This window comes from Nomascus leucogenys, chromosome 1a (assembly GCF_006542625.1).
Source record: "Nomascus leucogenys isolate Asia chromosome 1a, Asia_NLE_v1, whole genome shotgun sequence".
Classification (NCBI taxonomy): domain Eukaryota; kingdom Metazoa; phylum Chordata; class Mammalia; order Primates; family Hylobatidae; genus Nomascus; species Nomascus leucogenys.
Genome location: NC_044381.1, coordinates 90547070 through 91092847, shown reverse-complemented (window position 1 = coordinate 91092847; position 545778 = coordinate 90547070). Strand labels below are relative to the sequence as shown.

General features: G+C 40.2%; 6 protein-coding genes, 1 long non-coding RNA gene, 2 other non-coding genes and 1 pseudogene across 14 annotated transcripts in view; 7 read left to right on the top strand and 3 right to left on the bottom strand.

Moving 5' to 3' along the window:
* Positions 1-69328: 69328 nt before the first annotated feature.
* NUBPL (nucleotide binding protein like) lies at positions 69329-323904 on the bottom strand. 2 transcript variants are annotated; one of them, XM_003263684.3, is made up of 11 exons: positions 323753-323904; positions 323083-323230; positions 320281-320315; positions 285971-286061; positions 252152-252191; positions 251972-252062; positions 134608-134701; positions 104807-104892; positions 83898-84018; positions 80284-80366; positions 69329-71412 (listed from the first exon to the last, which is right to left on the bottom strand). In XM_003263684.3, exons 1-11 carry the CDS (start codon positions 323858-323860, stop codon positions 71350-71352), a joined length of 960 nt encoding a protein of 319 aa, XP_003263732.1. In that variant the 5' UTR covers positions 323861-323904; the 3' UTR covers positions 69329-71349. The 2 variants fall into 2 exon arrangements, with proteins under 2 accessions (XP_003263732.1, XP_030669007.1); XM_030813147.1 differs by lacking the exons at positions 252152-252191; positions 320281-320315; positions 323083-323230; positions 323753-323904 and having other exon boundaries at positions 285971-286014.
* On the top strand, positions 238749-238855 carry LOC115836245. Its single transcript, XR_004031209.1, has one exon. It is a non-coding gene; the product is annotated as a U6 spliceosomal RNA (small nuclear RNA).
* On the top strand, positions 263318-263423 carry LOC115836035. The gene has a single exon (XR_004031037.1). It is a non-coding gene; the product is annotated as a U6 spliceosomal RNA (small nuclear RNA).
* A 79966-nt stretch (positions 323905-403870) lies between the features above and the next one.
* Positions 403871-409038, top strand: GPR33 (G protein-coupled receptor 33). The gene is made up of 2 exons (XM_003263683.3): positions 403871-404014; positions 407940-409038. Exon 2 carries the CDS (start codon positions 407946-407948, stop codon positions 408960-408962), a length of 1017 nt encoding a protein of 338 aa, XP_003263731.3. The 5' UTR covers positions 403871-404014; positions 407940-407945; the 3' UTR covers positions 408963-409038.
* Positions 409039-429242: 20204 nt separating this feature from the next.
* LOC100589378 lies at positions 429243-429819 on the top strand (annotated as a pseudogene).
* Positions 429820-435063: 5244 nt separating this feature from the next.
* DTD2 (D-aminoacyl-tRNA deacylase 2) lies at positions 435064-445001 on the top strand. Its single transcript, XM_003263682.4, has 4 exons — positions 435064-435291; positions 439181-439250; positions 444043-444384; positions 444694-445001. Exons 1-3 carry the CDS (start codon positions 435181-435183, stop codon positions 444366-444368), a joined length of 507 nt encoding a protein of 168 aa, XP_003263730.1. The 5' UTR covers positions 435064-435180; the 3' UTR covers positions 444369-444384; positions 444694-445001.
* A 20006-nt stretch (positions 445002-465007) lies between these two features.
* Positions 465008-471465, bottom strand: LOC100591629 (acyl-coenzyme A thioesterase 1). Its single transcript, XM_030813113.1, is given in 4 exon segments — positions 465008-465753; positions 467114-467316; positions 470924-470965; positions 470968-471465. Coding segments are annotated over 4 exon segments (1254 nt in total). The 5' UTR covers positions 471377-471465; the 3' UTR covers positions 465008-465153.
* On the bottom strand, positions 467253-516863 carry RIOX1 (ribosomal oxygenase 1). Of its 3 annotated transcripts, none has more exons than XR_004030122.1 (3): positions 514521-516863; positions 513338-513514; positions 467253-467316 (listed from the first exon to the last, which is right to left on the bottom strand). XR_004030122.1 is itself a non-coding variant. In XM_012504327.2 (1 exon), the coding sequence occupies exon 1, from the start codon at positions 516791-516793 to the stop codon at positions 514733-514735; it is 2061 nt and encodes a 686-aa protein (XP_012359781.2). In that variant the 5' UTR covers positions 516794-516863; the 3' UTR covers positions 514264-514732. The 3 variants fall into 3 exon arrangements, 1 of the variants encoding a protein (XP_012359781.2); XR_004030123.1 differs by lacking the exon at positions 467253-467316 and adding an exon at positions 485673-485701; XM_012504327.2 differs by lacking the exons at positions 467253-467316; positions 513338-513514 and having other exon boundaries at positions 514264-516863.
* HEATR4 (HEAT repeat containing 4) lies at positions 471402-529082 on the top strand. Of its 3 annotated transcripts, XM_030813085.1 has the most exons (17): positions 471402-471470; positions 484847-485799; positions 487031-487218; positions 488896-489036; positions 493335-493538; positions 495423-495566; positions 498243-498404; positions 499417-499577; positions 501150-501254; positions 504685-504803; positions 506940-507120; positions 508526-508595; positions 509324-509513; positions 510995-511073; positions 512299-512458; positions 514552-514610; positions 528727-529082. In XM_030813085.1, the coding sequence occupies exons 2-17, from the start codon at positions 484919-484921 to the stop codon at positions 528961-528963; spliced, it is 3081 nt and encodes a 1026-aa protein (XP_030668945.1). In that variant the 5' UTR covers positions 471402-471470; positions 484847-484918; the 3' UTR covers positions 528964-529082. The 3 variants fall into 3 exon arrangements, with proteins under 3 accessions (XP_030668945.1, XP_030668942.1, XP_030668950.1); XM_030813082.1 differs by lacking the exon at positions 471402-471470 and having other exon boundaries at positions 484082-485799; XM_030813090.1 differs by lacking the exons at positions 471402-471470; positions 510995-511073; positions 514552-514610; positions 528727-529082 and having other exon boundaries at positions 484082-485799; positions 512299-512373.
* A 14594-nt stretch (positions 529083-543676) lies between these two features.
* Positions 543677-545778, top strand: part of LOC115835937 — a 2737-nt gene continuing 635 nt past the window's right edge. Inside the window, exons 1-2 of the long non-coding RNA XR_004030908.1 lie at positions 543677-543844; positions 544639-544810. This is a non-coding gene — a long non-coding RNA (uncharacterized LOC115835937). The remainder of the gene's footprint in view (positions 543845-544638; positions 544811-545778) is intronic.

Genomic DNA, 545778 nt, shown 5'->3' with positions numbered 1-545778 from the left:
AACAGCCTGAGTAAAGAGATGTCAAGGATCTGACTGACCACAATTTCAATACTGACAGTGTAAATGACTAGCAGAAATAGTAATGTCTCCTAAGACTGTAGGTAATAGGACATCATGCACTCTGGGGAGGGAGGTGATTGTCTCCTTCCACTCTGCTTTATTCAAGCCCACCTGGTATAGCATGTACAGTTCTGGGCACCAAAATCTAAGATCCAATTGAGGCTGAGTGTGGTGGCTCATGCCTCAGCTGGATCTTAGATTGGATCTTAGATCCCAGCATTTTGGGATGGTGAGGCAGAAGGATCACTTGAGGCCAGGAGTTCAGGACCAGCTTGGCCAACATAGTGAGACCCTGTTTCTACAAAGAATAAAAAAAAAAAAATAGCTGGGCATGGTGGCTACTTTAGAGGCTGAGGTGGGAGGATCCTTTGAGCCCAGGAGTTTGAGACCTTAGTGAGCCATCATTGCACCAGTGCACTCCAGCCTGGGTGACAGAGTGAGAACCTGTCAGAAAGGAAAAAGAAAGAAAGAAAGAAAGAAAGAAAGAAAGAAAGAAAGAAAGAAAGAAAGAAAGAAAGAAAGAAAGAAGAGAGAGAGAGAAAGAAAGAAAGAGAAAGAAAGAAAGAAAAGAAAGAGAGAGAGAAAGAGAGAGAGAAAGAAAGAGAAAGAAAGAAAAGAAAGAAAGAAAGAAAGAAAGAAAGAAAGAAAGAAAGAAAGAAAGAAAGAAAGAAAAAGAAAGGAAAAGAAAGAAAGAATCCAACTGAATTAGAGGAGAACAGTCAGGACTGGGAGGGGACTTCAAAGCACACACTGTAATAATGGGGGTAGTTACCAACCACTGAGCACCCACTCTGTGTCAGGCACTTAAAAAATGTGCAGTATTTAAGATATGAGATGCTCACTTGAATGGAAGGAAAAGGGTGGCAAATGAACATTTTTTGAACACTTACAGAGCCAGTGCTAATCACTTTTCATACTTTATTGCATCTAATCCTCACCACAACACTCTGAGATAAGCATCTCTGTTCTATAAATTTGAGTTAGGGATACAGTATTGCATCGCTGTGGGCTCTGGAGCCCAAGAGCCTGTGTTCAAATTCTAACAGATATGTGACCTTAGCCTTACTACTAAGCCTTCCTAAGTCTCAGTTACCTCATCTACAAAAAGGTGACCTTTTTGTAGATGGGGTTGTTTAAAGACTAAATTTGTTAATATATTACAGCACTTAGCACAGTACTGGGCAAATAGTAAGGTCAATAAACATCAACTGTGATTGTTAAAAATGTGACTAAGATTACCCAGTGAGTAAGCTGGGGAGCCAGTGGAGAACAAAATAAGCTGAGGCCCCTGAGGATTCATTTGGTGAAGTTTTGTCATAGGGAAGAGGTTCCTACTGACATCAGGAAGTAGAACCAGGCTGGGTGAGTTGGTTCATGCCTGTGATCCCAACAATTTGGGAGGTCAAGGTGAGAGAATCACTTGAGGCCAGGAGTTTGAGAACAGCCTGGGCAACATAGAGAGACCTCTTCTCTAAAAAAAAAAAAAAAAATTAAATTAGCCAGACATCGTGGCATGCACCTTCCAACATCGTGGCATGCACCTTCCAAGCCCTAGCTACTTGGAAGGCAGAGGCAGGAGGATCACCTGAGCCCAGGAATTAGAGGCTGCAGTGAGCTATGCTCTCACCACTGTACTCTAGCCTGGGCAACACAGCAAGACCCCATGTCTAAAAAAAAAGTAGAACCAGACCCAGTGAACAGAAGTGTAACAGGGTATCTGGTAGGAAGCAACCTGAAATTAAATAGCTGGGTGATGACAGTTACTTTTCTGTCTAAGCGGACACCGATCTTCCCCATTTGGCAAAGAGTCATTAAGTGGCCGCTCTTACTTATGATGCTGTAAGATATTTAACACTCTGTTGTCCTGGAGAGGACAGTCTAGTAGAAGTTATATGTGGCCTGACAAAGCCTGCCCCTCCAATACCCCTGTTATGCAGAGCTGGTCTCTGATGAAAGGTTGAACAATTGCAGGGAGGCCAAGGAACCTCCGAGGGGGAGACATTATTAGAACCTTCCTGATGGGTTAGGATAGACCCCACAAGAAGCCTGGAGGAGAAAAGGACATCAAAAATTCCAAAGGGGAAACTCATCATGAGAAAATGGACAGTCTAGACTGATGATCTAGTGTTACCAGCAGGATTAAGGGTACAGAGGTGTGAGGAGGCTGGTCCCATGTATCCCATGGCTGAGACTAGAAACTCTTCTGGTTGTCGGTGTGATTTGAGAACAATGACTGAGCACTACGAACTAAAAGAGCTGTAATCTTGCAGTCCAAGTCCTAGGTCCATGAAGAAGACCTAGGTCAGTGAGAGAATCCCTGCAGCAGTGGGGACGTGGCTGCTGGCCTGCGTAGAGCCAGTTTTCAATATTACCCCACAGGAAGAAGCAGCAATATTGGCAGACCATTTGGACTCCTTAGTTTTTTCTCTGCTTGCTTTTAGAACTGGGACTTGGCCCTTTTGTAATGAATTAAGACCAGAGTGTTCTTGGCAATCTTGGATGTTTAGAAGAGGTGAAAGGTGGTAGGGCCTTAAGAGGAGATACTGGACTTCCTATTAGTATTATCAGGAAGATATTCTGGCAACTAATAGGGGAATAAAAGATATATCTATTATTTGTACTCCCCAGGTCATTAAAGTGGGTTATATCATGGGTTATATCAGTTGTATATAACTTAATAAAACTGAAATAAGCTTAATGTTAAGGATTTTCTAAAAATCAGAATTAATAATAATAATAGCATCTAGTATTTATTTGGTGCTTACTATAGGCCAAATTCTACCTCCCTTAGCTCATTCACCATCACAAAACCCTATGAATGTGAAAGCAACACAATAGTACATGGATGGATAAATGGATAAACAAAATATGGCGCATATATATATATATATATACACACACAAAGGAATACTATTCAACCTCAAAGAGGAGGGAAATTCTGACATATGCTACAAAACAGATAAACTTGGAAGACATTATGCTAAGTGAAATGAGCCAGTCACAAAAAGACTATATTTTCCATGTATATAAGGCACTTAGAGTATAAAAAATCATAAAGACAGAAAGTAGAATGGTGATTCCCAGTGGCTGGGAGGAGGTAGAAATGGGAGTTATTGTTTAAGAGGTATAGAGTTTCCATGTTACAAGATGAGAAGAGTTATGGAGATGGATGGTGGTAATGATTGCAGAACATTATGAATATAGTTAATATCACCAGACTGTTCACTTAAAATTGAGTAAGATGGTACATTTTATATATATTTTACCACAGTTAAAAAAAATGTTAGGGAAAAAACGGCTATGAAGTAGCAGTTGTTTCTATCACCATTTTACAGATGAGGAAACTGAGGCAGAAAGAGGCTAAAGTATCTTGTTCAAGGTCACACAGTAGACATGGGTGGAACAAGAATTACATGATAGGGCCTCCTGATCACAGAACCTATTCTTTTACTTCTGTCCTCTTCTCCCTTTCTGTAAAGATGGAGAGATGCAGTGCCCCATGGGGATGCAGTTGATGGGATTAGAATAGATGGGTGGTTGGACTATAACGCCTACAAAATCCATTTCTTTGCTGCAGCACTTCCTTCCAACCTTAAGAATTTGTGTGCTTCATTTAGCTCTACAGAATTACTATCAAAATGAACTGTTTGCTATGGTTGGAAAACAAGCTTAGGAACTACTGCTAAGGAATATAAAGATAAACCACATATTGAGATGCATTCTAAGTCTACAGGTCAAAGCTATTACAGCAACCTTTAGAGAAACAGCATTTGTTCATCCAACAAATATTTATTACATGCCTTCTACATGTATTGTTCTAGGTGCTTGGTATATAGCAGTGAACTAAATGGACAAAGATCTCTGCTTTTGTGGATTTTACAGTCTTGTGGAGGAGAGAAAATAAACAGTAAACATAGTAACTGAGTAAATAATATAGTACATTAGGAGGCAATAAGTACTTGATCACAGCTGCAGTTTTAAATTAGGTTGGCAGGGGAGACCTCATTGAAAAGGTGACATCTAAGCAAAAGCTGAAGGTGTCAGAGGCAGCCATGTGTGAAGGAAGAACATTTCAGGCAGAAGAAATATCCAGTGCAAAGGCCTAAGACAAGAGCCTGTGCGGCTGGAGTTGCTACAGGGAGGCCCATGTGACAGGGGAGGGAGTGAGGAGTGGGAGGTCGGTGCAAGCAGTGAAGGAGGGGTTGATTATACAAGTCTTCCAGGCCACTGTAAAGACTCTGGCTTTACACTGAGTGAGATGGGGAAGCATTGCAGGGTTTTCAGCAGAGAAGTGACATGATCTGACTCACATGGGATACATGAAAACACACCGTATTTAATATTGTTTTGACTTGAAAAGATTTTTTATCACTGAGATCACTGCTCATGAGAAATGGAGCTTACATCTAAGCAAATGTCATCACGATGTGCTGAGAACCCCACTGATCCTGTGAGTGCAGTGGAAGGAGAAGGAGTTGGAGGAGTTGAGTAAAAATAGTTGTGTCATTTTTTTCAAAGAGCTGCTGGGAGGAATAACTAATAACAATAGCTGTAAAGGTCACAGCAAATATTAAGTGCTATCAAATGCTAACTATTACTTAAAAATAGAAAGCCTGTCATTAGTCTTTGGCCCAGGAGTCAGGACCTCTGGCAGCCTGCACGCCTCGGCCAGCCTGTTAATGTTTCAGTGCCTTTAAAGGACTTTCCCATCAGACTATGTTATCTGATGGCTGTATCTCCCATCTACAGCTATGGTGGAAGGAACTGAGCTATTTACCACATATACTCTGCAACAAAACACAATCCTGAGGGTAGGGGTTGATGAGCATTTGTTTTTGTTTTTGTTTTTTTAAAAATCATTAATTCTTAGGCTGCACTTACAAAACTCCCTGAAAGCACTGAACATTTGAATGAATGACACGGGTTTACATGTAAAAAGTTCTTGCAGCGAGTTGTTTACATCAATCTATTGGGTCATGGAAATTTTGCTCAAGATTTGTTTGTGTGGGAATAACACTGAAATACTAGCTTGTCGGAGCCAGCTTTGAAACTAACACAATGAATAGCTATTGTTCTGACAGAATATCCGGCAGCTCATGTCTACATACACTGAAGATGACCTTCCTCTTTAGAAATAGTTCCAATCATTATATATATATATTTTTAAGTGTTATTGGTGTACCCAATGTTCTAGGTGCCTGGGGAGAAGGGACATTGTATAAAGATATTTCAGTTTCTCTCCTAAAAGGATTCCATAGCTACTCTATTTGGTAAGTCAGGTTGCCAATATTACTGCATTCCTGGTATGAAAAGATATGTTACAGAGATAGCAAATAAAGAAAGGAAAAGGTAAGCTTGTCATTTAACACCTATTAAGTACCAGGTTCTATGTTACGATATCATTTCACTTCACCAGCACAACCTAATGAAAATAGATACTGTCCACCATTTTGCAGAAGAGGGACTAAGGCTTAGATTATGTCACTTGCTAACTTTAGTTAAGTAACACTTACTAATTTAGTAAGTGTCAGAACTGGGATTTGAACTTTGTGCTGTTGATTCTAAATCTGTGCTTTCCCATCACACAGACCTGCCGTCAAGAAGACTGCCACCTAGTGGGTATGACAAGACTTAGGTATAGAAATCAACTGGAGAAAAACACAAGCAGCACATAACCAAATGTTTAATCCACATGACTCCAAGACACCTGGGTTTAATTCTACAAACAAGTACAAAGGCCTACAAAAAGCTAGGCTTTAAGCAGAGTACTTGCAGGGACATTAATGGAGTAGAAGAACTAAGGGAGGTAAAGATTTTTCTATCAATGACATATATGCCTCAGATAATCCAAGATGACTGAGAAGAGAGGCGCAGTGTTGTAGGCCCAAGATGACACTGCTCTCTTTTTGACGTGCTAGGCCCATTCATTTCTTACACCTAAAATTCCATGGTCTACAAGCCAACAGTCTTGCAGGGTGAGATATGAGTAAGTCCTATGCAGTAAGTCTTCACACATTAAAGAAAATGAGAATTAGAGGTCACAAAGACAGCTGTAGCATCCATAGATAATGATGAATATAAGTCTAAAATGTGATTGACTACCTGTTAATGTTTTAGGAAATCTTTAGTTCCTAGGATGTCTGTCCTGTTTTTTGTAATCCACTGATACCCACTCTGGGAATGGCAATTGTGCTAGTCACGAAACTATAATCTCTCAGCTCTAAACTTCTATGCTCTGACTTGTGGCTCTGGGCTAGGACTCTCTTGCCTGCTGGCTTCAGAGAGGCTCTGTCAAGGAGTGCTAGACAGAGATAGTAAGGCTGGAAAAGGAAGAAGGAACCTGCCTTTTTCTGTTTGCTTTCTGGTTGCTTCCTACTTGTCACTGCCTCTGCAGTCTACTTCTTCACTCTGGCAGAGGCAGTTCATTTGGTAGCAACAGTTGATTCTAGTTTGCAGTTTCTCTAATATTCACAAACTTCATAGTGTACAACCCCCACCACCATCCTCCCCATCCCCCAAAGCTTTTTAAGTTTTAATAATTCTGACCTTTTCCCATGTCCCTCTAGTTCTAGGGCTGTCCTTCAGTTACTACCAACATGAATACTGTAATGTACTCTTCGTCTTTTCAGTTCCTCCACACCTAGTTAACAATTCTTTATATTAAATTCTCTCTGTTAAAATAATTGATGTGGTTTCTGTCTGTTGACTGACATGCAATTAATTTCACTGTTATTTAAATTAAAGCACATTGGAAAGCTATTTAGTGTATGCTAAGGTCCAATACAAATGTTTGGAATAGGAATATTTAGTTAATCTCCTGCACATGAGGCTGATGGTTCAAGTCCAAACGTCCCTGCCTGGTTTAAGACCTTACAGTGACCTCCCCATTCCATAATGGATAAAGTCCAAACTCCTAGCACCAGGCTCTCCATGACAATCTCTGCTCCTCTCCAGACCCATGTGCCTCAACCACGCCTTCTCTGAACTGACCATGCTGTCTTTCATACTCCATACCTTTGCCTAGGTTGTTTCCTCTGCTAAGAATTTATCCGTCAAAGTCCAGCTCAGGTGTCACCTCTTCTAAAAAGCGGTGTCTTCCCTGTTTTCACTCTCCTTCTAACAGCTAAACACTCCCTACTCTGTACTCCTGGTATTTCTAAGTCTAAATGTGCTCTCCTATCAGACCACAGGCTTCTTGAGGCCAAGGTAGACATCATATTCTGTCATGTTTTGGTACCTGGTATAGTACTGGGCACTCAGTAGGCCCTTAAATAATGTTTGGTGACTTAGAATTATCTGTAACTTCTTCAATATCCAAGTTTCTTGCTACCCAATTGCAGCATAGAGTTAAACAACAACTCAATGTTCAGAGAATTTTAAAACTCATTTCCTCTCCTCTTCCATTGGGATGAAACACTTCTCCAAATCCAAAGCTGTACATATTTGCACTAGGTTTCACCCTAGGAGGTGAGGACATTATAATCTCCTTAGTACAGTACAAGAGCTGACAGCATCCTGAGTGAAAAAGCTGTAGTTGACAAAGGAGTAAAAATGGCATTCCAGGATCTTGGCTAAAAGGAAAGTGTCCCTCCGGCCAGGGCAGGCCACCAGAGTGCTGAGCAGTCCTCACAAAACTCTTCTTAAGTCAAATACGATAGCCATCTTGCAAGAAGTTACGTCATTTGCCTAACGGGAATCTAGAACTCAGCTCTCCCCTGTCACCAGCAGTGGGGGTAAGAATGTTACTCCTGGGAGGCCAGGGGTGGTGGCTCATGGCTGTAATCCCAGCACTTTGGGAGGTTGAGGTGGGTGGATCATGAGGTCAGGAGCTCAAGGCCGGCTTGGCCAACATGGTGAAACCCCATCTCTACTAAAAATACAAAAATTAGCCGGGTGTGGTGGTGCACCCCTCTAGTCCCAGATATATTCAGGAGGCTGAGGCAGGAGAGTTGCTTGAACCCAGGAGGCAGAGATTGCAGTGAGCTGAGATCGTGCCACTGCACTCCAGCCTGGGTGACTGGGTGACAGAGCGAGACTCTGTCTCAAAAAAAAAAAAAAAAAAAAAAAAACAGTTACCCCTGAGAGTAATTGGTCCAAACACCCTGGTGTGGCCAACGGTCCCTCATGGATTAAGGGAGTGGTAATATTCCCAAATTAACTATGTCATTGGGGCAATAGGATTTTTTCTGTCCCACATCATGAAAGCCATTTCTCCTGCTGCTGGCAAGCCACACATGCGCTCCACTACCTTGTCGTTTCCTCAAAGTCTGAAGGTGCCAAAGGAGTGTACATGGCAACAGATAATTGGAACCTGGAGGCAAGTAGCAGGCAGCACAAATCTACTCTGACCAAGGCTGCTGGATGCTCAACATTTTGAAGGTGACGCTAGAAAGGAACAATGGCAAAAAGAAGCACAGTTTCTCTTTGTCCTATAATCTATCTCTTGGTCTTTCAATATGTAAATAGTAAGCGTCTGTTCTTGTATGGGGAAGAAATGTGAGTTAGTATGGTCAGAAATAACTGTGAACTTTCCAAGACAAATAGTATGTTTTCACTCACAGAGATGGATTTTCACACTTGCAGACATCACAAGGACTCAATCTTATGGAGAATAAATAATTACACTGCCCTACCTCAGGCGTAATTACATCTGTCAGTTTCTGTGACTTTATTTTCAGGAATCTCTGCTGAACAATTGCATACCTATTAGTTCTTTAGCATGTTAATATCGAAACTTTGTGTAAATCTGATTATGAAAAATTAATTTGAGAGAAATACATTTGGTTTGGTATTAAATATAATATGGAGAATGAACTTAGTTAACAAAACAAAAAGATATACGGTTCCTAGTCCAATGTGATACACCTAAAGAAACGAGCTAAACCTTTAATATTTCATCCTTGTGAAATGTAGAGCACTTCATGTGGGATGTGAACTATTTTTAAAAATTCCACAGGAGAAGGGCAATGAATGGATGGTGGGCTAAGTGTCTTCCCTTTGCCCATCCAGGTCCATTCTCCACCCTCTCCACTCTGAGCACTGCCCCAGGAGCCACAACTTATAGACCATGTCAATGGGCTATCATACTTCCTAGCTTCCCATTGGGTTCTGCCAATGGGGATCTTAAAGGAAATAGGCCTCCACATTGTCCATGGCCAATCGCTATCCCTGCCTTTAGAGTTGCTTCAGGTTGACTGTCCATGATTTAAGGTCACTTCTTTCAAGGCAGCCTTCTCTAGATTATAGCCACCCCTCCTCCATACACTGGGGCCCAGGGTGAGGGCAGCTTTGCTGCTCTTAGCCCTGGGTTACTGCGCTACCCCTGTGGTTCTCCCCTGCCCCACCCACACACCCACCTGCCCATGAACATCTTGTAAATAGTTCCCTTGTAAATTGACTCTGATCAAATTACCTTAATTTCAGTGTGCGTCCCTTTCCTGTTAGGAACTTGAATGGATAATTCTATACTGCTCAATATTGAGGGGTAGAAACATTCCAGTCTTTTATTGGAAGTCTTCTTTCCAGAAAGTTTGGCAATATGAAGGGGTGCTATTCAAAATACTGAACATAATGCTCCAGCAGGGTCCTGGAGTCCTTGCTGTACCAGGCATTATCCCTTTAGTGGCTGGATTATAGTAAAATCTAGAGGATCCCAAGGGACGAGCTGGGGCAGCCAGGGCAGATTGCACTTGGAGGCATCAGGATCATAACTATTTACCGAACAACATGAAAACGTGTAGTGTTTCAGCAGCTGGTGCATCCCAGCTGAACATTAGCCCAAGTAACGTGCCTACCTATTTTCACCTTTACCTTAGTAATTTCAACCAGAAAGTTCATTTCTATGGTTACTTAACATACTCTAATGGCAGAACCACAGCCGAAACATTAGCAGGGAACAGATGTTGCCATGTACATATAATGAATGAGCAACGCATTTTTCATTCCCTCCCCCAACACCCCAAATGAACCAAGAAAGGATCAATTTTAAGCCTGTGGCAGAACGGGTAGCGTACTGACAAGCACGACATATGAACCAAATTTCAAAGGCTGCCCAGTGCTACCAAGTGATTTTTAGAACTGTGACATTTGCATCAAAGATTGTGTCTGTACTAAGCATTTTGTATCCCTCATGACAGTCCTTTTAATCCTGGACTTTGGTTTTGGAACTTATTTGTGTGAGCATACAAAATAAAGCACTGTTTGATCCTTAGCCACATACAAGGCATTTCTTGATTCTTTTAGAGTTGATCCTGTATAATATAATTGGTTATTCCTCCTCTGAAATATAATTATATCACATATTTTTATATTTCCTTCTGCTGCTTCTATGGTGACACCATTTACATATCTCAAGTGATTAGTCATGAAAAGGAGCCATATGCTTATAACACATACTATCTGGGTTTTTAATCCTGTTAGCTTAAGCCACGGACAATTAAATAAACTCCTTTCTTATTCATTGTGTTGCAAAATGCTGAATAACTAAACTATCTTGCTAATGAAGCATCACATTTAAGAAAATGAGACATCTAATGATTTTACCAGAATTTAACGGTGGATCTTTAGCTACATGACAATGGTTTAATGAGAAAGAATACCCATTCCAGGAGCTGGTGTTGCAAATAAGTAACAGGGTGACATAACAGGATGGGGCAGCAAACACAGTATGTGTGCATATATGTCCGAGATGCTAAGCGATACAGGACAGACTAAGCTACAGAATAAAATATTCTGACTATCACAAATTATATAGTGCTGTACACAAGTCATGTATTTAGTATGAATGTCCAGGTTAGCTAATATCTATAATTCATACATTGTACTTTTGTTTAGGTTTCTATTCCAAGGCTAATTGAGGATGAAGAGGATATCCTCTCTTAATATGAAGATATGTTCTTCAAAGTTTATTTGTTGAGTATGTTTCCTTAGTGTAATACATGAGATTCATGAAATCAAACAGTTTTCCCTATAAAGAAAAATATTATGCCACAAGCCTTTAATTAAACCACCACCTCTGGAAATAGAAAGGTAAATAGAAATACAATTAATTGTGCTAACTATTCTTCCCCGAGGACACTAGCCAGGTCTTCTGGAATTATTTAGAATAATATTCATGAAACAGAATTATCAAGCTACATCTGGTACTTTTCAATCTTATAAAACATTTCCAGGAAAGATGGGTACTTGGTTCAGTAGTGAGTAAATTCTTTCCACATTTCTAAGTATATTGTGTCAAAATTCTCTGAGAACCATGGCAACTCCAGGGTCATTGTTAGTTTCCCCTGCCAGTACATTCGAAAACACACCAGACTAAAGATCCCAAGACAGGGAAATAAATAAGCAATCTTTTGGTTTCTACTAAAAAGTTAGTTGTTCTGGGAATAAAATGTACTTTTACCCAAACTCCAAGTGGGAAAACTCAATCAAACTGCAGTAAAAGCGTAAGGTAAAATAGGCAGCAAAGTAAACCCTTGACTTCTAATGCTGCTGACAAGTAGCTGCTGACCACCCAGAGACAATTACAGATGCCCCCACAATTCATTACCTCAGTCAAGTGAATTCCCATTTATTCCTAAGGAGTAGAAGCTATAAATTTTCCTATAAATGTGCTGTCCTAGCAAATCTGTGACCAGAAGATGCCAACACTGCTTTGGCAACAGCCTTGGCTCCCCCATCTGACAGCACTCCAGTTCTGGGACTGCCTTTCTAAAATAGTCTTAGGGGACTTTCTTTAGTTAGAAGCACACAACAACCAATTCAATAAAATAAAAGCATCAAAGCAATTCATTTTCCAGGTTAAAAAAGATACTGCTGACATTACAGTCTCAAAAAATTCAGATACTGAGCCATCCGGAGCCTCAGTGTGGACTGCTTGCAATGAAAACAGATCAGGAGGTGCACAAGTCAAAGGGTCTTCTGAGGGGACAGCCAACCTCACAGAGATCACGTCTATGTTATTCCTGGCAAATGATTCCACTGTCAGGGAGGCTTCTGCAAGGCAGTCCACGGCTGCTTGGGTCAAACTGACAGTTGTTCAGATGGATCTACAACATTCATCCCTGTAACACACCCTTTGGGTCTCACTTTTCGTTTTTCTTGGGAAATAGAAAAAGTCTAGCCTGCTTCTCCCTCAGAGCTCTGCATGAAGTTGATGCCTACCATAAAGTCTTCTTTAAGCCTTAGCTCTTCAATCCGAAAGAACAAATGCTTATTGGCTACCTCTATCAGGTTAAACACAGGGGGTTCAAAAATCCCCTATGTAGCAGACATACATAATTAAACTTAATACAAGAAGATGACTGCTATATCCACATACAAAGTCCTTTAGAAACTGCTTTTTAAAGTGTTTTTAAATTTTTCCCATAGCAGTATAAACTTTTTCACAATCTTATGGGAACACAATACACAAATCAGACTGAAGCAGAGCTGCTCTGGTTGAAGGGGGATGAGGGGGCTCAGAACCTCACCTGCTCAGCCTCCCTCTATTCCATTTAGAGGCCCTAGAAACACCCCATGGAACCCCAGGGACCCGTGCAACACAGTGTAACAAGCACTGCTCTAAAACTTGAGAGGAGGGTGAAAGTAACTGCTGGTCAGATGTAGAGTGATGTGGAGGGGGTGATGGTATAAAGAGCAGGTAACACAGAAAACCTCCCTAAAATCAGTGGCATTTGGTGATACAGAGGTTATACCACTGAATGGAACAAAATTATAGAAGTTTATAATGAGATTATTGCAATAGATGAGATGATGCAAGCTTGCTGGCAGGCTGTTTCAGGGACAGAATTAATAGGAGTTGCCGGTTGTTGGATTAAAGTAGAATTCTAAGATAATGGCAAAATTTCTTGTTCATTCATTCATTTAATGGGCATTTGCTGAGAACCTAATATGTGCCAGGTACAATTTAGAGATGAATAAGAATAGTTTTTGCCTTCAAACAGGTTACAGTCTAGTCAAATGAGAGGGACAGGTAATGAGGCAGGTAGTAGAACGTGAGTGGTAGGCAATATTGTGGAAGGTGTACATGATGGTATGAGAGCATAAAGAAGTGGGAGCCAGATACATGTACTGACTCCCTGTACTTTATTCCAACCTCCTTCTAGCATGCCTTTCTGCTTCTTTGGGACTGGAAAACTAAAGACTACACTTCATAGTTTCCTTGAAGCTCCATTTCCCCTCATGGACCTAGCCTCTGCCAAACAGAAGCAAAGACTGAAAGACGTGGAACACGTGTGTGGCTACCACGAGGGAGAGACCATCTATTACTGCTGCCATTGTGTAGACTGACATGCATGGCTGTGGAAGTTTCTGATTTTTCAGTGACAGTGGTGCCAGTGTTTGGCCCCTGGCTTCCTAGATACTATGCTGACATGCATCTCGGCAGAGGCAGTATGGACCTAGAGCTAAGAATTGTGGTGGCACCTTCCTTTTTTTCTGGCTTCCTAATCATGGCAGAGGCAGTGATCCCTTGGTGAGCCGGTTCTGCAGTGTTAATTTGAGAGTCACTCCTGGAAACCCAGCCTATAGTCTGCTCCTCTAACCCTTCCAATAATTTTATAAGCACCTAATCCTCCCAACTCGCTGCCTTTTTTTTTAAAGCTAGCTAAATAGATTGTTAGCTGCAACTAATTTCTAACTGAATCAAAGGGATATTTAACACAGGCTAGAGGTGGTCAGGGAAGGCTACCAAGAGAAGATAATGCCTGGATAAATCTTAGGGATGAGTAAAATTCAATCAGAGAACCAGAAAAAGACATTCCAGGCAAAACTAGGAAGGTAAGAGAGAGAATCACAGGGTATGGTGGTGCGTGCCTGTAGTCCCAGCTACTCAGGAGGTTGAGGTGAGAGGATCGCTTGAGCCCAGGAGTTTGAGACCAGCCTGGGCAATGTTGAAAGATCTCATCTCAAAGAAAAAGTAAAAAAGAAAAGACAGAAAATGATGTGTTCAGAGAAGTGCATAGGATTTACAAAGGGGAATGCTAGAAGGTAGAGGCAGAAGGGCAGGCAGGGACACATTCATGAGAGCCTTGTGTCAGTCTAAGCAACTTAAGAGTTTTATTTAGAGGAGTTATTGGAATGTGTAAGCAAAGAAATAATATAAGCATATTTGCATGTTAAAAAGACATCTCTGCAGAATTGTAAAGTGTAGATTGGTGCAGCTGGAGTTTAAGTGGGGAGACTTAACAGGAGGGAATTGCAATAATCCTGGCAAAAAATATTGAATATTGTGAGATTAGCTAAAAGACAGTAGAAGTAGAGTGGTGGGAACAGATTTTAGAATTAATAAGGAAGCAGAATCTTTAAGACTTTGAGACCATCTAGGTATCAAGGTAGTGTGAGTAAGGTGTTGTGGAGGATGGCACTCTATTTTCTGGCTTTTGGCAACAGGTGGATGGTGGTGCTACTTATTTGTATATGGAATAAATAAGGGTGAGTATGTTCAGTGGGGAAGATGAATAGTTTAAGTTTGGATATGAGAAATTTTAAGGAGCCTGGGACACAACTAAGTAAAACTGTAAGTAGGCCTTGGGTTAGATGAGTTTGGAATTCAGAGTTCAGTTTGATAGCCCTTTCATATAAGTGGACAATGAAGATGTGGGTAAGATTATAGGACAATGGGTACCCTGAAAAGAAGGCAGAGTTCACATGGATGTAGAGTGTCCAGTGATAAGACAGTGAGGCTCAGAAGGGTGAGGAAGTAGGAGGTGGGTGGATGGTGAGAGATTTCTTAATAGGTACCCTGTACATTATTTTGGTGATAGATACCCTAAAAGCCCTAATTACTTCACCACTATACAATCTATGCATGTGCCAAATTACACTCGTACCCATAAATTTACACAAATAAAACAATAAAATAAAAAGAAGGAAAGGCTAATGACAGCCCTGAGAATAACAACCATATAAGAGAAGCATAGAAGAAGACGGGAAGATTGGGCCAGAAAGATAAGAGAGAGAAAAGAAAATGGTATCTTGGAAGGCCATGGGAGAGACTTGAAGAATGAAGAAGTAGTTTCACGTCAGATGCCCCAGAATGGTCAATATAAGCACAGGCACACGTGCACACACACACACACAGAAATTGGTTTTTATAAGCTATCAGCAAAAGTAGCTTAATGGGAGAGTTGAGAAATGCATTTGACAAAGAGGAAAAAGTAAGCACTACAGCAAGGCAAAAATATCAAAGGCTGCTTATTTTTTTCAAGAAACTTAAATGTGAAGGGAAGAGAGATAAGGGAGTTGCTAAGAGAAAACATGTATGAAAGTTTTTTTTAAATTGGAATATCTCACAATAATGTGCAATTATTGAGAACTTGCTGCATGCCAGGCACTGTTCCATGTGTTTTACATTAATTCATACAATCCTTCCAACCACCTTATGAGATAGGTACACTGTTCTCCCCATTTTACAGAAGAGGAAGGTGAGCAACAGTGAAGTTATTAAACAAAGTAATTTGTCCAAGGTCACAGAGTTAGGAAGCAACAACACCAAGGTCCATATCCAAAAAATCAGGATACAGGGGTACCTGCACAGTCTGGAGCTTTACTGCTTCTCACAGCTACAGGATGAGCAGAAAAAACAGAGGAGAGGAAAAGGTTGAAGATGCTGGAGAGTAAGGCATGTGCAAGGAGCCTAGATAAGACAGAGTCCTTAGGAGGAAGAAAATAGTGAGAATGAATACAAATGAAAAAAATTGTAGCTGCAGGGGTCTAAAAGTAGATGTTGTATACACTAGACCTCCTTTTTTTCTGTCCAGTAAGAGGTAAGAACATCTACTCAGTGAGAGAGGACATGGTAAAGTAAAGCCCTTGACATGAGCAGTGAAGGGCTGAGATAACTGCTGGGCATAGGACAAGAGCAGGCATTACTGAGAGACAACTAAAGAACTGATGATCTCCATAGGGTCTCAGCTGAGGCTGGAGCTCATGAGTTTTCACTGCCCTCACTCTGCCTGATGGGTGATTTTACTGAACAGAACTGTTGGGGCGACAGTAACTGGGAGTTTTTCAAAGTGAGGGCAAGTTAAGAAAATTAACATATTGGAGGGGCCGGGCGCGGTGGCTCACGCCTATAATCCCAGCACTTTGGGAGGCCGAGGCTGGTGGATCATGAGGTTAGGAGATCGAGACCATCCTGGCTAACACAGTGAAACCCCATCTCTACTAAAACTACAAAAAATTAGCTGGGCATGGTGGCGGGCGCCTGTAGCCCAGCTACTCAAGAGGCTGAGGCAGGAGAATCACTTGAACCCGGGAGGTGGAAGTTGCAGTGAGCCGAGATCGCACCCCTGCACTCCAGCCTGGGCGACAGAGTGAGACTCTGTCTCAAAACAAAAACAAAAACAAAACAGCATATTGGAAATAAATCATAATATTAATTTAACAAACACTGAATGGTAATTACTATATGCCAGGCATTGTTCTAAACATTTCTAAATATTAACTCCTTTAAAAATTATCATTGGGATGTCAGTGAGATGGCCAACTAGAAACTCTTAGCTCTTTCCCCTACTCAACCAAAACCCTCCAAAACAACAAAAAAAAACTACATTTTGACCAAAATAACTAAAGGAGAGCTCCAGAGAACAGCAAAGAAGCAGAAAAATAATGTAAAACACGGAATCCCAGGATGGCCACATAGGGAAGGGAAGGAAACATCTTGCCTCTGCCACCCCATCAACCCGGGTGGAATCAGCTCAGAAGTCGGAAGGACTCCTTGCAGGGAAGAGGTTAAGCAAGAGGACCCCAGCAGCCCCCATCACCACTGTGAACACCTGCAGTCTTCACTCCTGGAGACTCCAGTAGTCCTCACAGGATCAGAGTCCAGCTGCGGGGGCTCTCTGGAGTCCACACACTTAGCTACCTCCAGAGAAAGAGCCAACACTGTGTCCTGCTCCACTGTAGCCCATGCTGCCACTGCTCTGTGCCATCTTGGAACCAGAGCCACTGCTATGGTGTGTCCTGCTCTGGAGGCAAGCAGCCATTGCACCCTTCCATCCCTGAGGCTCAACTACCACCGAACCATGCCCAACCAATAGCTCACCATCCCAAAGCTGAGCTGCTGCAATCTCCTACCCGCTAGGGCCAAGCTACTACAGACCTGCTCCATTCCACCCAACCCAGTCATTGGTACATCCTCCCCTTACAGCCAAGCTGCAGTGTTGCCCCATCCCTGGGGACCTGGAACATTGAACTACTGGAACAGCCACACCTGTGACCCAGTTCTACAGCTGAAGCAGTGCCCCACCCTCAGGGACTTCAGGCATCCTGCATAGTGGAATAGTTGTACTTCCCAGCACAAAAGGAGGTACTGCTGAGCCACGTAGCTGCGCTTTCTGGGACTGAAAAGATGCAGTGTTTCACATCTCAAGTAATCAGAGACTTGGCTGGGCTATACCACCCTGCTCCCCAGGCTGCAGCCAAAGTACCCCACCTCTATGGAACTAGATTAGCCCCACCACAGCCCTAGCTAATGAGGTACCCCACCTCTCCAGGGAGTGGTCATTGCTGTACTGCTCCCCTCCCCCTTGGGCCCAAGACACAGCAACATCTTGCCATTCCTGGGTCCTTGCTGCTGCTGTACCTCGTCTCACAGAGCCTGGGCTACTGCTGTGTCTCACCATCCCAGGGCCCAGAGTCACCACTACATAGTACCTCATTTCTCAGAACCTGAGCTGCCCCTGTGCCTTGTTGGTTCCAGGTTCCAAATTGAAACTGTTCCCTGCTCTTCAGGGCCCAAGGCTCCAGAGTATACCCCTTCTTCCCCAAAGCTGTGTCAGTGCTATGCCCTGGCTCCCCATGTCAGAACTACAGCTACATCTCGGGCTTCTAGGCCCAAGCTGCTGGGGTGTGGCTCAGAGCATCAGACCTTGGCTTAGTGAAAGAACTGCATCAACTCGTGCCTTGGAGAGTGAACCTGCATGGCAAGTCCCAGGTGATACAGTAGTTTCACAAGACCCTGAGACCAAGAACTCAGCTCCACAGTCACTCGGAGCACCTATACCCTGGATTGTAGTGCTGCTGTGACTGCCTGTGAGTGTTCCAGACCCAATATCAAGAGATCCCCTCAGCTAAGATTTCCTACTGTGAGGAAGACTAGACAAAAGGACCCCTAAAGCCCTTCCCTAATAACCTACTCAGCCATGATCACTGCCACAAATTCCTGCAGCCTAGGCTATTTGAGGCACTCACAGTCATTGTTAACATAAATAACAACTGAAGAAGCTACAAAGAAACTACACCACTAACCCACACAAAGCCAGAACCACCACACCCTGGCCAAGTGACAACCTTAGGCCCTCTGGAGGTAAAAGTCTTTCCTTACAAAAGCCACTCTGTTAAGTTTGGAATAGGTAACTGCACCACCAGATGAGCAGACATCAATGCAGGGACACAAGAAACAAGGAAACATAACACCACCAAAAGAACACAATAATTCTCCAGTAACTGACCCCAGGAAATTTACACAATGCCTGAAAAAGAATTCAAAATAATAATCTTAAAGAAACTCAATGATATACAAGAGAACGCAGACAATTCAATTAAATCAGGAAAACAACACATGATCTGAATGAAAAATTCGACTAAGATATATATCTGTATTCATCTGTTCTTGCATTGCTATAAAGAAATACCCAAGACTGGGTAACTTATAAATAAAAGAGGCTTAACTGGTTCATGGTTCTGCAGGCTGTACAGAAAACACAGCAGCATCTGCTTCTAGGGAGACCTCAGGAAGCTTACAATCATTGCAGAAGATGAAGGGGGAGCAGACACATCACATGGTGAAAGCAGAGGGAAGAGAATGAGGGGAGAGGTGCTACACACTGTTAAATGACCACATCTCATGAGAACTCACTCACTATCATGAAGACAGTACCAAGGGGGATGGTGCTAAACCATTTATGAGAAATCTGTCTTCATGATCCAAACACCTCCAACCAGGAACTACCTCCAATATTGGGTATTAAGAGATTTGGGCAGGGATACACATTCCAAACAATACCATTATCATGCAAAAGAACAAAACAGAAATCTTAGAGCTGAAGAATTTAATCAGTGAGATAAAAAAAATACAATAGAGAGCTTCAGCAGCAAACTAGATCAAGCAGAGGAGAATCTGTAAACTTAAAGATAGATTTTTTTGAGATGATTCGGGAAAACAGAGAATGAAAAAGAGTGAAGATGGCCTATGGAACTTATGGGACACCATTAAATAAATTTTGCATTATGGGAGTTTCAGAAGGAAAAGAGACAGAGAAAGGGACAGACAGGTTATTTAATGAAATAATTGCTGAAAACATCTCAAGTCTTGGGAGAGATATAAACATCCAGATTCATGAAGCTCAAACGTCCCCAAGTAGGTTCAACTCAAAGAAGTCCTTTCTGAGGTACATTATAATCAAACTATCAAAAGTCAAAACAAAGAGATAATTTTTAAAGCAGCAAGAAAAAAGTGTCAGGTCACATATAAGTGAATCCCCATCAGACTATCAGTGGATTTCACAGTGGTAAGTTTACAATCCAGTAGAGAATGGATGATATATTCAAAATTCTGAGAGAAAAATCAAAGAAAAAAGAAAAAAAAACTCGCTAGCCAAGAATACTATACCCAGCAAAGCTGTACTTCAGAAATGAGGGAGAAATAAAGACTTTCACAGACAAGAAAAAGCTGGGGAAATTAATTGCCATTATACCTGCCTTATAAGAAATGCTCGAGAGAGTTCTTTAAGCAGAACTAAAAGGATGATAATTACTATCATGAATACACATGAAAGTATACAACTTATTAGTAGAGGTAAACACATAGTCATATTCAGAATACTCAAATGCTGTAATGGTAGTGTTTAAATCATACATACCTCTAGTATGGAGGTTAAAAGCTGAAACAGTAAAAAATGACTATGATAGTCATTAAGGGATACACAATATAAAAGACATAAGTTGTGACATTTGTAAATCAAAAATAAAATTCAAAGCCCTCAACCAACTGATGGGCCCTCCTCTTGGCCAAAGGCATTCCAAAATTAACCTGAAAAACTAGTTCCGGCCATGACAGGAAGCAACGTGGGTCATGCCTTATTATTCCCTTCTCCCTTTTGGAATTCAGGCACAGCTGACTACCATTAACATTAAAACAGATGTTAAGACTGACAAAGCAGACTATTCATAGCAATAAGACATCAAATTCCAGCCTGACTCCACTATCGCATCACATGACAGATAGCAGACCCTAAAAGAAATCAAAGTATTTTGCCCCAAATTATATTTCTTTGATATATTTTGAAATGGTCTTGCAAACCTGTCTCTTGTGAGGAAAATATACTTTATGTAGACAATCCTCATTTCTTTCCATGTCTTTTCCCTGATCCAAGAGAGAATTAACTGAGTCTGGCACCTTTTTTAGGTCTGATAAGAGCTCTGAAGCCTGCTACCAGGAGGTTTCACTTGCATGATAAAACCTTGGTCTCCACAACCTCTTCTCTTAATCTAGACATTCCTTTCTATTGATTCCGGGTCTTTAGATCATAACTTTTTCAACCAATTGCCAATCAGAAAATCTTTGAATCCACCTATGACCTGGAAGCCTCCTGCTTAGAGTTGTCCTGCCTTTCCAGATCAAACCAATGTACATCTTATACATATTGATTGATGTCTTATGTCTCCCTAAAATGCATAAACCAAGCTGGGGCCCAGCCACCTTGGGCACATGTTTTCAGGATCTTCTGAGGGCTGTGTCATGAGCCACTGGTCACGCATATTTGGCTTAGAATAAATCTCTTCAAATACTTTACAGTCTGATTCTTTTTGTTGACACATCAAAAACATAAATGATGATGGAGAGTCAAAGTCTAGAGTTTTTTGTATGTGACAGAAATTATCAGTTTAAAGTGGTAGATTATAAGATGTTTTCTGTAAGCCTCATAGTAACCAAAAAACAAACAAATAAAAACACTACAGGAGATAAACAATGAAAAGAAAGATATCAAAGCTTAGTACTACAGAAAATTATCAATTCACAAAGGTAGACAACAAAAGAGGAAGAAAGGAACTGAGGAGCTATAAAACAACCAGAAAACAAATAAGAAAATGTCAGTAGTAAGTTCTTACCCATCAATAATAACCTTGAAGGTAAATTGATTAAATTATCCAATCAAAATACATAAGAGTGTCTGAATGGATTAAAAAAATAAGGTCCAACTATATACTGCCTAAAAAAATAAGAGACTCACTTAAGCTTTAATGACACACACAGGCTTAAAGAGAAGGGATACAAGAAGATATTCTATGCAAATGATAACCAAAAGAGAGCAGGGATAAGTATTTTTATATCTGATAAAGCATATCAGACCAAGAAAAGAAAGAAAAAAGACTGAGCATCCAAATCAGAAAGGAAAAAGTAAAATTGACTATGAATTCAGTAAACTTACAGGACACAAAATCAACATACAAAAATCAGTAGCATTTTTATACATGACATGAATAAGAATTTTTTAATTCTTAACTGAAAAAGAAATAAAGAAATTCCATTTGCCAAAGCAACAAACAACATAAGATACCTAGGGTAAATTTAACCAAGCAAGTGAAAGATATGTACACTGGAAATTATAAAACATGGATGAACGAAATTGTTGAAGAAGACAAATAAATAAATGGGAAGATATCCTGTGCTTATGGATTAAAATAATTAATATTGTTAAAGTGTCCATACTATCCAGGCAATATATAGATTCAATACAATCCCTATCAAAATCCCAATGACATTCTTCACAGAAATAGAAAAAAGTCCTAAAATCTGCATGAAAACATAAAAGACTAAATAGCCAAAACAATTCTGAGAAAGGAAAACAAAGTTAAAGACATTATACTTCCTGATTTAAAATTACACTACAAAGCTAAAACTGTGGCACTGGCATAAAAACAGACACACAAACCAGTGGAACAGAATGGAGAACCCAGAAATAAATCAAAACATGTATGGTCAACTAATGGTGCCAAAGGACAAAACAGGGCAATGGCTTTTTGGGTATTACACAAAAAGCTTAGGCCACAATACCATTCTGCCCAAAGCAATCTACAGATTTAATGCTATTCCTATCAAAACACCAACGTCATTTTTCACAGAATTTAAAAAAAACTATTCTAAAATTCATACAGAACCAAAAAAGAGCCCAAACAGCCCAAACAATCCTAAGCAAAAAGAACAAAGCTGGAAGCCTCACATTACCTGACTTCAAGCTATACTATAAGGTTACAGTAACCAAAACGGCCACATCATGGTACTGGCACAAAAACAGACACATAGACCAATGGAACAAAATATAGAGAATCCAGAAATGAAGCTATATACCTACAACCAACTGATCTTTGACAAAGTCAATGAAAATATGCAATGGGGAAAGGACTCCCTATTCAATAAATGGTGCTAGGATAACTGGCTATCCATAGACAGAGGAATGAAATTGGATCCCTACCTTTCACCATATACAAAATTTAACTCAAGATACATTAAAGACTTAAAGACTTCAAACTATAAAAAACCTAGGGCCAGGTGCAGTGGCTCACACCCGTAATCCCAGCACTTTGGGAGGCGAAGGTGGGTGGATCACCTGAGGTCAGGAGTTCAAGACCAGCCTGGTCAACATGGTGAAACTCCATCTCTACTAAAAATACGAAAATTAGCCGGGTGTGATGGTGGGAGCCTGTAATCTCAGCTACTTGGGAGAGATTGTTTTGGCTGTTTGGGCTCTTTTTTGGTTCTGTATGAATTTTGCAATAGTTTTTTTTAATTCTGTGAAAAATGACATTGGTGTTTTGATAGGAATAGCATTAAATCTATAGATTGCTTTGGGCAGAATGGTATTGTGGCCTAAGCTTTTTGCATAATACCCAAAAAGCCATTGCCGAGGCCTGTGTCCAGGAGATTTGCCCAATGTTCTCAGGTGAGGCAGGAGAATCACCTGAGCCCGAGAGGCAGAGGTTGCAGTGAGCCGAGACCATGCCATTGCACTCCAGCTTGGGTGACAGAGTGAGACTGCATCTCAAAAAAACAAAAAACAAAAAACAAAAAACAAAAAAAAAAAACCTAGAAAAAAATCTAGGAAATATCCTTCTGAACACTGACCTTGGCAAAGAATTTATGACTAAGTCCTCAAAAACAATTGTAACAAAAACAAAAATTGACAGTGGGACTTAAACTAAAGAGCTTCTGCACATCAAAATAAACTATCAACAGAGTAAACTATCAACAGAGTAAACAGACAACCTACACAATGGGAAAGAATATTCACAAAACTATGCATCCAACAAAGATCTAATACCCAGAATCTATAGAGAATTTAAATAATTCAACAAGCAAAAAAAATAATAATCCTGTTAAAAAGTAGGCAAAGAATATTAACAGACACTTCACAAAAGACATACAAGCAGCCAACAAACATATGAAAAAATGTTCAACTTCACTCTTTATAAGAGAAATGCAAATCAAAACCACAAGGAGATAACATCTCACACCAGTCAGAATAGCTATTGTGAAAAAATAAAAAATAACAGATGTTGGCGAGGCTGCAGAGAAAAGGGGATGCTTATACACTTTGGTGGGAAGGTAAATTATTTGTTCAGCCACTGTAAAGCAGTTTGGAGATTTCTCAAAGAACTAAAAATAGAACTACCATTTGACCCAGTGATCCCATTACTGTTACATACCCAAAGGAAAACAAATCACTCTATCTTTTTGGTAGATATGTTTGTATGTTCACTGCAGTGCTATTCACAATAGTAAAGACATGGATTCAACCTAGGTGCCCATCAACTGTGGACTGGATAAAGAAAATGTAGTACATATATACCACGGAATACTATGCAGCCATAAAAAGAATGAAAATCATGAAAAGAATGAAATCATGTCCTTTGCAGCAACGTGGATGCAGCTGGAGGCCATTATCCTAAGCAAATTAACACAGAAACTGAAAACCAAATACCACAGGTCCTTACAAGTGAGAGCTAAACACTGAGTACACATGGACATAAAGATGGGAACTACAGACACTGGGGACTACTAGAGGAGGGAATGAGGCATGGGCTAAAAAACTACCTATTGGGCACTGTGCTCACTATATGGGTGACAGGATCAATCATACCCCAAACCTCAGCATCATGCAATATACCCATGCAACAAACCTGCACATACACTCCCTGAATCCAAAATAAAATTTATATATTTTTCTAAAAAGCTCAGGCCACAAAAGCAAAAATATACAAATGGAACTACAGTTGACCCTTGAACAACATGGATGTTAGAAATGCTAACCCCTGCACAGTCAAAAATCCACATGTAACTTCTGACTTTCAAAAAAATTAATAGTCTACTGTTGACCAGAAGCCTTACTGATAACATAAACAGTTGACTAACACATATTTTGTATGTTATATGTATTATATACTGTATTCTTACAACAAAGTAAGCTAGAGGAAAGAAAATGTTATTAAGAAAATCATAAGGAAGAGAAAATATATTTACTATTAATTGAGAGTGGATCCATCATGAAAGTCTTCATCCTCATTGTCTTCACATTGAGTAGGCTGAGGAGGAGGAAGAAGAGGAGGGCTTACTGTCTCAGGGGTGGCAGAAGAAGAAGAAAATCTTCATGGACCCATGAAATTCAAACCTGTGTTGTTCAAGGGTCAGCTGTACATCAAACTTAAAAGCTTCTGCAGAGCAAAGGAAGCAATGAACAAAATAAAATGGTATCCTAAGAATTTAGAAAAAAATTTGCAAACCATATATATAACAAGGTGACAATATCCAAATTTTATAAAAAGCTCATACAACTCAGTAGTAGAAAAACAGATACAGTTCCTGACTTAACAATGGTTTAACTTACAATTTTTCAACTTTAGGTTGGTAGGAGTATAATACACATTCAGTAAGCTTCTCCACTTATGATGGTGTTCCAATATTGTAAGTGGAAAATGCACTTTTGATTTAGGGTATTTTCAATTTACAGTGGGCTTATTCAAACACAACCTAAGTCAAGGAGCATCTGTAACCCAATTAAAAAATAGGCAAAAGACTTGAACAGACATTTCTCCAAAGACATAAAAATGGCCAACAGGTATAGGAACAGGTGTTCCTCATCATTAATTATCAGGGAAATGCAAATCAAAACTACTATAAGATACCACCTCACCCTATTAGGATGGTTATTAGTAAAAGGGCAAAAGATAACAAGTGTTGGCAAGGATGTGGAGAAAAGGGAACTCTTGTACATTGCTGGTGGAAATGTCGATTGGTAGAGCCATTATAAAGAATAGTATGGAGAAATCAAAGAAATCAAAGAAATCAAAATTAGAAGTACCATGTGACCTAGCAATCCCTCTTCTGGGCATATACTAAAAGGAAATAAAATTACCAGCTCACAAAGATATCTGCACTCTTATGCTTACTGCAGCATTATTCACAATAGCCAAGATATGGAACAACCTAAGTGTCTGTTGATAGATGAAAGGATAAGGAAATTGTGGTACATACAATAACACTGAATATTATTCATCCCTAAAAAAGAATGAGATCTTGCCATATGCCACAGCATGGGTAAGCCTAGAGGACATTATGCTAAATGAAATAAGCCAGACACATAAAGAAAAATATTGCATGATCTCATTAATATGTGGAACATAAAAAATTTCAACTATACAGAGAGAACAAAACAGTGGTTGTCAGGGATGGGGCATTGGGGAGAGAAAATGGGAAGACATAGTTCCAGAGGATACAAAGCATCAGATGTGTATGATGAACAAGTCTAGAGATCTAATGTACCCTGTGAGGACTAGAGGTAATACAATTGTACTGTATATAGAATTCATGCTGAGTTAATTTTAGCTGCTCTTGCTACAAAAACAAAAAAAAGGGTAACTATGTGAGATGATAGATATGTCCATTTGTTGCACTGTGGTAACTCTTTTACTATCTATATGCATCCTATAACATCATTTGTATACCTTAAATATATACAATAAAATTTATTTAAAAATTATTATAATTAATAGTCATTTATATTTATTGCTGTCTATGAACTTCATGCTTTTCTAAATCACATGCAGTCCTCACAACCTCCCTATAATGAAGCTGTTATTCTCATTTTATACTCAAGGAAAGTGGGGTTCAGACAGATTAATTTGCCCAAGATCACATGATTTAACAAGTGGTAGAGCCAGACTGTGAACCTGTGTTTGGGTCTCTAAAGCCTTTGCTTTCCATCACTGCAGCACATTTTTTCTATATAAAATGAGGTAATGAATCAGGTATTTAGGGCAGATAGAGGAGGACATAAAGCCAAAAGGGGATGATTGTCTGCTAGAAAATGGAGGAGACTCAGGTAGAGGTCTTGGCGTGTTTCAAGGTATTTGCCCTTCCTTGAAGGGGAATAAACTGAAAGAGTAGAAGGTTGGGATCAAAAAGTGGTATTCCACAGTTTAGGATTTCAGAGCTAGAGCAGGGGCCATGAGTCTGAAGGCAGCTATGCTTACCACTATACCACCAACGTACCACATGATGGGTCTGAATTGAAGGGTGTTTGGGTAAGACCCTGGGTGAATGTGGGGTCTAGAAATGACAGCAAGAAGGCAGCTTCTTGACAGGTACCATGAGGCTCAGAGGAGAAAGGGTTTTTGCAAGAGGATGAAGAACCAGTCGGTTAGAAGGGGCTGCGGGGGAACTGGGGACAAACCAGCCAATTCCTTCCCCGCTGCCTCTTTCACAACTCCACTCCCTCACTCATGATAGAGTTAAATGATGAATTTATCTAGGGTTAAATGATGAATTCAACACAATCCAGATGAGATCAGTCACGTGCAAAAGGTGTCATGCATACACAATGTCTTCCCATATCAGCCATAGAAAGAACAAGAACTTTGTATAACCCAATCAAGGATGTTTCTATACTTAATAAATATTGATTGAGCTCGTATTATATGCCAATAAATGGTACTCAGGAAACAGAAAATAAGTAAGAAAAACAAGGAAGGTGGTAAATTGTTACAGGTAAACATAAAGCTAGTTAAGGGAATAGGGAGTAAAGGAGAGGGGAGGGTATACATATTGCTATTTTATAAGGGACATTCTGGGAAGACCTCACTGAAGGGTGACATTTTCCCAGCCTTGCAGATATCGAAGAGAAGATACAAACATGAAAAGGGTCTAAGGTTTAAGGTGAGTGCATGCTTGGTGTGTTCAGGGAACATCAGGAAGGCCAGTGTAGTTGGAGCTGAATGAGTGAAGGGAAGAATAGCAGGAGTAAAGATCAGGACACAAGCAGAGCATGTAGGGCCTTCTAGAACACTGGAGAATTTTTTTTTGCAAATCATTAGCATGATTTCACTCTTATTTTAAAAGGCTTATTCTCACTATTGTATGGCAAACAGTGTGTGTGAAGTAGGAGTTAGAGAGGAAAGACGCCATTTAAGAAGCTATTGCAAGAATCCAAGTGGAAGAAGACAGAGGCTTGGACCAGGGTGCTTAGCAATGGAAGTGATGAGAAGTACTTAGATTCTGCTTATATTTTGCAAGTAGAAATGACACAATGTGCTGTTAGATTGTGTGACTGACAGCCTTTATGATGGCCCACAGTGATATGTACCTCCCCCTGCATGTAGGTTTGACCTAGTGAGTCACTTCCGATGAAAGGAATATGGCAAAAGTGATAGTATATCAATTGTGAGTCAGGTTACAAAATGTGACTTCCGTCTAGCTGCCCTCCCTCACACTCTCTCTGGCTCACTCTGGGGAATACCAGATGCCATACTGTGATCTGCATTTGGAGAGGCCCATGTGGCAAGGAACTGTTGTCTCCAGCTAACAACCAGCAAGAACCTGAGGCCTGACAACAGCCACGCGTGTCAGCTTGGAAGTGATCCTCCCTGATCAAACCTTGAGGTGACTAGCCCTGGCCAATGCCGGGATTGTAGATTTATAGTCTAAATGAGACCCTGAGCCTGAGATCCAGCTAAGCCATGCCGACATTCCTGACCCACAGAAGCTGAAGTGTGATATTTGTTGCAATAGATAATTAATATAGGTTGGATGTAAGAGAGAATAGTGGAGGATGACGCCACAGGTTTTGGCCTGTGTAACTGGCACCTGGAGTTGCCATTTACTGGAGAAGGGGCAGGTTGAGACGGAGAAGAAGAAGCAGGAATTGTTTTGGGTGGGTTAAATATAAGATGACTAGTCAATGGAGATCATGAATATGCAGTTGTACATTCAAGTCTGGAGTTTGAGGAGGAGATCTGGGCTATTCCAGCCCTTTGTCCATTTTTCTATTGCTTTGTTTACCTTTTTCTTATTATCTGTGGTAGTTGTTTATATTAGGTCTTTTGTCAGATATACGCATTATAAATATCCCCTACTCTGTGGCTTACCTTTTCACTGTGAAGCGTGTCTCTTGATTTACAGTCTAAATTTTAATGCAGTTTGACTTTATTTCTTTCTTTCCCTTTAAGGTTAGTACATTTTATGTTCTGTTTAAGAAATCTTTTCCTATCCTATGGTCATGAAGATATGCAAAAATATAAATTTGAGTATCATCAGCTTTCTGGATAAGAAAACCTATGGAATGACTATAGAAAGAGAAGAAATCTAGGACTTAGGTCCAGGGCATGCCAATGCTTAGAAAACAAAGGGGTGAAGGGAACTGGCAATGAAACTGAGAAAGAGTAGATGGCCAGGTAGGTAGGAGGAGACAACTGAGAGAGAGCCCCAGAGTTTCCAGGTGAGGGTATTAACACTGACTCATGCTGCTGATAGGTGGAGAGAATGGCTCAGAGTGGGCCACTGGCTAAACACTGTTTTAATGAGCCTGTGTACAATGGGGGAGGGGAGCTCTAAAGTCTGATTGGAGTAGAATGGGAGAAGAAGTGAAGATAAGTACAGACCACTCCTTTGGAGGAACTATGCCGTATAGGAGAAAAGAAAAATGGGGTGGCAGCTAGAGAGATGTGCAATCAAGGGAGGGATTTTTCTCCATGAAAGATGTCACAACAAATGTGTAATAGCTAATATGTGTACAGCTAGTGAGAAAGAGCCAATTGAGGAAATAACTGATGTGAGGAGAGGCGGTTTAAGTGCTGGAACAGCATCCCTGAGTTGGCAAGAGGAGATGAGCTCTAGTGTACAAATAGAAGATAGAATCAGGGATGCAGTAGGCTGGTATATGTGGTTGTGGAAGCAGGGAGTTCCTCTCTGATTGCCTTGTTTTTCTCAAGAAGTAAGAATCAAGGCCATCTGTCGAAATGAGAAGCAGGGAATTGTCAGAGTCAGTGACTAAAGAAATAGAACAGAATGTTTGAGAGTCCAGACTGTGGCCACCTGAATTCATATTCCAGCTCTCCTACTTGACAATTATGTGACCTTGGACAAGTTACTTAGCATCTCTGTTTTCTCAGCTTCCACATCTATGAAATGCAGATAATAACAGTACCCATCTCATAGGTTTGCTATGATTATTAACTGAATTTATGTACACAAAGCAAGGTTTTACTTCTATGACAACATTGAGGTTTTAGACCTGTTACATTAAGGAACTGAACGCCAAAGTGGTGCCACAGGCATTTAGGCCTTTCCCTGGAATACATATTAGTTTATCTCCCATGTGGTTTAGGGGAAAGGGAGGCCTAGACAACCCAGTGAGCATTCCCTGTGACTCCTGTACACCACGATCCTCACTCTGGCTGGATGTTATGCTGTCCTCGGAAGTTTCAAAAAATGCCCATGCCTGGGCCCCATCTTCAGAGATTCTGATTCTATTAAGCTAAAGGGCAGCCCATGCTGGTACTTTCGAAAAGCTCCTTTTGTGAATGTGACGTGCAGCTCAAGTTGGGCAGTGCTGGTCTACTGGGCATATCTATGCTGTGGAGATGGGTGGGCCAGCAGAGTCATACTCTTGGAAAAACTTTCTCCATCCAATAAACTCTAACTCTACATCTACAAAGCTCATTTCTAGATTTATTTTGGTGATCTAAATGGTTTTGTCAGAAGATGAGGGTATGTGTCAGGGCAATCCAAATGTCTACTCCAAGTGGCAGTCACCTTCTCATTCTAAATGAGGAAAGTGACTGTGGTCATGTCATGTGCAGTGGAGCAGCTCTCTGGGGTCACAGACAAGACCGTCTCTGGACTTATAACTGAAGCTTCTTCAGTCCACAGACCATAGGGAAGGCCCTAAGGTGGAGTCATCTTCTCAGGCTCATCTCTGTGCACAGGTCATCAGACCTTTCCCTGAAGACCCTTCTAACTCCAGGAAGTGAGTAGCCAGCCTTGAACACCACATTTCAAAAAACTGTGAGAGTGAGAGGAGAGGAGAGGATGCTCTCACATCTATGATGTTGGCAGTGACATGGATGTAATTTCTCACAGCCTAGAACCATGGTTCCTAATGCATGGCCCATGGACCACATGTAATCCATGCCAAATTATAGTATCTGGAAGTAGGGCCAGAAATCCACATTCTTATAGGCTTGCTGAGAAAATATTATGTACAATGAAGTAAGAGAATCTAGAGAGTTGAACTGACTGACTTCTAATCAAGATAATACATGATGGCATTACTAGTACCAATACTAGTGGCATTACCCAAAGGTGAACTCTTTTTTTTCCCCCAGACTAAAGGCTTTTGTTATTGAATTTCTTTCACAGTGTTTTGCTTTTTGGGTTTCTAACTCCTTTTCCCCCTTCCATGCTAAGAGAATGGCAATTATAGCTTAGAGCTTGTACCTTCCTTATTTTTATTCCTTTAAAGTAGTAAGAATAGATTTTAATCGAAGCTTAACAAAAATACTCAGGTCTGGTTATACTATTGCAGTAGGAAAGAGGGTCCAGTGTGAACTGAACCCAACTTCAATTTGTGCAGAAGTAACTGGGTGTTTTTATTTTTAGGGTATATATATTTATGGGGTACCTGAGATATTTTAATACACATCTATGTGATACATACATATACATATACAGTACATAATAACCACATCAGGGTAAATGGAATATCCATGGCAAACTCTTTTAATATTTTTATTTTTATTCTTCTGGAGGTTATCTCCTCTGGATAATTTGTTGGATAAAATTAAGAAACATTGCCGTTTCTTAATTTATCAATGAAAGCAATTTTAATAGACTCCCTAATATGAAAGACAAGGGTTTTGTTTATACTACCTCGTTCCTCTCTCCTCTTCTTAATGTTTTAATTTTTTTAAGTTTTTTTATTGATAACCACTATAACATAAAATAACGTTTAAATCTCTATTTTATTTTACACAAAATTTGACATCCTGTTCTGACTCCCCATCTTTCCTCCTCCCTTCTATATTCCACTTTGTGTCAGGTCCATTTTGACTTTAATATTGACACTTTTTTTTTTTTTTTAAAGACAGTCTCCCTCTGTCTCCCAGGCTGGGGTGCAGTGGCGCGATATCAGCTCTCTGCAACCTCTGTCTCCCGAGTTCAAGTAATTCTCATGCCTCAGCCTCCTGAGTAGCTGGGACTATAGGCACCTGCCACCATGCCCAGCTAAACATTGATAAATTTGTCAACAGATGAACCTTCAATATACGTACGTGCCTCCCCACATTCCTCTGTCCCCATTTTTGGTTCTACTACTCACATCTGCCTTCCATAGGACCTGTTGACTCTCAACTCAAAGCTTTCCCCACTGGGCATGTGGCTCCCTCATCCCTGAAACTCATGCTAGACTACTGTTTTTCCCTGCCTCTCATCTGTCAACTCACTCTAAACTACTTTTCTTCTTCTAGATACTTATTAAAATGTCTCATTCTTTTGTGAACCCCAATTCCATTTTCTTCCCTGTTACAGGTTTATTCCTTTTGGTACTTTTTATTTTAGTTGGATCTTGGGAGTGATGGAAGATAAATGTGTGCACCCAGTCCACCTTCATGAAGCAGATGTCCTGTGACTCACTCTATCAAACAAGGAACTGGACACTCAGTTGTTTTGCATCTCACTCACTTCCAGTTCCCTCTTAATAATGTTTGTTCTGCTATTTCTCATGTGAATACTATTCTTGATAGAACATGTGTTAACTTTTCTTTGTCATCAGTTTATAGCCTACTGATCTTGCATACACGATTTAAAAATCTATCATATTACAGTTGAAAGCATTTTCTCCCCATATAGCTCATCCTAGCTATAATTCTTGAATGTTTGTCCCACACTTGAGTATTTAGCTTTGGCCATACCTCAACCTCTCCTTTCATTTTGAATCTGACTTTAAAAAAATAAAGTAAAACCTTTTTTAAAAAAGTTACACATACGGTATTTAATACATGTAAATAAGTATGTATCAGTAGGATCTATCAGCAGTATTCTTCAAACTTGAAGTTATTGAACAATGGACAGAAAATTCTAAGTACTGCAATCCCAATACTTTGGGAGGCTGAAGCAGGAGGAAATCAGCAAATATAATAGTAGATAACTTCTATTAAAATTTTAGTTTTTGTAAGTCTTGAGAAGGACAATTTTCCTTGGGATTATTTTTAAAGAAATACTTTATATTTCTGGAGAAGTTTTAGGTTCATAGCAAAATTGGGAGGAAGATAGAGATTTCCTGTGTACCTCCTGCCCCCACACAGGCATAGCCTCCCCATTATCAAGTTGGGGGGAAGATGAAGAGACGCAACACAGAAGTTACTATAATGATAGATGTATGTCATGATACATTTGTCCAAACTCATATAATGAACAACCCCAAGAATAAACTCTAATGTAAACTATGGACTTTGCGTGATTATTATGTTAGTGTGGGCTTATCAATTGTAATGAATGTATCAATCTGGTGGAGAATGTTAAAATTTCCTTTTTAAAAGTAAGTAAAAGCAAAAGGTTGAATATCTCATTTCCAAAGACAAGGAATCTGCTGCTCTATAAGCCAATACCTAAGGGAGTCAGTTTTTAAACTTTTAGTCTTCTGCAATGTGGAGGCATAGCCCTGTGGTTAAGATGGTCAGCTTTAGAACAGGACTCACTGTATTCAAATCTTGGCTCTGTCACTTGCTGGGGGTGTGATCTCTAGTAAGAGACCTCACGTGGCAGAAGTTAGTGAGCTGTTTACCAAATCCTTTTCTCTTTTCGTCTGAGGATACAACTAGACTCCCTTTCCTAGCCTTCTTGCAGTGAGGAGTGACCACGTGATTGCACTCTTGCCACTGAAATGTGATTGGAAATTTTACCAGTACCAGGGCTGGTCCATAGAAACTGCACAGTCCTCCAGTCTCTCAATTGTGCTGGCTGCTGGCTTGATAGGAATGTCCAGGGCAACCCTGGAAGCCATGTGTTAAAGACAGCAGGGCCTCCATCAGTGCCTGAAATGGAAAACCCCCACCCCCACTAGTGCTGCCAATAGAATTTTACACGATTACAAAATAACCTTTACATGATGAAGAAATAATCTTCCCTTTTGTGAGATTTCAGGTTTGTGTTAGAACAGTTTGTTTTAACCTAATCAACATACTTAACTTTTCTAAACTTCACTTGCCTCTTCAGATAATTCTAGTACATAGTGCTGTGAAGAAGACTGAAAGAGAAACAATGAATATAAAGTGTGCTAATGCATCGTGCCTAGCAAATGGTAAGTATACAGTAAAGGTTCATTACTTATTATTCTATGAAACCTGTTGTTAATTACCGTTGCCTATTATGTGCAATATAAAAGAAGGCTCTCATATACATTAAAATGCCCACACTGGCTGGGCACAGTGGCTCATGCCTCTAATCCCAATACTTTGGGAGGCTGAAGCAGGAGGAATTCAAGACCAGTCTGGGCAACATATTGAGATCCCATCTCTACTATTAAAAAAAAAAAAATTAGCTGGGCATAGCGGTGCTTGCCTGTAGTCCTGGCTGTTTGGAAGGCTGAGGCAGGAAGATCGCTTGAGCCCAGGAGTTGAGGGCTGCAATAAGGTATGACTGTGTCACTACAGTCCAACCTGGACAACAGAGTACAACCCTGTCTAAAAAGAGAGAAAAAAGCCCACTCCTTGCAGTCTGAAATTCCACCATTCCTTTATGTAAATCAATGCCTTTTCCTTTAAAGAGTAACTTCCACATTTAATTATAAAATTAATGTGTTTATATGTTTATTGCAAAAAATTTATAAAATAGAAAACTTAGACTCAGGCTGGGTGCAGTGGCTCACACCTGTAATCCCAGCACTTTGGGAGGCTCAGGTGGGCTGATCACAAGGTCAAGAGTTCAAGACCAGCCTGGCCAAAATGGTGAAACCCTGTCTCTACTGAAAACACAAAAATTAGCCAGGTGTGGTGGCACGCGCCTATAATCCCAGCTACTCAGGAGGCTGAGGCAGGAGAATTGCTTGAACCCGGGAGGTAGAGGTTGCAGTGAGCCAAGATCACACCACTGCATCCATCCTGGGTGACAGGGCAAGACTCTGTCTTTAAAAAAAAAAAAAAAAAAGAAGAAGAATCAAATATTGATCATCTATAATCCTATCATCTAAAGATAATCACTGCTAGCATTTTGAAATATGTCATCCCAATTTTTTATTATTTCTGCTATCATTAAGTATACATATTATGTATTACTTTTTTCCACCTAACATTTTGCCTTGAACAGGTTCCTATGTGTTCAAATATACTTTAAAAAGATATTTGATGATGACCCATTAACTTACATAGAACATGTAATTTTTTCTATAAAATTAAACAAAAGATATTTGATGAGTGCTTATGGATGTAAAACAACTTTTTTAACTATTATATGGATATATCACAATTTACTTAATTACTCCTTTATTGAAGGATATTTTTGTTACTTCTACCAGAATGCATAATTCTAGAATAAACCTCCTGGTACATAAATCTTTGCCTCTAATTATTTGTCCTTTCTTCTTTCATTTTCCTTTTTCTGGGCCTCTTCAAAACAGAATTTTTAAAAGAATTTTTGACTTCTCTAAATGATACAATAACTAATTCTTATTTCATCTTGATGTATGTTTTATATGCTTCTTTACTATTTCTTTTGTTGTTGTTTTAAGAACAAAAATGCTCTTGGAAAAGTCCATAGCTCTTTTCTCTGAAGACTTCCTGTTAATACATTTATCAGATTGTTTGATTTGCAGAAAGGAAAAACAAAGCTGTATGTAAATCCTAGGAACCAGAAGTAAAAGGAATTCTGGGGGAGTGAGGAGTGGAGAGGAACAGAAAGTGGACGTGAAATTGAAATAAAATCTCTGCATACCTCAAAATTCCACACTGAGGGGAAGTCTCCCCTTCTGCTGTCCCAACCATCCCTGGTAGATGAGCTACCATATTTCTTTCATTTATAATCAATCAGATTTTAAAAAACTGAAGCACTGGGATCTTGTGGGAGTTTTCACTGAGCATATAAATAGCATTAACAAGAGTAAACAATGGTATCAATGAAACACAATCCTTGCATTGATCATCCTGTTTACTGAGTGGCTTGGGTCAGTGTCTGTAGATAAATTAATAATGGTTTTCTCTGTCTCTGGCAGCTAACACAAGGTCAACTCTTCAGAGTAGGGAGATGCAATATTCCCCTATTACATGTATCTTGTCAAAAATGGCTGGAAATGCATAGGATGCAGTTCACAGCCTTCTTTGGAGGTTTCTATGAATCACAATTTTACATTCCCACAGTTGGAGTGAATCACATGAGTCTGCGACTTGTACAAAAGAGTTATTATCTAAGGCAAATGCTCTTTCATCTCATTTGCATTTACTTCCAAATTGTTATCTGTCCCCTCAGGTGAAGGTCTAGTCACAGGTATTTATTGGAATGATTGTGTGGCTCTGCTTTCCCTCCAGCTTCCATCAAAGTGTAACATTAAAATGATGGGCACATGTTCCCCTTTCTAACTGTCCTCATGCAAGGGGTGGTCACTCTCCAAAATATCCTCTTCAAATAAAAAGGGTGACAATATGGGGTACAATCAAGGTCCTAGCAGGAAACAGATGGCACACTCAAATTAGGTTAATTAATGGAGGGTTTCATGAAGAGGCTATTTACAAAGGTTTGGGCAGGGTGTAGCGAAACCACAAGTGAGAGCACGATACCTCGAGGCTGGTAAACAGCAGGCAGTGACCAGCCCTAGGCTTAACTGCTCAGAAAGGAAAGGATCCTGCGGAGATGGCTGTGTTGACTTGCCTTTGATGGAGGGATGCAATCAGCCCTGGACTACTCTGAGGAATCAACACTCTGATCTTGCTCTGCTCTCTCTTTGGATCTGACAACCAGAAGCCAGAGAGAAGAAGGGCACATACAAGTCATTCTCCCAGGGCCGAAAGTGAGGGAGGTTGGGGGAGGTGGAGAATGGATACTGAGAGGCACATGGAAGCTGGCTGGTAAAAGTGGAAAGGCCAAGAGTTCAGTTTGGATGTGCCAGATACGGGAGGTCAATTAGTCACCAACAAGAGGCATCAGGTGGGCAGCTGGATCTATGACTGCAGTTCCAGAGGAAGGCCTGAGCTGGAGATGCATTTGGGACTCACAGGCTTTTTAAAGCCACGAGGTTGATCACAAAGGTTATCACGCTGTGACATACATCACATGGCGCTGGGTGGAGCCATGGGGGCCAAAGCTTGACTGCAAAGAGAATGGGAGAGAGAAACAGACACTGAGAGTGAACAACTCTTTTAAAGTGTTTTTGCTGCAAAGAAGAGAAAGAAAGTGGGGAGCAGCTGGTAGGAGAGGTAAAGTCAAGGAAAGGTCGACTTTTTTAAGAAAGGAAAACTAACAGTAGGTTTGTGTGCTGACGGGAATAATCCAGGAAAAAGAGCAAAACTAATGGTAGAGGAGAGGGAGGACTATGGCAAGGAGAAGAACAGAGTTCCCTGAATTAGGGGGCAGCTGCCACTCAGCTCCAGCCAATGGTTTACAGTCCTCTGGTTTCTCAAGAGAAGTCAGAAATTGATGTTTGGTGTTTTTTTGTTTTGTTTTGTTTGTTTGTTTTTAAGCACAAAGTCTCCTGATATTTAGCAGGAGATATGTTGACAACTAATTACATTTTTTTTTTTTTTTCAAACTTTCTGAAGTTGAATGAAACTCATCTGCAGGCCACCGGTTGGCAGCCTCTCCTAGATTGCTGACTTTGGTTCCTTCCATAGTTAACAGGTGTGGCCTCCTGGTTTAAGGACCTCTGAAGGTCACTGGCTATTTACTCTCTAAAATCTTTGAACCTGTAAGTGCCCCTGCAGTGGTGCTTGGCCAGGGTGGCTAATGATACAGTCCCTGTCCCCTTCACAAAGGGCAGCGGAACTGAGGTTGCCAGACCTAGCCGCACATCCTATACTTAAGTCCTCACAGTTAATACTTAGGCTTCATGTATGCTCTTTACCTCCTCCTGCCTCCTCTTCACTAAGGAAACTATTATCTGCAGGCCAATGCAAATAAAGGTCACCAAGAGACACTTGCGGGCCAAACACTGAATGCTGGCATGCTGGAAGGGTTGATTGTTTGTAGGCTCCCAGCTAATAAAGGAAATGCCAATCAAAGGGGGCCTTCCCGCCTGCTCCCAACTCAAATGCAGCCCTGGCTGCCAGTGAGAGCTGCAAGCAGGACAGCACTCAGATTTCTGAGGATGCCTGGCACCTGCACAGAAAAACTGCAGAGTCTGGTGATTTGACAGTCTGTCCCTGACCTGGGGAGGACACAGGGCCGGCTAGCCAAGGAGGAAGGAGTGCTGACTTCAGTCAAATGGCAGGCTTCCTCCAGAGGCAAGAGTGAGGAAGAAACCCCGCCTTGTGAGGGCTGCTGTGTTTTTATATGCACATGACTAATCTTTATGACAGGGTTAAATCCTAGACCTCTCCAATTTTCCCCATGTGAACATAGCATCAAAAATGTTTCTCAGGTCACAGTGCTGGTTTCCCCTTGTGGCACCTGCCTCCTCCTGGAAGTGTAATGTAAGCCTCAAAAAAACCTGTATCTTAAATATTTCCTCTCACTTAAGAATAAGTAACTCAAGCTTTAGATGAGGCAGAGACAGCTTTTATCTCTGAACCATTCCACTCTCACTCCTCTTTTGGTTTAGTCCTACGTAGACCAAGACAGAAAATGGACACGCCATCCTGTCACACTGCTAACCCCTCCATCCTCAAATCTACCTGGCAGAATAAAGGGAGGGAAAAAAAGGAGCAGAGAGTTCCCCATCAGAAACACTTTTCAAGGTCTCCACCATGGATCCAAAATAGTTCTTCCTGTTCTAAGCGAGAAGGAAACTGGTGGGGCAGGGTGGTGGGAGATTTATCAAGAGCTCCCTGCTAGGGGAAGATTCTGGGAAGACAGCAGTAGTAGCAAGCATAGTTTTTCAATCTCTCCAAGTCCCCACATAAAAATAGAAAAACAAGATAGCAAATCCCAAAACCCATGGACAACACTTATAACAAAATGAGATGAAGGGGTATCCCTCTGAGCCCCCAAATATAAGTGAGTAGAAACAAACTACCAGAAATCCCTAAACCTGCATGGGGCCTATCAGTGCAGGAGGAAAAAGAGGGAAGCAATGGGGACTGTGACTTATGAACCTGAGAACAGAAAAACCACAACAGATATTTACTGGAAAACAGAGGACCAATGCGAGAAGAGCAGTTGAAACTGGGAGGTGCTGCCCTCTCCAGTAACAAGTGAATGCAAGTGGGCTGCAGTGAGAAGGGGTCTCTAGGAACTCCCCAAACCAATCAGGCCCCCTTCTAGGACAGGGGCCATGCTGGGGGGAAGCTGCCAGAGTGCAATCAAAATGGAGCAGAATAAGGACAAGAGAGACAAAGGAAATGGAGAGTTCAGACCAAAGTGAGGGAGAGGAGCAGAGCCAAGAAAGCTCAGAAAGCAAGCTGCCATATTTGAATACTATACAAAAACAACAAAAGGAGCCGAGTGAAGTAAGAAAAGCTGTTCTGAACCCCTCCTCATTCTAAAGTTTAGAAAAACTACTTTTACTAAAAATGAGCTATAGAAAAGTATCATACAAGATACCACACAAAGTTATTACAAGGGAAAAGAATATGAGCTGAATAGCATTCCACAGGCAAAGAAAGCATGCCGGAAAGGCACGCCCACAGAACAACAAAATTGTCAACTCACACTTCAGAATGAGTTGGAAGACATTTTAAAAGTGATAGAAAACCTGAATGAAAAATCAAAACTAGAAAGACTCAGAAATGAGGCAACAAAACTCAAAAATTAAAAATATTTCAGAAATAAAGAATAAACTAGAAGAAACACAATAGCACAAATACACAACAGATAATGCATTAAGAAAGACAAATATGCAAAAGAGAAACATTTTAAAAATCAAAAAGAAATTTCAAAAAACAAAGAAGGATTCAAGAGAAAATGAGAAAAATTAAAGATATGTAAAGGAACTCCAGTGTACTGATAATAAGAGTCCCTTGCAGCGTAAGCAAAGCCAATGTGAGGGAACAGAATACTGAAAACTATAATTCATAAAAACTCTTCTAAATTTAAAAAAGAAAAGACTTAAAAGTACACGTTGAAGAAAACACACCATGTACCTCAGAATATCATCCCACAATGACCAATAGCAAACCACATTCTAGTAAAATATACTGTTGAGAAAAAACAAAAACAGGAAGAAAGAGGGGAAGGGGGCAGAGGGGAGGAGAGGAGAGATCTTCTGAGCACCTAGAAAAAGAACATGTGAATTATAAGGGAGGAAATTAAATTGCCATTCGCTTTTTCCACAACGATGCTTTTTGCCAGAAGGAAATGGAATGATATATTTAAGATATTCAAAGAAAGAATGAGCCAATAATCTTAGTATCAAGCAAAACTCACTTTCAAGTATAAATGGTACAAACTTATCAATTTGCATGCAAGGGCTCAGGGAATATCATCCCCAAGAATCTTTCTTGAGGAACAAGCCAAAATGACTAGGACAAATGACTAGACAATCAAAGTGGCTGACACTGACATTGAAAATGGCTGACATTGGCTAAGGATTGCTTTATACTTTATGGAACTATGACTATGAGAAGGCTAAAAACAATACAAAGTTCAACTATTGAAAAACAGTGGAAAGGGCAGATTCAAATTATATGCATGTATGTATGTACGTATGTATGTATGTGTCTATGCACGTATACCTTTCCTAGCTCTGTCCACTGAAAAGGCCAGAGAACAAAGGCTGATCCAGTAGTAAAGCGCATCCCTACACCAGACATGGCTTTAAAGTACAACTTTTCCTAAAAGAACCTGGGGCTTATTAGAGAAATGGTGGATTCCAGGTGTGACACAGGAAGTTTCCAAGATAAGCCTAGAACATTTCATCATACAAGAAAGCAAGGAAGGCCAGACATGGTGGCTCATGCCTGTAATCCCAGCACTTTGGGAGGCCAAGGCGGGCAGATCACCTGAGGTCAGGAGTTCGAGACCAGCCGGACCAACATGGCAAAACCCCATCTCTACTAAAAATAAAAAAAGTTACCCAGGTATGGTGGCATGTGCCTGTAGTCCCAGCTACTCAGGAGGCTGAGGCAGGAGAATCACTTGGACCTGGGAGGTTGCAGTGAGCCGAGATCATGCCACTGCACTCCAGCCTGGGCGACAGAGAGAGACTCTGTCTCAAAAACGTAAATAAATAAATAAAAATAAATTAAAAAGAAAGCAAGGAAGCAATCAAAGACTGCTTGATTATAAGGACCTAGGAGACACTTTGAAGAGGCTTCCACTGGCCAAAGATGTGATAATTTGAGCTTCATAATGATAATAAATGCAATGTATTGAGACATATTAAATAGGTTTAAATCCATGAGTTCTTAAATGATTTTTTAAAAAAGGAATTGGTCACCTTTGAAATGTGACAGAACCACAGTAGTTCTTCAATATCCACAGGAAACTGGTTCCAGGACCCCCCAAGGATACCAAAATCCACAGTGTTCAAGTCCCTTATATAAAATGATGTAGTATTTGTATAAAATCTACACACATCCTCCCGTATACTTTAAATCAACTCTAGACTATATGTAATACCTACTACAATGTAAATGCTATGTAAATAGTTGTCATACTATACTGTTTAGGGAATAATGACAAGAAAAAGGTCTGTACATGTTCATTACACATGCAACCATCCCATTTTTTTTCCAAATATTTTTTGGTCTGTGGTTGGTTGAATCCAGAGATGTGGAACCCACAGATATGGAGGACCAACTGTAATTCATTATATTGAGAATAAGTAAATAAAGGGAAAGAATCAAGCATTCAGCCTTCTTTTCCTATGTGAACTATGCCATTGATATATTGATAGTAAATGAATTATCTCTGTATAAATATATTCCAACTAATAAATGGGAAAGACATAATAGAAATAGAATGGCACCATTTTGCAACCCAAATGAATTAATAGATGTAGACATTAAGCATAACAACTGTTCCTATCACAAAAAGAGAGACAACCAGATATCCTGTGCCTCCTATGATCTTGCCAAATACCACCTAGAATCTTGCCAAAGGGGTAAACAGGAATCTGATCCAGTGTCTGGATCCAGTTTGCCAATTTCCAGGAAATACAGAGAACAGGGGAACATGTTGTACTGCACCAAGAGACTGCAGGCAGCAAGACCCAGACTCTGGGAAACTCTAAAGGTCAAATAGCCTGGATTCTTCCACATAAATTTTAAGAAAGCAAAAGGATGAAGAGCGTATCTGTAAATTAAAAGAGACCTAAAGGTGTATCAGATGTTAAAAATGATCACGACTAAACAATAGTGTTAAAGACACACAAATGCAGGATAACATTATAAAAATGCATCAAATGATTATGATAAAGTCAGGATATAGTTACTTTTGTGGGGAAGGAGGGACCTGTGATTGGAATGAGGTACATGGAAGGGCCTTCTGAATGGATAACAAAGTTCTACTTCTTGACTGGGCTATGATTTCAAGAACGTTAACCTTAAAATATTTATCGTGCCGTATGCTTGTTTTGTGTTATTTTAAGTATCTGTGCTTTATTTGATGACGACGATTACGATGATGATGAAGGAAGAGGAGAAAAGAAGGAAGAAGAAAAGAAAGAAGGAAGAAGAAGAACAGCTCACTAAAGCTTAAATAAAGTAGTTTGGTCTTACTAGCTGGCAAAAAGGCCTCTAGGTTGAGAGTTAACTTTTAAAGCTTGACATCTGGCAAATAAACAGTAAAAGCTGAGGCCCCTCAATTTCCATTAAAAACAACTGAGACATATAAACAGGATTCTAAGACAAGGAATACAATGGAACATTCCATTTTCTCCTCAATCACTGAGTAAAGGAAATAACATAATTGCCTGTTCAATGGGTTAGGGGTTAGTGATCTTCTATGAGAAAATAAAAAAGGGGGATTAAAAAGAGGAAGGAAAAAAGAACAGTATAAAGATCAAATTTGGTGACAGGATGGACCTCTGAGCTCCTACCCGAAAGGGTTTACCAGCTGCTCTGCCTATGCAGTAGCCACTCTTTTATTCCTTTATGAAAGAAAGAAAGAAAAGAAAGAGAAAAAGAGAAAGAAAAAAGAGAAAGGAGAGGAAAAGAGAAAAAGAAAAAAACAGAAAGAAATAAAGAGAAAAAGAATAAAGAACGAGAAAAAGAAACAGAAAGAGGCAAAGAGAAAGAGAAAGAAAAAGAGAAGAAAGAAGGAGAGAAGAGAGAGAGGAAGGAAGGAAAGAAGGAAGCAAAGAAGGAAGCAAAGAAGGAAGCAAAGAAGGAAGCAAAGAAGGAAGGAAAGAAGGAAGGAAAGAAGGAAGGAAAGAAGGAAGGAAAGAAGGAAGGAAAGAAGGAAGGGAGGCATTCTCATCTTTCTAGGTAGAAGCAGAGTGTGGTGCAGGGTCAGGAGATGGGAACAATTCCCCACCAAAGACTATGATGTCTAACCAGAAAGCCAGATGCATTTCTCAGGAAGCTGATGGACCACCAGCACATTCTTTGATTTCTCTGAGGGGAAGGAAGATTATCAAACCCTCCTGAGAGAAGTATTAATTAATATACTGGGTAATTACTGTTTTTATGTCAGGAGATAGTGCAAAAACTAACTGAGACAGGTCAGGAAAGCTCAAGATAATTTTGCAGACACCTTTTGAAAATAGTTGTAAAAGGATGAGGAATGGAAAGGGGTGTATGACCTTCCGGAAAAAACACAGACATGTTCCAGTCCTCACTCTCAAATTTTGTTTCATCTAGAGCTGTGGTCAATTTAACTGGGGTACTGTGCTACAGTTATCTAAATCTTGGTAATTTGATAGCTTTAAAAAAACCTATAAAGCAGAAATATTTTATCCAATTAAAAAGAAAACTTCCCATCAAAAAAATGTATTAACTTCCAGAATAGATTACTAAGGGAAGTTCTGTCACAAGAGCCCAAAGAATCATGTATTCTGAATCCTCTAAGGTGCAGGTGCACATGAAGACAAGTCAAAGAGATGCCTATGGTGTTTCCCAAGGAGATCATGATTGCCCTGTTCCATCACTGCCCAGGTGTGCTGGCCATCACAGGAAGACAGGAGAGCATGGTGGCTGGAGCAGACATGTATCAGAAAGATTTAAATTCAAATCCTGGGCTTCGTCGCTTACTAGCTTTGCGACTGTGAGCAAATTAATTAACCTCTTCAAATGTTCATTTCTTCATGTGTAGAATAAGGAAAGTCATCACACCTATTTCATTAGTTGTTGTGAAGACTGTACTTTATGTGTAAAGGGCAAAATACCTGACACTCAACAAGAACTCACTAAATGTGACCCATTCTCATCATCATTATTAACATCATTGTCATCACCGGAAGGAGGGTCTGTTAAGGAACATGATAATTTAAACCAGCAGTTCTCAAAGTGTGGTTCCCAAACCAGCAGCATCTGTGGACTTAGAAATGCAAATTTACCTCCTCACCTTCCAACCCTAGACCTACTGAATCAGAACCTCTGGGGTAAGGCCCCACAATCTGTTTTAACACGTTCTCCTGTCATTCCAGGCATATTAGAGTTTAAGAACCACTGATACAGAAAAATCATATGTTGAAGCCTCTTGAAAACTTTAGCAGCCAGAGGCAACCTTGAATTTTCCAGGAAGGCTGCTAAAATTCTGCTTTTTTATTGACTGAAAAATAATGAACTTGAAATCTAGCCTTAATTTTTCAGCCAGTGATGCTGAAGACAGAATTCCTGCCTGATAACCCCCACTAGCCTTATAAGTAAACTGAGGGCAGAGATTGTGGTTTGCCACCTATGTGTTCCCCAGCATCTCATACACTGTCTGACAGATTGTAGACACTTGATAAATATTCATTGACTGAACGATGAATGAAGAGTTAGTAGAAAGCTAGAGACAATTACACCATTCAACCAGCAGATAAATGCACATCTAAGGGAATCTAATTCCGGATGTGGTTTAAAAAATACATGCTTTCTAGAACTTAGAGGACATTCATTTCTTTGGTTTAGTCAGCAACTTAAATATATTTTATTAAAATGTATGACTTTCAATTGAAATAGAAAAAAAAGATTAATAGTGATTTTTAAAACCTCAAATAACTAAATCCCCAGTGAAATTGAATTTGGGCCAGTATTGTCAGCCCTGAGGTTAAAGAGGTAACCACAAGAAAACAAATGGGAATAAAGGATTGTAGTTATTGCTGTAACTCCAATTCTGAGGCTAGATCCTGGAAATAGTGAAATTACTTTCTCCGTGTGTACATATATATTATAGTAGAAGCATAAATTATTGCATTTATCCTGAAGAATGACAAAATCTAGATTAATCAAAGGAAGATAGACAGACTATACAGGATATAATTCATTAAGGCAGGAAGATATAAAAATTTTGTTTTAGGAAGGAAGGTTTCAATAATTCTATATTTCAATGAACCCATATATCTCATTAAACATGTTTCCCCATTAATTAAAGTTTAACCGTTACATGTTTAGAAAGCAGGAATCAAATTATCAAGTAGAAGCATCACATCTTCATAGAGAAAAGTATCTTTTCATTTAAGAATTAGTACATAAAGCTAACAACTGCAATTCCAGGACACATAGGAAAATTAAATACAGTTTGTCACCCATCCTCACTTATACACTGTACAGAAAAATATTAAAGTAATAAAAAGAATGTCAATGGCACAGATGCCAGGATCATCCATATTTATCTTCTTTCTTGTATTTGACCACCTATCGGTGGAAACAGCCCTCAGTAAAACTGAATTGGTTTATCAATATTCTCAGCAAAGCATATTTGGTTTCATCAATATAAGATCTATTGCCACCAACAGATCTTGAGCATCTGGTCTCCTGGCCTGGGGACTTCACCTCTCTTAGAGAGCTGACACACAGAATGAATGAAAAACATGTTATCTAGAACAGCTCTATACATTAGATAAAAAGAAAAAAGAAATCTGAATGACTGACAGTGGTTCCTTGGTGGCACTTGATAAAATAATGTAGAGTTAATTAATGAATTAATAGGGAAGTTAGAGCCTTCTTTTTTTTATTTTTGGCTTAGGAATAACAAGAGACCCTCAGGCACTTAAGGAGCCCTGTATTAGTCTGTTCTCACACTGCTATGAGGAAATACCCAAGACTGGATAATTTATTTAAAAAAAGAGGTTTAATTGACTCACAGTTCTGCATGGCTGGGGAGGCCTCAGAAAACTTATAATCGTGGCAGAAGGCTCCTCTTCACAGGGCAACAGGAAAGAGAATGAGTGCCAGCAGGGGAAGTGCCAGGTGCTTATAAAACCATCAGATCTCGTGAAAACGTACTCACTATCAGGAGAAAAACATGGGGGAAGCCGCCCTCATGATTCAAGCACCTCCACCTGGCCCTGCCCTTGACACGTGGGGATTATTACAATTCAAGGTGAGATTTTGATGGGGGAAAAGAGCCAAACCATATCAAGCACCAGGGCATTAATTTGTAAGCAGCTCTTAGGACATTCCTAAGAGCTTAACTCACTCTCAAGGAGAACTCACTGACTCATGCATTCATTCACATATTCATTCATTGAGTTCTCTTTAATTTTGTATTTAGGTGTACCTTTAGATGTACTTTAGTATTTCAAAAGTAGGACAATTGACTTATCCACTTTTCTATGTATTCTATTGATTTTATTTTCGGTGACTGCAAACTCTTTAAGGATTTCGTTCCTGTAAGACACTTAGAGGATCTCTGTTCACTCTCCAACCTCCATAAAATTATTAAAAATAGTTTTAAAAAGTTCCTCTTTTTAAATTTCACAATGTTTTCATTACTTTTCCATTAAAAAGGTTATTTATACTTTATAGCAGTGGTGTTCACAACCATGTGATAATAGAAGAAATTGCAATACACCTTAAAGAGTCAACATTGTCTGCTGAATCTTTGAAATTAAGAAATTTGGAAGCTGAAACATACAAAAGATATCTAAGATGCTTCAATTTCCATCAGCATACCAATGACTCCCCGAGCTCTATCTGCAGCCCAGCCTCTGTTCTGAGCTCCAGGCTGGATAAGGAGCTGGTTTCCTGACACTATTACTCTAATGGTATAGAGGTCTGCAAGGCTTCAAATGCTCAGCATTCAAGTGTGTGCATGTACACACACACACACACACACACGCATGCTTGCCATTTGCCATCATTAATTCACAAAATGGCATTTAAGAGTGGGCCTTTGTGTGAGAAGTGAGCCAAGTTCTCAGTCCAGAGATATACTTGGAAGGTGTCTCAGCACATGTTTTATTCCATGCTTGTTTCTGATGCTAACCAATGTTGCAAATGGCAACTGACAATTCCAGACCCTCCTAGATGCCTGCAGAACAGTTAGGTCTTGTCCTCATTATTCTCTCTCCTTGTTGACTATCATTTAAAGGAGCAATGATGCTACAAACTTAGATTAACTGATGAATAAACAGACAGAGGTTTTTTTGAGGAACCTTGGGTAACGGTTCTGTAGAAACTATATACTTGATCTAAATAATAAAACTGGTTGGTTGGTGACCTTAGAGGTATTTTCTCCTCTTCTTAGTCCACCAGCTTCTGAGTCTCCTTGTTTGTGATGCGCGTCAGACCATCAACAGTTAGGCAAAGATGGTAAGATATTATAGTACAAAGACTGACAGACTGCTAAAGCTACCACGAGTTAGGACTTATCTCTGATGAGTGTGTATGGTATTCCTGCTATAACAAGACAATTTGAGTGGGAAATTTTCAGTTACATATAACAAATCCCTTTTGTTTAAATGACTGGGATTAAGGTGATTAGCACTGTTCCTTTTGTTTTAACAACTTATATGACGTGAAGGGAACCCTCATGATCCGGAGGGGAGGGAATACAGTGAGTAAGTCAGACTGTACAACCTATGCATAATAGAAGCCCCTCAGGAGGACACAATGATTACACGTTGTTCCATTAATTTGTAGGTAGGCTGAGGAAGATAAGGGACATTGCCAAGAATTTAACTCACTCTCAAGGAGAATTTACTGACTCATTCATTCATTCACTGAGTTCTCTAATTTTGAGACTTAACATGGCCACAGTCACTTATCATCTTCCTCTTCAAACGTCCTGCTACTTTTCCTATTCCCATCTCTCCATGACTGGTACCATCTGCCCAACCACATCCAGATGTCCTGCCTTTTCTAAATCCCACTTAGGTTTCCTAGCCTGAGTTTTGGGGTCAGATGTAGGAGTTTAAAGTGGATATTTAGCAGGTGAGGCAAGTTGAAAGATGGAACAGCCTACCATGGAGGGGGCAGGTGGAGTTAGGAGGCAGGTAACTGGTAATGAACTCTGCCCTTCAAAGAGGCTCCAGCAGTGAGCTAAGCATTTCTGGCCTATATGGGTGGACGATGTATGTCTGGAGGAGATCCAAACTGGCCTCCCACTCCACAGAGACGAGAACTGACTGAAATGCTTTTTTGCACAGCTTCTTGGTACATCAGAGGGTATCAGGAAGTCCTCTTGGAGATTTGTAATTGCTACGAGCATTGGCTGGCTGCTGAGAGGCTAGCGGTGAGAACTGCAGGGTGTCATGTTAGACACAGGGCCACCGAAATCCTTAGGAACTCTACAGTTCTGGACAAGCCATGTTATCCAGCCAAGCCACAGATACAGGAATTGAATGCAGGCCTCTCCAGCCACTGCCACCGTCTTCCACCCTGAGGAGACTAGCCACCAGAACATGTGACCTTGAGGAGTACGAAGGTCAAAGCCAGCATGCTGAGTTCAAATTGAGGCACAAATTAAAGAAACAAGGTGGTAAGTGGAAGGCAGAAAATGGGAAAATGGGGCAAGGAATCAAGGCACCAGGAAAGTCAAAACCAAGAAGAGGCAGAGTTGCTCTGGATGGATTCTGAAGACTAAGTATAAATGTCTATGGGCTTTTTATCTGCTCCTAACATTCTCTGATGTGGGCAAGCCAAGATTATTCAAATGGTTAGGACAGGGATGAAGAGCAGCAAATTGAAGGTGGTTCATGCCTGAGATCACAATTTTCACTGCAGAGTAACAGGTAAGTTCAACTGCTGAGCGAGAAAGCAAGTGAGAGAGAGAGAGAGGCAGAGACAGAGACAGGGACAGGTATGGGTCAGGGACTCATAGAACTGTTTAAGTCTGAGACAGCCTCTGTGGGAGTGGAGAGGGAGCTGACCGAGGACACACAAGCACTTCCTAGCAACTCTGTGGGCCCATTTGAAGCTGGAGACCACACATTTGTTGTAGCACCATTACACCTGAGTTTGTGGTTTTCTTGTGTTGAGCAGTTTTAGAAGCAGCGCGGATTGCAGGAGTGATATAAGCTTTGGCATTAACAAAGCAAATGTAGTGGTTACACAACAAGGTAAGGGAGTAAGGGAGAAGCAAATGAAATCATTCGCTGGGTATGTCTATGTTGGAAAAGAAAGGAAGGTATGATTGTTAATTTTGTGTGTCAACTCGGCTGGGCCACAGTGTTAGATATGTGGTGAAACATAATTCTGGATATTTTTGTGAGACTGCTTTTAGATGAGATGAATATTTAAATCAGTGGACTTTTAGGAAAACAAACTGTCCCCCATGATGTGGGTGGGCCTCATCCAACCAGCTGAAGGCCTGGTTGATTGAACTCCCCTAAACAAGAAGGAATTCTGCCAACAGACAGTCTTTGTATTTGAACCACAGCACTGGATCCTCCCTGAGTCTCCATCCTGCCAGCTCATCTTGCATATTTTGGACCTCTCAGCCTTGGTAATCATGTGAGCCAATTCCTGAAAATAAATTTCTCTTTTATTTCTATACACATCTTATGGATTCTGTGTCTCTAGAGAACTCTGACTAAAACAGAAGGTAAGTACAGAGAGAGGAGAAGGACAAGGTGAAGGGACATCAAGGCACCAGAGTCCTGAATAGCACATTCAGTGAAGGTAATGGAATGTGGGAAGGACGAAAATTACTACACTCACTGTTAGGAGAGTTTCAGATTTCAGATGAAGAGTGGATTTGAATGAGAACAAAACCAGAGGTGTAGAGGTAGAGAACTTGGAAACTGAACAGGCCTTTGAGACTCAGGCATTGGATGGGCTGTCCACATGCACATGAAAGCAGTGCATCAGGCTTGAGCATGAGTTTGAAACGGAGAGAGAAGAGAAAATATTGCAAGCCAGGATGTCAGCAGACAGGGAGGGGTGCCTGGTAAAATTCTTCGATATCATCTGTAGCAAATGTCTAACTCCTTCACATGGCATGAGTGCCCTGCATAACCTGGCCCTTTGTACTTTCCAGCTCAACTTTTCTCAGTCCAGACCAGCCAGTCATCAGCCACGGTGATCTTGTCTGTGGTCTGGAAGCTCTCATCATTCAACTTCTGCACATTCCATTCTTCTTGCCTGGCATTCTGCTCCTGGCCCCAACCCTCTCTATATATACTGAAGGCTTCAAATAAACCCAAAAAGAATTCTCAGTTTGATAAACATTCCTAATATACCAAAGGCCACCTGGGTAATTGTCTCCTAAAGATTAGGAAAAGTTCATCCTGTCCTTGGTAATTAGTTGTTCCTTAAATAAAGCAACTTTCACTTTTCTTGGAATTGTAGTTTCTACAAATCCTTTAAAAAGTTTCAGGCTACTCAACCTCAACCACATCCCAGTATTTGAGCATTCTGGATTCAATACAGGTAGCATAAGATAATGGCATTAATTACTTGCAGAGATGATGATAAGCTTGCGGCAGGTGACAACGAGTGGACTCACCTCCAAGCTCTTCATTTTTTGCATACCTGTGTCCATTGCCATCTCTCTGCCAGATTTCCAGTTTCAATGTTTAGTGCAAATATATGCTTTTTGCACTGACTTCTTGTACCAGTCTTGATTTTCTTCCTACAGCCTTTCTTGAACTTAGTATGTGATTTTAAAATTGGTAAATAATATATGAGCCTGGTTTTAACGTTTAAAGTATGAGGCAGTTCAATAAACAGATGAGGAGATAGATGCTCATCAATTACATTGATTCATGGCTTTCCAAATGATAATTAGATCAGAGACTTTGGCAACAAAATTCAAGGAACGAGGCATTACATAAATAAATTTTTTCCTTGGCCTGAGAAAAATTTACCCCTTGGACTCATTTTCTTCCCTCCATAATAATTGTATGGGGATGGAGAGAGACGTTAGGGGACTGGAGCAACTCCACAGCAAGAGGCTACCCTCACATTTTTGTTCATTTTCCCAAACCACTGTCTCCAAGTTCTCCCTAGTGATACAGAGAGCATCATTACACAGTGCCACCTGTGGACAGTCTTCAACAGGTGACCCTTCTTTTTACAATTAAGCAAGCTGAAGTTCTTCATGCAGAAATATGATTTCTTTTATGATTATGAAAAGTATGATTATTTTCTTCCTTAAACTAATTGTTTTCTTCCTTAAACTAAATTCGGCTTCCTTCTTCCTTCCTTAATAAACTTCTCATTCACTGTGAAATTGAAAACACAGTCTTTTCCTGATGACCAGATGGCCCAGCAAATTTAATCACTTCAAGCACTCCACACTTCCTCTCCACCACCCTCCATCCATGGTGGGGAAATCAAGAAGCAAATTCCTCATTTCTTCCAGATGCCAACCTCTCTTGTGAACTTCCCCCAACCACTGTTATAAAAGCCAGATATACATGAGCAATGAAGTTGAAGAAAGAAAATATTTCTTTTTTTTTTTTTGAGACAGATTCTCGCTCTGTCGCTCAGGCTGGAGTGCAGAGCTGCGATCTCAGCTCACTGCAAGCTCTGCCTCCTGGGTTCAAGCGATTTTCCTGCCTCAGCCTCTGGAGTAGCTGGGACTACAGGTGCGTGCCACCACACCCGGCCAATCTTTTGTATTTTTAGTAGAGACTGAGTTTCACCGTGTTAGCCAGGATGATCTCGATCTCCTGACCTCGTGATCCTCCTGCCTCGGCCTCCCAAAGTGTTGGGATTACAGGCGTGAGCCACTGTGCCTGGCCTAAATATTTCTTTAAAGCTATAAAATAAAAAAAATCTTCCAAATGAGGGAAATGGTAAATAAATGAAATGTCAAAATTATATTCTTGATTAATGTTTAATTCAACAAGAATGCCACTCAAATTCATTCTAATTTATGTGGAACACTTGTTTGAATTAAAATGTCCTTTCAAATTCATATCTAGTACTCCAGAAAGTAAAGCAAAGAAATGTTGATGGATAATGTAGGGCAATGAGTATAGAATCTTCCCCACATCAATTGATAACCACTTAATGCCGTGGGCTCTTCCAGCTAATAAAGGCTTCTCCTGACTTCCTGAATATGTTTTCCTTTGATGGTCTTACCTAGGCAAATTTGTTGAAGTTTCCAAACCTGTTTGTTCCACCTGAAAAAAATGGGGCCTTTTGACTTACCAGTATATGAAAAAATATGGGGAAAGAAGTTCATGTTGGTAAAGTACTTTCAAGCACAAATAAATTAACTACACAAAGGAGAAATTATTCCCACAATTTGCTCTCTCATATCATCAGGAAATCAATCCCCTCCCCTCCATCTCCAAACCAATTTTGGAGATGGTGACTAATCTTATTTACATGGGGACTGATAACTCCTTCATTTACTGCTTAAATAATTGCATGCTAGAGTGGCTATGAACTGTTAAGGAAAATTGGTTTGCAATAAGGATCTTTATTAACAGAGTTGTTCAGTGAAACCAAAACTGAAGTGGCAGCATCTATTCTGCATTTGGAAAAGATGCTATTAGAAAATGCACAAACGGCGAGGGGCAGTGGCTCACATCTATAATCCCAGCACTTTGGGAGGCTGTGGGGGCCCCTCGCTTGAACTCACGAGTTCAAGACCAGCCTGGGAAACATGGTGAAACCAAGTCTCTACAAAAAATACAAAAATTAGCCAGGTATGGTGGTACATGCCTATAGTTCCAGCTACTAGGGAGGCTGAGGCGGGAGAATAGCTTGAGCCTGGGAGGCAGAGGTTGCAGTGAGACCTTGTCTCAAAAAAAAGAAGAAAGAAAATGCACAAGCAAGTCACATACATACTTGTTTCTAAAAGCTGAAGACACTAAAACTTTCTAAAAAGCATGGCAATAAATCCATCATTCAGAAACAAAAGTGTATTATACAGGTTCCAGCCTAAATGTTCACATGGCATATTTTCCCATCCTTTCAATACTCATTTTATAAAAAGAAATTTGACTAAAGAGTTCCTGTGTCCAACCCTTTTTCTAATAATAAATGGTTATTATGAATCTTCATTTTGATAATTCACTGTAAACTGTTATTAATCAGAAGCCTCGGATAGACACAAAAAGATTGTTTCTATGAAAATTCCTCACCACAAAAGACAAGAAATCTTTCAGATTCAACAGAAAACAATTACTATACTTGCTAATTCAAGACAGTAAAAGCTTTCTTCACCATAAAAAGATATATAAGCTAATAAAAGGTTTTCATACTTTTGTTTATTGGTGACTTTATGTACAGTATTTATAAAAACTGGTTAGTGTAGAGGGAGACTAAATAATGCTGTTTCAGGCAACAATCTTGAATGCTAGCAACTCGACAAAGGAGAGAAATTCAGAGAAATGTTTTGTCCCTCTTCCACAAAACACATCAAACCTGGACTTTCAACTCGAGGGCCACAGAATATTGATTGTAAAACTTTCTGGTCAGTAAGGGAAACATTGCCTTGGTGCAAGAAGTAAACATCGCCCAGTATTCCCCAGAAATTCTTCAGCAAGGAAAACAGTGTACAATAGGAAAAAAAATAATACAGATTTTAGTTCCTAAAATAAACTTTATGCAATCACAGGAAGCATTTAGATCCTTTTCCCCTCTCTTGCAGGAAAATGAAACAATCTCTGGGCCACAGGAAATAACACAAGTTTTAGAAAATCCCTGTGGGATGACAGAAAAAAACTTCAAGTGGATCTCTGAGTCCCATAAATGACGTAAAGAAAAACAGATGTTCAAAGGCTCAGTACTCCAACAAGAAGTAATCAATTTGTACCGGTGAGAGTGACGACTCCCTCCTAGGCTCCTGGAAACAGGACAGCAGAAAGCCACACACGCTAGAATCGATATGTCTCCATACAACTAGCTCTTGCCCTTATTTTGGCAAAAAGAACAACTGCAAGAAGAGTGACAGCAAAAAGTGCTGAAGAAAGGCGGGATGAGGGGTGGGAAAGAAGAAAAGGTGGTTAGGACTCATGTTAGAGTGCCAGCAGTTTCTACTGAAAATTAGTAACCACATGGGCATGTCAACATTGATGGCGCAGCTTAGGAAAAGTCACCAATCCAATACTATACATATGTAAAAATTCACAGCATAATGTAATTGGGAATAAGAAAAAGTTTATAGCATGCTACAGTCTGAATGTGTCCTCCCAAGATTAACACTCCAATGTGGTACTAAGAGGAGGGGCCTTATGGAGATGATTAGGTCATGAGAGCTCCCTCACCCTCCTTATAAAAGAGGCCCAAGGAAGCTTGGTCACCCCCTTCGCCTTCTGCCATATGGGGATGCAGCAAGAAGACACCATCTTGAAGCAGTGAAAATAAGCCCTCACCAGACACTAAATCTGCTGGCACCCTGATCTTGGACTTCTCAGCCTCCAGAACTGTGAGAAGGAAATTTCTGTTGTTTATAAATTATCCAGTCTACAGTATTTTGTTATAGCAGCCTGAATGAACTAAAATATAGTATTTTCATTAAACTTAATTATAGATGACAAGAGAATAAATCTTATAATATCTACTTTCTGCCTTAAAAGTACTTTTACTTAAAATATCCAGTTAGAAGGGTATTTTTTGGCATTGCTACTTAGGGAACATTAGGAGGCAAACACTTTTATAATCCCACCAAAGACCTAAATTTTGCTTTTCTCAAGATGAAAGGTCAAAAAGTAGTTTATGTGGAGTAAATCTGGAAGACTTTCAGATTTTGAAGAGATTTCTCCTGGTTTTAATAGAAACGGAGATTCCACAAGCCCTTTTGAAGACATTATGACTACACCTTGAACAGATCATTAATAAAAAAATACATTGCATTTAATAGATTAGATATGTGGCTTTATATTATGTAATTGTGCAGACCGAACTGTTTAACCATTTAAGGCATTAAAATATACATTTAACTTCCGTATGCTCTACCTTGCAGTCCCACAGCCATCACTCTTTCTCAGATCCTTGTTCCCTCAGAGTTGAATCCTGTGATGATTTACTAGCGGTTCTTCCTGGTTTTGTTACTGAACAACCCTCCTTTGGCCCACCCCGACCCCACCACCTTGCAGGTACCACCTCACTTCCTACATACGGTTTCTATAATTCATACTCAGAGTCAAGAACTTATGACTGCCGGTTTCTTGGTAACCTTACAGAGATAGCTGATGTATGCACACACAAATATATGTGTATGTACATGTTTTAATGTAAATGGTAGCATTCCACACACATTTTTTTCTTTTAACACTAGGTAACCCAGTGATCATTCCATTTCAGAATGTTGGAAGCTGTTCACTGTTTTTTAATAGCTGCATTATACTCCACTTTATGGATGCTCCATAATTAATAAATAACAAGCCTCTGCAGAAGGGAAATGGGTGGTTGAATAAGGAGGGTGGCCATATTTCTCCAAATAATGTTTTTGTTATATTTCATACATACAAAAGAATATATACAAGTGAGTTAAAAAACAAACAATACCCACGATTCCCACCTACCCTCCCAACTTAAAAAAGTCTAGTTTACCAACACCATATCTACCCTGTGTTCCTTTCCAGCCCATGCCCCTGTCTCATGCCCTAGAAGTAACTGTTATCTGATTTTAATATTTGTCATTCCCATAGGTTTAAAATTTTTTTTTTTATCACATATACATGGCTAACCCATATATTAGGTGGTTTTTCTTATTTTTGAGCTTTATAAAATGGTCTTCTGAAACATGCGATTTTCATGCATCATATTTCTAAGATTCATCAGTTTTTAAAAAGAGCTGTAGTTCATTATCACTGGCTGTATAATATTCTGCATGACTATACTACAATGAATTTATCCATTCTTCTGTCACCTGATGTCTTAGTCTGTTCGGCTGCTACCCGAACAGATACCACAGACTGGGTAGTTTATAAATAACAGAAATTTATTTCTCAAAGTTCTGGAGGCTGGGAAGTCCAAGCTTACAGTGTCTGGTGAGGGCCACTTCACAGATGGCTGTCTTTCACTATAACTTCACATGGTAGAAATGAGGGATTAGCTAGCTCTCTGGGGTTCCTTTCATAAGGGCACTGATACCAATCATGAGGGCTCCATTATTTTGACCTAAACACCTCTCAAAAGTCCCCACCTCCTGATACTATCACCTTGGGGGTTAGGATTTTAGCATATGAATTTTAAGGGGACAAAAACATTCTAACCACAGCACCAGACAAATGGGTTATTTGCAGGTTTTTGCTACTCTGAACAGTGTCACTATGAACATTCTTATATATGTCTTCTGGGACACATGTGCAAGAAATTTTCCAGGAAATACCCAGAAATACAGTAAGTTATGTGACTTGAATATTATAACAAAGTGTTCCCCAAAATGACTGTGCCACTTTACCACTCCTTTTAGCTATGTCTAAAACACATTGCTCCTAACACTTTTTCAGACTTCACAATTTTTACAATTTAGTGAGTGTAAAATGGTACCTCGTTGCTTTTGATTTGCATTTTCCTGATTAGTACTAGGATTGGCTTCTTTTCTTACATTTATTGGTCATTCATGTTTTCTCTTCTGTGAAATGCCTGTTTGTTTCTATTGCTCAGTTTTCAATTAAGTTATATTATCCTTTTTTTCTTTATTGATTTCTAGGAGTTCTCAAATTACTCCAAATGACCAGCTCTTTGATGGCTACAGGCACTTCAAATGTCCTCCCAGTTCGTGATTATATGATGTATTTTACTGAAGAGATATTAATTGTAATGTAGATGAATTTATCAACCTTTTATGATTAGCACTTTTTGTATCTTGTTTAAGAGATTCTTCCTTCCCAAAGTCAGACAAGTCCTATATTTTCTTCTAAATTTTATAATTTTGCCATAAAAATTGATTTTTTTGTATGGCATGAAGTAGGGCTCCATTTTTCCCCCTTGGATAACCAACTATCTGGGCACTGTTTCCTCAGGATCTTCAATCCCCATTTTGTCATAAGTCAAGTATTCAAATATGCATAGATCATTTCTGGACTCTCTATTTTTAAAGTTTTCTATCCCTGTATCAACATCAAACTGTCTTAATAATTATAGATTTATAGTAAGTCTTTGTTACCTGATAGGGAATGCTCCCTCTCCCCCTCCTTCCCCTTCTGGAGTTTCTCAGCTATTCTTGGACCTTTACTCGTCACGTAAATTTTTAAATCAGTTTGTTAGGCTCTATTAAAAGGGAGAATTACTCTTCATGAAATCCCTTTTTGTACATTTTAAATTTTGTCTGGAAGTTTGAAAGGTATGCATTATAAATAAAAAATATTTTTAAAAATCTTATGACTGTCCATTGTATCAAGGTCAAACTGCACTTCATGTTATTTATGCTATTCAGTCTGATTAGTCCTATTTTTCCATCCTATTATCTGTTACTTTCAAATATGAAACCGTGTCTCAGGTAGACTGGTTTCCCCATGTGTATCATTTCAGTCCACTCCTATCTTCTCATTTCTTTGCTCATATTATTTTAACATATTCAACCATCTATTCTTCATACCTGATTCTAGATCTTATTTCTCCAATCCATTTCCTTAAAACAACTAATATACTAAAAGTTGGATTCTGGCTCTTATTAAAATTTACTTTATTTGTGACAGTTTAGTGTCCTCAATTAAAGTATGAGCTCCTTAGGGGCAAGTATAGGTTGGCTAAGAAGAAATAATTTTGATTGGTTCTTCTCAATATAAATGTATTTTGGACTAGTCACTATTGCCAACCTTTGGGGTGAGTCACAATAAAGTCTTTTAGTTTGAATATGTTGGCTTTCTGTTGTACTTAAACGAGGTATGTAACAATGATTAGTGAACTATAAGAGAAACCCAGTGCTTAATGGAATTGATTTGCAAGGGACTTTTACAATATAATTTGAAAATATCTTCATCAGCAGAGACAGCCTAATAACATGTTCTCATGGTGGTTTACAATGTATCTGTATAGTTCTTCATCTGAAGAAACAACTGTGTGAACCGTAATTAAATCCATTAGGCACAGTGTGAGAAATAATGTTTAAACAACAGTTCAACAGCTGTAACACCCATACTCTTCAAAAGGTTTTGTAAATGGTTGAAATAGATATAGTTGCAGATAATTTATTGTTCCTTATTTTGCAAATTAAATAAGAATAAAAGTTGCTTGATATGTTTAATTTTTAAGAGATAACTGACATTATCATACAGGCCTAAACTAATTTGCAGTATAAAAATTACTGAAGTCATAGGGTGCGAATGAGCTGAAACAAAAAATTACAACTATGGAACTTAAAATATCTATAAAAGATTAAAAAGAATAAACATCAGGAAAGTAGTTTTAAAAAAATCTTTAAATGCACAGCCACTTTTTGTCTTTTTTAAAATTAAAGAACATGATTTTGTATTAAAAATCCTTTTTCTATTAACCAAGTTATCTGTGTTGTTAGCAACCTGACATTCATGGAGAAAAAAGTAGGCTATCTTTCCATTAATAAGCTGAAAGTATGGCACATCAATATTTAGATAGGTCATCCAAAATTAGAGTTTAACAAGGTTTATAGAGCACTTTTAGAAACTTTAAACTGAAGATTGGGTTTAAATGTTATATAAATTAGAGTTTCTGATTAAAAAGTGGTCTATAATCAAGTTCTAGCATCACTATACTCTATGGGCACTTTAAGCCCAATTATTTAAAAAGTTTTAAATGTGAAAACAATTTGCTGCTCCTAGGATGTGGCAAAGTAAGAAAAGAAAGCAAATAACTTAATTGATTATACTTCAAGTTTCAATCTGAAGTCAAATATCAGAAGTCACTCAAACCAGCTCCTCTAGAATGAGAGAATGCTCATCTAGTTTGAATAAGGTATTTTTTAATTAAAAAAGGCTTTGAAAAAGGGATTTGAAAATAACCACATATGAAAATTGTGACATTTCAGGCACTCAAAAAGGTTTAACTAAATCAAATATCAGAAAGCAATATATTAATACATCACTTTTTAACAGATTTATTGAAGTATAACTGATGCATAAGTTGCACATATTTAAAGTGTACAATTTGATGAACTTTCCCCTATGTATACACCCGTGAAACCTTACCAGAATCAAGTTAGTGAACATTTCTATCACTTCCAAAACTTTTCTCTTTCCTTTCTCTCCCAGTATCTGTCTCCAGGCAACCACTGATCTACTCTGTCAAGTAGTTAAGTTTGCATTTTCTAGAACTGTATATAAATGGAATTATACAAGTTGTACTCTTTTCTGTCTGCCTCTTTCATTCAGCATTATTATTTTAAGAATCATTTATGTTATTGTATCAATAACTCCATTCCATTTTATTGCTGAGAAGTATTCTATTGTATAGTAGCAAACTGTTTATCCATTCACCTTTTTTTCTTCCAGAGGACATTGTATCATTCTTATGCCTTTGCGTCCTCATAGCTTAGCTCCCACATATCAGTGAGAACATATGACATTTGGCTTTCCATTCCTGAGTTACTTCACGTAGAATAATAGTCTCCAATCTCATCCAGGTTGCTGTGGATGCTGCTAATTCATTCATTTTTATGGCTGAGTAGTATCCCATCATGTATATACACCACAGTTTCTTTATCCACTCATTGATTGATGGCATTTGGACTGGTTCCACGATTTTGCAATTGCAAATTGTGCTGCTATAAACATGTGTGTGCAAGTATCTTTTTTGTATAAGGACTTCTTTTCCTCTGGGTAGACACCCAGTAGTGGGATTATTGGATCAAATGGTAGTTCTACTTTTAGTTCTTTAAGGAATCTCCACACTGTTTTCCATAGTGGCTGTACTAGTTTACATTCCCACTAGCAGTGTAGAAGTGTTTCCTGATCACCGCATCCATGCCAACGTCTACCGTTTTTTGCTTTTTTGATTATGGCCATTCTTGCAGGAGTAAGGTGGTATCGCATTGTGGTTTTGATTTGCATTTCCCTGATCACTAGTGATGTTGAGCATTTTTTCATGTTTGTTGGCCATTTGTATATCTTCTTTTGAGAACTGCCTATTCATATCCTTAGCCCACTTTTTGATGGGATTTTTTTTTTCATACTGATTTATTTGAGTTAGTTGTAGATTCTGGATACTAGTCCTTTGTCAGCTGTAGAGATTGTGAAGGTTTTCTCCAACTCTGTGGGTTGTCTGTTTACTCTGCTGACTGTTCCTTTTGCCATCCAAAAGCTCTTTAATTAGGTCCCAACTATTTACTTTGTTTTTATTGCATTTGCTTTTGGGTTCTTGGTCATGAAATCCTTGCCTAAACCAATGTCTAGAAGGGTTTTTCCAATGTTATCTTCTAGAGTTTTTATAGTTTCAGGTCTTAAAGTCCTTACTCCATCTTGAATTGATTTTTGTATAAGGTAAGAGATGAAAATCCAGTTTCATTTACCTACATGTGGCTAGCCAATTGTCCCAGGACCATTTGTTGAAAAGGGTGTCCTTTCCCCACTTTATGTTTTTGTTTACTTTGTCAAAGATCAGTTGGCTATAAGTATTTGGGTTGATTTCTGGGTTTTCTATTCTGTTCCATTGGTCTATGTGCCTGATTTATACCTATACCATGCCGTTTTGGTGACTATGGCCTTATAGTATAGTTTGAAATCAGATAGTGTGATGCCTCCAGATTTGTTCTTTTTGCTTAGCTTCCTTTGGGTATGCAAGCTCTTTTTAGGTTGCATATGAATTTTATAATTGTTTTTTCTAATTCTGTGAAGAATGATTGTGGTATTTTGATAGGGATTGCATTGAATTTGTAAATTGCTTTTGGCAGTATGGTCATTTTCACAATATTGATTCTACCCACCCATGAGCATGGAATGTGTTTCCGTTTGTTTAGGTCATCTACGATTTCTTTCTGCAGTGTTTTGTAGTTTTCCTTGTAGAGGTCTTTTGCCTCCTTGGTTAGGCATATTCCTAAGTATTTTTTTTTTTGCAGCTATTGTAAAAGGCGTTGAGTTCTTGATTTGATTCTCTGCTTGGTTACTGTTGGTGTATAGAAGAGCTATTAATTTGTGTACATTAATCTTGTAACTGGAAACTTTGCTGAGTTCTTTTCTCAGTTCCAGGAGCTTTCTGGAGGAGTCTTAAGGGTTTTCAAGGTAAACAATCATATCATCAGCAACAGTGACAGTTTGACTTCCTCTTACTGATTCGGATGCCCTTTCTTTCTTTCTCTTGTCTGATTGCTCTGGCTAGGACTTCCAGTACTATATTGAAGAGGAGTGGTGAGACTAGGCATCCTTGTCTTGTTCCAGTTCTCGGAGGGAATGCTTTCAACTTCTCCCTATGCAGTATTACGTTGGCTGTGGGTTTGTCACAGATGGTTTCTATTACATTGAGATATGTCCCCTGTATGCCGATTTTGCTGAGTTTTAATCATAAAGGGATGCTGGATTCTGTCTAATGGTTTTTCTGCATCTATTGAGATGATCATGTGATTTTTGTTTTTAATTTTGTTTACATGGTGTATCACATTTATTGACTTGCGTATGTTAAACCATCCCTGCATCCTTGGTATGAAACTCACTTGATCAGGGTGGATTATCTTTTTGATATGTTGTTGGATCTGGTTAGCTAGTATTTTGTTAAGAATTTTAGCATCTATGTTCATCAGGGATATTGGTCTGTAGTTTTCTTTTTTGGTTATGTCCTTTCCTGGTTTTGGTATTAGGGTGACACTGGCTCCACAGAATGAATTAGGGAGGATTCCCTCTTTCTCTATCTTGTGGAATAGTGAGAAAAGGATAGGTACCAATTCTTTGAATGTCTGATAGAATTTTGCTGTGAATCCATCTGGTCCTGGATTTTTTCAGTTGGTAATTTTTAAATTACCATTTCAATCTCACTGCTTGTTATTGGTCGGCTAAGGGTATCTAATTCTTCCTGATTTAAGCTAGGAGGGTTGTATTTTTTCCAGGAATTTATACATCTCTTCTAGGTTGTCTAGTTTATGTGCATAAAGCTGTTCATAGTAGTCTTGAATAATCTTTTGTATTTCAATGGTGTCAGTTGTAGTATCTCCTGATTTGTTTCTTAATGAGGTTATTTGGATTTTCTCTCATTTTCTTGGTTGATCTTGCTAATAGTCTTTCAATTTTACGTATCTTTTCAAAGAACCAGCTTTTTATTTCAGTTATGTTTTGTATTGCTTTTTGTTTCAATTTCATTTAGCTCTGCTCTGATCTTGGTTATTTCCTTTCTTCTGCTGGGTTTGGGTTTGATTTGTTCTTGTTTCTCTAGTTCCTTGAGGTGTGATCTTAGAATGTCAGTTTGTGCTCTTTCGGCCTTTTTGATGTAGGCATTTAGGGCTATGGACTTTCCTCTTAGCACTGCCTTTGCTGTATCCCAGAGGTTTTGATAGGATGTGTCATTACTGTCGTTCAGTTTGAAGAATTTTTAAATTTCCATCTTGATTTCATTTTTGACCCAATAATTATTCAGAAGCAGTTTATTTTATTTCCATGTATTTGCATGTTTTTGAAGGTTCCTTTTGAATTTGATTTCCAGTTTTATTCCACTGTGGTCTGAGAGACAACATTTCAATTTTCTTAAATTTATTGAGGCTCGTTTTATGGCCTCTATCTTGGAAAAAGTTCCATGAGCTGTTGAATAGAATGTGTATTCTGTGCTTCTTGGATGAAATTTTCTGTACATATCTGTTAAGTCCCTTTGTTCCAAGATATAGTTTAAATCCATTGCTCTTTGTTGACTTTCTATCTTGATGACCTGGCTAGTGCTTTCAGTGGAATACTGAAGTCCTTCACTATTATTGTGTTGCTGTCAATCTTATTTCTTAGGTCTATTGATAATTGTTTTGTAAATTTGGGAGCTCCAGTGTTAGGTGCAGATATGTTTAGGATTGTGATATTTTCTTATTGCACAAGGACTTTTACTGTTATATAATGTCCCTCTTTGTCTCTTTTAACTGCTGTTGCTTTAAAGTTTTGTCTGACCTAAGAATAGCTACCTCTGCTCACTTTTGATGTCCATTTGCATGAAATGCCTTTTTCCACTCCTTTATTTTATGTGAGTCCTTATGTGTTAGGTGAGTCTCCTGAAGGCAGCAGAAGGTTGGTTGGTGAGTTCTTATCCATCCTGCAGTTCTGTATCTTTTAAGTGGAGCATTTAGGCCATTTACATTCAATGTTAGTATTGAGATGTGAGGTACCATTCCATTCATCATGCTATTTGTTCCTTGTGTACCTTGTTTTTGTTTTTGTTTGCTTTTGTTTTTTAACTTGTAGTTTTGTTTTATAGGTCCTGTGAGATTTATGCTTTAAAGAGGTTCTGTTTTGATGTGTTTCCAGGATTCGTTTCAAGATTTAGAGCTCCTTTTAGCAGTTCTTGTAGAGGTGGCTTGGTAGTGGCAAATTCTCTCAGCATTTGTTTTTCTGAAAAAGACTGTACCTTTCCTTTATATATGATGCTCAGTTTTGCTAGATACAAAATTCTTGGCTGATAATTGTTTTGTTTGAGGGGGCTGAAGATAGGGCCCCAATCCCTTCTAGTTTGCAGGGTTTCTTCTGAGAAATCTGCTCTTAATCTGATAGGTTTTCCTTTACAGGTTACCTGTTGCTTTTGTCTCACAGCTCTTAAGATTCCTTCATCTTAACATTAGCTAAAGTGATGACAGTGTGCCTAGGTGATGATCTTTTCGCAATGAATTTCCCAGGTGTTCTTTGTGCTTCTTGTATTTGGATGTCTAGGTCTCTAGCAAGGGCTGGGGACGTTTTCCTCAATTTTTTCCCCAAATATGTTTTCCAAACTTTTAGATTTCTCTTCTCCCTCAGGAACACTGATTATTCTTAGTTTTGGTCGTTTAACATAATCCCAGACTTCTTGGAGGCTTTGTTCATATTTTCTTATTCTTTTTTCTTTGTCTTTGTTGAACTGGGTTAATTCAAAGACCTTGTCTTTGAGCTCTGAATTTCTTTCTTCTACTTGTTCAATTCTATGGCTGAGACTTTCCAGAGAATTTTGCATTTCTATAAGTGTGTCCAAATTTTCCTAAAGTTTTGATTGTTTTTTCTTTATGCTGTCTATTTCCTTGAATAATTCTCCTGTCACTTCTTGTATTATTTTTGAATTTCCTTGCATTGGGCTTTACCTTTCTCTGGTACCTCCCTCACTAGCTTAATAACTAACCTACTGAATTCTTTTACAGGTAAATCAGGAATTTCTTCTTGGTTTGGATCCATTGCTGGTGGACTATTGTGATTTTGGTGGGGGGGATGTTAAAGAGCCTTTTTTTTTTTGGTCATATTACCAGAGTTGGTTTTCTGGTTCCTTCTTATTTGGGTAGGCTCTTTCAGAGGGAAGGTCTAGGGCTGAAGGCTGTTCAGATCCTTTTGTCCCACGGTGTGTTCCCTTGATGTAGTACTCTCCCCCTTTTCCTGTGGATATGGTTTCCTGTGAGCCAAGCTGCAGTGATTGTTATCTCTCTTCTGGATCTAGCCACCCAGCAAGTCTACCCAGCTCCAGGCTGGTACTGGGGGTTGTCTGCATTGAGCCCTGTGAAGTGAACTGTCTATGGGTCTCTCAGCTGTGGATGCCAGCTTCTGTTTCAGTGGAGGTGGCAGGGGGGTGAAATGGACTCTCTGAGGGTTCTTAGCTTTGGTGGTTTAATGTTCTATTTTTGTGCTGGTTGGCCTGCTGCTGGGAGGTGGCACTTCCCAGAGAGCATCAGCTGTGGTAGTAGGGAGAGGAACTGGCAATGGGCGGGGCCCTAGAACTCCCAAGGGTATATGTCCTTTGCCTTCAGCTACCAGGGTAGATAGGGAAGGCCCAGCAAGTTGGGGCAGGGCTAGGCATGTCTGAGCTCAGACTCTCCTTGGGTAGGTCTCGCTGTGGCTGCTATGGGGGATGGGAGCAAGGTTCCCAGGTTAGTGGAGTTGTGTACCTAGGAGGATTATGGCTGGCCTCTGCTGAGTCATGTAGGTTTTCAAGGAGGTAGGGGAAAGCCGGCAGTCACAAGCCTCACCCAGCTCCTAGACAATCCAAATGGCCAGCCTCACTCCCACTGTGTCCCCCGCAACAGCCCTGAGTCTGTTTCCAGGCAGTGGGCAGACAGGGCTTGAGAACTTGCCTTGGGCTACCTGCCCCTAAGCTGAGAAAGAAAAGGGCTTGGGTCTTCTCCTACCTGTGGAGTCTGCACACCATATTCACGCCCTCCGCTGAGTTATGGCTAGGAGGCTTCTTGCCCAGGTCAAATTGTTTCAAAGTTCAGCTGGAGATTTCCTTCTCCCTGTGGCATTTTCCTGTGCTTCTGGCCACCCTCCCGATGGATCTCTGTGGTGACAGGCAGGAGTGATTTGCTTGGGGACCCAGCGAACTCCAAGCACCTTTCCTGCTGCTTCCTCTACCCCTGTATTTCGCTTGGCTCTCTAAATTGACTCAGCTCCTGGTAAGGTTGGAGACTTCTCCTGCAAACAGACCTTCCGTTTCCCCAGTAAGGGTATGTGTTTGGGAGAGAAGGATCTCTCTTTCCCACTTCCGGAGTTGGGGCACTCACAATATTAGGGGTGTCTCCTGAATCCTGCAGAAGCAGTTGCTTCCTTCAGAGGGTCTGTGGGTCTTATTGCAATTCCTGGTTTGTTCTTGCAGTTATTCTGGAGCTAAAATTCACAATGTGAGCCTCTGCATGCTGCTCTGTCCGTCTGAGTCGGAGCTGCAATCTAGTTTTGCCTCCTATCTGCCATGATGATCTTCCATTCAGGACATTCCCATTCACCTTTTGATGCATATTGGAGTTGTTTCCAGCTTTTGGATATTATAAACAAAGTTGATAGGAACATGTGTGTAAATCTTCATGCAAATATGTGTCTGCTTTGTCTTGGGTAAATATCTAGGAGCATAATATTTAATTATAGGGTATGTGCACCTTTTAACTCTTTAAGAGTGTAACAGAGCCAGGCATGGAGGCTTATGCCTGTAATCCTAACACTTGGGGATGCCAAGGTGAGAGACCTGCATGAGCCCAGGAGTTTGAAAACAGCCTGGGAAACAGAGAGATCCCGTGTCCCCAAAAAAAAAAAAAAAAAAAAAAAAAAAAAGCATGCCAGACTGTTTCCAAAGTGGCATTATTTTACATTCCCATTCCCACCAACAGGGTATGAAATTTCCAGTGGATCCACGTCGTCTTCAGCACTTGGTATTGCCAATCTTTTAAATCATAGCAATTTTAGTGGCTTTGTAGTGGTATCCCATTGTGGTTTCAATTTGCATCTCCCTAATGACTAAAAACATTGAGCATTTTCATGTGATTTGTCAATGATATCTCTTCTTTGGCAAAGTGTCTATTCAAATCCTTCACCCATTTTAAATTGGGTTGTCTTATTAATCAGTTGTACATATTCTTTATATATTTTAAACTCTTCATAAGACATGTTTCACAAATGTTTTCTCCTAGTCTATAAATTGCCTTTGATTTTCTTAACTGCGTCTTTCAGACAGTTAAATTTTAGTTTTGATGAAATACCAGTTATCTACTTTTTCTGTTATTGTTTAATCAGGATTTTTGCGTCTTATTTTTGCATAACTCAAGATCATGAAGATTTTCCTCTATGTTTTTCTTTTAGAAGTGTCATAGTTTTAGATTTTATATTTAGGTCTATGATCCATTTTGATGTGTTTTTAGATCTAGAAGGAGGCAAGGTTTATTTCTTTGTAAAAATATCTCTCATCATTCAAGCACAAGTGCTGAAAAGTCATCCATCCTCCAATGAATTGCTTTGGCACCTTTGTTGGAAATCAAGATATATCCGTGTATGTCTGTTTCTGAACTCTGTCCCATGGATCTATATTTCTATCTTTAGACCAATACCACATTGCCTTGATTACTGTAGTTTTATAATAAGTCTTCAGGCTGGGCACAGTGGCTCACAACTGTAATCCCAGCACTTTGGGAGGCCGAGGTGGGCAGATCACAAGGTCAAGAGATCAAGACTTTCCTGGCCAACATGGTGAAACTCGGTTTCTACTAAAAAATACAAAAATTAGCTGGGCGTGGTGGCGCATGCCTGTAGTCCCAGCTACTCAGGAGGCTGAGGCAGGAGAACCACTTGAACCCAGGAGGCAGGGGTTGCAGTGAGCCAAGATCGCGCCACTATACTGCAGCCTGGCAACAGAGTGAGACTCCATCTCAAAAAATAAAAAACAAAAAAAGTCTTCAAATCAGGTGGTGTAAGTTCCTAAACTTTAATCTTTTTTTGTTTAAAATAATTTGGCTATTCTGGACACTCTCTAGTTCCAAGAAAATGTTAGAATCAAGTTGTCAATTTCACTTAGAGTCTTGTTGGATTTTGACAGAAATCACATTGGATATAGATCAGTTTGGGGAGAATAGATATTTTAAACATGTTGAGTCTTCCAAACCTTGAACATGGTATGTCTCACCACCTAAATATTTTCTTTGATTTCTTCATTAGTGTTTTGTACTTGTCAGAATAACAGATCTTTTACATATTATATTTACATGTAAATATTTCATGGTTTTTTGGGTGCTATAAATCGAACTTTTTTCATTCAATTTCTAATTGTTTATTGCTAGTATACAGAAATAAAATTGGTTTTGTATGTCAACCTTGCATACTGCATCTCTGCTAAATCCACTTATTAGTTCTAGTTGCTTTTTTGCATATTATTTGGAATGTTCTCCATAGACAATCAATTTGTCTGTGAACAGAGATGGTTTTATTTCTTCCTTTCTAATCTATATGCCTTTATTTCTTTTTCTATTGCACTAGGAAAGACCTTAGGTATGATAATGAATAAAATGGTGAGCTTGGACAGCCTTGCAGTGGGTCTTTCACCATTAGCAATGATGTTAGTTGTAGTTCTTTGTGGATGCCTTTTATTAGGTTGAAAAAGTTGTTTTCTATTTCTAGTTTGCTAATTTTTATTGCAAATGAATGTTCAGTTTTGTTATATGCTTGGGCTATACCTATTCAAATAAACATGCTTTTTTTCTTTTTTTTTTTTTTTTTTTTTTTTGAGACGGAGTCTCACTCTGTCACCCAGGCTGGAGTGCAGTGGCACAATCTCGGCTCACTGCAAGCTCCACCTCCCGGGTTCACGCCATTCTCCTGCCTCAGCCTCTCCAAGTAGCTGGGACTACAGGCGCCCGCCACCACGCCCGGCTAAGTTTTTGTATTTTTAGTAGAGACGGGGTTTCACCGTGGTCTCGATCTCCTGACCTCGTGATCCGCCCGCCTCGGCCTCCCAAAGTGCTGGGATTACAAGCGTGAGCCACCACGCCCAGCCGCTTTTTTTCTTTAGTCTGTTTTGCTTTACTGTTTCTTCTTGAATCTGCCATACATTGATTGATGTTCAAATGTTGAACCAACCTTGCATTCCCAGGAAAATGACCTCATAGTCATATGTATTATCCTTTTTATATAATGCTGGATTCAATTAAGTAAGATTTGTTGAAGAATTTTGTGTCTATGTTTATGAGGAACATTTGTCTGTATTCTTCTTTTCTTGTATTGTATTAGGGTAATGCTGGCTTCACAAAATGAGTTGGAAAGTGCCCCCTCTATTTTCTGGTAAAGTTTGTGTAGAACTGGTATTATTCCTTCATTCAGTGTTGGGTAGATTTTGACAGTAAAGGCATCTGGGGCTAGAGTTTTCTTTGTTGGTTCTTAACACAAATTATATTTTTAAAAGTAATTTATGACTACTCAGTCATAAATTATATTAAAGGAATACATCTATTCCTTAAGTGAGCTTTGGTAGTTTCTTTCAAAGCATTTGCCTGTTTCATCTAAGTCTTCGATTTAATGGGCATAAAGTGTTTGTAATCTTTCTTATTGTCCTTTTCATGTCTGTAATAATGTCTCCTTTTCATTCCTGATTTGTTGATTTATGTCATCTTTCTTTCTCTCTTTCCTTAATGAGCCTGGCTAAAGGTTTGCCAATTTTGTTCATCTTTTCAAAATATCAGTCTTTTAATTACACTCTATTGAGATGTGAAGAATGGAAAATAAATATCACTCCTTAACAAACAGGCAAACTACCTGTACTTCAGTCTACCTTTGGAGTTGGCGGCAAAATTTTAGAATAAGCTTAGTTCTTCTTTTATAGCTACTGGTCCTTCCTCCATGTCTAAACCTGCATATATACTCCAACTGCCATTTGTTTCAGTAGACTTCCTTGAAGCATCTGCAGACAACAGTCAAATGAAGGAGGAGAAGAGGGCAGGGAATTTTATATGTGGATCTTCTCTCGGTCATGTATTTATGAGTAAAGACTATCTTTCCCATTTTCCCATGATACGTATTAAATGATGACATACAACTTCAAGTCATTCTTTTTCTGGATAAAGTTGTTTGGTTTAAGTATTTTTTGTATTCACAAGTGCTCAATGATCATCTATATTTTCTTCTTCCTCAATAGACAATAAATACACAAAGAATATCTGAAACTTTAAGTCATTACTTCCTTCTCAGAGTGATATGATTACAGTGTGCCCACACATAATTTTATTCATGATATTAATTAGTATAATTTGGTCCAGTAAATTTCAGTTCAGATACAGCACTTTGTGTTTTAACTTTTATTTTTATTTTGAGATAATTGTAGATTTACATGCAGTTGAAAGAAATAATACAGAGATTCCATGTGCCCTTCACCCAATTTCCCCCAGTGGTAACATCTTGCAAAACTATAGCACAATATCACAACTGGGATATTGACATTGATAGTTGTGATATTGAACATTTCCATCATCACAAGGATCCCTCATGTTTCTCACAGCCACACCCAATTCTCTCCCATCCTCACCCCCTCCTTAACACAGCCATCACTAATCTGTTCTCCATTTCTATAATTATGTCACTTCAAGAACGTTATATAAATGAAATCTTTTGGTACAAAACCTTTCTAAATTGGGTTTTTTCACTCAGCATAATTCTCTGGAATTATAAGTTGCTGCCTATACCCATAGTTTGTTCTTTTTTTATTGCTGAGTAGTACTCATGGTATGAATGTACCATGGTTTGTTTAATCATTTACTCAATGAAGAAAATCTGGGTTGTTTTTGGTTATTACACATAAAGTTGCAATAAACTTCAATGTACATGTTTTTGTGTGAAAACATGCTTATAATAATGTGAAATTCTATGCCTAATTTTCTGGTTGACAACTGTACAGCAACAGATGTCAAGGCATGTGCCAAAAGTGACAGACCATTTCTTTATAAATGAGAATTAACTAATGGCTCACACTTACCAGTACTTGCAGCTTTAAAACTATCTGCCACCTGACTTTGAAAAGTCGTTGACGCTATCTCTTTGAGCTTCAATTACACAAGATAAATGTTTTTCAAAATGTATTATTTGAAATGTGAACTTCATGAAATGCTCTGAAAAAGAAGGTGGGGGTGGATTTCATGGCCAAAAAAAGTTTGAGGAAATGCTAAATATTGCATCTCCTCCCACTTTTTTTTTTTTGAGATGGAGTCACACTCTGTCGACCAGGCTGGAGTGCAGTGGTACAATCTCCGCTCACTGCAACCTCAGCTTCCCGGTTGAAATGATTCTCCTGCCTCAGCCTCCCGAGTAGCTGGGATTACAGGCGTATGCCACCACGCCCAGCTCATTTTTGTATTTTTAGTAGAGACGGGGTTTCACCATGTTGATCAGGCTGGTCTTGAACTCCTGACCTCATGATCCACCCGCCTCAACCTCCCAAAGTGCTGGGATTACAGGCATGAGTCACTGCACCTAGCTGTCCCCCCCTTTTTTTAATTAACAAAAGCACATTGGTGTACAAAAAGATGAATCTAATATCAAATTACTCAAGTTCAAATCCAAGCTCCATCACTTGCTAGATACAGTAACCCTCAGCAAGACACTCAAGGTTGAGTGCCTTCAAATTATATCTCAAATTACTTATCTGTAAAATGGAGATAATAGTACCCACTCACACAAATGGAAGAACAATTATAACTTGTTAAATGTTAGCTATTATTCTTACTGCCATGATTACCAGAGTCATCATCAACATCATCATGGTCTTATTAAAAATACATATGTTCAGGCTCCACTCCTGGAGACTGAGATTCATTAAGTCTGGGGTACGGTGTGATCCAGATGAAGAAGCAGAGGTTCATATTAAGAACATATCCAAGATAGTACCAAAGACAGGATTCAAAGACAGTCCAAATTGCCTGGTGGGGAGGCGTAATACTTATGCCCATACACAAATTTAGTATATCATTTAAATTACTAACTCTGTGGTCCTGCAAAAAGTGTACAGTTCTCTCCCAAAATGGACTTGTAACATCATAAACTCATGATTTCTAAAGAGGTAATTCAATAAAATAAAATGCAGTTCTTTGCAGGTGGTACACACCAGCTTTCAAAAAATTCCTAAATATAGCAGTTAACATTGATACATCAAAGTTTCGTGAACCTTAGCTTAGCAAATCAGATCTGAAGACATTCTTTCCTTAGAAATAAAAAAGTTATGATTTCTATTATTTCTGTAGGTTCCATCACCACATTGCTGATTTCCAAAGGTCCTCTTAATGTCAGTACCAGGCAAATTTCCAGGACACTTGGGGAATCATTCTGAAGGTGATGGCAATCTTCTTACCACTTCCACAGCAATCCTCAAGTAAGCTTTGGCCTGGAAAAGAACAAACTTATTTGTTCTGTATTTCTCTTCAGCAGACACTGAATGACTCATCAACTGTTTGTCATAGAGGCCCACTGTATTTGATAGTAAAAAGGCTGAGTGAGATGAGGAAATTCAGTATTGAGAAGATAGTGCTGTATACATTGCAGGCGGCACAAGGAAGAAAGAATTTTAGATTATTTGGAGGGTAATTATTTGGAAGGTGACTCTCTGAAATAATAATTAGTACCAGAAATTACTGTTTTTCAAATTCTAATTCTGGTGTCAGCAAACTAGCAACCTAGTCTAGTTGCAGAGAAATTACACCTTTTTGCTCTGAAAAATTGATATCTTCAGTTAGAGACTGCCATCTTTAGCATAAGAGCTGTTAGTCATTTTAAGGAGGACTATTTATTACCATGCTACAGTTTATCTTAGGAAAGCATTTTCTTCATCTCCCCGAGAATGGTGTGTAACACCAGCACCAAGCACCTATAGGCTCTTTCACCTGGTAAATTTTGGATATCATGCAAAAAATCCTGGTTTCATTGTTACACTCTTTATGTCTGGGATCCCAGTGTCATGGGGCACTAAGATCAGCTCTTAAGCCACAGAGTGGGCCACAAGCTAACCTAATGCCTGCATTGTAATGATATTTGCATTTTAAGAGTTCCTTTAAATAAATATAATGCAAAATTACTTATATCCTCTACCTTATTCATACAAAGTAACTGTAGAACACAATAGTAAAATTTTCTAAAACCATTAATTTCTACACTGATAACTGATACAGTTTGGCTGTGTCCCCACCCAAATCTCATCTTGAATTATAACTCCCACAATTCCCACGTGTTGTGGAAGGAACCCGGTAGGAGGTGATTGAATCATGGGGTGGGTCTTTCCCATGCTGGTCTTTGATAATAAGTCTCATGAGATCTGATAGCTTTAAAAACAGGAGTTTCTCTGCACAAGCTCTCTTTTTGCCTGCCACCATCCATGTAAGACATGACTTGTTCCTCCTTGCCTTTCACCTTACTCCATGATTGTGAGGCCTCCCTAGCCACATGGAACTGTAAGTCCAATAAACCTCTTTCTTTTGTAAACTGCCCAGTCTCTGGTATGTCTTATCAGCAGTGTGAAAACAAACTATTACAGTAAATTGGTACCAGTAGAGTGTAGCGTTGCTGAAAAGATACCCAAAAATGTGGAAGTGACTTTGGAACTGGGTAACAGGCAGCAGTTGGAACAGTTTGGAGGGCTCAGAAGAAGACAGGAAAATGTGGGAAAGTTTGGAACTTCCCAGAGACTTGAGTGGCTTTGACAAAAATGCTGATACTAATAGGAACAATAAGGTCCAGGCTAAGATGGTCTCAGATGGAGATGAGGAAGTTGTTGGGAGCTGAAGCAAAGGTGACTCTTGTTATGTTTTATCAAAGAGACTGGCAGCATTTTGTCCCTGCCCTAGAGATTTGTGGAACTTTGAATTTGAGAGAGATGATTTAGGGTACCCGGCAGAAGAAATTTCTAAGCAGCAAAGCATTCAAGAGGTGACTTGGGTGCTGTTAAAGGCATTCAGTTTTATAAGGGAAGCAGAGCATAAAGGTTCAGAAAATTTGCAGCCTGACACTGTGATAGGAATAGAAAGTTCCATTTCCTGATGAGAAATTCAAGCCTGCTGCAGAACTTTGCATAAGTAACTAGGAGCTGAATGTTAATCCCCAAAAACATCTCCAGGGCATGCCAGAGGTCTTCATGGCAGCCTCTCCCATCACAGGTCTGGAGGCCTAGGAGGAAAATATAATTTTTGTGGGCTGGGCCCAGGGTCCTTGTGTTGTGTGCAAACTAGGGACTTGGTGCCCTGCTCCTCAGCTGTTCCAGCCATGGCTGAAAGGGGCCAATGAAGAGCTCTGGCCATGGCTTCAGAGGGTGCAGCAAGCCTCAAGCCTTGGCAGCTTCCATATGGTGTTGAGCCTGTGGGTGCACAGAAATCAAGAATTGAGGTTTGGGAACCTCCACCTAGATTTCAGATGTATGGAAATACCTGGATGCCCAGGCAGAAGTTTGCTGTAGGGGCAAGGTCCTTACGAAGAACCTCTGCTAGGGCAGTGCAGAAGAGAAATGTGGGGTCAGAGCCCCCACACAGAGTCCCTACTGGGGCACCACCTAGTGGAGTTGTGAGAAGACAGTCACCATCCTCCAGACCCCACAATGGCAGATCTACTGACAACTTGTACAGTGTGCCTGAAAAAGCTGCAGAAACTCAACGCCAAACCACGAAGGCAGCCGGGAGGTAGGCTATACCCTGCAAAACTACAGGGACGAAGCTGCCCAAGACTATGGGAACCCACCTCTTGCATCAGCGTGACCTAGATTTGAGACATAGAGTCAAGGGAGATAATTTTAGAGCTTTAAGATTTGACTGTCCCACCAGATTTCAGACTTGTATGGGGCCTGTAGCCCCTTTGTTTTGGCCAATTTCTCCCATTTAGAACAGCTGTATTTACCCAATGCCTGTACCCCCACTGTATCTAGGAAGTAACTAACTTGTTTTTGATTTTACAGGCTCATAGGCGGAAGGGACTTGCCTTGTCTCAGATGAGACTTTGGACTGTGGACATTTGAGTTAATGCTGAAATGAGTTAAGACTTTTGGGGACTGCTGGGAAGGCATGATTGGGTTTGAAATGTGAGGACATATGATTTGGGAGAGGCTGGGGTGAAATGATATGGTTTGGCTGTGTCCCCACCCAAATCTCATCTTGAATTGTAACTCCCACAATTCCAATGTGTTGTGGGAAGAACCTGGTGGGAGGTGACTGAATCATTGGGTGGGTCTTTCCCATGCTGTTCTCATAATAGTGAATCTCGTGAGATCTGATAGCTTAAAAAAAATGGGAGTCTACCTGCACAAGCTCTCTTTTTGCCTGCCACCATCCACGTAAGACATGACTTGTTCCTCCTTGCCATTCACCTTCCTCCATGATTGTGAGACCTCCCTAGCCACATGGAACTGCAAGTCCAATAAACCTTTCTTTTGTAAACTGCCCAGTCTTTGGTATGTCTTTATCAGCAGTGTGAAAACAAACTAATAAAATAATACACTCACAGTTATATATTTATATACAACTAATGAAAATAGCTAAGATTTACTGAGTACTTAATATTTGCCAAGTGTTATTTATCTTCACAGTTACTCTGGGCATAAATTCTATCATTATCCCGACTTTACAGATAAGGAAACATCCAGAAATGTAAATAATTTTGTCGAAAGCATTATAGCTAGTAGGAGATGAGCTGGGCTTTGAACCTATGCTGACCAATTCCCAGACTCTGCACAGTAAAAAGAGATGTTTGTGGTCTATTCGCCTTGACTTGATGAAGTGCTTTAAGAGTGTTTCGCATGACTTCATTTTTAAAGACTATGCTTGAGCCCTAACAGCTAAATCATGATTTATTTTACCAGAAAAGCATTAAAAGTCATTTTAAGAGAGTCCTTTAAAAAAAAAAACTCTAAAAACATGAATAAGGCTTTTAATGTTTTTATTGAGTACCTACTATACCAAGTACTTCATGTAAATAATCTCACTCAGACACGTAAAACAAGCATCATCAGTTCAACTTGGATGATGAAATCAGGAGCTATTTGCTCAAGGTCATGAAGTCAGGCTGGAAAACCTTCAAACCTGGGTCCAACTGACTCTAAAGTCCAGCTTTTTCCACTACACCACATGTTAAACAGTAAACCCAAATACAAGTAATTATAATCATAAAGCATAGTCTAAAAATGGGTTCTTCTCTGCTGTAGTTAATAGAAATAGTTTTTGTTTATAAATAGAAATAACATCTACTTATAAAGAAAGGTTTCTCTCAAATCAAATGTGCTGATTTTCACCCATATATCTTTATAAATACCTTTTATCTCCTAGTAGCTTTTCTAGGTACTTATGCCTAATATTTTGTGATGAAAATTTAAAGTTCACTAAAGCAAGATGAGACAAGACCATCATTCTGTAATCTTTTAGTATTTATCTACATTAAATTAGAGACATAAACCTATCAGAATACAAAAAATACTGAATGATTCCAGAACAATCAAATTGGCTACATTTAACCTTTCCTTTTTAATGGACTACCTCCAAACTTAGACTTCTAATATATCACATTCAAAGTAATATATTGTCAGTTGCTGAGAAACCACTAAAAGTGCTTAGTTTAACAGTTTCAATTTCTCAAAAACTGTTGAGGCTAAATTTTTTAGCCAGTGCAGTATTATTTCAACAAATACATTTTGGTTCGTATTGCATGCAAGGCATCGTGTTGGGAAATCTGTGGTATGTAATCATATAAAATAGTGGCAGAACAGTTCTTTGGTGAAGAGTTGGGGCCTTGAAGTCAGACAGCCATGGTTTAGAATCTTGGCGTTATTACTTATCAGCTGTGAGGCTTTGGGCAAGTTACTTTACCCTTCTAGGCTCAGTTTCCATATCTGTAAACTGGTTATAATAATTATATCTAGCTCAAAGCATTTTCGGAGTATTAAGTGAGAATATGGCATGTGAATTGTTGGCACAGAAGAAGCATATAATAAATATCTGTAGCTGCTGTTATTCTCATTATACTCTCAAGAAATTTACAATCTCATTGAAGAGCTCATATGAACATGTCCTTTGGGCACTGTTCCCACCTGAGGAATAATCAAATCTTTGTTTTGTTTAATCCATAACTAGCAAAAAAGTAACACACACATATCATATGTAAAGGACATAACTGAGATAACTCAAACTATTAATACTCTCTTCTTTCATCAACTCTACACAGACTAACCCTTTTCTCCTATTCAAGATCTTTTTGTTAGGTCATCTAGAGGCACAGATAATACAGTTGGACCCTACTGTCTGCCATTAAATAGCAACAGGGAATGAATGGTAACCAAAGTGCACAAAGGTCTTTTCCTTTGTTTTTGTTTTTAAATATTTGAAGTCCCAATTTATCATACACAGTCATTTCATATTAAGATTGTGAGGTGATAATTTAGAAATTGTAAGAAAATAAAGTTCCCACTCATATTTGAAAGTCTTTACCAGGAATATCTTATAGCACGTCTTTCTGCAGCTAATATTCTTACTTGATAAAAAGGATAAAACCACAATGTTATCAGCTAATCACAGGTCCATTCCTTGTTTTCTGGTCTTAATAAAGAGCAGAAGGTAGTTTTAATTGCATCAACAATATTAATCACACCAGCACGTGGGAATGCCATTGAATTTAGGGGTTCTGAATTCGAAATATCGCCTTCTCTCCCCTCCTCTATTGTTTTGTCTGGCTACTTTACACTACTCACATTTGGAGTCTTACTTGCCTTTCCTAAGTGGTGTACATGTGCAGAAGGTTTTGCCCATTGTCTGAGCAAGCAGCAGATTATTAGTACTTTTTAATTAGTACTAACAGCTCTTCCAACATTTCCAATGATGTCTTAAATTCACCACAATTCATATCTTTAAATTAATCACTACATTTTTAGTGTTTGCCTCTTCCGAAAGTTAAATGTTACTGGGAAAGTTAAATCCTCAATGTATAATTCTAAAGGATTTTGTGGGCAGAGAATAAGAGCCCTAACACCTGGTGCTGGGAGGATGGAGTGATGGAAAATGGAGAAGGTGGAGTAAGAAGGAAGACAAAAAGCTAATGATCAAACATTTACTGATTTATAATTGTGCCTATGAGTCAACCCCTAAAAGTAAACAATAAAAAGTATCAGTCTAGGCCAGGTGTGGTGGCTCATGTCTGTAATCCCAGCACTTTGGGAGGCCAAGGCAGGTGAATCTCCTGAGCTCAGGAGTTTGACACCAGCCTGGGCAACATGGTGAAACCCCATCTCTACCAAAAACACAAAAAATTAGCTGGATGTGGTGGTGTGAACCTGTGGTCCCAGCTACTTGGGAGGATGAGATTGTGCCACTGCACCCCAACCTGGGTAATAGAGTAAGATCCTGTCTCAAAAAACAAACAAACAAACAAAAAACAGTATCAGTCTAAAGTGGATAATTAACAAATAAGATTATAAGTTTTGCCCCATTAACTTCTGCAGAAGTTTTATCATGTTGGCAAATAAACACTTCCTTCATTCTTTAAATGAAAACATGCAGGCAGAATAGGTATTAAGCTTCTATGAATACAACAGAATCTGGTGAGAGCGTTGTGACTAGTTTTTAAGAGCACATTTCTATTTGAGTTCACAGGGGAAAGGGAAGGAGGGTTTCAGGAGGCAAGATTCATCACAAGACTAACCGGAGGATTCTGATCCTAGGCCTCAATCACAGCTTCTTAGTGTCTAGGAGTTAATGTCTTTGATGTTGAAGCTGGGAATTCTTCTCTCATGATTCAAATTCTGCTACCCTGATTTTTTTTTTTTTTTTTTTTTTTTGGCAGAGTTTTGCTCTTTTTGCCCAGGCTGCAGTGAAATGGCGTGACCTCGGCTCATTGCAAACTCCGCCTCCCAGGTTCAAGTGATTCTCCTGCCTCAGCCTCCCAAGTAGCTGGGATTAGAGGTGTGTGCCACCATGCCCAGCTAATTTTTGTATTTTTACTAGAGACAGGGTTTCACCATGTTGGCCAGCTTGGTCTCAAACTCCTGACCTTGTGATCCGCCTGCCTCAGCCTCTCAAAGTGCTGCGATTACAGGCATGAGCACCATGCCGGGCCTACTTTGATTTTTAAATAACATCAAAGAGTGATATTTACTTGAAACCATGTCAAGGACACTAAGTGGACTCAGCTCTTTAGCAAAGGGAAGAGGAGAGACATTTAGTGTCATGACATCTTATACAGGCAGTTTCAGAAGGTAAATACGGTTGTATTCTACTTGGCATTTTTCAAGGTATTTTCACATTATTATTTCATTTATTCTTTCTCATCTTCCTCATATGACATCAATTTATAGATGGAGAGAAAGGTTCAGAGAGGTTAGAAAACTTGCTTTAGGTCACACATAGAAAGTGGCAAACTTGGTACCCCATGATGACTCAGATTTAGTGCTTTTCCTGCCATGCAGAGATCCCCTTCGAGAATCTAACAATGCTATTTAGAGTATTAAATCGTATTATCTTTGGATGGTGGCTATATGTTCTCTGTTATATTACATTCCTCCAACTTCAATGAAATGTTTCTTTCTTCAGGAGGATTTCAAAGAAAAAATAATGAACAGGTGAAAAAAATGATAAAAATCTAAGCTCTTAATTGAAATGCACTGGTAAGTAATTATTCTTATTCACTAGGAATCACTGTGAAATGTCTTTATAGTCTGTTCTCAGAAGGCACTTAAAAGTGTGTAATTAAAACAAAAAAACCCTCAATTTTCAAAGAACTTTTTCATATATTGCATAAAGTACAGCTATGGTAGTTGGGATTGGAAGACTTTAATTATGAAGATGATAAAGGATTACGGTTTTTCGCTTATCTGAAAAATTGTTGAGAAAGACTGAAAAGGAAATTTAACATTTAATACCTAAAAGGCAGAGAAGAGAAAAACAATGTAACTGTTAAACTGTATCCACTCAGAGATAATATCGCCAGCAAAACAATAATCTATACCACAGCTGCTGACCCTTAAGAAAAGGAAAGGACCTCTAAACGCAGGAAACAGATCACTCAAAATGAATATACTTTACTTATCCAAGATTCCTGTTCGTTTACTCTTACTTTACAGCTCTAACCAAACTTGGCTCTTTTATTTTCCAATTCACAGAAGATTAAAGGAAGCAAACTAGAATATAAAGAGCAGCAGTTATGTTTTGGAAAAAATACCATTACTGTAAAGCTATACCCATTAGTTAAGGAAAAGAAAAAAAAGAAAAACTATTAGAAGATCGATTGGGACTGTTCAACAAAGGACCAACATCTGAACTGATGTGCCAGATGATGATTCAGTTTCCAAGTTAAATAGCAAGTGTTATTTAGGAAAAAAAAAATATGTATGATTAATTCTATTTTTAAAAAGATTAAAATATTTTATGCTTAAAGATTTTATTTGGCAGTAATTTTGAAAATCTATCAACTGTATCTCCAATGATGTTGGCTAATGAAACACTACTAGTCTTTTTACCTCACCTTCCCAGTTATATTTATTAAAATAAATGCAATGAAAATTTCATCTCTAGGCTGGGCATGGTGGCTCATGCCTATAATCTCAGCCCTTTGGGAGGCCAAGATGGGAGGATAACTTGAGTCCAGGAGTTCGAGACCAACCTGGGCAACATAGTGAGACTCTGTCTCCACACACAAAAAAAAATTAGCAGGGCATGGTGGTGTGCACCTGTGGTCCTAGCTACTCGGGACGGGGAGGCTGAGATAAGAAGATTGCTTGAGCATGGCAAGTCAAGGCTGCAATGAGCTGGGATTGCACAGTTGTACTCCAGCCTGGGTGACAGAGCAAAACCCTGTCTGAAAAAAAAAGGAAAGAAAAAAAAAATCCCACCTCTAATGGTTTACACAATTGCCTTATATCCAATTCAATACTTTCTTGCATTAGGCTTCCTTCTCCAATCAGCTGAACTTCTAATACTGAAATATAATAACCTTGGGCAGTTAGATATTGCTAGCCAGCAACATAAGAATTTTACAAACTCTATTTTCATGCTTTTCATGAGAAAACTGGTTGGGTGATGATTCTCTGTAGGTAAACTTGTTTAGCTGATAATTTAGAGCCAGCACTGGAAGCTTACTGTACATGATAGTAACTTAAAGATGCTTCGGGCAAGTTAAATAATCCTTGTTTAAATATATATATACACTGCAAATATATAGGCTTAATCTTCCCAACTTTCTTTCTATATTTCAAAAAGTATATAAAAAGAAATAAAAACATGTATCCAAAAATGGAACTTACCTCATCACTTTCAGGCTGTGAAAACACAATTGGCTGGCCTGTATCTGAAGCTTCCCTTATATTAAGGTGTAAGGGAATGTCTCCTAAAAGAGCCCAGCAGACATCCATTAGAACCAGAAAAGTTTATGTAGGCATTTTGAATCTCACTATTTGAACTATGGAAAGAAACAAAATCGGAACGAAATTGATTCAAATCGACTATCTTCTAATTGCTGAATCTTTGAAAAAGAAATTTCAAATGGGAATTACAAACAAAATATTCTATTTTAGAGTAGTACAGTGATTGTACATGTTTATATAGGAAAGCTCTGTGGCACCCCATCAAGGGATGAGACCTCTGATTTATTCTTTGCTGGAGGTCTCCAAGCAAGCAATGGCTTGGAAGACATTTGCAAATGATTTCTCCCATTAATATCTGATATGACACATCATGCCACATAATAAGAGGAAACTGAAAAGAAAAATATGGGGAGGCAAAGTAGTCCAAAAAAAAGTACAACAAAATAACCTTCCTGATGTTGGTAAATGGAGTGAGCTCAAAGAACTGGTCAAAAGTAGGCCAGACCTGTTATCTCAACTATCTGTCTCTTTATCAGACAGAATTATTTTTCTCTTATTATTTACTAACCTATGTAGCACCATATATAACTTGTGAGCTTGGTGAGATCTCAGCAAGTATATTATAAGAACCTCCAAAATACAGACTGAGATGGGAGAGGTGTGTTTTCTTGAGGACATATTACTATCAGGCAGTGGAATTTAGAAGCTGACCTAAATTCTGACCCCTCATCCAATATACTCTTTCCAGCACACTATCACAAATGAAGTCTATCAAGACTGAGATTTAAAGTGCAGTGAGTGGGGTCTTAAGTCGAAAAGTTGACTTGCCATGGTACTTAGCATTCTCAGAACCACTCCAAATCCATGCAAAGGTTATTAAAACATACGTGTATGTGGTGTTTTATTCATAAAAGTAATTTAGCACCATGTCAGGCAATTTAAATAATGAAGTATATGTTATAAAAATATTACAATATATACTATGAAGTACATGGAAAAGGAAATGTTATTTGATGATCCTCTTGTCAAATGCTGTGATCTTAAACTATAAGTCTTTCCTCAATATCCAATGGCCAAATGACAAATACATATTTCAGTATCCATTTAAGGATTAGCTTTTCATTAAATTTGATTCCTATTTTCTAGATCAACTTCGGACTATAGGAAACTGTCACAGGAGCAGGCAGAAAAAAATGTTATAGAAAATGCTTAGAAATGAAGTTTCTTTCCTCTCAATTTATGAACTGTCATTCTAGTAAAGAATCATGAATGATTTCTTTTCTACAGCAGAAATGGAAGGTAAAAGAGTAAAACCTTCTCCTTTATATAGCCATCTATTGACATCATTTCTTATCTCCAGATACTCACAATCCTACCTACAGACACAGAAGACTAGACCAAGAAGGGGAAAAATCTTGTTAAAAATAGGTACCTAGTAAGAATGATAATGGGCTAATGGTTGTATCTAGACAGGGATTTTTAAAAAGTAAAAGTGAGTGAGGAGCAGTCTGAGCCTGAGAAGTATTTTTGAGGTGCTAAGTCTGAAAGAAATGAGGAAACTTTTCAGACATATAATAGGTTAAAGGGTTTTCTGTGAGATGGTCTGAGACCTTAACTACTATGCAGAAACTGTCCCTGTAGGTAAATATAGATAAGATTCTGAAGAGCTATTGTGCCAAATAATCATCTAAAACACGATCCACTGAATTAAGAGTCTGCCAGGGAGTCAGCAAAGGACAAATAAAGGTTCCCAGGAGGTTCAACTGGCCAAGAGGCCAGAGCTGAGAAAGCTTTTTCCCTGATTTCAGTTCCTCATTCCCAATTCCAACCTCTTCATAATTGAAGCCCTGCTCCATTTCATGGGAGACACCATGGGACCCATGACTACATTAAAAGGAGAGGACATGCCCTAACGAGGAACTCTAAATGATTTTTCCCCTAACACTGTCAGACATAGCAGTCTAGGGCACCATCAAATTTTTGTGATCAGTAATCAGTGTTTCTGATACATTTTTAGGGTAACTGTACATCTGTGAGCCATTGGTTAAAATGTAACTTCCATACATACCATTGTTTCTCAATGAAATGTTTCAAATTCTAAATAACTGACTTAGCAAATTGTTCAGCTCATTTGTAAGTTAGGAAATTACAATGTTGTCAGTATAATTCAATAATGCCATTACAATTACACATTTGCTTTATTATATAAGTGAATGTCAATCTGTTATTATGCAGATTTGGAAAACTGAACTTTCTGGGTTAAATGAAAAACAGTGCAGAATATAATTAGTGGCTATAATTATAGCAATGTATCAAAATATATCATTAGTATTCACCTGGTATTGTAGCGGCTGCTATAGTGCAAATGCATAACAATAATATATTTAATACCAACTTTTAGAGACCTAATTATAACAGAGAATGTTTTGAAATTCCTTGACCTCTAGGGATCTTAATTTTTAACTACCTAAGTCTAATAATTCACTTTATGCCTTCCTTATTCAGCATCTAACATCTGCCTTTGGCAAGAACAGAAACTCGTTCACAATTAGAAAATCAAAACATGTTTTCTAAAAAGTCTGTTACGTTGCCTGTGGATTTTTGGAACATCATGTTTTATCCAAAACCTGTGTTAGCTTATTTAACACATGATTTTAGTTCTCCTCATAGCACTAATGAACTCTTCAGTTCAGTGCCATGAACAGTGTGTACAATGTAAATTTCAGGTGCCATATTTTATAGACATATCAAACACATTAAATATTACAGAAAACAGTAAATACTGTCATTCTAAAGCAGAAAGACTAACAAATACAGAATTAATCAGGAAGGCATTTTTATATATGCACTAAGAATGAACACTTCTAGAGGTTTTTACAACATACTGAACAGATATTTTAATGTACCTGTTTCTACTGAAAGATGTACACCCAACTTAGCAAACACACTCATGACTATCATTTAAAATATGGCTTCAAATTACAGTACTTGGACTACAAAACTCTCTTCTCAAATTTAAGTTATAGACAGTTTTTATTTAAAATAGAAATTATTATCATAGTTGACAGAAGAAACCTATTCAAAAAGGCCAAAGAAAGGTTAACACATAGAACTGTGCTATATTAATTTAAAACACAAAGCCAAAAGCAACTCATCATTTTCTGAGACATTCCTTTTTTTTTTTTTTTTTTTTGAGATGGAGTCTCACTCTGTCACCCAGGCTGGAGTGCAGTGGCGTGATCTTGGCTCACTGCAAGCTCTGCCTCCAGGGTTCATGACATTCTCCTGCCCCAGCCTCCCAAGTAGCTGTGACTACAGGCACCCACCACCATGCCTGGATAATTTTTTGTATTTTTAGTAGAGATGGGGTTTCACCGTGTTAGCCAGGATGGTCTCGATCTGCTGACCTCGTGATCTGCCCGCCTCGACCTCCCAAAGTGCTGGGATTACAGGCATGAGCCTCCGTGCCCAGCATCTGAGACACTCTTAATCATCAAGCCTCATCCCCACTTTCCCTTCTGCCACTTCTACAAAACAACATCCCACAGTCTTACCTAGAACTTCAAGACCGAGGGTCTGTGCTAGTTTCCTTGCACCATCAGCACCAAAAATATGAGTTTTGTGTTTACATTTTGGACACTGGAAAACACTCATGTTTTGGACAAGGCCAAGGACCTAGAATAAAAACACACTGAAATCAAAATAAAATTAAACCAAATATTAATACATTATTTCAACAAATTTTTACAGAGTGCCTACTGAGTTCTAGTGGCACTCATCAATGTTATCACAATGATGGATAAACTATGGCCTCTGCTCTGAAGGAACTCATGAGCTAGTAAGAGAGCAAGACATACAGAATTACCTTTGATATCATAATAAATACTAAAAAGAGATGAATAAACAGGAACCAAAAATTCTGCCTAGAAAGAAGAGGAATCTTTGAGTTTCCCATAGACAATTGTTTCTTCAGGTTGTGGGGTGATGAGGAGGTGAGACCCACAGCAGGAATTCTAGACAGAAGGAAGAAAACAAGCCAAGGTAGCAAAATAAAACTGTGTGGCCTATTTGGGCTGCAACTCAGTGGGTGGTCAAGGCAGAAGACGGTTTGGGAAGGAAGGTTAGGGCCACGTGGGAAGATGCTGAATACCATCCATGTATTTGAGGCATTCCTCTTCAGACAACAGGAAACCACTAAAGGTTTTCAAAGCTGAAAAGATGGTATCAAAGAGGTAGTTATACAATCAGATTTTTGTTTTAGAAATTTATCTTTGATGACAATTTGGAGAAAAATAAGAAGCGAGGAACAGAGGAAAATAAATACCTAAGAGGTAATTCTGCACGAAGTCTCACAGTAAATCTAAAATATACGGAGTGTTTGTTATATGCCAGGTGCTGGGATAAGTACTTTAAATGTACTGTCTTATTTACTCCTCACAAGAACTTTATGAGACAGTTATTTTGTTTTTTGTTTTGTTTGTTTTTGAGACGGAGTTTCACTCTTGTTGTCCAGGCTGGAGTGCAATGGCGCAATCTTGGCTCACCGCAACCTCCACCTCCTGGGTTCAAGTGATTCTCCTGCCTCAGCCTCCCGAGTAGCTGGGATTACAGGCATGCGCCACCACACCCGGCTAATTTTCTATTTTTAGTAGCGACGGGGTTTCTTCATGTTGGTCAGGCTGGTCTTGAACTCTCAACCTCAGGTGATCCGCCCACCTTGGCCTCCCAAAGTGCTGGGATTAGAGGAGTGAGCCACCGTGCCCAGATGAGATGGTAATTTTATCATTCCCATTCTATAGTTGAGAAAACTGACAGTGCTAACAAAAGTGTAAAACTCAGCTCTTATCAGAATGTTATTGTTTGAAACAAAATTAAGTTTCATAGAAAAGGTCATTCTCTTTCTAAGTTTCCCTAGCTTCTGCTACAAAATAGATATAGCTAAACCTTGAACATGAGTTTGGACTGTGGGGGGGTCCACTTATGTGTGAATTTTTTTCAAACCAACCACAGATAAAAAATATAGTATTTGCCCGCCACAAAACCCAAGTACCGGAATGGCTGATGTCCTAGAAGAAACTGTGGGACTTGAGTATGCATGAATTTTGGAATATGCAGTGGCGGGGGGAGGGCGATTCTGGAATCAATCCCCCACATATACTGAGGGAAGATGATACTTAAGAAATGTTATTATTCAACAATACTGTTGAATAAATAGACATGCTCTGCAAATATAATCCGTACTCATGTTCCTTTTAATCCCACTCTCTTATTGATGAGAAGCAGTAGCTCTCTTCCAGAATAAAAATGCAGAACACTACTTTCAGAGGCTTAGAGATTACAATGTCTGTATCAGTTCTACCATAAGGTTATGATTGTAGATTATTAGAACATTTGCATTTTAAATGAAGATCGGTACTGATAGTCCACAATGAAACATAGATAAGGTGAAAAAAATTGTTATTCTTTCTGAAAAGAGAAACAGAAAAGACTAAAGTTGCCCCCAATAATTATATATGAAGACAAATAGTGAAAAGACGTAAATCTATAGCAAAGCATTTTCCAAGCATCTAATATACATATATGCCCTTTTGCTGATGCATACTATCATAAAAAATAAATCACACTGTGTTTTGGGAATTCAGTACTATCTCCAGAAAGCTAGAGAGAAACATAGCTTAATATCACACAGCTTGTTTATTAACTATGCCTATATAATACACTCATTGCTTGGGCAGTTTTACTGCCACTTATGTTAAACGTGATATATCCCCTGACTGTATGGCTCTCAACTTAAACCAAAAATTATCACTCAAAAAGTGAGAAAAGCAAAAACACCTAAAGAAAGTGAAAATCTATGTGAGGGTATATTTCAATTCAGAGAGAACAGGAAAAAACATTCTGACCTTGGAATCTCTTAGACTCCCTAAGACATAGAGGCACAGAACAAGTGTGTATTTGCAGTTTGTGTGATTTACATCTTCTTATCAAATCATTCTCTATGGACTGTATAAATATCTCAGAAATGTTCTCTATAGACTACACAAATGTCACAGATCTAAAATATAAAACTATAACCAAACTCAATATTTAACGAGTTCTTAATATGTGCCAGTAACTGGGCTAAACACAAGGAATAGCATACAGTGGTGAGCAAAACAGACTTGATCCTTACCCCTTGGAACTTGTACTGTAATTGGAGGGAACTGACTGAACAAAGAATAATGCAAGAATACACTTATAAAATGGAATGGCTTCTCTGGAAGCAAAGTACAGGGTATTATGAGAGCGCAGAACAGAGAGGACTTGATGTACTCTGGGAATCAGAGAGGGCTTCCTTGAAGAAATATTTGATCTTAAAGCTACAGAGTGACCGGGCAAAAACAAGGAGAAAGGGAAGAAAAACATTCAAAACAGAAGTAGGGGGCACACGTCTCCCTTCAAGGAACTGAAAGGCCAGTCTGAGGCCTCTGAGGTGTGGTGTGAGTGGAGTGAGATGAAGCTGGAAAGGTGGGGCTTGCAGGCTATATTAAGGTGTCTGAGTTACATAATGAGTGCTGAAAAGCCATTATAGAGTTTTAAGCAAGAGAGGCCACTATGCCTGTAGTTGTAGTTGACTCATTACTCAGGACTGCAGTGTGTTAAAAACAACACAAAATAATGGAAGAAGCTAAATGGACTTGTCTTTGTGTGTTTATTTTCTTAGACAAACACAAATCCTGGGCTGTGTTCTCCAAAACTGATCATGAGAGAGGTGTCAACTTTTAATGCTGTCTAAAATATGTCCATTTCTCTGCCTGGGCACAAGGTTAGGACTTTTCTTCCCTCAAATTAGGTAAGAACATGTAACTTGTTTTGGCCAATGAAACGTATGCAGAAGTGCCATGTGTCAAATCTAGGCCAAAGCTTTAAGTGTTAATTCCTCATTATTTTTCCCTCTGTCCTGACTACCAGCAAGCCTCCAGCTGGTGGCTGCTGTGTCAGTCTGGGTGCCAGAGTGTTGAACAATACAGAGAACGATACAATACAGAGGAGTGTTGAAGCCAAACCACAATGGACACGGAGCATGAGACAAATAAACCTGTGTTGTTTTAAGCCACTGAAATTTGAGAGTTGATAACACACATAACCTAGCTGATACAGAGGTGTAAAAAGAAAATATTAGGATTTCTATTTCTATGTTATGATTTCCTTTCAATTTCAATTTTGTGTGTTTTATAAAGAAAATAACATATTAATGTAGTAATATATGTATACTACATATACAATATATCTTATTAATAAATATATTTCATACATATATTAGGTTATATGTTCAAACATCATTTACTAATAAGGATGTATAACTGAAAGTATGGAGGTAGACTGGGCACAGTGGCTTATGCCTGTAATTCCAGCAATTTGGGGGGCTGAGGCAGGAGGAGCACTTGGGCCCAGAAGTTCAAGACCTACCTGGGCAACATAGCAAGACCCTGCTTCCACGACACACAAAAAAATTAGTCAGGTGTGGTATCGCACACCTGTGGTCCTAGCCACTCAGGAAGCTGAAGTGGGAGAAGTGCTTGAGCCTGGGAGGTTGAGGCTGCAGTGAGCTCTGTGATTGTGCCACTGTACTCCAGCCTGGGTGACAGAGCAAGGCCCCATTTCAGAAAGGAAAAAAAAAAAGTTTAGAACTAAAGAACCCTTTATATGTTTGAAAGTCAGAGGTTTTGACAACTAAGCTTGGCTCTATTACTGATAATATGTAACTTATTCTAGTTAAAGGATAAATGTTCTAATATTGCTTCCTAGACATTTTGAATAAATTAATTCCACTTAACTCTAGAATTCCCTCATCTTAAGAACGTCCCACACATATACCACCTTGCTGGATTTTACCAAAAAACTTGGTTGTAATAGAATAAAGAGCCCAGAACAGACCAGACGTGGCTTACGCTTGTAATTCCAGCTCTTTGGGAGGCCAATGTGGGCAGATCATGAGGTCAGGAGATCGAGACCATCCTGGCTAACATGGTGAAACCCCATCTCTACTAAAAATACAAAACTCAGCCGGGCGTGGTGGTGGGTGCCTGTAGTCCCAGCTACTCGGGAGGCTGAGGCAGGAGAATGGCGTGAACCCGGGAGGAGAGCTTGCAGTGAGCCGAGATTGCGCCACTGCACTCCAGCCCAGGCGACAGAGCGAGACTCCGTCTCAAAAAAAAAAAAAAAAAAAAGCCCAGAACAGACCCATATGTTGCGGGAAGTCAGGGACCCCAAACGGAGGGACCGGCTGAAGCCATGGCAGAAGAACGTGGATTGTGAAGATTTTATGGACATTTATTAGTTCCCCAAATTAATACTTTTGTAATTTCTTATGCCTGTCTTTACTGCAATCTCTAAACATAAATTGTAAAGATTTCATGGACACTTATCACTTCCCCAATCAATACCCTTGTGATTTCCTATGCCTGTCTTTAATTTAATCTCTTAATCCTGTCAGTTGAGGAGGATGTATATCGTCTCAGGACCCTGTAATAATTGCGTTAACTACACAAATTGTACAGCATGTGTGTTTGAGCAATATGAAATGTGGGCACCCTGAAAAAAGAACAGGATAACAGCAATTGTTAGGGAATAAGAGAGATAACCTTAAACTCTGACCGCCAGTGAGCCAGGCAGAACAGAGCCATATTTCTCTTCTTTCAAAAGCAAATGGGAGAAATATTGCTGAATTCCTTTTCTCAGCATGGAATGTCCCTGAGAAAGAGAATGCGCACCTAGGGGTAGGTCTCTGAACTGGCCCCCCGGGGCATACCTGTCTCTTATGGTTGAGACTGCAGAGGTGAAACAAACTCCAGTCTCCCATAGCGCTCCCAGGCTTATTAGGAAGAGGAAATTCCCACCTAATAAACTTTGGTCAGACCAGTTGATCTCAAAACGCTGTCTCCTGATAAGATGTTATCAATGACAGTGGTGCCCAAAACTTCATTAGCAATTTTAATTTCGCCTCGGTCCTGTGGTCCTGTGATCTCGCCCTGCCTCCACTTGCCTTGTGATATTCTATTACCCTGTTAAGTACTTGATGGCTGTCACCCACACCTATTCGCATACTCCCTCCCCTTGTGAAACTCCCTAATAAAAACTTGCTGGTTTTTGTGGCTTGTGGGGCATCATGGATCCTACTAACGTGCAGTGCCTCCCCCGGACGCCCAGCTTTAAAATTTCTCTCTTTTGTACTCTGTCCTTTTATTTCTCAAGCCAGCCGACGCTTAGAAAACTAGAAAAGAACCTACGTGATTATCAGGGCAGGTTCCCCGATGCCCATACATGCAAGTCACTAAGTTACAATGGAGACAACATAGTACTGCATGTTAACTGGATATCCATATGTAAAATAATGAATCTTAACCTCCTACCTCACTCCATACACAACAACTAATTCCAGGGGGATTTTAGAGCTAAATATGACAGGTAAATAATAATGCTTTTAGAAAAAAATAGGCAATATACTAATGCTGCAGGCAGGCAGAGATTTTTCTAGCAGGACACAAAGAAGCACTAGACACAAATGAAATTATTTAAATTAAATTGGACTACATTAAAATTAAATTAATCAAAAGATATGATTAAAAGAGTGAAAGGGCAAGCTATAGAGCAGGAGATGGTATATAATACGATACACACACATGACAAAGGACTTTTACCCATAATGTATAAAGAACTCCTGCAAATCAGTAAGGAAAATTCAGATAATACAATAAAGAAATGGACGAGATTTAACAGACATTCCACAAAAGAGGATATTCAAAGTATATTTATGCTTAAGACTGTATTAGAAAAGAAATATCAGTATGACTAAAACAAAAAACAAAATTATATCAAATGTTTGTGAGAATGTGAAACAAGTAAGATTCATTGTTTCAGTTGAGTGGAAATGGGTACAATCATTTTTAAAAACTGGCAGTATCTACAAAAACTGATGTATGTTTATACTACAGCACAGCAATTCCACTTCCAGTTATGTACCAACAGAAAAATGAATAAAACATTCACTAAAAGACATGTACAACAATGTTCATAACAGTACTAGTCATAATAGGCAAAAATGGAAAACTACTCATGTCCATCAACAATAAAATGGACAAACTGTCATATATTTAATGGAATGCTACAGAGCAATGACAAGAAAAGAACGATAGCAACAATTAGCAGTATAAGTGAATCTCACAAACATAATTTTAAACAAAATAAACCAGACACTCAAACGTATAACACTACATTATTCTGTTTGTAAAAATTTCACAAGCAAAACTAATCTATAGTGTTATAATTTGGGTTCCATTTTGCAGTAGTGACTGGAAGGTGGCACAGGCACGAGTTTTTAGGATGCTGGTAATGTTCTGTTTCTTATTTTGAAATTTTATACTGTTTGACTGACATTTCCTCAGTCCCTGCTCCCTAGCCCCTGGTAACCACCATTCTACTCTCTACCTCTATAATAACTTTTTTTAGATCCCACATATAAGTGAGCTTATGAAGTATTAGTCTTTCTGTACCTGGTTTATTCTACTTCATATAATGTTCTCCAGGTTCATCCATGTTATTACAGGATTTCTTTCTTTCTTTTCCCTTTTTTTTTTTTTTTTTTTTTTTTTGAGACAGAGTCTCGCTCTGTCACCCAGGCTGGAGTGCAGTGGCGCGATCTCGGCTCACTGCAAGCTCCGCCTCCCGGATTCACGCCATTCTCCTGCCTCCACCTCCCCAGTAGCTGGGACTACAGGCGCCTGCCACCACGTCCGGCTAATTTTTTTGTATTTTTAGTACAGACAGGGTTTCACCGTGTTAGCCAGGATGGTCTCGATCTCCTGACCTCGTGATCCACCTGCCTTGGCCTCCCAAAGTGCTGGGATTACAGGTGTGAGCCACCGCGCCCGGCCAATTTCTTTTTAAAGGCCAAATAGTATTCCATTATCTGTGTCTATGTGTGTTTGTATATACATTTTTAAAATCCATTCATCTGTTGATTGATCCCATATCTTGGCTATTGTGAACAGTGCTGCAGTAAACATGTGAGTGCAGGTATCTCTTTGGTAGACTGATTTCAGTTCCTTTGGATATATTCCCAGCAGTGGGACTGTAGGATAATATGGTAGTTGCATAGTTAATTTTTTAAGGAACCTCCATACTATTTTCCTTAACGGCTGTATTAATTTATATTTCCACCCATAGTGTGCAAGTGTTCCCTTTTCTCCACATCCTCGCCAACACTTTTCTTTTGCTATTCTAACAGGTATGAGGGGATAATAGCTATTCTAACAGGTATGAGGGGATATCTCATTGTGATTTTGATTTGCATTTCCCTGATGATTAGTGATACTAGCATTTTTTCACATAGCTGTTGGCCATTTGTTTGTCTTCTTTTGAGAAACGTCTACTCAGATCCTTCACCCATTTAAAAAATCAGGTTGTTTGTTTTCTTGCTATTGGGTTGAGTTCCTCATATATTTTGAATATTAACTCCTTATGCATGTTTTGCAAATATTTTCTCTCATTCTGTAAGTAGTCTCTTCACCCTGTTGATTGTTTTCTTGGCTGTTCAGAAGCTTTTTAGTTTGATGTAATCCCATTTGTCTATTTTTGCTATTTTGTCTATCCAGAAAAATCATTGCCCAGACCAATGTCACAGAGCTTCTTCTCTAGGTTTTCTTCTAATAGTTTTATAGTTTCAGGTCTTACATATAAGTCTTTATTTCATTTTGGGTTGACTTTTATATATGGTGTGAAATGAGGGTCTAATTTCATTCTTCTGCATGTGGACATCCAGTTGTCCTAACACCATTTATTGAAGCAATTGTCCTTTCTCCATTGTGTGTTCTTGGCACCTCTGTCATAAATCAATTGACTGTAAATATATGATTTCTGGGCTCTCTATTGTTCTATTTCTGGGATACAAACAATGGGTATGTTTACTTTGTAAAAATTCATTAAGCTATAATTTGTGCCCTTTTATGTATGTATGTCACAGCTTCAGTGAAAAGTTTGCTTTTAAAAAAGGTGGTCATGAGAAGAATGGTAATAAAGCAGTAAGAACAAAAAACCAAAACAATGACATATTAGGTATCTTGTGAACTTGCATATAAAAACAACCATCTGTTTTTAAATAGAAAATATTCTATAAAACCAAAAGCAGTAAAATTGAGTTCCTTGGGAGGAATAATCTCCTATTCTTCCTAATTAATACTTCAACAAAAGCGCTGAAATAAAGTCTAACTCCATAAAAGCTCTAAAATGGTGGGGTTATAGACCCACAATGCCCAATAGGGTAGCCATTAGTCACGTGTGGCTGGCTACTGAATACTTGAAATGTGGCTAGTCTGAATTAACATGTGTTATAAGGATAAAATACACTCTGAGTACTGAAGACTTAGTACAAGTAAAAAAAATGTAAAATATCTGAATAATTTTTAAAGTTTGCAAGTTATTTATTTTTAACCTTTTCCATCAAAGTATATCAGGAACACACAAAAAAGTACTTAAGTTTATGGCAAAATGGAGTCACCAAAATGTATGCCCATGTTACCAAGACCCTGTTAATAAATAAAATGTTGCCAACACCCCAGAAGTTTCCCTATATATCCTCCAAACACGTTCCCAAAGGTATTCACTAACCTGCTTTCTAACACCATAAATTAATTTTGTGTTGTTTTGAATTTGATACTAATGGAATCATGCAATATATATTTTTGTGTCCAAGTGATTCATCCAGCTAAACTATGTACCTGTAATTTATTTTCATTGAGTCCTAAGATTTTATAAGGACTATATTACAAATATCCATTCTCCTGTTGGGTCATTTGGGTTGTTTCCAGATTCTGGCTACTGTAAATAATGCTTCTGTGAATGTTTTTGTACATGTCTCTCTTTTTTTTTTTTTTTTTTTGCTGGGTATTAGGTTATATGTATTTAACTTAATACGTTAAAGAAGCAAAAGTTTCCAAATAAAGTTCTATCAATTTATACTACCACCAGCAATGTACGAGAATTCCAGCCATTCCACAGCCTGGATCTTTGGTACCATCAGTTTTTTTTCATTTTAGCAAATATGATGAGTGTGTAGTAGACTCTTCATTGTGCTGGCTTGTTCAACTGTCTACTTGTTTATCCTGGGAACCAAATTACTTAGACTCTTCCTTACATGGTTCCTGGTTAAAGTTTGCCAAAAGTAAAGTGGCGGGAGATCTGGAAGGTGGAAATGAAGGCTTAGGCATTACACATTATTGGTTTTCTTTGTTCAGAGATGGTGAAAGGAAGATTCGGAGGTGCAGCTGCATTCCAGTTTGTCCTCATTCTTCTGGAGTCTGTGCCCAGCTATCTTTTCTACTATGGTTTTAATTTGCATTGCCATAATTATTAATAAAGTTGACTATATGTTTTACATTTTTTTGTCATTTGTATATCCTCTTCCATAAAGTGCCTGTTCAGGTCTCTTGCCTATTTTTTCAACTGATTATATGTCTTCTTCCCCTTACTGAATTGTAAGAATTCCTAGTGTTTTTCAAATACAATTCCTTTTTGGTTGATCCTCAATAATTTTTATGTGGTTTTCATGTTGAAATGATAATATTTTGAATAAACTGTGGTACACGTATTATTAAAATTAACTTCATCTTTTTTTACTATTTAAAATATGGCTACTAAAAATTTTAAAACTACATTTGTGGATCATATTTCCACAGTTTATATTTCCATTGGACAGTGCTGCTCTAGAAAATTAAAGCCTGACTGTAAAAGCTATTTTTGTAGTTCTCCTACCTAATCTTTTAAGGGTCTAAAGATGCAAAAAAATATTTTATCAGGTTCCGTGATTTATAATGAATTTTTGTTTTTTTTTGAAACAGGGTCTCACTCTGCTGCTCAGGCTGGAATGCAGTGGTGTGATCATGGCTCACTGAAGCCTCAAACAAACTGCAACTCCCGGGCTCAGGCGATCTTCTTGCCTCAGCCTCCTAAGTAGCTGAGACTACAGATGCACGCCAGCACACTCAGCTAGTTTTTTATTTTTCATAGAAACAAGGTCTTAGTATGTTGCCAAGGCTGGTCTTTAACTCCTGGCTTCAAGAAATCCTCCCACCTCAGCCTCTGCACCTGGCCTATTATGAATATTTTTAAAAATTGAACATAAATAAAACACTTTAAAAATATACAAAACAGATAAAGTACCAAGTTTCTGTGCTTTTACTTGAAACTACATCAGCCAAATGTGATAATCCTCTTTTATGGTTATCTCATTCTGTGCAGAGCTCATACAACAGTTATATATATATAACTCTGTGTATGTCTCTCTCTGTATGCACATATAGAGATATAGTTATATCTATATATAGATATACATACATATTATTTATATATTCTATCTTTGATTTATTAAAAAAGAGAACACATCAGTCATTAATTAACAAATGCAAACAGTGGCAAACAATTCTTTCAAAACATAGGGTTAGCTGGGGGACAATTTAAAAGAAACCCTTGGGTATTAAAAAGCTTAGAAACCACTGCTCAAGTTCACTTAACAGCAATCCTCCATAATCAAGGAGGTTTTGAATGGGGGCAACTAGTGCAGTAAGAACATTAGAATATCCATATTACAGTTTTGTTCATTAAAAATTCTTCTCTGTTAAATAGGAAAGAATTCAAGTCCATTATGATGTCTTCCCCACCAAATAAGCCTTACATCTTGTGAATACTTCATATACTGTTAAGCTGTTTGTATTTATTGTAGAGCTATTGTATATATCCTTTAATAGCAGAAACATTAGAAAACAGATGCTTTGCTATAGCTTAATTTACATAATACCACTGAGATACAGCTGTAAGCATGCTCAATCATTTTTTAATGTCTCATCAAAGCATAAGGTCCTTTTTTCTTTTTATCTCAGCCACTTTTACTGAAAGAAAGCAAATACTACATGCCTGGCTACCATCAGCCACCACAACCTTTTTGCGTGTGATTTTTGCAGTATTCCAATCCATCACTGGCTCAGAAGGGCACTTCTTTTCTTAACTTTTTAAAAATTGGTTCTCTTGAAGTATCAACATTGCTCTGAATATTGGATTTTTCTGTCTAAATCTGTCTGAATTAAGGAGGCCCAAAAGGCTCCAATTTTAATTTCTTTTTGGCATTTTAAACCCAGATACAGGTAAGTAACAAGCAAGATTTTTAAGCTACTATATAATCCAATTTATCCAGGTTACAATCAGGTTAAATGCTTGCCGGTTGGAACCTGTCACAAGCATTAAAAGCCATGATTTAAGAAAAAGTGAGGAGGAAAAATTCATTGTTAAATAATGAATGATAATAACTGAAATAGATTAGATTCATAACTGCTTCTCAGTTCTTTGTTAGACTCGAACCAGTTTTTGGTATACTCCTTGAAGCACGTGCACAGATGTTACAATTTTTAAAAATGAGACAGGTGTTCTTGTTTTCTCTTTCAGAAATAGTCATTTGACATGGAAAGAACAATGAATGGGGAGGCCTGTGTCCATGCTCCTTTCAGCGACCAACTAAATAGTTGTGGGTCCATGAGGTGCAACTCAATTTCTCTATGCCCTGAATTCTTAATCTTGAAAACAAAGATTTATAATGATCTCTATCGTCTACCACCGTATCAAAAACCTTCAGAGCTACCCTTTACCGTACCGTGTGCTAAGGCTATGCTAAGTAATGTAAATATAATCATGCTTCACTGCCACAGTGACCAATGAGATGGGTATTATCATCCCTATATCATGGAAGGAAACTCTGAAGCTAAATTATTTGCTCAAGGTCACACAGTTAGTAAATGACAAAGCCAAAATTCAAACTATCTGAGTGACTGGTTTGTATAAGGAAGTCACCAAACAAGACGACAACTAGATAGAGACTTTTGTGCATGGAATTAGGTGGCTTAAAATAATAATGAGTCAATAAAGTTGAGCAATATAGCATAGTAATTAAGAGCACAGTTATAGGGCAGGCCTGATTTCAGCCATCCTTACCACTCAGTGCTGCCGTCAAATCTTGGGCTTCATTCCTTTCTCCTAGATCCTGGACGTGGAACTCTCCTTCCCCTTATGGCCCACATGATACCTCCTTGACTGTCAACAGAACCTGTGGCTCCTTAACTCCTCCCCATTTTCAATCCACCGGTTTCCTCTGGCTTCACTTGTCTACCTTAATAATCAGAACCCCAATAATAAGCAAATTTGATGAAGAACCCTCTTATACCCTAGAATATGTCACCCTGTGATAGTCCATGATGTCCACAGTGCTAAAACTCAACTCTGGAGTATCCACAGAAACTGCAGTTAAGAATACAGGCTCTGGAAAGCTGACTTCTTGGATCAGAGCCCAGATGACCCACTAAACAAATAGATATTCTTAAGTAAGTTATTTAACTTCTCTCAACCACATTTCCTCATGTGCAAAATGGGGGAAATGATATTCTGTATTTCACAGGGTTGTTGTGAGAGATGAGTTTAATTTATGTAAATCACATAGAACAGCATTCTAGTTCAAAGCATACATAGACTTCTGAGAGAGCCTGGGGAAAGACACAAATGAGCATATATCTCTAGTCTCTGAGAAATAATTATGGCTGAGATGCAGAATGCTATCCAGTCTTATAAAGGTAATAAAGCTCATCTAATTTTTCTAAGAAGACAATATAATCCTTAACCTTTACAAATAAATACTAAAAAGTTCCAGACTGGCCAGGCGTGGTGGCTCATGCCTGTAATCCCAGCACTTTGGGAGGCCGAGGTGGGCAGATCACGAAGTCAGAAGATCGAGACCATCCTGGCTAACACGGTGAAACCCCGTCTCTACTAAAAATACAAAAATTAGCCAGGCGTGGTGGCACGTGCCTGTAGTCCCAGCTACTCAGGAGGCTGAGGCAGAAGAATTGCTTGAACCCAGGAAGTGGAGGTTGCAGTGAGCCAAGATCACACCACTGCACTCCAGCCTGGCGACAGAGCAAGACTCTGTCTCAAAAAAAAAAAAAAAAAGTTCCAGATCACAGTAGGATTGTCTCTGTTTTTTGTTTTTAGCAGAAAAACCACAGGAAAGGTAGAATTTCTATCTCTTTTATAAAATAAATATTCATAAGACTAAAATAGTTACACAATTTTCAGAATTATTTATTAGGAAATAAATCAGTTCAGTGATCTATATTAGGATTTAATCTATATATTTGTTTCCAGGTCAAATGTGGTATAGACTGCTAGCTGCTCACCAAAATTCATGATCTCATCTTCCTCAGCACACAACTAATCGATATTTCTTGGGCTTCTTGAAAAATATGACACATGTGGTCATGTGACTGATTTTAGCTAGTAGAATGTGCGTAGAAGTATGTGTATCACATCTAGGTCTGGCCCATAAAAATCTCCAAGGTAGGTACATGCCTCTGTATTCTCTTTCCTTGTGGCTGGCTAGAATTAAGATGGCTCCTAACATAATTTTAGAAGTCACAACTGAAAATGACAGAGGCTCCAACAGTCTGAAAGACTGCATGGAAGAAGGCTACTCTGCTCACCTGTTCATCTACTGTAATAGTACTGTTACATGAGCAAGAAAGAAACTCCCATTGTATTTGTATCATTATATATTTTTGGGTCTACTTGTAACAGCAATTAGCCTTCCTTAAATGATATAAATTTCAAATAATGCAGAATTTTAGATTCAAAATAATATAGCAACTTAATAAATCTATATGAAGATAATGTAAATGGCTCAATGAATATACTCAAGGAATAAAGAAATCTCAAAGAACTGTAGTGTTTAAAATTCTAATTAATTTTTTTTTTTTTTTGAGACAAGGTCTCACTCTAACACTCAGGCTGGAGTGTACTGACATGATCACAGTTCACTGCAGCCTAGACCTTCCCCAGGCTCAAGCGATCCTGCCACCTCAGCCTCTTGAGTAGCTTGGACTACAGTTGCATGCCACCATACTCGGCTAATTTTTTATTCTTTTGAAGAGACAGGGGTCTCAATATGTTGCCTAAGCTGGTCTTCAACTTCTAGCCTCAACCAGTACTCCTGCCTTGGCCTCACAAAGTGCTGGGATTACAGGCATGAACCACCACGCCCAGCCCCAAATTCTTATTACCAAATAAAGGGATTAGTTAAAATACCCAGGTAAAATACATAAAAATCTGTAAATTTATCTGTTTCATAACATTCTAAAAAGTAATTATAAGAAAAAATTAATTATATAACATTATATAAACATTGAGTGCTTAGACTGCCAAAAACTGTACTTAAGCCATTTATATGCATTATCTTGTTTATTTCTCATCTTAACCTCCTGAGGAAAATATTACTATGATTCCCATATGATGATTGAGAAAACTAAGGCATAGAATAAATAAGTCAGGTCATACAGTCACAAAGTGGCAGAGCTGGGATCTGCAATTCAAACTCCTCGGCTCATGCTCTTCACTACCATGCAAAAATGCCTCTGCAAGTAGTTTCCTATCATCTAAAAAATTATAAGAAAATTTGGAAAGCAATTTAATTTGAAACCACAAAAGAATATCAAAAATATAGTTCTCTAAGTGGTAATAAAAATCTGTATATAAGAAATTTTTTAAAGAGTATTTCTCTTGTCAGTATCTTTACCAGTTTCTTCCTTGACAAACACTATTAAATCACAACACTCATAGAGAAGAAGGGCAGAGATTTGTGACTGAGTACCTAACCTCTTATTTCTAGTTTGTTGTCTACCTGAGCTACAAAGCAGCTCCTGGTAGATTTATTAATGGCATCATAACTCTCAAAATTCTTTTGATTTCTGCCTTTTTTGTTCTAACTCTCCTACCCTATACAATCGATTCCCAAGATTGTCAATTCTTCCTTCAAAATGTCAATTACATTCATTTCCCCTTCCATTTTCACTGGCATTATTCTAATTAAGCCCCTTACTGCCTATCACCTACACCATGTTTTTCCAACTTTTCAAACTGTCTTACTGATAAAAGAAATATTTTACATCTTGACTACATGGAAGAAGGCCACTCTGCTTATCTGTTCATCTACTATAATAGTACTGTTACATGAGGAAGAAACACACAATACACACATATGTGTATTTATACTCGAGACCAAATCTTTGTGAAATAAGACTGTCTTCCTAAGAGCAATTTACTCTGACATGGTTTAAGCATTTTTGGTTACATCTCTTTCTGTATCAATTTCACGACCTGTTGGTGGGTCACAATCTGCAGCATGAATAACTGTGATCATTACAAATGTTCCCTTACTTCCTCTGTGTTTCCTAGCTCCTATTCTTTTTATTCATCTCTACCAGATTAAAACTTTGTAAAGCTCTATCCTAATGATGTCTACTTCCCATCCAGCATTCTTTATGAACTCCTCTTATAATCTTAAGAGGAAAGTACAAATTTCTTAGCCTACTGTTTAGGGCTCTACCAAACCTGGCAATAAACCAATGCATAACTACCTCAACTATAGACAAACTGAACAATCCTGAACACAACTTGTGTATTCCTGATTCTTTCAAGACTGAATTCTGTCCCTCCCTAGTCCCTAGATATGCCTATGAAAATCCTACTCCACTCATTCACTCAGTATATATTTAGTGAGAAACTACATCTTCCAGGCACAGCGAGAGACAGGTGGTCATAGAGCTTATACTGTGAGTATAGTATAGTATAGTATAGTATAGTATAGTATAGTATAGTATAGTATAGTATAGTATAGTATGCAAATGTGAAAGTACTGACAAATGTGAAAACAGTTACAAAAGGAGTAATAGAGTGTAATTGGATCATAAAATAAAAAAAGCTCATAAAAGGGTTAGGGCAGGCTGGGCATGGTGGCTCACGTCTGTAATCCCAGCACTTTGGGAGACCAAGGCGGGTGGATTGCTTGAGGTCAGGAGTTTGAGACCAGCCTGGCCAACATGGTGAAACCCCATCTCTACTAAAATACAAAAATAAGCTGGGCATGGTGGCGGGTGCCTGTAATCCCAGCTACTGGGGAGGCTGAGGCAGGAGAATTGCTTGAACCCAGGAGGCAGGGGTTGCAGTGAGCTGAGATCACACCACTGCACTTCAGCCTGGGTGACAGAGTGAGACTCTGTCTCAAAAAAAAAAAAAAAAAAAAGGATTAGGACACCTCTCCTTGAGAAAAGCCTTTTGTTTAATCTAAGTACCAAAGTATAAAAAGGAGTTAACAGGTGAAAAGTGAGGTTAAAATGTTCTCCAGTAGGGAAAAAGCACGGTAAGGGTCCTGAGGAGAAAAATGGTGTGAGGAAACTTCAAAGAAGTGAAAGAAGACCAGTTTGGCTGTGGCACAGAGAAAGCAAGGCAGAGTAGCCTATGAGCTGGGGTAAAGGGTACAGCAGATGTGGATGGCATTACATCCCAGATCAAAGTATCCTGCCTGCTATATGCCAGGTAACTATGCATTTAAGAATGTTTAAAACATGTTTGCTTGCTGTCCAAAACTTGCATTCTTCTGTGAAGACTGACAGGTAAACCTGTAGTGGAATAAGAACCAAACTAAATATATGTGTAAGTAGATCTGAGACAGGAGTATTAACTTGTCCTGGCATACTGGGAAAAGCTTTCTCTAGAGGAAATAATGTCTGAGCAGAGATGTTAAAAATGAATACATACGTTCCCTAAATTGGCCGTGGCTTATCAGGCAAAGGACCAGGATGTGTAAAATTACAGGGGCATGGAAAAAATAATCATGGCTTTTCCATAAAGTCATCCCTGATAGCCTGAAAGAAAAAGTGTTTTCCTGCATCTCAGAATTTAGGGCCTTTGCATCAAAATAGAGTTAGTCTACAGGATGATAAAGTACTTGAAGAAAGAGGCTTCATCCTCTTTATTTTTTTCTAAACCACTAATGGAAGTTTATTACAGCACTTTGCTTACAGAAGACACTAAATATCAATAAATATAGATTTGTGGAAAAATAAATTAATCACATTTGTTGAATTAAAAGTAACTAAGTGATCCCTTATGTGCCGAAGGAGTAAGAGAATAAATATACTTTAATTTACTTTTCAGTAGCAGGGAATGAGATTATCAAAGAAGGAAGGGGTATATAGTGAAATCCCTTCGACACCAGAAGTTCAAATGGTAGGAGAAGGGCTCCAAATCAGGGTGCCTGGTACTCCCACATATAAGAAGGCAAGAAAAATGAGAATGACACAACGCATAAATTACTCATTATTAAAAATGTATAAGACTGAAAATTTTTATTTTGTTTAAAAAAACAGTCTACCTACAAATACTGAGATAATTAAGGATTTGGCATAGTTGCTATCATTTCAGGCAGAGAATAGAGAATTTAATAGCTCATCTCTTCTCCTACTTCCCCTATCTAAGCCTTGAGTTTTAAGAAATCATTTAAATTAACTTCAATATGTTCTTGTAGACATTACTAAACTCTATCCATACCTATGAATTCCAATGACATCATTGTTTCCATGGTAACTAATGCACGTCAAATGGAGGAAAAACAGAGAGCAGCACTAAAAACCAAGGGGAAGAAATGGAATAAAGTAGTATAAACAAAGCATAACATCTTTTTTTGTATTTATAAAACACTTACTAATTTCAAATGCTTTACTATTACTTTGGCTCTGGGGCTCTTAAGGCCCAGAGGGATCTCGGAGGTCATCAAATCCACTTCCCACTCATAGCCCAGACCTTCTTTACAATGTAGCTAATCATGATTGCCCAATTGTTCACAGAGCTTATTGCTGGAAAGTTCTTACTCATTCACTTGCAAACATTACTGAATACCTATCTTGTTCTGCAGGTTTAAGAGATGATTAAGACCTTATATCTCTTTTAAAAAATGTTTGTAATTTAGAAGGCAAATAATTTAAATGTAGGGTGGAAAAAAAAAGAGAGCTGTAATAAAGATACAGGAAGATGTCCAAAAGGCCAGAGGAAAGAACTATAAATTTCAACTTGGAAGAATTACACAGTTCCAATGACTTTCATTTCTACTCCTACTAAGTCCTACAAACCCAAGACAACATCCTGGACCTTGCCATGATCCAGAACTGCTCTAACTTGGCAAACTTATACTCTAACATCAACTTTCTGATCCCAAACAGCTCTTTCACCTTCTAACTGATCCCTGAAGTAGTCCTATGAGCTTTATGCAGTCCATCAGCCTTCATTCGGAACACTTCCTCATAATACTTCCTTGCTAATATCCTCAACGTTTATCCTTCAGTGGCATCCGCCTAGCAATAGCCTAACCTGGACTTAGTGACCATCCCTTTTCCTCTCTGTTATGTTCCATAAGGATTATCTGTCCAACCCTCTGCCTTAGAATCTAGGAAAAAATGTGTCAGAACAGTATGAGATTAAGTATCCAGGTTTACAGGTATACAGGTTTACATAGGGACTGAAAAATAACATATGCTGAATTTGGCAACTACGGTCATTAGAGTCCTAACTAGCAAAGTCCATGTAGGACTTTCTCCATAGCCAGTCACCTTAAATGACAGTGTCAGTTGAAATGGCATTTTGATATACAAAATGATAATTTATAGGGGGTAACATTTTAAAAAGGTCTTGCTCCTGCTCTGTTTAAAACTTTTTCTTCAAAGTTTTAATTTATGTTTTTGAGTGAGCTAGACACCCTCAACTCTCATCTTACAGAATGAGAAGTTAAGCATTCAATTATGTGCAAATGGAATGGCTATTATCCTGACTTTGGAGTGATCTTAACAGACAATTGGCACTGTTATCTAATTTCTGCCAGAAAGAAGGATTATAGATTACTTAAGTCAATGTCATAATTTTTGGTAGATAACCTTCTAACTTTTTACTGATTTATATTTTAAAATCCCATATAATAAGTAACCTTATTTAGTTATCTGGGTAGGCATTACTTGTGTCTAGTTTGTCTTAGAGGGCATAATACAAAGTAACACTGCTCAAATTAGGTGCTTTAGAGAGAGTTTTCTGTGTGAGGCAGGCATTTGGTTATCATTGTTTTAAAAATTTTCCAACCTAAAGTTCATGACATAGAACACTGGCCCTAAACTACTTGCTGATTACAATTATAAACCCGCTAGTGAAAAACCCTTGGACCACCTGGAAGGTAAGCATACAGGCACCTTCCTTATCAGCCTCCTCGATTTTCACGAGAACATGTCAATCCAACCCAGAGTTCCTCAGCTTGCCAATACCCACAGCACTGTGCTAACTGGCAAGGGAGAAGAGGTACTTGAGGAAATTCACCTCAACCATTCTACTACACTATTTTATACTTTTCAGAAGCCCTCTGAGAGATAAACATTTATGAAAGCTTCCCTTCAAGTCCATTCATTCAAATACATTACTGGATCTTATCCTGTGTCATGGTCTAACTGAAGAATATGATAAACGTTATAATTTGTTCCATACCAAAACAAATACATGTAGGCATACAATTTAGGGCTGTTGGAGGTGAGGGAGAGAAAAATCATGAGACTCCTGAAGCTAATCTACAGACTGAAGTTAAAAAGCTCTGATGTATATGCTCTAAAATCTGTCTTTGAATTAAGCAAGGCCACTAGCTAGCCAGCCACAGAGAGGCATCATGTTGGCACTGTACCGAAATGTTTGCTTTAAATTGTACTCCAGCACAATTCCACCTGCTTTTGTTGAGGCACACTAGAAGGAAGAACCCTGTATTTACTGTAAAGAAGGTGATGAGAGTGTGTTCATTATATACACAGGTTCTTCTTTCTAAGAACCTAGGGAAGATATTTCTCTCTGGTCTCAGCTCTGTCTCTTTTGAGCATCCAGTTTTGTTTTGTTTTTTTAACTTTGTAGAAATGCACAATTTTATAATGGTACTATTTTTCTTTTCCTTTGGATGCTAGAAAAGTCATGGTACACCCCTAGCATGTATTTAAGTTTCTTAATAGCACGCAATTTGTTTACTGACTTCACTTCTGACCCCATCTAACTTTAATTATTTTGTCTATTTTTATCTTATTTTTAACTTTCATTCCACCAAATTCGGCAGAAAATCCTGAAGTGCCTCCTAGAAGAAGGTGAGCTATAAATGAGTTGAACTGTAGGAGGCAGAAGGAAAAAAGTAATCTTTTTTTTCATCTGTTTCCCCATAAGTGATCTATTCAAGTCTATCTATCTAAATGATTTCCTAAAACACACTTGTAATTTTTTTTTGTCAGTGATAGCTGCAAGCATGAGAGAAGTAGTACTTCTATAGAAAACTCTTACCTAAAGGGTGTTTTACAATTCTTCTGGATTAATATCATGTATAGACATGTTTGTACCTATAAGTGTGTTTTTAAAGTAACCATAATGATAAACTAGGACTTTCATAAAGACTTCTGCACAGGACTAAATTAAAACTTCAACTGTATTTTTCAATGACTTGCTTCTTCAGTTAGAGGAGTTTTATATTCTTCACAGTGAAGCTGTAAATGCTTACGGGCACGTGGACTCTGCGAAACATCTCAGCACCCTTGTGTGCATCCATCAATGCGACATCCTGGGGAGTGGAGACAATCACAGCACCTAGCCAAAGATAAACAAAATACTATTATCTTTTAATTCTCTATGGAGAAATTACTTCCAACATTATGTTGCTTACATACACAAATACTCTATTACATTAACTATTTAGGTCATTCATATATATTTTACACACATCAATGAGAAAGACAAGAAAATGTCGACTATGTTTTGGCCTACCTTTGAATCCTCACTTCTAAAATCACAACTGGGCTGGGCATGGTGGCTCACGCCTATAATCCCAGCATTTTGGGAGGCCGAGGTGGGCAGATCGTTTGGGGTCAGGAGTTCGAGACCAGCCTGGCTAACATGGTGAAACCCTGTCTCTACTAAAAATACAAAAATTAGCCAGACATAGTGGCTCGTGCCTGTAATCCCAGCTACTTGGGAGGCTGAGGCAGAAGAATCACTTGAACCTGGGAGACAGAGGTTGCAGTGAGCCGAGATCACACCACTGCCTTCCAGCCTGGGTGACAGAGCAAGACTTCACCTCAAAACAAAAAATTAAATAAAATAAAAATCGCAACTGACTAATCAGTGATTCAGGATCATAACTCTGTCAGTGGAACTTTCTTCCCATTCAGATAATGTGCTAGTTATACAGATGCACGAGGTAGGCTTTACTTTCAAATTAACAGTCCAATAGCCAGGCATGGTGGCATGTGCCTGTAATCCCAACTACTTGGGAGGCTGAGGCAGACGGATCACTTAAGCCCAGAAGTCCAAGACCAGCCTGGGCAATACAGTGAGACCCCATCTCAAAAAAAAAGGAAGAAAAAAGAAGAAAGAAGAAACAAGAAGAAGAAAGGAGGAGGAGGAGAAGAAATGAAGAAAGAAAAAGAAAAAGGAAGAGGAAGAAGAAAAAAGAAGATGACAAAGAAGATGACAACGAAGAAGATGATGGAGAGGAAAAAGAGGAAGATGAAGAAAGAATGAAAGAAAGAGAGAGGAAAAAGGAAAAGGAAAAAGGAAAGGAAAGGAAAGGAGAAACGGGAGGAGGAGGAGGAGAAGAGGAAGATGAGGAGGAGGAGGAGGTTGTTAATAGTCTACTTGGGAGACTGAAAAATTAAGCATTACGATACAATATGCTAAGGAGGAGGAGAAGGAGAACAAGGGGGAGGAGAAGAAAGAAGAAGAAAAGAAGAGGAGGAGGAGGAGGAAGAAGAAGTTGTGAATATTCTACTTGGAAGACTGAAAAAATAAGGATTACAATACAATATGCTAAGCATTATAACAGAGGTGTGCACAGGGTGTTATAGAGTTATAAAGAAGAAATAGGAAGAAAAGCTAACTAATTCAATCTAGGAGAGAAAATGGTGAAGTATGACAGATGGAAGGGGAAGCTAGACATAGGAGAAGCAATGGAGAAAAGTGTCCAGAAAGAGGTGATTCTTAGGCTGAGACCTAGAAGTTTATATTCTTAAAAACTCACACTGTGGAAAGCAGTTTGGTGGGAATAAAACTGAGGGCTGTGGCAGAAATTCAGATGCAAAATGGTAGAGGCCTGAACTGAAGTGGATGGAGATGGCAAATTTTCTGGATCTCCACTACTACCCTACAGAAACCAGGTAGTACTAGGGTACAAAGTTTCAAGAGAAAGTACGGTACAATTTTTCTTTAGGTCAAAACAACAAGCGCCTGGTTAAGATTGGCCGAGTCTGTGAATTTTTTTTTTAATTTTGTGGTTCCCTCTAGATGATAACCTAAAAAATAATTAACATAAACATAATATAGATCACATGGCTGACCATCACCTTATAATTAAATACAGAATGCTATGACAATTCAGAGCCCCAAACTGTTAAATTAGTATCAAGTGGCGGACACAACTAATGAAAACAGAGGCAAGATTAACAATAAATAACTGATTACACCAACTGAAGGTCAAATGATACTAGACAGTATTGCCTGAAGGGATATTTTGAAGAAGTTCAAATAGAGAAAAGTGGTGGGAGAACTAAGTTATCACAAAGCACTGGCAGTATGGGCATGCCAAACTCAAAAGAACCTATACAGTAGTAGTTAGCTGTAAATTCATCTTGCAATCAGCATCTTCATTTCAGGAAAAAACATCTTTTACATTAAATTAACGTCATAAATTTGAACTTTACTGATTTTGTAAGTTTTGCTTGTATTTAATTTTTAAACTACATAATATGAGCTATAAACTTAAGAAATTTGTGTTTATACCTAGTTAAGTAATCTTATAATAAAAATAAGTCAGTATGGGGTGCAGAAAGATTATTTTTCCTTTAGAAGAAGGGCCTATTCATTACTCAAGTTTGAGATACACTATTTTTAGAATTCAAAGAGATCAGGATTCAAAATTTGATTCTATAGCTGACCACCTGTGTGACTAGATAATGACTTAACCTTTCAGAGTTTTTGTTTCTTCATCTACAAAATGGCATGGAAATACTTAGGTCACAGGACTAAAATAATTAAATAAACTACTATACACAGACACTTGACATGATGCCTAACATTCAATAAATGATAGCTGTCACTGTTAATATCATTATTATTACATATATTATTGTTATTAATAAAATGCCTTAGACGTTGCTGGGAAGGTCATTTTCCTAAAGGCTATCAGGTAGCTCATCCTACTTTTCAAACTGTTCCATGAATCACTACAGCCTTCTATTTTGATTTACTTTGCCCAAGAAACCAAAAATTAACACTTCTCTTTCCCCTCTTGCAAAGACTGACGGAAATCACATCTCGGCAAAAATTACACTCTATACCTCCAATACATTTCCAGAATTTGCCACCTTCCAGATTCTGTTATTAATCTGTTTCCTAGTTTTTTTCATATCCAGTAATTTGGAAGGGACCAAATTCTAGCTCTGGCTGTATCCAGCTGTATAACTAACTTCAAACAAATAACTAAGAATCACTCTGAGTCTCAGTTTCTTTAACTGTAAAACTAGTGCCTGCACTAGATGGTTTCCAAGGACTCAGCTATCTCTATGATTACACTATTTAGCATTACATCTTAACTATAAATAGCTTTTAGAACTACCTCTGCTCAACTTAACTGCCCTAGTAATCTTATTTAAGGGGTATTAGCCCTCAGTCTCAGAGCTATTCTCTTCCACATAAGCAGAGGAATCTCTTTGGCTATTTCCTCCAAATCTTCTCCTTCACTATATATTAGTATGTAGGGTGTTCTCTACTGCATTGGCTCTAAAAAGTATTCTTAGCTTTCCTATGATATAAACATGTTACTGTTTTAAATACTTTTTGTCTACTATTTGTATCACCATTACACAATATAGCTTCAAGGGCAGTTATGATGTTTTTCATCTTTTTATCAAACAAAAGTAATGACATAATATTTTGCACAAAATAGGCACTTAACAAAAGATCAGCAATTTAAACAATGTTCTTATATTTTCAGAATCATCTCCCCTAGATTACTTCAGCATAAACTTTAAGTTGGCAACTTCTTGAACTAGGAGTCAAGAGCTCCAGATTCTGGTTTTGATGACAGACTTAATATAATATATAACCTTAAATAACTAACTAAGTCTCAATAGATCTCAATTAACTCCTTTATAAAATGAATCTATTTCCATAGACCCTATTTAACTTAAACAGCTGTTATATTAAAAAAATAAAAGTTTTAGTTATTTCTAGCCTTCTGCTAGCTTTTGAATGTGTTTGCTCTTGCTTTTCTAGTTCTTTTAATTGTGATGTTAGGGTGTCAATTTTGGATCTTTCCTGCTTTCCCTTGCGGGCATTTAGTGCTATAAATTTCCCTCTACACACTGCTTTGAATGTGTCCCAGAGATTCTGGTATGTTGTGTCTTTGTTCTCACTGGTTTCAAAGAACATCTTTATTTCTGCCTTCATTTCATTATGTACCCAATAGTCATTCAGGAGCAGGTTGTTCAGTTTCCATGTAGTTGAGCGGTTTTGAGTAAGTTTCTTAATCCTGAGTTTTAGTTTGATTGCACTGTGGTCTGAGAGACCGTTTGTTATAATTTTTGTTCTTTTACATTTGCTGAGGAGAACTTTACTTCCAACTATGTGGTCAATTTTGGAATAGGTGTGGTGTGGTGCTGAAAAAAGTGTATATTCTGTTGATTTGGGGTGGAGAGTTCTGTAGATGTCTATTAGGTCCACTTTGTGCAGCGCTGAGTTCAATTCCTGGATATCAGAAATAATGCCACATATCTACAACTATCTGATCTTTGACAAACCTGACAAAAACAAGAAATGGGGAAAGGATTCCCTATTTAATAAATGGTGCTGGGAAAACTGGCTAGCCATATGTAGAAAGCTGAAACTGGATCCCTTCCTTACACCTTATACAAAAATTAATTCAAGATGGATTAAAGACTTACATGTTAGACCTAAAACCATTAAAATCCTACAAGAAAACCTAGGCAATACCATTCAGGACATAGGCGTGGGCAAGGACTTCATGTCTAAAACACCAAAAGCAATGGCAACAAAAGCCAACATTGACAAATGGGATCTAATTAAACTAAAGAGCTTCTGCACAGCAAAAGAAACTACCATCAGAGTGAACAGGCAACCTACAAAATGGGAGAAAATTTTCACAACCTACTCATCTGACAAAGGGCTAATATCCAGAATCTACAATGAACTCAAATAAATTTACAGGAAAAAAAACAAACAACCCCATCAAAAAGTGGGCAAAGGACATGAACAGACACTTCTCAAAAGAAGACATTTATGCAGCCAAAAAACATATGAAAAAATGCTCATCATCACTGGCCATCAGAGAAATGCAAATCAAAACCACAGTGAGATACCATCTCACACCAGTTAGAATGGCCATCATTAAAAAGTCAGGAAACAACAGGTGCTGGACAGGATGTGGAGAAATAGGAACACTTTTACACTGTTGGTGGGACTGTAAACTAGTTCAACCATTGTGGAAGTCAGTGTGGCGATTCCTCAGGGATCTAGAACTAGAAATACCATTTGACCCAGCCATCCCATTACTGGGTATATACCCAAAGGACTATAAATCATGCTGCTATAAAGACACATGCACACGTATGTTTATTGTGGCACTATTCACAATAGCAAAGAGTTGGAACCAACCCAAATGTCCAACAACGATAGACTGGATTAAGAAAATGCGTCACATAGACACCATGGAATACTATGCAGCCATAAAAAATGATGAGTTCATGTCCTTTGTAGGGACATGGATGAAACTGGAAACCATCATTCTCAGTAAAGTATCGCAAGGACAAAAAACCAAACACCGCATGTTCTCACTCATAGGTGGGAACTGAACAATGAGAACTCATGGACACAGGAAGGGGAACATCACACTCCGGGGACTGTTGTGGGGTGGGGGGAGGGGGGTTGGGAGAGCATTAGGAGATATACCTAATGTTAAATGACGAGTTAATGGGTGCAGCAAAACAACATGGCACATGGATACATATGTAACAAACCTGCACATTGTGCACATGTACCCTAAAACCTAAAGTATAATAATAATAAAAAATAAATAAATAAAAGTTTTATAAAAATGTTCAGGGACATTATTATAAGATACTAGAGAGGGGGATTAAACTGGCTTGGTTTTCTCTGTGCTTAATTAACCTTAACACGGTAGCACAAATAAGCATCTATGCCATTTGGGTTTCTTTGCAGAATAGTCTGAATAGCACCATTCGAACAAATTAACAACAACATTTGACAAGGACAATGATCATCTTCCATGTCCTGTCAAATGCTCATGAAGCATGTAAACATTTCGTGGAACTATATTTATAGAAGATTTTTTTTGATGTAAAATTTTTTTGTCTGCGATTTGTAGAAATATATGGGGTATTTTGCTGGAATACGTGTTCTTAATTAATGATTAAGTCCTTAACCACAATACAATCAGCCTCTGGGTTTTGCCCTGAAAAAAAAAATTTCTAATCCTTGTTGAAGAAGACAGAAACATAACTGGCTCACGCATAAATCACTACCTCTTTTGCTGCACAGTACATCAAAGTTTAGTATAGTATATAAGTTTCGTATAACATATAAGTAATCATTTCAGATAGCCCTAGAATGAACTTCAAATTTTATGATAAGAAAATAATGCATAAACAACATGACCTCCAGTAAAATTAAATTTAGTCCATAATCTAGCATAATCTAGATTTTTATTTTAAATTTTATTTTAATTTTTGTGAGTACATAGTAGGTATATATATTTAAGGGGTCCATGAGATGTTTTGATACAGGCATGCAATGTGTAATAACCACATCATGTAAAATGGGGTATCCATCCCCTCAAGCATTTATCTTTTGTGTTATAACCAATACAATTAAACTTTTAGATATTTTAAAATGTACAATTAAGTTACTATTGACTATAGTCACCCTGTTGTGCTGTCAAATACTAGGTCTTATTCATTCTTTCTATTTTTTTTGTACCCATTAGCTACTGCCATCTCCTCCCGACCCCACTACCCTTCCCCACCTCAGGTAACTATCATCTACTCTCTCTGTCCATAAGTTCAATTGTTTTAATTTTAGATCCCACAAATAAGTGAGAACATGCAATGTTCGTCTTTCTGGCCAGGCTTATTTCACTTAACATAATGGCATCCAGTTCCATCCATGTTGTTGCAAATGACAGGATCTCATTCTTTTTATGGCTAAATTGTACTCCATTGTGTATAAATAACGTATTTTCTTTAACCATTCATCTGTTGATGGACACTTAGGTTGCTTTCAAATCTTGGCTATTGTGAACACTGCTGCAATAAACACGGGAGTACAGATATCTCTTTGACATACTGATTTCCTTTCTTTTGGGTGCATACCCAGCAATAGGACTGCTCAATCATATGGTAGCTCTATTTTTAGTTTTTTGAGGAACCTCTAAACTGTTCTCGATAGTGGTTGTACTAATTTACATTCCTACCAACAGTAACAAGGGTCCCCTTTTCCTCACATCCTTGCCAGCATTTGTTATTGCCTGACTTTGGACACAAGCCATTTTAACCGGGGTGAGATGATATCTCTTTGTAGTTTTGATTTGAATTTCTCTGATTATCAATGATTCTGAGCACCCTTTCATATGTCTGTTTGCCATTGTATGACTTCTTTTCACAAATGTCTATTCAGATCTTTTGCCAATTTTTAAACGGGACTGTTATATTTTTTTCCTATAGACTTGTTGGAGCTCCTTATATATTCTGGTTATAAATCCTTTGTCAGTTGGGTAGTTTGCAAATATTTTCTCCCATTTCCGGGTCCTTTCTTCACTTCTATGCTTCCTTTAATGTGCAGAAGCTTTTTAACGTGATGTGATCCCATTTGTCCATTTTTGCTTTGACAGCCCAGATTTTTAAATTTTAATTAATTAATTTATTTATTTATTTATTTTTGAGGTGGAGTTTCGCTCTTGTTGCCCAGGCTGGAGTGCAATGGCACAATCTCAGTTGACCGCAACCTCCGCCTCCAGGGTTCAAGCAATTCTCCTGTCTCAGCCTCCAGAGTAGCTGGGATTACAGGCATGCGCCACCATACCCAGCTAATTTTTGTATTTATTTATTAGAGATGGGATTTCTCCATGTTGGTCAGGCTGGTCTTGAACCCCTGACCTCAGGTGATCCACCCACCTCAGCCTCCCAAAGTGCTGGGATTACAGGCACCAGACAATGCGCCGGGCCTTTTTTTTTTGAGACAGAGTCTTGCTCTGTCACCCAGGCTGGAGTGCAATGGCACGATCTCGTCTCACTGCAACCTCCGCCTCACAGATTCAAGCAATTCTCCTGCCTCAGCCTCCTGAGTAGCTGGGATTACAGGCGCCCACCACCATGCCCAGCTAATTTTTGTATTTTTGGTAGAGACGGGTTTTCACCTTATTTGTCAGGCTGGTCTCTAACTCCTGACCTCAGGTGATCCACCCATCTCTGCCTCCCAATGTGCTAGGATAACAGGCGTGCACCACTGTGCACAGCCCCAGATTTTTAAATTTTAAAGGAATTATGTCAATTTATTCTTGTTACTGTATCATTCAACTTAACAGATGGTCTCTGAAACCTGATATTACATTTCATCTTTATAATTCTTGGCTTTCTACCTGTTAAATTTAAATTTTTCCCAGAAACATAAGCCAATATGAATTAGTCTGGAGTTTTCTCCCTTTATACCATCATTAATGATGTCACTTCAGTTTGTGATGAAGGGACTCATAGAAAACTTGTGTTCTCTCTACTGACTGTAAGGAAGTGTCAACAGCACAAAAAATAAAGTTTAGTTTGCAAGAAATTGAATTATTTTCTGAGGGAAAAATGCCTATCTCAAGAAGCCCATCAAGAATTCTCTATCAATATTTTTTCTTTCTTTTTTTTTTTTTTGAGACGGAGTCTCGCTCTGTTGCCCAGGCTGGAGTGCAGTGGCTCAATCTCGGCTCATTGCAAGCTCCGCCTCCCGGGTTCATGCCATTCTCCTGCCTCAGCCTCCCGAGCAGCTGGGACTACAGGTGCCTGCCACCACGTCCGGGTAATTTTTTGTATTTTTAGTAGAGATGGGGTTTCACCGTGTTAGCCAGGATGGTCTCGATCTCCTGACCTCATGATCTGCCCGCCTCAGCCTCCTAAAGTCCTGGGATAACAGGCGTGAGCCACCACACCTGGCCAAGAATTCTCTGTCCATTTTCTAAAGTAAATGTCTAACTCTAAACGATTAAAAATATTGTTTAAATGCTAATTCACAGCCAGGCACGGTGACTCACACCTGTAATCCCAGCACTTTGGGAGGCCGAGGCGGGCGGATCACAAGGTCAGGAGATGGAGACCATCCTGGCTAACACGGTGAAACCCCGTCTCTACTAAAAAATACAAAAAATTAGCCGGGCGTCTTGGCGGGTGCCTGTAGTCCCAGCTACTTGGGAGGCTGAGGCGGGAGAATGGCATGAGCCCAGGAGGTGGAGCTTGCAGTGAGCCGAGAGAATGGCATGAGCCCAGGAGGTGGAGCTTGCAGTGAGCCGAGATTGAGCCACTGCACTCCAGCCTGGGCGACAGGGCGAGACTCCGTCTCAAAAAAAAATAATAAAATAAAAAAATGCTAATTTACAACTTGTAATCCTTTTAAAAGGCTTCTTATCAGCTGAGATTTACTATAAAAGGTTAATTGTCTGGCAGATTCTAGCAAATTAATATGTAAACATTTTACAAAATAATTATTTAGAATATTAATTGTCAATTCTCCTATTAAGAGGAAAATCTATTTATGACTGCATATGTGGATTTGGGTCAGAGTTCAGAGTAGTTAAACATTTAAAACTGATGATTCCAGATGTTAGACTGATCATAATTATACCAGTGTGGAACAACTCAACTATGCATTCTAGTCCCCAGGGCATAGACTGTATCTAATTCTCTTGCTTGATTGAGAACTTCAGTGCTGGAGCCTAATAGACATGTGCAACAAAACCTGCTCAGGGTTATAGCTGGAGAAATAATTCAATACCTTACGATTATGAGCACATCAATATAAAGTCAAATAAGACTTAAAAAATTAACTATTTTTAATGTTCACGCTGCTCTTAATATTTAGTGCTACTGATTCTCCTTTATTTAGAAATATACTTGCATCAAAAGAAAATAATCATTCAACATCTGATGTTTAACAAAAACAATACCAAATATAATTTTCTATTAACTATAAAGTAGATTGGCATTGGTATTTTTTAGCTCTCCTCTGTCTTTCTCCTGCCACCCCCAAAATTCCTGAGTTTTAAATATTATTTGCTGTAAGATCAAGGATTACCTACCAATATTAGTATCAGCAGAAAGAAACATAATTTAAAAGGTAAATTCACCTCAAATGTACTCACAGACAGTGTTTCAACAGGAAATAGAAATAATTCTTGGATGAGTCACTCTTTTGACCTCTTGCTGCTTTCCAACAGACTATACAAGTGATTACAGTCACAAAGAGAATGTTTTATTAATTTAGAAATGAATCATTATTTTGCTCACTTCAGAAACAAATCTTCCTACAGAAAATTATATCAATTGGCTGGGCACAGTGGCTCACGCCTGTAATCCCAGCACTTTGGGAGGCTGAGGCGGGCGGATCATGAGGTCAGGAGATCGAGACCATCCTGGCTAACATGGTGAAACCCTACCTCTACTAAAATACAAAACATTAGCTGGGAGTGGTGGCCAGTGCCTGTAGTCCCAGCTACATGGGAGGCTGAGGCAGAAGAATGGCGTGAACCCAGGAGGTGGAGCTTGCAATTAGCCGAGATCACACTGGACTGCAGTCCAGCCTGGGCAACAGTGCGAGACTCCATCTCAAAAAAGAAAAAAAGAAAACTATATCAACTGTGGAAAAAAGAATTAAACAATAATAGGTGGAAACAATGCTATATCAACATTACTGGTGTTCTAAATCATCCTAATTGATGAAGAAGAGAAAAAGTTACTGGTGAGAGACAGCATGTGCACTTTGGAAGGTTAATAATCCAACTTTGAGTAAGTGCGATGTGGTGCCAAGAAGAACGTATATTCTGTTGACTTGGGGTGGAGAGTTCTGTAGATGTCTATTACGTCCACTTGGTCCAGGCTGAGTTCAAGTCCTGAATAACCTTGCTAATTTTCTGTCATGTTGTTCTGTCTGATATTGACAGTGAGGTGTTAAAGTCTCCCACTATTATTGTGTGGGAGTCTAAGTCTCTTTGTAGGTCTCTACATGAATCTGGGTGCTCCTTTATTGGGTGCATATATATTTAGGCTAGTTAGCTCTTCTTGTTGCATTGATCCCTTTACCACTATGTAATGCCCTTCTTTGTCTTTTTAGATCTTTGTTGGCTTAAAGTCTGTTTTATCAGAGACTAGGATTGCAACCCATGCTTTTTTCCCTTTTTTTCTTTTTATTTTCTTGGTAAATATTCCTCCATCCCTTTATTTTGAGCCTATGTGTGTCTCTGCACATGAAATGGGTCTCCTGAATACAGCATACTGATGGGTCTTGACTCTTTATCTGATTTGACAGTCTGCGTCTTTTAATTGGGGCATTTACCCCATTTACATTTAAGGTTAATATTGTTATCCGTGAATTTGATCCTGTCATTATGATGCCAGCTGGTTATTTTGCCCATTAGTTGATGCAGTTTCTTCATAGTGTCGATGGTCTTTTCAACTTGGTATGTTTTTGCAGTGGCTGGTACCAGTTTTCCTTTCCATATTTACTGCTTCCTTCAGGAGCTTTTGTAAGGCAGGCCTGGATGCTTGTCTATAAAGGATTTTATTTCTCTTTTGCTTTGCTTATGAAGCTTAGTTTGGCTGCATATGAAATTCTGGGTTGAAAATTCCTTTCTTTAAGAATGTTGAGTATTGGCTACCACTCTCTTCTGGCTTATAGGGTTTCTGCAGAGATCAGCTGTTAGTGTGATGGGCTTCCCTTTGTGGGTAACCCGACCTTTCTCTCTGGCTGCCCTTAACATTTTTTCCTTCATTTCAACCTTGGTGAATCTGAAGATTATGTGTCTTGGGGTTGCTCTTCTCAAGGAGTATCTTTGTGCTGTTCTCTGTATTTCCTGAATTTGAACATTGGGCTGTCTTGTTAGGTTGGGGAAGGAAAATTCTCCTGGATAATAACCTGAACAGTGTTTTTCAACTTGGTTTCATTCTCACAGTCACTTTCAGGTACACCAGTCAAACATAGGTTTGGTCTTTTTACAGAGTCCCTTGTTTCTGGGAGGCTTTGTTCATTCTTTTTCATTCTTTTTTCTCTAATTTTGTCTTCATGCTTTATTTCATTAAGTTGATCTTCCATCTCTGATATTCTTTCTTCTGCTTGATCGATTAAGCTATTGATACCTGTGTATGCTTCACAAAGTTCTCGTGCTGTTTTTCAGCTCCATCAGGTCATTTATGTTCTTCTCTAAACTGGTTATTCTAGTTAGCAATTGGAAGTAAAACACTCCTGAGCAAATGCAAAAGAATGGAAATCATAACAAACTGTCTCTCAGACCACAGTGCAATCAAATTAGAACTCAGGATTAAGAAACTCACTCAAAACCGCACAACTACATGGAAACTGAACAACCTGCTCCTGAATGACTACTGGGTAAATAATGAAATTAAGGCAGAAATAAAAAAGTTCTTTGAAACCAATGAGAACAAAGACACAACATACCAGAATCTCCGGGACACAGCTAAAGTGGTGTTTAGAGGGAAATTTATAGAACTAAATGCCCACAGGAGAAACCAAGAAAGATCTAAAATCGACACCCTAACATCACAATCAAAAGAACTAGAGAAGCAAGAGCAAACACATTCAAAAACTAGCAGAAGGCAAAAAATAACTAAGATCAGAGCAGAACTGAAGGAGATGGAGACACAAAAAACCCTTCAAAAAATCAATGAATCCAGGAGCTGGTTTTTTGAAAAGATCAACAAAATTGATAGACCACTAGCAAGACTAATAAAGAAGAAAAGGAGAAGGGTCAAAAGACACAATAAAAAATGACAAAGGTGATATCACCACCGATCCCATAGAAATACAAACTACCATCAGAGAATACTATAAACACCTCTACACAAATAAACTAGAAAATCTAGAAGAAATGGATAAATTCCTGGACACATACACCCTCCCAAGACTAAACAAGGAAGAAGCTGAATCTCTGAATAGCCAATAACAGGCTCTGAAATTGAGGCAATAATTAATAGCCTACCAATCAAAAAAAGTCCAGGACCAGAAAGATTCATAGCCAAATTCTACCAGAGGTACAAAGAGCAGCTGGTACCATTTCTTCTGAAACTATTCCCATCACCAGAAAAAGAGGGAATCCTCCCTAACTCATTTTATGAGGCCAGCATCATCCTGATACCAAAACCTGGCAGAGACAAAACAAAAAAAGAGAATTTTAGACCAATATCCCTGATGAACATCGATACGAAAATCTTCAGTAAAATACTGGCAAACCGAATCCAGCAACACATCAAAAAGCTTGTCCACCAAGATCAAGTTGGATTCATCCCTGGGATGCAAGGCTGGTTCAACATACACAAATCAATAAACATAATCCATCACATAAACAGAACGAAAGAGAAAAACCACGTGATTATCTCAATAGATGCAGAAAAGGCCTTTGACAAAATTCAACAGCACTTCATGCCAAAAACTCTCAATAAACTAGGTATTGATGGAACATATCTCAAAATAATAAGAGCTATCTATGACAAACCCACAGCCAATATCATACTGAATGGGCAAAAACTGGAAGCATTCCCTTTCAAACTGGCACAAGACAGGGATGCCCTCTCTCACCACTCCTATTCAACAGTGTTGGAAGTTCTGGCCAGTGCAATCAGGCAAGAGAAAGAAATGAAGGGTATTCAATTAGGAAAAGAGGAAGTCAAATTGTCCCTGTTTGCAGATGACATGATTGTATATCTAGAAAACCCCATCGTCTCAGCCCAAAATCTCCTTAAGTTGATAAACAACTTTAGCAAAGTCTCAGGATACAAAATCAATGTGCAAAAATCACAAGCATTCGTATACAACAATAACAGACAAACAGAGAGCCAAATCATGAGTGAACTCCCATTCACAATTGCTTCAAAGAGAATAAAATACCTAGGAATCCCACTTACAGGGATGTGAAGGATCTCTTCAAGGAGAACTACAAACCACTGCTCAACGAAATAAAAGAAGACAGAAACAAATGGAAGAACATTCCATGCTCATGGATAGGAAGAATCAATATCGTGAAAATGGCCATACTGCCCAAGGCAATTTATAGATTCAATGCCATCCCCATCAAGCTACCAATGACTTTCTTCACAGAATTGGAAAAAATTACTTCAACATTCATATGGAACCATAAAAGAGCCTGCATTGCCAAGACAATCCTAAGCCAAAAGAACAAAGCTGGAGCCATCACGCTACCTGACTTCAAACTGTAGTACAAGCATACAGTAACCAAAACAGCATGGTACTGGTAAGAAAACAGAGATATAGACCAATGGAACAGAACAGAGCCCTCAGAAATAACACCACACATCTACAACCATCTGATCTTTGACAAACTTGACAAAAACAAGAAATGGGGAAAGGATTCCCTATTTAATAAATGGTGCTGGGAAAACTGGCTAGCCATACGTAAAAAGCTGAAACTGGATCCCTTCCTTACACCTTATACAAGAATTAATTCAAGATGGATTAAAGACTTAAATGTTAGACCTAAAACCGTAAAAACCCTAGAAGAAAACCTAGGCAATGCCATTGAGGACATATGCACAGGCAAGGACTTCATGACTAAAACACCAAAAGCAATGGCAACAAAAGGCAAAATAGACAAATGAGATCTAATTAAACTAAAGAGCTCCTGCACAGCAAAAGAAACTATCAGCAGAGTGAACAGGCAACCTACAAAATGGGAGAAAATTTTTGCAATCTACTCATCTGACAAAGGGCTAATATCCAGAATCTACAAAGAACTTAAGCAAATTTACAAGAAAAAAACAAACAACCCCATCAAAAAGTGGGCAAAGGATATGAACAGACACTTTTCAAAAGAAGACATTTATGCAGCCAACAGACACATGAAAAAATGCTCATCATCACTGGTCATCAGAGAAATGCAAATCAAAACCACAATGAGATACCGCCTCACACCAGTTAGAACGGCAATCATTAAAAAGTCAGGAAACAACAGATGCTGGAGAGGATGTAGAGAAGTAGGAATGCTTTTACACTGCTGGTGGGACTGTAAACTAGTCAACCATTGTGGAAGACAGTGTGGCGATTCCTCAAGGATCTAAAACTAGAAATACCATTGGACCCAGCCATCTCATTACTGGGTATATACCCAAAGGATTATAAAGCATGCTGCTCTAAAGACACATGTACACGTATGTTTACTGCGGCACTATTCACAATAGCAAAGACTTGGAACCAACCCAAATGTCCATCAGTGATAGACTGGATTAAGAAAATGAGGCACATATACACCGTGGAATACTATGCAGCTCTAAAAAAGGATGAGTTCATGTCCTGTGTAGCGACAAGGATGAAACTGGAAACCATCATTCAGAGCAAACTATCGCAATGACAGAAAACCAAACACCGCCACTCATAGGTGGGAGTTGAACAATGACAACACTTGGACACAGGGTGGGGAACATCACACACCGGAGCCTGTCGTGGGGTGGGGGGATGGGAGACGGATAGCAGTAGCAGAAATACCTAATGTAAATGACGAGTTAATGGGTGCAGCTAACCAACACGGCACATGTATACATATGTAACAAACCTGCACGTTGTGGACATGTACCCTAGAACTTAAAGAAGAAAAATTCTTAAAAAATAAAATAAAATAAATAAAACAGAAAAAAAAAGATAAAACCCTTGTATTTTTCCAGTCTTGAATCTATCTTTATACTGATCAGCAAACACCTTGGGGAGCTTACTTGTACACATATGGCTCTACAACTGAAAAAACTATTTTGGTTTCCAGTGTTTGTTCATGTTGAACTCTAAGGTTAAATATTTTGCATTTCAAATTGTGATGCGCATATAGCTCAGCTTGCTCATGACTGCAGCAAACCAATACCAAAGACCTTTTAATAACAGAACACATTCCTTTTTATACACATTCTTTCTCTAAAAAAAACTCCAGAGAGGAGAACTGCTGCTCTCTGATTACCATTACCCTAACTTTATTTAACCAGGTATTTTTCAGGAAATAAAGGAACAGGGACAGAGACTTTATATGGAAAGCTTTGCCTATCTCCAAATACTGTCATACTTAAGAGGTGAAGGCATTCTTCAGAGCTACATTTCAGATCCTGATCAAATTTCTAACATCTATGACCAAGTGCACAAATTTTTAAACTGTGGGATTTGCATTTTTTTCTACACATAAATGTTTAATGAATTTAAAAGTGGTTTTTAGTATGAACCTGACCACATATTGGTCATTATACTCTTCACTGAACTTTAAGACATTAAGGAATTTTATTTGTCTGGCATATCATGAAGGACATGCCCCCCCAAAACTTTTTTTTAATTTTTATTTTAGGTTCGGGGTTACAGGTGAAATTTTGTTATATAGGTAAACCTGTGTCATGGGGGTTTGTTGTACAGATTATTTCATCACCCACGTATTAAGCCTAATACCCAATAGTTATTTTTTTTCAGCTCCTCTCCTTCCTCCCACCCTTCACCCTCTGAGAGGCCCCAGTGTGTGTTGTTCCCCTCTTTGTGTCCATGTGTTCTCATTATTAGTTCCCACCTATAAGTGAGAACATGGGGTATTTTTTTGTTCCTGCACTAGGTAGTTAAGGATAATGGCCTCCAGCTCCATCCATGTCCCTGCAAAGGAACATTCTTTCTTTATGGATGCACAGTATTCCATGGTGTGTATATAGCACATTTTCTTTATTCAGTCTACCATTGATAGGCATTTAGGTTGATTCCATATCTTTGCTATTGTGAGTAGTAGTGCAATGAATGTACATGTGCATGTGTCTTTATGACAGAATGATTTATATTCCTTCAGGTATACTCCCAGTAATGGGACTGCTAGGTTGAATGACAGTTCTGTCTTTAGCTCTTTGAGGAATCACCATACTGCTTTCCACAATGGTTGAGCTAATTTACACTCTCACCAACAGTGTATAAGTGTTCCCTTTTCTCTGCAATCTCATCAGCATCTGTTATTTTTCAACTTTGTATTAATAACAGCCATTCTGACTGGTGTGAGATGGTATCTCATTGTGGTTTTGATTTGCATTTCTCTAGTGATCAGTGGTGTTGAGGTTTTATTCATATGCTTGTTGGCTGCATGTATGCCTTCTTTTGAAAAGTGTCTGTTCATGTCTTTTGCCCATTTTTTAATGTTTTTTTTTCTCTTGTAAATAGATGCTGGATATTAGACCTTTGTCAGATGCATAGTTTGTGAATATTTTCTCCCATTCTGTAGGCTGTCTGTTTACTCTGTTGACAGTTTATTTTTGCTGTACAGAAGCTCTTAATTTTAATTAGATCCCTTTTGCCAATTTTTGCTTTTGTTGTGATTGCTGTTAGCATCTTTGTCATGAAATCTTTGCCATTCCTATGTCCAGGATGGTACTGCTAGGTTGTCTTCCAGGGTTTTGATAGTTTTGGGTTTTACATTTAAGTCTTTAATCCATCTTGAGTTAATTTTTGTATATAGTGTAAGAGAGGGTTCCAGCTTCAATCTTCTGCTTATGGATAGCTGGTTATCCCAGCACCATTGATTAAATATGAAGTCTTTTCCCCATTGCTTGTTTTTTGTCAGCCTTATTGAAGATCAGATGGTCATAGGTGTGCGGCCTTACTTCTGGGCTCTCTATTATGTTCCATTGGTCTATGTGCCTGTTTTTGCACCAGAAATTCTTAAATGACAAAACTGAATGAACTATCTCAGAAACTTCCTATTCAAATACAGCCTAGATGACCTCTTGATAGGTATTCAGGGAATTCAAACATCAGATGGGTTGGTCTAGACAAGTGATTCTGAAAGCTGATTAAATAAGAATCACCTGGGGAAGCTTTTAAAATCCTGCTCCTTTTCATGTCATAGTTCAGAAGTTATTAACTCTCAAGCTATTTCTTTGAACTGTTAATTGATATACTGTAACATCTACCTATTACTTCTACTCCCCACTATACAAAATATACTTCCTTATCTACGATATAAATATTCTGTTCATAGACTTAATGACAGTACAATTTTGCCTTGTGATAGTATGAATTTTCACTAATTTGACTGTACTACTAGTGTCTATATTAGCTCACCAACTCACAGAGGGCAGAAATTATGTCCCTTCCTTTGTATTTTATATATGTTCAGCCAAATACAAGAGCCCTAAAGAGTATTTCTTCTTAAATTTAGATTGAGAGTTAGGTGTGGTGGTGCATCCCTGTAATCCCCGTTACTTGGGAGGCTAAGGTGGGAGAATCTCTTGAACCAAGGAGTTTGAGACCAGCCTGTGCAATATAGAGAGACTCCATCTCAAAGAAAGAAAGGAAAGGAAGGAGGAAAAGAAAAGAAAGATAGAAAGCATTTAGTAAATGGCATTATATTTCATTTTATAAATTTGATTCCCAATCTAACCAGGGCTGAAGTTTCAAACTAAATTTCCAGGAATGCCTCAAAAGATGAAACCCTGGAATGTAGTTTCTAGTATTTGGTTACAATTTGTGTAACAACAAAACCAATTTATTTCAGAAAGAATTTTTTAACTTGATGAATAAAATAATAACTCTTTCTACATCATGCAACTCTTGCCAAGTATCTATTAATTACAACCTTGCCCAACATTTGCATGCAAAGATGGTGTGCTTGAAAAAAGTCCAAAATTGATTGCCTCCTTTAATGTGCTGTTCTGGAAATTGAAAACATAAATGAAGATTTAATATTCCTTAATATTAGGAAAAATAATGACCTAATTCCTCCACCTTTAAGGTGCAAGGTTATTTTTAGAGCTACATTTTGAGGTCATTATAAATTACAAAGTTTTAGGGGAAACATAGCACTAAAATCCAAAATAGCCAAATATTTTTCTTTGAATTTTCAATGTTTTCCAAAAGACTGGCATTAGATGCCTTTAAATAATTACTCTTGCAAATTTGAAAATAAGAAGTGAAAAAATAGTATTTAAAAAAAAATAAAAGATTTTATTTAGTTTACCTAAGTGAAATTACTATGTTCCTTTTGCTTTGAAAGAGTAAATGCCAAACAATCAAGGAAACTATTTGAAGTAATGGTGCATGGGTCATTCATTTATTTAACTTGGCAACAATAAGTTTCTGATCCTCCAATCCCCAATAGGTTTCTTCATAACAGAAACCATCGTCCAAATTGAGAGTCAAAGAGTGTTACCATAAAAGAGATAACTGATTAAGTAAACTGCTGATGGAAGGAGAAATACCAGGGTAGGCAAGTTTAATTTTTTCTCAAGAGTTTTTGATGAGTGAATGGAAGTTTAGTCACTGTGACAACAGGCCTGACACCTTTCACAAACAATAAGTGCCTTTCACTTTAAACAATGACTGAAATATTACAATGTCTTAATTTAAAACTCCTATCTCATCTCATTTAAATGAATGAGACACAGAAAGACCTTTGGCTTTCCTTCTATCTGCAGGGCCCAGATAGGAAAAGTCCTACACAGGAAGAAAGGACATCACCTCATTATCAATTGTCTTATTTCATTTTCTTTTGCCATAACAGAATATCTGAGACTGGGTAATTAATTTATAAGGAAAATAAGTTTATTTGGCTCATTGCTCTGTAGGCTGGGAAGTCCAAGGGCATGGCAGCAACTTCTGGGGAGAGCCTTCCCACTACATCATGACATTGTGTAGAAAAGAAGGGCAGCCAGGCACGGTGGCTCACGCCTGTAATCCCAGCACTTTGGGAGGCTGAGGCGGGCGGATCACGAGGTCAGGAGATCAAGATCATCCTGGCCAACATGGTGAAACCCCGTCTCTACTAAAAATACAAAAAAATTAGCCAAGCATGGTGGCACGTGCCTGTAGTCCCAGCTACTCAGGAGGCTGAGGCAGGAGAATTGCTTGAACCTGGGAGGTGGAGACTGCAGTGAGCCAAGATCATGTCACTGCACTCTAGCCTGGTGACAGAGCAAGACTGTCAAAAAAAAAAAAAAAAAGAAGAAGAAGAAGGGCAAGTAAATTGTGTGCTAAGGAGATCTTAAGAATAAGTTAAACTTGTTTTTATTATATTACAACCTGCTCTGGAGAGAATTCCCTCCCTGCTATAAGAACTAATTAACTCCCTTGAGAATGAACTCATTCCTGGGATAAGGGCATTCGTTTATGCATGAGGATAGAGCCCTGATGACCCAATCACTTCTTGAAGTCCCCACCTCTTAATAATGTTACATTAGCAAATAAGTTTCTAACACATGAACTTTTGTGGGACACAGTCAAACCACAGCAATAGTATCACACAAAACTCTTGGGGCAACTTTTCTTGAGCCCATGAATATTCAACATATTAACTAGCTGACTACTGTCATACACAGTGGCTTCTCTCTCTCCAGGAGATAAGAAATCAAAACAGGACTCACACTAGGACTGTCTAGCTGTGTCCTGTACCACTTCTGCTGTTCCCTGGAAGAAAACAGAGGGAACAAAGAAGGGACCATGATAGCTTCCCTGTCAGTTGCTCAGTCTTTGTCCCTTCTGTTATAAGAACAATTTCCAAAAGTTTCATTCCTATATCAATCTTTACTTAATAAAGTGAAGGGGAACTTTTTTCTAACTATCCTATCAAAATAAACTCTTTCATCTATTACTCCCCATTACACAAAATATACTTGCATCACTGCTCATCTACAACATAAATATTCTGTTTGTAGGTTTAATGACAGTATAATTTTGCCTTGTGATAGTATTAATTTTCACTAATTTGACTGTACTACTGGTATCTAAATTAGCTTACAATCTTTTAGAGGGCAGAAATTCTGTCCCCTTTCTTTGTATTTCATCTATCTCAAGCTGTTAATTCACAATTATAACCATGAAGAAGCAACGTTGTGTTAGTTATTCCACTTGCTGTAGTCTCCCTCTGTGCCCCTCAAACTCTGCCCAAATGCCCTCTGCCCTGATCAGTCCCCCAGGAGTTGACCTCTGTGGACTGTATCACCTAAGTTTCCTTGCCTTCTGGCTCTCAATGGGGATCCGCTATGAGGAGGGACAAACAGGAGATGAGACTGTAGGAGGAGAAAGAATTTGAAGTTTTATTACCTACCTCACCCACCACTCCTTCCTGCCTTGTAGCAGTTCTGGCAAGAGCCATAGCTTCTTCTGTCAGGCAGCCCCTTTTCCATGGCTCCAGCAGGTTCCAAGTTCCACTAATACAGTTCACTCCCTTGCCCCTTCCAGTGGAAGGGCAATAACAACTTGTACTGTCACTAGTCCCTGAGTATGTCACCATCTCTGGTTGGTTTCCTTAATGCTGCTCACTCCTTTGTAACTAGTTGCTTCATTAAACTTTGTTTTATTAATTCATTTTAAGGTGTGTTATCTGTTTCCTGCTAGGACTCCGACTAATACAGCACTTTAATACAAATGAATTACTAAAACTCTCCAATCCTTAAAAAGAGAAAACATGCTTCACCTATTTCATATGAAGCATAAAGTCTTTACTTAATTCCAAGAGTTGAAGTCAAATTGAGACAGTCTTCAGATATCATACACAGCACTTCAGTTGAAACAAAGAAGGAAAAATATTTAACACAAATAAGAAGTTTTTTTTAATTTAAAGTTTCTTCTTACATGGTCATACCTCATTTTATTGCACTTCACTTTACTGCACTTCACAGATAACTGCATTTTTTACAAATTGAAGGTTTGTAGCAAACTTGTGTCAAGCAAGTCTACCCATGCCATTTTTCCAGCAGCATAGACACATTTTGTGGTTGTGTGTCACATTTTGGTAATTCTTGCAATATTTCAAACTTTTTCATTAAGGTTATATCTGTTATGGTGATCTGTGATCAGTGATCTTTGATGTTATAATTGTTGTGGGGTGCCACAAACCATACCCATATAATAGGATAGCAATCCTAATCGATATTATGTTGTATGTATTCTCACTGTACCAAATAACATTTGTGATTCATGGGCAGAGGTCAAAATATCAAGATGAACAAGAGTTTGGAAGAAGTTGATTCCAGCCCTCACAGATGACTTTTGGGGGTTCAAGACTTCAGTGGAGGAAATAACTGCAGATGTGGTGGAAACAGCAAGAGAATTATTAGAATTAGAAGTGGGATCTGAAGATACGATTGAATTGCTGAAATCTCATTATCAAACCTGAACAGATAAGGAATTCCTCCTTATGAATTAGCAAAGAAAGTGGTTTACTGAGATGGAATCTACTTCTGGTGATGATGCTGTGAACACTGTTGAAATGACAACAAAGGATTTAGAATATTATGCACACTTAGTTGATAAAACAGAAGCATGGCTTGAGAAGACTGACGCCAATTTTGAAAGATATTCTACTATGGGTTAAATGCTATCAAACAGCATCACATGCTATCTTTCCTGAAAGGAAGAGTCAGTTGATGCAGCAAACTTCTTCATTGTCTTATTTTAAGAAAATGCCGCAGCCATTCCAACCATTAGCAACTGCCACCCTGATCAGTCAGTAGCCACAATCATGAAGGCAAGACACTCTGCCATCAAAAAGGGCATGACCTGCTGAAGGCCTGGATGACTGTCAGCATTTTTAGCAATAAAATATTTAAGGAATGTATATTTTTAAAGACATAATGTTGTGTACACTTCACAGACTACTGTATAGTGTAAACATAAGTTTTGTATGTACTAAGAAACCAAAAAGTTCATGCAACTTGCTTGATTACGATATTTGCTTTATTGAGGTGGTCTGGAACCAAACCTGTAATATTCCCAAGGTGTACCTGTAATGAGGTTGTTATCCATTTTATGTAACAAGATGGAGCATATACAAAGAGTTGCTAATTAAGAAATTATCTTATTTCTTGCAGTGATGTTTAGTAAGGTACTAAATATCTTTCTGATTATCTACCCTTACTTGTGGAGAACTTAACTCCACAGACTTGTAAGGATCAAATAAGATAATGAATGTAAAGATTCCATCCAAATGTATAGTATTTTCTAGAAACTACATGTACACTATAAAAAAGGTTTTTATTTTGTGGGGGTGGTTGTATCTTGTATCTAGCTAATATCAAGATTCTCTTTCAGAATACTACACTTTCTGTGTGGACAGGTCTGCCTCTACATATTTTCCAAAAGATTGTCTCTTTCCAAGTATAAAATATCTGATTTTATTCTCAACATAGCTTATAGAAATGCAAAATTGATAGAAAGGCTCTTTCTAATTCACAACATTTCTCTACTAACCGCCCTGCCCCACAAAAAACTTTTTGATAGTGTTCCTGTAGTTTCTAGAAAATACTATACATTTAGATGGAGCCTTTACATTCATTATCTTATTTGATCCTTACAAGTCTGTGGAGTTAAGCAACTTTTCCACAGGTAAGGACATAGAATCAGAAAGGTATTTAGCACCTTACTAAACATCACTTCAAGTAAATAAGATAATTTCTTTTCTTTTCTTTTTTTTTTTTTTTTTTTTTTTTTGAGACTGAGTCTTGCTCTGTTGCCCAGGCTGGAGTGCAGTGGCGCGATCTCCGCTCACTGCAAGCTCCGCCTCCCAGGTTCACGCCATTCTCCTGCCTCAGCCTCCCGAGTAGCTGGGACTACAGGCGCCCGCCACTATGCCCAGCTAATTTTTTGTATTTTTAGTAGAGACGGGGTTTCACCGTGTTAGCCAGGATAGTCTCGTTCTCCTGACCCCGTGATCCGCCCGCCTCGGCCTCCCAAAGTGCTGGGATTACAGGCGTGAGCCACCGCGCCTGGCATAAATAAGATAATTTCTAATTACTGTATTACAATGGAACAATACTAGTTATTCTCATTAGTAATTTAACATGAGCCTGCAAGTAATCAAATAGCAAATGCCCACATGCACACTACTATCCCACACACTAAAACAAAGGGAATACTAAAAGGCATCAACTGACCACATGGATATTATATACAGTACAGCAAAAGAAAAAAAAAAGCCGTAAATAAATACCTAAAATGAAAGTAGTTTTCTCTCAGAAGGGAAATAAAACAAAATGTATGTTTCCTTGAAAAATGCTTCCTTTAACATATACACAGAAAAAACACTTGGGTGAGAAGCAGTCAGGTGAGGCGCTCATAGGAATGAATCAGCAGGATGGTAAGAAAGATAAGGGGGCACAAATCTTTCTACATAAGCAGTAATAGCTAGTCAGACTAGCTTTGTCATTGACTCAGTTAGTATTAATTGCATAAGCTATAGGCCAAGGTACTTTAAAAGATACTATGATAAATAGGAAAAAATTTTTGCATTCAAGCAGCTTCCAGCCTAGTTGGAAAGATAATACAGTCACAGATAAAACACTTTCATTGATTCAACATTTCCTGAGTAGCTGCAGAAAGGCACTGAGTTTGGCACCCTGAGAAATGCAAAGATGAAAGAAAAACAGCCTAGCCCTCCAGGAAGTCAACAGTTTGCTAGAGAAGATAACATAGGTATGCAGGTTTTTAATGAAGAACATCAGAAGTGCTATAGGAATGATCCAAATATTATGCTATGTGATTTCCAAACAGGGGGAAGTGATTCCTAAATGGGGGTTTGGGGAAGATGGCAGGGAGTAGACATTTGAGCTAGATAGCTTTTAAAGATTACACATGATTTGAGTACTCACTGATTGGGGAGGAAAGGCATTCCAAGTGAGGATCAACTGTGTTGTAAAGACAGACTCTGGAAAGTAAAGGGAAGGTGGCAGTAGTGAGTACAAAGGATTTTTTTCTAGAGGGATCCCAAATTATATGAAGGTGTTTACTGGGAAGGAGAGAGAGGTCAAATTACAAGGATACTCAAATGAGAATCTAAAGAGCTTATGTTGTTTATGGGATATGGGACATAAGAAAAGGGAGAAGAACACAAAGTATCTTAAAAGAGTTCTAACGTCAATGATAAGGAAAGAAAAACTGGGTTTATAATTAGAGAACATATAATTTAGTTAAGTCTGAAAGAGCAGACATGATTCTGACAGGCTGTTACAGGTTACATAAATTTATGAAAGTCATGATTCAGCCAGGCCAGCAATTCTTTAGTTGGTGCCATTCCCTCTAAATCTTGGGAGCTGGATCATTTTTGGTACCTTTTTAGATATGCTATCTGTGAAATGACACTGGCCTGAATAAACCCAAACCTCAGGAACTAAGGCTTTAACATACACACTTTAACACACACATAGACACAATCACATGCTCCCCAAATTCCCTTCAACATCCTTTTGGTAGGACATTTTTATTGTTTGCTATTTTTTTTTCTTTTTTTGTTTATCTCCATTTCCTTGCTGCCATTTTTTATAATTATAAAATTAATTCAAATTAATACAACTTCAATGTAGGAAATCTAGTCTTTCATTGTTATCCATTTTAATACTGACTTAATAACCACAGTATGAATGTACTAACACTGACTGCTACAACTCTATACAGAGAGCCAGGGTGTCTGAAAATGGGCCGTATGTTCAAGGCTGGTATATGAATCAGCACAAAGATAATACTGGTGTCTTCAAGAATCACTTGGGGCTATACTCCTAAAAGATGAAGAAAACTGCTTCTAGACTACCTCCAGAATTCTCCTGGAATGTGTGAGTTAAAGAGGCCCAAAGAAGTCTTTCAGGACTCAAAAAAATTACTGAATATAGTAAGCACCAATCCAGATAACGAGTTGGATATTCATCCCATAGGGGTGAACAAATTTAGGCATATTCACAGATAAATTTATTTTTTATCAGGGATTACCTAGATTAGAATAATTTCAACCTAAATGAATTTTAATGGATTAGGGCTAAACTCAGAAAAATTAATGAGTCAAATATTGTTCGGTTTTACATTAGGCCAGTTTGATATAGAGGTCAACAGCCTAAGCTTTAAACTCTGTCAAAATGAATATGAAACTTAGCTATGATCTACTGTAATTGTGTTATCTTATGAAAGCCACTAAACCCTTATGAGATTTAAGAAAATAGAAATCATATAACACCTGTAAGAATTAAATTTGAAAATTAATATACGGAAGACTGTCAGCCAATGGCAGTTTATTATTAACAGGCAATCACTGTGGTACCATTTCATACAGAAATCTACTGTCCATAAAGAATTAGTGCTTTTTATTGATTAAATTATTAAAGAACAAGCAAAGAAACCAAGGTATGGAGCAATCCTGAATTTCTACAATGTATCATATTTATTCTTCAAGGTCCATCTCCATGAAGTGTTTTGTATTCCCCTTAATCTCACAGTCTCTTCCTTTGAAACCCCATAGCCTTGGGTTTAGATCTCTCATAAGCACTTCTCATACTGTGGATTACAGTCATACATGTCCTTTTCTTACTAGCCACTCTCTCCTGCTCCTCACCATGCCCTATCTCTTAGAGCTGGGGCTTTTAACCTGAGGAGTGTAAACTTCCTAAATTTATATACAAAATTAGTGTTTCTATATACCATATATAAATATATTTTCCTGGAGAAAATCCACAGTTTTCATCAAATTCTCATAAAAACTTTGAAAGTCAAAAAAGGTAAGGAACTCTTGTCTAGGAAATAGACTGATTTACTTATCCTTTTCTCCTCTACAGTGCTAGGCATTTACCTTGCATATCAATCAAAATTTATTGATATAATGGTTTATTAATAAATCATAAAATAAATTTTAGGTTTTGTTTAAATCTTTTTTTCTTTTTATTTATTTTTGAGACAGGGTCTTATTCTATTACCCAGTTTGGAGTGCAATAGCATGAACACAGCTCACTGCAGCCTCGACCTCCAGGGCTCAAGCGATCCTCCTGCCTCAGCCTCCTAAGTAGTTGGGACCACAAGTGCACGCCACCACTCCCAGCTAACTTTTTTTTTTTTTAAATTCTTTTGTACAGATAGGGTCTCGTTATATTGCCCAGGCTGGTCTTGAACTCCTGGGCTCAAGTGATCTTCCTGCCTCAGCCTCCTAAAGTGCTGGGATTACAGGTATGAGCCACCACATCTGGCATTAATGCAATCTTTCAAAATATATTTTCTTACTTGGTCTTCCTTTAATGTAAAAAATACATTAAGAATAGTGGTTATCAGGGGCTGGGGAGAATGGAGGATCCATGGAGAGTTACTGTTTTTTGTTTTTTAAGACAGAGTCTTGCTCTGTCGCCCAGGCTGGAGTGCAGTGACGTGATCTCGGCTCACTGCAAGCACCACCTCCCGGGTTCATGCCATTCTCCTGTCTCAGCCTCCCGAGTAGCTGGGACTACAGGTGCCCGCCACCACACCAGGCTAATTTTTTGCATTTTTAGTAGAGACGGGTTTTCACCGTGTTAGCCAGGATGGTCTCGATCTCCTGACCTAGTGATCTGCCTGCCTCAGCCTCCCAAAGTGCTGGGATTACAGGCGTGAGCCACCACACCCGGCCAGAGAGTTACTGTTTAATGGCTCCAGAGTTTCAGTTTGAGAAGATGAAGGTTCTGGCGATGGTCAGTAGTGATGGCTGCACAACAATGTCAATATATTAATAGTACTACTTAACTGTTCTGCACATTTTACCACCACAACAACAAAAAGACTGTCTTACTCTCATGTAATATTAACTGCCTATTACATGGCAGACTCTTCATCAGAGGAAAGGAAAAAAGAAATATACTGGTTAAATTTTAGGATATAAGAAAGAATGGGGAAGAAAATCTCAACCTCTATCTATATGCAATGCTGGTGCTGGAGTATCAATACAAACTAAAATATGGTAATTTAATCATAAATCTTGTCCAAAGGGGCTTAAAGAAAAGTAAATGGAGGAAAAAACTGCTTAGGCAACATCAGTTTATCTGTGTGAGGTAAATTAAACTTTTTCAAGGTGCCAAGTCACTACTCAAGGCATAAATGAGAATTTAGCCCAATTTTACTAATGTATTATCTATATGAATAATGCAAGTATTTTGTATGCTTGCAAAAGGCATTCCAAGGTATCAGAAGCACATTTTTTTAAAATGAACATTTGGTAAATAATCTTAAAGTTTGTAAATATAAAAGATCCTAAAACTATAAATACCTTAAAAAGGAAAAAGCAAAAAAAAAAAAGAAAAATCACAGTATGAAAAAATGAATTATTTTCATATATCATTTTACTCCCATCTCATATTTTACAGTCTGCCTTACCAAAGAAAAAGTCTCAGACTCAATTAAGATTACAAATATGTTAAAATAGCAAAAGTATCTCTATTAATGAGGCTATACTGATATTTCCAAACAACATGTATATTTTGTTAAAAACTTAGATTCTAAACATTTTGATCATTAAATGTCAAGGAATTGTTTGGTAATCAGTATATAACTAATTAGCAAAGATATTTTAAAATTCCATTATTTTCCCAGAAATCCTTTTATTTATAGATTTGCAACTATTGTCTAGTGGAATCTAGGAAAATCTTTAGAAACAGATTCAATATAAAGGGCAACTACTGTATTAATATTTAAATTCCGTATCATAAAAAAGAAATGCACTACCATATTGAAGTATTATGTATTTGATATAAGCTATGTTTATTGCTTTCTTGACTTTAATATTAATTAGCAGAGTATAAAATTCTCCCATAGTTGTATTTACCAAAAAGCCAATTTTCCTAATATTTATTCTTTTTTTTTGAGACAGTCTCACTCTGTCGCCCAAGCTGGAGTGCAATGGTGCTATCTCAGCTCACTGCAAGCTCTGCCTCCTGGGTTCATGCCATTCTCCTGCCTCAGCCTCCCACCACCTGCCTACAGGTGCCCGCCACCACGCCCGGCTAACTTTTTGTATTTTCAGTAGAGACGTGGTTTCACCATGTTAGCCAGGATGGTCTCGATCTCCTGACCTTGTGATCCGCCCACCTCAGCCTCCCAAGGTGCTGGGATTACAGGCGTGAGCCACTGCACCCAGCCCCTAATATTTATTCTTATTCAGTATTCACTCAATAAATATTTACCGAGTGCCTGTCATGTACCAGTGGTATAAGTGCTGCACAGCAGTGAACCAGTCATGTTCTGCCTAAAAAATACTTAATGCTACCATTTTCCTAGAACGCAGATTTATACCACCACCTCTGTGAAGTGTTAGAGCAGACAGATAGCTAGACACGAGCAGGAGGGAGAGCCCCTGAGAAAAGGAGGACTAGAAAATCTCACACCCCAGAGACTACCCAAAACCTGCATGCTAGGTATGAACAGAGAGGACGGGAAATACCTATGCAGAAAGGAACACCCTCAAATACCCCTTAAGATGCCCAGTAATTGCTCACTCTACAGTTCAGCTGTCAGAATGTAGCTAAGTACATGCTGATATGAAGGGAAAGAGGGCAAAGGGGAAATTCCTAAGAGATACACAGGCACAGTAAGAACAGATTTAACCACTATATGACCTTCCTGGGGTGGCGGTAAGGAGCAACAATGCCATTAAGTAGACTTCGTATCCAACACTGGGCACACACATGTGCATCAACTCAGAGTAAGAGAATCCTACAAAACTGTGGCAAGAACTAGTCAGGGACAAGGTAGAGACTTAAAGCAGAAGTGGGAAACTAGCCAAAGATAACGGCAGAGACTTGAGACAGGCAGGAACTTAAAGAAAGAGTCCACCACAATGAAAACTGCAATATTGAACTCTCAGGGCTGCTGGCTCATTTTCTTTCCAGCAGCCCACTCTGCCTCCTCCTTCAGAGCATACTGTCTTTGCTACTACTTAACCCTTGCTGCTACTACTGCTGATTTCCAGCCTGCTCCTCTCTTGGCATGTACTTTCTTCAATAAATTCTCTGTTCTTTTTGCTAAAATTGTCTCTTGGACAAATTCTTTCTCCCAAGAACAAGAACCACAGACTTCGCTCTTCCTAGTAACAAAAGTATCATGGTTTTATAAATGTACTTATTCTGGTAATATTTTGAATAATTTATGCTTCTGATCTCTAATGAAAAATTTATAAGTGAATGAATATTTTTAAGACAAAATATTTGCCTAACATGGAGTTTGTTTTTTGGTATAGCAATAACAACATATCAAAAAAAGTACAAATTACTTTAAACTTTGAAGATTTACCTGTTATAGGAATATTCTGTGAGACTGATAACTGCACATCTCCAGTTCCTGGTGGCATGTCAACAACTAAGTAGTCCAGTTGACCCCAATCTACCTAAAAAGATGACATAGATTATATCATTGTATAAAAATTCAATGTTAAATAGTGATGTAAACAAAATTAATGTGTTAATAACAAATCTAAAATCATAGCTATCACTTGAGCCATTGCTAGGTACAAGGCACTATGCTGAGTCCTAAGGATACATGGATAAATAAATGACAGGCCCTTCCACTAAGAGGCCTTCTTTGAATGGCAAGTTTAAATTTCCAGATGACTCATCTGCATACACACACGCTAATATTGAACTCACTTCCCAGTAGGCTTCTATTCAGGACCATTCACTTATTTTTACTGGGTGTAGCCCACATTTTGCCTAAAGAAGGTATTAGCTTTTTGCCCCCTTTTTTAAAATTTTGCATTTCCCATGCTAATATAATTTTTTAAAGTTTATTATATTTCCTTCACAAAAATACACTAAGAATGAAAACCAAAACTTAATAATAAAAAATTTAATATAACTTGAGTCCCAATATTATTAACATTTTGATTCTTTCTTTCAAGGCATTTATTTATACCCAGAATATTCACCTATATAACCAAGTCCTTACGGCTCAGCCTTCATTTAGATAGGTCTCAAGGGTACCTCAGGTTCTTTACTCCTCAGATACTTCTTCCTTCTGAGTCCCTAGTCTCCATTAATGGTCCAAGGATCTTCTCAATTGTAAAGCAGAAACGTGGAATCACACTAACTCTTCCTTTTCCTTCACTATCCCCAGTCAGTTATTCTGCCTTCTAAAAATCTCTCAAACACACCCACTTCTCTCTTTCTCCACTGCCAAGAACCCAAGTGAGGCCACCACCATCTATTATTATTAAAGCCTCCCAACCAACCTCTCTGGCTCCAGCACTGCCTATCTAGTCTGTTGCTAACAACGCTGAAAAATGGAAGTTTGATAGTGCTACATTTTGTTTAAAACTCTTCTCTTGCCTTTAGGATAATATCTAAGCTTAAGCTCCAGAACACGCTGCCTGTTCTTCTTCACTTGCTAATTCCTCTTCATTCTTCAGATCCCAGCTTAAAATTCACTTCTTTGGGGAAATCTCCACTAACTCCCATTAGATTAAAGTGTTTCTACTACATACTTCCCCTAATCACCTATTCATTCATTTGCCCAAGAAATGTTTACTGAATACCTACTATGCATTGGGCATTGAGCTAGGTATTGACAATTAAATGGTATCATGATTCCTGCCCTCACAGAAGTTACAATATAGAGACAGAGATATCGGGCAGATAACTATCCTCATAAATACATAATCACCAGCTTTATAATACAAGAAGCACCATGAAGACAGTAAAATGTACACAGAAAAGAGCTTGCTAACTTTGAGAAACTGAAAGGTCAATATGGCTAGAGAGCAGTGAGTGAAGAGAAGGGTATCATTCATTTACTGTTGTTTCATGATCTGTCTTCCTCTAAAATTGTAAACTGAGTTAGATCACCTTAGCACAGAATGGACAAACAGGAGACACTTAAGACGTTTTCTTTCAAGGAATGAATGGCTAAATGAACACATGCAAAGGCTTGATTTTTTTAAACCTAAGTGGAAACTGTATATAATTTCAAACTGTGCTCCTTAAAACTTAATAACATGTAATATGTCCTTTCCATATAATCATGCTTTTATTTATTTATTTATTTATTCATTTTTGTGACAGGGTCTCACTCTATCACCCAGGCTGGAATGCAGTGGCATGCTCACAGCTCACTACAGCCTCAACCTCCTGGGCTGAAGTGATCCTCCCACCTCAGCCTCCCTAATAGCTGGGACTACAAACGTGTGCCACCATGCCTGGCCAATTTTTGTATTTTTTGTAGAGACAGGGTTTCGCCATGTTCCCAAGCTGGTCTCAAACTCCTAGGCTCAAGTGATCCTCCCACTTTGGTCTCCCAAAGTGCTGAGATTACAGGCATGAGTCACCGTGCCTGGCCTATAATCATACTTTTAAAATAAAAAGTGTAGATGATATTGGGTCAAACAGATTCATTCATATGTCAACACAACTATTCAACGCACATGAATTGAGAATTGACTGGGTGCCAGACATTGTTCCAGGTGATGATAATAGAGCAATAAACATAATAAAATCAAAACCATGATGGAACTGACAATTTAGTGAAGGAGACATGTAGAAAGACAGATAGACAGACAAACAAATCAGGAAGTAATAAGTGCTGTGAAGAAAACTACAGGTATCCCTTACTACAGCAGTCCACAACCTTTTTGGCACCAGGGACCATTCTGCGGAAGACAATTTTTCCACGGATGGGGGCAGGGGACGGTTTCAGGATGATTCAAGTGATTTACATTTATCATTAGATTTTCACAAGGAGTGTGCAACCTAGATCCCTCACAATAGGGTCCATGCTCATATGAGAATCTAATGCCACTGCTGATCTGACAGGAGGCAGAGCTCAGCTTCATTCACTAACCCATTGTTCACCTCTTGCTGTGCAGTTAGTTCCTAACAGACCATGGTCTGGTACTGGTCTGTGGGCTAAGGGTTGGGAACCCCTGACTTACTATACAAAATTACTTGGTCCCTGATTTAGATATCCAGATCAAATAAGAATAAATATTTTAGAAAATCTCTTCAATTACCAAATTTCAGATAGCAAGTATTAAGAGTTCAGACAGCAAAGGATTTATCAAAGAATTTATTTGAATCTCTTTGGTCCCCAAGGTCAGATGGTGTAGAGTAAGGAGAAAGAATTCAATGGTGGCAACCTACAAAATGGGAGAAAATTTTCGCAACCTACTCATCTGACAAAGGGCTAATATCCAGAATCTACAATGAACTCAAACAAATTTACAAGAAAAAAACAAACAACCCCATCAAAAAGTGGGCAAAGGACGTGAACAGACACTTCTCAAAAGAAGACATTTATGCAGCCAAAAAACACATGAAAAAATGCTCATCGTCACTGGCCATCAGAGAAATGCAAATCAAAACCACAATGAGATACCATCTCACACCAGTTAGAATGGCCATCATCAAAAAGTCAGGAAACAACAGGTGCTGGACAGGATGTGGAGAAATAGGAACACTTTACACCATTGGTGGGACTGTAAACTAGTTCAACCATTGTGGAAGTCAGTGTGGCGATTCCTCAGGGATCTAGAACTAGAAATGCCATTTGACCCAGCCATCCCATTACTGGGTATATACCCAAAGGACTATAAATCATGCTGCTATAAAGACACATGCACACGTATGTTTATTGCAGCACTATTCACAATAGCAAAGACTTGGAACCAACCCAAATGTCCAACAACGATAGACTGGATTAAGAAAATGTGGCACATATACACCATAGAATACTATGCAGCCATAAAAAATGATGAGTTCTTGTCCCTTGTAGGGACATGGATGAAACTGGAAACCATCATTCTCAGTAAAGTATCACAAGGACAAAAAACCAAACACCACATGTTCTCACTCATAGGTGGGAATTGAACAATGAGAACACATGGACACAGGAAGGGGAACATCACACTCCAGGGACTGTTGTGGGGTGGGGGGAGGGGGGAGGGACAGCATTAGGAGATATACCTAATGCTAAATGACGAGTTAATGGGTGCAGCACACCAACATGGCACATGGATACATATGTAACAAACCTGCACATTGTGCACATGTACCCTAAAACTTAAAGTATAATAACAAAAAAAAAAAAAAGAAAAGAAAAATGCAAAAGAAAAAAAAAAAAGAATTGAATGGTGGAAGGTGCTACTTTAGACAGGGTGGTCAGACTCCTGAATAAAATGAGAAAACAACTGATGCAAATATCTGAAGGAAAGCACTCCAGCCAGAAGCCACAATAAGTGCAAAGGCCCTAAAATGGGAATATATTTGCTACATTCAAGCAATAGCAAAAAAGCCAGTATAGCCTTTATAAAACAGCATCCCCATAACCATTAAACTCTCTCCTTCCCTGACATCGTGTTTTCTTCAAAACATTCCTCAGTATCTGACATTATATGCTGATTTGTTTTTTAGGAATCCTATCTAATTTCCCAAACACATGTACTTGATATTGACATAATGACATACTTTAATAGACTGATGAAATGATGAACTTAATGAATTCATTCTCAATACAGGGTTCTTCGGCTTGAAAAATAGTTACCCCGAGACCACCCATGACCTCCATCTATGAAACTGTGAAATAAAATAATTGAAAATCTAAGCTGCTGGAGCTTTACATTATTTTGAGCCCTTAAAGAAACGTGATCATGAGGCCTGAGTCACATGACAGGCAACTGGAACCTAGAAAGCTATAACTCTGTTTCTCTGATTAGAGATTAGCCTTCTTCCTTACCTACAATGTTTCAATATTTTGTAAAATGAATAAAGGGTGTCAGGGAAGGTTCCTTCCCTCTTCTCTGTTGATTTCCTTATATATTAACTTCCCTCTTAACCTTTCTCATACAAAGACTTCATGACTTCATGACTATCACATTATCTTAAGATGGAATATTAAATATACTCTTAAATTGGAAAGGAAATGAAAACCAGCTGTAAAGAAAACAAGCCACAGGGAAAAAGAAAATGAACTGTAACTAAATTGTTATAACTCATAAATCAGCCTTATATAGAAAATGTTGTGATCCTGTTGAATTTCTTTTTTTTCTTCCTATATGCAAGACCTTAACTTTTAAATTCAGAGTGTTGACTCCATTTCTCTGGAGTCTGTGTTTCCTGAATGGCCGTTCCTAGCCTTTCACATTAATAAACTCTTTAAAACTGGATTCTGATCCTTTTGATTACTTCAGGTTGACAAAACTTACCCCAAAAGATGAAGGATCATTTTCCTTTTATATTCTTGGCAGTAAAACTCCTAGCACTGGCAAACTGACACGTCTCTGGGTTTCAGAGAACATCAAATGACTGGTGCCAATAATTTATCATTGTTTTTCCCTGGCACTTACCCATATTTGTCATGTTACTTTCAATTTCTTATTTCTTTAAAGAAAACTGCTATTGGCCAGGTGTGGTGGCTCATGCCTGTAATCCCAGCACTTTGGGAGGCCAAGGCACATGTATCACTTGAGGTCAGGAGTTTGAGACTAGCCTAGCCAACACGGTGAAATCCTGTCTCGGCTAAAAATACAACAATTAGCTGGGCCTGGTGGTGGGTGTCTGTAGTCCCAGCTACTTGGGAGGCTGAGGCATGAGAATCTCTTGAACCCGGGAGGCAGAGGTTGCAGCAAGCCAAGGCTGCTCCACTGCATTCCAACCTGGGTGACAGCGAGACTCCGTCTCAGAAAAAAAAAAAAAAAAAAAAAAAAAAAGAAAGAACTGCTGTTAAGGTTCCAAGAAACAAAAAAATACTTCACAGTTAAGGCAATTCATTTCAAATGACTCTAAATTGAATTTAATGAACCTGAAAAACACCTAGGCCAGTACCTTCATCACACATAGTAGGCTTTCTATAAAGGCTTGCTGATAAACCAAGCAAACGACCACGCAGAACCTAGTGCTCAGACTGAGTAGTAAGTACTGAATTAGGAGGTGGACACTATATGGCAGGATCCAGAATCCAATCAGATTGAGCCCTGGCATACCTATTGAGCCCTGGACACTACATGGCAGGATCCACTCAGATCATGCTTCCTGGCATCACCTTGTTGCAAGATACAATAAAATCACACCTCATTACCCTATGCTTATAAAAGCTGACCAGCCCCCAGCTCAGGGAGATGGATTTGAGCATTTCCTTCTGTCTCCTTATTAGCTGACTCACAATAAACCTTTCTCAATGTAAAATCCTGGTGCTGTGGTGTTTGGATTTCCACTGAGCATAGGCAAAGTGACCCCACTGGTTTGGTGACAAAATGGTGGCCATAAAGGACCAAAATTAGGTCTCTCCTTGACTTCTTAAATTTAATAGAAAGACTAAATATGTTTGGTCTCTAAGAATTATGCTATAGGAAAACATGTTTTTCTAATAATTATAAAATGGTTCTTATTTATAAAAGACTGATATACAAATAGGCAATTCAAGATTTCTATGTTTATTTTTGTTTGTTTGTTTGTTTTTTAGATGGAGTCTCACTCTGTCGCCCAGGCTGGAGTGCAGTGGCACAATCTTGGCTCACTGCAACCTCGTCTCCCAGGTTCAAACCATCCTCTTCCCTCAGCCTCCCCAGTAGCTGGGATGACAGGTGCCCACCATCACAATTGGCTAATGTTTTTGTATTTTTAGTAGAGACGGGGTTTCACCATGTTGGCCAGGCTGGTCTCAAACTCCTGATCTCAGGTGATATGCCTACCTTGGCCTCCCAAAGTGTGGGGATTACAGGTTTAAGCCACCACACCCAGCAAGATTTCTATGTTTTTAATAAAATTTAAGGTTACTAAGAGTTAAAAATTCTAATTTGTAATTCTTCAAATGAACACCAAAGTGTTAAAAACATCAAAAGGTGTTTTTTGTTTGTTTGTTTGTTTGTTTTTTGAGACAGAGTCTCACTCTGTCGCCCAGGCTGGAGTGCAGCGGCGCAATCTCAGCTCACTGCAACCTCTGCCTCCCAGGTTCAAGCAATTCTCCAGTCTCAATCTCCTGAGTAGCTGAGATTTCAGGCACCTACCACCACACCTGGCTAATTTTTGTACTTTTAGTAGAGATGGGGATTTACCATCTTGCTCAGGCTGGTCTTGAACTCCTAACCTCGTGATACGCCTGCCTCAGCCTCCCAAACTGTTGGGATTACAGGCGTCAGGCACTGCACCTGGCCAGGTGTGTTTTTAATAAGAAAAAATTATAAGAAACACATAAAATATGTTCTTCAGTGAGAAAAAAATTATTTTGTCAAATTTGGAGGTTATTTAAAAGGAGCTTCACAATATGGATTTAGAAAGGAAACAGAAACAAGATAAAAAGGAACTAGTAGTAAAGGGAGAGAGACATGTAAGAAAGTTATGGATATGAAGAAAAGAGAATAATTTTGTATAAGAAAGAATCATATGTAGTAAATCTTTGTCCTAAAGTAAAATGACTGGTTATTTAAGAAAGAGAATTATAGGGAAAGGTAGAAAGTCCAAGCATGTCATAGATGGTCTGAGCAAGTCATGAACAGGTTAATAAATAGAAATTTTAAGAAAGAAACTTGGGGTGTGAATAAGTTGGCTATAATTAAAAGAAATTTTAAACAGTCTTTCTAGGCAGTGAATGTTGATATTAAAACACAGAACTTAAAATTTTGGCCCTCTATGTTAAAATAACAAGAGTGTCTTAAGACATCAATTTGCTCTTGGTAAGATTGCAAGAGGTTTTGATTTTTAATTCTGAAGTCTGTTTCTTTAACAGCCATTCTCTGAATTATGAGTAAGTTTCTCTCTCTGGCCCATTTCTTCCTGAGAACTGTCTAGTTTCTCTGGTTTCAGGTTTACCTTGAAGGTCTAGAAAGGCAATATTTTATCCCAGTATAAATTGGTTCTGTATTTTTATATGTCTGCACTGTTTCATGTAACCAGGCCTTAAATGTCTGAATTATTTCATGTAACCAGGACTTCCTATGCTGTTACTAAATGTATTCCCCTGCTCAAAGTAACTGGCCTAGGAAACAAACATTGCTTAGGAAGACTGAGGTTTAAAAGAGTTAAGGTTTTTACATTCATGTAACTTTCTGTATTGCTTTTGAAGTCTTTTGATTGTCACTCTGGTTAAATGAGTAACTACTATTTGGCAGTGACCTATGATTCTGTTGAAGGAAGTACTTTGAACTTTTTGATGTCTTTGGTAGGTTCTCCCAGGATCCAAATCCTAAATCAAGCTTCTTGGCCTAAAATTAACTTTGACATTTTACAGGTGGACCCCCTGGAGAGCCTCAAAGGGTGCATTTCTCATCTTACAGAGATTTTAAATGATTAAGCTTATTTGGTAAATAATATGGGAAGCACTGTCAAATAAGGAATGCTGTTGAATTTCCTTTAAGTTATATTTGTGTAAATGTGTTATTAAAAGTTATTCCAAATTGTATAAGATTCCTAAAATTCGGATATGTTAGGGTATATGTCATGATGTGAAATTAGTTATATGCTACCGAAATACCTAGATTTCTCTGTTAGTTATAAACTCTTATCAGATCTTTGACTGTGGCTGTTCTGAATTTTTGTTATCCACAGTTATTATCTCAAATTTTTCTCTGGAAGCACTTGCAATTGGCTATAGTCCAAAATTATTAATTAAGACTGAGCAAAACAAAATTACATGAAGTTAAGTAATTGTTAAGACTTAATTTTTAAGTCTTAACTTAATCGTTAAGTCATAACTTAATTGTTATGACTTAAATGTTTTGTTTTCCAGACTCAGGAAATTTTCTGTCATAAGTTATTTAGAGTTTGCAATAATTTGATAACATATCCTTTGTGAACAAGGGTGGAAGCATTTGCTTTTTCTCACAACTTTATTCCTACAAAATTTAGAAACCATTAATGAGTATTCTTATTTTTATGTAATGTAAGTTCAGTAAAAATCTGCTCTCTCAGCTGGGCACAGTGGCTCACACCTGTAATTCCAGCATTCTGGGAGGCCAAGGAGGGTGGATCACGAGGTCAGGAGTTCGCAGACTAGCCTGGCCAACCTGGTGAAACCCCATCTCTACTAAAAAAAAATACAAAAAATTAGCCAGGCATGGTGGCACACACCTGTAATCCCAGCTACTCCAGAGACTGAGGCAGGAGAATTGCTTAAACCTGGGGGGCAGAGGTTGCAGTGAGTCGAGATCTCACCACTGCACTCCAGCCTTGGTAAGAGAGCAAGACCCTGTCTCAGGGAAAAAAAAAAAAAAATCTGCTCTCTCTTTATAAGCAAGATGCAATGGGAAAAACTGGTTATATTACCAAGGTTTGGACTGAAATGTCATATTTAAGAATGTGAATAAAATGCCTGGCTTCAGGAGTTCCCAGCTTTACAGAGAGTGAATGAAAACTGTCACTTCCTGGCAGGCCCAAGAACCTTAAGACTGTAAGTAAAATCTAAAACCTGCCTTGGTTTGGCTTCCCAGCTGTAAAAGATTCTAAATCTGAGATTTCTTAGATGATCACTGTGGAGAGAAAAAGTTATGCTTCTAAGGAAAGCAAAAGTATGTCTGTTATTAGATTGTAACTCTGTACACTGTCTTCAAGTCCTTGTTATCTATCTGTAGATTGGACTGAATCTTCCTAAGTTCCTCCAATAGTTGGTTATAACTAAATCCCAATGAAGTCCCTCAGCCCTCTTTTCACAATCCAGCCTAGGGATGCTCTGAGGACATTCAGGGGATTTCCCCTTTTTAAATCTGATATTACTTGTGTAATATCAGAATTGGGGACAAACTAGACCTTTAGGATACTATGACCCCTTGTCTCAGAGCAGTTGATGCTGTCTCTTCCTTGTAAAAGCCATAGAGAAGATAGTTATGGGGCTACCTCTCACTATCTCCATTCCATACTCTGTCACGGCTCCCTTCAAGTCACATCATAAGCCAGCTAGCAAACCATGAGGTTCTCTTTCTTTCTTTTTCTTTTTCTTGAGTTTTACTCTTGTTGCCCAGGCTGGAGTGCAATGGTGCCATCTCGGTTCACTGCAACCTCTGCCTCCCAGGTTCAAGAGATTCTCCCTCAGCCTCCCGAATAGCTGGGATTACAGGCATGCACCACCATGCCCAGCTAATTTTGTAATTTTAGTAGAGATGGGGTTTCTCCATGTTGGTCAGGCTGGTCTCAAACTCGCAACCTCAGGTAATCCGCCCGCCTCACCCTCCCAAAGTGCTGGGATTACAAGCATGAGCCACCACGCCTGACCCATAAGGTTCTCTTTCTATCCTCACCTCACCATCACCTGGTGTAATAACTTGCCCAATCCTGCCACTTTACTTACCTTTCCTAAGGCCAAGTCTGCCTAATAAGTGGAACTGCATGCACTTACTAGGTCATGTCTTTTAGCCAAAGATAAAACAGCCAGTATTTATAAAGACATCAGGTATGCCTTCAAGGTTGCTCATGACTTTGGTATCTGTGTAAAATTTGTCCACAATACACTAGTGGAAAACTGTTGCATGCCTCCATGGGCCACTTCTCATTACTGAGTGGTGCCTTTAAAGTATGGCAACAAGATTTTATTTAGCTCCCTGCCTCACAAGGAAACCATCATGTACTAATTATGATTTGCATGTTTTCAAACTGGGTTAACACCTTCTTCTTGATAGGTCACAGCAATGGCAGTAGTTAAGCCTTACTGGAAAAATTATACCAACCTGGGAAGTCTCTCAAAAACTTCATAGTGACTAAGGAACTCATTTTACAGGACAAATTATTCAAAATGTTTATAAAACTTGGCCTATTAACATCCAGTGGGGTGGTGGAACAGACCAACAGAATAATAAAAGCCCAATGACAAAGATCTGAGTGGCATTTAGCCTGCCTTTGCCCTAGGCCCTTTATTTAGTCTTTTTTAACCTTGGTGGGCATTCAAAACCCTCTCTCTGGAGTTCTGAATTCATCCAGTCAGGAGAAACCACATTGTTTTTTTGGTTTGTTTGTTTGTTTGTTTGTTTTTGTCTGTTCAGCCCCCACTCACCTCCTGGCAAAGGACTTCTTAGAAACTTGCCAGGTCCACATATCCTTCTCCCAAAAAAGGAGAAAATAATACTTGAGTTATCCTCACCAGGAGATCTGGCCACAGATAGATCTTATGCAAATTCCCATCTGTTCAGTCAGTTTCACTAATTCTACCCCTCCTGCTCTCCAAGAGCTACCTGAGAGTCTTGAGGCACATGCCAACACTGATAATGACCCCATGGATTATAGTTGGAGGACACTCTCACGGATGTGATTTGCTGAAAGGGATTAACTCTAGTGAAGGAGCTGCACAGGAAGGTTTCTGAGGTCCTGGTTTGGACTAGGTTCTGTTTGGAATGGTCAGAAACTTTTCTGCACTGTTAATAGAGCTGCCTGCTTCACCACTCATGCCATCAGGGCACAACAGAGATCCCCTAGACTCCCTTGCTTGTGTGATCTTGGACAACCACACTGCTCTAGACTAACACCTCACTGCACAGGGTGGTGTTTCTGCTATCGCTAATACCTGCTGCTGTATCTGGGTAAATACTACCAGTCAGGTGAACTGGGAACATCTGAGGTTATAATGTTAGCCAAATCTCTGAAAGGGACACCCTCAGAAAGACTCCTGTCTGGACTTATTGGGTGGAATTTCCAATGTCCAGACGTTCTCAGCTGGCTTAACCCTGGTATAAGATTCCTTCTGTGTTTCACCCTACAAGTCTTAATGATCCTCCTCATATTTGGGTTAAGCATTTGGCTGCTCTTTAAAATTGTTCTAGCCTATTTTAACAGCTGTCTGCAAGCGACTCCCACTAGGATTGTGCCGACTCAATCCTTAAGACTTTAAACTCACTTTAGCTGGAAACAGGAACCAACTTAACCCAAGAGACTTTGGTTCAAATTTAACACACATTTGAGTGCCTCTCATAAGTAAAAGACTCTAGTTGTTCAACTGGCCACTGTCCTGCCTCAAGGATCTCTACAAGGGACCAGATGGACCTGGAGCAGGTAGTCAACCACTCTGGCACCATGATGGGATGCGATGCTATCTGCCAACAGGTTTGAGCCAGTCCTTCAAGATGGATCCTGAGTAGCTAACTGAGCCTAAATTTTAAATAGAGCCATGTAGCCATTTGCTGACTAGGAGTTATACCCATACTCCTCCTCCAAAACTCACACATTTTAATCTATAGAACCTTTGGGGCTCACCTGAACCAGTCAATCAGAGTTGAGCTGTATCAATCAATCAGAACTAAGCAAGTTACAAGTTTCAATCCTTCATTTGCACAAAGAGAACTGATTGGGAACCTGGGTGTGAACTTTTGCTATAAAATCTGAGCTTTCTTTCCCTTGTTCTCCGAAACAAATAATGTTCAGGTTGCTAACTCTTTATTCCTTTGTCCTAGAACTCGGTTGAAGTAACTTCTTCCGAAACATAATCCTGAGCACTAAACAATTTCATTTCTCTAACCAAGGTCTACTATCTAACCAGCAGGAACTAGCTAGAGTGGTTGTCACCCCTTTTCCCTCAATACTGAGGAATGGACATAATAAAGGGGCGATTTGGAACTGCATTAGACCAATCTGGTAAACTTTTATGTAACGAAGCTATGGGCTGTTTTTCAGTTGCTGTTGGACCCCCAATTTGAAGGTCACATAACCTGAACATGAAGATGAACCAAATAGGCAGAACCTAAGTGCTTGGACTAAGGAGTAAGGACTGAATTAAAAGGTGGATACTGCATGGCAGGATCCAGGATCCAATCAGATCAAGTCCTGGCATGACTCCATGGCAGGATCCAGTCAGCTTGGGGAGACAGATTTGAGCATTTCCTTCCGTCTCCTTGTCAGTCAACTTGCAATAAACCTTTCTCAGTATAAAAATCTGGTGCTTCAGTGCTTGGCTTTCCATTGTGTGTGAAGGCAAACTCATCTGTTTGTGCAGGCAAACAGATCCAGTTTGGTTTGGTGACAGTTCCAGTTCTCTTGTAAAGGAGCCACAAAAGCAATGGTTTTAGAAAGATTTGGGGAGGCTCTAGATTCTACTTACTGTTGTATAAATTATATTTTACTAAGTGTAGGGAAATAAGAACTAGCAAAACACCCAAGAATCTCATTAGTAAAACCCAGTGGTGGATCCAGATTTTGTGTGGCCTGAAGCATATACAATTTGAGTGGTCATCTCTAAAAATAAGAATACCAACTTATAAATGCAAACTTAGGTACAAAAGTAAATATTTACTTAGAACATGAAAAGAAAATTACCATAAATTTCTGGAGGCTTAAAGAGTCACATTCCTTCTCTGAGAACTCTTTGAACAGAAATGCTTATATAGAAATGTTTCCTGACCTTCCTGACCATAACCTGGCTGTCTCTCCCCATCTAGAACATTCTAAATTCCCAGAATATCCCAGGATCCTATGCAGATGTAGAACCCTGAACTTAAGCTTTATTAGCTTCATGGTAACCCTACCTTTGGTAAAACTTTCTCAGTTCTCTTTCAGGCTCCAAACTCAAAGGATTTCAGCAGGGTAGACTTAGTTAGTGTAGAAATTGGAGTTACCAAGGTACTCCAGAGATGCCCTGTGGATACAGAGGCAGTACTGAAGCAGAAAGTTCATCAAGGTAGCCAAGAAGTCAAATATGTGCATCAAATTAAGAAGGATATAGACAGCATAATGAATTAATCAAAAACAAAGCAAGTGGCCAAGACAGATGAGAAGGATAGGATGAGGTACATACAGACCAGGGCAACAGTTCAGACTTGAGTCAGCCAAGAGAGGCTCCCTGCTAGATGTCTCTTGTACATAGTAACACATGACCATTATTACCCTCTAATGTCAGATATGGCACTTTTGTTTTTTTGCTTTCTTTTGTTTTGTTTTTTTGAGATGGAGTTTTGCTCTTGTCGCCCAGGCTGATGTGCAATGGCATGATCTCGGCTCACTGCAACCTCTGCCTCCCAGGTTGAAGCGAGTCTCCTGCCTCAGCCTCCCAAGTAGCTGGGATTACAGACATGTGCCACCATGCCTAACTAATTTTTGTATTCTTAGTAGAGACAGGGTTTCACCATGTTGGTCAGGCTGGTCTTGAACTCCTGACTTTAGGTGATCCGCCCACCTCGGCCTCCCAAAGTGCTGGGATTACAGGTGTAAGCCACCACGCCCAGCCACTTTTGGATCCAAATAGAATGCATTCACTGAGCTGTTGTGCAAAGCCATTCAATAGTGAGATAGTTGTTTTCTTCATTTGTCCTTATAATATTGTGAAATATGTATTTGGTCTTTGTCTCATTTACTGACATAAATCCTAAAATCCTTGGAATCACTAGAGTGATAAGAGTATCTTTTGTATTCTAATAAGTTGACTGGTGGCTGGGGGCACCTACTGGGCCTCAAGATGAGGACTGGTTTCCAGGGGAATCAATGTTGTGATTAGAGGGTTGAAACTTTGAGTCCCAGGCCCAACCTCTATGGAGGGGAGGGGGCATGATTGATTACATCACGGGTTTATCAAGGAAAATAGCCCAAACTAATGCTGACAATGGTAATTTTAGGCTAACATGTTTTCCTCAAATAATATTTTACATTTTATACTCAAAATAATGTCTAATAATCTGAGAATAACTCAAAGACCCAAAGGCAATTCCCTCTTTTCTGAGGAATGACTGGGAACTAAAATTGTATTTTATATTTGGGCAGATAAGGTAATTTGTTTTTTTCAGGACATCCATTATAAAGAATATGGTGTTATGAATAGGAAAAGAACATGGGTCTCTGTCTTTTAGGGACACTTAAGAAACAGATCAAAACAGCAGCAATCAGGTCTCACTCTGAAAGATTCTGGGAACACAAGTGCAAATAGGTTGAATTCTACATGATGAATAGAATTCTACATGATGAATACAATGAATGTATGGTCAATAGTTCCATTTTAGGCTTCTCAGCTGGTTCAAGCAGTTTACCGCAATCAGTTTCCAGAGTAGCAGTTTCTATCATTAGCGTTAAATAAGCCAAATCTAAGGACCATAGGGTCAACTTACACTTCTCCAAAGCAACGGCAGAATAACCCAGCCATTCTATTCTGCTAGCAAGGCCAATGTGAGCCAGATGAAAATAACATCAGCAGTCGTGTAAACTGAGCCACACAGAATCAGGGAAGAAAATCACTGCTAAGACAGAGAGCTCTGCTGGAGTCAAAGTGGTGGCCAAGAAGAATTAAAATCCTAAGGGCATGGAAAGGTGTAACCAAAGAACAAATAGAGAAATCATGAAGTAAAAGAGATCTAGATTGGTTTGAACAGCTCAAAAATGGGCTGTGTCCACGTAGCCCACTCATATGGTGGTTGGAATATGCCATAAGTGACAGGACAACTTCTTAAAGGAAGTTAGGCTGCACCAGACCTTGCTGCTATCCTTCTTGTCTGACTGACTACTCAGTTTTGAGTCTCATGCCTACTTGACTTATACTTAGTGGATCTCAAGACAGTGTCCTTGTATCTGATTCTGGCCATGTACCTGTTGCTACTTCTATTTTATAATCAAGTTTGCTATTTGTTCCTAATTTCCTGATTCTTACATGTCAGTTAGGTATAGTCTTACCCTACTAGCAAACAGAACATTACTCATGCTTAACTCAGAATCCCAGAGCATGAAAGCATGCCACTATTGGTATAGAGATACAGCTAACCTGGTGGACAGATTTTGCAGGCAAACTACCAAGCTCCTAGGATCGTTATTCAGCTAACTTCCAGGGTTTGAATGGGTCTTCCAGTTCTAAGGATTCTGGGATAATTTTTTTATATGTAACTATCTTCTCAACTTCAGTTTATGCTCCCTAAATGAAGAAAATATTTACATGCATTTCTGGACTCTCCCTCCAGATTCACCCCTCCATAATATCTAACCAGTGTTCATTCAATATCTGCCAAATGATTCTATGAGTCAAGTTGCCCCTTAAAATTTTATTATACAACTAAAATTAAAATTTTTGCCATGTGAGGCACCTTTTATGTACAACATAAATCTAAAATTTAGCAGAAAGTGTTTTTCTTTACATCTGAGCCATGTGTTTTGTTCTACCCAGTGGCCTATATGTAAAATCATGCAACATTTTATTTTGATTGCAAGAAGAAAATTGTTACAAAGGAGAAATTATTTAAATCTAAATGCCACAATAAAAATCTGAATAATAAAAAGATTTTTACTTTAGTTGATGGCCTACAGACTTGTGGAAATAAATGATACAACAATATATAATAAACATCCTTGAGATTGTTCAGGTAAGAGCTGACCCAGTTATAAAATGAAAACATATTATTCAAGTTATAATAATTATATAAATGTTCTTCCCTAATCTTTGTTCTTCCCAAATGATAAAAAGTTCTCTAATCCTTTTTACAATGTCTTTCTTTCTAAAGGAAAAAGGGGTGTAGGAGAGGAGGCTGTTTATCTAAATAAACCCCTCTAAAGTCACTATGAGTCCAAAAAGTAACAGCAGACAATTTTAAGAGATAAAAGAAGAAAACTTACTCCTTTCTTTCCCTTATCACCTCCCTTTTTCTTAGTTGTCCTCCTTGCAGAGGTACACAGCAGGCTGGCCCTGACAATCTGACACCATCAACTCACAGAGGTCTTTTTATCCAAAAGTTGATACATGGGTCAATCTTTGGTAATTCTGAATCTATTTTCTGAACTAATATTTAAAACATTATCAGTTCCTCAGCTAGCCCACAGATGACTATGTAAATCCACAGTACAGTTGAAATAGTAAAGCTTCAAATATAAAAATAATGATACTATCACAAAAGTAACAGCATTTCAGTTAATTATAGAAACACCTCTCTAAGTTCTCTAAAGTCCTGCTTTAGGCCAAGTGCTTATATATACAGATGTTCATAACCTAGGAGGGTGATGTTATTGAAGGACAGGACTGCTACCAAAAAGGCCTAATATATTACAAACCTGCTTAAGAATCAAGATATTTTAAAGAAATTGTCAAAATAAATTTTATCAAAATCTTCTCTACCTCAAAGGCTGAAATTTCCAATTTTTTTCCAGTAGGAGTAATCAATCACTGTATTAACCTAATTTGGAATAGCCTATAAAATATATTTAGATGTGTAGCACTCCAATAAAGAAAACTATAAAGCTACAATACACTTTTACGAAAGGTCTTAAGAAAATTTTAAGAAAATCTTTAGAAAAAATACTTGTATTTGGGAAGATTCAAGGTCCTAAAGGGACAGGAGTATAGCTGTCATAGAAGTGGCTTTCTGAAGCCCCCTAAGAGTATCTACAGCCACTGTTCAGTGGTTAAGGTATTAGAGCACTTGAAGGACATTACTGCTTCAGACCAACATACTGCATGCTAGGGATGATCTGAAGAACTGTCTCAACCAAGTTTATTCCTTAGTTCCAGCTACTTGCCATCTGGGGTCACATCCTAATTTTGAGCCGTAGGGTCCCTCAGGTGGAAATGGGCTGGTAAATGGAAGAAGTGGGGTAATAGGTAAAGGAGAGCACAAGGAAATTAATAGTTATTGGGAGCCTATTATAAGGCTGACATTAGATATACTGTATATACGTAATTGTACAACACTGTAAATCAGCATTATAATATCTCTATTTTACAGACAAAAATATTGAGGATTAGAGAAGTTACAAGAGTTGTCCAAGGTTAGGCTGTTGGTGAGTGATTAGGAATGGGATTTAGATCCTGGTCTGTGTGACTCAAGTCATGTTCCTAGTCTCCCACAGAATGGGGCACAGCATCACTGTTCTTCAAATCCCTGAAGAGTTCTGCTAACACATCCTCATAACCTCAAGAACATAGGAGCTTTATTATATTACTTCTTCAGTGTATGATAAAATAGATATATAAAATAAAACTTGTATACCCACAGAAAATTATTACACAAGGTAAGTTAGAAATAGAAGAATTATTCATTTGCTTTCCTTTGTTTTTTTCCTATTCTGGTTCATTATAAGAACGTTTATTTCTGAATATGTTTTTAATAGTAGGTAAGTATTCTTTCCTTACATGATCCTTTGAGAGTCTTTTGTATTGTAAAGCAAGTATCCTAGTTACCATGGAAATCTAGAGTGTAAATTTCCTGACTTTGTGAGGTTGAAGAATATTCTAGCTTTTAATAATCTACCATTAAATTCAGGTTTTGTTTTAAATCAGTATAATTCTACCAACCATCTATACGAGAAAATTACATGGAGTAATCATTTAAATCAAAGTAAATAACCTATAAAGACTAAGAAAAGATATAATACTTTAAAATATTTTTAAACACCCACAGCTTTTTGAACATATTTTTGAAACTGACTCAATAGATATTATTTTTAAACGTAAAGATTAAATCATAGCAAATAAGAAATCAACTGAGAGAAATTGTAGCTCTATATGCAGTTTTATTTTAAGTACTGAAACCGCCTTGGCAAAAATTATAACAGTGAGAAAATTACAGCAGTGAACAAGATCTGACCTAACCAATTCTATCTTGCCTTTAACCTCCAAACTGCCCTTGGTCTTTCCAGGGCATGGGCCAAGCTAACTTTAGGAGAAATTTAGTTTCTAGTTTAATCTTACAGTAAAGATGATAAAAGCCTTCCCAAAGCTTAACCACCTTTGTAAAACTAATGAAAGGCTACAAGGTTAGAATTATGAAAGGGGTAGAATTCAGCTAAAATGTAGGCGTAAGTGATAAGCAGTCATCATTCTAGAAGTCACAAGTTTTGTAACTTCCTCAATTACTCCTGTAGATAACATCGCTATTGTAGAACCTAAGATTGACCTTTTGAGATGTCTTTTCAGACTTTGGCATTTCTGACAACCAGATGACTTCACTCAGACCAAAGACTCATGATTCAACTGTTCCTGTAGTCCCCACCCAGAAGTAGACTCAGCACACAAGGACCACTTTCCACACCCCAATGATTGCATCCCCAACTAAATCAGTAGTACCCATTCCCTAGGACCCTGCCTGCCAAACTATCTTGAAAAACTCTAGCCTCCAAATTTTGGGGAAGGCTGATATGAGTAATAACAAAACTCTAATCTCTCATTTAGGAAGCTCTATGTGTATTAAACTCTCTCTCTATTGCAATTCCCCTGCATAGATACATCAGCTCTGTCTGGGCAGTGGGCAAGATGAACCCACCAGGCAATTACAGGATGAACTATTAAAATGAAGTTTTGAGACTTAACATTCTGATTCAGATATTAATTATTATTTAAAAAACAAGCACTGAAATGGGAAGTTTGGCCAAAATCAAGACAATAAATCTAGCTAGGGACAGACAAGAACCCAGATTTCTATTCATCAAATAAAGGAATAAGTTCAGTTTAGGGAGACTGGCATACCTAAATTCTAATCATTCTTGTCACAAACTAGCTGTGTGACCATAGGCCAGCCAAATAACCTCTCAGGACCCTAGTTTTCTCATCTGTAAAATTATTTTAGATTAGGTAAGCACTAAGTTTCCGCCCAACTACTGAAAAAAAAATACCATGACTATGATCTGTTTGTGTAAACTGAAAAACATTTGTGACGGATTTGTTTAAGGAAAAGCTGAGCAAAAGGAATTTTTATCCAAAAGCACCAAAATAACAAAGAAGCTTTTTTTTAAAAAAGGAGAGGGTTACCTTATAGAAGAACAAGAAAGCTCCAAACTACTTGGTATATTTAACAAACTGTTCTTTTTTAATGGAATGATCATATTTCCTTTGGAAAACTTAGCTGAATTTTGTAAAAACTCATTTAAATTTATACTGAACCACAATATACACTGAGTGCCATCCAACACATCTCATTCTAGTGTATGTAAGAATGAATTATACCAATAAAAAACGTTAAAATTTACAAAGTTAATGCATTCCTGAAACGTTGTTGAGAAGATTGTCCCCCTGACCTCTAGGTAAGGAGCAGGGAGGGGATTCAATCACAACTCTTTGAAGGTTGAAAAAATAACTTTTATCTGAGGAATGTGACTCTTTAAAAATTATCAAGTCCAGAGAGACATTAAAAGGAGACTATAATCACATCCTACTTCTCCTATGAGCTACGTATTCATCTCCTGAAACTGCTTGCTATTGTCATAAAGTAGCTATAAACTGACATATCTGTTGCACAGGACACTGTAGCCCATACCCTATAGCTTAACAATGTATTACCATCACTAATCAATGTTATTTGTGTAAACCAATGAAAATTCCTAACAACTCTGTATCGGCCCACTCCCTGTCCTCTTTTTTGCCTTTGAACATCCACTTGTAATTGCAGCTGATCAAAATGTATATTCAGGGCAACTTGAATCTGTGCTCCTGGGTTACAATCCTCAAGCTTGGCCCAAATAAACTCTCTACTTACATTAGTTTTACCTAGTTTCTTCCTTTTAGATTGACATACATGCCATAAGTTGGCAAGACTCGGAGTGAACCTTCCCCCTTGCGCGGCCCCCACCCCAACCAGCTGGTGTTTCTCCGAAAGCAATGCTTGGTACCAGGAGAACTCTTCATCTTCAGAAGTCTCACTGGGTGTTTTGGGTAAGTTCTTCTGAATTCATACCTCTCACTCCTTGGTTGAAGGTCTAGATTTAGACTGTTTTTCAAACCTTCTTTTTCCTTTAAGAGTGAGGGTTTCAGTCTCTGTCTTTGGACAGGAGATTTAGGTAAAGAGCTCTGCAGACAAATGCCTTTGCTTCCACCTGTCTCAGTACTGGGGGTTTAGGTCCAAGTTTTTCCATCCCTGTTTCACAACAGAGTTTCAGGTCAAAGGGCTGGTAGTTAAGCACCAGCAGTTTTCTTCTAAATGGCATACTTTTAAGACAGTGAAATATTCCAAATAATGCTGCACTTTAAGAAAATACATTTCAAAATGAGAGCTCTTGCATTAGTCTCATCCAAGGATACTTACTGATGTGCAGAAGCTTCTAAAAAGATTTCAACATTTTGTTGCCTCTTTTAAAAAACTCTTTACAAAAGGGTAAAAGAAAGCTATCCTGGATAAAGTGTTTATTAAAGCCTCAGGTAAAGTAGGCTTACTTCTTCTTCAGAGCTATCTAAGATGAGAATATTTTCTTTGCCCTATTGCTTGATAGGCTCCTGCCAAACTCAGTAATTTTAGCTAAGAAACAGAAGCTAAGTTAAAAACAACACCCATTGAAAAGATGGGTCTCCAAAATACATCTTTGTTGCCTAGCCAACAATTGCTTAGGGCATTGAAACAGGTAATTGGAAGACTGATAGTCTAAAAGGTAGAAATAAATGAAAATAAAAGTACTATGATTATAAAAATGCAGATCCAACAAACTTTTTCTAAACCAAGACTAATGACTAACACTGTTGAAACATGAATATTTAGGGAATTAGCTAAGCAGTATGCCAGGTGAGATCAGATCTGGAACATGTATGTAAACGCACGTATGTATGTATGTATGTAGGCATGTTCTCACTCTTGCCCAGGCTGGAGTGCAGTGGCACCATCATGGCTCACTACAGCCTCCATCTCCTGGGCTCAAGCCATTCTCCCACCCAAGCCTTCCAAAAATCCTTTAAATCATCAAACTGCCTGCTCTGGCTTCCCTGCAAGATTTACAAAAAAAACACAAAACAAAATAAAAAAACACATCCACCCTGTGGTCTAGTGGCTAAGACTTTGTGCTTTCATTGCTGCATCCTAGGTTCAATTCCCAGTCAGGGAAGCAGTCCCTGTTGGTTTGATATTTGTGTGAATTTCAACTTGTGGGGATACTGCTTTGCTACTTGGTAAGTTACCTTTGGTTAAAACAGCCAGAAATAAGCCGGGTGTGGTGGCTCACGCCTGTAATCCCAGCACTTTGGGAGGCTGTGGCGGGCGGATCATGAAGTCAGGAGATAGAGACCATGCTAGCTAACATGGTGATGGTGTTTAGTAGCCTGTCTCTACTAAAAATACAAAAAAATTAGCCAGGCATGGTGGCAGACACCTGTAGTCCTAGCTACTTGGGAGACTGAGGCAGGAGAATGGCTTGAACCTGGGAGGCAGAGCTTGCAGTGAGCCAAGATCGCGCCACTGCACTCCAGCCAAGAGCTGAAAGAGCGAAACTCCGTCTCAAAAAATAAATTAAATAAATAAATAAGCCAGAAATAGCAGCTGTTTGTCCTGGCTAAAATCTAGTAACAAGAGATTTGAATGGATTTTTTAAAAAGAGCTCTATGATCAGAAGTCAGCTTAATTAAAGCTGATATTTAAGCTGTATATATATATATATATAAAAATAAATATATATATATATGGGGCTTTGATGGGAGCACTTTTATCTTCTTCTCTTTGGATTTTGCCATTAGAAAATTTTTTTTCAGTAGATTAAATCTTTTTTTTTTAATTATGTATTTGTTCCCTCTGCTTCCTTTTTTAAGAACTGTTCTCCCATCTATTTCTCCCTACTCTTTCTTCCTCTTTCCCATCTTCAGTACCACATAAAATAATCTGGGAGGAACTTCTAATGACTCAGACTCCATAAGGAACACGGGAAAAGGTGCCAACAACCCCTTTTGGGGGTCTTCGGTCTTCCTGTGGAATTTAAAGAATTGTAGGCAGATTCTTCTCAATTCTAAAACTCTACTCTCTTTTGTATTTGTGTTACCTGATCTCACTGGCTTTTGGGGTACCAGAGATTACTTTGAGACTTTACAGTTGTGAGAGAGAAACTTGACTTCGTTGTGTGTGATGGCTGATAAGTCAATGGCAATAATTGCAGTTTTGGAGGTGGCTGACAGCAGTTGTTTATAGTAAATGGGTATTACTATAATGGGGCTACTTGTTTCTTTGCGCATTTAGATAAGAAAGGTGAAGTTTAAACACTCAGAGAAATTTCTCTGGAGCAAAGCACACTGTGGAAACATTGTGCAGCTGGGTCCCATGGTGTTTTCCTCTTTTAGGACACTGGGAGTTCAAAGTAAAAGCAGAATTCTTTATTTTAAAAAATCTAAATGCTCTGCCTTCCAGCCGGAGGCTGCTTTTCACATAATTAAATGACTAGGCCCTAAAAACTGCAAATGCTTTGTTGACAGTGCTCCATTTAATGGGCTCTACCCTGCGCTCAGTGGTCCAGTTGGAAAACAGACTAAGTTAAAAACTATCATTCTAAATAAAATTGGTCTCCTCATAAAATCCTGTGGTAAATCCCTATGATTTTGTGTTACTTTGGCATCCATTTTTAATCTTCCTCTAACAAACACAACCAAACTCCTTTAAAAACTTAAATTCTCTTTGTGTGTGCTTGGAGATATAAATCTGCTACCCTGTTTTTTTCTAAAACTCAGTAAGGGCTTGGGCCATGTGAGACATATAAATTTCAGCCTGTTCCATTTGCAAGAGTAACAACTGTCCTTTTAAACTAGCGAGTTTTACCTAACTCATGGCTAAAGTTTTAAAACTAAAGCTGTAAGATCCTTATTTCTGTCTGTCTGTATTTTTGTGTATACATATGTGTACATGTCTGTTTATATATTCTTTATGGTACCAAATTGGCTTATAAATAAAGAGGTACTCATAAATTAATTAGCCCAAATGCTTTTCAAGTTCACATGACTTTAGTAACCTTTGGTAAACAAAGATAGCTTTAAAATCATTGGTAAAATAAAAGAGAAACATTTTCAAAATTTAATTTCGATATTTTTGTCTGAGTTTATTGATCAGGCAGATTTATGTTGTCTCTGTTAGATGTTTTAAGGCAAAAAAAAAACTGTTGCTTTTATGAATTAAGTACTTGATTAATTTGTCTGTGAGCTTATGTCTTTAGATTTGAACCTGTCAATTCGGGATGTGGACAGGTGGCCATGGTGGGCCTGGGGACAAGTCCTCAGCACCTAGAACACCAGCTAAAAGGCAGAGTCAAGCCTAATATGGCCCCATCCTCCTTGGTTCAGGTTATCATACCTTATAAGTCAAAATTAAAATTTCTCTCAATGAGTGTACCATGTTTACTCTTACAACGAAATGCTAAGAATATATTTGTATATTTGTGAGGTAATCACATTCCAAAATGATCTGAATGTGTAATTTTAAAAATATCTTTTCCATGTGCCTAGATGACTTAAGTGGAGTTAAATGGCTTTTTGAAAATTAAAGAGAAAGTCCTCAAGATTAAAAGGAAGTGTGAAAACATTTGGCCAAAATACAATTTTAAAATACACAAAGGACTAAAAATGGAAGCTAAGAAGTGAGCAGAAGTCACATCTTTTTTTTTGAATATATTAATTAAATTCCTACATTTTAGTGACCTATGTCTTTCTCATGTTAAATAGACTTGCCACTTACAAAGCTGAAGAGAAAACAATAAATTTAATGTAATAATGTAGGTGTGCTAGTGAGAACTAAACAATGCAGCAGCCCTTACCTATAACACAAAAGATTTTGAGAAAGATTAAGGAATACATATATGAGAATTGCAATGCAGATGATAAAGATATCAGTGAGAAACAGGATTAAGAACTGGAGAAAGAAATGAACACATAAAACAACCTAGTTCCCATGTTATCAACTTCAGCACTTTGCAACTTGCTAAGCTACAAAATTACTTCGGAAATACCTAAAGGACATCTAAGAAACCTAAGATCACTAAATTGTAAAGAAATAAGAAAATGGACCAATTTTATGCATCTCATTAAAAGACCATTAAGTGAGCAGCTGTTCCTTCATTCTCATTTAAGTACATTGGTCATTATATCTAGACTTGCTCATAATAATCTTCTGCCCTGATGAGCAACTGAATGTTGCAATGTATCTAGAGGTTGTTCTTGCCTAAATAGGTATCTGTCTTCATATTTATCTTATATTACAGATTACACATTAATACGCATATGTAAAGTCTGAGTATAAATAATGGGATAATCATTATGGAGTTTAATCATGACGCAGAAATTAATACAAATATTTACATGTGCCAAGCACTGTTGTAGACACTGGGGACACAGCAATGAACAAGATCCCTGAAGTCCCTACCCTCATGAAGTGGAGATAGGAATACAATAAACAAACCAATTAGTACATCCCTTGTAATCTTGCTGAAAATCATCTCAGTTTGCTCTCTATAAAACTGAAACTAATATTACTTACATAAGTATCATTATATCCTACCCAAATAAAAATTATGACAAAGACCTATAAACCAGTAAAGCTTGTACTCTAATTTTCTCTCATCTATCCCTGTCTCCAGTGGCACATACATAACAGAATGCAGGCCAGAGTTTGAGGTGTAAGCCATGCCATGAAATGGAAGAAAAATTAATTGGATCATGATAGGGTTCAATACAGGCCTGTGTTCTGTATCAAAACTAACTAACTCAATCATCTATGGTTTCTCAAGTAAGATTATCGTGACAAATATGTGCTATTTGGAGCATATTTTGTCTGCCTTAGTTTCAGTACCAGTGTCCAGATAAGTCATTTTTATTTCAAATATCATACTGTCAGTTTAAAAACCTTTATTATCAATTGGACTGTTAATTAGATTATAAATTGTAAGTCACATTTTAACATAATTCTTTTTTTCTCTTCCATGGTTGAAATAGTTTTTGACATGATGAATGCATACTTTTGCAAAACTGCATGAAATAGGTATAATTTAATGTTAGATTCTTGTATTTAATACAACAAACTAGTTATGAATGAGCAAATAAAATTAAAGTTCTGACCAAGCTACGTTTCATCAGAAAACAAGACATACTCTCAGTAATTCTGAAATATTAATGTATAGGACAATAAATAAAACAAAAAATATATTCAGATTGCCAACATAAAATGTAAGTTAGCTAATGGTCTGAATAAATCAATCACCTCAATCTCTCTCTCACTGTTTCTCTTTCATTCAATCTCTCTCCTCCCTAATCAAGGACATATGAACACATAAGGGGAAAAAAAGACCTACATTGATAAAACTAAAGCTAAAACTTGGGCACAAACCAAAAAATTGGAGGAAGTATATATTAACAATAGAGCCATACTTCTCTGTTCTTATTAGTGAACTCTCTCTTTTAAGGACAAAGGACAAGTTTTATTTACTTTAGTACCTTCAGGCTAAGCATAGTGCCAGGCATACATGGATGCAATAAAGATGTTATTTTCTTGATAAACATAGAGGCAATCAAAAGAGACTTTCCACACCCTCCAACCACCGAAGCTACTGACCTCTGGCACCAAAGCCTATATTGTTTCTAGAAAATGTACACCCTTTCAAGAACAGTAACCTTCATCCCCACTGTTCCCCTTCCTCTCCCATCATCCTCCAAAAGAAATAGAGGCATAGACATTTCTTACATAGACCCATGATGAAGCTCAGAGCATAACTAATATTTTCATGGTTTTATGAAGACTATTCAATAAGCTACATGAGGGATCTATGAAGGAAACTCAGGAATTATTGGTTAGTCTTTCTTGGCTAGGTCCTCTCAGTCAGCAGTCTCAGGCTTGTGATAGAAATTATTTGGCCAAACATCATAAGCTAAGCTCAGCAGCAATTATCTATGAATCTGAAAGTCATGTGCTCCAAAATCAGATGTGCGAATGTAAAAATGTTTTTTCATTATGCCACACCCATTAGCAGTGTGGGCCACAGAAGTCTCAATGTGCAGGAGCAACAATTTCTCAAAAACTGGATCTGGATGCATTTAAATTGCCAAACAATTAGGGCAACGAAGTTCTGTACATGAAGCTTTCATGAATACTCCTAAATTTGTCTTTTTGTAACAACTGAATCATTTAATATGTCATCTAACATAGTCATTCACATAAATATGAAGCATCTAAGATCAATACTAACACTTACTGGGTGGTTTGAAGGCCTTGGGTTCTATACTAGAATATGCTTTAGGTATGATTTCCATATAAGAGGAAGATTTGTCTAGTGATGACCATCAAAGTGAAGTAAAGCCAAATACCCATGAAGCTACAAGTAAGGTATTTGATCTCCTTCAAAAACTACTCATCCTAAGCTTTTCCTTCCTAATCAATTTTATAGGTGCTATCACATGTCAAAAGCTATTCTAGTTAAGTAAGAAAGTTCCTGAATATGATTTCAACTTCCCAAATGATTCAGCAGTATTATCCTTGCCTAAAGGCCTATCCACAATACTCAAGTTACAATATAGTTAGATAAGATTTTTAAAAGATACTTTCACCTTGTATTTTAAAAACCAAAGCTCTCTGAAGAACCTGCAAATTTGTCCTTTTCCCAAAAACCTAACTATAGCAACAATTCAATTTCATCCTGGGTAATTAAAGAATGATTAACTAAACTTTCTGATATGTTTCTGTTGAAAAATTATTTACAAAACTGATCCCCCAAAAAACTTAGTACAATGTAAAGGCACCTTGAAAAATATCAAATTCGTAAAGGCAATAATTTGTCTCACTTAGCTCATGTACATATATGTACACTCATAATTCATGCTTTATTAGATTCTTTGATGAACACAGAAACTATATATCCAAAATCAGTGCTATCCCATACACAAGGATGCTGAATGCAGTATTATTTTTAGTAATGAAAACTAGGATCAAATATCAGTGTCGCTTAATAAGATAATGATTAAGTAAATTACTGTCACTCAATACTACAAAATACTAGTAAGCCAATAAACAGAATGAGATACATTTATATGTACTGATCACAATATACTATTAAGTGAAAAAAGGCAGGTTGCTAAACTACATGACTACTATCACTTCACTACTAAGGGAGAAACCTATACTGGGATAAACACACATACATGTATGTACTTAGGAAAAGTCTGGGAAAATGCTTACTAAGTAATTATGAGTTATTACTCCAAATGATGAGAGTGGGCAAGGCCAGGGGTGGGACGCCTTCACTCTTTTACTTCATATATTTCTGTATTGATGCTGCTTGAGTCTATACAGGATATATATTTTCTTTGTAATTAAAAAATTGAAAAGCATTGACCTCATCTACACAAAAAATTTAGAAAATTAGCCGGGCATGGTGGCATGCACCTACTTGGAAGGCTGAGGTGGGAGAATCACCTGAGCCCAGGAGTTGGAGAGTTGGAGGCTGCAGTGAGCTATGATCATGCCACTGCACTCCAGAATAGGCAACAGAGTGAGACTGATCTCTAAAAAAAAATTCAGAAGTGGTATCTTCTTAAAAAAAGCTTGAAAGGCTATATACATCATTTAATGGTGTTGTGGCTGCTGAAAACATTTTTCACACACCTCTTTTAAAACTACTTACAAAGTGTAATATTTCAAATATCTTGGTAACAAACCTTTTTCCTATGAGAATGGATTTGAATTTTAAAATGTAAAAAGTAAGATGAGTATGGTGGTTCATGCCTGTAATCCCAGCTACTCAGCAGGCTCCGGTGGGAGGACGACTTGAGCCAAGGAGCTTGAGTGTGCCATAACTACACCACTGCACTCCAGCCTGGGCAACACAGTAAGACCCCAGCTCTAATAAATAAATAAATAAAGTAAAATGTAAAAAGTAGATGGAGCCAGATCTGGTAAATAGGCAATACTGTAAACTGTAATATTTTGAATCAATATATGATACAATATCCAAGATATAGAATCAGCCTAAGTGTCTATCAATGGATAACAAAAATGTGTTACATATACACAATGGAATACTAATCAGCCTGAAAAAGGGAAGGAAATCCTGTCATATGTGACAGTGTGGATGAATCTAGAAGGTATTATGTTAAGTGAAATAAGCCAGGCACGAAAAGACAAACACTGCATGATCTCACTTATATGTGGAATCTAAAAAGTAGAACTCATAGATGGAATAGAACGCTGGTTACAGGGGCTAAGGGGGTTGAGTGGAAGAATGGGGGGGGCGGTGTTCGTCAAAGTACACAAAATTGCAGTAAGGCCAGGTGCGGTGGCTCATGCCTGTAATCCAAATACTTTGGGAGGCTGAGGTGGGTGGACTGCTTCAGCCCAGGAGTTTGACACCAGACTGGCAATGCGGCAAAACCTCATCCCTATAAAAAATACAAAAATTATCCAGGTGTGGTGGTACACATCTGTAGCCCCAGCTACTCAGGAGGCTAAGGTGGGCGGAAGCCCAGAGAAGTCATGGCTGCAGTGAGCCATGACTGTGCCACTGCACTCCGGCCTGGGTGCAAAGTGACACCCTGTCTCTCTCTCTCTCTCTCTCTCTCTCTCTCTCTCTCTCTCTCACACACACACACACACACACACACACACACACACTAAAGTTAGAAGTAATGAGTTCAAGAACTCTATTGTACAACTGTAGTGGTGACTAGTTAATAACCATATACTGTATAGAGATGCTTCTCAACTTGCAGTGGGGTTATGTCCCAAAAAACCCATACTAAGTTGAAAATAATGTGAGTCAAAATGCATTCAATACAACTAATCTACCAAACATCATAGCTTAGCCTTCCCTTCCTTAAACATGCTCAGAACACTTACATTGGCCTACAGTTGTGCAAAATCATCTAACACAAATCCTATTATATAATAAAGTGTTGAACATCTCTTTTGCTTTTTTTTTTTTTTTTGAGACGGAGTCTCACTCTGTTGCCCAGGCTGGAGCGCAGTGGCACAATATCGGCTCACTGCAAGCTCCACCTCCCGGGTTCACGCCATTCTCCTGCCTCAGCCTCCCAACTGGCTGGGACTACAGGCGCCCGCCACTACACCCGGCTAATTTTTTTGTATTTTTAGTAGAGATGGGGTTTCACCGTGGTCTCGATCTCCTGACCTCGTGATCCACCCACCTCGGCCTCCCAAAGTGCTGGGATTACAAGCGTGAGCCACCGTGCCCGGCCGAACATCTCATGTCATGTACTGAATACCATATTGAAAGTGAGTAACAGAATGGCTTGTTGCTCTTGCCAGCATACAAGATACAAGAGAATATTTATTATACCACATATCATTACCTCAGGAAAGTATCAAAATTCAAAGTACAGTTTCTACTAGATGAACACTGCTTTCACACCATGGTAAAGTTGAAAAATCATAAGTCAAATCATTGTAAGTTGGACACCATATGTAGTTGAAAATTACTATGAGAATAGATTTGAAATGTTCTCTCCACAAAAAAATGCTAAGTATATGAGGTAATTAATTAGCTTTATATAGCTATTCGACAATGTCTACATATATTAAAACATCATGTTCTATACCAAAAATACATACAATATTGGTCAAGTAAAAATAAATGAATTTTAAAATTAATAAATATAAAAATTTTATCTTCCATTAGAAAAAAAGATACGACTATATGCGGCATATATGTAACTGACTCATTCTAAAGGCAATTCCAAAAGAGAAGTTCCAAAAGTAAAATTATCAAAGGCAACTCCATATTATCCCCTATAATCTCATAGTGTTTTCTACATGACAAGCCACAATAAAGCTGCATTAAATAAAGAAAAAAACGAAGAAATTTTAAAAAGAATAAACAAATTACAAAATCTTCTCAGAATAAAAACTGTCCTGGCAAGGAGCCAAATTTGAAGAATTTTTCTAGATCTATAGCACTTTGGACTTAGGAGACCTTTTTTTTTTTTAAAAAAAAAAAAAAAAAAGTAGATAGTGGGATGTTTCTGGTGGAAACAGTATGTTCTAAGACTCCTATGTGCCATACATGGAGGATGGTAAGAGGAACTGCCCACCTGGCTATGGTAAAATGAGCCTAAGTCTTCATCCCCTATTGTGTCATGGAGGAAAAGCTTCTCTTCTTTAACACTCAGGAGAAGGAAACCCACAAGTTTTTGCATCCTACATGAATCTTCAATACTAAACAGTAGAATGAAGAATTACTTCATTAGTAAAACAGATCATTTTATTCAATAACCATTATGAACAACTTCCCTCAGTAGTTATTTTGAATGACAAAATAGTATTTCATGTATTTTTTTAAAAAAGAGTAGGTCTCATAATTTTACGGTCTCATCTCATCTATGCATTTATTTATAAGGTGTTTCTCAGTTCCTTTTTGATGGGAGATATAATTGAAAATATTTCATAATTATTAACAAGCCAAGAACTATTAGCCAATTTTCATATCACACATAAACACACATAAAACTTAACCTATACTTATCTGGATATAAAAAACAGCCTTAAACAAGACATGACATTAATTACCAAAAATGCAGGTATTTTAAAATAAATGCTAAGAGAAAATTTGACATTTTGTGAATTTTCTAAATTTTTCTGAAGCTTTGCTAAGAGCTAATTTTCCCATACATGAGCCTTTGAAAACATTAATAATGAAAATGCCAACTGAATTTTAAATACTTTTGCTAGGCAATTGTACTATATATTGCTGATATTATATATTAAAAGATTAATCATGTCTTATAATTAAACAGCTTTATGAACTTTTAATTGATTCACTCAATAAACATTGAGTACCACATTTGCCAAGTATTTGTTTGAAGTGCTGCAAAGTTAACAGTGAACAAGATAGTCAAGAAGACAGCATCACCACCATGGAACTTACACTCTAATGGGTGGAAACTATCAATAAATATAAAAGGAGACATCAAATCATGATAAGCGTTTTGAAGAAAATAAGACAAGATGATAGTGATGGTGACAGCCAGCTCTTCTGAGATGACATTTAAGATAAGACCTGTATATCAAGAGATAAACACTAATGATCTAAAGGGTAAAGTTTCCAGATAGAATAGCCATAAGTTCAAGGGCCCTAAAGTGTTAATGAAATTGGTATATCTGAAAAAAAGGGAAGAAAATAAATGTACTCTGAACATGGGTAAGCATGGTAGAGAGGAGGTAAGTAGAGGTCAGAGTAGGTTGAACCTCAAGGCTAAAAAAGAGTTTGAGTTATGATCTAAGCACATGGCTTCTGTTTTGTTTTACATTTAATTACAGGAAATATAAACACATTAAAGAAAAAAAAGCAAAAAGAATAAACAGTACATGAACCCCCATGTACTATTTATCACTTAGTTTCAACAATTATCAATTCATGGCCAGTCTTATTTAATCTACACCTTTACTCATTCCACATTTACTTTTCAGATATCATATCATTTCATCTACATGTATTTTAGCAATGTAACTCTAAAATAGAGGGACTCTTCTTGTAAAGAGAAAACCCTCTTTACATAATCAATTTAAAACCCACAATCTTTTAAATCTATAGATTATCTTTCCTTTAATTTTTTCTTACAATTTATTTGTTGAAAAACTGGGTGTTTCTCCTATAGGATTTTCCATACTCTACATTTACTTATTGCATTCTCATAGTTTCACTTACCATGTCTCTCTGTTTCATGTATTTCCTATAAATTAGTAGTTAGATCTGGAGACTTAATCAGATTCTGGTCTGAGCATTTGGCATGACTACTTCATAATTCATGCTAACTACTTAGATTATGTTCTCTCTGTGTATAATATTAGAAGTCGGTGATAATTGCTGCCTAGATCTTATAATTTTTCATTAAGGGTTAAAAAATGATGATACAATAATTATATTACTCATTCTTGTCAGTTCAAATACTTCTATTGTGAAAAATTTTTCTCACCAACTATTTAGGTAAGAGGATAGGGGTCATCAAGATGGTGGACTAGACGTGCCCAACATTCATCTCCTTTATGAAGAAGGAGAGGGAGTACAACATGATGTTTTAATATATGCAGACATTGTGGAATGGCTATATCAAGCTAATTAATATATCTATTATCTCTCATACTTAAGATTTTTTGTAGAGAGAACATTTAAAATCTACTGTCTTAGCATTTTTCAAGTATATATGGTCTCTGACTTACAATGATTTAACTTACGATTTTTCAGCTTTACCATGGTGTGAAGGCAAAAACAAATAAATGACTGCACTTCAAGTAGAGAGTCTAAAGAAGAACATTGAAATTCAGCAAGGAAGTGACAAAAACCCTGTGAAGCACAGAAAGCCCCACAGTTGTCACAGGCCCTGAGCCCGGGATAGGAAGCTGCCTTTAGTCCACACAGCTGCTCTGCTCCAGATAAAAAATTCACACTGGCAACCCCCACTCCCCAGGACCCAAGGTGTACTAGCACAGCACCATTTTGGGAATAGTGCCACTTCTAGACTTCATCCTGACCTGGGACCAAGAGCCCCTGCATTGCCACATCCATGGGGCTCCACTGTCATTTCACTATGCCCATATACTTGCAATGCTATGACTTCAGCTAGACCCATAGGACAGCCATGATCCTGGCACCAGGTACCACACTGTGTACTATACTCCCGGTGGTCTAGCACAGAAAGCAGGCTAGGGGAGCCAACACACATGCCTCCCAGTGTGTGAGGAATGGTGGTCCAGCACCCACTGCTACCAGCAACCCTACTTCTTTGATCAACAGGGCCACCACAGGCTGCATACACCTCCCAGATCTGAGGCCTGGCCCACCTGCCACCTTCTGCCACTGGCAACCATGGCCCTGTGACCAGTGGAGACACTGGACACTACATGTACCTATTCAGGGCATGAGAACCAGCCCACTCAGTTGGCTTCACAGTGAGAAAAGCCACACCACTCCTTCCATAAACCACTAGGCTACTGAGTCATTTGCAGACATCACTGACGCTGTGATATGGTTTGGTTCTGTGTCACTACCCAAATCTCATCTCGAAATGTAATCCCCACCCATTGGGAGATGACTGTACCATGGGGGCGGTTCCCTCATGCTGTTCTCATGATAGTGAGTGAGTTCTCAAGAGATCTGATGGTTAAAAAGTGGCACTTCCTCCTTCTCTCTCTCTGTTTACTGCCACCATATGAAGAAAGTCCCTGCTTCCACTTCTGCCATGATTGTAAGTCTCCTGAGGCCTCCCCAGCCATGTGGAACTGTGAGTTCATTAAACCTTTTTTCTTCATTAATTATCCAGTCTTAGGTAGTTATTTTTGGCAGTATGAAAACAGACTAATACAGGAAATTGGTACCAGGATACTGAGGTACTGCTATAAAGATAACCTGACAATGTGGGAGCAACTTTGGAACTGGGTAACAGGCAGAGGTTGGAACAGTTTGGAGGGTGCAGAAGAAGACAGGAAGATGTGGAAAAGTTTGGAACATCCTAGAGACTTGTTGAATGGTTTTGACCAAAATGCTGATAGTAATATAGACAATGAAGTCCAGGCTAAGGTGGTCTCAGATGGAGATGAGGAACTTCTTGGGAACTGGAGTAAAGGTCACTCTTGCTATGCTTTAGCGAAGAGACTGGTGGCATTTTGCCTCTGCCTCAGAGATCTGTGGAACTCTAAACTTGAGAGAGATGACTTAGGGTATCTGGCAGAATAAATTTCTAAGCAGCAAAGCATTCAAGATGCAACCTGGCTTTTTCTAAAAGTATATAGTCATATGTGTTCACAAAGAGATGATCTGAAATTGGAACTTATGTTTAACAGGGAAGCAGGGCACAAGAGTTTAGAAAATTTGCAGTCTGATGATGTGATAGAAAAGAAAAACCCATTTTTTAGGGAAAAATTCAAGCAGGCTGCAGAAATTTGCATAAGTAATGAGGAGCAAAATGTTAATCACCAAGACAATAGGGAGAATGTCTCCAGGGCATTTCAGAGAACTTCATGACAGCCCCTCCCATCACAGGCCACAGGCCTAGGAGGGAAAAATGGTTTTGTGGGCAGGGCCTTGGGACATGGCACCCTGTGTCCCAGCTGCTCCAGGCTCCAGCCATGGCTAAAAGAGGCCAAGGTACAATTCAGGCCATTACTTCAGAGAATGCAAGCCCCAAGCCTTGGTGGCCTCCATGTGGTGTTGGGCCTGCAGGTGCACAGAAGGCAAGAGTTGAGCTTTGGGAACCTCCTCCTAAGTTTCAGAGGATGTATGGAAGTCTACTGCCAGGGTGGAGCCCTCATGGAAAACCTCTACTAGGGCAATGCACAGGGAAAATGTGGGGTTGAAACCCCCACACAGAGTCCTCACTGGGACACTGCCTAGTGGAGCTGGGAGAAGAGGGCCACTATTCTCCCGACCCCAGCATGGTAGATCCACCAACAGCTTGCACTGTACACTTGGAAAAGCCACAGGCACTCAATGCCAGCTTGTGAAAGCAGCCACAGAGACTGTACCTGCAAAGCCACAGGGGCAGAGCTGGCCAAGCCTTTGAAGCCCACCCCTTGCATAAGCATGCCCTAAGTGTGAGACATGGAGTCAAAGGAGATTATTTTGGAGCTTTAAGATTTAATGGGTGCCCTGCCAGGTTTCAGACTTGCATGGGGCCTGTGGCCCCTTTGTTTTGGTCAATTTCTCCCATTTCAAACAGAAACATTCACCCAATGCCTATACTCCCATTGTATCTTGGAAGTAACTAACTTGTTTTTTATTTTACAAGCTCATAGCTGGAAGGGACTTGCCTTGTCTCAGATGAGACTTTGGACTTGGACTTTTGAGTTAATGCTGGAATGAGTTAAGACTCTGGGGAACTGTTGGGAGTGCATGATTGCATTTCAAAATGTGAAAAGGACCTGAGATTTGGGAGGGACCAGGGGCCGAATGATATGGTTTGGCTCTGTGTCCCCATCCAAATCTCATCTTGAATTGTAATCCCCACCTGTCAAGGGAGGGACCTGGTGGGAGGTGATTGAATCATGCAGGTGGTTTCCCTCATGCTGTTCTCATGATAAGTGAGTGAGTTCTCATGAAATCTGATGGTTTAAAAGTAGCACTTCCCCCTTCACTCTCTCTCTCTCTCTCCTGCCACATGTGAAGAAGTTCTATGCTTCCCTGTTGCCTTCCACCATAATTATAAGTTTCCTGAGGCCTCCCAAGCCATGTGGAACTGTAAATCAATTAAACCTTTTTTCTTCATAAATTACCCAGTCTCAGGTAGTTCTTTATAGCAGTATCAGAATGGACTAATACATGCTGATTACAGCCAAAAATATCACACATAGACCACATTACTTAATACAACCAGAACTAAAGCCAAATTACCCTACACACCCAACATGACAGGAAACAACTACAAGAAAAAGTCTTTCCCTACAAAGCTACTACATAAAATTGGTAGAGGTGACTGTTCCACTAGTTGTGCAGATATTAATATGGGGACAAAAGAAGAATGATAAAGCAAAGAAACATGACACCTCCAAAGGAACATGATAATTATCCCATAAGAGACTTCAAAGAAAAGGAAACTACAAAATGCATGAAAAATAATTAATTAACTAAAATACAAAAGAATAAAGACGGATAATAAAAAGACATCAGGAAAAAAATTGTTATCTGACGAGTTAATGGGTGCAGGAAATCAACATGGCACATGGATACATATGTAACAAACCTGCACATTGTGCACATGTACCCTAAAACCTAAAGTATAATAATAAAAATTAAAAAAATTAAAAAAATTAAAAAAATAAATATATATATATATATATTGTTCAATAAAAAACTACTCGGTATATGAAAAAAAAAATTGTTATCTGAGTGAAAACCCAACAAAGAGATAGATATTGTAGAAGAGGTCCAAACAGAAATCTTGCAGCTGAAGAATTCAATAAATGAAATGATAAATAAAATCAATAGCTTCAACAATAGAATAGATCATCAGAAGAAAGAATTTCTGAACTTGAAAACAGGTCTTTTGAAATAACTCAGTAGGAGGGACAAAAAAGGAGAATGAAAAAGAATGAAGAACACCTACAGGACTTATGAGACACCACTAAGCAAACAAATTTTTGCATTATGGGAGTACTGGAGGGAGAAGAGATGAAAAAAGGCACCAAAAACACATTTAATGAAATTACAGCTGTAAGTTTCCCAAGTCATGGGAGAGTTATGAACATTCAAACGAAGAAGCTCAAAAGTCCCCAAATAGAATCAAGCCAAAAGGGTAGTCTCCAAGCCACATTATAATCAAAATATCAAAAACGAAAGAAAAAAAAGAGAATTCAAAAAGCAGAAGGAAAAAAAACTGTCAAGTCACATATAAGGAAATTGCCATTAAACCACCAGAAGATTTCTTAGAAGAAAGCTCACCCACCAGAAGAGAATAGGATGATACATCTAAACTGCGAAAACAAACTGCCAAACAAGAATACTATATCCAGCAAAAGTCAGAAATGAAGATGAAATAAAGTATTTCCCAGGCAAGCAAAAACTGAGGGAATTCATCACCATAAGACCAGCTTTACAACAAATGCGTAAAGGCATCCTTAATCTGGAAGCAAAAGGATAGTAACTGCCTCATGAAAACAATATAAAGTATAAAATTCAGGTAGAACAGATACACAGCTGAAAAAGAGAGAGAAATCAAACCTTACCACTACAGACATAGACTGAACTACAAAGATAAACAAGAGAGGAAAAAAGGGAACAAAGGAAATTCAAAACAATCAAAAAACAATGAACAATATAACCAGAGTAAGTCCTCAATGTATCATCAATAATCTTGACTGTTATTAAATTTCCAAATTAAAGATATACAGTGATTGAATAGATTTATTTTTAAAAGTCCCAACTATATTTTGCCTACAAAAAACTCACTTTACATGTAAAGACAGACAGACTGAAAGGTATAGGATGAAAAAGATTCCAAGACAGACTTAAATGTATGGGATGCAAAAAAGATTCCATGCCAATGGAAATAAAAACAGTGGGGTGCGGTGGCTCACACCTGTAATCCTAGCACTTTGGGAGCCCGGGTGGGTAGATCACCTGAGGTCAAGAGTTCAAGACCAGCCTGGCCATCATGGTGACACCCCATCTCTACTAAAAATACAAAAATTAGCCAGGTGTGGTGGTGCACACCTGTAATCCCAGCTACTCAGGAGGCTGAGACAGGAGAATCGCTTGAACCCGGGAGGCAGAGGTTGCAGTGAGCTGAGCTCGCTCCACTGCACACCAAGCTGGGCAACAAAGAAAGATTCTGTCTCAAATAAATAAATAAATAAATAAACAAACAAACAAACAAACAACAAAGCAGGAAGAACTATACTTATATAAGATTAAATGGACTTTTTTAAAAAAGACCAAAAAGGTCATTATATAATCATGAAGGAATCAATGCAGGAAGAGGATATAACAACTGTAAATATCTACACACCTACAACAAAGCATCCAAATGTACAAAGCAAATATTCAGTCTAAGGGAAGAGACTGAATCCAATACAATAACAGTTGAGGATTTCAACACCCAATTCTCAGCAATGAACAAACAATCTCAACAAAAAAACAACAGAGAGACATCAGACTTAAACTGTACTATAGACCAAATGGACCTAACAAACATTAACAGAACATTTCATTCAACAGCTGCAGAACACACATTCTTCTCATCAGCACATGGACCATTCTCCAGGATAGGCCATATGTTAGGCCACAAAAAAAACTCAACAAATTTTTAAAAACTGATAAAACATATACTATCTCCTCTGATCACAATGGAATAAAACTAAAAATCAATACCAAGAGGAACTTTGGAAATAGTACAAATACATGGAAATTAAACAACATGCCCCTGAATGACCAATGGGTCAAGGAAAAAATTAAAAAGGAAATTTTAAAATTTCATGAAACAAATACAAAAAAATACAACCTATCGAAACCTGTGAAATACAGCAAAAGCAGTTCTAAGGGGAAAGTTTACCATCAAGAAACACCTGTATAAAAAATGTAGAAAGATTTCAAATATATAACATATTGATGCACCTTAAGGAACTAAAAAGCAACAAATCAAAACCAAAATTACTAGAAGAAAAGAAAGAATAAAGATTAGAGTGAAAGTAAATGAAATGGAGACTTTAAAAAATACAAAAGGTCAACAAAACAAAATGTGTTTTTTAAAGATAAGCAAATTTGACAAACCATTAGCTATACTAGGAAAAATGAGAGAAGACCCAGATAAATAAAATCAGAAGTGAAAATAGAGGAATTACAACTGAAACCACATAAATACAAAGGAAAATTAAAGGCTACTATAAGCAAATATATGCCAAAAAATTGGAAAACCAAGAAGAAATGGATAAATTCCTGGAAAAATACAACCTACCAAGACTGAACCAGAAAGAAACAGCAAACCTGAGCAGGCCAATAATGAGTAATAAGATGGGATCAGTAATAAAAAGTCTCGCATCAAAGAAAAGCCCAGGACAGGCCAGGCGCAGTGGCTCACGCCTGTAATCCCAGCACTTTGGGCCAAGGTGGGAGGATCACAAGGTCAGGAGATCAAGACTATCCTGGCTAAAACGGTGAAACCCTGTCTGTACTAAAAATGCAAAAAATATTAGCTGGGTGTGGTGGCAGGCACCTGTAGTCCCAGCTACTCGGGAGGCTGAGGCAGGAGAATGGCGTGAACCCAGGAGGCAGAGTTTGCAGTGAGCCGAGATTGTGCCACTGCACTCCAGCCTGGGCAACACAGTGAGACTCTGCCTCAGAAAAAAAAGAAAAGCCCAGGACTGAATCACTTTAATGCTGAATTCCATCAAACTCTTTTTTTTTTTTTTTTGGATACAGGTTCTCTCTCTGTATCACCCAGGCTGAAGTACAGTGGCACAATCTCAGCTCACTGCAATCTTTGCCTCCTAATATCAGGCGATCCTCTGGCCTCAGCCCCCCAAGTAGCTGGAACTACAGGCACAAGCCACCACATCTGGCTAATTTTTGTATTTCTTGTAGAGACAGTGTTTCACCATATTGCCCAGGCTGGTCTCAAGCTCCTGAGCTCAAACAATCCACCCACCTTGGCTTCCCAAAGTGCTAGGATTACAGGTGTTAGCCACCATGCTCGGCCTCAAACTCTTAAAGAAGAACTAACACCAATTCTTCTCAAAGTATTTCAAAAAACTGAAGTGGAGGAATGCTTTCAAACTCATTCTATGAGTCTGGTATCAGCACTACTCTGATACCAAAACCAAACAACAACACAACAAAAAAGCAAAACTACAGGCCAATATCCCTGATGAGCATAGATGTAAAAATTGTCAACAAAATATTAGAAAACCAAATCTAACAGTGCATTCAAAAGATGATACACCATGATCAAGTAGGATTCATCCTAGGAATGCAAGGATGGTTTACCATATGTATCAAACTGTGACACATCACATTGACAGAAAGAACATAAACTATATGATCATCTCAAGAAATACAGAAAAAGCATTTAAAAAAATTTGCCAGCCGTTCATGATAAAAATTCTCAATAAATTAGGTACAGAAAGTATGTATCTAAACACGATAAAGGCAATAAATGACAAAACCACAGCTAACATCTTACCAAATGAGGAAAAGTTGAAGTCTTTTCCTCTAAGAACTGGAACAAGACAAGGATGCCCACTCTCACCACTCTTATTCCACACAGTACCGGAAGTCCTAGCCAGAGCAATTAGGCAAGATAAATAAAATAAATAAAGGGAATCCACATTGGGAGAGAAGAAATCAAATTGTCCCTGTTTGCAGATGATACGACTTTCCATACAGAAAACCCTTAACTCTGCAGAGCTTATAGCTTGCAGTGAATGCCAAGAAGGAGTTTTTAGACAATTTCAGCTGAGCGGGGTTGGGGGCAGCTTTTCTAAGAGAGTCCGCCCCGGCATCCATCCAGCAAGTATTTATTGAAAGGGCTTGTTAAACCACAAACATCCACTAGATGGCTTTTTTGAGGCTGGGTCATGAGACACCTGTGGCCTTATAAAAACACTTAAACTGCATTATTAGGAGGCTGTTTTCAGCGTTCCTTATCATACCACACACTCAACTTCCCGTCCTGTTTTCAGTACAAGGAGTTTTATTCTCATGCACAAATAACATACACACAGTGCCTCAGTATTTTTCCATGCCCCAACCTCAAATGCCTTGTACATAAGCCTGAATATGTTGCCGTGCACCCCCATGAACTCCACCAAAAAACTCTTATAATTACTAAACAAACTCAGTAAAGTAACAGGATACAAAATCAACATACAAAAATCAGTAGCATTTACATACAGCAATAACAAACTAGCTGAAAAAGAAATCAAGACCAGCACTTTGGGAGGCCAAGGCAGGTGGATCACGAGGTCAGGAGAGCAAGGCCATCCTGGCTAACATGGTGAAACCCCATCTCTACTAAAAAAAAATACAAAAACTCAGCCAGGCGTGGTGACGGGCACCTGTAGTCCCAGCTACTCAGGAGGCTGAGGCAGGAGAATGGCATGAACCCGGGAGGCAGAGCTTGCAGTGAGCCGAGATCACACCACTGCACTCCAGCCTGGGCGACAGAACAAGACTCCATCTCAAAAAACAAACAAACAAACAAAAAACAAACAAAAAAAAGAAATCAAGAAAGCAATCTCATTTACAATAGTCACCAAAAAAATAAAATACCTAGGAATAAATTTCACCAAGGAGGTAAAATCTCTTGATAATGAAAACTACAAAACACTGAGTGAAAGAAATTGAAGAGGACACAACACAGAAAATGTAAAGATATTGCATGTTCATGGATTGGAAGTATTAATATTGTCAAGATAATATTGATACTAGGTCAAAATGACCGTAGTATCCACTGCAATCCCTATCAAAATACCAATAATATTCTACACAGAAACAGAAATACAGAACCTTAAAAAAATTATATGGAACCATAAGAAACCCCTGAATAGCCAAAGCAATCCTGAGCAAAAAGAACAAGCCAAAGGCATCACACTACCTGACTTCAAAATATACCACAAAGCTATAGTAAACAGAACTGTATGGTAGTGGCATAAAAAACACACACATAGACCAATGGAACAGAACAGAGAACCCAGAAATAAATCCATACATTTACAGCCAACTTATTTTAAACAACAGCATCAAGAACACGACACTAGGGAAAGAACAACCTCTTCAATAATTGGTGCTGGAAAAACTGTACATCTACATGCAGAACAATGAAACTAGACTCCTATCTCTCACCATATGCAAAAAAAAAATCAGAATGAATTAAAGAGTTTAACGTAAGACGCAAAACTATGAAACTACTAAAAGACAACATTGGGGAAATGCCCCATGGCATTAGACTGGGCAAAGATTTTATGAATAAATCCTTAAAAGCATATACCACAACAGCAAAAAACAGACAAACAAGATTACATCAAACTAAAAATCTTCTGCACGGGAAAGGAGACAATCAAGAGAGTGAAGAGAAAACTCCTAGAATGGGAGAAATACTTGCCAATTATTCATCTGAGAAAGCATTAATATCCAGAATATATAAAGAACTCAAGAGTAAAAAAATTAAATTATAAATCTGACTTTTTATAAATGGGCAAGGGACCTGAGCAAACATTTTGCAAAAGACACACAAATGGATGAGTATATGAAAAAATGTTCATCATCATTAATCATCAGGGAAATTCAAATCAAAACCACAATGACACATCACCTCACCTTGGTTAGAATGTCTATTATCAAAAAGACAAAAACAAACAAATGCTGGTGAAGATGTAAAGAAAGGGGAACTATTATACACTATTGGTGGGAATGTAAATTAGTATAACCATGATAGAAAACTGTATGGATGTTCCTCAAAAAACTAAAAATAGAACTACCATATGATCCAGCAATCCCACTGTCGGGTATATATTTAAAAAAAAAGAAAAAAGAAAATCAGAGTGTCAAAGAGAGATGTGTACTTTTAGGTTTATGGTAGCACTATTGACAATAACAAAGATATGGAATCAACCTAAATTTCCATCAACAGGTGAATGAAAAAAGAAAATGTGGTATATATATATATATATATATATATATATATATATATTATATTTTTTTATATATTTATGTACATATTTATATATATTTTCATATATAAATATATATATTTATGAATACTATTCAGTGATAAAAAAGAATGAAATCCTGTAATTCATGGCAACATGAGTGAACCTGGAGGACATTATGTTAAGTGAAATAAGCCAGGCAGAAAGACAAATATGGCACTCACATGTTCTCACTCATATGTGGATGCTTAAAAAGTTCATCTCATAGAAGCAGAGAGTAGAATGGTAGTTATTAGCGGCTGAGAAGGGTGGTGGGTGAAGGGAATAAGAACGAGTTGGTTAATGGATACAAAATTACAGCTAGCAAGGAGGTATTCATTTCTAGTGTTCTACAGCACTGTACGGTGCTAATAGTTAACAACAATTTATTAGGTATTTTAAATAGCTAAAAGAGAGGATTTTGAATGTTCCCAAAAAGAAATGTTTGAGGCAATGGACATGCTAACTACCCACCAATTAATCTTCAGAGAAGATGGTTACTTCATTTTTCAGAAGCTAATTTTACAGTGACCCATTTCTAAGTGAGTACTAATAATTCAAATTACCCTGTTGAGTACCCTTACCTTTCCCTACAAAAAAGGAGAATGTTTAAGAGAAGGGAAAGTAAAAAGCCCAATTTCAACATATCAACACAAAGGTAATTAATATTGCTTTCTAAATGATGAGACTTCTAAAGATGTATTACCTAAATTTTCACACAGAAAAGGAACTCATTTGTCACAAATCATTTCTACCTATAAAAATTTTAGAACATGGCCAGACACAGTGACTCATGCCTGTAATCCCTGCACTTTGGGATGCCGAGGTGGGTGGATCACTTGCAGTCAGGAGTTCGAGACCAGCCTGGCCAACATGGTGAAACCCCATCTCTACTAAAAATACAAAAATTAGCTGGGCGTTGTGGCGAGTGCCTGTAATCCCAGCTACTCAGGAGGCTGGGGGAGGACAATCGCTTGAACATGGGAGGCGGAGGTTGTAGTGAGCCAAGGTTGCACCACTGCACCCCAGCCTGGGCTACAGAGTCAGGTTCCCACTCAAAAAAAGAAAAAAATATATAACATATTATAATATATAATATAATAATATATTACTTGGTAATATACATTTACAGAGTATCTGACTAATTGGTGAGATAAAATGACAAATGAAATCACCTTTATGTAATGAATCATTTATATATATTATAGGTAACAATTAAACAAATCCTATTTATTTCCATTAGATCTTATAATTACATTTATGTGTAAACATATTAGCAATTGTGTTCCAGGATGGAATGTCCCTTTTTTGACATGCAAATGATAATTCTGGGCTACATTTCCCAATATCAACACTGCCTTTCTTCAATGGACTCTACTGATGTACGCTTAAGGAGTAAAAGAAACAGTTTTGCAAGCTACCAACTACAAAGTGACAAAACAGAATAAGCACAGATATAATTTCAGCCACCACAAATACAGACTAAATATTTCATTAATTAAAGAAATATCGGGGGGGAAGGGGGCGGTTCCAAGATGGCCGAATAGGAACAGCTCCAGTCTACAGCTCCCAGGGTGAGCAACGGAGAAGACAGGTGATTTCTGCACTTCCAACTGAGGTACCAGGTTCATCTCACTGGGGCTTGTAGGACAGTGGGGGCAGGACAGTGGGTGCAGCCCGCCAAGCATGAGCCGAAGCAGGGCAAGGCATCACCTCACCCAGGAAGCGCAAGGCAGAGAATTCCCTTTCCTAGCCAAGAGAAGTGGTGACGGACGGCACCTGGAAAATCAGGTCACTCCCACCCTAATACTGCGATTTTCCAATGCTCTTAGCAAACGGCACACCAGGAGATTATATCCCATGCCTGGCTTGGAGAGTCCCATGCCCACGGAGCCTTGCTCACTGCTAGCACAGCAGTCTGAGATCAAACTGCAAGGTGGCAGCGAGGCTAGGGGAGGGGTGCCCGCCACTGCTGAGGCTTGAGTAGGTAAGAAGCTCGAACGGCGTGGAGCCCACCGCAATTCAAGGAGGCCTGCCTGCCTCTGTAGACTCCACCTCTCGGGGCAGGGCACAGCCAAACACAAGGCAGCAGAAACCTCTGCAGACTTAAACGTCCCTGTCTGACAGCTTTGAAGAGTAGTGGTTCTCCCAGCATGGAGTCTGAGATCTGAGAATGGACAGACTGCCTCCTCAAGTGGGCCCCTGATCCCCAAGTAGCCTAACTGGGAGGCATCCTCCAATAGGGGCAGAATGACACCTCACATGGCAGGGTACCTGAGATGAAGCTTCCAGAGGAAGGATCAGGCACCAACATTTGCTGTTCAGCAATATTTGCTGCTCTGCAGCCTCCGCTGCTGATACCCAGGCAAAAAGGGTCTGGAGTGGACCTCCAGCAAACTCCAACAGACCAGCAGCTGAGGGTCCTGACTGTTAGAAGGAAAACTAACAAACAGAAAGGATATCCACATCAAAACACCATCTGTACGTCAACATCATCAAAGATCAAACGTAGATAAAACCACAAAGATGGGGAAATAACAGAGCAGAAAAGCTGAAAATTCTAAAAGTCAGAGCACCTCTCCCATACAAAGGAATGCAGTTCCTCGCCAGCAATGAAACAAAGCTGGACGGAGAATGACTTTGATGAGTTGAGAGAAGAAGGCTTCAGATGATCAAACTTCTCTGAGCTAAGGGAGGAAGTTCGAACCCATCGCAAAGAAGCTAAAAACCTTGAAAAAAGATTAGACGAATGGCTAACTAGAATAACCAGTGTAGAGAAGTCCCTAAATGGTCTGATGGAGCTGAAAACTGTGGTACGAGAACTACATGACAAATGCGCAAGCTTCAGTAGCCAATTCGATCAATTGGAAGAAAGGGTATCAGTCATGGAAGACCAAATGAATGAAATGAAGAGAGAAGAGAAGTTTGGAGAAAAAAGAGTAAAAAGAAACGAACAAAACCTCCAAGAAATATGGGATTATGTGAAAAGACCAAATCTACATCTGATTGGTGTACCTGAAAGTGACGGGGAGAATGGAACCAAGTTGGAAAACACTCTGCAGGATATTATCTGGGAGAACTTCCCCAATCTAGCAAGGCAGGCCAACATTAAAATTCAGGAAGTACAGAGAACACCACAAAGATACTCCTGAAGAAGAGCAACTCCAAGACACATAATTCTCAGATTCACCAAAGTTGAAATGAAGGAAAAAACGTTAAGAGCAGCCAGAGAGAAAGCTCAGGTCACCCACAAAGGGAAGCCCATCAGACTAAACAGCGGATCCCTTAGCAGAAAATCTACAAGCTGGAAGAGAGTGGGGGCCAACATTCAACATTCTTAAAGGAAAGAATTTTCAACCCAGAATTTCACATCCAGCCAAATTAAGCTTCAAAAGTGAAGGAGAAATAAAATCCCTTACAGACAAGCAAATGCTGAGAGATTTTGTCACCACCAGGCCTGCCCTACAAAAGCACCTGAAGGAAGCACTAAACATGGAAAGGAACAACCAGTACCAGCCACTGCAAAAACATGCCAAATTGTAAAGACCATCGAGGCTAGGAAGAAACTGCATCAACTAATGAGCAACATAATCAGCTAACATCATAATGACAGGATCAAATTCACACATAACAATATTAACCTTAAATGTAAATGGGCTAAATGCTCCAATTAAAAGACACAGACTGGCAAATTGCTTAAAGAGTCAAGACCCATCAGTGTGCTGTATTCAGGAGACCCATTTCACATGCAGAGACACACATAGGCTCAAAATAAAGGGATGGAGGAAGATCTACCAAGCAAATGGAAAACAAAAAAAGGCAGGGGTTGCAATCCTAGTCTCTGATAAAAAAGACTTTAAACCAACAAAGATCAAAGTCTCTGACAAAACAGACTTTAAACCAACAAAGACAAAGAAGGCCATTACATAATGGTGAAGGGAACAATTCAACAAGAAGAGCTAAATATCCTAAATATATATACACCCAATACAGGAGCAGCCAGATTCATAAAGCGAGTCCTCAGAGACCTACAAAGAGACTTAGACTCCCACACAATAATAATGGGAGACTTTAACAGCCCATTGTCAACATTAGACAGATCAACAAGACAAAAAGTTATCAAGGATATCCAGGAATTGAACTCAGCTCTGCACCAAGCAGACCTAACAGACACTGATAGAACTCTCCACCCCAAATCAACAGAATATACATTCTTCTCAGCACCACATCGCACTTATACCAAAATTGACCACATAGTTGGAAGTAAAGCACTCCTCAGCAAATGTAAAAGAACAGAAATTATAAGAAACTGTCTCTCAGACCACAGTGCGATCAAACTAAAACTCAGGATTAAGAAACTCACTCAAAACCGCTCAACTACATAGAAATGAACAGCCTGCTCCTGAATGACTACTGTGTACATAACAAAATGAAGGCAGAAATAAAGATGTTCTTTGAAACCAATGAGAACAAAGACACAACATACCAGAATCTCTGGGACACATTCAAAGCAGTGTGTAGAGGGAAATTTATAGCACTAAATGCCCACAAGAGAAAGCAGGAAAGATCTAAAACTGACACCCTAACATCACAATTAAAAGAACTAGAGAAGCAAGAGCAAACACATTCAAAAGCTAGCAGAAGGCAAGAAATAACTAAGATCAGAGCAAAACTGAAGGAAATAGAGACATAAAAAACCCCTCAAAAAATCAATGAATCCAGGAGCTGGTTTTTTGAAAAGATCAACAAAATTGATAGACCGCCAGCAAGACTAATAAAGAAGAAAAGAGAGAAGAATAAAATAGATGCAATAAAAAATTATAAAGGGGCTATCACCACTGATCCCACAGATACACAAACTACCATCAGAGAATACTATAAACACCTCTACGCAAATAAACTAGAAAATCTAGAAGAAATGGATCAATTCCTGGACACATACCCCCGCCAAGACTAAACCAGAAAGAAGTTGAATCCCTGAATAGACCAATAACAGGCTCTGAAATTGAGGCAATAATTAATAGCCTACCAACCAAAAAAAGTCCAGGACCAGATGGATTCACAGCCAAATTCTACCAGAGGTACAGTACCATTCCTTCTAAAACCATTCCAATCAATAGAAAAAGAGGGAATCCTCCCTAACTCATTTTATGAGGCCAGCATCATCCTGATACCAACGCCTAATGGAGACACAACAAAAAAAAGAGACTTTTAGACCAATATCCCTGATGAACATTGATGCAAAAATCCTCAATAAAATACTGGCAACCGAATCTAGCAGCATATCAAAAAGCTTATCCACCATGATCAAGTGGGCTTCATCCCTGGGATGCAAGGCTGGTTCAACATATGCAAATCAATAAATGTAATCCAGCATATAAACAGAACCAAAGACAAAAACCACATGAGTATCTCAATAGATGCAGAAAAGGCCTTCAACAGCCCTTCATGCCAAAAACTCTCAATAAATTAGGTATTGATGGGACATATCTCAAAATAATAAGAGCTATTTATGACAAACCCACAGCCAATATCATACTGAATGGGCAAAAACTGGAAGCATTCCCTTTGAAAACTGGCACCAGACAGGGATGGCACCAGACAGGGATGCCCTCTCTCACCACTCCTATTCAACGTAGTGTTGGAAGTTCTGGCCAGGGCAATCAGGCAAGAGAAAGAAATAAAGGGTATTCAATTAGGAAGAGAGGAAGTGAAATTGTCCCTGTTTGCAGATGACATGATTGTATATCTAGAAAACCCCATCATCTCAGCCCAAAATCTCCTTAAGCTGATAAACAACTTCAGCAAAGTCTCAGGATACAAAATCAATGTGCAAAAATCACAAGCATTTGTATATACCAATAACAGACAAACAGAGAGCCAAATCATGAGTGAACTCCCATGCAAAATTGCTTCAAAGAGAATAAAATACCTAGGAATCCAACTTACAAGGGATGTGAAGGACCTCTTCAAGGAGAACTAAAAACCACTGCTCAACGAAATAAAAGAGGACACAAACAAATGGAAGAACATTCCACGCTCATGGATAGGAAGAATCAATATCGTGAAAATGGCCATACTGCCCAAGGTAATTTATACATTCAATGCCATCCCCATCAAGCTACCAATGACTTTCTTCACAGAATTGGAAAAAACTACTTTAAAGTTCATATGGAACCAAAAAAGGGCCCGCATTGCCAAGACAATCCTAAGCCAAAAGAACAAAGCTGGAGGCATCCCGCTACCTGACTTCAAACTATACTACAAGGCTACAGTAACCAAAACAGCCTGGTACTGGTACCCAAACAGAGATATAGACCAATGGAACAGAACAGAACCCTCAGAAATAATACCACACATCTACAACCATCTGATCTTTGACAAACCTGACAAAAACAAGAAATGGGGAAAGGATTCCCTATTTAATAAATAGTGCTGGGAAAACTGGCTAGCCATATGTAAAAAGCTTAAACTGGATCCCTTCCTTACACCTTATACAAAAATTAATTCAAGATGGATTAAAGACTTACATGTTAGACCTAAAACCATAAAAACCCTATTAGAAAACCTAGGCAATACCATTCAGGACATAGGCGTGGGCAAGGACTTCATGTCTAAAACACCAAAAGCAATGGCAACAAAAGCCAACATTGACAAATGGGATCTAATTAAACTAAAGAGCTTCTGCACAGCAAAAGAAACTACCATCAGAGTGAACAGGCAACCTACAAAATGGGAGAAAATTTTCACAACCTACTCAACTGACAAAGGGCTAATATCCAGAATCTACAATGAACTCAAACAAATTTACAAGAAAAAAAACAAACAACCCCATCAAAAAGTGGGCAAAGGACATGATCAGACATTTCTCAAAAGAAGACATTTATGCAGCCAAAAAACATATGAAAAAATGCTCATCATCACTGGCCATCAGAGAAATGCAAATCAAAACCACAATGAGATATCATCTCACACCAGTTAGAATGGCCATCATCAAAAAGTCAGGAAACAACAGGTGCTGGACAGGATGTGGAGAAATAGGAACACTTTTACACTGTTGGTGGGACTGTAAACTAGTTCAACCATTGTGGAAGTCAGTGTGGCGATTCCTCAGGGATCTAGAACTAGAAATACCATTTGACCCAGCCATCCCATTACTGGGTATATACCCAAAGGACTATAAATCATGCTGCTATAAAGACACATGCACACGTATGTTTATTGTGGCACTATTCACAATAGCAAAGACTTGGAACCAACCCAAATGTCCAACAACAATAGACTGGATTAAGAAAATGTGGCACATATACACCATGGAATAGTATGCAGCCATAAAAAATGATGAGTTCATGTCCTTTGTAGGGACATGGATGAAACTGGAAACCATCATTCTCAGTAAAGTATCACAAGGACAAAAAAACAAACACCACATGTTCTCACTCATAGGTGGGAATTGAACAATGAGAACACATGGACACAGGAAGGGGAACATCACACTCCAGAGACTGTTGTGGGGTGGGGGGAGGGGGGAGGGATAGCATTAGGAGGTACACCTAATGCTAAATGACCAGTTAATGGGTGCAGCACACCAACATGGCACATGGATACATATGTAACAAACCTGCACATTGTGCACATGTACCCTAAAACTTAAAGTACAATAATGAAAAAAAAGAAGACATTTATGCAGCCAACAGACACATGAAAAAATGCTCATCATCACTGGCCATCAGAGAAATGCAAATCAAAACCACAATGAGATACCATCTCACACCAGTTAGAATGGCGATCATTAAAAAGTCAGGAAACAACAGGTGCTGGAGAGGATGTGGAGAAATAGGAACACTTTTACACTGCTGGTGGGACTGTAGACTAGTTCAACTATTGTGGAAGACAGTGTGACGATTCATCAAGAATCTAGAACTAGATAAACCATTTGACCCAGCCATCCCATTACTGGGTATATACCCAAAGGATTATAAATCACGCTGCTATAAAGACACATGCACACGTATGTTTACTGCGCACTATTCACAATAGCAAACACTTGGAACCAACCCAAATGTCTATCAATGTTAGACTGGATTAAGAAAATGTGGCACATATACACCATGGAATACTATGCAGCCATAAAAAAGGATGAGTTCTTGTCCTTTGTAGGGACATGGATGTAGCTGAAAACCATCATTCTCAGCAAACTGTCCCAAGGACAAAAAAACAAACACCGGATGTTCTCACTCATAGGTGGGAATTGAACAATGAGAACAACTGGACACAGGAAGGGGAACATCACATACCAGGGCCTGTCGTGGGGTGGGAGGAGGGAAAGGGATAGCATTAGGAGACATACCTAATGTAAATGATGAGTTAACGGGTGCAGCACACCATCATGGCGCATGTATACATATGTAACAAACCTGCATGTTGTGCACATGTACCGTAGAACTTAAAAGTATAATAATAAAAATAAAAATAAAAATAAAGAAATATCCTAGACCTAAAGGGAACTTGGAAAGAAAGGAGACTGAGTTCATTTACAAAGGGTTAAAAGTAAGGGTGATATTTAAGCTGTGTCTGAAGATTTTTTTTAAAGATTCTACAAGATCTTGGCTAGGCGTGGTGGCTCACGCCTGTAATCCCAGCATTTTGGGAGGCTGAGGCAGACGGAACACAAGGTCAGGAGTTCAAGACCAGCCTGACCAACATGGTGAAACCCCGTCTCTACTAAAAATACAAAAATTAGCTGGGCGTGGTGGTGCATGCCTGTAGTCCCAGCTACTTGGGAGGCTGAGGCAGGAGAATTACTTGAACCAGGGAGGCGGAGGTTGTGGTGAGCCGAGATTGTGCCACTGCACTCCAGCCTGGGTGACAGAGTGAGACTCCATCTCAAAAAAAAAAAAAAAAAAAAAAAAGATTCTACAAGATCTTTCAATATAATGTATACATTAAAATACATATTCTATTATCTTGTATACAGTTACAAAATAATTTAAATTCTGAGATATAGTTGTTCTCTACATACTATATTTTATCTTATTTTTAAATGCTTTTCATGGCATTTATTTTTAAAGAAACATAATTAAGTGCTTTGTTCTTCTGTGTATTTTTCCTACTCAGAATCATCATGAATGTTTAAATGCAAATTCATTTCATCAAATATCTTCATAGATGACAAATGGTATTCTGAATATCAATTATTCAAAAATGCATAGTCAGAAGATTTCCAAACTGCCTGTTTAAATACAAAATGTAAAAATCCACATGATACATCTATTAACAGTATTTGTAATACAAAATAAGTTCTTTATATTCATGTCTACGACATAAGGCTGAGTGACTTAGCCTCAAATTCATTTGTTAATCTACCTTCTCTCACCTAAGAGATCATATTTTTTCCACATTTTCACTTCATTCCTATTATCTCTCTCAGTAAAAACTGTCCTTATACCTCTTTTTCCTCATCCTTTCCCTATCTAGACGCTAAGCCTTCCCCTAGATAAATAACTAACACTTTCTTCAGCATTCATCTAATATATTATCCTTAACCTGCGTAAGATGAGAAACAGAGAGTTATGGCTTAACCTGACAATAGCAAGATACATAGCAAGAGCCACTTGAAGAGCTGGGCTCTTTCATTTGTTAACTGCTATGAAACACTAAACAATATTTTCTATTTTCCAGAATACTTCGTCCTTATTTCTACATGGGCACTCACACACACACACACAATATCTCCTTTAGGTCCTCAAAAGTGTTTTCTCTCTAGCGGTAAACCTTCCAGATGCATGCAAAAGAATGCCTTCTTCATCCAGGAAAGTTTGGGGTCAAAAAACAGCAGCATTAGGAGCCCAACCGGCTAAGCGCAGTGGCTCACTCCTCTAATCCCAGCACTTTTGGAGGCCAACGCGGGCAGATCAACTGACATCAGGAGTTTGAGACCAGCCTGGCCAACATGGAGAAATCCCATCTCTACTACAAATACAAAAATTAGCTGGGCGCGGTGGCACATGCCTGTAATCCCAGCTACTTGAGAGGCTGAGGCAAGAGAATTGATTGAACCCAGGAGGTGGAGGTTGCAGTGAGCTGAGATTGTGCCACTGCACTCCAGCGTGGGCGACAGAGCAAGACTCTGTCTCAATTTAAAACAAAACAAAACAAAAAAACAAGAGCCCAACTGAGAATGAATACCATAAATTTGTAATGGCACCAATCTGGAGAATATAATTTTCTGTCAGATATATTCAGCAACCTAGCTAAAGAAATGGAAAAGCTGAACTGCAATTCTGATATGGGGATGGGTAAGCAAAAGACAAGAAAGATGAAGGTATGAAAGACATTTAAAGGGTGGAGGTGAACTTCAGGTTCAGCAAAGAATATACTGTAAGAAGGAGCCTGTTAGGCTCAGGTAAAATAATGATGTCAGGGTCTGGAAATCTCACTGAGGTTAGAGACCCAGTTCCCTATAAGTAAGGTAGTAAGAAATCTAGAAGGTTAAAATCAAAGTAGTACCCTGAAATACAGGATTTAGAGCTGGGAGAGTTCTAATGATAAAATCTAGGTAAGATTATGGCTGAAAAATGTAGTGAAAATAAAATTTATAGAAGTTGAAATGAAATAATTAAAAGAGATGGCAGGCACGGTGGCTCACGCCTGTAATCCCAGCACTTTGGGAGGCTGAGGCAGGCATATTACTTGAGGTCAGGAGTTCAACAGAAGCCTGGCCAATATGGTGAAACCCCACCTCTACCAAAAATAAAAAAAAAAATCAGCTGGGTTGGTGGCACACACCTGTAATCCCACCTACTTGGAGGGCTGAGGCAGGAGAATCATTTGAACCCAGGAAGTAGAGGTTGCAGTGAACTGAGCTCATGTCACTGCACTCTAGCCTGGGTGACAGAGTGAGTAAGACTCCATCTCAAAAAAATAAATAAAAGAGATAACCTAGGATTATGGCACAGGTCAATGTGAAAAGACTACAGGCCAGCTGGTAAATTTCTTAGTAAATATTGGTGGCTGCTTTAGAACCTTCATGGTACTTGCAGTGTGGTCCAATAGCATCATCTAGAAGCTTGTTAATAATACAAAATCTAAGACCCCACTTCGGGCCTGCTGAATCAGAATCTGCATCTTAACAAGAATCCCAGGTAATTCATGCACAGAGTCAAGTTTGAAAGTCACTGGCATACAACTTAACAGATAATATAAAAGACAAAGATAAGAAGTGGATGTCCTAATGGCATGAACCTGGGAAAGGAAGATTCGTGTGTGTGTGTGTGTGTGTGTGTGTGTACACCAATAGTTAAAATTGGTTTCATAGTGCCAGTGGAGAATTAGGCAAATTCTAACAGTATCTCTGTCTGCCATGATCTCTGGAGTTTGAGAATTCTGGGTAAATTAAGGTCATATCTATTGTCTGGATATTTTAATATGGGTTTCCTATCCCCTTCCTCTGCATTTATTGAAGTGTATCTTCTGTCTTAGGCTTTTTTAGGGGGAGGGAGAGGATTTTATATTTTTATTTTAGGTTGCCTCCTATTACTTTTATAAAGATATGGGATATTTAAAAAATCAATTTGGGGATGGTTTCATGTCCGGCATGGAAGGAGCTTATAAGTTGCAACTCTGTCCCAACAAGTAAAAAACTGAACAAACTGAAAAACCAACAACTTTTCTTAGATCTGTAAGAGAGGTGAGGTCACAGGGCAAACCAGTGCCCCAAAAATTAGACAGGTAGGCAGATATGAAGAACCACAATTTATCCATGTAGAAACCTACAAGCAGAAATGAGTGCCATGGGAGAAAAACTTAAACTGTAAATGACAAATTGATGGAGGCTCAGTGTTGACAAGTCTGAGGGTCAAAAACTCCAGGAGGACTCAGTAACATGGGGGTATCCACACTGTTGCGAGTTTTACCTGCATGAACTCAACCAGCTTCTCACGGTGAATGTCAGAGAAAAAGCTGGTGCTTCTGGCAGGAGGAGGGGGGAGGTAGCTATTTTGAAATATGCAGGAGTGCTCTACCCTTACAAAGATCTACTCTCAGAAGCAACTAGTTTACCAGAACCCAGCCTGCAGGGTTTATATCAGAGCTGAACATACCAGAGGGAAGGGAAATACCTAACTCCAGCCCCCTCTAGTCATTCTGTCCCACTTAAAGAGGGAAGAGGGCAGTGGGCAGGGGTCTGAGAAGCACTGGTGAACTTCGCATTCCAGAGGCAAAGGCTCATTAAAAAACTGAGATGTACTCATAGGACTACAGAATATCCCCCCTGCCCCCACACTTGCCCAAATATTACTAAAAACCTATTTAAAGCAATTCCTTCTGCCCATATATCATGTCTGGCTAGGAAGAAAGAAGTACAGGGAATCCTAAGAGGTGAAAAACATAGTTTGAAGATACAGGGTAAGTATCAGAACCAGACTCTGACATGGCAATAATACTGGAATTATCAGACCAGACATTTTTTTAAACTATGATTAATATGCTAAGGGCTCTAATGGACAAAGTAAACAGCATGCAAAAACCAACAGATAATGTAAACAGATGGAAATTCTAAGAAATAATCAAAAAGAAATGCTGGAAAAGAAAAACGCTTCAACAGAAATAAACAATGCCTTTGATGGACTTATTAGTAGACTGGAAATGGCTGAAGAAAGAGTTTCTGAGCTTGAGTTTATCTCAGTCTAAAGCTGTAAAACTGAAAGCACAGAGAAAAAAGACTGGGGGGATGAGGGGAACCAGAACAGAATCTCCAAGAATTGTGGTACAACTACAAAAGATGGGAACCTGGGAGAAAATCTAGATGACTTTGGGGTTTGGCAATGACTTTTTAGCTATAACACCAAATGAGAGGACATATTCATAAGCTAGACCTCATTAAAAATAAAATTTCTGCTCTGCAGAAGTCACTGTCAAAATAATGAGAAGACAAGCCAAAAACCGGGAGAAAATATTTCCAAAAGACACATCTGATAAAGAATTGTTGTCCAAAATATACAAAGAACTCTTAAAACTCAACAACAAGAAAACAAACAACCCAATTTAAAAATTGGCCAAAGACCTTAAATACACCTCGCCAAATAAGATATATGGATGGCAAATAAGCATATGAAAAATGTTTCATATTCTATGTCATCATGGAAATGCAAATTAAAACAACAATAAGATACCACTATATATCTATTAGAATGACCAAAATCCAGAATACTGACACCACTAAACGATGGTGAGGATGTGGAGCAAAAGAAACGCTCATTTCTTCCTGGTGGGGATGCAAATTGGTACAGCCACTTTGGAAGACAGGCGGTTTCTTACAAAATTAAACATACTCTTACCATATGATCCAGTAATCACGTTTCTTGGTATTTACCCAAAATAGATGAAAACTTATATCCACACAGAAACCTACACACAAATGTTTATGGCAGATTTATTCATAACTGCCAAAACTTGTAAGAAACCAAGATGTTTTTCAGTGGGTGACTAGATAAACTGTGATATACACAAACAATGAAATATTATTCAGTACTGAAAAGCAGTAAGCCATAAGGTCATAAAAAGACATGGAGGAAACTTAAATGCTACTACTAAGTGAAAGAAGCCAATCAGAAAAGGCTACATACTGTATGAGTCCAACTATGACTTTCTGGAGAAGGCAAAACTGTGGGGGAATAAAAAGATTAGTGCATATCAGGAGTCAGAGGGAGAGAAGGATCAATAGGCAGGACACAGAATTTTTAGGATAGTGAAACTATTCTGTATGATACTATTACAGTTGATATATGTCATTATACATTGTCAAAACCTATAAAATGTACAGCACCAAGAGTGAATTCTAATGTAAACTACAGATTCAGAGTGATAAAGATGTGTCAATGTAGGTTTATCAAGTATAACAAATAGACCACTCTGGTGGAGGATGTTGATCCTGGGAAAGGCTATGCATGTGTTGGGGCATGGGATATATAGACAATCTGTATACCTTCTGCTCAATTTTGCTGTGAACCTAAAACTGCTCTAAAAGGTCTATTAAAAATCAATTTTAGAAGTATTTCTATATGCATATACACATATACCTACACTCACATGCATTCTATTTTCTAGCCTAATTAACTGACCAACATATTTTCAAAAACTCTACACTTGACCAGGCACGGGGGCTCACGCCTGTAATCCCAGCACTCTGGGAGGCCAAGGTGGATGGATCATCTGAGGTCAGGAGTTTGAGACCAGCCTGGCCAACACAGTGAAACCCCATCTCTACTAGCCAGGTGTGGTGGCGGGCATCTGTAATCCCAGCTACTTGGGAGGCTGAGGCAGGAGAATTGCTTGAACCCAGGAGGCGGAGGTTGCAGTGAGCTGAGATTGCACCATTGCACTCCAGCCTGGGTGACAAGAATGAGACTCCATCTCAAAACAAACAAATAAAAAACTCTACACTCTACATATGTCTATTATATTTAACACATCAGTTTCATATATAATAGACATATTCTTCAAGCCTCTAAAATTTTGAAGCTGACTATAAATGATCAGATACTATATAACAGACTTTTCCCCTATTTTCTCCCTGAAACTTGATGAAACAGGGAATGGATATACCTATTCAATAAAATGTAATTTTTAAAAATACCAATTTATAAATCACTACTAGAAGAACTCCAAGGAAACAGAAAAATCAGAAAGTTTAGTACATTTCAGAAACAGTTTTGCATACAGGAAAATTTTTAAATTATCATTTCTAATCAATTAAAAAACACAGTAGTTGCTACCAGAGATGTCAAAACCTTTTGTTTCATGTTGGAATTTAAAGTTAATTCCTCTCCTTGAGCATTAGGTAACATATTCCTGCCTTGGGCTGTCCAGATAATCATTGTCTTTTGGGTATAAAAATATTTATAGAGAGATAATATTTAAATCTATTTCTCAAAGTACCTGGGAGCATACCAAATAATAAAGTATAAAATAAAACAGCTGTAAGAAAAGGAACTGTCAAGAGTTCCCAGTCATATGTATCTGAGATCTAGGTTCACAAAGTTTAGTTTGCAAAAAGGAAAAATTCACATGGCATAAGCACTGATCACAGCTACGCAAGGTTGTAGTCTCTGGTGAAGAGAATCCTAATAAAACCCATATAACTGGCACCCTCTTATCTCTGCCCTCCAAATAGCTTGACTTTCAAATTATTCTCTTTCCTGAGTAATTTCCAGAGCTCCCACTATATTTTTGATATGGCCTGAAGGTAAAACAAGTTGAAGTAATGTAAGCAAAACTAAACATATTAAATACTTTGTGCAGAATATGTTGAGTTATAATATAAGCAGTGACAACCACTATTTTAAAAGTTTATTATTGAAAACGTAAGAGCTTTTAAATTCTCAAGTGTTACATATAAATATGAAGGTTATCATGCAAAACTTGTAAAAGGCCAGCACTGAGCCATTACTTTTATTTCTTAAGTGAAAAGTGTGCTGACAAATAAAAAATGAAAACCATTTCCAAAGAAAGAATAAATAAAACAAAAAAATTCAGAAATAGAAGAACTATTGGTTCAAATTGTCTATACTCATACATGGGAAGGAAGGAGAGATTCAACTGTTAAGTAAGTGCAACTACCATGAACAGAATTCATTAATTTATTATTATTATGAGACAGTCTTGCTCTGTCACCCAGGCTAGAGCGAAGTGGCATGATCTCAGCTCACTATAACCTCTGCCTCCCAGGTGCAAGCGATTCTTGTGCCTCAGCCTCCCGAGTGGATGGAACAATAGGCACCTGCCACCACGCCCGGTTAATATTTTTGTATCTTTAATAGATGGGGTTTTACCATGTTGGCCAAGGTGGTCTCAAGCCCCTGAACTCAGGTGATCTGCCCACCTTGGCCTCCCAAAGTGCTGGGATTACAGGTGTGAGCCACTGTGCCGAACCAGAATTATTTAAACATTGTTATAATAAGTATACACAAGTAGGATGCTTAGGGAGACGGCTATCGAAGGTTAGAGTGGTGATCACACATATGGTCACTTGATTTATAACCAAGATACCATTGTAATTAAGTACTGCAACAACTAGACATCCATATGGAAAATATAATTAACCTTGACCCTTATTTCACACTATTCAAAAAGTTAATTTGAGTGAGATCATAGACCTAAATGTAAAAGCTGACACAATCAAGCTTCTAGAAGAAAACAGAATTGTTCATAAGGTAGAAAAGACTTCTTAAATAAAATACACATAAATCTGAATAGAAAAATTTGATAACCTGAGCTAAATTAGAGGAACATTTTACGGCAAAAGACTCCATTAAGCAAGTGAAATTGCAAGCCATGGATTGAAATAAGATATCTGCAACACATCTGACAAAGGGCTCATATCCAAAATGTATCAAGAATTCCTATAAATCAATAAGAAAAAAACAAACAATGCAATCTTAAATGAACAAAAAACATGAACCACCATTTCACAAAGATGGATATCCAAGTAGACAATAAGCAGTACTCAACAGGGAAATGCATTTTTAAAACACAGAGATACCAAAACACACCTGCAAGAATCACAGAAACAGACAAACCAAGTGTTAATAAGGATGTAGAACAACTGGAATTCCCATATGAATGGTTAAGAGATTAAATCGGTACGATTACCTTAGAAAACTGCTTGACAGAACCAACTACAAAACTAAACGTACCCTTAAGCTAAAATCCAGCAGTCACATTTCTAGGTATATACACAAAAGAAATTAGTGCATCTGAATCCCATAAAACATACGCATGGATGTTTACGGCAGCTTATTCATAATAGCCCCAAGTTAGAAATAACTTAGATATCAACAGGAGAATGGACATTTTGTAGTACATAACACAGTGTAATACTATATAACAACAAAAAAGAATACACTGAGGATTCATGCAAAAACATGGATGGATCTCAGCATTATACTGCAAGAGAGAAGACATTAAAAGATTTTATCTACATGAAGTTCAAGGGCAGGCAAAACTAATAAATATTTAAAGAAGTCATATACTGGCTACCACTGAGAGTGAGTATTGAGTATAAAGACACAAGAGGAAACCTCCTACATATTAAAAATGTTCTAGATCTTGATCTTGAGAGTAGTTATTCAGGTGTGCATATTTTAAGATTGGCACATCTTACACATTTTAATGTTAAATAAATGATTTAAGTGTTTTCTTAAGTTACAACGGCAGGGAAAAAACAATGTCAAGAAAACTTTGGAGGCCACCTAATCCTTTTGGGAAGCAATTTGGCTTTATATATTTAAAAAATTATATGCACAAAATACTTTTCAGACAACTTTATTTATAATGGAGAGGAAAATGGCAAAAAAGAAAACCCCACTGTATTTCTAACAATGAGGAAAAGTTAGGAAGACTGAGTAATATATACTCCCTCTGAAATATATACCTATTGTAACAAGTTACCATTTATTTATAATGTTTTATGGGCCACCACCATACAGTTTGTGAATCATACTTCAGACATTTATCATACAAATGATAAACAAGTAATATGTCTTTCTGTCTAAGATTATGAATTTATATTCACTCTGATTTTTTTTTTTTTAAGACACAGTCTCGCTCTGTCGCCCAGGCTGGAGTGCAGTGGTGCAATCTCGGCTCACTGCAACTTTCGCCTGCCGGGTTCAAGCAGTTCTCCTGCCTCAGCCTCCCGAGTAGCTGGGATTACAGGCATGCACCACCATGCCCGGCTAATTTTTATATTTTTAGTAGAGAGAGGGTTTCACCATGTTGGCCAGGCTGGTCTCGAACTCCTGACCTTGTGATCCACCTGCCTCGGCCTCCCAAAGTGCTGGGATTACAGGCATGAGCCACCGTGCCTGGCCATTCACTCTGATTTTTAAAATTTTTTAAATGTATTTCACCCTGATTAATAAAAGAGTTGGTAGGAAACATCTAAGAAGCAGACACAGAATAGACATACACCAATCCCCTATACTTTTCAGTTATTTGAACCACGTAGTGTTTGGTTCTACATATGTTTAGTCCATATATGTTTAGTCCTTGGTTCAGATACTACGTGATACCAAATAAGGTAGGAGTGACAATATCCAATCTATAATTTTCCTACTGTTCGAAGCAGCTAACAGTTGACTTTGCCATGTTCTTCCTGGTTTGCTATTAATTGAAAAGATAATTTAATATATATACAAATTACATAGAAATCTACTAGGTCTACAAAAATGACAAAAAGAAATCAACCTAGAGCAGTGGTTGCCATCTAAGTTGCAATTCTGGCCTCACCCTACTCCAGGACATTTGGTAATGTCTACAGACATTTTTAATTGTCACAAGTAAGGCTGCTATGGACAGCTAGAAGACAGAAGCCAAAGATGCTACTAAACACTTTCTAGGACACAGGAAGTGTACTTTTTTTCCTCCCAGTATAGGATTATCTGATCCAAAATGTCAGTAGTAAAGTCAACAAATTTGGCCCTAGAATTAGCATGGTAGGGACTATAAAACTTAATGTCATCTGATCATCAGTGACTTGTCTTCTTGGTTATAACCTGGAGGTTAAACGCCAGATCTACAAAGACCATACAGGATTCACAGAAGAGGAATGGCTAGCAGAAACCCTGAATATCTACAGACCCATTACTGCAACGTTATCTGTGCCTGAGGTATATAGTATTCCTGCTACAACATTTCATGTCTTTGATTATAAATACTATACAATATTTATCTACTTATTTATGTAGGGGAAAATTCATAGACAAGTATATTTATAATTCAAAAAATTCAACTAAAAACCAGAAAATAATTATAATAAACCTTGAGAAAGTAGAAGAAACTTAAAATGAAGAAATTTATGAAATATGAAACTAAAAAGCTAGAGTCTTAAGTTTAACAATAAACTGTTATAAAGATATTATGTGAAGAAAAAAATTTTTTAAGAGATACTCTTTTATTTTGAAATTTGGTTTTTGAAGCCTTCTCATTTCTCATTTCATTTCCATAACCACTGTGTGCACTGGTCTAGGCAGAGATTGTTCTCTATGTTAGATTGGAGATACTAAGGTGAAACAGCTATCAACTGTCCTGACTCTAATTTGACACTTTCTTTCATTTAATAGCCAATGTCATCCTTGGGGTGAATGAAGGCCAAGAGACAGAAGTGCTCATGCTTAAAAGGGCACTATTATATGGCAGATAATCTTTGTGAAGGGATATTTGGATTCTGAAGCCTTTTATGTGAAGAAAATTATAGAACAACATCACCCATGAACATAGACTGAAAATCCTTAAAAAATAGAAAAATGATTTTAGCAAAATATAAAAATAATAATACATCATGACAAAATGACTTAATTTCAGGAATACAAGGTTGATTTAATGTAATTTATCACATTAGCAGAATAAACGAGAAAAGCTAGATGATCACTTCAACAAATGCAGAAAAATCATTAGACAAAATTCAATAGCCATTAATAATAACAACTCTCAGCAAACTAGGAACAGAACTCTCTGAAGTGGATGGATGATGTCCATGAAATAACTACAGCTAACATTATTTACTTTTTTTTGGAGACAGAGTCTCGCTCTGTCGCCCAGGCTGGAGTGCAGTGGCGCAATCTCAGCTCACTGCAAGCTCCGCCTCCCGGGTTCACGCCATTCTCCTGCCTCAGCCTCTCCGAGTAGCTGGGACTACAGGCGCCCGCCACCACGCCTGGCTAATTTTTTTGTATTTTTAGTAGAGACGGGGTTTCACCGTGGTCTCGATCTCCTGACCTCGTGATCCGCCTGCCTCGGCCTCCCAAAGTGCTGGGATTACAAGCGTGAGCCACCGCACCCGGCCACATTATTTACTTAGTAATGGAACATTAAATGCTTTTCCTAAGAGATCAATAGAAGACGAGTAAATACATTCTCACCACTTCTACTCTACATTGTACTGAAAATCCTAGTCAGTGCACTAAGGCAAGAAAAGGAAAAGTCATAAATATTAAAAAGTGAAAGCTCTCCTATTCCTAGATGACATGATTACATACACAGAAAATCCTATGGAATCTACAGAAATTACTAGAATAAGTGATTTCAGAAATGTGATATGACAGGTCAATATACTAAACTCAATTATGTTTCTTTGTACTAGAAACACATAACTAAAAATAAAATTTTTAAAAAATAGAAATAAAACCAACAAAATATGTACCTTTATTAACCTATAAAATACTACTGAGAGAATTTTTTAAATACCTAAATAAATGACAAGATATATAATGTTCATGGATCAAAAGACTTGATACTGTTAGGATGGCAATTCTCTCAAAATTGAGCAATAGAGTCAATATTATCCCTAGCAAAATCCTAGCAGAAATTAACAGGCTAATTCTAAAATTGCCATGGAAATACACACAATCTAAAATGCCCAAAATAATCTTTACAAACAAATCCAGAAGACTTACTCTACAGCAATCAAGAACACGTAGTATGAGGCAGGCAACAGCATAGAGAATTCAAAAACAGCCACTCCATACGAGGGATATCTATCTACTTACCTATCTATATATATAAACATTTTTTTTTCAACCAAGGCTTTCAGTCAATTAAATGGGGTAAAGCATCTTTACATTTGGTTCTGAAAAACTAGACATCTGTATAGGAAAAAGTGAAACTCAACTTCCGTCTCACACCATACACAAAAATTAATTTGAGATGAATCATAGGCTTAGACCAGAATCAAAAAGCTTCTAGATGAAAACATAGAAACTCCTCACACTTGGATTAGGCAAAGTTGTCTTAGGACTCAAAAAAGTACTAACCATAAAAGAACAGGCCGGGTGCAGTGACGCACACCTGTAATCCCCAGCACTTTGGGAGACCGAAGTGGGCGGATCATTTGAGGTCAGGAGTTCAAGACCAGCCTGACCAACATGACGAAACCCCATCTCTACTAAAAATACAAAAATTACCCAAGCATGGTGGTGCACACCTGTAGTCCCAGCTACTTGGGAGGCTGAGGCAGGAGAATTGCTTGAACCCAGGAGGTGGAGGTTGCAGTGAGCCAAGATCGTGCCACTGCACTCCAGCCTGGGCTACTGAGTGAGACTCCATCTCAAAAAAAAAAAAAACAAAAAAAAAAACAAATTGATAAGCTGGACTTACAAAGTTAAAAACAATCTACCCATGAAATGACACAATTTTAAAAATAAATAGGCAAGCCAGAAACTGAGAAAATCTCTCTCTCATACACAAAATATAAAGAACTCCCACAAATCAACAATTTTTAAAACTCATTCTTGATTTTTTTGAATTCAGAATATATTTTAATTCACATTTTTAAACACAATAAATCTTTGACAGTGTATTTAAAAAATGTTTTTAAAAAAGATTCTGAAATGTAGACTAGCTAAATGATTTGCCCAGAGTCTGATCTAACTAATTACTTTTGAAATTGCCAAAGTTAAAGGAGTGAAGGACAGTGAGGTCAGCATAAGTAGTAGCAGATCTAGAACCTGGGTCTTTCAGTTTCCTTTTTTTTTTTTTTTTTTTTTCTGAAACAGAGTCTTGCTCTGTCACCCAGGCTGGAGTGCAGTGGCACAATCTCGGCTCACTGCAAGCTCCGCCTCTCGGGTTCACGCCATTCTCCTGCCTCAGCCTCCCGAGTAGCTGGGATTACAGGCACACCACGCCCGGCTTTTTTGTATTTTTAGTAGAGATGGGATTTCACCGTTTTAGCCAGGATGGTCTCAATCTCCTGACCTCGTGATCCGCCCGCCTCGGCCTCTCAAAGTCCTGGGATTACAGACGTGAGCCACTGCGTCCGGCCTCCAGTTCCCTTTTCAAAGCAAAGAACTAGAAATCTGGAGAGCTAGCTTGAATTCCAAATTCCATCCTTCGTTTATGTTATACATTTGACCAAGTTGAGAGTTTCAGAGTATCTTCTGGTGATACTCTTTTCTGAAGAAGACTAGAAAAGGAGGCCATGTTATTCCTAAATGTAAGTGATCAAAATGGATAGTTCTCAAAATGCTATTTGACTCTAGGCTTTCAGAATACAGGGCATTTCCAGTAATTCAGCCTCAGCTGTCCAGCTATATAAGCTGACACTTGACAGCAGTATTTGAGTTTCTAATGAACAAACTGTTCATTGTATCCATTCCTGGCATCTATCTTAGGATCTGGCAAATATTATATACTTTGTAAATGTTTTCATTAAATGGTTAAATGGAAAAAATGAAAAGTTATAGCAGAAAACTTAAGCAATCTTTGGACTATGCTAGGTAAGTAAAAACTGCATTAACAGCAGTGCCCACTAAGAAGTGACGATGAAACCCAGAGGCATAAAAAAGTTATGTGTGTCCAATGTATTATATAAGCTAATGATGGAATTTGGAATTCAAGCTGGCTCTCTGGATTTCTGGTTCTTTGCACTGAGTATCTGTATCTCTTACCATCTTCTTTGGAGGTCCCCTTTTTATTGTTCCACATTGCATTGTGAACTGTTTATTCTGACCTATCTCCCAGTTCACTAATTCTCTTTACACCTATATCTAATCTCATGTACAACCTAATGATTAAGTTTTAAATAGTGTGTTTTTCAGTTTTACTATTATCGTACTGCTTTCATATCTGCTGGATAATTTTTAGTTTCCAGTTTGTTGCTAAATTTTTATTTTTGGCCTTATTTCTTTGAACATAGCAAATTTGGTTGCTTTATAGTCTATGTCTAAAAATTCCAGTATATCATTTTCACTGAGTCTATTTCTATTGTCTATTGTATCTACTACGTTTTACTCAAAGTGTCTTTTATCCTTCCATGCCTGATTATCTTTGCCTGTGCACAGAATAATGTATTTAAAAAAAAATAAACTGACACATTGGCTGACAACGTCCTCTTCCAAAGAGAACTTTCTTTTGTCTCTGCTACGGCTTGGAAAAGCTACAATCCAGGACCATCTTAATCTAAATTCTAGATTTAAGATTACCTGATCCAGGCCGGGTGTGGTGGCTCACGCCTGCAATCCCAGCACTTTGGGAGGCTGAGGTGGATGGATCATGAGGTCAGGAGATCGAGACCATCCTGGCTAACACGGTGAAGCCCTTTCTCTACTAAAAATATTTTTAAAAAATTAGCCAAGCATGGTGGCGAGCACATGTAATCCCAGCTACTCGGGAGACTGAGGCAGGAGAATGGCGTGAACCCAGCAAGCGGAGCTTGCAGTGAGCCAAGATAGTGCCACTGCACTACAGCCTGACGATGGTGCGAGACTCTGTCTCAAAAAAAAAAAAAAAAAAGAGATTACCTGATCCAGCAGATGATGATGAAAGCTGTCTTGCAAGTTTTTGGGAGGGCCAAGTTAGCATTAGTTCACCGCTACCCTGAAAGCTCAGCCTTTTGTGGTTCAAGCAAACTACAGGGCAGAATTCTCAACCTTGGCTGACTCCAGATTTTGACTTACACCCCTCAGTCTTGTGAAGCATATGAAGGCAGAACTTAGCTTCAAAACTGGTAAGCTATGATCAAGAAACATCCTTAAAATAAAAGTGATTTTGAGAGAATATGCTTATTCCTATGGGTTCTCATCTTCTCCCAAATACTTGTAAAGATCTATTTTTCATATTTTATCCAATTTTCAAATTGTCCTTAGCATGAATATTGGTCCAAATTTCCGTAACTGCCATGATATAAACAGAACCTTACTTGTTCTAAACATTAAATCTCTGTAAACTGGGAATAAAGGAAACACCCTTAACTTGATAAAAAGGATCTACTAGAAACCTACAGCATACATCACTCTTAATAGTGAAAGAGAAGAAACACTGCCATCAATATCATATATGAGAAAAGGATGACCACTATCACTGTTATTATTCAAAATTCAACTGGTGATGCTAGATAATACAGTAAGAAAAGGAAAACAATTAAGAGATATAAACACTGTCAAAGAGAACATCATCTACTTAGGAATTCTATTTAAAAGTTACTAGGCTGGTGCAAAAGTAACTGTAGTTTTGCCATTTAAAAAAAATGGCAAAAACTGCAATTACTTTTACACCAATCTAATATTAGAATAAATAAGTGTTAAGATGGCTGAATACAAGAAAAATACATAAAAATCAAGTTCCTAGGCAAAAGCAATAACAAAATACATATAAAGGCAAAAAGATTCTATTAATGTGGAAATAAGAGATTACATATGACTAAAGTAATATGTTTTAATCTTTACATTCCAATAAACATTAAAAATTTGTACATTCAAATGTAGGTTTCTGCATTGTGGATTATTTATAAAAGGGTAAGCCTTTGGAATACTATTAAACTTGACCAAAATAAATAAGAACTATTTATTCGATGTTTGTTTACTTATATGTCATCTATAAGGCTAAGGGCCACGCCCATTTTGTTCATCATATATTCTGCACATGGTGTCTGGGGTAAGACATACATATTTGTTGAATGACTTTTTTTTTTTTTTTTTTGAGATAGAGTGTCGCTCTGTCACCCAGGCTGGAGTGCAGTGGTGCAATCTTGGCTCATTGCAACCTCTCTGCCTCCTAGGTTTAAGTGATTCTCTTGCCTCAGCCTCCCGAGTATTGGAATTACAGGCGCCCGCCACCATGCCCAGCTAATTTTTGTATTTTTAGTAGAGAGGGGGTTTCTCCATGTTGGCCAGGCTGGTCTCAAACTCCTGAACTCAAGTGATCCGCCCACCTCGGCCTCCCAAAGCACTGGGATTACAGGCGTGAGCCACTGTGCCCAGTCATACTTGTTGAATAATTATAAATGAGTAAACTCTTTCAATTTCAGGTGCTTAAACTCCTTAATTCTTTCAATTTTGTTTGAAGTTTTATAGTAACTAATGTTAACCTTCTATATAAGTAATCAGTTTCATAAGAAGATCCCACAATCTCAGATTCAAAATTAGATCATAACTTTGGCTTTCAAGAGTTTTTAAAAGCAATTTTAAAGAATCACCTACTACAGTAACAGCAATGACATCTCACAAAAAGGTGGAAGGGATAGCAATCAACCAGGTTAGTGACTTGCAAAAGTATCAGCTATAATGAGACTGCAGAGATAGCTCTTATGGTTGAAAAAGTGAATAGTTGTCTAGTGATCAATAGTAGGGGTTCTTATTTCTCTTTGACCCTTCTAAAGTGATATTAATTTGCAGTCATTAACTGAGTTTCTCTGCTCACACTAAATCTGGATCTAGCTACCTACAGGCTTTATACAGACACCATCACGTTACAAGGTGGTTCTAACAAAATAATGCGTCTACTTGGTAAATACTTTTCAAATAAATCTATCAAAAATTTTATATGGCCAGGTGCAATAGCTCACGCCTGTAATCCCAGCACTTTGGGAAGGTGAGGTAGGAGGATGGAGACCAGCTTGGGAAATGTGGCAAGATCCTGTCTCTATTTTAACAATAATAATAAATAAATTTATAATACAATATAGGAAAATAAATAAGTACATTTGAGTGGCTCTCAGTTTCCATTTCCTCACTTGGGTTTATGGGAAATAAATAAACATCAAGTAAAAAGCACCTGAATCTATGAAAAAATATGAATGTTTTCAATGTAGTGACAAAAAGTAGTAAAAAAAACTACCTTCAATTTTGCCTTCTATAAATAACAAAATTTAGATTTCAGTTGACAGCTTCTATACAGGTTTTATCCCAAAGCAATTTAGAAACAGACAAGTCAGAAACTCCTTAAAATTTTTTCATTTTATAATAGAAATGCTGACAGATGCTTCTTTTATAATAATGCCTGGTAAGACTACTATATTTTATAAATAACTACATCATAATATATATGCAAATGTTGTATATTAAAATGCAATAGTTCCCAGCTTATACTTAAATCAGGACCATGAATAGTTTAGTAAAATATGTTATAAACAAAGTGTGATGTGACAAGAAAACATACTGAATTAAAATATAATGCAAGCAGGGATTTATTAGAACTTGCTATTTGGATTTAAACAAAAGGAAATATCAATGTAAATACTAGGAAGGGGAGTCAAGATGTACAAACTAAGTGTGGCCTAAAAATAATTTATTTCCAATGTGCCTAGCATATACCATAACTGCTTATGAAGCCATATCCATCATGAGATGATCATACTTCTACACTAAGACCAAAATATAAATTTTTAAATATACATAACTTTAAAAAAATCCTTAGGTCTCCTGCTTCTGGAATCTTTGATCACCTGCTCAGCTTTCTGCTGCTGCTATCCTTTTCTGCTGTTATACCTCATGCTGTCTTTGTCTTTGACAGTTACAAGCCACTAATTCCACTAACCCCTCCTTTTGAACTCTCCACATCTGTATTTCAACATATAATGGTTGTCAAGGCAATTTGGGGCTGAAAAAAAATATAAGAGAAATATGGTAAGCCTTCATTACTGAGGACCTAAAGCTAAATAATCAACTTGAATTCATCATATTTCAAAACAAATTAGAAATACATAAGAGCATTCTACAATTTCTTCATTATAAAGCTACAGGCATGCCTCAACACACAGCTCATACTAGTGCACAGTTCATTTTAAAATACATAATTTACAATGAGCTTTCCTTAAATGACACTATTTTCTTTAATTTTATCTAATGAAAATATTGGATTCATCTGCTAGCATGGGTGTGTTCTGGTGGGTTATTCACTAACTCAACAAGAGGTGATTTGCCCGTAAAGGAACATTTGGTGATGTCTGAAGATATTTTTCATTGCTGTGACTGGTAAGTGGGGATGGGGGTTGCTGCTGATATCTGTTGAGTATTTAGCAGCCAGAGATGCTGCTAAAATCCTACAATGTACAGGACAGCCCCCTCAAAACAGAGCATCATCAGCTCAGAACACTGATAGTGCCACTGTTGAGAAGCCCTGCACTGATGCCTTTGACTTCCTAGAAAACAATTCGCAATAGTTTCCCTTATTTTTAACCCAGGATAAACACTCAAGTCATCAATTAAAAATCAGAACTGAAATTTAGGCAAAGAGGAAGAACGAAGTATCCAGATGACCTGTGAGAATAATTAACTCATTCATTCATTTAGTCAACAAGTGTATCAAGCATGGTTCTCTCTAGACATTGAGGATACTGTGGTCCTCAAGACAGACAAGATCTATGCTTTCATGTAGCTTATATTTTAGTGAATCTCAGGTTGAAGAAATCTGCAAACTAAACAAAAAACCGTGAATGCCTGACACATTCCAGAAAAATGATATAGCAACATGCAAACAGTTCCACTGATAGAGCATTCATTCTATTTTTGAAATATATTTATTTTTATGAGCCAAAATAACCTTCCCAGTAGTTTTCACCCTTGGATCAGATTTCTGCTCTCTTGGGTCATAAAAAGCAAATCCCTGTTTCACATGACAGCCCTTTATACTTTAAGACAGCTATATCAAATATCTCTGAATTTTGTCTCCTAAAGGCTAAAACAATTCTGTCAGTGCTTTGGACAGATCTTTATAAGACATAATCCTTAAGATTGGAAGGAAAGGAATACAAATACCAAGGTTCTATATGACTGTAGGCCATTAATTAGTAATTGCTATATAAATTTTCTTGAACTGTCCTTCTCAAACTTGCAATATTTATTTTTATGTGAAAGGCTGTAACATTTACCAACTCCTATGTATAAAGGAATGTTTGACACTTCTAGATATAATACATCTTTAATTCAAAAATCTGAAATCGGACCAGGCGTGGTGGCTCACGCCTGTAACCCCAGGACTTTGGGAGGCTGAGGCAGACAGATAATTTGAGGTCAGGAGTCCGAGACCATCCTGGCCAACATGATGAAACCTTGTCTCCACTAAAAATACAAAAATTATCTGGGTGTGGTGGCGGGCGCCTGTAACCCCAGCGACTTGGGAGGCTGAGGCAGGAGAATCATTTAAATCTGGGAGGTGGAGATTGTAGTCAGCCAAGATTGCATCACCCCACTCCAGCCTGGGCAACACAGTGAGACTCAAGTCAAAAAAAAAAAGCTGAAATCTAAAATGTTCCAAAACGTTCCAAAATCTGAAATTTTTTGAGCAGTGACATGACCCCACAAGTGGAAAATTCCACACCTGACTTCATGTGATGGGTTGCAGTCAATGCAGTCAAAGATTTGTTTCATGCACCAAATTATTTAAAATGTATAAAATTGCCTTCAGGCTATGTGTATAAAGTGTATATGAAACATAAGTAAATTTCATGTTTAGACTTGGATCCCATCCTCAAGATATCTCATTATGTATATGAAAATATTCCAAAATCCAAAAAAATCCGATATCCAAAACACTTCTGGTACCTAGCATTTTGGATAAAAGATACTCAGCCTGTATCTCATTTAGTTATCACAACAATCCCATGAAGTAATGGATGGCAATTAACAAAACAAACTGGATTTGCAGCACTGAACGAGCCTGTTGATCTCTCTGTCTCTGTGTTCTAACCAAAAAATGGAGACAATAATAGAACCTATCTCACAGGGTTGTTTGAGTATTCTTAATTGGTCTACCTACTTTCATTCTTCTCCTAACCTCTACCTTTCAATCCCATTCAGTTCAATTCTTTACACAAGCCACCAAAGTGATCCTTTTAAAACAAAACCAAATCATGTCACTTCTACTACCCCAAACTTCCAATTGCTTTTATCATATTTGGAATAAAGTTCAAAATCTTTACTATAAGATACTAGATGATATAACCCCTGGCTTCCTTGCTCACTTGACACTTGTGCACTTGTTCCCTTCACTTTGTATGATCTTCCTCTAAATTCCTGGATGGCTCACTCCCTTTCCTTCCATTCAAGTCTCTGCTTAAATGTCACCTTCTCAGATAAGCCTTCCCTGATCATTCTCAATTGTCTTATCTTGCCTTTTTTCCAAAGCATTGATCACTAATCAATGTTATATTATACGATTTTCATTTATCTCTTTGTTTCTGTCTCTACCACCAAAATGTATGACCCACAAGACAAAGGTCTTTGTTTCATCACTGTATCTCCAGCATTAGCATGGTAACTAACACATTATAGGTGTTCAATAAATTGTCCATCAGTGAGTGAAATGAAATAATTCAAGTAAAAAGCAGAGCAAAATTCTTGGCAAACAGAACACATTCAAACAATGCTAGTTATTATAACTACCAATAGCAGTGTCTCTTATTTTTCAAAAATTCATTAAACAAACCATTACTGAATACTACCTCCATGCTGGGCACTGTACAGTGGAACTTTATAATACTGATGCTAGATTTTAGGACGTTTTTAAAAACCTGCTAAAAAGCCAGTGGCATAAGATTATAATTATAATCAATAAAATGCCTTCAAAAGGCTTTGAGAATTCCACTCCTCATAGAACTTATGGTTTTTCCTTTAAAGTGATTTGATTATATCTCATTAGCCCAACAAAGCACAGTACCAGGCCTTAGCAGTTGATCACAAAATGTTAACAGTGAGGCATTATAATTTCCTTCTTCAAATTTTTTTCAGGCTGTTGGTTTCTCTTAAATCTAAAAGCCAAGACATACACTAGTCATGAACAATTGAAGAATATCACTAAAGATACCGAGTGGCATTAAATGTATTAAACAATTCAAATAAGGTTATATAGAGCTCAAAATAATAAGAGCCATTTGTGAGACACCCCTAGACAACCTCATATTGAATGGGCAAAAGCTGGAAGCATTCCCCTTGAAAACTGGCACAAGGATACCCTCTCTCACCACTCCTATTCAACTTAGTATTGGAAGTCCTGACCACAGCAATCAGGAATGAGAAAGAAACAAAGAGCATCCCAATAGAACAAGAGGTAGTCAAACTATCCCTGTTTGCAGACGACATGATTCTACATCTAGAAAACCCCATAGTCTCGGCCTAAAAGTTCTCACGCTGATAAACAACTTCAGCAACATTTCAGGATACAAAACCAATGTACAGAAATTGCTAGCATTCCTATACACCAACAACAGTCAAACTGAGAGCCAAATCAGGAACACAATCTCATTCATAACTGACACAAAAAGAATAAAGCCTACAAGTATAGCAAACCAGGGAGGTGAAAGATCTCTACAATGAAAACTACAAAACACTGCTCAAAGAAATCAGAGATGACACAAACAAATGGAAAAACATTCCATGATTATGGATGGATAGGAAGAATCAATATCATTTAAATGGTCATACCGCTCCAAGCAATTTACAGATTCAATGGCAGTCTTATCAAACTACCAATTCTATTCTTCACAGAACTAGAAAAAACTATTTTAAAATTCATGTGGAACCAAAAAAGAACCTGAATAGCCAAGGCAATCCAAAGCAAAAAGAACAAATCCAGAGGCTTCACGCTACCTGACTTCATACTATACTATAGGGCTACAGTAACCAAAACAACATGGTACTGGTACAAAAACAGGTGCATAGACCAATGGAACAGAATAAATAACCCAGAAATAAGGCCACACACCAATAGCCATCTGGTCTTTCACAAGCTGACAAAAACAAGCAATGAGGAAAAGACTCCCTATTCAATAAATAGTGCTGGGATAACTGGCTGGCCATATGCAGAAGATTCACACTGGTCCCCTTCCTTACACCATATACAAAAATCAATTCAAGATGGATTAAAGAATTAAATGTAATACCAAAAGCTATAAAAATCCTGGAAGACAACCTAGGCAATACCATTCTGGATACAGGAACAAGCAAAGATTTCATGACAAAGACACCAACAGCAATCACAACAAAAGCAAAAATTGACAAATGGGTGTAATTAAACTTAAAAGCTTCTGCACAGCAAAAAACAACAAAAAAAACTATCTTCAGAGTAAACGGCCAACCTACAGAATGAGAGAAAATATTCACAAACTCTGCATATGACAAAGATCTAATTCCAGCATCTATAAAGAACTTAAACAAATTTACAAGAAAAAAAACCAACCCCATTAAAAGGTGAGCAAAGGACATGAACAGACACTTTTCAAAAGAAGACATATGTGCAGCCAACAAACATATGAAAACAAGCTCAGCATCACTGATCATTAGAGAAATGCAAATCAAAAGCACAATGAGATACCATCTCACACCAATCAGAATGGCATTAAAATGTCAAAAAATAACAGGTATTGGCAAAGTAGCGGAGAAAAGGGAACACTTATACACTGTTGATGGGAGTGTACATTTACTCAACCATTGTGGAAAGCAGTGTGGTGATTCCTCAAAGAACTAAACACAGAAGCACCATTTGACCCAGCAATCCCATTACTGGGTATATACCCAAAGTAATATCAATCTTTCTACCATAAAGACACATGCACACATGTGTTCATTACAATACTATTCACAATAGCAAAGACATGGAATCGACCTAAATGCACATCAATGACAGGTTGAATAAAGAAAATGTGGTACATGGCCGGGCGTGGTGGCTCATGCCTGTAATCCCAGCACTTTGGGAGGCCAAGGCAGGTGTATCACAAGGTCAGGAGATCGAGACCCCGTTGCTACTGAAAAAAAAAAAAAAAAAAAAAAAAAATTAGCTGTGCATGGTGGCGGGCACCTATAGTCCCAGCTACTCGGGAGGCTGAGGCAGAAGAATGGGGGAGCTTGCAGTGAGCCAAGATTGCACCACTGCGCTCCAGCTTGGGCGACAGAACAAGACTCTGTCTCAAAAGAAAAAAAAGAAAATGTGGTACATATACACCATGGAATACTATGCATCCATAAAAAAGAATGAGGTCATGTATTTTGCAGGAACATGGATGGAGCTAGAGGCCATTATCCTTAGCAAACTAACACAAGAACAGAAAACCAAATACCACATTTTCTCACTTATAAGTGAGGGAGTTAAGAGATGAGAACATATGAATACAAAGAGGGGAATGACAGACATTGGGGTCTACTTAAAGGTGGAGAATGGGGGGAGGGAGAGAAAAAAAACTATTGGGTACTGGGCTTAGTACCTGTGTGACAAAATAATCTGTACAACAAACTCCCGTAACATGAGTTTACCTGTATAACAAACCTGCACATGTACCACAGAACCTAAAATAAAAGTTAAAAAAAAAAAAAAAAGTTACTAGAGATGCACCTGAGGTGTAATAGAGTCCCTTCCCAGCTATATGTGACCTTATGAAAGCTACTTAGCTTTTCTATGCTTCTGTTTCCTCATCTGAAAAACAGAAAAAAAATTACCCTACATAATAAAATTATTATGAAAATGAAATAAAAGCAGTGAAAATTTCAGCCATATACTAAGCCACCTCAATGTTTGCTCTCTCCATTCATGGAATATAAACTCTGGCAATAGCATGGAATCTACTGGAAATGCTTTATACTTTTGTGAAATGTCTAAAATATCTGGCACACACTCAGTAAATGTTGGCCTTATGTTAAATTCTATAAGGCAAACATACTTAATTCCCCAGTATTTAGATATTTAGATATCTAATATTTAGATAGTAAAATCATCAGAGAAACAGGGCAATTTGCCTAAGACTTTGTACTAATGAAGTAAAACTAACAGTTACACACTTTACAAAAGGGGATTAGCATTAGTTTAGAACTGAAAGCCTCCGAACATTGCCATTATCCCATATGACTCCCCAAAATTTGAGTCATTTTTTACTTATTTGTTCATCAGCCAACAAACACATCTTGAAGTAGAACTACATGCCACATACTATTCTAGGCGCTAGTGATAAAAAGAAAAAGGCTTGGTGTCCCTCACCTACTATGAAGGAATTCAAGGGCTCTTTAAATGGTTCATTGTAAGGGTTATGGAAACTTTAAGGAGGAAACCAATTATTTGATAAAAGACTTTATGGCAGTGCTGTCCAATAGAAGTTTCTGCAGTGATAAAAATTTTCTTTAATCTGTACTGTCCAACACAATAGCCACTAGCCACATGTGACTACTGAGCATGTGAAATATACTTACGAATGATGAACTGAATTTTTTTACTTTATTTTACTTTAATTTAAAAGCCACATATAGCTAGTAGTTACTGTATTGGACAGCACAGCTTTAAAGGATAGATAATATTCGAGCTGAAGCATTGAAGAAGAAAGAAGCTAATGAGGTGAGAGGTAGTACATTCTAAGCAATGGAAAAGAAACAAAGTACACAAAGGACTCTGACAACACCTCAGTGTTTTCAGGGAAGGCTACCTATGTGGAATGTGGAAAGAAGAGAATAATGAGGCTAAAAGGGGCAGATAGGACCAAAATATGAATGTCCTTGAAAACCAGGCAAATGCTTTATGCCACAGACAATGAAAAAATATCAAAGACTTTAAAACCAGAGGATATATGACTATATCTATGTTTTAGAAAGATAATTTTTAACCACAAGATGAGTAATACATTGAAAGAAGAGTCCAGAGGTAGGATGACCAGCTATGCACGTTATTATTGCAGTACTCCAAGTTAGATGACGAAGACTTGAACTACGGCAATTATAGCGAGAATGGAGATGAAGGAACAAATTTAAGAGTGATTTCAAAGATAAAATTAGTGGGACTTACTATGAGAAGTGGGCGATGAGAATAAATCAAAGTAAAAGTAATAAGGTACTAGCCTGGAAAATCATATAATCTAGGCACTTTCCACATTGGCTAAAGGGATTAAAGAAAGTTTATAGGCTCCTGCTCAATGTTGTATGTAAGTAAACAATCTAAATATCCAATAAGCTCTTAAGAGTTAAATAAATTATAAAATCAGTCAAGATGGCATACTATATCATTATTTAAATCATTTTTAAAAGAATATTAATAGCAGGGTAAAATGTTCATGATATGGCATAATGAAGTAAGTTGGCTAAAAAGCAGCATGTACAGCATTATCATGATCTCATTGTATGCACTGGTAGATATTTTCAATTGAAGGAATATGCCAAAAAATTAATAGTGGCTTACTTTGATCGTGGGGTAATGGGCCATTATAATTTCTTTCTTGAATATTTTTTTCTTATTGTCTAATTATACCACAAGTGTAAGACTTTTTTTATTTACAGAAATAAACTTTTGCTTTAATACAATGCACCTAAAAGCACTGGGGCCTATGGTTAATCTACTGATGCCTGCAACTGTCTCACAAACTGTGGGAAGTGACAGGACCAGACTCCAAGTCTAGTGCAGTTCTTTATGGGAGACTAAATTCACAGCAAATTAAATAAGGCAGTCTTTTTTTTCCTTTAGAAATGTCTACCTCAATTATAAAGTATAAAATGGATTATTTCCCATTTAATTTATTTATAATGTCTTAACCTGTATGACTTATGTCTATATACTTGCAATTATTAGTGAGAGTTCACTATAAACCTATACAGATTGTCCCACACATACAATGGCTCAACTTATGATTTTTTGACTTTATGATGGTATGAAAGCAATATGTATTCAGTAGAAATTACACTTCAAATTTTGAATCTTTATCTTTTCCTGGACTGGTGACATGCATGCAGTGTGACACTCTCTGGCAATGCAGGGTGGCAGCAACAAGCCAGTTCCCAGCTATTCAGTCGCGAGGGTAAACAACACATATTCTTTAGTGTACTGTGTTGCTAGCACTTTTTGGATATGATTTTGCCCAAATGTAGGCTAATGTATGTGTTCAGACCATATTTAATGTAGGCCAGGCTAAGCTGTGATTTTTGGTAGATCAGGTGTATTAAATGCATTTTTGACTTACGATATTTTCAACTTACGATGGGTTAATCAAGACATAACTTCATCATAAATTGAGATGCATCTGTATTTTATTCTGTGTAGTCATGCAAAAAAGAGATTTATTCTGTTCATACTCAATTTCAATTACTCAGGTTCATTTGATATAGAGCAGACACTACGTGCTGAAGAAGCAGCTCAGCAAACACTAATCTTTTTTATATGTACATGCCAGTCCATTTTTGCACTTAACAAAACCTGGCTTTCCAAGTTCTAAATTTAGATTTATGAAGAAATCCTGACCTAGTAAAGATAAGCCTAACACAAAGGTATATGACTGTGGCAAATCCTCATAGATCCTGGATGTGAATAAAATACAAATTATGTAAGTAATGTAATAACTCCCCTCACTAAATAGAAAATTAATAGAATTTTTTGACTACAATTTTAATCACTTTGCTGTAAGACAGGCTGTACTTGTCTTAAAAAACCACATGTATATTAAAAATACAATCTTACACCAACATTTCTGGCCATATGACAGAATCTTATTCTGATCATTTTCCAGAAGGCAAAAATAAAGGCCTGAGATTAAAAGCATTTTTCCATTTAGATGTTTAGAAACTTGGTTTGATTTTCTTAACTAAAATTAGTTATATATCTTATTTCTATGTTTGCTATTAAAGCACACTGGCAGAAAGACAGTCTTTTCCTGGGACACTTGTAAACAGCCCCAAGTCTAAGTAGCAGCAATTTTTCATTCAATAAATATAACAAAGTTGAAAGAGGTCAAACAGTGAGATAGCAGCAGATCTGGGACTAGGGCCGGATCTCCTGGCTTGAAATCTAATGTTCTTCTCTGACAAGATTACAGTTCTTAAAATATGTTTTCCGTGAAAGATAAAAAAAGAGAATATATTTTAGGATACCAGTTAGTGACTCTTGGAAAGCATCTCCTAGCTCTCAAACCCATAAATTGCCTTAGATGTTTTGGCTAACTACCACATACTACACAGTGGGTAAGAATCACCAAAATAATCACTCCATAAACAAAAAGAATTTTGAATTCTGCAACAGCAATTAGCCACTAGTATCTTACTATGTTTCCGTGATCTGATGTCCATTTCCATGGAAACAGAAAAAAAAGTGAGAGGTAGCCAAGAGAAGAGATGTCAGAACTTGTCAGGTTCAGTAGTTGGGGCCGAAAGCTGAAAATACCTTTTTTTTTTTAAACAAACACCATCAGCTGACTTCTGACACATAATCGATTCTTGAGTTAGGCAATGTCAGCTTGCTTGGAGAAGCATAAAGCTAAAGAACAGGCTTGGGGTTGTTTTGGTAGTGGTGTTTCTTTTTAAGGCTTAGATTAAGAGTGAAGGAGCCACAAATTAAAAGCAAGCTTCAAAATTCTAAATTTCTAAAACACAGGAATGCAATAAAAACTGTCTGAAATGTCACAAAGTGAAGAGAAGAATTTCTTGCTATGATAGGGGAAAATGTGGGTCTACCACAGAGCACTGTCTGGAATGAATAGCAACCAGGTAGAGGTAGGGAAAAGAAGGCACAGGAAAGCAGCATGTATGAAGGCCCTGAGACAAGAGAATGTGTGGCCCATTTAAGATGCTGCAGAACACAAGAGCACTTAACACGAGGTGAGAGGTTATCACACAAGGCTTTCCCAAAGGAGTAACATCTAAGCTAAGACATGAAGGATGAGATGGAGTTAGTTAAGAATAGGGTATTCCAGCAAGACAGGAAAGCAGGAGGGAAGGCCCAGAAGCAAGAGACAGCAAAGTGAATTCAGGAATATCAAACTGCTTAAGACAGCTGGAACAGAGAGTAGAAGTGGGAAAATGTGCCCTGATTAAATAAAGAAGGACCTTTTTCTTAGGTTAGATTTTGAACTTTTGTCCAAAAAACAAGGTGCCACAAAAGGGTATAAATCAGGAAAGTAACTTGATGAGATCTGAATTTTAGTAAGATTAGTAAGAATATCTCAGATTATATAGGAATATAGGTATAGAGTCCATTACAGCTTTCCCAAAAAACAGAAAAGGCTGGACATTGTAGGGAAGGATAGCAGCAGAGATGGGAGAAATGAACACCATAAGTACAAGCAGTGGGAAAGAAAGGAGGATGAGTCAAGGGTGATACTCAGGATTTTAGCCTGAGCAGCTAGGTGGTTGTTGTGTCAATCATTAAGTCTCTGTCACAAGAAAAGAAGGAAGACCCTGAGTGATGAATTCTAATCTGGACTTTGGGACTTTGCGATATCCATAGGACAGTCAAGCAGAAATTTCCACTAGGCATTGCTCAGAATGAGCACAAAATCAGAAAAGGTTCCTAGAGATGAATTGCAGAGGTTTTAGATTCTGTTCAAATGTTGGCTGTACCATTTACTAATTACAGTCATGTGCACAGAAGGATATTTTGGTCAATAATGGGCCACATAGCCAATGGTCCCTTAAGATTATAATGGAGCTGCTGAAAAATTCCTATTGCCTAGTGACATCATAGCTGTTGTGAAGTCATAACTGTCTTAACATCATAGCACAACAAATTACTCATATGTGTGGTTACGCTGGTATAAACAAACCTACTGCACTGCCAGTCATATAAAAGTGTAACATATACAATTAGGTACAGTACATAATACTGGATGATGATGATGATAATAAAGGACCATGTCACTGGTTTATTTACTACAGTATACTTTTTATCATTACTATAGAGTGTATTCCTTCCCTTATTAAGAAAACAAAGTTACCTGTCAAACAGACTCAGGCAGGTCCTTCAAAAGGTATTCCAGAAGAAGGCATTGTTATCATAGGAAATGACAGCTTCATGCATGTTACTGTCCCTGAAGACCTTTCAGTGGGACAAGATGTGGAGGTGGAAGACAATGATACTGATAATCCTGACCCATGTAGGCCTAGCCTAATATGAGTGTCTGTGTCTAAGTTTTTGACCAAAAAAAAATGTTTAAGTAAAAGAAAAAAAAATTTTAAACAGAAAAAAAAAAGCTTATAGAAAAAAGGATGTAAAGAAAGAAAATATTTCCATACAGATGGATAATGTGTTTGTGGTATAAATAAGAGTCACAACGTTTTTTACAAATTAAAAAGTTTATAAAGTAATAAAGTTACAGTAAGCTAAGGTAGATTTATAATTGAGAGAAAGAAAATTTTTTAAAATAAATGTAGTGTAGCCTAAGTGTACAATGTTTGTAAAGTCTATGGTAGTGTACAGCAATGTCCTAGGCAATCACGTTCACTCACCACTCACTTACTGACTCACCCACAGCAACTTTCAGTCCTGCAAGCTCCATTCATGGTAAGTGCCCTACACAGGGGTACCATTTTTCATATCTTACACTGTATTTTTATTGTACCTTTCCTATGTTTAGGTATGTTCAGATACACAAATATTTACCATTGTGTTACAATTCCCTGTAGTATTCAGTACAATAACATGCTGTTCAATTTTGTAGCCTAGGAGCAATAGGCTATGCCATATAGAGCCTGGGTGTGTGGTAGGCTATACTATCTAGGTTTGTGTAAGTGCACTCTATGATGTTCACACAATGACAAAATTGCCTATGGACAAATTTCTCAGAAAATATCCATGTTGTTAAGCAAAGCATGACTGTATATGACCTTAGGTTATTTAGTTTCTAAGCCTATAAAAGTGGAATAATTATACCTATGTTAAGGACTGATATTTAAGAAATTAGCACAGAAAAGGGAAACTATAAAGCAGAATGAGAAAGAGAGGATAAAAGGTAGATGCCACAAGAGAATGTAGTATTAGGGAAGCTTTAAGATCAGTAGATCAAATAATATAAAGAGATCAATTAAAATAAGAATTGAAAAGTATATATAGGAATTTTTAAAGGCATCTCTGCTGACCCAACCCTGACTAAAGCATGGTAGAGCTGAATATAAACAGAAGTAGATGGTAGATGAGGGAGTGAGAGACTGATTTAGTAAATGCTTTTGAAGAGTTTGGCTTAAGTGAGAAGAAAGTTTAGGCTGGTGTCTAGTAGAAGTCATAGAGTTAAGACAGTGTTACTTATTTCTGGTTTGTTGTTTTTTAAAACTGGGAAAAACTTATACATCATAAGTTAAGATGACTTCAGCTGCAAGTAACAGAAAACCTAACAATGCTTAAACTATTAGGGCATTCATTATTTATTTTTTAAAAAGTCTGAAAGTAGACAACTCTGGGACTTCTTATTTGTGGTATGGTGTGGATGTTTATCCCCTCCAAATCTCATGCTGAAATGTGATTTCCAATGTTGGAAGTGAGGCCTGATGGGAAGTGAATGGATCATGCCAGCGGTTCCCTCACGAATGGCTCAGCACCATCCTCTTGGTGATAAGTGAGTTCTCGCTCGGTTAGTTCATGCGAGATCTGGTTGTTTAGAAGAATCTGGAGTCTCCCGCCTGTCCCTCTTCCTTCTGCTCTCACCATGTGCTGCACCTGCTCCCCACCTTTGCCTTCCGCCATGATTGTAAGCTTCCTGAGGCCCTCACCAGATGCAGATGCTGGCACCATGCTTCTTTGTATGCCCTGCAGAACCATCAGCCAGTTAAACCTCTTTGCTTAAGAAATTACCCAGTTTCAGGTATTCCTTCACAGTGATGCAAAAAGACTAAGTTGGTTTTTTTTTTTTTTCAAAGTCTCAGAGATGTCATCAAAGACCAAGGCTTTAGTCTTTCTATCTTCTTGTTCTGCCACAAAACGGCTACCACTGCCAGGCTGATCATGTCTTTATATTCCCTACAAAGAAAGAGGAAGAACAAAACCTGCCTTTCTATTAGGAAGCAAAACGTCTTACATAGAGGCTATCTCCACAGACTGTTCCTTGTGTCTCATTGGTTAGAACTGGTTCACATGGCCACACTCAGCTCTTAGAGCAGCTAGATTATCTTCTGACTTTCTAGACCTACTTTTAAGCAGTAAAGAGACAGGGGCTAGGAATAATTTCTACATAGCCAATCAGTACTGTCTTCCACATTCACGTTTAAATGCTGATGGAAAAGAGTTAGTAAAGACTAAGAACCAGATACAGAAGGGAAGAGGGCAAGAATGAATTCAGATACAGATACATTTTTAAGGAGGCTGGCTGGTAATTGAAAAAGTTTGCACCATATAAATTTAATTTTCTTTGTGAAGCAGAAAATGGAATCATGCATTAAAAGTAAAGGGAGAGGTAGAAGGACAGAGGTCTTCAGAACAACAAAGCAGATTTTAAATAGTTCCTATGGAGAATAAAAGAGAGGGCTGCCTAGAATAACAGTTTTCTAAGCAAGAGAGAAAAAAATAGAAGAAAAATTTCCTAGGGGTTGTTGGGCAAGGCTAGAAATCATTAATTCATAGTGCAGTCCACATGCCACTTAAAAGGACATCTCCAGCAGCACCCAGCAGCCCGAGAGTAAGAATAGAGAAAGTCGAGTGCTGAATCCATTCTAAACTGGAGTTTATGGGTTTAGAGTAAAAGGAATGTACCAATGGGTTTGCAGCACAATTGAAAGGAAAAGATACAAAGGAGCTGAAATTATCAGCAAGCCAGTGACATAATGTGCCATATATAAACATGTTAGGAAAAAATGAAAGGTACAGAAAGAGTGAAACAGTCAAGGAATCTGACATATAATGGCCTTAATAAAAGAACTCAAAGATGAAAAACTATGGTAAGATAATTAAGATGAATACTTCAAGGGGATAAAATTCATGGTGTGCCATGAGAGTGGAGGTCAAGGACACTCAAGTTGAGAAAGGGAAGAAACTGAAAGGCTAGTGAAACCAACCCAGTAGTCCCAAAGGCAGTTTTTTAAAATACATATAGAAATTGACCCTTCTGGTCTTAAAGCTTAAAACTAACGTTTGTCTTATTTAAGTTCTTTTCTCAGGAAATGATCCTCAGCCTTCTCAAAAAGTATCAAAGAACTGAAACTCACCAGATCACCACATGCAGACAATGAGATGGCAGACCCTTCATCCATCGGGTTGCTTCCTTACCCCTCCCTAATTCCTATTTTCCTAAGTGATCACCTGCTCCTCATTAACCAATTCCTCTTCCTTACCCCTCCCTAGTTCCTGTTTTCCCACACAGTTACATTTCTTCCCTGCTATAATAAACCCCCAATTTTAGTTGGTCAAGGAGATGGATTTGAGACTGATCTCCCATTGCCTCAGCTGCTGCACATGATTAAAGCCTTCTTCCCTGGCAATACTCATTGTCTCAGTGACTGGTTTTCTGTGCAGAGAGCCACAGGACCTAGACCAAACCCCTGATTTTTTGGTAACACTGGTGAGAGGTGACAACATGCTACCAGCCCTCACTGGCTCTTGGTGCCTCCTCGGCCTCGGTGTCCACTCTGGCTGCACTTGAGGAGCCCTTCAGCCCACCGCTGCGCTGTGGGGGCCCCTCTCTGGGGCTGGCCGAGGCCGGAGCTGGCTCCCTCTGCTCGTAGGGAGGTGTGGAGGGAGAGGCGCAGGCAGGAGCCAGGGCTGTGTGCCTCACTCACAGGCCGGCGTGGGCTCTGGGTGGGCGCGGATATACAGGCCCACACTGGGCGCAACCAGCCGGCACCTGCTGGGCTTGATCGGGGGACGAACTCCCTCTGGGCTGCCAGAGTGCTGGGGCTAGGTGCTGCAAAGTCCTGCGGCAAGTACCATTGGTTAAGCCGTCTGGGCTTCTGGGTGGGGTGGGGACCTGGAGAACTTTTCTGTCCAGCTAAAGGTTTGTAAATGCACCAATCAGTGCTCTGTGTCTAGCTAAAAGTTTGTAAATGCACCAATCAGTGCTCTGTCAAAACGGACCAATCAGCTCTCTGTAAAATGGACCAATCAGCTCTCTGTAAAATGGACCAATCAGTAGGATGTGGGTGGGGCCAGATAAGGGAATAAAAGTAGGCCACCCCAGCCAGCAGCCAGCAACCCACTTGGGTCCCCTTCCACGCTGTGGAAGCTTTGTTCTTTCACTCTTCATAATAAATCTTGCTGATGCTCACTCTTTGGGTCTGCGCTGCCTTTATGAGCTCTAACACTCACTGCAAAAGTCTTCAGCTTCACTCCTGAAGCCAGCGAGACCACAAACCCACCAGGAGGGACGAACAACTCCAGACGGGAGGGACAAACAACTCCGGATGTGCCATCTTTATGAACTGTAACACCCACCACGAAGGTCTTCAGCTTCACTCCTGAGGCCAGTGAGACCACGAACCCACCGGAAGGAATGAACAACTCCAGATGCACCACCTTTAAGAGCTGTAACACTCACCACGAAGGTCTGCAGTTTCACTCCTGAAGTCAGCAAGACCAAAAACCCACCAGAAGGAAGAAACTCTGGACACATCTGAACATCTGAAGGAACAAACTCCGGACACACCATCTTTAAGAACTGTAACACTCACCGTGAGGGTCCGCGGCTTCATTCTTGAAGTCAGTGAGACCAAGAACCTACCAATTCCAGACACATTTTGGCAACCATGAAGGGACTATCACCTATCGCCAAGCAGTGAGGCTATCGCCTATTGCCAAGCGGTAAGACTATCACCTATTGCCGAGCAGTGAGTACCATTGGACCCCTTTTTCTTGCTATTCTGTCCTGTTTTTCCTTAGAATTCAGGGGCTAAATACCAGGCACCTGTCAGCCAGTTAAAAGCTACTAGTGCGGCCACCACACTAAAGACACGGGTGTCAGGCTTTCTGGGAAAGGGCTAACAACCCCCGACTCTTCAGAGTTGGGAGCATAGGTTTGCCTAGAACCAGCTTCTGCTTTTCCTGTACTTCTGGGCTGAACCGAGGGTCGACAGAGAGGAAAGCCATACAGCTCCGGGGTCCCAACAACAAGTTGGTTGACCCTGCGGCCATGAGCAGAACTCTCAAAGGCATGTCGCCCAAGCGAGACTCGCCCATCTATCCTATCTATCCTGACCCTTGCCTCCTGGGTCCTAATGCCTGTCAGACAAACTTCCTCTCACCTCTCTTCTCCGAGACTAGTCCCGCTTCTAAAAATCACTCCCTGTCTCTGGTGCTTTTCTGGTTTCTCCTGTAAGAATGATTTCTAGTATAAACTCCAGGACTCTATTCCCTTCTTTAGGCACCCAGGCTCACCAATCAGAAAGACATAATTTTTGCCCAAAGCCCCGTTGTCGGGGGAACTATCTGGAATTTTAGGATCCCTCCTCAGACAAGCAGGCCTAACAAAAGCTATTCCTGAAACTAGGATATGGGGAGCCTCAGAAATTGTATCCTTCCTATTCATGTAAGTGAGGACAAAAGGTGTCACTCTTCCAACCCTGGAGATCCCTTCCCTCCATCAGGGTATGGCCCTCTACTTCATTTTGGGGGCATAACATCTTTATAGGACACAGGTAAGGTTCCAGTACTAACAGGAGAATGTTTAGGACTCTAACAGGTTTTCGAGAATGCGTCAGTAATGGCCACTAAATCTGATTTTTCTCAGTCTTCCTTATGGTCTAGGAGGACAGGCAAAGGTGCAAGTTTTTGAGAATGCATCTGTAAGGGCTGCTAAATCCGACCTTCCTTAGTACTTCTTGTGGTCTGGGAGGAAAACTAGTGTTTCTGCTGCTGCATTGGTAAGCACAACTATTCCAATCAGCAGGGTCCAGGGACCGTTACGGGTTCTTGGGAAGGGGTTGTTTCTGCTGCTGCATCGGTGAGTGCAACTATTCCAATCAGCAGGGTCCAGGGACCGTTGTGGGTTCTTGGGCAGGGGGAGAAACAAACAAACCAAAACTGCAGGCAGTTTTGTCATTCAGATGGGAAACACTCAGGCATCAACAGGCTCACCCTTGAAATGCATCCTAAGCCATTGGGACCAATTTGACCCAGGAACCCTGAAAAAGAGCTGACACATTTTTTTTCTGTGCTGCGGCCTGACCCCAGTACTCTCTCTCTGATGGGGAAAAATGGCCACCTGAGGGATGTACAAATTACAATACTATCCTGCAGCTTGGCCTTTTCTGTGAGAGGGAAGGCAAAGGGAGTGAAATACGTTACGTCCAAGCTTTCTTTTCACTGAAGGAGAATACACAACTATGCAAAGCTTGCAATTTACATCCCACAGGAGGACCTCTCAGCTTACCCCCACATCCTAGCCTCCCTATAGCTCCCCTTCCTATTAACGATAATCCTCCTCTAATCTCTGCTGCCCAGAAGAAAATAAGCAAAGAAATCTCCAAAGGACCACAAAAACCCCTGGGCTATCAGTTATGTCCCCTTCAAGCTGTAGGGGGAGGGGAATTTGGCCCAACCTGGGTACGTGTCCCCTTCTCCCTCTCTGATTTAAAACAGATCAAGGCGGACCTCTGGAAGTTTTCAGATGATCCTGATAGGTACATAAATGTCCTACAGGGTCTAGGGCAAACCTTCTATCTCACTTGGAGAGATGTCATGCTATTGTTAGATCAAACCCTGGCCTTTAATGAAAAGAATGAGGCTTTAGCTGCAGCCTGAGAGTTTGGAGATACTTGGTATCTTAGTCAAGTAAATGACAGAATGACAGCTGAAGAAAGGGACAAAATCCCTAACGGTCAGCAAGCCGTCCCCAGTATGGATCCCCACTGGAACCTTGACTCAGATCATGGGGACTGGAGTCACAAACATCTGTTGACCTGTGTTCTAGAAGGACTAAGGAGAATTAGGAAAAAGTCCATGAATTATTCAATGAGGTCCACCATAACTTAGGGAAATGAAGAAAATCCTTCTGCCTTCCTCGAGCGGCTATAGGAGGCCTTAAGAAAATATACTCCCCTGTCAACCAAATCACTTGAGGGTCAACTGATTCTAAAAGATAAGTTTATTACCCAATCAGCCACAGATATCAGGAGAAAGCTCCAAAAGCAAGCCCTGGGCCCTGAACAAAATTTGGAGGCATTATTAAACCTGGCAACCTCAGTATTCTATAATAGGGACCAAGAGGAACAGGCCCAAAAGGAAAAGCAAGATCAGAGAAAGACCGCAGCCTTAGTCATGGCCCTCAGACAAACAAACCTTGGTGGTTCAGAGAGCACAGAAAATGGAGCAGGCCAATCACCCAGTAGGGCTTGTTATCAGTGTGGTTTACTAGGACATTTTAAAAAAGATTATCCAATGAGAAACAAGCTGCCCCCTCATCCATGTCTGCTATGCCAAGGCAATCACTGGAAGGTGCACTGCCCCAGAGGACAAAGGTTCTCTGGGTCAGAGGCCCCCAACCAGATGATCCAACAACAGGACTGAGGGTGCCCGGGTCAAGCGCCAGCTCATGTCATCACCCTCACTGAGCCCCGGGTACCTTTAACCATTGAGGGCCAGGAAATTGACTTCCTCCTAGACACTGGCACAGCCTTCTCATCGTTAATCTCCTGTCCTGGACGACTGTCCTCAAGGTCCATTACCATCAGAGGAATCCTGGGACAGCCTGTAACCAGGTATTTCTCCCAACTCAGTTGTAAATAGGATACTTTCTCTTTTCACATGCCTTTCTTGTTATGCCTGAAAGTCCCACACCCTTACTACAGAAGGATATATTAGCCAAAGCTGGAGCTATTATCTACATGAATATGGGGAGCAAGTTACCCATTTGTTGTCCCCTACTTGAAGAGGAATAAACTCTGAAGTCTGAGCATTGAAAGGACAATTTGGAAGGGCAAAAAATGCCCACCCAGTCCAAATCAGGCTAAAAGACCCCACCACTTTTCCTTGTCAAAGGCAATATCCCTTAAGGCCTGAAGCTCATAAAGGATTAAAGGATATTGTTAAATATTTAAAAGCTCAAGGCTTAGTAAAGAAATGCAGCAGTCCCTGCAACACCCCAATTCTAGGAGTACAAAAACCAAACAGTCAGTGGAGACTAGTGCAAGATCTTAGACTTATCAATGAGCAGTAATTCCTCTATATCCAGTTGTACCCAACCCCTATACCCTGCTCTCTCAAATACCAGAGGAAGCAGAATGGTTCACTGTTCTGGACCTCAAGGATGCCTTCTTCTATATTCCCCTGCAGTGACTCCCAGTTTCTTTTTGCCTTTGAGGATCCCACAGACCACACGTCCCAACTTACGTGGACAGTCGTGCCCCAAGGGTTTAGGGATCGCCCTCATCTGTTTGGTCAGGCACTGGCCCAAGATCCAGGCTACTTCTCAAGTCCAGGCACTCTGGTCCTTCAGTACGTGGATGATTTACTTTTGGCTACCAGTTTGGAAGCCTCACGCCTGCAGGCTACTCTAGATCTCTTGAACTTTCTAGCTAATCAAGGGTACAAGGTGTCTAGGCTGAAGGCCCAGCTTTGCCTATAGCAGGTCAAACATCTAGGTCTAATCTTAGCCAGAGGGACCAGGGCCCTCAGCAAGGAACAAATACAGCCTATACTGGCTTATCCTCACCCTAAGACATTAAAACAGTTGCGAGGGTTCCCTGGAATCACCAGCTTTTGCTGACTATGGATCCCCAGATACAGCGAGATAGCCAGGCCCCTCTATACTCTAATCAAGGAGAGAAACAGAGAGACAAAAAGTCAAAGAAAGAAGTAGAAAGAGAGGAAGAAACAGACAAAGAGGGAGTCAGAAAGAGAGACAAAGGAGAAGTCAAAGAGAAAGAAAGATGGAAGTAGTAAAGAAAAAACAGTGTACCCTATTCCTTTAAAAGCCAGGGTAAATTTAAAACCTATAATTGATAATTGAAGGTCTTCCCTGTAACCCTATAACACTCCAATACCACCTTGTTGTCAGTGTAAACAAGGGTGTAGCCCGAAAGCACTGAGGCCACTGACAATCTGTAGCCTTCCTATCAAAAATTCTTAACGCAGCAGGTTTCCTAACAGGACATCTAAATCTTAATTACCATACAAAGGTCCAACCAGATCTAGGAGGAACTCCCTTCAGGACAGGACGATAGATGGTTCCTCCCAGGTGATTAAGGGAAAAAAGACACAATGGGTATTCAGTAAGAGAAAAGGAAACTCTTATAGAAGCAGAGTTAAGAAAATTGCCTAATAATTGGTCTGCTCAAACGTGTGAGCTGTTTGCACTCAGCCAAACCTTAAAGTACTTACAGAATCAGGAAGGAGTCATCTATACCAATTTTAAGTCAATATGGACTGAATGAGGTCTTATTAATAGCAAAGAAAAATTAAAATCCCAAACTTACAAGGTTTTCAACTAAAGTAAAGTTCACTAAAAATTAACAGTGTAACATGTATTATCCTACTGCCACACACTCCCAAGGGATTTCTCAGACAATTTGCAGGAAGTGATGAAATCTATCCTTACTCTACAATCCCAAATAGACTCTATGGCAGCAGTGACTCTCCAAAACCACCAAGGCCTAGACCTCCTCACTGCTGAGTAAAGAGGACTCTGCACCTTCTTAGGGGAAGAGTGTTGTTTTTAAACTAACCAGTAAGGGATAGTAGAAGATGCCACCTAGCATTTACAAGAAAAGGCTTCTGAAATCAGACAATGCCTTTCAAACTCTTATAACAACCTCTGGAGTTGGGCAACATGGCTTCTCCCCTTTCTAGGTCCCATGGTAGCCATCTTGCTGCTACTCGCCTTTGGACCCTGTATTTTTAACCTTCTTGTCAAATTTGTTTCCTCTAGAATTGAGGCCATCAAGCTCAATTGATGGTCTTACAAATGGAACCCCAAATGAGCTCAACTAACAACTTCTACCGAGGACCCCTGGACCGACGTGCTGGCCCTTCCACTGGCCTAAAGAGCTCCCCTCTGGAGGACACTACAACTGCAGGGCCCCTTCTTCACCCCATCCAGCAGGAAGTAGCTAGAGCAGTCATCGGCCAAATTGCCAACAGCAGTTGGGGTGTCCTGTTTAGAGGGGGGATTGAGAGGTGACAACATGCTAGCAGCCCTTGCTCGCTCTCAGCATCTCCTCGGCCTCAGTGTCTGCTCTGGCTGTGCTTGAGGAGCCCTTCAGCCTGCCAGTGTGTTATGGGGGCCCCTACCTGGGGCTGGCCAAGACCAGAGCTGACTCCCTCTGCTCTTGGGGAGGTATGGAGGGAGAGGCACGGGTGGGAGCTGGGGCTGCACACGGCACTCATGGGCCAGAGCTGGTTCCAGGTGGGCATGGGCTCGGCAGGCCCTGCACTGGGCATGGCCAGCCAGCACCTGCTGGGCTTGATCAGGGGATGAGCTCCTTCTGGACTGCCAGAGTGCCCAGGCTAGGTGCGGCAAAGTCCCACGGTGACTGCCATTGAGAGGTGAAGCCATCTGGGCTTCTGGGTCAGGTAGGGACCTGGAGAATTTTTCTGTCTAGCTAAAGGTTTGTAAATGCACCAACCAGCACTCTGTGTCTAGCTAAAGGTTTGTAAATGCACCAGTCAGCACTCTGTGTCTAGCTAAAGGTTTGTAAATGCAACAATCAGCACTCTGTGTCTAGCTAATTGGGTAGCAGACTTGAAGAACTTTTGTGTCTTGCTAAAGGATTGTAAATGCACCAATCAGCACTCTGCATCTAGCTAAAGGTTCGTAAATACACCAATCAGCACTCTGTCAAAACGGACCAATCAGCTCTCTGTAAAATGGACCAATCAGCTCTCTGTAAAATGGACCAATCAGTAGGATGTGGGAGGGGCTAGATAAGGGATTAAAAGCAGGCCACCCCAGCCAGCAGCCGGCAACCTGCTCGGTTCCCCTTCCATGCTGTGGAAGCTTTGTTCTTTCCTTTTTGCAATAAATCTTGCTGATGCTCACTCTTTGGGTCCACACCGCCTTTATGAGCTGTAACACTCACAATGAAGGTCTGCAGCTTCACTCCTGAAGGCAGTGAGATCACGAACCCACTGGGAGGGACGAACAACTCCGGATGAGAGGAACGAACAACTCTGGATGCACCACCTTTATGAACTGTAATACTCACCGCGAAGGTCTGCAGCTTCACTCCTGAGGCCAGCGAGACCACGAACCCACCGAAAGGAACGAACAACTCCAGACACACCTCCTTTAAGAGCTGTAACACTCATCACGAAGGTCTGCAGCTTCACTCCTGAAGTCAGCGAGACCACAAACCCACCAGAAGGAAGAAACTCCGGAAACATCTGAACATCTGAAGGAACAAACTCCAGACACATCATCTTTAAGAACTGTAACACTCACCGCAAGGGTCCGCGGCTTCATTATTGAAGTCAGCGAGACCAAGAACCCACCAATTCCGGACACACTGGGATGTTAAAGTTTATTGTCTATGTGAACTCTGAAGTTATCCAAGATGGTGGGTAGAACTAGAGGGAATAGGAAGTGCCAACATCTTTAACAAGTGAGAAAAAAAGTGTCCAGAGAAGAGAATGAGAAGAGAATGAGAGAAGGATTATACTTTTTTTTTTTTTTTAAGATGGAGTTTTGCTCTTGTTCCCTAGAGCTGGAGTGCAATGGCACGATCTCAGCTCACAGCAACCTCCGCCTCCTGGGTTCAAGCGACTCCCCTGTCTCAGCCTCCCAAGTAGCTGGGATTACAGGCATGCACCACCATGCCCGGCTAATTTTGTATTTTTAGTAGAGATGGGGTTTCTCCATGTTGCTCAGGCTGGTCTCAAACTCCTGACCTCAGGTGATCTGCCCACCTTGGCCTCCCAATGTGCTGGGATTACAGGCGTGGACCACCATGCCTGGCCAATTATACTTTTAGTAACTATGACTATCAGAAAGAATATAAGTATAAAAATCCTCAGTGAGATATACTATTCTCTCAATACCCAAGAGGCAGGCTTCTAAAGGGGACCCCTAGAATGTCCATCAGTGGGACAGGAAGAAGGCAAAATCCTGCCCTGTCTCCCTTGGACCTGGCTAGATACTGCTTTTACCACCCAAAGAGTCACCCTCCTGACCTGAGAGCTAGCAAGAGGCCAATACTCACAGAACCAACACCACCCCTCTGTCAGCAGAAAGCAGTTACAGAAGACTGACCTTCATCCATTTTTCCTCAAAGATTTGGGGTCTTGGGCTCTTGAGGAGGGAAATGTTACAGGTAGTTAGATGGGCATGAGTGGGGCAGGAGAGGGCTCTTCTCCCCGACCCACTAGGAATGTCAGGTGGTGGCTGGACAATTATCATATTGCCTCTCTAAAAATGATAATTCAGCAGTTGTGCCAGGCAAAGACAATCTCCTGTTGATTCACAGCTTTTAAAGTGTTAATTAAATTCAGGCACCAAGGAGAAGCAAAAAAGGCTTCCAATAAAATCTCAGGTATTGGGCGATTGAGCCCAGGCATGCACATTGATATGGTTTGGCTCTGTGTCCCCACCCAAATCTCATCTTGTAGCTCCCATAATTCCCATGTGTTGTGGGAGAGACCCAGTGGGAGATAACTGAATCATGAGGGTGGGTCTTTCCCATGCTGTTCTCAAGATAGTGAATAAGTCTCACAAGAGCTGATGGTTTTAAAATTGGGAGTTTCCCTGCACAAGCTCTCTCTTTGTCTGCGGCCATCCATGTAAGAGGTGACTTGCTCCTCCTTGCCTTCTGCCATGATTGTGAGGCCTCCCCAGGCATGTGGATCTGTAAGTTTCTTCCCAGTCTCAGGTATGTCTTTATCAGCAGTGTGAAAACAGACTAATACACACATTAAGAGGCAAAATGGTGGAGTATGACCTTACTGGGGCACTCCACCAGAAAAGGAAAGAAAGCCTCAGATGGGCATGTGTACAATTTTCCAAACACACTGTGTGTGCTCAATTCCCAAGGGTAAGAAGGGCACTGTGCATGCAGGCAGCCCACCCTAAGGGAAGAATCACGAGAAAGGGGCACAAGATGCCAGTTTATAAAGTCTTAGGATCATGGTTAAACAGGGCACTTATTCTTCAAGTTGCTCACTTGGATCTCTTCCAAATGCACTTTTCTTTCTTTCCTCCTGCTCTAAAGCTTTTTAATAAACTTCTCCTCCTGCAAAAAGAATATAAGAATATAAGTATTGGGGTAGAAGCTGCCCTAGCAAATAAGGAATATGCCAAATCTTACCCTAAATCTCTAGTAGACAGTGAGTCAAAAAACAAGCTCTACTTAAGACTTCATTAAAAGCATTGTCTGCAGGGAATCACAGTTTTTAGTTAAAGATATTAACGAGAATTTATGTAATACAAAATTGGGCACCAGAAGCACCAAACAAAAATTGGGGAAGAAAAGGAAGAAATATTTAGGTTTAGGAGAAAGGAAGTCCTAAACAGCACAAAGATGAAAAACTTTTCTTTTTAATGACCAGAGAGGCTTATATTTGGGCACTTGCCAAGAGTGACAGGAATGTGGGGTATAATAGAATTAGTAGACCTCAAAGTATTTTTTAAAAAACCATCCTAGTAGCCTCTCTGGCTGGAGAATATTATAGTCAAAATCAATTGTGCTTTCAAGGAATTCTGAGTTTTAATTACTAGAAAATTTCAGTAGCAATATGTCATACCTACTAGGTTAATATCCAAATTCAGCTTTATACACACATTCATTTTGGAAACCAGTATTATTCACATTATTTCTGTAAAGAATTTAACCTTGCCCCAAAAGGCCCCAAGATAATTTGTCTTTGACCTCAGCTTCTAGGATGTAATCTCTAAGGTCTCTGCTCATGGGCCTTGAGCTAGCCATGTAGTAATAATGGGATTTAGAATGGGGGCTTTGGGTCATGCCTGGAGGGACAGGAGACAAAAGAATGAGATCAGCCATATGGAAAATCAATCATGCCCCTATCACAGAGGCCCAATTAAAACTCTGAATATCAAGGCTCACATGAGCTTCCCTGGTTGGCAGTGCTACACCTGTATTGTCATACATCAATGCCAGGAGACTAACAGATTGATTCTGAGGGGAAAAGACAACAGAAGCTCTGCATTTGATAACTCCCCAGACTTCACGTTATGCACTTCTTCCCTTGGCTGATTTTAATATGTACTCTTTTCCTGTAATAAACTGTAAGTGTGAGTATAACATCTTTCAGTGAGTTATTTGAGTCCTTCTAAGAAATTATTGAACCTAAGGGTGATCTTGGGAACCCCTACACTTGCAGTCAATGTCAAAAGTGCGGGCAGTCTCATGGGGACTATGCTCTTTAACACCATTATTTGACCTAAACTCTTCACATATTGCAAAGGGTTCTCTCTAAATCTATTTGTTCACAGGGAATAAAAATGATTTGAAAAGAATCCAATACTTGACATTAGGTGAAACTATTGTGTCTGGAATTGGTGGGTTCTTAGTCTCACTGACTTCAAGAATGAAGCTGCGGACCCTCGCGGTGAGTGTTACAGTTCTTAAAGATGGTGTGTCTGGAGTTTCTTCTTACTGGTGGGTTCGTGGTCTCGCTGACTTCAGGAGTGAAGCTGCAGACCTTCACGGTGAGTGTTACAGCTCTTAAAGGCGGCACATCTGGAATTGTTCGTTCCTTCCAGTGGGTTCATGGTCTCGCTAGCTTCAGGAGTGAAGCTGCAGACCTTCACAGTGACTGTTACAGCTCATAAAGGTGGCGCAGACCCAAAGAGTGAGGAGCAGCAAGATTTATTGCAAAGAGCGAAAGAACAAAGCTTCCACATGTGGAAGGGGACCCAAGTGGGTTGCCACTGCTGGCTCAGGCAGCCTGCTTTTATTCCCTTATCTGACCCCTCCCATATCCTGCTGATTGGTCCATTTTACAGACAGCTGATTGGTCTGTTTTGACAGGGTGCTGATTGGTGCATTTACAATCCCTGAGCTAGACACAGAGTGCTGATTGGTGCATTTACAATCCTCTAGCTAGACATAAAAGTTCTCCAAGTCCCCTCCAGATTAGCTAGATACAGAGTGCTGATTGGTGCAACCACAAACCCCGAGCTAGACACAGAGTGCTGACTGGTGCACATACAATCCTCCAGCTAGACATAAAAGTTCTCCAAGTCCCCACCCGGCTCAGGAGCCCAGCTGGCTTGGTCTAGTGGATCCTGTGCCGGGGCCGTGGGTGGAGCTGCCCACCAGTCCCGCACTGCGCACCCGCACTCCTCAGCCCTTGGGCGGTAGATGGGACCAGGAGCCCTGGAGCAGGGGGCAGTGCCCGTCGGGGAGGCTCGGGCCGTGCGGGAGCCCACGGTGGTGGTGGGGAGGGGGCTCGGGCATGGCAGGCTGCAGGTCCTGAGCCCTGCCCCACGGAGGGGCAGCTGAAGCCCGGCGAGAATTCAACTGTGGCGCAGGCAGGCCGGCAGTGCTGGGGGACCCAGCACACCCTCCACAGCTGCTGGCCTGGGTGCTAAGCCCCTCACTGCCCGGGGCCAGTGGCGCTGGCCGGCCACTCCGAGTGCAGGGCCCGCCGAGCCTGTGCCCACCGGGAACTCGCACTGGCCTGCGAGGGCCGCACGCAACCTCGGTTCCCACCCACACTTCTCCCTCCGCACCTCCCTGCAAGCAGAGGGAGCCAGATCCAGCCTTGGCCAGCCCAGAGAGGGGCTCCCACAGTGCAGCAGTGGGCTGAAGGGCTCCTCAAGCGTGGCCAGAGTGGGCGCTGAGGCCGAGAAGGCGCCAAGAGCGAGTGAGGGCTGCCAGCACACTGTCACCTCTCACTATTACTGAATAGTAACTAGTCTACTGAACTACTAATGGCCATCTGCTTCCACAAATCCCTCTTAACAGTGTAGAAGTATCAACAATTAACCACTAAGAAAAGCACTGTTGGGTTTTAATCTGGATAATATAGACATTTACTGTGTCACTGGACAGAAACGTATTTCCCTTTACTGAATAATAGCTTGTTCCAGGTAACTGGGAAATGCCACTGTACCTCAGTGAAATGTAATTAAGCCCAAATAATGAATACTATATAACAATTTTAATTCAATTTTTAAGTTTTATCTTATTTTAATTGACAAAGAATAACTGCACAGTATATTTATGTGGTGCAATGTGATGTTTGGATAGATGCTGACATTGCAGAATGATGAAATCAAGCAACTAACATATTCATCACCTCACATACTTAACATTTTAAATTTTTTTATGGCAAGAACATTTAAAATCTAATCCTACAGTTACTATACTTAATAAATGAATTCTATTATTGCAGTTATTGACATCACAACATAGAAGAGTATCAAACTTCTCATTGCCAAACACTACTAAAAAGACTTTATAACAGGTCTCCATATAAACTTCAACAAAATATATTTCAGAGTGAAGATATTTACAGATACATTCACTCAGAAATGTCTTAAAAATACAATGTATAAAATACAAAACTTGTAGCTGAATGAGAACTTGGGAAACAAAGGAATACTCTTAATATTCTGTCAATTAGCATTTCAGGGATGACATTAAAAAGAGTGTTTTCAATCTTTCAAGCAAAAACTTAAAACTTTTAAAACTTCCGTTGTACAGTTTAGTTAAAAGCTGAGCCAAGAAAATCAGAGAGATTACAAGTAGGACCCTGCCCAAGTTATTTAACCTCATTGTGCCTCAGTTTCATCACTGGTAAAAATAATAATAATAGTAATAGTACATTATACAGAATTGTGTGATTTAAATGTGAATGCAGATAAACAGTATAAGGCTTAGCAGATAGTAAATACCTAATAATAGGTAGCTATTTTTAGTAAAATATCATTGTCTAGGGATAATATATCAATTCAACCTATTTAATTTGATGCTTTCTGCATTCAGGTAATACACCACATTTAGATGCTACCAAAATAAACTAACTATAAAAGTCTAATATATTTGTTTCTACAGACATATAGGCTTACCCTAAACAAAAAATATTTTTAAAAGATATTTAAATCATTATGGGCCGGGCACAGTGGCTCATGCCTGTAATCCCAGCACTTTGGGAGGCCGAGGCGTTCAAGACCAGCCTGACCAACATGGCGAAATGCCATCTCTACTAAAAATACAAAAATTAGCCAGGCATGGTGGTGCGTGCCTGTAGTCTCAGCTACTCGGGAGGCTGAGGCAGGAGAATTGCTTGAACCCAGGAGGCGGAGCTTACAGTGAGCCCAGATTGCGCCACACTGCACTCCAGCCTGGGCAACAGAGCGAGACTCTGTCTGAAAAAAAAAAAAAGAAAGTCTACCTCATGTTTAAAGGTTTTTTGTTTTGTTTTTTTTAATTTTGTCTTAGATGCCTAAAAGGCTGCCACCCTGTCCAACTGAATTAATTAGTGTTCCTCATTCCTTAATGTTTAAAGTATTTTTAAAATATGAGGCCTGCTAGAGTACCTGATGATGCAAAAATCATAAAAAGAAATTAATAAGGTCACATGCCCCAAACTGACAATAACAATATTCAGTGACTTCACCTGTAGTGAATGCATAGTCTATGAACCTTTTCCATGCAAGGTAATAAATTTCTTTGGTATATTTAGATATGCCTAACTTAATTATCTTAAGAACATCATTTAATATTTTATCTCTCTGACACTCAGGCATAACTTAATATATCATACCATAAATTTGGATGAGGTGGATGAGGATAGTAACTTATATTAGTTTCATAATGTCAAAGGAAGAAAAATGGATCATTTCCTTAGAAACTATTTAAACTATGAATGACTACAAAGAAGGTCATCTGAAGTATTTTTCTCATGCCTCCATATATCTTAAGAGGCTGAATATATCCAGATCTATTACTACCATCAAATTAGAAGGATTTATATCTGATTCAGTTAATTATGGATGCCTTACAACTACTAATATTTAAACACTGAATTGTTTCACAATTCACCTTAAAGTGAACTATTTTAAGAGCCTTTAAAATCATTGGGTATAATAATAATTTCTGATATAGAATACTGTTTGAAATCAAATGGGTTATAGATTTTAAAATATGTTTTCATTATACTGACTTTATATCAAAATGGCACTTGTAATAAAAACTTACAATATTTATTTCCACAATACATTGGCCATTACCTAAGAAACCTCTACTGCTGCAAATATTAAGCAGGGAAAAAAAAAAGAATGTGGTCATTAATTATTCTGTTAAACACTGAGAAAATACACCTATTACAGCTTCTTGTATAATCACTTGCCATTTAAGAAACTATGTATCAAACTCCTTTGGCTCTTCCCATGAGAGGTACTTAGGAGGCTCAATTTTTTTTTTCATTTTATACAGGATTAAGCAGAGCTTAGCCCAACTCAGAATCAAAATTCTTTAGGAAACCAAAAGCTGAGAATATTCCTTATTCAAAAGTGAAATTCCATTGTCAGGGAAATCACTAATACCAACTATCAAGGGAAAATGTCTCATTTCTATTGCAGGATCAGCTAAAGTGAAACTGCTTCTTTAGTTGCTAGGAAACAACCAACTCATTATATGCCATTATCAGAAGCCTAGAGAAGAAAACTGGCATCTGCTTCACATTTGGGGATACTGAAGATTGAACTAAAAGCACTAAAACTGCTGCCAAAATCCCTGGTCTCCAGGGTTTACACTATGACCACAGCAGGTGCTGACATCACCCTAGCCTTTGAAGTTTTTCTTTCTGTGGCTCTTTTTCTAATAACTAAAATTCGTTTTTTCAATATCACATATTTTAAAACACAAAGATTCTAAGAAAAGACTTTTCTCATTTGCATTAAACTAATTATATCTATGTTCAGGAGCACAATTCAGTAGGAAAAAAATACTAATCAGGAATCTTAACAAATACTAGAAAAATTTAAAATTATCAGTTATTCATTGAGTGAAATGTATTAGATGTTTACGCCTATAATTATTAAAGTCAAAACAGAAAATAAAAGGAAATTGTTTCAAATATCAGGAGAATAAAAAGGAATACATACTGATAAATCTAATACTCAAAATAACATCCTAGCATATATCTGCCTATTTTTCCTAATAGATCCTAAAGTTTAACTTTAAAAAATATATATATCCTGACATGCTTTTTTCCCAAGGCATCACAAAATGCATTCATGAACATATACCATATTTATTCATCAATCTTTTCCCTTCCTTCTAGCAGATGAGGTTATGAGGACATATGGTGAAATTATGCAGATTACCGAACAGTGGCCAGTTGATACCAAGAGACTTCATGTATCCTGAAAACTAAGTTATCCTTCAGAAGAAGGTGCAGAGGTGGGTAAAGGCATTGACAAACCATCTTCCTTCATGAAATTACAAGGAACAATTCTGGAAAGACTGCCCCATCCTGGTATAATTCTTCACCCCACCTCCTACTCTAATGTTCGCCTCATTTCTACTACTCACGAGCCTGCCACTCCGGGCTAAATATATTCCCTTAGTATTACCTCAAACCCTTATTCTCAAGCAATTCAGCTCCACTGCATCATTATGTTTGCCTTCTCCCAACCTGACTCTTACCCACCTTCCTGTGTTTTTTACAAAACATCACTTCCATCTAGGGTTGCCAGATTTATCAAATAATAGTACAATTGACCCTTGAACAACACAGAGCTTAGAAATACTGATCCCCTCACAGTCAAAAATAGCATATAACTTTTGACTACCAAAAACCTTTACTAATACCCTGCTGTTGATCAGAAGCCTTAACAATAGCATAGTCAGTCATTACCACATATTTTGTGTTATAGTATATTCTGTATTCTTACAATAAAGTAAGCTAGAGAAAAGAAAATGTTATTAAGGAAGAGAAAATATATTTACCATTCATTAAGTGGAAGTGGATCACCAGAAAAGTCTTCATCCTCGTGATCTTCACATTGAGTAGGCTGAGGAAAAGGAGGAAGAGGTGGGACTGGTCTTGCTGTCTTAGGGGTGGCAGTGACAAACTTCTTTGGCTCTTCCCATGAGAAGTACTTAGGGGGCTCAGTATTAGTGTATGGAAATACATCGTAATTTCTGTCTGACTTTTTTTTCTCTAAAGATGTTTCTATATGGTACCAATCCTTCTTCCTCTGTTTGCTTTAGTTTCAGTGCCCGCATCATAGAAGTGTCCATGTCATAAAAGCCAAAAGCAGTCTTGAATAATCAAAACCCTTATGTCGTGTTGTCTAATGTCAATTTGTTTTCTGGCACAGTTTCTTCTACTCATTCTTCCTCATCATCTGGCACTGGTTCAGAAGCACTCATCTCCAACAAGTTGTCTCCTGTTAATTCCTCTGGTGTGGTGTCTACAAGGTCTTGAATTTCTCTGAGGTTCATATCTTGAAACCCTTCATCCCTCATCTTTTATGCCATATCCACAATCTCTTTCATGATTTTCCTGATTGACTCTGTCATAAATTCTGTGAAGTCATGAACAACATTTGGACACAGTTTTTCTCCAGCGGTAATTTCTTTTGGGCTTGATAGCTTTAACAGCTTTTTCATGATTTTTTCTCTACCAGGGTTCTCTTCCATAGCACTGACAATCCTTTCCATAGAGTATCCTGCATAATGAGCCTTAAAGGTCCTCACAACCCCCTGATCTAGAGGATACATTAAAGATGTTGTGTTTGAGGGCAAGACCACTTCAGCACCTTTCATGTTGAACTCATACGGTTCTGGGTGGCCAGGGGCATTGTCCAATATCGAAAGAATTTGAAAGGCAGTCCCTTATTTGTAAGGTACTTCCTGACTTCAAGGAAAACACATCAGTGGACCCAATCCAGAAAAGGGGTTATCACTAAATTTTATTGTTGTCCAACCCAAAGACTGGCAGCTGGTGTTTATCTTTTCCCTTTGAGGCTCAGAGGTTAGCAGCTTTATAGATAAGGGCAGCCCTGATCATAAACCTAATTGCACTGGCACAAAATAATAGGGTTAGCCTATCCCTTCCTGTCTTAAATCCTGGTGCTCACTTCTCTTTCTAATAAATGTCCTCTGTGGCATTTTTTTTTTCCAGAATGAGTCAATTCCACCTGCCTTAAAAACCTGTTCAAAGCATGGCACTGGTACAAAAATAGACACATAGACCAATGAAACAGAATAGAGAGCCCAGAAATAAGGCCACACACCTACAACTATCTGATCTTTAACAATGCTGACAAAAAAAAAATGAGGAAAGGACTTCCTATTCAATAAGTGGTGCTGGGGTAACTGGCTAGCCATATGCAGAAGATTCAGACTGGACCCCTTCCTTATATGATATGTAAAAATCAACTCAAGATGGATTAAAGACTTAAATGTGAAACCCAAAACTATCAAAACCCTGGAAGATAACCTAGGCAATACCATCCTGGACATAGGAATGGCAAAGATTTCATGACGAAGATGTCAACAGCAATCGCAACAAATGCAAAAATTGACAGGTGGATCTAATTAAACTTAAAAGCTTCTGCACAGCAAAAGAAACTATCAACAGAGTAGACAGACAACCTACAGAATGAGAGAAAATATTCACAAACTATGCATCTGACAAAGGTCTAATATCCAGCATCTGTAAGGAACTTAAACAAATTTACAACAAAAAAAAACTCCATTAAAAAGTGGGGAAAGGACATGAACAGACACTTATCAAAAGAAGACATATGTGTAGCCAACAAGCATATGAATAAAAGCTCAACATCACTGATCATTAGAGAAATGCAAATCAAAACCACAATGAGACAGTATCTCACACCAGTCAGAATGGCTGTTATTAAAATGTCAAAAAATAACTGATGCTGGCAAGGTTGGGGAGAAAAGGGAACACTTATTATACACTGTTGATGGGAGTGTAAATTAGCTCAACCATTGTGGAAAGCAGTGTCGTGATTCTTCAAAGAGCTAAATAAAACTACCATTCAACCCAACAATCCCATTACTGGGTATATACCCTAAGGAATATAAATCATTCCACCATAAAGACACACGCACATGTATGTTCCCTGCAGCACTACTCACAATAGCAAAGGCACAGAATCAACCTAAATGCCTATCAATGGTAGACTGAATAAAGAAAAGATGGTACATATACACCATGGAATACAATGCAGCCATTAAAAAAATGAGATCAGGTCTCTTCCAGGAACATGGATGGAGCTGTAGGCCACTATCCTTAGCAACCTAATGCCAGAACAGAAAACCAAATACCACATGTTTTCACTTACAAGTAGGAGCTAAATGATGAGAACACATGGACACAAAGAGGGGAACAACAGACACTGGGGCCTACTTGAGGGTGGAGGGCAGGAGGAGGGAGAGGAAAAGAAAAATAATTATTGGGTACTAGGCTTAGTACCTGGGTGATGAAATAATCTGTACAACAAACCCCCCTGAAATGAGTTAACCTATATAACAAACCCGTATCTGAACCCCTGAACCTAAAAGTTTAAAAAAAAAAAAAAAAAAAAAAAAAAGACCTGTTTAGGCAGATAGCCTTTCTCCTCAATGACTTTCTTTTTTTTTTTTTTTTTCTTTTTTTTTTCTTTGAGATGGAGTCTCACACTGTTGCCCGGGCTGGAGTGCAATGGTGCAATCTCAGCTCACTGCAACCTCCTCAGCCTTCTAGGTTCAAGCGATTCTCCTGCCTCAGCCTCCCGAGTAGCTGGGATTACAGGCGCCCACCACCACACCTGGCTAACTTTTTGTATTTTTAGTAGAGACGGGGTTTCACTATGTTGGCCAGGCTGGTCTCAAACTCCTGACTTCATGATCTGCCCACTTCGGCCTGCCAAAGTGCTGGGATTACAGGCGTGAACCACTGCGCCCGGCCCAATGATTTTCTTAATGATGTCCACAAACTTATCTGCTGCCTCTTGGCTGGCAGAAACTGCCTCTCCTGTTACACTGATTTTTTTTTTTAAGGGAAACCTCTTCCTAAAATTATCAAACCATCCTTTACTGGCATTAAATTCTCCACCTTCAGATTCTTCAGCTGTCTTTTGCTTTAAGTTGTTATATAATGACCTCATTTTTTTCTTGAATAATATTAGAGTCTACAGGCATGCTTTACTGTAGCAATCCTGCACTCATATATAAGCTGCATTTTCAACACAAAGTAAAAAGGAATTTGGCAAAACGTGCAAGGTTTTCATGTCTGATAACGTAGCTGCAGCAACAACTTCACAAATTTTCTTATCTTTTCTCACAATGGTCCTTAGGTTGGATTCATTTATCTTGAAATGGCAAGCAACTGCAGCTGCAGATTTCATTCTATGGTACATATCAAGCAATTCAACCTTTTTTTTTTTTAATGTTGTGATTTTCCTCTACTTCTTCAGAGCCTTCCAGCATCACTAGTGGCACTTTACATGGTCCTATGGTGTTATTCAAGGTTCATGGTATTATGTTAAACACAATGAAAAATACGTGAAAACTGTAAGATATAACTTTTGACTGTAATAATTGATTGGAGAAATGAACTGCTCACGCAGAGATCATTAGCACACAGCATTTTAAGTGGATACTCACAACACTTGAGTTCACCACAACAGCAACAGGAGGTAGCTAACAAAATTATCACAGCAGTACAGTATGTAGTACAGTGAATTTTATGCAGTTATATCTTAGTACTACATCTGTACATTTGTTTACATTTCTCTTGACTGCTAATGGTACCATGCATAGTCTGTAAATTTTGTATGCATAAGTTTTGATAAATTTTAACTTTTATAATAGATTTGTGTATACTTTAGGTAGTACATGATAAAATACACTAGTATCAACATATATTTTATGCATTCATGACATATGTAATGTTTTATTAATTTTTTGATATTTCTAAGATACATGGTTCATCTGCAAGTTTTTTCAAGTTGTTCCAAATGTGCAAAAAATTTTCCAACGTGGTTAACTGAAAAAAATCCTCATATAAGTGTACTCACACAGTTCAAACACAGTTATACAGGAAACTCAAAGTCATTTATGCCTGAATATGAGATACACAATGGATTTTTTTTTTTTGAAACAGGGTATCACTCTGTTGCCCAGGCTGGCATGCAGCAGCATGATCACCACTCACTTCAATCTCAAATTCCTAGGCTCAACCAGTCCTCCCATCTCAGCCTCCCAAACAGCAAGACTACAGGTACATGCAACCATACCCAGCAGTTTTTTATTTTTTGTAGAGATAGAGTCTTGCGATGTTGCACATGTCGGTCTCAAACTCTTGGCCTCAAGTGATCTTCCTACCTTGGTCTTCCAAAGCACTGGGATTACAGGTGTGAGCCACAGTGCCCAGCCATACTGAATAATATTTTAGTATGGGCAGATCCCAAGTGCTCACTTCAGCAGCACATATACTAAAATTGAAATGATACAGGGAAAATTAGCATGGCCCCTGCACAAGGATGACACATAAATTTGTGAAGCATTCCATGTTTTTATGAAAAGCAATAGCAAACGCTGGCGAGGATATGGAGAAAAGGCAGATCCCAAATTATTCATTGTGTGTCTGATGCTCAAACTTAACTGGGCATCCTACATATTACCTGGCAACCCTGCTCCCAATGTGTGATACCTTGATCCTTGACATTTTTATTGCTTTACTAGAGACCTGATTTTCCTCACATAACCTCATTTCCAAATTCTTTTATTTTTTAGAAAAGCCTAAGTTTTCTAATATCCTTCCTTCTCTGAACACAACCAATTTATTTATCCATCACTTTTCACACCTTTTCTTCCACCAGCTACTGAATTGCTTCTTCCTCATTCCAGGTGGTTTTCATATTTGATCTCTCCAATTTTACCCCGTCTCCTGATCCCTCTTGACTACCTGTCCTTCTTGAAACCAGGACTTCAGTGTTCCACTCATTAATTCCCTGGATATTTTTCTCCTTTGGACTTTCTGCCATACCAGTTACTAATCCTAGATCTAACAAAAGGTTTACCCATGTCACCTTGTGGGCTTCAAAGAGTTACTGAAAACAGTCATAAAAACTTGGCAAAAGTAAAAATTTTGATATTCAGCATCCAGTAGGCCTTTGCTGCTACACAGGGGTCCTATCATTCATCTCCTCATCTCTCTTTTTTTTAATTCCTCTAAAAGCAGTTAAAAAGAACCGCCTCTGTATCATTGTATGCCTATGCCTGATTTTAGACCCACCAGCATTACAGTCACCTGGAATAATCTAATTAAAATGTGAATTCCTTGGCCATACCTGGGACCTACTGAATAAAAATCTTCAAGTGGGAGAGTGGAATAGAAAGCCTATAAATTTGAATTTTAAATCAGTTCTCCATGTAATTTTCATGAACACTAAAAACTGTGCATCACTGCTCTATTGAATAAATGCACCATCTTTTCCCATCTACTGGGAAGAATACCTTTTGTTAACCTCTTTTTAGTGTCAGGTAGGATGGGATTACTTTATCTGCCCTTTTTTTCTATTCCAAACACAAATTTGGAAGAACTTCTTTGTCAAAAATAACTTACCTCTCTGACCTTTAATCCTATTCCCTTTTGCCTTTTCATAATTTTTTAAAACAATCCTCTCATTTTCTATAATTTTCACTGCCTCTTCACTGAATCCTTTTACCTTGTAAAAGGTATGGCTGTCCTCTTTAAGAAATAAAAAAGGCTTTAATTTGATATACCATTCCTCCTTAAGCTACCATCCTATTTTCCTTTCCTTTCCCTCACCCAGCCTCCAAATTCTTGAATGGCCTATTTTAGAATACAATACTCTCTATGTAGGTAGAATACACCTCTACCTACATAGTATTGTTACAAATGTATTCTTAAATCCCTATAATCTTTTTTAACTCCCTGTTCTAGTTAAGGTTTACAAATTTCCACCTAACATCTATTATTCCCTTGCCCTATCTCAATCCTTATTCTCCCTGACCTATCATTCTTAAAACTCTCCACACCAGTGATTCCCAAACTTGTCCACAGACTGGAATCAGGTGGACAGTTCCGAAAGTGATAATGCCTGGGTCACATGCCCAGGATTTCTAATTTAATTGGTCTGAGGTGTGAGCTGAAATTTGAAAATTGTTTAAAATCCCTAGATGATTCTAATATACAGATATGTTGGAAAATCATTGCCCCAAACCTTTAAGCTTCATGACATTAGTATCCTTAGATTTTTCCTACCTTTTGAACTACTTCTTTTCCTGTTTACTAACTCCTTTTCCTCCCACTAAATCGCACACCTCCAAATATGAATGTTAACCAAAGAGAAGTCCTCAATTCATTACTGTCCCTCACTATAATCAATATTAATTCAAGCCATGACAGAAGAGGTGTCTCAGGGATAATGCTGGTAACAATGTTGATACCTATTATAACATCAACAAATCTAATACACCACTAATTATAAGATGCATCATTATTTTGTGTAGCACTAAACGAAAAAAACACCTAAGATAAATTGGGGTCTAATAGGAGAATCCTACAAAAACCTAGGATCCCAAAGGACTACATCATCTTAAACCAAAGATAAATAATATATAAATCCACAATTTCGAAAGAAATCTCTCAACTTGGGCCATGGCAGAGGGGAGAAAACACCTCCTCAACAACAGGAACCACCAGTTGGTATACACGCAGCTTTCCAATCTGTATTCATACCACCAGAGTGGTCCCCAAAACTTCCAACAGATAATTAAATTGAAAGTGCCTCAAGTTAAAGCATTCCAGGTGACTGCAGAAACAATACAAAACCTCTCTGAAAGGACCCCACCTCAATACAGGGATAAAGCAATGCTGAAAAGCCATCAATTGCAAAATGCATCTTAATTCAAGATAAGTTAAAATGTGAAAAAAAAAGTATATCCAGATAAAATAAAATAATAACAAAACTCATGTACATGACACTAGGTTTCCTAAGCATATGACACATAATTACTCATTTAATCCCCATGATGAGGTAACTACCATCAACCCCATTTACAGATGAGAAAACAAAAGCTCAGAGAAGTTTCTGCCCAAGGTCACACAGCTATTAGATATTGAAAATGGAATAAATTCAGATAGATGTGACTTCAGAGTCCATGCCCTTAGCTATTGAGCTATGGATGTAATTCTGGAAAGCATCAATATTTAAGGGATAGGCAAGAAAAATGACCCAAAGATAACAAGGAAATTATGAAAACTGCCAGAGAAAAAAACATCTCACTCACAGAACAACTAAAGAAACTACTACTATGGTAGTAGCAGTTGAAGGCCAGAGGACAGTGGAACATCATTTAAGACTTGAATTTAAAATGTCAACTCAAAATTCTATATGCAGTGAAAATAAGGAGGGAAAAATAAAGACATTTCCAATAAATAAAAGTTGAGAAAATTCATGACCAGCAGACCCACACCATAAAAAAAAAAACTAAAGGAAGGTTTTTAAGATAAAGAAAAACAGTACCAGATTAAACTCAGATCTAAAGAAAAATTGAAAAGTACTGAAATAGCAAGTGTGTAAGTAAATAAAAAAATTGTTTTGGTGGCCGGGCGTGGTGGCTCACGCCTGTAGTCCTAGCAGTCTGGGAAGCCGAGGCGGGCAGATCACGAGGTCAGGAGGTTGAGACCATCCTAGCCAACATGGTGAAACCCCGTCTCTACTAAAAATACAAAAATTAGCTGGTGGTGGCCTGTAATCCCAGCTACTCGGGAGGCTGAGGCAGGAGAATTGCTTGAACCAAGGAGGCGGAAGTTGCAGTGAGCCTAGATTGTGCCACTGAGCTACAGCCTAGTGACAGAGTGAGACCCTGTCTCACAAAATAAAAAAGATTGTTTTATTAACTAGCTTAAAAGATGACTAAATAAGTTTTATAGCACTGTATGTGAGATTTATAATGGATTATAGTTAAAATATATCACAATAAAATACAGGAGATGGTGAATGGTACTCTATTGTTACAAGGTGCTATAGTTTGGATAGATGTCTCTCCAAACCTCATGATGAAATTGTATCTCCAGTGTTGGAGGTGGAATCTAGTGGGAGGTGCTTGGGTCATGGAAGAGGATCCCTCATAAACAGCTTGGTGCCATCCTTATAGTAATGAGAGTTCTCACTCTGTTAGTTTCTACAAGAGCTCGTTGTCAAAAAAAAAAAAAAAAAAAACCTAGCATCTCCTCCCCGCCTCGCTTCCTCTCTCTTGTCATGTGATCTCTGCATATACTGGCTCTCCTCTGCCTTCCACCATAGAGCAGCCTGAAACCTTCACCAGAAGCAGATGTTGGTGCCATGCTTCTTGTACAGTCTGTAGAACCATGAGCCAAATAAACCTCTTTTCTTTATAAATTACCCAGCCTCAGGTATTCCTTTATAGCAACACTAAATGGACTGAGACACAGCATTCTTAACTTCATATTAAATAGCACAATATTAACTTTTCTTTAAGAAGACTGTGATAAGAAAACATATTATAATCCCTAAAGCAGTCATAGAATAATAATACCAAGAGGGATAGATAGCTAAGGAGCTAATGGAGAATTTAAATGGAATTCAAGAAACATTTCATTTATTCAAAGAACGTAAGAAAAAAGAAAAAACAAATGAAACATATAAGGAAAAAATCAAAATGGTAGACTGAAACCCAACCATTAATAATTATACTAAATGTAAATAAACTAAGCATTCCAATTAAAAGGCAAAGATTATCAAACTCAATAAAATAGTAAGATACAACTAAATGTTGAAATCAAGAGACTCACTTTAAATATAATGAAATAGAAGGTTAAAAGTAAAATAATTTAAAAATTCCATTAAATTGTATACATAAAAAAAGCAAATGTGGCTATATTAGTATCAGATAAAGCAGACTTCAATATGAGGAATTTACCGGAGATATAGAGGAGTATTTCATAACAACAAAAGGGCAAATTCACCACGAATACATAACAATTCAAAACATATGAGAGTATAACAGAACTCCAAAATATATTAAGTAAAAATTGAAATAGAGGGAGAAATGGGCAAATATACAATCATACCTGGAGATGTTAACACTCCTCTCTCATTAATTTATACAGTAACTAGACAAACAAATCAGTAAAGTTACAAAAAAATTTGAACAACTCTGTCAACCAACCTGACCTAAATCATATTTACAGAACATTAACCAAAATAATTTAAAAATGCAGTCATTCCAAAAGCATATGAAATATTCACAAAGATGGATCACATGCTGGTGCTGGTCCACAAAAAGAAAATCTCAAAACATTTTAACACTGAAATGTTACAGAGTGTATTCTCTAGCCAAAACAAAATTACACTAGAAATCAATGCCATTAAGTTATTAAGAAGATCTTCCAATGTTCAGATATTAAACAACATACCAAAAATATCTGTAGGCAAAAGAAGGAAATTAGAAACTACTTTTAACTGAATGACAATGAAAACACCAACGTATCAGAATTGTGAAAGTTTAAGCAACGCCTAAGAGATAAATTTATAGCCTTAGCTGCTTGTATTTAAAAAAAATTTAAATCAATTATTTAACTGTCTACCTTAAGAGCTAGAAAAAGAAGGGTATATTAGCCTGATATAAATGAAAGGAAGGAAATAATAATGACAAAAGCAGAAACAATGAAATAAGAAACAAACATACGATAGAAAAATGTCTAAGGGTGAAAAGTTGGTTTTTTGAAAAAAAAAGTAAAGTTTATAAACATCTGGCAAGAACAATCAAGAATAAAAGAGAAAAATAAACAAATTACTAACATTAGAAATAAGGAACACTGCTACATCCCATATCCATATAAAAACACAAGAAAATATTATGAACAAATATGTGTACATTATACAATTAAAGTAAAAGAAGTAAATTCCTATAAAACACAATTTAACATAATTAAAACAAGATAAAATTCAAAATCTGAATAGAATTAGTCGTCAAAAATGTTCTCCCAACCCAAAACAAAACAAAGCATGCCAAGCCTGGGTTTCACTAATAAATTCCATCAAATACCAACATTTAAACCAAAGCTAATAAATTTTTTACACAAGATATTTCACAAAACAGAAGAGGAAAGTACTTTCCAACTTACTTTTTGAGGCCAGGCTAACTCTCATATAACACTTGAAAAAAATATTACAAGAAAAATAAATTACAAACCAATATTCTTCACAAACACTAATGCAAAAGTCTAACAAAATATCTGCACTAGCAAATTCAATCCAGCAATGTAGTAAAAGTACAGTTGGCCCACCATATCCATGGGTTCCACATTCATGAATTCAACCAACTGCAGATCAAAAATATTCAGAAAAAAATGGATGGTTACATCTGTACTGAATATGTACAGACTTATCTTGTCATTATTCTCTAAACAATTCAGTATACTATTTACACAGCATTTACACTGTATTAGTTATTATAAGTAATACAGAGATTATTTAAAGGGAGGCTGTGTGTAGGTTATATGCGAATACCCCATTCACCACTTTATGTAAGAGACTTGAGCCTTCATGGATTTTGGTACCTACAGAGTTCCTGGAACCAATCCCCCACAGATACTGAGGGACAACTATAATTACAATATTACTCATTGTAATTAAAATATGATCAAGAAAAAATTAACATCAGAAAATCAGTCAGAATAACCAAATTAAAAAGAATAAAGGAGAAAAATTATATGATCATTTCAATAAGTGATGAGGGAAAAGCATTTGAAAAAATTCAACATTTATGATTAACAATAAAAATTTTAAGGAAACAAGGAAACAGGAAGGAATTTCCTAACCTGAGAGATGGCATCCTACAGCTATCATCTTTCATAGCAACGAAATATTTAATGTTCTTCCCCACCAAAATCAGGATAAAGGCCAGGATGTCTACTCTAATCCTGTGTCCAACATTATACTGGCAGTAAGTAAAGGCAATAAGAAGACCAGAAAATGAAATTTAAGGAATGGATTGAAAAGGAAGAAATTAAGCTGTTTTATTTGCAGACAACATAAATGTACACACAAGATACTAATACAGTTACCAAACAACTACTAGATTATTAAAATTTAGCAAAGTCACAGGATTCAAGGTTAATGTACAAAAATCAGTAGTATATGTTTCTGTACACTAGCAACAAACAATTTGAAATGCAATACTTAAATAACAACTCAATTTACAAGATGATCAAAAAATATAAATTGCATAAAAGATATATCTAACAAAAGAAGGCCTATATGCCAAAAACTATAAAACATTACTCCAAGAAATTAAATAAGCTCTAACAAAATGCAGGAAAAGGTCACAGATTAGAAGACTCAATGTTGTCAGGATCTCAATTCATACAAAATTGTTCTATATATTAAATATCATCCTAATAAAAGTATCAACATGCTTTTCTGCACAAATTGAATCTAAAATACATAGAAAAGTAAAAGAAACTAGAGCAGCCAAAACAATCTCGAAAAAACACAGTGGGAAAATGCACATTTCCTAATTTTGAGCCTTCTATAAAGCTATAATAATCAAGACAATGTGGTTTTACAGTAAGGATTAAACAAACAGATCAATGGAGCACAACTAAGTATCCAGAATAGATGATACACATACGGTTAATTGATTTTTATCTAATATATAAATAAATTCAGGGAAAGGGAAGTCTTTCAAACAAATGATGCTAACATAACTGTATAAACTATAAAAAATTATAAACATTGACCCTTATTTCACACGTAAAAATTAATTCAAGATGTACAAGACAGAACTATAAAGCTTTGAGAACAAAAGAGAGAGAGAGCAAAGCAAGATGGTGGAACAGAAGGCTGCAAAAATTGGCCCCCGCCCCCAACGCAGGAACACCAAATTTAACAACTCTCTACACACATACACAAAACCTACATAAGAACCAAAAATCAGTTGAGCACTCAGAATACCTGGTTTCAATTTTATATTACTGAAAGACACACTGAAAAGGTCAGGAAAGACAGTCTTGAATTGTGGTCTCCACCCTTCCCCCATCGCCCAAGAGCTGTGTGGCACAGAGAATCTGTGTGCTTGGGGAGGGAGAATGCAGCAACTGTGAGACTTTGCACTGAACTTTGTGCTGCCCCATCATAGCAAAAAGCAGAACCGGGCTGCACCTACCTGACACCTGCCCACAGAGGAAGCATTTGGACTGGCCCTAACCAGAGGGGAATCGCTCAACCCAGCAGTCGGAACCTGAGTTCCGGCAAGCCTCATCACCACAAGCTGGAGTGCTCTGGGATTCTAAATAAACTTCAAAGGGAGTCTAGGCTACAAGGACTGCAGCTCCTAGGAGAGTCCTAGAGCTGAGCTGCGCTCAGAGCCAGTGGACCAGGGGAGCACATGACCTACTAAGACAGCAGCCAGGGCAGCTAATGGAGTGCATGCACCAACACTCCCCCAACCCCAGGCTGCACAGGTCGTGGCTTCACAAAAGACCCTTTCTTCACTTCAGGACAGGAGAGGGAAGAACAAAGAGAACTTTGTCTTGCATCTTGGATACCAGCTTAGCCACAGTAGGACAGGGCACAGAGCAGATCTGTGAGGACCCCATTCCAGGCTCCTGGATGACATTCCTAGACATGCCCTGGGCCAGAAGGTAACCTGATACCTTGAAGACAAGGACCCAGTCATGGCAGGACCAACACCTGCTGAATAAAGGGCCCCTGGGCCATGAATAACCAGCAGCAATACCCGGGAACTATGCCACGGACCTTTGGGTGAGACTCTGAGATGTGCTGGCTTAAGGTAAGACACAGCACACTCCCTGCTGTGGTAGCTACAATAACAGACTTCATCTACTTCATAAAAGCAAAGGGAAAAGTAAAGGAGACTTTGCCTAGCACCTTAGGTACCAGCTCAACCACAGTGGGGTGGAGCACCATGCAGGGTCCTAGGTCCCTTGGCTCTTGGATGGCATTTCTGGACCTGCCCTGGGCCAGAGGGGAGCCCACTGCCCTGAAGAGTGAGTCTCAGGCCTGGCAACCTTCACCACGAGCTGAATGAAGAGCCCTGGGGCTTTAAGTGAACATCAGTGGAAGCCTAGAAGTATGCCCTGTGGGTCTGTAGTGCTGGTGGCCACAGAGTGAGGCTCCTCAGCCTGTGGAAAGAGGAGGAAAGAATGGGAAGAACTGCACCTCATGCTTTGACTGCCAACTCAGCAGCAGTATAACAGAACACCAGGTAGACTTCTAAGGTTTCTGACACCAGTCTGTGGCTCCTAGATGGCATCTCTGGACCCACCTGGGGTCTGGAAGAACTCGCTGCCCTGAGGAAAGGACACAAGCCTGTCTCGCTTTGCCACCTGCTGATTGGACAGCTATAGGGCCTTGAGCAAACATAGTAGCCGGATAGTGGTAACAGCAGGACAAGACACAGTGCTGTGCAGGCTTCAGGTCTGACTAGCACAGTCACAGTGGTAGAGGACACAGGGGTGCTTGTGTCACCCTATCCCCACCTTTAGGTAGCTCAGAACAGACAGAGAGAGATTCTCTTTGTTTGGGAGAAAGTAAGGGAAGAGAACAAGAGCCTCTGCATGGTAATCCAGAGAATTCACCCACATCTTGTCCAAGACCATCAAGGCAGTACCTCTGCATGTCTGCAAGAACCAAGCATTACTAGGTTTGGGGTGGCCCCTAAAGCAGATACAGCTTAGATCACAACACTCAAGTCCTCTCAAATACCTGAAATAAGCCAGACATAGAAAGATAAACATCACATGTTCTCACTTATCTGTGGTATCTAAAAATTAAAACAACTGAACTCATGGAGATAGAGCATAGAAAGATGGTTACCTGAGGATGTGAAGGGTGGTGGGGGTGGAGGGAATGGGGATGGTTGATGGGTACAAACAAACAGAAAGAATGAATAAAACCTAATATTTGCTGGCACAACACGGTGACTGTAGTTATAGTAAAAAATAATTTGATGGTACATTTTAAAATGGCTAAAAGAGTATAATTGAGTTGTTTGAAACACAAAGGATAAATGCTTGAGGGGATGAATACCCCATTTACCCTGATGCAATTATTACTCAGTGCCTGTCTGTATCAAAATATCTCATGTATCCCATAAATATACTAACCTACTATATACCCATAAAATTTTTAAATTAAGAATTTTAAAAAAGAATAAAAAATAAATACATTCTTATCATTATAACCTTGGGGTAAACAGGCAAAGATTTCTTAAAGAGGATACAAAAAGCACTAAGCATAAAAAAGATAAGAAATTGCAATTTATTAAAATTCAAACTCCAGCATAAAAAGACAAGCCACAGACTGGGATAAATACTCCCAATATCTATTACCTGACAATGGACTCATAGCCAAAATACGTACAAATTCCTACAACTCAATTACTAAAAAAAAAAAAAAAAATTAAAAAATGAGTAGAAGACTTGAACAGACACGTCACAAAAGAAAATATGAGATCTAACACACATGTGGAAAAGGGCTCAATATTATTGATCATCAGGGAAACACAAATTAAAACCATAACAAGATACATTTTATATCTATTAGAATGGTTAAAAGTAACGAGACTGACAACACCAAATGTTAACAAAAATGTGAAGCAACTGGAAAACTTATGAACAACTGTGAAAGTATTATAGAGGTATTATTCACAATAGCCCAAAACTGGAGACCACCCAAATATTCATCAACAGAAAAAAAAATAAAACTTTATATTCATACAATGGAATCCTACTTAGCAATAAAGAAGACCCAACTACTATTATATGCAACAATAAACATGAATTTCAAAAGCCTTAGGCTAAGTGAAACCATATACAAAAAAAGCTACATCCTGGCCAGTTGCAGTGGCTCACGCCTGTAATCCCAGCACTTTGGGAGGCCGAGACAGGTAGATCACCTGAGGTTGGGAGTTCAAGACCAGCCTGACCAACATGGAGAAACCCCGTCTCTACTAAAAATACAAAATTAGCCAGGCGTGGTGGCACATGCCTGTAGTCCCAGCTACTCCGGAGGCTGAGGCAGGAGAATTGCTTAAACCTGGGAGGCGGAGGTTGCAGTGAGCCAAGATGGCGCTATTGCACTCCAGTCTGGGCAACAAGAGCGAAACTCTGTCTCAAAAAAAAAAAGCTATATCCTGTATAATCCTATCCATTTGAAATTTAAAAACATGTAAAACTCATTATGGTGACATAAATCACAACAATGATTGTCTATGGGTATGGGATGAAACAGAAGGGGGCCCAAGGAAACCCACTTGGAGGATGGAAATGCTATTCAGTTTGACTGGGTTATGATTACATAGGTATATATATTTATCAAAAATCACTGAATTATACACTGAAAATCTATGCATCTCATTGTATGCATAATTTTAGCTCAACAAAGTATTGTCAGGGAGAAAAAGAAAAAAACAAAACAACTTTAAACCAGACTTCTAGTTCAGGATGTCGGAATGACTACAGTATTTTTCTTCTCCCCATAAATGGATACTAGGAGGGAACATGAGAGGATGTTCTGGATCACTGGTATTGTTCTAGTTATCTTGTTCTAAATGATGATTATATAGGTGTTTCAACTTTGGGATAATTTATCTAATTATACTCATGATTTGTACATTCTTCTGTATATATGTTATATTCAATTATTTAAAATGAGCCAATGAATCAGGTACCCCCTAGAATCCACTGCTGTACAAAAGTTCTATCTAGCTACTGAATTTTCATTAAGGATGTTAAATTTACCAAATAATGGTTTGGTTTCTAAATCAAAACAAAAGTGAAAACACTCCTTAGCTCTGATGATCTGCATTAGTCCCAGTGTAGGCCTAAAATACCAGCTTTTCAGCTCCCAAAAAAATGCACACATGAAAGTGACTTCACAAAAGACTGTAAGATAGGTATACTCTAGGTAACCTCAAAGCATCCCAATAAAATATGAATCCATTTTCTTACCCCATCTTTATCCTGATATTCTATAGTATGTTTGCTGAAAATGTATCCACCATGCTTCTCAAAACAAACTTTTTTTTTTTTTTTTCTGAGATGCAGTCTTGCTCTGTCACCCAGGCTGGAGTGCAGTGGCGCGATCTCGGCTCACTGCAAGCTCCGCCTCCCGAGTTCACGCCATTCTCCTGCCTCAGCCTCCCGAGAAGCTGGGACTACAGGCACCTGCCACCACGCGGCGCTAATTTTTTTGTATTTTTAGTAGAGACAGGGTTTCACAGTGTTAACCAGAATGGTCTCTATCTCCTGACCTCGTGATCCACCCATCTCGTCCTCCCAAAGTGCTGGGATTACAGGCGTGAGCCACCACACCTGACCAATAAACTGTAACTTTTATACAATTTATGTGTCAGAGAGCTTGTTTTTGCCAAATCTTCATTTGGACCTCTGCTAGACTACCAAATTCCCCAAATATTTTTTGAGAATAACAACATGTAAAATCTGATGACTGAAGTGTTGTGAAGGTAGCTAAAGGTAGCTAAATTCAAAAATCAAAAATATATAATGCAGGCAATTAACACAACTATTCTATATTCTCTGATAGTATTTAGCAGTAGAGAAAACAGAGGGTGGGTTAATCAAGACAAATAAAGGTCAAGGTCACAAAGGAATTGGTGGGGATGGGGTGGTTTGGGAAGTTTAAATGAAATCACCAACTACGGGATCTGACAGTAAAAGAGGAGAAAATGAAACCAAGAGACTTAAATGACTAGGACCAAAAATCAAACAGCACATTTATCACAATTCAAGCAGCAAAAGTAGTAGAAAGGCAAGATGTTATAGTGAAAAAAGAAGAGTTTCAGAGTTCAAGACAGATTTCATCTACTTAATTGTATACCTGAAAATGAATATAGGAGTATCTACCATTAGAATTATCAACCTATTGTATGGTGCCTCACCCAAAGTAGAATCTGAATAAATAAAAGGTAACTGTTATAAGTTGATGAAGTAAATGCAAATTACTTTTAACTTTTACCTAGAAGACAATTACAAACTCACATCTACTGAGAAAAAAATAAAACTTATTCCAAGCTAACTATAAATAACATATAGCCCAATTGATATTTTTAGATTATCCAATCAAATGTTCTCTTCTTTTCTTAAAGCTAAATTAAAGTTGATTGGACAGATATTACACATGCAAATATATAACCATATATACTCAAAACAAAATTTTACTTTTTTCTGGAGCAATTTTAAATCACAAGTACATTGGTTTATATAATTTTGTTCTACATCTGTAGAATTTCTACACTGCCCTTATAACTCAATATTGACCACAATGAGATTAATCACAAATCTAAAGAAGGCAGATAACTTATAAAAATAGATTTGGTCTTCTTACTGCAGACACAGCCAAAGCAAGAAAACAGTATCAAGTAAGACAATAGAATTTTTAGTACTCACAAGCAATGGGAAAGATTAAATCATGTTAACAGTGAAGTTTGGTCTTGGCACCACATTAACTCATTAGGTGCCCGCCATATTACGCATTATACATTCATCCCATCAACTGATTCCTGAATGCAAATTTTAACAATTCTCCAATCAGCAAATGTATTAACCACAGCTTTGCCAATGATAAAATTATATTTAAAGCAATATTCTTACCTGCCTCAACAATTTCTCAATGGCCGACATTACCATAAGGCCTCTCCAAACTACTGGTTCACTTTCTTCAACCAGAAAGCCCATAGACATACTGCAACAGTAATATAAAAATACAACTAATTTGTATAAATTAATCAACATTATTGTGGAAAGTAACATTAAAAATATATATATGCTCACCAAGCAATACCATAATTCAAGAGAGGCCTCATTAGGTTGCCTGGAAAAAAAAAAAATCCTCTCTTTTAGAACAATAAAACACAATACATAAACATTCTGAATTGGGTTTTTTTTTCATCTTTTTAGAAATATTTTTTTAATTAACAAATTGCATATGTTTACAGGGTACAACACAATGTTATGATACATGTCTACATTGTAGTAGAATAATAATAATAAGGAAATAAATAATAAACCATGCTAATTAGCATTCCACATCACCTCACATATTCTTTCTTTGCAGCAAAAACATTTAAAGTCTACTCTTTTAACAATGTTGAAATATACAAAAAATGATTGTTAACAATAGTCACCATGCTGCGCAACAGATCACTAGAACTTATTCCCCCTGTCTAACTGAAACTTCGCACCACTTGACTAACAACTCCCCTTTGCCCGTCCATCCTTCCAGGATCAAAGAATACCAAACTGGAAATACAGATAGGCTACTCATATTGTGCAATTTAACTTTCAACTAAATATAACTCAATTTGCAACAGTTTAAACATTATACCAAGCATACTACTACTATTCCCAATAGACACAACATTGATAAATAGTTGGGACATAATTTTATTAAGAAATACTTCAAATACAATTTTAAATATGTTTCTAAAAAACAGCCTCAATACCAGGCACAGTGGGAGGCCAAGGTGGGTGGATGACTTGAGGTCAGGAGTTCGAGACCGGCCTGGCCAACATGGTAAACTGCTGTCTCTACTAAAAATACAAAAATTAGCTGGGCATGGTGGTGCATGCCTATAGTCCCAGCTATTCAGGAGGCTAACATGAAAGAATCGCTTGGACCTGGGAGGCAGAGGTTGCAGTGAGCCCACATTGTGCCACTGCACTCCAGCTGGGTGACAGAGCAAGACTCTGTCTTGAAAAAAATAAATAGCCTCAATAAAACAACTCAACTACAATTTTTAAATGTTTCTAAAAAATAGCCTCAATAACTAATTTTGTCCACCAATTTTATTCATATACTAAGATACATAAATATATAAATTATATATATATGCTAATCTAATATATGCATACATGTATGTGTATATTTGCATGCACACACACACACACACACACACACACACACACACACACATCTAATCAGTCCTTCCTACACTGGAGTGTTACTACTTATTTGTTCCTTTACTTAGCTTAAAAAGTATAAAAATCCACAAAGGAGAAAAACTCAATTTTGAAATCTGAGATGAAAAAATGCATTAATCTGTAGAGAAAAGCAATCTACTGCTTATAGTGAAGTAAAAAAAATCCTTTATATAGTCAACAAATGATTACAATAAAATATAATTGGCTTTATCAAACTATGTATGCGATCAACTTCCCCCTCACTCTTGCTTTCATATCCTACTTCTCTACCATAACAAATATGATTTGGACAAGTATTGGGCAAAAAGTTTAGGACAAAGTCACAAAACCTAGGAGTATCCTGTTTTCAGATTTCAAGATATGTTCTTCAGGGTTTTTCCCCTCTGTAAAGAGACTGAGACTGAAAACTGTATAAAGCATATATGCATGGATTATATAAGAAATCCTCTGCCATATTCCATTCATTGAATCTCTACTCAAAGAAAAAGCCGTGGTCCTTCATTAAAGGAATACTCAATGAGTGTATGTTTATCGTTTCCTTCTTTAATTTCTGGCTAAACTAACTAGCTCAATCTCCCCGTACCTAATTTGAAAGCACTATTTTTCTTCTATGTAATTTTCTCAATTCTTTCCAAAGCACCCAATTATAACCTTTCACTATCATGGTTGGCAATATTTTTTGCCATTTTCTTCAATTACCATATGAATACAGATTAAAGAATCTGAATTATCACATGCTTTTTCACCTTTGATCTGCTAAAACGGTGAGTTACACTAAGAGATTTTTCCTAATTTGGAACCAAACTTGCTTTCCTGGATTAAACCCAATTTAATTATAATGCAGTTATTTTATAGAATGCTGAATTTGGTCTGCTAATGTTTGCTTAACATGATATCAGTATGTCAAAGAGATAGCTGCACTCCTATGTTTACTGCAGCACTATTCGCAATAGTCAAGATATGAAATCAACCTAAATGTCCAACATTAGATGAACGGATAAAGAAAATTTGGTATATAGACACAATAGAATACTATTCATCCATTAAAAAGAACGAAACCTAACTAACTAGGGAGGTGAAAAATCTCTACAATGAGAATTACAAAACACTGCTCAAAGAACACAGAGATGAGACAAATAAATGGAGAAACATCCCATGCACATGGATAGGAATAATCAATAACATTAAAATGACTGCACTCCCCAAGGCAATTTACAGATTCAATGCTATTCCTATCAATCTACCAATGACATTCTTCACAGAACTAGAAAAAACTATTTTAAAATTCATAGGCAACCAAAAAATAGCCCAAATAGCCAAGGTAATCCAAAGCAAGAAAACAAAGCTGGAGGAATCATGGTACCCAACTTCAAACTATACTACAGGGCTACAGTAACCAAAACAGCATGGTATTGGTACAAAAACAGGCACATGGACCAGTGGAACAGAATAAAGAGTCCAGAAATAAGGCCACACAACTACACCCATCTGATCTTCAATAAAGCTGACAAAAACAAGCAACGGGGAAAGGATTCTCTATTCCATAAATGGTGCTGGGATAACTGGCTAGTCATAAGAAGAAGATTGAAGCTGGACCCCTTTCTTACACCATACACAAATATCAACTCAAGATGGATTAAAGACTTAAATGTAAAAGCCAAAACTATAAAAATCCTGGAAGACAACCTAGGTATTACCATCCTGGACATAGGAATGGGCAAAGATTTCATGACAAAGAAAGCAAAAGCAATCACAACAAAAGCAAAAATTGACAAGTGGGATCTAATTAAATTTAAGAGATTCTGCACAGCAAAAGGAACTATCAACAGAGTAAACAGACAACCTATAAAATGGTTGTAAAAATATTTGTAAACTATACATCTGACAAAGGTCCAATATCAAGCCTCTATAAGGAAGTTAAATTTACGAGAGAAAACCCCATTAAAAGTGGGCAAAGGACATGAACAGACACTTCTCAAAAGAAGACATACATGTAGCCAACACACATATGAAAAAAAGATCAATATCACTGATCATGAGAGAAATGCAAATAAAGACCACAGTGAGATACCAACTCACACCAGTCAGAATGGCTATTATTAAAATATCAAAAAATAACAGATGTTGGCAACGTTACAGGGAAAAGGCAACACCTACACACTGGTGATGGAAGTGTAAATTAGCTCAACCATTCTGGAAAGCATATGGTGATTCCTCAAAGAGCTAAACACAGAATTACCATTCAACCCAGCAATCCCATTACTGGGCATATACCCAGAGGAATATAAATCATTCTACCATAAAGACACATGCACACAAATATTCACTGCAGCACTATTCACAATACCGAAGACATTAAATCAACCTAAATACCCATCAATGACAGACTGGATAAAGAAAATGTGGTACATATACACCATGGAATACTAGGCAGTCATAGAAAAAAAAAACAAGATCATGTCTTTTGCAGGAAGATGGATAGAGCTGGAGGCCATTTTCCTTAGCAAACTAATGCAGGAACAGAAACCCAAATACCACGTGTTCTCATCCACAAGTGGGAGCTAAATGATAAGAACTTACGGACACAAAGAAGGAAACAACAGACAGTGGGGTCTACTTGACAGGGGAAAATCGGAGGAGGAAGAGAGCAAAAAACGTAACTATTGAGTACTAGGTTTAATATCTGGGAAATGAAATATGTACAACAAACCCCTGTGACATGTGTTTAGCTAAGTAACAAACCTTCATATGTACTCATAAACATAAAAGTTTAAAAGAAAAAGAAAAGGAATGAAATTCTGTCATTTTCACAAACATGAATAAGCCTGGAGAACATTAAGTGAAATAAACCAGACACAGAAATTCAAACACTACATGCATTAACAATAAGGTATTGTGTATCTCAAAACAGCTTACAATATTTTAAACGTTCCCACAAGAAGGAAATAATGTTTGAAGTGATTAATCTGCTCATTACCTTGATTTAATTATGATACAATGCAATACATACACTGACACATCAAATTGTGTCCCATAAATATATGCAATTATGTGTCAATTAAAAATAAAAATAAAGCCAGGCATAGTGGTGCATGCCTGTAGTCTTGGCTACTCAGGAGGCTGAAGTTGGACAGTCAATTGAGCCCAGGAGTTTGAGTCCAGCCTGAGTAACATAGTGAGACCCCATCTCTAAAAATAAAATAAATAAAATCAATTTAAAATTTAATAAATAAGGAGCAGGGCAAGACGGTCAAATAGGAACAGTTCTGGTCTGCAGCTCCCAGCGGAGACCAATGCAGAAGGCAGGAGATTTCTGCATTTCCAACTGAGATACCCAGTTATTCTCAATGGAACTCGTTAGACAGTGAGGGCAGCCCACTGAGGGTAGGCAGAAGCAGCGTGGGGTGTCACCTCACCTGGGAAGTGCAAGGGGCTGGGGACCTCCCTCCCTTAGCCAAGGGAAGCCCTGAGGGACTGTGCTATCCAGCTCAGCTACTAGGCTTTTCCTACGGTTTTTGCAACCTGCAGGCCAGGAGATTCCCTCAAGTGCCTACACAACCAGGGCCCTGGGTTTCAAGCACAAAACTGGGCAGGTGCTTGGGCAGACACTGAGCTAGTTGCAGGAGTGTTTTTTCATACCCCAATGGCACCTGGAACCCCAGTGAGACAGAACCGTTCACTCCCCTGGAAAGGGGCTGAAGCCAGGGAGCCAAGTGGTCTTAGTGAGTCCCACCCCTACAGAGCCCGGCAAGCTAAGATCCACTGGCTTGAAATTCTAGCTGCCAGCACGGCAGTCTGAAGTCAACCTGGGACAATAGAGCTTGGTGCGGAGAGGGGCGTCAACCAATACTGAGGCTAGAGTAGGTGGTTTTCCCCTCACCATATTAAGGAAGCCACCAGGAAGTTCAGACTGGGTGAAACCCACCACAGTGCAGCAAAGCAGCTGTGGGCAGACTGCCTCTCTAGATTCCTTCTCACTGGGCAGGGAATCTCTGAAAGAAAGGCAGCAGCCCTAGTCAGGGGCGTAAAGATAAAACCCCCATCTCCCTGGGACAGAGCACCTGGGGGAAGGGGCAGCCGTGGGCACAGCTTCAGCTGACTTAAACATTCCTGCCTGCCGATGCTGAAGAGAGCAGGGGCTCTCCTAGCACTGCATTTGAGCTCTGCTAAGGGACAGACTGCCTCCTCAAGTGGGTCCCTGACACCTGTGCCTCCTGACTGGGAGACACCTCCCAGCAGGAGTTGACAGACACCTCATACAGGACAGCTCCAGCTGGCACCTGGTGGGTGCCCCTCTAGGACGAAGCTTCCAGAGGAAGGAACAGGCAGCAATCTTTGCTGTTCTGCAGTCTCTGCTAGTGATACCCAGGCAAACAGGATCTGGAGTGGACCTCCAGCAAACTCCAGCAGACCTGCAGAAGAGGGGCCAGACTGTTAGAAGGAAAACTAACAAACAGCAATAACATCAACATTAACAAAAAGCATGCCCATGCAAAAAACCTATCCAAAGGTCATCAGCATCAAAGATCAAAGGTAGATAAATCCACAAAGATCAGGACAAAAATGAAGAAAATTCCAAAAACCAGAATGCCTCTTATCCTCCAAATAATCACAACTCCTCTGCAGCAAGTGCACAAAACTGAACAGAGAAAAGAGTATGATGAATTGACAGAAGTAGGCAGAAAGTGGGTAATAATAACAAACTCCTGTGAGCTAAAGGAGCATGTTCTAACCCAATGGAAGGAAGCTAAGAACCTTGATAAAAGGTTACAGGAAAGGCTAACTAGAATAACCAGTTTAGAGAAGATAAATGACCTGATGGTGCTGAAAAACACAGCATGAGAACTTCGTGAAGCATACACAAGTATCAACAGTCGAATTGATCAAGAGGAAGAAAGGATATCAGAGATTGAATATCAATTTAATGAAATAAAGCATGAAGACAAGATTACAGAAAAAGAGTGAAAAGGAAAGGACAAAGCCTCCAACAAATATGGGACTATGTGAAAAGACCAAACCTACGACTGATTGGTGTACCTGAAAGTGATGGGGAGAATGTAACCAAGCTGGAAAACACTCTTCAGGATATTATCCAGGAGAACTTCCCCAACCTAGCAAGACAGGCCAACATTCAAATTCAGGAAATATAAACACTTCTAAGATAATCCTCGAGAAGAATAACCCCAAGACACACAATCATCAGATTCACCAAGGTTGAAATGAAGGAAAAAATGTTAAGGGCAGTCAGAGAGAAAGGTCAGATCACCTACAAACAGAAGCCCATCAGATTAACAGTAGATCTCTCTGCAGAAACCCTACAAGCCAGAAGAGAGTGGGGGCCAACATTCGACATTCTTAAAGAAAAGAATTTTCAACCCAGAATTTCATATACGGCCAAACAGCTTCATAAGTGAAGGAGAAATAAAATCCTTTAGAGACAAGCAAATGCTGAGGGATTTTGTCACCACCAGGCCTGTTGTACAAGAGCTCCTGAAGGAAGCACTAAATATGGAAAGGAAAAACCAGTACCAGCCACTACAAAAACATATCAAAATATAAAGACCAATGACACTATGAAGAAACCACATCAACTAATGTGAAACATAACCAGCTAGTATTATGATCAAATTCACACATAACAATATTAACCTTGGCTCACGCCTGTCATCCCAGCACTTTGGGAGGCCGAGGCGAGCAGATCACAAGGTCATGAGTTTGAGACCAGCCTGACCAATATGGTGAAACCCTGTCTCTACTAAGAATACAAACATTAGCCGGGCATGGTGGTGCATACCTGTAGTCCCAGCTACTCAGGAGGCTGAGGCAGAAGAATTGTTTCAACCTGGGAGGCAGAGGTTGCAGTGAGCTGAGATTGCACCACTGCACTCCAGCCTGGGAGACAAAGGGAGATTCCATCTCAAAAATATACACACACACACATAAAAAATATAAATGGGCTAAATGCCCCAATTAAAAGACACAGACTGGCAAATTGGGTAAAGAGTCAAGACCCATCAGTGTGCTGTATTCAGGAGACCTATCTCGTGCAAAGACACACATAGGCTCAAAATAAAGGAATGAATGAATATTTACCAGGCAAATGGAAAGCAAAAAAAAAAAAAAAAAAAAAAAAAAGCGGGGGTACAATCCTAGTCTCTGATAAAACAGACTTTAAACCAACAAAGAACAAAAAAGACAAATAAGTGAATTACATAATAGTAAATGGATCAATGCAACAAGAAGCACTATCTTAAATATATATGCACCCAATACAGGAGCACCCAGATAGTTCTTAGAGACCTACAAAGAGACTTAGACTCCCACACAGTAACAGTGGGAGACTTTAACACCCCACTGTCAATATTAGACAGATCAACAAGACAGAAAATTAACAAGGAGATTCAGGACTTGAACTCAGCTCTGGACCAAACAGACCTAATAGACATCTACAGAACTCTCCACCCCAAATCAAGAGAATACACATTCTTCTTAGCACCACATCGCACTTATTCTAAAATTGACCACATAATTGGCAGTAAAACACTCTTTGCCAAATGCAAAAGAATGGAAATCATAACAAACAGTCTCTCACACCATGGTGCAATCAAATTAGAACTCAGGATTAAGAAACTCAATCAAAACCGCACAACTACGTGGAAACTGAACAACCTGCTCCTGAATGACTACTACTGGGTAAATAATGAAATTAAGACAGAAATAAATCAGTTCTTTGAAACCAATGAGTTCAAAGATACAATGTACCAGAATCTCTAGGACACAACTAAAGCGGTGTTTAGAGGGAAATTTATAGCACTAAATGCCCACATCAGAAAGCTAGAAAGATCTAAACTAGACACCTTAACATCACAATTAAAAGAACTAGAGAAGCAAGAGCAAACAAATTCAAAAGCTAGCAGAAGACAAGAAATAACTAAGATCAGAGAAGAACTGAAAGAGATAGAGACATGAAAAACCCTTCAAAAAATCAGTGAATCCAGGAGCTGGTTTTTTTGAAAAGATTAACAAAATGGATAGACCACTAGCCAGACTAAGAAAGAAGAAAAGAGAGAGGAATCAAATAGACACAATGAAAAATGATGAAAGGGATATCACCACTGATCCCACAGAAATACAGACTACCATCAGAGAATACTATAAACACCTCTACGCAAATCAACTAGAAAATCTAGAAGAAATGGATAAATTCCTGTACACATATACCCGCCCAAGACTAAACTAATACCAGAATAGACCAATAACAAATTCTGAAATTAAGGCAGTAATTAATAGCCTAACAACCAAAAAAAGCCCAGGACCAGACAGATTCACAGACAAATTCTACCAGAGGTACGAAGAGGAGCTGCTACCATTCCTTCTGAAACTATTCCAAACAATAGAAAAGAGGGACTCCTCCCTAATTCATTTTATGAGGCCAGCATCAGCCTGATACCAAAACCTGGCAGAGACACACACACAAAAAAGGAAATTTTAGGCCTATATCCCTGATGAACATCGATGTGAAAATCCTCAATAAAATGCTGTCACACCAAATCCAGAGGCACATCGAAAAGCTTATCCACCACGATCAAGTTGGCTTCATCCCTGGGATGCAAGGCTGGTTCAACATACACAAATCAATAAACGTAATCCATCACATAAACAGAACCAATGACAAAAACCACATGATTATCTCAATAGATGCAGAAAAGGCCTTCGACAAAATTCAACAGCCCTTTATGCTAAAATCACTCAATAAACTAGTTATTGATGGAATGTATCTCAAAATAATAAAAGCTATTTATGACAAACCCATAGCCAATATCATACTGAATGGGCGAAAGCTGGAAGCATTCCCTTTGAAAACCAGCAGAAGACAAGGATGCCCTCTCTCACCACTCCTGCTCAACACAGTATTGGAAGTTCTGGCCACAGCAATCAAGCAAGAGAAAGAAATAAAGTGTATTCAAATAGGAAGAGAGGAATTCAAATTGTCTCTGCAGATGACATGATTTTTTTTAAAAAAAAGCCCCATTGTCTGAGTCCAAAAACTCCTTAAGCTGATAAGCAACTTCAGCAAAGTCTCAGAATATAAAATTAATGTGCAAAAATCACAAGCATTCCTATACACCAATAACAGACAAACAGAGAGCCAAATTGTGAGTGAACTCCCATTCACAATTGCTACAAAGAACATAAAATACCTAGGAATACAACTTACAAGGGACGTGAAGGACCTCTTCAAGGAGAACTACAAACCACTGTTCAAGGAAATGAGAGGACACAAACAAATGGAAAAATATTCTGTGTTCATGGATAGGAAGATTCAATATCGTGAAAATGGCCATACTGCCCAAAGTAATTTATAGATTGAATGCTATTCCCATCAAGCTACCATTGACTTTCTTCATAGAATTAGAAAAAACTACATTATATTTCATATGGAATAAAAAAAGAGCCTGTATAGCCAAGACAATCCTAAGCAAAAAGAACAAAGCTGGAGGCATCAGGCTACCTGACTTCAAACTATATTACAAGGCTACAGTAACCAAAACAGCATGGTACTGGTACCAAAACAGATATATGGACCAATGGAACAGAACAGAAGCCTCAGAAATAACACTACACACCTACGACCACCTGACCCTTGACAAACCTGACACAAACAAGCAATGGGAAAAGGATTCCCTATTTAATGAACAGTGTCGGGAAAACTGGCTAGCCATATGCAGAAAACTGAAACTAGACCCCTTCCTTACACCTTATACAAAAATTAACTCAAGATGGATTAAAGACTTAAATATAAGACCTAAAACCATAGAAGCCCTAGAAAAAACCTAGGCAATACCATTCAGGACATAGGCATGGGCAAAGCCTTCATGACTAAAACACCAAAAGCAATGGCAACCAAAGCCAAAATTGACAAATGGGATCTAATTAAACTAAAGAGCAAAAGAAAACTATCATCAGAGTGAACAGGCAACCTACAGAATGGGAGAAAATTTTTGCAATCTATCCATCTGACAAAGGTCTAATAAACAGAATGTACAAGGAACTCAAACAAATTTACAAGAAAAAAACAACCCCATTAAAAAGTGGGTGAAGGATATGAACAGACACTTCTCAAAAGAAGACATTTATGTGGCCAACAAACATATGAAAAAATGCCCATCATCACTGGTCATTAAAGAAATGCAAATCAAAACCACAATGAGATAGCATCTCATGCCAGTTAGAATGGCGATCATTAGAAAGTCAGGAAACAACAGATGCTGGAGAGGATGTGGAGACACAGGCACGTTTTTACACTGTTGTTGTACCATTTGACCCAGCAATCCCATTACTGGGTATATACCCAAAGGATTATAAATCATTCTACTATAAAGACACATGCACATGTATATTTATTGCAGCACTATTTACAATAGCAAAGACTTGGAACCAACCCAAATGCCCATCAGTGATGGACTGGATAAAGAAAATGTGGCAAATATGCACCACAGAATACTACACAGCCATAAAAAGGATGAGCTCATGTCCTTTGCAGGGACATGGATAAAGCTGGAAACCATCATTCTCAGCAAACTAACACAGGAACAAAAACACCAAACACCACATGTTCTCAATCATAAGTGGTAGTTGAACAATGAGAACAGATGGACACAGGGAGGGAAACATCACATACCGGGGCCTGTCAGTGGGTGGCGGGCAGAGGGAAGGGATAACATTAGGATAGATAACCTAATGCATGTGGGGCTTAAAACCTAGATGACAGGTTGACAGATGCAGCAAACCACCATGGCACTTGTATAGGTATGTAACAAATCTGCACATTCTGCACATGTATCTCAGAACTTAAAGTATAATAAAAGAAAGTAAAATAAAATAAAAATAAAAAATTAATAATTTTAATGCATATTTTAATTACTGTAGTTAATACATGATAAATTATAAATTGAAAGCTCAGAAATGTGAGCAGATTCATCACTATGTTAAATGTGTTTCTTTAAAATCTAACAGGTACTCACTTTGGCAGCACCTAAACTGAAATTGGAATAATACAGAAGATTAGTGTGGCCCCTGCAGAAGGATGATATGGAAAATTTAACAAAGAAAAAAGCACACTGAAATAAAAATGTATAGCATATACATTAAAAAGAAAATCATAAGCAAAGATATTAGAAAAGATAGAACTTTGTTGTAATAGAGTGAGAAGGATGCAGCATTGAGGCAACTAAAATAGTTATCTTTTCTTATGTATCAGTAAACAAAATTAAAATTGCCTAAAAGCATTTTGCTTTAATTATAACAATTACTAGAAATGGGCCAGGTGCGGTGGCTCACACCTGTAATCCCAGCACTTTGGGAGGCCGAGGCAGGTGGATCATGAGGTCAGGAGATTGAGACCATCCTGGACAACACGGTGAAACCCCGTCTCTACCAAAAATACAAAAAATTAGTTGGGCGTGGTGGTGAGCGCCTGTAGTACCAGCTACTCGGGAGGCTGAGGCAGGAGAGTGGCGTGAACCCAGGAGGCAGAGGTTGCAGTGAGCCAAGATCATGGCACTGCACTCTAGCCTGGGTGACAGTGCGAGACTGTCTCGGAGAAAAACAAAAAATTACCAGAAATGAAATGTTGGCATAGTCTGAAGCCATATTTTTTAGTTAATTAAGAAAGACTCTAAGCAACAATTCATGATTACAGGTAAAAGTAAGTTTCTTTGCCTTAGAATTTTATTTTTTAAAAATGTGTACAGCAACTCCTCCACATAAACTTAATAGAAAAACTTACAAGGTACTAACAAGTGAAAGTTAACAAAGAAACTTTGGAATCCACTGCCCTGTGAATAACAGCTTTTTGAAGAGGCCATTACTAGCTGAACTTATCATGATACAGATCATTATTTCCTACCTCCTCATATTTTCATAAGAGCTCATGTATTGAAGCATAAAAGATTCTTACTGTAAGTCAAACTATTTCAAGTTGCCACAATGCTGCATCCTTCTCACTCTAATACAACAAAGTTATATCTTTTCTAATAGGTGTGAATTTAATTAATCTTTTGTATGTAACCAGTTGGTTTCAAACAAATCTAGGGACTGCTTTTATATTATAAATTAATTGTTAAACTAGAATAAATGCCACCGTGACCACATCAAACTAAAGAGCTAGGTAAAAAGGAAACAGGCATAAGAAGAGCTGCTTTACATCTTCCTATTAAAGTTGACATCTTTACATGTTCCAGAGATAACTCTGATCTAGAATCAGATCTTCTTTTTATAGGAATCCCATTGTTCATGAATCAACTATGTAGTAGATGTCACCATGTACTTGGTATTAGCAATAAGCCTTAGAAACGTTTGTACTTTCTACTCTGTTCCCTGGCTCCAAAAATAAAGAGTTTTAAATGTAGCTGAACACCATGGTTCAGGAATATATGTCTAAAACAACATTATAACTTGAAATCATTTAACTAGCGGTATTAAATCCATTTTTTAAAATGGGGACAGAGTATAATCAAGAATATACAACCTCATTTTATAAATTTTAAATAATATTCAAACACAGGGTAAAGTAAAAGAAAAAATATTTTTAAAGTTTTATAAAAAATAAACCTGTATTCATATCTTAAAAGACATGCAAAGATACAAGAATGTTTAGAGAGGAAAGGGCATCCAGTACAAATTTTACAATTTCACTTCTCACCAGCTACTTCTCTAGTCCTTCCTTTCTGAAACCAAGGTCCTTTCTAATGAGAAATCAGATGCAAGAAAAGGAGTCACATGCATAATTGTTCTCTCAGAAGAACTTTATGCAGCTGTGTGAGACAAAATGGTTCCACCAAAAAATACTAGTACCAGCAGAGGTTTACAATGCTCTACCTATTTACCTAGAAGAAAAGAAGGATTTAAAGAGAGAAGGTAAGTAAAGACTAGAAAGTGGAATGGGTCAAAACTCAAAACTTGAGCCATCAACCTGGACAGCCAAAAGGCAATAAAATACTGCTGTATCTAAAAGCGGAAATGAGGGAGGAAGTAGAAAATCTGAGAAAGGAGCAGAAAATAAGACTATGAAGAAAATCATGTTTTTGTAATGTTATGGCTTCTATTACTCTTAATATTAAAATTCCATTTATCTTCAGCATACTTTTCTCTTTTGTACCATCTTGGAACCCTACTATGCCCATCTCAGGCATCCTACCATCTAAAAGCTGAAAGCCATTCAGGCATATCTTTCCTTTAATCCAACCTATTTTTCAGTTTTAAAAAAATCCTCCTCTTTTCCAATTCATCCTTTCCACAGTCAAAACTCTCATTTTCTCACGTAGACAGACTGCATTAGGAAAATCATCTGGCTCAAGTAGATCACATTGAGAACTTCAGCTTTTCAGAAAATCTAAGTATTTTTTAAATAGAAACTATTAGCTCACTAGAATATAAATGGGAAAGAATGCATAAGGGATATTTTGGAGCAGGGGCGATACATCAGATTCTTTTCTACTCTGGGGCTAATTCACTGAGTACAGATATAAACTTGATATCTCACTTCTAAAACTTGCCATCTTATATTAGAAAGTTTAACAGGATGTAATAAAAGGAAGGCTAGAAACAAATAAGACATACTAGGACTTAAAGCAAAGATAATAAACACAGTTTACATACTGTTACTCCAGCAACCCATACACAACCATTTCCTGCCTCCAGCCTATTTTATATGTGCCTTGTCACCAATAATTGATCATAGCATTCTTCCCTGCTAAAACCAGGTAGAGTCTGAGAATCTTTTCAACATTATGTCCCAGGTAGTCAGTTGGTATTTAAGATGAAAACTATACGTCATCTCCAAGTTGTCAGGCATCTGGGAGAGAAAAATTTTAAAGATGACAGAAAGAACCACTTATATTCAGTCCAAAAAAAAAAAAACAATAGTAGCAGTTACATCACATAGTCACAAAGCACTACATTTATTTTAGATACTTTAGATATTTTATTTCACTGAATCCTTACAACAGCCTTATGGGGCAAGAAATCTCTCCATTTTACAGTTGGGGAAAGTCAAGGTTATCCTCAGCCTTCTCTCTGCTTATCTAATCCCCTTCTTCCATGGCAGCCTCCAAAACAGCTCTCCATAACTATTCCCTCTTCTAATCTCCTTTAGCATCTGACACTTAATAAATGTTATCCTCTATGATTATTTATCTTTTTATGCCTTTATCCTGCCTCACCATCTAAATACTACATTCCCATTGATTAGTATAGAAAGTGCTCATAAACATGTTCATATAATGTCAAAAACAATTCTGTAAACAGCTAAAGAGTCCACAGTAAATAGCTATTAAAGGAGGCACGGTGGCTCACGCCTGTAATCCCAGCACTTTGGGAGGCCAAGCCAGGTGGATCACTTGAGGTCAGGAGTTTAAGACCATCCTGGCTAACATGGCGAAACCCCGTCCCTACTAAAAATACAAAGATTAGCTGGCATGGTAGCGCGTGCCTGAAGTCCCAGCTACTCAGGAGGCTGAGGTGGGAAAATCACTTGAACCCCGAAGGTGGAGGCTGCAGTGAACTGAGATCGTGCCACTGCACTCCAGCCTGGGTGACAGAGACTCCCTCTCAAAAAAAAAAAAAAAAAAAAAGCTATTAAAGAAAACTTCCATAACCTATATTCGATCATCAGGCATTTTTAGTGCAGTGAAATATTATTTATTATCATAAATTAGTCACTATCTGTGACCTTGGGCAAACTGTCTTCATATAGCAAATGAAGTCTTTATATGACATACTGCATATGGAATAGCTGAAAATCAGAAAATTAAACTAACCTGCCCAAAGTTAAAAAGCTAGCAACAGAAACATTAAGTATTTCAGTTAAGGCCTGTTTGTTCATAAGTGCCATATTCTATTCACATACATATCCAAGAAGCAGGAGGTTTACAGTTACTCCAACATACATGAGATTAATAAATAACACACAGTTGAAAGGTTAGCTAATATGAAAACAGGTTTCTTTCTATTGCTTGAAGATGCCCAGACAATTTCCCTGGAATGATTTAACAGTGTTCTGATATATCAAGTTACTCTGTAATTAATATGAATCATCTTTTAAACAGTAGTTGATTTTTTTGGTTTGTTCTGACATATCTTTTAGGTAGATTTCTGTTATTCTCAATCTTTCTGTTTACAGGGGACATTTCCAGCCTTATCAAATTCATATGATGTATAAGACTCTTTTTCTTCTATTAGTTCTGACTTCTAAAATTCTCAAGTTTTTGAAGTAGCAAATTCTCAAGTTTTTGAAGTAGCATTTTTAAGTAGCAATAGTAAGCTACAAGTATAAGGAATTCAAGAGCTGGAATTTAAAAACTCACTAGCAATACATACCCATGGGTAGTAAAAAAGAAGAGTGTTGAGCAGCAAGTTAGAAAAATATGAGCGACATACTGAGATAAGAAAAAGATATCTGTAACAATGGCTAAACACAAAATTACACTTGTTATAGTGACCAAAATCCCTGTTAATGTGTGTATTATGAAGCATGAAAAAACCTGTTTAAGGCTTTAACCTGTATTAAACATTTTAAAAAGACAAAATTATGACTGCCTGCATAAAAAGACCCAATGAAGGACAAAAATAGAATACAATAGAAAATAAATAGAGGTACAGTCAAAGACAAGACACTGGCTTCAGTGTGGCCTTTATAACATTGTGGCTATAAGACTTATATAAACTGAATTTGTTTTGAAAGATAATATACTTACAAATACTTAGAGGCAAACTCTTTTCAATAAACATTGTTGAGATAATAAAAGCCTTACTATATTACCCATTTAGTTACACTAGAGATTTGAAAGCTTATATGAATGGCCCATATATCAGAGTATATAGATAAGAAATCATAGTAAAGAAGTAATAAAAAGCACAGTCATCAATGACTGCCATACCACATTAAATTGGAGGCTGCCCACACAGGTAATAAAACTTCGGAAGTTGGGGGTCTGGTGATTTTGGTTACTGGCTACATTTGAAGTATTTCTAGAACAGTGACTACATTAAATATTTCATTCTGTGCCGTTTAATATTTAGGCAATTATCAATTTATATAATAGCTGTACCGCTAAAAAAGACTGCATAAAAATTACATTTCTTTAAAAAGGAATTTGATTTTAAGGCTTACTACATAAGACAATTCTTTCTCCTCACTCACTCATTCAACATACTTATTGAGTGCCTTCTACAGGCATACTTTGTTTTATTTTGCTTTGCCTTACTGCACTTTGCAGTTATTGCATTTTTCACAAATCAAAGGTTTGTGGCAACCCTACATTGAGCAAGTCTATTGGTGCCATTTTTCCAATAGCATGTGCTCACTTCATTTCTATATGTCACATTTTGGCAATTCTGACAATATTTCACACTTTTTTATTATTATTATGTCTACCATGGTGATATTTGATGTTACTACTGTAACTGTTGTGGGGCACCATGAACTGCACCCACATAACATGCAAACCTATTCAATATATGTTGTGTGTGTGTTCTGACTGCTTGACTGACCAGCCCATCCCCCATCCCTCTCTCTCTCTCTCTCTCTCTCTCTCTCTCTCTCCCCTCAGGCCTCCCTATTCCTTCAGACATAACAATATTGAAATTAGGCCAATTAATAATGCTATCATGGCTTCTAAGTGTTCAAGTGAAATAAAAACTTATATGTTTCTCACTTTAAATGAAAAGATACACATAATTATGCCTGGTAAGGAAACTGTGTCAAAAACCAAGATAGGCCAAGAGCGAGGCCTCTTGTACCAAACAGCCAAGCTGTGAATGCAAAGGAGAAGCTCTTGTAAGAAACTAAAAGTGCTTCCCATGAACACATACATAAAAAGAAAGCAAAACAGCCTTACCGCTGAGACAGAGAAAGCTGTATTGGTCTGGATAGAAGATCAAACCAGCCACAACATTCTCTTAACCCAGAATGTAATCTAGAATGTGGCCCTAACTCTCTTCAATTCTATTAAAGCTGAGAGAGGTGAGGAAGATACAGAAGAAAAGGTGGAAGGTAGCAGATATTGGTTCATGAGGTTTAAGAAAAAAAGCCATCTCTATAACATAAAAGTACAAGGTGAAGAAGCAAGTGCTGATGTAGAAGGTGCAGCAAGTTATCCAGAAGATCCAGCTAAGATAATGGAAGGAAGTAGCTAAACCACAGATCTTCAATGTAGTTGAAATGCAAGAAGATACCAGGACTTTCACAGCTAGGGGAAAAAAGTCAATGCTTGGCTTCAAACAACAGGTTTACTCTCTTAATAGGGGCTAATGCAGCTGGTAACTTTAAGTTGAATCCAATATTCACTGACCATTTTGAAAATACAAGGGCTCTCAAAAATTATGCTAAATCTACTCTGCCTGTGCTCTATAAATGGAACAATAAAGCCTGGCTGACAGCACAGCATGGTTTACTAATATTTTAAGCCCACTGTTGAAAACTTTTTGTCACCCAGGCTAGAGTGCAGTGGCACCATCTTGGCTCACTGCAGCCTCAACCTCCTGGGTTCAAATGATCCTCCTGCCTCAGCACCACAACTAGCTGAGACTATAGGTGCTCTCTGCCATGCCTTGCTAATTTTTGTATTTTCAGTAGAGACGGGGTTTTGTTATGTTGCACAGGCTGGTCTCAAACTCCTGAATGCAGGCGATCCACCCGCGTCAGCCTCCCAAAGTGCTAGGATTACAGGTGTGAGCCACCATGCCCGGCCAATTCCTTTCAAAATATTACTGATCATTGACAATGCACCTGGACACCCAAGAGCTCTGATGGAGATGTGCAAGCAGATGAATGTTGTCTTCATGCCTGCCAACACAACACCCATTCTGCAGCCTGTGGATCAAGAAGTAATTTTGACTTTCAAGTCTTATTATTTCAGAAATACACTTCATAAGGCTAAAGCTGCCATAGATAGTGATTCCTCTAACAGATCTGTCAATTGAAAATTTCCTGGAAAGGATTCATTATTCTAGATGCCATTAAGAACATTCATGATTCATTGGAGGGGATCAAAGTATCAAAATGAACAGGAGTTATGAAGAAGTTGATTCCAACCCTCATGGATGACACTGAGACTAGAATTAGAAATGGAGCCTGAAGATGGGACTTAATTGCAGCAATCTCATGGTAAAACAAACAGATAAGGAGTTGTTTTTTATGATGAGCAAAGAAAGTACTTTCTTGAGATAGAATCCACTCTGTGAAAATGCTGTGAACTTTGTTGAAATGACAACAAAAAGTTTAGAATGTTATATAAACTTAGTTGATAAAGCAGTGACAGGGCTTGAGAGAAATGACTTCAATTTTGAAAGAAGTTCTACTGTGGGTAAATGTTATCAAACAGCATTACATGCTATAGAGAAATCATTCATGAAAAGAAGAGTCAATCAATGTGGCAAACATCATTTTTGTCCGAAGAAATTGCCATGGCCGGGCCAGGTGCGGTGGCTCACACCTGTAATCCCAGCACTTTGGGAGGCCGAGATGGGCAGATCACGAGGTCAGGAGATTGAGACCATCCTGGCTACCACTGTGAAACCCTATCTCTACTAAAAAATAGAAAAAAATTAGCCGGGTGTGGTGGCAGGTGCCTGTAGTCCCCGCTACTCTGGAGGCTGAGGCAGGAGAATGGCATGAACCCAGGAGGTGGAGCTTGCAGTGAGCTGAGATCATGCCACTGCACTCGAGCTTGGGTGACAGAGCCAGACTCCATCTCAAAAAAAAAAAAAAAAAGTTAATTGTCATACCCAACCCAACATTCAGCAACTACCACCCTGATCAGTCAGCAGCAATTCACATGCAGGCAAGACCATCCACAGGCAAAAAGATTACCATTCACTGAAGGCTAATGATCATTAGCATTTTTAAACAATAAAATACTTTTAATTAAGGTACATACATATTTTTAGACATAATGCTATTTCACACTTCATGGACTACAGTATAGTGTAAACATAACTTTTATATGCAATGGGAAACCAAAAAATTCATGTGGCTTACTTTACTGAGACACTTGCTTTATTGTGGTGGTCTGGAACAAGACCTGCAACATCTCTGAGATATACCTGTATATACCAAGTATGAAGTTTGGTGTTAGTGCTATAGTAGCAAAGAAAAACAGACATAATATCTTTCCCCATGAAATATAAAGTCAATAGGAGAGACAGATAGTAACCACACAATTGTTGCGGGAAGTCAGGGACCCTGAACAGAGGAACCAGCTGGAGCCGCGGCAGAGGAACACAAACTGTGAAGATTTCATGGACATTTATCACTTCCCTAATAATACTGTTATAATTTCTTATGCCTGTCTTTACTTCAATCTCTAAACATAAATAGTGAAGATTTCCTGGGCATTTATCAGTTCCCAAATAATGCTCTTATAATTTCTTATGCCTGTCTTACTTTAATCTCTTAATCCTGTTATATTCATAAGCTGAGGAAGTACATCACCTCAGGACCACTATTGTACAAATTGATTGTAAAACGTGTGTTTGAACAATACAAAATCAGTGCATCTTGAAAAAGAACAGAATAACGGCGATTTTCAGGGAACAAGGGAAGACAACTGTAAGGTCTGACTGCCTGCAGGGTCAGGCAGAATATAGTCATATTTTTCTTCTTGCAGAGAGCCTATAAACAGACGTGCAAGTAGGAGAGATATTGCTAAATTCTTTTCCTAGCAAAGAATATAATATTAAGACCCTAGGAAAAGAACTGCATTCCTCCGGGGAGGTCTATAAACGGCCGCTCTCGGGGTGTCTGTCTTATGCAGTTGAGATAAGGACTGAAATACGCCCTGGTCTCCTGCAGTACCCTCAGGCTCACTAGGGTGGGGAAAAACCCCACCCTGGTGAATTTAAGGTCAGACCATTCTCTGCTCTCGAACCCTGTTTTCTGTTGTTTAAGATGTTTATCAAGACAATACGTGCACAGCTGAACATAGACCCTCATCAGTAATTCTAATTTTGCCCTTTGTCTTGTGATCTTTGCTTTTGTCCTTGCCCTGTTTCCTCAGAAGCATGTGATCTTTGTTCTCTTTTTGCCCTTTGAAGCATGTGATCTTTGTGACCTACTTCTGGTTAGTAGACCGCCCCCCCCTTTTTGAAGTCCTTAATAAAAACCTGCTGGTTTTGTGGCTCAGGTGGGCATCACAGTCCTACTGATACGTGATGTCACCCCCGGAGGCCCAGCTTTAAAATTCCCCTCTTTGTACTCTTTCTCTTTATTTCTCAGACCAGCCGACAATTAGGGAAAATAGAAAGAACCTATGTTAAAATATTGGGAGTGGGTTCTCCAGATACACAATCACTAGATAAATGTAAATTTGTAACCAAAACTAGTGCTATGAAGGAAATTATAGGATTTGGCCTTGTCACAGGTCTTTGGTACAAAGGAAAACCTCTCCATAATTTAAAAACACAACTCACAAACTTGATGGTTTTATAAATTTTGGTTTTTATATATTGATGTCTTTAAAATCAGGGCACGCATATTAGAAATGTTATTACTTTAGATAAATGCCATCATTTAAAGAAAAAGCAACTTTATTTTTAATCATTTTTAATTGACAAAATTTATATACATTTATGCTATACAAAGCAATGTTCTCAAATATGTATACACTATGGAATGATTCAATCAAGCTTATTAATATAAGCTTGTCAATTTTTTGTGGTGAGAACACTTAAAATGTATTCTCTTAGCAATTTTCAAGTGCACAATGCATTATTATTAACTATAGTCCCCATGCTGTACAATGGCTCTGCTCAACTTATTTCTCCTATCTAACTGAAACTTTGTGTCCTTTGGCCAATATCTCCCCATTCTCCCATTTGTAACCCCTGGTAACCACCATTCAACTCTCTAATTCCCTGAGTTCCACTTTTTTTAGATTCCACAGGTTAAGTGAGATCACATGATACTTGTCTTTCTATGCCTGGCTATTTCATTAAGCTTAATGTCTTCCAGCTTTACTCACATAGTTGCAAATGACAGAACTTCCTTCCTTTATGAGGCTGAGTAGTATACATATGATGTATTCTGTATATATGTCACATTTTCTTTATCCATTCATTCAACCATATTTTCTGTATCCATTCATTCACTGATGGACACTTAGTGATGTTGAGCATTTTTTCATGCACCTATGGGTCATTTGCATGTCTTCTTCTGAGAAATGTCTATTCAGATCCTTTGCAGATTTTTCTTTTTTTTTTTTTTTTTTTTTTTTGAGATGGAGTCTTGCTCTGTCACCCAGGCTGGAGTGCAGTGGCACTATCTCAGCCTCCTGAGTAGCTGGGATTACAGACATGTGCCACCCTGCCCGGCTAATTTTGTATTTTTAGTAGAGACGGGGTTTCACCATATTAAAAAAATGACATTCATGCTAAAACACCTAAGTTAAAATTTGAGAAGTAATTTCACATTTCAAAAAATATCCAAAGATCTGGGCAGAGTGTGGTGGCTCACTCCTGTAATGCCAGCACCTTGGGAGGCCAAGAAGTGTGGATCACTGGAGGCCAGTTGGCTGAGGCACAAGAATCGCTTGAACCCAGGCGGCAGAGGTTGCAGTGAGCTGAGATCCTGCCACTGCACTCTAGCATGGGCAACATAGCAAGACTCTGTCTCAAAAAAAAAAATCCAAACACGTGGAATAGTATCTGCTATAGTTTAGATACTGGCCTCTCCAAATCTCATGTTGAAATGTGATACCCATTGTTAGAGGTAGGGCTTAATGAGAGGTGTTTGGGTTGTGGGACAGATCCCTCACGAATGGCTTGGTGCTATCCTCATGATAGTGAGTGAGCTCTATCTCTATTAGTTCCTATGAGTGCTGGTTGTTAAAAAAGAGCCTGGCACCTTGCTGCCTTCCTTGATTCCACTCTCATGATGTGATCTCTGCATGTACTAGTTTCCCTTCCTTTACCATGAGTAGAAGCAGCCTAAGGCTTTCACTAGATACCCAGTCTTCCAGCCAGAAAAATCATGAGCCAAATACACCATTTTTCTTTATATATTGTCCAGCCTCAGTAATTCTTCTACAGCAACTTAAATGGACTAAGACAGTGTTGATAATTTAAAGCCGCTTTTAAACACAGGCATTTTAATTACATTTCTCCTTCTAAGAAGTAGCTAATAGACATTAAGTATGAAGACAGTATTTTTTCAATGAAAGCTATTCCTGGGGCCGGGTGTGGTGGCTCACGCCTGTAATCCCAACACTTTGGGAGGCCGAGGTGGGTGGATCACGAGGTCAGGAGATTGAGACCATCCTGGCTAACACTGTGAAACCCCGTCTCTACTAAAAATACAAAAAATTAGCCGGGCATAGTGGCGGGCGCCTGTAGTCCCAGCTACTCGGGAGGCTGAGGCAGGAGAATGGCGTGAACCTGGGAGGCGGAGCTTGCAGTGAGCTGAGACCGTGCCACTGCACTCCAGCCTAGGTGACAGAGCAAGACTCTGTCTCAAAAAAAAAAAGAAAGAAAGAAAGAAAGAAAGAAAGCCATTCCCTAAAGAAGCTTATTTATTTAGGCTCTACCTTTACACACATATGCAATTACTTGAACTTACATCAATACAAACTACTTCATGTCTTACCAACTTTCTCTGTATATATGGCTAATATTTTTGGCAACATGATTATCCCTGAAAAAGTGAATCTTGGGAGGCCGAGGTGGGCGGATCACCTGAGGTCGGGAGTTTGTAACCAGCCTGACCAGCATGGCAAAACCCCATCTATACTAAAAATACAAAATTAGCCGGGCAGGGTGGCACATGTCTGTAATCCCAGCTACTCAGCAGGCTGAGGCAGGAGAATCACCTGAACCTGAGAGGCGGAGGTTGCAGTGAGCGGAGATCGCGTCATTGCACTCCAGCCTGGGCAACAAGAGCGAAACTCCATCTCAAAACAAAAAAAAAGTGAATTTTTAATTTGAATCTCCTAAAAGCAAAGAGCTAAGGGTGTTAAAGTCTAATGGAAGATACTATGCAAATATTTAAAAGAGTATTTGCTCCTTCTTGACAACATAAAATGTATACTTAACATTTTTAAAAAATAACTTCAGCAGTCTCAACAGCATGTGCATAATACCTTATCTCCACATATTTTTAATTTCTGAAATGTCAACTTAGGTGAGACTTTATTATACAAAAATGGTTACTTGTATCGAATATTTAAAGTTGTATGTTTTTAAACTTTTTGCAAACCATAAAAGTTAAAAGTTCAAAACTCTAAAAGTGCAAAACTTAAAAGTTCATTTCACAAATCTTGTTATGTATATCATTTATAATTTTACTAGAAAAATAAAAACAATTAGTTTCACATTTTATCTTCATGTTCAATCAATTCGTTACAGATTAAATTCCCCTAAACAATTATCTTCAATTATAAACCAGTGAAATTAAGTTGCCTAAAACATTTAAAACTAAATTTACAAATCAAATAAATCTGATTTTCTCAAACCTTTCAAATGAGCGACAGGGGAGCCTTGCAAATCAAACAACCAAAATACATAAGCAACTCTTGTAAATTTAATAAGCCAAACTAATAAGTGGAATAAATCCAATTATCTTAAAGGTTCTAACACTGTTTAGAAACTTAACCAAGTTATTTTACATCTTTCATATTAAAATCCTCCTAAGTATCGTGTAACAGTGAAGTAAAAAAACAAAACTTGGGGCCAGGAGCATTGGCTCATGCCTGTAAGTAATCCCAGCACTTTGGGAGGCCGAGGCAGGCAGATCTTGTCTCAGCCCAAAATCTCCTTAAGCTGATAAGCAACTTCAGCAAAGTCTCAGGATACAAAATCAATGTACAAAAATCACAAGCATTCTTATACACCAATAACAGACAAACAGAGAGCCAAATCATGAGTGAACTCCCATTCACAATTGCTTCAAAGAGAATAAAATACCTAGGAATCCAACTTACAAGGGACGTGAAGCACCTCTTCAAGGAGAACTACAAACCACTGCTCAATGAAATAAAAGAGGATACAAACAAATGGAAGAACATTCCATGCTCATGGGTAGGAAGAATCAATATCGTGAAAATGGCCATACTGCCCTAGGTAATTTATAGATTAAATGCCATCCCCATCAAGCTACCAATGACTTTCTTCACAGAATTGGAAAAAACTACTTTAAAGTTCATATGGAACCAAAAAAGAGCCCGCATCGCCAAGTCAATCCTAAGCCAAAAGAACAAAGCTGGAGGCATCACGCTACCTGACTTCAAACTATACAAGGCTACAGTAACCAAAACAGCATGATACTGGTACCAAAACAGAGATATAGACCAATGGAACAGAACAGAGCCCTCAGAAATAATGCCACATATCTACAACCATCTGATCTTTGACAAACCTGACAAAAACAAGCAATGGGGAAAGGATTGCCTATTTAATAAATGGTGCTGGGAAAAATGGCTAGCCATATGTAGAAAGCTGAAACTGGATCACTTCCTTACACCTTATACAAAAATTAATTCAAGATGGATTAAAGACTTACATGTTAGACCTAAAACCATAAACACCCTAGAAGAAAACCTAGGCAATACCATTCAGGACATAGGCACGGGCAAGGACTTCATGTCTAAAACACCAAAAGCAATGGCAACAAAAGCCAAAATTGACAAATGGGATCTCATTAAACTAAAGAGCTTCTGCACAGCAAAAGAAACTACCATCAGAGTGAACAGGCAACCTACAGAATGGGAGAAAATTTTCGCAACCTACTCATCTGACAAAGGGTTAATATCCAGAACCTACAATGACCTCAAACAAATTTACAAGAAAAAAACAAACAACCCCATCAAAAAGTGGGCGAAGGATATGAACAGACACTTCTCAAAAGAAGACATTTATGCAGCCAAAAAACACATGAAAAAATGCTCATCATCACTGGCCATCAGAGAAATGCAAATCAAAACCACAATGAGATACCATCTCACACCAGTTAGAATGGCCATCATTAAAATGTCAGGAAACAACAGGTGCTGGAGAGGATGTGGAGAAATGGGAACACTTTTACACTGTTGGTGGGACGTAAACTAGTTCAACCATTGTGGAAGTCAGTGTGGCGATTCCTCAGGGATCTAGAACTAGAAATACCATTTGACCCAGCAATCCCACTACTGGGCATATACCCAAAGGATTATAAATCATGCTGCTATAAAGACACATGCACACGTATGTTTACTGCGGCACTATTCACAATAGCAAAGACTTGGAACCAACCCAAATGTCCAACAACGATAGACTAGATTAAGAAAATGTGGCACACATACACCATGGAATACTATGCAGCCATAAAAAATGATGAGTTCATGTCCTTTGTAGGGACATGGATGAAACTGGAAACCATCATTCTCAGCAAACTATCGCAAGGACAAAAAACCAAACACTGCATGTTCTCACTCATAGGTGGGAATTGAACAATGAGAACACATGGACACAGGAAGGGGAACATCACACTCCAGGGACTGTTGTGGGGTGGGGGGAGGGGGGAGGGATAGCATTAGGAGATATACCTAATGCTAAATGACCAGTTAATGGGTGCAGCACACCAACATGGCACATGTATACGTATGTAACAAACCTGCACATTGTGCACATGTACCCTAAAACTTAAAGTATAATAATAATAAAAATTTTTTAAAAAGACAGATAAAAGAAAAAAAAAAAGAAATCGAGACCATCCTGTCCAACATGGTGAAACCCCATCTCTACTAAAAATAAAAAAATTAGCCAGGTGTAGAGGTGGGCACCTGTAATCCCAGCTACTGGGGAGGCTAAGGCAGGAGAATCGCTTAAACCTGGGAGGCAGAGGTTGCAGTGAGCCAAGATAGCACCACTGCACTCCAGCCTGGTGAAAACGCGAGACTCTCTCAAAACAAAAACAAGACTTCTATCCTGAGGACTTTGCAGAATAGAACTAACATATCAATAGTGAATGGACTGCCTCACTCATGTGAAAGAGTAATAAACTATCTTGTTTAACCCACTATTTCATTGGGTTTTCCTTCACTCACAACCAAACGTGATCATAGTTAATGTATAGTCTATGTTTAATTTGAATTAAATATTTCAAGTTAAAATAACAAAGCTAACAGGGCAGATTCTCTGATATGTCTCAAAGGTTTCAAAACACCTTTAACAACAAATACACAAAGTCTAGATTTCTACTTAGGATAAGAGTAGATTACACACCATAGTTATAATGTTACAAAATCTTTTTTTCCCCTGCATACTTACTATTACGAGTGAGTTTTGTACCTTCAGGTGATTACCTACTGCTCATCAATGTCTTTTTCTTTATCTTTCTTTCTTTTTTGAGACAGTCTCACTCTGTCACCCAGGCTGGAGTGCAGTGGTATGATCTCAGCTCACTGCAACCTCTGCCTCCTGGGTTCAAGTGAGTCTCCTGCCTCAGCCTCCAAAGTGGCTGGGACTACAGGCACCCGCCACCATGCCCAGCTAATTTTTGTATGTTTAGTAGAGACAGGGTTTCACCATGTTGGCCAGGCTGGTCTCCAACTCCTGACCTCAGGTGATCTGCCTGCCTCAGCCTCCCAAAGTGCTGGGATTACAAGAGTGAGCCACTACGCTCAGCCTATGTCCTTTTCTTTCTGATGAAGTATTCCCTTTAACATCTCCTGTAGTTCAAGTCTGGTGTTAAAAATCCCTCAGCTTTTGTTTGTCTGGGAAAGTCTTTATTTCTTCTTGATTCTTGAAGGATATTTTCACCAGATATACTATTTTAGGGTAAAAGTGTTTTCTGTCAGCACTTTAAATATGTCATGCCATTCTCTCTTGGCCTGTAAGGTTTCCACTGAAAAGTCTGCTGCCAGAGGTACTGGAGCTTCACTGTATGTCATTTATTTCTTTTCTCTTGCTGCTTTTAGGATTATTTCTTTATCCTTGATCTTTGGGAGTTTGATTATTAAATGCCTTTGGATAGTTTTCTTTGGGTTAAATCTGTTTTGTGTTTTATAACCTTATTGTACTTTTGGATATTGGTATCTTTCTCCAGGTTTTGGAAGTGATCTGTTATTATCCTTTGAATGAACTTTATACCTCTAGCTCTTTCTCTTCCCTCTTCTTTAAGGCCAATAACCCTTAGATTTACCCTTTTGAGACTATCTCCTAGATCCTGTTGTTGTGCTTCATTGTTTTGCATTCTTTTTTCTTTTGTCTCCTCTGACTATATATTTTCAAATAGTCTGTCTTCAAGTTCACTAATTCTTTCTTCTGCTTGATCAATTCTATTAAAAGACTGATGCATTCTTCAGCATGCCAACTTCATTTTTCAGCTCAAGAATTTCAGCTTGAATCTTTTAATTATTTCAATCTCTTTGTTAAAGTTATCTGATAGAATTCTGAATTCTTTCTATGTGGTATCTTGACTTTCTTTGAGTTTCCTCACACAGCTATTTTGAATTCTTTGTCTGAAAGGTCACATACCAGGACTGGTCCCTGGTGTATTTTTTGTTGTTGTTGTTGTTGTTGAGACAGTCTCACTCTGTCACCCAGGATGGGGTGCAGTGGCACGATCTCGGCTCACTGCAACCTCCACCTCCCAGGTTCAAGCAATTTTCCTGCCTCAGCCTCCGAGTAGCTGGGACTACAGGCATACACCGCCACGCCCGGCTAATTTTTTTTGTATTTTAGTAGAGACGGAGTTTCACCATGTTGCCCAGGCTGGTCTTGAACTCCTGAGCTCAGGCAATCTGCCCGCCTCGGCCTCACGAAGTACTAGGATTACAGGCTTGAGCCACCGTGCCCAGCCAGCTAGTTGTTTCTAAACTGAAAATTAGAGAAGGTTAATAGCCAAGTTTCCCAATGAAACATCACTATTCTCTTTTCTTCCAGTTCTGTAATGATTGCCCCTTTAAAGAACAAGATAAAGTGATGTCAGCAAGAGAGTTGACTAAGCCCCTGGTGCTCATCCTCCTCACAAAGACAGCCAGAACAACAAATAAATAACTACATTTGGATACACCAACTCCACAACCCTATCCCGGCAACCAGGATCAGCTGGGAATCAGGAGGAATTTTTTCCCTACAGCAAAGAGGTAAGCAAGAATATTCCAACAACCCCCATCAAAACCTTGGACAACTACAGACCTCCAGCTGAAGGAGCCTCCTGCAGTCCACATATCTGTGATACCCCAAAGAGGAGCCAACAATATGCCCTGCCTTCTGTGGCCCGTGAGGCTACTGTACTAGTCGTCATAAAATTGGAGGTATCTAGTAAGTATCCCCAGAACCACCCTAACCTGGTGGGCTAACATCCACAAGCCGTGCAGCAAATAGCTGTTACAGCCTTTGGGAACTCCATGCTTTGGACAGGAATGTGATCTTGCATGTTAACAACTTCAGCAACACCCCTAGATCTCTTCTCTGGAAGGAAACAACAGAGTGACTTAAGGAATAACTAGAGCTCATTCTCATTCTTTAAGCACTTAAGTTACCTTTAAGAAATCTCAGTTCCAGGCCAGGTGTGGTGGCTCAGCCCTGTAATCGCAGCACTTTGGGTGGCCAAAGCAGGAGGATTGCTTGAGTCCAGGAGTTCAAGACCAGCCTGGGCAACATAGTGAGACCCCAGCTCTACAAAAAATTTAAAATTAGCCAGTATGGTGGCACATGCCTATAGTCCCAGCTACTCGGGAGGCTGAGGAGGGACGATCACTTGAGCCCAGGAGTTTGAGGCTGCATTGAGTTATGATGGCACCACTTTACTCCAGCCTGGGCAACAGAGTGATACTCTATCTCAAAAAAAAAAAAAAAGAAAAGAAAAAGGAAGATGAAGGAAGAAGAAGAAGAAGAAGAAGGGAGGAGGAGGAGGGAGGAGGGAGGAAGAAGGAGAAGGGAGGACGAGAGGGGGGAAAAGGGAGAAGAGGAGGAGGGAGAAGAGAGGACAAGAGGAGGAGGGAGAAGAGAGGACAAGAGGAGGAGGGAGAGGGAGGAGGAGAGGAGGAGGGAGAAGGGAGGAGATGAGGAAGAGAACGGAGGAGGAAGAGAAGGAGGAGGAAGGAAAAGAAGAAGAAGGAGGAGAAGGAGAAGGAGGAAGGAAGGAAGAAGAAGAAGAAAGAAGAAAGAAGCAGAAGAAGAAGATCTTAGTCCCTTCTTTGTAGTTTTTATCAGAGATTATAAAAGGTCATTTGCCCAAGCTGATTTTCCACACTTCTCTGTCTCATAAGCCTACATACACATTAATTCCTAAACTTGAAAAAAGTTTACTAACTTTAAACAAATAGAGCAGAAAGCTGTGCCATGAGTGCAAAATTACTATCCCACAATAGAAAAGACAAGTGGATCCTACTCAAAATCACTAATAAACACGGTGTCATCCTCAATAAAATACTTGACATATCCATTTTAGTAAACTCTCTCCACAGGTCTTGAAATTTTCCTACTTTATTAGCTCATTACATTTAAAGACTCTTCAGTAAAACTAAGTAGTAATAAATTCACCAGTATTCTGAAAGTGATTTTTCATCACAAAACTATGAAACAAAGCAGATATTTCTACTAATATCTACTAAGAGAGAGATGTGTTGTCTCTCTTGTGCAACAGCCATTTAATATTCATTTGCCATTTCAATTGAAAACCTACGAGAATTTCTAGGACTATAATTTGGCTACACTATAATATGAAATCTGAATTTGACACTATTTGGAAAGTTAAAATGAAGGAAAAAGTTGGCATTTGTTCTTTTTTTAAAAAAGGTTATATTCATGCTTAGATGCTGGTTTCTCCAAGGACGCTTAGGTTTTATTCTAAATCCCACTAGCTTCCCAAAGTAACTGCTCATCTTCAGTCATTATAATGTCAGCCTGTTGATGTTCTTGCATAATGCCCTTTCTACAAACTGGCTAGATTTTCCATTACCATAATTTTGCATGATAACATAAAAAAATCACTATTGTCATTTTAAGCTGACAGAAACATTCTCAGCCGAAGACACTCAAAACTATTACAAACTTAAAATCTTCAATTACTGAATTCACTTTTTTAAAATCGAACAGAAACTTTCTCTTGGTAATGAAGGCTAAAATGTCTTAAATGCAAAACGTGTTGTTTTTCTACAATTCCCCCCACCCTCCCAAAAAAAGGTATGGAGAGAATGTGGATAAACGTATGATCTGCCAACCCTAACATATCATTTTAAATGAACAAATTGTCAAAAACTACGTTGCCATACATCTATTTAAATAATAAGGAGAAAGGCAATTCTGAAGTCTCACTGCTTGCAAGGCTGTCCAGCTTAGTCTAAGAACAGAGGAACACCTATAAAGGTGGGATTCAATTCACTGGTCTATCCCCCCAAAACCTGAACTGCTGAAAACAAGTCTTTCATAGTTTCTCTGTATTGTTAATTAGGTAATTTTGTATTGTATTGTGTTTTCTGTAATAGAAAGCAGAATAGGATAAATTAACATGAAAAATGTAGAAATGTCAGAATGACAACAATTAGTAGAATGGTGGCAGGTTTTTCTAAGATTCAAAAATAATTTATAAGTTGCATTTTTAAGATTCCACATTCTTTTAAGTGAATGCCTTAATCATTCAGTTTATTTCTTGGGGGACTTAAGATCAGCCTGTCAACAGAGAAAGTGGTTTTTTTTTTTTTTCAGCCTTTCCAAGATTTCCGGTACCTCATCTTTACCCAAAAGCCTATTTACTGGCAGCCAATTTGCAAACATCAAATTTAAGATTATAGCTTCAGTAAAACGAGAAGAAAGAAATTAAAGTTCACTTCGAGTATTTATGTTGGCATATACCAAGCAGACTACTTAAGAATGACACTGAGGGCTCCATTTTGCCATTCCTCATGTTCTGCATGTACTAGTTTTCATATTACATTAATCAAGAGACAAACATAATGAATCTATCATTTAAAGTATGCAAATTCATTACTCCTTCTTTGTGAAAGCTTGACACCTTGGCTCATGTCATATATTTGCAAACTAAGTATGTATTCTACTAAAAAGTTAAGAAAAAAGAAACCAGAATAACAGGTTTTTAAGTTTATGTTTCATGGAACAAGAAAATAATTAAGTGGGTACTTGCAATATACTACTGCTAGGGTCAATGTTAACATCACTAAAATCTTTAAGTTTTCTTCAAAATGTTAGGGAGAATCTTCACTGTCTCATAAAGAATTATCCAAAACTTAACATTATAATTGGCTCCAACACCACAAACAAAAGCCTCTTAAATGGTAAGCAATGCTGAATTAACTTTTAATGACAACCAAAATAATACTTCTATTACCTACAGAGATAATCCAATAAATATACAGCAGTAAATATAGTCATTTTCTCTAGAACAGTGGAAAATAAAAAGCCTAATAAGAAATAAAAAGAAATTATTCAATTTTATACTCATAATTACAAATCAATAAACCAATTTCCCATAAAACCATTATTTTAAAAAAATTATCATTTTTCCAATTCCTTTTGTTCTTTTCTTTTTTTTTTTTTTTTTTTTGAGACAGGATCTTGCTTTGTCATCCAGGCTGGAGTACAGTGGCACAGTCATGGGTCACTGCAGCCTTGACTTCCTGGGCTCGAGTGATCCTCTTACCACAGTCCCCTGAGTATCAGGGACTACAGGTGTGAGCCACCATGCCCAGCTAATTTTTTTATTTTTGTCTCACTATGTTGCCCAGGCTGGTCTTGAACTCCTGGACTCAAGCAGTCCTCCCACCTCAGTCTCCCAAAGTGCTGGGATTACAGCCATGTGAGCCACTAAGCCAAGCCAATTCATTTTTTGATAGTAACATTTCCTTGTTCTTAAAGCTTTTGATAGCTTTATTTTTTAAATGCAATAACAGCAATAAATATTAAAGAGGTATTTAAAAATTACTTCTTTCTAGTAAAGAGGCTAGAGAAAGAAAATAATGTTTTGGGAGTTTTTTTAACACTTTAAAACAAATCTGACCCAGAAATCTGATTAGAGAAAATAATTTTCATCTCTTCTAAACACAAATATACTTCCTATTCAAATAATCCCATATATCCACACATTTAATATAAAGAGACAATAATGATGATCTAGCATTTTTGATCACTTACTATGTGCCAGGAACTCTACTAAATGCATTATATTAATCCTCACAGTAGTTGTAACTATTTTACATATGGGGGTCTGAGGCACAAAGAGATTAAAACAATTTACTCAAGCCACATAGCTAGTAAATGGATGGGGCTGAGAATCAAACCCAGGCAGTTCAGTATCATGTCTGATTTCTTTTTATGTATATATTTTTATTTTTTTATTTTATTGAAATTCGGTGCTCTACATGTTCAGAGAAACTTCTGTAGTAGCAAATTATAGAAATGATTCCTCAAAGTACAGTCTTCCACGTCTGCTTTCTGAATCACTATACAGCAGGTCCTCCAATAAAATTGTTTTCTTTCAATATCATTTTGTAGTAACATTAATAAAGAAAAAAATCAATTTCCAGCCATGACCACAGTCTTGTGTGGAGTTTGCATGTTCTCCCCAGGTCTGCGTGGGTATTCTCCGGGTACTCTGGTTCCCTTCCACATCCCAAAGCTATGCACATTAGATGAATTGGCGTGTCTATATTGTCCCAGTCTGAATGAGTATGGGTGTGTGAGTGTACCCTGCAATGGAATGGCTTCCTGTCCAGGGTTGATTCCTGCCTTGTGCCTTTAGCTGCCAGCATAGCTCCAGGCACCCCCCACCCTGAACCAGAATAAGTGGGTTGGAAGATGAATGAATGGTTACAAATGATTGCCAAATAAAAATTAGTGGGCCAGGTGTAGTGGCTCACACCTGTAATGCCAGCACTTTGGGAGGGTGAGGTGGGTGGATCACCTGAGGTCAGGAGTTCAAGACCAGCCCGACCAACACGGCAAAACCCCATCTCTACTAAAAATACAAAAATTAGCTGGGCGTGGTGGCACGCACCTGTAGTCCTAGCTACTTGGGAGGCTGAGGCAGGAGAATCACTTGAACCCAGGAGGCAGAGGTTGCAGTGAGCCAAGATCACACAACTGCATTCCAGCCTGGGCAGCAGGGTGGGACTCCGTCTCAAAAAAAAAAAAAAAGAAAAAAAACTAGTAAAGTATATGGTAATCATACAAATGCACAATAAACGATGCAGTAAGAAAATGCTCAGTGATCTGCCATATTGGTTACTCTCGAATTGCATGATGGTAGGAGATGCTGCTTACAATTTTCACTTCGCAAACACCTATTCCTTGATTTAACCCACCACCACTATGACTGCTTTCACTCACTGATTCACTAAAAATTGTGTAAATAATTATATTGTTTTTATTAATCTTTCTTAAATGTACTTATAGCCCAAATTTATTTCTTTGTTTAATATTACAAGTGTTTTGAGTCTTTATTTAGAAGTTTGGTGACATTCTTGTGACCAGAAATATGCCATAGGAACTTAACTCGTTTATATCAATTAACATATCTATTCACTTAAAGTCACAGTTTCCAAGAATCTACTAACTTAAGTGAGGACTTACACTACATTGTGTATAAAATATACATTGCATCTAGCATAATGTCTGACACCCAGTAAGTACTAATAAAAGTGCAACTATTATAATAATATTTATCCCTTCTTTACTTACTCTGTGATAATTCTGGATTTCCTTTCAGATTCATCATCTTTGGAATTGAAGGTCCATACACATCCACATCTAGCAAACCAATGGCCTTGGACTATAAAAAAATAAATAAAAATATAAAACAAAACAAAAACACTTTACCATAAGATTGTTCCCACTCTTCTCAAAGGTGAAGCATATAACAACAGTAATCTGACTACAGAAAATAAATTGGCAAAATATTATAAATCATAACCTAAACTTCCAAAGCAACAGTTAAGTAAAAGAGCATAAATTGCTTAGGGTCAATACTTTATACGATTTACTAATATTGCCTAGATAACTAACTAGAGAAATCCACCCTATATGCTTTACATATTGTAGTTCAGGTCTCCCATATAGTCTCAAGCAGACTTAAGACCTTTTTGATCTGAACATGAGTTTGAGAACAAATTACATGCAAACAGTTTTAAAATAATGATTTGTGATGGCAAGCAAAACCCCAGAAAGACACAATATTAACTTTTGGAAAGCCTGTCTAACACACCAAAGAAGACAAAATAAAAAAAGATTATGGAAACAGGGCCATAATAAAGCAAGTGAAAAATTCTGATGTAGATCTGGCATAAATGAGATGGAAGCACTAACAAGGATACTGGCACACCTAACACAGAGACAACCTCTTATATGCAAGTCACAATTAAATACAAAACGTCTTCTAGAGGATTCAGAAACAACTAAAACTGTTTTCTTTGATGATGCATCCAGCTGCTGAAGGACAGGATACCCTGGCTGGGCTCTTCGCTGCTGTCAGTTAATCAGCAGCTTCGCCAAGGAAAGGAAAAAAAATTCGCTATTAAAAAATATGTCTCTTTTTTTTCTTCTTCCCCTCTCTTCTTTCTCCTTTGATAGATGAAATCAATCTGTTATTAGTTTTCCTCATCTACGAGTAAACAGAACGCTAACACGATATGTCTTAGAGTTGTTTCATCAAGTCTTACAACTTTCCTACTACTCTCTTCATATCCTGCAGAATAAAACCCGTAACGCCTCGACAAAATTTTTTGAAAAACTGAAGCAATAACTCATCTTCGATATTACCTACCTATTTCTAGACAAAAAAAAAAAAACTTTTTAAATTTTGTTATCTGGTTCCTATGAATATACAAAATAAAGTAAATCTAACATTTGTGTTTCCAACTTTATACCGACTAAAACTGCAGTTTAAATATACATATATATATATATATATATCTGTATGACTCAGTGTCCTCAGAGGAAAAAATGGGATTAATATCTGCCTCTATGAAAATCTCAGCTTTATGTAAAATAAATGAGAAAAATAGGAAGGATACTTGATTTTTAATAGAATGGTGGTATATAAAATTTAAGCTTAATGCATTTAGGTATCAGATTTAAGAAGGGAGGAACAGTCAATGAGAAATTTGACCAATTTAACTATTTTTTAAACCACGAACAGAAGAATTTAGCTAAATTAAAACAATTAAATTTACTATGGATAACAAGATTTTCAAATGAGGGGACCTAAATCTAGAAATATGGCTAATTGTTACTTATATAAAGTTCTGCTAATGCTATAACCATCATCCTAGAATTTTATCTCTTTTCTGTATTTTTATAACACCTACAAAAACTAAAAACTACCACCAAATAATAATAAATACCAATAAAAACAAAAGCTATTTTAAGATTCTCTTTCCTTGTTCTCTTATTCATATCAATGCTGGTTTTACAATAACATGAAGGGGGTTTAGGTCCTAAGTTTCAAATTGATCTTCTAACAACACCTGTCAAGTAAAATAACAGCTTTTTAAGTTTATATTTCCATGAAACAAGAACATAACTAAGTGTTCTAACTAATATAAGATTGCTAGGGTCAATTTTATCATCACTAGATTTTCAAGTTTCCTTCAAAATGCTAGGAAAGATCTATCATCTATCCTGCTTCTAGAAGAATACCAAGCTTGCCTAAAGATGAACTCTTGGCACAACAGTCCAAAAAAACTGAAGATCTCTCCTAACATTTGCTATGGTAAGAGTAGATTTTACATACGCCTAGATGGCTCCAATATACATTATGTAAAAATTAAGGAGGAGGGGGAAATTACAAGATTTTTGAATTCTTCTGCTTCCTAGAGAATAGAAATAACACTAACTGACAATATTCTACGTACTAGGCTCTCTACATACTCTAAGAGACTGACCTAAATTTAGTACCAATGCTTGCATATATCAAAAAGGAAACAAAGGGAAGAAAATATAAAGATCAGGAGGAAAAGAGAAAGAGAGGAAAGAGAGAGAGAGGAGCAAAGGGATTAAGGACGGAGGAAGACCAGGATAAAGGGACATTAGACAGCAAAGTTATATTAAGATGCCGGATAAACTAGGCCTCCACTGCCAGCCCTATGGACAAATCAGAACCTATAAAAACATACCATCTTAAATCACCCAGGCACCAACACTTTCCCTGATTGCATCTCCCCATTGCTTGAATTCCTTCTGGGTGCCAGGCACTTAGCTAAGCATTTTATTTACATTTTTTCACTTATCCTCACAGCAACACTGCAAGGTGGTATTATCCATACTCATGAATGAGAAAGCCAGAAACTTACACTCAAAATGACCATTTAAAGTATTCTTTCTTAAAATGAAGTAGAATGGGAAATTAAACATGAAAATACTAACCTCATAAACCTCCAGCAGAATTTTAACAGGATCTAACTCCAAAAACTTAGATATGGAGCACACTTATTCTTAAAGGGCTAACAGTAAATATTTCAGACATTGAGGATCATATGATCTCTATGGTAACTACTCAACATTACCATTGTAGCATCAAGGCAGCCATAAACAATATGTAAATAAATTAACATGGCTGTGTTCCAATAAAACTTCACAAAAAACGGCAGGATTTGGTCCACGTGTCATAGTTAGTCAACATTCAATTTAGAGAGTAAAGTTTTTCATGATGAAGCTATTCAATCATTCAACAATGTAATTTTGTTAGCACCAAGAGCACGCAGGCCAGTCATCTCAGCGTCAGAGGAGCTATCTCAGTAAAGATTTACTCTCTCATCCTTAATTGGCTAGATTTTAAAAATTAAAAAGCATACTTTTTCAGACTATTTTACTGGAACTAAATTAGGATGTCTTGCTTAGATTTTATTTATCATGAATAAAATCTGTGTCCAGGCCGGGCACAGTGGCTCACGCCTGTAATCCCAGCACTTTGGGCCAAGGTGGGCAGATCACGAGGTCAAGAGATCAACACCATTCTGGCTAACATGGTGAAACCTCGTCTCTACTAAAAATACAAAAAATTAGCTGGGCTTGGTGGCGGGCACCTGTGGTCCCAGCTACTCATGAGGCTGAGGCAGGAGAATGGCATGAACCCAGGTGGCGGAGCTTGCAGTGGGCCAAGATTGCACCACTGCACTCTAGCCTGGGCGACAGAGTGAGACTCTGTCTTAAAAAAAAAAAAAAAAAAAAAAAAAAAAAAAAAAAAAAAAATTCAGTGTCCATTAACAGAAACACCAAAGCATATATTAATTAAAGCATATTATACTTAGAATTGGCACAGCTACCAGGCCAGTACAGTTACCATTGCTATAAAAATAAATTTAAACAGATTTTCAAGTCTAGAATTCAGTAATGTTCAAAAGGTGCCAAATAAACTTCATTTGTTTTTCATAATTTACTCCATTATTTTTAAATAGGCTCCTATTTTAAGTATATAAATAGTCTTTCACTTTAAACTTCCAGTTTTATACTGTTAGAAAAATAAATGAGCAAGGTAAAAGCCTATAAATAAATGTATGCAGCTGAGTGTCTAGCCAGCTAAGTTTTATGAATCCTTTCCAACTTGCTCCATTTAGGATTTTCTTCAATTTCAGCCAGATTCAAAGGAATATTTGCTACAAAAGCTGCCAAATACACAACAGATAAAAAAAATTACTATTAGCAAAAATAACTGTAAACTTACTATTGTAAAGTGTGATTGTCATCTTTAATGTCACCATAAACTTAACCTAATGTTGGTATCTAACAATATACTCTTTTCTGACTCTCCTGCAGATCTCAAAATCTAGCAGATGACATAAAACAAGATAGATCAAACCCCAAGATAACAATTAGTTTTTTGGATTTGTTTATAATTTATAACACCCTGTGGAAGTTGTAAAAGGTGGCAGAATTATTCAAGAGTGATTATACTGTTTCATTACTACTGTATGAAAGCTGCAATTTGAGAGCCTACACGTCCTATTTTTGTGTGTTGGATTTCAAAGACACGAACCACAGTTTTGATACTGCTTTGTTTTTCCAACACAATTTATACTAAATAAGATTGTAAAGCTTCATGACATGTTCCTTTATCCATGTCTTCTGCTAAAAGAACCCATCAAAACAACATCTTAGAACGTTCCCACCCAATTATTTCTAAATAAGACCTGCCTAAAAGTTGTACTTCTACAGAAGTACCCAGCTAAGACTCCCATGATTCCCTGTATATTATATTCAGTTTAATCTAGGACTGGCAGTTGGTGTTTATTCAATTTAGAAATTATTCAAGCCTCTTCTTTCTTCTCTTTCTGCCTAGCTTTATGTCAAGCTGCCAATCATAAGAATTTCTATCTCTTAGTAGAGAAAAATACATGTTTCCAAATTCTATTAGCTAAGATTAAATAAGAATCTGATTGTCAGAAGAGCTAATGGTTAACAACGTGATAAGAGAACAATTTCCTGCTGTTTATCAAAGGACTGTCTAAATCTTCAAGTTCAATCAGGAAAAAAGAGAAACGAGCAGCATAAAAGAAAAAAAAATCACCTGGCTAACTGGAACACAACCTGAGAGGAGCTCATGAAAAGTACAGAAGAATCCCAAATGATAAAATATTAATAACTGCTCTCAAAAGAGGTACAAAATAGAAATGGAAGATAAATGGCAGATTTCTTTTTGTTTGTTTTTTCAGATGGTCTTGCTCTGTCACCCATGCTAGAGTGCAGCAGGGCAATAGAGGCCTTGACCTCCCTGTCTCAAGCAACAATCCTCCCACCTCAGTGTCTTGAGTAACTAGGACTACAGGCACTGGCCACCATGCCTAGCTAATTTTTTTTCATTTTTTGTAGGGACAGGATTTCACCACGTTGCCCCAGCTGGTCTCAAACTCTGGGGCTCAAGTGATCCTCCTGCCTCGACCTCCCAAATGCTGGGATTACAGGTGTAAGCCACCACACCTGGCCAATAATCAATTTCAAATTAAAAACCCTATTTTAGAGTAGGAAGAAACCTAAGAGATCATCTTAGTCTTCTAATTTTTAGTGATAAAGAAACTAAGGCCCAGAGATAATGCCATTCCTGGGCCTAGGATCCGAAGTCTCTCTCCAATGCATCATGAAGCCTAACCACTAATCAACAATCACCAGCCACTTACCATACCTCTTTCACCTCATCTCCTACTCTCCCCTTTTTTAATCTACTCCATACATATTACCGTCTTGCAGCTTCTTAAACACACAAGGAACACCCCAGACTTAGGAGTTCTGCAGTTGCTATTCCTTCAGCCAGAAATCCTATTCCCCCAAGTATCCACCTGGTCTCTTACTCACTTCCTTTAAGTCTTGATTTAAACATAACCATACAGTAAGGCATACACTGGTCAGGCTATGTAAAATTGCAACTCCCTGACCACAACACTACACATTTCCTATTCCCCATCGTGCTTTTTCTTTCTTCTTAGTATCTATATTAGTATTCAACATATTATATACAGTTGTCTCTAGGTATCTGCAGGGCATTGGTTCCAGGACACCTCCGCCCCCATACCAAAACCCTCAGACATTTTTTTTTTTTTTTTTGCGGTGGAAGCTCGCTCTGTCGCCCAGGCTGGAGTGCAGTGGCGCAATCTCCGCTCACTGCAAGCTCCGCCTCCCGGGTTCACGCCATTCTCCTGCCTCAGCCTCCCGAGTAACTGGGACTACAGGCGCCCGCCAGCACACCCAGCTAATTTTTGTATTTTTAGTAGAGACGGGGTTTCACCGTGTTAGCCAGGATGGTCTCGATCTCCTGACCTTGTGATCTGCCCGCCTCGGCCTCCCAAAGTGCTGGGATTACAGGCTTGAGCCACCGCTCCCGGACAATCCTGAGACTCTTATGTAAAATGGCATAGTATTTGCATATAACCTGTACACATCCTCCCATATACTTTAAATCATCTCTAGATTACTTATAATATCAAATACAATATAAATTTTATGTAAATTGTTATTATGCTGTATTTTTATTTGTATTACTTTTTATTGTTGTATTGTTCTTTTTGTTGGGTTTTTAAAAATATTTTTGATCCACAGTTGGTTAAATCCACAGATGCAAAACCAGCATATATGAAGTGCAAATGTACTTACTTATTGTTTACTATCTCCCCTACTAGAATGTAAATCCCATGAGAGTAAGGATTTTTGCATGCTTTGTTCACTACTATATACCCAGAACCTAGAAGAGTAGGTAGTTGCAGAGATTCCCTATTACATCCCAGAAATTCTGATTCATTAGGTCCGGGCTGCCATCCAGCAACCTATATATGTAGCACTCCAGGGTATAAGATGACCACAATGTGAAAAACAGAAATACAGATAATAGAGGAAAGAGAGATGAAAATTTGCTACTAAGCCTTGGGACCAGCAGGATCATAATAACAATAATCTACAGTAATCAACAATAACATTAAAGAGGTCTTTTTTTAAATGATTTTTTTAAAAAAACATAGTAAACATTCTGCCTTATGTGTGAATAATCAAGAAATATTGCACAGGACATATACATTAAAAAATTATTCATTGTTTATCTGAAATTCAAATTTGTTATTTGCTAAATCTGACAAGCTTACCCCAGCATTTCTTCTCAACAGGGCTGCAAGAATGATTCAGATGAAACATAAGTCAGATTGTGTTATTACTCTGCTCAAAACCCTTCGCTGCCACCACTCCTCCCATTTCATTCCTGTAAAAGCCAAAGTCCTTACAACCATTCACCCCACATAACTCAGTCAGTTCCCCACCCACCTCCTGCCTCCCAAACCTAGTAATTTTCATCACCTATTACTCCATTCCACTTCTTCCTCCAGAAATCACATTGGCCTTATTACTGTTCCTTGCACGGTATACTAGGCATGCTCCCACCTCTTGGCCTTTGTCCCAGCTCTTCCTTCTCCCTGAGATACTCTTCCCTCAGATAGTCACACAGTCTACTCTCATTTTCTTCTCTTCTCTGCTCAAGTGTCATCTCTTCAATGGAAACTATCATATTTTAAAATGCAAACCAGCACTAACCCTTAAGCACTACCCCTCCCCCATCTCAGTTGACTTGTATCACCTTCTAACATACTATTTAACTTACTTGGGATGTTTATTATCTATTTACGGTAAGCTCCATAAGGGCAGGAATATCCCCAAGTATTCTGAACAGTAAAAATTAAGTATTTGTTGAATAAATGGGTAAGTAAATGAACTAATAAATGAACAAACCTCCATCTGTTATTCGTAGAATTTCAGTATTGCTCACTATATGATCCCTACAGTCTCTTATAAGCTTTAACATACTATTATTTCAAGAAAGTCTCTCTTCTAATACTTCTACACTAACACTTTATAGGACTCAAAATTAAGTAATATTACTATATAATAATTATACAATAATATATAGCTTAAAAATATTCTGGTGTTTAAAAGGGGTCATAAATTTCTTTGCAGTCTATTCCTAACAACCATTTTCTCCCCAGAAAATCTAATATCATCTTCCTTTTTCTACTGACCTCAACTCCAAAAAAAATAGACATCATAAAAGAAAATCTATCACAAAGAATAGCTATGGTTCTATGGTGGCTTTATTAAAAAATATGGCTGGGCTCAGTGGCTCATGCCTGTAATCCCAGCACTTTAGGAGGCTGAAGCGGGAGGATCATTTGAGGTCAGGAGTTCAAGACCAGCCTGGCCAACATGGTGAAACCCTGTCTCTACTAAAATTACAAAAATTAGCCAGGCGTGGTGGCGGCGCCTGTAATCCTAGCTACTTGGGAGGCTGAGGCAGGAGAATTGCTTGAACCCGGAAGACAGAGTGAGCAGAAATCGCACCATTGCACTCCAGCCTGGGTGACAGAGTGAGACTCCGTCTCAAATATATATATATATGATAAAGTACATTGTCTAAATCTTTGAAAACTAAAGTCACAATATGGTATGAAAAAACTAACCAAAAAGAAGAAAATTTTTTATCTGCTTACTAACAAGATTTAGCACAATAGGGTTTCAAATATAAAAAAGCTGCAAATCTCAGTTTGTTTTTCTTTCCGGAACTGGAGAAGCAACTTCTTCTTTAACAAGAAAACGGTTGCCTTAAGTGCCACATTTTCATTTAGTAAGGAGGGAAAAGTAAATCAGGAATAAAACATCTACGATTAAGAGAAGAAAAACTTAAAATCTTGGTCTGTATAATTTGTAAAAAAATAAAAATAAAAGGTTTTAATGCCCTTAGTAAGTAAAGTCTTCAAATACAGAGAAAATTAGAAAGCCTTCTACCACCATGTAGTGCTTATAAAAATGCAGAAGATGCTTACAGACACTGAGCTCTAAAGATCATAGTTATCTGTGACATCAACTAGTCATTTGTTGCCAGAATCAAAGCCTGAGAACCTAGAAACCTAACTAAACAAGAACCTTTCCCCGAACAAATAAAGTACTGCAGCAAAGATGCTGGAAAACTAACATCAATTCCTTAAGAATGTCCTTAACTAAACTGCAATGCAGGGAAGAGTATTTATAATTCTGAGAGCAGCTCTTCTAAAGAAAAGCAATTATAATATCAGATATGAACAGAGCACTTGATCCACCCTTCAGACTCAAAATCAGAGCAGCCCAGCAGCTGGTTTTGAAACCCACAGTTCCATATGCTCTGCTCTCTTCCCCTCAATGACCCTTCCAACACTGCTCCGCTGAGAATTAAAGGCCCTTCCTGTTCCTCAAGGAGATGGGATGGGGGGAAATAATTTCCTGGTGGAAAAAAAAAATGAGAGAGGAAAAATGAATTAGTGAAAGCCAAGTCAGAAAGAAGGTAAATAATTTTTTTTAAAAAAGGATTCTTCTGCCTGAACCTGGGAGGCAGAGGTTGCAGTGAGCTGAGATCACACCACTGCACTTCTTCCTGGGCAACAGTGAAACTCTGACTCAAAAAAAAAAAGGATTGTTCTGTGAGAAAGATTTGGATAAATTCTTATTAGACAGAATCAGATAATGAAATTCAAAGGATGTGGAGTAGTTTTGCCACCTATATGTTATACATAAAGGGAAACTAAGGTAGAATATACTAAATGTAAAATGAGGGTAAGGCTTGTCATTCTAACTCATAAGCAAATTCAGCAACTTCCTTGAACAAAGTCAGGAAAATTAATTACTGACAGCAAGCTGTACTTTACTGAAAGAAATTTTTAAAAGGTAGACCAAAGAGTACTGAGGAGGAAACATTCAGCCAACAGCTTCTTTAGAGCTATTGCTAACAATATTGCTACTGCTTCTAATTGGAAATTTCAAAGCATGTTATACCTAATGCTATGTGCCTAAAACCATACAGAAAATATGGCAGGGGTTGGAGGGGGGAGCAGTTTGGAGATTTTTACCTATCTGAAGGTCAGGGTGAATGTGGTGTGTGTGTGCTTGTGGAGGAGGAGGAAGAGCAAACAGGTAAGGAAAAATACCTAATAGAAGATCGGCTTTAGGATCCAATCTAATACACTTTCACCCCTCTATTATACATTTAATTAAAAAAAAAAACACTTTATCTTTCATTTTAATATGTAATGCTGTTTCTTATTCTGTACACTGAATTATTCTTATAAAAGACACCATAGAGGTAGACACACAGGTTTCAAATCAATTAATACTATTAATATATATTACAGGTTTTCCATTAGCATAATTGCTTATATTTTCTATAAAATGTATGAAACTTGAGGATTTAGATAACCTACTCAATCACAGATGTCATCTAAATCATGAGTGAAATAAACAATTGTACTGTATTCACATATAGACATTATTATACAACTCTATCAAATCAAAAATAAAGTTCAAAAACTAAGAAAAATTATCAAGGCACCATAATTATTATTACCTAGAAAATGATGCTATAAAAATGTTAGCACCTAAGCCCAGGTAAGTAATATATATGGAATTAATTTCATTTAAATTGTTATTACAATATGACTTTTTTTAATCTGTTACACCTTGATGCAAAATTTTAAATTAAGGGTCAATAACAGATCTTTTTAAAAATATTAACATCTCACTCAAAGTTCAAAAAGAATTAGTCTATTAACTCCACTGCCAAGTAGTAACAATTTTTTGATAAATGAAAATGTTGCTTAGTACCATATGAATCACATGGGTAATTACTTTTTTTTTTTTTTTTTTTGGAGACGGAGTCTCACTCTGTCGCCCAGGCTGGAGTCTAGTGGCACGATCTTGGCTTACTGCAACCTCCACCTCCTGGGTCCAAGCAATTCTTCTGCCTCAACCTCCTGAGCAGCTGGGACTACAAGTGCATGCCACCACGCCCCGCTAATTTTTTTTTTTGTATTTTTAGTAGAGACGGGGTGTCACCATACTGACCAGGCTGGTCTCGAACTCCTGACCTCGTAATCTGCCCACCTCGGCCTCCCAACGTGCTGGGATTACAGGCATGAGCCACCGCGCTCAGCCAGGTGATTACTATTTTTAAGGTTTTTTTTTTTTTAAACAATTAACATATTAAAGGCATAGTAGGATGCAGGATAAAGCAAACTAGTATTTGTATCACTTAATAGATGGGTGATTATGGATAAGTTATTAACCTCATCAAACCTCAATTTTCTTACCTGTAAAGATTAAGAAGATCTACTTTTTAAAATACAATAAAGACATTTTAAGACCAAAAAAAAAAGAGAGAGAGAGAGATCTAATTTATAGGATTTTTGTGAAGATTATAGCACACTGCAAATTTGTGAAACTTAAAGAATAGCTAACAGTACTGCATGCACACAGTACATATACTACTATCTATGTGCCAGGTACTTCCTAAACACATTATATATTTTAACTTATTTAATCCTCATGACAACCCTATAAAGTAGGTGTACAATAACCCCCAATGAAGAAACCAAGGCACACAAAGGTTAGTAACTTGCCCAAGGTCAGGCAATTCAAGTGCAGAAAATGGGATAAGAACCCAGGCAACAGGGCTTCCGAGTCTGCAGGTAACACTACAACACACTGCCTCTTTCCAATACAACAAATTAAGTTAAATTCCTAGCAGAAAGTATGTACTCAACGTTAGCATCTTTCTCCTTTCTGTGCACCAAGACCGCTTTATGCACGGAAGCAGGAAAAATAAGCATTCACTCTCAGTGGTTATTTATGTATCATACAAAACAACCATCAAAAATAACATTCTAACTATTAACCCAGGCAACTATAAAATCTTTAAGAATAACAAAATGATCCTTAATGTGCACTTATTATTTTTATCTGAATTTATATTGTCTGTTTTTTGTTTCAGAGCAGGAACCATGTATAGTTTCAGGTTTTACGTGAGATCATTGTGAAAAATAGCCTCTAGTAAATATTAAGTAGCATATTTCACAAAAATTAGAGTTTTTGGTATATTAGCCAATTTTTAAGTTATATAGGTAATAGAGTACAGACATAGTCAAAAATGCAGTTAAGAAAATAAAGACTCCTATGTTCTAGCCTAGAAAACAACAGATAGTAAGCAACAATAGAAGCAATTTATTATATTCTGCTTCTTTTCTTTTTGTTGTAGTTGTACAGAAATGTGTGTTTCTATGCTAAATCAAATGCACATACTTACCGTAAGCTAACACATAATAATAGCCAGAGTTAATGAATGCTCACTACGTGCCAGGCATTATACTAGTGGCATTACACATAAGATATATCTACATTTCACAAAAGCTCTGTAAAGTAACCATTATCATTATTATTATTCCTACACATTTAGCAGATGAGGGACCTGAGCTCTGACAGATCAAATGCCTGACCTAAGTTTACACAGTTAATAAGTGAAGAGTTGGAATCAAATTCAGATTTGCCTGAATCCATAGCCCATACTTTTTCTACCAAAAGTACCCAAGCCTAGCCGTGTATCAGAATCACCCAGGCAGCTTGTTAACAAAACTGATGGTCAAATCCCAGACCTAAAAATACCAATTCCCAGAGATTTAGATTTATTTAACAAGCTCCCAGGTGATTTTTGTGCAGGAAGTTAGCACCAGTCCTAGGAGTAGCATTTAAAAACCACTGTACTACTACTTCCAGCTGCCTCCTCTGTTTTCCGTTAGGTTTCACGATGAGAAAGTGAGGTTATAGAGTCCCAAACACTGAGGGTTAGATTCAGGTAAGTGACATTAATAGAGTAAGGACCCAATTCAATTTTAGATTGCAAAATTCATTTTGGAAAATGGCATCACCATTTTTTCATTCATTACCCAAACCTGGATTCAATCTATCTCTTCCTTTTTTACAACTAGAGGATATTTTCATCTATAGACACTGTTGGTTGCTACCCAACAGTAACTCTTAACCCACCTCTCCTTTTCATAGGCAGAACTCACCTCCCACTGGAAAGGTAGAAAGTGTTAGATTCTCCACATTCCCAGTCTTCCTTGCAGCTAAAAGATGTTCATGAGATCCAAGCCTGATCAGTGAAGCTAGAAAATGTCTAGTGAGAGTTTTCTTCCCTTGTAAATAAAAAACAAGGGAACACACTCTTTTTCTTCCTCTTTACAATTCAGTGGGGCAGCCATCTTGTGACCATAAAAATTAAGCAAAGAGAAATGCAGAAATGCCACTCCACCACACTACTTTCTAATTGAGCTACTTTCTGTAGTTCTCATTCCAAATATCTTGTCATTTCTTGCTATGACTTTGCTTACAGAGTTCCTTCAACCTAGAATTATCTTCTGCTATTTTTCCACCTGCCAAAACTACACCTCACCTTCAAATTAATTTCTGGAATTAATTTCTCTCTGTTCTCATATTAATATACTATTTATACCCACAAACTGCTGTACTTGCCACATTCTTCCTTCTATGTAAATAAATATGTATTAATATATCGGTCTTCCTCACAAGGCTGGAGGCTTTGTGAGGGTAGCACCATGGGTAAACATAGTATCTAGCACAGATGGTTCTTGGATTGGTTCAACTGAATTTGTCCATAATCACTTAGATATTCTCAACTGTGTTGTTTAGGGGCCAAAGGAATGACCATTGCTGTTTAAAGGGGAAAAAACCTGCAACAAAAGTGTTTGGGGGTTTAAGGAAAATTATTTTTCAAGTACTTCAAACCTTGTACAACTTAAGATACAAAATATGTTTTAATTGTTAGTTGCTAAATGAGAATCATAAAGATAATGTTAAGCATTACAAAATGCTGAAAATACTTACTTGTATATGCCAATTCATCTGTACATCTGTACTCTCTAAGAATTAAAATGACTTCTTAAATTCTGTCAGCCAGTAAACTTCCCAGCTTCAATGTCATTAACATTTTAGTCCAACAGAAACACAGTCAGGAAATGCAAATCAAACCACAAGATAACCCTTCATAACCATGAGAATGACTATAATCAAAAAGACAGAAAATAAGTATTGGTGAGGATATAGAGAAAATCGAATCCTCACACATTGCGAGTGGGAATGTGAAATGGAACAGAAATATGGACAGCAGCCTGGTAGTTCCTCAGTTAGACAGAGAATTACCATATGATCACCAATTCCATTGCTAGGTATATATCTAAGAGAACTGAAACATATGTACACACGAAAATTTGCACACAAATGTTCACAGCATGAGTCATGATAGCCAAAAAGTAGAAACAACTCCAATGTCTGCCGACTGATGAAATCAATAAACAGAATGTGGTCTATCCACACAACGGAATATTATTCAGCAATAAAAAGAAATAAAGTACTAAATACACTATAACAAGTTTGCCCATCCCACAACTTGAGAGCTGCACGTGGCCCAAAACAGCTTTGAATGTGGCCCAACACAAACTCGTAAACTTTCTTAAAGCATTATAAGATTTTTTTGTGATTTTTTTTAAGTTCATCAACTATCGCTAGTGTTAGTGTATTTTATATGTGGCCCAAGACAATTCTTCTTCCAGTATGGCCCAGGGAAGCCAAAAGATTGGACACCCCTGCACTACAACATGGATGAACTTTGAAAACATGCTGAGTGAAAGAAACCAGTCAGAAAAAGCACATATTGTATGACTCCTGTTGTGGACTGAATATCTGTGTCCCCCAAAATCCGTATGTTGAAATCCTAACCTCCAGTGTGAAAGCACTGGGAGGTGGGGCCTTTGGGAGATAATCAGGCCATGAGGGTGGAGGCCTCTTGAATGGGATTAGAGTCATTATAAAAGAGACCCCAAAGAGCTCTCTCACTCTTTCCACTTTGTGATAATCCAATAAAATGAGAAGGTAATCTGCAAACCAGGAAGCAGGCCCTCAACCAGACACTGGATCTGCCAGCACCTTGATCCTGGACTTCCCAGCCTCCAGAACTGTGAGAAATAAGTTGTTGTTTAAGCCACACAGTCTACAGTAGTTTGTTACAGTAGCCCAACCTAAGACAATTCTGTTTATATGAAATATCCCAAATAGGCAAATCTAGAGACAGAAAGTAGATTAGTAGTTGCCTAGGGCTTGGGTACATGGGGGAATTAAGGAGTGACAGTTTACGGGTATGGGGTTTCTTTTGGGAGTAATGAAAATGTTCTAAAATTGGTGGTGGTGGATGTAAAACTCTGTGAATATACTAAAAGCCACTGAATTGTACACTTTAAATGGATGAACTGTACAATATGTGAACTATATCTCTAAAACTGTTTTTAAAAAGCTGCTGGGGGTCAGGTGCAATGGCTCATGCCTATAATCCCAGCACTTTGGGAGGCCAAGGTGGGAGGATCACTTGAGCCCAAGAGTTAAAGACCAGCCTTGGCAATATAATAAGACCCCATCTCTACAAAAAATTTAAAAATCAGCCAGGCGTGGTGGCACATGCCTGTAGTCCCAGCTCCTTGGGTGACTGAGGTAGGAGAATTGCTTGAGCCTGGGAGGCAGAGGTTGGGTGCCTCCAGCCTAGGCAACAGAGCAAGACCCTGTCAGGAAAAAAAGAAAAAGAAAACTGCTGGAACTTCAGTCAATTATGACAATTAGCAAGCCTTAATCAAATACATAGGTTACTTAATAGTAGGTAAAACAGTAAAGGCTGAAAAGTATTGTGGTTTTGCATCTTGACCAAAGGATGACTGGAAAAACACAACACATTTGTGAATTTTCATAAGCAAGGGTAATTTTGTATACCAAACTTGAAAATATGCATATTATTTTCAAATGCATTGGGAAAATATATCTAACATCAATTCAGTTGTACAGTCAAGAACCTGCAATAGCCGTCATCCTTGAGCCCTTCCTCTCCACTCCCATATCCAATCCATAACCGAGACCTACCAATTCTTCCTCCTTCTCCATTTCCAATGTCAACACTCCAGTCCAAGATATTACCATGCTCTTTCCTGCTGAGGTTACTGTAATAGACTAACCTGATCTCCAGTATCCACTCTAACATCCCCTCCATTCTCCATACAACAGCAAAGTAATTTTTAAGAAAATCTGACCAGTTTTATACCATGCTTAAAATTGTTCCTATTGCCCTTAGAGATAGGGAGTAATAATGGTTGTAGGAAAGCAGATCTAATTAGTGTTACTCACTGGGGGAAGTCTTCTCTCAACCCTCAGATTAGGATCAGTATCCTGTTATCTGCTCTCCTGACAACAGGACTTCTTTGTGGCACTTATCACAGATGTAAATAAATAATTCAAACTATCTTATTTACCATTCTATCCAAAATTCCCACCACAGTGCCTAATATGTAGCAGGTAGTTAATAAATGTGCTTTACAGAAATGCCTTGGGTTCTCTAAATCATAAAACCACATGCTGTGTGATGTAATGGGCTAACCTACCCAACTCTGCAAGAGCTAAAACCAAGTCACCAAGAGAAACAAGAGAGGTTATCTGCACCATCCCTGCTACATGAGCCTCAGCAATACCCTCTCTGCCACCTTTGATTTACTACTGCCTATGTTATATTTCCTGCAGCGTTTCATAAGACATGCATTTAAACAGCTGGCTTCCATCTTCCCTATCTAATCATGTATAAAAATAAAACATCATTTATATTATCACAATCATTTCCACAGCAAATATGAAAATGTCAGTGCCCTAACCAAGGACTACAAGGAAAAATAGCAGCCTTGCAGGGAATTTTGTCAGAGGCAGATGTTAGCTACTTAAGTTCCATTTATAGGACATGTTTCCAAGCAAGTCTGTTCTTTCCTGACTTTAATTTCCTCCTTTAAAAATGACATTTGGTAGACTCTCTAAATCTTCAAATTTTTCCTTTTTCTTTTGATTAATTGTAACATCCTTTAGTAACATAAAACCAAATCCTTTTTTCTCTATTACAAAACGATTTCTACTATCAGGATACTTTTGCAAAGATACGATGCTCAAAACATGTATCATTTATAATAAGGAAATTTAAAAGAATTGGTATTCACAAGCTCTGTGGTACGACCATTGTAAAGACAAAACTGGGAGCTAATCAAGCTAAGCAACTCTCATTAAATGGAAAAAAAATAAGTAATACTAAGATTTGCCTCTGAAAGACTTGGTCAGATGCCTATGAACCACAGCGTCTAGGGAAAGTTCTACTCCAGTATTGCTGCAAACATTCCTCTTGTTCCAAATATTTCCTCCACCCCCATTTCACCCCACAAGAGTGGTCTGATCCTTCTTTTGAAACTTAATCCTTTGGAAAAGAAAAGAGACCAGTAGTCTAACTAAAAAGCCTCTCTGCTGTTAAAGAAAAAAAAGAAAAGTACACAAATTTTCCTCAAAACATCCTTCCCCTGGATAGGTGCCACCCTTAGTCATACACAGCTGGTGTTTGCTCACTAGAATACTCCATTCATAAACAGGCCCCCTTTATCCTATTATCTATTAATTTTATATTTACATATAAATTAATTTTTATATAATTAATCCTATTATCTATGGCATCTACTAATTTTCAAATTGTCCCCACTATGATAAAATTTATATGTGTGACTTTTGAAAATAACCATTCTAGCCAGTACCCAATTCATCTCGACACAAATTTATTTTTTAAATTTCTCAGAGAACTCCTAAAAAACAAGGCTTACCACTATTTCAAGCCAACAAAAGTAAAGAAATTGACTAACAAAATAACAAGCAAATAACTGCTTAAAACTAATGTGCTATATCAATTAAAACATTTAAAAATCAACGCCAACTTTTAAAATTTTATAAATTTAGCAGTTTGGGTACATCTTAGAATATATGTATTCCTTTATCATAACTTTAAATTGTACTAGTTAAAAGGCCACTTTCTCAATTCTACTCTTACTTCTGAGGTAAACTTACCCAGTTTCATAACTTTAAAAAACACCTATACTATGCTGACACCCAAATTTAAATCTCCAGCCCCAACCTCTCCTCCAAGCCCAGGACTTACTCAACACATCCACGTGGGTGTCTGTTAGGCATTTTACATTTAACATGTGTAAAGGAGAACTGATTTTTAACCCCTAACCTCTCCTTCAAGAGTCTTCTCCATCCCAGGAAATTTCAATACTATTCACATAGTTGCTAAAAGCAAAACCAAAGAACCTAAAAAGAAGTGAAATTTGAATATATGCTACAACATGGATGAACCTTGATAACAATTTGCTAAGTGAAATAAGCCAGACATAAAAGGACAAATATTATATGACTCCACTTATACGAGCTGGAACAGTCAAATTCATAGAGACAGAAAGTAGATTAGTGGTTACTAGGGGCTAGGAATATGAGAAAATGGGGAATTATTATTTAATGAATAGAGTTTCAGTTTGGAATGATAAGGAAGTTCTGGGGATGAATAGTGACGATGGTTACACAACAATGTTAATGTACTTAAGGCCACTGAATTGCACACTTTAAAATAATTAAAATGGTCAGTTTTATATTATGCATATTTTACTATACCAGAAACAAAAAAAAGAACCATCTCTTTCCTTCACCATCCACATCCAATTCATCAGCAAGTCCTCCTGGCTCTATCTTCAAAATATCTTTGGAACCTATGTATTTATCACTACCTCTACCACAATAGTCCAAGCTATCAACTTTAGCTTACACACTGGCATTAGCTACTAGCTAGTTGTCTTGTTCTATTTTTATTCTCCTATACTCTATTCTCTACATTACAACCAGATCCTTTTAAGGAGTAAATTAGACTGTCACTGCCCTGGTGAAAAACCCACTACACTGTACACAGAAAAAAATCCAAATTTCCACCATGGCTTATGAGGCTTTGCATGACATGCCTCTATCTACCTTTCCCCTAGTCCACTCTAATCACATGGACCTTCTTCCTGTTTATTCTGTTCATGAGGCTTTCCTCCCATTTATAAAAACACTTCAAATAATCCAAGTTGATTCTACCTCAGGGCTTTTGCTCTTCCTGTGGCCCAATTATTCAATTCATTCAGATGTCTGCTCAAATGTCATGTCTTCAGAGATCTCCTCCCTGACATCCTTAACTAAAATTGCACCTCCTATCACTTTCTTTTTATTTTATTTTTATATTTTAGAGATGGGGGTCTCACTCTGTTGCCCAGGCTGTAGCACAGTGGTGTGATCATAGCTCACTGCAGCCTCGAACTCTTGGGCTCAAGTGATCTGCCTCAGCCTTCTAAGTAGCTGGGACTACAGCTGTATGTCACCATGCCCAGCTACTTGTTGTAGAAACGGGGATCTCACTATGTTGCTCAAGCTGGTCTCAAAGTCCAGGCCTGAAGTAATTCTCCCAGTTCAGCCTCCTAAGTTGCTGGGATTAAAGGCGTGAACCACAGCACCCAGACCTCCCATCACTTTCTAGATCCTTACACTTTTTTATTATTCTTTGTAACCGTTATAACCACCTAAAAGTATACGTTTATTATGTCTCTTCCAATACACTGTAAACTCCTTAAGAACAGAAACTTACACATTTTACCACTATATCTCTAGGACTAAAAAGAGCGCACAGCACATGTAAAGTACTCAGTAAAATCTTGAATTAATTAATAAAATTATCCTTATGTGTAGAAGCACTGAGTATTATATCCTTGATTTTCATTTCATATAAATAGCCTTTATTGGACATTAAAGGAAAGCATATTATTTGAAACAACCAAGAGGCAAGCCTCAATCATCTTAAGTTCCCATTTTGCCTTATCAATCAGGGTCAGACCTTGAAAATGGAACAAATCCTTCACAATGTAATCAGTGTGGCTCACAACCCAAAACTCTATCAACATGAATTTCACCTCAATTTTTTAAATTAACTAATTAAGAAACATTCTTCTATCAGCACCAGGTAACACCCTAGATATTAATAGTTTCTGCTAAGATCTTCCTCCTCTGTGCCCCACTAAGGGAACAGGAGGGACTGCCAAAATATGGACATCTAAAGATTACCATAACACTTCTTTTCCCTAGCTTTAGCTATGGACTGGTCATTTTGGAAAATGTGCTATGAGATGTCTGTAAAATCAGAATAATTAATGCTTTAATTGCTCACAGATGCTTTTAATTTTTATGTCTGACACTACCACTGAAACCACATTTCACTTGGCAATGACATACTAAAACTACCTATGTCTTAATTTCTATGACAAGTTCCTTTCCATCACTAAGTAGGTAAACGGAAAATTAGCATTTGTTATTCTGTTGCATATATCAGCTTGGGGGCTAACAGACAACATCAGAAACCAGTGGAATTATGCCTATCCAGAATGATAGTTCTCATTAACGTTTCTTGGCTGGGATACCCTTCAGCTGCACACAATGTTTTAAATAGCCTAATAGAAACATGATACAGATATCCTTTTCCTCCTTAAGTAAGCTGTATTTTTAACCATTTTTAAAGAAAAAGCGTATGTGGAGAACAGGATTACACACATTGGTCATCCTTTATCTAAGCCACCCCAAATAGCCCAAAGGACAACTAGAGCCTTCATCAGTTTCCATGGTGACTGGCAAAGGGCCCCATCACACTCCAGATAACATTCCAGCACAAATTTGAGAGCAAAGGCTTTTCCAGGGTTTGGAGAAGGCTTATGCTTCCTTATCTACTCAGAAAAAAGTGAAACAGCAACCCTGTAGCCATGCAGGGAACCTAGACTTCCTTCAAAGACTACCTGAGTACTTTCCTTCCTTAATTCAAGAATGTTACATTGTTTAAGAGCCACAGGCAGTAATCTAACTTGTCAGTTATTGCTCTGAGAAAATCCTAGCTTGTTATCTGTCCTGACAGTAATAAAATCACCTTTTAAAGCAACAGTAGGATACAGTTCTTCCTCCCAACTCAACTGAAAAATAGGCGGTTGTACTTCATCACTCACTGAAGTACAACAAGCTGCCCGCTCTCTTTAAGTGGCCATTTAAGATTTTCACAGAAGTACAAAGGAGACTTATGTCCTTTTGGAAGACAAGAGAGAGAGACTTTCTGAAGAAGGTTCTTCAGCAATCCATTTTCTGTAAAATTAGTTGATGTGGTTAATTTGGCAAGGCATTTGAGAGATGAAGGAGAAAGCAAGAACATGGTGAGAGTTTCAAGCTTATAATGAGTTTTGTCTTATTACATCAGCAATATATAAAGGCTCTTTAAAAGTGTTTTCCCTTTCATCTGAACGCTCATTGACCCATTTCTGCACAGTGGTGCTGACCCAAGCCCTTTCACATAGTGCAATTGCCAAAAGTGAACCATCACACATTCCTGACCGGAAAGAAACAGGCTGGAACGAAATCTGTCATGTGAAATATTTCACAGCCAAAATTAAAGCTTTAAAATGCCACAACCGAAAACAAAACTGTTCTGATTTCAATTCTCAGAGCCTTTAATCTTACCAAAGCTTGTTTTAAATCTAATACTTTCCCACTTTCCTAAATTTTCTGGCACATTAGAATAAAATTTCAAACAAGTTTTTTGGTTTTTGCTGTAGATGTTTTAACTGAAATAAAAATGTTGAAGCACAAGATATAAACTCCCTTACCTAAACCCTTCTCTAAACATAGTTCTCCCAAGTCAAAATGATTCCTTGGTAATATTATGGACATTTTAGAAAACCCAGTAACGCATTCAAAACTTTGGAGAATTCCGCCAAAGTGTAATCTGTTTTCAATCACTTACCATTTACCGAGTACGTAACAACGGGCCAGGCAATAGTGGCAGATGATTTAAGACGCAGTCCCTGACCTTGTGAAAGTCATGGTCATTCTAATGGCATGAGATAAACATATGAACCAATAGAGGAGGAAATGACATTACTTGAAACCACTAAGGTGGCTCCACAGAGGAAGTGACATCCAATCCAAGACCTGAAGGATGATAGGAGCTGGGCAAAGAAGGCAAGGAAGACAGTCAGTGTAAAGGAGCAGTGCCAACAAAATCGAGTGCAGAGTGCAAAATTAGGCAGAATCCAACCCTTAAGAACTAAGCCAAGCAGCCAGGCGCGGTGGCCCACACCTGTAATCCCAGCACTTTGGGAGGCGGAGGTGGGTGGATCCTGAGGTCAGGAGTTCGAGACCAGCCTGGCCAACATGGCAAAACTTGTCTCTACTAAAAAATACAAAAATTAGTTGGGCGTGGTGGCTGGCGCCTGTAATCCCAGCTATTTGGGAAGCTGAGGCAGGAGAATCGCTTGAAACTGGGAGGTGGAGGTTGCAGTGAGCCAAGATCAGGCCACTGCACTCTAGCCTGGGCCACAGAGTGAGACTCCATTTCAAAAAAACAAACAAACAAACCAAGCCAAGCAACCTCAGCAGAGGCCTGTAGGCCATAAGAACTACCCTACAATCAATATGAAGAACCATTATTTAATTCAAGGTGGATGAGATTAAACAGACCAATTAAGAGGTTATGGAAAACTCTCAAGTGAAAGATGATAAAATTCTTAGCTAGGTTCACGACAGTGGAGACAAAGAGATACTTCTCAAATAAAAAACCACTTAGTGACTGATATATAGAAGTAGAGTGGATGAGATGAAAGAGATGAAAGACAAGGATGATGTTAAGGTTTCAAGGCTTTTGATACCCCTCCTATCAAAAGGGAGGTCTGTCTCCTCCCCTTGAATGTGGGAAGGCACATAACTACTTCAACCACTAATCCAACCTGACTACCAAGGCAAGGTCACAAAAAGCCATACAGCTTCCTCCTTATTCACTGGGACACTAACTTTTAGAGCTCTCAGCCATCAAGTAAGTCCAATTACACTGAGGCTGCCATGCTGAGGAAGGCCATGCAACACGGAACAGCCATGCAAAAGCACTGCAATCAACAATCCTACCTGAACTAAGCCTTCATGTCATTTCAGGGCAGCGACCAAACTTGTGAGTGAAAAGCCTCCAGGTAAGTTACCAATGAAAAGTCCAGTTTTCACATGGAATAGGAAGCAAGACCATGTGCTAGGAATAAGGAAACTGGGATTGGATAGAGGACCTGATAAAAGTGGGAACGATTTAGAAGAGCATCTGTGGTAAATGACAAGAAGACTGCAGATAGTTAAGGAATCATCAAGCCATATAGAGAGCCTGGAGCAAACTAGAAACAACAATCTCCCAAATAGTCTCTAGGCTATACATTAACTAAGATAAGGCTAGGCCTAGTGGTGCATACCTGTAATCCCAGCACTTTGTGAGGCTAAGGCCGGAAGATGACTTAAGACCAAGAGTTTCAGACCAGCCTGGGCAACATAGTAAGATCCCGTCTCTGCCAAAAACAAAAAATTAGCCAGGCATGGTAGCACATACCTATAGTCCCAGCTACTCAGCAGGCTGAACCAGGAGGACTGCTTGAGCCCAAGGGTTCAAGGCTGCAGTGAGCTATAATCATGCCACTGCACTCCAGCCTGGCCAACACAGCAAGACACTGTCTCTAAAAATAAATGAAGAAAAGGACAAGGGCAGGGCTCTTTCCATTTTGTATCCCCCATGCCAATCAGAGCACCTAAGAGGTGACAGGCCCTTGGCAAACATTTGGTAAATGAATGTATGAAAGTGTGTGTGTAGATGTCACAATTATCAAATATTCACAAGAAAATTAAACAATTATAATGAGTATTTCCATTTCTTATCCTGAAAATATTCTTAGTTTTAGTAAACAGTTTTGCTTTATAATTACAAATATAGTTTCTGAGCCCCTCTCTCAGTGAACATGAAATGTGCGAATTCAAATGCACTTATAAATATAAAACACATTTCTTACCAAGAATTGCCTTTGAATTGACAAGCAAAAAGCAAAAAATAATGATTTTGCAATTGTTCCTTCTGAATCTGATCTTTTGCCCTAGTTTCTGCTCTAGCTTTAAAATAACTATACTTAAAACAAAAATAGCATACCTTTCCTCCAAAATGGCTAACCACAATACTGAAACACAATTTTTTTCATAAGAAATGTTATGTATTGTATTTACTTCCAAGCTATAATAAAAGAATTAAGAATTGGTTAATTTAATATAGCATAATCCCTTTACAACACATGTATTAAAGAAAAGATGAGCCCCCAACCTTATAAACTTGAACTAAGTAGTATACATCAGGATTTCCCATATGTAATCGTGAGAAACATACTTTCATCCATATTTACTCCAAATTCACATAACTAATATTCCAGATTATAATAACATGGAGCTAATAAGAACAACTCTTATTAGCATTTACTGTATGCCAGACACCGTGCTAAGTGCTTTACGTGAGTTATTTCCTTTAATACTTACAACAACGTTATTATGTAGGTACAGGTAAAAGTCACAGTGTTTGCAAGAGGCAGAGCCAGAATCAAGCCCAGGTGTATCTCACACCAAAATGCTGGACTATTAGCTACTATATACATATTTATTAATGAAGAAAATCATAGTGTTATAAGTGGTGACACAAAATATATTCTGACTTAAGACTGTTGAACCTTTCAAAAATTAAACCTAAATCTTGAATTAGAATTTCTTAGTTTGTTCTGACATGATCACAGACCTTCAAAGGGCCAAACATAACCTTGATTATGTTTAAAGAACCACTCATAATAATTTGTGGGAAAAAAAGCAGTACATCTAGGAAGAATAAGTGTTAAGACACTATGTGATCATGAGAAAAAATTAAATACTTTGAGATAAACATCAATAAAAAAGAAATAACAGAAGAAACATAAACTCTTTGAAGATAAGACTGCTTTCTTTCCCATCTTTCAGTCCAATTAAAATTCTGGTTAATGATTCCTCGTAGCAATGGAAAATAAGTAAAAACATAAAATAAGTTTTGCTAAAAGAATTGAGTAGGCCGGCCAGGCGCAGTGGCTCACTCTTGTAATCCCAGCACTTTGACAGGCCAAGGCGGGCGGATCACCTGAGGTCAGGAGTTCAAGACCAGCCTGGCCAAGATGGTGAAACCCCATCTCAATAAAAATACAAAAATTAGCTGGGCATGTGCCTGTAATCCCAGCTACTCAGAAGGCTGAGGCAGAAGAATCGCTTGAACCCGGGGAGGCAAAGGTTGCAGTGAGCCAAGACCAGGCCACTGCACTCCAGCCTGGGCGACAGAGCGAGACTCCATCTCTTAAAAAAAAAAAAAGAAAGAAAGAAAGAATCGAGTAGGCCAGGCGCAGTGGCTTACACCTGTAATCCCAGCACTTTGGGAGGCCGAGGTAGGCAGATCTCTTGAGGTCAGGAGTCCAAGACCAGCCTGGCAAACATGGCAAAAGCTTATCTCTAAAAAACTACAAAAAATTAACCGAACATGGTGGCACACACCTGTACTCCCAGCTACTCAGGAGGCTGAGGCACGAGAATCCCCTGAACCCAGGAGACACAGGTTACAGTGAGCCGAGATCATACCACTTGCACTCCAGCCTGGGCGACAGAGTAAGACTCCGCCTCAAAAAAAAAAAAAAAAAAAAAATTTGAGTACGTAAGATGTGCACTGATTTATTTTGCAATATTACTTACAAAAAGCTTTTATTTAGCTAGCAATACTAAAAATGTATTTCAAACTTATGATAGGTCAGCCACTGTGCTAAGCGCTTCATATACATTATCTCAGTTAGATTTTAATTACTTCATTTGCTCAGTGAAAAAAAAAAGCATAATATGTATTGAACAAACTATAGGCACCTTATCCAACACTTGGAATTTGCCGTGTATATTTTATTTATTTATTTCCTCACTCATTCTTTCATTTGTGGCCACTCTTCACTTAACATGCTCCACAGTCACTACCAACATTTATCAAGAACCTACTATGTTCCATTACTGGACAAGGCACCGAGGATAAAAAAAGGAATAAACCGAAAATTATTGTCCTCTAAATATTCACAGACTAGCAGAGGAGATAGTAAACAAACTTTATGCAATAATATAGGAAGTGTTCATCCTTTCCCCAAGGCACCATAGCAGAGAAAATAGAGAACAAGAATAACCTAATGCTGGAATAATAGTAAAAGAAGTCACCACAGAAGATCCACAATATGGATCCAAATAAAGCAGTGGCATTAAGGAATGAAATAAGAGGACACAGTCTACAAAACTTTAAGTGGCAGAAGCAGCAGGAACAGGTAATTGATTTGGGAATGGAAGATAACTGTATGATTCTTTCAGCTATATTCCACCAAAAAAACATAGATAGGTAGACAGACTTTCATGGGACAAAGACAGTCACAGGGATGAAGAGTTTGGTTTTACACATGCTGAGTCTGAAATGCTTATAAAGCATTCAAATAGACATCTACCATAGAAAACCAGAGAGACCAGACTGGTACCCAGGAGAGATATGCAGGCTGGTGATGCATTTGGAGTAAAGGCACATGAGTAGTAACCACAGCAGTGGGAAAAGCTGAGATCACTAGGTAGAGTATAAAATAAGAAGAGGGCCAAGTAGAATCATGGAATACAGACATATACCCCATAACAACATTTCAGTCAACAATGGACTGCATATACGACAGTGGTGACATAAGATTATAATGGAGCTAAAAGATTCCCATTGCCTAGTGATGGCACAGCCATCATAACATCACAGCACAACATATGATTCACGTGTTTATGGTGATGTTGGTGTAAACAAACCTACTGTGCTGCTACTTGTACAAAAGTGTACATTAATGCCCTAGGCCTTCACATTCACTCACCACTCACTGACTCACCCAGAACAACTATCAGTCCTGCAAGCTCCAATCATGGTAAGTGCCCTATGCAGGGGTACCATTTTTTATCTTTTATACTGTATTTTTACTGTACCTTTTCCTTGTTTAGATACATAAATACTTACCATTGTGTTACAAACGTCTACAGTATTCAGTACAGTAACATGCTATACAGGTTTGTAGCCTAGGACAAATAGGTTATACCATATAGCTTAGGTATACAGTAGGCTATACTATCTAGCTTTGTTTAAGTACACTCTATGCAGTTCATACAAAAATGAAGTCGCCTAATGATGCATTTCTGAGAAGGTACCCCCATCATAAAGTAAAGCATGACCATACGTCATCTTTTAAGAAGCAGGAAAAGAACAGTGTGTAGGCCACTAAATCACAACAAACGCCTCCATCCCATACCACTTCTCACAAAAAATAAAGTAAAACGAAACTTTACACTTAATACTTTCAAATCTGCCTGTGCAATCATACGTATAGCAAACATTTACCAGGTATTTCCTAAGTCATAAGGCATTGCACTAGCTGCTGAGGGTAGCCAAGAATAAAGCCAACCAAGTTCTTAATCATAAGAATCTAGCTAGGCCAGGTGCGGTGGCTCACGCCTGTAATCCCAGCACTTTGGGAGGCTGAGGCGGGCGGATCACGAGGTCAGGGCATCGAGACCATCCTGGCTAACACAGTGAAACTCGGTCTCTACTAAAAATACAAAAAATTAGATGGGTGTGGTAGCGGGTACCTGTAGTCCCAGCTACTCGGGAGGCAGAGGCAGGAGAATGGCGTGAACCCGGGAGGCGGAGCTTGCAGTGAGCCGAGATTGCACCACTGTACTCCAGCCTGGGTGACAGAGCAAGATTCCGTCTCAAAAAAAAAAAAAAAAAAAGAATCTAGCTAAAATCGAAGCAATACACCAAGTACGTTAAGAGCACAGGATCTAGGCTGGCATTCGAACCTTAGCTCTGCCATTTACTTTCTGGGTGACTTGAGGCAAATTACTTAACCTATAGGTGTTTCTGCTTCCTCAACTACAGTGGGGATCCCAATAGTACTTATTCCCATAACATTGCTGTGAAGAGTAAATGAACTAAGAACCACGTCATGAAGATTAAAATAGTCCATGGAAAGCACATATAACAGTGCTTGACACATAATGAATGCTCCATGAAAGTTAGTTATTTCCTATTATAAAAATTATCAGAATGGCTGCATGAGTGCAATAATAATAAAAATCAGCAGTGTTACTGGATTTCAAAAGACGAAGAAAGGGCCAGGCCGGGCACAGTGGCTCACGCCTGTAATCCCAGCACTTTGGGAGGCCGAGGTGGGCAGATCACCTGAGGTCAGGAGTTCAAGACCAGCCTGGCCAACATGATGAAACCCGGTCTCTACAAAAAATACAAAAATTAGCCAGGCATGACGGTGCTTGCCTGTAATCCCAGCTACTTGGGAGGCTGAGGCAGGAGAATCACTTGAACCCAGGAGGCGGAGGTTGCAGTGAGCCGAGATCACACCACTGCACTCCAGCCTGGGCAACAGAGTGAGAAAAAAAAAAAAAAAAAAAAGACACTCACTTGGCAGGAATTCAGGGAACACTTCAATGAGCTGCTGAGCTGCCCTTCTGAGCAAGGCTAGCTCATATGGTGCCTTTGTGTGAATTACAAAGCAGCCCATGGGTGCACATCTTTTTTTTGTTTGTTTTTGACAGATCATAAGAGAACAAGAGGTGCACATCAAGAGGAGGGTAGCCTGCATTTCTATCATCACTCAATTCCCTCAACAAGCATCTTTGTGCAGGATATAACCAGCACAGCCATATAAGGAAGCCTGAAAGATAGGACACATAAAGCTGGTGAAAGGTAACACAAACATTCCAGCAGACAAGTAGAAGAATGACTGTAAGCGATCAAGAATAATATATCCAGCCTAGACTGGCTTTGGCAAGTAACCCAGATTAGCTAGAGCATAAGAGCCATTTAGAAGAACAGCTGAAGATAAACCCAGAACGGTAGATTGAAGCCAGATGGCAGAGGATGTTGAATATCAGCAAAAGCATCCAGCTATGACTCTGAGCAAGGGAGTAATGTGATTTCAATAGTGAGAGAAGTCTGGCATTATGTACTAGAAGGATTTAACTAAGTACGGGCAGGTAAAAGGTCATTGCAGTGGGATGCTAGTCTACGAGTTCCTCAAAGGCAGGGATTCTGTGTCTCATTCATTTTTGTATCTTCAGAACTAACATAGCACTTGGGACAGAGTAGGCACTCTATAATTGTTTGAGGTATAAATGAATGAATGACCAAAAAGTAGCATGTGCCTTAATTAAAATAGGAACAGTGGAAATAGAACAATACATACTGGAAAAATATTGTAGAGATAGAAAAAGAGATATTTGCTTGCTGATGAAATGTGGCAAGGATATTAGGGGAGAACCAATAAAGACTGTAAAACTAATAAATACTATGTGGATTGCATTACAGGTTTCTGTAAGAATCAAATATAATTATGTTCATGAAAATGCTCCACTTAAAACAATACTGCTTTACTCTGGAATAAAAGCTACTCATCTTGGGCAGATTTACTACTATATTTGACACTGAATATATCTCATCATTTTAAAACATTTGTCTTCCTTTTGTCTTCATCAGATTATAAAACCTCTAAGAGTACACTGGTGTCTACTCTGTTATGAAGCAATATTAATAAAACCTTATTAAATGTTGCTTTAAACTTTCTCACAAAAGAAACTATTAAACCAATTTCAACTATATACCAAAAAATTATAGACACATACACACAGACATACACTTATATAAATATACAACATATTTATATATATTAAACACTTGTGAATGTAATCTTAGCAGGCTATAAGCTTCCATAGTATATGTTTATTTTTCTTTACTTTCCGCCAGTGTCTGGCAATGAGTGTTAGAGGTGCTCAATAAATGTTTGTTGAACTAAAATGAACTGAAATGAACTGACTTAGGAATCTCACAGAGCTTATCAATGGTTTCTGATGGTCTTTAAGTTTCCCTCTCCCAGTCTCAGTGCTCTTCCATACTGTGCATCAAATTTATGCCGTATAAGAATGAGATCCATAATAAGGATGTTTTTAAGAAACAGAAAAAAGAAAAATCAAAAAATAAGATTGTCAATATATAAGATCAGTGGGTACCATTAAGGTCTAACAACTGGCTTGGGGTAGTGGGCATGATTTTCAGTGTTTGCCAATTTCCATGGTTTAAAAATTCCCATCATGGGCCTATTTCAAGCTAACAACATGATACGAGTTGGTTTGCAAAATTCACTGAAAATTTAACAATCAGCTGTCACAAGCCAGTATGCACTGGCTCAGGCACATCATGGGTTGCAATATTTATATGCATAGTACACATGATTCCCAAATTTTGCTCTGCAATACTACCCATCCACATCCTCAAAGGAAAGTACAAAAGGCAAGGAAAAAGCAGGAAAAATCTACACCCAATTCCTATAATGCTTTTAAAACTTCAATGCAGGCCAGGTATGGTGGTTCACGCCTGTAACTCCAGCACTTTGGGAGGCAGAAGTGGGTGGATCACTTGAGGTCAGGAGTTTCAGACCAGCCTGACCAATATGGTGAAACCCCGTCTCTACTAAAAATACAAAAATTAGCTGGGTGTTGTGGCGGGCACCTGTAATCCCAGCTGCTCAGGAGGCTGAGGCATGACAATCACTTGAACCCGGGAGGCAGAGGTTGCAGTGAGCTGAGATCACACCACTGCACTCTAGCCTGGGCAACAGATCGAGATCTTATCTTAAAAAAAAAAAAACTCAATCCACAAGATAGAGGTAGTCTTCTTTTGAACTGGGCATATGGTCCAGCCCAGAAATTCCTTTAGCCTAGACCAGTGACATTCAAACTTTTCTGATCATGTACCGCAATCAGTTTTTTAAAAGGTACTTGGGCATACATCCTCAATATGTTAATATATTTGTTTATACATCATATTAGAGCTACTATACTAATACCATATATAAGGTATATACAAATAAATATTAAGATAAAAATTAATTCAAATAGAAAAGAAAAATGTTCTGCCCACATCCCAATGGACTGTCTTGCAAATCTCCCCAGGGCTTACGCAATCCACTTCAGATATTACTAAGTACAACATGAAAAGTAAAATGAATAGCTTCCTGGACCTGTTTCCCCTAGGCCTACAACCTTATCTTATCAGATCTTGCCACTCCATGAAATATCATGCTTTTATTATTATTTTCACATCACTCTAGTATATCAACTTTGGAAACAAAAGACATCATTCTATTCATAGCATTCTATTTTTAGTAGTAGCATTTCAATTTACAAAATATAGTAATTCTCAATCACTGAAAATGTCAAATCCTAGAAAACGTAGCATTCCTGAGTGTGATGTTAATATCATCCTCAAACAGTTGTTGGCCGAAGATTCATTTGATGAATCCAATTTTTCTGAAATAGACAATTCTGATGATTCAGACAATTCTAATGTTAGTTCTGTTTAGAAATAACTCCAAGAAGAGTTTTTATATTTTATTTTCACATTGAAAATCAGTCAGATTTGGTTCAGCCTCAAAGAGCGTGTTTATGTAAAGTTAAATGAGCGCTGGCAGCGAGCGGTACTTTTTTTTTCTAAACAGGAAACGAGTTAACTGTTTTTTTCATCCTTTGATCCCTTATTACATAGTTACTTCACATTATCTATAAGACTCAAAGCTTTGGCTGCAATGATAACCAAACTAAAAGAGGTCCACACCTACAAATTTATCTACCTTCCCATCCATTGAATTTTCCCTGTTTCCTTCCTTAAGGAAGACAGGGTCCTTTTTCTAGGGTAACTAAGTGCTGTCATTAAAATTACTAGGAAAAAAACCATATTACTGGCTCTTATTTCAACACGGTTGCCTAAACATGTATGTTTATCTCCCTTCTCTTCCAAATTCCATTAAAATGACAAGGAAACAAAATACTCTAAAACTAAATAAAACCATAACCACACTAGAAAACAAAAGAGGGTGACGTTAGCAGATTAGAAGTGAAAAATTCTAGATCCATGGTTCTTAACTTTGGCATGCATCAAAATCGCCTAGGGGGTTGGTTAAAACATAGATTGCAGATCTCTATCCCCAGGGTTTCTGATTCAGTAAGTCTAGGGTGGGGCTCAAGATTTTACATGTCTAACAAGTTCCCAGGTAAAGCTGATTCTGCTGGTCAACAGCCACATTACAAGTAGAGGTCACTAAGAAAAACACTTTTATTAATTCCAATTAGCATCCTCGGAGAGATTCAAGAGAATGGTACAACCTTTTTTTTTTTTTTTTTTTTGGAACAGCAAGTGGAAAACAAGAAATAGTTCTGAAAATTGGAAAAAAATATAATTTCCAAATGAAAAACAAAATCAGAAGAACCTAATAACAACTAAAGTCCAATACAGCAATCTGAAAAATAGTCAAAGACATCTTTCAAAACACAGAACAAAAGACAAAGAAATCAAAATATGACAGAAAAATTAACAAGCATGAAGGTCAGTATCTACCTAATAGGTTTCTGGAGACAGAACAAACACATCACAAAACATAATCAATGAGCAGAAGAAATTTTTCCTATGCTGAAAAATACTCAAAGCTTGATACTGCAGGGCCAAATCCCACGCAGGTTAAGCCAATAACTAGACGCATGTTTGTGGCACTTTTAAATGTAAAAGACATAAAGAAAACCTAAAATCTTTGAGAGGGAAAACACTTGTTATTACAAAAGAATATGAATCAGACTATCATCAGACATTTCATTAGCATGCTAGAAGAAAACGGTATGTTGTTTTCAAAGTTCAGAGAGGAAATTATTTTGAACCTGGAATTTTATAGTGTATTAGAATCTAGTTAAACTATCAAATAACGAAGATAAAGACACTTTTGGAAATTAAAGAAATAAGCAAATTTACTTCTTATATGTATTAGTCTCCTACTTCTATAAAATATTATCACATAAGTCCAAATAGATCTCAATGAGCTAAAATTAAGGTGTTGGCAGAATTACATACCTTCTGGAAGCTTTAGGGAAAAATCAATTTCTTTGCCTTTTCAAGCTTCTAGAAGCTGACTACATTCCTTGACTAGTGGTCCCCTTCTATCTTCAAGGCCAGCAACGGTGGATTGAATCCTTCTCTTACCAAGTCACTCTGACTCTGACCTACCTCCATCTTTCATTTATAAGGATCTTCAATTGGACCTAGCCAGTTATCCAAGATAATCTTCCCATCTCAAGATCTTTAATTTTGCTGGTGTTAGTCACACCAGCAAAGTTCCTTTTGGCAGGAAAAGTAACATATTTACAGGTTCCAGGAATTAGGATGTGGACACTTTTGGCAGGCCATTGTTCTGCCTACCAAAACATATAAGGACTCAAGGGTGTCCTTCAGAAAAACAAAAAAAGAATTCAAGAAAGAGGATAAGATGGGATACATGAAAGTAGGTTCCCCATAAAAGGAAGCAAGTTGAAAAAAACTTTTTTCAGAAAAAAATTTTATCTTGATATTGGAATCTTCTCTTTCTAGAAGCACAACTTTAGAGAAACTTAATTACATTTTCTTCCCTAAAAGTCCTTTTATGCTACCTGTTTCTATGGTGAATAAAATTTACATAACCAAAATATTATAAATCTTGTTTATTAGTTTCCAATTTTCAGAAATATACAGCCAAGCATCAGAAGACATGAATATCTATGTCTAGTTCCAGGGTCTGGCAGATTCTGGACTCCATATACTGATATCATACTTACAGAGATAGCACACATTATTTTTTCATATGTGCTATTGATTAGGAACTGAAGTTACATAGTAAGGGCAGAAAATAAGTTAGAAGTATAGCCACAGTTAAACATATTAAATGATTCTTGCCTGTATTCTATAAAATAGGTACGAAGGAGGAATTAACATCAATTCTGAAATATGTGTGTGCCTTTTCATTAAGTAGCTGATAATTTATGGAGTTGCAAATAAGTTCAATGTTAATTTTCATTTTTTTAATAACTAAAAAGATAACATCTAACAATAATGAGACTATGAAAAATTGATACTCCCATAGACTATAGATGAATTTTTTTTTCTTCTCACAAGGAAAAGAATGGAACTGAAATTTTTTACAAGCAAACTTTTAGGAGTACAATTTAAAGTAGGAATATCTTTTGACCTAGTAGTTTCACTCCTAGGAATCTATCCTGCAAAAATGTTATCACTTAGTATATAAGAATACTATATAAGAACCCCACCATAGCATCATTTAGAGTAGGGAAAAAATGGGAACCAACCTAAATATTTCATCAGATGGGAACTGGTTAAATATATTATCATTGACCATTAATGCAGCAGCCATTAAGAATGAGGCATATCATGGAAAGATGTATGCACACACACATACATGTATATTGTTTTAGATTTTTATATGGAGAAAGGAAGAGCCGAAAGGATATACATAAAACTACAGCCTAAGTTAATTCTTTGGAACAGAAAGGAATGCATAAACTTTCAGTTTTGCATTACACACGTATTCCATTTGAATTTTGTTTTAATGGATATGCACTACTTTTAGAATATCTTTCCCCTTAAAAAAATTAATTCCTAACACTTAAAAACTGAACCCAGAATAATGCTTCTGTAAATCATAAAGGCAAAATTGGTTTAGGATATAAAGAACATGAAAGCCTCTTGTGGGATATATAGCAAACAATATATGGTCAACACTTACATACATTATTATTATTAAATGTAACCAGTAGTGATGGCAGCATTGAGTTCCTTAAAGATATGCAACTCACTACAACTACACTATAGCTTCTGACAGAGTAAATAAAAAACACCAATATGCTCTTTATCATTGCCTTAAAAGCATTTTAATAAATTAATATTTCTATTGATAAATACCTACCGAATCATTCGCTGCTAGTGCAAGTGCAAGATTCACTGTAAGAAACAAAAAAAAGTAATTGAATTTAGTAACTTTCCCTCTATTAAAATTCATTTTATCTTTTAATATTTTCATGTAATTTTAATAATTTCATGTAATTTTAATATTTTCATGTAATAACCTAAGCACATAAATTTTTAACATATATCCCTTACTTGTAAAGAGCAAGCACATGGAGGAACACAGAAAGCAAAAAGAAAAGTAAAAAAGTAATTTTCCAATAAATGCAATAGATGCATGCCCCAAAACTAACATTTTTAAAAATCCATTTCTGTTACAATTTTGTTCAAATAATCCACTTAGTTTTTTAAAATCATGTTAATATATAATTCAATTATTTTCAAAAGCATATTTTATAGAAAAACTATCTTTTTATTTTTAAAAATGTACACAATCTCATTGCCTTTCATTTACGATTACTATGTTCTGTCCCCCAGGCTGGAGTTGGGACCACAGGTGGGCACCACCACACCCAGCTCATTTTGTTTTTTCTTTACAGACAGGGTCTTGCCATGTTGCCCCGGCTCAAGCAATCCTCCCACCTCAGCCTCCCAAAGTGCTGGCATTACAGGCATGAGCCACCACATCCTGCCCCTACTGCCTTTTAAAAATAAATGCTGATATTGCAGGAGTTCCAAGTATCTAATTCATAAATACTCATGTATATGAAAGGCTGAACTACTGTGCACAGAGAGAAGGGAAAAGGGTAAAAGGTAAGAGAGTAAAATGTGTTCCCAAACTGCTTATGCTGACGAATCCCATAAAGAAGGAAAGCATTAGTCCGAAAGCCAGCTTTAGCCCAGCAATAGGAATATGCTACATCTGAGAAGAGTAACACAATTCAAAGACTGATCAACAAATAGGCGCTCATAATGTGAATCACATTTCCTTACAGAACAATGGTATAAACTACGTCAGGGTTATTTTCTTCAAACTAGTTAAGAGCATAAATTTTTAAGGCAGACCTGGTTCAAATCCCAGCTCCGCCACCTTCTATTGTGTACTCTTGAGTAGGTTATTTTACCCATAAGTCTGTTTTCTCTTCTATAAAATGAAAACAATGCCTACTTCATAACTGTGGTCAGGATTAAATGAAATATTGCATGTAAAATACTTAGCCTAGGGCAAAGACTTGATAAATTCGTTTTTATAAGTTATAAAATTCTGAATTTCAGGTACAAGATAGGTTACACATAATGCAACTTTAAGGCAGAAATTTTCAGAGGGTAATTCATTTTAGAGTTAGGTTCTTCCTACATTTAAACAATAGAATCACTGAGCATATTTGCATTAGTCAAATGTCATCACTCTAATCTAAAACATCTCTAGCATGTGTATTCAAATGGGAAGTATTTTGAAGTAGTTTGAGGCAGGAATAAATACATATAAGGAAAAGAAATATATTAATAATACCAATAGAGTTACATAAAAATAACCTATTTTTAAGACTTAGATATGCTCACAGAACTGTTATGAAAAAGTAGGGGCCAGCTTTTCAGGACAGATGGTATAATGTTAACAAAGTGAGAAAGGGACATTTACTGAAGCACCCACTACGTGTCACATGTTGTACACTTTCTCATACATTTTCCTGTTTAAATGCTTTCACATTTCATGGCAACAATCATCTTTCAACTAAAAATAATAAACAAACAATCTTAAACAAGTGCCAGCCTACAGACCCAACAAATTACAAAAGCCAAAGAACTTATGGTTACAATCATGGAAACACCTTCCATCCTTATCCAGTTCAAGTAATCACAGAGCATGCAAAAGGATTCAAACCACTGAAAACTGGAAAATGTACTCCAAAAGGTTCTAGAACCAAAAACTAAGAGCTTCTAAATTTTAAAAACAACCAGATGGATTGTAAGCCTTTAGGAAAGAAAGGAAAAATGTGCAGGAGAGCACATGAATTCATTAACAAGATTATTAATCTTTTTTAACAATATGGTGTCTATCAAATAGTAATGGATTAGGGATCTACCACAAATACAATATTTGGTAAATCTTAACTTTTTCAAAACATCTGACAAATTCTTCCACAATTCCCTTCTGATAAAAATGGGAAAAAAAATGAGCTAATAGGCGGGGCGCGGTGGCTCACACCTGTAATCCCAGCACTTAGGGAGGCGGATGCGGGCGGATCACGAGGTCAGGAGATCGAGACCATCCTCGCTAATACGGTGAAACCCCGTCTCTACTAAAAATACAAAAAAAATTAGCCAGGCGTGGTGGTGGGCGCCTGTAGTCCCAGCGACTTGGGAGGCTGAGGCAGGAGAATGGCGTGAACCCCGGGAGGCGGAGCTTGCAGTGAACAGAGATTGCGCCACCGCACTCCAGCCTGGGCGACAGAGAGAGATTCCGTCTCAAAAAAAAAAAAAAAAAAAAAGTTACTAGATGTTTTAAAAATAACAGCAACCAATTATTGAACACTAGTAAGCACTAAGCTAATTGGTTAGCTTGTGCAATTTGAATAACCATTTTATGAAAGAAGTTATCTCCATTTTACAGTTAAGTGAACTGAAGATTTGCTGTACAATCTGACCACCTTTTCCTGAGTTAAGGGGTAGGAGACCCGGCTAGTACCTAGTTTTGTCTAACTCCAAAATCTAAGCGTCTACCCGCTACCAACTCCCGAAACTAAGGAATCACATGTTAGGAACTTCACAGATAAATTTTTAAAACACAAAACTATAATAGTGTGCACTTGCCTGTTGGCATAAGTTCTTAATCAGGAATAGAATTAATATCCTATAATACCTGCTGTAGTAGATTTTCCGACTCCACCCTTTCCAGAAGCCACAACTATAACTTGTTTAACACCTTCTATCGGTTTCTGCTTTGGAAGTCCTCGGGACATGATTTGTGTTCTTCTTTGTTTTAGGGTCTCACTCCCGGCGCCAGACAACTTTAAAAAAAAATAATAATAAAAAGCCGTTTTAAATAAGCCATCTCCATCATCACACTGCAAAAGTAAAAACAATCTGGGGTTTGCAATTAAGAGGGCTTTCTTTTCTAATTCTGCTCATCTTCACTATGGAGACATTTACCTACTACTACTGATAACAATTGTGAAGACACATTGCTTAAATTGAAATTTTTCTACCAGGATACGCTGAACGTTTAAAAATGTAAAAACGCTGCCTCTTTACGGAGATAAGGCTTCCACGTGTTTTGCTTTTCTTCAATCTATTTGCTAAATAACCCAAAGCCAAGAAAGCAATGTAGAATACCACATCTACGTTCCAACTGTGTTTCAAGTCCCGCCACGCCTCAGCCTGGGTCTGCCTGAAAAGTAGGCACGTCCAGCACACTGGGGGTCTCAGGAACTGAGGCGAGTCTTTGGCAAGAAGCAATGCCAGGACATCCGCGGCCCTGCAGCCCAGCATCTCTGTCAGCCCGCTTCCCCCTGCCCTGCAGCACCACGGACCTGGCGCCCACAAACCATCGCTCGGCTTCCCCCAAGCGGGGCAGTGGCCCCGCCACCAGCCCGGAGCGACACCCCACCAAAAAGCAGCAGACGCTGCCAAATCCCCATGACGCGGAACACTGCTGTGAGCCTTGCTGGGAAACTGTCGCGGGTGGCGCGGAGTGATGACGTCACGTAGCAACGCTCGGCTTTCTCTTCCTAGCAACCGGTCTTCTTTGGGTTTGTTCGCTCAGGAGCCCAATCTGCATGATCTTGTTTATAGCCAGCTACAAACATTTTGCAGCGTTTTACTAAACGTTTGTGAAGTGTTGTCATATACAACATCTCTTATGATACTTACAGAAGTCCCGAGGTAGACAGAAGACTTACTAGTATACTCTTTTTATGGACAAGAAAACGGAGAAAGTTTTAAAGAGATTGACCCAGCTTAACAAAAGTAGGAAATGGGGGACCTTGAAAATGACTCCAGGATTTCTTACTAAGCAGTATATGGTCATTGAAATACCACCACCGTTAAGGATTTTACCTTTTTATTTTATTTTTTCCTGTGTGATCTACAGTGAGAGTCTGTTTTGCGTTGGTATTCATGGCTTGTGTTGCTGACAGTTCCCTGAAAGAGAGGCCAGGTTGCTTTACTAGACTTGAAAAAGTTTACTAAATCGGAAAAGGAAGCAAGTTTTGCTCAAGAAGGAACTTGAGTAAGGAGATGGAATTTGTCTTGGTGGAAGAAAGCAAGTATCCCTACATACAATGCAGTTGAGAGAGAAAGCTCGAAAGGTGATGCCCAGACCTAGAAAAAGGATCCTTTGAGGGAAGAGACGGTTTACACTCACATATTCTTCCTAATACTCTCTAGGGTTGATTTTTATTTCTTTCATTTGCTTCTTAGATACGAGATCATTCAGCTTATTTTGCTCTAATCTGATCTTTAATTTCCTTATCTTTAATACAGGCATAATGTATCAACCAAAAAGAATTACTGTGAGGATTAAATGAGATTTACCAGCAAAGTACATTCTATTTAGTAAGCTCTGAAAAGACATTCAGTTCCTTGCTCTTTCTCCTTCAGTCCATCCCGCAACATTATTGTTTCACTCAGCTCTCTTTATAATTTTAGCTTATTTTTATATCACTTTCTAATTATATTATTTTATGATATGTTTTCTCAACTATTAATTTTTATAAACTGAAGGCCAAAAGCATAGAGATAAGGGTAATAGCCATCAGAATAATCTATTCACTAAACAAGAAATGCTGAATATCTATTTCTTTCCAGATAGCTTTGCAAGTTCTTCCAGACTTAAGACTCATTTATTTAACAAATACTCGTTGAGCAACTACTATGTACCAAGTACTACAGTAGACTTAAAATATTCAGCATTGAGACCGATATAATTCCTCCACTAAAGGACTTTATAATCCAGTGCAAAAGACAGAATAAGTTAACAAAAAAATTGCAGTATAATATGGTGAGTACAGGAGAAAAGCATTGAGTGATACAGGAGAAAAGACAAAGTGATACAAAGAAAGGGCACTCAATTCAATCAGGGAAGCTTCTAAATAAGGTAATATCTAAGCTGAATCCTGAATCTGAATAATGTGTAGAAGTTAGCTGGGAGAATGGCAAGGAGATTGTTGTAAAGAGGTTAGAAATGGACTGCTAAGGCTAGGCATGGTGGCTCACGCCTGTAATTCCAACACTTTTGGAGGCTGAAGCAAGAGGATTGCTTGAGCCAGAAGTTCAAGGATGCAGTGAGCTATGATTGCACCACTGCACTCCAGCATGGGCAGCAGAGTGACACCTTGTCAGAAGAAGAAGAAAGAAGGAAGGAGGAAGGAGGAAGAGGAAATTAAAAGGAGAAGAAAGAAGGAAGAAGAAAGAAGAAGAAGAGAGTAGTAGGAAGAAAGATGAAAGAAGAGAGAACACAAGAGGAGTAGAAAATACGTTTCTTTTCTGGATTGTTAAGAACTGTAAATGATCTGTGCAGCTTAGGACAGAGTGACTGAAAGAGATGAGGATGGAGTGAAGGTTGGTTAGATGGAGGTTGCCTAAATAAAGAAAGGCTGTATATATCTTGTAAAGAAATTTGGACTTTATCCTAAGGGAACTATAGAAGGATTTTAAGCAGGAAAGTAACATCAGATTTGTGTTTTAGAAATACCACTATGATTACTGGGTTAAAAAAGAAACGAATCGGTGGGGCAAGATCAGAGACAAGGAGACATGAGGTCTCTCTCTTGAAGGCTTGACTTAACATCTCTAAATTTCACTTTGTTATCAATAAAATAGTTAATACCTACTTGTATGGTTGTCGTGAGGTTGAACTTAAGATAATGCATGTAGAACACCTGTCAGTTAGTAATTGTTAGGTATTGTGGTAATTATTGGTTGTGTGGAGGTTTATGACATGAGCAACTAGATGAATTCCCTGAGAGAAAACATAAGAGGAGGAACAAGTGAGAATAATGTTTGTAGAATGGCTGAATCATTACTTTGGTTTACCTTTCCCCAGATTAAAATTTTAGGAGAGTAGTAGAGATGTTTCTTCTCCAAAAAACACTGACACACATATACATATCCATGGCCTCTTTTCAAAAGGGTATTCTCCTTTGGTCCTAAGAATTGCTAAGTCATTTGACCCCATTCCCAAGGTCACTAATTGGACTAAAGACTGATGTACAACCAAAAAATGGACCAATCAGATTAATTCTCCAGAGAGTTTGGAAAATAAAAGTAACGGATGTTAGTCACTCTCAGTTTGTCTTTGAGCTAATACGGTTGAAATTACTATTTTCTACTATGTGCACACAGAAGTAGATAAAGCCAATGCAAGAGAGAAGAAGAAAGTAGATCATAAGACATCATGTTACCATAGAGGAAAGGGAGAAGAGCTGCACTGGTTCATAACTTTTCAGTTCCTGGTTCCAGTTCATAATGAGGTTCAACCGGACTTCCTATCCTTAGGTCCATAAGATATACTTACATCCACCCAGTAAATTTACTGTCTTAGTCTAATTTGGATGGGTTTCTGTGTATTTGTAAATATGCTGAGATATATTTTTAAATATGTGTCAAGAATTTTCTCCCTATAATTCCTTGTGTCTCACATAGCCCTTCCCCATTTGGACAAATTATATGGAATCATTTTCTGACACAGCAAAATGTCTGACCCAATAAAAATGTCAGAGAAAAGAGGTTGTTTTCTTGGTTTTGAATTTTGGAAGTTGGGACCTTTTAGAAGAATGGAGACAGCTCTGGCAAAGACAATAGATTGGAAGACCTATCTAGTGATATAAAAACGTGATTTCTTGCCTATATTAGCTAGGATTACATTTGGCTGCAAGTAGCGGAAAACTCTACAGTTGTCTTAAACAAGTAGGAGTATATTAATCTTATATGAAAAGTTCAGAACTGTATCACAGAGGTCCAATACGATGAATCCATAGTGCCATCATGTTCCAAATTAATTCTTTTTGTTCCATCATCTTGGTATCCTTGGTATCCATTTTCATCCCCTCATAGTCATGAGATGTTTGTTGTACCTTCAGGCATCAAAGCTATGTTCCATATAGGAAGAGAAGGGAATGACAGAGAGCATTTCCTAGTGAGCCTTTGCTTTTTTATTCAGGAAAGGAAGAGACACACACACACACACACAGACACGATTGGCTAGAACTGGGTCACATGACCATCCTTAGAATCAAGAGAAACTGAGAAATTAAGCATTTAGAGCTCTCTAACCTATACAGTAGAAGAAAGCAATGGAGAATGTGACTGGAAGTGGGTAGTCAATGAGCCAAGTTAGTATCTGTCCTAGACAGACTATATCAAGTTTCCTGGGATTATGAGGGATGAAGAGAATCCGAAGGAAACTGAGAACTTAAATATCCATGGGTTCCTATACCAGTCATTTGTAATTGGCTAACCCAATGTGGTAAAAGGAAATTTTTCTGGGAAGTTTCTGAGAAAGCTTTTGCTTTTCTGATTGAGTGGAACAGAGTTGGTGCTAACTCCTTTTTCCCACCTTGACCGTGGATGTGACATGGAGATGTGGCAGTCATCTTGTGAACATGAAAAGCACAATAATGACAACCACAATAACAGAAGCCAAAAGCTGAGGAAGACAAAGAGGAAATATGGCAAGAAGATGAGTTCTTGGCAGTATAACTAAGCTGCTATACCAGTCCTGGTCTGCATTTCCAGACCTCTGGTTGTGTGAGATATTTAAGCCACTATTGGCTAGGATTTCTGTTATTTGAGCTACAATAATCTGTGCCTGTTACAGCGAATAAAAAGGACTCCCATACTCTGAGACTACCTCTCTCCTGTTCACCCAAGATTAATCTCTAGTGGGGAGGGGGGACAACAGAACCCCAAATCAGCTTGGGGGATGTGAAAACAACAGAATCAATGTCCCCATTACCAGACGGAGCTCGGTGCAGTGGCAAAACCACAGAATAAGAATGGTTGAGTGTTATGTTTCGGCAGATAGATAGATCTGAGTGAGCCACAAAGTGGCTAAGAGAATGCTGATCCTAAAGAGTCCTTAAGGTCAAGAATTAGGGAACACTTGGCAACAATCTGCGTGGTTAGTTATTAGCATCTCCGTGGATGCTGGTATGCATAGATAAATTCCTTGAGGATGAAATTCACCTCAGCATGTGGATATTTGGACACTGCATAGGCTGTCTGTGACTCAGCTGCAATCCTGGTGGAATCTATATTGAACAAGATTTTCCCCCACCCTGACAGAAATTTATAAATAAATAAATAAATACTGATCAAAATAAAGAAGATTCTTTTGAATATCTCCTAATTATGTGTGGAGTAATATCTTGTATTGTTTTCTAAAAAGGAAGGATTTATACCTGTTAGGTTGCCCTCGTTCCTCCCAAAAGACAACTCTTCTTAGGTGACTAAAGACTCACTGAAATTTCAGATTCCCTCACAGATAAGAAGCCTACCTCATTCCCTTTCCATAGGCCTCAGGCTGTGTCAATGTCAGCTGAGAATGTGTGATCCACTCCCTTGCTCAATTCACTAAGGAAGAATAGGGTATCTTGGACAGTTTCTGTCTCTGTTGAATATACTGAAAAAAGCTCAGAAACTTATTTCAGTTCCTTTAGTTTGAGGTTACTGTCCACAACTGACCTTCTCATCCTGTCCAAAGGCTCACCAAAAAGAAAACCTTATCCCATCTATGGGACTTGTCTAAATGGCAACCTCCTTAATTGACCCTACTTTGCCTCACACTGTGATTTGTTTTCAAACCTCCGTGTTCATGGCTCCAAGCATGAAACTGTCTCTTAGCTACATTGAATACTAGCTTGCACATTAAAATATAGAATAAATCTGTTTAAGTGAATAGCTCCCACAATGAGCCACTCTCTCAACATGAAATGTGATCTAGAAATTCATGGCCTTTCCCCTATCAAAGACTTTGCTGGACTTTCAGCATCTTAACTTGTATAAACTAGTCCCGTCAAAGAAGTTCCCCATTCTTATAATTTAAAATTACATAAAGGAAATGTATGTATCTTTGTAGATGGGAGAGACTTCAGAGAATATGCCTCAAATGACTAAAAATACACCTCTATACTTTGACAGGATGTGTTTCTAAATGCCCATATCCAAAGCTGAATAAATCATGAATGACTTGACATTTGAATTTCTGATTTACAAGACTGAACTGAATCCTTGGACAAAGGTCACAGGCTTGCTTTATACCTGAATATAGTCTCCGATTAATGTTGAAAGCTTCAAAGAGCCTATCCTGAAATAGGAGCCACACAATCAGAATTTGGAAAAAAATTTGTCACCCAAGACAAATATTTGCGACACACGGAACCCCAGAATTCCCATGTTTTTGCTTTTTCATTTTCTCCAGTACCAAATGAGTATTCCTTTAGCCAAGCCTCTCCCACCTTTCAATTCTTAGAGACTAGAGAACACAAGTTTCTACAAGACTTTGCTGAAACCTTACTTCATTAGGTATTCGGAAGAGGATTCTCCTGTTTTACTTTAGAGGACATACCAAGGACAATGACAGAGACCCATCGTGATACCAAGCATTCATTTCAGCTCATGTGAAGTTCTGTTTTCTTCAGGGAAAATGAGATAATGTAGATGTTTGTCTGTTTTATGTTGCTACCAAAATGTGAGGATGTTTTCTATAATCGTGTGGCTTGGATAATATCTTATCTACTTGGTGTTCTGGTACCCAATCTTGTTGATTCATTTATTAACCTTTTCTATTTAGAATTTATTAACCGTACATAAAGATATTATAATTGATATGTGATAAATACAGCAGGTCCAGAATTCATTAAATCCATCTATTTATTTATTTATTTATTCATTCATTCATTCATAGAGACAGGGTCTTCCCATGTTTCCTAGGCTGGCCTTGAACTCCTGAGCTCAGGCAATCCTCCCACCTCACCCTCCCAAAGTGCCAGGATTACAGGCATGAGCCACCGCACCTGGCCCTGTTCAATCCATTTATATGAGTGAGGAACTCCTACAACTTACTGTAATCTCTCAAAATATATCCTATATTCTCATTTAGAGCAATAGAGCAGAAATACAAACATCAAGGATTGTAACATCAATTTATTCCAGGGTAGATTGGCAAACTGAAAAGTGTGATGTTTGTCTTCTGTCTTCCACACCCCTCTATCACTGCTTGTAGTGCTCCAATTCATACCAACTATACTTATAGGCACTGTTTGGGTCTATTTTCCACAGCATCTTCTGTGACTTAACTATATAATGCTTGGAAAGAGGATTTCCCTGACCATCTATGATACTAGCTTTGTAAATCCTGCTAAAGACCATCAAATAACCATAACTCTATAATCCAAACACTATTGAAGTGATAACTATCCATCTTTCTCATGCTTTTCCAGTCTTTGTTAGTCTTCAAAACAGACAAAATGTTTTTGCGTATAAGATGTTAATTTGGAGCATAATTGTTTTAAGGAGTGTAATAGCTGGTGTTCTGACCTGGTTAGAAATTCGAACAGCTCTTTTAGATACCTGATAAAGTTTTGTTAGTTAATCAAAGGCTTTACTATATCAATGCCACATTTAATCTCTTTTGCAAGTTTCTAATCATGTGCAAGAATTTCTATTTTATTTCACCATGGCTGTTTTTGTGGGGGAACATGCTGGTAATGTGCTGTTGAGAATTTCATTTTCCATAGATATCTGTTACCAGTATAACAAAATTGATAGCATTTGCTGATGAAATGCACTACTCAAAAAAAATTTTTTAAGATTTGTACTTTTCTCCAACATTTTTCTAAAGTACAGCTCTTTACATCTTTTCCAGGGTCTGATGGGAGGCTTTCTCATTTCATAGCTGACAGCACTGGAGACAGAGCAGAATCATAGAAGAAGAAAATAATGTACTTAGTACCTTGTGCTTATTAGTTTGTGACACTATATAGCTAACTGGAAATTCTATTAAGCCATTCCCACCAATTGCTTCTGGATTATAGAATTAATTGGATATGAATTGTTAATAAGCATCTGAGTTTACCCTCTCTTTTCGCTCTGCCATATGTCAAATTAATCCATTCTTTTTCAACAGACTCTAAGATGGCCCCCAGTGATCCTCACCTCTTGGTATTCTCACCCTTGTGTAAGTCCCTCCCGAGAGTGAGCAAGACCTAGAACTTGCTTCTAATCAATAAAATACAATAAAACTGATAGATATCACTTCTATGATTATATTACATAACATGGTATATCTGTCTTGCTAGGAGACCCTCAACTGGCTCTGATAAAGCAAGCTATCATGTTGTGAAATGCCCCGTGGAAAAGCCCATGTGGCAAAGAACAGCCAACAGCCAACAGAGAGCTGATGCACTCAGTCCAACAGCCTGCAAGAAACTGAATTCTGCCAGCAACCATGTGAGATTGGAAGCAGATTCTTCCGTGCAGTCTTGTGACAGATCATGAAGTAAAGGACTCAAGTTGTGCCCAGATTCCTGACCCACAGATACCGTGTGATAATAAATGCATATTGTCTTAAACCACCAAGTTTGTGCAATTTTTATGCAGCAATAGATAACTAATACTCAATAACCTAGATTTTAATAAGTCTACAGTCAAGGTATAGTTTCTTGTGAGCAATTCTTCTTTGCCATTTGTGGAAAAAATTGCACATTTTGTTACAAAATTAAAACCTTTGTGCATTTTGAATCTTTGTTGAGAGTTATTAAATGTTATTAACTATTAATAATTCATTCATTTTATAATATTAATTGCCAACCCCATAAAATATTTTAATATTAGATACTAGAGAATAGTGACATTTGTGAAACAAAGAGATTCTTCAATCGGCTTTCAGTGAATTGAAGAATCTCTTTGTTTCACAAATCAAATTCTATTTTTCTTAGTAATGGTTGAACCCACTGAAGTCATTTCCAAGTGAAAGAAAAATTAAACATAATTATAATTCTTATTCTGCTCTTCTCTCCATGACCAGTCTTCTCTTCAGTGGTTATATAAGAAATTAGTTTCATCTCCATTCTCTGTCTACATTAGCAGTTCTTCATCATCCTTCAATTATGTAAGTAATATGGATACAAGTATGAAGAAGACAATTTTTTGCACATAACATATAAATAAAAAGTAATATAAACAAGAATTTTCCAACGACACACTAAATAACTGCTAACTACATCATTGTAAATCAGCCTAGTTCATGAAGAAAGATTCAGTACATATGAAGCATTCAATTAATCATACTGCACACATACCATATAGTTATCTAAACCCAAGGAAAAATATGATTAATGCTATTATAATCTTTGGAGACAACCAAGTCAATGCTGCAGACAACACTGCAGATTTTGTCCCTAAAAATATCTTCATAGAATCTTCATTGAACCATAATCTGTACATTTCTCATTTTCTCCAGCTTTCTTGAGGTATAATATAATTGATAAATAAAAATTGTATATATTCATTTTCACAACTGCCATGAGATTGACAGGGCAGTTATTATTAGTCCTATTACTGCATATGGAAATGAGGCATCAAAGAGTTTAGATTATTTGTTTTAGGGCAAATTGCTGAAAGCAATATGGAGATGGAGGTCTCTTATTACCTATACAGGACTACTGCATGCTACTGACAAAACAGTATTCCATTAGGACCAGCTACCATAAGAGAGGTGCCTGGGGGAAATATCACTACTTCCGCAGAAAGAAATCTGAATGCCTACTTCACGACTTAATTTACCTCTAAGCTTCTCATATAAATCTGTGTTTCATTAGTTTTAGTTAAACGTAATTTATTTCAGAAGCCCATAAACATATGTAATGTCCTTGTCTTGAACTGCATTGAAACTGCATTTTAATTTATAAGGTCTTCAAGTTTTTATTAACATATTCGTTGTGTCCCAATTATAATAGTTTATAATCCCTCTACCATTCCTAATTCCATCATTCCTTGAAATTCTGTCTCAAATTTTTCTTTTTCTATAAAGACTTCTCTGATAATTTCATCAAGCATTAGACTTCACCTTCCTTAACAGTTAACATTTTATTTAATAGAACATGAAATTAACGTGCAGTTTGATTGCTTTCATTTTATAAATTTAAGTTAGCAATGCTAGCCTATGTCAAGTCTCTCTCATACAATCTTTTTTTTTTTTTTTTTTTTTTTGAGACAGAGTCTTGCTCTGTCACCCTCTGCCTCCCCGGGTCAAGTGATTGTCCTGCCTCAGCCTCCCGAGTAGCTGGGATTACAGGTGCCTGCCACCACACCTAGCTAATTTTTGTATTTTTAGTAGAGACAGGGTTTCACCATGTTGTCCAGGCTGGTCTCAAACTCCTGACCTCAGGTATCTGCCTGCCTTGGCCTCCCAAAGTGCTGGGATTATAGGCGTGAGCCACCGCACCTGGCCCCTTTTACCGTTTTCATATGTCTTCTACTACATAGAGCTATGTGGTATTTGAGGAACAAAAGTATATTATAATGATAATTTATATCACCTATGTGTAGCACAGCGCCAGGCACATTGTATGGGATCAGGAGTTAGTGAGTGGTTAGCTATTATAAAAGCAATGCAGACTGGAAATATCAGTGGAGTAGAGAGATAGAAAAGCCTGGGATGTTGTCAGAACTCTGCTGCTAACTAGCTGCATGGCCTCAGACAAATCATTTAACTCTAAATCTGTTTACTTCATACACCATGAAGGGATTAAATGAAATAATCTGTAGATTCTTCTTCCAAGCTCATATTGAATTAAAATAAGAACTGAAGATAACAAAGTTGTGTAACTTCACTCTTCCTAAAATACTTTTGAGAAAATAAAGGCAAATAGTTTAGAGATGCTGCAGACCAGAAAAAGCACAAGGTATATTTTCTTCCTTAAAGAATACAAATTGAAGGGTTATAAATGGATTTTTCACCTTTACCGTCATTTTCACCTTTACCTCTAATCTCATCATTTGTTCATCTTGGGAATAGTTTCTTGTCTACCTTTTGGGAACTAGATTATTGACTTTTCATGTTCCAGGGAGTCTGCAACTCTGACCCCAGTTTCAGTCAAAGAAATTGTTATCCAAAGTCCTTCTGAGTAAACAACGCAAAATAGAAGTATTTTGTAGACTATTATAGGCTCTCTTCTTGCCTAAAACACAGAAGACTCATCAGATCCTGTTTTCCTTTCACCAAAGTATTAAAATACATCGACCAACATAGACATCCATTCCTGAAAATCTCAAATTAAAAATATCAAAGTCAATGTTACTTGCACGCTATCTATAGATTCAACAAAACCCCAATCATAATCCCAGCAATTAATGAGCTGATTCTAAAATTTCTTGAGAAAGTGCAAAATGAGAGCATTTACTCCTGACTTAGGAGTGATCCAAAGTTTCTTAGATGTGTCACAGAACACAAAAGCCATTTTAAAAAATGTACAAGTTAGGCGTGATCAAAATTTAAAACTTCTGCACATCAAAAGATCCCACTAAGAAAATGAATAGCCAATTTGCAATAGCCACAAATAAAATAAAACACCTAGGAATAAACTTAAACAAATAAGTGAAAGATCTCAGCTGGGCACAACAGCTCACACTTTTTGAGGGTGAGGCAGGTGGATCACTTGAGCCTTGGAGTTTGAGACCAGCCTGGGCAACATGGCAAAATCCCCTCTACAGAAATCAAAAAATTAGCCAGCCATGGTGGTGTGCACCTGTAGTCCCAGCTACTCAGGAGGTTGAGGTGGGAAGATCATCTGAGTCCGGGAAGTTGAGGCTACAGTGAGCCAAGATTGCACCCCTGTATGCCAGCCTGGGCAATGGAAGTGAGACTGTCAAAAAAAAAAAAAAAAAGAGGGAGAAGAAGGAGAAGGAGGAGGAGGAAGAGGAGGAGCAGGAGGAGGAGGAGGAAGAGAAAGAGGAGGAGGAGAAGGAGGAGAAAAAGAGAGGAAGAAGGAGAAGGAGAAGGAGGAGGAGTTGATATGGTTTGGATTTGTGTATCCACCCAAATCTCATGTTGAGTTGTAATCCCCAGTGTTGGAGGTGGGGCCTGATGGGAGGTGATTGGATCATCAGGGCAGATTTCCTCCTTTGGTGCTGTTCTACTGATAGAGTTCCTATGAAATCTGGTTTTTTAAAAGTATGTGGCAGCCCCCCCATCTCAGTCTTCCGCCTGCTTTGGCCGTGTGAAGATGTTTCTACTTCCCCTTCACATTCCACAATGATCACTTTCCACAATGATTGTAAGTTTCTTGAGGCTTCCCCAGCCACACTTCCTATATAGCCTGCAGAACCATGAGCCAATTAAACCTCTTTTGTTTATAAATTACCCAGTCTCAGATATTTCTTTATAGCAGTGTGAGAATGTACTAATACAGATCTCTAAAATGAAAACTGTAAAACATTGATGAAAAAAATAAAGGAAAAAGATATTCCATGTTCATGGACTGGAAAAATCAATATTGTTAAAATGTCCATACTACCCAAAGCAATCTACAGAGTCAATGCAAACCCTATCAAGATACCAATAACATTCTTCACAGAAATAGAAAAAAGAATCCTAAAATTTATATGGAACCACAAAGGAACCAGAATAGCCAAAGCAATCATAAGCAAAAAGAACAAAGCTAGAGGCATCAAATTATATTACAAAGCTACCTGACTTCAAATCATACTACAAAGCTATAGTAACCAAAATAACATGGTACTGGCATAAAAACAGACACATACACCAATGGAACAGAATAGAGAACCCAGAAATAAATTCATGCATTTACAGTCAACACATTTTCAATAAACGGACCAAGAACATACATTAGGAAAAGAACAGTCTCTTCAATAAATGGTGCTGGGGAAACTAGATGTCCATGTGAGAAAGAATGAAACTAGACCCCCATCTCTCACCATACACAAAAGTCAAATCAAAATAAAAACTTAAATCTAAGAGCTGAACCTCGAAACTTCTAGAAGAAAACATTGAGGAGATACTCCAGGACACTGGTTCAGGCAAAGATTTCTTGAGTAAGAACTCAAAAGCATAGGCAACCAAAGCAAAAGTGGGCAAATGAGATCATATCAAGCTAAAAAGCTTCTACACGGCTAAGGAAACAAAGTAAAGAGACAACCCACAGAATGGGAGAAAATATTTGAAAACTACCCATCTGACAAGGGATTAATAACCAGAATACATAAGGAGCTCAAACACCTCAATAGCAGGAAAAAAAAAGTCTGATTTTTAAGTGAGAAAAAGATCTGAACAGACATTTCTCAAAAGAAGATGTACAAATAAATATACACAGGTATTCAGGTTTTTTTTAATGTTCAACATCACTAATTATCAGATCAAATCAAAACCGTAATGAGATATCATCTCGCCCCAGTTAAAATGGCTTTTGTCAAAAAGACAGGCAATAACAGATGCTGGTGAGGATGTGGAGAAAGGGGAACCCTTCTACACTGTTGGTGGGAATATAAATTAGTATGGCCACTATGGAAAATAGTATAGAACTTCTTCAAAAAACTAAAACTGGCCATGTGCGGTGGCTCACGCCTGTAATCCCAGCACTGGGAGGCCGAGGCAGGCAGATCACAAGGTTAGGAGTTCAAGACCAGCCTGGGCAAAATGGTGAAACCCTGTCTCTACTAAAAATACAAAAATTAGCTGGGCGTGGTGGCAGGCGCGTGTAGTCCCAGCTACTTGGGAGGCTGAGGCAGGAGACTCACCTGAACCCGGGAGGCGGAGGTTGCAGTGAGCCAAGATCACACCACTGCACTCCAGCCTGGGCAACAGAGGGAGACTCCGTCTCAAAAACAAAAAAACAAAACAAACAAACAAACAAAAACTAGAAACACCATTTGATCCAGCAATTCCACTGCTGGGTATATAACCAAAAAGAAAGTCAACATATCAAAGAGATATCTGCACTCTCATGTTTATTGCAGCACTATTCACAATAGCCAAAATATGGAATCAACCTAAGTGTCCATCCATCAACAGATGAATGGATAAAGAAAATGTGGTTTATATACACAATAGGATATAATTCAGCCATAAAAAAGAATGAAATCTTGTCATTTGCAACAACATGAATAGAACTGGAGGATATTACGTTAAGTGAAATAAGCCAGGAATAGAAAGACAAATATGATGTGTTCTCACGCATATGTGAAAAACTTGATCTCATGAAGATAGAGAATACATTGATGGTTATCAGAGGCTGGGAAGGGCAGCGTGGAAGGGCGATAAACACGAGTTGGTTAATAGGTACAAAAATCAGTTAGATAGAAGGAATAAGCTCTAGTGTTCAGTAGCAACATAGGGTGACTACAGTTAACAATAATTCATTGTATATTTAAAAATAAATAGAAGAGTGGGATTGGAATCTTCCTAACCCGAAGAAAACAATAAATGGTTGAGGTGATGGTTATCCCAGTTACCCTGATTTGATCATTACACATTATATGCTTATATCAAAATCTCACATGTACCCCATAAATATATACAACTATCATACTTCCATAAAACTTAAAAATTCTGTTTTTAATTTTTTTCAAAAAGGAAAATGAATAGCCAAGCCACAGAGTGGGAGAAAATATTCACAAAACATGTATCCAAAAAGGACTCGTATCTAGAACTACACTATTTGATATGCTAGTCATCAGACAATGTAGCTATATCAATGTAAATTGATCAAAATTAAATACAGTTTTTTCTCATTTACACTAGACACATTTTACAATGAACATTTTGAACAAATGTAGGAAATTCTACTGGACAGCATTGATCTAAAACATAATGAAATACCAGAACTCACACACACAAAAAAATTGAATTGAAAAATAGACAAAAGGTTTGAAAAGATGTTTCATCAAAGTGAAGCTACATGAATAGCCGTGAGCACATGAAAAAGTGCTCAGTATCATTAGTCAACAGGGAAATACAAATTAAAACTACAATGATGTATCACTACGTATTCACCAGAATCTCAAATATTTAAAGAACTGACAAAGCCAAACACTGACAAGGCTGTGAGGAAATCGGAACTTTCATACACTTTGTTAGAGCAAATTTTAAGTGGTGCAACCATTTTGGAAAGTGGTCTGGCATTATGAGGCTTAAATATACACCTGTTCTATGACCTAGCAATTGCACTGCTAAGCATTTACCCAAGAGAAATGAAAACATATAGCTCACAAGACTTAATCGGAAATGGTCATAACAGCTCTTTTCGTAGTAGCCCCAATAGGAAAATGCCCAATCAATAAAATAATGGATTTTAAACTTGTGGTATTTTCATAAATAAAAGGCAATTAAGGCTGGGCACAGTGGCTCATGCCTTTAATCTCAGCACTTCGGGAGGCTCAGGCGGGCGGATCACCTGAGGTCAAGAGTTTGAGACCAGCCTGGCCAACATGGCTCCACTTCTATTCATGTTGTTGCAAATCACTATATTTTATTCATGTTTATGGCTGAATAATATCCTATTGTGTATACATACCACATTTTCTTTATATATTCATCTGTTGATGGATGGACACTTTGCACAGTTCATTATATATAAATTTTACATTTTAAAAACTGTAAATAAATATTGAACTCTATTGACACACATGCTGAAGTATTAGGGGGAAGTATACTGACATCTGCAATTAAAATATATAAAAAATAAGATTAATAGATGGATAGAGGGATGAACAGATATGTGATAGAGCAAGGAGTGTAAACAGTTAATGATAAAATCTAGGTGATATCAATAGAGTTCACCATAAAATTATTTCATGCTAAAATTATTTCAACTTTGTTATATGTTTAAATTCTTCATAACATAAAATGTTGGTGAGAAAACAGATATCCCAGGCCTCCCAGGGATGAAATTCCAGTGCTAAATCTCCAAAATAAAAATCTAGACAAAAATCATGAAGTCAAAATCATGTTTTCTCTTGCTATTTCCATAGTCTCATCCAACAACTCCCTGAATTGTGCTTCTCTTTTTCATTTTAGACAATTCCATCCCTTCTGGGATTATGGGGGTCGTCAAAAAGAAAACACTCTGGGTCTTTGCAACTGCAATTTTTACTTAAAATGCTGTTTTTGTCTCCTGTGCAAGAGGAAAGACAGACCCTGATTTACCGTTTCTGTATCTCAGTAATCGCACCCAAAATGAGAATAAGCACTGACTAGCTATATTATTTCCAAAAATAAAGTTTAAACAAAAGTCAGAAAGAAAGAAAATGATTAAAAAGAATGTAGATAAAACTTATTCTCCAATTTTAAAAAAACCAGTGCTCTCTAGAGAAATGGCTGGCTCTAGGACTGGGGCAGGAAATGGAAGATGAGCTTAGAGCATCTTGTAGTACAAGAAAGGAAGTGCTAAAAACAAACAAAAACAAAACAATTCACAGTGACGGGAGGAAGTCAAAGGAACACAAGATGCCTCTGCAAGACTTCCCAACAACCAAGGCTAGAACAATGTGAGTAGTAAAATAAAGCTCTATTAGATTATAACCCAAAGTATAAAATATTCATGAACCCATACTGATATAAAGTAAATAATTAATAAATAGATAAATAGGAGGAAGATACAAATCTCTCTTGTCAAAGTATTCCGATTAATTTAATGTAAATATTTACTCCTCAAGGAGGTTGAGCATAACTTTTTATATCTGAAGTGCCTGTAGTGACTTCCTTCCAAAGAGTAGAGTATGGAAATGGTGAGGGGAGTGAGTAACTTTACAGTGGAGAAACCTGACAAACACTACCTCAGCCTGGTGATCAAGGTCACCATCATCGGTGATAAGTCATGTTGATAGTATCCTGTATAGTAAAGAATTTGACTGGCCTTCATTCATCCCTGGTTCCTGGGAGGAAGACGCCAAATACTTGGAATTTCCCAAGTAATAAGAGTGACTGTTATTCATGAGCCCCTCAGATCATAGAATTTATGCTAATAAGATAGTTCAGGACGGGGGCTGGCATGCCAGAAAGACCAACCATGTGATTAGAGAGCTGGAGATTTTGAGCCAGGTGATATCAACACAGCTCAATCAACTCCATGGAGGGGAGGGGTCCTGGAGACTGAGTTCAAACATGTGGCCAATAATTCAATCCATCAATCATGCCTGTGTAATGAAATCCTAATTCAAAACTCCGGACACCACAGCTCAGAAGAGCTTTCCAGTTGTGAACACATTGATGTGCCAGGAGCGTGACACATTCTGACTCCATGGGGAGAGGTCATGAAAGTTTGTGTCTGAGGCTCTCCTCAGCCTCTTCCTATGTGTTTCTTCATTTGGCTGTCCCTGATTTGTATGCTTTATAATAAAGTTGTAATCATAAGTATAGATCTTCCCTGAGTTCCGTAGAGTCATTCTAGGGAATTATCAAAGCTGAAGGGCTTGTGGGAACCCCTGAATGTGTAGCTGGTTGGGCAGAAGTGTGAGTGGCCTGGGAACCCCCAAATGTATGGCTGGCATCTGAAGTGAGGGCAGTCTTGCTGAGGATTGTGACTTTAACTTGGAGTCTGTGCTATTCCAAGTCGTTAGAATCAAAATTGCATTAAGTATTGCAGACACTTAATACGATATATTTAAAATGACATTTAACTTCTGTGGTCCTCCTCCCAAAAACCCATAACTTCAGTCTAACGATGAGAAAAACAAATCCAAGTTGAGGGACATTCTATAATATACCTAATCAGTACTCTCCAAAATTGTCAAAGTCATCAAAAAAAAGGACAGTCTGAAAACTGTCACAGCCAAGACTTGCCGAAGGAGATATGCTGATTAAATGTAATGTGGTATCCTGAAGAGGATCCTGGAGCAGAAAAAGGACGTTATGTAAAAATTAGGGAGACCTGAATAAAGTATGGACTTTAATTAATAATAATGTATCAGTATTGGTTCATTAATTGTGACAAATGTAACATACTAAGGTAAGATATTTATAATAGGGAAAATTGGGTGAGGGTATATGAGAACATTCTGTACAATCTTTGTAACTTTCCTATAAATCTAAAACTACTCTAAAATAAAAAGTTCATTTTAAGGAAAGAATAGAGGAAAAATCAAAGAGGGTATCTAATAGCCTAGAATACAATAATACACTAAATAAATCAGTAGTTAGTGAGTTTCTGCTAATTGACAGAGTTTAGTTGTGCTACAACAACTCCAGGAATCTTAAGTCAATTCAACAAATTTTAAATGCAATACTTATTGAGCTATTCTTCCAGCTAAACAAACCTAATTGAATACACTTATTTATCTGCTGCCACTAAAATGTAGAAAGGACATATAAAAGGTATAAACCCACAAGGACAAAGAGAATGGGAGAAAAGATAATAACCAACAAGTGACGTCAACATCTTAGAAGAGGAAGCAGGTAGAACAGCAGCACCTGACCCAGGAAGGCAGAGGCACTGCTCTTTGATGTCTGCAGAGAAGCTTCTTTTACTGGAAGAGACAAAGAGGGCTCAGGACTCCGCGGTGCTAGGCACTGTCGAAGGCAAGCGCTTAGGTAGGTGGCTGAAAATATAGGGATTTGTCAAAAGCCTGTAGAATAAGCTATAGATTCCTAGGTTTACTCAGTCACAACCCATACGTTTAGGCTATAACACTTTATCCTTCATCCTTCACCACAACACCTTGCAGGCTACCAGAACAATATTCTCAAGAGAAAATCGGCAATAGAGGCTCCAGAATCAGGAAGGCCAGACACAGTAAATGGTGAGGGTTGGGCCTAGGACTGGAAACAGCAGTGATGCTCTGGAACTAATTTGTACCAGCTCACCAGAACTGATTGCTAAATTTTCAGGAATTTTGCAAGCCAGTCGTTAAACAGTGTCATTTAAAAAATTTAAATTATATATGCTTACAACTAAATAAATTGTATTAAAAACAGACATACTCAATATTCAAAGCTTATAACTGCCTAATTATTTTTACTATATGTTACTATTTCCTCGAGGTTATTTATACCTATTGTGTCTGTATGGTAGAACTACTATGTGATGATGGCAAGCTACTATGTGTATCTTCCCAACTCCACGTTAAATGACATCATGTTGGTAGGCTGAAATTGGCCATGTTGAGAATAATGACACACAGATGTTGGCAAATGCTACAAATCAGGTCGTTTTTTTCCCCCTTTCACATAACTAGTTGTTAATATTTAGCAGTACATCACTGACAAGGATTAAGTGAAAGTCTAGGTAGTAAACTGTGGGGCCCATAATCCCTTTCACCCACCCTACTCCTAGAATGCTTGCACATATCTGTATATCCCTTTGATGATTTTCTTTGAAGAAATTTAAAATCCTAAAAGATCTGCAGAAACTGCTATTTTGGGGTCTCAAAAACAAAAAAGCTTGCTCGCTGCCTCATCACCTATAAGGAAGTCCATCCACATACATAAAGCTCCCAATCAACTTTTAAGAACCATTTGCAAATATAAAAAGACAGCCTAGTATCACCCAACAGTTGAGGAATACCTTTACCCTAAAGACAACAGTGTGGAAAAGGAATTCAGAAGAAATAAAGACAATGCGGGTAGCAGAAGAAAACTTTTCAAAACAATAATTACTAGCCTCTAATTTTTAAAAAACGTTACATTTATGAGACAAGATACATTTCTTAAGACCTATCAGAGAAGAAGAGACCTTGTTAATTAAATACCTGATGGCTTAAATCAATAATTTAGTAGAATGGTTGCGGCTAAAATTGAGGAAATTTCCCAGGAAATTAGAACAGTGAGAAAGGGGATGGGGAAAAGGAAGAGGGGAAAAGGTAAAGAAATGAATCCAGGGGCTCCAGCTAATAGAAATTCAAGAAACAGATGGAGAAAATGAAGAGAAAAACTTATCAAAGGACTGTGCTCCAATCAGAAGTCATTTGCCTGCCCCTGACAAAATGGCTAAAATAATGAAAGTGTTCCATTATCTCAGATAACATGAAGTCTGGAGGAACTGTGCCTGGTTTGATGTACTGACTCAATCAACTCTGACAGTCTCAGTATTTTGGCATTTTGCCTTAGGCTTGTCCCCACTTGACAGTAAGATGGCTATTACAATTTTAAGGTGACAATATGCTCTCTCACAGTCAAATCCAAAGAAGAGAAAAGAGGTAACACAATAAGCCCTTCCCATGCTTGTGGCTTATATTGGAAAATAAAACCATTCCCTGAAGCCTCTCCTCCCCCGAGAATACTTCCTTTATCGTATTGACCAGAAGAAATGTATTACATAGTCACCCTTAGTTACAAGGGAAGCTGGAACAGTAAATGCTGCATCTGGCAAACGGAAGTGGGATTACCACCATTTGTTTTAACAATCATGATGTATCTATCCTGTAGGTCTGGACACATTGTTGCCCAGATAAAAACGGGATTCTATTAGCAAAGAATATGAAGAGAATGTCTGTTGAGCAGGCAGCTAAGAATGTATTCTATAATATTGCAAGAAAAAAAATGTTAAGAACTTAAGGACACAGATACCCAGAGTGAAAGGATGTATCACAGGTCAATCACAGTGAAAAAAACCAAAAGATTAACACAAAGATTCATCTTCTAAACACTTCTTAAAATCACATTCAAAAGTTAGAAAAGCTGGGCACGGTGGCTCACGCCTGTAATCCCAGCACTTTGGGAGGCTGAGGTGGGCAGATCACCAGGTCAGGAGTTCGAGACCAGCCTGGTCAACATGGTAAAACCCCGTCTCTACTTAAAAATACAAAAGTTAGCCAAGTATGGTGGTGGGCACTTGTAATCCCTGCTACTTGGGAGGCTGAGGCAGGAGAACTGCTTGAACTTAGGACGTGGAGGTTGCAGTGAGCCGAGATCACACCACTGCACTCCAGCCTGGGTGACAGAGCAAGATTCTGTCTTGGAAAAAAAAAAAAAAAGTTAGAAAATTAGAATGGTATTGCACTTCTCATCAAAAACACAAGATAATAAAAGATAATAAACCAATGCCTTTAAAATCCTGAGGGAAAAGCCATTTTCAACATAGTATTCTGTACCCAACCAAATTATCAAGAACTTTTTCGAGAGTCAAGACCTCAAAGAATTTGCCTCTCACTTCTTACGAAACTACTATTATATATTTTTCAGTACATCAAAGGAGTAAACCAAGAAAAAGTCATAGGATTCCAGAGATATTGAATGCAAGCCTAGACGATTCCTAAGCACGATTGAAAAAAAAAAAAAAAAAAAAAAAAAAAAAAAAAAAAGACGGTAGTACTCAGGAGGGAAATTTCCAGAAGAAGAAATAGAATGTCTAATATGTTCAACTGTCTTCCTAGGAAGAAGCAGCACAAGTTACACATAGGCTGGGCGCAGTGTCTCACGCCTGTAATCCCAACACTTCGGGAGGCCAGGGTGAGCAGATCACTGGAGCTCAGGAGTTCCAGACCAGCCTGGCCAACATGGTGAAATCCCGTCTCTAAAAAAAAACAAAAATTAGCCAGGCATGGTGGCACACGCCTATAGTCCCAGCTACTCGGGAGGCTGAGAAGAAGAATCGCCTGAACCCTAGAGGCAGAGGTTGCAGTGGGCCGAGATCACGCCACTGCCCTCCAGCCTGGGTGACAGAGGAGACTCTATCTCAAAAAAAAATAAAGCTACACATAAACTAAGCAAATGAGCAAATAAGATAATAACCGATTTGTGAAAAAAGAAAAGGCTGTATCAGAAAGGAAATTTACTAAGGGAACATTATGATATTTATAATGTCATATTATTATAAATAATATTGATTTTGGCCAGGTGCAGTGGCTCACACCTGTAATCCCAGCACTTTGAGAGGCTGGGGCGGGCAGATCACTGGAGCTCAGGAGTTCAAGACCAGCCTGGCCAACATGGTGAAATCCCATCTCTACAAAAAAAAACAAAAATTAGCCAGGCGCGGCGATGCACACTTGTAGTCCCAGCTACTTGGGAGGCTGAGGCAGGAGAATCGCTTGAACCCGGGAGGCAGAGGCTGCAGTGAGCTGAGACTACCCCACTGCACTTCAGCCTGGGCGACAGAAAGAGATTCCGTCTCAAAAAAACATAATAATAATAATAATAATATTAATGTAACAAAAATTTTAATACAACTAAATTGGGAGGATGCAAGGAGAATACATCTGTCAGCCAAATCCCAACAGAAAGCAGAGGGTGCACTCAGATTAGGATTAACCAGAGGGGTTTCTTTAAAAAAAATTATCTCCAAAAATGTGGGCAGCATGTAAGGAAATCACAGGGATATTTAATAACCCAGGGTTGGGTCCCCTAGGTCCAAAGAAAGAGGGAGGCAGCTGACCAAAATCCAAAAGAAGACTGTGAAAAGGAGGCCATATTGAAAGGAGCAATAACCCTCGTTTGAGGGACAGTGGAAGAGAGTTGGGGTAATAAACACCCTCACCTCCCTCACCTCCCTTACCTCCCTCCCTTGAACATGTCACTGTCCAAACCCAGCAAGGAGCCAGAGGCACGGAAGCTGTTGATGTGGCCCATATAGGACAGAGGAACCGGAGGGAAAAACAGAAGCTATGTGGTACAGAGGTGAAGTGTGATAGTATAAAAGAGCTAAATCCTCATCTGATCACAATGTCAATTTTTTAAATGGATAAATTTTTAAAAAGTCATCTATGAATATTATTAGCCATACAAAAGCAAATACCAACAGAAACAGCTGGAAATAGGCATTCCTGAGCAAAGTAACTGAATGGGAGAAGTACAGAGGTAGGAAAGTTCAAGAAATACTCAAAGAACAAGCAGCCCAATTTGGTTGTACTATAAGGCATCTGTAAAGGAATCGCAGGAAAGAAAATTGAAGTGACAGATTGGGGTCATATTGTGGTAGCTCCAAATGCCTGGCTGAAGATCCTATATTTAAACTGTATTGAGCTACTAGTAAGGGAGTGACATAATGAGAGTTAAGTTCCAAGTAGGATTGATCTGGCAGTGATGCACAGGATTAAAGTAACAAAAACCTAGATTATATGAGATTTGGTAGATTCTATTTCATAGTCTAATATAATGGTGTCAATAAGAAGGGAAAGGACAACATTAACCTAAAAGATATTTGAAAACCAGACTGAAAGGACTCCATTCACCCAACAAATATCCATCGAATACCCACTGCATGTTAGACACTATTGTTGGTAGTGGGAATACAGCAGTGAACAAAACATAACACAAACTCCTGTCTCGTGGAGCTTATATTGTGGTGGACGGAAACAAACAGTGGATAAAACAAGTAAGTGCTATGCAAGCTAGAGGTCCTCTGAAGAAATCCAAAGCAGGTACGATACAGGATTGGAAGTTTGAGGTTAGTAATTTGCATTTAGGAATAAGTTTGAGGCCAGGTGAGGTGGCTCACACCTGTAATCCCATCACTTTGGGCGGCCGAGGTGGGAGGATCACTTGAGCTCAGGAGGATCGCTGGTCTCAGTTTGAGACCAACCTGGGCAACTCAGGGAAATCCTATCTCTACAAAAAATAACAATATGGTCCCAGCTACTGAGGAAGCTGAGATGGAAGGATCCCTAGAACCTGGGAGGTGGAGACTGCAGTGAAGCATGATTGCACCACTGCACTCCAGCCTAGGTGACCAAGTGAGACCCTGACACCAAAAAAAAAAATGAGTTTGAGATGGGCCTGGGATACGAAGGTGGAGATGCCCAGATGACTGGAACTCAAGAGAAGTTAGAGCTAGAGACATGAAATAGGAATTTCAGAGGTAGAAAAGGAAAGCCAGACATGTTGTCTCAGGGGTCAGCATGCTGTTTCACAGTGTTGTCTCCTTGATGTAGCCACTACATTCTTCCAGGTTTGCAGGTCAAAAGAAAAATTCCATTTTGTCAGTGCATCCAGAGATGACTGGGCTTGGGACAACTCACGCATGCTACAGCCACAGACTAACGTAAAGTCAAAACTTTAAAATGAGAAACATAATTGTCAACTCAACTCTAGAGCTCACATTGCTTAGTGCGTACCTGTAGAAAAGTCCATGTTGGTTGCTACAACATAATCTGACTCCTGCTTGCTGATCACAAAATCAGAGATAGAATTAGGTGAACAATCTCCACTGGCTAGCTTAGCCTCACGCAGCTCATTAGCCCCTTAGAGAGACATTTGCCAAGAAGCAGTAAAGCATCTGCTAGTGATCTGTCTACCAACTTTCTAAACAGAAGAGACATGATGTCCGAGTCTTCCCCTTTGACTTCCTTTCTTCTAGGCTCCCTACAGACCATTTCCCTGCTTTCCTTTTTACTTAGAAGATTGTGTGGTTATTTTGGAACTGGGATACAGTTACACAGTGTTGTTAACATACATGGAAACTTGAGGTTTAATGGAAATTGGGATGGGAATAACTTTATCTTTAAAGTATCTAGATCCATCCGGAAACTTTTCCAGGGCTCCTAGGTAAATACTATATGTCACAAAATACCGAGAGAACTTAAGAGAACACTCAGACCAAACCCCTTCATCTGCAATCAGGCCTTTCCCATCTCCCTCTACTAATTTTGGCATGTGACTGAGAATGGTGTAAGAAAGGCTGAACTGAGAAACAACAGCAAATGTGTTGCTATTGAAGATGCACAGCTCCTTATTTATTTATTAACACCTACTATGTACCAGGCACTTTGCCAAATGCTAGGGAGACAATACAGAGTTTTTAATGGGGTTTGCAATTTATTGAGGCAGGAAATATGAACCTTTGTCAGAGTTAACTCCTGTGAATTTGTCTTGATGTGTCATGTTGCATATCTGCCCCCTATAATGTCAGGACTCACTATGAAGACAATAAAGTTTTCTAAGATTGTGCAAGCAGGTGTGTGTCTTTCTCTCTTCTGTTACCCCATTAGGGCCATAGATACTGAGAGGGAAAGGCTGTCCTGGTCATGATAACAGCTACTGACAATAGGAATCTATGCAGAAAGGAATCATGTGAAATCATAAGTATATATAGGCAAGAAAAGAGAGCCAACAACAGAACCATGAAAAATGCCTACACCTAGACAACAAAAAGAAACAGAGCTAACAAAGGCAATCAATGGCAGTGGTTCAACAAGAGTAGGAAAAACACTCTAATACTATGCCACAGAAAGCAAGAAGAAAGGGGTAGAGGGATCAGCAGAAGACACTGATGAGTCACTGGATTTGGTGATTACAAAGTCATTGGTCATCTCCAAGAGGGTAATTTCAGTGAGGTGGTGGAGTTTGAAGTCAAAGGAGAAGGTGTTCATGAGTGAGTATGAGGTAAAAAAGTGGCAACAATGAGTGTCTTTGAGAAGGGCAAGAAGCTAGAACCACCTCTGTTTCTCCTCAAATAACCTTCACCAAGAAGGGAAAAATGTTCTTTTCTATCTAGAAAAGCCATCTCTTCCATACTATAGGCTGACCACCTCTCCCAGTTTGCCCAGGATTTTCCCATTTTTATAGCAATGCAAGTCCCTCGTGTGGGGAAACCTCTCGATCATGGGAAAACTGGGCCTGTTGGCACCTGATAGTCATATGGATGAAACACTTTATGTCGGTGAGGCTTTAGATACCTGTTGGTGATTATTGTTTTATACAATGTTATTGAGGTATAATTTACATACCATAAAATTCACCATTTCTGGTGATCATTTAAACAACAGTCTCAACCCAGCTGTATGCTAAAATTACTGGGGAGCTTTTAAAGAATATCAGTGACAAACTCTCACCCCCAGGGGTGCCTAAGGCCCACGTGTTGTTATTTTTTAAAAGCAACCCAGTGACGGCACATGCCTGTAGTCCCAGCTACTGAGGAGGCTGAGGCAGGAGGATCACTTGAGCCCAGGAATTTGAGGTTGCAGTGAGCTATGATTGTACCACTGCACTCCAGCCTGGGTGATAGAGCAAGACCGTGTCTCTAAAAAACAAACAAACAAACAAAAACAATGTAAATAAATAAAAGCAACCCACTTGATTCTAATGGATTAAGAACCACTGGTTATAAAGTAAAAAACAATTCACAGTATCAATGCTTTCATAAGTTTTAAAGAAGAAAAAGAAGTAAAGTAAGCACTCAAAGAAATATGATAATGTAGGCTTCTCAAAATGGGAAAATTTTTGAAAATGTAGGAAAAATATTATTTTAAACAGTTTTTGTTTTGAATTCCAGGGCTAAATTCAATAATTTTGATGGATTTTTTTTCTATTAAAATGCAGCGTGGTAATTAGGAAAATCATAATGTATGTCCACACTTTGCATGAAATTCTGCTTCTGATTACATAACAGTCCTACAAAATAAGAAAGTAATGAATAAATGTTTCATTTGAATGTATAAAAGGGAATGCCTCAAGATTCACATCTTCAGTCAGCTTCCCAGAAGCCTTTACACGGCAAAATGGCATTGATTTCTATGTAAAATGTGATTGTCTTTTCTATAAATGTATTATTCTCTAACTCCAAATCAATTAAAGATACCCTGCTATAGCCACAGGAGATCCCCTTAAAAAATCAATGTTAATTCCAAAAAATGTTTTAGCAGTTTAAAAATTTATTCACTAAGAAACAGAATTGATTCATATTGAGCAGGACAGGCATCCAAAAAGATTACATTACTGGAAATTATTATTATACATACCCATTACCACTTACGAGTGAAAAAAAACCCGATGTAAAAGTTATTTGGTGATTAATAACACAGTGATTATGAGTTTCAGCTTACAATTTGTGTGAGCAAAAAATGTAACTTTATTTTCCTGCAACTTAAATTCATTTTTTTTTATTGCTTATTTTTTGAGACAGGGTCTTGCTCTGTCACCCAGGCTGGAGTGCAGTGGTGTGAATACAGCTCACTGCAGCCTGGACATCCTGGGCTCAAGCGATCCTCCCACCTCAGCCTTCCAGGTAGCTGAGACCACAGGTACACACCACCATGCCTGGATTTTTTTTTTAATTTTTTGTACAGACAGGGTCTCTCTGTGTTGCCCAGGCTGGTCTTAAACTCCTGGACTCAAGCAATCTTTCCACCTTGGCCTCCCAAAGCGCTGGGATTATAGATGTGAACCACTGCACCCAGCCCAGTTTCTATTTTGAACTCTAATTTTACCTGTATGGAGCATGGCACAATCTGGCTCTGTTTCTGAATGCCTTAGACAGTCACAGGTTTTTACCTGTCCTCGGGGCTTTGTCCAAAAGGTAGGGCACAGAACCTTCTATGAGATACCCATCAACCACTATTTTTCCATTGCTTGTTGCTGTCTCTCTTCTCCTCAGACACTCCTGATAAAGGGCATCTATTAAAAAAAAAAAAAAACACAGCTAACATCATACTTAATAGTAAAAGACTGAAAACTATTTCCCTAAGATCAGGAGCAAGACAAAAATGTCCACTCTCAGGCTGGGCGCGGTGGCTCGTGATTGTAATCCCAGCACTTCGGGAGGCCGAGGCAGGCAGATCACTTGAGCCCAGGAGTTCAAGACCAGACTGGGCAACACGGCAAAACCCTGTCTCTACAAAAATACAAAAAATTAGCCTGGCATGGTGGTGCACACCCGTGGTCCCAGCTACTCAGGAGGCTGAGGTGGGAGGATTGCTTGAGCCCTGGTGGTCAAGGCTGTGGTGACCCGAGATCATGCCACTGCACCACAGCCTAGGTGACGGAGCTAGACCTTCATCTAAAAAAAAAAAAAAAAAAATCCACTCTTGCCACTTCCATTTAACATTGTACTGGAGGTTCTAGCCAGGTCAAGTAGACAAGAAAATGAAATAAAAATAATCTAGACTGGAAAAGAAAAAATAAAATTACCTCTATTTCCAGATAATATTATTTCATATGTAGAAAATATAATGAATCTACTAAAACTATTAGAAATAATAAACCAGTTCAGCATGGTTGCAGCATATAAGATCAATACACACAAATCAACTGTATTTCTGTACACTAGCAATAAACAATTCAAAATTGAAATTAACAATTCCATTGGCCAGATGCAGTGGCTCACACCTGTAATCCCAGCACTTTGGGAGGACAAAGTGGGCAGATCATCTGAGGTCAGGAGTTCGAGACCAGCCTGGCCAACATGGTGAAACCCTATCTCTACTAAAAATACAAAAATTAGCCGGGCATGCTGATGCACACCTGTAATCCCAGCTACTCAGGAGGCTGAGTCAGGAGAATCGCTCAAACCTGTAAGGCAGAGGTTGAAGTGAGCTGAGATTATACCATAGCAGTCCAGCCTGGGTGACAGAGCAAGACTCTGTCTCAAAAAAAAAAAAAAGAAACAAAGAAAACAAAAGAAAGAAATAAGCCAATCCTAAAATTCATATGAAAATACAAGGGACCCAGGATAGACAAAACAATCTCGAAGAAAAGAACAAAGTTGGAGGACTCACACTCCCTGTTTTCAAATTTTCCTTCACAGCTACGGTAATCAAGACAGCGCAGTACTGACATGAGGATACAAATGCAGATCAATAAAACAGAATTGAGAGCCCAAAAAAAAGCCTTCATTTTATGGCCACTTAATTTCGATGAGAGTGCCAATTCAATGGGGGAAAGAGTACTCTTTCCAACAAATGGTGCTGCGACAGCAGGATTATCCCTATACAAAAAAGTGTAGCTGGACTCCAAACTTACATCACATAAAAAAGTTAATTTTAAATGGATAAAAGAGCTAAAACTGTAAAACTCTTTGAAGAATACATAGGAATGAATAATGACCTTGGGTTAGGCAAAGCCTTTTTAGACAAGACGCTAAGAGAACTAGTAACAAAAGAAAAAAGACATAAACTGGACTTTATAAAAATTTTAATTTGTGCTTCAAAGGACACCAACAAGAAAATAAAGACAACCCACAGGATGGGGAGAAATTCTGCAAATCATACACCCAATGAGGGACTTATATCTAGAATATATAAAGAACCCTTACAAGTCAATAATAAAAAGACAGATAACCCAATTTAAAAATAGACAAAAGGAGCAAAAAGAACTCTCACTCATTGCAGGTGAAAATATAAAATAGTACTGCCACTCTGGAAGACCGTTTGGCAGGTTCTTACAAAACTAAACACACTCTTACCATATAATCCAGCAACTGCATTCATTTACTCAAATGAATTGAAAATCTATCTAAACACAAAACCCTGCCCACAAATGTTTAGAGCCACTTATTCATAATTGCCAAAACTCAAAAGCAACCACAATGCCATCCAATAGATGAATGGATAAATAAACTGTGGTACATCCATACAATAAAATATTATTCAACAATAAAGAGAAATGAGCTATCAAGTCATAAAAAGACATTGAGGAACCATCAATCCATATTTAAGTGAAAGAAGCCAATTAGAAAAGACTATATACCATACAGTTCCAACTTCATCACATTCTGAAAAAGGCAAAACTATGGAGACAGTAAAAAGATTAATGGCTGCCAGGGTTTTGGGGGAAAGCAGAAATGGCAAGGATGGATATATGGAACACAGGGGAGATTTTGGGCAGTAAAACGACTCTGTATAATACTGTAATGGTGACTGCATGTCATTATAACTGCCAAAACCCACAGAATGTACAATGTAGAGTGAACCCTAATGTAAACTATGGATTTTAGGTAATAATAATGTATTAATATTGGCTCATCAATTATAACAAATGTATCAGACTAATTCAAGATGTTAATAATAGAGGAAACTGGCTGGGCATGGTGGCTCATGCCTGTAATCCCAGCACTTTGGGAGGCCAAGGCAGGCGGATCACCTGAGGTCGGGAGTTCGAGACCAGCTTGACCAACATGGAGAAACCCCGTCTCCACTAAAAACACAAAATTAGTCAGGCGTAGTGGCACATGCCTGTAATCCCAGTTACTGGGGGGGGCTGAGGCAGGAGAATCGCTTGAACCTGGGAGGCGGAGGTTGCGGTGAGCCGAGATCGTGCCATTGCACTCTAGCCTGGGCAACAAGAGCAAAATTCCGTCTCAAAAAAAATAAAAAATAAATAAATAAAAATAATAATAGAAGAAACTGTGTGTGGATTGGGGGGGTGGTAAGGGAATATAGGGGAATTCTGTACTTTCTGCTCATGTTTTTTTTTTTTTTTTTTTTTTTTTTTGAGACGGAGTCTTGCTCTGTCCCCAGGCTGGAGTGCAGTGGCGCGATCTCGCTCACTGCAAGCTCCACCTCCAGGTTCACGCCATTCTCCTGCTTCAGCCTCTCCGAGTAGCTGGGACTACAGGCGCCGCACCATGCCGGCTAATTTTTGTATTTTAGTAGACGGGTTTCATCGTTAGCCAGATGGTCTCGATTCCTACTCATGATCGCCGCTCGGCTCCAAATGCTGGATTACAGGCGTGAGCCCCGCGCCCAGCTGCTCATGTTTTCAATAAACCTAAATAAACTGCTCTAAAAATAAAGTTTATAATTTTTTAAAAATATGAATAGAAAGTTTGCCAAAGAAGATACACAAATGGCCAATGAGCACATTAAACATGCTCAGCATCATTAGCCATCAGAGAAATGCAAATCAAAACTACGTTAAAATACCAATAAGGTGGCTATAATCCAAAAGAAAGATGATGAGTATTGGAGAGAACACAGGGAAATGGTTCCCTTATGTTCCGCTGATGGAAATACAAAATGGTGCAGCCACTTTAAAGAATATCTGACAGTTTCTCAAAAGGTTAAACATAGAGTTACTACGTGACCCAGCAACTTCACTCCTGGGTATACACCCAAGAGAAATGAAAACATATAACCACACAAAAAAATGTGTACATAAATATATACAAGTGGCTGGGCACAGCGGTTTACACCTGTAGTCCCAGCACTTTGGGAGGCCGAGGAGGGCAGATCACGAGGTCAAGAGATAGAGACCATCCTGGCCAACATGGTGAAACCCCGTCTCTAGTAAAAATACAAAAATTAGTTGGGCATGGTGGCACGCACTGGTAGTCCCACCTACTCAGGAGGCTGAGGCAGGAGAATTCATTTGAACCCAGGAGGCAGAGGTTGCAGTGAGCCAAGATTGCACCACTGCGCTCCAGCCTGGTGATAGAGAGAGACTCTGTCTCAAAAAAAAAAAAAAAAAAAAAAAAGGTACAAGTACATCAGTGGCAGTATTATTCATAATAGACAAAAAATGGAAACAACTCAAATGTCCATCAGCTGTTGAAATGGATAAATAAAATATGGCATAGCCATACAATATAATATTATTCAGCAAGAAAAGACATGCTATACTGATACATACTGCAACATGGATGAACCTTTCATATGCCAAGTAAAAAGAAGCCAGACATAAAAGACATACGGGATTCCATTTAAATGAAATGTCCAGAATAAGCAAATCCATAGAGATAGAAAGTAAATTAGTGGCTGCCTAAGACTAGAGGGAGTGGGTATAAATGCGGAAGGACTGCTAATGGTTATAAAGTTTATTTGGGGGGTGATGAAAATATTCTAAATGTGATTGTGGTGAGGAATGCTTAATTCTGTGAAGATACTAAAAACCATTGAGCTGTACAGTTTAAATTGACAAATTGCATAGTATGTGAATTAGATTTTGACAAAACTGTTATAAAAAGTAAGAGATTGAAGATGTTTCTGGAAACAAGGATCAAAAATCACAGATATAAAGTAAGCAACAGTACATATTTGTAACTCCAAAAATTGTCAACATATTTGAATGCACTAGATGGAAAGTGTAGAAATCTAGAATGTAATAATGAGATAACCATAAACTTCATAGGAGACATAGAGAAAGTCATTTCACACCTAAGCTTAAATTTCTGTCATAGATTAAATCTCATTGATTCTAAAGAGAAAATTTGTTTACATTTTGATAGCTAGCTCCCCCTCATACTTACAAGATGCTGTCACAATTCCAAACGTTTCATTCTGACGTGGCAATGCGCAGCAGAAAATGAGGTTGCCTCCTCCTGCATGTCTCTTTTTAAGAGTAAGAAAATCTTTTCCAGAAGCCCTCATCACAGATTTATCCTTATTTTTCTTTGGCCAGAATTGTGTCTTATGCTCCTTCCTAAATCAGACTCGCGTGCACTCATGCGCATGCACGTGTGTGTGTGTGTGTGTGTGTGTGGGTGTTTGGAGTTGTGTCTATGTCCACAATTGACTTAGACAAATCAAGATTTATCTGTAACAGGAAGGTGAGGGGTGGATATAAAATCGGGACTGTTGGCAAGGTAAAAGGGAGAAGGAGTATTGTATGGGCACCAGAAGACTCTGCTATACCAAAGACAAAAGAGAAATACGAAATAATATTTTCACCACACTTTCTTCAGTTCAGAACAAGGTATGTGCCCCACCTTCTGTGCCAAGTCAAAAATAAAGCAAGAGTTTCATGGCTTCCTGAAGCTATTTTATTTTCCCAGGGATTTTTTCCCCCTCAAAAAGTATTCATTATTTGCTGGAAAATGTGTGGCACAGTGTCGGACTCATCAGCATTAGCACACATTCTACAAAGTTACAAGAAACTTACTTCCAGGTTTTGCTAGCACATTATTATCATAAGCCACTGTTCCCTGACAGTGGTCCTTCATTATACGATTTTGGTTGCATGCTTAGCTATAGAATGCCAGCTAGCACTGAGCCACCAACTTCTTACTACTCAGAATCAGTGTTATTCATTCACTTAACACATGTGTATTAAGCACAGCTAAGCTATGTGCTATACTAATGATGGTGAAAATCTACTGAATGCTTGCTACATACCAAGTACTATTTTAAGCTTTACATATACTAGTTCATTTAGTCCTCATAGAAATTTTTGTGAAGTATGTAGACATCATTACTATTTCTACTTCACAGGTGAGTGAGTTCTCAAGGGGTTAAGTATCTTGCCCAAGGACACACAAGCAAGTAAAGTATGAATCCCAAAAGTCTGGATATAGACCAGGATAGCAACCTAAGAAGGCTGGCTCCAAAGACCATGTGCTTAACCACTACACCATCATTGCATCACAGTGCAGAGATAAACATGGCATGTTTTCTTTTCTCTAGGAATTCACAGTCTAACCAGTACAGTACAGTACAGTGTGGTTAATGCTATAATACCTTCCTAACAGAATTTCTCTCAGATTGATAAAGAAATCCTTATTGTTTTCATGAGAACCAATAAAATTTTACCATAATCTCTAGTAATGCTTTGAATTTATGTTATACTATCTCTATCTAAGGTTCTCAAGTTAGAACTGTCACAGATACATCTCTTAAGATTAATAAAATAGCACTGGAGGCCCCGCACAGTGGCTCATGCCTGGAACCCCAGCATTTCAGGAGGCTGAGGTGAGAGAGTCCCTTTAGCCCAGGAATTCGAGGCTGCAGTGAGTACGGTGGCCCCACTGCACTCTAGCCTGGGCAACAGAAATAAATAATAAATGAATAAAAAATAACACTGCATGAAAAACTGGGTTAAGCTTCAGGGGTGAGCAGAAAGAATAATTATGTTTAATAAAGCATCTGTCTGAGGAATTCAAGCCACTAACAGCCTGTGAACAGAGCTACAATTTATTGCCCATTTACTATGTACAAAGCCTATACATTAATGTAATCCTCATAACCACCCTATGAAATAGGAACTAGAATTACCCCTATTTTACAGACAAGGAAAGAAACTTAGTGAGAATAAGCCATTTGCCTGAGGATAAACGACAGAGACCAGGACCTGTCAGAACCATGGCTCAAACCGAAAAGTCTAATTCCAAACTCAGTGCCAGTAAACTACTACACTGTATGCCCATGGAGGACATTTTATCTTAAAAGATTATAAATGAGTATAGTTCATGTCAGACCATCTGGCCCAGTTACACAGTGGCTTTCCAAATAAGATATTTGAAAATTTATATTGCTTTTTGTAACACGACTTCAAGAGAATGCATTGATTATTAAATTCCATTAAAGTCTTGATTATTAAATTCCATTAAAGTCTCAAACTTTCATCTCCAGTTTCTGCTGCAAAGTTTACTGTTCTGAACTATTTATTTCCCAGATGCCTCCCATCAAAGCTGATTGGTATTAAACTATTTATTATAGTCTCCTTCCTTTTATAAGCTCAATTGTGTCCCCCCGACAAATTCATATGTTGAAGCCCTAACCCCCAGAAACTCAGGATGTGACTGCAATTGGAGACAGAGCCTTTGAAGAAGTGATTAAGTTAAAATGAGGCCACTAGGGTGGGCCCTAATTCAATCTTACTGCTTCTTATAAGAAGAGGAAATCTCGATATACAAGGAGATAACGGGGAGGCACATGCACAGAGGAAAGGCCACATGAGGACACAGTGAGAAGGTGGCCACCTGCAAGCCAGGAAGAGAGCCCTCAGAAGAAACCAACCCAGCTAGCACCTTGGTCTTGGACTTCCAGCCTCCAGAACTGTGAGGAAATAAATTTCTGTGTGGTCATTTAAGCCACCCAGTCTGTGGTATTTTGTTACAGCAGCCCTAGCAAACCAATACACTTCTTTAGCTATGAGCCTCTCCAAAGCAGATACCATGTCATATTCAGCTTTGTGTCTTTCACAATTCCTTGAACATTAAAGGCATTCTTTAAATGTTTATCTTATTTAGAGGTGACAGCGTACTGGTAGCCCTCGCTTGCTCTCGGTGCCTCCTCGGCCTCAGCACCCACTCTGGTCGCGCTTGAGGAGCCCTTCAGCCCGCCGCTGCACTGTGGGAGCCCATTTCTGGGCTGGCCCAGGCCTGAGCCGGCTCCCTCAGCTGGTCTGGAGGTGTGGAGGGAGAGGTGCGGGCGCCCTTGCAGGCCAGCGCGAGTTCCAGGTAGGCATGGATGGGCTCGGCGGCCCCGCACTTGGAGCAGCTGGCTGGCACCGCCAGCCTCGGGCAGTGAGGGCTTAGTAACTGGGCCAGCAACTGTGGAGGGTGCGCCAGGTCCCCCAGCAGTGCCGGCCCGCCCGCGATGCACTCGAATTCTCGCTGGGCCTTAGCTGCCTCCCTGGGGGCAGGGCTAGGGACCTGCAGCCCGCCATGCCTGAGCCTTCCCCCGGCTCCCTGCCATGGGCTTCTGCGTGGCCCAAGCCTCCCCAGTGGACGCCACCACCTGCACCACAGAGCCCGGTCCCAACAACCACCCAATGGCTGAGGAGTGCAGGCGAACAGCAGTACTGACGGGCAGCTTTGCCTGCGGCCCTGGTGCAGGATCTACTAGGTGAAGCCAGCTGGGCTCCTGAGTCTAGTGGGGACTTGGAGAACCTTTATGTCTAGCTAAGGGATTGTAAATACACCAATCAGCACTCTGTGTCTAGCTCAAGGTTTGTGAATGCACCAATCAGCACTCTGTATGTGACTAATCTGGTGGGAACTTGGAGAACTTTTGTGGCTAGCTCAGGGATTATAAACACACCAATCAGCACTCTGTGTCTAGCTCAAGGTTTGTAAATGCACCAGTCAGCACCCTGTGTCTAGCTCAGGGTTTGTGAATGCACCAATCAGTGCTGTCTAGCTAATCTAGCAGGGACTTGGAGAACTTTTGTGTCTAGCTCAGGGATTGTAAACACACCAATCAGCACCCTGTCAAAGCAGACCAATCAGCTCTCTGTAAAACAGACCAATCAGCTCTCTGTAAAATGGACCAATCAGCAGGATGTGGGTGGGACCAGATAAGGGAATAAAAGCAGGCTGCCTGAACCAACAGTGGCAACCTGCTTGGGTTTCCTTCCACACTGTGGGAGGTTTGTTGTTTCCCTGTTTGCAGGAAGTCTTGCTGCTGCTCACTCTTTGGGTCCACACTGCCTTTATGAGCTGTAACACTGCGAAGGTTTGCAGCTTCACTCCTGAGGCCAGCGAGACAAACCCACCTGGAGGAATGAGCAACTCCAGACGTCCACCGCCTTAAGAACTGTAATACTCACCGCAGCTTCACTCCTGAAGGCAGTGAGACCACGAACCCACCAGAAGGAAGAAACTCTGAACATGTCTGAACATCAGAAGGAACAAACTCCGGACACACCACCTTTAAGAACTGTAACACTCACCGTGAGGGTCCGCAGCTTCATTCTTGAAGTCAGTGAGACCAAGAACCCACCAGTTCTGGAGACATTATTATTATTATGGTTTCAAGAATTGCTTCATTTAGAGATTGATGATGAGGACTTACACGACCAAACAATAACAATATATTCAATTCAAAACAATCTATGTACTATTTATGGTGTGGTAGATATACAAAGAGGAATAAGACTATGCCTACCTTCAAAGAGCTTATTACTGGTAAACTAGAAAGACATGTAAACTAATCATTGCAGTATTGCTTGATTAATTACGGTGGTGGAGTCGGGAAAAGGGCTGATATAGCTTATTTGTGTGTCCCCATCCAAATTTCATATTAAAATGTAATCTCCAGTGTTGAAGGTGGGGCCTGGTGGGAGGTGATTGGATCATAGAAGCAGATTTCTCATGAATGGTTTAGCACCATCCCCCTTGATAGTGTCCTCATGATAGTGAGTTCTCATGAGATGTGGTTGTTTAAATGTGTGTGGCATCTCCCACCTTGTTCCCTTGCTCCTGCTTTCACCATGTGACATACCTGCTCCTCTTTGCCTTCTACCATGATTAGAAGCTTCCTGAGGCCTCCCCAGAAGCAGACGCCACTATGCTTCCTCTACAGCCTGCAGAACCATGAGCTAATTCAATCTCTTTTCTAATAAATTACCCAGTCTCCGGCATTTCTTTATAGCAATGCAAGGACTGACTAATACAGGGACATAAGAAAATTCACAAGGGAAATCACACTTTAGCAGGTATTTAAAAGCTGCTTTGCTCATAGAACTATCTTCACTCATTTGGTTTTTGTTTGCTTGCTTTTTGAGACAGAGTCTCACTCTGTCGCCCAGGCTGGAGTGCAGTGGCATGATCTCCGCTCACTGCAACCCCAGTTTCCCGGGTTCAAGCGATTCTCCTGCCTCAGCCTACTGAGTAGCTGGGATTACAGGAGCCTGCCACCATGCCCAGCTAATTTTTGTATTTTTAATAGAGACGGGGTTTCACCATGTTGACCAGAGTGGTCTCGAACTCCCAACCTCCGGTGATCCACCTGCCTCTGCCTCCCAAAGCGCTGGGATTACAGGTGTGAGCCACTGCACCTGGCCCACTCATTTGTTTTATGAGATAAACATATGTCTTACCTTTCTAAATGTATAGATGACTCAATGGGGCACACCTGCCTGTTCTGTTGTACATTCTATCCTACCAGAGTATCCCAATTCTAATCTGTCTACTTCATCTCCAGATGAATTATCCTAAATAGTGTTTTATCATATCACTCCCTTTTAAAAACTGCAATAACTCCCAAATGTCTTTAGGACAATCTTCAAAATCTTTAGCATCACATAAGATTCTTGAAAATTTGGCCTCAAACTATCATCCCTGTAACCTTATTTCTTTTTACCCCGACTCAACAATACTGACAACACTAGTCTCACTAAAAGCAGTTCCCTAGAATCAACTGGTAATGATTGTTTGGGCTACGTTTCACGAGGATACGAATAATTCTTCTCTGGCCACCACGACTGCTCAAATGGAGTCACCTAGTGTCTCTAAATCCACCATTATAACGCAGTTGGCAAGCTCAATTTAAAAAGACAACTGCTTGCTGGTTCAAGGTTTTGTTAGCTCAGCAGGAAGGGATGTCATTAATAAATTCCAGCAAACCTGGAGGCTTGATGTTGATGCTTTTGTTCTTTCTGTGTTTCTGCAGTTGAGTTGCAGTGATCTGGTGAAGGAATAGTTAGGCCAGAGTGGTTGTTACCGCAATAGAGAACCATCGTTGAAGACTTTTTAGTTTGCTGCTACCCAAATGACACACTTTAGTCATCTGTAAAATGAAAGGGTTGAACAAGGTCGTCTCCAAGGCCCTTTTCTGTTCTAAAATGCTATGATTCTATAATCAATAGCCTGACTTTTTTAAATGTGAGAAAGCCTCAAGAAACCCTTAAAATAAGCTTCTAGCTTGTTCATGCACACACAATTTATTTATTCAGAATTATATTATATAATAATAGTAGTTATACATGACCTTAAAAACAGATTCATTCCTGAAATTTATTTTATTTCGTTTGCCCTTTGAATATTTTTTGTGTTCTATTTTAAAGTTTGTGAAGATATTTCCACTATAGCATACCACATTGGTCTCAACATCCATATATACTATTTAGAAAAAAATAGTTTTTAATTTATCCCGGGAATGATGTTTCTATATAAAAATACTGGATTTTAAACGGGTAATTTCCTTGGACAAAAAGTATTGATCTCTACTATAAAATACATTTTGAAAACTAATAATTGACGTGTTTCTAAGTAGTTAAATGCTTTCATTCTTTAATGAAAATTACTATTCAGTGTTCATTTTATTTGTAATAAAAGATCAGCTGAATTTCTTAATGCAAAATGAGCTTGTCCCAGTGCTTTCTATTCTCACTTGAAACTCTCCCAGTTCCTTATATCTAGTTGGAAATCTCACCAATTTCAGAGAAAATTAATAATAATTCAGATGAACCATATTGGTTTCTAAATGGAAATCGAGGTATATGGTTTAGATTCACAGATCTCCTCTATGATATCTGACATTAATGTACTCCCTTCATTTCTTTCTTCCTTCATCCAGGCCTCATTGTCTTCTATCTTCAGCACTGTTTTCTTCTCCTTCCTTTCACAGATATTTACTAAATAAATATAAAGCTCATGTACCTGTGACCCTTATAGTTCTATCCCAGAATGGCATCATCAAAGGCACACAGTCCAAGAACAAACAGGAGTTCAAAAATAAAGCAAGTCCTCTACTTGTGTTGTTCGAACACCAAGAGGAAAGCACACAGTTCACATCAACACTTCTTAAAATCCCTTTCTATGCTCTCCCATCCACTGTCCTCACGCATCCCTGGTAGTCCCTCACTTCTTCTATACAAGCCCCCAGAAAACTCTTCACCCAAACGTAGCCCTCTTGTTTTTCTCTTACACTCTTTTTGCTCTTGATTCTTAGCATAAAAATCCAAAATAATCAAGACAGGGGAAAGGCTGGGAACTCATATATTAGTAATTTTTGTTCAATTATCCCTTCCAAATGCTTTGGAAGGTATATGGAGAAGCATAGACCTTACCTTCAAAAGCCTATAATCAAATGGGGGATAGTCAGCATTTGTTGGGCACCTAAAACAAGTCAAGCATTGTGCCAAGCACCATGGATATAAAAATTAATAAGTAAGAATGTCTGCCCTAAAGAAGCTGACAGCCCAATGCTGAGTGGCCACATGAAGAGATAAGTAAAATGCAATGTGATAAATGTTAAAATAAACTTTACACAGAAATTGCTATAAAAACTTGACACAGCTTCCTTAAAAATGACTCACCAATACTCACAGTTAATGATATTAGCTTTATCCTTGTTACAGGAATTCCACTCTTGAATTGAAAACAATCGGTCATGGTTTCATCATCCTCCCTGCCCCTCTGCCTAACCAGCCCCAAGAATTTTGTGGCTTCATTTCTATTTCTAATCATATCTTCCCAATATATGATACGGTGGGGTGGGGATGGTGGGAGACAGGGGGAAAAAAAACCCTGGCTGTTATTTCCCAGTTTCAGAGGAAAGAAAATTTGAAATTCTAACAACCATGATACCATTGTTTGAACTACATGGGTTCAGCCTTATGAACTGTGAAACATATGGTCTGTTTTGTGTTGTATCCCATAGCAGTATGGCAGTCACAAAAATTTCACATAGATTAAAAAACAGAAGTCAGCCAGGTGTGGTGGCTCACACCTGTAATCCCACCACTTGAGCACTTTGGGAGGCCAAGGCAGAAGAATGACTTGAGGCCAGGAGTTTGAAGCCAGACTGGTCAACAGAGCAAGACCCTGTCTCTACAAAGGAAACCTTTTACAATTAGCCAAGTGTGGTGGTGTGTGCCTGTAATCACACCTACTGGGGAGGCTGAGGCAAGAGGATCACTTGAGCCCAGGATTTCAAGGTTGCAGCAAGCCATGGTCATACCACTACACTTCAGCATGGACAACAGGTCAAGACCTTGTCTCAAAAAAAAACAAAAACAAAACAAAAAACAAGACAAAAAAACCTACCACTATGTCCAAGTAATCCTGTCCTTCCTAATATTTTTACTCATTTTTCCAGGCTCTTATATCTGACTCTCGTAATTTCTTCCTAGATGGGCTCTGCTCCAGTGTCTCTCAATTCTAATCTATTTACTTTGCCTCCAGATTATCCTAAATAGTGCTTCATCATGTTACTCTCTTTAAAAACTGCAGTAACTTCCAAATATCTATAAACTTCAAATTCTTAGCTTTACATAAAGATTCTCGAAAATTTAGTTCCAAACTATCATCCCTGCAACCTTATTTATTTTTACCTCTAACTCAATCATATACTCCAGTCAACTCAAATGCTCAGCCTCTCCAAGAAATGCCTACTGATTTATCTGCCAACAATGCTTTTCCTGAGAACTGCTCCTTCTCCCTTTCAATAACAATGTTTCAGTTGTTTTTTCCTTCAAGGTAACTGTGATTGCCATTGATTGCCATTGGCAATTGATCCAGGGGTGACACCTGACCCAAGCTCGTCAAATGACACCTTCCCCTGAGGAATTTAGAATGGGGACTGATCAAGTCCAGGCTCAATCTGGCTGTCATTTTCTGCCACATAGACCAGAAGTAAGAAAAAGTTGATCTGCAGTAAGAAATAAAGTAAACATTTAAAGAAGAGCAAAGACAAGAGTTAGAAAGGAAGGACTGCAGTCTCAGTCCATTCTGGTCATCCAACCAGCTGCATCCTGCTCTTGGGACCCCAAGAATCATTGCTGCAGTCATAGTAATGAATGCTCACATTTGCTTAAATGAGTTATGTTGTTTGCACCCCAAAAGAATTGTAATTAATCTAATTATATTTTTATTTTTGAGAGTTCACTTTGTCCACAATATGGAAGGAGGATGAGCTGCTAAGGGAAGAGAATAGAGGCAATGAGACCAGTCAAAAGACCACTGGAAGGATCCAGGAATGAAAATTCATCTTGATTGGATGTGGGAGGTAAGTTAGGGTGGCAAGGACTAAGGATGACCTGAAGCCTAGATGACTGGATAGAGTGTGAAGGAGAATACTGAAGACTTTAGGGGATGATGCTGAGCTCAGCAATGCATGAGATAACTTATGTGGAAGTACCTAGCACAATTCCTAGGCCACAGCAGGTGCGCCATAGATGTCAGTGTCCTAGGGCTCCCCCCATCCCTGTGTTTCGTCTCCCCTGTTAGGTTGTAAGCAATTATAGGGCAGGGATTACATACTACTCAATTGTCCTCACAGTGACTACTCAGGTCCTAGTACACTGCAGACACTCAGTAGATACTTGTTGATTTCATTTTATGTTATACAAGACAAATTTTGTTTTGATTGCTTATAATAATATGTCTTTTCAAAAGAACAACCAGAATAGTGTGGTACAAACGTGCTTTTTTAGACAAAGAATTGAAATAATTCTTTCCTTACTATAATCGTGTTTGATTTCAGAATGGTCTTGAAAAAATCCGAATTCTAATAGAGGATCATTTTCTTTTTGATGGGAAAGAAATAAGTAAAATCTATACTACCAAAATAAAAGGCTTTTCATGTTTAAATATGTATAAATCTGAATGTGTTCAGCTAAATATCAATGTACAAAATACTCAAAAATAAATCTGAAAGCTAATACAGATCCTGACTCCTAATATAAACACAAACTAATCAAAGCCAAGAATTTAGATTCAGAAACAGCTCCTGCTGTTGAATGTCAAGATGTATCTCAGATATTACTACAAAGCTTTTTGGAAGTTAATTTCTTCTTAATTCTCTATACAAAAGATTATTTTCATTGTCCGTATATATTATCTCTACATATACTATCTCTATATATAATATATAATTACATAAAAATGTAATATTAAGTAATATAATTGTTATATAACATATATAATCTAGTATATGTATATTAGAAATACAGAGTGCAAATGTGGCAAGCATATTTAGATTAAATATTTAAAAATTCATCACAACTAATTCCACTGCTATGGAGATATAAAATAAATCCAAGAAAATCATGGCTAAGTAGGTTTCATTAACCTTAATTGAGAAGGCAAGAAAATGAGCCGTGATCCTTGTATTGCTGCTGTATGTGTCCAAAATATCTGTGTAGACTCGTGGGCATTGATGGAAGAGGACATAGCCTGAGAAGAAACCCTTGAATGTAGGAAATGCAGGCCACCTCCATATAAAATGTGACCTAAGAGGCAGTGAAATGTCCACCAACTTGTGATGCCCAAAATTCTACCAGTGGGGGCATTCTTTAGAGTTAAGGAGAGTATTCCTAGAAATGTCTGTTAAAATGCAGACATTCACCAAAAGTGATTAAGCGTCGACCTCCTGATGCCTACAAACACATTCCCATGATTGGTTTATTCAATAGCTCCCTATCACCTAACACAGGACCAGGATTTGGACCTTTGGCATCATAGCCCTCTCGACCTCATTTCTTGCCATTCTGCCCTTCGCAGCAGATGATCCTCTCCATTTCCATGGCTGGTGTTTATATTTCAGATTAAATTAACTCTGTCAGAAAAGCCTTCTCTCACCACTTTAATGAAAGTACAGTCCTACTCTACTAGAACTTCCTTCAGAGCAGCAACAACAATCTATTATTCTTTTATATTGTCACTTATTTGTTTATTGTCTGTCTTCCTCAGTAGAATGTCAGTCTTTTGAGAGCAAGGACCTTGAGTATATTATTATCCATTATAATCCTAGCTCGTAGAGCCAAACACATAGTAAAGCATTCATAAATATTTGCTGGCCGGGTTCGGTGGCTCATGCCTGTAATCCCTGCACTTTGGGAGGCTGAGGCAGGTGGATCACCTGAGATCAGAAGTTCAAGACCAGCCTGGTTAAAACGGTGAAACCCCACCTCTACTAAAAATACAAAAATTAACCAGGTGTAGTGGAGGGCGCCTGTAATCCCGGTTACTCAGGAGGCTGAGGCAGAAGAATCACTTGAACCGGGGAGATGAAGGTTGCAGTGAGCCAAGATCTCACCATTGCACTCCAGCCTGGGCAACAAGAGTGAAACTCCATCTCAAAAAAATGTAGGCTTTTTTTCGCAAAAAAAAAAAAAAAAAAAAAATATATATATATATATATATATATATATGCTAGTGGGTGGATGAATGGAAAAGTGATATAATATTTCTGGAAGTTGGTTTGGCTATTGAACCAAAAGACCTTAAAATATTCACACAGAGTGGTCAAATAATTCTAGGAATTTATCTTAAAGAAATCATTTATACACAGAATTTTTATCACAGACATGTTTTATAAAAGGAAAAACTGGAAATGATCTAAATATCCATAAATAAGAAAAGCATTACATAAATGACATTTTAAAAGAATGCTTACATAATGATAAAAAGTTCATGATACAGTGTTAAATACAAAAACTAGGATAAAAGATTTTATACAGTATGATCCCAATTTTGCAAAAAGGAAAAGAGTATATATGCATGGAAAAGAACTGTTATATGTGTCAATGTATCATTGTATTCGTGCTGAGAAAAATAAATAAAAGTGTATATACATTAGCCACACATGTTGGCTTATGCCTGTAGGGGGAACAAAAGAGTATACGTATCAATGTACTGAAATATTGGTAATGGTTATCTATAGGTGATAGATAAGTGATTTTTTATGATTGATGATATTCTGCATTTTTAAAAATGCTCTACAGTGAATATGTATTACTTTTATAACTAAATAGAAACAACATATTGCCAGGCATGGTGGCTCATGCCTGTAATCCCAACACTTTGGAAGTCCGAGGCAGGCAGATCACTTGAGGCCAGGAGTTCGAGACCAGCCTGGCCAACATGGTGAAACCCTGTCTCTACTAAAAATACAAAAATTAGCCAGGCATGGTGGCACATGCCTGTAGACCCAGCTACTCTACTTGGGAGGCTGAGGCAGGAGAACTGCTTGAACTCAGAAGGTGGAGGTTGCAGTGAGCAGAGATTGCGCCCCTGCATTCAGCCTGGGTGACAGAGGGAGACTCCATCTCAAAAAAAAAAAAAAAAAAAGCAATATATTTTAAAATCTAAATAAACCCCTGTATTAGTTAATTTTCATGCTGCTGATAAAGACATACCCAAGACTGGGTAATGTATACAGGAAAAAGGGTTTATTAGACTTACAGTTCCACAAGACTAAGGAAGCCACACAATCATGGCAGAAGACAAGGAGGAGCAAGTGACATCTTACGTGGATGGCAGCAGGCAAAGAGAGAGCTTGTGCAGGGAAACTCTGCCTTATAAAGCCCTCAGATCTCATGAGACTTATTCACTATCATGAGAACGGCATGGGAAAGACCTGCCCCCATGATTCAATTACCTGCCACTGGGTCCCTCCCACATCATGTAGGAATTCAAAATGAGATTTGGGTGGGGACACAGACAAACCATATCAACCCCTATGTGTGAAAAGTACTCTGCTAATTATTGAAGGATTCAACACTTTTGAATGGATGATCAACACTTTCCTCACTCTAGTGGTTTGTAATTTATGATGTAAATAAACTTATTTCCAAGCTCAGACAAGAGCAGGAAATAGAAGCCATCAGCAAGCCAGAAGGAGAATGAATGAAGGCATAAAAGTGGTGAGATGGGGTAAGACAGGGTGGGGTACCACAAAGGAGAAGGAAAACAAGGAGGGAGATGAGAAGACTCCATAGATAAAATTCAACTGCTTCCTCCTTTCAACAGACACTGAGTACCCACTGATCCTAGTATTTTGTTATGCCATAATGTTTCAAAGGTAAATAAAACATGGTTGCAGCCTGCCCTGAAATTACACTGGGATAGGCGGGTAGGAAAATCAGTTATATTAGAACTCGAGTATATGATTATGCTCAAGACGCTCTGAGAAACAAAGTGCACCTAGGTCATGGTGAAATGAGAATGGTCAGAAAGCACCTCCAAGAGAACATAACCTCATGCTAAGTCCCAAAAACAAAATACAGAATTCCAGGCAGGTGAGAAAAACATAAGCAAGGTACAGAAGCACGAAATCGCATGGCTATCAGGATGTTTTCAGCTGCATATGGCCTCTACCTAGGACTCCAGGTATCCGTTGGAAGGTAAATGTCATTTCCTCTGGGCTTCATATAAAATGCAGTTGCCTAAATGGCAAGTTTGCAAACTACCCTGAACAAGTTTCTATTATGTAAATCCAGGTGTAATTAATATTTATCAACAGACTAGTATGTCTCAGGCATTTTTGACCGGTTATTTTATTTATACTCTAAGAGATTTTTTTTTTTAAGCCTCTTTCTCAGCAACCAGTAGCACATCAGGGTGTATAACTGCAGGTGGCAGCTGGTCTGGAGCAGCCAGACACAGAAGAAGATATGAGGGCAGAGAAAAGATATTCATTTACTTCCATCACCTGCCCCTTTTCTGAAAAGAAAAGGGAAATCTAGCCGATTTAATATATGGGGTACATGGTATGATCAATATCTTACTTATTTTTAGGTCTCAATCTTCCCACTTTCAAAGGGCATTTAAATTCAGTTTGTCGGAATGATGTAGGCAAAGCTATGCATAATGATGACTCGGTTTCTCATCCATTTGCCTGATGCAATACCCTAGAACCACCCTTACATCAAAGCTAGAAGTAAAGAATGAGAGAATCAACAGCCACTGCCCCACTCTCCAAAATTGTAAGATCCCATGTGCACCATAACAACATATGAAATAATGGCCATGAGCACCAAATGAATGAATATTTAGTAAATTTTAAAATATTTAATAAAATATTCATATTATTTACCAAAAGATCCTCTAGACTACTTTAGATGGGGGGGGGGAAAGCAATTTGTCTTACTTTTAAGCCTTAGTCTAAAGCTTAAATCCTAAATAGGATTTTGAATCTCATTTTGAATAATTCAAAGTCTTTGGGAAAAATTGATAATGCCAATATACCAGTGAAATACTTAAAGAAACTTTCTCCCAAAGTAATATATATATTTCTTTCTTTCTTTCTTTTTTTTTTTTTCAGAGTCTCGCTCTGTCACCCAGGCTGGAGTGCAATGACACGATCTCAACTCACTGCAACTTCCACCTTCTCAGTTCAAGCAATTCTCTTGCCTCAGCTTCCCGAGTAGCTGGGATTACAGGCACCCGCCACCATACCTGGCTAATTTTTGTATTTTTAGGAGAAACGGTTTTGCTGTGTTAGCCAGGCTGGTCTCGAACTCCTGACCTCAGGTGATCTGCCCGCTTTCGGCCTCCCAAAGTGCTTAGGATTACAGGCATGAGCCACTGCCCCCCGCCCTCACAAAGTAATATGTTAAAATCAATTTAGTTAGCTTCTAGAAAGGGAATCTGCTATATTTTTAATCTCTCTATACTAAATATATTACATGACTCAAGTACACCTACAGATTAAATTTATGTCTTACACCATTGCCACTGTTCACACTAAATTTAGGACCTTTAGAACATTATACACACACAGACATCATAAAGAACATATATTTTCTCTCCCTTGTGCACAGCATTTCCAGTTACAGAATATTAGATTACAAGCCCAAAATTGGGATCATGTTCAAAATAAAGAGACTATTCAACTACCCAATTTGTCAGGTATAAGCATATTCTGGTTGTCAGTGTTAGGAGAGGGAATTTTCAAATTTTTTAAATTAAATTAAATTAACAAACAGAAAAAAGTCTTCAACTTAAAGGCAAATTAAAATAACAATAAGAAACATTTTATTAGTAAAAAATGGTTATTGATGATGGGTTGTTTTAGCCTTTCAGCAGCTATGTTATGGTGTCACACCTCACTTTCTCTCTGAGGACTTGCCCTTTCTGTATTTGAGTGATCTTGGTGGGGTTGATAATCACAGTTGTTCTATTCCCCGTCCCTTCTTGGATGAACACATTCAAGAATGGGTGAACCAGGCCTGGTCAATCAGAGTCCTTCCCAAGGACTGATATGATCAAAACTGGAAAGTTCTTTCTTTCTCCTGACATTCAACCAACATGGCAAATTCTCCAGTTGTGTGGAAGAAGTCCATTTTTTTGTAGGAGAGAAGAGATCAACACACAGAGGAAAGCAAAGGAGATACAGTGAAAGGGAGAGAGAGGAAAAAGGGAAAGGGAGAAAGAGGTCAGACCTAACAGTGTTGCTGATGCTACTTCGTAAAGCCTGAATTCAACCCCTCTACTTCCCCCAGTACATGGACCAGTGAATTCCCTTTTTTCTTTAAACCAGTTTAGGTTTTTTGTTATTTGCAATCAAGAGTACCAACACAGTGCCCCATCCCCACTAATCGTAGTGACAATATTCATTATCATGGAGAATAACTATGCATATATGTTACTATTAGGTTTTCCTTTGATTTCATGCAGTAGAAATATGACTACAGTTGCTTAACCAAACACATATTAATTTATTCATGTAACAAGAATTCCAGAGAAAGGAGACCAGAGCTAGTGCAGATGTTCAAGAAAGTCACAAGCTCCTTCTGGCTTCCTTTTCCACCACTTTAACTTGTAGCTTTCATCCTCAAAGTTGCAAGAAGGCTGCTCTACCTGCAGTCAGAAAGAAGAGGGGAAAAGAGGAAAAAGTGTTTGCCAGCAGAGCATGTTCCTTTTATATAATAAAACAAAAGTGTGTCTCATAGCGGAACCCTGTAACCATCACAGACCACATCTCGGTCATATGGACATACCTAGATGCAAGGGAATCTGAGGAAATGAGGTTTTTATAACAAGTCTCATTCCCACTTAAAAAAAAAGTCTTTGATTAATGAAGGTGAGAATGAATACTAGGTAGGCAAATGTATGGTCAAAGTCAATGGCCTTACAAATTGGTATAATATTTGTGAAAAGCAATTTAGACTTACTATATAGACTTCATACATGGTGATTTAATAATACCACTTCTAGGAATTTGTTCTTAAATAATCGAACTGTGAAAAGACTGTAATAAAGATATTTATATTAATGATCTTAAAAACAGAAAAAATCGGCCGGGCACAGTGGCTCATGCCTGTAATCCCCGCACTTTGGGAGGCAGAGGTGGGTGGATCATCTGAGGTAAGGAGTTCGAGACCAGCCTGGCCAATATGGTGGAACCCCATTTCTATTGAAAATACAAAAATTAGCTGGGCGTGGTGGTGGGCACCTGTAATCCCAGCTACTTGGGAGGCTGAGGCAGGAGAAACACTTGAACCTGGGAGGCAGAGGTTGCAGTGAGCCGAGATCGCACCATTGCACTCCAGCCTGGGTGACAAGAGCAAAACTCCGTCTCAAAAAAAAAAAAGAAAAAGAAAAGAAAAAAGAAAAAGAAAAAATCTGCATAACCTAAATATTCAAAAATAAGGAAATGATTATAAAAATTATATGTTTGCAGACTATGTATTGTACAGGCATTAAAAATTATAATTCTTAAGACTATGAAACAAATGGGGAAATGCTTATGATATAATGTTTGGGTTGGTTGGTTTTAGTTGTTGTTGTTGTTGTTTTTTTTTTGGAACAGTCTCGCTCTGTCACCCAGGCTGGACAGGCTGGAGTGCAGTGGCATGATCTTGGCTCACTGTAACCTCCATCTCCTGGGCTCAAGCTATCCATCCACCTCAGCCTCCCAAAGTGTTGTGATTACAGGCATGAGCCACTGTATCTGACCTATGATATAATGTTAAAGAAAATAATTGACAACATGATTTTTTATAAACTAATATTTTATACACATCAAAAACCACAAAGGAAAAAGTTACTGAAAGAAAATACACTAGATGCTAACAGTGGTTGTATTAGGCTGTTGGGGTTATAATTTATTTTTCCACTTTCCTCCAAGTTACAGTTTTAATTGTTTCCTTTAATAATAAATTAATAAAGTAAACATTGATTTTAAATAAATTAGTTTTATCAGCATATATTCATTGAAGTAGCTCTGGGATTTATTCACTATAGATTTATGCTACTCTAGTATTTCTTCTATTGTTTAGCAGAGCACTGGGATTAAGATGACACCTAATAAATATTTGTTGGTAGATTATTAGATGCTTACTTTTAAACAGTATTAAGAAACAGCAGCAATAGGAGGCATGAATGGATAGATAAATGGATCGATTGGTAGATCAATAGATAGATTTGTTATAGGGAATTCACCCATGTGATTGTGAAGGTTGGCAAATTTAAAATCTGCAAAGCTGATGTCTCAGTTTAAGTCCAAACAGGAGCACGTTGCTGGAGAACCAGGAAAAGCCATTGTCCTAGTTCAAAGGTCTCAAGCAGGAGAATTCTCTCTTACTTGGAGGAGGGTCAATTTTTTTTGGTCGATTCAGGCTTTCAGCTGAATAGGCCCACCCACATTATGGAAGGCAATCTGCTTTACTTAGTGGATAGATTTAAATGTTAATCTTGGGTCGGGCACCGTGGCTTATGCCTGTAATCCCAGCATTTTGGGAGGCCAAGGTGGGCGGATCACTTCAGGCCAGGAATTCAAGACCAGCCTGGCCAACACGGTGAAATCTCCTCTCCACTAAAAACACAAAAATTAGCCGGGCATGGTGGCACATGCCTGTAATCCCAGCTACTTGGGAGCCTGAGGCAGGAGAATCGCTTGAACCCAGGAGGGGGAGGTTGCAGTGAGCCGAGATCATGCCACTGCACTCCAGCCTATGCAAAAGAGTGAGACCCTGTCTCAAAAAAATAAAATAAATAAATAAATGTTGATCTTGGGCCAGGTTCAGTGGCTCATACCTGTAATCCCAGCACTTTGGGAGGCTGAGGCGGCTGGGTGATCCACTGCTCCTTGAGCTCAGGAGCTTGAGGCCAGCCTGGGCAACATGGCAAAAACCCATCTCTACAAAAAATACCAAAATTAGCCAGGTGTGGCGCAAGCCTGTAGTCCCAGCTACTCTGGGGGCTATGCGGAAGGATGGTTTGAACCCGGGATGTAGAGGCTGGAGTGAGCCGTGATGGCGCCTCTGCACTCCAGCCTGGGCGACAGAATGGGACTCTGTCTCTAAATAAATGTATGTATGTATGTTAATCTTATCCAAAAACTTTCTATAGAAATAGCCCAAAAAAATGTTTGACCAAATATCTGGGTACCCTGTGGCCCAGACACATAAAATTAACCATCACAAACTGTTAGAGGTGAAACTAAATTTATGTCACACGTTGGATTAGATTTAAATCTTTTTAAGTCACCAGTTCTTTCCTCTGTTTAATGCTGGTGTGAAGTTTATACATCTTTGCATTTTACCTCCAAGCCTTTGCTCATTGTGTTCCCTGAACTTGAAATGTTTTTCCTGTAATCGCCACATTTCTATATCCTTAATATCTTTAAACCCTGCTCAAATGCAACTTCTTCACAAAACCTTCTCTGATTCCTACAATCTTCATACCTCCTACCCTGACCTCCTATAGACACATCAAAATAGAAGTAGGCTGGGCATGGTGGCTCATGCCTGTAATCCCAGCCCTGTGTGAAGCTGAAGCAGGAGGATTGCTTGAGCACAGGAAATCAAGACTAGCCCGAGCAACACAGCGAGACCTCATCTCTACAAAAAAAATTTTTTTAATTAGCCAAGCATTGTGGCACACACCTGTATTCCTAGCTACTTTGGAGGCTGAGGTGAGAGGATTGCTTGAGCCCAGGAGTTCCAGGTTACAGTGCGCTGTGATCACACCACTGCACTCCAGCCTGGGCAACAGAGCAAAGCCCTGTTTCTGAAAGAAAGGAAAAGAAAAGAAAAAGAGGAGAGGAGAGGGGAGGGGAGGGGACGGGAGGAGGGAGGGGAGGAGATTTTTTCCTTCTTAATACATAAAGTGCCTCTTCTCTAATGGTATGTCTCCCATCTACCTTGTTTTATAGGTTTTTATGAATAGGTTTTTTTAGTCTACAAACTTCTTCAGGAAAATATTTATGTCTAATCCAGTTTTGGGCCTCCTGAGTACCTAGCACTGAGTAGACTTTAAACATTTATTTGTGAAATTAACATATTTTATACATTTTTCTTATAACTAACAGAGTCAGCAATTTCTTGAATAAAAAATAGTTCAAAGACATTTTCTAACTAAGCAATAGAGTTCAAAGTACTCACATATTGAGTAGTTTAAGATAAATACACCTTTAGCTGGTTAGAATTTTCAGTCACTTTTTAACAAATATGTTCTATATGTTTAACCATAATTTTGTTTTTTAAGATGGGGTCTCACTATGTGCCCAGGCTGGGCTTGAACTCCCAGCCTCAAGTGATCATCCCGCCTAGGCCTCCCAAAGTGCTGGGATCACAGGCATGAACCACTGTACCTGGCCCATAATTTTAAGTGTTAATTGTCAAGTGCACTTAAGGCAAAGCATAGGGAAACTGTTTTGATTATGTTAATATTTTTCCCTTACTGCCACTTTTCCCATCTTTGAAGTCTAAGGCATTTAATCCTTTCATCATTCATTCTAATTAGACAGGTTTATTTTCCACACTTACTCTTTGGGCAAAGGCACAAGTTGAACAAAACTAATTTAGCTGGTCAACCATAGAACACGTTGTTCCTCACCCTTTGGAGAAGTTACATCACCTTTCTGTTACATTATTTCTGCAGGACCCCATAGAATCAACAGATCTCCAACAACCAAGAATATATGCTAGCACCTTCTGTGAATCCATATTTCACTACAATTAGTACATTTCACAGCTGGCATTTAAATAATCTTTCAAATTTATCAAAAATTTCAAAGCTTTTGTTGTTTCTCCCTCTAGTGGTCAATAATAATCATTAAAATGGAAAAACTATGTAAAGGTGATATTGAATGTGGGTGAAAGGTGGGGATGAACATTCAATTCCATTGTAAATAAATATGAATGTATTCAAACCTATGTCTCATAATCTGAGAAAGTGATTTATTTGGGATACAATTTCTTTAGATACCACACACAAATACTCTCTATACTTATTTTCTGAATAATACTTATATTTTATCCTAATAATTGTTTAAATACATGCTGCATAGTTAATTTCCTGTTTAGAAAAATGTGGTTTTCATTAGTCTTATGGGATCTGGAAAAAAAGAAAAATAAATAAAATATGATTTTCATACCAAATTACCTGAGACATTTTAGTAACGTGTATCACTAAATATTTTTAATTTTTAAAAAATGTTCACCTGAGGCCAGGAATAGTGGCTCACACCTATAATCCCAGAACTTTGAAAGGCTGAAGCAGGTGGATCACTTGAGGTCAGGAGTTCAAGACCAGCCTGGCCAACATGGTGAAAACCCATCTCTACTAAAAATGCAAAAATTAGCGGGCACCTGTAATCCCAGCTACTTGGGAAGCTGAGGCAGGAGAACTCCTTCACCCGGGAGATGAGTGTTGCAGTGAGCTGAGATTGCACCACTGCACTCCAGCCTAAGCAACATAGGGAAAGTCCATTTCAAAAAAAACTAAAACAACAACAACAGAAAACATTTAAGTGTGTGTTGGGCATTTTCACATGTCAGAACAATCAATCTGCTACCTTTTAAAAAAGAATTGCATATTATTCCAATGTCTGCATTACTTTTTTGGGGGGACAGTCTTGCTTTGTCACCCATGCTAGGTTGCAGTAGCATGGTCTGGGCTCACTGCAACCTCCACCTCTGGGGCTCAAGTGATCCCCACCTCAGTCTCCCAAGTAGTTTGAACCACAGATGCACACCACCACGGTGGCTAATTTTTGTATTTTTCGTAGAGATAGGGTCTCACCATGTTGCTGAGGCATGAGAATCACTTAAATCCAGGAGTTAGAGGTTACAGTGAGCCAAGATCGAGCCACTGCACTGCAGCCTAGGTGACAGAGTGAGACCCTGTCGCAAAAAAAAAAAAAAGGAAAAAAAAAATGTTTCCTTCATAGGTGTGTGTCTTTATTTTAAAAATAAAGAAAAAAAAAGTTTCCCTAATTGGACAATGCTTCCACCCTCCATTTAATTTTCACTGGCTGTTTGCTCTTATGTAATGTTCCACTTTCAATTTTTATTTTCTTGCTCATAAAATATTATGGAAAACTTGTTTAATTAGAAATAAATTTCAGGCCGGGCGCAGCAGCTCATGCCTGTAATCCCAGCACTTTAGGAGGCCGAAGCGGGTGGATCACCTGAGGTCAGGAGTTGGAGCCAGCCTGGCCAACATGGTGAAACCCAGTTTTAAAACCAAAAGCCCCACATTCCAGGAACCCCTCAGCCCCAGATCCAGACAAACCAGGACAGCTAGTCATTCTAATGCCTCTCCTTATGGCCACTTTTTTTTTTTTTTTTTTTTTTTGAGACAGAGTCTCGCTCTGTTGCCCAGGCTGGAGTGCAGTGGCGTAATCTCGGCTCACTGCGGCCTCAACCTCCTGCCTCAGCCTCTCAAGTGTCTGGGTCTAGAGGTGTGCACCACCAAGCCCGGGTAATTTTTTTTATCTTTTGTAGAGACAGGATTTTGCCTTGTCACCCAGGCTGCCTTACAGCTACTTCTTAGCAAGGTAGCATCACCTCCTTGACCTTTGAGGCAACCTGGGGCAGGGGACTCAAGGAAAACTTCGGTCTTTTCCAGAACTAACTCAGCTCTTTCCTGACCCACCTCTGACCTAGCCGCAGCCTGCCCCCAAGTATCCCAGGGAACACAAGAACACCACTGACCATGACCCAGCACTTGGGTTACAGCACATTCTGCTTCCTGACCCTGCTTTTCTGCTCCCCATCTATCATTGACAGTCTCACTCCCACTGAGGGGGACACCAACTCCCACACAACTGTACTCCCTGGGACTCTGCTGCTATAGAAAGACTCCTTTTTTACCACATACGTCAGAGTTTTACAGACTTCATTTTTAGAGCAAGATCGCATTCTTTACTAAGACTTAGCATGCAGAAAAGGAAATAAAGAGTGGTTTTATCCTCACAAAGAAGGTAAGGATAACAGGCAATTTCTTTCTTTTTTTTTTTTTTTTTGAACTTTTATTTTGGTGTTGAGCAGGTAGGTAGATGTATTTAAAAATCAAACCAGTTAGAAGTAATATCGATTTAAGAATATCAAGAGTAAGAAAAATGAAAACATATTCTTATTTGATTTGTTACCTGTTGCCATTTTATCAGTGGCTAATGTTTGACCATAGGCTCTGAAGATTTAAATTTTAAAATAATGAGAATAAAATAAATATTACAAAATTTTTTTTAATTGTAGTGTTTATTTTTTAAATCAGGTTATACTTACACTTGATAAAATATTCAGGCTGGGCGAGGTGGCTCATGCCTGTAACCCCAGCAATTTGGGAGGCCAGGGTGGGCAGATCACTTGAAGTCAGGAGTTCGAGACCAGCCTGGCCAATGTGGTAAAACCCCATTTCTACTAAAAATACAAAAATTAGCCGGGCATGGTGGCAGGCGCCTGTAATCCCAGCTACTCCAGCTACTCAGGAGGCTGAGGCAGGAGAATTGCTTGAACCCAGGAGGTGGAGGTTGCAGTGAGCCAAGATCACGCCATTGTACTCCAGCCTGGGCAACAAGAGCAAAACTCTGTCTCAAAAGAGAAAAGAAAAAAATTCAAAACGGGTAGTCTGTCTTTCCAACCTTGTACTTCAGTCATCTTGTTCCCTACCCAGTAACAGGCAATTTCTTTAGGCACATTATAATAGTCACAAGTCAAGCTAACTATGAAAAAATGTTAAATCTTCCACAACGTTAACTATAAAAGTGTTAACTTTGAACCCTAGTTTAACAAATTTTGAATTTCTAAGGATATCAAGAGCATGTTTTTGAAAAGGGCTACACATTTTTTTTCCACGAAAAGTAAAACGTAAGGGCTAGGTGACAAGCAACTTTGTCTGTTATAGAGGCTGAGCTGTATGATCCCAGCTCTGTGTTGCAGAGGCTGATTTCTCCTCCAGTAAACAACCTACTCATCAACCCCTCAACATCAGCAGAAATAAAACCATCATCTTCCCCCAAAAACACCTTGTTTCTCTTTCTCCATTGTTCTTTAAACAAACCACACCACCAACCAGATGCAAAAACCAAAAATTTAGGAGGCATCTTTGACTCCTCCCTCTACATCACCACCATATGCCATCAGTCCTCCATGGAAATGTTTCTCAAACTCTGCCTTTGCCCTTTCCCCACGGGACACACCCTGATGGGGTAACTATCATCTCTCACACGACTCCTATGGGGCTGCACAATTGCCCCTCTCCAATTAATTCTCTATACTACTGCCACATGTATGGTGTTATGGCTGAATTATGTTTCCATAAAATTTGTATGTTAAAGCCTAGTATCTCAGAATATGACTGTATTTAGAGACAAGGCCTTTAAAGAGGTGATTAAGTTAAAATGCGATCATGGAGGGATCTTAATCCAATCTGAGTGGTGTCCTTCTAAGAAGAAATCCTTATAAGAAGAAGAAAGAGACACGAGGGGCTCACACACACACACATAAAAGACCATATAAAGAGGCAGTAAGAGGGAGGCCATCTGCAAGCTAAGGAGAGAGACCTCCAAGGAAACCAAGCCTGCAACATCTTGATATTAGACTTCCAGCCTCCAGAACTGTGGGAAAATAAATTTCTGTTGTTTAAGCCAACCAGTCCATGGTATTTTGGCAGCCCTAAAAAATTAATACATATGTTGTCTTCCCCCTTCCCATCACCCTTAAAATAAAATGCAAAGGAATTAATATGACTATAAAGCTCTAAATGATTTGGTCCTATGCACATCTCTTGCCTCATTCCTTTCCTTAGCTCTCTGCCCCTAGCTGTGCTGAACTTCTCCCAGTTCTCAAACATACCTGGGGCCTTCTCACAAGGTGCTTCCTTTGCTGGAAGTACCAGACCCCCATCTTCATTACCCACCTAACTTCAAGTCTCAGCTCAGAAGTCACTTCCTTAAGGAAATCTCCCTGACTCCCTAGTCTAGGTCAATCTCCTCTTTGTTTCTATCACTAAACACAGTTGTCATTATTTGCCTCATACCTACTCTTTTTTTTTTTTTTTTTTTTTGGAGACGGAGTCTCGCTCTGTCACCCAGGCTGGAGAGCAGTGGCGCGATCTCGGCTCACTGCAAGCTCTGCCTCCCGGGTTCACGCCATTTTCCTGCCTCAGCCTCTCCGAGTAGCTGGGACTACAGGTGCCCGCCATCAGGCCCGGCTAATTTTTTGTATTTTTAGTAGAGACCACGGGTTTCACCGTGGTCTCGATCTCCTGACCTCGTGATCTGCCCGCCTCAGCCTCCCATCTTTTTTCTACTGATTAAGAAGCTCCACAATAGCTGAATCACTACCGCCTGGTTTATTTTTCTATTTACAGTGCCAGCACAGTACTTGGCACATAGCAGGACTTCAACAGCATTCGTTGGCCATAAGACTGATGCTCTTTTTCTTTCACTATCTACAGCTACTTCTGTTGAGAAATTGAGACATCAATTGGCTTAGTCGGAGAAGCTCCTGGGACAGCATCATAAGATGCCTAATATGCAGCCATCCTTCCCAGCAGACTCTGTTTTCACTGGCACCTATAGCTTCCCAGGAGATGTAGTAAAAAGGAAGAATGGCTAGTAGACCTCAACATTCCTCTCTTAGGCCCTGTCCCATATGACCAGAGGGATCATGCAAGCTGAGCTCTGCAGATATGCCTGTATCACAGACTAGCTGAGAACACTTCTGTAAAATGGTATTCAGAGAGGGACTGAACTAGCCTAGCAAACACTACAGTATTTTGAACTGCAGCCAAGATCATCTACAAAAATAATTCTTGGAATGTTAAAGAGGATATTTTAAGGCTAGGAATGTAGTAGGAGGAACACATATTTTCAAATAGGAATCTGGAATGTTCTGCAAGTTCTGATAATCTCACTAAAGTGAGAGGTCATTAGCTGAGTTTTATTCCAAAAGGAAGGGAACAAACACCTCCAGGGTGCTAGAAATGAAAGACTTCACAGAGATAGAAGTTAACTCTCTGTTCTGAAAAACCATCTCTCAAAAGTTCTTCTTTCCTTTGGTATGGCCTGGATCTTGAAACAGGGCAGTATATCTTTTCTTTCTCTAAGGAGCCGCAATATTCTATTATTTGCCGTGACAGAAAATCTTTGTGACCTACATCTTCTATCCAGGTCTCTGAGCCATCTTCCTTCTGGTGCCTGCAGTGCCTGAGACACAGGATTCCTGGTCCTGACGTATGAAGCAATTCCTGCAGAGGTCTTGGAGGTCTTGCTTTAAGGCAGGAGGAGACTGCCTGCATGCAAGATAATGGCTGGCTAGCAAAGATAGGTGTGTGAAAAGGTCAACCAGCAGGTTGACTCTATGAAATATGAATTTCAGCACCATTTCTCTTTATAGTTTTAACAATTACTATATGCCAGTTATATTCATATGTTTTGTCTCCTTAATCCCCAGAATAACTTGCAATGGAATATTAGGCAACTATTAAAATGACAATACAGGCTGGGTGTGCTGGCTCATGCTTATAATCCCAGCATTTCAGGAAGCCGAGGTGGGCAGATTGTTTGAGCTCAGGAGTTTGAGGCCAGACTGGGCAACATGGCGAAACCCCATCTCTATGAAAAAAATACCAAAGAATTAGCCAGGCATGGTGGCACATGCCTATCGTCCCAGCTACTCGGGAGGCTGAGGTGGGAAGTTCACTTGAGCCAGGAGGTTGAGGCTGCAGTGAACCATGATCATGCCACTGCACTGCAGCCTGAGCCACAGAACAAAACCCTGTCTCAAAAAAAAAAAAAAAAAAGGGTGGAGCCAAGATGGCCGAATAGGAACAGCTCCGGTCTCCAGCTCCCAGCCCCAGCGACACAGAAGACGGGTGATTTCTGCATTTCTGCTTGAGGTACTGGTTTCATCTCACTAGGGAGTGCCTAACAGTGGGTGCAGGACAGTCGGTGAAGCGCACTGTGCGCGAGCCGAAGCAGGGCGAGGCATTGACTCACTCGGGAAGCGCAAGGGGTCAGGGAGTTCCCTTTCCTAGTCAAAGAAAGGGGAAGCAGACGGCACCTGGAATATCGGGTCAGTCCCACCCTAACTGCGCTTTTCCAACGGGCCTGGAAAACGGCACACTAGGAGATTGTGTCCCGCACCTGGCTCGGAGGGTCCTATGCCCACGGAGTCTCGCTAATTGCTAGCACAGCAGTCTGAGATCAAGCTGCGAGGCGGCAGCGAGGCTGGGGGAGGGGCGCCCGCCATTGCCCAGGCTTGCTTAGGTAAACAAAGCAGCCAGGAAGCTGGGTGGAGCCCACCACAGCTCAAGGAGGCCTGCCTGCGTCTGTAGGCTCCACCTCTGGGGGCAGGGCACAGACAAACAAAAACTCTGCAAGAACTTCCACAGACTTAAATGTCCCTGTCTGACTGACAGCTTTGAAGAGAGTAGTGGTTCTCCCAGCACGCAGCTGGAGATCTGAGAACGGTCAGACTGCCTCCTAAAGTGGGTCCCTCACCCCTGAGCAGCCTAACTGGGAGGCACCCCCCCAGTAGGGACAGACTGACACCTCATTCAACCCGGTACTTCTCTGAGACAAAACTTTCAGAGGAACTATCAGACAGCTGAATTTGTGGTCTCACGAAAATCCGCTGTTCTGCAGCCACCGCTGCTGACACCCAGCCAAACAGGGTCTGCAGTGCACCTCTAGTAAACTCCAACAGACCTGCAGCTGAGGGTCCTGTCTGGTAGAAGGAAAACTAACAAACAGAAAGGACATCCACACCAAAAACCCATCTGTACATCACCATCATCAAAGACAAAAAGTAGATAAAACCACAAAGATGGGGAAAAAACAGACCAAAAAAACTGGAAACTCTAAAAAACAGAGCACCTCTCCTCCTCCAAAGGAACGCAGTTCCTCACCAGCAACGGAACAAAGCTGGATGGAGGATGACTTTGATGAGTTGAGAGAAGAAGGCTTCAGACGATCAAACTACTCTGAGCTACGAGAGGAAATTCAAAACAACAGCAAAGAAGTTAAAAACTTTGAAAAAAAATTAGAAGAATGGATAACTAGAATAACCAATGGAGAGAAGGGCTTCAAGGAGCCGATGGAGCTGAAAGCCAAGTTTCGAGAACTACGCGAAGATTGCAGAAGCCTCAGTAGCAGATGCGATCAACTGGAAGAAAGGGTATCGCTGATGGAAGATGAAATGAATGAAATGAAGAGAGAAGGGAAGTTTAGAGAAAAAAGGATAAAAAGAAATGAACAAAGCCTCCAAGAAATTTGGGACTATGTGAAAAGACCAAACCTACGTCTGATTGGTGTACCTGAAAATGATGGGGAGAATGGAACCAAGTTGGAAAACACTCTGCAAGATATTATCCAGGAGAACTTCCCCAATCTAGCAAGGCAGGCCAGCATTCAGATTCAGGAAATACAGAGAACGCCACAAAGATACTCCTCGAGAAGGGCAACTCCAAGACACATTATTGTCAGATTCACCAAAGTTGAAATGAAAGAAAAAATGTTAAGGGCAGCCAGAGAGAAAGGTTGGGTTACCCACAAAGGGAAGCCCATCAGACTAACAGCTGATCTCTCAGCAGAAACTCTACAAGCCAGAAGAGAGTGGGGGCCGATATTCAACATTCTTAAAGAAAAGAATTTTCAACCCAGAATCTCCTATCCCGCCAAACTAAGCTTCATAAGTGAAGGAGAAATAAAACACTTTACAGACAAGCAAACGCTGAGTGATTTTGTCACCACCAGGCCTGCCCTAAAAGAGCTCCTGAAGGAAGCACTAAACATGGAAAGGAACAACCGGTACCAGCCACTGCAAAAACATGCCAAATTGTAAAGACCATCGAGACTAGGAAGAAACTATAGCAACTAACGAGCAAAATAACCAACTAACATCATAATGACAGGATCAGATTCACACATAACAATATTAACGTTAAATGTAAATGGGCTAAATGCTCCAATCAAAAGACACAGACTGGCAAACTGGATAAGGAGTCAGGACCCATCAGTGTGCTGTATTCAGGAAACCCATCTCACGTGCAGAGACACACATAGACTCAAAATAAAGGGATGGAGGAAGATCTATCAAGCAACTGGAAAACAAAAAAAGGCAGGGGTTGCAATCCTAGTCTCTGATAAAATAGACTTTAAACCAACAAAGATCAAAAGAGACAAAGAAGGCCATTACATAATGGTAAAGGGATCAATTCATCAAGAAGAGCTAACTATCCTAAATATATATGCACCCAACACAGGAGCACCCAGATTCATAAAGCAAGTCCTGAGTGACCTACTAAGGGACTTAAACTCCCACACAATAATAATGGGAGATTTTAACACCCCACTGTCAGCATTAGACAGATCAACGAGACAGAAAGTTAACAAGGATATCCAGGAATTGAACTCAGCTCTGCATAAAGTGGACCTAATAGACATCTACAGAACTCTCCACCCCAAGTCAACAGAATATACATTTTTTTCAGCACCACACCACACCTATTCCAAAATTGACCACATAGTTGGAAGTAAAGCTCTCCTCAGCAAATGTAAAAGAACAGAAATTATAACAAACTGTCTCTCAGACCACAGTGCAATCAAACTAGAACTCAGGATTAAGAAATTCACTCAAAACCGCTCTACTACATGGAAACTGAACAACCTGCTCCTGAATGACTATTGGGTACATAATGAAATGAAGGCAGAAATAAAGATGTTCTTTGAAACCAACGAGAACAAAGACACAACATACCAGAATCTCTGGGACACATTCAAAGCAGTGTGTAGAGGGAAATTTATAGCACTAAATGCCCACAAGAGAAAGCAGGAAAGATCCAAAATTGACTCCCTAACATCACAATTAAAAGAACTAGAAAAGCAAGAGCAAACACATTCAAAAGCTAGCAGAAGGCTAGAAGTAACTAAAATCAGAGCAGAACTGAAGGAAATAGAGACACAAAAAACCCTTCAAAAAATTAATGAATCCAGGAGCTGGTTTTTTGAAAAGATCAACAAAATTGATGGACCGCTAGCAAGACTAATAAAGAAGAAAAGAGAGAAGAATCAAATAGATGCAATAAAAAACGAAAAAGGGGATATCACCACCGATCCCACAGAAATACAATCTACCATCAGAGAATACTACAAACACCTCTATGCAAATAAACTAGAAAATCTAGAAGAAATGGATAAATTCCTCGACAAATACACCCTCCCAAGACTAAACCAGGAAGAAGTTGAATCTCTGAATAGACCAATAACAGGTTCTGAAATTGTGGCAATAATCAATAGCTTACCAACCAAAAAGAGTCCAGGACCTGATGGATTCACAGCCGAATTCTACCAGAGGTACAAGGAGGAACTGGTACCATTCCTTCTGAAACTATTCCAATTGATAGAAAAAGAGGGAATCCTCCCTAACACATTTTATGAAGCCAGCATCGTCCTGATACCAAAACCTGGCAGAGACATAACCAAAAAAGAGAATTTCAGACCAATATCCTTGATGAACATTGATGCAAAAATCCTCAATAAAATACTGGCAAACCGAATCCAGCAGCACATCAAAAAGCTTATCCACCATGATCAAGTGGGCTTCATCCCTGGGATGCAAGGCTGGTTCAACATACGCAAATCAATAAATGTAATCCAACATATAAACAGAACCAAAGACAAAAACCACATGATTATCTCAATAGATGCAGAAAAGGCCTTTGACAAAATTCAACAACCCTTCATGCTAAAAACTCTCAATAAATTAGGTATTGATGGGACGTATCTCAAAATAATAAGAGCTATCTACGACAAACCCACAGCCAATATCATACTGAATGGGCAAAAACTGGAAGCATTCCCTCTGAAAACTGGCACAAGACAGGGATGCCCTCTCTCACCGCTCCTATTCAACATAGTGCTGGAAGTTCTGGCCAGAGCAATCAGGCAGGAGAAGGAAATAAAAGGTATTCAATTAGGAAAAGAGGAAGTCAAATTGTCCCTGTTTGCAGATGACATGATTGTATATCTAGAAAACCCCATTGTCTCAGCCCAAAATCTCCTTAAGCTGATTAGCAACTTCAGCGAAGTCTCAGGATACAAAATTAATGTACACAAATCACAAGCATTCTTGTACACCAATAACAGACAAACAGAGAGCCAAATCATGAGTGAACTCCCATTCACAATTGCTTCAAAGAGAATAAAATACCTAGGAATCCAACTTACAAGGGATGTGAAGGACCTCTTCAAGGAGAACTACAAACCACTGCTCAATGAAATAAAAGAGGATACAAACAAATGGAAGAACATTCCATGCTCATGGGTTGGAAGAATCAATATCGTGAAAATGGCCATACTGCCCAAGGTAATTTATAGATTCAATGCCATCCCCATCAAGCTACCAATGACTTTCTTCACAGAATTGGAAAAAACTACTTTAAAGTTCATATGGAACCAAAAAAGAGCCCGCATCGCCAAGTCAATCCTAAGCCAAAAGAACAAAGCTGGAGGCATCACGCTACCTGACTTAAACTATACTACAAGGCTACAGTAACCAAAACAGCATGGTACTGGTACCACAACAGAGACATAGATCAATGGAACAGAACAGAGCCCTCAGAAATGATGCCGCATAGCTACAACTATCTGATCTTTGACAAACCTGACAAAAACAAGAAATGGGGAAAGGATTCCCTATTTAATAAATGGTGCTGGGAAAACTGGCTAGCCGTATGTAGAAAGCTGCAACTGGATCCCTTCCTTACACTTATACAAAAATTAATTCAAGATGGATTAAAGACTTATATGTTAGACCTAAAACCATTAAAATCCTACAAGAAAACTTAGGCAATACCATTCAGGACATAGGCGTGGGCAAGGACTTCATGTCTAAAACACCAAAAGCAATGGCAACAAAAGCCAAAATCGACAAATGGGATCTCATTAAACTAAAGAGCTTCTGCACAGCAAAAGAAACTATCATCAGAATGAACAGGCAACCTACAGAATGGGAGAAAATTTTTGCAACCTACTCATCTGACAAAGGGCTAATATCCAGAATCTATAATGAACTCAAACAAATTTACAAGAAAAAAACAAACAACCCCATCAAAAAGTGGGCAGAGGACATGAAAAGACACTTCTCAAAAGAAGACATTTATGCAGCCAGAAAACACATGAAGAAATGCTCATCATCACTGGCCATCAGAGAAATGCAAATCAAAACCACAGTGAGATACCATCTCACACCAGTTAGAATGGCCATCATTAAAAAATCAGGAAACAACAGGTGCTGGAGAGGATGTGGAGAAATAGGAACACTTTTACACTGTTGGTGGGACTGTAAACTAGTTCAACCATTGTGGAAGTCAGTGTGGCGATTCCTCAGGGATCTCGAACTAGAAATACCATTTGACCCAGCCATCCCATCACTGGGTATATACCCAAAGGACTATAAATCATGCTGCTATAAAGACACATGCACACGTATGTTTATTGCGGCACTATTCACAATAGCAAAGAGTTGGAACCAACCCAAATGTCCAACAACGATAGACTGGATTAAGAAAATGTGGCACATATACACCATGGAATACTATGCAGCCATAAAAAATGATGAGTTCGTGTCCTTTGTAGGGACATGGATGAAACTGGAAAACATCATTCTCAGTAAACTATCGCAAGGACAAAAAACCAAACACCGCATGTTCTCTCTCATAGGTGGGAATTGAACAATGAGAACTCATGGACACAGGAAGGGGAACATCACACTCCGGGGACTGTTGTGGGGTGGGGGGAGCGGGGAGGGACAGCATTAGGAGATACACCTAATGCTAAATGACGAGTTAATGGGTGCAGGAAATCAACATGGCACATGGATACATATGTAACAAACCTGCACATTGTGCACATGTACCCTAAAACCCTAAAGTATAATAAATAAATAAATAAATAATAATACAGATGTATGTTTGTTAACATATTAGTTTACTGATATGGAGAACATTTAAAACAATTTTTTTTTTGAGACAGGGTCTTGCCCAGGCTGGAGTGCAGTGATGCAATCATAGCACACTGCAGCCTCGACCTACTGGGTTCAAGCAATCATCCCACTTTAGCCTCCCAAGTAGCTGGGACCACAAATGCATGCCACCATGACTGGCTAATTTTTTAATTTTTTGTAGAGATGTGTTGTCGATACATTGCCCAGGCTGCTCTCGAACTCCTGGGCTCAAGCAATCCTCCCGCCTTGGCTTCCCAAAGTTCTGGGATTACAGGTATGAGCCACTGTGCCGGGCCGGAAAACATTTAAAACATACTAAATGGAAAAGGTTACCAAACAGAATACATAGAGTGGGCCCATTTTTATAGAAATATACATACATATTTAGATTTATATACCACAGCAAAAATCTAGTGAGTCAAGCACTTTTTAAAAATCTCTTTATGATAAATAGGGAATATCTGAAACAGGGAATCTAGTAGGACTGAGGCCATATCTTATAAAAATAGTAAAGCCAAGATTTAAATCCAGGTATTTCTGAAGCCAAAGCTCCAAAGCTATTTTGTACTTTGCTAGGTTACTTTCTTAGTCAATCTTGAAGCAGTGACTAGACTTCCTCAGAAGAATGCTTTATTTATAAAATAAGGAAACCCACCCCACACTCCTTAAAGGTCTCATAAAAATGAGGTTCTGGTAGCCAGTAGTGAACATTTTATATCTAAATTGGGTATGGCCATAAAGACTCCTTACCTTGGTTAAGCCACAGTAGGCCTGAGTTGCCTTAGTTTGTATACTGTTCCTATGCCCAAATTAGGAGAAAAACATAAATGAGCCACATTTGACTGTGGCTGTCATAAAGATATCTTAGAGGATGAAATTTTTGTAAGTATAGGAGTATTTTTAAATATTTGATCTCATTCATCTGAATAGCTCTGGACCCTTGATAATTAAATCATAATCTCAAAGACCATTGTATTATATTGTCAAGTTATTTTGCTTACCTAGCCATAGAAATTTCCATCATGAAGATGGAGAAAGAAAGGGACATGTGATTCATATGACAAGGAGCTCTGCATTCCTTCTGCCAATTGTGTTTTGAAATAAGGAAAGGAAGAGATGACACTGGGATACTGCCTGAAAGACATGAATGTAAAGTGAGCCATAAAAAAGGCTGATTCTGATGCCAAAAACTTAAAGAATACTTCCTGTCCAACTGGCAAACAGTAAGAAATGTTTATTTTCAGGAAGACAGCCTACTGATTTTGTTTTTTTGTTTGTTTGTTTGTTTTGGTTTGGTTTGTTTAGAGATGGGGTCTCCCTATGTTGCTCAGGCTAGTCTGAAACTCTTAGGTTCAAGCAATCCTCATGCCTCAGCCTTCCAAAGTGCTGGGATTATAAGTGTGAGCCACTGCACCTGGCCACTAGTTATTTAAGGTCAAAAAAATTTGTTAAGAAAGTTGTCATTCTAGTCATCTAGTTGTCACTAGGAGAAACCCACACTAAGCTTACAAATTATATCTTCCACTTGATTTGGCAGTATCAAAGTAAATACCTTGATAAGGAAACTCCTCTTTAGAAAGTCAAAACTATACTAATATTGCTTCTTCCATTTTAGTTTTAACATTCAATACTTAAATGCAAACTATTTTCCTTCTACTAGGTAGTGACTATTTATAATACACTGTGAAATAAGAATACATCTCTTAAACAAACCATCCCTTAGACCTGCACTGTATGGTGGCTATTGGGCACTTGAGTGTGACTTACTGAAATTGATGTATACTCTAAGTATAAAATACACATCAGATTTTAAAGCCTTAGCACCAAGAAGAACGTAAAATACCTCATCAATATTTTTTGTATTGATTACATGCTGAAATGGTAATATTTTGATATATTTGATTATGGCAGTAAAAAAAAATATGTACTATTAAAATTAATTCTATCTGCTTTTTACATGTAGCTTCTAAAGAATTTTTCATGTGGCTCACACAGTATTTCTACTGGACAACACTGCCTTCACTTTTCACCTGAGTCAGGAGTAACAGTATCAGACTTTATTCCTATCTACTTGGAATATCTTGGGCTTACAATTTACTTTAAAAGAGGAACAAAAATGTAGAACTTTTACAAGCATGGTTAACAAAATGGAGAATATAAAACTAATGTTCCCAAAAGTAGCATTTATGCACCTGTTAAATCCTTTCACAACTGTCTTCCAAGCTACCTCTTCCCTTGCCTGTACTAATATTAACATAATAGCCTTTTAACAGATGCAACAGATCCTTTTTGATGCCCATTCATGACTGGTTGCCTTTACCATCTCAGTCCTTGCTGGTCAGATTTCTTTCGTCTGCTGGAATCTACCTTTTTTTTTTCTTTGCCCAAAAGTTTCTCTGGCTGCAAGATCCCACTAGGCTCATGTGTGTGGCAGAGGAAGTACCAAGGAATTACCCACTGGGAGCTTCCTCAAACAGTAACTGACAGGAATTGATGTGTACATACCCCAGCCCTTCACACCTTCACACTGCAGGTAAGGTAAGCCAGCAGTACGTGTTCTACACCCGGACTTCCTCTTCCTTGGTGGGATTCAGCTTTAGTTACCTGCAGCTGTAAACTGTTTAATAATTCGCCCTTTGTTGCTCCTGCGTTTCCCTCTCTCTTCCCCACCACTTATTGGATTTCCTGGAATCATTTGTTTAGCAAATAAGCTACTTGCTGAGAATCCTTGTCTTCGGGTCTGCTTGGGGTCTGCTTGTGAAGAACCCAAACTAAGATAATTGGTCTTCCCACTTCCACGCTCACCTCTCAGTAACCCATCCTCAACCTCAAAAGCTGGGCTATCTTTTTAAACAATCGCTGTGACCGTATCACTTCTTAATTACAACTTTTCAGTGATTTTCCACCGTTCTTAGACTAAGACTATCTAATACCTCAGATTCAAGTTTCTTGATATCAATTCCAGTGACTGCTTTACTGCCCAAGTTTCTTTGCCACACTCTAATTTGCCATCACTCAGAACTGCTAAACCTCAAAATTTTTAAATTCCAACATCCCACACCTGACCATAGTTTTCTATGTTTATACAAACACTACTACTCTGCCTGCACTAAGACCTCCAGTCTCTCAATCTCTCATTTTCTCACCATCTGGCAAGCTCATTATGGCTTTGCACACTCCATATTTCACCTAAACCCCCAGCAACACCACTTTTACTACTCTCTGACTGGCACTCTCAAGTCAGCTGGCCTCCTGTCTTGGTAGTATTAGCTTAGAAACCACCTGCCCTGAATATTTTGCAATCTCCTTCTGCCCCTACATCCAGGCTAGAAGCAAACGTAACAGAATGAGCAGCTCAGAATTTAAAATTTGCCTGATGAGGTATTTTCCTCCTTTTCAGGATAGGGACAACAGATAAGTGGTCCCTAATCTCAAACAGAGGCTTAATACCACTCAGTCATTTTTAATGTCTCATTACTTTCCTAGGAAATTGTAAATCTTCATCGCTCTCCAACATCCTGTGTCTGTTTACTCTCAGCAGATTACCTCGAGTCTGAACTGGCAAAAAAGAAAATCTATCCAAAGCCGTAACTCTTTTGCTCCTGCACAAAACTGATATTCTCCTCTTGCGCTCCGCAGTCCAACCTTATCTCCCGAGACTGATCCTGAATCCAAGTCCTTTCAAGATCTAGGCCAACTTCCCAGCCTCACCTTCTGCCTCTCCTCCAGGTATATCCTGCCTGCAGTTCTAGGAATCCCGTCCAGACACGGAGAGGATATGGAGCCCAATGTGGTGGATCATATCCTGTAAGGTCACCTGCTGGGAGCAGATCCCAGGAAAGAGCCTCCAGAACAAAGATGAATTCCTATTTCCTTTTTTTTTTTTTTTTTAATACTTTAAGTTCTGGGACACATGTGCAGAATGTGCAGGTTTGTTACATAGGTATACACGTGCCATGGTGGTTTGCTGCACCCATCAACCCGTCATCTACATTAGGTATTTCTCCTAATGCTATCCTTCCACTACTCCCCCACCCACCAACAGGCCCCAGCATGTGATGTTCCCCTCCATGTGTCCATGTATTTTCATTGCTTATCTCCCACTTATGAGTGAGAACATGCAGTGTTTGATTTTCTGTTCCTGTCTTAGTTTGCTGAGAATGATGGTTCCTGGCTTCATCCATGTCCCTGCAAAGGCTATGAACTCATCCTTTTTTATGGCTCTATAGTATTCCATGGCATATATGTGCCACATTTTCTTTATCCAGTCTATCATTGATGGACATTTGGGTTAGTTCCAAGTCTTTGCTATTGTGAATAGTGCTGTAATAAACATATGTGTGCATGTGTCTTTATAGTAGAATGATTTATAATCCTTTGGGTATATACCCAGTAATGGGAGGGCTGGGTCAAATGGTATTTCTGGTTCTAGATCCTTGAGGAATCGCCACACTGTCTTCCACAATGGTTGAACTAATTTACACTCCCACCAACAGTGTAAAAGTGTTCCTATTTCTCCACATCCTCTCCAGCATCTGTTGTTTCCTGACTTTTTAATGATCACCATTCTGACATGAAATTGTATCTCATTGTGGTTTTGATTTGCATTTCTCTAATGACCAGTGATGATGAGCTTTTTTTCTTGTTTTTTGGCCACATAAATGTCTCCTTTTGAGAAGTGTCTGTTCATATCCTTTGCCCATTTTTTGATGGGGTTATTTTTTCTTGTAAATTTGTTTAAGTTCCTTGTAGACTCTGGATATTAGACCTTTGTCAGATGGATACATTGTAAAATTTCTCTCCCATTCCATATGTTGCTGTTCACTCTGATGATAGTTTCTTTTGCTGTGCAGAAGCTCTTTAGTTTAATTAGATGCCATTTGTCAATTTTGGCTTTTGTTGCCACATTGCTTTTGGTGTTTTAGTCATGATGTCTTTGCCCTTGCCTATGTCTTGAATGGTATTGCCTAGGTTTTCTTCAAGAGTTTTTATGGTTTTAGGTTTTACGTTTAGGTCTTTAATCCATCCTGAGTTAATTTTTGTATAAGGTGTAAGGAAGGGGTCCAGTTTCATTCTGCATATGGCTAGCCAGTTTTTCCAGCACCATTTTTTAAATAGGGAATCCTTTTCCTACTTCTTGTTTTTGTCAGGTTTGTCAAAGATCAGATGGTTGTAAATGCATGGTGTTATTTCTGAGGTCTCTGTTCTGTTCCATTGCTCTATATATCTCTTTTGGTACCAGTAACCATGCTGTTTTGGTTACTGTAGCCTTGCAGTATAGTTTGAAGTCAGGTAGCATAGTATCTCCAGCTTTGTTCTTTTTGCTTAGAATTGTCTTGGCTATGTGGGCTCTTTTTTGGTTCCATATGAAATTTAAAGTAGTTTTTTTCTAATCCTGTGAAGAAAGTCAATGGTAGCTTGATGGGAAAGCTTTGAATGTATAAATTACTTTGGACAGTATGGCCATTTTCACTATATTGATTCTTCCTATCCATGAACATGGAATGTTTTTCCATTTGTGTCCTCTCTTATTTCCTTGAGCAGTGGTTTGTAGTTTTATTTGAAGAGGTCCTTTATGTCCCTTGTAAGTTGTATTCCTAGGTATTTTATGTTCTTTGTAGCAATTGTGAATGGGAGTTCACTCACGATTTGGCTCTCTGTCTATTATTGGTGTTTAGGAATGCTTGTGGTTTTTGCACATTGATTTTGTATCCTAAGACTTTGCTGAAGTTGCTTTGTATCCTGAGACTTTGCTGAAGTTGCTTAAGGAGTTTTTGGGCTGAGATGATGGGGTTATCTAAATATACAATCATGTCATCTGCAAACAGAGACAATTTGACTTCCTCTCTTCCTATTTGAATACGCTTTATTTCTTTCTCTTGCCTAATTGCCCTGGCCACAACTTCCAATACTATGTTGGAGGGGTGAGAGAGGGCATCCTTGTCTTGGGCCGGTTTTCAAAGGGAATGCTTCCAGATTTTGTCCTTTCAGTATGATATTGGCTATGAGTTTGTCATATATAGCTCTTATTATTTTGATATGCATTCCATCAATACCTTGTTTATTGAGTGTTTTTGGCAAGGAGGGGTGTTGAATTTTATTGATGGCCTTTTCTGCATCTAGTGAAATAATCATGTGGTTTTTGTCATTGGTTCTGTTTATGTGACTGATTATGTTTATTGATTTGCATATGTTGAACCAGCCTTGCATCCCAGGGATGAAGCCAACTTGATTGTGGTGAATAAGCTTTGATGTGCTGCTGGATTTGGTTTGCCAGTATTTTATTGAGGATTTTCGCATCGATGTTCATCAGGGATATTGGCCTGAAATTTTTTTTCTTGTTATGTCTCTGCCAGGTTTTAGTATCTGGCCTCATAAAAATGAGTTAGGGAGGAGTCCCTCTTTTTCTATCATTTGGAATGGTTTCAGAAGGAATGGTACCAGCTCCTCCTTGTACCTCTGGTAGAATTCGGCTGTAAATCCCTCTGGTCCTGGGCTTTTTCTGGTTGGTAGGCTATTAATTACTGCCTCAATTTCAGAACTTGTTATTGGTCTATTCAGGGATTCAACTTCTTCCTCGTTTATTCTTGGGAGGGTGTATATGTCCAGGAATTTATCCATTTCTTTTAGATTTTCTAGTTTATTTGCATGGAGGTGTTTATAGTATTCTCTGATGGTAGTTTTTATTTCTGTGAGATCAGTGGTGATATACCCTTTATCATTTTTTGTGTGTATTTGATTCTTCTCTCTTTTCTTCCTTAATAGTCTGGCTAGCAGTCTATCTATTTTGTTAACCTTTTCAAAAACCAGCTCCTGGATTCATTGATTTTTTTAAGGGTTTTTTTGTGTCTCTATTTCCTTCAGTTCTGCTCTGATTTTAGTTATTTCTTGTCTTTGGCTAACTTTTGAATTTGTTTGCTCTTGCTTCTCTAGTTCTCTTAATTGTGATATGAGAGTGTCAATTTTAGATCTTTCCTGCTTTCTGATGTGGGCATTTAGTGCTATAAATTTCCCTCTTAACACTGCTGTAGCTGTGCCCCAGAGATTCTGGTACACTGTGTCTTTGTTCTCATTGGTTTCAAATTATTTATTTATTTCTGCCTTAATTTTGTTATTTACCCAGTAGTCATTCAGAAGCAGGTTGTTCAGTTTCCGTGTAGTTGTGGAGTTTTGAGTGAGTTTCTTAATCCTGAGTTCTAATTTGATTGCATTGTGGTCTGAGAGACTGTTTCTTATGATTTCCATTCATTTGGATTTGCTGAGGAGTGTTTTACTTCTAATTATGTGGTCAATTTTAGAATAAGTGCTATGTGGCACTGAGAATAATGTATATTCTGTTGATTTGGGGTGGAGAGTTCTGTAGACATCTATTAGGTCCACTTGCTCCAGAGCCGAGTTCAAGTCCTGCATATCCTTGTTAATTTTCTGCCTCATTGATCTGTCTAATACTGACAGTGGGATGTTAAAGTCTCCCACTATTATGGTGTGGGAGTCTAAGTCTCTTTGTAGGTCTCTAAGAACTTGCTTTATGAATCTGGGTGCTCCTGTATTGCGTGCACGTACATTTAGGATCGTTAGCTCTTCTTGTTGCATTGATCCTTTTATCATTATGTAATGCCCTTCTTTGTCTTTTTTGATCTTTTTTGGTTTAAAGTCTATTTTATCAGAGACTAGGATTGCAACCCCTGCTTTTTTTTTTCATTTCCATTTGCTTGGTAAATATTCCTCCATCCCTTTATTTTGAGCCTATGTGTGTCTCTGCACATGAGATGAATCTCCTGAATACAGCATACTGATGGGTCTTGACTCTTTATCCAATTTGCCAGTCTGTGTCTTTTAATTGGGGCATTTTGCCCATTTACATTTAAGGTTAATATTGTTATACGTGAATTTGATCCTTTCATCATGATGCTAGCTAGTTATTTTGCACAATAGTTGATGCAGTTTCTTCATAGTGTCATTGGTCTTTATGTTTTGGTATGTTTTTGCAGTGGCTGGGACTGGTTTTTCCTTTCCATACTTAGTGCTTCTTTCAGGAGCTCTTGTAAGGCAGGCCTGGTGGTAACAAAATCCCTCAGCATTTGCTTATCTGTAAAGGGTTTTATTTCTCCTTTGCTTATAAAGCTTAGTTTGGCTGGATATGAAATTCTGGGTTGAAAATTCTTTTCTTTAAGAACGTTGAATATTGGCCCCCACTCACTTCTGGCTTGTAGGGTTTCTACAGAGAAATCTGCTGTTAGTCTGATGGGCTTCCCTTTGTAGGTGACCTGACCTTTCTCTCTGGCTGCTCTTAGCATTTTTTCCTTCATTTCAACCTTGGAGAATCTGAAGATTATGTGTCTTGGGGTTGCTCTTCTCAAGGAGTATCTTAGCGGTGTTCTCTGCATTTCCTGAATTTGAATGTTGGCCTCTCTTGCTAGGTTGGGGATGTTCTCCTGGATAATATCCTGAAGAGTGTTTTCCAACTTGGTTCCATTCTCCCCATCACTTTCAGGTATACCAATCAATCATAGGTTTGGTCTTTTCACATAGTCCCATATTTCCTGGAGGCTTTGTTCATTCCTTTTCATTCTTTTTTCTCTAATCTTGTCTTCACGCTTTATTTCATTAAGTTGATCTTCAATCTCTGATATCCTTTCTTCCGCTTGATCAATTCGGCTATTGATACTTATGTATGCTTCACTTCTCTTGCCGTGTTTTTCAGCTCCATCAGTTCATTTATGTTCTTGTCCAAACTGGGTATTCTAGTTAGCAGTTCCTGTAATCTTTTATCAAGGCTCTTAGCTTCCTTGCATTGGGTTAGAACATGCTCTTTTAGCTCAGAGGAGTTTGTTATTACCCACCTTCTGAAGCCTACTTCTGCCAATTTGTCAAACTCATTCTCCGTCCCATTTTGTGCCCTTGCTGGAGAGGAGTTGCTATCATTTGGAGGAGAAGAGGCATTCTGGTTTATGGAATTTTCGGCATTTTTGTGCTGGGTTTTCCTCATATTTGTGGATTTATCTACCTTTAATCTTTGATGCTGATGGTCTTTGGATGGTGTTTTGCGTTGGTGTCCTTTTTGTTGATGTTGATGTTATTGCTTTCTGTCTGTTAGTTTTCCTTCTAACAGTCAGGCCCCTCTTCTGCAGGTCTGCTGGAGTTTGCTGGAGGTCCACTCCAGACTCTGTTTGCCTGGGTATCACCAGCAGAGGCTGCAGAACAGCAAAGATTGCTGCCTGCTCCTTCCTCTGAAAGCTTCTTCCCAGAGGGGCACCTGCCTAATGCCAGCCAGAGCTCTCCTGTATGAGGTGTTTGTCAACTCCTGCTGGGAGGTGTTTCCCAGTCAGGAGGCACAGGAGTCAGGGAGCCACTTGAGGAGGCAGTCTGTCCCTTAGCATAATTTGAGCACTGTACTGGAAGATCCACTGCTGTCTTCAGAGCTGGAAGGCAGGAACGTTTAAGTCTGCTGAAGGTGCACCCATAGCCACTCCTTCTGTCCCAGGGAGGTGGGAGTTTTATCTTTAAGCCCCTGACTGGGGCTGCTGCCTTTCTTTCAGAGATGCCCTGCCCAGGGAGGAGGAATCTAGAGAGGCAGTCTGGCCACAGCCACTTTGCCATGCTGCGGTGAATTCTGCACAGTCCAAACTTCTTGCAGTTTCCTTAACACTGTGAGGGGAAAACTGCCTACTCAAGCCTCAGTAATGGTGGACGTCCCTCCCCCCACCAAGCTCCATCATCCCCAATCAACTTCAGACTACTGTGCTGGCAGCAAGCATTTCATGCCGGTGGTTCTTAGCTTGCTGGGCTCTGTGGGAGTGGGACCTGCTGAGTGAGACCACTTGGCTCCCTGGCTTCAGCCCCCTTTCCAAGAGAGTGAACAGTTCTGTCTTGCTGGGGTTCCAGGTGCCATTGGGGTATGAAAAAAAACCTCCTGCAGCTAGCTTGGTGTCTGCCCAAACAGCTGCCCAGTTTTGTGCTTGAAACCCAGGCCCCTGATGGTGTAGGCATACAAGGGAATCTCCTGGTCTGGGGGTTGCAAAAAGTGTGGGAGAAGCATAGTATCTGGGTCAGACAGCACAGTCCCTCATGGCTTCCCTTGGCTAGGAGAGGGAGGTCCCCAGCCTCTTGCACTTCCCGGTGAGGCGATGCCCCACCCTACTTTTGCTCACCCTCTGTGGGCTGCACCCATTGCCTAATCAGTCTGAATGAGATGAACTGGGTACCTCAGTTGGAAATGCGGAAGTCACCTGCCTTCTATGTTGGTCTTGCTAGGAGCTGCAGATGGAAGCTGTTCATATTTGGCCATCTTCATTTGGCTCCTCAAAGAACTTTTTAATTTCCATTTTGATTTCATTTTTGACCCAAAGCTCATTGAGGAGCTGGTTATTTAATTTCCATGTATTTGCATGGTTTTGAAGCTTATTTCTGGAGTTGATTTTTGGTTTTATTCCACTGTGGTCTGAGAGAGTGCTTGATATAATTTCAATTTTCTTAAATTTATTGAGTCTTGTTTTATGGCCTATCATATGGCCTATCTTGGAGAAAGTTTCATGTGCTGTTGAATGGAATGTGTATTCTGCGGTTGTTGGATGGAATGTTCTGTACATAGCTGTTAAGTCCATTTGTTCCAAGGTGTAGTTTAAATCCATTGTTTCCTTGTCAACTTTCTGTCTTGATGACCTGTCTAGTGCTGTTAGTGGAGTATTGAAGTCCCCCACTGTTATTGTGTTGCTGCCTATCTCATTTCTTAGGTCTATTAGTAATTGTTTTATAAATTTGGGACCCCCATTGTTAGGTGCATATGTGTTTAAGATTGTGATATTTTCCTGTTGGACAAGGCTGTTTACCATTATATAATGTCCCTCTTTGTCTCTTTTAACTGGTGTTGCTTTAAAGTTTGTTTTTTTCTGATATAAGAATAGCTAGCCCTGCTTGCTTTTGGTGTCCATTTGCATGAAATGCCTTTTTCCACCCCTTTACTTAAGTTTATGTGAGTCCTTATGTGTTAGGTGAGTCTCCTGAAGGCAGCAGATAGTTGGTTGGTGAGTTATTTCTTATCCATTCTGTAGTTCCGTATCTTTTAAGTGGAGCGTTTAGGCCATCTGCATTCAATGTTCTATTTTTGTGCTGGTTGGTCTCCGGCTGGAAGGTGGTGCTTTCCAGAGAGCATCAGCTGTGGTAATATGGAGAGGAACCAGCAGTGAGTGGGGTCCTAGAACTCCCAAGAGTATATTCCCTTTGTCTTCAGCTACGAGGGAGGGTAGGAAAGGCCTATCAGGTGGGGGCAAGACCAGGCATGTCTGAGCTCAGACTCTCCTTGGGCGGGTCTTGCTGCAGCTGCTGTGGAGATGGGGGCGAGGTTCCCAGGCCAATGGAGTTGTGTACCTAGAAGGATTATGGCTGCCTCTGCTGAGTCATGCAGGTTGTCAGGGAAGTGGGATAAAGCTGGCAGTCACAGGCCTCACCCAGGTCCCACACAATCCAAAGGGCCATTCTCATTCCCACTGTGCCATCCCTAACAGCCACGAGCCTGTTTCCAGGCAGTGAGCAAGCAGGGCTTGAGAACTTGCCCCAGGCTACCCGCCTCCCAGCTGCAAAAGAAAAGGGTTTGGTTCCTCCCCCACCTGTGGAGTCTGGATGCTGGATTCACACCCTCGCCAGAGTTCTGGCCAGGAGGCTTCTTGCCCAGTTCAAATTGTTACAAAGTTTAGCTGGAGACTTCCTTCTCCCTGTGGCATCCCCCACCCCACTCCCCCACACCTCTGGCTGCCCTCCCAAAAGGATCCCTGTGGGGCCAGGCAGGAAAGGCCTGCTTGGGGACCCAGCGAATTCCCAGGACCTTTCCTGCTCCTCTACTGCATAATTCGCTTGCCTCTCTAAATTGCCTCAGCTCCCGGTGAGGTGTGAAACTTCCCGCAAACTAGATGTTCGTTTTCCCTAGTGGGGTTGTGTGTCCTGGAGAGGAGGGTCTCCGTTTCCCACTTCTGCAGTTTGGGCACTCACAGTATTTGGGGTGTCTCCTGGGTCCTGCAGGAGCAGTCTGCTTCCTTCCAAGGGTCTGTGGCTCCTCTTGGGATTCCTGCTTTGTTCTTGCAGTCGTTCTGGAGCTACAATTCATGATGTGAGCCTGCACGCACCGCTCCGTCCCTCCGAGTTAAAGCTGCAATCTAGTCCTGCCTCCCATCTGCCATGATGATCTCACATTTCTATGTTTTAATATTCTTCATAGCACTGTAGTGCTAGCTGATGTTTCTCTTCTTTATGTGTTTATTTACTGTTTTTGCTTTGTTTTGGTTTTTTTGCTTTGTTTTTTTTGTTTTTTGTTTTTTTTTTTGCTTTTGAGATGGAATTTCGCTCTTGTTGCCCAGGCTGGAGGGCAATGACATGATCTCGGCTCACGGCAACCTCCGCCTCCCGGGTTCAAATGATCCTGCTGCCTCAGCCTCCCGAGTAGCTGGGATTACAGGCACCCGCCATCACACTCATAACATCAGTTAATTTTTTTTTTTTTTTTGTATTTTTAGTAAAGACAGGGTTTCACTCTGTTGGCCAGGCTGGTCTTGAACTCCTGACCTCAGGCGATCCACCCTCCTCAGCCTCCCAAAGTGCTGGGATTACAGGCATGAGCCACCGTATCCGGCTCTATTTACTGGTTTAATGCTCACTTCTCCCCGCTAGAATGTAAGCTCCATAAGAATACAGCTCTTATCAATGTCTCTCCCCAGTGGCAAGAATAGTGCTTCAAATACAATAATACTTGGTAAATATTGCATGACTGAAATCTCAGGAACGCCTTGTATGTTTTTTAAAGATTTCCAGGTGACTGCGACTTCAGCCAGGCTAGAAAGCACTGGAGTGATACCTGCGTTGTCACTCTCACTGTGCTGGAATATGGAGGGTGGTGAGAAGTGATCTTGAAAAGTACAGAACCAGGCCAGACAAATGAAGCATTGCTCTCTTCAGCTTTGCCTTTAAGCATACTCTTTCCAAGACCCAGAATATGCCCTCCCCAACATCCCTAAGCTATTGAGTTCTGATATCATCTTTAATAACTACAAACATTAAGGGCAATTATTTTGAAGTACTTACTTTATTTTCCCCAGTCTCAAATACTGTCTTACATACAATAGATACTCAGTGAACGTTTCTTGAATTGCATTGCTCAGAGATTTGCTCCAGCCCACTGGACTTGCTGCTGTTCTCTACTACAACTTACATAATACTAATGTTAGCCGAGGAGAGCAAAGATCACCTGGTGGTCAGCAAGCAGACCATCTGGAGGCAAAACTCCTTATCTGAGGAATTCAGAAGTAATTAGATGTCCTTCCTATCTAAAGCTGGCATCTAGTACCAGGCTTCTTTCCCAAAAACTTATAAGTAACTAGAATTTCTATAGATCTTCAGACTGCATGCATGTCAAAACTTATTGTGCAATTCTTACTGATGTCGCAGCACCAAAATGTCTACAAATGTAATCATTTATCATGACCTGTGTGACTAATATGGTCCAAATTACACTTAAGCTCCTGCTTGAAGGTCCATAAATACCCCTAAGGAAAATCCACTGCAGCACCCTCAGTCCTCTCTTGCTGAAGCGCCCACCCATTGCACTCTGCCACAGTGTTCTTTCCATCTAATACAACTTTCATTTTCAAACCTATACTTTTGCTGGTAAATTCTTTTTACCACCCTCAAGCCAATCACTCTCCGTGGCAAGGCTCTGACACCCCACCTGGCATTAGCTATCATATATTTAATACATACCATGTGCCAGGTACTGTGCTAAACCCTTACCTGTAGGGGTTTGGGCCACAATCCCAAATGTTGAAATCCCAAAAGATCAAAATTCTGAAAAAATAATTCTGAAAAAAATTTTTTTTAGTTCTTTAAAGGCATTTACATTTTTAAAAGATTTATTTGAGAAACATATTGGCCAGGTGAAGTGGCTCATGCCTGTAATCCCAGCACTTTGGGAGGCCAAGGCAGGAGGATCACTTGAGCCCAGGAGTTCAGTATCAGCCTGGGCAAGATAGTGAAACCTCGTCTCTACAAAAAATAGAAAAATAGCCCACTGCAGTGGCATACGCCTGTAGTCCCAGTGACTTGGGGAGGCTGAAGTGGGAGGATCACTTAAGCCTGGGAGGTCAAGACTGCAGTCAGTCGTGATCACTCCACCACACTTCAGCCTGGATGACAGAGAGAGACATTTTGTCTCTTAAAAACAGCATCAACAACAAAACAAACAAACAAAAACAACAGAACACTTTATAGGCCACTTTACACAATAAAATAGGCAATAATAACATACATATTTTTGCAAGCATAAACACTCAAGTATACTAAGGACAGTCACACAGGCACAACATTTATAAACAGACAAATCATATTCATAAATAACTTATACAACTGCAGTCATCTGAAATACTTATAGAATGGGAGTTAGATGAATTTAACTCCTTGGTCTCTTCCAACTCTAGAAATTATATGCATCTATGAGTTACTAGCCTTTCACACATTTGATTCAGCAGTACCATCTGCTTCTGCATTTCTGCTTCAAACGGTGGTTATATTAAAACAACATAAAACTGTTTCCACAGCATTAGGAGATACACCTAATGCTAAATGACGAGTTAATGGGTGCAGGAAATCAACATGGCACATGGATACATATGTAACAAACCTGCACATTGTGCACATGTACCCTAAAACCCTAAAGTATAATAAAAAAAAAAAAAAAAAAAAAAAAAAAAAAAAAAAAAAAAAAAAAAAAACTGTTTCCATTTCCATAAGTTCTTTCTTGAAATCACCTGACTTCACTTGAAATATGAAAAGTGAACTGAAAGAAGCCACATTACTAAGGCCACAGAAGAGAATTACTTCCTCAAATACACTCCGTATATTCCTAACATTGTTAGTATCATTGGTTTAATCACCTATGGAAGGAAAATACTCACTATTAAGAGTATTTCCGAGGAGAGTTATACAATAATCAAATTTTAGGCTATTTAATGGTGGTACTAGCCCTAGTACATATTTGAGGAGAAAAGTTAAGCACTAGTCCCTAATATATTTGTTATTTATGAATTTTAGAAATTATAGAATTGAGAAACAGAGAGTGAGGGGAGAAGAGGAAAAACCTGGTCCAAATTCCTTTTTTTAATTGAGAAGATAGCATAAGAAGGAGTCCTTAGCTTTTCGTGGTGAAAACCTTTTGTAATTCATTTAACCTCTCTGAGTCTCAGTTTGCTAATCTTCAGAATTAGTGGGTTTAGACCAAATAATATCTCAGATTGCTTCCAAATCTGTGAATTAACCCCAAGGGTATGAAAGCCTGTCAAAATTCCTTTTAAAACACAGTAGCAGGTTTGAAAACTTATACTTAACCTGCAAAGATCAGTTCTTAGGTTGAAGGTCACAGCCACAAATGAATTAAGAACTGAAATTTAAGCCTATTTTTAATAAGGCTACAATCTAGCAGTGAAAGTTTTAAAATTCTATGTCTAACAAAGACTGGGTAATGGTTTTGATTCCTAAACTCTTGACCACCAACGCTGCACGGTGGTTTTGATGTATTTTCTCCACTGGTAATGAAGAGATGAAGAGGAAACCAGGCAGGAAAAAAATCAGGACACTGAGGTCAGCACAGAAGGGGATCCAAAAAACATTTCAGAGATGGATTAGAGAGAGAAACATAGGAAATGTAGAACTCAGTCAGTAATGGTTCATAAATGCATTACCTGTGTTGGAAGATTCCTTATAATGAGATCATCTTCCAGGATGTAGTAACCAATTCTGGTTTTTTCCAATCGTTCTACAACCATCATACAAATGCAGATTGTTCTGCCTGTCAGTCTTCATCATCCCAAACTGAATAATATAAATCTCTGGCCTGTCCTCATAAATTCCATTTTAATGTGAGACTCAGTACTTAAGTTTTTCCTTCTAACTATTTTCTCTCCAGCAAGATTAGATAGCTCATTTCCAGAGTTTATTTTGGTCCCTGCCTGATATTTACCACCTCCTTATATACCCAACACCATCCACCCATATGCTAATAAACACCCTAGAGTTGAGGCAGAGTGGGTGCCTGGCGGGATGTTCCAATATGAGAAGGGAATTAACACCTGAAACAAGCTTATTAACCTTTTAAATGAAATGACTTAGCTTATGCAATTCATTCTCTCTCTCTCTCTCTCTCTCACTCTCTCTCTCGAGAGAGAGAGAGAGAGAGAGAGGCAGGGTCTCTCTCTGTTGCCCAGGCTGGAGTGTGGTGGCTATTCACCACCATGACCATAGCACACTGCAGCCTCAAACTCCCGGGCTCAAGTGATCCTCCTGCCTCAGCTTCTCCTCCTGAGTAGCTAGTGCTACAGGTGTGCACCACCAGGCCCAGCTGTTTTTTCTTTTTATTTTGGTCTCTAACTCCTGGCTTCAAGTTAGCCTCCTGCCTTGGCCTCCTAAAGCACTGGGACTACAGGTGTGAGCCACTGCACTTGGTCACTTACAGATTTTTTTTAATGCCCCTCAAAATGGAGAAATGGTTTGAAGAAGTATTCATTTCTCTAATTATACCTCTATAGCAGTAAATTCCACAGAAAAGAAGGAACCAAAAAGAGGAAAAGACCTGAGTATTTAAATAATAGCAAGTTCAAGCTTGGGGAGTAGCATCAGCAAGAAGAAAGACATATGAAATGAAGGCAAAGTGTCACTGATTTTGTTCACTCTGTTCCTAGTGAGAAGATTGATGGTGTAGAGTCACTTTGGCCTGCTCAAGACCAATCTGGCATGAAGACACAGCTCCGAGGTAAGATTCTCTGGACTAGCAGGATTATCCTAGAGCTATCATCTGAATTGACCCTCTAGGCTTATTGCACATCAGCTTCCTGAGGCTCCTGTGGCCTTCCCCTGCGCCAGCAGCTCAGTGTTCCCAAGTGGAGGTGGGGTCTTCCTGAAAGCCGCTTGTGGCCGGGCGCGGTGGCTCATGCCTATAATCCCAGCACTTTGGGAGTCCAAGATGGGCAGATCACAAGGTCAGGAGTTCGAGACCAGCCTGGCCAATATGGTGAAACCCCGTTTCTACTAAAAATACAAAAATTAGCCAGGCATGGTGGCAGGTGCCTATAGTCCCAGCTACTGAGGAGGCTGAGGCAGGAGAATCGCTTGAACCCAGGAGGTGGAGGTTGCAGTGAGCCAGGATCACGCCACTGCACTCCAGCCTGGGAGACAGAGACTCCGTCTGAAAAAAAAAAAACAAAAACAAAAAAACACACACACACACAAAACTGAGGGGCTTAGCAGGAGAAAAAGGCTCAACGAGTTAGGTCTAAACTTGCAGAGCTGGTAAGTATAGAGGTAGGATACAAACCCAGCTCTGTGGGATGCCAGAGTCCGAGATCTGCCCCATTTATTTATTCTCAAGTACTTTCAAATCATTTTAAAGGTGTTTAAGGGTGAAGAAATCTCCTGGTTATGTGCAATAAATCAGAATTCCTAGGAAACTTTATATGATATTCAGAATCACTACCAACATTGATCAGAAAAGTTTTACTATGATTTTGCCCATGTTCTACATTACTTTCAGATGTCCTTCTAGAGCTCAGATGTGCAATTTAAAGAAAAATCTTTCCTAAAATTCAGGTATCTAGTTTCTCATATGCACACACATAAAGAGACCACACACACACAACACAAACACACAAACACTACACATACACACATTCCACAGAAAAACATACAAAGACCACAGACACAAACATACACAGAGATCACACAGATACACTAAGATACACATACACTGATCACAGACACACCTCTACACACACTCCATGGATAAAAACACCACAGAGACTTTGATTCCCCTAAACCACCACCAACACAAGACAGCTGAGGGTTAATGGGGAAAAGGGACACTATACCATATTAAAGCATAGCAAATAGATTATAATTATTAGGCATTCCTATTTTTAAATCCCCTGTGTCATTTCTGCTGCTCAGAATACTTCATTGACCCTTTCTCCTCTTTAGGGCTCCTAACATCCTGCTGAGTTTTTTTCTGTGCTGCCTGTCTTAAAATCATCCTCGTCTTCCACCCTCTTCTTAAGGTCCCAGGGCCTTCACAAAGCCTCTCTCTCAGGTTCTCATTCTTTCATTTGCCATTGCCTGCCCATTTCATACGCTTCAGACTCCACTTTTTATTCCCAAAGAAGACTACTAAGGTATTTTCACGAAGAATCATTTTTCTACTTTGGAGAAAAATTTTGCAACTCCCTTAGAAGGCAGAATTAACTTAGGAAGTTGTGATTTTTAAATAGCAATTATGGCTGGGCACAGCAGCTCATGCCTCTAATCCTAGCACTTTGGGAGGCTGAAGTGGGAAGATCACTTTAGGCCAGGAGTTCAACACCAGCCTGGGCATCATAGCAAGACCCTTTTCTCTACAAAGAATTTTAAAATTAGCCAAATGTGGTGCTGCACACCTGTGATCCCAGCTATCTGGAGTCTGAGGTGGGAGGATTGATGAAGCCCAGGAGTTCCATGCTGCAGTGAGCTAGGATCATGCCACTGCACTCCAGCCTGGGTGACAGAGAGAGACCCTGTCTCTAAAAAATAAATAAAAATAAAACAAATAGCAATTATCTTACTTCTCTGTATATATTCTTAGAATGTCTTTGTTTAGTGAGGAAAAAAGCACCATTAGTAATTTCCATTGCTTTACCCAATTTATCTAAAACCAATTTGCTGATATGACTCTGTTATAATAGCTATTTTCCAAAATATTCTCAGGTTTATATTTTTGATACCATGGGATCCATTATCCAAGAAATTGGATATTTTAGATAATCAAACACTCTGATTCATGGAGCATTATTAAAAACACTGCACACGAATTACTGAGTTTCAAAGAAGTAATATAAAGCAGTAGTAGTTTCCCACCTGGTACAATGGAGGCATGGTGGGAAATACTGATGGATAAGACGTGTAACCCTACAAAGCCTCACTTTCCCCTCTGTTTAAAAGATTTGCTTCACAGGCTTTGCAAGGAAAAACACAATTTTTTTTTTTTTTTGAGACGGAGTCTCGCTCTGTCACCAGGCTGGAATGCAGTGGCACCATCTCAGGTCAGCTCACTGCAATCTCTGCCTCCCGGGTTCAAGTGATTGTCCTGCCTCAGCCTCCCGAGTAGCTGGGACTGCAAGCACGCGCCACCACACCCAGCTAATTTTTGTATTTTTAGTAGAGACGGGGTTTCACCATGTTGGCCAGGATGGTCTCCATCTCCTGACCTTGTGATCCACCCGCCTCGGCCTCCCAAAGTGCTGGAATTACAGGCATGAGCCACCACGCCCAGCCAGAAATGATTTTTATAGAAAGTTCCTGGCATACCACAAATATTGGATAAATATGAGTTTGGTGACTTTTCTCCTTTTTGTTCCCTCCTCAAGAATGAACTATTAATATTACTACATTTGGCCAGGCGCGGTGGCTCACTCCTGTAATCCCAGCACTTTAGAGGCCAAGGTGGATGGATTACGTGAAGTCAGGAGTTTGAGACCAGCCTGGCGAACACGGTGAAACCCTGTCTCTACCAAAAGTACAAAAATTCGCCGGGCTTGGTGGCGAGTGTCTGTAATCCCAGCTACTCAGGAGGCTGAGGCAGGAGAATAGCTTGAACCCAGGAGGCAGAGGTTGCAGTAAGCCAAGATCATGCTACTGCACTCCAGCCTGCGTGACAAAGCAAGACTCTGACTCGAAAAAAAAAATTACTATATCTTACAATACACTTCCCTCTTTTGTTGACGATTCTGAAGGTACTTCACAATCTTGTGGTGGCTTAGGCTCCCATATGAATATTAGTTATTACTGTTATGTGCTGAGTATTAGACTACTAGATAATAGTATTTACTATATATAATTAGCTCATGAGAGAAATCTAATTATAAAACCCATAACCACTAATTTGCAACATTGCTATTATTTTTGTTATTCAAGTTCATTTCATTAGCTACTTTTGCCCTCACAAGTCAAATAAGACTCATTCTACATTGCCTTATTCAAGAAGTTTTGCCCATCAAAAAGTGTCAGACTTCTGGTTAACGTCCAAGTAGAAGATTTTTGGCCATGCGCAGTGCCTCACACCTGTCATCCCAACACTTTGCGAGGTCAAGCGGGAGAATCGCTTGAGTCCAAAAGTTCAAGACCAGGCTGGGCAACACAGTGAGACCCCATCTCTACAAAACGAACAAACAAACAAATTATCTGGCCTGGTAGTGTGCACCTGTAGTCCCAACTCCTTGGGAGGCTGAGGCAGGAGGAGTCCTTGAGCCCAGGAGGTTGAGGCTGAGTGAGCTGTAATCACTCCACTGCACTCCAGCCTGGGTGACAGAGTGAGATCCTATCTCAGAAAAAAAAAATAGATTTTTAACTACCCAATTACTGAACAATTGTCAAAATGTCCCAACATTTACTTCTTTTTCACATTTATTTCATTTCATCCATATATTTCTATTTTTGATGCTCAGATTCATCTGATCTTAATTCCTCATTAAAACATAAAAGTATAGACCTTAGAAAAATATTTAATTTGCAGAAATATTTTGCTTACTGCTGTTAAAATATTATCATTTGGACTAGAAGTATCACTATGTAAAAAAATTACTCTTTAAATTTTTACATTTAACCTTTTCTTTTGCTTTTTCTTGTTGTTATTTTCACTGTTTCTCACTCCACAGGTCATTATGGATCTGATCAACTCTACCGATTACCTGATCAATCCCTCTACTTTAGTAAGAAACAGCACTCAGTTTCTAGCTCCTGCATCAAAAATGATTATTGCCCTGTCTTTGTACATTTCATCTATAATTGGTACCATCACCAATGGCCTCTATCTATGGGTGCTAAGATTCAAGATGAAACAGACTGTCAATACTCTCTTATTTTTTCATCTCATTCTCTCATATTTTATTTCAACAATGATTCTACCATTTATGGCCACCTCCCAACTTCAAGACAATCACTGGAACTTTGGAACTGCCTTGTGCAAGGTCTTCAATAGCACTTTGTCTCTGGGGATGTTCACCTCTGTTTTCTTCCTTTCGGCCATCAGTCTTGATCGTTACCTTCTCACTCTTCACCCAGTGTGGTCCCAGCAGCACCGAACCCCACGCTGGGCTTTCAGCATTGTCCTGGGAGTCTGGATCTCAGCCGCTGCCCTCAGCATCCCCTATTTGATTTTCAGAGAGACACATCATGACCGTAAAGGAAAGGTGACTTGCCAAAATAACTATGCTGTGTCTACTAACTGGGAAAGCAAGGAGATGCAAGCATTAAGGCAGCGGATTCATGTGGCCTGTTTCATCAGCCGCTTCTTGCTGGGCTTTCTTCTACCTTTCTTCATCATCATCTTTTGTTATGAAAGAGTAGCCAGCAAGGTGAAAGAGAGGGGCCTGTTTAAATCCAGCAAGCCCTTCAAAGTTATGATGACTGCCATTATCTCTTTCTTTGTGTGTTGGATGCCCTACCATATACACCAGGGCTTACTTCTCACTAAGAACCAGTCACTACTTTTAGAGTTGACTTTGATACTTACAGTGCTAACCATTTCTTTCAATACTATCTTTTCTCCCACACTCTACTTATTTGTTGGGGAGAACTTCAAAAAGGTCTTCAAGAAGTCCATTCTTGCTCTGTTTGAGTCAACATTTAGTGAGGATTCTTCTGCAGAAAGGACACAAAACCTAAACTCAGAAGCCTAAATTTAAATTCTAGATTCTTAAGCAAACATGTACTTGGTCAATTATACCAATAGAGATATACCTTCTGCTTTTGTATGCTATAGTCCTTATATTAGAGAGAGATAACTAGGCTGTACTATAGTTAGATCTCTGAGCAATAAAAGGGCTGCAAGAAAACAAGCAATTTGCAAGATCAAGCTGCAAATGTGATTCTTTTCTTTTCTTTTTTTTTTTTTTTTTTTGAGGCAGAGTCTCACTCTGTCATCCAGGCTGGAGTTCAGTGTGCAGTATAGGTTCACTGCAAACTCTACCTCCCAGGTTCAAGTGATTCTTGTGCCTCAGCCTCCCAAGTAACTGGGAGTACAGCTGTACACCACCATGCCCGGCTAATTTTTTTTTTTTTTTTTTTTTTGAGGAGTATTGCTCTGTCACCCAGGCTAGAGTGCAGTGGTGCGATCTCGGCTCACTGCAAGCTCCACCTTCCGGGTTCAAGCCATTCTCCTGCCTCAGGCACCTGAGTAGCTGGGACTACAGGCGCCTGCCACCACGCCTGGCTAATTTTTTGTATTTTAAGTAGAGACAGGGTTTCACCATGTTAGCCAGGATGGTCTCGATCTCCTGACCTCGTGATCTGCCTGCCTCGGCCTCCCAAAGTGCTGGGATTACAGGCGTGAGCCACCGCACCCAGCCATGCCCAGCTGACTGTATTTTTAGTAGAGATGGGGTTTCACCATATTGGCCAGTCTGGTCCCAAACTCCTGGTGCCAAGTGATCCACCCGCCTCGACCTCCCAAAGTGTTGGGGTTATAGGCATGAGCCACTGCGCTGGACCTATGATTATTTCAACTCATTTTTTATTGGGGAAAAATATGTGTAACATAAGATTTACCATTTTCACCATTTTTAGTGAACATTTCAGTGGCATTAATTATATTCACAACATTGTACAACCATCACCACCATCTATTTCCAAAATTTTTCATCATTCCAAGGACAAACTCTGTGCCCATTAAGTAGTAACTCCCTATTCCTCCTCCCCCAGTCCCTAGTAATCTCCAATCTACTTTCTGTCTCTATGAATTTGCCTATTCTAGATATTTCATATATGTGAAATTATACAGTATTTACCCTTTTGTATCTGACTGACTTTACTCAGGAAAATGTTTTCAAGGTTCATCTGTGTTGTTACAGTATCAGAACTTCATTCCCTTTTTATAGCTAAATTATATTTTATTGTATGTATATACCATAATTTTTAAATCCAGCCATCTGTTGTGTTGTTTCCACCTTTTGACTATTGTCAATAAAGCTACTATTATTGTGAATAAAGCTACTATTAACATTTGTATATAAGTATTTGTGTCAGTCCTTGTTTTCTTTTCTTTTTTTTTTTTGAGACAGAGTCTCGCTCTGTTGCCCAGGCTGGAGTGCAGTGGCGCAATTTCGGCTCACTGCAAGCTCCGCCTCCCGGGTTCACACCATTCTCCTGCCTCAGCCTCTCCAAGTAGCTGGGACTACAGGTGCCCGCCACCACGCCTGGCTAATTTTTTGTATTTTTAGCAGAGACAGGGTTTCACCGTGGTCTCGATCTCCTGACCTCGTGATCCCCCCGCCTCGGCCTCCCAAAGTGCTAGGATTACAAGCGTGAGCCACCATGCCCGGCCCCTTGTTTTCAATTACTGTACGTATATACCTAAGAGTGGAATTACTGGTTCAAATGGTAATTTTATGTTTAACTTTTTGAGAAATCATAAAGCTTTTCAATTTGCACCATGTTACATTCCCACCAGCAATTCATAAACGTTTTAGTTTCCCCACATCTGTGCCAACACTTGTTATTTTCCTTTTTTTAATTACAGTGTAGTCATTCTGGTACATTGAATCAATCTTCTTGCCTCAGCCTCTGGAGTACCTGGGACTACAGGCACACACCACCATGTCCAGCTAAAACTTTTGATTTTTGAAGCTAGGAATATCAATTGCCAAATATCAATAGTATCCAAGGATTTGAATTTTCTGTCACAGAATCTTCTAAAAGACATTTGGACAGAGCTCCCTCATTATTTAGTAACATCTAAATTATTTAATTGGTATGAATAAAACTTAACATGGAAGTGACAAGGCACTCATCTCTCTTTTTTTTTTTTTTTTTTTGAGATGGGGTCTTGCTCTGTTGCCCAGGCTGGAGTGCAGTGGCGCAATCTCGGCTCACTGCAAGCTCCGCCTCCCGGGTTCACACCATTCTCCTGCCTCAGCTTCTCGAGTAGCTGGGACTACAGGCGCCCACCACCATACCTGGCTAATTTTTTTGTATTTTTAGTAGAGACGGGGTTTCACCATGTTAGCCAGGATGGTCTCGATCTTCTGACCTCGTGATCCACCCGCCTTGGCCTCCCAAAGTGCTGGGATTACAGGCGTGAGCCACCGTGCCCGGCCGCAAGGCACTCATCTTGTTACACCCATGTTAAAGTATAAAGACATTTCTACTTTAGTGTTTTAATTATTAAGGCATCTTAAGTGTCTTTTTCTAATATTTATACAGTAAGCTATCTCCAAAATTTGGGGCTAAAATAATGTTCAAGAATCTGCCTGTTGTGGTAGACTTAATTTTATAAATGCAATAACAACATTAATTTTGTGTTCTCTGATTTTCAGGTTATGCTTCAAGCTTTGTGTACTAAGTGACAGCCCCTAAGTTATGTAGAACCACATAATATCACTCACCTATTGTCTTTGTATTTAGTTAATTCTATCAATCAATCAATACATGTCAATCAATAGGTAGTCCTGTCAATTCTAAATCAACTGAACTATCTAGTTAGTTCAACCGATACAACATGGAGATATTTAGGTCACATCCCACACTCAGTCCCTGAATATACCAGCATGCTTTGTACAAAGCATTCCAAACTGCAAGCATATAGCCTATGCAGAAATCCCCAAAATGTATGATATTAATTACAATGAGATACAGAAAGAAGAAAATTAATCTTCATGACTAACTTTTTATAGAGAAAGTAAGAGTAGTTTGGTGTCCTAGAAATCCTGCTAATTGACATGGTATCAGGGCTCCCCTGGGCAACTGGGGGCTTGGTCTCTCTTACTTGGAATGACAAAAAACTTTGGGTAGATGAAAACTTTAATTGCTGACCCTATTTCAAGGTTTTGAAGCTTGAACAGTTTTTTTTTTTTCTTTTTCGGAAAGGGAGATATGAATTGATGACCAGGCTGTGGCTCTGACTAGAGCTGCAATGAGAAATGTATGGTGCTTTTTTCCACCCCACACTATCCCAGGTCCTGACAAGCCCACTGAAGTTTTAGTTTTATGATGCAGGATTTAAGAAAGAAAATTATTGAATGGAACATAGGATTCTTTGAAACAAGATTTGAATTTTGGAAATCTAGCAGCTACAGAGAGTGCCTTTTGTCTACCTCCTCAGGCCTGCTACAATAATAAACAAGGAACATGCCCTGGAAAGTGTGGATTTTGTGGTCTTTGTAAGCCACATGTTGTCATTCCTTACAGCTATCTATGTATGCTTTAAATTGTCTTTTTCATGATACCTAGGTCGGGGGCATTTTGAAGTATTTTGTTCCACCTTTCTATAAATTGTAAACAACTCAGGGACAGAAAGAATCCTATCAACTATAGCATTTCATTTCTAGAACATTATACACAATTGATAATAAAAGATATTTAATAAAAGTTGAGTGTGCATAATCATAACATGTAAAGCACTGTATAAATATAAGATATTTAGAGTTTTTTTTTTAAAGAAGTCACTTTAAATGTAAGAAAATAGGGTATAATTAAGAAAATTATTCCCAAATGCATTTTTAACCTCCCAGAAAACTGGTTAATTTTTTAAAAATCTACTCATTATAATTGTGTTGATCTCATCAACCTCCTCACTATTTTGAATTCTCAGGACTCAAGAAGTTTATAAACAAAGAGTACTAGTGGTTTTGCTCTGTGGAACTGGTACATAGAGACAGTGTTTCAAAACAATGTGCCTCTCAGCACCCGATTAAATAAAGCAGCTTCACTATATCAATATCAAACTGGTTTAAGAACAAACTACAAGGGTGATTAGAGATGCATTTTAAATGCCAGTCTAAGTTCTTTCCTCAAGAAGTAGCTCTTTGTTTTGATGAGAAGGATGCTCAGATGCTAACGTGTGTGAGAGAGGTTAGGGTATAAGATAGAATGCTGTGTACAACACAAATCTGATTCCATATCCCTGAGAAATTAGGGGAAACGATCATTTACCAGCATAGTGTATGTACCTGGCACTGTGATAGGTGCTGGGGAAACAAGAGTGAATCTGACACAATCCCTGTCCTAAAGAAGCTTGAAGTCTAGTGCAGTGGTTCTGAATTTGGCTCCATATCGTAATCATCTGGGATACTTTTTTAAAATGCCAGTTTCTAGGCCTTACCCAAACCAATTAAAACTAAAATCTCTAGAAGCAGGACCCAGGAACCAGTATCTTTGTTTGTTTGTTTGTTTGTTTGTTTCCTGAGACAGTCTCACTGTCACCCAGGCTGAGGTGCAGTGACAGGATCTTGGCTCACTGCAACCTCTGCTTCCTGGGTTCAAGCAATTCTCGTGCCTCAGCCTCCATAGTAGCTGGGATTACAGGCATGTACTGCCATGCCCAGCTAATTTTTGTATTTTTAGTAGAGACAGGCTTTTGTCATGTTGGCCAGGCTGGTCTCGAACTCCTGACCTCAAGCAGTCCACCCACATTGGCCTCCCAAAATGCTGGGACTACAGGTGTGAGCCACCGTACCTGGCCAGTATATTTTTTATTCTCAGATTAAGTCTAAAGTACAATTAGGTTAGAAAACTCCAATTTAGTAGGAAAGAAAAAGGAGTAAAATGGTAGTTCCAGCCTTCACCAGTCAAAAAGCTTTTCTGGATAAGGGCCTGAGTCCTGCAGAACAGTGTTAGGCATATAAAGAAGAGGAGGATTGTTCCTTGAAAGAGAGGAAGCAGAAAGTGTAAAAGCCCTGGAGGGAAAGAGGACATTGCTATAAAGCAGCACTACCCAAACCTCAATATGCAAATGAATCACCTAAAAATCTTGTTAAAATGCTGATTTGATTCAGTAAACCTGGAGTAAATCTGACTTCAGTAAGTCAGATTCTGCATTTCTGTTTTTTTTTGGAGACAGAGTCTCGCTCTGTCGCCCAGGCTGGAGGGCAGTGGTGTGATCTCGGCTCACTGCAAGCTCTACCTCCCAGGTTCAAGCAATTTTCTGCCTCAGCCTCCCAGGTAGCTGGGATTACAGGTGCCTGCCACCACCCCCGGCTAATTTTTGTATTTTTAGTAGAGACGGGGTTTCACCATCTTGGCCAGGCTGGTCTTGAATTCCTGACCTCATGACCCACCTGCTTCAGCCTCCCAAAGTGCTGGGATTACAGGCATGAGCCACCACTCCAGGCCAGATTCTGCATGTCTTTTTTTTTTTTTTTTTCTTTTTTCTTTTTTTGAGACCGAGTCTTGCTACGTCACCCAGGCTGGAGTGTAGTGGCGCGATCTCGGCTCACTGCAAGCTCCGCCTCCTGGGCTCACGCCATTCTCCTGCCTCAGCCTCCTGAGTAGCTGGGACTACAGCCACCCGCCACCACGCCCAGCTAATTTTTTGTATTTTTAGTAGAGACAGGCTTTCACCGTTTTAGCCCGGATGATCTCGATTTCCTGACCTCGTGATCTGCCCGCCTCGGCCTCCCAAAGTGCTGGGATTACAGGCGTGAGCCACCGCGCCCGGCCCAGATTCTGCATTTCTAACAGGATCCCAAGGGATCCTGTTGCTGCTGGTCCAGCACAAGCCAAAAAACATAATTGCAACATTACCTGTGAGAAGCAGGCTGGAAACATGAGCTGGAAAAGTCAACCAGGACTAGATCCTGAGAGCCTATAAGAAGGAATTTGGACTTGATCCTACGCTTTATTTTGAGGGCATTTGGAAGCCACTGAAAGACCTTAAACCTAAGAGTGATAGGTTGAGATTTGCATTTTAGAAAGATAGATTGCTCTGTCTACTACAGTAGAGAGGTCAAAACTAGAGGTGGGTGGCCAAATAGGACAGTGCCAAAGTAATCTAAGTAACAGATGACGTGGCCTACTAAGAAAATGTAAGGATCAAGAAAAGTTGAGTTCTGTAAATTCTGTTGGTTGAGGGGGAAGTTGAGGACAATTCCTCTGTCAATTAGCGTTCTTTGTTGCAAACAGTAGATTTCATTCTGGCTGATTTAAGCAAAAACTGATTTATTAAGAGACATTAAGTAACTCACAGAATTATTAGGATAGTTGGAGAAACATTCAAGGAGCAGCTCTCAGAAACCATGCCCAAAACATGCCACAAAACTATCCAAATCAGGAATTTGTCACTGGTGTTCCCTATTTCAGTAAATGATACCAAATGCTGCTGCTGCTGCTGTTACTGCTGCTGCTGCTGTTGAGCCCAAAATATCAGCAATTTGGCTTTACTAAAACTGCTACTGCCGCTGATACCATTTCTGCATTAGGTCTTGAACTACTCTGTGCCTGAAAGCTCTGCCAACGGGACAGAAATCTCATGCAGAGCTTGCTTATTCACATTGCTCACTTCCAAATTTAGTCTTGCACAAGGATCTCTGGTCAGCATGCCTGTATCCTAGCTGCAAATGAGGCTGGGGAATGTAATTCTGATTTCTACATGAGTGAGAAGGGGTTACTCAAAATGTAGGAATTTCCCCAAATATAAAATCCATTCAAAAGATGATGGATCGAATATGACAAATGCATACATTTCTGTATTGGGAAACAGCTGGTGGTTTCCATTTACAGAAATAAGGAAGAAGGAAGGAAGAAGGAAAGAAGGAAGAGGAAGGAAGGAAGGAAGGAAGGGAGGGAGGGAGGGAAGGAGGGAGGGAAAGAAAAAAGGAAAAGAAAGAAGAAAGGAAAGAAAGAAAGCAAGAAAGAAAGAAGAGGAAAGGGAGAGAGAGAGGAAGGAAGGAGGGAGGGAGGGAAAGAAAAAAGGAAAAGAAAGAAGAAAGGAAAGAAAGAACAAAAGAAAGAAAGAGAAAGGAAGGAAGGAGGAATGAAGGAAGGAAGGAGGAAGGAAGGAAGGAAGGAAGGGAGGGAAAGAAAAAAGGAAAAGAAGAAAGGATAGAAAGAACAAAAGCAAGAAAGCAAGAAAGAAAGCAAGAAAAAGAAAGAAAAAGGAAGGAAGGAAGGAGCAGGTAAAGAAGTTCAGTCTTGGACATTGATATGGTTTGGCTCTGTGTCCCCATCCATATCTCATCTCGAATTGTAATCCCCATGTGTTGAGGGAGGGACCTGTAATCCCCATGTGTCGAGGGAGGAAAATGATTCGATTATGGGGGTGGTTTCCCCCATGCTCTTCTCACGACAGTGAGTTCTCACAAAATCTGATCGTTTTATAAGGCAGTTTTCCCTGCTCTTGCATGCTTTTCTCTCTCCTGCTGCCTTGTGAAGATAGTGCCTGTCTCGCCTTCCAACTGTGAGCTAATTAAACTTCTTTCCTTTATAAATTACCCAGTCTCAGGTATGTTTTTACAGCAGTGTGAAAACAGGCTAATACAGACATACTAAGTTTCAGGTGCCTGTCAACTGAAGAATGACAAGGCTCATAAATTTAGAAAGGAGAACTTTATTTCTCATAAAAAATTGCAGCCTGCAGGGTGCTCATTGTGTCAGGCTTTGAAGCATAACCTTGAGCCAGAAGCCAGAAACGGGCACTTTAAAGGTTAGAAGAATAAGACAGGAATTTATGCTGAAAAGGGTAGCTAAATATACAGTATTCAATAAGCTATAGGAGGAGTCCTGAATATTTATGAGAAGATAAATATGTGCATGTGTAATTGAGCTTCATGCTTCTTCATGGGACCCATGTTCCAAAAATGGCGGCATTAGCGTTATCTGAAAGTGGAGTTTTAGGCCTCCTGATGTCAAAAAGTAAAGCAGAGGGCACAAAAGTCCTCACTGTCCATTCTCCATAGACTGGCCAAACCACTCCATGGTCGGTGATCTCTTATAAGGAAGAAATGCTGGTTGGTTGTTTTGTTGAAACTGCAAGAGAGGCAGTGTTCAGGCAGTTGGTTGAAATCAAGGGTGGAGTCTTTTGAAAGGACTAGTTTCTGTTTAGTTCTAAGGGAAGAAAGCCTAATGGCAGTTAGCATGGGAGGGAGTACAACAAGTTATGTCTGACCTCCCATCCTATCATGGCCAAGAAAGTTTTCAAGGTTTCTCTGGGGTCCCCTTTGCCAAGAGGGGGTCTGTTCAGTCAGGTTGGAGACTTAGAATTCTATTTTTATTTCTCATGCCTGAGAGACATTAAAATGGGCTATCACCTTAGGTCAGGAGTTCGAGACCAGCCTGGCCAACACGGTGAAACCCTGTCTCTACTAAAAATAAAAATAAAAATAAAAAAATTAGCTGGGCATGGTGTCGGGCCCCTGTAACTCCAGCTACTCAGGAAGCTGAGGCAGGAGAATCACTTGAACCTGGGAGGAGGAGGTTGCAGTGAGCCAAGATTGTGCCACTGCACTCCAGCCTGAGAGAGAGAGTGAGACTCGATCTCAAAAAAAAAAAAAAAGTATTGAATAGATGAATGAATGAATAGTAACTAACGCCATGGGAGTAGAGTCATAGCCTCAGGTGAGTGTGCACGGTGAGCACTCAAGGCTGAGGCTGGAACACTGATGTTTAGAGGCAAGCACAGAGGTGATCCCATGACAAGAACTTCAGAAGGAGCATCTAGAAAAGAGAGAAGGAAAACTAAGTCTCCTGTCAGGAAACACAACATTTCAAGATGTAGGGTGTACAGATTGGTTAAGAGAGATGACTAAAATATGTCCAGTGAATTTAACCTAAAGAATTTTTCAGAGTGATTAGCTTCAGGAAGAAAAGCAAAATTGCACTGTGCTGGGGAGTGACTGGGAGATGAGACTCCAGAGGCTCTGAGAGTAGCAACTCTTTTAAACAGAGAATTAAGGAATAATTCACCCTCTTTCTTCCCACAAAAAGTAACTTTCACACATCTTACCAAATAGAGATTAATTTGTGTTAAAGGGCTGCTATTAAAATGCAAACACACCTTTTAAGAATGTTAAGTTTCTTTCACAAGTTAATGGAAATTACTTTAATCAGCTTCAGCTATAGGAGAGTACAGCTAAGCACAGTACTTAGAATGTTGGACTCTTGATTGTGGCCCAGAGGAAGGAAACAACTGGAGTTGGAAGTCAAACCTAAGGCAAATTTTGGAGACTCTAAAGGCTGTATAATATGTGTATAAAGAAGTGCTATGAAAGAGAAAAAGAAAGAAAAAAAAAAAAAAAAAAAAGGTATAATAAACAAAATGAAGAGCAGTAAAGATGACTATGAAAGAAGATCTAAAAAAAAAAAAAAAGAAAAAAAAGAGACAGAAAGGTATTCTGAAGAGCAAGTCAGCTGGCATTTAAGAAAAGATTTGCTGGTAGGGCATGGTGGCTGATATGGTTTGGCTCTGTGTCCCCACCTGATACGGTTTGGTTGTGTCCCCACCCAAATTTTAACTTGAATTTTATCTCCCAGAATTCCCATGTGTTGTGGGAGGGAACCAGAGGGAGGTAATTGAATCATGGGGGCTGGTCTTTCCCATGCTATTCTTGTAATAGTGAATAAGTCTCACAAGATCTGATGGATTTATCAGGGGTTTCTGCTTTTGCTTCTTCCTTATTTTACCCTTGCCGCCACCATGTAAGAAGTGCCTTTCACCTCCTGCCATGATTCTGAGGCCTCCCAGCTGTGTAGAACCTGAAGTCCAATTAAACCTCTTTTTGTTCCAGTTTTGGGTATGTTTTTATTAGCAGTGTGAAAATGAACTAATACACCACCCAAATCTCATCTTGAATTGTAATCCCCACATGAAGAGAGAGGGACCTGGTGGGAGGCAATTGGATTATGGGGGCGGTTCCCTCATGCTGTTCTCATGCTAGTAAATGAGTTCTCACAAGATCTGATGATTTTAAAATGTTTGGCATTCCCCGGCCCTGGCCCTCCCCTGCCACCATGTAAGACATGCCTTGCTTCCCTTTTGTCTTCTGCCATGATTATAAGTTTCCTAAGGCCTCCCCAGCCATGAGGAACTGAGTCAATTAAACCTCTTTTCTTTATAAATTACCCAGTTTCAGGTATTCTTTATAGCAGTGTGAAAATGGACTAATACAGTGACTCATCCTAGCACTTTGGGAGGCTGAGGCAGGAGGATCACTTGAGCCCTGGGGTTCAAGACCAGCCTGGGCAACATGGTGAAACCCCATCTGTACAAAAAATACAAAAATTAGCCAGGTGTGGTGGTGCAGGCCTGTAGTTCCAGCTACTTGTGGGTCTGAAGTGGGAGGATCACTTGAGCCCAAGAGGTGGATGTCACAGTGAGCCAAGATTGCACCACTGCACTCCATCCTGGGCAACAGAGCAAATCTATTTCAAAAAGAAGAAAGAAGAAAGAAGAAGAGGAAGAGGAAAGAAGAAGAAGAAGAAGAAGAAGAAGAAGAAGAAGAAGAAGAAGAAGAAGAAGAAGAAGGGGAGGAGGAGGAGGAGGAAGAGGAAGAGGAATAGGAAGAAGAAACGGAGGAGGAGGAGGAAGAGGAAGAGGAAGAGGAGAAAAGATTTGCCTGGAGGTTGTATGAGCCTAAAAATCTGGTTTATGTCAAATTGTTTGGGCCACAAACTTCCCTCCAGTCAGGGCCAGTCACCCCAGTTTAGCATAGTTCAGGCTTTCCAGGAGGTGGCTTCCTTCTAAGTCCTGTCCTTTCTTGATTGAGAGGCAGAAGGCAGGGAAAAAATACAGTGGTAGGGAGAGAAATAAGAGTATTTTCTAATGTTATTCCTTATTTTCCTTGTTTTTTCTCTAAACTCACTGTAAGAGCAGTGTCTTATTTCTCATCTATCTCCAACACCTAGCTCAGGGTGGAATGATTAATGACTATTTATTAAAATTGAATAAATACATGAATGCAGTTATTAATTAATTCTGAAGTTGGAATTTTTTCTGTATTTGTGGGATTTGAGGGATGTTGTCCCTCAAGTATGTTGTTTTGCTTCACCTGCCGAAAGGAGCAAACAATCAGGGAGCTGCCATCTAATAATACTGTTCTCCCTTGTTCATCTCAAGTAAATGCAATTTAAGATATAGGTGTATATGAACAATTATTAAAATCTCTATTATTCATTTATTTTATTGTGCAGTCAGTATTAACTTCACTTAGTTATAAGACTCAAAGACAGTGATGTAATCGCTCAACAGCTTCTCCCTGCCCACTGCACAGACAAAACCAATTCACTGAGAACTCAGTATTGCAGTAAATAAAGAGTTTTATTAATGCAGAGCTAGCCAAGTGGTAGGACTGGAGTTATTACCAAATCAGTCTCCCCAAGAACTCAGAAGCTAGGATAATTTGGTAGGCATGAGGTTAGGGAATGGGTGATGCTGATTAGTTGGGGATGAAAGCATGGAAGTGTAGAAAATGGTCCTCGTGCGCTGAGTCCACTTCTGGGTAGGAGCCACGGGACCAGTTGAGTCATGAGTCCCAGGTCCAAGTGGAATCAGTCAGTTGCTAGAATGCAAAAGTCTGAAAAACATCTCAAAAGACTAATCTCAGGTTCTACCACAATGATGTTATCTATAGGAGCAGCTGGGGAAGTCACAAAATCTTGCAACCTCTGGCCGCATGAGTCTTGAGCAGCAAGGGATTATAAAAGGGCAAAATAGGGGACAATGGATGATTATTGTTCAGCTATACCTATATTTTAGCAGAATTCAGGCCCCTCCCATAATCCTAACTTCTTGGCCTTTCATTAGTTTACAAAGGTAGTTTTGGTCCGTGAGCAAGGAGGGGGTTAATTTTAAGGAGACATTATTATCATCCTTACTTCAAAATTAAATTATAAATTCCTCCCATGGTCAGCTTGGCCTACACCAAAGAATGAGCAGGGACAAGCAGCCTGGGAAGCGAGAAACAAGATGGAGTCAGCCATGATAGACTTCTCTGTCATAATCTTTGACAACTTTCAATTATTTAGTTTTCATAAAAATAGTTCATTATTTTTTCTTTATCAAATCAAATCTGATTCCAAATCCCTTCCTCCACAGTCCAGAGAATTGCAGGACAGCCTTAAGGACTTAGGTTCTTAGTGGTCCCTACTAATATGCCTCTTATTCCAGTCTGCATGAGCCCTTAAAGGCAGTGGCTCCATCCCTTCCTGCCATGCCAAGTTGGGCCATGTTAGGGGCATTCTCACCAAGAATAGGATCCCAGCAGCCATTCTCTTCTGATGTCTTGCCATATTCCCAATGGCTGAAACAAAGAAGGGAATGGGGAAGTCAAGGGCCTTGATTCACTAAGTCAAATTTCACTTCTTGGCTGGGGGCAGTGGCTCACACCTGTAATCCCAGCACTTTGGGAGGCCAAGGCAGGCAGATTGCTTGAATCCAGGAGTTCACGACCAGCCTGGGCAATGTGACAAAACCACATCCCTACAAAAAATACAAAAACTAGCTGGGCATGGTCGTGCGTACCTATAGTCCCAGCTATTTATGACGCTAAAGTGGGAGGATCACTTAAGCCTGGGAGGTTGAGGCTGCAGTGAATTGTGATTGTGCCATTGCACTCCAGCCTGGGCAAAAGAGTGACTCTGTCTCAAAAAAATTTTCTAAAATATTTGAGAAATTAAAGATTTCTTCTCTAAAATATTTGAGAAATTAAAGATTTCCATCAAAAACATTAACCATAGTCATCTCTTTCTTTGTATTCCTAGCTATCATCTTCCAACAAAAAGATGACACAAGAGTCCCCACTGTAGACTTTGAGGCCTTTTAAATCAGTGTATTAGATATGTCTTGCTTGTCCCCCAGATCCACACCAGAGCATTTTCTACATTGCTCTCTGCTCTGGGAGGATGGCCTCTACGGATCATATCAATGGGTCTCCATGCTTTCTGGTTTGGTTTTGCCAATGGGGAGCCCTGGCAGAAACTGGAAAGAAGATGGAAAACATGGTCAAGTATTTTGTGAAGGGAAAACTTTAACCATGTTTTACCTCTACTCTCACACCACAACAATCATCAACACAGATTTCTGTGGCCAATGTGTGGGGATATTTTCCCCACACACTAAACAGCAGATACCAGGTGGGTGTCCTCCAATTCAGTTCCAACGCTCTATACCCAGAGATAGTGTCAGATCCTGCAGATTGACAGTTCAGTCCCCAAGACTGCCCCTCCAAACACACCAGTCACGAGTCTGAGCCTCTGGAACTTCTTACTGACCAGCTTCAAGTTGGGATTCCCATGACCCTCAGTTTGGGTTCAATTAATTTGCTAGAGTGGCCCACAGAACTCAGGGAAACACTTCCATTTACCAGTTTATTATAGAGGCTATTGTGAACAATACAGAAGAAGAGAAGTGAAGAGTGAGGTATGAAGAAAGGGGTGCAGAGCTTCCATGCCCTGCACACCACCCACCAGGAACCTTCATGTGTTCAGGTCTCCAGAAGTTCACTGAACTCTGTCCTCTTGGGTTTTTTTGGAAGCTTCATGATGTCAGCATCCCTTCCCCGAGGATCTAGGGTGGGACCTTCTCATGGAAGGATCTTAAGGCCCGCAATCAGAAAACTGGAGAACGTTAGAGTCCTGCCTTGGGGCAGGTGAAAGGAGGGCCAGAGAAGGTCAGAGGCCTGCCCCTGAGGCCTAACACACCCTACATCATAACAAAAGACTGCAATAAAGGCTATGGGAGTTATAAGCCAGGAGCCCCGGATGAAAACCAATATATATCATCATACCACATATTTATTCCCTGTATTAGTCTGTTTTCACACTGCGATAAATATACTACCTGAGACTGGGTAATTTATAAAGAGGTTTAATTGACTCACAGTTCTGCATGGCTGGGGTGGCCTCAGAAAACTTAAAATCACAGTGGAAGGCAAAGGGGAAGCAAGCACCTTCTTCACAAGGCGGCAGGAGAGAGAGTGTGTGCACAAGGGAAACTGCCACTTTTAAAACCATCAGATCTCATAAGAATTCACTCACTGTCATGAGAACAGCATTGGGGAATCAGCGCCCATGATCCAATCGTCTGTCACTAGGTCCCTCTCTCAACACGTAGGGATTACAATTTGTGATGAGATTTGGGTGGGGACACAGAGCCAAACCATATCATTCCCCTAGCTTCCTTCCTGAACAGTCACCTGGAGTTGGAGTTGGCTGTACTTCTTGGCAGAGGCTCGACTCCTTTTCTCAAGTATCTACGCAAATCTCTACCTGTGGATTCCAGATTCCCCCAAGCCCCACTTCTCCCTCTAGGCCCAGGGGATGGTAAAATCTCAGCTGCTACTATGTTCTTGGTTACTACATTAACCTCTGTGGTTCTACTCCACCCACACCTTCATCAATAGTCTCTGTAAATAAACCTTTCTTTGCAGGTTATCCTGTTTAGAGTGTTATTTACTTGCTGACGGGATCCTGACTGATACAGTCAATGTGATAAAATAATTCACATTTTTTTCTTTGACTATAATAATATTTATTATTTTCTTTTCAAAAGGATGTATTTGTGTTTGTTTTTTTGTTTTGAGACAGGGTCTGACTCTGTCACCCAAGCTGAATTACCCAGGCTGGTCTCTAACCTGTGGGCTCAAAAGATCTGCCCACTGGGCCTGGCGCAGGGGCTCACACTTGTAATCCCAGCACTTTGGGAGGCTGAGGCAGGCGGATCATGAGGTCAGGAGATCAAAACCATCTGGCTAACACAGTGAAACCCCATCTCTACTAAAAATACAAAAAATTAGCCGGGCATGGTGGTGGGCACCTGTAGTCCCAGCTACTGGGGAGGCTGAGGCAGGATAATGGTGTGAACCCAGGAGGCAGAGCTTGCAGTGAGCCGAGATCACACCACTGCACTCCAGCCTGGGCAACAGAGTGAGACTCCGTCTCAAAAAAAAACAAAACAAAAACATCCACCCACCTCAGCCTCCCAAAGTGGAATGCATTTGTTTATAGCATTTATCCATGGATTTCAAAGAACTATGTAAAAAATTATTCCCATAACATTTATTGGTAGAAAGATATGAAAAAATAAATTTTAAAAGAGATTAAAATCAGAACTCTCACACAAATATAAAATCAACATGTATCAATTTTTTTCATTAATATTTAACTCAACAAGGAGAGAACCAGGAATAGAGAACAATCAGTTCAAAGGAGAACTCAAACACTGGGCACAGTGGCTCACATCTGTAATCTTAGTGCTTTGGGAGGCCGAGGTGGGAGGATTGCTTGAGGCCAGGAGTTCAACATGAGCCTGGGTAACATAGCAAACCTTATCTCTATAAAATATTTTTAAACTATTAGCCAGATGCAGTGGCACACACCTGTAGTCCTAGCTACTAGGGAGGCTGAGGTGGGAGGATCACTTTAGCCCAGGAGTAGAGGTTGCAGTGAGCTAAAATTGTGCCACTACACTCCAGCTCGAATCTTTTGTAATTAAGAATTCCTAGTAATCTATATAGATACTCCCTACATAAAGAGATGGATTTTAACTTCTCACGCCTTGAGTATGAGCTGTGTTTACTGATCTGCTTCCAAAGAGTAAAGTATGAGAGGAGGTATAAATTTATAAAGGAGAAACCTCACAAATACTACCTTAGCCAGGTGATCAAGGTCAACATCATCAGCAATAAGAGAGTTGACAGCATGTACTCTTCGTATAATGTGTTAAAAATGGCACTTCACCTCTGTGATCTGCCTCCAAAGATCTATAATCTCTGTGTAATTATAGAGGTTATATATATATATATATATATAGTATGTATGTATATTGAAAAAAATCCAATTCCAATAGAGGGTTATTTTACAATATACCTGACCAGTGCTCCTCAAAATTGTTAAGGTCATTAAAAACAAGGGAAGTCTGAGAAACTGTCACAGCCTAAAGAAACATGATGACTATATGTAATGTTGTTACAGTAGGGTAGCTAGTCAGAAATGAACAGGGCAGAGGAGGGGCCTCCCCAACCAGAAATGTCAATCCACCATCAGGTGATGTGTCAGTTGTTGCATTGTAACAATAATAAATTAATAATAATAATAATTGGCTGCAGCCGGTGCCAGGGAAAGGCAGTCTCCCAATAGATAGAAAAAACCTGAAACTGGTTATCAGCAGCTGCCTGATAAAATCTCAAGGCTGGATGCAGTGGCTCACTCCTGCAATCTAAGCACTTTGGGAGGCCAAAGCGGGCGGATCATCTGAGGTCAGGAGTTGGAGACCAGCCTGGCCAACATGGCGAAACCCTGTCTCTACTAAAGATACAAAAATTAGCCAGGCGTGGTAGCATGTGCCTGTAGTCCCAGCTACTCAGGAGGCTGCGGGAGAATCGCTCGAACCCAGGAGACAAAAGCGAAACTCAAGCTCAAAAAAAAAAAAAAAAAAGATATCAGGAGTCGGGCAACTGGGTTCAGGCATGTGCACTAAAGAGGCACAGTGGCAGAGTTTAACTGGTACATGACCTTCTAGGAACATTTGACTGGTAAGGCAGGAACACCTCAGGTGAGCATGTGTACAACTCCAGTAAACACACTGTGCATGCGGCCCCTTCCAAGAGCTGGCAGGCCACTGCACATGTGTACAGCACACCCCAAGGAAAGAATCAGGGGAGAAGGGACACAAGACCCAGTAAGGATGCCAACATATAAAACCCTAAGTCAAAGGTCAAACCGTGCACTTGACTCTCTCAAGTTGCCAGCTTGGCCCTCTTCCAAGTGTACTTCCTTTCATTCCTGCCCTAAAACTTTTTAATAAACTTTCACTCCTGCTCTAAAACTTGCCTCAGTCTCTCACTATGCCCCTCTGTCAAATTTGTTCTTCTGAGGAGGTAAGAATTGAGGTTGCTGCAGACTTGTATGGATTTGCCACCACTAACAATGTGGCATCCTGGATGGGATCCAGAAAAAGGACTTTAGGGAAAAAACAGTGAAATCTGAATAAAGCATGAAATTAATTAAAGTATGGAATACTGGCTCCTTGGCTGTGACAAATGTACCATAGTAATTTGAGGTGTTAAAGTAGGGGAAACTAGGCAAGGAGTATATGAGAACTCTCTATTATCTTTCAATTTTTCTGTAAATCTAAACCTAACCCTATTCAAAAGTAAAAAGCTTAAAAAAAGAGACAGAGAGGGCAGGGTACAGGGGCTTATGCCTGTAATCCCCGCCCTTTGGGAGGCCAAGGCAGGCAGATCACTTGAAGCCAGGAGTTCAAGACTAGGCTGGCCAATATGGCAAAACCCCATCTCTATTAAAAATTAAAAAATAAGCTGGGCATGGTAGTGCACACCTGTTATCCCAGCTACTTGGGAGGCTGAGGCACAAGAATCACTAAAACCTAGAGGTGGAAGTTGCAGCAAGCCAAGATAGTGCCACTGCACTCCAGACTGGGTGACAGAGCAAGACTCTGTCTCAAAAAAAAAAAAAAAAAAAAAAAAAAAAAAAAAAAAAGACAGTGAGAGAGAGAGAACTACACATTTATAATCAGGTAAAGAATGTTGAAATGAACTTCAAATGGATGCAAAACTGGCAAAACTAGGCAATATCCACAGGGTAATAATCAGTTTCATTACACTAAAGACAATTTTACATTTTTATAGATAGGAATGATTTGAAGATAGAAGTTTAATTCTATCTCTGCAGAGTTGTTAAGACAGCCTGGTCAAAGATAAGTAAACTCTATAAGATAGCCCTATAGGACCAGGTAATTCTCTTTTTTATTTTTATTTTTTTTTTTATTTTTGAGAAGGAGTCTCGCTCTGTTGCCAAGGCCGGAGTGCAGTGGCGCGATCTTGGCTCACTGCAAGCTCCGCCTCCCAGGTTCACGCCATTCTCCTGCCTCAGCCTCCCGAGTAGCTGGGACTACAGGCACCCACCACCACGCCCAGCTAATTTTTTGTATTTTTAGTAGAGACGGGGGGGTTTCACCGTGTTAGCCAGGATGGTCTCGATCTCCTGACCTCATGATCCGCCCACCTCGGCCTCCCAAAGTGCTGGGATTACAGGCGTGAGCCACCACGCCTGGCAGGACCAGGTAATTCTCAGAGGCTCCAGCATTCCATTACAATAATATCCACAAATCTCTTTTGCCCAATTCAAAATCTTTCACAATTTCTTTCTAAAAAGGATACAGGACCCAAATTACAAAAAGCCCTTAACACAGACTGGCCTGACTTGGCAAAAAGGCTAAAAGACATACACAAATATTCAAAAGGTCATAGAATGCATTGCTAAGTTATTACAACACTGTAAACTGAAAAATAACCCAAAGATCAAGATAATTTATCAGCCTCCCCTGGGAAACCTTCTACAGACTGCCAAAAATATACATCATTGCCTTAGAGTTAAAAGCACTTGTTTATGTTACCTAGGCAACACAATAGCAAATGGTGCAGTAATAAAATAAGAATTAAAAAAGCAAATTGAATAAAGTAACAATCAATATTAAGTTTCAATCTAAAATCCATCTCCTTCCTGGTTATACAAACTATTCATCTTAAATATAGAGTCAGCTATTAGGTGGAAACTATTATTTTTCCAGGCCTTATATTTTCATGTGGAGGGACTTCAACAGGACCGATAGTCCTGGACTCAGTCTCTGCCTATGGTAAGAAACAGCTCTATGACAAACTCTGTGATTGTAGGCCAGCCACGGTGGCTCATGCCTGTAATCCCAGCACTTTGGGAGGCCGAGGCAGCCAGATCACTTGAGCTCAGGAGATCGAGACCAGCCTGGGCAACACGGTAAAATCTCATCTCTACAAAAAATACAAAAATTCGCCAGGCATAGTAGCGCATGCCTGTAGTCCCAGCTACTAAGGAGGCTGAGTTGGGAGAATCTCTTGAGCCTGGGAGACAGAAGTTGCAGTGAGCTGAGATCACGCCACTGAACTCTAGCCTGGGCCACAGAGCGAGAACCTGTCTCAAAAAAAAAAGACTCTGAGGGAAGAGGAAACAAACAGATTTAAATAAGAGCCTGAAATCAAAAGTACAAGGGCAAATGCTTCAAACCACAACCGTGTGTATATATATATATATATACACACACACACACACAGACACACACACATATACAAATAATGTATATAAATATGTATTTATATATATGTATTTTTTAAGACAGACTCTCCCTGGGTCACCCAGGCTGGAGTGCAGTGGTGTCATCTCAGCTCCCTGCACCCTTCGCCTCCCAGGCTCAAGAGATTCTCTCACCTCAGCCTCCCGAGTAGCTAGGACTACAGGTATGTGCCACCACACCCAGTAAATTGTTGTATTTTTGGTAGAGATGGGGTTTTGCTGTGTTGCCCAGGCTGGTCTCAAACTTCTGAGCTCAAGTGATCTGCCTACCTTGGCCTCCCAAAGTGCTGGGATTACAGGTGTGAGCCACTGTGCCTGGTTAATTTTTGCATTTTTTGTAGAGATGGGGTTTCACCATGTTGCCCAGGCTGGTCTTGAATTCCTGGGTTCAAGTGGTCCACCCACCTTGGCCTCCCAAACTGCTGGGATTACAAGCACGAGCCACCTCCCCTGGCCTTTCCTCGGAGTCTTAATGTATGTGGCAAGTGTCTTGAAGTCAGAATTCACATGGGCCTTTCACACCTCAGTTTCAGATGCCCTAGCGGAAGACTGACTGTCTCGGTGATTGTATTGGACACCCATAAAGTGAAATTTGCACAGGCCCAATCAGATTATCCTAAATATTCTCTAAGATTTTTGTGTGATGCGATAACAGACAGAAGCTTGATTTCACTTTTTTTTTTCTTTGAGACTGAGTCTTGCTTTGTTACCCACGCTGGAGTGCAGTGGCGCAATCTCAGCTCACTGCAGCCTCCACCTTCCGGGTTCAAGCAATTCTCCTGCCTCAGCCTCCTGAGTAGCTGGGATTACAGGCACGTGCTACCATACCCAGCTAACTTTTGTACTTTTAGTAGAGACGGGGTTTCACCATGTTGGCCAGCTGGTCTCAAACTCCTGGCCTCAAGTGATCCATCCACCTCAGCCTCCCAAAGTGCTGGGATTACAGGCGTGAGCCACCATGCCTGGCCTCGCTTTTACAAATGTAGTTTTATTAGCATTATCTGTTCACCTCAATAGATAATTGTCCCATATTCTTAAGCTAAAATAATTGCTCTTGAATACACAGTCCCCTTATGGGCTACAAGAATGTGATGACGAGACATTCTCTCTTTGCGGCATGTACTGTCAGAATGAAGACCATTCTCAGCAATCAGAGAGTCAACATTCCAGAAAATGTTGATATCACTCTGAAGAAACACAGTTACTGTGAAGGGCCCCAGAAGAACCCTGCAGAAGGACTTCAATCACACCAATGTAGAACTCAGTCTCCTTGGAAAGAAAAGGAAGAGGCTCCAGGTTGACAATCGGTGGGGAAAGAGAAAGGAACTGGCTACCATTCACACTATTTGTAGTCATGTGCAGAACATGATCAAGGGTGCTACTGTGGGCTTCCTTTACAAGACGAAGTCTCTGTAAGCTCACTTCCTCATCAATATCGTATTCTGGGAGAACAGGTCTCTTGTTGAAATCCACAATTTCTTGGGTAAAAAATACATCCGCAGGGTTCGAATGAGGATAAATGTTGTTTGTTCAGTATCTCAAGCCCAGAAAGATGAATTAATCCTTGAAGGAAATGACATTGAGCTTGTTTCAAATTCAGTTGCTTTGATTCAGCAGGCCACAACAGTTAAAATCAAAGACATCAGACAATTTTTGGATGGCATCTATGTCTCTGAAAAAGGAACAGTTCAGCAGGCTAATGAATAAGATCTAAGAGTTGCCCAGCTTCTGAAACAAGATGCCAGATGAATCCTAAAATCTGTTTGTGATTTTTTTTTTTTTAGACAGTCTTGCCCTGTCACGCAGGCTGGAGTGCAGTGGAACAATCACAGCTCACTGCAGCCTCAACTTCCTGGGCTCAAGCAACCCTCCCACCTCAGCCTCCCAAGTAGCTGGGACTACAGGCACGCACCAACATGCCTGGCTAATTTTTTTGTATTTTTTGTAGAGACGGGGTTTTGTTATGTTGCCCAGGCTTGTCTCAAACTCCTGGACTCAAGCAATCCTCCTTCCTCAGCCTTCCAATGTGCTGGGATTGCAGGGGTGAGCCACCGCACCTAGCCTTATTTGTGATATTTTAATTATGTAATAAAATACCTATTGATTTGGGACTCTTTCTGAAAAACAAAACAAAACAATTACAGCTATCACCCAAAATGTAATTGTTTCATTAAATAACCCCTTGTAATTAGAAAACTGGGTATACACATGAGGGGTATATTTTGCCACTAAATTATCCTGTAGAAGGTAAGTATTGATATTTCTCTCTGTCCATAGAAGCTGGAAGTAGTTGCTGCCCTGGGTCTTCTCAGTGTGTCCTTCCAGATCCACTCTCCATCCTTCTATATCCTATTCTGTGTCCCAGGAGGCTTTTTTTATGTACTGAATCAACCCTTACTCTAACTTCCAGCTGGGTATAGCCAATGAGAGAAATGGCAGACAATCGAAGGTAGGAGGAGAGGGAAAACAGGCTGCAGTTTGGCAGAGGCTGCATTTCTCTATGGTGTGTCACAGGTCCTGTCAAGTGTGACCCACAGTTCTTGCTGGTTCTTGAAGAAAACTATTCCTTTCTCTTACCCCTTCAGAATGGTAACTGTTTCCTGTTGTTGCTAGCCCTGGGTCCTTCACTATCCCCTCTTGGTTTTCCTTAACCTTTCACATACCTGGTTAACGATCCCTTCATTCAACCTTCATTCAACTCTCTTATTCTTGTCACTCTTTCTTTCTTTCTCTCTTTTTCTTTCTTTCTTTCTTTTCTTTTTCTTTCTTTCTTTCTCTCCTTCCTTCCTTTCTCTCTCTCTCCTTTCTTCCTTTCTTCCTTCCTTCCTTCCTCTCTCTCTTTTCTTTTCTTTTTTAGATGAAATCTTACTGTGTCACCCAGGCTGAAGTACAATGGTTCAATCTTAGCTCACTGCAACCCTCGCCTCCTGGGTTCAGGTGATTCTCCCACCTCAGCTTCCCCAGCAGCTGGAATTACAGGCACAAGCCACCACGCCTGGCTACTTTTTGTATTTTAGTAGAGATGGGGTTTCACCATGTTGGCCAGGCTGGTCTCGAACTCCTGAGCTCAAGTGATCTACCCACCTCGGCCTCCCAAAGTGCTGGGATTACAGGTGTGAGCCACCATGCCTGACCTTCTTTCTTTTTTCAGTAGAGATGGGGGTCCCACCATCTTGCCCAGGCTGGTGTCAAACTCTTGGGCTGAAGTGATTCTCCAGCCTCAGCCTCCCAAAGTGCTGGGATTACAGGCATGAGCCACCACCATGCTCAGCTTCTCTTCACCTTTTGAAAGTGTGCCATCTGTTTTCTGTCAAGAAAACAGCTTAGACAATTTTTCCAGGCCAAAATTATATCTGCCACTGGATAGAACTTTAGGAACCTAATTTTTCATTTATATGTTATAGTAGACAAAACTACTTTTTCGGAAATCCTTAAATCCACCTTCGTATATAACCAGCATAGCTATTCATCCAAATGCGTGTCCTAATTTGGCCTTTCCCTTTTCAATATACAGTGTAACCTCCCCATTTGCTCTTTTGATCTCTAAATCACAGTGTCTTGGTCAATGATATAAAATACCTACTCCACAAGCCCTTGCCATGGACTAAACCTTGAACGATCCCATTGTTCAACACTTCTCAAAAGCCCAGTTGAGAAAATTGATTAGGATTAAGTGAAGTACACAAAGTCATGCATTGATCTCTGGTAGAGTAGGACCGTCACGTTAGTATATTTAGACCATATTACATCTGAAGGCTTGCTTTTATTTTGGGGTTACATCAAGGGATTCTGATTTTATCAAGGAAAAATTAAAGAAATTGCCCTAGAAAATCTGATACTACATTTGCTGTAGGGACGTAGTTTAGCATATTTCTCACTATCTCCTGTGCTTAGTACTTGGGGTCATAGTTAGGTGTCTTCCACAAAAAAATTTTCTCACCCTCTTTGTTCGAGTTCTCATTTACCAAGCAACATCCTGATTTCTGTGTTACTCTCTCTACATAAAAATAATATGTTGGTCATACTGATTTTGAGTATTTCTCATAGTTAATTAATAAAGAGACTTCTGAATATGATCTAGCTTCCTATGCTTAACCACAGGGGGAAACATGCTGAGCATGCCCTATGTGAGAATTTCCACTCCACGTCATGGCAATATTTCTTGTTATAAATGACTGAATTAGTATTCTGGTTCTACCCCTATCTAATGTGCATTTTAGTTAATGTTAACCAATTTCTCAGAACCTGGTTATCTCCCTAAGCAATGAAAAAAAAAAATCTCTGGGCTTTAAACTAGAAGGCTAGATCCTGTCCTCCCTAAGATAAAGTACCTACCTCTTCCAGTTGCACTTGTTTTTTTTTTTTTTTTTTGGACGAAGTCTCACTCTGTTGCCCAGGCTGGAGTGCAGTGGCACAATCTGGGCTCACTGCAAGCTCTTCCTCCTGGGTTCACGCCATTCTCCTGCCTCAGCCTCCCAAGTAGCAGGGACTACAGGCGCCTGCCACCACACCCGGCTAATATTTTGTATTATTTAGTAGAGACTAAAAACGGTTTCACCGTGTTAGGTAGGATGGTCTCGATCTCCTGACCTCGTGATCCACCCTCCTCGGCCTCCCAAAGTGCTGGGATTACAGGCGTCAGCCACCGCACCAGGCCTGCACTTGTATTTATTAACATATTTATTAACAATCCTATATAAAGTCTCAGGTAAGAGGCTCAGCTTAGAGCTAAATCTGAGGAAAAGCTCTGCTTATCCCTAGAACTATGAAATAGATTATACTGCCCTTCCCTATCCTCTCCTATTTACAATCAGGAAGCTTAGCATCAACTCTGAAAAATCTTTTAGAAATGGTTCTCAAACTTTTCATGTTTGTGAAATACTCTGAATGCCAGAATTTAGGGCAGCCAACTTAAATGAATTAAAGAAGTTAAAATAACACTAAATTAGTTATTATGCCATCTCAGAGGACCTAGAACCCATCCACAATTAATCCTCTATCCATATGGTACACTTTCAGTATTGTAGGTATTTGAGAATTATCTCTGCTCAATGATTTCTCATACAATCACAAGACAAAGCTCTCTCACATTCCAGTGAACCACCATCTTCTTGTAAAGCCAACTTAATGCTATGCTTTGCCTTTAGTTCCAACTTGAAACAAATCGTACAAACTACCCTCAATACTACATACAATGAACATAATTGTTTTATAACAAAAATTGAAGTTATACATTTGTGAAAACTTTGCTGCATACTATATCATCTCAGCACTCCAGTTGAGAACCACTGCCTTACCTGTTTTCAATTTTCCCCATTGTGGCTTACTGACATAATTCTAGTTTCTTTATTCCTAATGATTTAATTCACATTTTACTATTTTATTGCATGCATGTCCTTCCTTCTTAAATTATTTGCAGAATGAAACTAAGTGTTCAAAAAATAAAATACAGAAAGGAAATGCTGTCTTTGGTGGCTACTGTCTATAGCCTTCTGCAAATAGAAGTAAAAAATAAGTGAGCCACAGCCTATTACACTACCTACAGCAATGTCCATGAGATCCTCACTCAATAGGAAGGTTTAAAGTAATTAGTGATTTTTGAGAAGCTAACCATTACCATCCATACTCCATCTATTCTACTCACAGGAAGGGTTTCCCAATTTGTTAAAGACAACCTCTCTGCAGAAAGAGTTCTGTGAACCATATACCCTATTTTCTATAGACCTCCCTATTTCCTGCAACCACATACAAATGAACACCAAAGTCTTCTCTTATTCTGGGACATAGCTAACTGTCTGTACGTCAAAGTTTCTTTCAGGCCTGTAAAATCTGAATCTGAGAGACGGAGAGAAAAGAGACTCAGTAGTTATAATGACATAAAGATGCAGACATGAAGCAATTCAACTTGTCTGTGCTTTGCAGACAAATGTCAACAACTGTTGGAATCCCTGCAATGCAACAATCAGAGATAATGTGAGATTTTGCTTTCTGTTTTTACTAAAAGTGTAAACCTGGCTGCAAGATAACCAGCAAACAAGCAGCTTCGATTTTGTGTACAAAGGACTGTTGATTATGCATGGATTATTTTCTTCAGTCACACTACTTTGTATGGATAGCAACACTGTCAGTGATGTCATCTTTTTAAACAACAGATCCGAATGTATAGGCACATTGTGTCAACTGAGCCCAAATCAATGACCTGAGTAATGCAATCAGGGCAACACTCTTATTCCTCATCTAAACCATCCAAGCCCATAGAAAAATAAATGCTAATCTGATGCATGTTTAAGGAATACGTTACGTGGGAAAGAAAATCAAGCCCTTGTTTAGTTTTATTTACATTCTAATATGTACTTCCAGAAAATGCATCACAGAATTTACATCATATGCATCAGAATAAGCTGCCTTATTTTTGTATTAGTAGCGGGCTAAGTTATTAACAATCATACTTTCTTGGATAAGAACATTTTTAACAAGGATATCTTCTAAAGAATGTGTATTCATATAGCATACCAATACCTTTTCACAACTGTGGAATCAGAATGATTTATGGCATTCTCGATAGAGGAGACAGCATTGTTTTATTGATTGGAATAAGGAAAATTTTGAAGGATGTATATATAGCTTTTAGCTCCATCTCCGCTTGCTTTATGATTCGATTATTTGTTTACTTACTTTCATATGGGCATAACACGAATTTAAATCAAGCAGATTTAAAATTTTTCAACAATTGGAACCTAAGCTTTCTGAAGTGAAGAATGTTTCTTAAAAGGTTTGTAGGAAAGAGATCTACCGAGTCTTTTCAATCGTTTAATAAAAGTATACACTGAGCACCTTCTACAGAGTTGGGCAGGTGCTGCGGAGCTTAGCGCTACGCCGGCCTCCAAGACCGCACATCCGGGACCTTCGAGAGTCGCTCCGAGGCCCCGCCCTTTGGAGGGCGGGGCCACTGGGCGATCGGGGCAGGCTCTTCGTCGTGCCTCGCCTCGTCTGCCCCGCCTGCGCGTCGAGGGAGGGGCCAGCGACACATGGCCTAGTACCCGTCCGGCCGCGGCGCTGGCTTAAGCCATGGCTGAGAGTAGCCGGGTTCCTCAGGCCCGGGCGCTCCTGCAGCAGTGCCTGCACGCCCGGCTGCAAATTCGTCCAGCTGATGGGGACGCCGCGGCCCAGTGGGTGGAGGTAACGTCAGCCCGGCAGCTCTCGTTATCCTCCGGCGTGCGCGGCGGTATTTCCGCGTTGTCTCGGTGACTCGTCCGCTCTGTGTCTCTCTCTGAGACCGGCGGTCCGGCCGCGGGGATACCGGGTCAGCTTGAAGCTGGCCGCGGTGGCCTGCCTGGCTGCGCTTGTCTTTTCGGTCCTGCGTCACCGTTCCCCAGCGCCAGTTGTAGCCCCCGAGAGGAAGAGCGCGTCTCCCTTCTTGGGGGGACCACGGGGATTTGAAACTGAGTTCGGTGGACTTCAGGCCTTACTGTCTCAGACCCCTTGCAGCTCGTGGCCTATGCTGGTCGGGGGCAAGCTTGTAGGTCAGGTTTGCTGCAAGAGTTCATGATCTGCTTTGACTTAGCCTTAGCCTCAGATCACGTCGAATTCCCCCTTATGTTGACTTGGTCTTAGCTTGGAAATGAGATTTCCTAAGAAACAATTCTATTTCAAGAAGCCTTTTAAAAATTTTGACCTATTTCCAACTGAGAAACAAAGACCACTACTTTTATAACAATGCTGCATTGTTATCAAACACATTTCTCCAAAGAATTTAAAACATTTATGTCACTATGAGTTCCTTCTACTTTCGTACATACTTTCCTTTTTAAGACAGCCTGCCCCCACTGCATACAAAAACAAATAAAATTTTCTTTAAGGCCTCTGACGTAGTTTTGGAGTACGTTGAAATGTAAGAAAAAAATTAGTTCATAATTAATACTTTTGTAAATACTCGGAAACTTCAGTGTAGCAAAATCTCATTCGCTCATCTTTTCTGCTGAATTCGGTCCCAGATCTAGCATTACTTAAAACAATTTTAGTTATTATTTTATATTTATTTTATTTTTTATATTTTATTTATTTATTTTGAGATGAATTCTCGATCTGTCGCCCAGGCTGGAGTGCAGTGGCACGATCTCGGCTCACTGCAACCTCCGCCTCCCGAGTTCAAGCAATTTTCCTTCCTCAGCTTCCCAAGTAGCTGGGACAACAGGCGCAAGCTACCATGCCCGGCTAACTTTTGTATTTTTAGCAGAGACGGGGTTTCGCCATTTTGGCCAGGCTTGTCTAGAACTCCTGACCTCAGGTGATCCACCTGCCTCAGCCTCCCAAAGTGCTGGGATTACAGGCCTGAGCCACCGCGCCCCGCCTACTTATTATTGTAAATAGTACCCGTGAACTATATGATGTGTGGGTGATTATTCTAAAATCAGAATCTGTTGCCCTGTGCTAATTTGGAAATATAAGCATAGAAATTCCTGTATTCTTATCTCTCTCCTTTCCCAGAAATTCACTTTTCTTATTTCTTATTTTTGTTATGATTTTTTGTGAGGTCTTGATTTCCTTATTTGAAATTGTATTATTTTATTTTGCCATCCTATCTAAATAATTAACTGGCCAGGCGCGGTAATCCCAGCACTTTGGGAGGCCGAGGCCGGCGGATCACTTGAGGTCAGGAGTTTGAGACCAGCCTGGCCAACATGGTGAAATCCCGTCTCTACTAAAAATACAAAAATTAGCTGGGCTTGGTGGTGTGCACTTGTAATCCCAGCTACTCGGGAGGCTGAGGCAGGAGAATCTCTTGAACCCGGGAGGTGGAGGTTGCAGTGAGCCAAGATTGTGCCCAGCCTGAGCCACAGAGTGAGACCTCATCTAAAAAATAATTATCCTTTTTTTTTTTTTTTTTTTTGGGGACGGTGTCTCGCTCTCTCATCCAGGCTGGAGTGCAGTGGTGCAATCTCGGCTCGCTGCAACCTCCGCCTCCCTGGTTCACGTCATTCTCCTGCCTCAGCCTCCCAAGCAGCTGGGACCACAGGCGCCCGCCACCACACCCGGCTAATTTTTTGTAGTTTTAGTAAAGACGGAGTTTCACCATGTTAGCCAGGATGGTCGTGATCCGCCCACCTCGGCCTCCCAAAGTGCTGGTATTGCAGGCTTGAGCCACCGTGCCTGGCCGAATTATCCATTTTTATAGTTGCCTCTAGACACTATAAATTGCAAACTATCAGTCATTGAGTTTCCTTCCATGCTTATTTATCTTTTTTATGTTGTTCAGGCTACATCTCCTTATGCAAAATGACATGTATTTTATTGCTGGCATCCAAACTATCAGTTTTTGTTTATAAACTTTAAAACTATTTTAAAGGCTTTCCCTTTCACTCCTACACACATAACTAAATTAGTTTAAAGAGCTGACAAGTAATTTAGATGGTGAGAAAATGTAAATTCTTTCTTCTTACATATTCTCTACCCTGTTCTATTATTAAAAGTTCTTGTTTTTTTAGAAACAGCATTTTAATTGTCAAGATTTGAAGGTTACTTTCTTTGCTTGTTCTTAGTTTCATTCATTTAGAACTTTGCTGTCACAGACTAATGTTTTTGTTCCTGGTAAGTGAACTTTTTAAAGCTACAGTGAGAATTATCTGTATTTTTCTATATATTTGAAATGTTTTATACCAAAGAAGTTGTAAGGAAAGTGATTTTTCACTTGAAGAGAAGTCACAACTTAAGATCTATTATGGAATAAATGAAAGGCAAAGACCTTAAGGAGGAGATAATCTTAGTGGAAAGAACAGGTATCGTTCTGCAAATGATTAGGTATTTAATTCTGACATTGCATGTGTCCAGATATAAATATGCTTAAGATTTCGATTCATGATGAAAACAATACTAGTGGAGAGGCCTGTGACAGTAGTGCAAATATCTATAATAACTTGCCAGCTTCTTATGGGTATGCATTGGAGGCCCTTGCCTATTGTTTCAGTAGCATGATTGCACTTTTTAAAACTCACTTCTTTTCCAGGTAAATCACGTGTGAGTGCAGAGCTGCATTTACATTTATCTAGAAAATTCTTTGGATAACACATAGAGCCTGGAACATATAGTTGAATGTTAATGCAATCAACAGATAAATTGAATCCCTATCGTGTACAAAACAGCCTGTAAAGTGCTTTGGAAGTTAAAATGTGAAATAAATTGTGCCTCTGCCCTTAAATTTATTTTTACATACTCATTTAATAAACACTAATATAGCACTTACTATGAACCAGGCACTGTGTTTAAGTACTTGACAAATATTAACTCATTTAATCTTCCTAATAGCTCCTGGAGTCAAGATTAATTTACAGAATCAAAAAAATCTAATGATTCACTCAGAAGCAGAATCAAAGTCACTATTCAAATGTCTCTTTTCTGTATAGTCTCTGTCCTACAAGATCTAAGATATATCCAAGTCATTATGTAAAATAAATAAGCCTATATTCCTGATAACAACCAACCTTTTAATGTAGAACTTACTATCACAAATGCAATTTTCAAGTCCTAATCATGTTTATATAAAGCATTAACAACAACAACAAGTAATTGGACAGTTTCCTGGAGTTTATAGAAATAGAATCAGACCCTTATTTTCATTATCTGTAAGTAAATGGATTAGGGGAAATAAAGAGAGATGATGTCAAAAGATATCAGTCACATGTTGTTTATCCATCAGCTGTATCTGGTATAATGTGAATTCACTTGGCATTGAATAAATGGGGCCCAGCAAACGAAATGTTTCTAAGTCTGTCACCCTTACTTGGGAAAAGGCTGGTTGATCGTCTTAATGATTTTGATTAGAAATAAATATTTGAAGGTATAACTAGTCTTCACTGCTCTTGGCTATTTAAACTTAATTTTCGAAAGAAATAGATGATTGAAACTTGAAAAATATTTTGTTTTCTCACATGAGAAATCTTTTGTAAAGTTCATTTTCTGTGCTTTTAACCTCTATGTCTATAATATTAATAGTTGTGAAACTGTACCCATTTAGCCTTGTATCTTTACAGATATTATTGTAATCTGAGTTTACTGTGGTGATTTCTCATAGGTCCAAAGAGGACTGGTGATCTACGTGTGCTTTTTCAAGGGAGCTGATAAAGAACTTCTTCCCAAAATGGGTATGTGCTTGACTTTGTTTCTTTTTTAAGAGTGAGAGGCCAAGTGTGGTGCTCACACCTGTAATCCCAACACGTTGGCAGGCCAAGGCAGGTGGATTACTTGAACCCAGGAGTTAGAAGCCAGCCTGGGCAACATAGTAAGACCTCTTCTCTACAAAAAATAAACAAAAGTAGCTGGGCATGGTGACCTGTGCCTATGGTCCTAGCTACTTAGGAGGCTGGGGCTGGAAGATTACTTGAGGCCAGGAGGTCGAGGCTGCAGTGAGCCGAGATGGTGCCACTGCACTCCAGCCTGGGCAACAGAGCGAGACCCTGTCTCAAAAAAAAAAAGAGAGTGAGAAAGAACAGTAATAGACAAATGAACCAGAAGGGACAAGAAGCACAGTCTTTTTCCTCCCCTTTTATTTTTAAAATAATAAATAATAATTTTACATATTCATGGGATACAAAGTGATATTTTAATACTGTATACAATGTATAACAATCAAACCAGATATGCATTATCTCAAAAATTTATTTGTGTTGTGAACATTTAAAATCCTTTCTTCTAGACTTTTGACAGTATACAATAAATTATAGTTAGCCGTATTCATCCTACAGTGCTCCAAAACACCAGAACTCATTCCTCCTATCTAGCTGTAATTTTGTATCCATTAACCAATCCCTGCCCATCCTAAGAAGCATAATCTTAAATTGTGCTGATAAGTTATTAATTACTTAATTCTATCTAGTGTTATTGGCCTTAGCTATTTGCCTGTTTCAAAATTTAAAGTAAGCAAGTATGGTGGAATTTTTTTAAAACATCTGCAGCATTTCAGATGACTTACAGATTGATGTAGAAGAGTGTACACACATACACATACACAAAATGCACTTCAGCCAAGGATACAGAAACTTCCTGGAAGTAGGGCGGTCACACAGGGAGAAACAGATGCTGCATTTCTTAATATAGTTTCCTTTATCCTCCAAAGCCCCTAACAGAGGCAGTAGATGACACTGTATATACAAGATGTGGGTCTCATCAAACCTGGACAACTCAAGTTTATATCATTATTATGGAAGAATTTGTGTTAGCCATATATGCACTTCTTTGTGGAAATAAGAATAGATAGAAGGTTCTCCTGGATCTTGAGCCCAATTCAGTGTCATCACAGCCACACTTCCTCCAAGGACATGGAAAACAGAGTCAATGTTCAGGGATCTCTGAATAGTAATTTATCTACCTGCAGCTTTCTGGTTTCCTGGACAGGCTATAGCACTGTATAGTGATATGTATATATACACTATCTCACATGGCTGTAGCATTTCATGTGATAATTACATAGGTTCAGATATACCAAATCAAATCATATACCCTCTCAGGACAGTATTTGGATATAAGGATTATGTCCACAAACAAACATACATACAAACTTGAAAGAAAAGAAGCTATCCTTAAGGTTGGGAACAGGTTGTATTCTCCTCATTAGTAAAGGACAGCATCCATTAGTCGGATTAATAAGAAATATTAATTATACAAATGGGCAGTTGAAGCTTACAGAAGTTAACCTACAAGAGCTTCAAGGGCAAATAGGCCAATGAGAAAGAGCTTAGACAAAAAGCTAAAACTCCTAGAGGGAATTTTATACTGACATATCAAACATGTCTGACAACTTTGTCAAAAGATGAAAACCAGACTTAAGAGACTATGCTAGGTGAGAATGAAAAGCCAGCAACTGCAATAGTTTTAAATTTGAATCCAGAAGATAATAAGGAGCTTCCGAAGGGTTAAGAACATAATGTTCTGGTCTGAAGAAGAAAGAAAAAAAAAAAAAGAGAGAGGCCAGGCGCGGTGGCTCACGCCTGTAATCCCAGCACTTGGGGAGGCCTAGGCGGGCGGATCACGACCATCCTGGCTAACATGGTGAAACCCCGTCTCTACTAAAAATACAAAAAAATTAGCCGGGTGTGTTGGTGGGCACCTGTAGTCCCAGCTACTCGGGAGGCTGAGGCAGAAGAATGGCATGAGCCCAGGAGGCAGAGGTTGCAGTGAGCCGAGATCGCACCACTGCACTCCAGCCTGGGCAACAGAGCAAGACGCCGTTTCAAAAAAAAAAAAAGAACATCATGTAATGAGGACTCCTATTGCAGAGAATAATTTGTCAGATCCTAATGCTGGAGTGTTACACATTCTGTCCACTTCCCTAAAGTAATATTTTGCCTTGGATTAAATCTTTTTTGGTCCATAAAAAATGTAGAAATCTTCAAAAACAGGAAGAAAGTTTTTGTCATTCTGACTTAAGATTGACTTCGTAAAGTTGTCTTATGGATTCTCAAATGGTTCTTCATCATAATAGGATGAAATATGCCTACCATATCCAAACGGCATGTTGTTTTATAGTGATTAAATCCTGTGCACTTCCATATCTGTCTTTGTGAGTTCACTTTAAATACATGCATAAGATTGTACTGAATTTAAAACACCGAGGAGGTCCACCCTAACTCTTGTAGTGGATAGTCTAACACTATCTAACACATGATTTTTTATATCATGATTTTCAGTAAAGAAATATATGACTCTAAGAATCACATTCTACTCGTTTGAGTTGTAAGCAAAGTAAGTCCATCTATTATTAATAGTATTAGCTTGTACTTCCCTCTATTCCAGTAGGCTAAGTAAGTCAATGTGATGGAATTCTCTTAAGCCTCACCTCATATTTATTACATAGATTCAGATATTTCCAATCAAAGCATATATCCCTTGAGAATATAATAACCAGTTATATCCACAAAATCTGAAATAGCATGGTTGACATAGAGATGTGTAGAATCTTCCTCAATTCACCTTCAGTATAATTGGACAGAGGGCCAGAAACCTGTCAATGCTTAACATCCCATATACATCATTAGAGATACTTGATTGATAACCTGTTTTAGGATATTTGAGTTTCCAACATGCCATTAATTCATTGTCTCATTTTAATTCTACTTACTGGTTCTACATTGTATTTATCTACATACTGATATTTGTATACCAACAGCATTAACCGAAATCTGAGTTATAGCCAGTAGAGGGAGGTATGTGGAAACATAATAAATTGTAGCATTACCTCTCAGGCCTGTTATTCCAAAATTGCCTATTTACTCTGTCACTAGCCTGAGGCCTAGATAGCTAGATAGTGATTTCGGGTGGAATTAAGTGCCCTGGAAAGTTTCCTTACAAGCAGTCAATAAAGACTGCTGGCTAAACAGCAAAGTCCTATTTGTAATAGAGAAAACTAGAGGTATTTAAAAATAAATGTTAGTTGAGTGAAAATTTATGATGCTTAATGCCTAGCTTAGGAATTCATTTGGGTGTTCACCTTGGCAGGTTTTTACCAGATTAATTCCATGATTTGTAGAGAGGGGTAACCGTATGAATATTTACTACAGACCCTCTAATAATTAAAACCGTTAACTACCCCAATAGAAAGCATGCCTTTTGAAGCCTAATTTGAGGGCAGGTGTCTTGAAGTTTACATAGTTCCTTCTACCATTTGCCCTCTCAGGACTATTCTTTGCAAACAGAAGTCATGTATACCTTTATAGAGGTAGGGAGACCCTAGGTCTATTTATATTAGACACTTCTTTTGCTTATTTTTTCAAAAATGGTTAATGTTGAAGTATAAAGGCTTTCTAAGTTTAGGCTTTTAGCTATATATGGATATTTATGGTGGTTTCAACACTTCTTATTAGCTATAGGAAATCTCACAAGTGCTATAAAAATAATATCATGTTTTCTTATATGTATATGAAGATAATGCTGTAGCTTTATATCTTTTTATTTACTTTTTCAGTTGTAACAATGAATTTCTGAGGATTCTTGCTTTCACCTTTACCCTTCTCTCATGAGTTATATTTATAAAATGATTAGCTCATGTTAATATTGCCTTTAAGGTTATTAAACAACAAAATTAGCTGGTTTATATTGGGATTGAAACAGGAACCTTTGTTTCCACTTAAAACTCTTGGCAACTAAGTTTAAAATAATAACTGCACTAAAATTTTTATTTGATATTCCATTATAAAGAAGAATTTAGCTGGGCGCGGGCTCACGCCTGTAATCCCAACACTTTGGGAGGCTGAGGCGGGTGCATCACGAGGTCAGGAGATCGAGACCACCCTGGCTAGCACGGTGAAACCCCGTCTCTACTAAAAATACAAAAAAATTAGCCAGGCGTGGTGGCACATGCCTGTAGTCCCAGCTACTTAGGAGGCTGAGGCAGGAGAATCGCTTGAACCCAGGAGGCGGAGGTTACAGTGAGCTGAGATCACGCCATTGCACTCCAGCCTGGGCAACAGAATGAGACTCCGTCTCTAAATAAATACATAAATAAATAAAGCAAGCAAGCAAGCAGAATTTGGTGTGAGGAGGAATTATCCTCAAATTTTTCCGTGGGATTTACTTACTAAATGAAAAGAACAGGAAGGTAAAATCTTCTCATGTATTCCCCCAGGGGAACAATATTTGAGGTTCCAGTGTACAGTTAATTCTTTAGACCTTTCTGGATGAACTTACTGTTAGGTTATCTTAACTGCCGATTCAAATTTAAACTATCATACCATTTTCTGCATGAAAATTGCCTTATTTTTCATGCTTAGATTATTTAGCTTAGTGAAGCAGTATTTTAAATCTAAATAGAGACTTTGGGTTAGAGGCATGCATGAGCTGACAAACTGAATTTTAAACATGGGATTTGCTGACTAAAAACTTGATGGTTTTCTTCATGTTTGCTTTTTGCTTTAAAATGTTTTGCCTTTCTTCCTCACCCAGTTAATACACTGTTAAATGTGAAATTAAGTGAGACAGAAAATGGCAAGCATGTCTCTATATTGGATCTACCTGGCAACATTCTTATTATCCCTCAAGCTACCCTTGGAGGAAGACTAAAAGGAAGAAACATGCAATATCACTCTAACTCTGGAAAAGAAGAAGGGTTTGAACTTTACTCTCAATTTGTGACTCTATGTGAAAAGGAGGTAGCTGCTAATAGCAAGTGTGCTGAAGCTGGGGTTGTAGTGGAACATGGCATTTACGGGAACAGGCAGGTGTTAAAACTGGACACCAACGGACCATTCACACACTTAATTGAGTTTTGAAAATGAAAAACTACTTTCTATAGCTGTTTTCTTTTTTTGTTGTTTTTTTTTTTTGAGACAGAGTCTTGCTCTGTCGCCCAGGCTGGAGTGCAGTGGCGCAATCTCGGCTCACTGCAAGCTCCGCCTCCCGGGTTCAGGCCATTCTCCTGCCTCAGCCTCTCCGAGTAGCTGGGACTACAGGCGCCCGCCACCACGCCCGGCTAATTTTTTTGTATTTTTAGTAGAGACGGGGTTTCACCGTGGTCTTGATCTCCTGACCTCGTGATCCACCCGCCTCGGCCTCCCAAAGTGCTGGGATTATAAGCGTGAGCCACCGCGCCCGGCCTCTATAGCTGTTTTCTGGTATGAAATGATCTAAAGTATAATTAGATTTTCTTCCCCTTCATCTTGAATATACTAATCTTCAGTATTTCTAGACAAGAAAATCTTGGGTTTCATATATAACTCTGCACCTGCTAATTGGATGACTTTGCCAAGTCACCTAAACTCTGGATCTCAGTCACCTTTTGTCCTACATTCCTCTACCCTTCTACTTGAAAATTTGAAATATGCTGTCTATTCACTTCATAGTCATTAAGGAAATGTTCGTAATTGATTTTTTGTTTTTGTTTTTTTTTTGAGACGGAGTCTCGCTCTGTCGCCAGGCTGGAGTGCAGTGCTGCAATCTCGGCTCACTGCAACCTCCACCTCCTGGGTTCAAGCGATTCTCCTGCCTCAGCCTCCCAAGTAGCTGGGATACAGGCGCACGCCACCATGCCCAGCTAATTTTTTTGTATTTTTAGTAGAGACGGGGTTTCACCATGTTGGCCAGGATGGTCTCGATCTCCTGACCTCATGATCCGTCCACCTCGGCCTCCCAAAGTGCTGGGACTACAGGCATGAGCCACCATGCCTGGCCTCTTAATTGTTTTTTAAAAATTATGTACATTTTAAGTATTTTGCAATGAAGAAATTCATGCAAACAAGAAAAACACATTTTCTATACCATCAAATTTGTGTAACATGTAATAAAAATAACTATTTGTATTAAAATTAGGTAAACTTCAGCACAACCCATTTATAACTTCGTAAATTTTGTTTACTATTTCAGTTTTCTATATTTCCATATGTAAGTCACCATTTCTTTTAATAATATGCATGAAAATGTAATATAGGGCCAAGTGTGGTGGCCCATGCCTATAATCCCAGCACTTTGGGAGGCCAAGGTGGGAGGATCACTTGAGCCCAGGAGTTTGAGACCAGCCTGGGCAGAATAGCAAGACCCAGTCTCTTCTATATATGTAATACAGAAGTGTTATTGTGTGTTATATTACTTTCCAGGGACATCCAAATGTTTTACATTACTTTAAGAATCTTTACTTGATATAAGAACAAAGTATAAGAGTTTAAAAGTTGTTTTTATTAAACATACTATATAAATGGATTAATGGTCTATTTCTCATTTTTTACCAAAACCATGTGTCTCACTTTTTGTCTTTGCTTTTTAAAGAACTGGTTCATGAAATTAGTGTTAGTTCATAAATTAATAGTCTCAATCTCCTGACCTCGTGATCCACCCGCCTCGGCCTCCCAAAGTGCTGGATTACAGGCTTGAGCCACCGCACCCGGCCGCTATTTCTTTAAATAAGCTTTTTACACTGATCTCTCCCTCTACATTCTTTTAAAGGCCAGTAACTTCAACTTGCCCTTCTGAGGCTATTTTCTAGTTCTTGTAGGCATGCTTCCTTTTTTATTCTTTTTTTCCTTTTACTCCTCGGACTGTGTATTTCCTTTTTTATTTTAATTTTTTTTTTTGAAATGGAGTTTCGCTTTTGTTGCCCAGGCTGGAGTGCAGTGGCACAATCTCGGCTCACTGCAACCTCTATCTCCCGGGTTCAAGCGGTTCTCCTTCCTCAGCCTCCCGAATAGCTGCGACTACAGGCGCCCGCCACCACGCCCAGCTAATTTTTTGTATTATTTGGTAGAGACAGGGTTTCACCATGTTAGCCAGGATGGTCTCGATCTCCTGACCTCATGATCCACCTGTCTCAGCCTCCCAGAGTGCTGGGATTACAGGCGTGAGCCACCGCGCCTGGCCAGAACATAGACAATTTTTAGGGCAGTGAAACTATTCTATGTGATACTATAACGGTGGATGCATGTCATTATACATTTGTCCAAAAGTATAGATGTAGAACAAATACCAAGAGTGAACCCTAAAGCAAACTAGAGATTTGGGGTGATAATGATATGTCAGTGAAGGTTAATCAATTGTAACAGATGTACCATTCTGGTGGGGGATGTTGATAGTGAAGGTAAGGGAACTATGCATGTTTTGGGGGCACAGGGAGTATATGAGAAATCTCTGTACCTTCTGCTCAATTTTGCTATGAACCTAAAACTGCTTTAAAATGTAAGACTTTTCTCAAAAGAAGACATTTATGCAGCCAGAAAACACATGAAGAAATGCTCATCATCACTGGCCATCAGAGAAATGCAAATCAAAACCACAGTGAATACCATCTCACACCAGTTAAATGGCCTCATTAAAAATCAGGAAACAACAGGTGCTGGAGAGGATGTGGAGAAATAGGAACACTTTTACACTGTTGGTGGGACTGTAAACTAGTTCAACCATTGTGGAAGTCAGTGTGGCGATTCCTCAGGGATCTCGAACTAGAAATACCATTTGACCCAGCCATCCCATTACTGGGTATATACCCAAAGGACTATAAATCATGCTGCTATAAAGACACATGCACACCTATGTTTATTGCGGCACTATTCACAATAGCAAAGACTTGGAACCAACCCAAATGTCCAACAACGATAGACTGGATTAAGAAAATGTGGCACATATACACCATGGAATACTATGCAGCCATAAAAAATGATGAGTTCGTGTCCTTTGTAGGGACATGGATGAAACTGGAAAACATCATTCTCAGTAAACTATCGCAAGGACAAAAAACCAAACACCGCATGTTCTCTCTCATAGGTGGGAATTGAACAATGAGAACTCATGGACACAGGAAGGGGAACATCACACTCATGTGTAAGGACAGCATTAGAATAACTAATGCAAATGACGAGTTAATGGTGCAAAAAAACAAAAAAAAAAAAAACAAATAAAAAAAAAAAAAAAAAAAAAAAAAAAAAAAAAAAAAGAAATAAGTAAACCACCCAGATAGCTCAGTTGGTAGAGCATCAGACTTTTAATTGGAGGGTCCAGGGTTCATGTCCCTGTTCCTTAATTTTTTTTTAACTTTTTAATTAAACACAAAAAAGAAAAGTAAATGTATTGGATGGAAAATCAAGAGTGGGTCTGGCTTAACATTTGATTGATCCAATGGCTAAATGATGACACCAGGAACCTCTTCTTTCTGTCTTCTCTGCCATTAATAACATCATAAGGTGGCTGTCAGCGTAATTGGGGCCTCATCCTTTTTTGCTTATTATTGAGTAGGAGAAAGAAGATTCAGATTTCTAAGAAAGGTCTAAGTCACATATTGTCTCCTGTCATGGAATGTTGAAATTGGCTTAAACCAAATGGAGATTGCCACCATTGCCCCTGGGCTCAGGGTGGAGTTAGCATTCCCTGGAACCCATAGCTGCAGGGGGAGGGGCAATAAAATCAGGAATTCTCCTAAAAGAGAGAAGCGTAATATATGCTGAGCAGGTACCTGACAATATGAGTGTAACGAGGAACTTCTCATGACGGTACTGATGGCTTTTTGAAATCTAGGGCAAGAAAGGACACTGAAAATTTAGAGAGATAGGCCAGGCTCGGTGGCTCACGCCTCCAATCCCAGCACCTTGGGAGGCTGAAGCGGGCAGATCACTTGAGGTCAGGAGTTTGAGACCAGCCTGGCCAACATGGTGAAACCCCGTCTCTACTAAAAATACAAAAATTAGCCGGCGTGGTGGTATGCACCTGTAATCCCAGCTACTCAAGAGGCTGAGGCAGGAGAATCGCTTGAACCCAGGAGGCCGAGGTTGCAGTGAGCCGAGATTGTGCCATTGCACTCCAGCCTGGGTGACAAGAACAAAACTCCTTCTCAAAAAAAAAAAAAAATTAGAGAAATAAAATACGGGTCTGATACGTGTTATGATTATTAATGGGGCAAATTAAGGAATTTGGAAGTTGGAGACTGACTTTGAGAAGATTGGGGTGTATTTAGATTTTGACACAGAGTTTGACATAAAATATATGTTGGAAAACAAGAAAATAATTAAGCACATTAGCAGTATTTTGTTGCTACATAATTCTCCCCCAGTTTGTCTTCAATCCTCAAAATCAAGTGGGAATGGGAGGTCCCGTGGAAACAAGTCAGGGGAGATAAATTAAATCCACTTGTGTTCCTAGCAGAAATTTTACTGATAATCAGAATAGTAATAAGTATTGAAATAAAGCAAAAACAAGTGGATGGGCTAGGTGCAGTGGCTCATTCCTGTAATCCTAGCACTTTGGGAGACCAAGGCAGGCAGATCACTTGAGGCCAGGAGTTTGAGACCAGCCTGGCCAATGTGGCAAAACCCCATCTCTACTAAAAATGCAAAAATTAGTCAGGTGTGGTGGCCCAGGCCTGTAGTCCCAGCAATGTTCCGGGAGGCTAAGGCAAGAGGATTGCTTGAACCCAGGAGGCGGAGGTGGCAGTGAACCAAGATGGTGTCACTACACTCCAGCTAGGGTGAGAAAGCAAGACTCTGTCTCAAAGAAAAAAAAAAGTGGATGTTGCCAAAAGGGGAGCGGGGGGAGCAAGAAGTCTGTGTCAAAATATATCCTATTTTTGATAAATCTCCAAACAAGTATGCAAATACTCCTGTCAGTAGGCTCAATCAACAGTCTGTCTTCACACCCTGAAGCTAATGCAGAGAAAAAATGCCCAAGAATGACTGGCAGCTGATCGTGGGGCTGAAGAAATCATCTATTTTTTTTTTTTTTTTTTTTTACACCAGGCAGGGAATCATCTAATTTTTCTATATTAGGGAGGAAATTGAGTGAACTCAATATTCTGTGGTCATATCACCATAAAACTAAGACAGAAATACAAACAAATAATTGAACACTCGTGGACTTCAGTATGGAACTAAAACATAAAATATTTTGCCAGCACTTTGGGAGACCCAGGTGGGAAGACTGCTTGAGGCCAGAAGTTTGAAACCAGCCTGGGCAACAGAGCAAGACTCCATCTCTACAAAAAACTAGCCAGGTGTGGTAGTGCATACCTGCGGTCTCAGCTACTCAGGGAGGCTGGGATGGGAAGATGGCTTGAGCCCAGAAGTTTGAGGCTGCAGGTGAGCTATGATCACACCAATGCACTCCAGCTCTGAGCATCAGAGCAAGACTCTGTCCCTAAAACAATTTTTTTTTTTTTTTTTTTTTTTTGAGACAGAGTCTCACTGTGTCACCCAGGTTGGAGTGCAGTGGTGCAACTTGGGTCACTGCAACCTCCACCTCCTGGGTTCAAGCAATTCTCATGTCTCAGCCTCCCAAGTAGCTGGGACTACAGGTGCATGCCACCACGCCAGGCTAATTTTTTGTATTTTTAGTAGAGGCGGGGTTTTACCATGTTGGCCAGTCTGGTGTCCCACTCCCAACCTCAGGTGATCTGCCTGCCTCGGCCTCCCAAAGTGCTGGGATTACAGGCATGAACCACTGAGCCTGGTCTCTAAAAAAAAAAATTTTTTTTTTCTTTTTGAGACAGAGTTTCGCTCTTGTTGCCCAGGCTGGAGTGCAATGGAGCAATCTCGGCTCATGGCAACCTCTGCCTCCCGGGTTCAAGTGATTCTCCTGCCTCAGGCTTCCTGAGTAGCTGGGATTACAGGCATGCGCCACCATGCCCAGCTAATTTTGTATGTTTAGTAGAGACAGGGTTTCTTCATGTTGGTCAGGCTGGTCTTGAATTCCCGACCTCAGGTGATCCACCCGCCTCGGCCTCCCAAAGTGCTGGGATTACAGGCATGAGCCACTGTGCCCAGCCTAAAAAAATTTTTTTAAGTAAAAATAAAAAATAAATGTTTTCAATGAGAAAAGAAGAAATCACACTGGTTTGGCCGTTTACGTGTTCTTTTTTTTTTTTTTTTTTTTGAGACAGAGTCTCACTGTGTTGCCCAGGCTGGAGTGCAGTTGTGCCATCTCGGCTCACTGCAACCTCCACCTCCCAGGTTCAAGCAATTCTCCTGCTTCAGCCGCCCAAGTAGCTGGGATTACAGGTACCTGCCACCACGCCCGGCTAATTTTTGTATTTTTAGTAGAGACGAGGTTTCACCATGTTGGCCAGGCTGGTCTGGAACTTCTGACCTCAGGTGATCCACCTGCCTTGGCCTCCCAAAGTGCTGGGGCTACAGACATGAGCCACTGCACCCAGCTGGTTTACATGTTCTTACAACTCCAATGAGCTGATTCATTTTTCCCACTACATTTGTTTACTTATTTATTTATTTATTTATTTAGAGACAAGGTCCCACTTTGTCCACCCTGATCTTGAACTCCAGGCCTCAAGAAATCCTCCTGCCCTGGCCTCCCAAAATGTTGGGATTATAAGTGTGAGCCACGGGGTCTGGCCCCCATTTTACTCCATAGCTCCCAATTGATGTTTACTTTAAAGTTTGGTCTTCCACAAATATGAATTTGTTTGTTTGTTTGTTTTTTGTTTTTTGTTTTTTAGACAGAGCCTCCTGCAACTGTTGCCCAGGCTGGAGTGCAGTTGCACAATTTTAGCTCACTGCAACCTCTGCCTCCTGAATTCAAGCAATTCTCCTGCCTCAGCTTCCCAAGTAGCTAGGATTACAGGCACCTGCCACCACACCTGTCTAATTTTTGTATTTTTAGTAGAGGCGGGGTTTCACTATGTTGGCCAGGCTGGTTTCGAACTCCTGACCTCAAGTGATCCACCTCTCTCAGCCTCCCAAAGATTATAATAAAAATAATCTTTTTACTATAGATAAGCCTTTGGTCTGTGTGCGGTGGCTCACACCTATAATCCCAGCACTTTGGGAGGCAGAGGTGGGCAGATGCTTTAGGTCGGGAGTTTGAGACCAGCCTGGCCAACATGGTGAAATTCCATCTCTACTAAAAATACAAATATTAGCCAGGCATGGTGGTGGGCGCCTGTAATCCTAGCTACTTGGGAGGCTGACACAGGAGAATCGCTTGAACCCAGAAGGTGAAGGTTGCAGTGAGCCGAGATCCTGCCACTGCACTCCAGCCTGGGTCAGAGAGCGAGACTCCGTCTCAAAAACAAACAAAAAACTAGGCCTATAAACCAAAGCTGACCTCTTGCCTGTGTAACTGGAGCTGGTTACATATATCACTGACAGGTACTGGTCATAAACCTGTTTATCAGTATTTATCAAATGTAGAACAAAGAGTGGAATCAATGATCCTCTATCAGACCCTAAAGTGCCTAACCTGTGTCCCCACCTCATAGTCACCTTAGCTTAGCTACAGCCTCACTGAACAGCAATGAGAATCTTAAGAATGTAACTGCTGCTTCCCCACCTGCTTTTCCCACCTTTTGTGCCATACGTATCCCCCTGTTAGAAAATGGTGCCTCACTGAACCTCCTTCACGACATATTCTTGGTCTATATGGAGTCTGTGTTCCTTAGCTTAAGTCCTGAAACTTGACTCAGAATAAATCTAACTGTGATTTCTCTAAGTTCTAATGCTGTTATTTCACTTTTCAATCAACATTATAAAAGTTGTTTGTCAGAGGCTGGGCATGGTGGCTCACACCTGTAATCCCTGCACTTTAGGAAGCTGAGGTGGGATCACTTGAGCCCAAGAGTTCAAGACTAGCCTGGGTAACATAGGGAGACCCCATGTCTACAAAAAATACACACACACATGCACAAACACACACACACACGCACAAACACACACACACACATTAGTTGGGCATGGTGGTGCACCTGTGGTCCCAGTTACTAGGGAGGCTGAGGCGAGAGGATCGCCTGAGCCCAGGAGTTCAAGGCTGCAGTGAACCGTGATTGCACCACTCCACTCCAGCCTGGGCAACAGTGAGACCCTGTCTCAAAAAAAAAAAAAAGCCCAGGCGCAGTGGCTCACGCCTGTAATCCCAGCACTTTGGGAGGCCGAGGCGGTTGGATCATGAGGTCAGGAGATCAAGACCATCCTGGCTAACACGGTGAAACACCATCTCTACTAAAAATACAAAAAATTAACAGGGTGTGGTGGCGGGTGCCTGTAGTCCCAGCTACTTGGGAGGCTGAGGCAGGAGAATGGCATGAACCTGTGAGGCAGAGGTTGCAGTGAGCTGAGATCGCGCCACTGCACTCCAGGCTGGGGGACAGAGCAAGACTCCGTCTCAAAAAAAAAAAAAAAAAAAAAAAGTTGTTTGTCAAGAATTCTCATTGGCTTACAGATATAACATCATTTCGTGATTGGCTATATACTGTTTAACTATAGGGTGTATGGCATTTCTTTCCTTTCTTGAGAAGGAGTCTCACTCTCACCCAGGCTGAAATGCAGTGGTGCGATCTCAGCTCACTGTAACCTCCACCTCCCAGGTTCAAGGGATTCTCCTGCCTCAGCCTCCTGAGTAGCTGGGACTACAGGTATGCACCACTACGCCCAGCTAATTTTTTTTCTCTTTTTCTTCAAGATGGAGTCTTGCTCTGTCACCCATGCTGCAGTGCAGTGGTGCAGTGGTGGTGTGGTCTTGGCTCACTACAACCTCTGCCTTCCAGGTTCAAGCTATTCTCCTGCCTCAGCCTCCCAAATAACTGGGATTACAGGTACCTGCCACCATGCCCTGCTAATCGTTGTTTGTTTGTTTGTTTTTTAGACGGAGTTTTGCTCTGTCGCCCAGGCTGGAGTGCAGTGGTGTGATCTCAGTTCACTGGAACCTCCGCCTCCTGTGTTCAAGAGTTTCTTCTGCCTCAGCCTCCCAAGTAGCTGGGACTACAGGCACGGGCCACCACGTCCGGCTAATTTTTGTATTTTTAGTAGAGACCAGGTTTCACCATGTTGGCCAGGCTGTTCTCAAACTCCTGACGTCGTGATCCACTCGCCTCAGCTTCAGAAAGTGCTGGGATTACAGTCGTGAGCCACCGCGCCTGACCTTTTTTTTTTTGTATTTTTAGTAGGGATGGGGTTTTACCATGTTGGCCAGGCTGGTCTCAAACTCCTGACCTCATGATCTGAACTCCTGAACTTCAGCCTCCCAAAGTGCTGGGATTATAGGCGTGAGCCACCGCACCCAGCCTAATTTTTGTATTTTTAGTAGAGATGGGGTTTCACCATGTTGCCAAACTGGTCTCGAACTCCTGACCTCGTGATCTGCCTGCCTCAGCCTCCCAAAGTGCAGGATTACAGGTGTGAGCCACCACGCCCAGCCTGGGTATATGGCATTTCATGCTTCTTGGCATTGCTTAATCTAGAGCCTACATTGCAAGTGGTTTCAAGAGATCATTAGTTCAACTAGGAGTGAGATGTGACAGCTATCATATTTTAAGTGCTTCTCTGGGCCTGATAATTTAAAGGGGCTTGCATTTCTCAGATAAAAAGCCTTTTTTTTTCTTTCCTCATGACTATAGTTAATAGTGTATTGTATACTTGAAATTTCCTAAGACAGTAGATCTTAAGTGTTGCTATGGTCTGAATGTTGGTGTCCCCTACCCACCCTAAATTCAAATGTTAGAACCATCAGAGGACAAAATTATAATTAATTTAGTTAAAAATCTCAATTGAAAAAAAAATCTTAAAAAAAAAAAAAAAAAAAAAGTCTTAATTGGCTTTATTGCAATTCTAAGATCAGGTAACACTTCATTCCATAAAATAGAGTAAGTATTCAGATGAGCTGAGCAGAGTTGGCTTTTACAGACAGAGAAAAGCTGAAAAGAGCAGAAGCAAAGAACAAAGAGCTTCCTGGTCATTTCAAAACTATTTTTCTTGTAAGGTGGGCATCAAGGAGACAGAACAATAGAAAAGTAACTGATTAGTTACTTAGTTACTTCAGGCTAATTTTTTTTTACTTTTTCATTGTTATTTTTTATTTTTAATAGAGACAAGGTCTCACTGTACTGCACAGGCTGGTCTCGAACCCCTGGGCTCAATAATTGGCCTCCCAAAGTGCTGGGATTACAGGTGTGAGCCAACGCGCAGGACAAGGCCTTCTTTTTTTTTTTTCTTTTTTGAGCTGGAGTCTCACTCTGTTGCCCAGGCTGGAGTGCAGTGGCACTATCTTGGCTCACTGCAACCACTGCCTCTCTGGTTCAAGCGGTTCTCCTGCCTCTGTCTCCTGAGTAGCTCGGATTACAGGCCCCCACCACCATGCCTGCTAATTTTTTTTATTTTTCATAGAAACAGGGTTTCACCATGTTGGGCAGGCTGGTCTCCAACTCCTGGTCTCTAGTGATCCGCCTGCCTTGGGCTCCCAAAGTGTGGGGATTACATGAGTAAGCCACCAGGCCCAGCTGGCTAATTCTTTTGTGTACAGATTAAAGCAGAGGGGAACCTTATTGTCATGACAATTGAAGACCAAAACTGGCATGTTTGGGAAATTGGCTGTTATTTCTCTCCTGATTTCTCAGAAGGCCAGGTAACACTTCAGTTTAGGTTGGGTGAAACTTTAGCATGGGTGACGCCATTTTGGTTTTCAGTCTTGTCTGTTGGGGCCTAGTTAGCTAGAGCCTAGTCCAAAACAATGGCGTTAGTGGGGCATGGTGGCGCATGCCTGTAATCCCAGCTACTAGGGAGGTTGAGACACAAGAATTGCTTGAACTTGGGAGGCAGAGGTTGCAGTGTGCCAAGACTGCGCTGCTGCACTCCAGCCTGGAAGACAGAGCAAGACTCTATCTCAAAAAAAAAAAAAAAAAAGAGCAAAACAATGGTCTCCTATACTTGTTTTTTTCATTCCCTTCCCAGTGTATCCTCCACAGCAATAATTTTTATTTAACAAACCTAATACCCAATGTGATAGTACTTTTTTATTTTAATTTTTTTGGAGGTCTAGTCCCGCTCAGTTGCCCAGGCTGGAGTGCAGAGGTGCAATCCTGGCTCACTGGACCTCCACCTTCTGGGTTCCAAGTGATTCTCCTGCCTCAGCCTCCCCCGTAGCTGGGATTACAGGCGAGCACTACCAAGCCCAGCTAATTATTTTTTGGATTTTTAGTAGAGACGGGGGTCTCACCATGTTGCCCAGGCTGGTCTTGAACTCCTAAGCCCAGGTAATCCGCCCACCTCAGCCTCCCAAAGTGCTGGGATTACAGGTGTGAGCCACCATGCCCAGCCTCAATGTGATAGTATTAAAAGGTGGGGACTTGGCACCTGGGGGAGAAGAAGGGGAGGCACAGGACCCCAGAAAGTGTCCTGAGCAAGAGGCTTGTGTCCTTTGGGCCGAGGCACCAGCCCTGGTGCTGACCTGTGACCTTGCTCTGACCTAGGCCTGTCCTGCTGGGCCAGGCAGGGGCTATGGCAAATGAGCAAGACAAGGTGGCCAGGCCGTGAGCCAGGAACAGTGGGAATCAGGGATGCCAGATAGTGTGTGCCTGGGTGGGGGAAACCCAGGATAGGGCCCATGGGGGATGGAAGGGAGCTGGTGGGGGAGCTGCCCACACAGACAGGCCTGGGTGGCACCCAAACGGTGTGGGGGTCAGGGGCCTCAGACTCATGGCATAAGACAGGCATGAGGTGTTGGGGGTCTGGGTGAGGGGGTTGACAAACTGCCAGGCTGGAGCAGGGGTGTCTGGAGGGCCCAAGGTGTTATGGGATCAGGAAGTGGGGGACACTGGAGTGTTTGTGGGGTGCTAGAATAGCTGTGGGATGCACTGGTCTAAGTTGGGGGTGACAGTGGTTGGGACATGGGGAGGTTGATTTGTATAGGCACAGGGGATTGTGGGAATGGGGGCTGGTAGGGTCTCAAAAAATGGGGCTCAAGCTCAGAAGGAGCAGGCAAATGAGGATTAGGGAGGGGATGCTGTAGGTTAGAATGAAGGCTCTGCCTCCTCTGAGCTTGGAGCCTGGGAAAGGGGCCAGGGTGGGTTTACGATGGTACAGGCAGTGCTGGGGGCTCCCAACAGGCCCCGGGCAAGGAAGAGCTGCAGAATGCCCGCTCTGCCATTACAGACCAATTACACTGAGACAGCAGGGTTTGCAGCACAGAAAGAGCTTCATGATCACAGGGCACCTAGCAAGGAGATGGGAGGAGACCCTCAAATCCATCTCCTTGAAGAATTCTGGGCTGGGGTTGTTACCAGTGGAAAGTGTCTGAGTTACTGGTGGCGAATCTGTACAGGTCTGCAGCAACTTGAGTTCTTGCCTCCTCAGAAGAAAGAATTTGACTGAGGGGCATAAGGCAGAAAAAGAGATGGAGGTGAGTTTCAGAGCAGAGTGGAAGTTTATTTAAAAAGTCTTTAGCACATGAAAGAAAGGAAAGTTCACTTGGAAGAGACCTGACCGGGCACCTGAAGGTCAAGAGCCCCGTATAACTGTGATCCTAGGACTTTATAGGCTCGCCTCTTTCTCATGATTCTTCTCTGAGGGTGGGCTGCCCTCATGCTCTGTGCTCTCTTTACCTTTGGGAAGTGAGCCTGCACAGTGTATGTAGAAAGTTGTATGCATGCCCATCTGAGGCTTTCTTCCCTATTCCAGTGGAGTGCCCTGGAAAGGTCATACGTAGCCATTTTGTCTGGTTTTTTTTTTTTAGATGGAGATTTGCTCTTGTTGCCCAGGCTGGAGTGCAATGGCATAGTCTCAGCTCACTGCAACCTCGGCCTCCCAGGGTTCAAGTGATTCTCCTGCCTCAGCCTCCCGAGTAGCTGGGATTACAGGTGCATGCCACCACACCCGGCTAATTTGTGTATTTTTAGTAGAGATGGGGGTTTCACCATGTTGGTCAGGCTGGTCTCAAACTCCTGACCTCAGGTGACCCATCCACCTCAGCCTCCCAAAGTGCTGGGATTACACCGCGCCAGGCCTGCCATTTTGTCTCTTAGTGCACATGCCCGGGAAGTTGCTTCTCCCTGGCACCTGCATTCAATTAACACTTTAATGTTAACAGCTGTGGATCATCAGGAGATTGTCTCACTCTGGCCCTCTGGCACCGACCGCGAATTTTCAGTTTAGAGAGGCAATGTGATAACTGTCGAACCATCACCTGACATTCCTAGTGGGTGAGGGAGAAAAGCCCTCTCCTTCTCTGCTCATGTCTAACTACCTGTAACAGGGTTTTTAAAGGGATCATGGAGGGTAAAGGGCTAGAAAATTGGGGTCATTGATTGGTTGGGGTAAAGGGGATTAAATTTTCAGGAGGTGGAAACTGCATTTTTTTTTTTTTTTTTTTTTTTGAGACGGAGTCTCACTCTGTCACCCAGGCTGGAGTGCAATGGCGCGATCTCGGCTCACTGTAACCTCTGCCTCCCAGGTTCAAGTGATTCTCCTGCCTCAGCCTCTCAACCTCCAAGTAGCTGGGACTACAGGCACATGCCACCACACTCGGCTAATTTTTGTATTTTTAGTAGAGACGGTGTTTCACTATGTTGGCCAGGCTGGTCTCGAACTCCTGACCTCGTGTCGGCCCATCTCGGTCTCCCAAAGTGCTGGGATTATAGCCCTGAGCCACCGCGCCCAGCAAAAACTGCATTCTTTAGTGAGTGAGTTCCTGTGGGGTCCTTCAGTCAGGCTGGCATCAGCAGTTTCATTGGTGGCTGATGTGACACCTCAGTTCTTGTCTTCTTGGTTTAAAAGAATTTAAACAAGAGACACACAGCAAAGAAGTGCAGCATAGAGTAATTTATTGCAAAGAAAAAAGAATATTTTGAAAGTTACATGCAGAATGGGCAGTATACCGTGAGAGAGTGAGGATTCAAGGCAGGCTGCTCATAAGGGTGAGACAGCAGAGACTGGCAGTAGGGAGACTCCCTTTATAGAGTCTTCCATGATTATTCATAAGGTGGTGGGAAGAGGTGTTGCTAGTAAGCATGTTCGGGTGGTCTTCTGGGTGCACATGCCTAGTAGCTGTACATGCTTGTTCATATGTCACATGTCTCACTAGCATATTACATCTCCATGTGGGGCTGTCTTCTACTATTATAATGAGCAAAATGTCAGTTTGAGGACAGGTAAAATTAAAATGCTCATGCTGTCTATGGGGGAAATTCCCTACTGAAGACAGCTTTGCTTCAATGAGCGCAATGACAATGCGAATGCTGAGGCTCACTGCGTTGACTGCATGCGTGCCATGGTCGCTGCATCCCGAGAACACGGTCACTCCCTTAACTACCTATCCTGCCTCAGTTTCATGGCTACGCAGGACTTGAAAGAATATCTGAAATGGAAAAGTTAACGATTTATAATGTTCCAGTTGTTATCTATAGAGCAGTGAAGGGGAGCTATGACCTTGTGACAGGGTCTATGTGACTCTAGAGCAACAGGCAGCAAACAACTCTGAGCAAGTGGGTCAGAGAACAGCTGACCTCATGACCAATGCTGTGTGTGCTGCAAGCTGGGCTGATTTCCATTTTGCCCCCTCCCTTCTTCCCTGATTAATTTTATAAAGTAGATGGGGAAGGTTTCAGTGGGATCTTGGCCAGTCTCATAAAGGAGGCTGTTCTGAGGGGCTGGGAAGGAGGCCTCATGAGAGGAGGAAGGGCTCCCAGGGAAGGGCTTGGGCCAGGGTCCCTGACGTTGGGGTGGAGTGGAGGCAATATTAGCTTCAGCATGTGCAAAGAAGAAGGCCTGGGGGTTCTGAGTGGTTGGGGTGCTACTGTGGGAGGGGGTCACTTTCAGAGAAGGGGCAACGGGAGGTGGGAAGCCCTGGTAAAGATTCAATTCCCCAAGTGGCCCAGATGCTCTAAAAATGGCTTGCCTCAAGGACTGTCCACCACCAAAAAAATCTCAGCACTCTCTCTTGCTATTTAATCAGATAAAGCCCCAGGATCTGAAGCCCCAGGTTCAGATCCTGCCTTGCAGGATCTATGACCTTGGCAAATGGCTTTGCCCCTTGCCTCAATTTCTGTTTCTGCAGAATGTGACAGGAATGTTCTCTGCTTCCTGGGGTTGTTTAAAACATTAAATAATGATTAGCTCTAATAACATACATTGAAGCCTGATGCCCAGGGCTTGATGCATGATTGTTAATTCCTCCCAACAAGATGGGATTGTTGTTATACCCATTGTATAGATGAGGAAATTGAGGCCTGGCGCCCCTGAGATACACACACAGACACACATATACATCACGAGGCATTTGGGAAGTGACTGTCATGAGGGTAGAACCCTCATTAATGGGATTGGTGCCCTTATAAAACAGGTTGAAGACAGCTGCCTTGCTCCTTCCACTAGGTAGGACACAAGATGGTGCCATCTATGAGGAACAGGCCCTCACCAGACACCAGATCTGCTGGTGCCTTGATCTTGGATTTCGTAGCCTCCAAAACTGTGAGCAATACATTTCTGTTGTTTATAAATTATCCAGTCTAAGACATTTTGTTACTGCAGTTGAACAGACTAAGACAAGTGTCCTCACCACCGGGAAAAAAAAAAAAAAGAGAGAGAGAAAGATGGGAGGTGATGGATAGGTTAATTACCTGGATTGCAGGAATCCTTTCACAGTGTGATAATACAGACATATCAAAACACTATGTTGGGTTGGCACAGTGGCTCACGCCTATAATCCCAGCACTTTGAGAGGCCAAGGTGGGAGTGTAACTAAGCAGGTTAGCAGCTTAGCCTCAAACCTTAAGACTTTTTTTTTCCTTTCCCCTTTCTCCTCCCCCAGCGAGTCTCAAGATAGAACTCTGAGACCAGCTGCATACGTGTTTCCTTTCATCTTGAAATACACCCTCGGAATGTGCTGAACCTCCACGCCCTTTCTTTTCCCATTCTATGCTTCCATGCCTTATGCACATGTATTTACCTAGATGCTTGTTAAGTACACACCATTACCTGGTCATATATTTCCTTCAGCTTCAGGGACTGGATCTGGATATGGACCAGACACCTCTAGCCACAATGATAGCAATGGCTCCTTCACCAGATGAAACAATACTTCAGAACAAGCCACTGGATCAGGTCACGCCACCCGACAACTCCTAGTTCCGCTGCCTCTTCTGCACTCCAAACTCTCTCTTCAAAAACTCCCGGATTCCCTCCACAAATTGAAGAGTGGAAATATTTGCAAATAATTACACTCACTCCTCCCGTTGCTAGCATGGATAATAAAACTCACTCTCTTTATCACACCTCACTCTTATTATATTGGCTTCTTTTTACAAGTGGCGAGCAGCTGGACCCTTTTACTGATTACAGGAGGATCACTTGAGGCTAGGAGTTCGAGACCAGCCTGGGCAACATAATAAGACCCTGTTTCTGCAAAAAATTAAAAATTAGCTGGGCATGGTGGCAAGTGCCTATAGTCTCAGCTACTCAGGAGGCTGAAGTGGGAGGATAGGTTGAGCCCCCAGGAGTTTGAGGCTACAGTGAGCTATGATAGCACCACTGCACTCCAGCCTGGCCAGAGCCTGTCTCTGAAAACAAAAGCAAAAACAACCCGCCACGACCATCACTTTGTACACTTTATTTTTATTTTATTTTTTGAGACAGGGTCTCACTCTATTGTCCAGGCTAGAGTGCACTAACACAGTCTTGGCTCACTGCAATCTCTGACTCCCAGGTTCAAGCGATTCACCCACCTCAGCCTGCCAAGTAGCTGGGAGTACAGGTGCACACCACCACACCTGGCCAATTTTTATATTTTTTGGTAGAGATGGAGTTTTTCCCTGTTGGCCAGGCTGCTCTTGAACTCCTGACTTTAAGTGATCCACCCACCTTGGCCTCCCAAAGTGATGGGATTACAGGCGTGAGCTACCGTGCCTGGTCCATGTTATACACTTTAAATATGCTTTTAAAAACGATGCCCATTGGACTTGGGTATTGGTTACGTGGTGGTTCCCTTTAAAATTATTGATGATGGCCAGGTGCAGTGGTGCCTGCCTGTAATCCCAGCACTTTGGGAGATGCCAAGGTGGGAAGATTGCCTGAGCCCAGGAGTTTAAGACCAGCATGGGCAACATAGGGAGACCCCATCTCTATTTTTTTTTTTTTTTTTGAGACACCGTTTTGCCCTTTCGCCCAGGCTGGCGTGCAGTGGCATGATCTCGGCTCTCTGCAACCTCCGCCTTCCGGTTTCAAGTGATTCTCCTGCCACAGCCTCCTGAGTAGCTGGGATTACAGGCGCCCAGCACCACGCCCGGCTAATATTTGTATTTTCAGTAGAGATGGGGTTTCACCATGTTGGCCTGGCTGGTCTCAAACTCCCGACCTCATGATCCGCTCACCTCTGCCTCTCAAAGGGCTGGGATTACAGGCGTAAGCCACTGCACCCGGTCTTTTTTCTTTTTCTCTTTTTTTTGAGACGGAGTTTTGCTCTTGTTGCCTAGGCTGGAGTACAATGGCGTGATCTCGGCTCACTGTAACCTCCGCCTCCTTGTTTAAGCGATTCTCCTGTCTCAGCCTCCCAAGTAGCTGGGATTACAGGCACATGCCACCATACCTGGCTAATTTTTGTATTTTTAGTAGAGACAGGGTTTCATCATATTGGTCAGGCTGGTCTAGAACTCCTGACCTCAGGCGATCTGCCCGCCTCGGCCTCCCAAAGTGCTGGGATTACAGGCATAAGCCACTGCACCCGACCTCTGTTTTCAAATAAATAAGTAAATCATTATGGAGCATGTTAGTTTAATGAACTTTTCTATATATTTCACAGTGTGCATGGGTTGAAAGTGAAGAGAAAAATGTCTTTCAAATAACTAATAAAGACTAACTAGGCTGGGCCCGGTTGCTCATGCCTGTAATCCAAGCGGTTTGGTAGGCCAAGATGGGCAGACTGCTTGAGCCCAGGAGTTTTGAGACCAGCCTGGACAACATGGTGAAACCTTGTCTCTGCAAAAATACAAAAATTAGCTGGGCATGGTGGCATGTGTCTGCAGTCCCAGCTACCCAGGGGGCTTAGGTGGGGGGATCACTTGAGTCTTGGAGATCGAGACTGTAGTGAGCCGAGATCATGTCACTGCCACTGCACTCTAGCCTGGGTGACAGAGTTAGATCCTGTCTCAAAAAAAAAAAAAAGACGAAATGTCAAGAGGTTGATAGGTAATTGAACCCTTGTGGTGCTTTTTAAAATTTTTCATGTTATTAAAACTTTTTTTGCCAGGTGTGGTGGCTCATGCCTATAATCCCAGCACTTTGGGAGGCCAAGCCAGGTGGATCACCTGAGGTCAGGAGTTCGAGACCAGCTCACCAACATGGCAAAACCCCATCTCTACTAAAAATACAAAATTTAGCTGGGCATGGTGGCAGGTGCCTGTAATCCCAGCTACTTGGGAGGCTGAGGCAGGAGAATCACTTGAACGCAGGAGGCGGAGGTTGCAGTGAGCCAAGATCAAGCCATTGTACTCCAGCCTGGGCAACAGAGTGAGACTCCATCTCAAAAAAACAATTGTTTTTGTAAGATGGTGTCCCACTATGTTACCCAGGCTGGCTTGAACTCCTGGGCTCAAGCAATCCTACTGCCTCAGCCTCCCAAGTAGCTGGGATTACAGGCATGTGCTTCTACACTCACCCGCCCATCTGTGGTGCTTTTGAATCTAATATTCACCAGCTCGAATTTCTAAGAATGGGGAATAGGGTCCCTAGGGTCTCAAAAGGGCTTCAGCAGACTCAAGTTTGGGATCCAGCATCTACTAAAACAAGTTTTAACTACTGCACTTTTCTAAGAGAGTCATATACTATATAATTGCAAGGGAAAAGATAAAACAATATGACTTGAAATTTTGTGTTGTGGCCTGGCATCTTGGGGTGGGACCTGGCCAGGCCAGCTATGACGAACGGTCCCAGATTGCATCATCTCTAAGAGTTTTCAGAGCCTCAGGTCATGTGTACTCTAAATGGGGCTCCGTGCCCAGCAATGGCATTCTTGTGGAAGTTTGGACAGACATGGCACCAGCTGCATTCCTGGGTTGCAGAGTAACACAGGAGGTAGTGTCATCTCAGGATATCATCTCTCTATTGTAGATCTGGTTATATTCTACTGCTACAAGACCATGAATTCCTTTAGAAAAAAGGTGCCGGAAGCTGGCAGCGGTGGCTCACACCTGTAATTTCAGCACTTTGGGAGGCTGAGGCAGGAGGATTGTTTGAGCTCAGTAATTCAAGACTAGCCTGGGCAACATTGGGAGACCCCATCTGTACAAAAAATTAAAAATTAGCCAGGCATGGTGGTGTGTGCCTGTGGTCTCAGCTGCTAGGGAGGCTGAGGTGGGAGGATAGCTTAAACCTACGAGGCTGAGGCTGCAGTGAGCTGTGACTGTGCCACTGCACTCCAGCCTGGACAACAGAATGAGACCCTGTCTCCAAAAAAAAAAAGGACAGGGAAAGAAAAGAATAATAAATTAAGGTTTTTTCTTTCTTTTAAATACAACTGAGGTTTAAGAAAAATCAAGTTTATTGTGGAACTATTTATATCAAGTTATATAAATATTGTCTTTCTTTTTCTTTTATTTATTTATTTTTTTTGAGACAGTATCTTCCTGTCACCCAGGCTGGAGCACAGTAGCACGATCTCGGCTCACTGCAACCTCTGCCTCCCGGGCTCAAGCAGTTCTCCCACCTCAGCCTCCCCAGTAGCTGGGACTACAGGCATGCGCCACCATGTCTGGCATTTGTTTGTAGAGACGGGGTTTTGCCATGTTGCCCAGGCTTGTCTTGAACTCCTGGGTTCAAGCAATCCACCGGCCTTGGCCTCCCAAAGTGCTGGCATTACAAGTGTGAGCCACCACGCCAAGCCTAAATTGTTATTGAATTTCACATTTATCATTGTTAAAATCACTTATGTAATTCATCTAAATAATGTTTTATCAGCTTTTGAAACAATTAAATCCTAAAGGTCCATATGTATAAACAGGGATGTAAAATTTATTTGCACTAGGAGAATCCTTATTAATCCAAGGAGAAGATATCAAAGAACTAAATATGTATTGGTTTTGAAAAGTTTTAGTAGTTTTATATCTAACTAGTAATCAGTTTATAGGCAAGATGTTAACTTCCATTCTTAAAGGAGAAACTGAAATCTGATATACCTTTTATATTATGTGCTTTTCTTCCACAGTAGGTAATCATTTATTTATTTAATTAATTTATTTATTTTTGAGGCATAGTCTTGCTCTGCTGCCCAGGCTGGAGGGCAGTAGCGCAATCTCAGCTCATTGCAACCTCCCGGGTTCAAGCAATTCTCCTGCCTCAGCCTCCTGAGTAGCTGGGACTACAGGCATGCGTCACCACACCCAGCTAATTTTTTGTATTTTTAGTAGAGACGGGGTTTCATCACGTTGGTCAGGCTAGTCTCAAACTCCTGACCTCAAGTAATCCGCCCACCTCAGCCTCCCAAAGTGCTAGGATTACAGGTGTGAGCCACCACGCCTGGCTCACTTATACTCATTCAGCAAATAATTATTGAACTCCATTTATGTACCAGACACTGTTAATTGATGTTACTCACTTTTCCTTTCAGAACTAAAGCCTCATCAGTTGTGTGTTGAGATAGGAAGTTGACTTTTTCCACTTCTTGTGTTTTCTACAGTTATTCCCTTCCCAAACTGATAAAATGTACAGTTTATGAAAATCTTAAAAACTCATTCTTACTGGTAAATTCATTTTAATAATGAGGGGGAGAAACTTTAAGCAGTTATTAAATACAAAAGAATGAATACACATATACACACTAAATGTGGCAGATGTTCCCAGGAGAGATTAGCAACAGAGAGGCCATATGATCAAATAAAAATTACAGTTTTGCTGGGATTGTCCCCTCTTGGCCACCCAAGTGTTTGTGGAAGAAAGTCTGGAGTTGTTTCCAAGCATCCACCTGAGCCATGGCATGAGCCCTGGGCTCCCCTCCCCAGATAATAGGACTGCCCACCAAGGCATGCAGGGAAGCCCGGCACAGGGGGAAGTAAGGAGGCTCAATATAGTGCCCTGTCTCTGGGTAACAGATGATCTTTCTCCTCCCATGGGCCTGCAAGCGTTTACAGGCCTCATTAGCATAGAACTCACTCTTCCAGTTGTGGTCATCCTGACCTACCAGGAACAGGAAGGTGCTCTCTGCCCTTTCCACAGGAATGAAGCTCTTCTGGTCAGGTCCTTCCAAAGGGCTGTTAAGGACATCCACAATGTCTGCATAGCCATCTTTGGTCATCTTGATGCGATTTCTGTTGACGCCCACAGGGGGCAGGGTCTCACCCTTGTAGTGTAAGGTTCCCCCAACATTGGCCACAGAGCCGTTGATGACCACAGCAGCCGTGATGCCCTTCAGGAAAGAGGCCATGGAAAGGCAGAGCTCACCCCCTTTGGAAATTCCAAGCAGCCCAACTCCTGGACCTTTTACCTGAGAAAGGGACAAAGGAAAAAGAAGAAGAATGACTCCACAAACAGTGGAATACGGTGAGTAGTGTCCACCCCGGAGGTTAGCTGAACCTGAGGTCTGAATCTGGGTTCTACCATTTATCCAGATTTGCAACTTTGGGAATTTACCTCCCCACTATCTCTTCCTTTCCACAATTTCTCCATCATCACTCTTGGTGATAACCATGTGGATGATCTGTCAACTACTCTGGTCTCTCAGTTCCTTAATCTCATATCTCCCATGATCTTTTTCTCTCTCCCACCTGAGCCACCCATTCCCAATGTCATAACTAAACTGAGTCATCATCAACAAGTACATCATCTCATGGCCGGGTGCGGTGGCTCATGCCTGTAATCCCAACACTTTGCGAGGCTGAGGCAGGTGGATCATTTGAGGTCAGGAGTTTGAGATCAGTCTGGCCAACATGGTGAAACCCCGTCTGTACTAAAAATACAAAAATTAGCTGGGCAGTAGTGGCATGCGCCTGTAGTCCCAGCTACTCAGGAGGCTGAGGCAGGAGAATCACTTGAACCTGGGAGGTAGAGGTTGCAGTTAGCTGAGATCATGCCATAGCACTCTAGCTTCAATGACATGGCAAGACTCCATCTCAAAAAAAAACAAAAAAAGAAAGAAAGAAAAAACATACTGGAATTTAAAATTGCATAATACCAACTACGAATATCTTTACTAGCAGGAAATATAGTAATATAGAATTGTATAGAAACTGTCTATAAGAGGCCAAGTGTGGTGGCTCATGCCTGTAATTCCATTACTCTGGGAGGCCGAGGTGGGCAGATCACTTGAGGTCAGGAGTTTGAGACCAGCCTGGCCAACATGGCGAAACCCCATCTCTACTAAAAAAAAATATAAAAATTAGGCTGGGCATAGTGGCTCATGCCTGTAATCCAGCACTTTGGGAGGCCAAGGTAGGTGGATCATTTGAGGTCAGGAGTTCAAGACCAGCCTGACAAATACTGTGAAACCCCGTCTCTACTGAAAATATAAAAATTAGCCAGGCATGTTGGCAGGTGCCTATAATCTCAGCTGCTCGGGAGGCTGAGGCACAAGAATCACTTGAACTTGGGAGGTGGAGCTTGTAGTGAGCCAAGATTGCACCACTGGACTCCAGCGTGGCAACAGAGTGAGACTCCATCTCAAAAAAAAAAAAAAAAAAGAAGAAGAAGAAGAAAGAAAGAAACTGTCTATAAGAAGTGACTAAAAAAGGTAGTGTGTGTTGGGGTAGGGAATGGCTGTCATGAATGAGTCAACTTCTGTGAAAACCCAGACCATTTAAGAAGAGACCTGATACATCATAGCCCATAAATCTGAGAGGAGAACTAACCTCAGGACGACTGAGCAAGTAGTTCACGGCTTCTTCAAAGTACTCCAGATGGAGCGTCTCCATGGTCTTGGGGAGGTCTTCATAGTTATAATAAGCCAGAGCCATCACAGCAAAACCCTTCCCAGCCAGCAGACTAGCCCGATACTCCAGCAGGCCACCTCCAGTTCCGAACATGTCCACAATCCCAGGAAAGGGCCCAGGTTCTTGGGAAGAAACAAAACAAAATGCAAAACTAAGCTATTCCTGAAACAGTTGGATGGTTTCTTATCAAGTTAAACATATACTTACCACACATATGACCCAGCAATCCCACTCCTAGGTATCTACCCATGAGAAATGAAAACCTGTGTTCGTCCAGAAACTTGTAGGCAAGTGTTTATAGTGACTTTACTCATTGTAGCCAAAGACTGGAAACAACCCAAATGTCCTTTAACTGGTGAATGAATCCATTTAATGGTGCACCACCAAGAAACAAAAAGAAAGACTGCTACATAGAAGAGCACAAATTCCTCTCCAGTGCACTCAACAGAATGTACTTATTCAATGGAGACAGACTCAAAAGGCTACTCATTCTGAATGACTCCACTTACTGAATATTTTTATCATTTACATTAAAGGTTTTGTGTTTCACACAAAATTAAAGAAGAATAACGCAGGCTGTGTCCGGTGGCTCACGCCTGTAATCCCAGCACTTTGGGAGGCTGAGACGGGTGGACCACCTGAGGTCAGGAGTTCGAGACCAGACTGGCCAACATGGTGAAACCCCGTCTGTACTAAAAATACAAAAATTAGCTGGGTGTGGTGGTGGCCACCTGTAATCCCAGCTACTTGGGAGGCTGAGGGAGGAGAATCGCTTGAACCTGGGAGGTGGAGCTTGCAGTGAGCCAAGATTTCGCCACTGCACTCCAGCCTGGGTGAAAGAGCGAGACATTGTCTCAAAAGAAAAAAAAAAAAATGCAAACACCTTATAGGCAACACTTTAAGAAATAGTTCAGTGCTGATACCCTCAAACCATAAAAGTCCCACAGACCCCTGTGCCCTTTCCTCCCTTTCCAGTATCCTGGACTTTGTGTATCACTCTTGGTTTCCTTTATAGTATTACCACTTAGATTATGTACCTTAAAAAATATTTTATTTTGCCTATTTTTTGAATTGTATCTAAATGGAATGATACTGAATGTGTTCTCCTAGGGTTTGACTGTTTCACTCAACAGTGGTTTGGAGATTCATCCATGTTGATTCTTTTTTATTTTTTTCTTTTATTTTGTATATCTTGATAGATGTTGATTCTTGTAGCTGTAGTTCAATCACTTTGACTGCTGGAAATATACCTCAATTTATTAATCTGTTCTATTGGTGATGGACATTTGGACTGTTTTCAGTTAGCTCTGCTCTTTTTTTAAATTAATCCGGACTGCTCATCTGCAATGGCTTTCCTCTTATCAGGAATATGCTGCACATGTACAAGTAGAACAACATATTTAACTTTATAAGTTAAGACAAATTGTTGCCCAGAGCAGATGAATATGTTGACTTCCAGCAGTGAGTTTCATTTCCTCCACATACTGGTCAGCAATTGATAATGCTGGCTTCTAAAAGTGGGCCACTTCTGAGGGTGTGAAATGTACTCTGTTGTTTTATTTTGCATTTCTTTGATTATTAATAAGGATAAGCATCATTTCATTTTTACAATGGCTGATTGCTCTTTATGTAATATAAAAGTATCCAGTAACCTCAAATTTCCATTTGACAGCAAGAGGCTTTCCTATTGTAAATGCTAATTTACATAAACCTTAACATACTGTGGGAGTTGAAAGAAAAGTTGCAAAAATGAGAAACTTTTAAAGAACATTTGTGGGATCCCACAGAATTTCTAGGATCCCAAGAAACCCCAGTGCCCCAGCAGTGATGAGCACAGCCCATGCCTGTGCTGATGGACAGGGACCGCGTGCTGGCAGCTTCCAGACGGCCTCCTGCGGGGCTTCAGCCGCCGCTTCTCAGGGAGCTGCATGTGACACTGCAGCAGCACCACAGCTTCCTGGCCTGGAAGCAGTACCGCACCCTGCTGCCGGACCTGGTGGATAAAGTGGCCCATGGGTGTGAAGCCCTAGGCTTTTCCCTAGTCTTGGAGCCCAACCCCGGAGGGCCTTGCAAGAGATGAAGCACATGCAAAACACCGAGGTCTTCATACTGCACCAGCCCCTGCCAAAGTATGACCACTGTGTGGGTGAGAAGCACTGCTGGGTAGAGCAGCACCTGGAGCCCCAGCTTGTGGGGAGAATTATGCTGACAATGGAGAAGACCATGGTCTTGGGGACTTGCTCACTGATGAGAAGGATACCATTCGAGGCCAAGAGGAGAGGCCACAATCAGTACCTGGTTCTGCCCTGCACAAGGAGGTGGCTGCTCTCCTGGAGTGACAACAGGAGGGAGATCATAGACAGCCAGCAGGGAGCTAGGCAGCAGGAACGAACAGGCCCTGCAGGGGGCAGCAGCTGCAGCTGGAGCAATGGTGGGTGGGCAGGCACCATAACCTCTATGCTGTCACAGGCCCAGCCACCTGGCACCTCCTGGCTGCCATGGAAATACAGTGAGAAAACCAGTAGGAATTCTTTTTATTAAAAAAAAAAGTGGCTTCCTGGTCAATACATAAATAAGAACATTGAAACTACTTGAAAATTTTTTGTTGTTGTTTGTTTTTTGTTTTTGTTTTTCAGATGGAGTTTCACTCTTGTCCCCCAGGCTGGAGTACAATGGCATGATCTCGGCTCACTGCAACCTCTGCCTCCTGGGTTCCAGCGATTCTCCTGCCTCAGACTCCCAAGTAGCTGGGACTACAGGCGTGCACGACCACACCTGGCTAATTTTTGTATTTTTAGTAGAGACGGTGTTTCACCATGTTGGCCAGCCTGGTCTTGAACTCTTGATCCGCCTGCCTCGGCCTCACAAAGTGCTAGGATTACAGGTGTTAGCCACCGCGTCTGGCCTGTTTTTTGTTTGTTTGTTTCTTTGTTTTTAATATTATAAGTGTCTTTTCTCTTTCCTACAATGCCTTTTTTTTTTTTTGAGATGGAGTCTCACTCTATTGCCCAGGCTGGAGTGCAGTGGCACGATCTTGGCTCACTGCGAACTCCGCCTCCCGGGTTCACGCCATTCTTCTGCCGCAACCTCCCGAGTAGCTGGGACTACAGGCGCCCGCTACCATGCCCGGCTAATTTTTTGTATTTTTAGTAGGACGGGGTTTCACCGTGTTAGCCAGGATGGCCTCGATCTCCTGACGTCGTGATCCGCACGCCTCGGCTTCTCAAAGTGCTGGGATTACAGGCGTGAGCAACCGCGCCTGGCCCTTACAACGTCTTTTAACTGAGCACTAGGTTTGAGGGACCTCTCAGTTTTGGAGCGGCAGGGGCACTTCCTCAACCAACTTTCCATTCCATTCCTGTTTCCTTACACTAACCTCCGGAATGTTGGAAGCTACATCCTTTCTCCGTGTGAAAAGCGCAGGGACGAAAAAAAATAAAAATAAAAAAATATGTGTAACTCCCCTCAAAGGGCCGGGCGCGGTGGCTCACCCTGCAATCCTAGCTCTTAGGGAGGCAGAGGCGGGAGGATAGATAGCTTGAGTCCAGGAGTTCAAGAGCTACCTGGGCAACATAGCCCGGGGGTTGGGGGGGCGGGAGGAGAGACACACACACACACACACACACACACAAGCGAAAGGGGCGGGGCGGGGGACACACACACACACACAAAGTGGAAAGCGCAGGAACAGGGACGGGCAGACGGGAACAATTAGCAGAGGTGAGTCACCTGGCGGCAGGAAAAGCGTGCCTCGCACCCGGCCGGCGCGCACTCGCGCCGCACCCCTGGCGCGAGGAAGTAGCGCTCGTGCCGCGCTCCGCCCAGCAGGCGCCCGGGGTCGGGGTCGTGGCCATCCAGCACCTCCAGCTCCACCGCCAAGGGCGTTCGCACGTCGCGCTTCACCAGTCGCACCGAGGGTTTCTCGGGCTCCAAGGCCCAGAGCAGCCCCACGGGCTCAAGCTTCGCGAAGCTGCCGCCCAGCGCGGGCGCACGCTCCAAGTCCAGCTCGCCGCGGGTGTCGGCGCGGTAGCGCGCGTGAGCCTGGAAAAGCGCGCCCTTCTCGTCGCGCAGGGACGCGCGCAGCGTGACCGACTGCTCCGGGGCTAGGCCGCGCACGGCGATTCGCACCGGTTCGTCCCAGCAGCAGCGGCCCGCGGGCTCCAGGATCGGCGTCGCCGCCATCCGAGCAGGAACCCAAATAATCCGGCCAACATGCCTCAGCTGTAGAGACCCCTGCAACTCTGCCCAACTCTTCCTCTCGGGCTGCCGTCGCAGGGTAAGCGTCCACTAGGGCAGAGCTGTCTGCTAATGTGAGCGGGGAAGGCCAGAGTCCAGCCGATCAGCCAGACCAAATATAGACACAACTGGAACTTGCTTGAAGTCTCCTGTGCTGAAACCTCCACTTTATGTTGGAAAGCAACTTCCTACTTTTGCTTTTCAGAAGCTTGCTGGCTCGTGGAATGGGCTGGGCCAGGACTGGTTCGTCCCAGCTACTCCGGAGGCTGAGGCAGGAGAATGGCGTGATCCCGGGGGGCGGAGCTTGCAGTGGGCCGAGATCATGCCACTGCACTACAGCCTGGGCGACAGAGCGAGAGTCCGTCAAAAAAAAAAAAAAAAAAAAAAACCAGGCAGCTAGCAGTCTCCAGGCTCCAAACTCCTGATGGCGAAGAGGAATGCAGGACTGGAGTTGGTTTTGATCACTTTGTTGAATAATTCACACTCATTACTAATCTTAGGGCTTTTCTTTCAAAATCTGCACCATGGTGTTTTGCTTTTGTGTTCTCTGTATATGCCTATCCTCCACATCAATCCCACATCGAAGGGTGCTGGCTTCTTACTAGCTGTGTGACCTCTGAGCTTCATTCCTTACAGGTGTAAAAATAGCCAAATGAGGTAATAGTTATCAATTTCTCGAACTCCTGACTTTGTGATCCACCTGCCTCGGCCTTTCAAAGTGCTGGGATTTATAGGCGTGAGCCACCGTGCCCGGCCAATAGTTATTATTTTCTTATACTGGTTTCTCATTTTTGTTCCAGTCAGGCAAGTGTTACCTCTCTCATCCTTTTTTTTTTTTTTTTTTAAAGAGACAGGGTCTCACTACGTTGCCAGTCTGGAGTACAGCGGCGGTTTACCATCACTGCACACTTACAAGCCTCAAACTCCTGGGCTCAAGCCATCTTCCTGCCTCAGCCTCTCAAACACGTCAAGGGACTACCGGCGCTCCCCATGCATTGGGCTTTTTTCTACTTTTTCATAGGCTATTGGTTCCAACCAGAGGTATTTTTTTTTTTCATCAAACTTAAGCTTTAGGCCCCTCCCAAGCCCTTATACCTGATTTCATAATTTCCTATCTTGGTACTTAGAGAAACCTATAAATGCGTAAGCTTCAAACCCACAAAACCTGTGTTTGCCTCGCCTCCTAATAAGGCTGTCCTCAAGGTAAGCCTTTTTATCTCTTTCCAAATGCTCTCATGTCCCATGTCATTATCATACAACTCCGTTAGTTGTAATTACCTCTGTATAGGTTCTGTGGCACACATCAAGTATATTCTGTGCATAGAAGTCTCAGGAACTAAAGAAGGTAAATAATAGTAGCTAATTGTTAATACTTACAAGAACCCTATTAGTAAATTAAGGCCCAGAGAATTTAACTTATTTTCTGAAGATCATACAGCTGGGAAGTGGAAGTTGGGTGAGGTGGCTCACGCCTGTAATCCCAGTTTACTTGAAGCCTGAGGTGGCAGAGTTGCTTAAGGCCAGGAGTTTCAGACCAACCTGGATAAGACCCTGTCTCTAAAAAGAAAAAGGCACCGGGTGTGGTGGCTCGCGCCTGTAATCCCAGCACTTTGGGAGGCCGAGGCCGGCGGATCACGAGGTCAGGAAATCAACACCATCCTGGCTAACACAGTGAAACTCCGTCTCTACTAAAAAAAAAAAAAAATACAAAAAATTCGCCAGGCATGGTGGCAGGTGCCTGTAGTCCCAGCTACTGGGGAGGCTGAGGCAGGAGAATGGCGTGAACCCGGGATGCAGTGCTTCCAGTGAGCTGAGATGGCGCCACTGCACAGCTGCCTGGGCAAAAAATAAAAAAATAAAAAATAAAAAAAAATAATGAAAAAGAAAAGAAAAAGGGAGAGGGATCATACCTTTGAAATCTGATTCTCAAGCCTGGGCTCTGAACAACTATGCTTTAACTGTCTCTCACAGGATGTTGAAGAAGATTTGGAAAAGAAACTCATATTGGTGGATGTATAAACTGGTATGACCTTTTCATGGCAATCTATGCAAAAATATTTAAAAGATCCCTTCTCTTTGACTCACAGTTCCACGACTAGGAATTTGTTTTAAGTATAACTTCATAACTGTGTGTAAATATTTGGCTACAAGGATGCTAATCATATCATTTTAATAGAGAAAAAATTAGAAACAAGTTAGCAATATAAATTTGGTTTTACCAGTTTAATTGTGATGTCATAAATGAAAGCAGTTTAGTTATATAGCAGAAGAATATATGATGAGCATTTTTCCATGAAACTGATGAAAAAAGCAGGTTAGAGAACAGTATAAATATACTTTTTACCAAGATATTAACATATTTTTTAAAAAGACTAGTCAAACACTCCCCCAGTAGCTGAATGCCTGTAGTTCCAGCTGTTAGGAGGGAGGCCTAGGCAGGAGATTGCTTGAGCCCAGGAGGAATTCGATACCAGCTTGGGCAACAGAGCAAGACCTCATCTCTTAAAAAAAAAAAAAAAAGCAGAAAAGATAAGACACGAAAATTAAAAAACATGCACATCTAACTACTTCAAACTGTTGTTTCTTGAGCCTTGTGGTTTTATGCAAGTATTTATTTGTTTGTTTGTTTTTTAAGATGGGGTGTCTCACTGTGTTACCCAGGCTGCAGTGCAGTGGTGCGATCATAGCTCACTGCAGCCTCAACCTCCCAGGCTTAGGCAGTTCTCCCACCTCAGCCTCCCGAGTACCTGGGATCACAGGCATGCACCACCACACCTGGCTAATTTTTTAGATTATTTGTACAGACAGGGTCTCCCTATGTTGCCTGGTCTCAAGCTCCTGGGCTTAAGCAATCCTCCCGCCTTGGCCTCCCTGAGTGTTGGGATTATAGGCAAGAGCCACTACACACAGCCATGTTTCTTTTTTTCTTTTTCTTTTTTTCAAGACAGAGTCTTGCTGTGTCGCCCAGGCTGGAGTGCAGTGGTCTGATCTCAGCTCACTGCAACCTCTGGCTCCCGGGTTCCAGTGATTCTCCTGCCTCAGCCTCTTGAATAGCTGGGATTACAGTCACGTGCCTCCACAGCCAGCTGATTTTTGTATTTTTAGTAAAGACGGGGTTTCACCATGTTGGCCAGGCTGGTCTCAAACTCCTGACCTTGTAATCTGCCCGCTTCAGCCTCCAAAAGTGCTGGGACTAGAGGCGTGAGCCACCTTGTCTGGCCTTAACTCTTATTTTTTTAGAGACTAGGTCTTGCTCTGTCACCCAGGTTGGAGTGCAATGGCACCATGATAGTTCATTGCAGCCTTCAACTCCTGGGTTCAAAGGATCCTCCCACCTCCTCTTCCCAAACAAGTGACCCTCCCACCTCATCATCCCAAAGTGCTGGGATTGTGGCATGCATGGCCTCATTTTAACCTTTTCTTTTTTTTTTTGAGACGGAGTCTCGCTCTGTCGCCCAGACTGGAGTGCAGTGACCCAATCTCGGCTCACTGCAAGCTCCACCTCCTGGGTTCACACCATTCTCCTGCCTCAGCCTCCAAGTAGCTGGGACTACAGGTGCCCACCACCACACCCGGCTAATTTTTTTGTATTTTTAGTAGAGATGGGGTTTCTCTGTGTTAGCCAGGATGGTTTCAATCTCCTGACCTTGTGATCCACCCACCTCGGCCTCCCAAAGTGCTGGGATTATGGGTGTGAGCCAGAGCGCCTGGCCTAGTCCTTATTTTTCATACCAGAAAACGTACCCTCTCGCTCTTTTATGGAGGTCCAACCGTCTGAGTGCAGCTTGAGCTCAAGTGCTAAAGTCCATATTCAGGTTGGTCAGCAGCAGCAGTCTTGCCTGGAACCAAGAGATGGACCACCTGAATGAATAGCATGACCTGGGTCAACGAGACAGAGCCTTAGGCCCGGAAATCTTTCCTGCTATCAGGATAAATTAGTTTGTTTCACAACAGGACTCCTGAAGATCAGAATTTCCATATCTGTAAGACTCCTATGACTTAAAGAATTTCTGTACGTGTGAAATTATACTACTAGAACTACAAGATTGAAGAGTCTCCTTGTAAAAGCTAGTGTTAATGGCCAATAATCTAGCCAGGATTTGGAGATCGGGGAAAATGGGATTGAACTGTGTGGACAAAGGAGATTAAGTAGCAGTGGAGGAGCTGAAAGGGGAATGGAAAAGTCGACGGACAGCTTCTACTTTACCATCTGTTCTATCAGCCTGGTAATCTGACGCCTGCCAGAGCTATGTGGTTACGTGTTCCCTGCTTTGCCTCTTTCTCAGGATTTATAAACCCCTGTGGTGGGAGAATATGGAGCTGCACACATCTAGAGGGTATTTTTTTTTTTTTTTTTTTTTTGAGACGGAGTCTCGCTCTGTCGCCCAGGCTGGAGTGCAGTGGCGCAATCTCGGCTCACTGCAAGCTCCGCCTCCCGGGTTCACGCCATTCTCCTGCCTCGGCCTCTCCGAGTAGCTGGGACTACAGGCGCCCGCCACCACGCCCGGCTAAGTTTTTGTATTTTTAATAGAGACGGGGTTTCACCGTGGTCTCGATCTCCTGACCTCGTGATCTGCCCGCCTCGGCCTCCCAAAGTGCTGGGATTACAAGCGTGAGCCACCGCGCCCGGCCTAGAGGGTATTTTTATTTTTATTTTTTGAGACTGCGCTTCACTCTGGTCGCCCAGGCTGGAGTGCAATGGCCTGATCTTGGCTCACTGCAACCTCTGCTTCCTGGGTCCAAGCGTTTCTCCTGCCTCAGCCTCCCGAGTAGCTGGGATTACAGGCATGCGCCACCAGGCCCAGCTGATTTTCTTTTTAAGTTTTCTATTTTTAGTAGAGACGGGGTTTCACCATGTTGGTCAGGCTGGTCTCTAACTCCTGACCTCAGGTGATCCACGCGCCTCAGCCTCCCAAGGTGCTGGGATTACAGGTGTCAGCCATCAAGCCTGGGTGAGGTTTATTTTTCAAAGAATGACCAAGAGGCTGGGTGCAGTGGCTCACAGTTGCAAATCTCAGCACTTTGGGAGGCCAAGGCAGGCGCATCACTTGAGGTCAGGAGTTCGAGAACAGCCTGGCCAATATGGTGAAACCCCCATCTCTACTAAAAGTACAACAATTAGTGGGGCATGGTGGTGTGGCCTGTAATGGGAGGCTGAGGCAGGAGACTTGCTTGAACCTGGGAGGCAGAGGTTGCAGTCAGCCGAGATTGCACCACTGTACTCCAGCCTGGGTGACAGAGTGAGACTCCCTCTCAAAAAAGAAGAAAAGAAAAAAAAAGACCAAAAACTCCATGAAACCACCATTCAATAAATAATAAGATGCAATTTCTCAAAGCTCAGTTTACAAAGAAGGAAATTTAATAAATAGTTGAAGATATCCCCGACTGAACCCACAAGTTCTCTGACTAGACTCATGGAATTCTAAAGAGCTGGCTGCTTGGAGACTGATAGAAACAGCTTTGGAACCTAAGAAACCAAGGAAGGCTTAAGATGCAGAACCTTGCTTCTCTCTGAGGACTGCCTTGTAGGAGGCCATTTGGAAAGTAATTTTGAAACACTGCTCCTTTGCCAGTATCTGAAAGGTGCTGGATGGTGTCAGCTGGAAGATGAGAGGCAACCTGAGGTAGCTGAAAAAACTTTGGATTAGGTGTCAAAAGGGTCAGTACTACTTCAGATACCAACCAGTAGGGTGATCTTAATGATGTCTCTTCTCTCTGGGTCCCAGTTTTGGGATTTATAAAATCAGGACATTAGGCCTGGTGCAGTGGCTCATGCCTGTATTCCCAGCATTTTGGGAGGCCAAGGTGGGAGGATCGTTTGAGTCCAGGAGTTCAAGACCAGCCTGAGCAACATAGAGAGACTCTATCTCTACAAAAAAACAAAAACGAATTTAACCGAGAGTGGTGCTACGTGCCTATACTCCCAGCTATGTGGGAGGACTGCTTGAGCCCAGGAGGTCAAGGCTGCAGTGAGCCATGATTGTGGCACTGTACTCCAGGAGAGTGAGACCCTGTCTCAAAAAAAAAAAAAAAAAAAAAAAATCAAGGCATTAGACCAGGTCATCTTTATAGCAGAGTTTCCAGAGTAATCTCTGGAGATAGCCGTATAGCTGTGTGAGTGCATGGCGAGAAATTAGAAAGTAGAGGGGAAAAAATGAGGGGAACTTTTTGAGGGCAAAAAGGGAGAAAGGGGGATTTGAAACAAGCCAGGTTAAGCAGCTGTTCCCTAATCCCACTCTCCCCACTCACCAGGCTTCCTTCATACACCCCACTGACACCCTTTGGGCTGTGCTTTCTTTAAATATAATGTGTATTAAACCTGAGAGCTTGTGAAAATGCAGATTTCTAGGCCTCACTTGCAGGCTACTGAATCAACATTCTAGGAGTAGGACACAAGAGTCTGATGTAAAAGGTTCGTTACCCATATCTATTCCAGGCACAGTCCCAGCATTTCTGGAGGCCAAGGCAGGAAGATCGCTTGAGTCCAGGAGTTTGAAACCAGCCTGGACAACATAGTAAGACCCTGTCTCTACAAAAAACAGTTTTAAAACATTAGCCAGGCATGGTGGTGGGCACCTGTGGTCCCAGCTACTGGGGACGCTGAGGCAGGAGGATTGCTTGAGCCTGGGAGGCAAGGCTGCAGTGAGCCATGACTGTGCCACCGCACTCCAGCTTGGGTGACAGTGAGGCCCTGTCTCAAACATAAATAAATAAACAAAAAACTATATCTAACAAACACCACTCCAGAAGCTGACTGCACACTCTTGGACTCCACCTCAGAACTTCAGAATCAAAATCTGTTGGTAGAGATGAGAGTATTATTTTTTTAAAGCTTTCAGAAGATACTGATACTAAGGCTTACTGCTTTTTCGTCTTTTCTTTCAAGGCAGTTTCCTCTATTTTAATAACAAGGGAGAATGCAAGATATTACTCCTATTAGCACACATTACTCAACCTACTTTGACCACTTGTACAGGATAAAGGTATCAGACCAGAGGGTGAGGGTAAGCGACTGATAAGCAAACAGAAAAGTAGAACTAAATTTGGAATCTCTGAGATACTACCCATTTTGAGTTGAGTTCTGTATTCATAAAATATTAGAGGCAGGAGAGGAATTTAGTCCAACTCCTACGTTTTCCAGTTGGGGATTTAGGAAGTTCATCAGGTTTTAACTACAGGCATGTGGCCTAACCCTTCCAACCCCATTCCTACCGTTCTAGCCCAAGTTCCTAGAAATGCAGATAATGCTGGTGGGTTGCTCATTCCAGGGCCTGGTCTGCAGTTATGCCAGGATTGACTTAATTTTTTTTTTTTTTTGGAGACAGTCTCACTCTGTTGCCCAGGCTGGAGTGCAGTGGCATGAGCTTGGCTCACTGCAACCTCTGACTCCTGGGTTCAAGCAATTCTCCTGTCTCAGCCTCCCGAGTAGCTGGGATTACAGACATGCACCACCATGCCTGGCTAATTTTTTGTATTTTTAGTAGAGACAGAGTTTCACCATGTTGGTCAAGCTGGTCTCAAACTCCTAACCTCAGATGATCCACACACCTCAGCCTCCCAAAGTGCTGGGATTACAGGCATGAGCCACCATGCCCGGCCGATTGACTTTTTTATGCTGTGTACAAAAGGACCCAGGACCTGCCACTCTGCTTTTGGTTCTAGAGGGCTATTTGTTGGGAGTGGGGTGCTGCCTCATAATGCTGGTCACGTAATGTGTAAGTTTAGATAATAAGGAGCCTCCAAACTCCATTAATAAGTCCTTTCTTCCTTCTCTAAGCACCTTCTAATTGCTGAGTACCCTATACCCCTAAATTCTTCCCGAAGCGCTCAGTGCATCTAACTGTAGGACCCAGAGACTTGCCTTCTAAGGACAACAGTCCATCCTCTAAACTAATAATAACAATTCCTCACACATATATTTTAGTTTGCAAAGAACTTTCATACATGTTTCTAATTTTGAGCTTCATATCAATCAACACCAAATTAGAACAGGTATCAGACTCAATTTTCAGATTGGCAAACTACAGATTTTAAATTATTTGCCCAAGGTAACATGACTGGGAAGTGCAGAATTTGGCCTTCACCTTTCCCGTGACTCCAAGACAAAGACAAGCCAGAACAAGCCTCTTTTGATCAGACCTCATAATATTTTGTTCTGTCCCCATTCCTTTTCAAAACAGACCTACCATGTGTTCCCTTCCTTCTTAATAAGCCATCATATTAGATAATAAGTATTCCTTAAGTTTTTTTTTTTTTTTGAGACGAAGTTTCGCTCGTCCTCCAGGCTGGAGTCCAGTGGCGCGATCTTGGCTCGCTGCAACCTCCGCCTCCCAGCTTCAAGCGATTCTGCCTCAGCCTCCTGAGTAGCTGGGATTATGGGTGCCCGCCACCACACCCGGTTAATTTTTTATATTTTTAGTAGAGATAGGGTTTCGCCATGTTGGCCAGGCTGGTCTCAAACTCCTGACCTCAGGTGATCTGCCCACCTCAGCTTCCCAAAGTGTTGGGATTACAGGCGTGAGCCACCGCGCACAGCCTCCTTAAGAATTTCTAATAATTGATAATGATAATATGGTATTCTTTCTGGGATGTTTGCATTGTAACTAAAGATTCTTTATGTCACAGGCTAAAGGGCATTTATCTGGGGACATCCTAAATCACTTTTTTTTTTTTTTGAGATGGAGTTTCGCTCTTGTTACCCAGGATGGAGTGCGGTGGCAACCTCTGCCTGTCAGGTTCAAGCAACTCTCCGGCCTCAGCCTCTCTAGTCACTGGAATTACAGGCACCTGCCACCATGCCCAGCTAATTTTTTGTATTTGTAGTAGAGATGGGGTTTCGCCATGTTGGCTAGGCTGCTCTTGAACCCCTGACCTCAGGTGATCCACCCACCTTGGCCTCTCAAAGTGCTGGGATTACAGGCATGAGCCATCCTGCCCAGCCCTGACTGTGTATTTGCATATAACCTGTCTTCAAGCTCACCAATTCTTTCTTCTGCTTGACCAATTCTGCTGTTGAGAGACTCCAATGCATTTTTTAGTCGACTTAATTTTTCAGCTCTAGAAGTGACGCTTGATTTTTTTTTCTTTTTGCAAAGTGAAAGCAAGTTTATTAGAGACGTAAAGAAACAAAAGAATGGCTACTCCATAGGCAGAGTAGCCTTTCTGCTTGATTTTTGTTATTTCAATCTCTTTTTGAAATTTCTGATAGAATTCTGAATTCCTTCTCTGTGTTATCTCGAAGTCTGAGCTTCTTCAAGACTACTATTTTGAATTCCTTGTCTGGAAAGGTCACATATCTCTGTCACTCCTGGATTGGTCACTGGTGCCTTATTTAGTCCATTTGGTGAAATAATGTTTTCCTGGATGTTCTTGATGCTTGTGGATGGTCATCAATGTCTGGACATTGAAGAGTTAGGTATTTATTCCAGTCTTTACAGTCTGGACTTATCTGTACCCATCCTCCTTGAGAAGGCTTTCTATATATTCAAAGGGGATTAAGTGTTGTGACTTAAGCTTGCGGTCTCTGCAGCTGATGTATACCAGGGGATGCCCTAAGCCTATGACCCCTACAACTGTTGCCAACTCCTGGATACTCCTGGATCCTTGGTGGCCTTGGGTAAGATAAGGGAGAATTCCCTGGTTACCCAGGCAACATCTCTCAGTTTCTCTCTTCTCTTTCCCCCAGTCAGGAATCTCTCTCCCCACTGGGCTGCCTGGAGTTGGGGGAGGGGTGACATGAGCACTCCCGTGGCCACCACAGATGGCAGTGCACTGGGTCACACCTGAAGCTTTGCAGACCAGTACAATATTGGATCCTGCCCAAGGCCTGTGGCCATAACTGCTTAGCTACCACTGATATTTACTCAAAGCCCAAGGGCACTTTAGTCAGCAGGTGGGGAATCCTCCAGGATACATCTGACCCATCAGAGCAGCGGATTCCCTTCTGGCACAGGGTAGGTCTGGAAATGTAGCTTAGGAGCAAAGGCCTGGAATCAGGAGCCTCAGGATTCTACCTGGTGCTTTATTTTCCTGTGGCTGAGTTGCTACTTAAAGTCTTCTGGACTTTTGCAACTTGAGTACTCTTCCCTCTCCTTTCCCCAAGTAGAAGGAGTCTCTCCCTGAGCTGCCCTGTCTGGAGTTGGGGGAGGAATGATGCAGGCACTCCCTTGGCCACCACAGCTGGTGTCACACGGGGTCACACACACCCAAATTCCCCTGCCTCCATGACCAGTGCATCTCCAGGGTTTGCCTAAGGAATATACTCCTTGTGACCTGATTGTCACTCATATGTATTCAAGGCCCCAGGCCACTTTGGTCAGCTGGTGGCAGAACCAGCTGGGACTCAGGTCTGTCCCACTCTGCCTGAGGATTCTCCTCTGGTCCAGAGCTGATCTAAATGTGTCCTCAGTGGGTGCCAGCAGAATTCTGCACAGTGTAGTGCTGTCCTGTGACAGGGCAGCAGTGAGTTCCAACGCAAAATCCCACACTCCTCTCCCTCCCCCACATGCACAGATTCTCTCTCCAAGCTGTTGTGCCAGGGGTGAGGGAGGGGGGCATAGGCGATGCAGGACTGTCTTTCCCACCCTCTTCAGTGCCTCTTTTCTTGATACGATGTGAAAACCAGGTACTGTGATCACTCACCTGATTTTTTGTTTCTTATGAAGATGCTTTTTTTTTTTTTTTTTAAATAAGGAGTCTCACTCTGTCACCCAGGCTGGAACACAGTGGCACCATTTCATCTCACTGCAACCTCCGCTTCCCAGATTCAAGTGATTCTCCTGCCTCAGCCTCCCAAGTAGCTGGGATTATAGGCCCCCACCACCACGCCCAGCTAATTTTTGTATTTTTAGTAGAGATGGGGTTTCTCCATGTTGGCCAGGCCGGTCTTGAACTCTTGACTTCAAGTGATTCACCCACCTTAGCCTCCCAAAGTTCTGGGATTACAGGCGTGAGCCACCACATCGGCCTAAAGGTGCTTTTCTTGCGGGGACAGTTGTTCAGTTTGGTGTTCCTGCATGGAGACAATCGCTGGAGGGGTCTGTTTGGCCATCTTGCTCCAGTCTTTCCATTTTCAGCCAGTGGGAATAGCCACTGTTTCAGAAGAAAACATCATCTTGTGACCACCCTGTTTCTCTTAACTTGCCTTCATGAAGACGTTGCCTTCATGGTTGTGAAGAGATGAAGCAATTACATTTAGCCTTATGTGCAAAAAATCCTGGAGTGACAGCATATTAGTCATGTGTCACTTAATTTGAGAGAGATTATTGATTCTGGCCTAATAGCATCTAGATGAAAGTTGAGCCTTTGCTGAGCGCTGTAGCTCACACCTGTAATCCCAACGCTTTGAGAGGCCGAGGCAGGCAGATTGTTGACCCTAGGAGTTTGAGACCAGCCTGGGCAACATAGTGAGACCCCATCTCTATTAAAAATAAAAAACAGATAGCTGGGTGTGGTGTTGCAGGCACTTGTAGTCCCAGCTACTTGGGAGGCTGAAGTAGGAGGATTACTTGGGCCCAGGAGGTTGAGGCTGCAGTGAGCTATGATCGTGCCAGTGCTGCACTCCAGCCTGGGCGACAGAACAAGACCCTGTCTCAAAAAAACAAAACAAAAGAAAAAAACACACAAAAAAGGAACTTGCCCTCAACAGAAAGAAATACAATACGGTCACTTTTACACATGGAAGACAGTAAGAGAAATCATGCCCTAGGGAGAGAGGCTATGTGCTGGGTGTTAAGGAGGAAAGAGAAACAAGTCAGATCTGGTCTGCATGGGCACCTTGGACGCAGGGCAGGAGTTGACACTAGCAGGATAGAAAGATATGGAATAATGGTCTCTCCTCCATCCTTACACATAAGGAGGGCTACCTGCTCCTTGGAGAGGCAAGGCCAACAAAGTGAGTGGTAGGGAGTGGTGCTTGGGCCAAGGCCAGTGTGGCACGGAGGTTCAGTGCTCCAGAGTTGTGATCTAGTAGGCTAGGTTTGAAACCTGACTCCTCTGCTTACGGGCTATGTGATCTGAAGCAATTTACCTACCTCTCTGAACCTCAGCTTCTTAAAATAGGAAATGAAGATCATAATATCTTCCTATGTAAAACCCTCAGCAAGGTTATTCCAAAACTATCATTATTAGGCCAAGGGAATGCTTCAAAAGGAAAACAAAACAAAACTAAACTAACATTAAATCTAAGCATTTGTTATCTACAGTGTTTGCCATGGTAGCTAAAATCTGGAAACAACTCATCCAATAATTCATGAAGAGTCAAAACCATTTACCTATTTGATAAAATACGTTACAGCTATTTTATATATATATATATATATATTTTTTTTTTTTTTTTTTTTTTTTTTGAGATGGAGTTTCGCTCTTGTTGCCCAGGCTGGTGTGCAATGGCATGATCTTGGCTCACTGCAATCTCCCCCACCCTGGGTTCAAGCGATTCTCCTGCCTCAGTCTCCCAAGTAGCTGGGATTACAGGCACATGCCACCATGCCCGGCTAATTTTTTGTATTTTTAGTAGAGATGGGATTTCACCATGTTGGCCAGGCTGGTCTCAAACTCCAGACCTCAGGTGACCCACCCACCTCAGCCTCCCAAAGTGCTGGGATTACAGGCGTGAGCCACTGTGCCCGGCCTACAGCTATTAAATATTTTAACAATAAAAACTATGTAGCAATAGGTGTGCTGGATGACTCTGAAAGACAGAAGAGATGGGAGACATGGTCACTGGGCAATGGAATTAGAGTCTCAAATATTTAACAATGCGAGGTGTCATAGGATTAACAGATAAAGTAAGTGGTACAGACCAGGAGGAATTTATAAACTTGGGTATGACCTGGTGGCCTGGATAGGTCGAGAAAGAGTTATGGAGCAGCACAAATTGAGCTGGGCCTGGAAATTGTATAGAATTTGTGTCAAGTATGAAAGGCCATTTCTTGTAGAGGACACAGAAGGAAGCTTCATTATGTGGAGAGAGGATACTCAGAGAACAGCCAGGAGACCGGACTGGCTCAAGCAGAGGTTACATGCCAGGAAAAAGTCATAAACTGAGGCCAAAGTCGTGGAGAACCCTGAATGCCATGCTGAATAGTCTGAGCTTTACGCTATAAGCCTTTTGAATGAAAGAAAGCAACATTTAAAGACAAACTGGAAGCATGGGATACTGCAGAAAAGCAGTCATCCCTCACACGGAGATGAGGGTCTGAGCTTTGGGAACAAGTGTAAGAACCAGAAACAAGGGTCTGATACACGAAATATTTAGGATGTTGCACAATTTTCTTCTTTTGTTCTTCTAACTCATATGGCTTTTCCCCATCCCCTTTCCATCTGTTTTTCAAGTTATTCTCTTTCTGAACTGTTATGGGCTACCAATTTCTGCTGCTCTAGAGTTCTCATCAGTTCCTTCCATTCCCTTAACAGGTGCCAGGTCTTATCTCCAGGCCTTGCCTCTAGGCCAGGCAGTGTGGAAGGAAGCATTTGCTGGGACGCAGTATGACCAGGACCCAGAAGGGAAAGACCTTTCTCCCCCATTGCTTCTATCAGTCACTGCCCCCACAGCTGGGATGGGGCATGATTTTAAACTACTCAAAACTGAAAGGCAAGGAGGAGTGTGCCTCTGTCTCCAGTGTGCCTACGGTCTTGTTCAGCTCACAGTACTGTCTACACCGCAAGAGCCAATATTTGAAAATGGCTGCTGCAAACCTTACCTTCTCTCAGGAGGTGGTGTGGCAGCGAGGACTGCCCAGCATTCCTTATAACCAGTACAACTTTGACCACCTCTACAATACCAATGACATCATCCATACTCCCCGGATCAGGAAGGCCCGGCCTCAGAAACCTGTTAGCTTCAAGTTCCTGGGTTCCTCAAGTCCCTTAACAGGAGACACCTCCCTGGCTGTGAAGACAGAAAGCTCTGCCAATCCTGAAAAGAAGCTGAAGAAATCAAAGCCAGCCAGCACCGTCCGGGAAGCACCCCGCCCTCTCATCCATCATCCCTGCATGCATCCAGATATGCTGGGTCAGCCACCTTCTCCAGATGTGAACCTGGAGGAAAAAGAGGCCTGGCTTCTGCCTCCTGAGGAGGAGGCCAGAGCGTGGGAGGCCACTGTGCTGGAAAAGCTGAACAAGCGCACAGCCCGATGGATCCAGAACAAGCGTCCTCAAAGGCCTGGGGCATCCCCCAACAAGTGGCAGAGCTTCCTGCACCAGCAGTACGACTGGAGTCACATCCGGGATGAGCTTACCTCTGCCAGTGACCTGGAGCTCCTGAAACAGCTGGAGGCAGAAGAGACAGCAGAGTTTGAGGATCAAAGTGTCATCCTGCCCCCACAGGAAAAGAAGAAGCCAGAACTGCTGCTTCCTGTTTACTACAGGTATACTGGCCAGGGCCTCAAGTGCACCCTTGATAATCCCTGACTCCCCTTTAGGGACTCCCAGGTGGACTCACACTCCCGATTTCAGAATGCACTCTCCCATCAACTTCATGTTCTCCACCCCCGGCCTGCTCTCTGAGAGCTCTGCAAAGTAAGGTTTCTCCATCTGCACTGCTGACATTCTGGGTTGGATAATTTTTGTTGTGGGAGCTGCCCTGTTCATTATGGGATGCTAGCAGCATCCCTGGCTCATACCCACCAGAGCACAACCTCCTAGCTGTGACAACCAAAGATGTCTCAGACACTGCCAAATGTCTCCAAGAGGGACAAAGTCATTCCCAGCTGGGAACCACTGCTCTTAAAGGGATTGGTTCTCAACCTTCTCCAGCAGACTTTGCCCTCAGACTGCTGGTGTAGTTACCAAACAGGTGCTCCCGGAAATGTATCCTTGGTGGAGTGAGGAAGGCAGGAACCTCATAGCACTGAGGTTTGGTCCTGCCTCACTCTGAATAATGAACCAGTGTGTCACTGACTCAAAAACTGACTAGCTGCAGGACAGAGAACCAGACAACCTGAGAGAAGAAGATGACTGCATGTTTCTTAGATTGCTTCCATCTCATTTATAGCTAGAGGGAAGACTGGAGCTATTACACTATCCCTGATTTCCAAGAGTGAACTAAAAATCAGTGGAGATCCATTTATTTATTCATTTATTGGACAAATATAAATTATGTTCTTGCTACTTTCCAGGTACTCTGCAAAGTGCTGGGAATAAAATGTAAAAGAAACAGACACAGATATGTACCTTTAAGGAACTTACAGCCTGTCCACCACCAGGTGGCAGGACATTAAATAACCACACACAGAATAGACAGAGTGAGATGACGAAGGAGGTGGGATCCCTTCCCCAAGGCCATGCCGCCTCTAAGGGTACGAATGTTAAAAAAGGGTTATGCTGGAGCACCGCCGCTCTGCCCTGCTGCTTGGTGGCTGCAGGAGGCATGGATCCTTCAGTAGCCAGGCAGGACGGCTGTAGACAGGCCCTTCTGGCAGCTCCACATTCAACTGGCACCATGGGGACAAGGCTAAAAGTTAAACATTGGTGTTCTGCAATGCTCACGTGTATAGGAGCTGAGCTTAAAGAGGAAAGGGAACAAGCTGTGGATTTAATGGAAAGGGGGATCACCTCCTACTCTCTCCCCCTTTTCCCTCCTTTCTCACCCCTGCCAAGATTGCCCAGTTACTTCCAACAAGCAGAGACAGTTGAAATCATGCCTGGCAATAAGACCACTGAGGATATCCATGAAAAGATGAGCCTCTCCCAGCCCCAAACCCAGAGCTACTTTCGCCAGGTGACTCCCCGAGCTGGAAAGTTTGCCTACTCCACAGACAACACCTTTGAACAGGAGATTTACTTTGGTAATAGAGCTGGGCCCCTGTGGTAGGGGCCCAGGGGGACATGGGCCAGGGAGGTGGAAGATCGCTGGGGGCTGGAAACAGTTGTGGGTATGGAGAAGAGGCCCTGGATGACCCAGGTTTTCATGTTCATGACCCAGCACCCACACTAGCACAGGAGTCGGGTCGGGGAGTGATAACTAACAGGGAGAGAACTGCTCTCTCTCCCCGCTTTCTCTATCCCTCCATCTTACTAAAGAGGCAATGAAGGGTGGAACTGTAAAGTAGGCAAGACTTTGGGAACAATCCATCTCTTCTCTGTCCACCCTTCTCCCTTCTCTCACTTCAAGATATTCTTCCACTTGGAGATATTCTCCCACCAAGGTGCTATGTTGGAAAAAATCAGGGCTTTGGAGTCAGGCACATTTGGGTTTAAATCCTGGCTCAGTATTTTTTTAGTAACCTTCAGTAAATTATATAATTCCTCTCAGCCACAAGTACCTTATATGTGAAGTGATGTTAACAAAAATGCACTTTGAGTAGAGCAGATGAGAAAGCATCTGTAATGCTTCTTGCCCAATGTCTGTTTAAGGTGTTCAGTAAATGTTCGCCACCTTCCCCGTCCCTACTGCTGTCCCTTAGATGCCTGGGCTTCCAGGATACTCGATCTAGGTCTTCGTGTTCCAAGCTGTTTCTTCTTCCCAAGCCCCATCTTGTTCCTAAACTGCTGCAGCTGAAAGTCTTCTCAAAGTGTTTAACAAAATGACTCTAAGGTATTCATGACTGATGGGATTAATCAGGTGCCTCTTTTTTAGTATCCAGCTTTTTATAAGGGATAAGGCCTCTAAGTGGTTACATAGGTTATTTTCTTGTTTTCTTTTCTTTTGAGACGGAGTCTTGCTCTGTCGCCAGGCTGGAGTGCAGTGACACAATCTTGGCTCACTGCAACCTCCGCCTCCACCTCCCAAGTAGCTGGGATTATAGGCATGCGTCACCACGCCCAGCTAATTTTTGTATTTCTAGTAGAGACAGGGTTTCACCATGTTGGCCAGGATGGTCACAATCTCTTGACCTTATGATCTGCCCTCCTCGGCCTCCCAAAGTGTTGGGATTACAGGCGTGAGCCACGGTGCCCAGCCGGTTCTTTTCTTATTTTTGAAACGGTTTCACTCCCATTGCCTAGGCTGGAGTGCAGTGGTGCTATCTTCATTGCAACCTCCACCTCCCAGGCTCAATTGATTCTCCTGCCTCAGCCTCCCGAGTAGCTGTACCCAGCTAATTTTTGTATTTTTTTGTAGAGACGGGGGTCTTACAATGTTGCCCAGGCTGGTCTCGAACTCCTGACCATGTGATCCACCCACCTCGGCCTCCCAAAGTGCTGAGATTACAGGTGTGAGCCACCACACCCGGCCATAGGTTCTGCCTTAGGAAGGAAAGCACCATCCTTGGCTCCCAGGCCTCTAATGAGGTGACTAGCTATGACATTTTTTTTTTTCCCCACAGACACTATAGTGATTTATTGCTGTGATATTTCTAAGCAATGGCCACCTTCAAGGGATGCCCCAGAGTATGGCAGTCATGGATCCTAGGGGCTTAGATTAGGGCAAAAGGAAGTTGGGTCTGATCCTGGTGATTGGGAACCCAGGGAGAAAGGAAAGAGGGAGGTTATAGGGCACTCATTGTTTCTTTGTCTGTTCACAGATGAAGTCCAGATCATCCACCAGATTGGTGCAAAGAGAGACCAGATTGTCCTGGAAAACCTAAATCGGTACAACAAGCAGCTATCTAAGGTCTTCCCTGAAACGCCAGAAAAGTGGAGTGCCCAGGCAATTCCTGAAGCACGTAAGCAGGAAGCTAACAGGGAAGGCAGGGGTTAATAACGGGAATGTGGCTACTTCCCATCATTACCCACGATTCATGTCCTAGAGCTCCCAGTTCATGGGCTGAAGCACCATTAGCATCTAGGCAATCCCCTTTCTACGTACTAAAAATAATCTCACAAAATTATAAAATACTAACTAACTAGGAAGAGCCTCACAGGAACATACAATCAGTTGAGATCTGATATAACTTAGGTATAACCAAGTGGTTTAGGGCCAATAGTTACCAATAAGGCAGCTCCTATCTCAATGCTAACAGGGCAAGTGCATCAAACTCCTGACCCAGCATTCTGCCCTTTTCCCTTGAGCTGGCTCTACCCTCCCACTCCACACTCAGCCCACCCATACCTGAACTTTCACAAGTTCATCATTCTTCACTCTGTAAGACAAAGAGGAAAGAAGGTGGCCAAGAAATTAGCTTATGAAACAAAATGTGCACATCTTCCACAAGACTCTATTTCCCATGACTCTTTGTAGGATTACTGTTCAGATGGGCCCAGTGGTGTGCAGAAACTAACAGCAGTTGTCACCCATTCCTTTTTTTTCTTTCTTTCTTTTTTTGGAGACAGAGTCTTGCTCTGTCGCCCAGGCTGGAGTGCAGTGGCGTGATCTCTGCTCACTGCAACCTCCATCTTCCTGGTTCAAGCAATTTCCCTGCCTCAGCCTCCAGGGTAGCTGGAATTACAGGTGCATGCCACTACACCTGGCTGACAGCGTTGCCTGGCCTGCTAGCTGTGCCTTTGCATCCACTTGGCAAGAAGTCCTTTCCTGGGCTCAGACTACCCTTGGAGGCACAGGCACATTCTGTGCCTGCTGTGGAGGTACCTGCCAGACAGCTGTGGACAGCCACAGGATTTCCACACAACCTGGCTTTGTTTGTTTTTGAGACAAAGTCTCGCTCTGTCGCCCAGGCTGGAGTGCAGTGGCGTGATCTCGGCTCACTGTAACCTCTGCCTCCTGGGTTCAAGTTATTCTCCTGCCTCCGCCTCACGAGTAGCTGGGACTACAGGTGCGTGCCACCACGCCCAGCTAATTTTTGTATTTTTAGTAGAGATGGGGTTCACCATGTTGGCCAAGATGGTCTCGATCTCTTGACCTCGTGATCTGTCCACCTTGGCCTCCCAAAGTGCTAGGATTACAGGCGTGAGCCACTGTGCCCAGCCTTTTTCTTTTCTCCTCCCTTCTTTCCTTTTTTTCCTCCCTTTCCTTCTCCCTTTCCTTCCTTCCTGTCTCCCTCTCCTCTCTCCTCTCCTCCCCCTCCCCCTCCCCTTCCCTCTCCCTCTTTTCTTCTTTTTTTTTTTTTTTTTTTTTTTGACAGGGTCTCACTCTGTTTCGCAGGCTGAGCACAGTGGTACAATCATGGCTCACTGCAGCCTTTACCTTCCTGAGCTCAAGCAATCCTTCCACCTCACTCTCCCAAGTAGCTGGAACTACAGGTGCACACCACTATACCCAGCTAATTTTTGTAAAGACAAGGTCTCGCTGTGTTGCCCAGGCTGATTTCAAACTTCTGGGCTCAAGTGATGCACCCTCTTCAGACTCCCAAAGTGTTGGAACTACAGGCATGAGCCACTCTCCCAGCCAGGGGATTCTTTTTCAATAACAGCTTTATTGAGCTTGAATTTACATACTATAAAATTAATCCTGTTAAACCACACAATTTGATGAGGCAGGCAGATTGCTTGAGCCTAGCAGTTTCAGACTAGTCTAGGCAACAAGGTGAGACCCTGTCTCTACAAAAAAATACAAAAATTAGTTGGGCATGGTGGCAAGCACCTGGAGTCCCAGCCACTCACGAGGCTGATGCAGGAGGATCAGGGCCACAGGTGTGCACCCCACACCCAGCTAATTTTTAACTTTTTTAGAGATAAGGTCTCACTATGTTGCCCAGACCGGTCTCGAACTCCTGGCCAGAAGCGATCCTCCCACCTCAGCCTCCCAAACAAAGTGCTGGGATTATAGGCATGAGCCACTGTACCCCGTCAAGAGTCATTACTTTGTGTGCTCCCTTTAGATTGGCAGTCCTCAACCTTTTTGGCACCAGGGACTGGTTTCGTGGAAGACAATTTTTCCACAGACCAGCGGGGTGGGGATGGTTTCAGGATGAAACAGTTCCATCTCAGATCATCAGGCATTAGATTATCATAAAGGGTGTGCAACCTAGATCCCTCACATGTGCAGTTCACAATAAGGTTCATGCTATGTGACTCTAATTGCCACTGCTGATCTGACAGGAGGCAGAGCTCAGCGGTAATGCTTGCCCACCCACCGCTCACCTCCTGTTGTGGTGGCCCAGTTCCTAACAGGCCATGAACTGGTACAGGCCCATGGCCTGGGGGTTAGGGACCCCGGCTTTAGATGACTGTTGATGTGGAAGGTGGCTAGTGGATGTGTTTCTATCCAGCTATAACCCAAAGGACTGGAACTAAAGTAAAAGTTGGCAGTTGTATTTTTTATTCCTATGAGGTTAAATATCAGAGATCTAAGACTTGCTCACCACAAATCCATTTTAACTCCTTGAGCAGAGGGATATAGGAGAAATGGGGTTAATTCAGCTACTTCTCATCTTTTCAGGAGGGATTTCAAATCGGCTGAGAGAAGTCGGGGAGCGTCACATGGCAAAGTGTGAGCTGGCCTGTCAGAGGTGGTTCCACAGCTCCTAGTTGTACACACCTTACCCCACAAAGGAGGGAGGCCTCAGCAGAGTGGCTGAGTCCCCCAGCACGTCCAAGCTGATGGGGACCTTTTGGAAGAGATGCATTGTATGCACATCTTTGCTAAACTGCCCTGGAGTCTCAGGACTCTTTTTTTTTTTTTGAGATGGAGTCTTGCTTTGTCACCCAGGTTGCCAGGTTGGAGCGCGATCTCAGCTCACTGCAACCTCCACCTCCCCAGTTCAAGTGATTCTTCTGCTTCAGCATCCCAAGCAGCTGGGATTACAGGTGCCCGCCACCACGCCTGGCAAATTTTTGTATTTTTAGTAGAGACGGGGTTTCACCATGTTGGTCAGGCTGGTCTCGAACTCGTGACCTCAAGTGATCTACCCGCTTTGGCCTCCCAAAGTGCTGGGATTACAGGCATGAGCCACTGCACCCCGCCTCACAGGACTCTTTTTACATTAGAAGAAAAAAATGTTATGTCTTCCTTGCTCAAAGGAAATAATTGATTCAGAACAAATCTAAAGGGGTTAAGAGTTGGAATGAAATCTTGGAAAAAAACAGAAACGGCTGATAGTGACTGATTAGAACATAAGACTAATAGGCAGTGTGAATAATGAATTTAGTACACCTGGAAATGTTTTTATCATTTTCCCTTCCCCTTCTCCATACAGCTTTTTTTCTGAGAAAGAGGCTTTCTAAATTTGACACCATGAAAAACATTTTCAGAAAATGTAACTATAGCTTTTTTTTTTTTTTTTTGAGAATGGAGTCTCACTCTGTCGTCCAGGTTGGAATGCAGTGGCGCAATCTCAGCTCACTGCAACCTCCGCCTCTCAGGTTCAAGTGATTCTCCTGCCTCAGCCTCTCAAGTAGCTGAGACTACAAGCACATGCCACCATGCCCGGCTAATTTTTTGTATTTTAGTAGAGACGGGGTTTTCACCGTGTTAGCCAGGATGGTCTCGATCTCCTGACCTCATGATCTGCTCACCTTGGCCTCTCAAAGTACTGGGATTACAGGCATGAGCCACTGCACCCGGCCAACTATAGCTTTTCTAACTATATCTAATATTTATGGTTTCTTCTGTTCTCAAATTTCTGTTGTCATGAGGAAAAACTCAGATGTTAAAATCTTTAAAATTTCACAGCTTATAGCACTATTACTCTCCCCAAATTAAAAACATTAAAAGGAAAACTTAATACTTTAGAAATAATGGCCAATGACACTAAATTGCAACGTATCAAATATTGAATTTTATGAGCAAATCTCGTTATGTATAAACATATTTATGTTCCTAAAGATTTAGGTTCCTAAAGATAACCTTTAAACTTATAGAAAGGTTTGTAGATATCTCAGTTTCCCCCCACAAATCTCTCGCCCCCATCATCATCATGGCTTACCATGTCTGCAGTCAGTACTTTCCATAATTCCCTGTGTACTTGTACTCAGTTCCCCATATAATCATGGAGAAATTCACTCTTGAGGGTTTTGTTTTGCTTTGGTACTAGTCAGGAATAGGAATGGGATGCAAGCTGGGGCCACTGTGTGGCAGGGCCTAAGGCAGTGGGGTGAAAAGACCTCACACTGCCACGTTGCACAGCTTGCAGACCCGTGCAAGGAGCCCTGCGCTGGACTGCTTTGCCCACCCCCGCCAAGGATATGCTGCTGCAGGTGGGTGAGAAGGATGTGCCTATTAAGACCAGGAGATTGAAGAAGCAGGCAAAATCACTGCAGGAGGATGTGACCTGGGAACTGGTGGCCCTGCGGAGGATGATGAAGGAATGGAAGACTGCCTGGGCTCTGAGTGAGTGAAGGGAGGTCCTGTGATACTGTATGTTTGTGAGAAGTGGTTCTCATCTGGGACTAGGCTTTCTCAGTCTTTGAAAAATCCATCCCTGCTTTGTGAAATGTAAAAATCTGGTTGCCTCATTAAGGCTAGACAAGAGCCTTTCACACACTGGGTGTTAGATGAACTTCAGTTGACATATATCTGGGTGCTTTTTGCATGGGTGGGTATTACTTCGGTAATTTGTGGAAACTCATTATTACACTGCAGACTTCAGAGGCAGGGACCTTATCTTTTTTTTTTTTTTTTTTTTTTTGAGACTTAGTTTCGCTCTTGTTGCCTCGGCTGGAGTGCAATGGCGGGATCCCAGCTTACTGCAACCTCTGCTTCCTGGTTTCAAGTGATTCTTCTGCCTCAGCCTCCTGAGTAGCTAGGATTACAGGCACCCGCCACCACACTTGGTTAACTTTTTGTATTTTTGGTAGAGATGGGGTTTCACCATGTTGACTAGACTGGTCTCAAACTCCTGACCTCAGGTGATCTGCCCGCCTTGGCCACCGTGCCAGCCCCCCTTTTCTTATTTCTGAGATGGAATTTCACTCTGTTGCCCAGGCTGGAGTGCAATGGCACTTGTTTTGGCTCACTGCAACCTCTACCTCCCAGGTTCAAGCGATTCTCCTGCCTCAGCCTCCCGAGTAGCTGGGACTACAGACATGTGCCACAATGTCTGGCTAATTTTTGTGTTTTCAGTAGAGACAGGGTTTCACCATGTTGACCAGGGTGGTCTCGAACTCCTGACTTCAGGTGATCTCCCCGCCTTGGCCTCCCAAAGTGCTGGGATTACAAGCATAAGCCACTGCACCCAGGCAACCCTATCTTATTGATTTCCAAACTTTATGCTCAGTAAATGATGCATGAAGGGAAGAACAAAATATGCTGTCCAACTATTGTCCATGTCGTAGTTGACTGTAGTATCAGCAACCCCTCTCCAAAATTCATTCGTAGAGTTGGGGCTATCCTATACCTACTTTGCCTTCAAAGATAGGACAGTAGAAGTCTGAGTGCCTGGGACAAAGTAATGGCCTGGCAAGGACTGTTGAAAGCTATGGTATTTGAGAACTCAATAGCTGCCAGCTTTCAGAACATGATAGACAAGCTTAGTTAGTGCAGGAAAAAGAGAGGCAATCCATTAGATAAACTGGATCAGATAAACAACAACAAAAAAGACTGAAGGAAGCACCTACAGATAGTAGGAGCTTTGAAATAAAAGTTTGATACCTGCCAAAAGAGTAGTTAGCAACTAAAATGAGGAAGATGTTGAAAGCCAAATGGAAGTACCCTCAAAGACAAAGAACCTAAGGAAAACCACAATAATTAACATTTATTGAACCTTCATTATTTCGTCAGGCATTTTGCTAAACACTTTGTCTCGTTAACTCATTTAACACTAAGAATAACTCAATATGTGGGTTCTAGTATTACGCCTATATTACATATTACAAATAAGAAATCTCAGGCTCAGGGTTAAGTAACTTATCCACAGTCACACAGCTAATAACTGTGATCCCAAACCAGGTATGTCTGAAAACAAAGTACTCTTAACTACTTTGTTTTATTGTCACTTTTATTTCCCAGATGGTTACAACAAAAAGTGATTTAAGGAAAGAGAGATAGATACGATGGGGTTGGGAGAAGTTTTGTCTGGGAACCTACTTGAGAGGCTACATGGATCATCAGAGAAATAACTCCCTAAAGACCCCATCTCTGGGCCCTTTATTCTTCTGAGCTAATGTTTTGCTTGAATTATTCTGGGTGAAGGGCAGACTTCTTGTCACCTGCCTGCAGCACAATATCTAACCCTAACCAGGTGGTTCTCTTTTCATTTCTGTCACTGCGGCTCAGTCATAGAGTGGCACCATGAGACAGTAGAGAACCTGCTTCGGAGCTTGGGAGACCTGCATGATGATGTTCGGATCAAAGCTATCACCACATGTGCCACAGCTGCTTTGGAACGGCCCCGGCTTGCCACCAGCCAGAGAGACTCAGGTGAGAGCCAAAGCTGAACTGCTTGAGAACATAAGCAACTCATAAAGCCATGGAACATCTGAACTGATAGAGACCCAGGGCTTCTCTGAGATCATTTTACAAATGTAGAAACCAAGACTTAGAGACTGGCCTATATATACATGCTTATCAGCAATAGAGATGAGATTAAAATTCCAGACTTCTAGTCCAGTAATTTTTGAACTACATTTCATCACCTTTTGTTTGCTCAGTGGCCTGCAGAGAAGTTAACATTTCCCACCTTGAAGAGCCCATTCTTTTTTGTTTTTGTTTTTTTTTTTTTTGGTAGAGACTGTGTCTTGCTACGTTGACCAGGCTAGTCGTGAACTCCTGGCCTCAAGTAATCCTCCCACTTTAACCTCCCAAACTGCTGGGATTACAGGCGTGAGCCACTGTGCCCAGCCAAGATCCCATTCTTTTTTATTTTATTTATTTATTTATTTATTTATTTATTTATTTATTTTTGAGACAGAGTCTTGCTCTGTCACCCAGGCTGGAGTGCAGTGGCGCGATCTCTGCTCACTGCAACCTCCACCTCCCAGGTTCAAGCAATTCTCCTGCCTTAGTCTCCCGAGTAGCTGGGACTACATACAGGCGTATGCCACCATGCCCAGCTCATTTTTTTGTATTTTTAGTAGAGATGGGGTTTCACCATATTGGCCAGGCTGGTCTTGAACTCCTGACCTCAAGTGATCCACCCACCTCAGCCTCCCAAAGTGCTGGGATTACAGGCATGAGCCACCGCACCTGACAAAATCTTAAAATATGATTCACAGGCTCAGCTGTGCCACTCCTTGGGCAGTCAGCTAACCTCTCTGAGCTTCAAATTCCCTATCTATAAAACGAGACTAGTGGTAGACAAAGGGATAACAAACCTTTCCCCTTCCTACTTGAGAATTTGAACTTCAGTTAAATGCCCACCTGTTCCCCTAAAAACCTGATAAGAACTATCTTTATAGGCAACATTGGTTATGATATAAACCCTGTTTGATAAATTACATTGGGACTGAGAAGAGCTATAAGTGAAATATAAATACTTGATAGGGACACCATAGTTTGGGCCTCCCTGGATATTGTAACTTATAACAGGCAGGCCCTTTGTGGACCCTAGAATTGTGTCTATGGAGTTTTTATAAGAGATATTAGTTCCTGTAAAGCATAAATTCACCCAGTGAATAAACAATATGTTCCTGTGCTGTCCCCAAGACTCTGTGGAATGCTCAAGACAGCCTCAAGAACTCCAGCCAAGGCCAGGCATGGTGGCTTACGCTTGTAATTCCAGCACTTTGGAAGGCCAAGGCGGGTGGATCATCTGAGGTCAAGGGTTCAAGACCAGCCTGGTCAACATGGTGAAACTTCATCTCTACCAAAAATACAAAAATTAGCCAGGCATGGTGACAGGTGCCTGTAGTCCCAGATACTCGGAAGGCTGAGGCAGAAGAATCTCCTGAACCCAGGAAGCAGAGGTTGCAGTGAGCCAAGATTGTGCCATTGCACTCCAGCCTGGGCAACAGAGCAAAAACTCTATCTCAAACAAAAACAAAAACAAAAACACTCCAGCCAATAGGGATGCCTGATGCTGCTGCCCTGTTGACAAACTATGCTCCTGTCCCATATTCTTCTGGTGCCATGCATGGCCCAAGACAGTCTTATGAACCTTAATGTTTAGTTGAACCAAAAAAGACTCCCTAATGAGCTCTACAATGATACCTACCTTGCCTAATTCAACCAAGGTTGAAAGATAATGAGATAATCAATGTGAAAACACTATATTATAAAGCACTACCTAAATATAATTCTTCTTACAAATATAAAGGCTCGGCTGGGCGCAGTGGCGCACGCCTGTAATCCCAGCATTTTGGGAGGCCGAGGCAGGTGGATCACAAGGTCAGGAGATCGAGACCATCCTGGCTAACACGGTGAAACCCCGTCTCTACTAAACATACAAAAAATTAGCTGGGCGTGTTGGCGGGCGCCTGTAGTCCCAGCTACTCGGGAGGCTGAGGCAGGAGAATGGTGTGAACCCGGGAGGCGGAGCTTGCAGTGAGCTGAGATCGTGCCACTGCACTCCAGCCTGGGGGACAGAGCGAGACTCCGTCTCAAAAAAAATAAAAAAATAAAAAATTAGCTGGGCGCCTGTAGTCCCAGCTACTCGGGAGGCTGAGGCAGGAGAATGGCGTGAACCCAGGAGGCGGAGCTTGCAGTGAGCGGAGATCACACCACTGCACTCCAGCCCAGGCGACAGAGCAAGACTCCATCTCAAAAAATACATAAAATAAATTATCTATCTATCTATCTATCTATCTATCTATCTATCTAAAGGCTCATGGGGCAAATTGGTTGCTTTTAATCTGTAAAACTAATGGTGTAGTTCACTGTAGCCTAGCTGGAAACATTCTTCTTCGGCTTAAATATAGCTGTTTAGAGGCTAGATGATAAAGGATTGGGAATTGGCATACCAGCACACAGGTGAGATTTAACACCTTGAGCATAAAATCCTGCCCATCTGAAGGGCTCAGCTAAACTGTAGTTATATTACATAGCACTAAGCAACTGCAACTGGGACTGAGGTTGGCCACCACATGGCTATAGAAAGCAAGCTGTGTGTGAGAAAAGCAAAGGGGCTAGTACTCTCTTACCTGGCTCTTTTGATCACAGACAAGACCATCCAGGACTTGCCGGAGGTTCTACTGCCTGCCCTAGAGGCTGCTCTTTGTGACAAGAATGCCCATGTGCGGATGGCAGCAGCAATATGCCAATATGCCATACAGTCACATAATCCCCTTGCCCGGAACATCATGCAGACTGCCCTTCTGAAGGGTGAGTAACTCCCTGTTACTTCTGACCTGGAAATATAGGATAGACATCTCACTATCAGCTTTCCCAGTCCTTTCCACTCCACTGTCATGCTCTGCAATGTCTGCTGTATTGGGTTTAGATTTATGTTAGACCATTTGAAAATTAGGGCCAGATGCTGTTGCTCACACCTGTAATCCCAGCACTTTGGGAGGCCAAGGCGACAGGATCGTCTAAGCATAGGAGTTCTAAACCAGCCTGGGCAACATAACAAGACGCCATCTCTATAAAAAATTTTAAAATTAGCCAAGTGTGGTGGTGTGCTCCAGTAGACCCAGCTACCTAGGAGGCTGAGGCAGACCTATATATACATGCTTATCAGAGTCAGCTTGAGCCCAGGGGGTTGAAGCTGCAGTAAGCCACAACGGTGCCACTGTACTCCAACCTGGGTGACAGAGCAAGACCCTGTCTCTAAAAAAAAGGAAAAAAAGAAAATTTGCTCTTTCTAGGTACTTTAACAAAACAGGTACACTGCCACCAAGTGGTAGCTGGACTAAATTTTTTTTTTTTTTTTTTTTTTTTGAGACATAGTTTCACTCTCGTTGCCCAGGCTGGAGTGCGATGGTGGGATCTCAGCTCACTGCAACCTCTGCCTCCTGGGTTCAAGCAATTCTCCTGCCTCAGCCTCCCAAGTAGCTGGGATTACAGGCGTGTGCCACCACGCCCGGCTGATTTTTGTATTTTTAGTAGAGATGGAGTTTTACCATGTTGGCCAGGCTGGTCTCGAACTCCTGACCTTAGGTGATCCGCCCACCTTGGCCTCCCAAAATGTGGGGATTACAGGTGTTAGCCACGGCGCCCAGCCAATATGATTCTTCTAAGTATGGTTTAAATAAGAAATTGTATTTCTAGACTGAGTGGGGCACAAGGAAGTGAGATATCAGGTGGGTGGCAGCCTTGGGTATCATTCCAAAGGCTGTTCTCTAGAGGGAAAACACATCACCATTCTGAACTCTTTTTCACCCAACTGTGGCAGGTAACAGTGTGGATAGCTGGGCTGCAGCTCAGTGCTTGGCTCTGGAAGGTACTGCCACTTACCCTGTGATTAAGAGGATCCTCCACCAGCTGTTTACAAAGAAGAATGAGGACACTGAGGAACAGTCTTATATCCTCCTGAGCCATCTGAGTGAGAAGACAGTATGTGTCCATTACCGGGTCAGAGAAAGATACAGTTTTTGGGAGCAATTAGGTCTTTGAGGTCAGTGAATGTAAGCAATCTAAAATGCAGCTGGGGCCGGGGCAGTGGCTCATGCCTCTAATCCCAACACTTCAGGAGGCTGAGGCAGATGGATCACTTGAAGTCAAGAGTTCGAGACCAGACTGGCCAACATGGGTGAAACCTCATCTCTACTAAAAATACAAAAATTAGACAGGTGCAGTGGTGCACACCTGTAGTCCCAGCTACTCGGGAGGCTGAGGCATGAAAATCGCTTCAGCCTGGGAGGTGGAGATTGCAATGAGCTGAGATCACACCACTACACTCCAGCCTAGGTGATAGAGCAAGACTCTGTCTCAAACAAATAAAATAAAATGCAGCTGGGCTGGGCATGGTCGCTCACGCCTGTAATCCCAGCACTTTGGGAGGCTGAGGTGGGAGTATCCTTTGAGTCCAGGTTTTCAAGACCAGCCTGGGCAATATAGTGAGACCCTGTCTCTACAAAAAAAGAAATAAAATTAGTCAGGCATGGTGGTATGTGCCTGTAATCCTAGCTACTCAGGAGGCTGAGGTGGGAGAATCACTTGAGCCTGGCAGGTTGGGGCTGCAGCAAGCTGAGATCACACCACTGTACTCCAGCCTGAGTGACAGAGCAAGACCCTGTCTCAAAAAATTAATTACATAATTAGTTAATTAGATAAAATGCAGCCGGTTGGGTTGACGATCTCAAGCATAAGTAAAGGTAGAATAAGCATGAGTAAACCTGGGTGTAGAGGTGTATACAAGGGGAAGTCACAACAGTTAGCTGAGAGAAAAGTGAGAATTAGGTTGCAAATGGTCTCTATTTGCATATGCAAGAAGAGTTGTGACATGTAGAATTTGCTTCTGCTAGAAGTTTCCCATTGAAAACTGCAGAGACCTACATTTGTGTTTAGTTACTTTCAATAGAAATGTGAAAGTCATAAGCTTGAGGCATATAAAAATCATTTTAGGGGTAAAAACAGTTAAAGACAGGAGGCCGGGCGCGGTGGCTCACGCCTGTAATCCCAGCACTTTGGGAGGCCGAGGCGGGCAGATCACCTGAGGTCAGGAGTTCAAGACTAGCCTGGCACCAACATGGTAAAACCCTGCCTCTACTAAAAATACAAAAATTAACTGGGCGTGGTGGCAGGCACCTGTAATCCCAGCTACTTGGGAGGCTGAGGCAGCAGAATCACTTGAACCCGAGAGGTGGAAGTTGCAGTGAGCCGAGATCGCGCCACTGCACTCCAGCCTGGGGGACAAGAGCAAGACTTCTTCTCAGAAACAAACAAACAAACAAACAAACAAAAACAGTTAAAGTCAGGAAAGGAAGGTCCCAGTTTTCTGTTTAAGTTATTAAATTTGTATTTTGTTCCCCAATTTATGATCCCAGAGTCAGTTGGCTGTGATGGAAACATGCCCCATCTCTTGTAAGCCCACTGGTGACATTAATAATGCAGGATGCCATGTCAGAATGTAACTTCAAGATTCTAGTATCTCTAAAAGTGATTGTAAGTCTTCCATTTCCTCAGACCCTGATATACACCATGCTTGCTGTGGAGCTGAACAGCTGTCAATGGAAGAACCGGATTGTGGCCTGCCAGGCTTTCTCCCGGATCAGTGGAAATGTCTGCTTGGTAAACCTCTTTCTTTGCCTCCAGGACAGAAAGCCTAAGAGAGGCTGAGCTACAGAGGCCTTCTACTTTTTGCTATGTATTATTCCATTCTTACCAAACAGATCCGTGCTCCCACATCACTACTTCTTATTTCTAGCCCAGAATTATCTTCAAATGCTAATATGTCTGTCTGGAAGCCAATGCTTCTCAGTGCACTGGTGGTCCATAAACTGTTGGTAACTGATCCACAATGAAATGGCACAAAAACTGACAGGAGTTTAGAAACGTTTATAGTAGGCCGGGTGCGATGGCTCACATCTGTAATCCCAGCACTTGGGGAGGCCAAGGCAGGCGGATCATGAGGTCAGGAGTTGGAGACCAGCCTCACCAACATGGTGAAACTCCACCTCTACTAAAAATATAAAAATTAGCAGGGTGTGGTGGCACGCACCTATAATCCCAGCTACTCGGGAGGCTGAGGCAGGAGAATCGCTTGAACCCAGAGGCAGAGGTTGCAGTGAACCAAGATCTCACCACTGCACTCTAGCCTGGGTGACAGAGGAGACTCCATCTCAAAAAAAAAAAAAAAGAAACGTTTATAGTAATTTGATATTGCCTCAATATCAACAGACTTTATCAGTCAATGGCATATTTTCCCCCCCAAAATTGGTTCTTCATCAAAGATCATTCGAGAAGCACTGACTTAAACTACCCAAAAACCCATCTAAATGAGTGTCTGTGCTGCTTCTCTGAGTGTTCGGCACACACATATAAAACATAGTTCCGGCCAGGCATGGTGGCTCACACCTGTAATGCCAGCACTTTGGGAGGCTGAGGCAGGTGGATCAGAGCTCAGGAGTTTGAGACCAGCCTGGCCAACATAGTGAAACCCCATCTGTACTAAAATACAAAAATTAGCCAGGTGTGGTGGCTGGCACCTGTAATCCTAGCTACTTGGGAGGCTGAGGCACAAGAATTGCTTGAACCTGGGAGGGAGAGGTTGCAGTGAGCTGAGATCGTGCCACTGCACTCCAGCCTGGGCGACAGTGCGAGACGCTGTCTCAAAAAAAAACAAAAACAAAACAAAAAAACCATCATCCCAGCTTTCACAAAATTAACACTATGGTAGAAATAACAAGACTAATATATACAAATGATTCAAGAACAAGCAATAAGTATAAGGTACTCTTTTTAAAACTTTTCAGAGAGAGAGAGATTAGTGTGGGTTAAATTTATTGGTTAAAGTTCTGTGAAGGGGTCCGGTACGGTGGCTCATGCCTGTAATCTCAGCACCTTGGGAGGCTGAGGTGGGTGGATCACTTGAGACCAGGAGTTTGAAACCAGCCTGGTCATCATGGCGAAATCCCATCTCTAATTAGCTGGGCGTGGTGGCACACACCTGTCATCCCAGCTACTTGGGAGGCTGAGGAAGGAGAATCGCTTGAACTTGGGAGGCAGAGGTTTCAGTAAGCCAAGATCGTGCCACTGCAGTCCAGCCTGGGTGACAGAGCGAGACTCCATCTAAAAAAAAAAAAAAACAAAAAACGGTGAAGATGGTGGGGCTCAGCTAGAACTAAAGAGGGAATTCCCGGCAACACTTCGTTTTTGCCATTATTTCCCAATCATCTTCAGCTGTCCAAATGGGCGCTTTCGCTTCTTCCTATGTGCTACTTCATCTTCTTAAAACTTTGGGTATCTCCAGAATAGCCCAGAACATTGCCATTCCCATGATAAGTGAACATCCTCCACTCTGTAACCCTGACATTTTGATATGGAAAGCACAAAATCTGGCCACTCAGTATAGTAATCACCTGAAAAGGTTTTGGACTTGGGTTAGTTCTGTCTCAAGTGCTATAGCACCCTGCTGCTAAAGTCCTGGACCAGCAGCACAGGCGTCACCTAGGAGCTTATTAGAAATGCAAAAATCGGCCGGGCACAGTGGCTCACACCTGTAATCCCAGTACTTTAGGAGGCCGAGGAGGGCGGATCACGAGGTCAGGAGATCGAGACCATCCTGGCTAACACGGTGAAACCCTGTCTCTACTAAAAATACAAAAAATTAGCCGGGTATGGTGGCAGGCACCTGTAGTTCCAGCTACTCGGGAGGCTGAGGCAGGAGAATAGTGTGATCCCGGGAGGTGGAGGTTGCAGTGAGCCAAGATCGCACCACCATGCCCCAGCCTGGGCAACAGAGCGAGGCTCTGTCTCAAAAAAAAAAAAAAAAAAAATTAGCCAGGCGTGGTGGCACATGCCTGTAATCCCAGCTACTCAGGAGGCTCAGGCAGGAGAATCACTTGAACCCGGGAGGTGGAGGTTGCAGTGAGCCGAGATCGCGCCATTGCACTCCAGCCTAGGCAACAAGAGTGAAACTCCGTCTCAAAAAAAAAAAAAAAAAGAAATGCAAAAATCTCATCTTAGGGCAGCTCAATCAGAATCTGCATCTTAACAATATCATTTTAACAACTTCCAATTCATTTGTACCTTCACCTCCTTGGCACTTGTCACTTAGAATTGTCAACTGAAAGTAAAAAGACATGCAGAGCTAGCAGGGGCTGAGGTAAAGATGACGAGGACTTCATGGCAGACTGCTGGAGCTAAGAAAGGCAGTATTTCTATAAGTCTTTTCACTCATTCAGTAAGCATGCAGTTTCTGACCACATCCGATGCACTAGGCACTATGCTACCGCTGGAGGTGCAGGGATAAGTCTTCCCTTAGTAAATGTTATAAATAGCTAGAACAGAAGCAGCTATAAGGTGTTGTGGGGATTTCCTGTGCTTACAAGGGGCAAAGAACACTAAGGAGATGTTTTTATTTTATTTTTTTAAATTTTTAATAAAAGATCAGTGTGATAGGAAGGAGATGCTTTTGAGCTAAATCCTAAAGGAAGACTACAAAGACATCAAGTACCAGGTAGGAGTAGAGAAGGGAGATACTTCTAGCAGGAAGAACAGCGTTAGCACGTTTACACAATCATCTTTGCCCATTCCTCTCTGAGAGAAGTGCACTTATAGAGCGACCAACTGTTCTGGTTTGTCCACGCCATGGGACTTTCAGTACCAAAACCAGGAGAGTCCCAGGCAAACTGCAATGAGCTGGTGACCTCAACAAGTATCACTTTCAAATTTTAAGTCTCCCAGGTACAGGTTATGTTGGCACTGATACTACATAGTTTAAAGGATGAGCTTGGGAGAGCTGGGTTTGAGTCCTGGTTCCAGCACTCACCAGGTTAACCTTGGACAAGTTGATCAAAGCCTCCATTCTATCATCTGTAAATGGTAGTAATATCTGCCCCACTGGATTCTTTGGGAGAGTAAGGGATGGGAAAAAAACACTCAGGACAATCCTCATTAGTAAAGTGATGAGTAAAAAAAGAAGAAAAAACAGCACAATGCCAAGCACAAAATTAACATTCAGTAAGTGATGATACCTAATGATCATACCTATTTATAGGATATGAAACATAAGTTGATCCAGCTGATGTGGAATGACTGGAATAAGGAAGTGAGGCGAGCAGCTGCACAGGCGCTGGGGCAAATGAGCCTCGGGAAAGAGGTGCACGACATAATCAGGTAAGACCCAGTCAACATGAGGAGACACTCTTCTAAATTCTTAGAAGTGTTTAGGAGGCAGGCCGGGCACGGTGGCTCCCAACACTTTGGGAAGATAAGGCGGGCGGATCACAAGGTCAGGAGATCGAGACCATCCTGGCTAACACAGTAAAATCCTGTCTTTACTAAAAATACAAAAAATTAGCCAGGCGTGGTAGCACATGCCTGTCATCCCAGCTACTCGGGAGGCTGAGGCAGGAGAATCGCTTGAACCTGGGAGGCGGAGGTTGCAGTGAGCAGAGATCGCACCACTGCACTCCAGCCTGGTGACAGAGCGAGACTCCATCTCAAAAAAAAAAGTGCTTAGGAGGCCTAGGATCCAGCCACCCAGCATTTGTTGAGCTCCTCTGTACGGACCCTGGACCAGGTCCCAATGTAAAAAATTAACGGTCCCTACAAACTAACAACGTGGCCAGGGAAAGAAGCATTGAGTGCCCAGTAGGTGTGAGGCAATGGTTTGGTTGTTGGAGGGTGTTCAAAAGTATGACGCAATTCTGATGACCACATGCAAAATATACAAACACCTAATTAAAAATACCAAATCATTAAAAACTAGAAGAAATGGCGTATACCATAACTGCTGGAGCAGAAAAATGGAATACTCAGCGTGGCTAGAGGAGTAAGGCCAAGTTTCACGGAGGGTGGCTAAGACTGCACAGGAGGCCCAGCCCAGTGGCACACGCCTGTAATCCCAATACTTTGAGACTCCCAAGCAGGAGGATCAACTAAGCCCAGGAGTTCGAGACCAGCCTGGGCAACATAGCAAGACCTTCCCTCTACTAAAAATTAAAAAAAAAAAAAATTGGCCAGGCACGGTGGCTCACTCCTGTAATCCCAGCACCTTGGGAGGCCGAGGCGGGTGGATCACAAGGTCAGGAGATCGAGACCATCCTGACTAACACGGTGAAACCCTGTCTCTACTAAAAATACAAAAGGGCGTGGTGGTGGGCACCTGTAGTCCCAGCTATTCGGAAGGCTGAGGCAGGAGAATGGCATGAACCTGGGAGGTGGAGCTTGCAGTGAGCGGAGATTACGCCACTGCACTCCAGCCTGGGTGACAGAGTGAGACTCTGTCTCAAAAATAATAATAATAAAATAAAATAAATAAAAAATTAGCCAGTGTGGTGGTGTATGCCTGTAGTCCCAGCTACTTGGGAGGCTGAGGCAAGAGGACTGCCTGGGTCCAGGAAGTCCAAAGCTGTCATGAGCCATCTTCATGCCACTGCATTCCAGCCTGGGCAACAGAGAAAGACCCTATCTCAAAAAAAAAAAAAGAGAGAGAGACTGCATAGGAGCCAGGCAGAGTGGGTAAGGGCCTATAATCCAAGCTACTCAGGCTGAGGCAGGAGAATCACTTGAGGTCAGGAGTTCAAGACCAGCCTGGGCAACATAGCAAGACCCCATCTCTAAAAATAATTTAAGGCTGGGCGCGGTGGCTCATGCCTGTAATCCCAGCACTTTGGGAGGCAGAGGCGGGTGGATCACGAAGTCAGGAGATCAAGACCATCCTGGCTAACATGGTGAAACCCCATCTCTACTAAAAATACAAGAAAAACAAAATTTGGCGGGCGCCTATAGTCCCAACTACTCAGGAGGCTGAGGCAGGAGAATGGCGTGAACCCAGGAGGTAGCGCTTGCAGTGAGCGAAGATCGCGCCACTGCACTCCAGCCTGGGCAACAGACCAAGACTCCGTCTCAAAAAAATAATAAAATAAATAAAAATAATTTAAACAAACAAAAAGACTGCATAGGCATTCCAGGCTAGAAGCCAAATGCAGACATAATCATGGCACACGTGAGGGCGATGGAGAAGAGAACTTGACTGTGAAGAGGTGCAAGTTGACATTTTCCTTTATTCAGTCATTCAATGTAACTGAAAGCCCTGCATTACCTAATTACTGAACAGCTATGTATTAGGGACTCAAGTAAAGAAGACAATCGAGCTCTGTACCCAGTAAAACTTATCTCATGAGCAAAAGGCTGAATGGGATTGACAGCCTACAGAACCCGGATTTTATCATGAGGGCATTAGTGGGGGTTGGGAGTTAAGTACTGAAAGTTTAAGGAAGTGAAAGAAAAGCAACTTGTGCCTTACAGGGTCAAGCTGGGTCAAGGAAATTCCCAGGAGCGTGTGGAAGCTCTCTCCCTGATAGGTGAGCTCAAGCTTATGACCGCCAAGCTTCTCCCAAGCTTCCTGCACTGCTTCTCTGATGACTTCACAGCAGTTCGGCAGGCAGCCTGTTTAGCAGCTGGTGCCCTGCAGATCCGCGACAAGATGGTGAGTCAGGGAAACATATTCTCCTCTTACCTGATTGACCTGAAGAGGGCATTACCTTCCCTGGTTGTGCACAGTATGCTCAACATTCTGCGGGGACACAGAATGAGAGATCGGAACTGGGAAGGGGGTGTATAAGCCACTTCAAACAGGACTGTTTCAGGGGCATCCAATCTTTTGGCTTCCCTGGGCCACAATGGAAGAATTGTCTTGGGCCACATATAAAGTACACTAACACTAATGATAGTTGATGAGCTAAAAAAAAAAAAAAAAAAAAAAAAGTGCATAATTCTCTCTTTTTTTTTTTTTTTTTTTTTTGAGACGGAGTCTCGCTCTGTTACCCAAGCTGGAGTGCAGTGGAGCCATCTCGGCTCACTGCAAGCTCCACCTCCCAGGTTCACGTCATTCTCCTGCCTCAGCATCCTGTGTAGCTGGGACTACAGGCACCTGCCACCATGCCCAGCTAATTTTTTTGTGTTTTTAGTAGAGATGGGGTTTCACTGTGTTAGCCAGGATGGTCTCAATGTCCTGACCTCGTGATCCGCCCGCCTCAGCCTGCCAAAGTGCTGGGATTACAGGCATGAGCCACCGCGCCTGGCATAAATCTCATGTTTTAAGAAAGTTTACAAATTTGTGTTGGGCCGCATTCAAAGTTGTCCTAGGCCACATGTTGGACAAGCTTGGTTTAGCTCCCAGCCAGCCCAGACTTCAATTCTAGAGCACACCCCTGAATCCCGTTCTCACCTCAGTTAACTAGCTTCTCATTACCTGGGTGCTGATGGGCTTTAGGATCAACTCCCATAAATGGAGTTATAATTCTGTTATTAGGGAAAAATCTGTCTGAAGTGTTCAAGAGAAACCATATGGCCACAGATCTGTAGACTGAGAAAATCAATAGCAGATAATTCAGCTAATATACTCACTATGCATATAGGTTGGTACTTTAGGCTCCAGCTCATTTGTCACCAGAATTGATAGGTCATTTTTCAATTATAGCTCCTTCTAGAGATAAGTGGTTTCCCTGTTTCTGATTCGTTCTTTTGCTTTGTTTTGTTTTGTTTCCTTTTTTGAGATGGAGTCTCGCTCTGTCACCCAGGCTGGAGTACAGCAGCACGATCTCAGCTCACTACAACCTCCGCCTCCCAGGTTCAAGCAATTCTCCTACCTCAGCCTCCGAGTAGCTGGGATTACAGGCGTGTGACACCATGCCCGGTTAATTTTTGTATTTTTAGCAGAGACAGGGTTTCACCATGTTGGCCAGGCTGGTCTCAAACTCCTGACCTCAAGTGATCCGCCCACCTTGGCATCCCAAAATGCCGGGATTACAGGTGTGCACCACCACACCCAGCTGTTTCTGGTTCATTCTTGCTCTGGTCCACCCCACTCAACACTGCCTTTTCCATCCCAGGTGCTTGAATGCCTCCTGAACCTGATGCAGAGAGATCCTTACTGGAAAATCAAGGCCTTTGCCATTCGAGGTATTATAGAAGTAGTGCCCCAAACTCTTCAACCTTAAATACCTTTCCCTATGCAAGTAGAAATGATCCCCAGAAACTCTCTAATGGGGTGAAGTGCAGGAGAGTTAATGATCTTAGCTTTTCAGAAGTTCCTTGTCTGAGAAGAGAAAAATAATTTTCTTCTTCAATTTTTAGTGAAAGATCCTGAGTCTAGGTATATGTCAAAATTAAGTTAAAGAAAGGGCTGACAAGACAGTCCCTGCCAACAGAATTAAGGATAAGTTCCAAGTAGGTATCCAGTGCTGGATGCATCTTGCTTTCCTTGGAGATCTCAACTATTATGCTCGGCAAAAGTCAGATCAGTTTCAAGACTGCTACAGACCTAAAACCCTGCCCCTTAATCTGCCTAGTTTCTTTTTAGAATCTTTGGCATTGCTTCTCTTTTTGACATAGATAAATAATTGTGCCTCCTTTCCCATCACCCTGCTGGGACTAGGCAGGTCTTCCATGTTATTTGTTCTATATTTCATCCCCAATTAGGCAAATATCCTAATGGGCAAGGATGGGATGCAACATCCCTCTTCTAGGAATCCTTTAGAGGTAATGTCCCACTCTGACCTATCCCTAAAATTCTAATGGTGATTACCATCCAAAAGGGAAGGTATTGTTTGCAAAACTCAATTTATTTCTGGATGCTAGAATATAGTAAGCTCAGTCTTCAGTGACATGCTGCCCTCTAATCTCTGCAGCTTTGGGACAGATTGGGCAAGTAAGTCCCGAGCTGACGGATCTTCTGCTCTGGGCTATCCACTATGAAGAGTCACCGGGTGTACGGCTGGAAGCTTGCCGTAGCATCCTAGCCCTGAAACTTCAAGGGGACCGGGTCAGGGACACCTTCCTAGACGTGCTGCTCCTGGAGAACCATGATGCTGTTCTAAAGTAAGCACTAAACCTCTGGCTCCCACCATGATCTTATACTGCCAACTCTCACATCTTTGCTCATTGAATATGTTCCTGCCTTGCCAGGCTGCCTAATGGCAGTAAAAGCACTGGTTCACCTGCACATTCACCACTCACCTAAGTTAGGTAACCAAAAAACTGGCCTAAATTAGATTGAAAGTCAAGCTTATGTAGTTTATGCATCTTTTCTCCCCACCAGGATGGGTTTTGGCCGGGCGCGGTGGCTCATGCCTGTAATCCCAGCACTTTGGGAGGCTGAGACAGGCGGATCACCTGAGGTCGGGAATTCGAGACCAGGCTGACCAACATGGAGAAACCCCGTCTCTACTAAAAATACAAAATTAGCCAGGCATGGTGGCACATGCCTGTAATCCCAGCTACTAGGGAGGCTGAGGCAGGAGAATCACTTGAACCTGGGAGGTGGAGGTTGCGGTGAGCCGAGATGGTGCCATTGTACTCCAGCCTGGGCAACAAAACTCCGTCTCAAAAAAAAAAAAAAAAAAAAAGGATGGGTTTTAAGTTATTCATATATTCAACTAACATTTATCAAGTGCCTATTAGGACAACAAGTTTTAGAGTCAAAAAGACCAGGGTTTGAATTCCAGCTCTGGCATGCAATAGCTATGTGAGTCTGTGTAAGGTATTTAAACTCTGTGAGCCCATTTTTTTCATGTATCAAATGCAGGTGATAGTCTACATTATAGGGTTGTGGTGATAATTAATGAGATGACATGTTTAGCGCCTGTCATAAAGGTGTTCAGTAAATGGTACCTATTGGCACCTTCAAATATATTGTCTTGGCCAGATGCGGTGGCTCACATCTGTAATCCCAACGCTTTGGGAGGCTGAGGCAGATGGATCATCTGAGGTCTGGAGTTCTAGACCAGTCTGGCCAACATGGTGAAACCTGTCTCTACTAAAAATACAAAAATTAGACACACGTGGCCGGGTGCGGTGGCTCATACCTGTAGCCCCAACACTTTGGGAGGCCAAGGCGGGTGGATCACCTGAGGTCAGGAGTTCTAGACCAGCCTGGCCAACATGGTGAAACCCCATCTCTACTAAAAATACAAAAATCAGCTGGGCGTGGTGGCACGTGCCTGTAGTCCCAGCAACTCGGGAGGCTGAGGCAGGAGAAACTCTTGAACCCAGGAGGTGGAGGTTGCAGGGAGCCAAGACGAGATTGCGCCATTGCACTCCAGCTCTGGGAAACAGAGCAAGACTCCATCTCGCAAAAACAAAAAGCAAACAAAAAAGCCCACAAATATATTGTCTGAAAAACTGCACAGTATTCCCGTAAGCTAAGCATTATACCATTTTTGCATATAAGGCTCAGCAAAACTGCACAGTTAGGATTGGAACTTGGGATTCTTACCTGATTCCAAGTCCTATATTTTCTACCCCCATACTTTTTTAAAGGGCAGGGTAGAACAATCTAAGAAGCCCTTCTTATCTTTCAGGGAAATGTACCAGACAATGAAGATACTCAACTTAGGAAATGAAGGAAACCAAGAAATGCTTCAGGAGATCAAGAACAGGGTAAATAAGTGCAAGCTCTGTTTTCAGGAGAAAATTCAGGGCTCTCAAGAGTTCCTCAGACCCTGCCCTCCTCAAACATGTACATACCCTTTTTCCCACCATAGAAGTACTTTCTAAAACTCCAGACACAGATGCCACATCATTTGAAGATGCAAAGCATGTGTGCAAGATTGGGTTACAAGGTCCTACTAGTAAAGACAAAAACAAAACAAAAATCCTATTAGTCCTATCAAGTAGCCCTCAAAAATCTGTTATTGTTTCTGAAATACTATTTCCCTCTCTTCCTGTTTTCTCCCCATCATCCCCAAACCCAAGTTGTTTAGTTTTCCTTTTTTTCAAATAGGCATAGAGAAGGAATAAGGGACTAGAGCTGGCCCCCTAGATTTTCTTAATTTTTCTGAATTCCTAATCTGGGTTCTCTCACCAAAGAAAATCTCTTGCTGAAAGGATTAACATAATTTTTGCTTTTTTTTTGAGGGGGGGACAGTCTCGCACTGTCGCCCAGGCTGGAGTGCAGTGGTGTGATCTTGGCTCACTGCAACCTCCACCTCCTGGGTTCAAGTGATTCTCGTGCCTCAGCCACCAAAGTAGCTGGGATTATAGGCATGTGCCACCACACCCAACTAATTTTTTTGTATTTTTAGTGGAGACAAGGTTTTGCTATGTTGGCCAGGCTGGTCTTGAACTCCTGGCCTCAAGCGATCCACCCACCTCAGCTTCCCAAAGTGCTGGGATTACAGGCATGAGCCATCATGCCTGGCCTGGATTGTTCTAATTTTTCAAAGCTGTTAGATAGGATGAAGGAGTAGAGGAGAAAGGACTTTAAAAAGGTAATTCAAGAAACCAACTTCACACCAAGCAAGCATTTCTTAGCAGCTTCCTTTCATCATGCCCAAAAAGCTGAAGTAAAATTTTCACAAACAGGTATAAAAAATCTCCAACCAATATCATAAGAGAACAATGTTCTCAGGCACTTACATATCACCTACTACTGATAAGCATATGCAATTAGTTACTTCTTTTTTTTCTAGAGACAGGGTCTCACTTTATTGCCCAGGCTGGAGTGCAGTGGCATGATCACAGCTCACTGTAGCCTTGAACTGTTGGGCTCAAGTGATCCTCCCTCCTCAGCCTCCCACAATCACTTTATTAATGTTTTTTGATAATTTGCTGCCTAGTACAGGTGTTTTGTTTTGTTTTTCAAACATTATTTGTTCTAATTTAGATTAAAACACTAAGCCAAAAGGACTTGCTGACACACAAAATACTCAAGCTGAAGATGGTCATGGGAAAAGTGAAGGAGGAAGCAAAACGTGTTTACTTGAAACCCAAAAGAGAACAAGAACCACTAACACTCCAGACTTTACTCCAAGAAACTTTTCAGGGTAGGTTTCCTAGGGGTGAATTCTATGCCTTGATTCCTTTAATAAGCCTCTTCCAGGATCTGGATGTTTTGGGACTTAGTAATAAGCCTTGGAGGATGCAAGAGTCAGGAAAGGGTACTCCCTTCCCTCTTGGCTACCATCCACTCAGTCTTTATTTTTTTGTTTCTCAGGTTTTTATTCATTTATTTTCTCCCTTAAAAAAAAAGTTATCTCTATTTGAACTGACTTAAAAGTTAGGTCAAAAAAGGACATATCACAAAACACAAGTCTTTATAAAACAATACTACCATGTATGTTTGATTAAGCACCCAAAAAAGCCTTATGAGCTTAACCTTAATAGTGGTAGTGGTTGGTGGTTGGGCGTGGTGGCGCACACCTGAAATCCCAGTGCTTTGGGAGGCCATGGTGGGAGGATCACCCCAGGCCAGGAGTTCAAAACCAGTCTGGGCAACATAGCAAGACCCCTCCATCTCTACAAAAAAAAAAAAAATTAAAAATTATCTGGGTGTGGTGGCACACACTGGTAGTCCTATCTACTAAGGAGGCTGAGGTGGGAGGATTGCTTGAGCCCAGGAGGGTGAGGCTGCAGTAACCCAAGATCTCACCACTGTACCCCAGCCTGGGCAACAGAGTGGGACCCTGTCTCAAACAGACAAACAAACAAAAAATAGTGCTTGTCTCTGGAAAGTGGGGTTGGAGGGAGAACTATCATTTTTACTTAGTGTATGTCTATGCTTTTGTAACTTTTTAAAAAAGAACTTATAAAGTTCTCAACCTTAAATAACAGAAAACTATCCATTATGGTGATAGACTTAAGAGTCCCAGACACAACCTAAATGATGAGGGTGCAGAAATCAAGCTGTACCAAAATATACTTACAAAATCTGTGTGCCCGAGCGTAGCAGCAGCCTCAGGTCACTCAGCCAGCTGCCTACCAGCTACCACCCCAAACCCAGGTCTTCTGGTTCCAAGTCCAGTGCTCTTTCTGGTACATCAGGCGCTTTTCCATCAACCATGAGAATATTCACTTGTCAGATTTGGGGAAGTTTCTTCCAACTGCCAGAATAAAAATGAGAGTGGAAAGTAACTTGAACACCAGCCTTCCTTCGTGGCCAGCTTGCTAAAGTTGGTTGCCTAAGGTCTATGAAGGCACAACTAGGTGACATGCTGCCCTTATGACAGCAGTGCCAGCCATGGATGTAAGCAAACAGTGAGCAAAAACATACCATGCTCTTAAAACTGAACTAGCTGGTAGAAAATAATTTTTCTACTAGAATTGGGTTGCATAATTAAATAGCATAAATTATCCCCAAAGTTAGTGAACTGGTCCCAATCAGATAAGATCCTTTTTTTTTTTTTTTTTTTTTTTTGAGACGGAGTCTCGCTCTGTTGCCCAGGCTGGAGTGCAGTGGCATGATCTCAGCTCACTGCAACCTCCTCCTCCCAGGTTCAAGTGATCCTCCTGCCTCAGCCCCCTAGTAGCTGGGATTACAGGCATGGGCCACTATGCCTGGCTAATTTTTGTATTCTTACTAGAGACGGGGTTTTGCCATGTTGGCCAGGCTGGTCTCAAACTGCTGACCTCAGGTGATCCACCCGCCTGAGCCTCCCAAAGTGCTGGGATTACAGGCGTGAGCACCGCACCCAGCCTGAGATTCTCTTCCTTAAGAGGTTGATTAACATGCTCCTTTTACATGCTACAACCACCCCAAGTTGCTTTTCACTTCAGCCATTATAGATTTTCCCTATCTTCCTCCCGCTCCTGCATTTCTTTGAACCATCCCATATAATAATCTAGCCTTAGAAAAGGGAAACATTCTTTGGCACTTTAATAACTTTTCTAAGGTTCATACAAATTTAACAATAACAAACAGGATACTGACCCCGCCCCCGCCCCCCAAACTGATGAAAAAGAACTCAGATGAAAGATCCAAATTCCAAAAAAAAATCTAATGTCTGTCTCAAGCAGAATGACATGGTCAGTGCTACCCAGTACACTGAAGCCTGAAGGTGATGAAGTTGGTGCTCTGAAATGATCACGGATCAAGGTTTTTTTTTCTACCTCCAACTTCTCCTTTTCCTTTTGTACCTAGATGAGATGGTTCTTCCTAGAAGACCTTCCGAGGTTTGTGACACTGAAGCAGTCATAAAGGTAAATGTGAGCACACTGATGGTTATCAAGGTAAGAACATGAGTTTAAGAAAAAAAAAAAAAAAAAGGTAGCAGTGGCAGGGGAGAATCACTACTACCTTGTTTCCAGCAATCAACAAGAAACTAATTTAGGGCTAGAGGCATCTTGGTGAGCAGCAGCCCCTTATCATACAACATGGTTGCCAAGGAAAGCTGGTCCTCCACACTGTCACAGGGCAGGTCCCCCACTCTCACAAACTCTGGGTAAGAACGAAGCAACAGTTCCATGGCATCAGCTTGCTGGGGGTATATTTCCAAGCACTTGGGTTCTTCCAGATGATACACACGGGAGTTTTCCACTGTGTAATAGAGAAACAAGTGGCCCCCCTCACCCACCAGCCGAGCTATCCCATCCTGAAGCATGTGGACTTCTGTATCTGTTGTCAACTGGGCCCCGACGTTTACAGGTTCTCCAGCCTCCCAGCGAATTGGAAGCCCGTAAACACTTAGTGCCCTCTCCCTATCAGTCAAAACAGGGGGCAGAGAATCGTGGATGAAGTCTTTGGCTCGCTGGTCGGCCACAGCATCAACAGGAGCAAAGTGTCCCAGGCGGGCAACCAAGACCCGCACCTTCTCCATGAAAGCGGTTCTTCGCGGATCCTTAGAATCTGAATGCTGGGCCCCCATGTAATCCATGAAGTCTCGGGGCAGACCCCTCCGAAACTCCACGTTTTCTTCCATTGCAGCCTGCACTGCCAGAGGCAGTATGGCCTCTAAGAAGTCACCCCAGGTATTGCGCTGGTACGTGGACAAGGTGAGGTGCAGAGAGTGGACTCCATCCTGGCATTCAGCTTGGTGAATGAAGCCCCGAGGAAAATACAGCAAATCTCCAGGTTCCAGCACGGTCTGCAGCACCGGCTCACCGAGGTCGTCCTGACTGAAGTTGGGGCTGGATGTCAGAGCCAGTTCCTCGGTTGGGACTCGGGGTCGGTATACACGCCAGAGTTTCCTACCTTCCAGCTGCAGCACGAAGGCCTCGATGTCGTCGTAGTGGGGGGCAAAGCCCTGCGAGTTAGGGGGCGTGAGGTAAACGTTGGAGCCTGCCATGCTTCCAAACTGCTCTTGAAGCACAGCCAAAAACTGCCACACAGTGGTAGAGAAAGCCTGCGGACAGAGGAGGCGCAGGGAGCAGCCGGCCTGGTACAGGGACCACGCGGCGGCGGGCAGCGCGCGGCCGGGTGGGTTCAGGGTCTCGCGTCGCCCGTTGATGTAGCGAGCGGCGTCCAAGTGCTGGCCGAACTGCACCTCCTCGTTGCGCAGCATCGAGTCCAGGTCGGCGGTAGAGAAAAGTCCCTGGTAGTAGGTGTGGTCCTGCCGCCGCACCAGCACCGCCTCGCGCTCCCATAGGCGCCGGTAGAAGTGATCTGGCGGCATGGGCGCGATGAGCCACTCAAAGAGGCGGGCCGCTCGCCGCCGGCTGCTGGGGATGCGGTTCAGCTCGGCCAAGACGCGCCGCAGCGGGGAGTCCCAGGCCGGCTCCCCACCCGTGTTATCCACCTGCGGCCCCGGCGCCGTCGCAGGGGCCCCGGACGACTGGGCGGCCGCCAAGTGCTGCGCGGTGCACAGCAGGGCCGAGGTCTCCACCACCCGGGCCGGCGCGGCGGGCACCTCCACCAGGCGCGCGGGCGGCGCGGAAGCGGGCACCAGGCGCGCCGGCGGGGTCTGCAGGGAGCGTGCGGCGGGCGAGGCCTCCAGCAGCTCTGCGGGCCCCAGGTGGCCGTATGGCTCTCGCCGGGCTGCGTCCGGGACGGCCGCCACCGCCGCCCCACCGGGTAGCGCGTCCCTCAGGTCGTCTGCCGTCGACTCCACCCTCGAGTCCTCCGAATCCTCGCTAGGCAGCGTCTGCGTCCTCAGCGCTGCCATGCGGGATACAACACTTCTCAGCTGCTTTCGTATCTTCCTGGGCCTCAAGGGCAGGGCCAGGACCGACCCGCTGTGTGGCTGTGGCTTGCGCCGGCGCCTCGGCCGCCCGCGCCTCAACGGCCCTGCACTGGCCTGGAGCCCATCCATGGCCAGACCACACCAGACCGTGTTCCCCGCCTGGCGGGGGCCGAAGCTGAAGCGGTTCCTGAATGCAGCGGCTGCGGTGCACTCTGGGAAGGGGGCGCGGCCTCCAGCCACCTCGGGGTTGGCCACGCCCATCATTCCTCTATTCGGCCCCTCCCGCTCGCTTTCATTAAATGTTTGGCTTCAAGCTGTAGCGGCAGCGGCAAGAACCCTTGCCAAACAAACAAGGAATCTACACTCAGAGAGCAATTTAAAAATCAAGTTGCGGCCAAGCGCGGTGGTTCACGACTGTAATCCTAGCACTTTCGGAGGCTGAGGCCTGTGGATCACCTGAGGTCAGGAGTTCGAGACCAGCCTAACCAATATGGTGAAACCCCGTCTCTACTAAAATTACAAAAATTGGCTGGGCGCGGTGGCTCACGCCTGTAATCTCAGCACTTTGGGAGGCCGAGGCGGGCGGATCACGAGGTCAGGAGATCGAGACCATCCTAGCTAACACGGTGAAACCCCTTCTCTACTAAACAAGAAAAATACAAAAAATTAGCCGGACGTGGTGGTGGGCACCTGTAGTCCCGGCTACTCGGGAGGCTGAGGCAGGAGGATGGCATGAACCCGGGATGCAGAGCTTGCAGTGGGCCGAGATCGCGCCACTGCACTCCAGCCTGGGCGACAGAGCGAGACTCTGCCTCAAAAAAATAAAAATAAATAATAATTTTAAAAATTACAAAAATTAGCCAGGTGTGGTGGCTTGTACCTGTAGTCCCAGCTACTCGGGAGGCTGAGACAGGAGAATTGCTTGAACTCGGGAGGTGGAGGTTGCAGTGAGCCGAGATCGTGCCATTGCACTCCAGCCTGGGCGACAGAGTGACACTCCGTCTCAAAAAACAAGAAGAAGCACAAAATCAAGTTACTAGAGACTCCCCAGGAGAAATGGCTACTTGACTGTTTTTTCCTTCTAGTCTCTGCACATTGCAGTGTTCCTTGGATGTCCTCATTTCTGAACAGGATGTTCCACCGGCAGCTTCCTACCAAAAAGTGCAGAATTCTTGTTTTCAAGGAATGCCCCCAGGCAGTTTGAGTTCTGCATAAACTTCTGCTCTGCAGATGAATTCACTGATTGAAGCCTTATCTAGGAGTTCCTCCACCTAACTTCTCTCCCTCCTTTCTCCAATACAAATTCTCAAATTCATTGTCCTCTCTCTGAAAAAGAAGTTATGAATTTCTCTACTTGCATTCTTGATATCTGCCCTTCCTGCCCCTCTGGGATTTTGTTTCTTTAGCTACAACTTCTCTGGCTCTTAAACTCGGGTTCTTCAATCTGGGTCTCTAATTTAACAGGCAATGTGGTGGCATGAGGGTGTAATTTTTGAGAACATGGTCACTGTCTGTCATGCAACTAATTGCTTTGTACATAAAGATTCCTTGTCTTCATTTGAATCATTTAAGATAAACTCCCAGAAATAAAAGTGCTGGGTCAAAAAGCAAGATACTTTTTGTGATTATTAATAGGTTTTACTAAACTGCCTTCCAAGAGGGTTTACAATGTTTCAAGCAGTGATAAGCATATTAGACTACAGTACATGGCCTCTAGGACCCTTCCCTGTTTGAGCTTTCAACACTCCCTATTTCTCAGTTGCACGCCTATCCAAACACTTGCCGAGACTTTTAGATCTTGCCCTTACCCATGTCTAACATCCACCCTTTTTTATTTCTCACATGGTCTGTTAACACACACAGTTATCAACTGGGGGTGATATTGTTTCCATAGGGACATTTGGCAATGTCATATAGGGGGCGACGGGTTGTCTAACATCTAGTAAATAGACACTAGAGACACTGCTAAACATTCTACAATACTAAGGACAACCTTCCCACAACAAATAATTATCTGATGCAAAACGTCAGTAGTGTAGTGTCGAGGCAGAGAAATCCTGGTTAATTACAAATAGCCTCCCAACTAGTCTCTTTACCTTATTTTTTATTTTTATTTTATTTTTTTGAGACAGGGTCTTGCTGTGTTGCCCCAACCTCTGTGTTGCAATGGCCCAGTCTTGGCTCACTGCAACCTCCACCTCCCAGGTTTAAGCGATTCTCCTGCCTCAGCTCCCAGGTAGCTGGGATTACAGGCACCTGCTACCACCGAAGCTAATTTTTGTATTTTTAGTAGAGACAGGGTTTCACCATGTTGGTCAAGCTGGTCTCAAACTCCTGACCTCAGGTGATCCACCCATCTCGGCCTCCCAAATTGCTGGGATTACAGGCATGAGCCACGGCGCCCGGCCGTCTCTTTACCATTAATTGCTCCTATCTTAGCCATTCTCACATTGCTATAAAGAACTACCCGAGACTGAGTAATTTATAAAGAAAAGAGGTTTAATTGGCTCACAGTTCCTCAGGCTGTAGAGGAAGCATGGTTGGGGAGGCCTAAAGAAACTTAAAATCATGGTGGAATGTGAAGGGGAAGCAAGCTCACACCTGTAATCCCAGCGCTTCAGGAGGCCGAGGTGGGTGGATCACGAGGTCAGGAGATCAAGACCATCCTGGCTAGCACAGTGAAACCCCATCTCTACTAAAAATACAAAAAATTAGCTGGGCATGGTGGCACGCCCCTGTCATCCCAGCTGCTCTGGAGGCTGAGGCAGGAGAATTGCATGAACCCGGGAGGTGGAGGTCGCAGTGAGTCAAGATCACGCCACTGCACTCCAGCCTGGGCGACAGAGTGAGACTCCGTCTCAAACAAAAGCAACCAGATCTTGTGAGAACTCAGCCACCATCATGAGAGCAGCAAGGAGGAAATCTGCCCCCATGATGTAATCACCTCCCACCAGGTCCCTGCCCCAACATTGGACATTACAATTCGACATGAGATTTGGGTGGGGACACAGAGCCAAACCTTATCAGCCCCCATGCCAATTTATACCACAGATAGCTACAAGATTAATTTTCTCAAGTTGAGGCCCCAAACCTGTCATCACCTACTCAAAATCTACCCATGTGCCCCATTGACAAATCCAAGTTCCTCAGCTAGGTACTGAAGTCACGTAATGTTACAGCCTATCATCCCCAACCCCTGTAAACTCTACTTCTACAAACTAGACTGTTTGCTGTTGCTTACCTATATTGTCCTTTATATGTTTTCTCAGGCTGTTTCCTCTGCATACTGTTCCCCAATTATCTTTTGTCAAAACCCTAATTAAAGCCCATTTCACATTCCATCTCCTCTCCAAAGGCGCTACCATCTCCTTCATCTCAAGAGAATTTTGACTCTTTCACATGAATTTAACACATTGTACTGGTAATTCATGTTCTTGTCATATTCATTCCTAAAATTCAAGGAAAAGACTTCCTTATGCCTTTTTCTATCCCATCTTGCATTTAGCACACTGCCCTGGGATTACAAGCATGAACCACCATGCCCTGCTAAAAATATAGGCTTTTTTTGTTTGTTTGTTTGTTTTGAGATAGAGTCTCGCTCTGTCATCCAGACTGGAGTGCAGTGGTGCTATCTCGGCCCACTGCAACCTCTGCCTCCCAGATTCAAGCAATTCTCCTGCCTCAGCCTCCCGAGTAGCTGGGATTACAGGCACCCCCTACCATGCCCGACTAATTTTTGTATTTTTAGTAGAGACGGGGTTTCTCATGTTGACCAGGCTGGTCTCAAACTCCTGACCTCAGGTGATCTGCCCGCCTCAGCCTCCCAAAGTGCTGGCATTACAGGTGTGAGCCACTGCGCCCAGCCAAAATATAGTATTTTTTAAACAGTAAACTTTACTTTCCCTAATTCATCTCATTTTTCTTGATTTTTAAGCATTGCTTACCTTTCTCTTCTGTTTTTTTTTTGTTTTGTTTTGAATCAATAGAATTCCCTTTAAGAAAAATCAAAGGAACTTGACATTCTTCTTCTTTTTTTTTTTTTTTTTATTATTTTCAGTACAAACGGGGTTTCACCATGTTAGCCAGGATGGTCTTGATCTCCTGACCTCGTGATCCGCCCACCTTGGCCTCCCAAAGTGCTGGGATTACAGGCGTGAGCCGCCGCACTTGGCCAGGAACTTGACATTCTGAATATAGATGCTAATCATTGTTATTCAGAGAAACTTCTACAGAAAAGAAGATGAATAGAGCCAACAGGATGTTTAAGTATACATAGTATGATTTAAAGCCTATCAGGAAAGTACCCCAAATTATCTCTCCCATCAAAATTCATCCCATCATTAGATAGTTTTTCTTGAATTAGTCATTGTCACTTTCACTTCATGTATATCTAAAGTGTAAATATACTGGGAAGGAAGGGTGATATATACTCAATTATAAGTTCCTTTTTTTTTTTTTTTCAAGACAGAGTCTCTGTTGCCCAGGCTGGAGTGCAATGGCGCGATCTCGGCTCACTGCAATCTCTGCCTCCTGGGTTCAAGCAATTCTCCTGTCTCCACCTCCCAAGTAGCTGGGATTACAGGCGCACGCCACCACACCTGGCTAATTTTTGTATTTTCACTGGAGACAGGGTTTCGCCATGTTGGTCAAGCTGGTCTTGAACTCCTGAGCTCAGGCAAGCCACCTGCCTCAGTCTCCCAAAGTGCTGGAATTACAGGCGTGAGCCACCACACCCGGCCTCATAAGTTCCTTTAAGTGTCTTTTCTTTAAGAAGGAAGGATAGCATGAGTTGTTGAAAGGGAGATGGTGAGAAAGATAAATAAAAGGAAAGTAAAAGAAAGCAAATGTCCGAGGCTATTTTGCACCCCCAGAGGTCATTTAGCAATATCTAGAGATATTTTTGGTTGTCCAACAGTGGGGGTGTTACTAGCATCTAGCAATGCTGTAAAACATTCTACAATGTGCAGTGAAGCCCCATAACAAAGGACTATCTGGCCCCAAATGTCAATACTACCAGGGTTGAGAAACCCTGGTAAAAACTTTTAGATGACAATTCATCAATACAAAATTTTGATATCTTTGACCCAGTAGTAATTCTACATCTAGAAATCTATCCTTAAAAAAATGTACTGGCCAGGGGCAGTGGCTAACATCTATAATCCCAACACTTTGGTGGGCTGAGGCAGGTGGATTGCTTGAGCTCAGGAGTTCCAGACCAGCCTGAGCAACATGGTGAGATGCTGTCACTATGAAAAATCAGCAATTTTTTTTTTTTTTTTTTTTGAGACAGAGTCTTGCTTTGTCACCTAGCCTGAAATGCAGTGGCATGATCTTGGCTCACTGCAACCTCCACCTGCCAGGTTCAAGTGATTCTTGTGCCTCACCTGAGTAGCTTGGATTACAGGCATGTGCCACGATGCCCAGCTAATTTTTGTATTTTTAGTTGAGATGGGGTTTTGCCATGTTGGCCAGGCTGGTCTCGAACTCCAGGCCCTAAGTGATCCAACTGCCTTGGCCTCCCAAAGTGCTGGGATTACAGGAATGAGCTGCCATTCCAAGCCGAAAAATTTTAAATACAAAAATTAGCCAGGCATGGTGATGTACACCTGTGGTCCCAGCTACTAGGGAGGCTAAGGTGGGAGGATGGCTTGAGCCTGGGATGCAGAGGTTGCAGTGAGCTGAGATGGCGCCACTGCACTCCAGCCTGGGCAATAGAGCCAAACTCTGTCTCAAAAAAAAAAAAAAAAAATTCACCCATGTGTACAAAGATATTTATACATAGATGCTTGTTGCTTATAATTTCAAAACTGGAAATTACTCAAATATCTACCAATCAGCAGTTATTTAAAAGAATGACAAGGAAATGTCTATAATGCATTAAAAAAATCAAATTATAGAACAATATGTTGTCCCATTTTTTGCTTAAAAAATGCAGCCAATATACATTACATATAATTTTCTTTTCTTTTCTTTTTTCTTTTCTTTTTTCTTTTTTGAGACAGAGTTTCCCTCTGTCACCCAGGCTGGAGTGCAGTGGTGCAATCTCGGCTCACTGCAACCTCCACCTCCCAGGTTCAAGCGATTCTCCTGCTTCAGCCTCCCGAGTAGTTGGGATTACAGGCGCCTGCCACCATGCCCAGCCAATTTTTCTATTTTTAGTAGAGACAGGGTTTCACCATATTGGCTAAGCTGGTCTCAAACTGCTGACCTCAGGTGATCCACCTGCCTTAGCCTTCCAAAGTGCTGGGATTATAGGCATGAGCCTACATTATGTAAAATTTATTTAAAACCATATATGTTGTGTGTGTGCGTGTGTGTGTGTGTGTCTGCCTGCATAGCTGAATATCCGGAAAGATATAAACCAAACTGAAGACAGAAGTTCTCTCTGGGTAATGGGATTATTTGTTATAGAAGAATTTTCATGTTTAACTTTAGGATGTTAATATAAAGTTTAGGCTGGGTGTGGTGGCTCATGCCTGTAATCCCAGCACTTTGGGAGGCTGAGGCGGGCGGATCACTTGGGGCCAGGAGTTCGAGACTAGCCTGGCCAACATAGTGAAACCCCGTCTCTACTAAAAAATACAAAAATTAGCCGGGCGTGGTGGCATGTGCCTGTAATCCCAGCTACTCAGGTGGCTGAGGCACCAGAATTGCTTGAACGCGGGAGACAGAGGTTGCAGTGAGCCGAGATCGCGCCTCTGCACTCCAGCCTGGGCAACAGCGCAAGACTCCATCTCAATAACAAACAAACAAACAAACAAAAAATCACAGTTTGAATAGGCCATCTGGCCCCAAAAGCCTGAAATATCTGCTATCTGGCCTTTTACAGAACAAATTGGCTGAGTCTTGCTATACATCATAACAGATGCTATCTAGGACGTTGAATTTCCAACTCTTTTGATTGCTCATATAACCTATAAAATAATTTTGAAAAATGATGTCACCCCTTTATCTTCTTAAATTGACATCTAAAATGAGGCCAGGCACGATGGCTCACACCTGCAATCCCAGCACTTTGGGAGGCAGAGGCAAGTGGATCACCTGAGGTCGGGAGTTTGAGACCAGCCTGGCCAACATGGTAAAACCCCGTCTCTACTGAAAATAAAGAAAAATTAGCCGGGTATGGTGGCGCATGCCTGTAATCCCAGCTACTCAGGAGGCTGAGACAGGAGAATCACTTGAACCTGAGAGGCAGAGGTTGCAGTGAGCCGAGATCGAGCCACTGCACTACAGCCTGAGTGACAGAGATGAGACTCTGTCTCAAAAAAAAAAAATTGACATCTAAAATGTTTTCATTTTAAATAGAAGCAGAGTTTAATTTCAAACATGTAAGTATTCCAGCTTTACATATTGATATTTTAAGTTCAAAACGGAATTTAAATGCATGCATTTGAATCTAAATGCCATAACAGTTTGATAACTACCATCATCCATTTTAAAAATAAAATATGTAAGCTCTTCTTTAAAATTAAAATTACATCTTAAAAAAAACGCTCACATTTCCTTTATGAAGTAACTTCCACACAGAATTTTATCCTAATATACAATTGTGCTTGAAAGTATTTACTTTTCATCATCACATCTGCAACAAAAATCTGTATTTAAATTGAGGGTTGGGGCATGATGGTACATGTAGTTTTAGCTACATGTGAGGCCAGAGACAGGAGGATCACTTGAGCCCAGGAGTCCAAGATGATAGTGAGCTATGATCGTGCCTGTGAATATGTACTAGCTACTGCACTCTGGCAGCTGGGGCAACATAGTAAGACCAGGTCTCTAAAAAACAAACAAATAAAAAACACCTGATGTAAAAAATGAAGGTTTTAAAATTTATTTTCCATGACTAGAAGACTGTCTATATTTCTTTCAGGTAATCATTACAATTATTATTAGTATACTTTATGTTCCAATTTTCCATACATAAATCAGAAATATTAACTCACACTCCCTTGGGAAACAATTTTATTAACTAGAATACAGTGCTATGTGCAATTCCTGTTGTATTTAGTCTTACAGATTCCACACATTTCCGAAGTTTTTCCTGCTCCCTTCACTGAAGTTGTTCTATACATTTGGTTCTCTTGCTACATGCAGTCCATATTCCTTCCTAGATCTCCTTATTTCCTAAATGTTTTTGTTTTAATTTGCATACATTAATGTTTACTCTGGCTGGGTGGGGTGCCTCATGCCTGCAATCCCAGCACTTTGGGAGGCTGAGATGGGTGGATCACCTGAGGGTCAGGAGTTCAAGACCAGCCTGGCCAACATGGTGAAACCCCGTCTCTACTAAAAATACAAAAACTAACTGGGCATGGTGGTGCGTGCCTGTAATCTCAGCTACTAGGGTGGCTGAGGCATTTAATAGAAGCTTGAATTTGGGAGGGGGAGGTTACAGTGAGCCGAGATTGCACCATTGCACTCCAGCCTGGGTGACAAGAGTGAAACTCCGTCTCAAAAAATAAGGTTCACTCTTCTTGCTGTAAAGTTCTATGGGTTTTAACAAATGAATAATGTCATGTATCCATCATATATTATACAGAATATTCAGAATAGTTTCACCACCTTAAAAAGTCTCCTGTGCTTCCCTTTTTTTTTTTTTTTTTGAGATGGAGTCTTGAAGTCTGGCTCTGTCACTCAGACTGGAGTGCAGTGGCGCAGTCTCGGCTCATTGCAGCCTCTGCATCCTGGGTTCAAGTAATTCTCCTTCCTCAGCCTCCCGAGTAGCTAGGATTACAATCGCCCACCACCATGCTCGGTTAATTTTTGTATTTTTAGTAGAGACAGAGTTTCACCACGTTGGCCAGGCTGGTCTCGAACTTTTGACCTCAGGTGATCCGCCCGCCTCAGGCTCCCAAAGTGCTGGGGTTACAGGTGTGAGCCACAGCGCCCGGCCTAATTTTTGTATTTTTAGTAGAGACTGGGTTTCACCATGTTGGCCAGGCTGGTCTCAAACTCTTGGCCTCAAGTCATCTGCCTGCCTGGCCTCCTAAAGTGCTGGGATTACAGGCGTGAGCCACTGTGCCCGGCCTGTGCTTCACTTATTCAACCCTCCTTTCCTCCCCACAAATAGCTGTCAACCACGATTTTTCTTTTTTCTTCTCCTTTTTTTGTTTTGTTTTTGTTTTTTATTTTGAGCCAGAGTCTCCTCATGTTGCCTAAGCTGGAGTTGCAGTGGCATGATCATGGCTCACTTCAGCCTCAACTGCCCCTGCTCAAGTGATCCTCCCACCTCAGCCTCCCGAGTAGCTGGACAACTACTGATTTTTTTTTTTTTTTTTGAGATAGAGTCTCGCTCTGTTGCCCAGGATGGAGTGCAGTGGCGCGATCTTGGCTCACTGCAAGCTCCGCCTCCCTGGTTCACGCCATTCTCCTGCCTCAGCCTCCTGAGTAGCTGAGACTACAGGTGCCCGCCACCATGCCCGGCTAATTTTTTGTTTTGTATTTTTAGTAGAGATGGGGTTTCACCTTGTTAGCCAGGATGGTCTCGATCTCCTGACCTCGTGATCCGCCCACCTCAGCCTCCCAAAGTGCTGGGATTACAGGCATGAGCCACCATGCCTGGCCTTTTTTTCACTATCTCTATAGTTTTGTCTTTTACACAATGTCATATAATTGGAATTATACAGTATGTAGCCTTTTCAGGCTGCCTTCTTTCACCTAGCAATACATATCTTTATTTTCTTTGAGACACAGTCTCACTTTGTCGCCCAGGTTGAAGTGCAGTGGCACCATCTCACCTCACTGCAATATCTGACTCCCGGGTTCAAGCGATTCTCGTGCCTCAGCCTCCCAAGTAGCTGAGATTACAGGCGTGCACCACCACCCCTGGCTAATTTTTGTATCTTTAGTAAAGGTGGGGTTTCACCATATTGGCCAAGCTGGTCTCAAACTCCTGACCTCAAGTGATCTGCCCGCCTCGGCCTCCCAAAGTGCTGGGATTACAGGCGTCAGCCACCCGCCTGGCAGCAATACACATTTGAAGAGGTTCATGCATGCATGTCTTTTTCTGGCTTCACAGCTCATTTCTTTCTTTCTTTCTTTTTTTTTTTTTTTTTTTTTTTTTTTTGAGATGGAGTCTTGCTCTGCTGCCCAGGCTGGAGTGCAGTGGTGTGTTCTCGGCTCACTGCAACCTCTGACCCCCAGGTTCAAGCGATTCTCCTGCCTCAGCCTCCTGAGTAGTGGAATTACAGGCACACGCCCCCACGCCCAGGTAATTTTTGTATTTTTAGAAGAGACAGGGTTTCACCACGTTAGTCAGGCTGGTCTCGAACTCCTGACCTTGTGATCCGCATGCCTTGGCCTCCCAAAGTGCTGAGATTACAAGTATGAGCCACTGCACCAGGGGTCGTTTCTTTTTACCTCTGAATACTGTTCCATTGTATAGGTGTATCAGTTTGTTCATTCACTTCTTAAAAGATATCTTGGTTGCTTCTAGTTTTGGGTGATTATAATAAAGCTTCTACAAACATTCATGTACAGGTCAGACTTACTTTGTATCATGACTTCATTTTTTATTTCACATACAATATTCAAAAAACATAATAAAATATTAAAAATAAATATAACAAATACAAGAATAAATCTTGAAAATTAAAATTAAAATAATATGGTCCATTATAATTGATTAATCTTTTTTTATTTTGAGACAAAGTCTCACTCTGTCGCCCAGGCTAGAGTACAGTGGCGCAATCTTGGCTCACTGCAACCTCTGCCTCCTGGCTCAAGCGATTCTCCTGCCTCAGCCTCCCGAGTAGCTGGGATTACAGGCACCTGCACCATGCCTGGTTAATTTTTGTATTTTTAGTAGAGATGAGGTTTCACCATGTTGGCCAGGCTGGTCTCGAACTCCCAACTTCAAGTGATCTGCCTACCTCGGCCTCCCAAAGTGCTGGGATTACAGGTGTGAGCCACCGTGCCCAGCCAATTATTCATTTTTTAAGTAATGAAAAACAAGATAAACGATGCATTGGTTTTATTACTTAACTAGTAATAACGCCATATAATGTATAGCTGAAATTATAACTTATTAGTGAAGTAAAGAATATTATAAGAGATATTGTGTTCCTTCTACAAATGTATGAGTGAACATATATCAAACTCTGGTGTTAGGCTTTTATTTTTATTTTTTAATGGGCAGCTTTTCAAGCCAGAGTAGGCTCAGAGAGACTACCCTGGTGTTAGGCTTTTGAGATTAATTAAAGAATAATCTCTGGGCGCAGTGGCTCACGCCTGTAATCTCAGCATTTTGGGAGGCCAAAGCAGGCAGATCACGAGGTCAGGAGTTCAAGACCAGCCTGTCCAACATGGTGAAACCCTGCCTCTACTAAAAATACAAAAAAATTAGCTGGGCGTGGCCGGGAGCAGCGGCTCACGCCTGTAATCCCAGCACTTTGGGAGGCCGAGGCTGGCGGATCACCTGAGGTCGTGAGTTCGAGACCAGCCTGGCCAACATGGAGAAATGCTGTCTCTACTAAAAATACAAAATTAACAGGGTGTGGTGGCACATGCCTGTAATGCCCGCTACTTGGGAGGCTGAGGCAGGAGAATCCCTGAACTCTGGGGGCGGAGGCTGCAGTGAGCCGAGATCACACCATTGCACCCCAGCCTGGGCAACAAGAGCGAAACTCACGTGAGCAGTGGCTCACGCCTGTAATCCCAGCACTTTGGGAGGCCGAGGCAGGTGGATCACGAGTTCAGGAGATCTAGACCATCCTGGCTAACACGGTGAAACCCCGTCTCTACTAAAAATACAAAAAAATTAGCTGGGCGTGGTGATGGGCGCCTGTAGTCCCAGCTACTCGGGAGGCTGAGGCAGGAGAATGGCGTGAACCCGGGAGGTGGAGCTTGCAGTGAGCCGAGATCGCGCCAATGCACTCCAGCCTGGGAGAGTGTGAGACTCCCTCTCAAAAAAAAAAAAAAAAAAAAAAAAAATTAGCTGGGCGTGGTGGCGGGCGCCTGTAATCCCAGCTGCTTCGGGGGCTGAGGCAAGAGAATCACTTGAACCCGGGAGTCGGAGATTGCAGTAAGCCGAGATTGCGCCACTGAACTCCAGCCTGGGCGACAGAGTGGGACTCCGTCTCAAAAAAAAAAAAAAAAAAAGACACACTATGGCCAAAGAAGCCTTCACTTGGGCTCTGTCGCTCACATGAGACACGTTTGGCATATGTATGCACTCATGTTCTCATGTTTCTCTGCAGCCTGTGAAGCCCCGCGCACCAAATCCCTGGTTACAAAGTTCAGTCCCAGGCCTAACCACACGAAGCAAAGTTCGTTCATCACTTGTCAAAGATCTACGCACCTCCCGCGAGAAAAGGATTGCTATGGGACCATTTAGATCCGACTACCCAGCTCTTTATCTGGGTAAATTCTCAGACAGAACATTTTTTTCTCCCATCATGTCTTCTTGCTCTGGAAGGAAAGGTGCTCATCTCTAAGCTGAACACTTGTCTTACTTCAAGATGCAGGAAGCAGTGGACCTGGTCACGTTGGGTCTTTTTAATTGATACTGTACAATCTTGTTGTCACTATGTTTATAAAAAAAAATTATTTAACAGTAGACCTCATGTCTTAATGCGCACCATTTACACGGAAGGTTAAAGAAAATTGACATCACATTAGATGACAGAGCGTATTTTTCCACGCCCCAGAAAAGTCATGTACTAAATATGGGTCAGAGTTCCAAATCTTTCTAAAGCAGTAATATTGAAGGATCCAGCATCTTTTCCAAATGGTACAAATTGCCCTCTGAAACCCAAATTAGGGGTGGGCACCGTGGCTTATGCCTGTAATACCAGCACTTTGAGAGGCCAAGGTGGGTGAATCACATGAGCCCAGGAGTTTGAAACCATCCTGGCCAACATGATGAAACCTCGTCTCTATTAAAAATACAAAAAAATTAGCTGAGTGTAGTGGTACACACCTGTAATCCCAGCTACTAGGTGGGCTGAGGCAGGAGAATAGCTTGAACCCAGGGGGCAGAGTTTGCAGTGAGCCGAGATTGTGCCACAGCATTCCAGCCTGGATGACAGAATGAGACTCTGTCTCAAAAAATAATAAAATAAAATAAAACCCAAACTAGAATCCCATTTGTCTAGGAAAGAAACAGCTTAGGTGACTTTTTAAATCTACAAGTCTAGTCTTGTTCTAAATTAGGTTCTTTAACTACAGCCCACAGAGCAATGTGGAAGCCGTGTCACGGGACTATTACAAAAAATCCAGGCCAGCGCAATCATTTCCCCCTTTGTACTGTGTGGGTGGATGTGAATGCATCTCTACCCTTGGGAAACAACTCCACAGTTTCACAAGGCAGATTAGCAATTCTCATGAGCCTCAATGTACTTAATATTTGAAATACTCAAGCATCATAGAACAGCTGTAAACTGAATCTATATCATAAGAAGGGATTCTGTAAGAGCACATGATACCCAAAAATTGCCATGGATGAGGAAAGACCCAGATTTCCAAGTAGTGTGAATCCAGCTTCCTTTCCTAAATACTGACTGCTGTTTATACCCTAAAATGTTTGAGACATTCATTAATGAAAATAAAGACAACATGAACCTCTGCCCTTTTTTCTTCCCCTAATCACATCCTTTCTTTCCGTGGCACTGTTATTGTCAAAAATATAAAAAGTAAGGCCAGGCACGGTGGCTCACGCCTGTAATCCCAGCACTTTGGGAGGCCAAGGCAGGCGGATCACCTGAGGTCAGGATTTCGAGACCAGCCTGGCCAACATAGTGAAACCCTGTCTCTACTAAAAATACAAAAATTAGCGGGGCGTGGTGGCAGGCACCTGTAATCCCAGCTACTCAGGAGGCTGAGGCAGGAGAATCATTTGAACCTGGGAGGCGGAGGTTGCAGTGAGCCGAGATCTTGCCACTGCACTCCAGCCTGAGCGACAGAGTAAGGCTCCACCGTCTCAAAAAAAAAAAAAAAAAAAAAAAAATATATATATATATATATATATAGAGAGAGAGAGAGAGAGAGAGAGAGAGGGAGGGAGAGAGAGCGTGCAATATTTTCTCCTGTAAATTCCTAACTGCTATGAAACATGGTGGTGGGGAGGGTCTTTGGGGATATGAGCTAACTTTGCAACAGAAACTCTTGCCTTTCCTTGACTCATGTAACCCATGGAATGTGTATTACTTTACACTTTCCCTTTAAGTGAAATACTAATCTAAAAAGCACTATCACATGGATCAAAGTTACTTCCGCATCTAACCTGAGGATTCTGGGATCTGGCTACTATGAGACATTCAAGACAATGAATAATTCTGTATGAGCACTTTCTCAGCCCCTCTATCTTTGAATTTGTCATTTCATAGTGAAAGGACTTCATTGTGTACTCTTTGCTTTGCTGGCAGGAGCAAGAGAGCCTAACTGAACCCTTTAGTCAGTCAGCCAGCAAGACCATACAAGGGTCTATTAGGCCATCAGCACTGTGGGAGACGGAGCAGCAGCAGAAGAAATGGCCCTTGTCCTCGAGGAGTTTACAAGGGGTTTTAGAAGACAGACACACAAGAACCTTTCAAATACAATATGCTTAATTTAGTCAGAATTGTGTGGTACACAGCAGATGTGCTGTAGGAGTTCAGGGAAGGGGGGCAGGAGTCGTCATGGAGACATGGGAATTTGTGTTGGATCTGAGATGGCACAAGATTTAGGCAGAGAGGAGTAGAGAGGACCTTCCAGGTAAGCGGAGGGATGGGAGAAAAGGCTGGGGGAGGGAAGGAGCTCAGCAAGGGTCCATGACAGCTCCTTTCCCCTCTCCTGTTTCCACAGTGGTTCCCAAGTTTCTTCACAACAGAAAAGCAGGCATCTGCTCTCCTTACCATCACGGTTTTGTTTTTTTGTGTTTTGTGTTGTTGTTGTTGTTTTTGAGACGGGGTCTCATTCTGTTGCCCATGCTGAAGTGTGGTGGTAAGATCTCGGCCCACTGCAACCTCAACCTCCTGGGCTCAAGTGACTCTCCCACCTCAGCCTCCTCATTAGCTGGGACCACAGGCATGCACCACAATGCCTGGCTAATTTGTATATTTTTTGTAGAGATGGGGTCTCACTATGCTGCCTAGGCCAGTCCCAAACTCCTGGGCTCAAGTGATCTGCCCTCCTAAAGTGCTGGGATTACAGGCGTGAGCCACTGTACCCAGCCATGTTTTTGTTAATCTTTTTTTTTTTTTTGAGATGGAGTCTCACTCTGTTGTCCAGGCTGGAGTTGGGGTGGCATGATCTCGGCTCACTGCAACCTCCGCCTCCCAGGTTCAAGCGATTCTCCTGCCCCAGCCTCCTGAGTAGCTGGGATTACAGGCACATACCACATGCCCAGCTAATTTTTTGTAATTTTAGTAGAGACGGGATTTCACCATGATGGCCAAGCTGGTTTCAAACTCCTGACCTCAAGTGAATCCGCTTGCCTTGGCCTCCCAAAGTGCTAGGATTATAGGCATGAGCCACTGCGCCCACCCTTGTTAATCTATTAACAAAATGTTATAATGACAAAATACTCCAGAAGTTCCACAAATCCTTTTATAGAGGGCCCTACCTGTCCTTCCCGGCTGAGGCATTTACAGGTGATTCTCACTTGTCATAAAGATAAATGTGTCAGGTGTTTCCTTTTCATTGCTCCTTTTGTCATCTTTCCTCTCCCTTGCTTCTGCCATACTCATTAACTCCACTGGTTGATTACACAAGGGACTGATCCCTAGCCTGCCATAAAAGAAAGCTTCTGTTTGGGCCAGCATGTGGGAGAAACATGCTGACCTTCCCTTAGTCAGGATCTAGAGAAATTTTCATTTTTCAATCAAGGTTCCTGTTTCCATTGGTTTACACGTTCCATCTAAGTTACCATCCCCCTCGTGAACCTCGTCAGTCAGACCAACAGCAAAGTGGGGGTTGTGGGTCAGAAGGAAAGCACCTGTGTTAGAATTTCCTCTCCCCTACCCTCACCCTGTCCCATCATTTCTTTGTTTTCTTTTTTTTTTAAGGGACAGAGTTTCTCGCTCTTTCATCCAGACTGGAGTGCAATGTTGCGACCTTGGCTCACTACAACCTCCGCCTCTGGTTTTCAAGTGATTCTTGTACCTCAGCCTCCTGAGTAGCTGGGATTACAGGTGTGAGCCACCACACCCAGCTAATATTAATTTTTTTTTTAGTAAAGACAGGGTTTCACCATGTTAGCCAAGCTGGTCTCAAACTCCTGGCCTCAAGTGATCCACATGCCTCAGCCTCCCAAAGTGCTGGGATTACAGGCATGAGCCACCCGCACCCAGCCCTCCCATCATTTCTTGATGGGCTATATTGTCAGCAAACATTTACCAAATACATGATTAGTAGTCATCATGGATATGCCAGCAAATATCACGTGGTTTTTCTGACTTTGGGGATTCGTTGTCTAATTGGATAAAATGGGCTTTTCTTGTTGGAAGCAGCCACAGAGGCTTTCAGAGGTCAAGAGCAAGCTGGTTACTCTTTTTTTTTTTTTTTTTGAGACGGAGTCTTTGTTGCCCAGGCTGGAGTGCAGTGGGCACGATCTCGGCTCACTGCAAGCTCCACCTCCCACGTTCACGCCATTCTCCTGCCTCAGCCTCCCAAGTAGCTGGGACTACAGGCGCCCGCCACCAAGCCTGGCTAATATTTTGTATTTTTGTAGTAGAGATGGGGTTTCACCATGTTAGCCAGGATGGTCTCGATCTCCTGACCTCGTGATCTGCCCGCCTCAGCCTCCCAAAGTGCTGAGATTATAGGCATGAGCCACCGCGCCCGGCCTGGTTACTTGTTTTTGAGACCCCGGTTATATTTTTTAAAATGAAGTGCCAAAACTCAATTTTAAAAAGTTTTGGTAGATTTTTAATGTGTATGCTTAAGGTTTTTGTTTGTTTGTTTTTGAGACAGAGTCTTACTGTGTCACCCAGGCTGGAGTACGGTGGCACAGTCTTGGCTCACTGCAACCTCCACCTCCCAGGTTCAAGCCATTCTCCTGCCTCAGCCTCCTGAGTAGCAGGGATTACAGGTACCCACCACCATGCCCAGCTAATTTTTGTATTTTTAGTGTAGATGGGGTTTTGCCATGTTGGTCAGGCTGGTCTCAAACTCTTGACCTCAAGTGATCCACTCGCCTTGGCCTCCCAAAGTGCTGAGATTACAGGCGTGAGCCACTGCACCTGGGCAAGTTATCATTTTTTAACACAAACAGTTACAATGAGTTTCTTTTGAAATAATTTTAAAAAAATCGAAATTGACATGAATGTTCATAGCAACATAGGGAGACCCCCATCTCTCCAAAACATAAAAATACCAGCCTGAGCAACATGGCAAAACCCCATCTCTACAAAAAATACAAAGATAGCTGGGCATGGTGGCATGTGCCTCTGGTCCCAGCTGAGCCCAGGAGTCTAAGGCTGCAGTGAGCTGTGATCATGTCACTGCATTCCAGCCTAGGCAACAAAGCAAGACCTTGTCTTAAAAAAAAAAAGAATCTAGAGAGAGGATCAGGCGGTTAGTGTCTTCATTAGACCACACTATCCCATCAACACCAAACTGTTGTTTGGAAGGGTTCAGCTCACAGCACCATGCAATTCCCTAACGCTTCTGAGTTTGAGACTCCCCCAGACAGAAGCTAAGTGGAGCATGTCAGACTTCCAAAAGCCTCTGCAAAGCAATGTGGTATTGTGGGAAAATGGTAGACGCAAGTTCAAATTACCTACTGCTAATAATAAATGTGTGACTTTGTGCAAATTACTTTATCCTTCTGACTTTTACTTTCATCATTTGTAAAATGAGAAGAAGACTATCTCATGGGTCTCTTGCATGTGGTTCCCAACCAGGCTGCATGTTAAAATCGCAGTTTAAAAATGTGACAGCCTGAGTCACACCTCCTGCAAGTTAAATCGGCATCTCCAAGGGTGAGATCCAGACACCAGTAGATTTTTAAAGCTTCACACGTCATTCTAATCTGCATCCAGGGTTGAAAATCACTGGTGAAGCCAGGTGAGGTCGCTCACGCCTGTAATCGCAGGACTTTGGGAGGCTGAGGCGAGAGGATCACCTAAGGTCGGGAGTTCGAGACCAGCCTGACCAACATGGTGAAACCCCATCTCTACTAAAAATACAAAAATTAGCTGTGTGTGGTGGCCGGCACCTGTAATCCCAGCTACACGGGAGGCTGAGGCAGGAGAATTGCTTGAACGTGGGAGGCAGAGGTTGCAGTGAGCCGAGATCACGCCACCGTACTCCAGCCTGGGCGACAGAGTGAGACTCCATTTCAAAAAAAAAGAAATCACTGGTGAGAATTAAATAATGTTACTGTACTTAAGTAAATCAGGTGCCCTGTTAGTTCCTAGTCATTCCTCAATTTAAATTTCAAACCAGCAATTGACCGTGCTTTTGGTGTGTGTTCTAAAATTTTACCACTAGATGTCACTTTGACCATACAAGTTGGTTCTTGGAAGCTTCTGCTTCTCCGTTCTCAGAGTAACAACCATATAGCATCACCACAACCATTTGTTGAGCACCTGCTGAATGCCAGGCAGAGTGCCAATTTTCTTCTTTTTTTTTTTGAGACAGGGTCTCACTCTGTCGCCCAGGCTAGAGTGCAGTGGTGCAATCATGGCTCATTGTAGGCTTGACCTCCTGGGCTCAAATGATCCTCTTGCCTCAACCTTCCCAGTAGCTGGGACTATAGGCACGTACCATCGCACCCAGCTAGTTTTTAATTTTTTTGTGGAGATGAGGTCTCCCTCTGTTTCCCAGGCTGGTCTCAAACTTGTGGGCTCAAGTGATCCTCCCATCTCAGCCTCCCAAAATGTTGGGATTACAGGCCACCATGCCCAGCTGCCAGTGATTCTTAGAACACATGACTTACAGTCACATAACAACAAATAAGCCAGGTAGTTATTATCCCAGTCATGAAAAAAGGGTTACCAAGAATCTGTGACTTGTAAAAAGATACACAGTTAGTGGCAGAACTGGGATTCCAGCTTCATTCATTCATTCACTCATTCAAAAACAGTGAACAGCCTGGGTGCGGTGGCTCAGGCCTGCAATTACTGCACTTTGGGAGGCTGAGGTGGGAGGATCACTTGAGCTCAGGAGTTCAAGACCAGCCTAGGCAACATAGTGAGACTCCGTCTCTACCAAAAAAAAAAATACAAAAATTAGCCAGGCATGATGGCACATGCCTGCAGTCCCAGCTACTCAGAGGCTGAGGTGGGAGGATGACTTGAGCTCAGGAGGCAGAGGTTACAGTTAGCCGAGATGGGGTCACTGCACTCCAGCCTGGGTGACAGAGCCAGACCCTGTCTCAAAATTAATTAATTAATTAAAATTTAAAAACACTGGGCCAGGCACGGTGGCTCATGCCTGTAATCCTAGCACTTTGGGAGGCTGAGGCAGGCGGATTGCCTGAGCTCAGGAGTTCGAGACCAGCCTGGGCAACATGGTGAAACCCTGTCTCTACTAAAATACAAAAAATTAGCCAGGTGTGGTGGCGGGCACCTGTAGCCCCAGCTACTCGGGAGGCTGAGGCAGGAGAATCGCTTGAACCTGGGAGGCAGAAGTTGCAGTGAGCCAAGATCACGCCACTGCACTCTAGCCTGTGACAGAGTGGGACTCCGTCTCCAAAAAAAAAAAAAAAAAAAATTAAAACACTGAACATTTACTATGTGCAAGGTACTGTACCTGGTACTGGAAATTCAAAGATGAATATAGCATAGTTCTCATTCTCCAGATGTTCTTTTTTTTTTTCTTGAGACGGAGTTTCAATCTTGTTGCCCAGGCTGGAGTGCAATGGCGCAATCTCGGCTCACTGCACCCTCTGCCTCCCGGGTTCAAGCAATTGTCCTGCCTCAGCCTCCCGAGTAGCTGGGATTACAGGCATGGACCACCATGCCCTGCTAATTTTGTATTTTTAGTAGAGACGGGGTTTATCCATGTTGCTCAGGCTGGTCTTGAACTCCTGACCTCAAGATCTGCCTGCCTCGGACTCCCAAAGTGCTGGGATTACTGGCGTGAGCCAATGTGCCCAGCCAGAAGCTCATTTTTAACCTTCACTTGTAGGTGCATTTGAGAAGAAAAGGTAGGCACTTTTTTTATAGTTGTTCTTGGCCCCAGGTTAGCTCTGTCTTCAAAAGAACTTAAATGTTGTGTTCCTAAGAGGGTAAGATGACCCTTAGGTAGAGTTTTCCACTGTGTCCAGCCACTATGATAAAAGAATATTTTTGAGAGCTTATTAGTTAACTAAGAGGCTACAGATCACATCTGGTCTGTTTTATCACTGCCTTATCTAATTATTTATATCCTCAGCAACAAACTATTGGCATTGGGTATGTAACTGATTTTTAATCAATAAATGTTTACTGAATAAATGAATTCCTAGTACTGTGTTAAACATTGTGCAAAAAGAGCCGTGAGAGAAATATGTAAAGAAGCCTACATCTGCGTGGGTGCAATGGCTCATGCCTATAATCCCAGCAATTTGGGAGCCTGAGGTGGGTGGATCACTTGAGGTCAGGAGTTTGAGACCAGCCTGGTCAATATGGGGGAACCCCATCTCTACTAAACGTACAAAAATTAGCTGGGCGTGGTGGTGCATACCTGTAATCCCAGCTACTCGGGAGGCTGAGGCAGGAAAATCGCTTGAACCCAAGGGATGGAGACTGCAGTGAGCTGAGATCGTGCCATTGCACTCCAGCCTGGGGAACAAAGAGAGATTCCATCTCAAAAAAAAAAAGAAAAGAAAAGAAAAAAAGAAGTCTGCATCTTATTCTGATAAGCAAATCTGAATACTTCCTTCCAAAATAGTACCTTGTTTTAAACGCCTCCGCTGATTCATCCCTAAGGTGGGAAAGACTTAGAGATCTTGGAGAAGACTCTAAATGAGCCAGGGACCAGAGCATTATTATGCTACTTGATTTGATCGTAGATTCAGGGTCTAATGACTGCTCTGGAGTTTCTTCCCATGTTGCAAGGATACCAGCTGTATCTGTTTGAGTTGTCATTCATCAACCAAGCAGTTTGACAATTAGGACCGTAAGGATGACCAGGCTGGGTCAGACCTATCCAACAGGTTAAAGGTTATTCAAGTTATTCCAGTAGTGGTCCTCAAGCCTGGTTATAAATCAGAATCACCTGGGGGAGCTTTGCAAAAATATACAGACCCCACTCCAACCTACTGAATTGGAATACTAGGACCTAGGAGAGAGACATGAGACTTTCACATACGACTAGGGTTGAAAATGAGTAGTTCAAGATCCATCCAGTTTTACTCCTATATGGCTCTGCAATTCATAAATGTTGCCTTGATTTTTTTTCTGAATTCTGATTGTATTCCCTCGCTGAGTAATGAGTGCCATGCATTTACTACCTACAGTTTGGAGTAGTCTTCCTTTATATTGGTCCTAAGCTTAACTCTCCTGGAACTTTGTAAGAGACATTGAAACCTAAGATTTGGGGATTTGAGAGATGAGTTCATGTTGATCTTACCCATGCCATTTGTAATATTATAGAGGTTGAGCTGTCCCACAGAGCTTGCTTAGCAGTCACATGCCCATTCTTGAGATTTTTCTTAGTTCACAAGGAGCTCTGGCTTTATCAAGAGATCCGTTCTGCACCAGCTAGACAACCTTTGTCCACTTTGTGCAATAGAAGAAAAATAATATCTGTTCCTCTGATGATTGTGACCCAGGATGATTGCAGCTTAGGTCATTCAGGACAGGTAAGCACTTGTTGCCAGCTTAGATTAAAGTCCTGTTCTGAGTCTAGTCAGCCTGTTAGCTTTGGAGAGACCAGGAAGGGAAATATTCTTGCATTTAAGGGCTCAAACACAAATGTATTCATTTGGAATGATAATCTAGATGGTTCATAGAACAGAGACCAGAGGAGGGAGTCATGTGGAAGTATTTGTGGTAAAGTATAGGCAGGAATAAATAGAGAAGGAAAATACTAGGGTCGTGTACCTATGTACCTGCCAAATAGAAAGAAAAAAGATCTGGTTTAAGCACATCACATTCCTTTAAAAAAAAAAAGGCTAAGTGGAGATGAAGAGCCACAATTGGGGTGATCATTTGGGAATCTCCAATTATTCTTTGGTGAGTTAATATTTCTAAGTTGCCTTATGCACATGCGAAAGAGAGAAAGAGAGGAGAGAAAGGGAGGAGAGAAAGGGAGGAGAAGTGTCATGAGGTCATAGCCTGTACATCATCATCCTAGGCAAGTTAGGCCTGGCTAGAATCACTCTGCATAGATAACTTGCTGGAACCTGGTTGGAAATTTCTATACTCCAGTGATGAGATTTCTGGTTGTATTCCTAAGGGACCTCACAATTGACCCTGTTCTCAATTGATGTTATTAAAAAACTGGTCTTCAGGAATTGGTCCGCCCAAGATGAAAATATTGTAGCCTCTGATTCCAATATAGGAGCTCAAAGATGCTCTGGCTGCTCTATGATCAGCCCTCAAAGTAATGATAGCTTTTTCTGGCATTTCCTTTCATCTAGAGATTTCAAAGTATCTCCCAAACATGTGCCCATCCCATAGGCAGCTGATTAAGCCACATCTCTGACATTCATCTTTCACCCGGGTCCTCCCCACAAATTGGACACTGAGCTAGATATAGAGCGTGGGCCTCTGATTCAAGGTCTCACACTGAACACCCACTCTCTCTCTCTTTGCTACCCAGTCTTAGGCAGTTTGTGGTTCTCCCACAGGGTGTAGCTCTGTGTAGGGGCCTGTGTATCAGATCTACCTGCTTCTTTGCTGTCATCACTTCCCACTATTTACATTTCTGGGTTCCCTGGTGTCTCCTCAACTGTTCTGTATGTGAGAATTGTGGGAGAATCTCCGAGGATTCTTCATGTCTTGTCATCCTTCATCCCATTTCATACCCCCACCCATGTGTCCTACCTCCCCGCAGCCAGCAAAGTACAGTCCTGTGCCCTTTGGTTTCTTCTTCCTCCTCCTCTCTCTCTATCCTCGACTTCCATTGGCAGAAGAAAGAGGAGCCACAGACCATGAGCTCGTAGGAGAGAGAGGAGTGGGAAGGAAGAGTCTTTTCTCTTGGGTTGCCCTCTTGTTCCCAGGGAGGGGGCCAAGACCATGAACCTTGGCCTCCATGGGAGAAGGAGATTAGCAGGATGAGTCTTTACCTCCATCACCCATCCTCAGGGTGCTGCTGACTTGTTTCCCCTGGAGACGGGATGACTCAGCGCAGACCCTTGATGGGGAAATCTGTCTCAGAGGCTGAGAGGAAAGCAACAGAGGGCCACCACTGGCCTTGTTCTTTAATTTAATTTTCATATCAGAAAGACTTCACTGAGTTTGGGGAAATGGAGCTTAATTCTCCCTGTTCCCCAGCGTTGGCAACTCCAAACAGAATTTCCCAAAGGAATGACCCTGTCCACAGAAGTCCAAGAGAGACGGGCAGTGGGATTCCAAATTCAGAGTGCAGGTGGAGACCTTTATTTAGTCATACTCCACCACTGTGCTTTTGCCTACTAATTACTATAACCACCGGTGATCATTATGTGATAATTAGCACATGCCTTTTTTATAACACCCAGAGCACCACCCCAAAATAAGTGATTGTGTCAGGTGGCAAGGCTGCTCCCAGAGGCAATTCCTGACTCACTCATTCATTCACTAAATATTTAGTGAACTACTGTGGGCCAGGCCCTATGCTAGGCAGCCATGAGCAGGAAGGTTGTTGTCCCTGGTGTTACAGTGCCGACATGTTGCTGGATGGCTAGGCACTGAGCAAGTTTACCCACGGGATATGTGTATCCAAAGTGGAAATGCAGTGTGTATAAGAGGGGCACCCAACCCAATGTGGCTGGGAGAGGGATATCAGGAAGCCTCCCCTATAATAGTAACTTTGAAGATCGAGATCTGTAGGAGAGGCAGGAGCTAGCAAATGGAATCCAACTTAGGGTAAACCTATGCTATTTGTATGAGTTCCCCAAAACTTAAAGTTAAACCCAAAGGTGCTTCTTCATATAAACCCTCCAAAGTAACTAATAGGCTATGCCAACTACAGTGCAGCCAACTCTACTTCTGTACAGTGTGATGCTACTTTGGAAAAGTGTGAAATCCTACTTAAGTGGAAGGTGTAATTATTGCAGAGTATTTCAGGGAGGAAGATGGCACCAGGGAAATAGGCATGAAAATCAGGTTCTTCCATTATTTCCACAACCTGGTCTAATTCTCCATGCCCTTGGAATGGCCTGGGTCTGTGATAGGAAATATGTTTTTCTGTCTCTATTTGAGCAACAATGTCCTTCTTATCAGCTGCTCCAGTGAGGAAGACACTGATGTCCTTTCGCAGGAAACTAACAGGAAAAGAAAGAAAGCTTACCACTAAATACACATCCTGAGGGTGAAATGAAATGGCTGCTGCTTTGACTGCAGTGTAGGAAAGGGCTGAATAAATAAATACACCATTCCTATTGTATAGTCAGACTTCCTGGGGGCAAGTCCTCATCTCTTTACCGTCTTTGCCTCCTAAAATCCGCTAACCTGCCAAGGGGCCGAACAAAGTTTTCTCTGGCTACTAACAGGTATGGAAACATACAAGTCTCCTCTGTCCCAGACACAGAGGAAACACAGAATAGGAAGGAGAAAAAGCCAGAGCCACAGGAAGAGGAACTTGATATTAGTGTCATCTCCCCTTCATGATTACAGAACTTTCCCAGCAACTTCTGCTTTGAGCCTTCCTGTGTACAAATCTGGTAATGTTTGGGAACATTTCGGGAGAAGAAAGGGCCAGGGCTAGTGCAGCTCAGAAAATCATCCGAACTCTTTAAATCACAGCTGCACAGGTGACTTGATTTAGAGGGAGAGGCGTAAACTGTCATTATCTGTGAATACTGAGCTCTACTCCTGTAGCGCTGCAGTGGAGACTGCTAGAGAAGATGATTCCTGATCTGAAAACAATTCCAGCCTAGAGGATCCTAAGGCATTTCCTTGTAAGGATAGTTTTCTTCTATGTGGAAAAGAAATGAAAGAACATGTGCAAATATGGGCGGGAGAAGAAGAAACAGAGACAGAGAGAGAGACAGATAAGTTGCAAAAACTTGGATTTTTGTATTTCTTTCTTTCTTTTCTTTTTCTTTCTTTTTTTTTTTTTTTTTGAGACAGAGTTCACTCTTGTTGCCCAGGCTGCAGTGCAATGGTGCTATCTTGGCTCACCGCAACCTCCGCCTCCCGGGTTTAGGTGATTCTCCTGCCTCAGCCTCCCAAGTAGCTGGGATTACAGGCACGCGCCACCATGCCGGGCTAATTTTGTATTTTTAGTAGAGACGGGATTTCTCCATGTTGGTCAGGCTGGTTTCAAACTCCCAACCTCAGGTGATCTGCCCGCCTCAGCCTCCCAAAGTGCTGGGATTACAGGCATGAGCCACCACGCCCGACCTGGATCTTTGTATTTCTACAGTGTTTTTAGTTTAAGGATCATTTACACTTTAGGAGGTTTTTGTTTTTTCTGTCTTTCTTATGTAATAATTATGGGTGAGCCCTGAGAAATGACTCAAAGCCAAAATAATGGGGTTTTCTTGATTATAGTTCCTCATTTTTCCTGGCCACAGGCCAACCCTCAATATCCTCCACCTTTATAAGGAAGACAGCTTCAACCCAGCCCTGAAGGGTGACTCCAGCCTCTTAGTGATCTTTCTTTCCTGTTGCAAACTGGACTCTCTTCTTCCAACTTTCTAATTGCAAAATTGCTCTTTATTTTTATGGGTTCTTATTACTTCCAACCCAGGTGTGAAAACATCTTCTTGGACACCCTTATCCCATCTGTAGGGCCTGTGTAGGTCCCTCTTTCTCTCATTCTTAGTTGAGGATTGACTCAGTAGACTGCACAATGATGACCATATTTTAAAAGGGACAAAGGTCACATAGCAAAGTCTCTGTTCATTCTCCCAGGCACAATCCCTTCTCTCTGGATTCTGGTTGGGGCCAGGCTCAGACTTTTGTGCATATAGGAGGTGCTGCCATAATTAGCCCATTTTGCTGGTTTTGGGCATACCCTTCTTGGTATAGGGCAGGCAGGAAATTAGACTGTGTTATGGCTTTGGTGGTCATATTTTATGAACCCCAAATCTAGAATTGTGCTCTGACGAGTATAGGGTGCTAATGGAAAAACTGAACAAAACATATGGAAATAAGGCTACCCTGGAAAAGTAATGAGAGTTCATAGTATTTCCTTCCAGTAGCTTGGACAGAATATCAAATATCACACGTTTACTAATATTGTTGGTTTTTTTTTGAGACGGAGTCTCGCTCTGTTGCCCAGGCTGGAGTGCAGTGGCATGATTTCTGCTCACTGCAAGCTCCGCCTCCTAAGTTCATGCCATTCTCCTGCTTCAGCCTCCTGAGTAGCTGGGACTACAGGTCTCCACCACCATGCCAGCTAATTTTTTTGTATTTTTAGTAGAGACGGGGTTTCTCCGTGTTAGCCTGGATGGTCTCGATCTCCTGACCTCGTGATCCGCCCGCCTTGGCCTCCCAAAGTGCTGGGATTACAGGCATGAGCCACTGTGCCCAGCTATTAATAATGTTAACAATAACTAATGATTATTGAGCATTTACTATATGTCAGGTCCTGATTTATGTATATTATTTCATCTACTCCTTATAAAAGGGTTCCTTCTAGGAGCTAGGGGAGAAAATCAGCCATTATATACTCAATATTAATGGTAATAATAGTTATTATATATAACAGTCATATATTACATAACATATGCTGGCCCTGAATTGAACATATTCTCTAATTTGATTTTTGAATATTTAAAAATATACGCATATATTTCTTTTTTTTTTTTAAGAGATGGAGGAGTCTCACTATGTTGCCCAGCTGGCCTCAAACCCCTGGCCTCAAGTGAGCCTCCCACCTCAGCCTCCCAAGTAGCTGCCACCATGCAGTCTCTAATTTAAATTTTAAACAAACCCTAGGTATTATTATTATCTTAGAGTAGGCTGCTTCTAAAATAGGTCCCAATGATCCTCTTGCTGGTCTTTACATCCTTGTGTAATCTCCTTGAGTGTGGGCTGGACCTAATGACTTACTTCTAACTCACAGGATGTGGCAACAGTGATGGGATGTCACATCTGTGATTGAACTACAAAAGACTGTGCCTTCTGTTTTGCTATTACTCTCTCTGGTGAGCCCTCTCTCTTGCTCTTGCTTGCTTGCACTGATGAAGTAAGCTGCCACATTGTGAGATGCTCTCCGAAGAGGCCCATGAGGCAGGGCACCGAGGGAGGCTTCTGGCCAACAGCTCCTGGGGAACTAAGGCCTTAGGAAGTGAGTCCTGCCAACAATAACCAGGTGAATGAGGCAGGAAGCAGATCTGTCCCAACTGAGCTTGAGATGACTGTGGTCTTATAAGAGACCCAAAGCCAGAGAGTTGACCCACAGAAACTGAGAAGATAAACCTTGTTTTAAGCTACTGAGTTTTGGGGTAATTTGTTATGCAAGACAAGATAGCTAATACGTATCTCATTTTATAGATGAAGAAAATGAAGCTTTGGGGTGATGAATCAATGTTCTCCAAATTATACAGTTGGTAAATGGCAGAGCCAAAGCTTTTGGAACATATTAAGTTCTAGGTTCTAGGGTCTGAGTTTAAGTCTGCTTTCTCATGAGGTTCCAAGTGATTGGGACACTGCAGATCTGGAAGAATTCTACTCTCTGAAATCCTTGGAGTATAGCCATGTTTCCAGGAAACTCTTTTTGTGCATAAAAACAGAGATGGACAAAAGTTTAAATGGTGCTAAGTGCTTTGAGTTGGTCCACTCCCTGCTGCAGAAGAATGGCTGATCCACCCATAGATCTGGTGATAGTAACCAGGAGCTCCAGTCAATAGCACAATGGCAGAGCTGAGAGCTACAGTCCATCAATTTTTACAAGCACTCAAGCCATCTTACCCATATTATGTAAAGCAGGTGGAAGGGGTCATACACTTTTCTTGAGGATGAAAATGAATGCATTTAGTAATGAAAATGCATAGTGTGGTATTTAAAAATTACATGAGCTCTGGAATCAGATAACAAATGGTTCTGCCTAAGAGACCAGAATACCTTCTTTCACTGATTTTTTTTTCCTTCCCATCCCTGAAACAGAGCCTTGAACTTTGAAACCACAGTGCCTTGTTCCAGCGTGGAAAGCAGCGTGGCACTTCCCTGTGGTTAAAGCACCCCAGCTTGAAAGGGTAAACACACCTTCTCCCAGATAGTCTCCCTTTGTTTAGCCAGTGCTTTTTGCCAGTGGTCACCTTAAGGAAATCAAACGAAGGTATGCTCCTTGGTTGGCTGCATGAATCTGTCCTTCCTTGTCAGCTTTGCCCAGAGCAGCAGGCTTTGAGCTCTGGGAGGATTTCCAGGTGGCAGCAGAACAACGGTCCCATAGGCTGGAGCCTGGCACGCTTTCCCTTTTAACCAGTGGCAGAGGCTGCACTTTGCTGGTGTAATTATGCAACCTAGTGTAAAGTCCACATGGGTGGGGGTAGAGGGTAGGCAAGGCAGGACTGTAAGCTGGCTCAGCACTCTGATTGGGCTTTTTGACTGTTTTTCTAGCTTTTCTTAACCTTTTCTCTCCTGCCCCCTCATCTCCTCCTCTTCCCTCCTTTTCCCTCCCTTCTCTCTAATCCCTTCATCTTTGTCAGCCTCCACCCTCAGGGATCCCTAACTCAGGAAACTACCTCTTATCAAATATTTTGGCTTGCCTCCAGCTGCTAGTGGCAGGCAGCTCTGGCCCTTGTCTGCTATCTGAGCGATTTTCTTCTCCACCGGTTGTTTATTTCTCTAATCTAGTTGGAATTGGAATCGTGTGTAGAATCCAGAGGAAAAAAATCCAAAAGCAAAAAATGGATCCTTTCCCTGGTGAGATTGCCTCTGTGGGCTAAAATAGAAATGGAAGGAGACTTGGATTCTTCTCCCTTGAAAAGTGGCATTATGAAAGAGCAGGAGAAACAGCATTAGTGTACAGGAAAGCCCAAGGCACACTATATCACTCCTCAGATATTGGACATCACTCTGAGTCCTCTATTTTCTGCTTAATTGGGATTTATAAACGCTATTTTTGCCCCGAATGTACCTGCCATCTTGGTCGTGCGCAAGCGGCTCTGAACAGATACCATCTGCAGGACCTCCACAGCCAGCCATGCAACAGGAAGCTGCAGACTCCCAGACTCCAGTGTTCTTGCTTTCTGAGAGGGAGCCCTGAGAATGGTGGAGAAGCACAAAACACAGGAAAGAAAAGAG

Bases quoted from the DNA above. Each gene is read 5' to 3' on its own strand.
- DTD2 (XM_003263682.4), top strand. From the start codon at position 435,181: ATGGCTGAGAGTAGCCGGGTTCCTCAGGCCCGGGCGCTCCTGCAGCAG. The intron at 435,292-439,180 runs GTAACGTCAGCC...GATTTCTCATAG, and splicing joins CCGCGGCCCAGTGGGTGGAG to GTCCAAAGAGGACTGGTGAT. The intron at 439,251-444,042 runs GTATGTGCTTGA...TTCCTCACCCAG, and splicing joins AGAACTTCTTCCCAAAATGG to TTAATACACTGTTAAATGTG.
- NUBPL (XM_003263684.3), bottom strand. From the start codon at position 323,860: ATGGGGATTTGGCAGCGTCTGCTGCTTTTTGGTGGGGTGTCGCTCCGG. The intron at 320,316-323,082 runs GTATTATAGGAT...TGTTTCTTACAG, and splicing joins CGGAAAATCTACTACAGCAG to TGAATCTTGCACTTGCACTA. The intron at 80,367-83,897 runs GTAAGACTGTGG...GGGCTCTTTTAG, and splicing joins CCTCGGTCTTGAAGTTCTAG to GAGACATTCCCTTACACCTT.
- HEATR4 (XM_030813085.1), top strand. From the start codon at position 484,919: ATGACCAGGACCCAGAAGGGAAAGACCTTTCTCCCCCATTGCTTCTAT. The intron at 495,567-498,242 runs GTGAGAGCCAAA...TTTTGATCACAG, and splicing joins CACCAGCCAGAGAGACTCAG to ACAAGACCATCCAGGACTTG. The intron at 511,074-512,298 runs GTAAATAAGTGC...GTTCTAATTTAG, and splicing joins TTCAGGAGATCAAGAACAGG to ATTAAAACACTAAGCCAAAA.
- RIOX1 (XM_012504327.2), bottom strand. From the start codon at position 516,793: ATGATGGGCGTGGCCAACCCCGAGGTGGCTGGAGGCCGCGCCCCCTTC.
- GPR33 (XM_003263683.3), top strand. From the start codon at position 407,946: ATGGATCTGATCAACTCTACCGATTACCTGATCAATCCCTCTACTTTA.